The sequence below is a fragment of the Myotis nattereri genome, assembly GCF_964212035.1.
Source record: "Myotis nattereri genome assembly, chromosome: 14".
Taxonomy (NCBI): Eukaryota; Metazoa; Chordata; class Mammalia; order Chiroptera; family Vespertilionidae; genus Myotis; species Myotis nattereri.
In genome coordinates this window covers 53,528,681-54,103,673 of record NC_138089.1, presented here as the reverse complement: position 1 = coordinate 54,103,673, position 574,993 = coordinate 53,528,681, and the positions used below count along the sequence as shown (strand labels likewise).

The following is a 574,993-nucleotide window of genomic DNA, read 5'->3' as shown; positions in this document are numbered from 1 at the left end:
CAGGAGCTCACGGTTCGATTCCCGGCCAGGACACCTGCCGGGGTTGCGGGCTGGACACAGCCGATCAATGATTTCTCATCATTGATGTTTCTCTCTCTCCCTCTCCCTTCCTCTCTGAAGTCAATAAAAACCTATTCTCAAAGGTATCAACATGGATTGGGCTCGGTGCAAAACTTTTCTCGGAGAACACGTTTCAGACCAATTGTAGTCCTTAAGGAAGCCCTTCCGGGGCGCTGGAAGCCCTGCGGCGGGTCCGCGGGGGCAGGCAGGTGGCTGACCGGAAACCAAACCATCGCTAGGAACTGTGGGAACGGAGCTGGTAGCAGGTTTCTGATTGGTTGGTGCAACCGGAGACCGGCTTATGGAGGTGGTGGCATTTGCACCAGACCCTGCAGAGATAACGCCATTCCAACAGGTGGAAAATGAGAGTTTAGAAGATTGCAGTCCCGGGGAAGGTGCCCGAGGTGCCAGGTCTGAAAGCACAGCAGAAGCCTTGCTGTAGAAACAGGTGTCAGCCATTGCTTACCGACACCTTTTCTACTGTCATGCGTTAGGGAGTTGGGAGAAAAACGGGGGAGGAGCCATCCACACACCCAGAATTTTAAACAGGGTATAAAGGGGTTTTAGACACTTCAAAGTTACTAATAATCTAATTCTAGTTAGGCTGCTGATCCTTATATATGGCTCCCTCAGTAATCTTTCGGGAAAGCGGGGGAAGAGAAGCTAGAGTGGTTCTGGAACCCTGGTCCTAATATTAAAATGCCCATGCACCAAAGGGTCGCAGGTTTGATGCCAGGTCAAGGGCACATATCTTGGTTGCAGGCACAGTAGGGGCACGTGTGGGAGGCAACCAATCTGTGTGTCTCTCTCACATTGATATTTCTCTCTCTCTCTCTCTCTCTCTCTCTCTCTCTCTCTCTCTCTCCCCCTTCCTCCCCCTCCCCCCCAACCCCCTCTCTTCCACTCTATATACAAGCAATGAAAAAATATCCCCGGGTGAGAATTTAAAAAAACAAACACCACCAAATCTTATCTAGGTTTCTTCAGAGTAGGTTTATTTTCCTTGGGAGAGGGACCTTGTTTTTCCACATTTTCAAAGGAGTCCTTGTCTTCGTTGGGGTTCCTCCCAAAATCCGGCTGGGAACCAGGATTGAGATACCAAGAATGGATCTAGGAGGTGACTCCAAGAGGCACCCGGAAGGAGTGAGACAGGAGAGGAAGGAGTGTCCTTAAAGGGCACATGGGTGAGGGCTCATCGTGTGGGCTCAGCCCTGCTGGGAACTGCCTGAGAAACTGAACACACGTCAGAACTGCCCACTGACAGGCAAGGAAGCTGAGGCACTTGCCCACCAACTCCTCTCCCCCTTTAGCGTGTGAATGCTCCTGCACCTCTGCCCGGCTCCCAGCTGGGAAAGCACACTCCTGAGTCAGAGAAGGCACTTAGGCAGGAGCCATAGGCAGTCCTCCTCCCGCACCAGAACGCTCTGAAAGCAAACTTCAGAATAGGAGGCCCAAGGACGTGAGCAGCGGAGACAGCATCTACTACAATGTGTAAACCAGGAGAGACTATAGTCATGCTTCCCTTTGTTGCCTTTGAGCAACTTACCTGTGCTGTGCTTTGCTTTTGGCACCTGGCAGGGTAGAAGGGGGGGGGGGGGGGAAGAGAAAGGACAGATTTCAAGACTAGTGAGGCCTTGAAGTGGTAATTACAGTTGTAATCATTCAAGTTTTATAGGCTCCATCAATGAAAGTTTTGAAGTCTGGAAATTAATATTCACCCCATGAGAAACCTGAATATAAAGAAAAGCAACATGTGATGTCTCTGTCATACGCTGATTTTCTCAGCAGTTCCGTGTCAGTGCCAGAACCACTGGAGACTGCTAGAATCTGTTCCCCCCATCTATCCCTTACCACGTGTCACATGGACTGTAATGTCATCTCTTGTTATGACGACACCCATGCCTCACATAGGTGTGCTTCCTGCCTTGTGCCAGGCACATATGATTAAATAGATGGAGTGTGAAAGTAGGGGTGATGTGAACAAGCTAGGAGTCTGGGGGCCTGGTGAAAAGCTGATACCTTGAGGCCCAGGAAATGAATGTCCCAAGTGACAGATGCTCAGAGCCTATAAGGAACAGGTGGGTGCACAGGTTATTGTAGGAAAGTGCAGAAAATAGAGTCTCAGCAGCAAGCTGTTTTGAACCAGAGAGTAGCTTCAGGTTCACCAAGCCTGGCACCAGGCCAACTTGGTGAGCTCAAGTTAAGAGAGCAAGCAATTAAGGTAAACAAGCCAGTTATAGATAAATTAGATTTTCTGCATTATTTGGCTACCATAACAAATTACCGTAGACTGGGTTGCTTAAACCACAAACATTTTTTTTCTCACAGTTCTGGAGTCTGGGAAGTCTAAATATCTAGCTGCTGGCAGATCTGGCTTATAGACAGTTGTTTTCTCATTACATTCTCATATGGCAGAGGGCTGGAGTAGGCTCTGTGCTTCTGCATATAAGGGCACTAATCCCATTCATGAGGGCTCCACCCTCATGGCCTAATTACCTCCCAAAGCCCCATCTACCAATATCACATTGGGGGATGAGGGTTAGAATTTCAATACATGAATTTCTGGGAGACACAAACATCTATATATGTAAAAGGCTAATATGCAGAGTGTCCCCTCAGGGGGTCGACCGGGAGACCAAGAGTTCAATCACTTGCTATTATGTGCACTGACCACCAGGGGGTGGCGCAGAATACAGGAAGGCCCCAGCTGGCAGCCGGAAGGCCCCTGTCGGCCTTGATGGCCAGCCAGGCCTAGGGACCCTACCCGTGCACAACTTTCGTGCACCAGGCCTCTAGTTAGTCTATAACATACATATATGTAAATTTGTAAAACAAGTCTGGGAGACCCATGGAAGTATAGTACACATTTGCTTTATGTGTATTGTTTGAACTATGAGAAAGTATTCTAATACTGTATAACACTAACAATGTGAATTCTTTAAAGCAATTCAATAAGAGCAATTCCATAAAAATATTTTGGGGGCCCATAAACTCCAGCTGCATTAATAAAGAAATGCAAATTCAAACTAAAATGCAATCCCATTTTACTCTCACCAGATAGAGCAAAATGCAAAAGCCAGAGAATACTAAGTGTTGGCCGAGATGAAGAACGATAAAAACCGTGGTCCTCTAGCTGGAATGTCAGTTGATGCAACCTCCTTGGCAAGCATGTTGGTATCACCTAGAAAACAAGACCTGCGCTTCCCCTATAGCCCGGCTCTTCCACTCCTTCATGTACTAGTATACCCTAAACAAACTCTTGTTCCTATATTCCATGTACTATATACAAGAATACCTATATCAGCATGTTCTGTGATAGCTAAATAAAGGAAATCACCCGAACAGAATGTAAAAATATTCATACAATGGACACTAAACAACACTGGAAATGTATTTACTATAATTGCATTAAAAAACTCAGCTGAACCTCAAAACAATGCTAGTCAAACCAAAGTAACAGAATGCATACAGTATGATTGCATGCACAAAAAGGTCAAAAGTAGTCGCAATTGAACTTCTCTGTTTTAAAAACTTAAGAAGAGCAAAGAAACAAAGACATTTAGTTTGGCAGTTAGCTCTAGGGGAAAGGAAAGGGATGCGACTAGGGTAGGACACAACGAAGACTTACAAGATTCAGGTAATATTCTAGTTTTTAACCTGATGATGGGTACATAAGTGCTCAACTATTCATATACGTGCTCTGTTAAAGTATATTTCATAATTTAAATTGTGGTTTCTCATGTCTCAGGCAATAAATGCGGTTTTTACTTCCCTTCTTTCAAACTGAGGGGACTCCAACCCTCTCGTCCACCTGCTTTCACTGTGCCTCCCCTTGCCCCACTGTTCAGGCCCTTCCTCCTTCCAGGAATGCCTCTTTTCTGCTGCACCTGCCCAAGTCTTACTGGCTCGGCCGGGTTGGGTTCAGCTGATGGGTCACCCGCCCCTCCCCCTCCTTCGAAGGCTTTTTCTGAGATTGCTCCAGCCCTGAGGGAAGTCATGTACACTTACCGCCTCATTTCTGGGCACGTAGCCTGTGCTGCCATGTACACAGTCTTCTCTTGCTGTGAATATTCTGCATTTCAAATTAGGTTGTGGGTCACCCATGAGGCCGGGGGGCGGGGGGGGGGGGGGGCGGGGATACCCTATCGCTAGAAAAGGGAGTAAAGGGTTCTGGTAGAGTTTGGGGTTTGGTATTTTTCTGCCCAACATAAACCTTGCCAGCATGATGACGGTCAAAAATTTATGAGGAGCTACATTTCTCTACTTTTTAGGAAAAGTTGCAAAAATGTATACACCATTTAATTCTCAACCTTTTTAAAAAATATTTTATTGATTTTTTACAGAGAGGAAGGGAGAGGGATAGAGAGTTAGAAACATCAATGAGAGAGAAACATCAATCAGCTGCCTCCTGCACACCCCTCACCGGGGATGTACCGGCAACCAACGTACATGCCCTTGACCGGTATCGAACCTGGGACCTTTTAGTCCGCAGGCTGACGCTCTATCCACTGAGCCAAACCGGCTAGGCTTAATTCTCAACCTTAGGCAGGAGTGTCAGAGTCTCTGAGGCAGGGGTGTAATTTATAAAAATACTCAAAGACAACAGCTATCTCACTAGTATGCTCAGGAACTAAATATTCCTATTTATCCTCTGATAACTTGGTATCCCTCACTCTTTGAAATGAATAAAACTATTGAAAAAAAAGACCGTACCCTTTTATGTAATGATGTTTACTTTGAATGTATATTAGTTCACACAAACACTCCATCCATGCTTTTGTTCCGGCCCTCCGGTCCAGTTTAAGAACCCATTGTGGCCCTCGAGTCAAAAAGTTTGCCCACCCCTGCTCTAAACTCACTCTGAACTGAATCAATTTGGACAGCGTGGAATTTAATACCTAGTTTCATAATGTAAATTCAGATTAAAAGCCCAATAAGATCTTCATAGCAGACATAAGTGCCTGTAGTGGGCCAGGCAATGTGCTAATATCAATACCTCATGTAGCACTGGCTGGTGTTGCTCAGTGGTCAGAGTGTCAGTCCACTCAAGGGTCTCGGGGTTCGATTTCTGGTCAAGGGCATATACCTGGGTTTCAGACTCGTTCCCCAGCCCCAGTTGGGGTGCATGTAGGAGGCAGCCAATCCATGTGTCTCTCTCTCATCAATATATCTCTCTCTTCCCTCTCTCTCTCCCACCCCCCTCCCTTCCACTCTCTCTAAAAATTCCATTGAAGAACTATCTTCCGGTGAGGATTAACACCAACAAAACAAAACAAAATCCTCATGTAGTCAGTGAAATAGCCTTGTGAGATTTTTATGCCAGTTTTACAGATGAGGAAACAAATTCGAAAGGTTAAGAAACTTGCCTCAAGAAAAAAAGATGCGCTGGTCAGGTAGCTCAGTTGGTTGGAGTGTCATCCCATACACCAAAAGGTAGCAGGTTCGATTCCCAGTCAGGGCACATACCCAGGTCACGGGTTTGATCCCTGCTCGGGGTTCGTGTGGGAGGCAACCAATCAATATTTCTCTCTCACATTGATATTACTCTCTCTCCCTTTCTCTCTCAAATCAATTTAAGAGAGAGAGAGAGAGAGAGAGAGAGAGAGAGGAGAGAGAGAGAGGAACTTGCCTCCAGAAATTCCTGGAAATGCTTAGCACAGTACCTGGCCTGTGATAAGTGTTCAGTAACTGACAGCTGTTATTTATTAGTTGGTGGAACAGAGCATTCCTAAAGCATTATGGGAATGGAGGGTAAGCAGCAGTGCCTGACGTGTGTCTGACTCAGGTCCGCTTATTCAGGAAAAGCAGGTTTCAACCACCATCTGCACGATTCGGTCCACATCATCCTGCTGCTGACTCACTGCTGCTCGTAGCACTACCTAATGTCTTACTGCAAAAGCTGATGAAGGAAATTAAGGCTCTCTCTTTGATTCTCAGCGGGATTGTGAAGCCTCGTTTGCCTTTAGCACCCAACGTGATCAAGTGAATTTCGGTTTCAGGTCTACCAAAACTAGAGAGGCCCTTGACTGCCTGGGCATGGAGTTGGAAATTTCAGGACACCAAGCAATGAAGACAATCAAATGCCCTACGAAATGCAGTGCACAGACATTTGTGAGCGATTCTCCACGTGCACAGCTGTGAGCAGTCTGTCTAAGGGGAAACTGTTTTCCACAGGGACCGGGGCTCCAGAATCGGTGTTACTTCCCTGGTGCGTAGCAGAGGGAGGGCTCTCTGTGACCTCACAGCAGTCTACGCGGTGGCCTCCCCACCCGGCAGACAGAGAAGGTGTTCCTCTACCCTTCTCACATTCTTCTGGCTCAGTCTTTTGGAAGTAACTTTGTCTTTGAGTAAATGCTAACCCAAAACACCCTCATCTTCCCATGCCATCTTCCCACAGAGCATCTAGTTGGACACGAGAATAATAAAGTCCACATTAACTCCTTTCATAGAATCACATAAAAGAATCCTACAGAATGCCCTGCCCAAGAATTTAACCCACCCAAATCCCAGAGAGGAAAAGAATTGGGAAGATGTGGCATCTTTGTGGTAGCTACTAAAGCAGGGGTCCTCAGACTTTATAAACAGGGGGCCAGTTCACTGTCCCTCAGACCGTTGGAGGGCCGGACTTTAGTTTAAAAAAAAAAAACTATGAACAAATTCCTATGCACACTGCACATATCTTATTTTGAAGTAAAAAAACAAAACGGGAACAAATACAATATTTGTATTTGCATGTGGCCCGCGGGCCGTAGTTCGAGGACCCCTGTACTAAAGAATAGTGCTATACTGGGTCTTCTCATGCACCACTAGGCCTGGGACACAGCCTGAAAGCAGGAAACGATGAGGAACTAACTGCCTATTGCACAAGCACCGAGTCAGTCTTCAGGAAGTAAAGCTGTGCAGATTATGTTGCAGCTGGAAAACAACAACAACAAACGTTTATTTTCTGAGTGTGCAGGTGGGTAATTTCACCTGTTAACATGCGTGCATAGGGTGTGTACAATGTGTTAACCAGGTGCAAAGGATAGCAAATTTGGAAGGAGGCAGGTAGGAAGGAGTGCCAAGGACCTCTCCTACCCATCTTCCCAACACATCCTAATCTTGAAGGGGGAAAGCTACAGAATATCCCAGGCAGAGACGGAAGCTATGAAGACCCAAAAACATCAGAGCTTGTCGGCCGCTTCCCCGGGGATGGCTTGGGGGCGGCTGAAAGTCGCTGGGAGAAGACTTGCACTTGGCTTTGCATCATGTCCAACATACTGTAGGAGCAATCATGTAGAAATGATGGAGGGCAGAGTCCAGACCGGTGATGGCAAACCTTTTGAGCTCGGCATGTCAGCATTTTGAAAAACCCTAACTTAACTCTGGTGCCGTGTCACATCTAGAAATTTTTTGATATTTGCAACCATAGTAAAACAAAGATTTATATTTTTGATATTTATTTTATATATTGAAATGCCATTTAACAAAGAAAAATCAACCCCCCAAAAAATGAGTTCGCGTGTCACCTCTGACACGCGTGCCATAGGTTTGCCATCACTGGTCTAGGCCCATGAACACCAGGATGCCATGTCCAGTCTGTGATAGCCGATACGTGGTCTGCAGGAGAACAAAAGCTTCCACGCGCCCCATGAAGGCATGAGACGTTAATGACAAGGCTTGCACAGAGAGTTGGAATGAAAAGGCTGCAGAAGTAGGACGTCGTGGCAAATGGTTAGGACGATAGACTTCGGCTCTGGGTGCTGGTATTCCACCCCAAGGCCAAATGAGGGCCTTGCATCTCACCAGGTAACTATAAGAACTCAGAATCAGGCCAAGCATGTCAAGAACCTGCTCACAGGGGTCCTTCCCTCCTACCACAGAGTCAGGTGTGGGCGGCTCCTCTCCTGGGTGTCTCACTCCCAGACACCGTCTTGAAAAGATGAAAGGGGAAGAGACCCGAGAAGTAGCATTTACTTAAGAGAGACCAAGTTACCCCAAAGATGCTGTCTGAGCCAAAAGAATCTAATATATTGTTTACTGGCAAGCCTAAATCTCCCCGTCCCCCTCAACAGGGTGGGGGCTCATGGGAAAGATTAGGTTATAGAAAACAAGCTACGTTGTCTTTGCTCCCCTGAGTGTTGGGTGAGTAAATGTGCATCCCGGCCCCAACCTTTCTTGTGTTTTAAACGATAGGGCAGGCATATAATGCGTCCAGTTACAGCCAGCCCTTTAGAACACTCGCAAGTCAATAACCTCAGCTTCCATCTTAAGAAATAGAAAAAAAAAGGCCCAGCTGGCACGGCTCAGTGGTTGACTGTTGACCTATGAACCAGGAGGTCATGGTTGATTCCTGGTCAGGGCACATGCTCAGGTTTCAGGCTTAATCCCCAGTGTGGGGCATGCAGAAGGCAGCTAATCAATTATTCTTTCTCAATATTGATGTTTCTATCTCTCTTTCCTTCTGCCTTCCTCTCTGAAATCAATAAAAAAATATATTTAAAAAAAAGAAATAGAAAAAAGGTAATGTGAACTCTACGTAAACAGAAGAAAAGAAATAATAATGACCAGAGTGGAATCAATAAGATAGTAAACAAAAAACAATAGAGAAACTCAGTGAAACCAAGAACTGATTCTTTGAGAAAAGGCTCTACAGTTTGACGAATCATGAAAAAAGGAGAGAAGACATAAATTACCAATATCAGGAGTGAGAGAGGTGACGTTACAGTTTTTACAGATATTGAAGGGATAATATGGGAATATTGTGAACAACTTACTGCCAATAAATTTAACAACTTAGATGAAATGAACAGATTTCTTTTTTTTAAAATATATTTTTTATTGATTTTTCACAGAGAGGAAGGGAGAGAGATAGAGAGAGTTAGAAACATCGATGAGAGAGAAACATCGATCAGCCGCCTCTTGCACATCCCCCACCGGGGATGTGCCCGCAACCCAGGTACATGCCCTTGACCGGAATCGAACCCGGGACCTCTCAGTCGCAGGCTGACGCTCTATCCACTGAGCCAAACCGGTTTCGGCTATCACTCATCATCTAATCCTTTTCTTTCCAAATTCTTAACCAGTTGGCCATCCTAGTAGCCACTGCCCACTAGTCAAGTTAGATCTGTACCTTCAATAGAACAGCAGAGTGCTGCCCACTGGAAGCTGTCCCTTCACTACTGACAGTTGACCACTTATGGCTGGTCATGTGTACCTTCATCTGTGAAAGAAGTCTGTGCTGCCTTTTCCTCCACTAACTGATCTACTGTGTTCTCCTTGAGAGCATAGGTAGAATGTTGCAGGAGATACAGTTGGGCAGTGACTCTGGATACAAGAGGAGTATGGTAGTTCACTAGCATACAACCGAAACTAGTTTTTGTATTTGTGTGTTTTGTTTTGTTTTTTTTCAGAGAGGGAGACGAAATGGAAACATCCGTGATGAGGGGGAATCACTGACTGATTGGTTGCCTTCTGCATGTCCCCTACTAGGGGTGGAGCCCCCAACCATGTGCTCCGATCTGACATGGAATCAAACCACGACCTCCAAGTTCATAGGTCTACGCTCTACCACTGAGCCATGCCCACAGGGCACAACCAAACTAGTTGAAACAAAAGGGAACTTACTGGTTCACAAGTCTGAAAAGTCAAGCTGTAAGGCTGGAAGCAGGGACTCACATGAGGCCATCCGAACCCGTTTTTCCCTCCAGTCCTGGCAGGCTTTCCCATAATGCTCCAAGCTGGGTCCTGACCTTAAACAGCCTTTTTCATTCAAGCACAATGGAATCTATCAACAGATTTCCAGGGTCCCCTGAACTAAGATTGGGTCACATGTCATGCCTGAACCAATCACAGTGTTCAGCATCACGGTGGCAGCTGCTGCTTATTTAGATCTGAGTCTGGAGCAAGGCTGAGAGAAATCCTGGCACGGAACCCGGATAAGGAGAAGTGTTGATGTTTGGTAGCCAAAACCCCATGTACAGGCATACCTCGTTTTACTGAACTTCTCTTTACTGTGCTTCACAGATGTTGAGTTTTTAACAAATTGAGGGAAGATGCTCAAAAAGATTATGACTTGCTTTATTGCAATATTCACTTTATCCTGATGGTCTGGAACAGAGACCCCAATAGCTCCAAGTCATAGCTGGACCCTAGACCTGTCTTGCCAAATGTCTGGGGCAGAGCTACTCAATCTTTCTGTATCTATGAATCACCCGGGAATCCTATGAGACTGCAGAATCTGATTAATTAGGTCTGAAGTGGGGCCTGAGAGTCCTTATTCTAACAGGTGAGGTCAATCCTACTGGCCCAGGGACCACGCTTTGAGTAACAAGCTCCTATAGCTTCATAGCCCCATGCAGGAGCCACTAGCCACCTGTAGCTATTGAATACTAGCCTAGATTGAGATGTGCTGTAAGCATAAAACACACTCTGAATTTTCAAAAAAAATTAAAATCTCATCAATTGTTTCTATATACTAATAGATTACATGTTGAAATTGCATTTTAGATGCATAGGGTTAAATAAAATATACTAAAAATAATTTCACCTATTGTTACTTTTCTTTTCTTTTTTCTTTTCTTTTCTTTCCTTCTTTTTTTGTTATAGCAAAGGTGGAAATTTATTGAAGAGCAAGTACAGACACCCACATGGGGAAGGGGAAAGAATGTCACAGCACAGACTCCAACTGGGGAGGGGGAAAGAGTCCCATGTTTTTACTTTTTCAACCTGGCTACTACAAACTTTAAAAATATGTATGGCCCTAGCCAGTTTGGCTCAGTGGATAGAGCATCGGCCATCAGACTGAAGGGTCCCGGGTTCAATTCCAGTCAAGGGCACGTACCTCGGTTGCAGGCTTGGTCCCTGTGTGTCCCTCTCCTTTCCACTCTCTCTAAAAAAAATCAATGGAATCATATCCTCAGATGAGGATTAAAACAATAAAGTTGAGTAAATGCACATGTGGCTCACATTTTGCTGCGCAGTACTGCTCGGGAAGAAGGTAACTTTTGAGGTGAATGAGGCTGATATTATGAAAACACACTTTTTTTTCACATCTGGATACTCAATCAGAAGAGCCTAATATGGCGAAGACCACATCACACTCACCTCCTGGGTTATTGGACTTGGCCCACCTTCAGGACCCCAGGGTTAGGTAACTGCAGGTTGAACTGGTGCATGAGTGCTTAGGAGGGGGGCCCTGCAAAGGGCCTAGTGAAGTCGGATCTGAGAAAAGAAGAAATTTAGGAATCCCAGCGTTCCTCCAGCCAGCCAGCCAGCAGTCACTTCATCTCCCAGTCTTGTTTACGCAATTGCCGGAAGCAGAAATGATCACTGTGCTTATCAACTTCCCTAACCTATCTGCACACCATCACTTAAACTCACCTCCACAGCCTGGTTTTCCCAATCCTCCCATGCCCAGACACCTGGACCCGCTGACAGCCTGCCTTCCTGGAGGGTCCCGTCCTACCAGTCTCCCAGCCCTCAGAGGTGCCCCTCACTTCCCCTATCTGTCTCACTTATCCCCTCACTGCTTGAGGCTCCTTCTTTGTCTCATAGTCCCTACTCCATCAATTCTGCCACAGTTCAACGCCCACCTCACGGCCACCTGCCTCTGGCCCACAGGGGTCTGTCTACAGGACTTACTAGTATAGGACACCCTGCCTTTGGTGCAAGCCAGCGTGTCTCTGTAGAGAACTATGTTGTCTGATTCCTGAGTTATCCAGATTTCTGCGTTTGTTCCTTTATTTTCCAGCTGGGCTTTAAGTTCCCTGAGGGCAGAGCTCTGCTTAGTTTGTGTTTATATTCTGCTTTTGACCTGGACCAATAAAACACTGGCCCCCAAAAAACCTAACCAAATGAAATGGTGGTTAAAAACATATAGACTTTCCTAGTGCATAAAAATGTTATCAATGATCATTTTTATAATAAAAATTATTCTTTTTTAAAAACAAGATTAGTAGCTAAATTCTGGCCAGGATGTGGAAAGCAGGGCAGACCTGTGCACTGTTAGGGGGCTTGTAAATGGGCACAGCCACTATGGAAAACAGTATGGAGGCTCCTCAAAAATTAAAAAATAGAGCTACCATGTGATCCAGCAATTCCACGTATGGGTGTATATCCAAAGGAAATGGAAACACTATGTTAAAGAGATATCTGCACCTCCATGTTCATCGCAGCATTATTTACAATCGCCAAATCGTGGAAACAGCCTAAGTATTCAGTAATAGATGTATGGATAAAGAAGCTGTGATATATAGAGTCACCCCACAGTATCCACAGGGGATGGGTTCCAGGACACACACACACACACACACACACACACCCAGATACCAAAATCCAGATGTTCAAGTCCCTTATATAACATGGCATAGCATTTGCATATAACCTCACACATCCTATCATGTATTTTAAATCACCTCTAGATTACTTATTATACCTAACGCAATGCAAATGCTCTGTAAATAGTTGTTATACATACTGTATTGTTTGGGAATAGTGACAAGAAAAAAAAGACTGTAGATATTTAGTCCTGACACAACCATTGTAGGCCTAAGTACATAGTATACGTCAGCAACAGTGTTACATTTTTTAATTGTATTTTTTTGATCTGTGGTTAAACTCAAAATCAGGAACCCACAGATGTGCAGGGTTAACTGTTTATACAATGGAATATTATTCAGCCATTAAAAAGGCAATCCTGCCAACTGTATAGACTTTGAAAACATTATGCTAAGTGAAACAAGTCAGACATAGAATGATCTCACTTATATGTGGAATCTAAAAAACAAACAAAAATAAAACTCAGAAAAGGAGATGTGGGTGGGAAGTGGCGGGATTGAATGAAGATGGTTAGAAGGTACAAACTTCCAGTTATGAGATAAATGAGTATTGGGGATGTAATGTACAACATGATGACTATAATTAACCCTGCTGCATGGTGTATTTTAAAGTTGTTAAAGGCAAAACATCAACAGGGCAAAACAATAATTTCTCTCTCTCTCTCTCTCTCTCTCTCTCTCTCTCTCTCTCTCTCTCTCTCCCCCGATTCTGTATGAGATGATGGATGTTAACTAGTGGTAATTATTTCACAATATGTGTAAGTAGAGTCATTATGCTCTACAGCTTAAACTTATATAGTGCTACGTGTTAATTATATCTCAATAAAACTGGGGGGACAAATTGGAAAATTAAGGTTTAACTATTGCATATGCAACTAGGGGCTTTGGTTTTTACTTCATTTTTATGTTAAATTCTTTAAAAACATATTATCTTGAGATAATTATATTCACAGGAAGTTGCAGGAATAATGCAGGGACATTTCCCACAATGGATACATCTTCTGTAACTATAGTACAATATCAAAACCAGGAACTTGACATTGGTACAATGTGCCTGTACAGTTCTTTGCCATTTTTATAACCTGTGTAGATCTAACCACCACTACAAAGGAGATGCAGAACTATTACAACACCTTCAAGACCTCCCTCCCCTACCTCTTCATAACACACCCCACAACCCGGCCCCCCTCCACCAACCCCAACTTCTGACAATCACTAGTCTATTCTCCATTCTACAATTTTGGTCATTTCATGTAGAATTTCATTTTGATTTACCTATAATGTTTGGAGAGTATCTCTACAGATATTTAGTAGGTGCCCTAGGTATAACATTGTTTGTATATAACTTACCTAGTTCTGCTTGTCTCGACATTACCAGTTTTAGTCAAGTATAGAAACCTTTCTTCCCTTTAAGTCCCTTTCCTCTCCCGTATTTATGACTATCTTAAATATTGTTATCTACATAAAATGTATGAGGGTGCAGGACAGGGGGCACTGAACTGGGCCTCGAGGGCTTTGATCTTTTGTGGAAAGAGGAAATCGTGGGGACTGCAGAGTTCCTCCTCCCAGGCAGCAGTTACTTCATTTCTTCGTCTCGTTTGTGCAACTGCTGGAAGCAGAAATTACCACTGTGCTTATCAACTTCCCTACTCTATCCTGCACACAACCATGAATCTTCTGCTTAAATCAACAGACATAATTTAGAAAACTCAAGAGGAGAAGTAAAGCGTATTGTATTAACTTATTTTTTACTCTCTTGTTCTTCCTTCTTGATGTTCCAAGATTCTTTTAAAATCATTTATATTCTGTTTCAAAAATTTCCTTTAGCTATTTTTTTTAAGGGTAGGTCTACTGTTGATAAATTCTCAGTAGTTCTTCTAATTCTGAGAATCTCTTGATTTTTAAAAAAACAATGTTTTTTTTGAGAGCGAGAACAATTTGTTGTTCCACTTATTTATGCATTCATTGGTTGATTCTTGTATGTGCCCTGACCAGGGATCGAACCCACAACCTTGGTATATTGGGACGATGCTCTAACCAGCTGAGCTACCTGGCCAGGGCTTGATTTCTTCTTCCTGGTTTTCACTGGATACAGGATTTTGAGTTGACAATGTTTTCTTTGAGTGCTTTAAAAATGCTGTGCCACTTCCTTCTGATGAGATATTTGATATCATTTAGATGGTTTTTTCCATGCTAGGGAAGGTGTCATTTTTCTCTGGCTGCTTTCAAGATTTTCTCTTTGTCTTCAGTTTTCAGAGGTTTGACTATGATGTATCTTGGCATGGATTTCTTTGGGTTACCCTAGTTTGGATTTGATCAGATTCTTGAGTCTGTGGGTTTATGTCTGCCATATTTGGAAAATCTTCAGCCTTATTTACTTGAATAAGCCCCGCCATCTTCTCTTCTTTTAGAACTCCAGCGACACAAATATTAGATCCTTTCTTATAGTCCTACATATTCCCAAGACTCTATTGTTTTCAGCCGATTCTCTCTCTGTTGTTTAGTTTGGGTGACTTATTCAGCCTTCAAGTTCATTGATTCTTTCCTCTGTCCTTTCTATCCAGTGAGCTTTGTATTTCAGGTGTTTTTTTTGTTTTTGTTTTTCAGTTCTAAAATTTCAATTTAGTTCTTCATCTCTTGTATTCCTCTGCTAAGGCTGATTTTTTCTCTCATTTGTTTCAAATATGTTTGTAATTGCTCATTGAAGCATTTTTACACCAGCTGCTTTAAAATCCTTGTCAGATAATTTCAATGTCTGTATCATCTTGGTGTTATTATCTGTTGATTGTCGCTCTCATTCACGTGGAGACTTTCCGGGTTCTTAGCATAGTGGTTTTCAATCCTGGACACTCTGAGTACTATGTTATGAGACTCTGGATCTTACCTAAATCTTCTGTTTTAGCAAGCTTCTTCTGACACCACTCCTTGATGGGTAGTGATGTTGAGCATTTTTTTCATATACTTACTAGTCATTTGTTTATCTTCCTTGGAGCAATGTCTATTCAGGCCCCTAGTCCATTTTTTAATTGGATTGATTTTGAGTTATATATAGTCCTTTATATAATACTAGGGGCCCAGTGCACAAATTCGTGCACCTTGTAAGGAACTGAGGGCCGCAAGGCTGCAAGAGGCGCAAGGCTCCGTGCCCCTGCCCGGCCCCTCCCGCTACAGCCCCGCTCTTGCCACTGCTCCCTCACACTGACAGCGCTGCCCCACTCTCACTTGCTGATGGCGTGGAGCGATTGGGGCCAGCACCAGCACCGGGTGCGAACGGTGGCTGCTGTCCCAATCATCCCTTGGGAGCAGGGGGAGGTGGAAAAGCCCTCAGCGGCGATCAGGGCCGGGAGCCGCCGCCAGCTGCAGGTGCAAGTGGGGCCGGCGCTGGCAGTGGGTGTGAGTGGCAGCTTTGCCAGCAATGGGTGCAACAGGGCTGGTGCTCGCAGCAGGTGCGAGTGCCAGGCAGAACCACAGTGCGCCAGAGCAAAGGATTTTCAGTAATATCCCAAGAAACCAGAAACACCAATCAGAAAGGATATATGCACCCCTATGTTCATAGCAGCACAATTCACCATAGCTAAGATCTGGAAACAGCCTAAGTGCCCATCAGTAGATGAATGGATTAGAAAACTGTGGTACATCTACACGATGGAATACTATGATGCTGTAAAAAGGAAGGAACTCTTACCATTTGCAACGTCATGGATGGAACTGGAGAGCATTATGCTAAGTGAAATAAGCCAGTCAATGAAGGAAAAACACCACATGATCTCACTCACTCATGGATAATAAAGACCATTATAAACTTATGAACAAAAATAGATACAGAGGCAGAGCTGCCTCGAACAGACTGTCAAACTACAGTGGGAAAGCCCGGGAGGGTTGAGGGGCGGGAGGCGGGGGCGGGGGAGGGGGGGTAAGAGATCAACCGAAGGACTTGTATGCATGCATATAAGCATAACCAATGGACATAAGACACTGGGGGGTAGGGGAGGTTGGGGGATTGTTAAGGGCGGGAAAAAAAGGAGACATATGTAATACTCTTTGTAATACTTTAAGCAATAATAAAATTAAAAAAAATAAAATAAAAAAATACCTCCCCCCCCCCCCCCCCGAAAAAAAAAGAATTTTCAGTAACCACCAGAGGCTCGCCCTGATAACAGCAACTGGCACCTGCCTTGGTCTGGTGCCCCTGCTCACCTGCTCCACCATCCCACTGTGGCCAATGCCCGCCATGTTCTGCACACACCCCCTGGTGGTCAGCGCATGTCATAGCGACCGGTTGTTCTGCCATTCGGTCTATTTGCATATTAGCCTTTTATTATATAGGATTCTGGATATTAATCAGACATATGAAAAAAATGGTCTTTTTATAATTGGTCTGCTTGAACCAGGATCCAACAAAGTCACACGGTATTAATGTCTTATTGTCTAATCCAGAGGAAATCAAAATTAAGAGGAAACTATCTGGGTCTCTGGGAAGCCACTTATGTGGAGGTGGACACTGGAGGAAGGAAGGTGAAAGGGGTGTGAAGATCAGATGGGGGCGTGGTGAGCACATTTGAGTCACCAGCCTGGCCTGAGAGAATAGCGGCTTTTCCCATGATGCACTGTGTTACTCAGAGACACCCCCCCACCCAAAGACTGCCCCCACCACCACCAAGAGTGGCAAAAGGTAAATCCTGGGGGCACCGTGAGGACCACACTGTGGCTCTGCTCCCCAGGGAACACTGGAGAGGAAGGTCCAGAGCTGCCCTGAACACTTGGAGCCCCCCTAGGAGTCCCTGAGGGCAAAGTAAGGCTGGGGAGCCTTCAGCATCCAGGAGTCATGCCAACACGACTCACTGAGGGAAAAGCTATGGGTGCTGATGTCTAGGCACTCGGAAAGATCACTAGAGTTACCTCTAGGATTAGGATTATGGCTGATTTTTTTCCTCTATATTTCCCAAATGTTCTTGCATGAACAGTGAAAAAGTGATCTAGCTGAAACCGGTTTGGCTCAGTGGATAGAGCGTCGGCCTGCGGACTGAAGGGTCCCGGGTTCGGTTCCGGTCAAGGGCATGTGCCTGGGTTGCGGGCATATCCCCAGAGGGGGATGTGCAGGAGGCAGCTGATCGATGTTTCTATCTCATCGATGTTTCTGACTCTCTATCTCTCTCCCTTCCTCTCTGTGAAAAATCAATAAAATATATTTAAAAAAAAAAAGAAGAAAGAAAAAGTGATCTACTTAGATAGAGCAACATCTTTAGGGGTAACGTAGATAGGCCAAGGATGACCATTACTGATGACAGCTGAGTTTCTCCCGAGATCTGTGGCTGGAAGGGGGGTTCACCGACTCTCCTTGGAGAACCCAGAAGAGCAGCCCCCACCCACTGGCTGGGCCAGGACCCAGGAGCACGGCACAATCCAGGGAAGGCCGGCTTGGTGGGGGCAAGCGGTCTCCCCACGCCTGGAGCCGAGACTGCTTTTCCTGGTTCTGCCTGCAGTCCCCGTGAGGCCTGGGACCTAGGAGGAGAGGTCCAGCCTTCAGGAAACTCATGCCAAACCCACAGGAATCTACCCAAGGGGCCAGTTCCTCTTACCCAGGAGAGCCTTATCCCAGGTCACCGCTTTCAAACGCCTTCCAGACACAAATGAAACCTGCTGTTCCCAAAATAGAAAACTCTTTATTAAAAACCCAGGATACAGGAGAAATGACACAGACATTTCTCAGCTCTCTTGGAACTTCTCGCAACGCATACAAAATGGGTGTGAACTACTTCCTGGAAATCTTTAAAAATACTCCCCAGTATCAAAGCGGGGACAGGTGCATGGAGCTAAGTGCTTCATCATGATCGTGCAGAGAGGGGCCTTCAGGCCCTCCCTAGACCCCAAGGGCAGGGACCCCACGCCAGCCATGCTGGAGGTGGAACAAAGACACGCACTTTCTTTTAGATTTAGGGTCCTGGGTCTGCTCTGGGACAGAGACCTGAGACCATGATATCTTCTCCCCAAAGGAGAGCTGGAGACTAAGTGCTGTACACATTCCCTGGAGAGAGAGAAGGACAACAGCCGTCTGCCGCTGGCCGGCTGTGTGAGGTCAAGCAGCTCTCTGCCCTGGTCTGTGCTTCTCTGAGGGCGCAAATACTGGCATATTTGGTCCTGTGTAGAGGTTGGTTTCAATGAAGTGGGGAAAATGATGTGTGTGTTTGCATGGACGTGTGTGTATGTATGTCCATGTGCCCACAGGCTCTGGGGCAGGAGGCTCTTATGTGGTTTGTAAACTCGTCCCAGCAAACAACTTTGTAAGGCAATCAAGGTACGAAAAGTTGGTGGGAAAGCTCTGTGGGCGGCCCAGCGGGGGAGGTTTCTTGCTTATCCCACCACGGCGATCGAGCCTCGGAACCCAACTTGATGGGTCTCATCCTATGCCAGGCAGAGGCGGGAGGTGACCACAGGCACCCGGATGGGTTGAAGTGAAAAGCAGCCCTAACGCTCCGAGGACTTGTCACACTGATGGTGGAAAGCGGCTGGGAGGAATCCAAGAGGCAGACAGAGGTGAACCCACGGGGGAATCAGGCTCCAAGGCGGGATCTCTGTGCTAGGCCAGTATCTACCCCGTGGGGCAGGAGGAAGTGAGGTGTGAGGTGGGCAATGAGTAGGCACCATTGTGAAAGCAACTGCCCTGGCAGTAACCAGCTTAGGGCTCCAGCGGCCAGCTCTCTCCCAGACAAGATCTGGCTCCCCTAGGAGACCCAGAACAAGGCCCCACCATTTCCCACAGTGATTCGAACATAGCTACTGCCTGTTCTCCCCACCCCACGAGTTACCAGGCAGAGAAATGGAGGTCTAAGGTGTGTGGATGGGTCAGAGATGGCGCCTCTTGGTCCCAGCCGGCACATCCACTGGCAGCCGCTGGCTCCACGCAGGACATGAGATGCGATGTCCAGAAGTGTGCAGTGGCTGCAGATGTGCCTGTGGAGTTGGCATCTCAAGGCATCCCCCGACAACCGCAGTGGGAGGCAGAGGCAGAAGTACATGTACAGGCGGACAGACACACGGACACCCAGAGTACCCGGGCAGTCTTCAGGGCAGGGCCAGGGCTTTGGCAAGGCGAGTCCAGAACCAGGACTTGGTGCAGGGGTTGGTGTAGTCACAGACGGTGATGAACCGCAGGATGCTCGGGAACTCTTTCTTCATTGCCTTGTACTTGACGGGGATCAGTCGCTTCTGATGGGCACCTGCAAGCCAAGGGGTGCAGAGCTGGCACCAGGCCCTCATCCCACAGTGGCGTCGGGCCAGTCCCCAGACCAGGGGTTAACCCTTTTAGTGCCGGAGAGCGCTATTGCGTCCCTCCTGCAGTGTCACTACTAGATGCTAGTAGTTCACTCTTATTGACAGATGGCACCTAAGTGCAGATTACTTATGATGCCGAAGGTTTGTAGTTCTAAAATTGACCACTGGCATTGAGGACACAAGAATCCTACGCAAAACGGTACTGAGCAATATTCATTTAGGAATTGTGTGCTTTACTGCATATAAATTATATTTCATTAAAGTCTGCTATCAAATCATTTAGGAATTGTGTGCTTTACTGCATATAAACTATACTTCATTAAAGTCTGTTATCAAAAAACAACAACAATAAATCCATTACAATGATAGAGCAGAACAGGTGAGTGAAGCTTTGAAAGTCTCGGGGCCCTGGGAGCACATCTAGAGCTGTCTAGCCCAGTGATGGCGAACCTATGACACGCGTGTCAGAGGTGACACGCGAACTCATTTTTTTGGTTGATTTTTCTTTGTTAAATGGCATTTAAATATAGAAAATAAATATCAAAAATATAAGTCTTTGCTTTACTATGGTTGCAAATATCAAAAAATTTCTATATGTGACACGGCACCAGAGTTAAGTTAGGGTTTTTCAAAATGCTGACACGCCGAGCTCAAAAGGTTCGCCATCACCGGTCTAGCCATTTTTTTTTTCTACTAGTATTTTATAATACAATCAGCAAACAATATATGGCAAAGATGAAAACAAACGTAGTAAAGGTTTCCTTAAGTTTTTGAATATTTAACTTCATTTACTTGCGATTCATAATTTTTTTCCTAAACTGCTGTAAAATCAGCAAAAACGCCTTGGCAATTTTAGCATAGTTCCTAGGATATTGGTTGGCACTCAAAGGGTTAACAACAGCCCTCCCTCAACGAAGCACCCCTGGCACACATTCACCCACACAAAAGGCACTCAGGTGTGCCGTGACCCCCAGGAGTGACCCCCAGGTATTGCATCCACGGTCCTTGGGAAGGCAGGCTGGCATCCTGAAGCCCCACCCACCCACCCTTCTGTGGCAAGAGAAGGACTGAGCTTACCTGGAGAGAGGCTGAGTGCAAACTTAGTCTGGAAGTCACATTCCTTGCTTTGCAGGTAATCATCTGAGACAACTACCACCATCCGGCGGCACCTAGGGAAGAGCGGAGGCACTGTGGCAACCCAAGGGACGGCCTTGGGAGGAGCCCGCTGTGCCCAGGCTAGACAGGGCCCAGCTGGGGAAATCCCAGCCTCTGGGTCCCCGGGCCAGGCCTTGTGCACCCCACCCACTCGCTCCCTGGCCACCGAGCCAACCTCTTCTCAATGAGCTCACTGGCAATAGACCAGACACAGGTGCCAGGCAGGACATCCCTGTCGGACACACACAACTTCAGCCGGTAGTTTGTCTGTTCCAGCTGCTGGATCATCTCATGTACAAACTGGATGTCGTTGGAGCAGTAGCAGATGAAGGCATCAAATCGCTCAGGCATTTGCCCTGGGTGCAGAGAACAAGGATAATGGTCAGAGCTCTGTGGAAGGCTGGGGAGAAGGCCAGTCAGGAGCCCCCAGTTCAGGTGACCTTGGTTCTGGTCCCCAAACCAACCCTGTGATGACACTACTCAGGAAAAGTGCTGTCCCCAGCAGAGGAAAGATGAGCCTCCCCCCAGCACCCCTGCCCTGGGCCAAGCCCTGGGTTCACCATGAGACAGACACATCATTTCATGAGAGTTTCATACCCACCCGGAGGCAGGACTATTATTATTATTATTCCCATTTCTTAGATGAAGAAACAGGCTCGGAGAGATTAAGTGACTCGCCCAAAGTGCCACAGTTCGTCTGCTTTCAACAGTCATGCTCTACACACCACCGTGTCCCACGGCCCACCTGTCCCACCGGGATCAGGGGAGACGTATAGGCCCTTACCCATGGGGTCGTCGAGTGTGGTGATGCCCGCCAGCTCTGCCGTCCGGGGGACGCTGCTGTCGACAGCGGCCACCTGTAAGGGCTTCTCAGACTCCTCCTGCTGCTGCTTCAGAATGTACTTTTGGCAATCCTCCTCTGTGAGAAAGAGAAAGAGTGTGGCGGGCTCCCCCGGGTGCCCATGCTGCCACCTACAGTCAGGATCCACCCCCAGTCCCACCTCCCTGGCCATGTTGTGCGCTAGGGTTTCCCCAGTCCACTGGCGTCACCCATGGTTTGACAGCTCTGAGCTCCCATCGGGCTCTGACCAGCCCAAAGGGATGTCAATGGTGTGTCCATCTGGGAAGCCATCAAGGCCGGATTTGTATCTTTCTGTCCTTTTGCCCTGACACCCTTCCCCAGGGCTCTTGGGAATGGAACCCGAGGTCCGCTTCTTCCAGAATCCACAGCTAATGTGGACAGGGGGCTGGGCACGCAGGAAGGGCTCAGGAGACCGTGGTGATGTGCAGTGTGGGCAGCGGCTCCAACCAAGCAAGGCGCACTCTCCCCGCGCCGAGGCGGGAGGCGGCGCATGTCCTTAGGGACCCGAAGTGTCCAAGGCTCAGCGTTCAGCCCCTCCCCTGCCCTGTGGCTCTACCTGAAGCAGCCCAGACACCCCCCCACACCCCCACTCACTCCCCCAGAGGACCCGGATTCGGACCCTGGTCCTACACAAAAGCTGTTTCCCTTCGCTCTCTGCGGGCCTCCACCTCCTTTCTCTGGTCTCTCTCGCCCTCGGTATTGCAAGAGGGAACTGGTCCCACACGGTTCTCCCTCGGCAGGCTGCCTCCCCTCCCTACCCGCCACCCCCAGGAAACCAGGGCCTCGCGGGGGGGAGACTGTTTGCAGGGGCCGGTGACGGCAGCTCCCTGATCCCCCGGGTGAGCCCGGCCGCGGCGCGCCCTCACCGATGCTGGGCCCCAGCTCCAGCAGCACGTCGTCGCGGCCCAGCTTGGCGAGCAGCCCGAGCAGCCGGCCCACCGAGGCGCCGGGGCGGCCCTGCCAGTCGTCCAGCAGTTTGCCCGTGGGGTCGGCGTGCGCCTCCAGCTGCCGGATCTCCAGGTACTCGAAGCCCATCTCCTCGGCCAGCGCGCTCCAGTCGGCCGCCACCTGCGTGCGCACGTTCAGGAACAGCGACAGGCGGCGCCGCACCCGCACGTTGAGCGCGGCCAGCGGCAGGGAGGACGCGGCGGGGGCGAGAGGCGCGGACCCCGCGCTCGGGGCCGCGGCGGCCATGGCGGGCAGCCCGGCAGCAGCTTCCGCGCAGTCCCGTCGTGTCTCCGGCCCGAACTTCCTCCTGCCTTTCCGGCCCGGCTCCCCGGCCCCGCCCCGCGGGTTTCACTTTCCGAGAAGCGCCGCCCTTCCCTCCGATCTGGGGCACCAGCCGCGGTGCAGAGGCGGGGACGCCCCGCCCCTGCCCTCGGGGGACCCTGGATATGGGATGAGGAAACTGGGAGCCTGCCTTTAGAGGTCTGGGGAGGCCCACCGACCTGTGCCCGGGGTCCTGGTGCGGGGCGGGGGGGGGGGGGGGGGGGGTTAGGGGGGGAGGGGAACGCCGATCCTCCTTCGGGGTTTGTACGAAACAGGGGAGCCTTGCTCTCTGGGACCTGGTGGAGTCATATCTTTCCAACTGGGGCTCTGAGGGGTTCGCGCGGTTCTGCCCTCGAGGGTGAAGGGAAGGAGGCAAGGGTTGTGTGTGCCCATCTCTTGGGAACGCACCGTCCTGTCCGTAGGAGTGTGGGGAGTCCAGGGCTGCCCACTCAGAGGTAGAGGTGGGGGGCATAATCCTACCCTCCCGGGTTGGGGGTTGGGGTGACGGGGCGCCCTGGCCTTTGGTGTCTGGGGGAAACAGTACTACTCTCTAAGCAGCAATTTTCAACCGTGAGCAGCAGGAAGCACACTGCTGTGCCCTAAGAATTCTTAAAACATGCACGACCTGACTATTCAATAGGGGGCACTGGCCTCTTTTTCACTAGATTGTCAAACAACAACCAACCAACCAAAGACAACAGTCAGCACAAGCATAGCCGCCCGGGGTAAATGAATCAAAATTACTCCAGTATGTTTTTTGGGTTTTTTTTGCCAGATGGGCAGAATATATAATATAGTTTTTGTTGTGCCCCAGAATGTTAGTAATGATGTGTGTCCTGAGATGAAAAAGGCTGAAATCGTTGCTCCAGGGAAACACATTGCCATTGGGAGTCAAGGGGGCACCTGGCCTTGCCCTGTAGGGTTGGGGGGACTCAGTCCTGACCTGGGGAGCTCTGGGTCATTCGTTCATGCATCCATTCGTTCATTCTGTAGGTATGTATGGATCACTTACTAAGTGCTAAGCATGCAGGCACCACGGATACTGCCTTGGTGGAGACCCCAGCCAAGTGGTTTTGGTGGGCACCAATCAAATCATCCCAAATGACTGTAAAATTGGTCATTTAAAGACGTGTATGGTGCTCTCTCTCCAGATAGGAGCTGGTCACATCTCCGCGCCTTTGTAAAATCCATTCTCTGGCCGCCTCACAATCCCAAATTCGCGCAGTCTTCTCGAAAGGCATCCCAGGAGAAGCCCACGCACGTCGGGGCAGGGCTCTGGGGCGGCTCAGAATTGTTTAGGTGCTGGGACCCCGGAGCCAGCGGAGGACTAGGAACGGGGAGGAGGGGTTGGATTCCGGGCCTCCATCCCGAGCCAGGAGCCCCGGCGGCGGGCAGTGGGCGGGGCAGTGGGGAAGGAGCCGGGCTGCGGCGGAGCCTTTGCACGCTACCGAGAGGCCTCCTGGAGCCCCGCCTCCGGCCTGGCAACCAGCGTGTGGCTGCACTTCTGGGCGGGGCCACGGCAGGCGGGGCTTTGAGTGGAAAGACTCTTTAGGCGGTGGCTGTGACCCCTGTTATAGGTGGTTTCGTCGAGGCAGGGGCGGGCCTTCAGGCAGACTCGCCTTCTGGTTGGCTACGGCGGGGCTGGGCGGGACTTTGGGGAGAAAGGGCGTGGCCGTCCCGCCGCGGGGTGGGAAGTGGGCGGTGCTTAGGCTTGGAGGGCAAAGGTCCGGTGTCGCGGTTTCGCTGGCGACCGTCTTTTGGTTCGGGCCCTCGGTACCGGGCCGGGTGAGGGGTCTGTGGGGCCGAGCGGCGCGATGCGGAGACTGCAGGTGGTGCTGGGCCACCTGAACGGCCGGCCCGACTCGGGCTCGAAGCCTGCGCTGCAGGCCGCGCCGTGCTGGGGCGGCCCTCCGCGCGCGTCGCCCGAGGACGTGGTCGTGGTGCACGGGCGGCGCACGGCCATCGGCCGAGGGGGCCGCGGCGGCTTCAAGGTGAGGCCCTGGTTCCGGGCGCGGGGGTGAGATGGCGGCGAGGGGCGAACCGGGTCCGGCTCCTCCGCTCGGGACCCCTCGGCGCCGGAGGTGGCTCCGCGCCCCCGCGAGGACAGCTCTGCCTCCCCGGGGTGGGAAAGGGGGGCGGGTAGCGCAGGCCACGGGGTCACCGCGGCCACGCTTCCCGCTGCAGGACACCACCCCCGACGAGCTCCTCTCGGCCGTCTTGACCGCGGTTCTCCAGGACGTCAAGCTGAGCCCGACCCAACTGGGAGACATCTGCGTGGGTGAGCTCGCTACGCAGGCCCTGGGCTCGGCGCTCTTCGCCCCCCCCCCCCCCCACCCGCTCCCGGCCGAAGCCCTCCAGCACTTCACCACCCCCAGGCTCGGGCGGTGTTTTCCCGGAGAGTTTGTCTTTTTAGGGCGGGACTCCGCCCCGCCTCCAGGCACTTGCTTCGCCCTCCAAGCACATTTCTGCGCATTAAGTGGTAGGAAGCAGGGCTGTCAAGTGACAGACATTCCAACGCCAAGACACTGGGCACCGGGGTTTGAGGACATCTTAGGAAACAGAAAACTATAGGGTTCTTACCGACCCCGACATCCAGTCTCTGCTACAACAGAATGGAGGGGGCGCCCCAAACAGTCTAGTCCAGTTCCTCGCTTACAAATGGAGAAACTGAGGCCTGGGGATTTGCAGCAGAGCTTGGGATCTGAATCCAGAGCTGCCTGATCTTTGGTCAGCCCTCCTCCACCCCCCCCCCCCCCCACACTCTTCTAGCCTCAAAACATAACATCATGTGGCAAGAGCCTTATTAAATACTGTGGGTGCGGAAATCACCGCGCCACCTACCGAGTGAGAGCGGGGATTGGCAGAGGACACCTGGGGAGGTGTGCGTTTTCAGAACCCCGTCTCCCTAAGTGACAGAACCAGTTTGTTAGACACCAAGCTTTGCATTGCGTTCTTTCCTTTCCATGACACCTTTAAAGGCAGGCAACCTGCCCACTGTGTGCCGATTTGGGAAGGTGGGGTGCACGGGGCGCGGGAGCTTGGGACCCTCAGGGACTGTGTCTAGTGTATGACCAGGAAGAGCTGCTATAGAGCTTGCTCCCCCAGCTTCGCACCTTGAAATTTCAGAGCCTCCAGGGAGCCTGCTCAGGGCTTGTGTTTCTGAAGAAAGATCTGGAATGTTCCCTCTCTGGTATTCACACGTGTACCTTAGTGCCCCAGACACCACCGGGCACTGAGGAAAGGTTTGTTGTCCACAGGAAATGTGCTGCAGCCGGGGGCCGGGGCAGTCATGGCCCGAATCGCCCAGTTTCTGAGGTAAACGTCCACTTCTAGCGCTGGGGTGGCCAGGTTGACTTTCAGTGGGCTCAGGCTTCGGGGAACTCAGCTTGTGGATGGGAGAGGATCAGGTTGGACACCAGACCTGGAGGCAGCCAGGGTTCGTGAGAACCCTACCTTTCCTCTACTTGGAAGGGAGAGGTGTTACCTGCCACGGGGCAGAGACAAACGGGGCCTTTGGGACTGTAGCAAACGATCTCTGTGACCTGAATTTTAGCCAAAGTCAATTTAGCCCAAGTCAACTTTTGTAAGTCCTGTTTGGACTCTGCCTCTTTGGCCAGGTCAGTAACCAGGCAGGCACACTGAAGAGGGACGCTCAGCTTTTTTGCCAGTTGAGCAGGAGGGGACCTTCAGGCATTTCCCATTGGTAGAGACTTGGGGACAAGGCAGAGCCCGAGGCGAGGGGTGGCCCAGGAGGGTCCCCGGTAAACTTGCCCGTCGCTTCTTGCTGTCCCAAGACAGAGGAGGAGAGCTTACGTTACTAGTGTGATCACGTGTAGATTTAAGACCCACTTAGCTATGTACGCCCAACTGCTTAGAGAATAAGGGGAACATTGGCCGGTGAAGGAACAGGACAACTGACAAAACCTCTAGGGATTAGAAGAGGTTCCGGCTGCTTAGCCCGGAGTTCAAGGACTCCCAGGATCTGGCTCCAGACTTACCTTCCAGCCTTATCTCCCAGCTGCTGACTGGCCTTGACGCTTCCCCTCTCAGCCAGCCTGTCTGCCTCCTGTTCCCTATGCTGGTCATTCTTTCCCCTTGCAGTGCTGTCCCTACCTCCTCTCTGCCCTAGCTAAACTCTGTCCAGTTTCACCATTTGGCACGACTTCCCTGAGCTCCCAGGCTTAAAATGAGGACCTCTCCAGCCCTGTGCTTCCTTGTGATGTTCTTTCCCATCTCGCTCTGTTGTTTCTGCCTCTGCTAGTTGATTCATCTTCTGTGTTGGTGAGGCATCTTCTAGGGCACTCTGATAAGCATGTCAGCATCCCTCAGGTGGCATCTTGTACTGAGATGTTCAGTGTACACTTGGGTTGGGTGAAGGGATGGTAATTAGAGAGCGAGGGGACCTAGGAGACTATCTGCACCCCAGAATCACCAGAGTGCTTCGACACCCCTACAGTTTAGTCCATGGATCTGGGGAGGGTCTGGTGATTTCCCCAGGGCAGGTTGCATGAGGAGGGGCAGCCCACCAGCTTCCAGGTCAGGGACCAGGGTGGGAGTCTGGAGGAACCCACCAGAACAAGAAATGTTAGAACGTCTGGTACCCATCAGGATCTCCCACCAGCGGGGGGCAGGCTTTGCAGAGGGAAGGGGAACAGAAAGGGTTAGCCACGTGGTTGCTCCTAAGGCTGAGTAGAGATGGTTTCTGGCTTCATACTTCCTTTTGCTCTGTCTGTTCTTTGGGAGAAGAAGATACAGTTTTCATTTTTTTAATCTTCAAAGGGACAGAAGGATCCCTGTGCCTAGCTAGCCTTCCCTTGTCTTTGGCTCTGCTTGGCCTTGATGGAAGAGAATCACGGGATGGGGAGGGGACGGGGGGCGGGGGGGGGGGGGGGCGGGGAGCATGTGCTTGTACGGCCCTGGGAACAAGTGCCTGTAGAGATGGGGTCTGCCCAGTCGGGATCTGGCCTAGAGAGGGGAAAGGCTGACGGTGCCTCACCTTCTGTTTCAGTGACATCCCAGAGACTGTGCCTTTGTCCGCTGTCAATAGACAGTGTTCTTCCGGGCTCCAGGCAGTGGCCAACATCGCTGGTAAGTTGCGACTGACTGGGTGGGTGCCCGTTGCCACAGCCTGGCCTGGGGCCTGGCTCTGTGAATTTGGGTCAGGAGTCACTATCTACTGGGCAAGCAGTGAGGATGCCTGAGAGGACTCATCCCAGAAAGAGGAGGAGCGCCCTGCACTACCCCCAGGCTTTTCTGGACACTCCTGGGCCTTCCCAGTCTGAGGCTGGGGCCCACCTAGAGACCAGGTGGGGAGAGGCCCCTGCTCCCCGAGCAGAACGACTGCGCGGATGTTTATGAAATGCTTTTGTTGCAGGTGGCATCAGAAATGGGTCTTATGACATTGGCATGGCTTGTGGGTAAGAATTCCTTTCTGCCAGAGCTTCTTAACCAGCTTGTAACAATAAACTAATCTTCGTCTCCTGAGGTCAGAGAGGCCGGTGATTTCAGGATGTTCCCCCTTAGGCAGCTGCCTGGGAGAGGGTTCCTGCAGATTCGGCTTAGTAGCCCTCAGCTCTGGCTGCTCAGGAATTGTTCGCACCTCTCACTAATGGGGAAAGGAAGTGGGCTTTTCAAAGCTTGCTTTCTTGGAACCTGGCGGGCTGGAAACTGGGCAAGTATGAGAAGGTGGAGCTGTTGGGTTTCCTCCCACGGCCCTTGTTCAGTCGCGGTGCTGCTGAGGGAGAAGTTGCAGTTTTGGTTCCGCAAAGCCAGGGACAGCTGCTACGCTAACTGGTTTATTCCCTTTCCGAGGCTGCCTCCTTGTCCGCCACCCGGGAACCAAGGGGCACGGTCAGATGTGTGGCGGTTTGGTCACTGTCCGCTGTGGCTCCATCTTCGGCTGCAGCTTATGGGGCTGCAGAAGTTGGACTGGGCAGTGTCTCCCGGGAGGGACAGGGTGTCGGGCCCAGGCGTGGTTGACATCTGGTGCTGGGAGGGCAGGCCAAGCAAGGGCTTTGGCAGGCCCGGTGGGGAGGGGGTGGCGAGTGGCCCCTTTCAGGCCCCCTGGATAGCGTTTCTTCACTGGAGCATTGCTGGGCCGTATCAGGGCTGTGCCCACTGGCGCTGGGTTGTATTGCCCTGTGTCTGCAACTGTAAATAAAACCAAAGGCCGCACTACAGGGACTTTGGACAGGAAAGGGCCACTGCCCAGTCTGCCCTCTGATCAGTCTCATGTCCCTCTGTCTTAACTGCGGGAGGGAGGAGTGGGGCTAACTGGGGAGAAGGCTGGAGCCTTCGTGAGGCCCCCAAGCAGATTAACGACCTTGTTACTAGGGTATTAAGGTCTGAGCCAGGACTGTCCCCCACGTCACAGGCTGACTGTCCCTTCTTCGATCATGAAGAATATCCCAGAACATCCTAATTAGGAGTGGGCTCTGAGGCCAGAATACCTAAATGTGGATCCCGGCTACATGACCATGAACAAGTTAGCCTCTCTGGGCCTCAGTGTCCTCATCTGTAAAATGGGGATAGCCACCTCCGCCCTGTTGAAGTTGATGAGATTAAATTAACAACAGCTAATGCTCTAAGGCAGCGGTTCTCAACCTGTGGGTCGCGACCCCTTTGGCGGTTGAACAACCCTTTCACAGGGGTTGCCTAAGACCATCCTGCATATCAGATAATTACATTACGATTCATAACAGTAGCAACATTCCAGTTATGATGTAGCAACTAAAATCATTTTATGGTTGAGTCACAACATGAGGAACTGTATTTAAAGGGCCAGAAGGTTGAGAACCACTGCTTAAGGCATCTATGTGACTGAGTCTGTTCTGAGTACTTAAGACCTGGAAAGACTTTAAAATAGTGCTGGGCACAGAGAAGCATTCGGTCACGGTTGTGTTATCAACCCTTGAGGCCTTGTGTTCCCTCAAAGCCCTTTTCACCACAATAAACCGATCTCACTTCCTCTCGGCTCCTAGCTCCCCCTTATCCATGCAGGTCACATCACTCTTTGACCTGCATCTTGTAAAATTTTTGTCTCTTCTCTCCTCTAAATCTGATCCTTGAGGACAGAGTCCTGGGCTTGTTGGATGTTTTCCCCTCTGTGGCTGGCACTAGCCCAAGCCAGGGGAGCAGCTAAGTTAGGGAAGCATAATCCTGCCGCGAGGGTGGACCATGCAGTGCTCTGTCCCCCGCCCCAGCTCTGGCTCGTTGGCCGTGTCCTGGGGCTCCCTACTTGCCAGCATTGTCAGGTGCACCGGGATCCTTGGCTGAGTCCTAATGATCACCTCTTCCTCCTCAGAGTGGAGTCTATGTCCCTGGCTGACAGAGGGAACCCTGGAAATATTACTTCACGTTTGGTGGAGAAGGAGAAGGCCAGGGATTGCCTGATCCCCATGGGGTGAGTGTGCACCTGTGATGGTTGCCGTGTCCCTCAGCTCCCCACCTGGCCTGGAGCAGGGGCTCGGGAACTTGGATCATCTTGCAGCAGGTGCTGCCAACCCTGGCCTGCTTCAGGCCTGGTCTGCTCTGCAGGGACTCGGGACAGGACTCGATGCTGCCCTTTCTTGCACGCCCAGGCCCTCTCTCTGCCTCTGGGTTTCCGAGCATGGCCTAGCCTGTTCCTCCCTCCCTGGGGGTTCAGTCACGAGGGACGATGCAGCTGCACCCAACGCCTTGGAAAATTAGAAAGATGAGGAACTAGGAAGCTTTGGTTACTGGACACGCTGGTGAGGGAACTTGGGCCCAGCAGATGCAACATGGGAAGCGTGTTGTCTGCCCAGCATGTTGTTAGCTCTGCTGCCAGAGCTTCTGGGCCACTCGGAGTCTGTGGGCAGGGAATCCTGGCTCCACTTGAAGCTCAGAGAGGGCAGTGCTCGGGCTGCCTCCACACCTAGGCACCCTGTCTCCAAGAGAAGCCCCTCAAGCCAGAAGCCCCCGCCAGAAGGCCTCCCTGTGGCTCTGGGTTCCTTTGGGTTCCCAGGATGAAGGTGGGCTCCACCTACAGTGAGCAGGAAGCTTGGGTGTGATCTTTCCAGAGGGGACGTGGGAGTCCTCATCTCCCACATTAAAGCCATCTTCCTGAGGCGCAGGAGGAGCTGGCCAAGAGCCCCAGTAGTGCCCCTCCCAGGCCCTCATCTGCCCCTTTTCTCTTCTGGTCTCTGGTGTTCGAGCTTCTTAGGACCTGAGTGGCTCCCCGTCTGTGCCCCTGCACTCCCTGCGTCATCATTACTGTCTCTGTGGCACAGACTGGCCTTCCTGTCCTCCCGGTGCTGGGTTCCTCCGCCAGGCCAGTCCCAGCGGCCAGACTCACCCACACTGCTGCTGCTTGTCTCCTAGGATAACCTCGGAGAATGTAGCCGAGCGGTTTGGCATTTCTCGGGAGAAGCAGGATACCTTTGCACTGGCTTCCCAGCAAAAGTGAGTGTTGTGTGGGGTGGAGTGTTTAAAGGCTGACCTGAGTGGTTTCAGGTGAGGCTGTCCGTAGACCGACGACAGGGCAGCAAGTGGTTTCCACGTCTCATGCCTTGCAGGAGGGAGAGGGGGCAAGAGCCAGGGCCTGTGTGCATTCCTAGCACTTCCACATCCTGCTATTGTCTGTTCACCCTGGGCGTCTCCTTCCTACTGGGCCTCAGTCTCCCCATCTGTTCATTTGAGGGGGGGGTGTAATGAGGGCCAGGACTCTTCTCTAACTGCTGTGCTCTGGTGATTGGGCATGGCAGCCACAGGCTCCTCTGGATAGCCTGTGTGGGGCCAGCATTGCTGGGACCTGGGCATCCCAGCTTCTGGACCTGAGGCAGGGGCTGGGGGTGACATCAGAAGAACCCCAGGACGTGTGGCTCTGGGCAGGGGCAGGCTGAAGCTGGCAAGCCCCACCTGCCCAGGGAGAGACAGCAAAGGCGGGGAGTAGTATCTGGCCAGGCGGGCTTCTCTGAGGCAGTGGTTCTTAGCCACTTGGGGTCAAGTAACCATTTGAGAACTTGGTGAGAGCTATGGATTTCTCCCAGGGGACTGCCCAGGGAACTTGCATTTTGCCTGTGATTGTAAGCATGATCCTAAAATAGGGGACAGATGAAACCGAGCCATTCTGATCAAACAGAAAAGTTGGCAGAATCCAGCACAGATTCCCTGGGTCTCCATCCTCGCTTTGGCATAGAGAGCCGAGCAGGCTCAGTCCTTTGTGGCTGTCACCTAAACAGAGAGCCCCCGCCCCATACTTTCTTCCCTTCGAGGTTGGGATTGGCCAGGATCTGAAGATCTGAGGTCAGTGGTGAGGAAGGGCCCATAAGGCCTTAGGCCTCCCAGCCCCAGGTTGGGGTAGTGGGGAACCCACACCAGTCCCCCAGAGCTCCCCAAGGCGGGGGTGTCCCAGCATCTAGCATTCGGAGCTGCGTGTCGGCCCCAGTGGGGAGGAAGTGGAGCCGGCAGAGGGACCCCAGGAAGGAAGGGAGCCTCACCGTCCATGGTGCTCCTCACGCAGGGCAGCCAGAGCCCAGAGCAAGGGCTGTTTCCAAGCTGAGATTGTGCCTGTGACCACCACGGTCCATGACGACAAGGGCGCCGCGAGGAGGGTCACCGTGGCCCAGGATGAGGGCATCCGCCCCAACACCACCAGGGAGGGCCTGGCCAAGCTGAAGCCTGCCTTCAAGGAGGGCGGCTCCACCACTGCTGGTGAGACTGGGCTGGGCACGTCCCTGCTGGATGTACTCTGGGAGCCTGAACCACCCGATAGGGTGGGCGTGGGGGCCGGGCCTCCTTAGACCTGCTCTGGGGCCTCCTGACCCCTGTGGTTTGCTTCTAGGAAACTCTAGCCAAGTGAGCGATGGGGCAGCTGCCATCCTGCTGGCCCGGAGGTCCAAGGCAGAAGAGTTGGGCCTTCCCATCCTTGGGATCCTGAGGTCCTATGCAGTGGTTGGGGTCCCGCCTGACATCATGGGCATTGGACCTGCCTATGCCATCCCTGTAGCTTTGAAAAAAGCAGGTAGGCGGCTCCCTCGTGCCCTCGGTCTGGATCCCACTTCTGCGCCTCATGCTGATGCCGGAGGGCGGTGGTCCTGTGGGTGCTGCAGAGTGAAGGTGGGACAGACTAGCACCCCTGCCAGAGCCCTTCCTGACCACACAGCTGGGACCCACTCCTTCATCTGGAACAGAGACAGACACACCAGGCAGCCTAAGGCCAGGGATGGGGTGGGCCCTCGCGAGACTGAGAGTCCGGTAAGGGTCAGGGGCCACTGGGTCAGCTCAGGCCTTTCCCCTTTGCCTGCAGGGCTGACGGTGCATGACGTGGACATCTTTGAGATCAATGAGGCCTTTGCCAGCCAGGTGAGCCTCTGTTTCTCCACATTGCCTGGGCCCTCGGCAGCCCAGTTGGAGCCAGGGGTGCCGGGGACGGGCGGGAGTGATAGCTGATGGTCTGCCTCCTCTCAGGCTGTCTACTGCATGGAGAAGCTAGGACTGCCCCCTGAGAAGGTGAACCCTCTTGGGGGTGCCGTGGCCTTGGGCCACCCACTGGGCTGCACCGGGGCTCGACAAGTCATTACGCTGCTCAACGAGCTGAAGCGCCGTGGGAAGAGGTGAGGCCGACTCTCCGTGGGGGTGTCCTGGGGGATCCCCAAGCTGGGCACCCGAGGGGAGTCGGGGGAAGTATACTTGCACACACTCTGAAAGAAGGATGCAGGGCTGTGACCCCGTTTTCCATGAGAGGCCTGTAAAGGGGACCCTGGCCTGCAGCAGACACCTGCCATGTGTGGGCCTAGGTGGGCAGTCGGGGAATTCCATATCCACAGCTTCCATCCTCTGTGCCCGTGAACGCCGTGGTCTGCCCAGCTCTGCCTGGTCTGGAGAGAGCTTGGTGGGGCTTCTGCCCTTTCTGCCCTCACCCAGCCAACACGGTGTTCCTTCCACAGGGCATATGGGGTGGTGTCCATGTGCATTGGGACCGGAATGGGAGCTGCTGCTGTCTTTGAATACCCTGGAAACTGAATGAGGCGCTGCCCACTCCGTTGGAGGCAAGAAAGCAACACTACAGAAGTGACGCCACGTGGGAAATTCGGCGCGGTGGCTGTGGCGGCAGTGGGCAAATCGAGGCCCTTCAGCTAATTTGGAACCGTGATCACTGAGGACACAGTACAGGGGTGGGTGAGGTACTGGGTCACCCAGGCCACAAGGCCACCATGTAATTCCTGGGGAAGGGGCTTTTGGATGAGGAGTGCAATAGACATAGTAAATGTATGTCAGCTTCTTAGCATGTTTGTCCGGCCTCGGCTCAGTCTGAGTACTGATTCTTAACCACCACGGTCTGCACAGTGAGGTGGCCTCAGAGGACAGACGTGCAGGACCTGGGCTGAGGCCAGCACCCTCCATCCAGGAGCTGCTCAGAGGTCCTCCAGCGTGTGCCCTGCACAGCACACCTGTCCTGAGCTCTGGGCCATGTTTATTTCCAAAGTTGGCTGGGGGCGCGGTGGCTCTGAGGGCGGAGCCTCAGAGCTGGTAGGGTGGCACAAATCTCTCATCGTAAGAGCCGCGGCCCCGGAGCCGCAGGGTGCAGGCCTTCTCGCTGAGCATGCCTTCCACCACCAGCGTGGACTCGTACAGCTCATTGCTCCTGTGGGCCGCAGGGGACTGAGGTGAGGAAGGAGTTCCGGCCTTGGCAGTGCCGGGGGCTGGGCGGGGCTGTACCTGGCGGTGAAGAGAACCTGCAGGATGATGGAGGTGGGAGGCCCGTTGACAGATCGTGCCTCCAGCAGCCCACTGCTCGGGGAGACCCTGAAGGCCGCAGGCTCCTTGTCCAGCTCCTTCTGGCCTGCACCGCGGGGAAGGGGGCACATATGTGGGCAGGTGGCTACATGCACTGTCCCAGGAAGTCCCCTCCCTGCAGAAAACCCCAGGTGGTGTCAGCCGCCTTCCTGGGGTCCTGGCCCAGCTGCACAGGGGAGCGGTGGGCAGGAAGGACAGCATGGCATACCCATCAGCACAGTCCAGTAGCTCCGGCAGCCACTCAGGTTCATCAGGTAGATCTCCCTGATTCGCTCCTGGTTCACAAAGCAGGTCCCGAAATCCACCCAGCTGGTGGAGAGCTGCAGCTCGGGCACCACCACAGTGGCCCGCAGGGGCACCACCTATGGGGACAGAGCCATTAACTTGATGGGGACCAGGTGACTGCCACTCCCGGTGGGCTCTGAGCCAGCGTCTCGGGGACACACGAGCCCTGCTGACCCCAAGTACTGACACTTCTTCTTTTTTTTTTTAATATATTTTATTGATTTTTTATGGAGAGGAAGGTAGAGGGATAGAGAGTTAGAAACATCAATGAGACAGAAACATTGATCAGCCACCTCCTGCACACCTCCCACTGGGGATGTGCCTGCAACCAAGGTACATGCCCTCGACTGGAATCGAACCTGGGACCCTTCAGTCTGCAGGCCAGTGCTCTATCCACTGAGCCAAACCGGTTAGGGCCTTTTTTTTTTTTTAATTAAATCTTTATTGTTCAGATTATTACAGTTGTTCCTCTTTTTCCCCCCCATAACTCCCCTCCTCCCAGTTCCCACCCCACCCTCCGCCCTCACTCCCCACCCACTGTCCTCATCCATAGGTGCACAATTTTTGTCCAGTCTCTTCCCGCATCTCCCACACCCCTTTCCCCCCCAAGAATAGTCAGTCCATTCCCTTTCTATGTCCCTGATTCTATTATAATCACCAGTTCATTCTGTTCATCGGATTATTTATTCACTTGATTCTTAGATTCACTTGTTGATAGATGCATATTTGTTGTTCATAATTTGTATCTTTACCTTTTTCTTCCTCTTCCTCTTCTTAAAGGATACCTTTCAGCATTTCATATAATCCTGGTTTGGTGGTGATGAACTCCTTTAGCTTTTCCTTATCTGTGAAGCTCTTTATCTGACCTTCAATTCTGAACGATAGCTTTGCTGGATAAAGTAATCTTGGTTGTAGGTTCTTGGTATTCATCACTTTGAATATTTCTTGCCACTTCCTTCTGGCCTGCATAGTTTCTGTTGAGAAATCAGCTGACAGTCGTATGGGTACTCCCTTGTAGGTAACTGACTGTTTTTCTCTTGCTGCTTTTAAGATTCTCTCTTTGTCTTTTGCCCTTGGCATTTTAATTATGATGTGTCTTGGTGTGGTCCTCTTTGGACTCCTTTTGTTTGGGGTTCTCTGCACTTCCTGGACTTTAAGTCTATTTCTTTCACCAGGTAGGGGAAGTTTTCTGTCATTATTTCTTCTAATAGGTTTTCAATATCTTGCTCTCTCTCTTCTTCTGGCACCCCCATAATTCGGATATTGGTGCGCTTGAAGTTGTCCCAGAGGTTCCTTATACTATCTTCATATTTTCGGATTCTTTTTTCTTTTTGTTTTTCTGGTTGGGTGTTTTTTTTGCTTCTTCGTATTTCAAATCTTTGACTTGATTCTTGGGATCCTCTAGTCGGCTGTTGGGAGTCTGTATAATATTCTTTATTTCAGTTAGTGTATGCTTAATTTCTGGTTGGTCCTTTTTCATATCCTTGAGGGTCTCACTAGATTTCTTGAGGGTCTCACTAAATTTATCGGCGGTCTCACTAGACTTATTGAAGGTCTTACTAGATTTATCAGCGGTTTCTAGAAAATTCTTGAAAAACCTTATAAGTGTGGTTTTGAACTCTATATCCTGTAGTTTGCTTTCCTCTATTTCTGTCATTTGTGACCTGTTTCTTTGTCTCGGCATTTTTTATGCTTCGCTGTGTCGATAGAGTGGCTTTCTGTGCTAGGTGTCCTATAGGGCCCAGTGGCTCAGCCTCCCCATTTACCTGAGGTGGACATTCTTGGTGTACCCCTTTGTGGGCTTTGTGCACAGTCTTGTTGTAGTTAAGCCTTGATTGTTGTAGGTATCACTGGGAGGAATTGACCTCCAGGCCAATTGGCTCTGAGAATCCGCTGTGTCTACAGTGGGAGAACTTCTGTGCTGGAGACACCCTTCTGGGGCAAGACTTGCTACAGTGGGGCTTTGGTGCTCACTGAGTCTGCCCCCTGAGTGTGTCCCTTATGGATCTGAGGAATTGTAATCTGATGGTCCCACTCTGACCACTGAGTACACTGGCTCTTGGATCTCTAAGGAGGTGCTAATTTAGCTTCTGCCTGAGGCTACCCAGCAGGAGCTATGGAGAGATCTGCAGATTCCTCTTCTTTGTTTGGGGTTTGGAGATGCCCAGATGAGGCCCAGCTGTGAAGCAATGCAAGCTGCTGTGGGGCCTTGGGCCTTCTTTTGAAAGTTCTGGGTCTCTCTCCAAGTACTGACACTTCTGAGGAGCACACAGGCAGCACGGGGAGGTGGGAGGGGCCGGTGCTGCCATCTAAAGCCCGAAGCTGCTGGTGGGCTTCTGCACAGTGGGCCACCCTTGCCCTGATCAAGCTCTGTGGCTTCTGCTCCTTGGTCCAGTGCTGTCCTGCCTTCCACCCTGCTCCCACGGGGGCTCCAAGACCCAGCCCTGTTTTCCTTGGGCCCTAGGTCATCTCCCCCTTTCCCTTGACATTGGGCCCTGCCTGTGCCGAGTGCCCTAGCTCCTGACAGCCCCTTTGCCACCACTTCACCCTCAGGCACTGCCAACCCACCTCCTTACCTCAGCCTCCCCTGGCCCTGGCTCCAGTGCTCAGATCCTCCTGGCCTCTCTGGAATCCACCTCTCAGGCCGGACCATTCCTTCACGTTCCCAATGAGCTCCTACCTGCCTGGGCCGCTCCAGCTCAGTGCCAGACCACAGCCCGTGATCTATCACAGTTCACAGAACTAGGCCTGTGGTATTCACTCTGGTGCTCAGCCCCACACGAGCCCTAGAATCTGTTCCGCAGGTGCTCACTATTCCCACCCATCAGGCCATTCCCTCGGCCTTTCAGTGTGGTTCCCTTCTCATTAAACAGTAATTAAATGGGAGGCTTCACAGGCCACCTCCTGCAGGAAGCCTTCCCTGATTTTTCACTTTATAGCACCTCACCTGGCTCTGAGCTCCTAAGACAAGCAAGGATCTCTCCCTGCAAGGCCTCTTCCAAGACAGACTGGGCCCTCAGTAAGGACTTGGGCTCCTCTCATTTCTGAGGGCCCTGTCAGGGTTTGTCTTCCTCTGACCCCACCGGAACAGCGTGGGGCAGGCCTGGGACTCACCTGAGTGGTCTGGTTGGCGTACTCCAGGAGCAGATCCTGGGTAAACACCATCTCTTTCTCTCCACTCCCGCTCTGCCGAATGTCCACTCGGGGCAGCATCTGGTCAGCCGGGAGCTTCTGATAGGAGAGCAGCTCCAGGGAGAGCGAGAAGGACACGTCCACCTGACAGACAAGGTCCAGCTGTCACCTGAGGCTGCTGAAGGCAGGCGGCCGCTCCTGTCCTGCCCTCCCTCGCACGGCCCCCGCAGGCCCCCCCAGGCCCCCGCTCAGTCACAACACAGCACAGCCTGCAGGGCTCTGGCTGACCCGGCCCTGCCTGCCCAGCAAAGAGCCCAGGCATGCGCTTCCCACCCCCACCCAGAACCCAGTCAGACGATGCATCCCACAGACACTACTGCCCTGCTCTGCCCAGCACCCGTCACTACCCGGGTGAGGCTGTGCCTGCCCCTAGGAGCGGAGGGGCCAGAGGGGAGACTGGCAAACCGTCCTTGACGCCCTCGCCTGAGCCTAGGCAAGGCCCGTGTCTTTCTCCCGAGGACAGGGAGGAGCCTCTGATGGGTTTTACGCAGGGGACGTCCCGTTCAGCGTTGCCTTCCTCAGAGGCCACTGGCTGCTGCGGGAAGGTGGGCTGGGGGAGCTTGAGTGGGTGATAGGACTTGAGGAGGCCAAGGTGCAACTTGGGCCCAGTCATCAGAATGAACGGAGGCACTTGTTAAAAGTACAGGTTCTCTCTCATCTCTGCAGCCGGGCCTGGGGTCTGTCTCTACAAGCTCTCTAAAGGCCACTGGTGTGTCGCCCGGCTTGGACACCACTGTCCTAGACCAAGACATGGGTGTGGGAGGAAGAGAAGGGCGATGTGCTGAGAGGCTGAGGAGAGGGCAGCAGCAGGGCTGGGTGGCTGCTCCGAGCCGGCTAGGGTTGGTGACACCTGCCGAGGTAAAACGCCACCGCTGAGAGGAGGCGCGCTGTGGGCAGGGCAGGGTGCAGGGAGGCAGGGAGGGCTGTGTGGGAGGGAATTCTGGGCAGGAGTCAGGCGGGGCACTGCAGCACAGGGGCCGACACTCATTACACCCACACTGAAGTACACGTTTTGAAAGAAGCTCTGCATGTGGTTGAGGTGACCCAGGAGAGGGTAGAGTGAGGCGGGCGAGGGCCCAAGCCCCTCAGAGGACAGGAGGAAGGAGCCTGTGCAGCAGGAGGGGGTTGGGAGAGAGGGCGGGGCGCCTAGCCTGGCTGGCTGTCATTGCCTCACTGCACACACTGGGGAGCCCACAGTGAAGATGGGGTGCACTCAGGTGGCCTGTGACCTGTCCTCGTTCCACGTGCCTCAGAAACCGGAGGAGGCAGCCGTTCGTGGTTCCCACCGCCTGGCACTCCCAGGACCACCCCGCCTCCCAACTCTGCAAATCCAGGGTTCTGTTGTCACAGAAGAGGGAAGGTCACCTTGGGCCTGGGTGGACGGCAATCAAACTGAGCTCACCTGAGTGAGGGCACGTGGGAAGGGAGAGGCTGTGTGCAAAGTGGTGCTGGTGGGAATGCTCGGCCTTGACCGGGGTGCTGGCAGGGGGACTGGGAGGGGTCTGCTTGCCTGGGACTTGCGTTGTGTTCACACTGGTACGTCTGGTCCTACCTGCATGTGTGAGCACCTGTGCAGAGGGCCCGTGTTTGCTGGAAGTGGTGTGTCTAGTGGGAGTGCACTCCTGAGTGCCCAGGGCATGGGCTGAGGGGTCAAGCGTGTGGTTTGGACACGTGTGTGTGTGTGTGTGTGTGTACAAACATGTGAGGTGTGTTGTCTGCACACACGTGTGCATGTATGAGAGAGGAAGGTGACTGCCCAGGGGAGTGTGCCCATCGAGGCTGAGGACCCCAGGACCCAACACTGACCAGCATGTTCTCCTGCGGGTGGAGCACCAGCTGCCTGCCGTCTGCGGCCGACCCCTCCTCACCCTCCTGCTCCCGGCCAGCGCCAGGAGCTCTGTGGCTGTGGCTAGCTCCATCTCCATCTGGAGAAACGGAGAAGGGCCTGGAGACCAGGAGCCGGAAGTAGTGCGGGATGTCCGTGGTGTTGGTCAGCTTCAGGTGGTGGGTGGTCACCAGCTCACTCAGCACCTGGGTGGGCACAGAGGGGGCCTGGGCTGCATCTCCCCGCGCCTCAGGCCCATGGCTCTGGGGTGGGGGTGCTGGGCCTCAGAAGGGCCTGCAGGGACATGGGAGGTCTAGGTAAACGGGCAGGGCTGAGGGGGCAGCACACTCACCCCAGCACAGGGCTGCTCAGGGATGAGGTCACTGGCCTGGAGCTGGAATTGTGTGCCGCCGCCGTAGTCCAGCTCCACGCTTAGCCTGCGGCAACAGGCATGGCGGGCCGCGCTGGGCCTCTGGGGCCTCTTGGCAGCCCCCACTCTTCTTGGCCAGCCTTTACCTGGGCTCACCTGCTGACTGCTCCTCTCCCCCCTGCCCTGCCCCCCACTTCCATGGTCTTGCTCCCAGAACCCTGTCTGGTCCCCACCGGTGCCGGGTAAGGGAGCTCCCCATGGGGAAGGGAGGGAGGCCGGGCAGCCCAGCGGACTCACTGTGCGGGCCTCACGAAGCCCTGCAGGTCCAGCCTCAGGGGTCCCACGGCAAAGTCCTGCAGGCGCCGCCGCCTCCCCGGAAGCTCCCTTTCCACCTACCGAGCCCAGGCCTGATCACTGGTGGTCGCTGGGCTGAGCAGGCAGTGGCTGTGGCCCCACCCCAGGCCCGGAGGGCTCACCTTGCTGTCCAAGCTCATGAAGCCCAGGGCGTAGCCAACACACTCCACCTTGTGCAGCACGTGGGGGCCGAGGACCATGGGCGTGAAGGAGATGGAGATGGCGCTGCTGCCCCCGGCAGGGACCACCTGGCACGGGCACCCAGGCTCAGTGCTGCTTGGTGCCACTGTCTGGCCAGCGGGCACTTTTCGAGGCAGCTCCCGGCCCAGCCCCAGCTCACCATCTGCTTGGGGCTGATGCGGTACAGGTGGTCCGAGGGCACCCCCTCGTGCTCCTGCAGGACGACCGAGATGAAGTGCTTGGCCCTATCGCTGTCGCTGGGGCTGCTCTCGGCCTGTCGTCAAGATGTTGCTGAGGCTCACACAGGCTCCAGGCCTGTTGGCACCGCTCCCCCCGCCTCCGCCCCACCCAACTGTGCTCACAGAATGGGCCACTTCTGGGCTGGAGGACGACTCCTTAGAGACACTTGGGGACTGGGAGGAGCTGCTGCTCTCCTGGGTCTCGGGGCACAGGACCTCGTTTCCGTCTTGGTCCCGCAGTGGGAAAGGGGGCCCGTAAAACACCAGCAGCTCCAGCAGCTGGTCCTCCCTCTCCTCCAGCGTGTAGGTCTCCCAGTCCAGGCGGATGTCTGGGGCAGGTGTGGGGAGGGGTGAGGAGGAGGGACAGGCAGTTGCGTCTTCCCACGCCCCGCCTCCCTGCAGCCCCTCCAAGGGGGCCTGTGACCCCACTCAGTGTGGGGCCTCGCTTCCTCTCTCCTGCCACTTCCGGGCAATGTTTCTGGGATTAAAAAAAAAATCTACAGGTTTATACCCTCCTGCTCTATCCGGCTTCTCCCGGCCCGTCTTCCCTCCCAGCCTGGCCCACCACCCCACACAAACTGTAACGGGAACCCCGCTTTCTCTCGTCAGTGTCTCACCACAGGGGCTGGAGTTATTCAGGCGCAGGACACGGGTGACTGTCTCTCCTCCAGAGACCTGGGTGCTGAACCTGGAGGCAGGAGACGAGGCTCAGCACAGCCCTGAGCAGCACACGGGGAGCTGGAGTGGAGGCGCAGGCAGGGAGGAGGCCCCACAGTGGTCTGTCTTCATCCAGGACTCACCAAGACCATACAGTGCCTGGTGAACTATGACCTGGTGAACTTGACCCAGGGCTGCTCACTGCCCCCGTAACACCCCTCCCCTCTGCCTACAACTACACTGACAACCCATCCCACCGCAGTTGGCATGGGGGCCCTGGCCACGCAGACTTCAGGACACACTGACTACTCATTGCTACTGTCCCCAAAAGCTGTCTGAGTTGTCCCCTGAGGCCTCTCCCCTCCAGGGCAACCCTGCCCTGGGGCTTCCTTGCTGGGTGGCACCAAGTGGCCCCAGGCCAGTTGAAGAGCAAGAAGAAAGCAGCTCAGGCTGGAGCCGGAGGGTCTCTTAGGGGCTGAGAACAGGCAGCATGGGCACCTGAGGACAGGCTCCTTCTGGAACTGGGCAGCGCTGTAGTTGGTCCTCAGAGAGCTGATGGGGCAGCCCACCACCACCATGTGCACCAGGATGACTGAGGGTGGCAGGTCTCCCACCTGCAAACACACGCCAATCCTTTGTCCCTTGTCGCCGGCTGCCACCACCTTCCCTGGCTCCCCATTCCCTTCAATGCATAGCCTTTCCTTCTCCAGCCAGCCCAGGGCCTCCACGGCCCTGCCTGCCCTCACTCCTCACTGGTGGATGCTCACCCCGCACACCCCAGGGCCAGTTCCCTGCCCGTCCCTCTGCTGTCCCACCCGCCCAGCCCCCCCGACCTGCACAGGACTCCCAGCTTGGCCATCTTTCACCTCTTACAGCCCCTTTCACCAAATGTCTGTAGCTTTTAAATGGAAATAACTTATTTCTCCTGCTAATAAAAAGTAAAAAATGTTTTTAATTTCCCCTAGCCGGTTTGACTCAGTGGATAGAGCATCGGCCTGCGGACTAAAGGGTTCCGGGTGCGATTCTGATCAAGGGCACACGCCCGGGTTACAGGCAGCCGATCAATGATTCTCTCTCATCATTGGTGTTCCTATCTCTCTCCCCCTCGCCCTCCCTCTCTGAAATCAATAAAAATCTATTAAAAATGTTTTAAAAACACAGTATGATAATCACAATCCTTCGCCCCCAGCATGACTCACTGTCAACATTTTCATGTACAACTGTCTGGACAGACTTCTTTTGTGCACATGAAACAGGTATAAATGAGGAGCATACGGCATCTCTTTTGATCATCTCTTTTCGTGACACAGAATTTTACTAATGAAGGTTTATAGCATCATATAAGGGTTGTGCAGAGTTCCATCGGATGGATGGAGCCCACATTTTTAAAAAAATATATTTTATTGATTTTTTTACAGAGAGGAAGGGAGAGGGATAGAGAGTTAGAAACATCGATCAGCTGCCTCCTGCACACTCGCTACTGTGGATGTGCCCGAAACCAAGGTACATGCCCTAGACCAGAATCGAACCTGGGACCCTTGAGTCCGCAGGCCGACGCTCTCTCCACTGAGCCAAACCGGTTAGGGCTGGAGCCCACATTTTAACCAAACCTTCTACTGACAGACATGGATGCTTAGGTTGTTTCCTTCCTCCCCCCACTCTCCATTTACAAATGATGCTGAGAAGAAAAAGTAACCTGGCACAGTTATTTGTTCATGTATTAACGAATGCCCACCCCCTACTCAAGGGTTTCTTCTCCGTGAGATTTGAGAATCAAAGGGCCCGGTGTTGGGGAAGAGAGAGCCTGGAGGTGAGGGCCAGGTCAGGTTCCCCGCCTTGCAGGCCATGAGCCGCCCACAAGCCCGTACCTTGCAGATGAGGCTGTCCCAGTACTCGCCCCACATGTTCGCGCAGCCTGTGATGTCGACGCGGACCTGCTGGTAGGCGTCCAGCTTGCCCTGCGAAACGTGGGGGAAGAAGGATGCTCCTTTCCCGTGAGACAACATGTTTTCCATGAACTCTGGGGGGTGGGGGGCGAGAACCAGGGAAGGGGATTCAGGACCCCAGGGAGTGGGGCTATGAGGTCCAAACCCTCAGGTGTTAGCAAAACACTGTACCAGACAAGCCCCTCCTTTCCCCCCAGTCTCTCCCTGGTCCAGCAAAACAGACCCTCCTTCTGGGATCCCCGAGTCCAGGGGCCAGCCCCCAGGGGAGCCCTCCCTTCTGAGCCACTACCCATCCCAAATCAAATCCTGGGCCTGTGCCCAAGCCTAATGCCCTAACAAGGAGATGGCCTCACTCAAAAGAAAGCTGCTGTCAGGTGGGGGGGTGCCACAGCTGTCTCGGGACCTTGCTAGAAAAGACACTGAGCCCCAGCCGGTTTGGCTCAGTGGATAGCGTGTCGGCCTGTGGACTGAAGTGTCCCAGGTTCGATTCTGGTCAAGGGCACATGCCCAGGTGGCAGGCTTGAACTCCAGCAGGGGGCATGCAGGAGGCAGCCGATCAATGATTCTCTCTCATCATTGATGTTTCTCTCTCTCCCTCTCTGAAATCAATAAAAATATATTAAAACAAAAAAGACACTGAGATGGTCAGGGTCCACATACTTAGGAAGCTGTGGACAATCCCGCTCTGGCCAGGCCTGGGCTCGGCGCCTACCCCTGGGAGCTCTTACCCAGCTGCTCTCGCTTGGCCAACTGCTGGCGAATCCGATCCGTCTTCAGCAGGGCAGGGGACACGTCGGGGCTTTACCAGGAGGACACAGAAATAGCCTCAGGCCATCCAGACCCTTCCTCAGACCTGACCCGTTCCCGGCCCTGCCCCCCCCCCCCCCGGCCCTGCCCCCCCCCCCGCCCCTGCCCCCCCCCCCCCCCCCCCGGCAACCAGCGTTGCAGGGGGGAGCTGGCCAGGTCTTCTTCACCTCCTTCTCTGGTCTTTGCTCCAGCTACACGCCTGCCACCCAAAGCTACCCACCAGCCCAGGGGCTGCCTCCCAATAAACTCGGTAGGGCTCTGGGGTAGGGACCCCTGGCCCAGTTTCTGTGCCTTGGCAACCCCTGGATATGAGCCCAACGCAGACTCCCCGTCGTTTGCGCAGCTTTCTGCAAAGGCCCCCGTTTCCAGTCTTTCCTGCTGACATCTGTCCATCGAGCAACACTAATTTTTCTGGATGGGAGACTTAATGTTTTAGAAACTGTTAGTGGCCTCCCGCCATCGGCAGCAGTGGTTTTAAAGTTGGGCTCCCCTGCGTTAGGCGATTTGGTGGAGAGGTGTTTGCAGTGGTGTGCTGGTAAACTGCCAATTGCTGTGGTGTAAATACTTCGTGGCTGATTTCAAGTGACAGATTTGCAGGATGCCTCGCTGCCACATCTCTGCCCACACCGTTCCCTCCGCCTCCGGTAACTTCTCCCTCCTTCACTGGCCTGAATCAGAAGCCCTCCACTCGGCAGGCAGGCCAGGCTGAGGAGAAGGGGCCACAGCCCCGCCTCGCCACAGGCCCTCTCAGGGTGTGGGAGCCGGGCAGCAGGAACCGTCTCCTCTCTGCGTTTCCCCAGGTCTACCTGTGAAAGCACGTCCTCCCGCTCCCCACAGCCACCAGCCGCACAGAGGCCCATGGGCCAACGCCACCTGGCCACCTCCTCCCCGGGGACTGCCCTGAAAGAAACCAGACTTACATGCTGGGCTTCTGGCTCAGGCGTTTCTGAGGGCTCCCGAAGTACTTGAACTTGAGAGTGAAAAAGGTCTGGATCGGGGAGCGATTGGTCAGGATGAGCTGGCGATCCACGCAGGTCCTCAGGGGCACTGCCGAGCCGAAGTCCAGGCGGAGCTCCTCCGTGTGGCCGGGCTCTGTGCTGGGAGCACTGCCCCGGGCCCATGGGCACCAGGTTACACGCCACCCGTGGCCCTGCCCAGTGAGCCACCGTGGGAGGGGGCGCGAGCGCTGTCTAGCAACAGGCTTCACCCTCGGACTTCCACCTCGTCAGGCTGCCACCCCACAGGCATCTCCTTCTTGGCAGCCTAGGAGGCCAAGGGGGGCCTCAAATTTCACTGACTCTCCCTGGCCGGGGGCGGACTGGCTTGTCTCCCAGTTGCTGAGCCTCATGTGGGAGAGCCCCAGGTACCCACTGCCCTGCCCCTGCCATCTCCTACCATGCCTCCAGCTATGGGGGGCGGGGGGAGACCACAGAGGGGCGAGGATGGGGTAGAGGGGTCTGTCCCCACAGAGGTGGTTAGGGAGCCCCTTCCTGGCTGTAGGAACCCGCTGGGAGGAGGCTGGCACCAGGGGGCAATGCTGCTCCTTCACATGGTCGCCTCAGCACCCAGGCCCCGGCCCCAGCCCTGGGCTCACCTTCTAGCGGCGCCCTCCGTAGGGATGGTGATGCTCACTTGCAGTCCCTGGGGTTTCCCAGAAATGCCCAGAACCAGCGGCTCCTTCATGCCTGACACAGTGCAAGGGAGGGCCAGGTCGGTCAGCTCGTCCTGTAACAGAGCCACCGGGGGCACATTAGCACGGTCCGTCCCGGGCTGGGCTCCGAAGGTCTCCCAGCGCAGGTGGCGGCTGTGGGAGGCGCTCAACATGGAGGCCTTGACGTCTGTCCAGGCCCATGTCTGTGGGAGGCTCCCCGGCCCTCAGTGAGCCACCACCCACAGGCCCCGCCTCAGCCCGCACCCTGCGCCCAGGCCTGGCCCTTCCTCAGGGCTCCTGGCTGTGCCAGCGCCAAGGATCTGGAGGTGCCCGCACGAAAGGAGACCCTCCAGGTGGATGTCTGCAGAAGGGACGCGTTTATTCTGATGAAACTGCGACCGTAGAAGCCAAGCCCTTCCAGCGCGGGTCGCTCCGGGCCAGGCGGGGCGCATCTGTGCCACCCTAGAGCTCAGGCTCGGCTGTGTAAGCAAGGCCACCGCCCCCTTGTGTGCCAGTGAGGAACTGCGGCCTGGGTCTGCTCGCCTCTGAAGGACGAAGCTTCCTCTTCACAGGCCACCCTGACCGCTTTCCTGCGGGCCTCCGCACAGGAGAAAGCTGGGTCCCGCTTTTAATATGTGGTTTGGTTTTTAATTGATTTCAGACAGAGGAAGGGAGAGGGGAGAGGGAGACAGAAACATCAATGATGAGAGAGAATTGTTCATCAGCTGCCTCCTGCACGCCCCCTACTGGGGGTCAAGTGGGCAACCTGGACATGTGTCCTGATGGGGACAACCACTGAGCCACACCGGCCGGGTGAAGCTGTGCCCTTCTTAGGAGGGACCTGGCTGCCAGTCAGCCTGCCAGCAACGCCAGCACAGGGCCTGCCGCCAGCACAGGGCCTGCCGCCAGCACAGGGCCTGCCCTGAGTGCAGCTCTGCTGTAGTCCCGGGCAAATAGGAAAGACAGGCCCGTCTGTGGCCACAGAGAGCGGCCTGGGAGGGCTCCAGTCGGTGCCAGAGGCGAGATGTGCCAGTGGGTTTCAGGGCACATCCATTTCAGGCCTGCTGCAAGCTTTCTGACCTCGTGGCCCTAAAGAACGGGCCTTACAGGAATGGGGACCCCAAATACAAGAACTCTCTTCCCTACTCCCAAAGACCAGGCGTGGGCCTGAGCCCGCCTCCCTGCAGCTCAGGCACAGGCAGCTGCGGGTGCCTTCCAGTCCTGCGGCCCCTCTCCGCCCCTCCCCGCTCACCTGGGTGTGAGCGGTCAGCTCCAGGATGAGCTGGAACTCCTCACTGGGGCCCACTGTGCCACGTCTGGGGGAGACTTTTGCTTTGCAGAAGCTTGCTTGGTGCCCCAGGAGCTGGCGGACACAAGGGTGGGCCTGCTGTCAGGTGCTGGGCTCCCAGGATGGACCAGGGGTCTGGGCAGGCGCTCAGCAGCTCTGCTGGAGGTGCAGACGGGGGGCCACAGCAGGACGGAATGGCTGGGTGCTTACTGGTGGGGATGAACCCAGGTCCCTTCTCTTCTCCTTCCCACCCAGATGGCCCTGCCAAGGGGTGGCCTGGACTAAATGAGCTGCCCTGGAACCAGGGTGATGGGGAGCAGAGAGCAGCTGCCTCGGAGGCACAGGAATGTGGCCCATGTCCCCTGGCAGGCAGAGCAGGCTCCGGCAGCCCGTGGACAGTGCCTCACCGGGGCTCCCAGCAGCTGCGTGGACCAGCACGGGCCGGGCATCTAGCTCTGTGCACCTGAGACTCCTCAGGCAGGGAACTGGCCTTCCCTGAAGGCAAGTCAAGGAAAAGCCAGCCCAGATGTGCCACTCCTTTGAGGGGCCCAGCTTTTCTGGGCCCTGTGGACAGAGGACAGGCTGTGGAGGGGAGGCTGAGCATCTGTTCTGGGGATGCCTGAGGGGCTGTGCCTCCTTCCCCGGGGGCCGCCAGTGCCGAGGGCTCACTCACCTTGCCCCAGTGGAACCGGGTGGGCAGGAGCGTGCCATTGATGAGTGTGATGTCCGCCTTCGTGGGCACGCCCAGGTAGAGGTTGCTGACCACCACCCGGCTGCTCTGAAGGTACACGTAGGGCTCCTGCACCTCGGCGTACACAGGGAGGTAGCTGGGACACGAGGAAACAAAAGGCATATTGATCAGAAAAAAAAGAACTAAAACTGTCCCCACTTGCAAAAGACACGACGGTCTATGTAGAAAATCCCAAGGAATCTATTTCTTAAAAACTCCTAGAACTAACGAGGCAGCCAAGTTACAGGGTACAAAATCGACATACAAAAATCAATCACACTTTTATATGCTAACAGTGAACATGTGGAAACAGAAACTTAAAATTGCTCCAGAAATGGAAAAACTGAGGTATACCTAGTAAATCTAATAAAACATGTAAAGGATTTGTGTGTCAAACACAACAAAACATTGATGAAAGAAATTAATAAATGGAGGGACATGTGTGTTCATGGATGGGGAGAGTCGACATAGTAAAGGTGTCAATTCTCCCCAAATTGATGTACAGGTTTAACACATTTCCTGTCAAACTCCCAGCAAGGGTTTTGTAGATTATAAAATGTATGCGGAAAGAAAAAAAGACACAGAATGACTAAAACAGTTTTTTTAAAAGAGCCATAAAATAGAAAATCACTCTACTGGATGCTAAGACTTACTATAGATCTACAGGAATCACGACAGTGTGCTGTGGGTGAGGGATGTGTGCCACCAACAATAATAAAAAGACCACCCTCTATATGTATATTTTTAAAAAGGGTGAAGAACTCAATAGATAGTTCTCCAAAGAGGATATACGAATGGCCAATATGCACATAAAAGATGCTAGACATCACTTGCCACCAGGAAAATGCAAATCAAATCCTCATGAAATATCACTTCACACACACTGGGGTGACTATCATTGAAAGACAGAGAGCAACAAATACTGAGGATGTGGAGAGGATAGAGAAGGAGGGAGAGTGGGTCGTCAACTGTTAGATCTGCACCATTACATTACCTATATATATAAAAGCCTAAGTGACCGGCCGACTTGCTGGTAGCTATGGCGTGCACTGATCACCAGGGGGAAGACACTCAACGCAGGAGCGGAAACCACAGGCATGGAAACATAGAACAGACTGATGAATCTCAGAGGGAAGCAGGGAGGGGAGTGGGTGGGAAGAGATTAACCAAAGATCTTATAGGCATACTAGAGGCCCGGTGCATGGATTCGTGTACCGGTGAGGTCCCTCAGCCTGGCCTGCAGGGATCAGGCCGAAACCGGCCGAGGGACCCCACCGGTGCACAAATCCGCACACACTATATGTAAAAATAAACACTAAATAAATATAATGCTATTCCAATGAGAAAAAAGAAATAAAAGAAGGATGTGATCAGATCAGTTAATAAAACAGAAGAGAACAACACTACGACTTAAGACCCCTGGGGGGGAAGGCCGTGTAGAATGAATGTGGGAAACAGCCAGGGGGCGGTAACTGAAGGACTGTGGGAGATCAGTCAGCTAGGCCAGGGCCTCAAGCCCTGCGCTCGCTCACACGACACACAGAAGACTGGCTGCAGCAGGATTTATCCCCCCAGAAGGATGGGGTGTGGGGTAGATCCTGCAGTAACCTTGGGCCTCTCAACTATCATGGAGGGAAAGCAACCAAATAGATAGAGCCTAGTCCTTCCTGCCTATTTACGAATGAATGAATGGAATCACTTGTGTAGCTGGCCAGTGTGGGTTCCTCTTGCTGCTTGACTTGGCCTGTTTAACCCCTCTGACGAGGCCCCTTCCTCTTCCGGGGTCAGGTAGCTCTGTCCTCTGGGGGTTCTCACATGCACCCCTTGGGAGAGGAGTGCTCACAGCACACACCTACACCCACTGACTCAGGGAGAACTGACACCATTGGCTCCTTATGCAAATCAACTTCCTCTTCCATTTAAAAACAGGAATGGGCAGCCAAGGATTACTACACGTAGAAGAAAAACCAGTGAAGGAGAAGGACTCTAAACCCAAATCTGAGGAAACAAAAATTCATTTCCTTGGGGAAATGTAAGAGGCGGCTGCATCCATAAGATAATAACATGACTATAAAAAAAGCAAACGATCCAAGAACAAAAAAAGTTGGGATTTCAAAACATGGCTGTCAAAAGAAGGGCATCCATCAAATTAGTGAAATGCAAGGCCAAGGCCACCTCCCTGAACAAGAAGCAAAAACACCAAGAGGCAGAAAATATGAGAAAAATGGTTAAATTCATGCGATATAGATCCGGCAAGGCTTCTTCTGAGACAGACCCTCCCCGGTCACAGGGGTGGGCACATGACCCAAAGAGAACCAAGCAGAGCCTGCCGCCGGAGAAAGCCGGTTTCATCGTTCACGGAGGTTAAGCTGGGAGTGTGTGAGCCTGGAGTTCTAAGTGGGCCCCTTCCTCAGGGCAGAGTGGCCAAGGGCCCCGCTCCAACAGGGGAGAGGAAGGCCAACAGAGAGAGGAGCAGAGCTGAGGGTTGGGGAGGGGCTGGGGTGGAGTGGAGGGAAGCCTGGTGGGAATGAGAGAGAAGCAGACCAGGGAAGGGGAAAGGCCTGAGCCCCTGCCATCAGCAGGGCGGGGCTGCCCAGTCACATGCTCCCCTTTGTTGCCTAATGTGGTTGCATCCCGTGTTTCCATCACCTGCACCTGTAAAATTCTGATGAACACACAGTCCTTTAAGAAGAAAGATCAGGGATCGAAAAGGGAAGGAAATAAGCAAAGACGTAAAGGCATTCACCCTGATGAGAAGACAGACTTAACCTTCATTCAGAGTCAAGGTCCTCAGGGTGCCATGCAGGACCCGAGAGGAAGCACATTCGAACAAGACACTGCTGATATTTACTCCCCCCGTCAGATGGTCAAAGTATAAAATAATGAGTTCCTATCTGTCACTGAGAGAGTGTGGGACAGTGGGCAGCCTCATAGACTGTAGGTGGGACTATAAAATGGCACAGTATTTTTGGAGGATCCATAAAGATTTAAAATGAGCATTTAAATGTTTTCATGACGAAATACACGCAGAAATGACTGTAAAACACAGTGTAAATACATTCCGTTTAAAAAATAAGAACACCTGTGTGCCACTGCCACTCAGCTTATTACAGAATATTTCCACCCGGCAGCCTAAGGAAACGAACATTACGCTTCAAAATAATGTGGGAGGGGGCCGAGGCTGTGGATGACTCAATATTTGCAGTGATTGGATAATTACGAAGGTAGGTGCTGGGTACATGGGGGCTCATTATACGATTGCATTTTTGCATATTTAAGGAATTTTCTGGAAGGAAGGGAGGGAGGGAGGAATGTTACTAATCACCGTTGAAACCTTCAGTGTGCTCCTCCCAGAACCAACGGCGTTCACTCATTTAAAGAAGCCACGACTATTTTGTGTCTGTTCTCCTGTTGAATGTTGACTGTTTCCAGTTCTTCACCGTTATGAACAGTCGGGCCCTGAGAATTCCCCTATGAGCACACGGCTGCCACTGCACACGCGTAAGTCTCTCCGGGGGTCACGGGGTAGGCACATATTTTACCATGACGGGCATTTTCTGTAATTTCCGAATTTTATAGAATAAACATGTATGAACACCTTTATTAAAGTCTGAAATGTCTACAGATGAAAATTACACATCACCTATGCGAATATACCAGGATTACGCGGAAAGTGTGTTGTAAGGGGCCCCCCTACCTCCAGGGCCCGTTCGCCACCTCCAGCACCAGGACCGTCTGCAGACACTGGGCCTGACGAGCCTCCAAGGTGACTCTCACCCTGCACTCCCCCAGAGGGTGCACCTCGCCGCTGGACGGCTCAATGTCGAAAGGAGACACCTGACGGGGAGGTCAACCCGGAAGGATAAGGGGTGCGATCACTTGGAATTGCAGAACTTGGGGCTGGCCATGCCCAACCAGGGTCACCCCTGCCCCCAGCTCATCAAAGTGCCACGCAGGATACAGAAGGCGGCAGGCGGGAGGAGGAACACGGCTGCGCGTGTCTCAGGACTCAGAGGACAAAGACCGGGTCTCCAAGTAGAGGAGGAGGACCCCAGGACTGGCCAAGATCTGAGGGGTAAAAGACAGAGGGAGGCAACGGGGGGTGGGGAGTGGGGGGGTGAGGGGGTGGGGGGGGCAAGTGGACAGCAAGACGGGGGGCCTTGGCAGGAAGCAGCCAGAGGAAGGAGCCTTCGCCAAGCAGGCCGGGCCAGAGGCTCACAGGGGCCGCGACAGCCTGAGGCAGCTCCCAAGGACCTGCTGCCGCTGTGGGCGAAGAGTGCAGGGGCCCAGGCCTGGCCAGCGTGCTCAGTGGTTGAGCATCGGCCCAGGAACTAGGAGGTCACAGTTCAATCCCCGGGCTGCAGGCAGGCTCAGTCCCCAGTAGGGGGCATGCAGGAGGCAGCCAGCCGATCAATGATTCTTTCTCATCATTGATGCTTCTCTCTCTCTCTCCCTTCCTGTCTGAAATCAATAAAAATATTTTTTTTAAAAAAAGAGGGGATGGTTTACCGCTAACTGCCGCTGGGGAGTCACGAGGACCACGGCTTGGTCGCCTTCTGGATCGCGCACCATACAGCCAAGTGCGATGCCACAGTGTGGGTGTGGGGTGATGATATGCTACCTTTCGTATTTTCTTATTTTACAGTGAAAAGAAAAGGGCTATTTGAATGGAAATGAATCTTGAGCTCTCTTTTTTCCGGGAGCCTTTCGTTTGGCGGAGGAGCCCAGGCCCAAGCACCACCTGGTGGCAGGTATTCAAACTGCAGGCACACTCCCTGCCTGAGAAGTTGGGGACCCGGGGGGGTGAGCCCACCCAGCCGGCCCCTCCCTGGAGGCCTGGGGAGCTTCCTGCCCAGCCCGGCTCCCTATTATCTTCCTGACTCAGGCTGCTCTGACCGAGGGAGAAACCCAGGTCCTATTTCTGCATCCGACTGGCAGAGCAAGTAACAGGGAAATCCAGTTTGGGGTCAAGTTCTGCCGCAGAGAGGACCCGCCTGCTCGGAGACGGGGAGAACTGGGGCCGCTGCCAGGCGGACGGCACCAGGCAGCGTCTCCTCTCCCTGCCCCCACCCTCTGAAGGCCCAGCCCAGGATCCACCGTTGAAACAGGGCACAGGTGAGTCGGCGCCGACTTACGCCCTCCTGCCTCTCCTCCAGGCAGACCGGGCTCTCCTTCAGGAGCCACGCGGCCGGGAGCGGGCTGGTGTTCTGGATGCGGATGCACTTGGTGGCCTTGTGCCCCAGGCGCAGCAACCCGAACTGCAGGGCCGAGACGCTGATGACGAGGGCCGGCCCCTGAAACACACGGGGCCCGTCACTGGGGGTGGGCTCTGTGCCCCGTTTGTCCCCCCCCCCCCCCGCCGCCCGGCCCACCCAGCCGCCCGGCCCCCCCCCCCCCCCGCATCGCCCCCAGCCGCACCTTAAACGTGGCCTCGATGTGTAGCACCACTGGCCAGGGGGAGTCTTTGATTTCACACAGCAGGTCCTGGCTGGTGGGGCCGGGGACACCGCCCGTGAACTTCAGCTCAAAGTCCTCGACCTCACTGGCCGCTGGGGGAGGGGGAGAGAGAGCTGAGCAAGGCAGCAGAGGCAGGTTCCCGGGTACCTGGGCCTGGGTGACTGGCCTTCGCTGACTTCTCGCCCGTGGGTGCCGGGCTGCTGCCGGAGCTGATCACGGGGCACCCTGAACCCGCACGGGCCCAGGCCTCCTGCCCCCAGCCCCAGCGGGCCCCCTCGCCGCAGTACCGATGGTCCCCATGCAGGGCTCCACTTCGATGATGTGGCAGTCGCAGATCTTCCCCCACATGTACCTGATGCGGGACCTGCTGTTGTTCCACATCTGAAAGATACCCCAGCCGTCACATCCGGGCCTGTGGAGGGCACCCTCCCAGCCCAGTCCAACACACCCGCCCCGCACCACCAAGGACCGTGAGCACAGGAAGGGGCACCCTCCCAGCCCAGTCCAACAGCACCCGCCCCACACCGCCAAGGACCGTGAGCACAGGAAGGGGCTCCCCAGCCCTGTTGCTTGGAGGATGCTGGGAAGCTGGTACAGGGACAGGCGCGCCCAGCCCAGCATCCGTGCAAACCCAGTGGGTCCTGGGGCCCCGGCACCCATCCTCTGTGAGGCGGGAGGCGGCCACCGTCCGCAACCTCCCGCCACCTTCCCCTCACAGCTGCGCCAGGGCAGCACGACCTGTGCCAGGGCCCTACCCTAAAGTCCTTCTTCACGTTCAGGCCAATGTAGTTCTCCCCGGGGATGATGAGGGCGTAGGGCTCCAGGAGAATCTGGAAAGGTTCCGCTGAGCCTTTCACCTCGACCTCCAGGACGATCACGTCGTTCGCGGTGTAGCAGGGGGTTTCCAGGTCGAAGCTGAACGCAGAGCACCGGGGGCTAGGACCCAGCCAACAGCCCCGAGCAGCCCTGCCCGGCCCTGCTTCTGCCCCAGGGGTTCGGTCTGGTGAAAAGCAAACCATCGCCTACCACAAACCCCTAAATCAGACCCGCCAGTCAGCGCCCTGAAACGGTGATGAGTGCCTGTGGCGGCCACAGCAACTCAGCGCAAGGCCTGGCCAGGGCCACCGCCCCTGCTGCCTCCAGGCTCCACAGCGGGGCGCCAGCCTGGGATCGCTACAGGGCTCTGGCTGCAGACCCCTGGCGGTTGTCTAGGGGGCACTGGTAGCAAGGCCCAATAAGGGGCACAACCTCCCCCGCACCCCCAGGGGACACCAGCCTGGCTGCCTGGTGGTAATGATGAGCCTGGGCCCAGCCCCGAGGTTGCAGGGGGGCCTGAGCTCTCAGTGAGCCCAGCAGGCTCTGCTCCCTGTGTGCTGAGCCCACGCCAGGCCTAGGTGCCAAGGCCAGGCAAACGGGGTCGGGGGGGGGGGGGAGTCAGGTGGCCCCTTCACCCCTTCCTGTCATCCTCCCTCGCAGCCCCACGGGGAAGGCAGGCCCCGCTCCCCACGTCTCATCCAGGGCCCGGGCCCTGCTCACCCCTCGAGCTCTGGGACATCCTCTATCACCATCTGGAAAACGCTGTGAAAATCCTTCAGCTGCAAGACAGACACAGCGTCCTGGAACCCAACCGCATGCCAGCCTGGCCGCCCCAGAGAAAGGCTGCGGCCGAGGCCCCAGAAAGGCCCTGAGGGTGCTGTTTCCCTGCGGGGCTCCCACCACCGAGGGAAGAGGGGTGGCTATGGGTGTGGCGCCCCCCCTCCCCCAGCTGAGCCTGGGGGGCAGGGAGAAAAGGCTCTCCAGACCCCAACACTGCCCCCAGTGTGTCCCCGGCACCACCCCCTCCCAGGACAGGCAGTGAGCGGCTGGATGCTGGGCTGAGAGGCAGACCTGCTGACCTCACCAGTGGGCCTGAGCGCCCGCCTTCCCACCAGCGCTCATGCGCTCTCACCCGGGAGCTGCTAACCTCGCCCTCGGGGACCTGCGCCTCTCGCTCTCTGGGGGCTGCTGGGGGCTCCACAAGGATGGGGACACCCTTGATGGAGCTGATACTGGAGACCCCAGGCTGAGGAATGGAGGCCAGGGTCTGGCTGCAGATGAGGTGTGTGCAGGAGCAGGAGCAGGCAAGGCGAGCGCCTTCACCCTGACCCCGCACATCCTCCGGCCCCTCTCAGCCAGCGTCAGCCTCCCGGGGTGCGGGGATCTGGCCAGGCCCTGCGGCGGCTTCAGCGTCACCAGAGAACAGGCCCCGAGGGTGCCACGACCATGACCCGCTCATGCGTGACCCGATCACGTCACCTGGTGAGGGGAAAAGCTCAGGATGAACTCGTGGTCCGCGAAGGGGTTGAGGGTGCCCCTCTCGGGGGTCATGGCGAAGGCCGTCTCCCTGTCGGGGTAGCTTTTGATCCTGTCCGGGCTGTAGGTCTCTCCGGGCATCAGGGCCTGCAGGTTGGGCATCATGATCTGCCAGTGGAAGGCCAGCTCCACGTGCCTGTGAGGGCATGGACAGCAGGTCCCAGGTCAGGTCCCAGTTCTGTCAGAAACAGGTCCTCGTGTCCCTGCCCGGCCTGGCCCCCCTCCGCCAGGTCAGCCTCAGGCCCTGCCCGTGGAGGAGCCTGGGGAAGGGGCAGCACATGGGTCAGGGAGTCCAAGCTGGAGGCCCCCTAAGAGAGCCCCCCCTCCCCGCCGCCAGCAGCTGGAGGTTAGGGCCCCAGGGACGCGGGAAATGGCATACACAGGGAGTCATGCTCCAACCATTGCACTGCAGGGCTCTGGACGCCCCCAGATCTCAGGAAAGTGTCTGCAGTGTCTCCCACCACATGAGAGTTGCCCCATCGACCCCCACCCCGCCCCCACCTCTCCAGCTATGGCCTCCAGGACCGCTCTGGCCAGAAAGGTATGTGCCCCCTGGCTGCCAGGAGCGGTACAACTCCATGGCAGTGGGAGGGGCGGGACTCTGGGTGCTGCTGATGGCCGCTGTCAGCGGGAGGGCGGCAGCTGGGTGACAGCCTATGTAAGGCCGGGCTGGGTCACCAGGCAGCCTGACTGGAGGCTCCATGGTCTGTCCTGGTGCAAAGGCAGTGAGCACTGGGCCCACAGGCCAGTCTGTCGGACCCTGGGACTTGGACGGCCCCCCATCCTGGGCAGGGCAGGAACGCTCTGGAGCCCCGTTCCTGGCTAAGGATGGTCCAGGATGGTCAACGCTGCCCCATGTAACCTGCAGTGATGGAAAGATATCTGCGCTGTCCAGCATGAGGCCACCAGCTACAAGTGTGGCTGAGGACTTAACATGTGGTAGGTGCCACTGAAGAAGTGAGTTTTTAACTTTACTGAATGTTCATTGATCTCCACTGAAATAGCCACATGTAGCTAGTGGCCATCATGCTGGGCAGCGAATCTGGATCCCTCCATTCTGTGCCCAGACTGCTCCCTGGCCCCTGGCAGGGACCTGCTGCCTCACTGGCTCTCAGGGCCTGGAGAGGAAGGAGAAGGGGGGGGTGCGCTGGGGGGCTGAGCATCGGGGTCACTCACGTAGCGTTTCTAATAAGCAGCTGTTTCCTCGCTGTTGACTGAAGGTTTTCAGGCTCAAAGCGTATGAAGTGCTGGGCTGTTAAGTCCGTGAGCTCTCCAGGCTCCGGCTGGCTCTTCTCCCCAGAAATATAGACCAGCTCCAAAGCAACCAGCTGCCCCATTCCTGACGAAACAGGGTGGCCAAGTTTTGCTAGGGCTGAAATCAAGACCCTCTGGCTGAAGGCTGTCACAGGACCCATGCTACCATCCACATGCAACTTGGTCATGACCCTGGGAATTGTACACAAGAGAACTGGGGGCCGTTAACACATAGATTCACGTCCCCACGTCTTCACAGACAAAAGGAGGTGATTCTCATAACCCAGCACGTTGCAGACACTCAATTAGTGCTCGCTGAGTGAAACTGGATGGATGGATGGATGGATGGACAGGCGGCTGGACGAACAGATGATGGACAGATGGAAGGAAAGAAGAGAGGACGGTTGGGTGGAAGGAAGGTTGGATGGAAGAAAGGAAGGACAGACAGATGGGAGGGAGGGAGAGAGAAAGGGAGGATAGATGGATTGGACAGAAGAAAGGACAGACGGATGGGAGGGAGAGAAAAAGGGTGGGTGGATGGATGGAAGGAACAAGGGCGTCTTGAAATTCAGCAGGATGCCCCCCTAACGCTACAGGAACCTAGAGGTACATCGGGGTTGTTTGTATGAGAGTCACTGGTAACTCCCCAGAAGGAGCTCAAGGTGAGTTTCAAGGTGAAGGGTGAAAGGTTTCGCCCAGGTTTCCATCTGTCTCCCACTAGAAGGCTCCCTGGGACTGTCCCGAAGGCCACACTGGCTTGGGTCTCCAAGGTCTGACCAGAGCGAGAGGCCCCAAACTAGACCCTGGTGCATGGAGGCTGCAGCAGCCCTCACGGTGTCCCTGATGCCCAGGCCAGTGCGGCAGCTTCCGGACCCCCACCCACCCCACCCCACCCCAGGCACACACGCCAGCCCACCTGACATCACCAGCTCCTTTATCTGGCAGTTGTCGCAAGCCATCACGAAGGTCTGCTCTGCCTTTCCAAAGCTCGTTGGGAGAAACCAGACCTGGGGGAGACAAGGCTGCCTTGTGACCTCCCACTAAGGGGCTTCCCCCCACCTCCCAGGCTCCGCTTCTCTGACACAGCCCATCTCTGCTTTCCACTTCTGCTGCCCTCCCTGCCGCTCCCCCTCCTACCTAAGGCCAGGAGTTTCAGCTGCCGCTCCACCCCACAGTAATGTCAAAGGGATAGGAAGAGCCAGTTCACAGGGACCAACACACACATGACAACATGGGGAACCTCATTCAGAACGTAAATGAAAACCACCCAGGACGAGAGGTTTCACTCTTCATAGTGGCAGAGAGCAGGACGTTAGCGCTCACAAATGCTATGATGTTCTATCTTGATTTTCTTCAACTTAATCTAGAGGGACGGGTGAGGATTGGTTGGAAGAGGTAGAGGAACGTATGCAGTAAGGTTCCCCAAGAGCTCACACGCATGAAAGCTGGGAAATGAGCACACTGTATGTGTTTTAACATGTCCAAGCCCAGCTGGTCTGGCTCAGCTGGTTGAGCGACATGTCAGGCACCAGGTCCCCGGTTCAATTCCTGGTCGGGACACATGCCTGGATTAGAGGTTCGGTCCCTATTTGGGGGCATGCAGGAGGCAGCTAATTGATGTTTCTCTCTCATCGATGTTCCTATCTCTCTCTCCCTCTCCTTTCCTCTCTGAAATAAAAACATATTTTAAAAAAACAACCTAAAAATGTCCACGATAGCGGTTAAAAATATTTGGAGAGCGTACTGTATTGGCAAGAGTGTGAGGAAACAGACACCTTCACATATTGGAAGTATAATTGGTACGATCCACACGGTGGGGATTTGGTCAACATGTAACACAGTTATGAGCAGAGACCCCCCCCCCCCCCCCGCGAGTCAGCACCTCTACTTCAAAGACTGTATGTATCCTGCAGGCAGACTCATATTTGCCCAGACTGATGTATGCGTAAGTTATGTGCAAAAATAGCCAGAGATCAGAAAAAACTCTTCATGGTCATCAGTGGGGAAGAGCTGAGCTCCCGACTGAGGTTCGCTCACACAGTGGGGTACTGCGCAAATGCAGCAACGTGAGGGCGATTTCTGAGGGACATCGCCGAGTGGAAACACGCAGGACCGAGTCGGGTGGAGTGGGCAGCCACGGGTCCGAAGGAGAAAAGGCAAGAAAGAGCGTGGGATCTGCTGGCGGAGGCATCGCATGTCTCAGGAAGGGCACCCGGAAGCCTGGCGAGCGTGCGGCCTCTGGGTGACTGAGGAACTGGGGTGAAAGGGAGCATTTCACTGTTTATCTGCTTGTATCTTTTGAATTTTTAAGTGTGAATTTACTTCTTAATCGGAAATATGAATAAATTTTAAAACAAACAGGCCCCCGAACCACCAATAAACAAAATACAGGAATGCAGCCAGGCCGGCATGGCTCAGGGGTTGAGCGTCGACCTGTGAGCGAGGAGGTCACGTTTGATTCCATTCCTGGTCAGGGCACATGCAGGCTTGATCCCCAGTAGGGGGCGTGCAGGAGGCAGCCAATCAATGATTCTCTCTCATCATCGATGTTTCTCTCCCTCCCTCTCTCTTCCTCTCTGAAATCAATAAAAATATATTTTTTAAAAATACATAAGGAATGTAAAGGGAAAAAAACTCTCCCCTGACTCCCTCACTGCCCCCCACAGACTCCTGCTGCGGCCCTCTTCCTTTTCCTGGGGCTCATAGGAAGGTGGAATGAGGGGGCATCCTCGCCTGGTCAGAGGTGACCAGTGCCAGTTCCTTAAAGCCATGGTGAGGCTCTGACAAGACCTGGGCTACGCCAAGAGGATCCAACCCACCCCTCGGCAGTAGACAAAGGACTGACAAAGCCTTACTATGCCCCTGAGTCGGGGAGGGAGACAGGGACAGGAAGACATCCCATTTCTCAAAGGCTCTTCTGGGGAACCAATGAGCAGGTGTGATGAGCAGAAGGGAGCACTTAAAGGGGCCGGGTTGGAGCGGAGAAACCCACAGCCAGGGGGGTCAGACTCTGAGAGCTTCTGCAGAGGCTCAGAGTAAGGCCTAAGGAAGGCGAGTCTTGCTGACTATATAACTGAGGATCAAACAGGAAAGAGAGAACCAAGCCAGTCATCACCCAGGTACCCCCTTAGGGGGGGGGGCGTGTCCAAGAGAGACTGAAGAACCATGGGAAGGTCCTGGAAGCAGCCTGGATGCTGGTGAAAGTGATCCCCAGGCTGACAGTGCGGACAAGCAATGCTCAGGTATCACGACGGAGAAGCTAGGGCAGTGATGGCGAACCTTTTGAGCTCGGCGTGTCAGCATTTTGAAAAACCCTAACTTAACTCTGGTGCCGTGTCACATATAGAAATTTTTTGATATTTGCAACCATAGTAAAACAAAGACTTATATTTTTGATATTTATTTTATATATTTAAATGCCATTTAACAAAGAAAAATCAACCAAAAAAAATAAGTTCGCGTGTCGCCTCTGACACGCGTGTCATAGGTTCGCCATCACTGGGCTAGGGCTTTCGGCACTTCCTTTGGGAGAGAGGCCATAAGCCAGTCAAGTGACGTCACCCCACAGAATGCAGGGACATGCTCCTCCACAGAAACCGCCCAGGCTGGGACCGGGGGTGGGAGTGGGGATTTGGGTCATGAAAACACAGAAATGACGAAATCATGCAAGCCGTTGAAGAAATAGCCATGACCAGTCATTCGGAGGAGGAAATACAGGCCCTACCTCCATCAGTATCTCCTGCCCCGGAGCCAGCTCGAACACCGAAGGCATGATCCCAAAGGGCGGTTGCTCCACGAAGCCAGAGATTGTGACGGCCTGAAAGGAAAGCAGGTTACACAACAGTGGTGGAAGGAACTGTTGTGTAAAGCCCAGTGTTCGGGTTGCACCCTTCTCTCCTCCAAACATCTGTTCAGCAACGCGAAGGATCTTCAGGATCTCCAGTCCCTGGCGAGTGAAGCAACTGAGGCTCCTTCATTCCACAGGCATCTGCTCAACCTTCACGGGGCACCAGGTGAGGTTCTGAAGGTTAAAGTCAAGGACGCCGCAGAGCCACTGACAAGGCTGCCACTGACAAGCGTTTCAGACACAAAGCAGGAGGCCTGAGACACGGCCTCACCCAAGAGGCTGGATCCCAAACCACAGTCCTGGCCCTCCTACAGCGCCCTCCGTGGCAGGCGCCAGCTTCCGGGTCTGCCTCTATCCCCGATGCACCTCTGCCTATAAGCTCCTGAGTCACAAGGGCAGCTGCCATCCCACCGGCAGCCCAGGTGCCTGCAGCCCAGGTGCCTGCAGCCCAGGTCCCTGCACAGAAAGCCACCTAGCACCCGGGGACACAAAGCCATGCCTGCAGGTGCCTGGCAGGTAACAGAGACACGTGAAATGTGTCTGTGGAACACGTGGCCCAGTGGATCTATCACTTGTTTTCCGGAATCTCAGGCACAGAGAAGTCTCCCCGCTGTGAGGAAAACAGCGGTGTGAGGGTGACGATGTGTGCGCGCCGGCTGCCGGCTGCTGCGGGGACAGGCGCAGCTGAGCAACAGGAGAGGAGGCACACGCGTCCTGCTTCCCGACGGGGCCACGGGAAGTCCTGGCCCAAGGCCGCCCGTCATCCAAATTTCCCAGAGACCCCGGGAATGCTGATTCTGGTGCGAACTCTCCCGGAGATGTTTCAGCACCCCGCCAAACGACGTGCCCCCAGGATGCGGCCGAAGAGCTAGCTGCCCATCTGTGACCTCCGATGTGATTCAAACTGTTACTGCATTTGCTGCCACAGTGACCGCCTGGCTGAGCAAATGCAGTGACAGTGAGCCAGGCCTGGAAGGACAGGGGAGGTGAGACGACTTGCCCAGGGTCACGCGCGTGTGAGCGGCACAGCCGGAGCCACCGCACCCGTCTCCATGCGCACGGACCCTCGCTGGGAGGGAGAGGCTATCAAGTTCCACTTTCCGTGTGCGCGCAACCTCGGTGCACAAGTCCCCCCCCCCCCCCCCCCCCCCCGCGGCTCCTTCCTCTGATGGGGCTGCTCTTTGCCCGGCAGCCTCTGTGACCACTCACCCTGAAACTCGTGGGCGGCCAGGTCTTCTTGGGGATCACACAGAACTTGGCGGCGCTGAAGCCCACGTTCTTGCAGAGGAACGTGCTCACCTTCATTTCTCCGACGAGGCAGTAACCACAGTCCAGCACCGGCGACACTGCAGCCACAGGGAAAGACAGCCCGTCCCCATGAATGGGCCCTGCTGCCCTTGTCCTCCTGAGGCCCCGCCGGAGAGCACGGCCGCTGCCAGCACCCCGACCAGAGAGGGCGAATGGGGACATGCCCTGACCCCCGCTCCCACGCCTGGCTAGAGCAGCAGGGGTCAGCACCCACCGTGAACTCAGGCCTCCGCCAGGGCCACCCGCATGGCCCTGGGGGGTTGTGGTCACAGTCCCAGCTTCCAGCCTGTACCCCGCTGGAGAGGCTTGTGATGGAGGGAGCCCAGCCAAAGTCAGCTTTCCTGAAGAAACCTCCCCGGCCCCCGCTAGTCTCCACCCCCACACCCCCCGCCCCCCAGCCACAGAGGCAACATTCCCGCAAGGCTCAGGGCTCCTTCCAGGCCTCAGTGTGGCCAGGCCTGCTCAGGGGTGGCCTCGAGCCTGGGAAGCCCGTGCTGGGGTTGGCTGGGCTGCGGCCTCCTCCCCTGCTGGGAGGAGACTGTAGACACTGCTAGCAGGTCCCTCCTCAGCACCCAGAAGGCCCTGCCAAGCTGTGTGCGGCCACAAAGGGCTCAGGAGCCAGCAGTCCTTGTAGGGACTCGCCAACCCTGACCGAATCCCCGGGGGAGGCGGGGAGGAGCAGGGCACACACTCACACGTCAGCACTGGGGGCGGCCTCCGGGCCTGCAGGGGGATCAGGAGTGGGTGGGCTGACTGGGTCTCAACCACAATAAAATCATCAAAGTCCCCCAGGCAGTCGGGGAAAAACTGGACAGTGTACTGGCACATCATTCCAGGAGCCACCATTCCACTGTCTCCTGGGAACATTCCTGTGCGTGACAAAAGCGGCAACTGAGGATCTGGGGGCCAGGGCTTGGGCTGATGTGACTCAAACAGACCCTCCACCACTGGGGCTGCTCTGTGAGCAAATGCCTCTGGGCCAAGGCCAGGCCACCAGGGTATGTGTGTTGGGGCGGGGGGGGGGGGGGGTGGGGGGGGGAGGGAGGGGGAGGTTAGGCTGCAAGCGCAGGGACCCAGGTCAAAATACTAGGGTGGGGAGAGTGACAGGGCCCATCCAGAAGGGTGAGGTGATGCCATGCCTGACCCTGTGGCTTAGCATTTATTTTTGTGGCCAACAGAGCTCTTTAAGATTCCTGAGCTGAATAAGGACCAGTTGTTCTTGAGAATCATATAGTGACACGGGACGCTTGTACTGGTGCAGGTGACAGCGTGAAGGGAGAGGGGAGGGCAGGACAAGGGCCTGGAGGGAGGTGATCAGAGAAGGAGCTGTTAGGATTCGAAGATCCCCCTGGAGGGAACAGCAGGCAGGTGTCCAGCAGAGGGCGAGCGGCTCCCAGGGACCGCTCATGGCCCAGCTCCGGACACAGACCGGGAGTCACCCGAGGGCCAGCTGGGCCGGGAACTGGGTGCAGTCTAGATAACGGCCCTGCCGAGCTCACCCAGTCCCAGAGAGAAGTACGGAGTGGCGGGCGGGATGACTCGCAGGTAGCGGCTGGTCGAGGTGGTGTTCTGCAGGGAGATGACCATCTGTGCAAAGGCAAAGGCAGCTCTGAGGCGGCCACGCGCAGGGACGGACGGCATGAGGCCCGGGGTAGGCGTGTAAATGCCATCAGCTCGGCCACGTGTTGGGGACGGCTGAGCTGAGCGACGGGCATGTGGGGACTCATGAGGCTGGTCTCTCTATTTTGTTTTCTTTTTGGAGAAAAATAAGCTACAAGGTTGAGCATGCAGGCAGAAGCAGTCTGAGCTAGTCTCTGCCCTGCTTAAACGAACAGCCACTGCGTGTGACGCCTCCAACGCGTGCCCGGGCGGCCTCACAACAACCGGGGAGGGTGGAAACCACCTGGAGATAGTTCTTGACACTGAAGACAGCGAAGTTCAGAGGCCCCTCCGCTGGTGGGTGGCAGGGCTGAGATGCGAGCCCAGGCTTCTGGCTCCCACGCCCTGCCCACTGTCGTCTTCCCCACACATCCTGTGGGGCCACTTCTTCCCACAGGTACCCGTGTGCCAGGGTCGTCATCGGGCCTTCACGCAGCCCACCCGGCCCAGAAAGCCCTGCCTTCTCCTTCCCGCGCTCAGATTGGGAGACCCCCTCAGGGCTGGGCCTGGAACTCACACACGCTGCCCCCCACCAGCACCCCGCACACAGTGCCTCGCACAGACAGACGAGGAGCTCAACTTTGCACCCAACTTTGCTTCTATCTGGTGAGACATTACACTGGGGGGGAAGGATGGATAGATTATAACACGCCCCAAGTCATCCAGCGTAAGAAATAAACATTAAAAATACGGATGAAGCCCCACCCAGGCCCCCGACCGGATAACAGCGCCATACATTGAAGTCTGTCGTCACAGTTTGAGTCATAGGCATGTCTTCCTAAACCAGCATTTAAGTCCACGGTGGGCAGCACAACATATTGCGCTAATCTGTCGGTGAACCAGGCCCGCGTGTGGAGAGACCTGTATTGGGGTTTTTGTTTTCACTCTGCTACTAATGGCGATGAGCATCTTTTCGTAGGTTTATGTGCCATTTGGTTTTCTTCTTGTGTGAGTTGCCACACAAGAGCAGTTTAAAAACTCCCATTGAGAGGGGAGATCTTGTTATCTTCCCCGGGAGCCTGGGCCGATCTGAGCGACTTACTAGTATTTGTAACCTATAGCAAGCTGAGGAAGTAATGGCTTTCTCTACTCCTTCAAGGTAACCTCCAAGGTCAGGTCATAAAAAGTGATGCCACCTCTATCTTGCTTGATAGGAAACTCGCTGGGAAGCTCTGCTGTTGACTTTGAGCTGCGTGTACAGTCCCATTACCCTGAGGTGGCCACAGGGAGAAGCCGTGGCGATGCTCCGGTACACAGCTGCAGCTCTCTGCTGACAACCAGCAAACACACACGCACACGCATGCACACACACATATGCATACACACACGCACCCACACACACACCACACAATTTTTTAAAGTAAAATAGGGCATCTTTCATTGGCTCTTGATTTACCTTACTTAGCAGGGGTAGACAAGACGGAGAGGTAGACCCATATTCAACTATTCACCGATTCGGTTGGCACTTATTTGCTGAGGGCCTACTGTGTGCAAGCACCGATAATGAGATGGTAACACAAACCTAGAAATAAGTCTTGCCCTTGTTGGGCTTACTTACAGCCTAGCGGAAAAGATTAAAATAAAACTGTGCCACGAAAGAGCCAATGGTACAAAAAGAGGCTGCAATAGGGAAATCTAATCCCATCAGGAGAGGGCAGGGTGGTCTTCCGGACAAGTGACAACTAAACAAGCGGCAAGGGATGCGCACAGACCAGGCCGGGCCAGAGGGAGGACTGCCCAGCAGTCGGTTCCTCTCACCACAGGTGCCCGCAGCCGGCGCCTTCCAGCCCTGCATGGAACTGTCTTTCGCAGGGTCCGGGGCAGCTCCCCCTTCGCCCTATCGCTCCCCAACGAAAATTATTTTATCTCCCTTCCTCTGAGTCTTTGCCAACTTCCCCAACTGTCTTTGAAATGTGATAACCAGACACAAGTCCCAAAGATAACATATAACTATAAGTTCAAGAGGAAAGTGAAATGATTTAACGTTTCGCATTTAGGACTAACATATCGGAACCATGGCTTTGCGAGTAGCACTCTTTAAACTGCAGAGTGCCATCCACGTGACTGGGAGGGATTGTCATGATTAGGCCTCGGGGTCTTTGCACCAGGTGAGCAGAGTTGGCAACTGCTAGGCTTGGTCTTGACCTGATTCCCCAGGGCGGTGGGAGGCTAGCACTAATTTGAGGAGGAAACTGGGAAAAGGGAATGAGGAAAATTCTCTATTTACGGCTCTTGGAGGAATCACTGAGCATGCTGTTAAGTGCAAAGAACAAGGTGCAGAGGACAGTGAGAAGGAGAGGGGGTTCCAATAGACTTCTGTATTTGCTTAGGATTCCAAAAAGAAACAATGGAAGAACCCAAACTCGTGAAATAGTCACCTATCGGGGTATTGAGAGTACACGGAAGAGCGGACAGGAATAGAAGTTAGAGGGAAAGTTGTTTTTAGAACAGGGAATCACAGCTAATCAAATGCAGAATAACAGCATTAGAAATCACCATTCTGTAACCCTAATTTTTTTTAAAAAAATGGATCTGCCCCCCAGCTGGCGTGGCTCAGTGGTTGAGCGTCGACCTATGAACCAGGAGGACATGGTTTGATTCCTGGTCAGGGCATATGTAGGTTATGGGCTTGATCCCCATGTGGGGCGTGCAGGAGGCGGCCAATCTAATGATCCTCTTTCATCATTGATGTTTCTATCTCTCTCTTTCCCTTCTCTGAAACCCATCAAAATATTAAAATATAAATAAAATTAAAAGAAGGGAGAAATAAGAGATATTTTAACCAGATGTAATATTTGAATTCTGTTTCAAAGAAACCAACTGTAAACTGACTTTCTAAAAACAAAACAAATGGAGGAAAATCAGACATGGATGGATTTTAGTGGATATTAAGGAACCATCATTAATATTGCTGGGTGTGATGATGGTTATTTTTTCTAAAGTTCTTAGCTGCTAGAGATACTGAAGTATTAACTGAAGAAATGACATGATATCCAGGCTTTTCTTTAAAATACTAAATGTACACATGTGCCCACAGACAGACAGAGAGACAGAGACAGATACACACACACACACACACACACACACACACACACACTAGAAAATTGTGCGGTAATAGATGAAACCACATTTGCAGACTGGAGTTAACTATTGGGTGGTGGGCACACAGGGTTCATTATAGTCTTTTCCTCGTCTTGTGTATGGTTTTAGAATTTCATAACGAAAGCTTTTAAAAAACAAGGAAGCAGATGGAGTAGACATATCAAGAAATAAGATCTCTACCTCGTAAACTGATCCAATTTCATAATCCGTGAAAAATATGACTGGTGGGTTAGCGATGAACACCGGCACATCAGCAGAGCTGCGGGCAGGCAAAGGGGGGAGAAAGGCTGTCAGTTTCATCCACGTGGTGAAATACCATATAGCGACCAATTCATGTAAAATAAATACATCCGAGCCATCACAGAGATTCCCAACATGTCACTGGCTGGTTTCTGTTGTTGTTAAAGCAGGTTACAAAATAATTTCACAGCATAATCGGATCTTTGTAAAACTATCGATAGCTACCTATTTCATTTTCAGTATGCATGGGGGAAACTCTGGATGCTTAAACACCAATATGTTACCTGGGATTTTAATGGCGTCGTCTTTTCCAATATTTCTTAATAAGAAGATACTATTTGTCTAATAAAGAAAGGTTAATAGTTTTCAGCCCATTAAGATTATGAACCCACAAAGCAACTCATTTTCTTCTTAAGGACAATTTTCTTCTTAAGGGAACCTAGCTAAAGGCACTCTCTTAAAGAAAAACCGCAATTTATACTAATTCTTTGTGATTAATCAAAGTTTAAACATTTGTATTATCTAAGACACATGAACCCCAATGGCAGGAGCACGTGCTGTAGGGGTTCCTCCCATTTGACTCAGACTGTCCGGATGTTAACAGACTAACACGCACCCTTCTTCCTCAAGACACCAGCAGGTCAGAAAAGCACAAGCCCGGGACTCTGGGGACACCCAAGGCCACGTCTGGGGGGGCCCTGAAACCCTGCTCTGTTCCGATAATGACATCCTGTCCCCCTGCGAAAGTCTAGGATCCTTCAGACCAGACCCGGACCTTCTGGGTTTTACTCGAAAGCAGCGATTTTCAACTCAGGGCACACACGCAAACTAATTACTAAAACTGCAGCACTCCAAAAAATATACGTTTTGTCAATCTGACAAAAAATGAAAGGAAGGAAGGAAGGAAGGAAGGAAGGAAGAAAGAAAGAAAGAAAGAAAGAAAGAAAGAAAGAAAGAAAGAAAGAAAGAAAGAAAGAAAAATTTTGACTGTCAAGGGCGGGGGGAAAAAAAGGACACATATGTAATACCCTTTGTAATACTTTAAGCAATAAAAAAAAAATAAATAAAGATTAATTTTTAATCTCATCATCAATAAAAAAAATAAATGAGATATATGTGACATTTTGGGCTAAGGATGAGGGAAGGCACTTAGGGGCTTCAGAGGGGAGGAAGGTCATTGCAGATGTTAACAGATGTTCAGTAATAAGTAGTTTGCCCTGCCATATAGATTGGTCAACACAGTTATTTCTGGTGATAATATTTTTTTAACATATATTTTATTGATTTTTTACAGAGAGGAAGGGAGAGGGATAGAGAGTTAGAAACATTGATGAGAGAGAAACATCCATCAACTACTTCCTGCACACCTCCTACTGGGGATGTGCCCGCAACCAAGGTACATGCCCTTGACTGGAATCGAACCTGGGACCTTTCAGTCCTCAGGCCAACGCTCTATCCACTGAACCAAACCAGTTACTGCAAAGGTATAATTTTGATACAGTCACACCGACACCTGTCCTTGGGTCGGCTGTGGTCACGTTTTGATTTGACAGCCTAAGGGCAGAGCGGTCAGCGGCCCTGGCTAAATAGCAGGGGGTGCCTGCCTGCTGTGAAGATTCTTAGGGTGAGGTTTTCTGAGAACGCGTCGGGGAGGGACACACCTCAGCTCTCCACTCTGGAATTCTCCCTCCGGCTTCCGGGGCGGGAAGATGAGAGACTTGCCTCCACGCGGCGTGTTCGGAGGGAAGAAGCGCGGGTTTCTCAGGAAGCAGGTCCGGTTCTCCATCTTGGCCAGGAGGAGCCGCTCCAGTCTCCTCTGGGGCATCGGCAGGTGGTCCATCCAGCTCTTATTCCTCGGAGGACTTGCTTTCTGTGAGGCGAGAGTCAGGGCCAGCGGAGGGATGTGTGTGCTGACACAGTGGCAACCGCATGGCCCACGGATGGCCCAGGCCGACTCTCCCCTCTCCTCTGCTGTGGACTGAGCTCAGCTTCCTGCGTCCCTGAAACTCCTTCCCCTCATCCTCCCCCTGTCCCCGCACCCCCTCCCCTCCCCCTTTTCCCACCCCTGTGCACAGGCTTCAGCGCTCACCTTGGCAGTTTCCGTGGCCCTGCCTTTGGCCTTTAAGGGCGAGTCCCACGCCAGGCTGTCCATGGTGTAGTCGGACTCGTCTTCAGGCCTCCTGGGAAGCTCCCTGCAGGGCGGCGCCGCGGGCTTCTTGGCCCACTCTTTCTTCGGGGTGGCATGCTGCTCACAACTGAAGGTCAGTTTCAAATACCCAGGCTCGCAGCTGCCTGTGGAACCAGGGAAGCAAACTGCCTGGCCACACCGAGGGGCGGGGCCGGGCGTTTCTCCGGGGACTAAACAAACCATCGACGTTTTGCCCTAAACTTTCACATTTCCTACCCGATGGGCTCGCTCTTCGGCACATAGGTGACTCCCGGACCGTATTTTATGTCCGCGATGGCTTAGGACTTGAGCGGTAAACTGTCTGTTGTTGAACATGAGCAGGCCAGTGTCACCCACACACGCATGTTCACATACCCCATATGAGAACATGCTTCTGAAAAGCTCACACAGGAGTCAATGTTTGTCTTGGCTTTTTACACCTTCAAGAACATCCCCTAGAGCAGTGGTTCTCAACCTTCCTAATGCCGCGGCCCTTTAATACGGTTCCTCATGTTGTGGTGACCCCCAACCATAAAATTATTTCCGTTGCTACTTCATAACTGTAATTTTGCTGCTGTTATGCATCGTAATGTAAATATCTGATAGGCAGGATGTATTTTCATTGTTACAAATTGAACATAATTAAAGCATAGTGATTAATCACAAAAACAATATGTAATTATATATGTGTTTTCCGATGGTCTTAGGCGATCCCTGTGAAAGGGTCGTCCGACCCCCAAAGGGGTCACGACCCACAGGTTGAGAACCGCTGCCCTAAAGGTTAAAGGAGAACATCCATTGCTAGCAAGAATGCAGTGAAACTGGTCCCACCGCACATTCCTCAGCACAACACCTGATAAATCTTCAGTACGTGTTCACTCCCTCCTCCTCCATCTGCATCAGACAGTGGGTGTCCAACTAACCTTAGAGGACTGAGTGGCTTAACCTCCCCGACACCTGATTCTGCTGCCGCGTTCTGGCCTTAAATCTCTATGCAGCTCAGTCCGTCTGGGCTCTTCCCACATCACCACGCTCAGCTCTCGGGATCCCAATCTTCCCATCTCAGTGCCTTCTCAGCTCCCAAGCCCCAGAGATCAGCAGAGTCTCACAGACCAGGGCTGCTCGAGAGCCTTCTTCTGAGCTTCCACCAGCGGCCATCCTGATGTTTGGCCACAAAATCCAAACAGTGGCTCCCCCAAAACTACCTCCCTGCTTAAGCCCACAACCCAGGTTCCCACCCCATTCATTCTCAGAAGATTATACCTCCCACATCACAAGAAACTAGCCCAATCTCTCTCTCTCTCACACTCTCTCTCTCTCTCGCTCTCTCTTTCTCACACACACACATGCACACGCACACGCACACACACTCATCCTTGTCTGCCTTCCTCCCCAACCTTCCTCCCATACTCAGAGGGAGAAAAGCTGCTCTGGTCCTGCATGGGACAGGGGGAAACCCCCAGGGCCATGCTCGGACTCCATCAGGAACTTGCTCCCTTGCTTATGTATGTCTCACTGAAATACGCGTGGTTTTTGTATTTGATTTTTGTATTATGATTCATTCAAATACATTTCTAACCGTTTTTCTATCTCTTGGCGTTGAGTAGCTAACCAGAGCGCCCTATTCCACATTGAAGAGTTGAGACTTGTCTTGCATGTGTCAAGGAGCATGCTCAGATCTGACCCTGCCAACGGCCACTATCAAAATTAAAGAAAAAGGGGGTGGGGAACCGTGTGAACAAGGAAATGGCAGCAAACATGGCCCTGCGACTAACGGGCGTCGCTGGGACCATGGCAGAGGCTCCGAGGGAGCGCAGAGGCGTTACCTTTAGGCGCAGAGCAAAATGGCACTGGATCGCTGTAGTAATCGTCCGGGCAGATCAAGTGATGCTTCTGTAGCAACTTGTTGTCCACGCACCATCTGAAGATCGTCTTCACTAGGTACAAGGGAATAAGGACAAGGGTGTTTCAAGCCAGACTGACGTTGAAGAAGCTACCCCCAAGCTTCCTTCATCCTCTGAGCATAACCATCTAACAAAAGTCTTCCTCAGAACCCTGTGGTAATTCTGAGATTTAAGAAACGAATCAGCCAGTTGACCAGCCACTTAAAAGAGGAAAACCATTGGGCAAGGCTGTGCTGTGATATGGTTTCGGCTAAAATATTGTTACTGACAGAGAGGCCTATAACAAAACAGCACCAAGAGAAGCGTGGTCGAGTGAATAAAGGGCCACAATTCTTCATTGCTTCCGTAGCCACATCCTTGGCCATGTGGCTCCTGCTACTTTAGACAGAGCTCTCACTTCACCCTTGACTTTGGTCACATGATTGATGTGATTGGCTGATGAGATGTCGCCTGTGGTTTGAAATGTGATTGTACAGCTGAGCTTTCTCCCTCTTGTGTCTTTGCCAACATCATGAGAAGAGCGTCCCTGCCCAGGAGGGAAGCTCCTGCCCCTTCATTCTGGACCCCAGCATGAATCCACGTGGAGAAAACCTGAGCCCAACCTGCAGCAAAGAGCCACGTCCAGCCAGACCCACAGCTTGAAGCCGGTCCAGCCGACCAGGTCCAACCTAGATCATCCAACCCCCAGCTGGCCCACAGACACATGAGAGAGAAAATCTCATTAACAGAGTGGGGAGTCAGTGATTAATATTTATGGTTGATGAGCCAAGAAATAGTCATCAAGACATCTTAGAGGAGAACAGAAGAATTACAGCTAAAAATGAAAGAGGTGAGGTGGAGCATTTTTTTCCCAATGGACTTTATTTTTAGAGCAGTTTTAGGTTCTCAGCAAAACTGAGAAGACGGTACAGAGATTTCCCGTGTACTCTGTCTACCCCCCCACCCCCACATACATAGCCTCCCCATTATCAGAGGCCCCCACCAAAGTGGTGCATTTGTTACAACTGACACATCATCATCACCCAAGGCCCACAGTTTAGACTATGGCTCACCCTTGGCGCTGTACATGCTAAGGGTTTGGACAAATGAAAAGTGACATTCATGGGTGAAGGCTTTTTATATTCCATTAGAAGCTTTCCTAAATTACTTAATTTTCTTAAACCATGTATAGTAATACATTGATTTAAAAAAATCATGGAATAAATAGGATGAGTGGAAGATTTGGAAGTTTTCAAACTTTGTTGCTCGCTCCATTAACCAACATGGTGATTTTAAATGGCCTCCCTTTTGGAGGGTCCTATAACCAAGGGTAGAGGAGAGACAAGTGAAGAATATATATTTCTCCCATCATATGTTAGTTTGGGGATTTTGAGATTTGGCTTAGTTACTGTAATAGCCAGGGTTCAATCAGGAAAACAGAAATTACTCTACGTGAGTCACATAGTAAGGGTTGGTTTGAATGCAGGGGATTATGGAGGGGGAGAGAGAAAGTCAGGGAACCATCATGAACCAGTTCAGCCAGCAGCCCTGAGGCTGGGGGTTCTTGAGGAGTTACCTGGAAGCTACTGTGAAATTCACGGCCGCTCGGTCGCCTGCCTGCTACTGCTTCTTGAGAACAGTGGCCTCCCCTTCCAAAACTCACCAGGGGCCTCTGACCATCGGGGGAAAGGCACATTCCGGGAGATGCTTGCGCCCTCCCCACCTCCCTCCGCCTCCTCTCCTCTCAACACAGAGACCTCAGCAGGGACTGGCAGCAAGGCCGAGTTGACACAATCTAGCCCAGTTCTCAAAGGCTTTGATGATGGTCTATTTGAAGGATCATGGGATCAAACTTTCATACAAAAGGCAAAGGCCACGCGGGAAGGAGATGTACCCTCTCCCATCTGATACCGTTGCCTCCACAGCCCTCCCCCGGGGGCGGGGGTGGTTGGGTGTTGGGTCTGCGAAGCAGGGAGCAGTTTGTGTATCTGAATCTTTGGAAAGTCTCTCTCCTTGTCGGGCCTGGATTACGTGCCAGGTGAGCCTTGGGAAACCCTGCACGGCTGTGACCTTCCTCCCCACCTGGGCAGGGTGGGCCTCCTGCCCTGACCCTGAGCATGACTCTGTAAGGGGTGGGGCCATCCAGTCCCCCAAGATAATGTGGAAAATTTACCAGCAGGGGAAGGGAACGAAGGCGTGAGATGTTCTGCAGAATTCTGACCTTTCTCCCTCGGCCTGGGGACATTTGTGTGTGTGTCCCACCCTGTGAGGGCTGTAGCAGCCAACAGAGGAAGGCAAGTTTCAGGGCCTGTCCTCTCCATCAATCATCTCAGTTAAAAGAGGCTGGGGGCCTGGCTGGGTAGGTTGGTTGGTTGGAGCATCATCCAGGACACCAAAAGGTCGCAGGTCCATCCCCAGCCGGGGCACATGTGGGGTAGTGGGGTGGGGGTAACCAATCAATGTTTCTCTCTCACATCGATGTTTCTCTTTCTCTCTCTTCCCCCCTCCCCCCCTTTCTCCCTTCCTCTCTCTCTCTAAAGTGAATAAAAACATATCCTTGGGTAAGGATTTTAAAAAAGAGTTTCTTGGGTCACCTTGCTGGACACGGAGAAGAAGGGACCAGAGGCATGTTCAGGAAACTGGGTTAAGATCTCTACTTCTGCTACTTTTGAAATAAAAGAGAACATTATGAGCAGAAGGCTCAGAAACCTGAGCAGAAAATATCTGATTATGACTCAATATTATCTTGTTAAAAAAATGAAGGTCATTGCAAAATTCTTCTGACTGATCTTTGTTTCCCAGTTCTCAATGTTTTAGTTCACTTTCATTAAAAACACACACACACACACACACACACACACACACAAAACCAAAAACCACAACCAACCAATTATTTAATCTCCTCTGATCTCTAGCCAAAAGAATCCTATGAAAGACAGGGACACACTGACTCCCAAAGCTCAGGGTTGATTATCAGGCAACTAATAAAACCTCATGAGAATCTGCTCCCAGAAATCTCTGCCTAAACACATGGCTGAGGGAGGGATTCTGGCAGCTCCATGGCTCTGCTGTGGTGGAAGGGGAACAGGAGGAGATGTGGAATCTGTGCTGAGAATTTACTATCTAATGGGACCCGAGCCTCTGAGGTGGCAGGTCTGACAAAGGACAGGTCCTCCCGCTCAGAGCCACCCCCTAAGGGAAGTTATCTAACCAAGCGTGACACTGTGTCTGGTCAACGATTCTGCAAATCTGGGTCCCAGCCCTTCTGCACTGTGGGGATTTAGGGAAGTTATTTGATCCTCTCTCTGAGTTCAGTTCCTACACCTATAAAATGGAGAGAAATCTACCTCACAGAATCATTGGACAGATCCAGTGGGAGAACCTATCATCCCATAGTGTAATGCCTTTCTAAGCCACTGTATCTTCTACTTCTCCCTCGCTCTGAGCCACAGATATGTCAGGTCTTCCAACCCTAAAACCACCGTCCCTTCTGCCTACTGCACGGGAAAATAATGACTTTCAGGGATGCGGGAGGATAGATCAAAGTTTTTTTGTGGGAAATAAAAGGGAACCAGGGCTTCTTGGAGAAATGGCTGATTCTAGGTCTGGGGCAATAAACACACAAGATGAGCCTGAAAGTCATCAAAGACCATGTGTCCAAGAGTTAGGAGTCAACCTGAAAAGGCTCAATTTGGCCAAAGATGGGATGGCTGGAGCATCAATAAGGATGATAAATATACTTGTAGTTATGAAATCCATGAGTTCATCATTGGTACTGAAAACAAACTAAATAAGCCTCATCAGTCATGTTTGAAAGATGCCAGGGGGACCAACTTATTATTTTAAAAACTGGCGAATACAGGGAAAGAATTAATTCTGCTCATATCTTGGGGTAATCAACATAGTTGCTGAAAAGTTTCTCTTTATGGAAGTATTCCAGTACCATTAGCATTTTATTATAATCAAAGCGTAATATGCTAATTAGACCTGGGGTCCTTCCGGACGACCTCCTGGATGAAGCCGAGGCTTCGAGGGAAGCCTGGGTCCCAGGTACCTGCTGGCGGCCAGAGGGAAGCCGGTGCTGGCAGCTGGGGGAAGGAAGGCCTACTCTTGCGTGAATTTCGTGCACTGGGCCTCTAGTTTTATTATATTTTACAACCCCCAAGGAAACAACAGGTCCAGGCAAAAGCTGCCAGCATCATGGAGAGACATCAGATACCATATACCTCCTGAAGGAAGCACACAGCACCAGTGAAGTGGTCTTGCTCCTCTCTGCTCCTCTCCCCCCACCAAATTGTACCTAAACCTCACTAAGCCTCTAGAACTAATGACTGAGTTGCAGGCAATAGGGGGATCATAAGAACAGGTTAAACACCACCACAATGTTGAAATCAGCAAAAGCAGGCTGTGGACACGTCTGTAGGAAAAAGAGCACAATTTCTTTAACGAGTGCATTGATTAAAGACAGCATCACCATCGAGGCGGCTGGTTAAGGAAGTTTTCAGCAAATGCTGGTGGTGCGGTGATGGAGCTTTGATGAGGAGCAAAATCTTGGAGAACCCTGAGAATGCCTCTCCGAGAAATACTAAGAAATTACCACTGAACTCGGTGAATTTAAATTCCTGTAGCTTCTGTGTGCGGAGGGTCAGCCTGGGGTGTAAACTTAAGGTCTTCTCAGGTCTTTTCTGAGCCTTTCCTTGGGCATGTGCAATCATATCTTAATCCCTCATGTATCCAGTTGTTTTTGAATGTTACCGTAGTTATTGATTTCAGAGAGAAAGGGAGAGGGAGCGAGAGATAGAAACATCAGTGATGAGAGAGAATCATTGATCCGCTGCCTCCTGTGTGCTCCCTACTGGGGATTGAGCCTACAACCTGGGCATGTGCCCTGACCGGGAATTGAACCGTGACCTCCTGGTTCCTAGGTCGATGGTCAACCACTGAGTCACCCCAGCCGGGCTAGAATGTATTTATACCAACCACTGAACGATACACTTAAGAATGACTAAGAAGGTAAATTTTATGTTACGTGCATTTTGCCACAATAAAAAAATTGGAAAAAAATAAGTTGTCAATACCATGAAAGACAGGAAAAGATAAAAGAATTGTACCAAATGAAAAGTCTAATAAAAGAGACATGACAAGTATATGCAACATGACTTCCTAGACAGGATGCCTGACCAGCGAGGAGAGAGAGAGCCACTGTCCACCAGCTGAGAAATGTGAATGGGGTCTGTGAACTGGAGGTTAATGTCGCACCGATGCTGATTCTGGGCTTGGACGGCTGTATGCTGGTTATGTAGGAGAGTGTCCCTGTATTGGAGACATGCACACTGGAGTGTTTTGTGGTCATGAAACATCACATCTGCAACTTGCTGTCCAAATGTTCAGGTAATGACTAGCGAGTGAGCGTGAAAGCACATGGGGGTTCTTTATACACACCTGGAGGCATCTTGATGTTGGGCTCCAGTGCCTGGACTTTGGCCTGGTGCGTGGCCCGCTCTTTCTCCGCGATGGCCCGTGCACTGGCCTGAATGATATGTCTCTCCAACATTTCAAACTCATCCAACCGCTGCTTATAGAGCTTCCGAATCTGGCAGGTGGATGATCAAATGCACAGAAGTGTGAGATCACATAGCTTTACTCAACCTCACCCCAGCATCAGGGCTTCTTGGGAAGCACCGAACTATAGAGGCCATCGGGTCTACCCTGACTGATGTGAAAACGGAGACCTACAGAGGAAAATGGTTTAAAGGCGTCAGAGGACAGTCAGGAACGGAGGCCAGCTGGACAGCCTGTCTCCTGACTTCACAGTAAAGAGAGCTGCCATCCAAATCCTGAAATTCCAAATACAAGTCAGCACACCACGTGGTAGACAGAGGGTTGTGCCACCCAGATCCCCATTCGAAGGACTTGCTCCTGAGCTGCGGGCGGCTTAGGGTTCACACAGCCTCCAGCTGCCAGCCCTTCCGAGTAAACTCAGTAAACTCGGAAGGGCTGAGCCTCCCTGCAGGGAGTCACAAGCAGGCAGCCCTGGCAGAGAGGCCTCAGGTTGGCTGCTTTCCTCTTTGCACAGATGAGGAGGTAGAGCTGCTGTTCCAGAGACGGGGCATGCCTCCTACCATCCGGGCACGAATGTCCCTGCTAAGACTGTGGTTTCCCATACAAAGGCAGACAACCCCCTCCTCCCCCCAGGAGGGGGAGTGACTTTCAGCTTTATCTCCAGGGAACAATTATTCCACCATCTGCCCCAGTCATAAAATACAGGCATACCTCGTTTTATTATGATTCGCTTTATTGCACTTCACAGGTGTGTTTTTCTACTAATTGAAGGCAAGACCTTCCACCAGCAAAAAGATTACCACTGGCTTTATTGCGGTGATCTGGAACCAAACCCGCAGTATCTCCGAGATCTGCCTGTATACTGTATAACGTGTGTGTGTGCAGAGAAATGAAGGTAGGTGTGACAGGTTTAGGCCTTCTGTGTGTAGTATGTATTTGTATAATTGCATGTTGAGTGTTCCTGGAACGTGGGGAACATGTGACAGGGACTTGGCTCTTTCCCAGCTGCATCCCGGTGCCTGGAACAGCGCTTGGCAGCCGGCAGGCACTCACACTTGTCGAGCAGCAAATACTGCGGGAGGGGTGGGGGCGGGGGGGGCAACTTTCTGGGGGGCGCGTCCTGGGTCCCCAGCACTGTCCTCAGGTGCGACGGGCCCCACCAGTAGGGAGCGCGCGGGGGCGCAGGGCCGGGGGCCCGTGTTACCTGCTGCAGCTCATCCACGAACTCCTCGTGGACGTCATCCGCGCTGCCGCGGGCCTTGATCAGATTGGTGCTCACGTCGTCGCCGAACACCTCGGCCGTGTACAAATTCCGGAAGACGCCGGTGAGCAGGTGCGAGATGTCCTGGGTGCGCAGGGAGGTGGGGCGCAGGCGCAGCAGCTGCGGCTCCGGCAGCTGTGGGAGCGTGGGCAGCGAGAAGCGGCGGGGCCGACTCCTGAAGCTGGGATGGAAAGACTCGGGGTAAGCGAGGGAGGACAGCCAGACGGACTGGCTGGGGCGGCAGATCCGCGACAGACGCGAGGTTGTCGTCCATGTTGACCCCGCGAACGCGTAGGATCCAGACTTGGAGGAGCGGCGGTCTCTGGCTGGCCCGGGCTCCATGGCAACTAAGACGCCGCTAACGGCACTTCCGCTGCTGGCCCCGCCTTTTCCGCTTTGCCTCCCTGGTCCACAGCGTCGTCGGTGTCGTCATCGTCATCAATAGGCTCATCACTAGCGTCACCTGTGTTCAGGTGAGCTTATTGGAGAAAAGGTCAGACCTCAATGGAGAAAGGGTTAGTGGACACAGCCAGGACAGTCTGGTTGCAAAACCTTGTTCCTAACTACCTATCTTCACCCGTCCGTTCTGGAATGTGTTAAGCAATCGTTAATTCGCTCTTTTAACATTTACTGTATAAGATTCTGTTTCAGGTCTGTGCCGGGAGCTGGAGATACCAAAGGAAGTACGATGCTGCTTCTGTCCTCAGTAGCTCACTGTGTGTGTGTGTGTGTGTGTGTGTGTGTGTGTGTGTGAGAGAGAGAGAGAGAGAGAGAGATTGAGAGAGAGAGAGAGACGAGAGAGACCAGGGTGGTGAACAAGGTGGGAACAGAAACACAATGACAGTTTAGCGGGTTAAGGCCAAGCTGGAGATAAATGGTGGTGGTCATGGAACCACAAAGGGCAGGAGCTTAATCGGTCTGTAAAGTGAGTGTGAACAGTGGTGTTTGGAAGAAGTGAAGACCAAGCAGAGATTTAAAAGAATGAGTAGACTCACCGTTAGTCATCAAGGCAGTGGAAATTAAAAGCACAATGTGAAAGCACCACACACTTTAGTAGAATATGAAGTCAGTCAGTCAATCGACAAATCAATAAAAACAAATGAACCAACCAACCTAGTGCGGGTGAGATGTGAAGCAACGCGAGTTCTCACATATTGCAATGGGAATGCAAACCAGCATGGCAGCTCTGGGAAAACAGTTCGGCAGTTTCTTATAAAGTTACCCACACGGCAGCCCCACTCTTAGGTATCTCCGCAAGTGAAATAAAAACTCATGGGCACACATAATCCCATATACAAATGTTTAAGGCAGCTTTATTCATATCCTCCAAAATCTGGAAAAAACCCAAATGTCCCATCCACTGGTGAAAGAATAAACTGGTACATCTATCTATATATTAGAATAATCTCAACAATAAAGAGGAAACAGACTATTGATACACAACAGCATAGATGAATGATCAAATTGCTAACCTAAGAAACATTCAAACCTATAGAGGATTTTTGTGAGTTTATTTGAGCCAAACTGTTGACCATTGCCTGCCAGGAAACAGAATCTCCATGTATTGAGACAATGTTCCAGAGAATAGCTGTTTGGTTTTTTTTTACCTACTTTTATAAAATATCATCAAAGGAGGAGATGTAAGAGGGTTACATGAAATCCATTGGGGATAGATTAGGGAGGTGAGAGAAAGCAAAGGGCAAGGGTTGGGGGGCTCTGGGATTGGATAAAAAGTATAATGATAGACACATGCTTCTTTTACATATGATAGTTAACAGTCAACACGATAACAGTAACAATGAGGAAACTTGTGGTTTCGCCCTGGTGCATTGCTTGTGCCCTGAGGGAAGGTACGAGTTACCCTGACATTCCCAAGGTATGTTATCGGAGATGCAAAAAGACAACAGGCTCAGCTAAGATCAAAGTTGATCTTTGTCAGGGAAGATACCGGCCTAGGACATGACTACCCACTAAAAACTGCTTTTTAATTTTAAAAGTTTTAATTTCAGACCATCCTTTGTGGTTACTTTAGGTCTCTGAGCTTGCAAGGCCACCACACAGACCTTCCCTAAGCTAGTCAGTTTAGTATGTGGCCCCTTTTCATCCACAAAATGCATCATGCTGGGTAAAAAACAACCGCATTCCAACAGGCTATGCCACGGAATGATTCCATTTATACACCGTGGAAAATGCAAACAGAAAATAGGTCAGTGGTTGTCAGGTGCTGGTGGTGAGAATTAGAGTGAGCTCCAAAGGAGCACGAGGGAATTTCTTGGGGGTGATGAAATCTTCTGTCTTGACTGGCAGTGGTTACAAAACTATGGATTTGTCAAACCTCGCGGACCACAAACCTCCAGCTGCCAGCCCTTCCGAGTTTTCTTCCTTCCTCTCTAGCTGTACACTCTAAAGGGTACATTTTACTGTATATAAATTCTACTTCAATTTTTTAAGTGAAAAGAAAAAATAAGGATGAGTAAGCCAGGAAAGAAGGAAAAAGGACAGTCCCTGCAGAAGGTCCCCATTGCGCAAAAGTTGGGAGAGAACACGGCACATGGGGGGACATGAGAGAAGTTCAGGAGTGGAACTGATGAGAGATGGACCTAAAAGGTAGAATGGACCAGACTCGCTGATGGATACTGGGAGTGAGAGAGAAGAGGGGTCAGGAATGACTCCCTCATATCCTGTGTGTGCGACCAGGTGGATACCGGTATGACCTGTTCAATGAGATGTTCAGGAAGAGGGCTGCTCCTGTCCAGGGCAGCAGTTTGACATCTGTCATCATTGGCACAGCGTGGCTTCTGCTCACGGGCGATACAACTGGCCGCTTTTACTCCCGGGGTGAGTCTGCGTGCCTTACAGCCTGAAACCCACTTCCTGAGATGAGCCCAGGATGTTTGCCCACAGACCTGGCCCACTTCCGCTTCTCTGGGTTGGGCGTACCTCCCTCGTGGGTCCCTTCCAGTATTTCATCCTCAGGGCTGGCAATCTAGGGCCCCTGCTGATTATGTACCTGAGAGAGGCCCCTGCTCTGGCTTTCCTTCAGTCGCATCCTTCTCGATGGAGTGAGGAGACCGCTAGGCCAAGGTAACTTGCCCCAAAATGATTTGCCTAAATGTCCTGAGCCATTGACAGGGCCTGTGCAGGCCTCTTTAAGTCCCTCGTCCCATTGCTCACTGGTGCTGGCACTAAGGGTAGCTTTGGTGGGAGGTGGAGGAAGCTTGGCTAAATGGGCTGGTTGTCCAATTGTCTACACCAGCGGTTCTCAACCTGTGGGTTGAGAACAATGAAAATACACCCTGCATATCAGATATTTACATGACGATTCATAACAGTAGCAACATTACAGTATTGAAGTAGCAACGAAAATAATTTCATGGTTGGGGGTCACCACAACATGAGGAACTGTATTAAAGGGTCGCGGCATTAGGAAGGTTGAGAACCACTGGTCTACACGCATGCAAGGTCCCCAGTGGTGCACAAGGGAGATGTGTGTGACAGGAAACCTGAACAGTCTGGGGGCCTCCATTGCTCTGATATTAGGGGTGGCCCAACTCAAACCAAGCGGTCTTCTTAGTGAGGAGCAGTTCTTATGGAGGCTCCCTGGCCCCCTTCCTGTCCTTGGGAAGGGCAGGCCAGTGGATACTTGCCATCACTTTTGGCCTCTCCATCCTGCCTCAACAGCCTCAGAGTAGGTCACAGGGAATCTGGGACCACCTGGGAGGTCTCCCCCTTTTCCGATCCCTCCCACCCACTGGCTTCAGTCCCCTCTGCTCTGTCCAGGCTGATGTCTCTAGCAACCTTTCAATTCCTCCCATGCCAATGGCCACTCCTCTGTCTGCCTCTTCCTCCACCTTTCAGCACAGTACTCCCTCTTAAAGACGCACTCTCTTCCCTTGCTTTCTCCTTTCCTCTATGCTTCCCCCATCTCCTCTCTTCTCCCTCTTCTCCTGGTATCTCTCAGCCCGATAAGCTGGATTCATCCCTGATTCCACTGTGCCGAGCATTCAATTTGTTTGCTGTCTGACCAGCCAAATAAATGAATGGTTCAAACCAGGCACAGTAACAAGGGCAGGGGCCACCTTTGCACCACTTGGCAGCCCTCCCCCGGGAGGGATTCAGCAGCACAAAGGGAGTTTCCTGAGCTGCCTTCTTCACTTTCTAACCTGTGCTGCCCACCAGAATTTTTCTTTGTTTATCTCTGGGTTCCCACACACATTGCTTGGCCTTTTTTAATTGTTTTATTTTTAAGATTCAAAAGTTATATGTCATCATGGTAAAAAAAATAAAATAAAATAGTGCATAAAGAATAAAAGTAAGTGTCCTCTTCTCAAACTCTTTCCCTGGATGAGTTCTGCATCCTTCTAGCTATTTTTCCAGTCTGTACAAATATCAGTATCTATAGTTTTTTAAAATTTTATTGAAAAGCACAAATGAACCCTGACCGGTTTGGCTCAGTGGATAGAGCGTCGGCCTAAAGGGTCCCGGGTTCGATTCCGGTCAGGGGCATGTGCCTTGGTTGCGGGCACGTCCCCAGTGCAGGGTGTGCAGGAGGCAGCTGATCGACGTTTCTCTCTCATTGATGTTTCTAGCTCTCTATCCCTCTTCCTTCCTCTCGGTGAAAAATCAATAAAATATATATTTAAAAAAAGAAAAAAGAAAAGCACAAATGACATCATATTGTACATTACACACACACACACACACACACACACAGCCATTTGCTTTCTTTCACTTATGTCCTACATCATCTCACAGAAAACTGTTTGTTTTTTTTTTAACCAGATGCAAGAGAACCTGATGTATGGAATGTAAGTTATGTACCCAGGTCCCTGCTAATGAACTTTACCTTGCACAGTGTTTTTGTATATAGTATAGAGATACTATCATATCTCTATATAATATCCTAGAATTAGAATTGCTTTGCCAAGGGTATGCACGTTTAAATATCTGAAATATTGCCAAATCTCCCTCCGGGAAGATGATCTCAGAGAGGACTCAACGAGCATTCTGTGAGGGCGGATGGACATTGAAAACATACTTTGAGCCATATCCCGATTTTATCCCACCCCACAACTCCCTCCCAAACTCCAGACTTGTACATTCATCTTGAACTTGACACCTAGCCTTGAGTGTTTGAAGGCCCCTCAAACCTCACGTGTCCAAAACAGAGCGCCTGCTCCTCCTCGGCCTTCGCCATCTCAGTTACTGGAACTCTGCCTTCCCGTGGCCCAGGCCAAAAGCTTGGCGTCACTCTTGACTCCCCTTTCTCTCACAGCCCCCACCTGTCAGCTCTGCCATCACAATGCACCCAGCCTCCTACCAGTTCTCGTGACCTTCATGCCTCCCTCTGAGGTCTGAGCCGCCACCCACTCTCACCTGAATCGCTGCAAGTGCCTCCTCATGGGGCTCCCTGCTTCAGCCCTGTCCCTCCATGATACTTCTCCTTCCAGAAGCCAAAGTGATTCCTTTAACACACGTCAGCCGTGTCCCTCCACAGCTCGAAACCTTCCAAGTGCTTCCCATTTTCCCCAAAGTACAAGTGGATGCCCTTGGAAGGCCCGACAGGACCTGGACCCCATCACCATTCTGTCCTCCCCCAGGATCTACCTTCCTCACTCTCTCTGCTCCAGCCACAGGGTCTCCTTGCCCGTCCTCCAACCACCACACCCACCTGCGTCAGGGTCTTGGCACTGCCCTGACTCCTCTACCACAGAGGTCTGCGAATGGCCCACTCTCTCGCCTCCTTCAAGTCTTTGCTCAAATGGCACTTTCCCCAGAAGACGCAGCCTGGCCAACCCATTTAAATTTTAACCCTCTCCCATTCTTGAATTCCCTTACTCCTTAAATTGTCCATATATCTAATGTACTAAACAATTTACTTATTTTGTTTCTTACAGCGTCTCTTCTTTCCATTGGAACATAAGCTTCATGAGGTGGGGGTTTTAGTATATATATCCCACCCCACATATATATTTAAAAAAATATATATATATATATTATATATATATTAAATATATTTTATTGATTTTTTTTTACAGAGAGGAAGGGAGAGGGATAGAGAGTTAGAAACATCAATGAGAGAGAAACATCGATCAGATGCCTCCTGCACACCCCCTAACTGGGGATGTGCCCGCAACCAAGGTACATGCCCTTGACCGGAATCGAACCTGGGACCCTTCAGTCCGCAGGCCGACGCTCTATCTACTGAGCCAAACAGGCTAGGGCTTGGTATATTTTTTTACTGATGATTCCCATGCTTCTAGAACAGTACTTGGTACAGAGTAGGTGCTCAATAAATATTTGTTGACTAAATTAAAGGACAGAATAGTTTTGAAACTGGAGTTTCAGTTCTTCTTCAGTTTGCTCATTCCTTAAGTGTGCCTCCTCCCTCAAGGCTGTGCCTCCTCTCTCAGATGAGGGTCTGAGGGCCATGCCCCTGTCTGTTCCCCCGCATCCGTCACTGGACTCTGCCTGTGGAGTGGGGCAGGGTGGGAGTGAGTGTGGGACTTAGTCCACAGTGAAATAAACATCACAGTCACACCCCTGGCTGGTGTGGCTCAGCTGGATGGAGTGTCATCCTGTACACTGAAGGGTTGTGGGCTCAATTCCCAGTCAGGGCACATACCTAGGTTGCAGGTTCGATCCCTGGTCGGGGTACATATGGGAGACACCTGATCAATGATTCTCGCTCACGTTGATCTCTCTCTCTCTCTCTCTCTCTCTCTCTCTCTCTCTCTTTCTTCCCTTCTCTCTAAAATCAATAAGCACGTCCTCAGGTGAGGATTGAAAAAAAATCAGTTAAATTCACATATGAATATGCAATAAAATCCCACAAATATAATTATAGAAAAGTAACCCCAAATTGTCCCACACTGACCTGGGATTACCCACAGGCCAGACACCTTGTGGTCTGGTGTGGCATCCTGATCCTTGCACGGTCAGTAGTCTCTTCCTGACTTGATCTGAGCCCTCACTTCCCCACAGCTACTCCCTTGGGGGAGGCAGCCTTCACTTTTCCTCCTGAAGCCCCCGGACTTGGGTCCAGAACCCTCTGGGGGGAGCTCAGATAGGGTGTTCCAGTCTTCACAAGCATCGGGACACACTTGGGGCCAAGAGCCGCGGGATCAGTAGCAGAGGCCAGGAAGAGGACAGCTGTGGGAAGCGGGGATTCCCGTACATGTCTGTCCCGCAGGCATTTATTCATACCAGGACTCAACGTCTGTTACTTTAGCTGATTCCGACCTCAGAGCTGCAAGATGTAATGGGACTTGCTCAGGGTCTCGGAGCAGGAAACAGCAGAGCCAAGGTTTAAACAGCCCCTCACCCCCCATGCTGGGTCAGGGGCCCCAAAGACAAGGAGGGGGCTGAATAAACCTCACCCACCTCACCAGCTTGTTTCTGGGGGAGGCGTTGGGCAGGGCCAGCCCTGAGAACCCCGGGAGCCTGACCATCCTGAAGGTTGGCATTCAAAAGTGGTGGAGGGGCCAAGGGAAGCGACTTGAGGTAGTCACTGGCCCAAACACTAGGCTTCAACTGTCCCCAGTCATCCCAGAAGCCTCCTCCCCCCAAACTCACCTTCACACACACCCTGAAGACAGGATGGGCAGCTGGGGAGGTGGTGAGAGGCCTGTAACTCCGCCATTAGGCAACTAGTCTTTGGGCAGGCATGACCTCTCTGCGCACCCGGCTGAGCCTGCTGAGTCACCGGGATCTCAGGGCATCTTGTAGAGGTAGCTGAGAGCTGGGATTTGAGGGGATGGGGGGGGGGGGTAGTGGGAGGGGTGAGGCGGGACAGTCATTTAGGCACTTGGCAAGTTTAGGCAGAGAGAGCAGAATCCAGCAACTTTGTGGTTGGGTACAAAGCCTCTTGCTGGGCCCTCTAGTGACTAGTCCCTCCACGCACATAGGTACAGGCATAACCACCTCACAGGCTTTACTCAGCAGACACAAGCAGAGTGCCTGTCGGCCTGTAGGAGAGAAAGGGGCGGACAGACTGGAGAGGTGAGGAGGGTGCTGGAGTGTGGGCTGACCCCTCAGAGCAGCAGCAGGGTGTGGCCCGGCCCTCTCCTAGCAGAACCTGGCTGCATGTGCCAACTCTATGAGTCAGCCACGCCTATCCTGCCCAACCACCCTGGCCAGGGAGGGGCTTTAGCTCCTCTGTCTGGGCCTGAGGCCAAAAGAGGGCCTATGTGAGGGGGGTTGGGGGTGTGCAAAGGAAGAAGGAGCCCGGCTGCAGCCCTCGCCAGGGGCATCTGGGGCAAAGGGAGAGGTGACAGTCCCAGTTCATGCCCTGGTTTGGGCTTGAGGCTCAGAACTGGGAGGTGATGTGAAAAAATAGGAATGATGCTGCAGATGAAGCCAAGTCAACCGCTGGTGTCAGAATTTCATTGGGTCTTTGCCTGGGAAGAGGAGCAGGGTTTGAGGAGGCCTGATTTCCTGAATAGAGGGACTTGCTCCTGCCCCCACTCCCACCCCCAGACAGAGGAGCCTCAAGGAGGCCCCCAGAGGCAGGAGGCCCCCAGAGGGCAGGCCTAGAAGGGTGCATCTTGTCTTAGGTGGGAGAGGAAAGAAGAGGTGAGTGCAGAGAAAGGACCCCCTCATTGTCCCCACCCCCAGGCCAGGCTCCAAAGTGAGGCCCGAGCAGAAGGGAAACCCAGGAGGGCTCTGCCAGGGCTGCCAGGGCTGGGGTGGAGGACAGGACCGCCACAGTGAACGCCAGGTGCAGGGCTTGGGGGAGGTCTGCGGAGGGAGGGGCTCTCCAAAGTCCTGAAGTCCTGACCCATTCCCAACCCTCAGAACCAGGAGACAAGGCCACCCAGGCTGGCTGTGCTGGGAAGGGCTTCTCCAGAAGAGGCCCAACTGGCTCTGCCCAGGAGACCCATGAGGGCCGCACCCCTCATCCTGGGAGGCCCGCTGGGGGCTCTCCCAAGGGGCCCTCCCAAGGGGCGGTGGGCAGCAGGACTCCCAGACTTTCCCTGGGGTTCTCTAAGTACCCTGTAAAGAGGGTGTCTGGGTTCAGGAACTGAAGGTGGGAGTCGGGGGTCCACATAGGGACCCCTTGCCCGGACAGCCTCTTGGGAGGCCATCCAAAGATTGGAGCCTGGGAAGACCACCCGACCCGGCTCCACACCTGTCAGCCACTCAGCTGCACAGATGGCCAGCAGTTTGGGGGGTGTGGGGCGAGAGGAGGGGGGAGGGGGGTCTCAAAGGTGAGCTCCCTGCACTCCCTTGCTGTGAGCTTCCCGCCCCGCCCCACACAGCCCCCACCAAAGGCACTCCTGGGGTTCAAGCTTCCCAGCGGGTGGGAGGGGACCCTCCTCCGGACAAGGCCCGGGCGTCCTCTCTGAGGATCTCGGGACCTGGGCACCCGTTTTGCGGAGGGGAGAGCAGACCTGCAGGGCGCGGCGGCTGGACGCCTGGGCGCGGACAGGACGCTGCCCTTCCCGAGGGTGACGCCAGGTCCCTGGGAGCATCGCCCCGAGCCCCGGGAGGCGCCCGCGGGCAGGGCGTGGGGCCGGGCCGCCCTTGGTAATGACAGGGCCGGCCGCCGGGGGTGGCAGCGGCGGGGGAAGCGGGAGGGCGCTGGCTATTTCTGGCCGGGGCGCGTCCACCCGCCGGGGGCCAGGGCTCGGCGGGCTCCCCGGCCCCGACCTCGGCCCGCCCTCCCGGCCCCCGGGACGGGCGGGGAGAGACGCGGGTTGGTGGACCGGAGGGGCGGGGGCACGGGCGGCTGGCGGGGGCGGGGCGGTGTCCCGGGCCCACCTCCGGCCTCCTCCCACCGCAGTCCCTGCGCGTCTCCTCCGCGCTCGGCTCGGACCCGAGGCCGCCGGCGGCGTGTGCCCCGCAGCGCCCCGCTCCCCCTCCCCGCGGCGCCGCGCGTCGGGCATGGACTCGGGCCGGGACTTCCTGACCCTGCACGGTGAGTGCGTGGCCGGCGCGCTGGGGAGTCCCTGCGAGGGTCCGCCCCGCAGCGAGCCCTCCCGGCTCCGGGCGGAGGACCCCGGGGTCCTGCGTCCACCCTCCGCCCCGTCCTGGCCCGCCCCGCGGCCCTCCGGTCCCATCGGGAAAATCTCGGCCCAGGATTTAGGGTGGGACTGCCAGGCGCGCCCCTGGGCGTTTCCAGCTCAGCCCCCAGCTCTAACCCGAGGTGGGGGGTAGGGGTGCGGGTCCGAAGACTTTCCCCGGGTCCCCCCAGCCTGGGGACTCCCCCTCATCCTGGTCCAGCGCGCACGGAGGGGCCGAGGAGGGAAGGAACCAGCATCCACGAATAAGCGAGTTCTCCCCGCCCCGTCCGGCGCCCAGAGAAGCTCCGCAAAGCCCCGGCGTGCGTGGATTGTTTCAGGCCGCGTGGGTGTGGCGGGTGGGGGGATGGGGTGGGGGGAGAGGTGGGGCGAGGTGTGCAAGGTTGGCCCAGGTCCGGCCGTGCCGCCGTAACTGCCCCGCGCAGAACTCAGTCCGCGATGCCCAGGCCGGGGTGGGGGTGGGGTGGGGGGTGAGGGGCGGGGGGGCAGCAGCCTTATTCCTCCATCTGCGCATCCTCCTGGCTGGACCGGGCCAAGCCTCAGCTGGAAATGCCTGCGCCTCCACCCTTTGTCCAGCCGAACTGTCTCCTCCGACCCCGAACGGAGCCTGAGCCAGCTCCTGGCCCTAACGCGGTCCCTCCTGGAGGGAGAGCAGCCGCGGGCTCCCGACCCCAGGACCTGGAGGCCTGATGGCTGGACGGAACCCCCAACCTGGACCTGGCACGTTTTTGCTCCAGCCTGGGCGCTCGCCTGCACTTGGGAAGCTTACCCTCTTGTCCCCACCCCCTACCCCGGCGTCAGTCAGCTCAGCAAGCCCCGCCCCTCTCACGCCAATCACTGCTCAACCATAGCTCCTTCAGCCTCCCAGAACGCTTAGGGTGAGAGACTTCGTGTCCACTACCCACCCTTCTAAACCAGACCTGGACATCACAGGTGAGAAAGAGCGAGGCAGCGCCCCCAGCTGTCCCACTCGGAGGGGTTCTTACCCGCCAGTCCGGTCTGTCTCCTTTCCCATTGGCCAGACCTGGTCCCCTGGCCCAGAGCTGTTACCCTCATACCAGTAGCCCGGGCTCCTCGAGGCAACCTCGTGTCATGGGGTCCCCCCTCCTTCCAGTGCTCCCTCTTCTCTCCTCAGGCCAGAGGTGCCCCAATGCTCCTGCCAGCCTGGCAGGAAGGGAGACTGACAGCTCAGAGGACCACACTGGGACCTCTGGTTTCTCTCTCCTCATCCCTGAGCTAGTCTAGCGCTGTCTGCCCCACACACTGCCACCTCTCACACGCTGCCCCCCCCGCTCAGACCACCTAAATGCCCTCGGGCGCCTCTGGCACGGCTGCGGCCTCAGCCCATGTCGGCATGGGCTCCACCTCAGGCATCTACGCCTTTGTCCAGTCTCTCTCCCCTGGCACCCCGGTGTCTCCCCTGGAGAGGAGGCTGCCTGGAGGCTCAGCCAGGGCCTCCCAGTCCTGTGGCGTGGGCTTGGCCGCCCTGGCCCTTCCTGTTTGAGACCTGCCTCCCTGGGTATGACATGCCCCTTCTGTCCTCACCCCCAGATGCATGCAGAGGCAGTGTAGAAGACCTGCATGAATTCTGGGCAGACTACTTGGCTTTTTCATCAAGACAAATCCCTCGATTTAATTGTGCCTCATCTGTAAAATGGGAGATAAGAATACTACCTCCCTCATAGGGTTGCTGTGAGGATTGAATGAAGGGATGCCTATAAGGCAGTGGTTCTCAACCTTCCTAATGCCGCGACCCTTTAATTCAGTCCCTCATGTTGTGGTGACCCCCAACCATAAAATTATTTCCGTTGCTACTTCATCACTGTAATTTTGCTACTGTTATGAATCGTCATGTAAATATCTGATATGCAGGATGTATTTTCATTATTAGAAATTGAACATAATTAAAGCATAGTGATTAATCACAAAAACAATATGTAATTATATATGTGTTTTCCGATGGTCTTAGGCGACCCCTGTGAAAGGGTCGTTCGACCCCCAAAGGGGTCGCGACCCACAGGTTGAGAACCGCTGCTATAAGGGAATTAGAACAGTGTCTGGGACCCAGCCTGTGCCATGTTCCAGCAGGCGGCCCATCCCCCAAGTGACCATGCCCTGTGAGTTGCTGCCTCATTCTTTGGGAGATAAGGTTACACCATAAGGCAATCCCGAGCCAGAAAAAAATGACTAGAACTGGATTCAAGAATCAGGGGCTCCTTCCCAAGTCTGAAGCCCTCTGACTGAAGTTCCAGGACCCCCATCTCCGCCTAACTCACTTCCTCTGCTCTCTCCATGCTGGCCAGGGCTGCACTGGCTTCTCGAGCAGGTTCCCAGATGTGCCCGAAAGGACATAACCTTCCAGGGCCCTGTCCTCACTGAACACATCTACCTCCACTAACTTTTCCTACACCGAATCCCTCGCGCCCCACTGTGAGAACTGGCATTTGTAAAAGTGGAAGCAGGAGCCCTGGCCGGTGGCTCAGTTGGTTGGAGTGCTGTCCCCCCACACACCAAAAGGTTGTGGGTTTGCTTCCTGGTCAGGGCACACACCTAGGTTGCAGGTTCGATCCCTGGTGGGGATGTGTACGAGAGGCAACAGTTCGATGTCTCTCTCTCACATTGATGTCTCTCTCTCTTTTCCTCTCTCCCTCCATTTTTCTCTCTCTAAAATCAATAAAAACATATCCTTGGGTTAGGATTAACATTTTTAAAAAGGGGAAGGCAGGCTATATAGGAAGACGCTGGCTTCGTCTTGGCCTCCGGAGACCTGGACTCCAGTCCTAGCTTTGCCTTATATTGTGACCCTGGGCAAATCCATTTGCCTCTCTGGGCCTGTTTTCTCATCCACAGGATCCCAATACCCATTTCACAGAAGTGAAGATAAGAGCACTAATGAGCATGGGAGCTTCTAGGTTGGCTAAAAAACCACTATCCCCAAGAGATAATGATTCCAGAACCACCATAGCAAGTCGGGGTGGCCAACCCCCTACCCACCTCAATTATGATTCAAAGTGCTATTCCTGGGGTTCCAGGCCCACACTACACAGACACACGCTGATCCACCCTGATCAGTAACTTTTTTTGTGTGCCATAGGCTACTTTGGCAGTTGGTGAAGCCTGCAGGCTCTTCTCAGGATCTTGTTTTTAAATGTACAATAAAATACATAATTCAAAAGGAGCAAATTATATTGAGATGTGATTCTGTCGTTGGTGCTACAGTTAACAACCCGTGCACGCTTCCTCTCAAACAGAGGTTCCCCTTACACTCTGCTCTCCGCCCCTCTCCAAAATGGGTAACAACTTGTCTGTGCCCGTTTTGCAGCTCATCTACACTAACACGCTCTCATGACTTACTCTCTGTGGAGTGACTTTCTGCAAGTCACCTGGCGCTTCATTTTATCGTTGCTGTGCTTGTCTGTGCTACTAACTGGCTTTGCCAGTGACTCACTGCCAATGCTGGGGACGGGAGCTGAAGTGAAGCGAACCATTCAGAGGCAGGGAGCAAGAGAGGAGTGAGTCAGGCCTGCAGGGTGGTGTCCTGACCTTGGCACATAGTAGGGGCTCAATAAATAACTGCTGGGTGAGTGACAGAGAAGCTGTCACTTGATGAAAGGTCCCACTGTTCCCCTGCACACTGGCAGCGCAGTGTATACAGTGGCAGTCGTCCTCGTGCATTTATCAAAGTAAGCCTGCGTTAATGGACTCATTGAAGATCAGCTTTTTTTTTTTCCTTCAAGAATTCCATTCGCATTCCGACCCTTGGAGATTACCCACTCAGGTGGGGAAACAGAAGGAAACAGGCCTGCCTGAGGTTCACAAGTGAGGCGACAGCCAGCTGAGTCACAATGAATTCGTTGAGTAATTTTGGTAAAATATTTGGCTGGCGAGGTGGTCTGGCATAGCCTCCATCCCGTTCACAGCCTCCTCCGGGAGACCCCAGCTGGTGTTTGGAAGCCAGGCTCAGGCCCCACCCCCGGTCGGACCCCACCCCTCGGCGGAACACCGCCTTTCCAGTGAGGACCCTCCCGGGGTTCGCCCCCTCTGGGCCCTGACCCCGCCCCGGGCCAGCTTCCTGGGTATAGCTCTGCCTCCACATCGCCTTCCCCCCACCCCCTGCCCAGGCCCGGCTCCTCCCCGTCCCCACCTCTTTGGCTCTGGCTGTGCCCTCGCTCCGCTTTCTGGCCTCTGGTTTTCGTCACTTCTCCGCTTCCTCCTCCGGGGCGCCCCGCTCTCGGGGTTCTAGCTCCTCCTCTGCCCGCCCGGATTCCGCTCTCGCCCCACCTCCAGGGCCTACCGGCCCCGCCCCTTTCGGCCCAGATTTCCCTCTCGCCCCGCCTCTAGGCCGGAGGCCCCGCCCCTCCAACCAGGTTGTAGCCCCGCCCCCTCTTAGTCTCCGCCCCCTGCTCCCGCCTCCTTAGACGTCTGGAGACTAGTGCATTGTCCCGGGCCAGGCTCTGCGGCGGCAGGGCCACTGCGGCGCATCATGCAGTTTCCGCGGGGCCGGAGCCACTCCAGAGAGCTCTACCTGCAGGAGCAGAGCCTCAAGGTGGCGGCGCTCAATGGGCAGAGGCTGGGTAAGGGTCGCAGGGAACACCGACGTCTGTGGAGACTGGGATGGCCGCTGGGGCAGAGGCGGACTAGATGTTCCTTTGATTGGACCTGTGTAGTATTCCTGTGAGTGTGTGACCTATTGTGGGGCCGTGTCTGCAGGGGTGGCATGTGGGGTGAGTCCTGGGGGCATTGGTTACCCCTCTTTCTGACACACCCCAGCTCCTCCAAGCCTCCCTGCTCCTTGTCATCCCTCCCTCCCTCCCTCCCTCCCTGTTTATAGATTTATGAGGCACTACTGGGTATGTGGCCTGGTGCGGAGCTGGTGTGACTGTCATGCTGTGAGATGATCTGCAAGAGTGTGTGGTCCGATGTGATGCTGTGTGCACTGTGGGTGACAGATGTGGCAGGGGGTGATCCAGGCGACTGAGAGATTCTATTACTTTGTGTTATGATGTGGGTTTTCTGACATTACTACCTGTGCCAGTGTACCCCTGCATGGTGGCTGCACCTGGTAATGTTTCCTATCATGGACCCGTGGGCAGGCTCTTGAGTCCTGACTCCACCATGTAACTTCCCTGAGCCTCAATTTCCTCATCTGCGAAATGGGAATAGTGATAGTGCCTCCCTCATAGGGTTGTTAGGGAGGTTAAATACATGCGCTAAGAGCAGTATCTTATTCGAATACTAGCCATTATTATGGTGGATGCTGTTATTATCATGATGATGATGATAAGGCACTGTATGTTGTGTGGCTGTGTGTGACTCCGTGTAACAATGTACATCACTGTGTGACTTGACCTCAGTATTGCTATGTATTATTATGAGTCCCAAGCCCAGTTTGTCTCTATTATGCACCCCCCTAGGTACATGGTCAGGACTCCTGGCACCCCCCTCCCCCCAGCCTCCTATTAGTGCCTACAGCACCCTCTCCTGGGCACCTCTCGGGGTGCAGCGGGCCTGCGCAGGTTAGTGAGCTCAGAGGCCTCTCCCCCACCCCCACAGGAGAAGGCAGTAGAGCTAAGCGAACGGGGCTGGGTGAGGAGTGCCCACACTTTCTGGGTGGTGGGGCCGGCAGCCCAGGAGCCTCGGAAACAAAAGGGCCTCCATGAGGCTCAGAGGTGGAGGTGCCTGCTCAGGTTTCCCAGCGGCCGAGGGCACTGTTATCAACTAGGACCTTGGGACGGAGGTCTGTGTTCGGAAGTCACATCGGCAGCCAGGGGGCTTATCTCTGTCCGACTGCAGACAGGGCCACAGCCTGGCTCCGGGACAGGATGAATATGTCATCTCCTCACGGTGTTTTCCAGAGCTGGAGGGTGGGGCTCACCTCCTCTTTCCCCACCCCCACCCCCACAGTCCCGTGCTGTGGGCAGGGGCTGGTCCTACTGTGTGCCCAGCTTGGGGGGTTGGTGGGGACTGTGGGATCCCCAGCAGGGGCTGAGGTGCCTCTTCTGGCAGCCTGGGGGCTCCCCTCCCCTTCCTCTGGCTGTGAGCTCCACAGACACCACCAGCAGTTTAGGACATCCTGCCGGATGGAGCCCCCTTCTCCACTGGGCTTCCCCTGGGGCTGAAGGGGAACTGCTCCCACCAAGGCAGAGGGGTCTCCTGGGGTGGAGAGACTTGGGACAAAGGTGGGGGAAGGTCACATCAGAAGATCACCTCTGAGAAGGCTCCGAGGCACCTCCTCCAACACTGCACTCGCCCAGTGCTGAGGGGACCAGAGGCACAGATTGGGAAGGGAGGTGCCCAAAGCGATAGGGAGGCGGGTGTTAGCCCTGGACTTTGTCCCCGCGGGAGGCAGGAGCCTGGCAAGAGGAAAAGAGGATGTGGTGACGGAGGCTTACGTCCAGAAAGTTCTGTGGGTCCGGTGGGTGTGTGGGCCTGGCTAGGGAGCGGGGAGGCAAGGACAGAGTGGGAGAGGCTATGAGGGGCTGGGAATCTGGGCTCAGAAAAGAAAAGCCTCCAGGCCTAGGCACAGGCCCCACAGACGGGACCCACCCGGTCCCTGCTGGAGCAGAGGATAAAGATGGCTATGGCCACACAATTTTAATATTGGTGACAGACATGAGGCGAAATGGCCAATTGGCTCTGAACAGAGCTGGCTGCTGGACTGCATGTGGCTAGGGTGATATATACAGATATAGATATATAGATATAGATACAGATATAGGTTGATACATACAGATACAGATCTATAGATACAGATATAGATACAGATATAGGTTGATACATACAGATACAGATCTATAGATACAGATATAGATACAGATATAGGTTGATACATACAGATACAGATCTATAGATACAGATATAGATACAGATATAGGTTGATACATACAGATACAGATCTATAGGTACAGATATAGATACAGATATAGGTTGATACAGATACAGAGCTATAGATACAGATTTATAGATACAGATATAGGTTGATACATACAGATACAGATCTATAGATACAGATATAGGTTGATACATACAGATACAGAGCTATAGATACAGATTTATAGATACAGATATAGGGTGATATGTCCAGGCACAGCTATAGATGTATCTCACTCTATGTTACAATGATAGGTTATTAGGGTGGGGGTCTCTCCTTGATCACACTTGGTACAGGGTCTGCTGGGGGTGAGGGCTCCTGGGGAGCCGGGCATAGTATCCCTTTGGTGCCTCTTGCTTGGGCCTGGGGGGACAAAGGGCATCATAGCTTTGGGAGCCCATGCCTCAGGCCAGCCTGGGTCTCCGAGAGCAGCAAAAGGGTGCCAAGCAGCCAGGGCTCTGGTCCTCGCTGTGGGACTGCACTGGGACTTACCAGGAGGCGTCTCGGCCCCAGGATATTCAGTGATGGGGCGGCCATGGAGGGACAGGGGCATCTCTCTCTTCTGGGACAAGGATCAAGACCCACTCAAGTAGGTCCAAGTCAGGGGTGGCGATCGTGGTGAGGGTAGCAGGGATGGGCACAAGGGTCCCAGAGTAACTACAATGTTGACATTAAGAACTAGAAAGGCTTTACCTCGGGACCTTCCCAGAATCGTGCATCATCTCATTTAACCACAGCCCTTCCCTTTGAGGGGGCTGCTATTTCTATCCTCAGTTTACAGACGGGACAGCAGAAGCCCTGCAACATGAAGACACTTGTCCAGGTCACACAGTTGTCGGGAGGGGGACCTGGACGTAGGCACCGGTGATTCCATAGCCAGTGGAGTTGGGAGGCTGTTGGGCTCTGAGATGCTCTGGACCCATTGCCATCGGTGTCTGTCCCTTTTCTTTCCTGCTCTGCCCGATCTTTTAGTCCCGCTTCCTTCAGGTCACTCTGACCCCTAAGTGTGACCAGGAGGGGCCCACCTCGTCTTTCAGAGCCAGGCTACTTCCTGGGGGGTCTGGTCCCCTAGGGACCAGGAGTCCTTAAATTAGCTGCCCTCCCTTTGTCCATTCAGCTGTGGGTGGCAGGTCAGTGTATGAAGCATGGCCTTGAGTGGGTAGGCATCCAAGGTTTACGTGCCCTCAGCTGGCTCAGAGATGACTTCGTGTGAGGCAGGGCAGGTTGGAGCATGGCTGAAGGAGGGAGATGTGAACAGAGAGATGGGGACGAGGCTGGGGAGAAGCGGGCTCCTAGAGCAGTGATGGCGAACCTATGACACGTGTGTCAGAGGTGACACGCGAACTCATTTTTTTGGTTGATTTTTCTTTGTTAAATGGCATTTAAATATGTAAAATAAATATCAAAAATATGTCTTTGTTTTACTACGATTACAAATATCAAAAAATTTCTATATGTGACATGGCACCAGAGTTAGGTTAGGGTTTCTCAAAATGCTGACACGCCCAGCTCAAAAGGTTCGCCATCACTGTGCTAGAGGGTCTGGAGGTGGGCGTGGCCAGCGTGGGGTCTGGGACAGCAGGGACACTGGAGGAGGTGGCATCTTACGAGCTCTGCCCCCCAGGCCTACAGAATGACGAGGACCTACAGGCGCTGCTGAAGGGCACCCAGCTCCTGAAGGTGAAGTCCAATTCATGGCGGCGAGAACGCTTCTACAAGCTGCAGGAAGACTGCAAGACCATCTGGCAGGAGTCCCGCAAGGTCATGAGGAGCCCGGAGTCCCAGCTGTGTGAGTGCCCAGGGCTGTGGGGAGGAGGCAGAGTGTGCCACCCAGGCTTGGATGGGGACACTGGTGCTGGCTGGGGGTGGAGGTCCATCAGGGACCAGGACCACAGATAGGGAAACTGAGTCCCAGCCTGGTGGGGTATAGGTCAGGCGTGCAATCAGGACCAGATAGGGGGACATTGCAGTTAGCCAGAGTCCGGGGGAGGAGGCAGTTAAAACTGAGCTCTGGGCTGGGCTGGAGCGCACAGGACTCAGGACTGCAGACAGAGATGCTAAAGGCTTCTGGGGGTGAGGGGCACGTAACCATGACCACAGGTGGGGAACGCAGGTTCGGAGGAGGGAGGGAGCTGGACAGTGCTGTGTGAACGCATAGGTATCCGCCCAGGCCCTTGTGGGGAGCAGGGAAGTTGGGCAGACTAGACTCCAGGTGTGGTGAGGCCAAAACCAGCCCAAAGTTGGGGCAGATAAAGTCCGGTCAGGATGTGAGGTGGGGTCCTTCCCTAGGACTGGGGCCACAGCAGGGAGATGGGGCAGAGCGGGGCTAGGACACAAAGAGAGAGGCCTCAGCAGGGTAGCTCCCTCGAGGGCAGGGGTCCGAGGGCTTTCCAGAAGCTTTGGAAATGGCCCAGGAACCCAAGGCTCAGGCCTGCAAATGGAGAGTGTCCCCTACCAGGCCTTAGGGGGAAACTCTGATGACGGCTTAACACAGACTGCCCCCAAGGCTTTGTCAAATGCGAGGTCTACGCTGCTGCACCTCTACGTGGTGGGAAAACCACAGGCCAAGGCTGTCTGTCACGGCTGCCACCTGTGGTCACGGAGCACCTGAAACTTGGCTAGTGTGGCTGAGGACCAGGACTTAACTTGGTCGGATTTTAATGAATTTCTACTTAAATGACACATGCGGTTGGTGGCTGCTCTATGGGCCAGTGCAGCTGGGTCTCTCACAGCCCAGACCTCTGGAAATCCCTCACCCATTCACCTCCCTTCGGCCGTTTGGGGACAGGCAGGGTCAGCACACTGGCAGGTCTATAGGGAATCAGGTCAGACACAGGTGACAGGCCCCAGGCAGGAGTAGGAGGGTCACAGGAGGAAGGGGAGGGTCAGCCCGCAGAAGGGACCCCAGGAAGGGTCTGCCGGGCCTCAGGACACTGGGCAGAAACATAAGAAGGTATGGCCTGCTGACCTGTGGCCTGAGGGGCCAGAGGTGAGGCAGGACAGGGGCAGGGGCCGATGGGGGAGCTGGCCTGGGGCCTTGGGGCTGTGGGCCAGGGCAGGGTCCGAGGGGATGGAGACTGAAGCTCTCAGAAAACCACCCTCAGCGCACGTCTGCCGCTCAGCACTGGAGTGACCCTGATCTTGCCTCTGGGGCACCAGCCAGGCTTCTTCACAGGCCTCTGCCCTGATATGGAGTTTCCCGCTAAGCGCTGGTGGGTGGCGGCCCCGTGGGAACAGGGCATCTTACGCTCTGAGCCCTGGGGCTTCCTGGGAGCCCAGCAGCCAGCCCATATGAATGGTTCCCAGTGTGTGCCTCCCACCTGTGGGGCTGGGCGTGGGGGCGGCAGCGGAGTAGAGGCTCAGGCCTTTCCAGACCTGCCCTGGGGAGGTGAGACCCTCACACTGGGACGGCGAGGAGCAGAGGGCAGGATAGACTTCCAGGCAGGAGACCCAGTGTGAGCAAGAAGCAGGGCGAGACAGAGGATGGGACGTGAGCGAGGGGGCAGCAGGGGTGACAGGTCCAGGGCCGGGCGTCGGGTGTGGTCAGGTGAGGACACTGGCCCAAGAGGCTCCCCGCCATGTCAGAGCCACTGAGGCAGGCCTTGGGCTGTGCTTGCCTGTCGGCTGCTTCCCTGCTCTGAGGGTGAGACTGTTGTCCTCAGCGGTACTCTATCCTCAGGGAAAGTGAGGCCAGGTGAGGGAGGACTGGTTCCCCTCCCCCAGGTCTCTCTGCCTCTGCTCCCTGATCCCTAAGTCTCCCCTGATTCTGTCACCAATACGCCCCTCCCTCCCCCCAACACACACACCACCCCACTCTGGTTCCCAGGGGCAGACAGGCATTATCAGCAGTGGAGGCATCTGGACTTTCTCTCTGGAGTGGGTGGGGGTGCCGGCCCGGGAGCTCCAGGGCTCAGGCTTCCTGTTTGCACTCCAGCCTGGGTCGGGGGCAGCTGGTGTGGGGCCTGGCGGGGCACAGGAGGCTGTGGGCACAGGGATTAAGCAGGGATGTCCCTGAGCCCTAGATGGCCCAGGGCTCACGTGTCCCACTTCCCAGAGCCTGCCGCCCAGGCTGGGCACATGGCACACACATGGGGCCTGCAGGTGGCTAGGAGACCCTGGGGCGCTCAGGGTGTGTGCGGGCACGGGGGGGGGGGGGCGCGAGGGGGAGAACAAGCGGCTTTCAGCTAGAGCTGGTCTTGGACTCAGGACAGATGGATGTGGATGCTCAGGATGGGGGTGGGGCAGGCGCAGAGCCTGGTGGGACTGGCTCCCAGCCAGATCAGGGAGACACATTGGGGGTTGCTGCTCCCTGAAGCCTGGAAGGCTGGGCTCTGACAGCAGGGCCCTCCGTCCGGCTCCTAAGGGCAGAATGATGTAATCTCTCAGACCCCCCGTGGGCATGCTCCAGTCTGCCTCTTTGATCCTGGAGGGCAGAGCCTTCCTGCACCCTCATGGCCCAGGGGTTCCCTGAGTTCTGCACACATACAGACACCAATGGGGTAAGGTCCTCTTTACCCCCCGACACAGCACCTCTCCCTCTGCCTGTGCCCCCAGACCCCAAGGCCAGGGCTGACCGAGGGTGGCTCGCGGCTCCTGAATGGTCAGGAGAGGGGCCTGGAGGCTCACACGACTGTCTGAGGGGAGAACGGGTCCAAAGTCAGTCCGATCAGCAGGGTCTCGGTCACAGGCCCCAAGCTCCAGAATGGTCTGCTCTGCCCCAATCCTCTCCCAGGGCCCTGCTCCCTACAGCACAGAAACAATGGGGTCCGGGGTCCAAGGCGCCGGTCCCACCCTAAAGTCAGTCCCGCTCTGTGCGTTCACCCTGCCCACTGCAGCTGTGTCTCACGCTCCCCCTCCACCTCGGTCTCTGCCTCCCTGCCTCCTTTCCCCGCCACTGGCGGTCCTCCCGCCGGCTCCTTTCCCCCCGGATCAATGCCTGAGCTCCAGCCCCGCCTCTGTCTCTAAACTGTGGCCCCTTCCACTGTGGCCTCGACCATGTGGGGGGCAGGGGCTGGCCTCATGCTTCTCTCTGCCCCCACCCCCTTCTTACAGTCTCCGTCGAGGACATCCAGGAGGTACGGATGGGACACCGCACGGAGGGCCTGGAGAAGTTTGCCCGGGACGTGCCCGAGGACCGCTGCTTCTCCATTGTCTTTAAAAACCAGCGGAACACACTAGACCTCATCGCCTCGTCACCAGCTGACGCCCAGCACTGGGTGCAGGGTCTGCGCAAGATCATCCATCACTCAGGCTCCATGGACCAGCAGCAGAAGCTGCAGCAGTATCCTTTCGGTGGCAGGGGGACCAGGCCCAGCCTGGGGATTCTGGCTGTGGTTGTCCCCAGGTCAGCCCGGGTATGGAAGATACCCAGCTCAGACCATCATACCAAAGTAGCACAGATTCAGTTAAACAGCATAAATACCTTTTCTCACAGTTCTGGAGGTTGGAAGTCCGAGATCAGGGGGCCAGCATGGTGAGAGCTCTTCTCCTAGCTTCTGGATGGATGCCTTCTTTCTCACTGTGTCCTCACACGGCAGAGAGAGAGAGAGAGGGAGAGAGAGAGCAAGTTTTCTGGTGTCTCTTCTTATAAGGACACTAATTCCATCAAGAGGGCCCCACCTCATGACCTCATCTAAACCTCCCAAGGCCCCATCTCCAAATACCATCCTATTGTGGGTTAGGGCTTCAATACACGCATTTTGGGGTCGGGGGGGGGGGACATAATTCAGTCCCTAGAAGAAGGGAAGCAGGGGAGGCATCTGGAGCCCTTTTTGGTCCACTCTGACTCAAGCACCAGAGAGCTATGCAGCCCCCGCCCATGTACCCTCTTCACCGCCCCCCCCCCCGCCCCCCTGTAACCAGCGCGGAGCTGGGAGGCTGAGGAGAGTCGCCTGCTTCAGTGGGAGACCTAGCCTCTGGCATTTAAATCACCTATTTCTCAAGGTCAAGGCTGACGGGACAGAGGATAGAGGTCAGAGAGACGTGGGGGTTAGTGCCCCATCATGACAACGTGATCAGTGGCTTGAAATTTGCTGTTTCCTATAAAGTAAGCCCCAAGTGCTTTGGTCGAGTTGGCTAAGGGTTATATATTGAAAACGAGAGGACAGACCTGTAAATATTAACAGGGTTATCCCTGAGGCTATGGGGGATTTGTTTATTTTTCTTTATTTTCTACATTATCTACAATAAATCCTTTTATAGAAAGGAAATAAATATTTTTAAAATTGGAAAGGGTTCAAAGCCAGCTAATAGGAAAAAGCCCCCGTGCTAGGATGTGACATTTCCACTCAAGAGGCCACCAGGCCCTGCCCCTGGCATTCGGATTCCAGTAAGTGGGGCCTGCGGGGAGCCGTGTCTCCAGTGGCCTCAGTCTGCCGGGGCCCAGGAGTCGATATTGGGCTTGAACCACGGCTCTGGCTGGGGCTCTGGGGGGACGTGGGCTCCTGGGTTCTTTCCTTACTTCTTGCCCAGCTGGATTCACTCCTGCTTGCGAAAAGCTGACAAAAACAAGGATAACAAGATGAGCTTCAAGGAACTGCAGAACTTCCTGAAGGAGCTCAACATCCAGGTGGACGACAGCTACGCCCGGAAGATCTTCAGGGTGAGGCAGCAGGGAGCCCTGGCCGTTGGGTCCTTGGCCCTGGGCCAGGGCCGGCGCTGAGCCTGCCCACGGGGCTGTCCTGGCTTTGCAGGAATGTGACCACTCCCAGACAGACTCCTTGGAGGACGAGGAGATTGAGGCCTTCTACAAGATGCTGACCCAGCGGAAGGAGATCGACCGCACCTTCGAGGAGGCTGCGGGCTCCGGGCAGACCCTGTCCGTGGACCAGTTAGTGACCTTCCTGCAGCACCAGCAGCGGGAGGAGGCGGCCGGGCCTGCCCTGGCCCTCTCCCTCATTGAGCGCTACGAGCCCAGCGAGACTGGTGAGGGCCACACCCGGCTGGGAGACCTCTTGGGGACACTGCAGCCCCAAATAGGGAGCTGCAGGAACGGGGGTGCCTCAGGACCCACCCGGCCAGTATTTGCCGGCCCATGAAAGCAGCCAGACGGCAGACAGGGCTCCAGCCTCAGTTCCTCCTTCAGGGGGTTTTGAGGACCCCTCTCCCAGGAAAGAGGAGAGGAGACTGGGCAAGCAAACACTGTCCCTGCTTCCCTCTTGATGTCCATCCTGGGCCCACCTTTGAGACCCGGCCCTGTCCTGGAGGGGGCCCCGGGGCGCAGGCACAGAGCCGGAGGAGGTGAAGTCCTGTCCTCAGGGCCTCACAGCGTGGGGTACAGAACAGGAGAAGACAGGGCCCCGGAGGTGGCTGCGGGTGGAGGGCTCTGACGGGTCCCCGCCTCCCTCCCAGCCAAGGCCCAGCGGCAGATGACCAAGGACGGCTTCCTCATGTACCTGCTCTCGGCCGACGGCAGCGCCTTCAACCTGGCGCACCGGCGGGTCTACCAGGACATGGGCCAGCCGCTCAGCCACTACCTGGTGTCCTCCTCGCACAACACCTACCTGCTGGAAGACCAGCTCACCGGGCCCAGCAGCACCGAAGCCTACATCCGGTGGGGCAGCCCGTGGAGGCCGGGGGCGGGGCTCCGGCGGGGCGGGGCTCCGGCGGGGCGGGGCTCCGGCGGGGCGGGGCTCCGGCGGGGCGGGGCTCCGGCGGGGCGGGGCTCCGGCGGGGCGGGGCTCCGGCGGGGCGGGGCTCCGGCGGGGCGGGGCTCCGGCGGGGCGGGGCTCCGGCGGGGCGGGGCTCCGGCGGGGCGGGGCTCCGGCGGGGCGGGGCTCCGGCGGGGCGGGGCTCCGGCGGGGCGGGGCTCCGGCGGGGCGGGGCTCCGGCGGGGCGGGGCTCCGGCGGGGCGGGGCTCCGGCGGGGCGGGGCTCCGGCGGGGGCGGGGGTCCTAGCGCCACTCCCCCTACAGGGCGCTGTGCAAAGGCTGCCGCTGCCTGGAGCTGGACTGCTGGGATGGACCCAACCAGGAGCCCATCATCTACCACGGCTACACCTTCACCTCCAAGATCCTCTTCTGCGACGTGCTCAGGGCCATTCGGGACTACGCCTTCAAGGTGGCCACATCCCGGGGGTGGGGGGTGAGGAGGGGAAGGCTAGGGGTGGCCAGCCCCTCCTAATCTGCCTTGGACCGCCAGGCGTCCCCCTACCCTGTCATCCTGTCCCTGGAGAACCACTGCAGCCTGGAGCAGCAGCGCGTGATGGCGCGACACCTGAGCACGACTCTGGGCTCCATGCTATTGGACCGGCAGCTGGAAGGGGCCACCACCAGCCTCCCATCCCCTGAGGTGCACAGTGGGCACGGGGGTGCCCAGAGAAGAGGGCAGGGGGGCTGGCTGGGAGGCCAGCTGGGTCTTGACCAGCTGCCCCTCCATCCGCAGCAACTGAAGGGGAAGATCTTGCTGAAGGGAAAGAAGCTAGGGGGACTCCAGCCCCCCAGCGGGGAAGGTGGCCCTGAGGCCACTGTCGTGTCAGATGAGGACGAGGCAGCGGAGATGGAGGATGAGGCCGTGAGGAGCCGAGTGCAGCACAAGCCCAAGGTTCGAGGGGAAGCTGTGTGGGGAGGGCATCCCTGGGCCCTCCCCCATCCTCACCCCCCATCGCCGGGTGGGATGGTTGCCCTGTCTCAATTCTCTGTGGCTGCCACTCAGACCCTCTGCCCCCTCTCTGTGTCTGTCTCCCTCTCTCTGTCTCTGTGTCTGGGTTCCTGGCTCTCTCAGTGTCCACCTGCCCCCACCTCTGACTCTAACCCGGGCCTCCCCGTGGCCCCCAGGAGGACAAGCTCAGGCTAGTGAAGGAGCTGTCTGATATGGTCATTTACTGTAAGAGTGTCCACTTCCGGGGCTTCTCCAGCCCTGGCAGCCCGGGGCAGGCTTTCTATGAGATGGCGTCCTTCTCTGAGAACCGCACCCTCCGGCTGCTCCAAGAGTCAGGTGAGCCCCGCCCTGCACCCTGAGGGTGCTGCCTCTGTCCGACCATCCGGGCTGGGGCCAGGGCCGACCTGGCACCCCCCACACCCCCAACCCCGCCGGTGAACAAAGTTAGCATTCCCTGCTGCTACCAGCAGAGCTGGTGGGAGGGACTCAGGCACCCCTGTGGCCTCCCTGCCTGACCATCCCGTACCCGCCTCAGGAAACAGCCTTGTCCGCCACAACGTGAATCACCTGAGCAGGATCTACCCTGCTGGGTGGAGAACCGACTCCTCCAACTACAGCCCCGTGGAGATGTGGAATGGGGGCTGCCAGATCGGTACGCACTGGCTGGGGCCGGGAGGAGGCCTGGCTGAGGGCCAGGGACCAGGAGACCGTGGAGACCGAGGCAGGGCGGATGCAGGAGTGTGTGGGCTCAGGAGCTGGTGACCTCAGTTGGGAGCTGTCCCCCTCATTAGCATCGTAGTCCTTAGAGTTTTAGCACCAGAAATGCAACGCGAGGTTGGTGCAGAGAGTCGGCCGGAGGGCAGGAGGCCTTGCAGCGATACTGGCCCCTGCTTCTGCCTCACCCTGTGTCTCCAAGGCCTCCGTGGACCCTGAGGAGGCTGGGCTCTAGGGCCCCCGAAGCCACCCCACAGCCCGTGACTGCTCTGTCCTACCTGTAGTGGCCTTGAACTTCCAGACACCTGGCCCAGAGATGGATGTGTATCAGGGCCGCTTCCAGGACAACGGGGCCTGTGGGTACGTGCTGAAGCCTGCTTTCCTGCGAGACCCCAACTCCACCTTCAACCCGCGGAACCCGGCTCAGGGGCCCTGGTGGACTCGGAAGCGGCTCAACATCCGGGTATGGCCAGCCAGAGAAGGGCCAGGAGCCCACAGGCGCCCCCCTCCCCCCCTTCCCCCTCGGTACCATTCCTGATGCCCATCACCCCTCCGCAGGTCATCACGGGGCAGCAGCTGCCGAAAGTCAACAAGAGCAAGAATTCGATCGTGGACCCCAAGGTGACGGTGGAGGTCCACGGCGTGGCCCGGGACGTGGCCAGCCGCCAGACTGCGGTGGTCACCAACAACGGTACGTGCCGAGGCGGGGCCGGGCCCGGCCGCTGCAGCTGGTGTCCGAGCTGCTGACACGGCGCCTGTGCCCGCAGGTTTCAACCCGTGGTGGGACACGGAGTTCGAGTTCGAGGTGGCGGTGCCTGAGCTGGCCCTCGTGCGCTTCGTGGTGGAGGACTACGACGCCTCCTCCAAGAACGACTTCATCGGCCAGAGCACCATCCCCCTGAACAGCCTCAAGCAGGGTGAGTGTTTGTCCGGGGGAGGGGAGGGCCAGGGGGCGGGGGCAGGGCCTGGCATCTCTTGGGCGGGGGTGGCTGTCCCTTGAAGCATCCTGCCCGAGTGACTGGAACTTTCCTTGTGTGCTCCTTCCCGCCCCCTCACCTGCCAGGATACCGCCACGTGCACCTCTTGTCCAAGAATGGAGACCAGCACCCATCTGCCACCCTCTTTGTGAAGGTGTCCCTGCGGGACTAGGCGTGGGAGCGGGCCAGGCCTCTGTCCGCGGCCCAGGGCAGGGGGGGCGCGCTGCTCCCAGCCTCGCGCTCAGAGCGGGAGGCCCGCCCTGCCTTCGGCTCTGACACACTGTCTGTGCTGCTGCCTCTCCCGGGGCCTAGGAGCTGGCCTGGGCCCTGGATCTGTCCTCACCTCCGTGAAGAACAACACTGCAGCCCTCTCCACCCTCTGGCCGGCCCTCGGTTGAGGGTTTTTATAAAAATCTTAAGACTAAGTTCTGTGGCCTCTTTACCTGCACGCCAGCAAATTCCTGTAAGTGCACGCACGTGTGTGTGTGTGTGTGTGTGTGTGTGTGTGTGTGTGTCAGAGCCCTGGAACCCCAGCACCTCACTCTCCTCCTTCCCACACTCACACTGTACTGAGGGCGCTGTCTGTGCCGCTGGGCAGGAGGGACCAACAAGAAAGAGGAGGAGGGGACAGAGAGACACCCCTCCAGCCCACAGGCCCTTCCCCAGAGGCGGGTCTGCCGAGGGACCCAGACGTGAAAGCCCACGCACCACACCTGTGAGGGCCACAAGCTTTTATTGATGGGGCGGGGGGCTCCGGTATGCTCCGGGGAGGTCCCCGCGGGGGGCTCAGCCATGTGCGTGCACTGGCGGCAGCAGGGCCCGGGTTCAGAAGAAGCCGAGCTGCTTTTTCTCCTGCTGCTGCTTCCACTTGGCCATGCTGTAGAACTCCTCCTTGGACTTCCCAAAGACGTCTTTGAACTCAGAGTCCGAGAGATAGAACTGTGCGGGCGGGGGAGGGAGACCCAGGGAAGGGTGTCCCCTGAGCCCAGAATTCTGTCCCCCCCAGAGGTGTCCTCCCAGGGCTCAGAGCTCCCCTCTCCCATCTCTCTCTGCCCATCGCCGCCTCTGGAGCACACAACTCCCCGGACAGCCTGCCCACTGCCCACCACCAGGGTGTCACCCGAGGCGCCTCCAGCTTAGTTTTAGGTGTGTTTGGGGCTGGGGCAGCGAGTGGCGGGGGTCTCGGGCACCTACCTCCCTTTGGGCCGGGTCCACGCCCTCTGGCAGGTCCTTGGCGGCCTGGTACATCAACTGTTTGCGGGACAGGTACCCGTTGGCCATGGGCCCGGGGCTGCTGTGGTAGCTGTTGGTGCTGGTGCTGGTGCTGATGCTGGTGCTGCTGCCGCCCGCCTTGGGGCCCAGCTCCAGCCCTTTCTCTGACTTGTCCTGGGGGCCCTTGTGGGCCTGCGGGGCCACGGAGCCTCTCCTGCTGTCGCTTGGCCCTCGTGGCGGCCGGAAGTTGTTGACCTCCTGTCCACAGAGGGGACTCAGGCTGGGGCGGGCCGGGGGTCGGCTCCCACGGGGGCGGCCACACTGAGCCCACGGGCCCTCGTGCCCCCAGCTGCCACCCCCGCCACCTTCCAGGGCCTGGCTCCTCCCTTTCTCCTTCTGCCCATCCGGACCATGCCAACTGAGCGCAGCCCCGGGGGGCGGCCTGGGGGGCCCCAGTACTCACTACTGTGATCTCAGCGACAGCAGACACTATTTCCAGGCTGCCCTCCACCAACTCCCTGTAGGACTGGTTGTTCTGGGGGCGAGAATCAGAGTGGGGGTGAGAGGGAAGGGCACCAAGGGGACCCCAAGGGGCCTGAGGGCAAGACCCGGTCTTCCCAACCCACAGGCAGGGCAAGGCCTCCTCTCAGCCCGCACAGGGCAAGCCCCCCCCCCCCCCCCGGATAAGGGTGGGGCTGGGGGTTCAGACCTCACTCTCGGTCCACTTGTAGGGGTCCCAGGTGAGGAACCATCCAGTGAAAGTGGGGGGCTCATGGCCCTGCTTGACCAGCACGATGGGCGTGGCCTGGCTCCGCCCCGCCGGGTGGGTCTTCAGGTACTCCTGGCCCCAGGCCACCGCCTGCTCCTTCTGCCTGGTCGCAGCTTCCCCGAGCCACAGGAAGATCTGGGCCACAGAGGTGGGTGGAGGGGCTGCCAGAGCTGACCGCATCCTTCCCACCCCTGCCCGTCAGGTGGTCTCAGAGCCCCCAAAGCACATACCAGACACACAGCAGGCTGGCTGCCGGGCCCACACACCCATACACACTCCAGAAGGTCACAAGCATATGTGTCTACATGCATTCAATCCACACATATTCACTGGGTACCTGTGGTGGGCCAGGGGAGTCAATAGTGAGAGAAAAACAGACAAAAATCCTTGCTCTTATCAGAGCTTTCATTCTACTGGGGGAGACAGAAAAACATGTCATATAGCAGATGGAGGAAAATAGGGCAGGGAACGAATGCAAGGGTGGGGATGGTGGACAGAATGTAACTTTGAATTGAAGTCAGGGGGAGCCTCCCTGAGAAGATGACATTTGAATCAAGATCCCTGGGTGAGGGAGCAAGTTATGTGTATGTCTGGGGAGAAAGTGTAACCAGAAGAAACGACCAGTGCAAAGGCCTGAGCCTGCCTGGCATCTCTGAGGAGCAGCCCAGAGGCCACCGCGGCCGAGGTGGGGTAGGCACGTGGTGTGTGTGTGTGTGTGTGTGTGTGTGTGTGGCCATGCAGGGCTGTAGCAGGGGCTTTGGTTTTGCTCCGCGTGACATGGAGGTCTACAAGCCTCATCACACTCACAGAGTGTCATAGACAGTGGCTGACACACACACACAGGATCACAGCTACACAGACACAATTATCCATCGCCACCGTCAGACGGCCACCCACTGTCACCCATAGTCACACCCAGTTGCGGATAAAAACAATCGCTTGATGACACAGGTGCACACATCCAGCCTGAAAAACACAGGTAGCCCAAAACACGATGGCATATAGCCACACAGAAATGACCCAGCCACCCAAATGCAGTCACTCGGTCACACCCACAGCCCGCCAGTCTCACACACATTGTCTCAGCCGTGGCTGGTCTGGCCAGTTACAGGCAGTAACGACCACGTAGCCATTCCACACAGCCATATACCCAGAGGCAAATGCATCTCACAACACACATGGTCAGTCATCCAATTAACTGACAGTTGCTCACTTGACATGGACACATATCAGCCCCAGGCCGTCACCTGGAGCCACATACCACTTGAAGGCAGAGGGAGTTACACAGAACGACAAAGCCAGACACAATCGCATACACGTTCCAGATCACAGTCATGGCCTCCCAAGGCTGGCTGTGACAGTCACCCATGGTCTCACACCCTTGGTCACACAGTCGCACACTCAGTGTCACAGTTGCACAGACTCACCTGCCGCCTTACGTGTATTCCTATGGTGAGGAACACACACAGACACGCTCACACCCAGTTACACAGATACGACACACCCAGTAGGCCAGGGGTGGCCGTCTCACCTCTTGCCAGGCGTCTAGTAACATGACATCATACTTGTCCAGGTCCTCCTGGCTGAAGAACACCACTTCCATGAGGACCAGGTGGTCATGCTGGCTGGAGCACTCAAATAGCCGAGGCTGGAAGCCGGAGACGTCCTCGGGGAGGCTGGCCAGTGTGGGCACAAGGCTGTGAGGGGTACGGCCTGGGCCGAGCTAGCCTTCAGCCCAGGGGCTCCTACCCCAGGGGCTGGCCCTCCCCTGAGTCCACCCGCCCTGCTCCTCTCTGGGCCTCGTGTCCCAGTCTGTCAGTGGGGAAAGCAGATTGGGTGATTTGTCTAGCTCCAGCCAGCCTTGGCAGAAGCTGTGCCATGAAGTTTCCCAGGAGTGGGCACCCGAAAGGGATGCTGGCTTCGTGGGGTGGCCTAAGCTGGAGCCCTGCCGTCTTTGGCAGAGAGGACCCCTGGTCCCACCCCTGGCTGGGATCAGCCTCAGGCCCAAGGCGGGAGGAGGGAAGTTAGGCTGAGAGAGGGGGACAGTGCTACTTGGGCGCTCAGGAGACTTGGGGGAGTGAGGGGCATAAACCGGGTCCTGCAGACAATACAAAGGGCCCAGGATTCAGCTCCCTCCTCCCTGATACACACCCTTGTGCACTTACACACCACGCATGTACACTGTCCTTGCACACTACACAGACACACACAGCCCCACCCTCCTGGGGACTGTGGGGTTGGGGAATGGCTTCTGCCTCTGGTCCAGGACTGGGACCATGCAGGGAGCACATTCAACCAGCAGAGGGCACCACTGCCCTGCCCGCCCTGCATCTTCCAGATGCAAGTTACCCAGGGCTGGGCAGAGAAGCAGGAGGGGGCTGTGTTCTTGGGATCCCCTGGGGTGGGGAGCCAAGAGTCCTCAGTTCTAGTCTGGCTCCTCCAGCTCCATGTGTGACCCTTAACTAGCCCACCCTCTTTGGGCCTCAGATTCATCCTCTGTGTAAGAACCACCTCCTCCCCACCCTGTCACCTCTTGTTGCTGGGGTAGGGGGCCCGGCCTCCCAGGGCCTCCCAGAAGTGGGGAGGCTCCTGACCCTCCAGGACTGTTTCCTTGTCCTCCTCATTCTCAGAGATGACGGTGACTACCCTCCGCGCCATCTCACGCTGGTCCCCGCTGCAGCCCTGGCAGGCAAATAGTTGGGTCAGGCCCTGCAGGGGAGGGGTCTTCGCTGCCAGCCCCACAGCCGCCCACTCACAGGGGCCCAAGTCACAGGACGCCTATGCTGATGGGGGAACAGGTGCAAACAAGGGGTCGCCCTTCCTGCCCCTCCTGGCCTCTGTCTCCCCGCTGATCAGGATCACAGGGGCTGGGGCCTTCTCTGGGTCCGGAGCATGGGCTGGGGACTCCCAGGCTTGGGGGTCATTTAGGGTTTAGCCCGTGGTCAGCAAACCACGGCTCGTGAGCCACATGCGGCTCTTTGGCCCCTTGAGTGTGGCTCTTCCACAAAATACCATGTGCGGGCGCGCATGTACAGTGAGATTGAAACTTCGTGGCCCATGCGCAGAAGTCGGTATTTTGTGGAAGAGCCACTCTCAAGGGGCCAAAGAGCCGCATGTGGCTCGCGAGCCGCAGTTTGCTGGCCACTGGTTTAGGCTGAAGATCAGAGAAAATTCTGGCAAAGGCCTCCTCCTTTTCCCAGGAGATGTGAGAAGGGGGAGGCTCCCTACTCCAGGCGGGAGGGAGGGGAGGCAGCCTGTGCAGCCCCAGACCCTCCTGTCACTTGATAACTTCCCCCAGGTTCCAGAGGGGATGCATCTCCCCCTACCCCCTTCCAAGCCCATCTAAGGTTGGACAGAAGTCTGCATCCCCTGGGGAGGGGCCCCATCCCTGCCTGGCATCCCTGCCCGGGGCCTGAGTGGTCAGGGTTGGTGGTACCTTCCCAAACCAGACGTAGCAGATGCTGGCTGTATCCAGCAAGAAGATGTCACTGGAGTTGAGGGCGGAGGCCCGGGCCGGCACCTCCATGGTCCTGCTGTTGTAGTTGTCGGTGCCTTGCACGTGGAACAGCCTCGTGGCGGATGCTGGCTGCCCCTTCCCACTGTGCTGGGTGCTCCCCTGCAGGAGGAATAGGCCTCAGCTCGGCAAGGGCTCCCAGGGGCTGACCCAGCAGGGGACAAACTGCCTCGAGGCCCAGGGACCACTGTTTTTCTGGACCCTCTGGGTGCGGGGTGTGAGGAGTCCATTGTCTAGTGTAGAAGAACCAGGCCTTTCGCAATGGATCCCTCACCCCATCTCCAAGGAGTCAGGGCATAACATAGTTCCCCCAGGCTTGCAGGCAGAAAGTGGGCACCAGCTTCCCTCCCTGTGTGATCCCAGGCAAGGTCCCAGCTTTCAATTAAACTTCCTCCCCTGTGCTCCTGCTTTGTGGCTGGCTCTGAGGCCTGGGGGGAGAAACTTGGGCAGGGATCATCACTCTTGGAGTTCCTGAGCCTTGGACAAGCACCAAGAAACCAGAGTGGGGGCGGGTGTCAATGGGGCCCTGGCCTGAGAGGAGATAGCATGTAGATAGAAGGGTCGTTGGCCCAGGGAGGAGCCATGAGGCTGTGGCCACAGCAGCAAAGTGGGTCCTACCTGGAAGACCACCATCTGGCCCTGGAAGATGGCAAAGAAGTGGGGGGGCTCGTTGCCCATGGTCACATGCACTTGCACCAGGGCTCCATGGTACATGAGGTCCAGCTCCTCGGCGTTGCCATTCAGAGCCGCTATCTCCTGTTTGGTGGCCTGGTGGCCCTGCAGACAGGGGGTGGGGGGTGGGGAGGGCCTGGAGCAACTCTTACATCCCATTCTCAGATCTTCAGCTCCGAGGCTAGGAGGTGCCTGCCACCGCCCTGGGGCCTGCGTACCTGCCACAGGTACAGGATGTGCTGGATGTGCCCCATCCTCTGGTATGTGTAGAGGACAAGGTAGCAGTTGCCTGCACAAAGCTGTCCATGGAGCTTGGGGTCCACAGGCTGCCTGCCTAAGTCCTGGATGCACCACACCTGGGGAACAGGGACCAACGGGCACAGGTGGCTCCTCCATCCCAATTCACCCGGTGCCTGGCCAGGAAGCTCTCAGCCTCGTCTGTGCAGGCAAGGGGCTCGCCCCCAACTCTGCACCCACCCCATGCTCTGTGCTGGGCTTGTGCAAGGATCTGCAGGTCACCCTTTCCCCCGTGGGGCCCTGGGACCCACCACACTTGTGCCAGGCTGTTCTCAGCCAGGAGTCTGAGTTGGCATGTGGTGCCTGAGACAAACAAGTGGTGAGGACTCCAGAGGCTGCCAAGGCTGACCAGCCCCTGGCCCCACACCACCCGCAGCCTGACCCCATCAGCCACAGCACGGGTTAGGGGTGGACAGGTCCTGGCAGAACTGCTCGCTGCTCAGGCCAGGGCAGCGGAAGCTGGGCAGGAGCAAGGCCTTAGGGCTCTGGGAAAAATTCCCTTTTTCAAGAGTCACTTGAAAACACAAAGCCTGTTCAAAGACTGCAATGGATACACTTCCGCACACTTAACAGCGCGATTTCTTGTTCCTGTGGGTAGTGAGCACGGGCTCTGGAACCAGGCAAACCTGGTCAAATCCCAGTCAGCCTAGGTGAGCTTCAGTTTTTCCCACCCGAAGGTGGGGCTAACAGTGCCCGGGCATCCTGTGCCCACACAGAGCCTGACAGCTGCCACTGGGAAGGTTCCTCAGACCAGAGCATCCAGAATCCTGCCTCTTGCAGAAGAAGCTGACGGTGTGTGACTGTGTGTTGGGGGTTGGGGGTGAGGGGCTAGGATTGATCATGGGACTGTGTCCCTGTGTGGGTGTGTCCCTGGCAGTTCATGGTTGTATGTGACCAATCCTGTGTGATCGTAGAATTGGTGCAGTTGATTCTTGCCGTTGTGTACTGGGTTGTGATTAAGTGCAATTACAAGGTGTATGTGTGTCTATGTTATCAGAGGTATGGCTGTCATACCTATGTATGACCCAAGGGCACAAGTAAGTGTCCGAGGGTTCCTGTGAGTGTTATGTGAGCGAGTGGCCATGTCTGTGAATGATGGGTTAGGCATGATATAGATGCGCTGTCGGGAGGCTGTATGCCTATGTACCCACGCCCCTGAGTGTCTCTTTTTGTGTGTAGATGTGTATTTGAGAGTAGCGGGGTCGCTTTAAGCAGCCATACTGCTCACCTGAAGACAAAGCCTCCCCCCTGCTGTGTGCCCATTTCCCCCTGTCCTCGCACCCCCAAGCCCGTGCCCCTCACCTCCACCTTCCCAGAGCCATCATCCACCATCCTGAGTTGGGCGGCTAGCTCAGGTTGGCTGTGCAGCTTGACCACGTCCAGCTTTACCTGATTCAATTTACCTGAGGGTGGGGCACAGGGTGTTACAGGCGCCTGCTGCGCTGTCCAGGCCCCGCAAGCCCCCTCATCGGCCTCCACCTGACCCACCCATCCTTCAAGAGGCCTCCTCCGGCCACGCCCCTCGCCCATCCCGCCCGCAGACCACGCCCCCTACCCACGCCCCCTCACCCATCCCGCCCAGTCTCTGGATGCCGCCCTACAGCCCCGCCCCATCGTCTATCCCGCCACAGGCCACGCCCACAGGCCACGGCCCCTCGCCCATCCCGCCCAGGCTCTGGGTGAAACCCTTAAGCCCCGCCCCTAACCCCGCCCCCAATCCCGCCCCTCCCACTCACGGGTCAGTCCCAGGTTCTTGCTCCTGTGCGGCTCCTCAGACCAGGTCCGGAAGAGCTGCTTGAAGGCGGCGGACTCGGCGCCCTGGTTCAGCACCTCCACGTTGGTGTAGGTGGGGTAGCCCTTGGCCTGGATGAAGCCCTGGGGCGGGAGCCAGGAGACACCCATGTGCCAGGGCCCCCTGCTCCCCACGCTCCACCCGTGGGGACCAGCCGCGCAGGCTGCAGGGCCAGCCGAGCCCTGAGCAGCAGTCATTAACTGAGCTCATGCCCCGCTTTTCGGAGCCGGCTCTGCCGGTAGACTTCTCCGAGGTCTCTGAGGACACGCAGGGTCCCTTAGGCCCGGTGTCAGGAAGGCCCCGCCATGACAACCCGTCAGACCCCGGGTAGAGCCCTGTCTTGGGAGAGGGCTTCTCAGACCTCAAGGCAAGGCCACATAGGCCTTTGACACTTGGGTGCTAACTGGCCGCCCCACCCCTCCCACATCGGGGCGCCCAGGGCAGACCACATGCCTCCAGTTCCCCAGAGAGGGCCCTGTGCCCCCCTCAGACCACTGGGCAGAGCTGTCTGTCCTCCCTCAGACAGGGAGGTGTGTCTCCCAGCTTAGATCCACGCAGGCCATGTCCTCCATCAGCCAGGACATGGGTGTCTCCTGGCTTAGACTGCAGGGAGGGGCTGCCTCCCCTCCAGGACCCAGGGCAGCGCTGTGTCCCTCTGAGACAGGCCCCCACAGCCTCACCTGAGCCTGGCTGAAGGAAATCGTCTTCTCCTGGTGGTTGGACCTGCGTCCCTGCCACACGTAGATCTTACAACCCCCATGGTCCAGGATGTAGCACTCCTGGCAGCGAGAGTGGGGCTGGTCGGTAGGCGGTCCAGGCTGGGTAGAGGGGACGGTGGGGTAGGTGGGGACAGATGGGGTGACTGGGGCTAGGTCTCTCTCACCTCCTCATGCAGTAGGTCTTGGGTCAGTAGGCGGGTCGCCAACTCCTGGATCACCAGGTCCTTATCCTTCTGGTAGATACTGGAGGGCAGGCATCCAGATGTGGTCATCTCAGCCTCCAGCTCAGCCTGACTCCACACTGGCCACATTCAGCCCCCGCTCCCCCCTGCCCCCCCTCCCCCCAAACCCTGACCTCCAGGCAAATGCATGGAGGCTGGGCCTTGAGGTGAAGTCTTCATTTCACTGCAGCCTAGCTGTAGAGCCTTAGGCGACTACCGGGCCTTTTCAGGGCCTCAGTCACTCTGTCTGTACAATGGGTTTCTCTAAGGCAGTTGTGCAAGAGTATAGGTTTGGCCCAAGGTCCCACATAGCCTGCCCCAGAAGCCCATGAGCCTTTCCTGGAGGGCTTTCTGGGACCCTGTGCTATTGCTGTGATGGCGGGCATGCAGGCCTGGCCTATTCTACCCTCCCTGCCCACTCCCAAGGTCGGCTCACTGGTAGAGGTGGACGCGGGCCTTTTGCAGCTGGTTAATGCTTCTGCTGGGAATGGCGGCGTACAGGCTGCCCGGTCTGCGGCCCAGCACAGTTTCCATGATGTCCATGAGGCCGGAGGCTTTGGCCTCATCTTCCACCACACCAATCTGGGCACGACCAGCACGCTCCCTGTTCTGGAGGCTGTAGGTCAGGGCCAGGGCCTGCGGGAGACGGCCTGGCAGGTCAGGGCTTCCCTGCATGCCCCTCACCCCCCAGACAGCATCCCAGGGCCTTCCTGTCACTGCTCCACTCCCAGAGGCGGGGGGAGGGTGTCCCCTTCTCCTGGCACCCAGAGGTACCACCAGTGCAGCGTCTGGACTCCACCCACATCGAGTGGTTTCTTTTCAGGTTGGAGCCGAGAGCCAGGCTGGAGAATGGGCCCCTGGAGGACCGCCCTCCCCGCCCCCCCACCTCCTGCACCCCTGAGTTCCCAGGGCAGACACTGACCCGGGCCTTCTCGGAAATGCTGCTCTTGGGCCCGTTCCACTGGATCATCACCTTGCCCAGGTCCAGCAGAAAGATGTCGTCCTTATTAAAGCTTTCCCAGGAGAGCTGCACCTGCCCGAGCCAGGAGGGTAGGGCGGGAGACGGGGTGTCAGACCTCCAGCCCCTGAGTGGAGGGGTTCCCCGGCCCGGCCCAACCTGTGTGAGCATAGCTTGGGTGTGTCACTTGTGTACATGAAGCTGTGTGCAACTGCACAGTATGTATGTAAGACCATGACACTACTATTATGGTGTGCAGGCATCCATCTGTGTAACCGTATGACACCCCGAGGGCCACTCCATGGCTGTGTGCATCACTGGGCACGGGTGGCTGTAGGGAAGGCTGCATTTCACAGGGTGGCCATGACTATGACCCTTTCACTCAATGCATGTCTGTAGCTGTATGTGCACACATGTATACAATTCGGGTGTGCATGTTTACCCATGTGTGTACATGTCCTTGCCCATATGTGGGGAACACAAAATATGAACAAGTGTGTGGGCTCATGGGTGACAGTGTCCGTGTGTCTGTGTGGGGAACAGTGTGCTATCTAGGGATAAGCATAGTTATCATCCAGAGAGTAAACAATTAGTCCCGGATAACGGGCAAGGACGGGGGCTGCATAGCAGGGATGTGGGTCACTGAATCTGTGGGGGACAGTGTGTGAGCCCGTGTGGCTGCCACACGCCATGTAGGCATTAACGTGTGCAGCTCAGGTTCAGTCCCATCATAGACATCAAACACCTGAATGCTCATTACACCAGGCTCCTGCCAGAGGGCAGCAGAATGCCTTGTTCTGCCAAGATCAGTATTTCCCAATAATTTCCAGACAGATGGACGTAAGGGCACCCAACGGACTAGAGTGGCCCCAGGGGAACAGTGGGAGACAGTGTGTGCGCCTATGGGTGACAGTGACAACGTGTATGAGACTGTGGGGCTGTGTACCCCCCCCCCCAACCATGCTTCTTCCCCTGGCACTGCTTATAAGGACCTTTCAGGTGCACCATCCTGTCTGCCTCGCCCCTCTCCCCACCCCACTTCTTAATATGGCCATGAGATGATGAAGAAACTGTGGGTTACGGGAGCCATGGCAGGGGTCCCCACCCCTAAAGCCTGGGTCTGCCTTCTCTCTCCTCAATCAAGATAGGCCTTCTCACTTTGTAAGTTACACACATGTCTGATCGCTATGTCGAACACCTGAAACTAATATAATATGTGCGTCAACTGCAACTGAAAAATAAATTTAGGAAAAAAATAGCTCATCTGGGAATGATGACAGCCCATGGTCCCCCTTCCCCCATCCCCTGGCACCCTCCGCATGTCCCTGTGATTCAGTACACAAAGTCCGAGCTGACCCAGAGGTCCATGGGATCCCTGGTGTCCTCACCTCAGTGGCTGACACGTGCTTCCTCCCTTTGATGCGCAGCAGTCGCCGGATGTTGTACATGTTGGTCTCCACATGCTTGAGGGCAGAGGCTAGGCCTCCCTTCCTGTAGCTGAGGAGGGAATGGGGTCCATGGAGGACATACACTGCCATGTGCAGGAGTGAGTGCAGACATGAGCACGTGCGTGCACACAAGTGGGGATACACATGTGCTTAACACACGTGTGCAACTAGACACGACCATGTGTGCAAGCACATGGCCACATGTGGTGCAACAGTGTGTATGTGTTTATCCATGTGTTCATATGTGGACACATGCATGCATATATACAGGTATACCTGCGGGGGCATAATGTGTATCTGTTCATCCATGTGGTTATAGATGTGAGTGTGTGGAATTCGGGCAACAACATATATGCATGTAGGTGAACATTTCATATAAATGGAATTACATAACACTTGATACATGAATGACCACATTTTACTTAGGTGTTCATGAGTGTGTGTGTGGATGCCCATCTGTAGGTGAACATACTTAGAAGTGGCACATTTCCTGCAATTGCACGTGCACATGTGTGTATGTGTTTATATATACACTATATGCATGTACTAGGTTCAATTGTATAAAACAAAAATGATCAAATATTGGCCATTTCCTATGGTTCAACCTCATATGTTGCAACTATGAACTCAATACATATTGACAGCAAAAGACATGTTTGTACTGGGCACAGTGACACAAAAGCAAACTCAGAACATGGGTGTCCACTCCTGGGTGTATACCGAAGAGAAATGAAACACATGCGTCCACACAAAAACTTGCACACAACGGACGCGAACTAAACTCACATGACCCCTGGGCGGAAGTAACTGCAGAAACAGTCGGATTCGTGGGCCTGCACCTCGCGGTGCTGCACGGTGGCGTTGCCCAGGGTCTCGTGTAGGTGCTGCACGAAGGTGCCCGCCGCGCCCTGCGCCTCTGCGTCTGCCTTCTTTCCGATCCAGTAGTGCAGGTCCTTGGGTGTCCCCTGTGTGGCCCTCAGGCTCTGGGGGACCTAGGGCCCAGGAGTTTGAGGGGTGGGGAAGGAGCTGAGGTTCCAGGGTGGGGAGGGGCTGAGGGCTAAGGCATGAGTGTACACTGAGGTGAAGGCCCAAGATGTGCCCAGGGCCTTGGGGAGCGTGGGCAGGGGACCTAGAACGGGGAGGAGCGGGCTCAGAGGCCTCCGAGGCAGCAGCCCCTGTGGGACGGGACTCCTGCAGGCCTCGTCCCAGCGCGGGGCTTACTCTGCACCAACAGACTCCTCACCTGGGCCATGCCACCCCCTCCGACAGACCCCCCAGTTCCCCAGTGCTCACATGGAGGACGATGTAGCAGTGTTCCTCAAAGAAGTTCCCATAAGCCCCCTCGGGCACGGGCACCAACTTCAGGTTCTGGGAGAGGAAGGTGCCTAGTGACAACTCAGGAGAGCCCCCCCGCCCCCCCCCCCCGCCCCCAGCCCTCTGGGGTGGGCGGGACACTGAGTTGAGGCCCAGAGAAGCCTAGTTCTGGAGATCGCACCCATTCGGTGGCACCAACACTGCTGGCCGGCCGTGCCCTCACCTCAATGATCCAGATGTGGAGGTCCCTGTGGCTCTCGATGTCTGGGAGGCTCCCGATGTCCATCCTAGGCCAGACGGGAGCCAGGAAGGAAACCAGAGCCAGAGTTCTCAGACCCTGGCCTCCAAGCAAGGACTCCCTGCCTACAGCTCTCCGAAGCACCCTCCTCCTAGCCCTTCGCCTGCCGGTCCTTAGGAGGGCTCTATAAACCACCAACGCCCATGAGCCAGGACAGCGACTGCAGAAGCCCACACAGAGGCCTGGCAAACAGAGACGTGGTTTGTCACCTGTGGTTGTGCCCTTGAAACAGGACAGAGCTCTGTGGGACGGGATGGGCTTTGGACATAGGGATGTCCTCGGCAAACAGACGGAGTTAGAAACAGGCCATGCAGCCAGCCAGCCAGCCAGCCAGCCAGAGGATCTGCCATAGACAGGGATAGGTTTTGCAGGCAGGTTGCGGCTCTGCTGATGAGAACAGAGTCTGAGGCAGGGACAGGCTCTTGAAATGAGACTGGATCTTATAGACACAGACATGCTCCGCACACAGGGACGGGGCACAACCAGGCAGAGGCTCTGCGGACCAGTAGGAACAGGCAAGGCAAAGAGACAGGCACCTGCAGAGAGGCAGCGGCGATGCGATGCGGACAGAAGAAGGCTCTGTACACAAGCACAGGCTCTGCCAACACGGACAGCAGCTTCCTCAGGCGGAAGAACGCGATGCAACAGGCATGGGTTCTCCCAAGGACAATGAGGTCTGCAGCCAGGGACCGTCCCAGGGACATTCCGACAGGCCGCCAACAAGCAAAGACTGCGGATGCCGAAAAAGACTCTGCAAACAGTCACAGGTTCTGCAGGTATGGGGAGCTTTGCAGCCTGTGGTTGGGGACAAACCCTCCTGGGCAGACTATGTGAGGGACAGAGTCTGCAGATATGGACAGGGAGGTGGAGAGTTAAGGTCTGCAAACAGGCACAGCATCTGCAGTCAGAGAAATGTTTCCCAGACAGAAGCAGGCGCTTGAGTCAAAGGCCCTTTAGGCGGCATGGCCAGGATCTGCAGGGGTGGGAGGTGAGGGTGAGGGTGGGGGATGCAGACTGGAAGCCAGCCTCCAGGGAGCTGGGAGGGGCCTGGGCAAGCATTCATGAACTTGACAATGAGATCCCGGCTCTGAAAAAAGACACAGACACAGGCCTCTGGAGACAGGCCATGCAGATAGGGAGAGGCTGGCTAAGCCCACACAGGCTCTGCAAACAGACAGGCTCTGTATCAGCGAAAGTTCCTTCAGAGACGGGGGTTTGCTGAAAGCAGCCGACAGGGAAATGAGCTTTGTGGTCAAGCACAGATACCACAGACACGGGCTAGTTCTCGCCACACGGCTGGGCTCTGTAGAGGGCCCGGGTTCTGCGAACAGGGACAGGCTTTCCTGAAAGGGATGGGTTCTGGAGACAGGCTCTGCTAACGCGGACACGTGGGATCAGGAGGGAAGCGTGCAGGCGGGCACAGGCTCTGCAGAAAGTCACGGTGCTCCCAGATGGACGCAGTGACCCCGACCGTGATAAGCTCTTCATAGGAAATAGGTCCTGCAAGCAGACGCCGTTTCTACCCAGGGAAACGCAGGCAGCGGCCTTCGAAAACGTCATAGACGGGACCAAAAGGGCTCAGGTTCTGGAGACAGAACCAGGCTCTGAAATAGAAACAGACCGCAAGGACGGACATTGTCTAGAGACAGGCACTCACTTCCGACCGGGACCGGCATTGCACACAGGCAAAGCTTTGCCAACAGGAAGTGTCTCTAGGCAGAAAGGCCCAGGCAAGGACCCCAGACAAGCTCTGTGGACGGGACAGGCTGTACACGCAGGGCAGCTTCTGCAATCCAAGCCAGTCTCGTGCTCAGGGAGGGAGGGACACACTAGGACGACCCAGGTTCTGAAAACAAGGCTCTGAAAATAGGCTCGGGACAGAAACGGGCTCCGCGGACAAGACAAATGCTCTGCAAACGCAGGACAGACTCTGCACACAGGGCTCTGAGGCCGCGGACAGACAGCGGGCGGGCGCAGGCTCAGCGGACGGGAGCCGGCTGGGCACATCAGGCACAGACACTCCTAACCCTTAAAGCAGAACTGGGCTTGTAAGAAGCACAGAACCTGCCAGCAGCCACTTGGGTTCGTGCTCTGCGGTTCCGAACGTGCCCAGGAGAGAGAAGCGCGGAACGAGAGGTACCTGGGGAAGAGCGGGGCTCTCAATCCTGTTACGTCTCGGCAGGTGACTCTCAGCTACCCCAGGCTCGCCGGCACCGCTCTTCCGGAATCCTCTGTGTGAGGCTTGCTCATTCCTCCATCCACGGGAGTCCTTTCTACACGGAACCGGAGTCCTTCTTCTCTCTGCTGCTTTGCTCACCGGACCAGAAGCCGCTCCTTTCTGACTTTCTCATTCCTAGTGGCCCTGGCTGAACTCATCTCCCCCGCCCCGCTCCACCAGGTCTTTCTTATCAGAGGGAGGGACATCCTTGGCCCTGTGACCCTGCGTGACCAGGGGAAGCCGCCGGAGCAGAGATACAGAGTTACAGAAGCGGAGGCATGGCTTGGCAGGTGCAAGGAAGCCAGCCCCGAGGGCAGGGCGCAGGCCCGGAGGGGGCTCGCAGTACCCTGGGGAACACCCAGCCTCTCAAAGAGGGCCAAGGTGGCCCTGGAAGGGGAGGGAGGCAGGGGGGGAGGGGAGGAAGGAGAAGGGGGGAGGGGGAGGGGAGGGAGCAGGTTTTCTCGAAGCCTGGGACCCCTTGGACACACTCTGGAGACCCCGTAGCTGTTGGTCTGGATTCCTGAGGCCAGGAGCCTGTCTTGTTTACCGCCTGCTCCCAGCTGCCTCTCACCCAGCAGCTAGTTGTTGAATGAATGAACCTGTGGCCTGTGACTGCCCTGGGGAAAGTGGGTGGAGAAGGCCGGTCACCGTGAGTCTCACTGTACCCAGAACCGCTGCTGAAGCCGATGGCCTTGCACACGAGTGACCGGCAGACACGGTGAGTGTGGAAAGGGGGTCTCAGGCAACAGAAACGTGTGATGACACCAGGTGACAGGCACAGTGACGCTCAGAGGTGATGGGGCAGAAGCCGCGGCCAGTGACAGTGACAGGACACAAGCAGGCAGTGAGCAGCGGCACAAACTCTGAGCCGGGGGCCATGCGGGAGGGAAACAGTGACAGACAGAGAGACAGGAAGACGGGGTGGCCTGGACACTGTGGGCACCACGGGCACCACGGGCACCACGTGGGACAGGGAAGTCAAAGCGGTGGCCAGGAAGTTGGGACTGGGCTGATTGCACTGGGGGGTGGGGGTGGCAGGGGACAGCATCATGCCTGAGGGGCTGGGAGGGTGCCCCAAGATCCAGTTCCAGCCTGGGGGGCCAGACTCTCACATAGTACCACCTGTGTTCAGTGGCTTCCAACTGGGTTCTGGGGGGTGGAGGAAGGGATGCTCAAAGGATGGGGGTCCCTTCTACTCTAGCATCTCCTCTTTCCCTCAGGTGGTCCCTTTCCCCCTCAGGGGTCCCTTCCCTCTGCACAGAGCCCGCCCACTCACATGTACCCCTCTCTCCCCTAAGGCTCTCCCTTCCAACACCTCCTCTGAGTGGGGGGCCCTGCCTATGTCCTCTCCCTAGACTGGAAGCCCCCGTCTTTTCCCTGGGGGCTGGCTCCCTCCACCCAGGGCCCCTTTTCTCTCCTGGATGCCCAATTCCTCCTCGATACCCCCTGTCCCCTTCTGCCATCCCCCAGTGCCCCTCCTTTCCCCAGGTGCCTCCTCCCATATCCCCTCCACCCACAATGCACCTTCTCTCCCCTGCTCCTGCCTCCCCTGGCTCCGCACTCTCCCCTAGGTTCCCCTCCCACCCAGGTGCTTCCTTCTCCAAATCCTTCCTTCTCCCAGCACCCCCTTTCCCTGGAACCCCCTCTCCCTACCCAGGCACCCACTGCCTCCTCTGGTGCCCCTTTCTTTCCGGGGGTACCTGTGAAAGGAAGGGGGAGGGGTGGGGGTGCTGCCTGCTGGAGGAAAGGAGGGCTGGGCCTGGGTCCCCAGATACTCAGATTCTGTGGGTGACAGAGATGCCCACCCACGTACAACTGCTACTTTCTTACCTGCCAGTCGCCCCGGCCATGGCCTCCCTGCCCCGAACAGTGTTCTTACGTGTTGGGCTCCTCACTGCCTCCCAGTTCTGCCAGCCCCCTTGGCAACCCTGAGCCTGTGCCCCCACAGTGCACACCCCTGGCTCAACCATCCACGCCAGTTCTCCCAAGCCCCCTCCCTGCCAGGCCTACCTGCTGGGAACTCCAGGCAGCTTCGCCCTGCCTGCGGGCAGTGCTGGGGCTGGCACAGGGCCGGCTCTGCCCACCTCCCCCCTCCGCTGAAACTCAATCCCTGCTTCCGCCCTGCAGGACACACCCCATCTCTTGGGGGGGGGGGGGGGGCTGGGCATTCACACTTGGTCAATCGGTGAGTCGGTCAACAAATATTGACCCAGTTCTCTGTGAGCCCACCCTTCCTGAGGTGTGGGGGGGAGCTCAGGTCAAGTCACCCGCCCTGGTGCTGGGGGCCAGAGAGCAGGGAATGGAGGCCTGTGCTGGGCCAATATGTGCATGAGCAATACACTGCGACCTCCCTCCTGAGAGCCCAGGTGGGCTCTGACCCCTGCCCCGGAGGCCAGGCCACCCCAGCAAACGGTAGGAGGCAGCAGGACCAAGGCTGGAGGGATGTGGGGCGGGGGGGGGGGGGGGTGGGGTGGGGGGGTGGGGGGGTGGGGGGGGCAGTCAGGCTCCGTGAGACCCAGGTTCCTGCAGGAGGTCAGGGGAGGTGGCAGGGCTCTCTGTAACATGTCTGCGGCCCTCCCCACCCCCAGCGTGGGCTCCACGCCCGGCACAGCCCTCCCAGGAAGTCCTGATAGCCATCGTGGGAGAGGCTGGTTCGCCCGGAGAGAGGTGACCTAGCTCCCACATCCTGGCTGCCCCTGCTTTCCTTCCCGATTGGGCGAGGGGGAGCGGGGAGTGTCGGGGACATGACCCCCTTGGTCCCACTGACCTCTTCCCGCCGCCCAGGGCCCCCGCGGCCCACCCCAGCCCTGCCAGGCGGGTTCTGAGGGCTCTCGCCCGCTACTTTGTTCCTTCCCGGCTAATCTTCCCAGGCCCAGCCCGCGAAGGTTCACACTGGCAGAGGCAGGGTGGCCCGGAGTGGGCGGGGCTGGCTCCCAGGCCCCGCCCCGGCCCCGCCCCCGGCCCCGCCCCTTGCCTCCAGGATTCTCTCAGTCCCGGCAGGTGCAGATCCTGCAGATTTGGACCCTCGTGCAGCCTGCAGCGCGGGCAGGATGGGGGGCGGGGACGCCCGACTCGGGTCCTCGATTCCACGCCCCGGTCCCAAGCCCCGGAGGAGAGCAGCCTTGGGCCCGCGTGCCCGCCCCCACATCTGTCGGCAGGCTGCGGGGGGGGGGGGGGCAGTGACGGGGTCGCCAGGGCTCTCACAGCCTGAGAGCGACTCCCGGAGGGCGCTGTGCGGACCTCCAGGGCCTGAGGTGGAGCTGAGCCCACGGGGCCTCCACTGAGGGCGAGTCCTCTGTCCCAATAGCCCTAGGCCCCTGCAAAGGAGAAGGCGCGGCTGCCCTGCGAACCTGTGCACCCACCCCCTCCAGGCTCAGCTCGGGCAGGAGAGTCTCAGTTCCGTTTCTGGGGGCAGTGCCACCCGGTGCTCCAATGTGAAGGGGGTGTCCATGCTGCTCCCCAACTCCGAGGAAAGGCAGGGAGCTGTTAGTCACGTGGGGCTCTTATCAGACTCCCCCTACCCCCCTCACCTGCCTCGGGAAAGCTTCTTTGACCTGCCTGGGTGTCCCGCCTGGAACAGCGGGGGGGGGGGGGGGGGGGGGGCGGGGCGGGCACTTCCTTTTTCTCTGCCCTGGCTGCATCTTTGAGGCCCAGGCCCAGAGGTTTGGGGTGAAGTGATCCGGGTACTTGAGGGACCTGGGTTTTTGAGAGCCCTCAGGTGGTTCTAATGGGCAGCCAGAGCTGAGAACCACTAATGGAGGTTTGGGGTCGAAAACTCTGGGTCCCACAGCTTCCTCCCGAGGGTCCCGCGAGCTAGCCTCAGGGATTAGGCTTGCGGCCACGCTAGTTTGGTGGCTTTGAGCCCCGACTTGCCTGGTGACCCACGGGCTGGCTTCCAGGCCCCGCCCTCCAGGCCCAGGGTTCTCTGAAGTCCAGGCAGGTGCAGATCCTGCAGATCTTGACCCTCGTGCAGCATGCAGTGCGGGCGGGGTGTGGGGCTGGGGACACCTGACTCGGATCCCCCATTCTACTGCCTGTTAGAACGTCCTGGCCCCCAGCCCATTCCTTGGGCCTGCAATACACACTGGCGATAAGTGCTCAAACAAACAAATCAGGAGGTGGACTCTCAGTACGCCCAAGTCCCAAGTAGCTTCACCAGCAGCCACAGTTCTCAACCATTTGTCTGTCTGCTTGCATGCAAAGGCATGACGCAGTCGGGGTGGGGGCAATGCCAGAGAGGGGGAGAGAAGGCGAGGAGAGGGCCAGGGAGCACAGCGAAGGAGTGAAGAGGGGCAGGGACACAGCCAGAGCCCAGCACAGGCCAGCTGTGGGGGGATTTTGGCTTTGTCTCTGGGTAACTGTTCCGTTCCCTGGGCTGACACACGCACAGTCCTGTGCTGTCTGGGGTGAGTAACTTGCCTGGTAGAACCCTGTATCCCTGCGACAGACAGAACAGAGGCCGAAGCACATGGGAATCACGGCATCTCAGCCAGGTACCCCAGGGCTGTGGTTTAGGCACACACAGCGCCGGTGGCTCTCAGGGGGCGGGGTGGGGGCTGCATTTGGAAAGGGCTGGAATCCTTGAGAGAGAGGATGGTGAGCCAGACTGCTTCTGACAAGCGGGGGGCCTGCTATTGGGCAGAATGGGTTTCTAGCCCCCCCCCCCCCCCGGGGCCCGGGGCTCCTGAGATGGCACAGAATTGCTCCCATACTCCGGGAGACCCAAGGTGCTGGCACTGGCTGGGCAGAGGGTAGAGAATCAAGAATCGATCGACGAGAGGCGCTACCAGTAGAGAAGCAGTCCATCCACAAGAGGGCGCAGTTTTGTGTTTATTTTTGGCAGGCAGGCAGGAAATCATTGCAAATCCCTTGACGAACAAGGCTCACCCCTGAAACGTGCACATTCCACATGGAGTGTTCCCCGAGGAATGCTGGACAGCTCATCACATTCAAATGCCCAACAGAAACCCATGGCTACCCCGACACCAGCCTCTCCCCCAACTGGGGGGAGGGTGTTAGTCTGAGAGAGGCTCCCTGGAGAATGAAGTAGGAACAGACACCATCAAGTTACAGTACAATAGAGACAGAGGCAGCCAGCGGGTCTTGCCCAGGTCGCGAACTGCGAGCGCTTCGAGCTGTCCGCGCCTCTCGCCCTGGCGTGGCGCTGCCCATCACAACAGCACCGTGGAGAGCAGAGGCACAGACATCACGAGTGTTTGACCCGAGGGCTGTGTGGTTCTGGATTTTATCAGCCATCTTTACAATGCGGGCTGCTGTCAGACGTTGCTAGGTTATAGACGTACAGGTTTCTTTTTTTTATTATTCCCAAAGTTCGAATGCTGCAACCGTGACCAGCCAGTGTCATGAGGGCGTCCCCGTCATCTCCAAAGTCATCTCATCGAAATGGCACCACGTCAAAGGAGCTTCCCCACCGACCACCAGCCATGGTGGGTGGTGTTCTTTCCCAGTTTTCAAACGCACTGTTGACAAACAGCGAATGGGAGAAACCACAGACCAACACGCAGGATCGCAGAGCAATGGACAACAGAGCAGGAACAACCTCAGACATGCCTGGGCACCTCTACTCAAGGCCCCGCCAGAGATATGGCAACGTAGGGGCCAAACTTCTCCACTGAAGGTATGCAGGCCCAGATCCTCGTGTAAAAAATACTTGTCCAGAAGACTATATGTTCACCTGGTACAGAGGAATCATGGGAACTCAGGAGGTCAGATTTCTCTTTTGGCTAAAGAGTTAGGGATCTTTTGGTACCATGGGAAGGATATGGCACAGAGAAATAGCTAATCGGTTTCAATTTGGTTTTTAAAGCCCACAATTTAATAAAAGGTAATAATTAAAAACAATACCCGTATTTACCTTAGAAAACATAAACCCCAAACATTCATCTCATTTCTTGGCCTTACGTTAGAAATCTATTGCTTCATTTATAGGTAGATGATTAAAAATATATATAGATATAGATATTTGTTTTGATTATGTACATAAAGCAGAATCAAGGATTAAAATAAAAACGGGATTCTGGAGTGTGGTCCAATAAGGTGCACAGAATCCAGAACCCACGGAGGGTGGACTGGGCCTCCCGAGAGGTTCTGTGTCCACATGGCAGGAGCCGGCTCCACCCTCGGCAGCTCCGCCCTGGGCCAGCGCACGGCACGCACGATTTCAGGAACCACTGGGTAAAGTGTCTTCACTCCATCTGGCACTATTTCTAGGTTCTATTCCCCTGAAATATTCTAGAGTTTGTCCTCTCTGCCCTCCCAAACAAGAACCTTGTGATGCCCAAGAAAGGAGGGGCGCAGGGGAGGGCCTGAGACTCTCATCAGGACCGAGTTCTGTGGGGATTTCAACACAGGACAGATGCTGGACTGAAACATTTAAGACATTTAAGGCAGCGGGTTCATTCAACGACGAGTTTTCCAAATCAAGGTGTATGGCACGGGCAGCTCTGCCACGTCCGTCGTCATCCGTGGTCACGCCTAGCAAGGAGTTGTTTCTCTTTTAACCGGCATGTGGATTCCTGGCTTCGGAACACTCGGGATGTTGGGAGACCCGGTTACCCCCGAATACTTACTTCTGAAAGCCGGGCAGGCCACAGACCAATGTGCCGTCGGGAGGACGCGATTGGCAGCTGGACTCCTTATTTTGTGAATGGCAGCAAAAAAGAAATTTCACTCTGACACCCCATGTCCAGTCTTGTTGGTGCCGGTCGTCGCCCCCACCAGAACCCTGGCGGAGGCCCAACCCACAGAGAGGACAGGACTAAGGCACCGGTGCCGACGCGCCAGGGTTGTTTGTAAATGATGCGTCAGAGCCATGCTTTACAGACCTGTTGTCGAACAAGGAACATGGCACTGCTGGAAACATCTCACTGGGAAAGGCTGCGAAGGGAGCCCCGGCGTGAGGAGGGAGCCCTCCTCTCCCCGACTCAGGACAGTGAGCCCCACATCTAGACAGGCTTCCCCAACCCCCGGCTCAGAGATAGGCTGTGCTTCAGGAGAGAAGACAGCAGCATGCTGGGTGGCTGAGGCCACGGGTTCCCAAGAGAGAGCAGGCAGCCTATCACAGGGCCGGATGCGGACTGCAGTTATAAGGAATGAGCACCGCCCTGGGGTGGCGTGCTGCCCCCACTCTGTACCCTTCTGAGTTCCCATGGCCGGTGCCAGGGGAGGGGTGAGGGGGTGCAGCCTGCCTCGGGGCGGGACACCGGCTCCTGAGCCTGTGGAGTGTGCAGCGTCGCAGTGAGCGGAGTCTGAGCATAGGCACAGTGGCAAAGAACAGTGCAACAGCCGCTGGTCAATTCCATTTGGTGGCAGCGCGGTAGCAGCAAAGAACATTCCCCAACAGCTCCATGTGTATCCAGCTTTTGGAAAGGGAAGATTTAAAAACCAATAAACGGATTTCTTTCTTTCTTAGATGCAAGGGTTTGAGATTTTTGGGGGGAACTGCTCTACCCCAAACAACAACACCAAACACCAAACACAAAGCACACGGAAGTATGGCAGTCGTGTGACAGCAGGAGTGGCACGATGCCCCCTTTTCAAGGGAAAAATGTGACCCCCCAAGACCCATCTGTCACCATCCAAAATCATCATCATATAAAAGAATCCACTGCGCCCCACAGTGTGGGGCCACACGATTGCAGACACATCCCAAACGGGGGCAGCCGTGAACGGAGACGCTGACACGTCACACGAACTCCCACCAGGAGCCTGGCCCTGCCACCGGCTGGGAGGCAGCCTCCCGGACTCACTCCCATACCTCGTCACCCGCTCCCCCCCAGGTTCTAGAAAATTGTCCTCTTTATCTTGTTAGAGAATCTGAGATAATAAAAGACTAAAAGATGTCTGGAAATATGCTGTATAGAAAAATTAACTCTCAGCTTAAAATAACATTCAAAAAGGCACTTCATCCTCGAGGAAGGAGATTCTGAGTTGGTCAGCTGCTCCGAGCTGGGGTAGAAGGAGGCAGGTTGTCTGCGGGGAAGGGAAGACAGTTGAAAGGAAGTCTGAGAGATATCAAGCTTTTTTTTTTTTCTTTTTTCCTCCTTTTTTCCCTTTTTGGTATGTTTTAAGAAAAGCAAATCCAGTAAAATGCATGTCCCTTTAGGAAATTTGTTAAAAGAGTTCATTTTAAAATAGTTGTTTCTGTTTTTTAAAAATAAAACAGGTAGGTATGGCCACATTCACCCCGTGGCCTGGAGCACGGCGTGTCCTCACTTCGGCTCCCGGGGAGCGGAGGCCGGGCAGGTCCCCAGGGCTGGGGTCCGAGTGCACAGGGGAGCGGGCGGCGGCCGGGGCTACCTATTGCAGAGCCTGTGCAGCATGCTGTACACGTCGTCCTCGCGGCTCAGGCCCTCGAAGAACGGGATGAGGTCCAGCAGCTCCGTGTCCGTCATGTCATCGAACCAGGACTGCACAGGCACCTGGAAGACAGGGCGCGGGGGGGCAGCAGGCCTGCACCGGGGCTGGCGGCTCCCAGCCTGACCGGGTGCCCGTTTTCTTACGAACATGCTCTTTGGTAAGGAGGCCAGGTATCTCGCCTTCACCACCACCATCATCGTACCTGGCTGGGGGCCCTGGCCGGGGAAGGCGGGTCACGGGACCCAGCTCGCACACTGTGGCCTGTTTTGTTTTTCTGCCGCGGAAAGGGCGGCCGGAGCGCAGAATATGTGAGAACTAGCCTTGCTACTGGCTACTCTTTCCATCAAGCCGACTCCTTGTACCTCAGAGCTAAGTGAGTATAATGTTGGTGACATAATCACACAGAGAATTGTTTCCAGTAATTTCAAAAGGTAGTGTTGTCTACAGTTCTCCCCCAAACCCTGGATGGATCCAATTGTCTTATTATTAGCAATGACATTAGTACTGCTCTTTTGAAATTATTAGGGCTATACTATAAAATAAAGACAATATTAATGATGTTAGTATCTTTAGAAATGAAGAGTTTTAGCTTAAGAGGAGACAGATACAAAAACAACAACAAAAAGAAATGAAGTAAAAACACTGGGAAAAACCCAGGTGAAATTTATGATTTACTTTGCACTTCAAAAATATGTATATTTTAGCTCTGTCCAGTAGAAAGGGCTGGAAGCAAAGGACATTCCAGTAACAATGAGAACTCCCGCCCCCCCCCTCCCCCATTGTGGTCTCCAAATACCCTCTCCACTAACAGGAACCAGGCTCCAGAGAAAAGTGGCTGATTTCAAGGCTGAAGGCAGAAATGGATAAGATGAGTCCGGAACATCCTGTTGTACCAGAAAGTAGGAAGCTATCAAAGACTATTGTTACTTGAAGAGGCGTCTATCGGCCAAAGCTGAATATGTAAGCATACCAAAGAGTGATAAATGGATTAAACTGTAACAATAAAAAAATCTACGAGTTCATGATGGTACCAACAACAACAAAACATCATTGACCACCTTTGGAAGTTGCTAGAGCTCCAACTCATTATTATGAAACAGTATACTTACAGGCAAAGAACCCAGATTTTAGCCTGCCTTCCCTATCCAAACATTCAAACTGAACTTGAGGGTACTTGCCGGGAGCCAGTCCATGCTTGTTGTTTCAAGGGACCTGGCATATATGGCATACTGTTCTTAATATGTTTGCTCACCTTCTTTGGCACTATGTGTTTTAACCAAGGTCTCTGAGAAAGGTTGTTTCCCCAGGTAGGGATTTTCCCTGAAGTCAGGGAGGGAATAAAACCTCTTAACTAAGTGCCAGGCGGGTAATTAATCACTTTAACTATGAACAATCATGCTTAAGCTACATAATCTTTACTCCCTGGAATGGAGATAAGAAACGCCCTAACCTTTGTAATAGAGATTGATAGGATTGAATCAACTGGTATAAATACAGATGTAACAAGACAGCAAGACTCAGAACTAAGAAGACAGAACCAGGAGGCACAGAACCTACACAGAACGTTCTCTAGAGACAGAAGAACTTCGCTGGAGAAAACATGGCAAAAGATCCTGGACAGAAACTGGCCTCAGAACCTAGAGACAGAACCTAGCGAGAGAACATGGCAAAAGATCCTGGACTGAACCTGACTGCAGAAATTGGCAAGAGAACCTGACTAGAACCTGGTGACTGAACCTGGCTTGAGAACCTGGACAGAACCTGGCTGGAGAACCTAGCGAGAGAACTTGGCTACTGAACCTGGCTGGAGAACCTAGCAAGAGACCATGGATACAAAACCTGGCTGGAGATCCTAAGCAGAACCTCTCTGGAGATCCAGACCAGAACTTGGCTGGAGATCCTGGCTAGGCTGCTGATCAACTGAACACTGCCTCCATGTCATTCCTTCTTCGCCGACTCCGTCTACGCCTTTGGGAACCCCTGGACCTGCTGGGGTTGGACCCCGGCAGGTACTGAAGTGGTCAATAGGGGCAAGTGTAATTAAAAAAAAAATTAGAATCCCAGCCAACAAATGCAGAGAGAATGATAAAGTGTAGAAATCACCATATTGCAATTCCTAATTAAGTAGTGGGTATAAGCAATGAGCAACGGCTGCTTATACTTTTAGGACAAAAGGTTGGTGGGGGATTTTAAAATGGACAACTGGACCCAAAGATCAATGTAAAATCTTTAAAAGTGGGACAACCTGAGATTCTATGTCTCCTGAGATGATACCACAAGGGCACACGATACCGCCTATGACATATTCTTGGGGTGGGGGGCGGAGAAGAGCCTGAGTTTAATTAAGAAGTAGTGATTTAACTTTGTGTTAAAGGAAATATACTGCCTGGCTGGCGTGGCTCAGTGGTTGAGCGTTGACCTGTGAACCAAGAGGTCACGGTTCGATTCCTGGTCAGGGCACATGCCTGGGTTGCTTGCAGCTCCGTCCCCAGTGTGGGGTGTGCAGGAGGCAGCCGATCAACAATTCTCTCTCATCGTTGATGTTTCTGTCTCTCTCTTTCCCTCTCCCTTCCTCTCTGAAATCATTAAAAATATATTAAGAAAGAAAAGATATCGGCTGCGAAAACATATCAAACACCACCATGAGGCTGCAATCGGGCAAATCCAGAATGTAGGAAATTTCTACGAGACAAGTAACCAGAATTTCCTCAACAAACAAAAGGCATGAAGACATTAAAGGGTGAGGGGAGACGTGTTGTAGTGGTTATGCAAGAATTAAGAGACCTATGAAGCAAATGTCTTGTTTGGATTCTGGTTCAGACCAAACCTAAGAAAGCATTTCACGATAAATGGACGTAGTCTGGACATTAGGTGGGAGAAACTGCTCGTTTTGTCAGATGTGATAACTGAACCGTGATCACATTAAAAAGTGATCCTTATCTGCTAGAGACATAAAATGAATTATGTTGAATTTGATTAACTCATTACAATGAACATGTTTAAATATAATGACTTTTGAAGGATGATTAAAAGGATGATTACACCCTAACTGAATCTGGTTTATAAGTGGAGCAGCCAAGCTCTGCCGAGTCTGAGAGGCCAGGCTGACCTCTCTTCCCTGGACACACAGGGCGGGAGGGGTCTTACTCTGAGAGTCGTGCTGCACCCAGTGAGTCCACGGGAGAGCTGCCACGCTCCGGGGAGTTTTCTGTAGGAAACGCTCCCATTGTACACGTTTTACACATCATTGCCAGGCAGTCAGCGTGGCAGCCCTGGGAGACCTTATTCAGGTGTTTTATTCACTCTTGTTTAGGAACTACTTCCGCTGAAGATGCCACCCAGGCCTTCTGAGTCTACAGGGGCCCTCAGTCCTGGGCAGCAGCCAGCTCCAGGAGGTCCATGACAGAGCCCTTCTCAGTAACTGTCCCAAAGATGCTACGATACAGGCTCACTGAGCACTTACCCATCGCAAAGCACCATGTTAAGTGCGTTGCATGTACTGCCACAATGAATCCTCCAATAATCCTATGAGATCAGCATTCCCATAATCCCCATGGAGGTTAAACAACGGGGTCAGTGTCATGCAGGGTCTCAGTGGCAGAGCTGGGATTTCACCAAGGAAAAGGCCAAGAGAGCTTGCGTGGGTGCTGGAAGGTACAGCCGTGCCAGCGGTGGTTAAGCATCGACCTCTGAATCAGGAGGTCACGGTTCGATTCCGGTCAGGGCACATGGCCAGGTTGCGGGCTCGATCAATAAAATACATCAAAAGTAAAAAAAAGAAGAGGAAACAAGACAGAGTTCAGATGGAGCCCTGCGCTCTTCCTCCGGGAGCCACTTACTGCGTTCTCAGGGTGGAAGATGTACGAGGCCGGGGAATTGTCCACGATGATCACTTTGCTCAGCTCCCGTCCCAGGCGACTCAGATCTTTCACGTAGTTCCCTCGATGGAAAACACAGGATTCCCTGAAGAGCCGGGCCCGGAACACACCCCAGCGGTCCAGCAGGTCAGCCACGGGGTCTGCATACTGGAAGGCAGGTGTTGCCGTGAAGGCTGGCGCCCGGGAGCCCAGCAGCCCTGACCTACCGCAGCCTTACTTTTCTCCAGAGGGATTTACACCCGCGTAAGTGTCAGGATCCTGGTTATTTCCTCCCTGTGTGTGAGACACCCTGGGTTCTCCCGTTTCTCTCACTTCTCGTATCCAATCCATCAGGAGTTCTTGTCCACCTCCCCGCCCCCCGCCCCTCTACCACAGGGGCCCGGCCCTCGCCCAGCCCTCGAATCCAGCCTGGGGTGGCCTCCTCTTCCCCTTGGCCTCCCTTCCGGCCACTCACTTGCAATAAGGCCTGCGCTCCTCACCGCCGCCCGTCAAGCCTGCAGCTGCGTGACTCCTGTGGCCTCTCCGCCCCACCCCGCATCCCGTGAGCCACAGTGGCTTTGAACACAGTGAGAACCAGGGCTCCCTCTGCCTGGAACTGTCTCTCCCCAGCTCTCTGCGTGAGCCCCTCCTGCACCCTCGTTTCTCAGGCCGTGGCGTCCCTCACCACCCGCCGAGGGTCCTCCTGCATCTTCCTTGCGGATACTGCTCCATTCCTCACAGAGCTTATCGCACATAAGATCGCTTTATTTTCTCTTTCCTGTCGTGTTCACCTTGCACCTTGCAGAGTGCCGACCCCATGGCGAGGGCTCGGTAAATACTAGTTTCAGCCATGAACAACGAATGAGCTGACATGTATGTATGTATGTATGTATGTATGTATTTTTGAGCTGACTTTTAATTGGGCTTGTGTGGCATGAAGCCACACTGCCCCCTAGAGGTGCTCTGGGCAACTGGTCTGCCCAGCCCCTGACTGTCTCAGAATGGGGCCCAGACACCCACTTCTATTCGCCAGGAGTTGATGGGAGGGAGTCTGAGCCCTGCCTGCAGCTGGGGATCACCCTGCCTGGCCCTCTCTCACGGCCTGGGCAGTTTTCCCCAACAGGCTGTGGAGAACAGTATGGAGTTTCCTCAAAAAACTAAAAATGGAACTTCCATTTGACCCAGTGATCCCACTCCTAGGAATATATCCCAAGAATCCAGAAACACCAATCAGAAAGGATATATGCATCCCTATGTTCATAGCAGCACAATCTGCAATAGCTAAGATCTGGAAACAGCCTAAGTGCCCATCAGCAGATGAGTGGATTAAAAAACTTTGGCATATCTACACAATGGAATACTATGCCGCAGTAAAAAGGAAGGAACTCCTACCATTTGCAACAGCATGGATGGAACTGGAGAGCATTATGCTAAGTGAAATAAGTCAGTCAGAGAAAGATAAATATCACATGATCTCACTCATTTGTGGAATATAATGAACAACATAAACTGATGAACAAAAACAGATTCAGAGACAGAGAAGCATTGATCAGATGCTCAAACCTCAGAGGGAAGGTAGGGGAGGGTGGGGGTAAGGGGAAGAGAGCAACCAAAGGACTTGTATGCATGCATATACGCATAAACGATGGACGCAGACAACAGGGGGTGAGGGTGAGGGCAAGACTGGGGGGATGAGGGGACAATGGAGGGATAAAGACACATTTGTAATACCTTAATCAATAAAAAGTTAAAAAAAATTAAAAACAAAACAAAAAAAAAAAAAAAGAAAAGAAATAAAGGGGTTGTCCCTGAGGGAAAATCTTCGTAATGGAGATATCTAAAAGACTGGGCCAGATGGAGGGGCTGGAGCTGGAGGCAAGAGTGGCAGCTCCACCCAATGTGAGGCCAGGCCTCGGCACCAGGCACCAGTGCGGGCACAGCCAGGTGTCATCAGGGGCCCAGCGACTGCCCCGGAGGCAGAGAGCAACCAAGGCTGGCGGTGCTGGGAAGGCCAGCAGGGAAGGCACGCAGCCCGAGTGCAGAGCAGGCAGCAGCTCCGAGGCCATGACCAGCCTCTCTGCAGGGACCTTGTGAGGGAGGCTGAGCCCAGGAGCAGGCTGCACTTCCTGCTGACCACTGGGGCGAGTGCTCAGGGCGCTGCAGCTTTCTGCCGGGAGGCAGCCAGGCACCACGTGGGCGGGTCTTAGGGAGCTCACTCTATGTGGAAAGGATGATGAACGTCCTCACAATCACTGGCACTGGTCACCGCATGCATCTCTCAAGGGCGTGTCCAGGCCTAGGGCCTCAGGCCTTGGAGATGGGCTGGGGGAGGTAAGCTTTCTGAGGCCTGGGCCTGCATCTCTAGCTCTCTGCCGTCGCCCAGGGCCTACTATCGTGCTGGGCATACAGTAGGTACTACGTAAATATTTGCTGGGGGACTGAGTGAGTGGAAGGGGACTGAGTGAGTGGAGGAAATGAAGATGAGGATGCAGACACGGAAGGGCCCTGCCAGTCAGCTCAGGGTTCCTGTTGGCCCCCGGGCAGTGGGCCAGGAGGTCACTGCACCAATGGTGCTGGCTGGGAGCCGAGTCCAGAGCCAAGCACTGGGGAGCGCCCACCTGTCGGCACAGCTTGGGCATCGGGGAGGAAAGGGGCTGGAAGGCCGAGCCAGGCTGGAGGAGCAGCGGGAGAAGGTGGAGAGACAGATGGAGGGACAGGTGGGAGCCGTCCAGGAAAAGGGACGGAACAAGGATGTGGAAGGGGGCGCTGGGGACAATGCCAAGGAGGAGCACTTTCAATTTTGCCAAAGAAAAAGCAGCCCTCCGTCCACTGGCACCGGGGCAATCTTCCTGTTCACTGCTTCTCTGGTTGTCACTTGGGGCCCCTCAGCACCCAGAGCACTGGCAGGAGAGCCTGTGGCACAGGCAGACTCCGTTTCATTCATTGGAAGCGTACACACTGGGAAGAAGACGTCTTCCCCGAGGCCACGTTCTCGGTTCAGCGCACAAGAGTAAGGCCCAGATCTTGGATTCTGGTTCTGCCGGCTCATGCGTTAAGGCCTGGCAATGAGCCTGCAGGAATGGTGTGCAGGTGAGGGTCTCTCTCACCTTGGCCAGGACAGAGAGATGGCCCAAACCAGGACCGTCCAGGCAGGCAAAGCAGCCCATCTGGGAACTTGGAGGCCGAGACCCCAGCCTGCAGAGAAGGGAGCCATCCGGGTACCGGACCTGGGGAGGCAGCTGCAGGTGAGTCCTCGGAGCAGATCTGAGGCCGGCGCACGGCTAACTTGGGCTCCACAAAGCTCGTCTTTGGGGCCACTCAGGGTCTCTGAGGTGCCCATGGAGACACTGGTGGTGCCACTAAGAAATGGATGGTGTTGCCCAGCCAGTGTCAGTGGTTGAGCATCAACCTATGAACCAGGAGGTCACAGTTCGATTCCCGGTCAGGGCACATGCCTGGGTTGCTGGCTTAACCCCCAGTAGGGGGCTTGCAGGAGGCAGCTGATCCAGGATTCTCTCTCTTCATTGATGTTTCTATCTCTCTCCCTCTTTCCCTTCCTCTCTCTGAGATCAGTAATGTATATATATATATATATATATATATATATATATATATACATATATATACATACATACACATACATACACACACACACACACATATGAATACACACATAATTTAAAAAAAAGAATGGCATTGGCCCCATCAGAGTCAAGGTTTGAGAGATGGCCACAAAAGGATCTTCTCTGAGGAGCGGGGGCCTGCCTGTCTGTCCCACAAGCACAGGCGCCTCAGCGCACCTGCTAAAGGGTAGACTAAACCGTATCCGGGTCCTGTGAACCTGATAATTCCCGTGAACGGTGGGAGAGGGCAAAGACAGCACCCTGTTGGCTCAGAGCCAGTGTAGACGCCAGGTCAGACTCATACCAAGCTACAGGGTCAAAACGTGCGAACCACTTGATCATCATTACAAGGATGACATCGAACAATGACACCGGGAGCACGAGCTGCGTGACAGTGCCCAGCGGAGCGTACGGAGCACAGCAGGTGCCCGTGAGTCCTTGTGAACATGAATCCAGCCCTTTACCTGCCTTACTTTGGTCCACCCCACGAGGCAGATGAAATGATCCCCGATGAATAGGAACTGAGGCAAGAAGAGAAGCAACTTGCCTGAGATCACGGTCCTCATTAGCGCAGTCAGAACCCTCACTGGGCCCAGGCATGCGGGTCAGTGGCTGGCACTGACCTCTCCCCCAGACCCGTGCAACTACCCGAGGGCACAGAGGCCTGAGCCTCTAGCACAGCGGTTCCCAACCTGTGGGTCGCGACCCCTTTGGCGGTCGAACGACCCTTCCACAGGGGTCGCCTAAGACCATCCTGCAGATCAGATATTTACATGACGATTCATAACAGTAGCAACATTCCAGTTATGAAGCAGCAACGAAAATAATTTTATGGTTGGGTCACAACAGGAGGAACTGTATTTAAAGGGCCGGAAGGTTGAGAACCACTGCCTAGCACATGGTTGCCAGCGAACAGGTGAGATGCAGACACCCTTCTGGGTGACGCGGGACATCTTTGTGATTTCCTGCTCGGTGGACAACCAGCTGCAGGCGGCTGCGCGCAGCCACTTGGCGGAGCGTTTGTTCCGAGTGCTCCCTGTCGCCATGGTAACCCAGAAGCCTTTCAGGCTGGCACAGTGCACGCACAGGGCCCGCATCCATCCCATCTGGGGTGGGAATGTGTCACCATAGAAACAGCTTCCCCCACCTTCCTGAAGGGCTGTTTGACAGACAGGGGTGGGGGTGGAGGGGCTGGGCGCTCGGGGCTGGGGCAGGACGCACCTTGGCCAGGCTGGCAGTGAAGAGAACGCACTCAAAGAGCTGGCCCATCCTCTGGAGGAACTCGTCCACGTGCGGTCGCTTCAGCACGTACACCTGCAACGGCAGGAAGCAGCCCGCGGCCTGAGAGCAGGCACCGGGGGTGGCCCGGGTCCGACCACCAGTGCAGGGAGGGTTCCTAAAATGACCCCTGGCCCCGCCTCCTGCCCGCGGGGTCTATGAGCCGGATGAAGACCCGGAATTTATGAGGGGCTCGTACTCTGGTGTGGCACTTCACGCCGGACACACACTCCGATTGGGCTCTGGGTTTGAGTCCAGCATCTATGCCCCCCCCCCCCGCCCCCCAAACCACAACGGAAGGCTGAGCAGGGTCCCGAGGGCCTGCGATTTTCAGACCCAGGGAATGGAAGGGCCGTGCCCTGTTCGTGAGAAACAAGTCATTCATTTCACTGTGTTTCTGGGCACACGCTCTGGGCGAGGCTGTGTGTGGACCCAGGCCGTGGCGGGGGGCATCCCTTGGAGGTCCAGGCCTAGCCCAGCAGGTCCTCCGATGGGAACGCCTCCCTCGTGGGCTTGGGGCGGCACCGTGGACACCACAAAGGGCCTGTGCTTGGGCTTGGAACAGAAATGAATGGTTCGGGGGATGTGAAGCAGCCACATCCCAGGCCCCAGACAGGAGCCATCAGGAGGGGCTGCCCCGCAGACGGGCAAAGCGTTTTCTAGAGGGGCGGGGCCCCGTGCTCCTGACTGAACAAATCCGAAGAAACGGAGATGGTCGGGAAGACAACGCTGGTGAGAAAGTTAGAGGAGGTAGGAGGAGGGGAGAACTAATTAAAACCTGAATAGATTCCAAGCGAAATTAGCCACGTCCCTAAAATAAATCAGACTTGTTAAAATTCAATTCAGTTTGTGTTCAGAGCCTTGGCTCTGTGCTCAGCCTGAAGCAGTTACAAAGATGAGTAACACCCAGGCCTGGCCCTTAAAGAGCGCACAGTCTAGAGCAGACACACACACAAAACAGACCAAAATAAGCATGCACAGCAAGAGTCACAGCAGAGGCGTACATTAAGGACAATCAACTGCCCTCGGAAGGGGAGGGAAGCATAGAAGCTAATGTTTAGCCTGGACCTTGAGGGATGAATAGGAGTTCACCAGGCCAATAAGGAAAAGCGAGCTTCCCAGCAGAGGAAACAGTAATAAGCTTGAGACCTGGACTGGAAATAGGTGGGGTGTCAGAGAACGGCCCGTGCCCTGCGTGACCAGCCCTCCAGCGACAACCATCGGAGAAGGGAGATGGGGGAGAGGAGAAGTGGCCCAAGACGAGGTGTGAGAGACAGGTGGGAGTGAGTATGCGGGGAGCAGGTTGGACATCCTACAAGAGGAGGAACAGAGGGGAGACGGGGGTTCTGTACCACACAGGAATTCTTTTTTTTTTTTTTTAATATTTTTATTGCTTTCAGAGAGGAAGGGAGAGGGAGAGGGAGATAGAAACATCAATGACGCGAGAGAATCATTGATCATCTGCCTCCTGCACGCCTCCTACTGGAGATGGAGCCTGCGACCCGGGAATGTCCCCCGGCTGGGAACTGAACCATGACCTCCTGGTTCATAGGTTGACACTCAACCACTGAGCCACCGTGGCTGGGGCACACAGGAATTCTACAGAGCCAGGACTTGGTGGGAAACTCGTGGCCGACTGAAAGAGTAAAGCGAGCATGGGTCTGTGGCCGAGGGCGCAGTGAGGGGCCAGGGGTCTGCGGAGCTGGGAGGCCGGGTGGGGGCTGAGGGCGGGGCCAGTGGCTGCAGCAGCTCCAGGTGCTCTCTTTGCCCAGGAGCCTCTTGGTGCAGGGAATGGCGTGGCCCGGGGTCCTCAGTCTCCCTGGGAATGCTGCTTGGAAAGCAAGCTTCGCTGCCAGCAAAGGGCAGGAGGCTGCTTTGGGAACTCTGGTGTTGGTGCCTCTGGCAGAGAGGCGGGTCCGGGCCCGGATGCCGGCGTCCAGGCCCGCGTCCCCGTGCAAGTAACCGAGAATAGGCCCATCGGGACCTGCACAGCCTATCCTGGATTACTTGAACGAGGCCACGGCCTCGCCAGGGCTTTGGTCCTCCTCCTGGCGCCTGCGGCTTCATTCCCTCAGGGCAGAGAGTGTTTGATCCCCCCGCCCCGTGCCCTGGGGTCTCAGAGAACAGTCTGGAGGGAGGCTGGGGGAGCTGGTCTGGCCACAGCAGGTCAGGCCCCAGAGGGTCACGCTCACAGTCACGAGGTATTAATGTCTCTCCTCATTCTTGCCATGCCAGTGGGCAGCCTCGCCTTTGCCTTCGGCTCATTACTTTGTAACATGAGCCAAGATAATAAGTGCAGCAGCCTTAACTGCTTCTCAGATGCTAAGTTAATTCAGGGGATGCTTTTGCAAATGTTAAATGCCCAAGGGCCTGCCGTTTTGGCTCCCCTGATGGCTTTTAAAAGCATGAAGTGTGGAGATGCTAGGGACAAAGCTGCCTTCTCCAGGCGCGGCTTCCTGGCAGGGCCTCCTGGCAGGCAGGAAAGGGACTGAAGTGTCAGGGGAAGAGTCTCATTTGAATTCTTTACGGTGTACTGCCCTTGAGACAACACGTTCTCTGGCTGAGTCCCGGTTTCCCCATCTGGACATGAGGTGGCCGGACCGGCTGATTTCCAGGGCCTTGGCAGTTCTGACACCCTCCACTCAAGGACCAGAGGCTACGGGCATTGCTAAGGAGACACATCCTGTGATGGGTCAAGCACCGGGAGAGAGAGTTCCCTTCCTGGGACGTGAACTATCTATCAGGCCAGAGACTCCACTTCAAGACCGCGGCGCGGACAGGAAGATAGATGGTCAGATCACCCCTGTGGGAACCCCCACAAAGGCCCTGCAGCCTTCAAAGCTACTTTTCCTGCAGTGTTTCCAATATGTTCATAAATGAAGTTATTCCTGGGGGAGCTTCATGCAGATAAGGAGGAAAAATCAGGACCAAGAGGCAAGCCAACGGACTAGGCTCTCTATGCAACGCCGCCCACGGATCCCAAACTCACACCCTTCTCCCTTTCTCTAAAGATTCCCTGGAGAACATGGTGCAGGAGCGACAAGATCAGGCTGGAGTGGCCGGCATGGGAAACGGACCCCCTTTCCTGAGAATCCACCGTAAGTGGCTGCTGTGCAGCCTTTTCCTGTCGCCTGCTAGGAGAGTAGCCGAAAGCAATTACACGAGGAAGTTAATTAGACCATCAAGCCAGACCAGCGGAGGGCACGGAAACCTCTAAACGCCTGCATCAAATCAAAGAACGATTTGAACCTGCAACCACATCTGATATTTATAATTTCCCTTACAACCTCAGGATACACATTTAAGAGTGAAAAGGAGAAGAGCAGGATACCGTTGTATTTACTTTACAAAGCTTGCTTCCTTTTGATTCAGTAATAAGATTATTACTGAAATGGGAAGTTAAAGTCCAGAAGAAATGTAATTACTAAAACATGCTCATCGAAATTCAGATTTTGGCTCTGATTTCTTACCTGATGTATCGTTCCATCGATTTCAACCGGAACAATAAAATCAGCGTTACTAATAGGCTAGAGAGAAAAGAAACCCTCGTTAATACGTCTCGAAGGGTGAAATAAAATGGAAAATTTTAGCGAGAAAAGCGCTTGCCTGGACCAATGTGTTTACTATTGGGAAAAACAGTTCAGAAGGATGTTGGAGCGCGCCTGGGTTCCTTAAAACAAGCACAAGCAGGAGAGCATATTATTATTTTTTCAGAATATCGTTACATTTTCAGCATCTCGGTCCAACCTCTTCATCACCTGCCTTTGCCTCAACCACTAAGTGGGGGGGCCCCTGGCTGGGGAATGGGGCTCAGGAGCTCAGCTCTGGTCTAAAGCCCAGATAACACGGAACCACCATTGGCCGCCAGGGGGAGGCGATGAGAGCCCAATGGTCCCAGAGGACAGTGCTACTTTGGGGGCAATAATTAACACTGGGCCCACGAGTGCCAGCTGCCCAGTGACGGGCAGGAGATGCTCAGCCCATGGACACGAAGCAGGGCCAGGGACTTGTGGGGGTGCAGTTAGAGGCCACACAGCACGAGCTGGGGCAGGCTCTCTCTGGACCCCAGTTCCTCCTCTCTTCCACAGCTGCTGTGACGCGTGTCCATGGCTCCCTCCAGTCCTGAGCACCAGGGAATTCAGGCCACCCTCGCAGGTTCTGGCCTAAGTCACACTCACAAACTGCGGGATATTTCAGATCAGGCTGCCCATGTTAATGCCATCTAACAGTCAACTATGATTCTTCAGCAGCGGACTCACAAAGAATCTAAACGGAACTCCACAAATCAGGTAGAAACGACTCCAGTGAACAGGCCCAGGAGAAGCATCAGGGTGCAACCCCTTGGGATGAGCAGGCAGGAGAGTCAGGGAGGGAAGGAGAAGGTGCGGGGTGGCCCCTGGGCAGGGGTTTGGGTACAGATTCTCTGGTCAGACTCTGACCCGGGGTCTGCCTTGAAGCCCATCACTGTACACATTCTCCTTTGCTGTGTAAACGGAAGAAACGCAGAAAATACAGCCACCACTAAGCACATCACTAACACGCTGTGAGCACCTGAGGCTTGAGATGACAGTTGATTCACTCCTATGGCTGGGAGGCCAAGGACGAGTTCACAACTGAAATAATTTCTCGACTAAGACAGGGAATCACGCTAAAAAGCAAAACGGGGCCGAGGGAAGCAGCTCTCACGAGGCATTAGATTGTGAAATCATATTCCACCGAGTATATTGAAAGAACAAAAACATCCCCAGCTCAGAGAGGGCACCCGCCCTTGATCCCGTCACGTGATGGTGTGTGTGGAGGAGGCCAGGGGCGCCAAGGCCAGGGTGCACAAGCGTATGTGCTGTACAAGTTCAAGGAGAGAGGCTCACAGCCTTTGAATTCTCAAAGGGCTCTGAAATGCCCAGAACATTAAAAAAACCCATACAATCAAGACTATTCTGCTTGCCAATGCAGGCAGGCCAGGCAAGAAGAAATGAGGAGATGCTGTCCACGTTCAGGGGCCTATGAATGCCCTGGGAGCGGGCCCTGGAGACACCAAGGGCTGCGAGCCCACCTGCAGAGCCAGGAGCTCAGCAACCTTGCGCGGTCTGGCCAGCGTTGCCTACCCTCCCAGAGCTGCTTGGGGGGCAGCTGTCTATGATGTGATGGCGACTGACCCCTGCCCTAAAGGGCTTCCCTCCCTCCAGAGGGACTTGAAGAAGGCCTGAGCAGCTTGCTCGTGGGGGGAGGGGACAAAAGGCTCCAGTGCCTTTCGGGGCTGAGCTGGGCCACAGGCCACTGCAGCCCCTGGTCCAGTCCTGGGAGGGCCCTCGAGGTGGTGGGTGGTACCACCTGCCCTAGCGGCCAGAGGGCCCTGTCTCACTGCTAAAGGCAAGTGTGGCCTCTCCTCCTCTCTCCCAAAGGACCCAAAGGTAAGCATCTGGCCCTGACCTGTCCAGGAAGGCCTGTGTTTAGTGAGAACAGGCGAAGGAAAAAGATGTTGGCACGAAGGCCTGCAGGCAGACTGATGGCTCTTCCGCTTCCCACACACCATCAAGGGACGCCTGGTTACGTGAGACACATGCCCCATCGTGGATGGGGCCTCCATGTGACGTAGGGGCGTCTCGGGATGCGCTGCACAGAGGAACGTGCTCTAACGGGCCAGCGATGCCAGAGACACCCCGAGGCAAACAGGACCAGGACCCTAAACACCGCTTCCCCCCCAGCACACCAATCCCCTACTTCCAAGCCTTTTCATCATTGGCCTCTTTGAAATAGTTTATTCCTTTTTTCAAAAAATGGAAAATGGTTAATGAGCTCATTTCTCAACAGTGTAATTACAGCTGCTCCCGCATGGAGGTCCTCTGGTAATTTGTAATTAAGTTTTGCTCTTATTCTGACGGGGACCTGGGGAGTGAGGGGGGGTGATAAGATGTAGACTACCTGCCAGGCCAGTGTGGCTCAGTGGTTGAACATCGGCCTTTGAACCAGGAGGTCACGGTTCAGTTCCCTGTCAGGGCACATGCCTGGGTTGCAGGCTCGATCCCCAATGTGGAGTGTGCAGGAGGCAACAGATTAGGGATTCTTTCTCATCATTTGCTGTTTCTATCTCTCTCTCCGTCTCTCTTCCTCTCTCAAATCAATAAAAAAAATTTTTTTTAAAATTGTAGACTATCTGATGCTCACTTTGACATCACAGAAGCCCCGAACCCTTCAGGGGAAAAGCCATTTAGCAGGTGGATACTCATTTAGCTGCGAAGCTTCTCAAATCCCTAGCAACCTCCTGTGATGAAAATGGTCAAGATAAACGGCGGAATCTGTTCAGATGCCGTCGCTCTGGAAGTCGTCTTCGGTGTTGGACATCTTTCAAACACGGGTCTGGGAAAACTTCCAGGGGAGCAGGTTGCTCGGACCGTGCCCCCCCCCCCCCCCGCCCCTCCCGGTAACACATATGGCCGGCCCTCTGGTTACCCTGACAAATACACCGCAGTGTCCCGGGGCATCAGTGCACCGCCAGCCTTGTGCCTCCTGAGAAGCACTTCTGAGGGTGAACGTGCTGGAAAGTCCCACCTCATACCTGGGAATGGGTCTCAGGGCTCCTGGCAGTCCAGCATCCCCCTGCCAAACCCATGATGTTAATATTCAACTCCCTGAGTTACTGTTCACCTGAGTTAATAAGCAACTGTTACTGGGATTTCTTCATGAACATGAAACCACACACGAACCACCATACGTTTCCACCCGATGGCAACCAAAGCACAGAGATCGCGGACGGTCTTTACGCGGACTCACCTTGAATGAACTATGCACCAACGTCTCATCTAAATCAATGACCACACATTTCTTCCCATAGTCGAGCACCGTCACCTCGGGCAGGAGGTATTTAGCTGGTGGCTAAAGAAAAAAGAAACTGTTATTACCTTGATGTAAAAGACATACCCATCCTCTTATTACCATATTGTACTACGTTAATGAGGTTAAAAAGGAAACCAAACATTTATTGATTTTAAATTCTTTATTGTTTAAAGTATTATACAAGTCTCCCTTCCCCCGATTGGCCTCTCCCTGGATGCCCCCAGCCCCCAGCACATGCCCTCACCCCCCTACTGTCTATGTCCATTGGTTATGCTCATATGCATGCCTACAAGTCCTTCGGTTGATCTCTTACCCCCTCACCCCCTGCCTTCCCTCATAGGTTGGACAGTCTGTTTGATGCTTCTATGACTCTGGTTCTATTTTTGTTCAACAGTTTATGTTGTTCATTATATTCCACAAGTGAGTGAAATCATGTGACATTTATCTTTCTCTGACTGGCTTATTTTGTTTAGCATAATGCTCTCCAGTCCCATCCATGCTGTTGCAAATGGTAAGAATTCCTTCTTTTTTACAGCAGCATAGTATTCCATTGTGTAGATGTACCATAGTTGTTTTTTCCCTACATGTTAATTTTCTGAAACCAAACATTTTGATGCCTGGCCAAGTGCATCATGGAATTTTATAGTTTGCAACTGAAGTTTTACCAAATTCTGTGCCATTGTCTGAATGGCCATTATAAGGGCCGAGACTTGGGAACCAGATAAACCTGGGTTTGACTATCAGCTATGTCTCTTGGCTGTAAGCTGGGACAATAATACCTATCACAAAAGGTTGTGGTTATCAGCTATAATTGCAGCAAATGCCCGCATTTGCCTGACACATGTATAAATGGTTATGGTTATTGTTAAAATGAACTACACAGAAATGAAAGTTTAATTATAACAGCGACTCTAACTATGCAGGCTCATTTCCTTGGACTCACATTTTGTCTGAGATTCACCATGGTACATAAGCCTATTTCAGAGCTATACTGGAACCACAGTATTTTTTTTTTTAGTGATTGAAATTTTCATAAACTTGAAGGGAAACTATAGACCCACCAGCAAAATGCAATCCAAAGTAACCCCCGGTCATAGGAAACAGAAATAAAACGGGTCCAGACCCAGCGCCCTGCCTCGTGCCTGCCCCACGGCGGTGGAACAGAGAGTGAACGCGGCATTTGTACCCCTCTGCTTTCACCCACATGCTGCGTGCGAACCAGATAATCGATTTCTATGTCTTTGTAGTAGCTGACTCTAGCCGTGTGATAAAAAGGTCGTAAAGAATTAATAAAATGCTAGATATCTTCAGACAACCTCATTCTGGATTCAGAGTATTTCTTTCTTTGGGCTTTGCTTCGTTTTCAGAAATGATCTGAAGTATTTTAGTTTACTTTGTGGCATAGCCAGTATCCAATGTTAATAAGCTAATTCTCTGAGCTGGAAGGTCAAGCTCTGTTCAATGTTTAATACTCAACAAAACACAGGGAAATATCTGTCCCTAGCCGCTGAAGAAGGAACAGTTTGGTTTATCAAATAAAACGAGAAAAGTGAAGTCAAGATGAATTCCTTTTTAAATGGCTTTGTTTGTTTGTCTTTGTTCTAAATGGAACCTTAGTCAAGGACCTGGAGTTAAATTTGGACTTCAGCCGGTTCAGAGGGGAAGGTAGCAGAGGCGGCATCTGGTGCATCGGCAAGTGGGATGAGCATTCTGGCAGGTACTGGGCGGGGCTGACCAGGACGAGGCTATGTGTGGGGACACGGGCATTTCTCATTCTAGAGGGGCTCTCTCTAGTGCGTGTGGGTGCTTCATCCTTCCCAACCTCACCCAGAGGAAAACGCCTTTATGGCCTCCCTATTCACCAAGCACTATTCCTAACCTCGCAGCACTGGGAACAGGTGTGCCTAGACCTGGGCCATGGGATCAGGGTCCTAGGAAGGACTGTGTCATTATAAACCAGCAGGCAGGCAGATTATTGGTGAAATTAACATACACTTGCAAGATGTTTTCTATTGAAAAGCGCTTTAAAAAGGCAGGGTATGATAAACTCTACAAGTGAACATAAGGATTTGGGTTATTTCTGTTTGAGCAATAACAGAAAACATGCTTGTGACTAGAATAAAATCGGTTTTAATTTCATATTATACAATGATGTAAAGAATATAGGCATGGCCCAGCTGGTGTGACTCAAGAGGTCACCTTCGATTCCTGGTCAGGGCACATGCCCTGGTTGTGGGCTTGATCCCCAGTAGGGGGCATGCAGGAGGCACCAGATTGATGATGTTTCTCTCATCGATGTCCCTATCTCTCTATCCTTCTCCCTTCCTCTCTCTCTAAAAATCAATAAACACACATTTAAAAAATTAAAAAATATAGAGACATGAAAACACAACTATTCTCTTTTCCATGCTCTTTCCGCCCCCCAAACCCTTTCCCCAGATGTCTCCCTTTTTAGCTTGGTGTCTATCTGTCCAGTCCTTTCTCTATGCAGGTAAGCCCTAAAACAGCATTTTAACTTTATGTAACTGAGAGCCAGCCTGGAAAGTAAGAATCTAGACATTCTATCCCTGGCATATCTGAAAACACCCAAGACCTGCCAAAAGGGGTTCAGTTATTGTCCAAACCCAAGAATAAAAATTACTTTCTTAGCATATTGAACCCACACCTGACAAGCATTCTCTGAGTTCACAGTAAGTGAAGGGCCTCCCATCACTGCTCTGAGGGAAAAGAGCGAGAGGGTGTTAAGCAAGCTATTGACTTAGCATCTTTTTTTTTTTAAAAAAATATATTTTATTGATTTTTTACAGAGAGGAAGGGAGAGGGATAGAGAGTTAGAAACATCGATGGGAGAAACATCGATCAGCTGCCTCCTGCACACCTCCTACTGGGGATGTGCCCACAACCAAGGTACATGCCCTTGACTGGAATCGAACCTGGGACCCTTCAGTCCGCAGGCCAGCGCTCTATCCACTGAGCCAAACCAGATAGGGCTGACTTAGCATCTTGCAGAGAACAAGGCCTGGCGGGGGGCAACGGGCTGGGGGATCCCATCAATCCTTAGCCCGTCTCCTAAGGGCACACAGCTCCTCTGGGAGCGGGCCTTCGGGTGCAGCAAACCCTCCAGACCACGGGTCAGAATTCCTGCGGACAGCTGTGTCCTTGGAGCAGGCAAGGACACTGCATACAGGCAATAGTGCTTTGTTGCTTCAATCGATCTGTTCAGGTGATGCTTGAATCATTAAAAAAATGTCCTGAAGCAAATTTTCTCTCAGGCCAACATAAAGCTGAACAAGAGAAACACCAGTTCTATCCAGAGGAGTATCGCCAGGGGGATGAAGGGGGTGAGGATGGGTGGTGGTGGTGGGACAGGGAGCATGTGGTAGTATGGGGAGGAGGAAGGGACCGTGACTTGTCATCCATGGTTTGGGAATTCTCTCCCTTGGAGTCGACCTGAAACTTCCTGTCCTGGTGAACTTGCAGCCATGAATAGTTAACTCTATAGTTGCTTTCATTCTTCTTTTTTAAAAAAATATGATTTTATTAATTTCAGAGAGAGGAAGGGAGAGGGAGAGAGGGAGAAACATCAATGATGAGAGAGAGTGATTGATTGGCTGCCTCCTGCACGCCCCCTACTGGGGATCGAGCCTACAACCTGGGCATGTGCCCTGACCGGGAATCAAACGGTGATCTCCTGGTTCATAGGTTGACGCTTAACTACTGAGCCACGCCAGCTGGGCAGTATTTTTTTTTAAACCATGAGCTTGCATTTATTGCTTTGTGAAAAGTCAAAACGCCAAACCTGCACACAGACACAGAAAAGCCTGGGAATGAAAAAAGAGGGGCGAGAAGCTGAGACGGGGGACCCCTGCTGGAACTACTCGGGTGTATCTTCCATGTTCAGGGCCTGGAAAAAGCTTTCAGGAGGCTGTGGGACCTGCTTGGTGGGCTCAGTCCAAGCCTGGCTTTCTGGGCCTGTGGCGTGGCACCCCAAGCTCTCAGGGGCTCCCAGGACCGACCAGGTCCCCCTGTGTTTCAGAAGAGCTACTCTGGGTGTGCGGCCTGCGGCCTTGACAGGTGGGTGCAGGTTTTGCAGGGGAGCCTCAGGCCCGAATCCCCGGGCTGAGCTGGCCTCCAGATGGACGTGGCTCGGTTCTGCATATAAAGCGGGCTGTGGAGAGACCACACGTGCCCCTCAGTAGAACTGCTTTTCTGGAGGTTATCACTCAAAGGAGCAAGTTTCTCGAGTGAGGCTTCGGTTTTCTGCACGACAGCTCGCAGATCCCTAAGGCCGGCCCCAGTGCGCAGACGTCAGAGGCAGCCAGCAGGTTAATGACCCTGCACGGGGCTCCGTGACACAAGGAACCTTCTCCCTCTTGGCTCTTTTATTCCAGGATTCCAGAATGAGTCTCGGCATGTGGGTAGAGGGGCATCTTTCTCAGCAATTTTTACCCCGACCAGTGCTAGCTTTACAGACAACAGTGAGTGAGCTTTGAGGAGAAAGCACGCACTGGAGTGTCCGAGGGAGGGGGAGAGGTGCCCCTGTCACCTGTGTAATGTAGGAGCCTGTGCAGGAAGAACACAGTACATGACCCTACTGGGTATGGAGGCTCTGAATCTCACTGGGGATTGAAACTATGCGAAAAAAGTCCACGGAAAGATGGATGGACAGATCTGAATCCTACTCAGCGTTGGAGAAGAAGTCGTGCTGCCTGACCAAACGTGTTGATCAGTTTCCCCAACAAAGCCCAACCCCCAGGTACGCTGGCAAAGTCTGAACCACTCCACAAACCCCTGCAGCTTGTTAATACATGGAGAGTTAAAGTTTCGAGAAAAATGAAATTATCAGACACTTCTAGGGCAATTTGTAAGTGACATGCATTGCCAAGTGTAGAGTCAGCCTGTGCGAATGAAATCCATTCCTTTCAAGTGTAGGACTGCTATGTCTCTTGGATGGTCCCAGCAAATAGATTAAAAAGTCCAAGGAAAAATAGCGAACCAATTTGAATCAGACAATTTGAAGAAGAGAATTTTTTGGATTAAAATATCAATTTGTGGCCCAGTTGGTGTGGTTGAGTGTTGACCTATGAACCAGGAGGTCACAGTTTGATTCCTGGTCAGGGCACATGCCTGGGTTACGGCCTCGATCTCGATCCCGGGGGGTGGGGGAGGTGGGGGGGGTGGGGAGGGGTGTAGGAGGCAGCCAATAGATGTTTCTTTCTCATCAATGTTTCTCTCTCTCTCTCCCTTTCCTGTTCTCTCTCTAAAAATCAATAAAAACATATTTAAAAAAATGTAGCCTCATTTCACTTTTTAACAGAACAGAGTTGGCTATACGACATGATAAGACACAACATAAGCAAGAACATTTTATACCAGTAGGCCCACAGCTGTAAGACTCTACGAATGTTTAAATAAAATTGAATAAATAATACATACACTTGGTATGGGAATGACCTGCCTCTGGTCACCCTGAGGAAAAAGAAAAAAAAAAAGTCATTGTCAGGTTTGAAGAGAAGTAGAACAGATACTCAACAGAAACCTGAAAGCACTTCTGAGTGTACAGCAGGCACATGACTTCCCATCCTCGGTACCCTGGCGGTATTTAGCGCGAGGGAGGAACCCAACGATTTCCACAGTTAGGGTCTCTGCCTCCCAGACACCCCCTCCCCCGACAATCCAGGCTGGGTTCCCGAGGCTCATTACTCATCTTGTTTATTTGAATAGTGCCTCTCGTACTCCCAGAAATTTAATCCGTAACTGAAATTTAAAAATGAAAACCCATACACTACTTTGATCCATGACTCCCTCTAATAACTGGCTTGTTTCTTCTTGTAAGTAGGTTTTTCCCTGAGCAGACTAAGCCTTCAGTCTACACAGTGGGCAGGAAAGGAAGACAAGTTCATCAGGTTACAAGGAACCTCCTGGCCACTCCTGGTCCCCTTCTAGGGAGGACCGGGCAGGAGGTCAAGGCAAGGTAAAAGAAGTGCCCTCCGAGGCCACAGACATGGGACAGCTTTCCCTTTAAGGGGACAGGGCCTGTGTTCTCAGGGGGTGTCAAGAAAATCCAGGCCCTGGCCTGGCTGCTGTTGGCTCAGTGGTTGAGTGTCAACCCATGAACCAACAAACAGGTTGCTGGTTCCTGGTCAGGGCACATGCCCGGGCTGTGGACTGGATGCCCAGTAGAGGGCGTGAAGGGGGTGTGCAGGAAGCAGCTGATGCATGTTCTGCTCTCACATCACATGGATGTTTCTCTCTCTCTCTTGCTTCTTCCTCTCCCTTCCTCTCTCTCTCAAAATCAATAAAAACATGGTAAAGAAAAAGAAAATTCAGGCCCCAAGGAAGAACCTCAATCATTTCCTCAGCCGTGAATGCCCCTCCCCCATTCCACACGTTTTGGCATCATTAAGAAATGCTGATAAAAGAAGAAATTTATCTCCACTGAGCTTTTCCACGTTCTGTGCTGCTTCTCTTTTAGATGGTGGGATAGGAGGCAACAGATAGCAGCAGCGGGGGGCCGATAAGGGCGTGCTCCGTTCCACGGTCTCCCACACACCGAGCGCTTTGTGAAAAGCGTAACCATCTTTTATGAAGGGGGGGGGTGTCTGGTGGCGGGGGTGTCACGGGAAGGGGCCAAACCTGACTGTCGACAGTGGCAGGTGGCTGGCACCTTCCTGAGCTCTGCTCTGACTCTCAGAACCATTTAGCAACTTCCTGATTGTCTCCAGACCCTAGCCGTCCCCTCTGCAGTCTAACAGCGACTGACTACCGTTTCCTCTTGAGATCATCTTGATGGCTCTTTCCTGCTTCAGGACACTCGGGGCTTGTCTTAAGGATTCTAAATGGCCTCTTGCCGTTATTCAGAGCAGAGCTGTGCTGCTCTTCAACACACAGTGGGCACCATCGAAGCAAATCCCAGTTTGCAAGAACCTATATAGAGAAGGTCATTTCAGCAGCTCTTAAATCGTACTGTTTCCAGCAGCTGGACTCGGGCGATTGGAACTGGCTGCTCACAAGCCCTCACAAGCTGGGTGAGCCTGGAGCAGGGTTTCTCAATCCCAGCACTGCTGACATTCTGGGCCTGAGAACGCTGCCCTGGGGGGCTGTCTTGGATGTTGTGGATGCTTAACAGCATCCCTGACCTCTACCCACTAGATACCAGTAGGACCTCCAGTAGTGACCATCAAACATGTCCGCAGACATTGCCAAATGTTCCCCAGGGGGCAAAACCACCGCCACTGAGACCCTGCACCAGAGGGAGACTGCACACAGCTCCCCACACAGGCACCCCTTCCATGAGGGGAGCACATCAGTGAAGCAAGATAACAGTAACATCTGAAGGGCTTGACAAAACACAGGCTATGACCAAAGGTGCTACTCTAGACAGATGTCTGGGCTTGAAAATCACCCCCAGAAGTTTTCATGTATGCATGTGTGTGTGTGTGCACATGGGGTATGCACGTGAGTGTCCAGAAACCTCGCTCACTTTGTCCTCACCCTTAGAAGTCCTCCTTGGTCCCTGCTATTGGTCTTTTTCTAGGTGCTGACCCGTCCTAGCCTCTGGCCAGGGGCTGCAGACACTACCTTTGGGCCACTGGCCTGCAGGTCCAGGGTGTAACTGGATGTGGCAATGGCTGCCACCCCAGGCCACTCCCACCAAAGCATTTCTACACAGAGGCCATCTGCTTGCTGCGCTCTGTCCACAGCTCCCCTCTGCCTCTGGCATGCTGAGTTCCACGAGGCAGGGGGCGCTAAGGAGTCAGCAGAGGAGACAGGCCTAGAATCTGCTTCCACATCTCCTGGGCCCCGGCTGTGTGCTCCAGGTGTCCTGATGTGCGGAGAGCAGAGGGCAGAGGGCCCGCTCTGGGAATTAGCCGGTCCCACTCTAACCTGGGCTCTTTCTATGGGGTCTGGTCTCCTCCGGAAAACTCGAGTGTTATGCCCATGATGCACTGCTGAGCGTTAACTTCATTCTTTAAAAAGCCATTCGGACAAATGGAAACTGAGGGAAGCCCATGAATGAACGCCAAGTCCCGGGGAGCTCAGCTGTGCCAGAGAATCGCCTTTAAAGGCCTCTCCTCGCGAATACGCACAGCCGAATACTGTAGGAAACCTTCGGGGAGGCAGCACCATCTTCCCAGGTCACTGCATCTGGGCAGGAACTATCCTAAAATAACTTTTACTACGACAGCAGCGATTCCTTTCTTTTATTTTATTTTTTCCCCCTCTATAGGTCTAGGGTGCAAACTATGTTCCCTTCACTAAGGACAATTTTCTACAGGAATAATTTTTAAATTGGGGGGAGGGAAGAGTCTGGGGAGATGATATCAGAACCTGGGGCTGTGATACGGTTTACAGTGGAATGTCATTGCTCAAATTTCACGCATATATTTTTCTACACCAGTGGTTCTCAACCTTCCTAATGCCGCGACCCTTTAATACAGTTCCTCATGTTGTGGTGAACCCCAATTTCATTGTTATAAACTGAACATAATTAAAGCATAGTGATTAATCACATAAACAATATGTAATTATGTATGTGTTTTGGCCAATAAAATGTAAGCTGAAATGAGGCATGTTACTACCTTTCAAAGAAAATAATGACATAACAAACATTATATCTTGTTTTATAGTTACAGTAATGGGCTTAAGGTCACATGAGTAGGAATCGGTATGGCGAGGACACAAGCTAAGCCCCACATTCTTAGCCACCACATGACTGTCTTAGTTCGGTGTTTAACCCGTAGGAACGAGGCATGTTACCTCTGAGTGAAAACTGCAAGAGCCAGTGTGAGCACCATCCTCCCTTTTCCCTGCTGTGACAATCGTGGAAGCAGAGATGGGCCTGCCTCCGTCTAGGTCCATGACTGAGGATCAGACAGCGTAATCCAATCCAAAAATGATAGTTATTAGTCATGGGAGGCTAACGAGCATGTAAAATGCGGCTGGTTCAAATCAAGATGTGCTATGAATGTAAAGTGCACCAGATTTTGAAGGACTATAAGATAAAGAAATGTAAATTTTGTCTCATTGATAATTTTTTTCTATTAATTACATGTTAAAATTATATTTTGACTATACTGTGTTAAATAAAATATATTATTAAAATTAATTTATCTTGCCCTGGCTGGTTTTGGCTCAGTGGATAGTGTCGGCCTGCGGACTGAAAGGTCCCAGGTTCAATTCTAGTCAAGAGCACATGCCTGGGTTTAGGGCTCGATCCCCAATAGGGGGCGTGCAGGAGGCAGCCAATCAATGATTCTCTCTCATCACTGATGTTTCTAGCTCTCTCTCCTCCCTTCATCTCTGAAATCAATAAAAAGTATATTAAAAAATAAAAAAGAAACAGGACCTTAAAAAATTTAATTTATCTTAAAAATATTTTGGCCTGGCTGATGTGGCTCAGTGGTTGAGCATTGACCTGTGAATCAGGAGGTCATGGTTTGATTCCCGGTCAGGGCACATGCCTCGGTTGCGGGCTCGATCCCCAGTAAGGGGTGTGAAGGAGGCAGCCAATCAGTAATTCTCTCTCATCACTGATGTTTCTATCCCTCTCTCCCCCTCCTTTCCTCTCTCTGAAATCAATTTATATATATATATACTAGAGGCCGATGCATGAAGTTTGTTCAAGGGGCTGGGCCCTTGCAGCCACGGTGGCTTGCCTTGGCCCTCACAGCCCTGGCTTCATCCGGAAGGTCGTTCGGCTGTCCGGTCTAATTAGCATATTATGCTTTTATTATTATAGATATGTATATCTAATTTTTAAAATGGGGCTACTAGACAATTTTTTTAAAAATATATTTTTTATTGATTTTTTACAGAGAGGGAGGGAGAGAGATAGAGAGTTAGAAACATCGATGAGAGAGAAACATCGATCAGCCGCCTCCTGCACATCTCCCACTGGGGATGTGCCCGCAACCCAGGTACATGCCCTTGACCGGAATTGAACCTGGGACCCTTCAGTCCACAGGCCGACGCTCTATCCACTGAGCCAAACTGGTTTCGGCTTTTTTTTTTTAAATATATATTTTATTGATTTTTTACAGAGAGGAAGGGAGAGGGATAGAGAGTTAGAAACATCGATGAGAGAGAAACATCGATCAGCTGCCTCTTGCACACCCTCTACTGGGGATGTGCCTGCAACCAAAGTACATGCCCTTGACCGGAATCGAACCCAGGACCCTTGAGTCCGCAGGCCAACACTCTATCCACTGAGCCAAACCGGTTAGGGCCAGACAAATTTAAATTATATGTGGCTCACATATTTTTATTGAATTGTGCCACAGAGCAGAAGGCCCAGCTATTCCATAATAAACATGCAGCATGAGAAAAAAATAATTTTTCAATTATTTTAAGCCTCTGGGGTTTGGGGGGATGTTAATGCAGCATAACTGAACCCTCACTGACTAGTAAGTACATCTACTCGGTAGTCACTCCTTTTTTCTCTTTTGTGAAAAGAGCTCCAATTCTGTTTGTCTAAATTCTTTTTGCTGGGCCCCAGCCGGTTTGGCTCAGTGGACAGAGCACTGGCCTGCAGACTGAAGGGTTCCAGGTTCGATTCTGGTCAAGAGCACATGCCCTGGTTGCAAGTTCGATCCACAGTAGGGGGTGTGCAGGAGGCAGCCCATCAATGATTCTCCCCTATCACTGATGCTTCTCTCTCTCTCTCCCTCTCCCTTCTTCTCTGAAATCAATAAAAATATATTAAAAAATGAATTCTTTTTGCTGGTCTAAATTCTCCCCTTTCGGGCCTCCCTTGCTGCTGGAGGGTAGCCACATGACAACCTTCTGGCCCATCAGACCCAGCAGAAGTCTCCTGGGCTTTTCTGTGAAAGCTGTTACTTTCCATAAAAGGGACAGACATGGCTAGACGACTCCTCCCTCTGCTTTTCCTCTCAATGTGGATATGATGGCTGGAGCTCGTGCTTTGGGATAACGAGCAACAAGCAGGAGGGTAAAGGCCAACATGCCAAGGACGGTGGAACAGAAAGACGAACAGACAAAAGGACAGAAAGAGTGAGGGTCCCGGATGGCCTCATCAGGCACTTAAACTAACTGGAGCAGTGACCAGCCTCAGGCTTTTTATCTGACAAAAACAGTCCCCTATCTGCCTAAGCTATTATTTGTCAGTTTTCTTTTACGTGCTGCCAAAATCATTCCCATCTGATATAGGTATATTCTCGGAAACATACTGCAGAATTTTTCAAGCCCACCTGATATAGTCTTGGTCTGTCATCAGGAGAATTTGGTTTGTTAAACTGGGTTTTACACCTACGCTTTATGTCAGGTTTACTATTTGTTATGTTTTTGGTTCCTTTTCCCTTTCCTTAATTTTGATGGCTTGTTCACATTTCTGTTTATTTCTCCTGTCACTCTCAGTGAACTTTGAGGATCTATTTTCTAATTGCGCTACTTGTTAGATTAGTTCTGTTCCCAATAGTTACATTTATTCCTACATTTTCTATAATCCTCTTTATATATAAAAGCCTGAGCAACCAAATGGCCGAACGATTGGTCGACCAGTCGCTATGACAAGCACTGACCACCAGGAGGCAGACCCTTAACGCACAGGATCGGGCTCCCTCCTGTCTGGATTGGGCCTGCGGGGATCGGGCCGAACCCGGCTACTGACATTCCCCGAGGGGTCCCGGATTGGAGAGCGCACAGGAGGCCAAGGGACCCTACTGGTGCATGAATCCGTGCACTGGGCCTCTAGTATTGTAATAACATCAGTCTCACCCAGATCTGTTTTGCTCCCCTCTCTGAATCATGGTATGCCTGAAATGTATATCTTTTTCCTTCATAGATGATAATCTTGACCACATATAGAATTTTTGGCTTATAATTCTTTTCTCTCGGTAGCTTATAAACACTTCTCATAGTCTTGTGGCTTTCAGTGTTGCTGAGAAGTCTAGCATGTATCTAGGCCTGTGTTCCCTCGCTTGCCCCCACTAACCTTCCTGTAGATTTGGTACCCTTTTAATCTGCAAACTAAAATTATTTTTAGCTCAAGAAAAATTTCTTCTATTACTTTTTCTCTTTCTGCAAGTCCTATTATTTGCACGTTAGGTCTCCTAGATGGCCCCTCCAGCCTCCCCAATTACCATCTCTGTGTTTCTGGTCTGAATCGTAAGACATTTCTTCCATTTGCTCTCCCAGAACATTAATTCAGTTCTCAGCAGTGACCATTCTCATTCTCCCTTTTTTCTCGGTTTGTTTACTGAATTTTTATATTTAGAAATCATGGGATGTTTTTTAAGTTCTAAAAGTTACTTTTGCACTTAAAATTCAGTCCCTGAAATGCCATTTCCTGAGTTTCTGTTAAAGTTCTCTTCTATTTCGTCCATTAGTTTTGCCTCAGTAGGAGTCTCATAGTCTAATTTTTCAACCTGGACTTTCTCAGCAGTGGCAAATGAGGGAGCACCCCAAGGCCCAGCAAGGACTGATGCTTCCATGCTCCAGTAAAGCCCAAACTGACAAACCACAGAGAGATGAAGAAAGACCCTGCACCACGGGGCTCATCCAGGGCATAAGAAGTGCGAGCAATTCAGCTCATCAGTACAGCCCCTTCAAGGATTGCACACACACAGTGGGGCCCCCAGGCTCCTGCTGGGTGGCTGACCTCACAGGACTATACATTTTATGTCATTGTTCTAGGACTCCAAAAGAGGTGAGCAATTTCCCCTGTTGGTGGTCCCTGCTTCTCACTGAGTACCAGAGAGAATGAGTCCCATGCCTGCTCTTTCCCCTGGAGATGTCAGGAAAACGAGGCGTTAATGCACTTCCCAGGCCTTCGTGTAGGCTCACCTGGGTGTATTCAAACAGGGAATTTAAATGGTCAGAGCCATGAGCTCCGGCTGTCATCTTCCCAGAATCCCCTTCCTTACATTCACATGCACTTAAAAAATAATACATTTTCTAATCACAAAATTAATTTAAGCTTATTCTGTGAGAACTGGGAAAAGAAAAAAAAAGAAAAGAAATAAAATACAGAAGAGAAGAGCAAATCCTATATGTAATCCCACCAGACTGAGAGAACTTCTTCGCATGTTGGCATACACCATTCTAGTCTTATAAATGCCTTTGTGTGCGTATGATGGGGTACATAGCTATAAATAGCCTTTTTTCTGAAGTGATATATTGTGAACATTTCCCTGTATCAGTAATATTTATGAGACGTCATTTTTTAATAGCCGTATGCTATTTGATTGTATGGCTACTTATAGATCTTTCATTGTCTACTGTTGATCGTTAGGTTGCTTACAATGTTGTAATATTATAATGTGTTCTGGATCATATCTTGTGTTCTTTACGCATCTACCATTATGTCCATAAGCTGGAGCTGCCTAGGGGAACACACAGGCATATCTTTAAGGTTTTTAAGATCAGACCCCAAATTTCCCTCCAAGAAAGGTGTAACCAATGAACACTCCTACCAGTAACCAATTTATATCCTCTACCCGCCCTCTTCCCACCCCTACACCAAACCCAAACATTATCTTTAAAAATATCTTTGACAATGGAAAAGGATCTCATTTAATTTGCATTTCTTTGATTACTGGCCATATTGAAACATATTTTGCTTATTGACCAACAGTATTACTTATTTGGTGACATACCTGTTCATGGCCTTTGCTCATGTGATTTGGGACATAAAGGTTGAAGGCTTCTGTGCCCTCCGGCTTGGCTATCTTCATCCTAACCTTTTTTCATTTTGCTTATACGTGTGGGATTTTTTTTGGCTCATCCTTTTACTTTTCATTATTCTGAGTTACTCTGTTTTGAATATGTCTGTAGACAGCATGTGGGGAGAATCTGTTTTTTTTTTTTTTTTTTTTTTTTTACCTACGGTGACAATCGGCTTACAATTGCTTATGTGCTACCTATAAAAGAATATTTAACAACTATGTTTGTTATTAAACAAGGTAGTGAAATCCACTTATATTTATTCTCGGCGCTTTCCCATGACTCGGTTTCTCCTCTTGTCTTTCCATTTCTCTGTCTGCTCATCGTCCTTTAACTCTCCACTCATACATTCAACCAAGAATGTTATAAAAATGTGCACTGACGCTTACAGCTCTCTTCAAATACACTCTTCAGTTGCTACCTGGGAACGACTGAGATATCCTTTAACAAAAGAGACGACGTGTTTGGTAACTTCGAATCTTTAAGTAAACGGCTACCCCCGCGCTAGGCTCTTAGGAAGGACGTCTGTCCAGGATGTGACCGACAGGCACTGACCTTGGGCAGCCCGCCGTTCTCCTCCACCAGCGGGGGCAGCACACTGGGGCTGCTGGCGGGCGGGGCCTCCACATGGTAGTCCCGGAAGCAGCAGAAGAAGGAGCTGAGGATGCTGCGGTGCCTCTGCTTCTTCAAGCTGACGTTGCAATGGGAAGCTGGAAGGAGAAAACAGCAGGCTGTGGCCCAGGGCAGCACGCATCGCAGCCGGGATGCACCGTGCAAACGCCAGTGTGCATGGCCCCCACCCCAGCCCGCCTCCGGCCCCAGAACCGGGAGACCTACTCAGGACAAACAGACGAGGGGCCCCAGGAAGGTAAGCTCAGGGATTGTTATTCGGCTTGTGAATCCTAGAAGGCCAGGTGCTCGGTGGAGTCCAGTCCTGCTGGCTGGACAGAATTCCTCGGGCCTCAGCCCAGCGGGGGCTGCTTGCTCATGACGTGACCTGCGCTTGGGGTCAGGCACCATCTGCACTGCTGGACCCGCAGAGCAAGTCTCCTGACCCTGCACCAAGCACTCCTTCCAAACAAAGGCCCTTTACGGCTCTGAGCAGCGTTTCTCTAGGAGGGGGACCCAGAGTCACTTTGCAACTAGGGTCTTCGCTACGCCCCACTCACCATGGAAACGACTCATTTCATGGGTTAAGAAATAACACGAAGGAGCCCCTTCCTCAACTCTGATGGGAAACTGACCGGAGCCTGGACTCACACAGCTCAGTGCTGACGGCTTCCATTACGCTTAAAACACACACCGCAGGAAACCTGGGGCAGGGACCACGTGCCCTGGCCCGAGCAGGGCTGGCCCGGGTGGGTTTTGGGCCCTGACCGGGCCTGGACCAACGCTCTGGAGGGAGTGATGGAGCCTTTCTGTTATTCTGGGTGCAAGACAAGCGGCCCCATGCCAGCAATAGAAGGCACACATTAGCACAGGGGAAAAACGCCTCGGGGAGGAAACGGATGACTTGGAGGGCAAGGGGCCTTTGCCTGGGAACGCAGCCAGGACTGTCCCCCCACATACCCCGTCGGGGTGGGTCAGCAGTGCTCTGGGAAGAGGCTGCAGGCAAAGGGACGTGCTCAGGGTTAATGGGAAAATCATCAATGTGGGAAATGATCTAAGTCCACGCGATCACCGTTGGAGTTTCTCTCTCCCCAAAAAACAATTCTGGCACGAATCCTATTTTTGAACACTTGAGGGAAGCGTACAGCACCTTCCCCCTCAAGAGATTGCAAAACCTTTGCTAAAAGTCTTGGGGTACTTACTCGCTTGCTGGTAGCAAAAGCAAGTGTGTTTGCACGGAATTTCTGAAAAAGGACGGGAAAGCTGTTTTGCCAGCAACGCTATAGGCATGGATGGGTCTCTAGCCTGCGTTTGGGCAAATGGCCCAGTCAGTGTGCATTCAAGACCCTTATTCACTAACGATGAGCTTCAGAACCATCAATCCCTGGGAAAGCTGGCTGTTTTATCTTCCCTGTGAGTCTCTGAGCGCAGGTCCCAGGTACCATTTCAGGCCCCACACGCCAGGCCAGACGAGGCCACCGGACCCAGAGTCCGAGATAGCAGCAGTGGTGGGAAGCGATACTGACCACTGCTTACCGAGGACCAGCCGTCTAAATTCCAGTCCTTTACGACCGCATCTCCTGTAGTCCTCCCAGCTACCCTAGGAGATGGGGTCACTGCTTCTGTATCGGTGCCGAGAAAAACCCACCCAGTAATTGCGTGTGCCGGGACTCGAACCCAAGTGGGCCTGTTCCCGAAGTGTGTGCTTTCTCCGTGTGCCATGCTGAAGACAACCTTGAAACAACGTAGGTAAGATTAAGAAGGAGAGAAAAAGGCCAAATGGAGAGAAAACTACTGCAATAAAGTCACACTGAAGGTAAATGATTAAACTGTTTTGTTGCTACGGTGGGTGTTTTTGTTTTTGTGCCACACTCAAGCACTTTACTCAGAGAAGCAAACAACACTCTTCTGCTCTGGCCGGTGTGGCTCAATGGCTAGAGCATCAGCTCATGCACTGAAGGGTCATGGGTTCGATTCCTGGTCAGGGCACATGCCCAGGTTGTGGATTCGATCCCTGGTTGGGACACATGTGAGAGGCAACCCATTGATGTTTCTCACATCAATGTTTCTCTCTCTCTCTCTCTCTCTCTCTCTCTCTCTCTCTCTCTCTCTCCTCATCAATGAAAAACTATCCTGGGGTAAGGATTAAAAACAAAAATCAAAACACAACTCTCTCTCCTCTGAACGACAGCACATTTCCCTGCAAGGAAACAAGCTATTTGTTCATGTCTCAGACACTGAGCAGGTAATACCCAGGTTGGGCAGTAAACAGCTGTGCAAGAGGCACCTTCCCTGATTCTATGTTCCTCCTCTGAGATCACATACATCAACCTATAATAACTAACTAACTAACTTATACGCAAAAAAAACAAAAAAAAACCCCTAAACCTGGAGCCAGCGAGCTGCTTATAATTCCCACCATCTGATTGCTTAGCCTGTAGTGGCTATAGATAGCTCGCGAGAGTCACCAAATGAGCTTGAGTCACTTGGGAGCCCGTCACCCCAGATGGGGAAATGGCAGCCTCTCAGGTCCTCCCTTCTCTGCATGAAGCAGTGGAGCGGCCCAAGCCGCCTCCCTCCCACGCCTTCGGCAGGCCCAGGCCTCTTCCCGCTAACTGGTCCCAGGGCCCGCAGGAGCCTCCGGGAGGCCGGGGCTTTCTAAGTTTCCAGTCCCTCTTGGATGGGTCCGGTGCTCTTGAAATCAGGCCAGCGGGAAATGGATGGATTTCCTCGGGGCCAGCACTGGCCTCACCCCACCCCCAGCGCTCACCTGTTCCTAAAAGGGCTCAAGATATGGGCCTGGAATGTAACCACCCTACTGCCTCCCACCCCGGCGGCTGCCTCTCCTCCAGCTAGGGTCTGATGGAAAGGTTTTGCTTGAAACATGATATTTAAAAATATATGTATATTTTTATTGATTTCAGAGAGGAAGGGAGAGGGAGAGAGAGGCAGAAACATCAATGATGAGAGAGGATCATGGATCGGCTGCCTCCCGCACATCCCCTCCTGGGGATCTAGCCCACAGCTGGGGCATGTGCCCTGACTTGGAATTGAAACATGATCTCCTGCTTCATTAGGTCGACACTCAACTACTGAGTCACGCCGGCCGGGCGATACATGATATCAAAGTCCACAGTTTAATGGAGAAATGTTTATAACATTAGATCAGAAAAGCTCGATAAATAATTGTGTATCTGGCTGGATTAGAACTGTACAAAAAAAATGAAAGGAGAGCTAAGTGAGATCGGCAAAACCATGTCAAAAGGTGAACAGCCATCATCAGGCGATGGGTGCTCGCCTGTCTTCCTTCTGTGTTTCCCCAGCGTGTTGCGGCAGTCATGTGTTACCCTAACGCCGGGAGAGCAAGCTCGCTTGTTAAGCTCGGCAGCTCGGTGATGCTCAGGAGAAAGCGTATCTACTTCCAAATGCGAACTTCAGACTTACTCCTATGCTTCTCCACTCCATGCCCGGGAAGCACACACCGGGCAACAGCTGTGCTGCTGACAGCCTTGCGGGGAGTAAATGTCGCTACCGTCACGGCCCCTACCCCCTGGGCCGTGATGATCTCCAACCCTCTAGCCTCAAAACCAGAGGAGGCCCACGTGAAAAGAAGGCACCCGAGACGTGTCCTCCCCCAGCAGAAGGCTCCCACCGGCTTCCTCATCCGGCAGCCCCAGCCGACCCTCCACCCGCCCTGTGCACACAAATGCCGTCCAGCTTCTTTGTTTGTAATCAGGACTTGGCCTCTCACCACCTTTCCTCGCTCCCTTCGCATGTTCCCACCGATAACGCGCATAGGAGAGAGGTCTCCGGGTGGCTCGGGTATCCAGGAACAAGTCTTTATCAGGGCTGTGACAGCAGCATATTCAAGAGAGTTTAATGAACACACCTTCCTGTTACGTGGGTTTTAAGACTCCTTTGGAGGCGTAGAGGAAGGGGTAGCAACCCTGAACGTCGGTCTAAAACATGACATAAAGACTTTCGTTTTTAAAAAAGTCAGACTTAGGAAGAAAAAGTCATCGAAAATCATTCCCAAGTTTCCTGCTTTTCCCCATCACCTTCCCACTCGTATCCACACCCATCCCTGCCCACCTCACCCCCGTTTCCTCCCTGGGATCGCACTGACATCCCACCTCCCACTCCTTCTGTCCTCACATCCCCTCTTCTCAGAACATTCCTGTTCTTCGGGGACTGGCTCAAAGCCCCCTGTTGGTGGAGGCCCACTCCAGCCGAAGGAATTGGTTCCTTGGCCACTGAATTTCTATGTGCATGTGTGCATGTCTGAGATATACATATTTTTAAAGAATATGTTATCTTAAAATTGATTTTTAGAGAGAGAGAGAGAGAGAAAGGGAGAGGGAGAGACAGAAACAATGATGAGAGAGAAACATCAATCAGCTGCCTCCCTTTATGCACACTACTGGGATCAAGCCCGCAACCCGGCCATGTGCCCTGACCAGGAATCGAACCGGCGACCTCCTGGTTCATGGGTGGACGCTCAGTCACTGAGCCACACCACTTGGGCTGAGATATGTCTTCAGCTCATTCCTCTCTCTTAACTTCCAGGCCACCCATCTCCTAGTCTAAAAATCTACCCTTCCCCCTTTCATTGAGTTGTCTGATATCCTTACCAGCTCTTAAGTCTGTCCTCAACAATTCCCTGCCCCTGGTATATCCCAGCTGAAGCCCTCACCATTTTGTCCCTGGGCAACTACCATAGCTTTTTGACTCGTTTTCTTGCTGATGTTGTACCTTATAATCAATTATCGACATGACCCACTGAGGGAAAGCCCAACAAGTGAACAGACTGGTCATTCTGAGCGTGGGCTCGAAGTCAGCTTGCTTAGGTGGAGAATTCTGGCTTGGCCAGCAACAATACAGGACCTAGGTGAAGTTACGTGACTTTCTTGTGCTTCGGTTTCCTTATCTGTAAAATGGGGGTAATCAAGGCAAGTATAGGCAATTGTGAGAATGAAATGAGTCCTTCCGCAGCGGTTCTCAACCTGTGGGTCGCGACCCCTTTGGCGGTCGAAAGACCTTTTCACAGGGGTCGCCTAAGACCATCCTGCCTATCAGATATTTACGTGACGATTCATCACAGTAGCAACATGACAGTTATGAAGTAGCAACGAAAATAATTTTATGGCTGGGTCACCACATGAGGAACTGTATTTAAAGGGCCGGAAGGTTGAGAACCACTGCATCTAAAGCATCAGAACAGCGTCTAGCACTGGGCAAGCACTTCTTAAATGTTAGCTCTTGTTATTATCACTCGCCTCTTAAAAGCTTTCTCTCTTTAAAGGAGTGGGGGTTCTGAAACAAAGGCTGGATTCTGTGGGTACACATCCCCCCCACCCCCACCCCCGGCATCTGGGAGGCCTAACTTACTATAACAGACATCGGTTACATAAACTGTAACTTAGGAAGCAAAACCGGAAACAAATCTGGGAAAGTGATTCTACGGGATGGCTCTAACAACGGGAGAAAAGGGAAGGGTGAAGGGTCCGAATGAGCTCTGTTGGGGGCTGCTACCTGCTTTCGTCTCACTGGGCTCCCTCTGGGGCTGCAGCTGACCCTCTCCCTGGCTGAGCTGAGCGCGGCGCCCGCCCAGTCTGCATCTGACCCGGGGCCTCCTGGCCCCTCGCTGGGCGTCAAAAACGAGTGGCCTCCCATGTGAGGTGAACCCCGTGAGGCCCACGCAGGAGGCTGACAGACCCAGCAGGGGCCTCGCCTGCAGGACCCCCCGATGGGCCATTAGCCGCTGCGCTGGCAGTGAAGGCCTATCAGAAGGACCGCCCTTGTTCTCCTCCCGAGCCCTGCCCACGAAGACAAGCCCACGGCTGCTCCCCGCAGCCGCCCTTCTCTTCACACAGACGGCTGGGCCACTGGCCCGGACACCCCACAGGCCGGCAGGAGCAGATGGGGTGACCCTCCGACGTAACTTTCTCCATTTCTCTGAGCAGGCCCGGGCGGGCAGAAAGCCTGGGGGAAGGGGGTGGGGGGGTTGTGAAGAGCTGGAGATGCTGGGCCTGGGCCTCCGCCAGGCCTCCTGTGACCTTTGACACCTGCAGGGAATGTGACCCTGAAGTCAAACAGGCACGTAGCTCTCTTCCTGGACACCTCCTGGGAGCGAACGCTTCTCTCCTGGACCTGGCGTCCCTGCAGCCCAGCCAGGAAGACCCTGCTTCCCATTCACAGACATTCCCTCTCTTCCTCGGCCCAGGGCTGGGGCCTCCCTCCTCCAGCGCAGCAGGAGAGGGGCCGAGACAAGGCCTGCGAAGGGGGCGGCTCAAAGTGGAGGCATCGGTCGTTGCCAATCCGAGTCCTCAGTCCCACAGGCGAGACGGGAAGCCTCCCAGATACTTCCTCGGTCTCTCCGGGAGCCGTGCTGGCCCAGGGGCGACCGCCAGGATCTTCAAAGCCCCCGCGAGCGAGGGGGAACAGAGGAGACATTGGACATTTCTGCCGGCCAGAGTCCATTACCCATCTTTCTGGTACAAGTGCCTCAACTTTCCTGGGGAATCGCTCTCACCCCACCAGCTTCCAGTCCCAGACCAAGGGCCGGATACTCAGAGCCACATGACCGGCCGAGGGATCTGCACATGACCCCACCCGGGCCCAGGAGAGCCTGCCCCAGTACGGATGCCCGTGCTGCTGGTAGAGCTGTTCTGTGCCTCTTGGTTTCCTAAGCTGGTAGGATGTAAGCCTGGAGCCCCTGGTGGCTGTCTTTGCCACCCATGAGAAGCCATGAGCATGAAGCCAAAACCTGAGGGGGCTGTAGCTGAGATAGGAGAGGGCCCGATCTCCGACAGCATCATCAGAGGACTTGGTTTCATTCAAACCAGACCCTCCAGGCCCGGCTGGTGTGGCTCAGTGGTGGAGCATCAGCCTATGAATCAGGAGGTCACGGTTCAATTCCTGGCCAGGACACATGCCCGGGTTGTGGGCTCGACTCCCAGGGTGGGGTGTGCAGGAGGCAGCCGATCCATGACGGTCTCTCATCATGGATGTTTCTATCTCTCCCTCCCTTTCCCTTCCTCTCTGAAATCAATAAAAACTTTAACAAAAAAAAATTAAGGGTGTCCCATAGCAGGTTTATATCATCCCAGTAGAACATTAAAAATAAAAATACGACCTGTTCCAAGCACCGATGTGGACACCAATGCTGTCGAGGCTACAAAACTGCCCCCGGGAGTTTCCCCAGGCAGGGATCTTATCTTCCTTCACACGCGGGGGTGCCAGAGCCCCTCACAGCCCTGCAGCTCAAGGGCAGTCACTATGGAATAAGCTAAACACCTTTTTCCGGGAGGAGGGGCGCGCCCTCCGAGGGCAGCGGTCCATGAATGCACCGTTTCTTCTCTCCTGGAATCGGGCTGCGATGTCTGGAATGCATCCCGGGGCCGTGGTTTGCGATGGGTGTCTAACAGGAAATTCTGGACAGTCTACGCATACATTACATTCCTTTCCCACCCCAGAGAGTGGTCAACAACCACAGCTTCCCTCTGTTTGGACAGCAGGGGGGTTGTTGAGGGCGGGGCGAGGCCAGGGCACAGGCTGCACACAGCTCAAAAGCAGATGTGGCCGCTGAGAACCCAAACATCCCTTTCTCCTAGCAAAAGGGCTCCGGCGCCGAAAGAGTCACCTTTCTGAGCTCTCCAGTCCCCGTTCCGTTTCTAAGCGATGCATTTCCCCAGGGAGTTCCACCCAGCGCTCTCCGAAAGAAAGGTGCCTCTGAAAGCGCCTTTTCTCACCGAAGCCTGAGCTGGCCCTGTTCCTCCAGCAGTGAGAAGTCTGGGGGTCGGGGTGAGGATGGGGGTGGGAGTGGGGAGCAGGGCTGGTGGCTAAAGACGGCGCGGGAGGAATTTCATTCTCACCTTCCCACGATGAGAGGATACGGTTGCCCTGTTCACTGTAGGCTCGCAACAGCCCACGTGAATGGAGCCTGGTGTGTGCGAGGCTCTTGACAGAAATCGTCTCTGGCCTTCACAGTGTGCAGTGCCGGTGTGGCCTTTGACAACTGTCACACTTTTCTTTTAAAAAAATATATTTTTATTGATTTCAGAGAGGAAGGGAGATGGAGAGACAGATAGAAACATCCATGATGTGCCCTAACCGGTTTGGCTCAGCGGATAGAGCGTCAGCCTGCGGACTCAAGGGTCCCAGGTTCGATTCCGGTCAAGGGCATGTACCTTGGTTGCAGGCACATCCCCAGTGGGGACTGTGCAGGAGGCAGCTGATCGATGTTTCTCTCTCATCGATGTTTCTAACTCTCTATCCCTCTTCCTTCCTCTCTGTAAAAAAATCAATAAAATATACTTAAAAAAAAGAAAAGAAAAAAGAAACATCCATGATGAGAGAGAATCATTGATCGGCTGCCTCCTACCGGGGATCGAGCCCGCAACCCAGGCATGTGCCTTGACTGGGAATCGAACCATGACCTCCTGGTTCATAGGTCGATGCTCAACCACTGAGCCACCCCGGCTAGACGTGACCACCTTTCTGATGAGAAGGCAGGGACTCGGAGTGCATACGACTATGCAGCAAGGTAGCTGGGTTCAAAGCCAGAGCCACGGGACTGCAGGGCTCCCAGCCACCTCACACCCCTTCCTGCCCCCCCCCCCCCCCGCCCCAGCACTCTTTGGGGTTGGGGTTTTATTTCCAGGGAGAAACTGTGAATATGAGGTTTTGCGCCACCTGCCTTCACTTCAAAGGCTACACTTTCGAAAACTCCAAAATGAACCAATGACATTCACGGCAGCCCTATGCGATGGAACCGGACACCGTGGCCGTCCGTCCCACTGTGCCCCGAATGTGCCCAGGCCACCCAACTCTCTCTGGGAGCCCCTCTTCTGGGAACGCCCTTCCTCATCTTGGCACTTCCCGAGACCTTGGTGCCCGAGGTCACACCCCTCCTACGCAGCAGGGCTGGGTATAAACCAGGTCTGTGCGAGCCGGGAAGCCGAGCTCGTAAGGATCTCTACGCAGGGCCTGTTTTCCACACGAGGGCCCCAGGGAACGGAACAAAGGATTTAAACAGGTAATGCCCTTGGGAGGAAGTAAAGGTTAAAATTTAACACTCATCAAATAAGTGAATGTTTGAACAATGAGGTCAGTTTTGTACCTATTAAGTGAGCAGAAATGATAAAAATAAAAGCCTGCGGCCCACGGTGGTGGTAAGGCTCTGACGACGGCACAGGTCCGTTCACACACACGTTGCCAGTAACTCCGACGGGAACCATCCAGGTGAAAAGCAGGGGGGTGAGGTGCCAAAGAGCAGACAATCCGAATGTCCAGGGACCAGCCATGGTCAATGACATCAGGGCAGGGCCACCGGGCGGAAGACGGTGCTGCCCCAAGAAATGACCGCGAGGAAGACACGTGGGGGAGTGTCCGTGGTCACGGCAGACACCTTTGCATGTGCTTCTGGACAAGCTCTGGACGGTGGGCTCCAGGGACACGGGCTCAGAACCCGCCCTGTTCACACGTGAGTCCCCGAGACCTAGAAACACGCTGGTGCAAAACAGGCCTGTCCCAGCAGATGTTTACTGACTGCGTGAGTGAATGAACGGACACAGAACCGTGAAAATGACTGATGCTTTGCAAAGAAGCGGTTCCTGCGATTCCTCGAGAGAGAGCTCAGCCCAGGCAGCACCACCTGCCTGGGAACCCTTGCCCTGGAACCTGTGCTACCCACAGAGGGCCAGGCCCCTGATCTGCGGAACCCAGATTGCAGCTCCCTGCCATCCTTAGTGAAGATGGCACCCCCCTGACCCTAACCCTAACCCTATCCCTCAGGTTGGGGCCAGTGTGGCGGCAATGTAGTAATTGTGGTGACAGCGGTAGGAGGAGGTCAGGGGTCAAGGGCTAGGTCAGGCAGGGCCTCTGGGCCACTGGGAGCACCTGGGTTGTCCTCTGATTGAGATAGGAAAGTTGCTCCACAAACGGCAGGCTTACAATAGAAATGAAATAAGGCTACTTGGGGCCAGAGTCAGGTGCTGTGGAGCGCCCCACCTGAGCACACTCCTGGCTTTGGAGAACTAGCGCCCCTATTGGAAGGATGCATGACCTCCACGTCTCCTCCCATCTGTTACCAACCCCCCACCGGCCTCCACACATATGCCCCAGCCCCCCCACCCCCACCCCTCAATCCTGCAATGCTCCCACCCTCACCTGTCTGTCAGCACCTGCTCTCTTCCCAGGACCTGACACCTACTTTGCAAGACCCAGTGCAAAAGGGGAAATGCAGGCCCGCTTGTCCAAAAAGTAAGAATTTCAAGGTAGAAACAGAGCATTAAACCACGTGTGGGGATGGGGGAGGGGAGTCAGGGAGGAAAGAGGGCCTCTGCCCGGTGGCCCTGCCTATCTACCCCTATTCTACCCAAGAAGGCCATGCAGGCCCCGCCCCCTCCCGCACAGCCCTAGGTGCAGGTGGAGGGGACAGCAGCCCACAGACCTTCTCCAAAGTGCTGACTGAGTCTGGGTGGAGGAGAAAGACCAGCCTGGGAACCAGGGCTGGGAGGGCAGCCTTTTAGAGCCAGGACGGCTTCCGCAGGGGCAAAGCCGACACTGGAAGAGCAGGCTAAACAGAAGTGTTTCCCGTGTGTGTCCTCTGCTCTGGGCATTGAGGGACAGAGACAAGACCAGCCCCCGATGCCCGCCAACCTCCGCTGTGCGTGGTCAAGCCTCCCCTTGAGGAGGGCGGTCCCCCAGGGGAAGTGGGACCACATGAGCCAGAGGGATGGGCCGAGGGCACATGGAGGGAGGGACACCTCTGAGAAAATGGAGAGCTGCAGAGGCAAGCAAGCAGCCAGTGAGTGTGAGGGGCAGCGAGGAGGCCACGGAGGGGCAGAGGGGGCCCCGCCAGGTGAGAACAGAGGCGGGGGGGGGGGGCTTTAGCATGAAGGCACTGAGGGGGTGTCAGTGAAGGCTTTGAGGAGGGACAGGGAGTTGTCCGTCAGTGTGTGAAGGACAGAAGGCAGGTCGATCCTCATCGAAGCAGGGGTCACGCTGGTGAGGGAGGGGGCGGGAGCCTACCACAATGAGCTGGGTAGCAGCTTCCCACCTCGGCAGTGGGTGTGCGCGGATGGACAGCCGTGAGAGGGTTCAGACGCACAGTTGCAAGCAAGCGACAACAAGTAGGAGAACTGCCCATCCCCGAGGCAGAGTTCTCTGGCAGGATGCCTCCGACCGCGTGTATCCCGCAGAAGTCCTAATTTTAGAAACCAGACTGGGACTTGTCTCACCAAAATAAACCCGGCCCCAAATATTTACTTTTATCATTATTTTTGCAGAGCGGAGGCAGGAAGATCAACAGGAGCCACGGGGCGTTTTGCACGATTCCCACCAGGGTCATGGCTTAGGGTGCCCACCGGCCCCCCTCACGGGAGACGCGGGCGAGGACCGGAGAAGGGAGTCTGTAGTGAAAGCAAACACTGCTGGCTCTGGGTCACTCGGGCTGCTTCTCCGTCTCTCAGACATCCACCCTGGACTCCCCAACCCTTCCGAATTCCTTGTCCCCAGGGACAAACAAGCCTTCCGACGGTGGGACAGCAAGCACAAGGGACAAAGGAGCCAATGGCAGGCCAGGAGGAACGTCTTTCCATCCTGTGGCAGGACACACAGGGCCCCTCTCCCTCTAGGCCGGACCAGGGAGACAGCGTCGGCACGAACTACAGCGCACTCGGAACTCTCACCGCAACTTCACACCAAGAAAACCTCACCGTGGACCGGTGTGAGCGCTACACCTGGCCGAAGGCCTCTTGTCCTTGTTCCCTGTGTTCAAACACAGAAACCCTTCCGTTCTGTTTTAAGGGAAGGGTAAAATACGAGAGCTTACGCGTCCCACATCCCGATTCAAGCAGGCATCGGCTCTAAAGCACGCGGACACGTGTTTTCAGATCAATTCTGCCAATTTCATGAAATCATGTGTTTATATAGTTCCCTTCCAACTATTGTCGTTTTCTGAGCGCCTCCAGGAGTGGTTTAATACTACGTGGATGGTGTGTAGGTTTGTGTGTTGTTTCATGAACACGGAGAAAAGCCAGGAAGACGCAGAAGGCTTGTTTGTATTAACTGGCTGACAGTTTAATAATTCAGGTGGAAACACGCACATTCAAATGTCAGTGTCAACAGCCTATTGTTCTTAACTGTACACTGTGAAGTCCCATAACAGCATGACTTTATATGAAACTAGAGGCCCGGTGCATGAATCCGTGCATGAGTGGGGTCCAGCCGGCCCGCCCCGATGGGAGAGCCCACTGGGGACACCAGTGGGGGAGGGTGGGGGGGGAGGAGGGGCCGTGGGTGGTTGGCCCACTGGTCCCACCCCTGATTGGGGCTCGGATCAGGCTGGTTGGCTGCCACAGCGCATGTCATAACCACTAGTCGTGATGGTCTTTTTCCCGTTCTGGTCGCTGGGCTTTTATATATATAGATGATTTGGTTATGTGTTCCTTTACCAGGAATTTTCCAGGGCATAAAACCTTTGCCAATGGAAAAATGTTAACAAAGAAACCTCTCTAAAGATGCATAAACCACAGATTTCAAAATAAATACCACACTCGGGGGATGGAACCTGGAATAAGAAGTTCCACGTGACCCTTCCCACACAGAGTTCCGCTCTGCCAACATTGGATATTTTAGGAACGCACTGGAACCATCGGCTGGGACGGGCAGTCCTCCGGAGTCTTCGTGGCCTTTTCAGGGTTTTCCCAAAAGAGGACCTCGGGGCTCCGTTCTCCAGTTGGCGGCTTCGATGTCACGTCAAGAGCACCAGGAATGTGGACACCAAGTTCAGCTCTCTCCCCGTGTCCCTCACAATCAATCAGCTATCAGGCCCGGCTCTTCCCCCATCTGCTCAGCCACCATCTCGGCCCACGCCGCCACCCACCCTCCCCAAACCCGGGCAGCAGTCTGACTGGTGACAGTCTCTCCTCACCCACTCTTTCTCTTTAAAAAAAAAAGCCTTCATTTATTTTAGAGAGAGAGGAAGGGAGAGGGAGAGAGAGACAGAAACACTGATGAGAGAGAAACATCAACACCGACTGGCTGCCTTCTGCATGCCCCCTTCCTCCCCCCACCCCCCCAACGCCCGCTGGAGATCGAGGTCCAAACCCAGCATGGGCCCTGACCGGGAATCGAACCAGTGACCTCTTGGTGATGGGACGATGCTCAGCCACTGAGCCACGCCGGCTGGGCCCACCCACTCGTTCAGAGTGATCTTTTCTCAAATGCAGGTGTGGTTCGGCCCCCTGCCTGCATAGAGCCCCTCCCTGGCGTGGACCGGGCTGTTGTCATGTTACACAAGGTAGCACAGGGCAGTAAAGGATGCTGTGGACTTACCCCTTAGTGTCCACAGTGGACGCATTGCCCTGGCTTGTCCAATGCCCCCAGGCTGGCACGGTCCTGCCAGGCCCGAGGGCTCTGAGCCTGGGCTGGGCTGCAGCCTGGAAGGCAGCCCTCACACGGAAACACACTTGAGTGCTTCTGGCCGGGAGCTGGCGAGGCCCTGGCGGGGAGCAGGCTGTGTTCACCGGCCCTACTTGCCAATCACTTGTCCGGGACCTAGAGGCAGTTTCCCATAGATGCCCTGTGGTAAAGAGTGACACGGCGCCCACGCCAGCCCATGCGGCCCCGTTGAACGCGGAACCCGAAAGGCCCACATCTGCGAGGAAAAAGAGCAGCGATCTATTCAGTCAAGACTTTTCTGAGCAGAGGACGGAGCCTCTCCCAATGAGATAGAGCAACTGGAGTTCCCGGCCCGAGTCCTGCCCGAGACCCACTTTCACGTTGGGGATGCAACAGGTCCCCGCGGCCCCTGCTTCAGGTCCCTCAGGACACTGCTCCCCAGACCGCGCAGGGTCACTCTGGGTCAGACCCGGGCCTTCCTGCTCCACAGCCCTGCAAGCCCGCAGCTGGGGACAGCATTCAGGGGTCAAACTCAGTTACCCATGGGGCGGCTAGATGTGGTGGCCCTCAGGCTCCTCCTCATGGTTCTCTGTGGGGCTGAACGGGCTACCCCGCCTTCCCCCAGGAGGATCTGCATTCCCAAGACCTGGGAAAAAGCCCTCAAGCACAACTGAACTTGGCAAAGACAAGGCCCAAGAGAAGAGGGTACAGAGAGGAGAAACAGGAGAAACAGGATGTCCAGCAGGACCAGGAGCTGTGATGGTCACTCTCTGACCGGGGCATGTCCCCTTACCACGGAGGTGAGGCCTCATCAGAGTTCTACAGCAGCACGCAAGTTACATACACTGTGTGTGTGTGCGTGCGTGGGTGTGCGTGCATGCATATGCGTGTGTGTGTGTGTGTGTGTGTGTGCACGAAGGGAGGTTGGGGCAGGGAAGAGGCTGGAACTGGGCTGAATTATTAGTTCCTCTTAAACCCAACTGAGAGAATCAGGCCCAAACACTTGGCCCCAGTCCACAGAGCACGTGAAATGCACATGAAAGCCCTAGTCACTGCGAGCACTGGGGGGCACGGGTTAAAGGGGATGGGTGATCTCAAACCAGACACTGACCTCCCTCACTGCTCCTGCGGCCCAGGAGGGGCCCTGGGGCAGGTGCTGATGGAGAACCCACTGTCCTGAGGACGGGGAGCCCGGGCCCCTCCCATCCGTCCCTGCCGAGCCTCCCTCAGCTGCAGGAGCTGCGAACGAACATTCCAGCTCTAGACACTGCAGCCTCCCACAGATTCCTCAGCTTCTCCAGGACCTGGTTTTGGGTTAGAAACTACCTACTGTCATTAAATAATCGCTCCTGGGAACGGCGCTCCAAACCAGCCCTACGGCCTATCTCGCTTTGCACCTCACACTTCACTTTTAAAACAAAGGTTTCAGAGACCCCGTCCTTCTGCCATGTCCTGTAAGTCATCAGCTTGAGGCAAAATTCCAATCCTGTTTCCCCAGAGAAAGGACAAGCTCAAGCTCTATCTTGAGGCTACTGTTCTGAATGACCTAAGGTGAGGGGTCCCTATCTTTTTACAAATAAATATTTTTATTGATTTCAGAGAGGAAGAGAGAGGGAGAGACAGAAATATCAAAGATGAAAGAGAATCATCAAATTGACTGCCTCCTGCACGCCCCCTACTGGGGATCGAGTCAGCAACCTAGGCATGTGTCCTAACGGGAATCGAAAAGTGACCTATTGGTTCATAGGTCGATGCTCAACCACTGAACCATACCAGCCGGGCGAGGGGTCCTATCTTGGAACCGCCTCCTGAAAACAACCAAGATCCTCTGCTCGTGATACTTCTAAGTGCACCTTCCCAAGTTCAGGAGTCCATGGTGAAGTGCCTTGTACAAAAAAAGTCTAGTTTTCAAACTTGAAAGTATAATGGGTATCCACGTTTTAAAAAGTAACTCATACAAGGACACCTAATGTAAAACACTAGAAGCTGAGAGGAACTGCTGAGTGTGTGTGTGTCTGTATATGTGTGTGTGCCTGTGTGTGAGTGTGTGTGTGTGTCTGTGTGTGAGTTTGTCTGTGTGTGAGTGTGTGTGTGTCTGTCTGTGAGTTTGTCTGTGTGTGAGTGTGTGTGTGTGCCTGTGTGTGAGTGTGTGTGTGTGTCTGTCTGTGTGTGAGTGTGTGTGTGTGTGTCTGTCTGTGTGTGAGTGTGTGTGTGTGAGGGCAGAGTTGATGGAGCGCAGGAAGAACTGTATCTGGTCTACCTCAGTCCAAGAGAGATTTTAGAGCCATCTGAAACCACTGCTGTCACACATACTCTATCTTTTATACTTTGTAAAATCTTTTTAATAACTAATATTCCTATTGACAGAAATCTTATTAAGTGAAAGGTGTTCCTGCTACTCCCACAGTGTCCCTCAGCCTTCTACTCTTATCACTGTGCATCGAATAGGGCCCGTTTCCCCTTCCAGAGCCCTGGCCCGTGTGGCTGCCGGGTGGAGCACCGTCCCGTACGCCAAAAGTCTGCGGGTTTGATTTCTGGTCAGGGCACATGCCTCGGTTGCTGTTCGATCCCTGGTCAGGGTGTATAGGGGAGGCAACCCACCAATGCTTCTTTCTCACATCGATGTTTCTCTCTCTCCCTTCCTCTCTCTAAACATCAATAAAAACATATCCTCAGGTGAGGACTACAAAAAAATGGGGCCTGCTTCTTGTGGGCAGCGAACTGTGTTTTCTTCAAGACTCTGACCAAGCTGATGGCAGAGGGCCCCGAGCACACGTGGTTCCTAATGTGTGTTTTTCCCAAGCTCCAGGAGCTCCACTTTATTTAAGACCCCACCCAGCTGATGCAGGAAGACAAAAGGCAGCCCTACCACACGCAAGAAGACAATTTCTTAGTGTCACTGTAAAGCAAGGCAAGTTTTGGTCTATGCAGCATGTGATCAGATTAAATCAAGAGAACATGTCATGGGAGCACTATTGAGAGAACTGACTGATACAAAACAGAATGTGCTGGAAGGACAGAACGAAACTACAGGGCCGCAGAACTGCGAGCCCGATGACACCCCGAGCGAGGGGCGGACACGTTCACGGGCGGGAGGGCTCCACAAAATGCAAGAAGGTCTGGGAAATATTCCACAGGTGTCCCTGAAGGTAGCGAGTCAGTCTGAGGGCAGAGGCATGAAGCAACGACCAAGCACACAGCACCGGGGGCCTCAGGCACCGAGCCTGAGGAGACACAGGGCCTGTGAGAGCTGGCACAGGCCTTGGCTCGCTGGGCAGGAGTGCAAGGGGCTCTCACAAGTTGGATCTGGAGCAGTTCTCCAGGTCCTTAGTGAAGGCGCAGAGAAATGCTCACTGTCAGAACGGTTAGGGGAGGAGCGAGGCTGGACCTGTGCTCCCCAGGCCCACGCTCTGCTCTCTTGTTCAATGAAGCACGTACGCATGTCACTGAGTGTATGAGGCTCATGTCCCTTCCGGGGCACCCTCTGCGTGCTCCCGGGGTCCTCCTTGCCTCTGCCTGTTTCTGCCCCCCATCTCTCCTCACTTAGTACTTCCCCCGGGCCTTCCTCAAGCCCCCTCCTTACCTTGGAAGGCCCAGTTCGATGAAGCTTTCTGAAATTCTTCCCTAAAAAATCCAACCCACACTTCTCTTCCCAAAAACCTACCGTGCCTCTGGGCACCTGGCTCAGCCAGCTCTTTTCTCGAATTTCTGCTGTCTAACACAATGGCACTGAATTTTGTACTTTGCTCATTTGTGTCTTATTCAACACCGTATCGCCACTGCCTGGACAGTAAATCAAGGTTGAGCAAAGGAAAAGATGAAGATTTCATCACTTACAGCTTTCCTCTGAGCACAGAACTGCCCGGCACTTCCTTTATACGCCTTTGAAAGTTCTAAGTAAAAATTTGACGACTGTGTCACACGATGTACGAAATAGAAACATTTACTAGGGAAGCCATGTCTAGTACACTGCGGTCTGGCATTTGCTGCCAGGCTACATCTCCAACTAGATGACATCAACCTAATAAGGCCTAAATTTATTCCTCTATATTCAGCTATAATTCAGGACAATTTATCAGCAGATCACTTTCTAAATAATTACAGGGAGAACATCTCATGCTTTAGGGCAAAGGGTGTGCCATAAAATATGAAACAGGATATACACATGCTTTCTTACATTTCAGTTGTGTATAGACCAGAGTGGAAAATTCGCTTTTCATGAGTAAAGTTATTCATACTCTGCTCATTTCTAACTTTTTTTTTTTTTTTAAATCTTCACCCGAGGATATTTTTTCCATCGATTTTTAGAGAAAGTGGAAGGGAGAGGGCGAGACAGAGAGAAACGCCAATGTGTCATTTGGTTGCCTTCCACACGCACCCCCCGACCAGGGCCGGGAGCCTGCAACCCACGTATGTGTCCTTGATCAGAATCGAACCCAGGACCCTTCAGTTCGCAGGCCGACGTTCTATCCACTGAGCAAACCAGTTCGGGCCTAATTCCTAATCTGAAAAGCCACACTAATTTAAGTGTGAGCATGTATCTTCTCTGCAGTGGATTGTGAGCTCACAAGGAAAGGAATGAGGCCTTGCTCTGTCCCTCTTATGTCTGTCCTTCTGTCCTGTGCCCTTGCCTCCCCCAGGCACAGGACCCAGGACCTCGGCGCTCAGTACGTCCGCTGAACAAGCGATGTGTGCACTGCCCAGTCAAGTCCACATTCTGTCCTTCTCACCTACAAAGCAACGGGCATCCGCACAGGGTCACGGGGAACCTCTCCATGGGATGGGGACACTAGGAAGACGGGATTGGACAGGAATCATGGCATCTCAGTGGGGCAGAAAGCAGGCTACTCAGGCACACCCAAACTTCGCCTGTGATCTGTGGCACCCAGAAGGTTAATGCCTCTTTGCTGGGCCTCAGCTTCTCTAACTCTGATCTCATTGAGCACCATCTGTCCGGATAGTTGCACAGAACAAACGAGGTGGCTTATGGGAAAGTGTTTTGTACACTAGAAAGCACTGTATAGTTTCCGAGGGCTGCCACATCCAGGTACCACAAGCTGGGTGGCTTAAAACAACAGAAATTTATTGCTGCCTGGCCGATGTGGCTCAGTGGTTGAGCATCGACCCATGAACCAGATGCTCATAGTTTGATTCCCTGTCGGGGCACGTGCCTGGGTTGAGGGCTGGATCCCCAGTGTGGTGTGTGCAGAAGGCAGCTGATCAATGATTTTCTCTCATCATTGGTGTTTCTATTCCTCTCCCTCTCTCTCCCTTCCTTTCTCTGAGGTCAATAAAATACATATTAAAAAAAACCAAAACCCCCAAACCAACAGAAATTTCCTCACAGTTCTGAAGGCTAGAAGTCTGATATCAAGGTGGTGGCAGGGCCATGTGCCCTCTGAACCCTGTAGGGAGAATCCTTTGCCTCTTGAACTTCCTGTGCTTGCTGGCAATCCTTGGCCTGTAGATGCATCACTCCGATCCCTGCCTCCATCCTCACTCGGCCATCTTCTCTCTGTGTGCCTCGGTCTCTGTGTCTCTTCTCCTCTGATAAGGGCCACTGTGACCTTATCTTAACTAATTACATCTGCACTGACCCCATTTCCAAATAAGGTCACATTCTGAGGTACTGGGGGTTAGGACTTCAACAGATCCTTGTGCAGGAAACAATTTAATCCAAAGTAAGTGCCATGTGAATAAAAGCACCCCATTTAAAAACCAGTGAAGCCCTAACCGGTTTGGCTCAATGGATAGAGTATTGGCCTGTGGACTCAAGGGTCCCAGGTTCGATTCCGGTCAAGGGCATGTACCTTGGTTGTGGGCACATCCCCAGTTAGGAGGTGTGCAGGAGGCAGCTGATCGATGTTTCTCTCTCATTGATGTTTCTAACTCTCTATCCCTCTCCCTTCCTCTCTGTAAAAAAATCAATAAAATATATTTAAAAAAAAACACCAGTGAAACCATGAGAGACGAAGTCATTCAGACGATCTTTTCTGCTGAGAACAAGGAGAAAAGGTAGAAAAGTGTGCTTAAAGTTCTGCTTGAAGTGACGGGGAATGAGCAGGCGACAAAGAATAATGAGGGAGGGTAAGATGCAGGAGAAGAGAGGAATCCGGAGGGGAGAGCCTGGCGCCTGGGAACGCGCTTCCCAAGAAGGCCTGCCATTTCTGGAAGCGCCGGCTGGGAGGCTGAGAGGGTGCACAGCATAGGGGACGGCCTGGGGAGCTGGGAAACTACAGGGGGAGCCCCACTCCTCAAGTAAGAGGAAAGGCGAACCCCATGCAGGCCGGTTCTCACAGGTACAATCCCTGGAACTGGACCACAGTGACAACAGATTGCCGGTGCTCCGGGGCCTGCCAGAAATAGGCACATGCGGAGGCTCCCTGAAGGAAGACAGCATCACCCAGGCCCTCAAGCTATTTCTGTGGGTTTTCATCTATGATGTCTTACACTCAGTCCACAATGACCAGGCCTATGAGGATATAAGACGGTATGAATGGATTCCAAGTAACACAACAGGCAACAGACACAGACCTACAAAGGCTAAAAATAAAGACACCGAATTGGAAAAAAAACACTATTCTTAATATGTTCAAGAGTTAAAAAGAGTAAGAAGTTTCTCAGAATACTAGAAACAAAACAGAACAAAAAGAACACACAGAAACGCTGAAACTTTAAAGTAACTGAAATTAAGAATCGGTGGGCTTAACAATAGCTTAGACGCAGCTTGAAGAGAAAATTAGTCAACTAAATGATAGGCCCAAAGAAAATATCTAGCTTGAAAATCAGAGACAAAAGGGTAGAAAATAATGATGAGAAGGTAAGAGATATAGGGGATACAAAAAAAAGGGTCTAATAGATATGCAATTAGAATTACAGGAGAGGAGGGAGAGAAGTGGGCAGAAGAAATCACATCCAAGAACTTTTCAAAACTGAAGAAAGACATCAAGCACAGATCCAAGACCTTAAATGGACGAACGCCACTCAGGATCACTAAAAAGAAAAAGGTACGCAGGCACAGTCAACTGCTGTGCACCAAAGACAAAGGGAAAATCTTCAAAGCAGCCAGAGGGGAAAAAGACAGATTATCATCATCAAAGGAGTAACAATAAAATGGACAGTTCATTTCTCCACAAAAACACTGGAAGCCAAGAGACACTGGAATGTTGTCAAAGTGCTGAAAGAAAACATCCAAACGTTTAAAAAACAAAATACACCAATTTTAAACAAACTCTTAAGAAAGAAATAACACCAGCCATCCACACATCCTTCCAGAGAACAAAAACCATGGCACTTCCCAATCCATTTCAAGCACAGCAAACACACTACCAGAGAGTAAAACCATAGGCGATCCTTGTCATGAGCACAGACATAAAAATCCCCAGTAGAAGATTCAGGAAATGAATCCAGCAGTACATAAAAAGGAGAGTGTAATACATCTCAAGCAAATGGACTTGATGGAATGCAATGAGGGATGCAATTCATCATATTTACAGAAGAGAGAGGAAAACATGAATAGCTTCAGAAAAAAACAACTTGATGATATTCAACATCCTTTTACGATAAAAATGCCTTGCAAACCAGGACGAGAGAGGGATCTTCTGAATCAGGTAAATGCTTTTTATGAAGACCCAGTGCACTCATTATACTTGACGATGAAATGTTGATAGCTTCCTGCTGAGATCAAAGGCAAGAGAAGGATGCCTGAGTCACCAGCTCTATGAAACATCCTACTGAGGGGGGGGGGGGAATAGGTATAAAAAAGGGAGGGCAAATCTCATTCACAGATAGTCTGATTGTGTGCAAAGAAAATCCAAAAGAATCTTCAGATAAATTTCTAGAATCAACAATGAGTTGGGAAATAAAAAGTCAGTCTGAAAATCTCTCTTGTGTTTCTAAACACCAAGAGTAAACATTTAAAGCCGGGCCGGAGTGACTCAGTTCCTTGAGCATTGTCCTTTGCACCGAAAAGTTGCTGGTTCCATTCCCGGTCAGAGCACAGGCCTGGGTTAGGTACCTGGTTTGGGGCGGGGAAGGGGCGCGTTAGGAAGGCAACTGATGGATGTTTCTCTTTCTAAGCAAGTCCTCGGGGTGAGGATTAAAAAAAAAAAAAAAAAAAGCACAAACATTTAGAAAAAGGAAAAAAAGTTAAGTTATAATCTACACTAACATCTGAATATAAAATATCTAAGAATACATGGAAAGATATGTACGACCTGTATGCAGAAACTTCTAAAATTTGGAGAAAATTTACAAGTCCATAAGAATTGGAGGGACATACCATATTCATGGTAGTAAAGATTCAATATTGTAAGGATGTCAATTCTCCCCAAATGAGTCCACAGAGTCCATGCCATCTCAATGAAAACCAGAGCAACTTTTGTTTGTTTGCTCACTTTGTGGAAACTGGAAACAGATAAGCTGACTCTAAGACCGACGTGGAAATCTAAAGGGCCAGTAACAGACTTGCTCCACTGGGTACTGAAACCTTGTAGCACCAGCGATTACGAAAGTGTAATTCTGGCAAAAGAATCGAGAAATAGACCAATGGAATAGAACAGGAAGCCTGGACACAGTCTCAGGCATATCTACGTTCACGCAGAGAGACCCACGCTGGCAGATTCCCGGAGCCTTGCCCTGTGTCGTCCTCCTGCGCAAGCCTCTTGCCCTATCTGGACTTCTGCTCCTTCATCTACAACACCTGTCATCTGAGCTGGGTGGGTCACAACATTCTGATTTGAAATAAAAATGAACAGATTACAGGGTCTCCCCAATTCTCACGTCCGCCTTACAGCAAGACAACCTCCCAGGAAACTGTTCCGCACGTCCGCCTTCTGAGGGAAAAGGGAAAAACAGGGATTTACACCCCGTGTCCTGCCACTTACAGACAGATGTTAATCCAAACGATTCCAGGGCAGTCTGAGTATAAAGTGTACGAACGGCCGCATCTTGCAACGTTTGCTCATTTAGGAGGCAGACAAGGGAGTGGATGAATGAGGCAGACCTTGGTTTTATTTTTCTCTTTTTTAAAAATATGTTTTCATTGATTTCAGAGAGGAAGGGAGAGGCAGAGAGAGAAACATCCATGATGAGAGAGAATCATTGATGGGCTGCCTCCTGCACACCCCACACTGGGGATCGAGCTTACAACCCAGGCATGTGTCCTGACCTCCTGGTTCCTAGGTCGACGCTCAACCACTGAGCCACGCCAGCGGGGCCAGACTTTGGTTTTAAAATACTGTTTTTCACTTACACGTCTACCAAGCTTCCAACCAAACCGTTTACGCTCTCGGAGCCTCCGTTATCCTCAGCTGTGAAAGGAGAGTTCCTGTGAAGATGGAGTTGACTAATGCTTGCGAAGCAATTAGGACAGAGTCTCACTCAGAGCAAGCATTTGAAAAGTGAAAGCCATTATTGGAAATATACTGGGGCGGGGGGTGGGGCGATGCACCAATGATGAAGATGGGATCATGGAAGCAGCAAGCTGGACTTGTGAGGGTTTATCACAGAGTGCCTCCTGTGTGGTTAATGTTTAATAAATATTTGTGGAATGGGGGAGTTACTAATTTACCAGGCTCGCTCACAAATCCTGTAGTTAATGTCCCCTTGTTTACAGGATTAGGCTTGCTTTGAAATGATCATTGGATTCCTAATACATTTCTACCTTCTATGAAAGACCGGACTCTTCCCAAAGCCCCATCATCATCATCATCACACACACACAAACACACACACACACACCCCACCACCCCAACCCTGACCCTGGCTAGTATCTTTTCCCTTCTTCCCAACCTGAACATGGGGTGGGGGGGCCCTCTGCCTTGTGTAGTCAACTTGTGCTTGACTGTGGGGCCACCTTACTCAGAGACTTCGAACACCAAAGCAGCCTATAAAGGAATATTTCAAAACCACCAAGAAGGTGGGTACGACAAAGCCCTATTTTAGAGCTTATACCTTAGGCCTGAAAACACCTGCCAGGAAGGGAGGAGTGGCCAGGGCTGACCGCAGGAAGGAGCTGGCCTTCCCTGCTGGGACAGTCATGTGACTTTGGGACCCTACCGAGGGGGCGTGTGTTAAGTACCCCCACCCCTAAGACACCATAAACTAAGATGCTTTTAAAATCACCGATGAATCTACTCAACTCATTAACTGAAGAGGTTCTCCGAATGACAGTTTTTGACGTGTAAGCGTCTAAGAATCCTGCTCTTTCCTCTGGCTGCCGAAAGGGTTATCCCTGCCATCCTGGTGTTTGGACAATTTCCTGATTTTTTTAAAAAATATATATTTTTATTGATTTCAGAGAGAAAGAGAGAGAGTGAGAGAGATAGAAACATCAATGATGAGAGAGAACCGTTGATCAGCTTGCCTCCTGCACGCTCTACACCGGAGATCAAGCCTGCAACCTGGGCATGTGTAATGACCGGGAATCGAACGGTGACCTCCTGGTTCATAGGTCAACGCTCAACCACTGAGCCACACCTGGCCGGGACAGTTTCCGGATTCTTGCTGCTAACCCTCCTCTTGCCCTTCCCAGTAAGAGCATCTGCATCTGCTTTGGCAATCTGATTTAAAAAACATTTTCTCCAACATTATTTTTTTCCTGTTATTTGTCAAAGCTTCTTCTTATTGAATGTTCGCTGGACCCAGCAACAGCTAATCTGCACTCACTGTTCAGAGTCTGTCCTCCCGGATCTTGCTGGCCCTTCTCTGAATTCACTCCCAGTTCTGGGTAACAAAAGGGACGTCATGACCCTGCAGCCGAGGCTCAGAGTTTACACTGCAAAGTGTTACCAAAAGTCTGTGAGGCCCCTCGATTTGTAAACCTCTTCGTATTCAGTCACCTCGGCAAGGCACACTGCAGAGGAGGGAATGCAGCCGCCACCTAAACCACATCGAGGGCTCACCCTTGGCTTTGATTTCCTGAGTCCAGCCATAAGCCGCGTCAGTCCCCTGTAGTCAGCTGTTTAGAAAGAAGCAAGGTGATCAGTGAGCCAGAGGACCCACGTGCTCACCGAGTTCCGCACCTGTCCAGCCCCCTTGGAAGCTACGGGACGACACCATCATCTCACAAAGCCCTGTGCACACAGGGCAGGGCAGGGGCCCCCACCCTGCAGCCACTGAGCCTGAGAAGAGCTGTAACCCACCGGCTCCCCGGCCCAGGCTCGGCTCCCCCAGACATCACGGCCCATGTGCACATGTGGTGAGCTCACACCTCACTCTGTGGAGTCATTCAGCCTCCATGTGTTTCCCTGGGACAAAGGGGCATCTATTTCAGCCGCAAGCAATCTCTTTCATGGGAATATAGCCCTGAATGTTAAAAAACAAAGCCAATGAAAAGATCACATTTTGCAACGAATTTTTTAGGAATAGATCTACTACAGTATATTCTCGATGCACATTCTTCATAAATACCACCTAGGGGTAATGAGCTGAGCTATTTCACCAAATCACCTTCAAACGGAATTCTAGCTCTCTGACTAAAATGCAGCCCAGCCTCTGAGTACCACAGATTCAAGTGGCGTATTGCAAGTAAAGTCTTAAGATCTTATGCTAACTATCGTATGGTTACTGTGTGGCCTGGAATTCTTAGTACCTTACTCATCAGACCTCATTTAAACCTCACGACAATCCTAATAGGTACTTACTATTTGTGTGTGTGTGTGTGTTAATCTTCTCTGGAATATATTTTTCCCATTGATTTTTAGAGAGAGTAGAAGGGAGGGAGGGAAAGAGAGCAGGAGAGAGAGAGAAAGAGAGGGAAACATTGATGTGAGAGAGATGCATTGATTGGTTACCTCGGGTGCGTGCCCCAATCTGGGCCGGGGACTGAACCTGCAACCCAGGTAACATGCCCTTGATGGGGAATCGAACCTGTGACTCTTTGGTGTGCAGGCCAACACTGTATCAAGCCACACTGGCCAGGGCAGTCCTGACTAGTATCCTCCCAGTGTACGGAGGAGGCAACTGCAGCCTAGACAGGGTAAGCCTCTTGCCCAGAGTCACACTGCTCCTAAGGGAGCTGCAACTGGAATCTCAGCAGTCTGGCTCGCCTTAGCCCTGCTTCCCAGAATGTGAAGAGAATGGGGACGTGTGATGCACTCACTTTGGGGGAAATGGAAGTTTAATGCCTAATCAGCATACGTTTAAAATCCATTAGCGTCAGTTCAGGGGCACCACAAGCCTGAATTCCAAGTAATGGTGACTCCCCCGTCCCTTCCTTCATTCCTGACCACTCGTGGGACTTGACGTGTTGTACAAGTCGTCACGGCTCTGCTCAAGGTCACAGAGCCCCTGGTGGAAAGGGCTGGGCTTTCTCGCTGCAGGAGGGATTACAGAACTGAGGTTACCCACCCAGGACTATTTCCCCGCCCCCCTTCTGCTGCTTAAAAGAACAACACCCCACCAGGAAAAACAGGAAGCTGGTTACCAGATACGCCAGAACAACAACCCCACTGTTCCCAGCGACTGGCAAGAAGCACAGCCACTGCTGTGTCCCGGGGCCTCCTGCCTGGAAGGAAACAGCCAGCCCCAGGGTGTTGGGCACGCCTCCGGCAGCCTGGGGTGAGCACTGTGGCTTGTTCCTTCTAACTGGCCACCCGGCCGCCGGGGGCAGCCTAGGATCTGGAGGGCAAGGAGTGCCCACGCTTACTGGGCACCCGCTATGCCACTGTTTATTCACCATCCCAGTCCCATACCTGGAAGGTGGGTCATGATTTCCATGGCGTAAAGGAAAACAGTGAGGCTCAGAGAGCTGACCGCTGGGCTCAGCCAGGGCCTCCTGGGCGGGGACTGGAAGCTGGCTTTGCCTGCTTTCAAAGCCCTCAATCTGATGCCTTTTCATCATCCCGTGCTGTACAATTTCTTTCTCAAATGGAACCAACAAGATATCTTGATTTTTTTTTTTTTATGTAGCCAACAAAATAAACAAAACCACCAACGAATCAGTATCAGTTTCTTGAAAGAAAAACACTTTGTACAACACTTCAAAAAAAAATTTAAAGGACAAACAAAATAGTTGCAGAATTATGATGAAGATTAAATATCAATACTGGGTAAAGGCTGCATACAAATGGAAAAGCCCAAACCATCTGCAACAGTAAAATAAACAGATATACGAATCTCCAACAAACTTGGAAAAATTTCAACCTCATTATTAATCAAAGACATGCAAAAATAAAATCAACGTTTGTTAGCTACTAAATTGGCCATTAAGAGCTACAGAACACAGTGTGGGTATGAGAGCACCCTACTGCTGGAGGTGTAAATTGTTACTATCCCTTTGGAAAGCAATTTAGTCATTTGTACCAAGTCATAGAAGCTTTACACATTCCTTCACCCAGTGATTCCACTTCCTGAGTCTATCCCAAGGGATTAACTTAAAATATGAAGACGTTATATGCAGCATGAATACTTTCCTTTCCGCATTACTTATAAGTGGGGGATAAATGGAAAGCAGCCTAAATGTCATTCTAATTAAGTGTGGGCATATTTCGTCAATAAAATATTACCGAGCCATTAAAAATGACGGTGACAGAGTTTATGTATCACCGTGCAAAAATCCTATTAAATGCAACATGAAGGAAAGAATAACTGGGGTAAGGATGTAACAGTGTGTTTGCTGTAAAGTGTGATTATGTAGACATGTGATACCGCTTTTGCAAAGCCTGGCTTAGTTGGCTGGGCATCGTCCCGGGCACCGAAAGGTTGCCGGTTTGATTCCCGGTTAGAGCACATGCCCAGGTTGCAGACTCGGATCTCCTGCAGGGGGTGTGCAGGAGGCAGCCAACGGATGTTCAGTATTGCATTGATGTTTCTTTTTCTCCCTCTCCCTTCCTCTCGCTCTAAAAATCAATACAAATATTTTTTAAACAAATTACCCATGACAAGAGATGAAAAGGAAACCTACAAAAAAAAAGAGGGTATATACTTCAAAATATTTCCTGCAGGAACCCATGGACACAGACAATAGTGTGGTGAAGGCCTGGGAAGGGGGTGGGAGTGGGAAGGAGGGGGGTTATCGGGGGAGAAAAGGAGGACATGTGTCATACTTTCAACAATGAAGATAAATTAAAAGAAACATTTTCGCAGGCTCTTCTGATAGGTTTACATGCATTTGCCATCCATCCACTTGCCATCAGGCATTGTGTTTCGTAACAAAAGAGAACCACGTTTGGAATGCTCTCGCCTGTTGTGATGGACACTCGCCCACCTGGCGGGCACTGCCAGGTGCTGAGCGTCCAGACTGAGCCTCGAGGGCGAGGGCGGCACACAGCATCCCTCCTTTCCTGTGGTTTCCAGGCGGCTTTTGTGCTCTGACCCTATCGAGGTCGCTTCTGTTCCATTAGCCACTTGTGGTTTAGGGGCGACACTGAAGAAAGACTATGGGGGAGGCCATAGCAAACTAAAGGTGAAAGCTCTCTTAGGTTTCTTTTCAAACATAGAAAAAGAAAAGTGTGAGCAGAAGGTCGTGTTTACCATAGGCAACAGCTCCTGGCACAGGATTAACACTGTCCGGACAAAAGCCCATATGCATGACTTTATTTCCCTTGTATCCCTGTAGGCTGCTCCCGTTCCCCACAGGCAGACCTACTGTGCTGGAGCTGAGTATCTCTGCTGGCAAGAGTGAGCACAAAATGGGCAAAGGGTTTTCCTGTTTGTTTTTTGTTTAACGGATGGAAGAATCAGTTTGTGCATTTAATGCTGCGCGCTCTCCCAGCCGGCCACCCCTTCCCGGCTTCCTCCTGCCTCAACTCCCCCACTCGGCTTGCAGATGAGCGGCATGGGGACGGTATGCTGTGGCCTGACATAGTATCGACAGTGCCGAGGGAGTATAAAGTCTTTAAAGTCCCTTTATTATTATTTTTTTCTTTAAAGAGAAAGTTGCACTTGAGATAGGTAGCTTTCAAGAATGTATTTTTCTTGTATGTCAAGAAGTCTGTGATAACTTTTTTTAAAAAGTGTTTTTATTTGTTTATTTTTTAGAGGGAGAGGGATAGAGAGATAGAAACATCGACGGGAGAGGAACATCATCGATTGGCTGCCGCCTGCACGGCCTTTACTGGGGATTGGCTCGCAGCCTGCAACCGAGGCACATGCCCTTGGCCAGAATCGAACCTGGGACCTTTCAGTCCGCAGGCTGATGCTCTATCCACTGAGCCAAACCGGCTAGGGCGTGTGATAACTTTAATAAAAGTTGTTTAAATAAAAAAAAAAAAGGAGGCTCTTAATCGCCTCATCCTCACGTAGACCGAAGTTCAGAGCGGCTGCTTTTAGAAGGGCCGTATGTGACCACCCAAGACCCTCACGGCCAGGATCCGAACTCCAGGGGTGTCAGAGGCTGCGGGGCCGTTTGATGGCATGATCCCGTCTTCTGGTATCTCGGAGGTCAGGCTTTGATCCTGAAACTGACACCCTGGGAGCCATGTAGGTCTCAGCAGGTGCACCCAGCAGGAGAGAGAGAGAGAAGGCAGGTTCTTAGCGGGGATAGGAGCAGGAGGAAGCCCCCAGTGGGCCGTGCCCTGCCTGTGACCCCTACACCATAGGAAACGCTGTTTATGACAACAACTCTCTTAATTCCTGCCCTTTTTAATGTTCCACGAAGCGGTTTCACAGACTCCTTCCTCTGCGCCTCATAACAATCCTGTGTGGGCCAGGGGAGCTGTTGTAAGTTCTGGGTTAGGACCGAAATAGTAGAAGCTCAGAGGCAAAAAGAAGTGAGTGACAGCCCAGCCTCAGCGGGTGTGAACATCCCTCGCTCCCTCCCCTCCCCCACCGTGGGGCAGCACACCTGTGCACGCGACGGAAATCCGGATACAGACGGCCTGTGCCGACCAAGACATGGGCGATTCCTGCCCCCGTGCCTCTGGCTCTGGGGATCCTATTTGCAGCAGCGCACCCCTCCCGCCTCCCTCCCGCGGTCCTGCTGAGCCACGCAGGGAGACACCGTGAAAACCTGGAGCCTCAAAGGACCCGGTCCTCCCCTGGGGGGGGGGGGCATCTGTTTTCGGAGCCGGAGAAGATCTTAGGAACCATCTCCGCCGGGGTTCTGGCAGGAAACAGATGGCACCCTCCAACTGGGTAATCTGAGGAGAGTTTCATAAAGGGGCCATTTAGAGAGGAGTGGGCAGGGGTAGGGGAACCGCAGCGCAGTGTTCTGAGACCAAGAACAGCATCATGTTTACACCCCTAGGACCAAAGGGGTGAGGGAGCAGAGGCTACTGGAACCCAGGGACAGGGCCCTGTGGAGAGGGCTGCCTGCCAGCAGCCCGACCTGGTGATGCCACAGGGAGGAGCCGGGAGACTCAATCCTTTGTCTGTGTCCTCCCTCCCTACTCCAATCCCTACTGGGCCAAGAACACAATATGGGGCCAGGAAGCGAGGAGCCCCTGCCCAGGGTCCCCGCTGGTCAGCGAGAGCACAGGGCAGGGTGGGGAAGGGTGGACTGTGAATCTGGAGGGACCAACAGAAAACAGCCTGCACAGGAACGAACGGACTTGTGCTTAGGGGTAACTTGAAAGGGACTGTGTCCCGGGGGGAATCCGTGGATGAGCTGCCGAGCTGGGCTGGGACCTCAATCCCTGGGTGCCGGTCCATACGCCTCCACTCCCCATTTCACCCGGGATTCCTTGTCCAGTAAGCAGGACTCACATCTTGAACATGAATAGGCCTTCCAATCGGCTGGAGATTGTTTACGGTCACGGATTGTGTATTGCGAAGCTACCCCGCCACGGTACAGTCTGCTCCCCAAATGGCGAGTGTGTTCATTCCTGTGCGCCGCACCTGGACAAGGTCAGGGTCCTCACACTTCAAAGGGACCAGCTCAGAAGAAAACATCTCGCAGCAGGCATGTGCACGCCAACACATGGGTGAGGAGGACATGCCTGTGGTTCTGCAGGGAAGCCCAGCTGTGGCCCAGGGAGGGAAGGAGGAAGTCCTTCCGTCCAGCCTCCAGTTCCAACAAGCAGGCCCCAGCTGTCGGTGAGCTAGCACTCCACTGACATACAGAAATAGCAACAGTGCATTGACTCATGTGTCGTCCAGGCCTGGAAAAACCCTCCAGGAGAGTGAAAAAGAAATCACGTGTTTTCCCAAGCCTTTTTAAAGCTGACTGGCTGGCTGAAAAAGGAGCAATAGATATAGACCCTTTTTGTAGGCATGGTCTGGCCTACAAGTTCAACAGGGAAGATTAAAACGGTACCTGCCTCTCAATTTCCTTACCTCGTCTATAAGCCTCGCCCCTTTCACGAAGTAGGGCAGGCTTCTCGGTTCTTTGCATAATGGGCTTGTTTCAAGAGAACCGTGAAAAGACTATCAAGGATTGATCTCACGCAGAGAGGAGCGTGATAGCTCTATTTAACTACAACATGAAAAACACCAGAGAGCTCTTGTGTGGCTTCTTAGTTTTTATATTCATTCATTCTGCCTCTAGAAGTTTCCTGAGGCCTCATGTTTGGAGCTGGAGGCCGAACGAAGTGCAACAAGACTCAGAGAGGCAGGTGGGGGGAAAAAATCACAGAGGAAGGTTCCCCCACCTTCTTTTGTCTCTTTAAGGCAGAGGCGAGGCGCAGAAAACTTCCCAACAGGGGGGTGATCGGGCTGCATCCCGTTTGGGCAAATAATGCTGGAAAGATGCAGGGAGGACAATGAGGAGGCCTAGAGGCAGGGAGCCCAGTTAGGAGGGAGCGGTGGTATCGGGGGTATCGCAGTTACTAGTAAGATGTGAGGATGGGTTCCTTTTTCTCCACATCCTCGCCAGCACTTGTTATTTGTTGATTTATTGATGGCAGCCATTCCGGCAGGTGTGAGGTGGTACCACATTGTCTTTTTAATTCGCATCTCTCTGATGATTAGTGATGCTGAGCATTTTTTTTCATAGGTCTCTTGGCCATTTGTATGTCCTATGGTAGGTCTTTTGCCCATTTTTTGATTGGGTTGTGTGTCTTCCTTTTGCTGAGTTGTACAAGTACTTTATACATTTACACCATGGAATACTATGCAGCTGTAAAAAAAAGAAGGATCTCTTACCCTTTGAGACAGCATGGAGGGACCTGGAGAGTATTATGCTAAGGGAAATAAGTCAGTCAGAGGAAGACAAGTACCACATGATCTCACTTATATGTGAAATCTAATGAACAACATAAACTGACAAACAAAATAGATCCGGAGACATGGAAGCTTGCAACAGACTGAGGCTCCTCGGAGGGAAGGAAAGGGGAGAGGGAAGAGATCCACCAAAGAACATACATGCATAACCCAGACAATAGTGGGGTGAAGGCCTTGGCAGGGGGGACGGAAGAGGGAGGAGGGGAGTCAATGGGGAAAGAAGGGGGCATCTGTAATGATTTCAACTATAAAGGTAAATAAATGAAAAGACGTGAGCATGGCCAGACAAACCACTCTCCCAGACCAGAGAATGCAGAGAAGGAAGCAGCAGGGATTTGGACCAGATGCGCACGATGTGGCAGGGGGAGATGGGTCCTGATGGTGACCAGGAGGCTGCAGGCCGAGTGCTGAGACAAGAGAGCTGGGCCCTTCCCTGTACTTAGTCTCAGAGTCTGGTGTCCACAGGCGCTGACTCCTGGGAGCCTGGTGGAGACCTGCGCTGGCCAGGGAGTGAGCAGGGGCCCTCTCGCCCCTGAGGGGCTCCCCACGCTCCCCCCTCCACCCCAGTGGGTCACAGCCAGCTCTGCACACCAAAGGTTCTTCGCAGTGTGGGCGGGAGCAGCCCCCTGGGCCTTCCATCCACGGGTGGAAGCTTGGGAGAGCGCAGGGGTCCTCCTCCTGGTATCTGAAAAGGGCCAAGGGAGGCCCCGCCCCCTCAGGGGATGATAGTGGGAAACAGTCAAAACAAGGACCCCAGCCGCGTGCCCTGCTCAGCAGGCTGGCCTTTTTCTCTGCTGAGGGTGCAGGTGACAAAGAATCCAGGTAGTTGAGCTTCGGTGGAGAGCTTCTCTGCTGCCAGCAGCCCATGCAGCCAACTTCACGGCATAGGCATAGATGTCTTCAAGACAAGGAGTTTCCGCTCCAGCCCTCCAGCTCTGCACAGGCTGCAGGCGAAGTCCCGCAGCCACAGGAGTGTGTGCAGGGGTCTGGCGAGGAAGCGGAGCCCTCCGGTTGTTTTCGGTTCACGCTGGTACAGCCCAGGCTTGCGCTGCTTGGATAAACCAGCTGCCTGGAGGCGGTGGCAGCAGCAGGCAGGCTTGGGGGCCTGGCCCCGGCCAGAAGCCACTGCGGGTGGATTTGGCAAGAACTCTGTTCCTGGGGTGGCAGCATCCGGCCTACTGCAGCTTCTCTGGGGGAGAGCATGAACGCAGGGCGGACGAGAGAAGAGATGCCGCTGGGCTTCTCTCCCAGGAGGCTCCGGGCTCGTGCCTGTTGCCTATGAAGCCAACTCATGGCCCAAACTGAGAGGAGTGCAGAGAAGGTCTGACAGATCCTTGGCCGACTGGTGGCCTAGACCGCCCCGGGGTCACTCTTGGGTAGCAAGGGCACCCTGGCCTGACTCTTGTGTTTGACGCTCAGGGCCCAGATGTGCTCTATCTCTGCATCAGGAATTTCACAAATAACCTCAAACCAATATTTAGGAAACAGAGAAGCCTTATTCATCAACCCTCCTCATGTCCCCTTCCCCGTCACCGAGTGCAAGCTCTCGGGTCCTGTGTTGGCAAACAACTCCCAGCCCCCCCCCCCACCCACTTCCAAAGGCCGCCCTACACCTCAGGGCTCCAAGCTGTTCTGCGGCGGCAGCAGCTGTGACAACAGCAACAATGAGGCTTCTCGAGTGAGTCACCGGTTCAAAGTCTGTGCACAAACATCCCTCGTGTGTCCTAACAGCTGCCCCTCACCGCTCAGCGGCCGCAATGAAGAAGAAAGTAGCGACCAGCAGCTTCCTGTCCACAAGACAAGATGCCCCTCAGGAATGTTAGCAGTCGGATCAGTGGCCTTTCCCACGTCTCCTCATTCTCTTCCTAGAACCCCCACCCTCCCCTGGGCCCGGTGTTAGCACACCAGTGGCCCAGGCTGGTTCTCCAACAGCCAGACAACGAGAAGCCCACCACTGTCTCCCAGTCTCAACAACAACCCAGGCCCACCCGGGACCTGTACCTCAACCCCAAGGAAAGGGAAAACAACCCCCATGTTCACTGCGGGTGGTGCTCCCTGTCCTCCCTCTCCCTCCATCCCCCCGACCTGTGCAGTGCTGTGCACAGGAGACTCTCCGAGGGAAGGTACTGGAGAGGATCTGGGGTCCATTAGCACTTGCCACAGCCATCGGCCTCTGTTGAAGAAAGAAGCCACAATGTGTCCTGGGGCTCCAGGATGGCTGGTGACCGCTGGGAGCCTGGGGTAAGACTGACAACTGTGATGGTCCTCACTGTGGTAACTGACCAACCTAAGACACTGTCTCTCTTTTTTAAAAAATATATTTTTATTGATTTCAGAGAGGAAGGGAGAGGGAGAGAGAGAGATGGAAACATCAATGATGAGAGAGAACTATCGATCAGCTGCCTCCTGCATGCCCCCTGCGGGGCGGGGGGGGGGGGGGATCAAGACTGCAACCCGGGCATGTCCCCTTGACCGGAATTGAACCTGGGATCTTTCAGTCCACAGGCCGACGCTCTATCCACTGAGCCAAACCGGCTAGGGCAGCCATTGTCTCTTTTTGGGGAGCGGGCTGGATGTGAGCTGCAGCAGTGGCAGCACAGACAACAGTTGGGGTGAGGCAGTAGAGAGAGGAGTAGAAGCGAGGGAGAGGAGTGAGCAGAGACCAGCCTTCCACGCCTGGAGAACTCCCTAGGGGAGGGAGCCACGAATGCCCAGTTCTAAAGTGATGGCATGAGGGGGTGTCCCCAGAGCTCCTGGCACATCCTGAACAAGGAGGTGCCAACAGGCCGGCTGGGAGGGACAGAGCCCTTGGGGAACGGACTGTGTCGCTGCGCCCATGCCTGAGTTTGCCCGTGTCCCCGGGGATCTTCACAAGGAGCTCCCCTCCCCCCAGGCGAATGGGGCACACCTCCTATGAACTGAAAGAGGCTGGCTGGAATAGGGGGGAATGATTACAGGGGGAATAATTGAGCTTCAAAGAGATTCCGTGGCTTGCTGATACAGACACTGATGGCTGCTTACCCATCAAGCATTCCCTTGTCTCTCTTCCTAACAGAACCCTGATTTCTTGAGGGATGGCCAGGTGCCCAGACAAAACTTCTCCCACAGAGTCCCTTCCAGGTAAGTGGCCATGTGACCAAGTCTGGCCAGTGAGACTTCAGCTGAGAGTTTCTAAAGAAGCTTTTGCTTTCCTGATTGAACGCCCCGCCACACCCGGGTTCTCCTCCTCTACCTCTTCCTGCCTGGGTCACTCAGAGAGGAGACCTCACATGCAGCATCCGCTGGGGCCCGTGAGGATGACAGCCCTGCGCCAAGGAGAGAGCAGCTAGGAAGATAAGCTCATGACATCGTATGAGCCCTGGGCTGGCTCCCTCTGGGATTCTCATTATGTCTGAAAAATGACCACCTACTTGTTTAACTCACTCCTGGGTGGGTTTTCTGCTAGTTGCAGCTGAACGCATGCCTCACCGATAACCTGCCTCAGTCACAGAGCTGCCGGCAAATGGTGAAGCTGGGACTCTAACCGAGGTCTGCACGTCCCCTATTTACCCAGCACAGCACTACTTCTTGCTCTCAGAACACGAGGCCTGCAAATTCAATGCGATGCTACATGCAAAGCACTTGACCTAGCCTAGCAGATGCCTAATAAAACACCGGCCACTGTTATTGCTATTATGATTAGGCCACTCCACGGGAAGCTCCTGTGTTAGGAGACCATCGACCTGAGACCAAAGACAAACAGGGGCCCAGAAGGAGGCGTCCCTCTTTCTGAAGAAGAGAGTGAGGAAGGGCTGGGCCTTCTGCCCTAACAGGGACACTGGGAGCAGAGGGCTTGTCCAGTGAGCTCACCTCCCATCCCCACAGCCTGCTTGTCCTCCAGAAAGAGCAGCGCAGGTACAGGCGACCCCTGGCACCATCGGTGGATCTGAGTACGCCCTCCCTGCTCCTTCGACCTGGACCCAGGTCCCCTCTGGAGCACGCGCAGAGAGCCAGAGGCCCTGAGAAGAGGGCTGGACAGGCTCGTTAGGGGCATAGGCACCGTGGCAAACTCACACATCTCCACCGTCCCCAGACACAGAAGTGTGTCTCCAAAAACCATGGATATTGCCACTTTTACAACTGAACACTGGAAACAGCCCATGTGTCTACTAGGAAGGTACTATTTTAAAAAATGGCGTTATGTCTGCAAAATACAATAAATATTCTGCAGTCATCAAGTATAATATTCTCTAAGGGTTTTATAAAACATGGCATTTTTTTAAAAAAAAATATATTTTATTTCAGAGAGGGAGGAGAGGGAGAGAGAGACAGAAACATAATGATGAGAGAGAATCAAGGATCGGCTGCCTCCTGCACACCCCACACTGGGCATTGAACCTGTAACCCTGGCATGAACCCTGACCGGGAATCGAACTGTGACCTCCTGGTTTATAGGTCGATGCTCAACCACTGAGCCATGCCAGCTGGGCCCTGGCAAAATTTTTTAAAAATTAAATTTATTGGGGTGACATTGGTTAATAAAATTATATAGGTTTCAAGTGTACAGTTCTATGATACATCATCTGTATATTGCATTGTGTGCCCACTGCCCAAAATCAAATCTTCTTCCATCACCATATCCCCCCTTTACCCTTTCCACCCCTCACCCCCCTTCCCTCTGCTATCCATCTATGAGTTTTGGTTGGTTTGTTTTTCTTATTTGTTCATTTGTTGCTTTCAGTTTTATATCCCACATGTGAGTGAAATCATATGGTTTTAACTTTTTTCTGTCTGACTTCTTTTGCTTCGCATGATATTCTCACAATATCATGCCCATCCGTGTTGTTGCAAATGGCAGTACTTCATCTATTCTTATGGAAAAATTCTTGTTATGTGACAAAGAGCTGGCATGTTAAACTATACATGTAGCACATTTCCCACGATCCCCTTATGATATTTATGCACATACATCTGTAAACAAAATTAAAAAGGCAAGGCGAAAAATCGTAGACAGCGAACAGTGGTTAACATCCTTAATTTGCGATATTATGGAAGCCTTTCTTGTCTCTACACTGTTCTATATTTCTAAGATTTCTATAGTCCCTTTTATAGCCGTAAGAAAAAAATCCTTATAAAGAAGTTGAGGAAAGGTGAAAGTGTGCTAACGACAGAAGTTGAGACATCGTGTTTATTGCTTGGGCGGGGTGTCTGGTTTCAAAGCATGCTGTTTGCTAACAACCAGAAAGCACGCATTTCAGTGAAATATTTCTAAGATGGCAGAGTCTCTGATGTGGCCCCCTCGTCTCCCAGTCCAGGAAAGCACCGTCCTCCCTCAGCGGGGCCTCGGGCTGGAGGCTCGGATCCAAGACCCCTCTCACTGCAGTCGCCTGAGAGAAGACCCTCTTTGTAAAAGGCCCTGGGGGTTCTGACATTAATCTGGACTCATTCCACCAAGAAATCTGAAGACGAGGCATCGTTGTCCAATTCACAGGCCGCAAATACATGAGACACTCGGAGACGTGTGGCTTGGTGCTCGTTCAAATGGTTTTGATGAGGTCGGAACATGGTTTCTCTCCCCACTAAGATGAAAAGTGAATGGAATGCTAAGAAACATGTTTTCTCTGCCACAGAGCTGTCAGCATCCCCAGCCGCCCTCCATAAGGGACCAAGCTTGTGTCTCTGGAACTGGGTCTGAGCCGGTCACCAAACCAGCACAGCAACGGCAAACTTCCTAATGGGGGTGCTCTGGGCCTCCCCTTCTTTCTGTTTCTCCTCCCAAAAGTCTGCGCCCCCACATCGCACAGCTTTCTCGGCGTTATCACCCCAGGGGCCTGAGAAGAACAGTTTCCAGCCTCTTGTCTTCACTCTGACACAGACGTCCAGCTAGACTTGGACGCTTACAGACGAAGAGTGAATTTTTCATCCCTCACCCAATGGTTCAATATATTGCGTCAGACTTTCCCCCCCACCCCCCGGATCAAAGATGAAGATACTTAGTACATTAGAGATAACAATAAAGCCATTATTAAAAACTCACACAGTCATAGATTCTCTTTTTTAACAAAAGACATTGTGCTGTGTGATACAATTTTAAGATTTCATTTCCTTGCATGTGGGAATGACCAGAATGATATGAGCATTCTGCCAAGAGTCTCATTTCCAGTTTGGACTATCCAGGCTCATCTGTGACACGAGATTCCATGTGAGACAAGCGCTATGAGGCTTCCCCTGTGACCCTCATCTAACTTAACAGAAGAGTCATTTTCTTCATAATGTGGAAGTTCAATAGCTTGCACGGTTACAACTCCGTGAAAAAGAAGATTCCCACACAGCTATGGTTTATGAGTACTGAACATGGAATCTGCACAGGATCTAACGGTACAATGCAGACTTTATAAAGAAAGAGTTGGCCAGCAGAGCAAAATCACATGGCAAGGAGGAAATATTCAATCTGGGCAACAGGTGTTTCAAGCAGCCGTTAGATGAGAGTACGCTAGGGCCAGAGGGACCTTGGAGCCCTGCTGGTCTAACTCCGGGGAGCAGGCTGCAGTTGGCGCCACGCTGGGTGGCTGAAACGCCAATAGAAAGCATGCATACCTGGGGGACAGATTTCGGGACAACCACAGCCACTAAAATGTGAAGAGGGAATCCCAGAAGTATAGAGTCAGAAAGAAAGAGCCTCAGATTCTCTGTAAAAACCTCTGCCTAGATTCCCAGCTGACTCCGGAACCGTGTGTGTGCACGCGGTGGCCTCTGAGCAACCTAGAGAAGGAAAAAATAACTGAGCCAAGAACTGAGGTGCTGCCCAAGAGACAGCGTTTGTGGTGTAAGCTAATTGCTGGCGAAGGCAAAACCCAAAATAAACAACAACTCACTCTGCTCCCAAATGAACCTCTCCAGAGTCTCCATAACATAACAGTGCAATGTTCAAAGTACAATAAAAATTAAGCAAAGAGATAGGAAAAGTGCAACTTACCCTCAAGAAAAAAGACAATAATAATGATCCCAAGGTAACTCAGATGCAGCCATTAGCAGAGAAGAATGTTTAAGCAGCAATTATAATTATGCTCAATGGCATAAAAGGATATGTGAAACAGACAGTGAAGAGGGAATCCCAGAAAATAGAGTCAGAGAGAAAGAGCCTCAAATTCTGTAGAACTTCTGCCTAGCTTTCCGGCTGACTCCTGACCCATGTATGCATGTGGTGGCCTGCACGGCGGCAGAGAAATAGAAATGATAAAAGAACAGCAATGGGAAGTTCTAGAACTAAGAAAACAACAGCAACAACATGTAAAACTTCCCCCAAGAAAGTAACTGGATGCGCTGAACAGAGTGAAGAGGATGTGATGTAACTTAAAGAACTGAGAGAAAAAAATAGATTGGGGAAAAAAACCTGAACAGAATCTCAGGCTTTTAGGACAAATAAAAAAAGTCTACCATGAGTGTAACTGTAGTCCCAGAAGGAGAAGAAAGAGAATGGGGTAGAAAAAAATTTGAAGAAATAACGGCTTGACAATTCTTCAAATCTGGTATAAAATCTACCTACACAAATTCAAGAATCTCAATGAACTACAAGTAGGATAAATACAAAGAAAAACAAATATAAAAATAACAAAATCTTGAAAGCAGTCAGAGAGAAATGATAACATTACATAAAGCTAACAGAAATTCTGGGGACCACTGAAGCCGGAAGATGCATCTAGAAAAAAACGTCAACCCAGAATTCTATATCCGGTGAGAAGATCCTTCAAGAATGAAGGTGAAGTAAGTATATAGTATATTTGTCATATGTTTTAGTCATTTTTATACTTAAAATTAGCCAGGTAGCAGTTTACACATGAATTCATATAAACTCTAAAACACATGTTTTTAAATTAATGGTAATTAAAATATCATGGGAACTGGGTGAGTGGGTGGGAGGAATCAACAAAATCTGTCCTCCGTTTTTCTTTAATATCGAATAGTGGGCATGAAGTTATTCTTATGCAATCTGATCTAAGACGGAGAGTCATTTACAGGCTGCCAGGATGTCCTGGAGTCAAGTGTCTGCCTCTTCTCTCTCCTTCTGCACAATGACGCCACCGGGAAAATGAAGGAACGGTTAAATTCATCCCTCTAAGCATTTTTCAGACCTAGGAAAAGAATTCAGAACCGACCATTAAAAACTCACCTGCTAAGAGTTCAAAATGAAGGGTGGGCAAACTATGAGGCAGGAGGAAGGAAAACACATAGGCACATTCTCCTGAAAGAACACATTCAAGTTGGAGAGTTAACTGCAAAGATGGAGACCGAGTCAATATTTGCGTAAGAAAATCTCAACCTGAATTAACACATTCGTTGGACTTGTTAGTCCAGAAATAGTCCCCTGGAGAGGCCTGGAAGTGTGACCTTCCCCTGCACATCTGCTCGGACTTTTATGAGTTCTCTTAATACTTTCTAAAGCTGCTGCTAAGTTTGCATTTTTGTTCTGAGAAGGGTTACCAAACAACCTGTCGGGAACACAAAACAAAGATTCCCTTCATCCCGGCCTTCCTTCAACCTCAGAGCAGACTGTTTTCCAAACTGCTCACAGCCCAAGCTGACTGCCAAACAAAGTTAGTAAACCAGCCGCTGACATCTAAACAACAGCTGTGCTCTGTCCCGCGAAAGGGCAGCCTCACCCAGACGGTGGCTCTCCAAAGGTCAGCCGTATCCTGCGGCAGGAAGTCCACTCCGTGGCCGGTGGCACATGCCGGCACCAGGGGATGGCCGATGTTTGTCCCCATTCCCCTCCCTCCCTTTTGCTAATCTTCCCTGGTCCTCAATGTTCAGCTCGCCTGGCACAGGAAGCAGGGGCCTTCGACTTCACCCTGCGCGCACACTGCGGCTCTTGCTCTGACATAAACTCTTTTCACTGATGATCATCTTAGCGTCGCCACTGGAAATGGGGCTGATGACTAAGGACCTGAAGATAAAGTCAAAATACTTGCCTTCAAAGCAAGCACGTGTATTGAGCGTCAGGCACTAAATAAACGTGTCTGCAGGGCTTTCTCACGGCATCCCCCCCACTCCTGGAAGGACCGTCCCTCCCATTTCACAGGTAGGCAAGCTACAGGTGCTCAGGGCATTTAAATGGCCTTCCCATGGTCCCGTGGCTTTGGCGGGACACCACATGAACACCCAGTTCTGTCTGACTCAAGTCCAAGGGTCATCCTACTCTGGCAACCTTCAGGAGTAGAGACACCCTTGAAAATGCCAACTGCATTTAAGAAAACAACACTTGTCATATTGATGGGAAGTAGGTGGAAAGTTGATTTAAAAATTTACCTGGAGGAGTAAATGAACAGGAATAGCTAATGTCATTTTAATAATGATGATGTAGTACTTGCCTTTACAGATATTAAAAATATGCTATAAGGCTAACACATAAAAACAGTGTGGTATTTGTTTATCTGCATAATACCTGGCTAACAGTAAGTACTCAAAGCTGATAGTTATCATTGTTAGAACATGCTAAGTGCATTATATGTATTTACATATTATTTTACTTAGCTTTTTTTTTTTCATAGGGATATTGCGAGGACAATTTTATCCCCATTTTACAGGTCAGGAAACAGAGGCACAGAGAGTTTAAATAACTTGCTAAAGGACACAAAGTAAGTAAAGGGGGTGTCTGGAATCTGAACTAAGGCTGTCTGACTTCAGAATTGAGGGTGTTATTGCACCACTAATAATATCGAAAGCCTGGGAGAATCTAAATGTCCAACAGTAGGGAATCGAGATAAATCAAAATGTATCTGTATAAAGAATATTTCTGAGAATGAGACGGATCTATATATGAAAAGATATATATATATATAACATGTAAACAGAAAAAACAAGTTCCATTTTGTAGGTAAAAGTCTCATTTTTGTTGAATAACATATGTAGTTATAGTTGTTTGTGAAATACATGTGTGTACACATATGTGTTATGTGTATGTATACACATATACATAAATATAGTGTACAAAGTTGTATTACATACCTACATAAACACTATCCTTTTGCTAACATTCTTTTGTATTGCTTCAATCTATTATAAACATATAATAAACATGCTTGTGTAATAAAACAGATTTTAAAAGATGGCTCACTACCTAAAAAATAAAAGATCCTTTTCTTTCCAAAGGAAAACAGTTCCATAAACAGGCTAAATTACAACTAATTGAAAGTATAAGGGGCCCTCCCCAACTAGGAGCCGGTACAACAGTTTCCACTATAAAACGGCCTGGAATAGGGGACCGCCTGGGCTTCAATGCAGGCCAGTCTACACAAGCAGCTGCATCCTCGTTTGCGTCTGGCCTGGTGCCCTGCACACCTGTGTGGAGGATTAGAAAGGCTCTTCCCTGTACAATCACTTCTTTCAGAGAGTGCTGGCCAACAGAAGTAGTGTCTAGAGAAGTGAATGGCCGCTTGAGGACTGCCATGACCTGGGTGGTCCAATCCCAACCAGACGCAGTGAGCCCAGACATGGATTAGTGTGGACGGAGGTGGGCCCAGACTTATGACAAGGCTGAGCTGCAGTCAGCAGTGGTGATGGCTGGAGAGAAGGTCACCCCCGGGGTGAGGGGTGAGGATGGAGGGTAATCTGGTCCACTCTATGTGCTCTATACTGATCACTGGGTTGGACCAGCCTGGAACCTTTCATAGGACAACACCTCAACTCCAACCTGGGAGCAGGGGTAGGAATGGGACAGCCTGGTCTGCCCACTGGTTAACTCTGCTTCCTGGAGCTGGCCTAGAGACACCCTGTTGAGTCGCGCCAGCAAGCTTCAGATGGAGAAGAAGCAAAATCGTCACTTGATGCCATAGTCAGCTGGTGGGTGCACTTCAGATAGAATTTCTCAATAGCAAAGTGGCAAATTGTTTTCTAAATCCATCCATGCAGGCATTTTCTTCTTCTTTCCTTCCTTCCTTCCTCCTTCCTCCCTTCCTGTTGTGAGGCACGCACCCCTGCTCAGCCTTCTAACCTCATCTGAAACTTGGTATGACTCTGGCCGGAGACAGCCCAGTCACCTGCCAAAGGACAGGGAGGATATATCCTGTGACAAAGAACCCGGAGACAGAGAGTCTAGATTTGATCATGACTTTGATAGTGTGCCACCATCCACCATGATGGTGAAGCTGGCGGTGGCTAAAGCTTGCTAGATGGCTCAGGCTTGCGCTTCCCATTGACGGTCAAAATTCTGACCTTTTATATGATTTTAAAATGAATTTTCATTTTTATCAAAGAAAACAAAATCAGGTTTTAAATAAAATTGTTCAAAAATACTGAAATAAATAATAATAATAAAAACACTGCCCCAAGGGCAACACTTTCAATGCTTTCAGCATTTTTTAACCAAGTAATATGTTAATGTTGCCATTTCTTGGTTTACTGATTTATCCTTCATTAATAAACTGCCTGTTATAATGGTTTAGATTTTAGCTTTTTATACCACCTCCCACATTTCCCCATTCCTTATGTTATGATGATAAAGAACTGTTCACCAAAAAGCCATGGAGTTTACTCTGCTTTTTTTTTTTTTCTTGTATATTTTTTCCTTGGAATTAACACTTGATATTTATTTCGTTTATTTTCCTGTGCCCTTATACTTGAATTTTTTCCCAGGCACTCTATCTGAACTATCACTATATATAAATATTACTTTCCAAACGGCCAATTGTGTCCGATAATCTGTGGCCTCCACAGTAACTGGGCCTATTCCATACACATTGGGCTTCTCCAGCCTGTTTTCCTGTGTTGGCTCCTGCTTTCTGAATTCTCTTCTCCTCTCCTTCAAGTATTTGTGCTGGTTGTTTCCTAGAAAAGGATCTGCAGGAAGCTAAATGTTGTGTTCTTGCTGACTTACAAATGTCTCTTGTTCTATGCTCACACTTGATTGAAAGTTCAGCCGAGTATCAAGTTCTAGAAAGAAAATCATTTTCTCCTAGAATTTTGTTGACTTTGTTCTATTATCTTCTAGCTTCCAGTATTGAAGTTAAGAACTCTGACATCATTCTGATTTTCACTCATTTGTGACAAGTTTTCCCCCTCTAAGCTTTTATCATTTACTGGATTTTAAAATGTTGACGATAAAATGCCTTGGGATGGTGTGTGTGTGTGTGTGTGTGTGTGTGTGTGTGTATGTGTGTGTTTCCATTCATGAGACTGGGCTTTAGATTTAAAGCACTTTTTAATACAGAGAGTTTTGACCTTCATTTGAAATGTTTCTTTTATTATTTCCTTGATAATTTCCTTTTCTCTATTTTCTGTGCTCTTTCACCATAGAACTCCTATTCATCAGATATTGAAACTCCTAGACATGCCATTTAACATTTTTACTTATTATTTCGTCTCCATTGTCGCCCTTCCTCTTTTCACTTTATCTTTGGAAACGCACTGATTTTGTTCTACGTCCTTTCTATTATATTTAAAAATAATTTAAGTTAGTTGTACTTTTATTTTACGGGGTCTCCTTCTTGTTCTCAAATGCTCACTTCTAAAAAACTTGATGATAAAACATTTCCAAGTTTGATATTCCGAAGAATGCCTTACACACATGCACTCAGCGAGACTTCAGTCGTCATCCTTCTTGTGCAGCCCTGTGTGGTCCATCTTCTGTGTCAAGGAGGTATTACGTTCATAAAAAAAAGTTGTAGCTAGTTATGGCCTCCTGGCTCCTGCCTGCCACCCAGCCATTGAACCAGCATTCTAATCTTCACGTTGCGTGGAGAGGCAGCAATAAAAAAGAATATATCCATCTCACCTTCTGTTCTCATTGTAAATATTTAAAAAAAGTATTTCTTGTAAGAGACCTGGAGGTAAGATTATGGATTTCAATCCAACAAGGTTTTCCTGGCTTCATCCGTTTCCAGGGACTCACAGCAACTTCTTGCGAAGGCAAACAGCAAGCTACCGCGTGCTGAGGCAGAGCCAACGTGTTCAGCCTGGTCTGGCTGGCAGCAGCCCCCTCTAGCACCCTCCCCGTCCATGGATCTAAAGAACCCTGGTTTGAGCATCATCTCCAAGAAGTTTGGGCAATAAATGAACTATTCTGGCTCCTCCTAAGAGATGAAGATGATGGCTGGCCTAACGTTGGTTCCAGAAACAAAATGGCTTGCTGGTCTCTAGAAGTTTGAGCCTTAAGTGGTGACAAACACCAAGCAGTCTAGTTACATCAGTCAGTCAGTCCTCTTTTAAAGAAATCTTGCGCAATTCAAATAGGGCCGCCTAAGAAGCAGTTTAGTGGCTAGCACCAGAGATCCCTTGCTAGGTGCTCATGGACTAGCACAGCGGTTCTCAACCTGTGGGTCGCCAACCTGTGGGTTGCGACTCCTTTGGGGGTCGAACGACCCTTTCACAGGGGTCGCCTAAGACCATCGGAAAACACATATATAATTACATATTGTTTTTGTGATTAATCACTATGCTTTTAATGATGTCAATTTGTAACAATGAAAATACATCCTGCCTATCAGATATTTACATTACGATTCATAACAGTAGCAAAATTACAGTGATGAAGCAGCAATGAAAATAATTTTATGGTTGGGGGTGACCACAACATGAGGAACTGTATTAAAGGGTCATGGCATTAGGAAGATTGAGAACCACTGGACTAGCATCTCCCACCCCAACAGAAATAAGCCACTCAACCTGCCTTCTCACACCCTTCTAGGGCCCTCCTGTGCTTGGAATCTGAGGTATGGCACCACGAAGTCTGAAGCAGCGAGCAAGGTTAACTTAGCGAGGTGACACAGGATGGTGATGCTTTGGCAACTCTACAAGTTGAGTTGTTGTTGTGTTTTTAATATATTATTTTTATTGATTTCAGAGAGGAAGGGAGAGAGAGAAAGAGACAGAAACATAAATGCTGAGAATCACTGATCAGCTGCCTCCTGCACAGCCCTCACTGGGCATCGAGCCTGCAACCCGGGCAAGTGCCCTGACTGGGAATCGAACCGTGACCTCGTGGTTTACAGGCAGACGTTCAACCACTGAGCCATGTGAGCTGGGCTACACGTTGAGCTTTTTACAGAAAAGTTTGATAAAACACATGATTTCAGAGATGAATTCAACTTTGTGCCACTTTAGAGACGGATGCAATCTTACTTTTAGCTTAAGAACACAACCAAGGAGAAAACACTGGCATCATGGCCAATGCAAGTCACACTTTCATACCTCCCGTTGGTGTTAGCCTGACAGTCAATGTCGGGAGCTGTTTTTCCTGCTGTCAAGACAACATGTGCCCCCCAAACTGGCACAGGGCAGGCACGGATCTCCCAGAATCCGTCTTGATGAAGGCTGCAGCTGCTGCCCTGTCTGTCATCCATCACACCCCTCACTCCAGCAGCAACACATCTTTCAAGAGCAGCCGCTCTCCCACCCGCGGCTCTGCTTGTCTGCGTGGTTGCAGCCCGTTATGTAACTGCCACCTTATCAAAGCACCAGAATGCCGAACTTCTGTGTATTTCTTCAAGTATGCAAGGCTTGACCTTCCTGCTAGAAAATGCCTAGCATATTTTAATTGTCCTCAGAGGTTCCGGAAGCATTCTGAGGAGCTATGACTACATTTTCGCTCTTCCTCCGATCCATGCTCCTGCAACAAGGAGGGAATTGCTAATTTGCAGACCGATAACTGTGCAGAGCAATGAGTCACCTCTTTAGAGTCTCATAAATTCATCCCAGTTTTTTATGAAATAATTATATTAATTGCAATCCCTTATTCGGCACTTACTACGAGCCAAACACGATTTCAAATGCTTTCCATGCATTTATTTGTTATCCTCATAACCATCCTGTGACCGGAATTATTTTCATTTTCATAATATAATTATATGATGTTTTTAATTTTTAGCCTTACTTTATAGATGAGCAAACAGAGGCAAAAGGATGTCAAAGGTCATGCAGCTAGAAATGGCGGAACGGAGATACAAACCCAGGCAGGCGGTGCGTCCAGAGCCGCACCCTAATCACAATGCGAGCTGCCTTTGCTCCTTGCCGTCCTGGTCCACGGCTCTGTGTGCTGGGGGCTGGAGAGCTCTGGGCACATGCTTGGCTTTGGTTTACTTGGGTGTCCTGTGGCCTGGGCAGTTGGCAGGCCACAGAGGTTGGGCATCCACGCTACAGAAGGTGCTCAGAAACACCTTGGCAAATGGAGTGTTGCCAACAATTCCACTACACTCGATATATTGCCAAGGAATGCCCCAAAGTACCTGGGAAAATAATTTTGCTCCTGGGAAAGACAGCAGCTTGGACCCAGGCCAGTCCTGCCCGAGGAGGTACACGGGCGGCAGCACTGAGCTGGTGCTGCTACATTCTGGATGGGAAGTGAATGGCCTGCCCCTGGCCTGCCCCTGAGACGCGAAGCTTCAGAAAAGCGTAGTGTCCACAGGGCCAGCGTCAGGGAACTCAAAAAGGAAGCAAAACCAAAGGTCTGAGCTCTATGTCTCAAAGGCCGACCTACGGGCTCCCTCTATCAGGATCATTCAGGGAGATTTTTGTTTTGTTTTAAATGTATTTTCACTGATTTCAGAGAGGGAAGGAGAGGGAGAGGTAGAAACATCAATGATGACAGGGAATCATTGATGGGCTGCCTCTAACTGTGACCTCTGGGTTCATAGGTGGACACAACCACTGAGCCACACCGCCACCGCCGGGCGTTTGGTTTTGTTTTTAAATGCAGACACTCAAGTCCTACCCTGGACCTTCTGAATCAGGGTTTCCCACTATTGGGCTTAGAAGTCTAGATTTTTTAGAAATCACCCCAGGCAATTCTGTTGTATTCTAAACACAGTTGACCCATTGCTTTGCGTCTCTGGGGTTTCAGGTCAGGCATCAGAGAAAAGCTGTACTTTAAAAGCAATATTCAATTCAACAAGTAGCATGCAGGCCTGAGAACCAAGGCTCTAGTCTCAGTTCTATGAATAGCTTGTAGGTGGACATGGGGGACATCCCTTGGCCTCTGTGAGCCTTAGGCAACCCCACCAGGAAGATCAGGGGACTAAGTCCCTCCCAGCTCTGAATCCTGCGTTTCCTACCTAAGTATCCTCACCAGACCTGAGTTGTTCCGTAAACAGAACTGATGAGGTCCTAAAAGGAGTGGCCAGGTGAGTACCCGGAAGGGCAACGATCAGTCAGTGTGGGCTGGAGTAGGGCACTGGGCCTTGACCATGGGGAGAATCTGGATTGGGGTGGCCATCCTGATAGGCCAGGCATCAGAGCGAGGGGAGAGACCAGGTGTGAGGGTGTAGGGGGAGTGAGTTGGGAGGGAAGTAAAGCAGGTCTAAGCAAAGGAAAAGGTTTGGAAACATGGGTGGGGAGGGAAGATGGTTCCAGGTTACAGAAGCCCTTGAAAGCCAGGGAGGCGATATAGCGACAATGGAAAGTGGTGTTTTGGGAAGATGACTGGGTGACCTATGCAGGATGGGAAAAGTGGGAGGGGCAGGCCTGGTGACTCAGCCAGGGAGACATCTGTGACCCAGGGGACAAGCCTATTCTAGAGATGATGTGGCCTTGACCTGCATCTGTGGCAGTGGGAACAGGAGGGGAGAACATGTCAGTGGCAAAGCTCCAGGACCCTGGGATCTGGATGGTTGTTATGGTTCTTTTAGTTCTACTTGTTTTTGTTTTCTGCTTATCTGTAGTTTCTGTTCTCTCTGCAGTGAGCTGATACTGCTCTGTGATAAGAAAGAGAAACATACAGTTCAGCATTTCCTTTGGGAAGCCAGCAAACTAATCTCCACCCCTTGTTGGCTTAACCCTTCCTCTCACCTGTCTGTTTTTCTTAAGAACCCCTTTCTCATGTTTTTTAACCAACTCTTCTGCACCCCATACCTCTCGTCCCTTTGCTGAGAGGCTTCTGCAGAGCATTCCTTCTCCTTTGCTTTTTTAAAAAATATATTTTTATTGATTTCAGAGAGGAAGGGAGAGGGAGAGGGAGAGGGAGAGGGAGAAGGAGAGAGAGAGAGAGAGAGAGAGAGAGAGAGAGAGAGAGAGAGAGAGAGAGAGAAACATCAACAATGAGAGAGAATCATTGATCAGCTATCTCCTGCAAAGTCCCACACTGGGGATCAGGCTTGCAACCTGGGTATGTGCCCTGACCAGGAATTGAAATGTGACCTTTTGGTTCGTAGGTTGATGCTCAACCACTGAGCCACACCGGCCGGGTTCCTTCTGCTTTTCTAGACCTTTCCTCCTGCCAGCTGCCTGTAGTGCAAACCTTGCTTTGCTCCCCTGCCTGGTGGGGAGCCCAGGGTCCCGGCCTGAGGTCAGCAAACTCCCTGCTATCCCGCTCTTCACCAAGCAGTCTCTGAGGAGTTAGCTTTCTTTCTCTCCTTGAAGCCAATCTCATGGTACCTGCCTCAATATCTTCTTCTCTCAAAGAATTCCTGTCATCATCCTGGGAAATGCTGCCATCCGAGAGGAAGACAACTGAACCTCCCAGCATCGCCACCTGCTGACATCGCAACTTCTTTGCCCATTCCTGTCCGCCCACGGCCACCTAGCAGCCCTTCATGTCCCGCAGGACCCCTATCGCACGGCAAGCTCCGAGACCCCACTTTGACCATGGACACCCGTCTTCTGACTTCTTGGGTGTCCAGATTCCAACTAAATATCCAGTCATTGGTTCTCTTTTGATTTCACTTTCCTGCCAAGCATCCTGGATTCTGAGGCCAATTATTTAAACTGCCCTCATCAGTACCCCCTGAAGCTCCGCTAAGCCTGGTACCGACTAGAGAAAAACTGCCCAGCATACCATGGGGCTCCCTGACACAAGTAAGGCACCCAGGTGAGCTCAGCTGTCCACACCCCACTGAACCCCAATCTTACTGCCAATTCTATTGGAGACCCTTACCACTTTCCACTCCTGGCAAATGATCTTGCCTCGTTTCACTAACACACTGGCAGCCATGAGTGATGAACATTCTTATTTTCCCTTCTCTTCGGCTGTGAACTTTTGCATGCCTCCAATTATCTTTTCCTTCTTTCTGGAAAAATATGTTGTCCTGTCCCTTTAAGGCTAATTTTGTGTGCCTTCCAAGCCTTCTAAAGGATTAACTCGGTTGATAATTCCTTCTTTTCTTGTAGACTTCAAGCTCTCCGCCATCATGCAAGAAAAATGCTTTGACACTCCCTTCCCCTAACACCCTCTCATCTTCTTGCTACTGCCAAGCTCTTTAGAAAGTTTCGCTGGAGTTGTTAACGTGACACATGTTCATGCAAACAATTTAAACAGTGCAGAAGAGCACAGAGAAAACAAAGATTAGCCAACATCCTGCCCCTCACAGAGAACCGCTGATAGGAATGTGATGACCATGCTTCCAAATTATTTTCTATGTAAACATTCACATGTGGAAGTATGCATTGCACACAGAAGAGGTTACACGGCACATGTTCTTCTATGACTTGCTTTGGGGAACCCACACTATCTCCCCAGCACTTTTCCCATTTCCATGTCATCTGTTTGTAACCACAAAAGGCATTCTAGTGAAGCTAACCAACATAATTACTTCTCTATCTCCTATTAGTTTACAGGTGGGGTTTTGTTTTTGCTGTGTAGAGAATGCTGTGTTGAATATTGTTGCATTCGTGAAACTATTTATTTACGACAACTTCCTTAAAAGGGATTGTTGGATATAATATACTTATTTTTTTTATATAATGTTTGATATACACTGCGAAACAGTCTTCCAGAAAGACTGAACTAATTTAAACTCCTATCAATGGTTGTCCTTAAGAACTCTAAGTTTTGGTAATGTTTCAAGATTTCATTTAATATCAAAAATGAAAAAGAGGACAGCATTACAGATTCTAGTCATTGAAAGAGGAGGATATGTTGAACAACGTTCACCCACTGTTTTGAAAATGTAGATGAAATGGGCAAATTCCTAGGAAAAAGAAACTTGCCAAAACTTATTTGAGAAGAAATAGAATATCTGAATAGTCCTGCCTCTGTTAAGTAAATTAAATCTATATTTCAAACCTTCCTACAAAAATACCTCTAGGCTTCAAAGGGTTTCACAAATGCATTCTGCTAAATGCGTAAGAAAGAAACAACACCAACCTTCCACAAATTCTTCTAATTTATTTTTAAGTCCAGCATAGCACTGGTACCAAAACCTCACAAGAACATGCAAAGAGAAGAAAATCACAGACCAGTCTGTTTTGGACATCAAGATAAAGGTACAGACACTGTTAATACTACAGTTGTTTGTTGCCAGTTACCTCCGTAACAGAGAAAATGATAAATTTTAGTCAGAGGTCAGTAAAAATGAAGATGTACTATCTCTGAAGTCTATTCGTGGACCATGGGGATTTGTGGCCTCCATGTCAAAATTCCTGTACTGAAAACAAACAAACAAACTGGTGCTGGAGGCAGCATAGCACTGGGAAACCAGAGCTCAGTCCACGTGGAAATCCCAGCAGGTCAAGTCTTGGTGAGGGCCTCTGTGCTGGGACGCCACAAGCCTTCAAAGACTTCTTCAGTTGATTTCTTTGAAGAGGACTCCTCTTGATTCTGCATTTCACACATTTCTTTGTTCTCCTTCCAATGGGATTTCACTTCGCTTAATAGAAAGGACTTCACTGAGCATTTCAGTCCCTTTATTCCCCCCCGTGAATTCCCACGATAACCGGGTAGAATTGGCAAGTCAAGCAAATCATTCCTTTGATGACACCCTGGCGATTGGACTACACGTTTGTAAATAGAACATTTTAAACCAACATGGACCTTTGTGGTCAGAACTCTACACAAAGCCCACTTGGCTCTGGACCAAGCACTCATGACACCCTCTGGAAGGTCACCCGAGAGAAACATGAGAGGACCAGGGTGTGCTCTGGCTCCAGCTCACAGACCTGGCAGAGCCTGAGCTAGCGCCGAGGATCGCGTAAGCCCTTCGGAAAGCTCAATGACCAAGTTTTCTGGATATCTTCCTGCACACTTTCCTAGAGGGACAAGATCTGATGAAATTCAGTAACTGCATTTTTACCACTTCTTTTGAATTCATCTCTACGTAAAAAAGGTAGTATTTTTAAAAATGGATCTTAATACTCAATTAAAATAAATATATCTTAATACTCAAAAGTCCAGAATTAACATTTAAAATGGTGAAATATTTAAACATACAGAGAAGTACAGAGAACGTAACAAACAACTACATATTAGGCTAGCCAATGCCTCAGACCTCACATATCTTAACATTTTGCTGTATCTGCCTCAAGAAAATAGTTCATAAAAGAACAAACCATTAAAAACACAACTGAAGCTACCCGGGTACCCTCCCCTGATCCCATTCTCTTTCCTCCCTCTCCAGAAATAATTACTATTATGAACTTGTCATTCTTAAGGATGTTTTTATAGTTTTATAATATATGCATATATCCATATACTATATAGGAACTCTTTTTTGCAAGTTGTCAAACTTTGTAAGTATGGTATCCCACTGTATGTGTTGTTATTATGTAACTTGCTTTTTTTGGTTCAACATTATATTTGTCAGTTTTAGGCATATTCACAGATGGGACTCTAGTTTATTCCTTTTACTGGTAATAAATGATTTCATTGTTTAAACATGCCTCAATTTGTTTATCTGGAGTTTTGTTCTTGTAAGACCTCTTTTAAGTAGATCTTATCCCAGTTCCTAGAGTGAGCATGTGTCTCACGAGAGTCAAATTCACCTATAAGAACTGGTTTTCTTGTAGTCCCTAGAAAGGGAGCACCGAGTTTAAGGGAGAATAAGTACTGTTATGTTGAAGCTTCTAAGTCCAACCATCAGCAGGTGGAGGCAGCAGTGTATTTTTTTACTAGAATATTTCTAAGGTACAGTTAAGCATTTTTTTTTTCCTGGCTGTGAAAACAGCCAAATGTGATTCTTTGGCCATCAGAGGTGATCTATAAGCCACTAGAATCTTGAGACAAACTCTTTTCAGACTCAAATAGTTTAAGTGGAGTATGTGTTTGCCACTAATAACTATGACCAATACAATGGGATCCAAACATCTTTAAAGGCCTTGTTAGCACCCTTTTCTTCTTAAAAACATCTCTTTGAAAATATCTACAGTGGGATTTCTTTGATGAACTGCATTAAGCCTTCAGAACGTCTGCTGCAACTCAGGTAGAAAGAGGCAAGTATCTGCATAATATGTAAGTCTGTAGTCAAAAAAGGTGTTTCAACTAAACTATGTCTACGTAGTACCGGGGAGAATTTCTGTATAGACTGACATCGGTGCTCGATGCTTTACAGGATAACTTACTAGTAAAGTCAGTGCTCTTCTGCTCAACAATGTCTCATTTCCACTACATAAAGGTTGCTCAGTTCCGCTAGCCAAGGCCTGCCTTACATTATATTATGTCCTACTTTGTTGGTACCACATAAAGTGTTTATGTTATAAAAGGCCTCTGGATCGCTTGGTTTAAATGAATAGCTGCTTTCATTAACGTTCCAGGAGCAAGGGAAACAAGCCCCTACAATAATTCTCAGACCAATAAATTCGATTTTCTAAGTATTCTCCATAAAAGAGCAGCAGATGAGTCCACAAATTTGTTCAAAAGTGCCCAAACAAGTGTTCCCTCAGTGGACAGTCCCAGCAACTCCAACCATAGCCAGATAATGAGAAGAAGAAGCACATTTCAATCTGCGGGAATAAAGGTTGGCATTGAAAAAAAAAAAAAGTCCTTCTTTCAGGAGGGACAGCAGATGAAGGCTCACCATTTCTGCTCCTTGGTAGTTTATCGCATTTTGTCCAGAAGTGCTGTGGCCCCCAATTATGTTGAGGGGGGTTCAAGAAAAGTATTCTGAGAATTAAGAAGTTCAGAGAACCAGTGACAGAATTTTTCTCCTAATCAATAAAAATCAACTATTCTAGCTTCAAATTTTTTAGAAAAATATGTTTTTATTGATTTCAGAGAGAGGAAGGGAGAGGGAGATAGAACATCCATCGGCTGCCTCCTGCATGCCCTCTACTGGGGATCCAGCCTGCAACCCATGCATGTGCCTTGACCTAGAATCGAACTGGCAACCTCCTGGTGCCTGGGAGGACGCTCAACCAACTGAGCTACAGAAGCCAGGCAATTCCAGCTTTTTAAAATCTTCTTTCTCCTGCTGCTGAGAGTCTAATGTCCTCAGAGGTCTTAACTGGCTGGGGTGGGGGCGGGTTTCCTTCAATTTCAGACATAAGTGCTTTTCCCAGTAACCCTTTGAATGCTGGATAAGATAGTGTTTTTCAGGAGCTGGAGGTATAATAACCCCTTGTGATGACAAGTACTTAAATATGACATCTTGGTGGACTTCTGTACACCTCAGAAGTTCTTCTGCATTTGATTGTACACGAATATTGCACAAATGGCATCTTGGCGGTCCTCAGGCTGCACCAGGCTGAGGTGGTGGTGTGGCATAGGGCCATGATCTCATTGTTAGCCATGACCTCATCGTTAGCCATGACCTCATCGTTAGCCATGATCTCATCGTTAGCCATGATCTCATCATTATCCAGAAGGCCGAGCAGGTTAGGACCTGGGCAGCTGAGCCCTGACAACTTGACCCTCAGGAAGGGGGAAGAGGATGATGACAATAATGTCGCTCCTGTAGGTCCATGGGGCCAGCACCTTGGCAACAGGCACTGGAAGAGCCTTTCGGGTTCCCCTCCAAAGCGCCTCGGGTATTCCAAACCCTTGGGCAGAATTAATGAGGTCCACCTGTAAATGCGCTGCTCCAACTAGTTGTGCAGGGCAGAGCGGGGTCCCATGGATCTCACTTTAGGGGAGCACCACGCTTACACGGGGAACATCCACCTTCCATAAGGCAGCTGGTTGTGAAAAACTAAAAACATCTTAAAATTCTACTTTTACTTAGTTACACACCTGGACGTAGCGTGTAAGTGAAGAGTGAAGCCTACCACTTCCTCCAGAATTTGAGAGATAAAAGCTACCGGATTCTTGACCTTTCCTATAAACAGCCAGTTCTCTCATATTTGCTATTCAGGTGAAAATGGAAGAGGTTGAGGAGTTAATAGCGAGACTCGAGGAAACAGAATTTGTTATACAAACAACAGAACGTGAGTTGTAAGGAAATGTGGCCTGCCATCTCGGGTAAGCCCTAGAATTTATCCCGATGAACATGCTGCCTCTGGCAGAAGTAGAAAGGAGCATCTTTTGGGAAAAAATGGTTGTGCCTTTCAAGATGCACATCTCAAAGGGCTTATAAAATCCTCCAAATAGTTCCTACGTTTCCTTTCACAGAGTCAGGCGAGGTTTCACTCTTGCCTGTGCTACTCGATAGGCATCCCTGAATCACACAGGCAAGTTGCCTACCCTCGCTGAGAGTCAGTGTCCACAGATGTAAAACGGGAATGATAACACCTACACTGAAGGTTGTTGGAGGATAAAGTGAGATACACACGTAAAGTGCTTGGCGTGTAGTAGTCACAAAATAAATGGTAGCTCCCATAGTGCTTTGCAAACCTTCTTCTTAAAGGACTGCACATGAGCACCTCAAACACATGGATGGCCAGTCTCATTCATCTGTGCATCCCAAGCACCTGGTACAGGTGAAGAGCATGTAGTAGGTGCTCAATAAAAGTTCACTGAATCAATGAATTAAAGATAACCATAATATGAACACATTAAATACTTATATAAGGCATATGTATAATATTATTTAATTACAATAACCTTCTGAGGTATTTACTCCTATAAAATCAAGGCTCAGCCCTGGCCGGTGTGGTTCAGTCGGTTGGGTGTCATCTAGTGTACGGAAGGGTTGCTGGTTCAATTCTGGGTCAGGGCACATGCCCAGGTTGCGGGCTCAATCCCCAGTTGAGGCCCTGAGTGAGGCAGCCAATTGATGTTTCGCTCTCACATTAATGCTTTTTTTCCCCCTCTCTCTCTCTTCCTAAAAATCAATAAAAAAAAATCTTAAAAAGTATCAACTAAAATCAAGGCTCAGGGAGATTAAGTAACTTGTCAAAGTTCACACAACTCCTAAGTGATGGAGCTGGAATTCAAACCCAAGCCTGTGCCCTTGAACATTATACTCTATTGACGGCCCTTGCCCGGGCAGCGCAGGAAGCTGCGGGGAGAAGGTGGCCTTTGAGCTGGATCTTAGAGCATGACGAGGAATCCATCAGGCACATAAAGGAAAAGTCATCCCAGTATGAAGAACCAGGACATGACCAGTGGAGAGAAAAAGCATAGCCTCTTTGGGCTCAGCAAGCAGTCCATTACCGCATGAAAGGAGATGCCCGGAGAAGAGGCTGTAAAGGTAAGCCCAGGGTCAGGCCGTGAAGGGCCGCAGGCTATGAAATGTCATGTTTTTATCTTGGAGCCGACGGGCAGCCATTGAAAAACAGCTGGATCAGGCAGCAACACGATCAGAGCTGTGCTTTAGAAATGGACACCCAGCAGCCCCACCGAGCAAGAGCTGGAGCGAGAGCCCCGACAGGAGGTAGGAAGAGAGAAAAGAATGTTAGCTATTTGCCGGCTCTTTCCTTCGCATCTCTGAGACTCTGGCCATCTCTGCAGTATTTTCTAAGGGACGTCTTCATAGGAGCGGCAAACAGAACTGTGTTCTCTATACCAACAGGGTGACACTCCCTGGGTGAGGATCTCCTTCTCAGAAAAGTTACACCCGGTTTGTTTAACTGGTGGCAAAAGAACTCCGGCTACCCAGGGGACGAGCCCCCCCTTCCCTACCATTTCGGGTCGTAGACCAGTGATGGCGAACCTATGACACGCGTGTCAGAGGTGACACGCGAACTCATTTTTTTTGGTTGATTTTTCTTTGTTAAATGGCATTTAAATATATAAAATAAATATCAAAAATATAAGTCTTTGTTTTACTATGGTTGCAAATATCAAAAAATTTCCATATGTGACACAGCACCAGAGTTAAGTTAGGGTTTTTCAAAATGCTGACACGCCGAGCTCAAAAGGTTCGCTGTCACTGTCATGGACTCACCTCCTTTATTTCGGCAGATGTCTGGGAGCGGCCTGAAAGGTGCCCCCACACCCTCCCGAGCCCAGGCCCACTCTGCGGGGCTGGGACCTCAGTAGCACATTTATTTCTGTTCTGGTGATATTCGATTCCTTTGTTCTCTTAGCCTCCATGAAGATAGTCACTATTTTTATACTATCATATAACTACAGGAGCCTATATTTTACATTCAAATGCTTATTTATCTTATCGTGTACTTCTGTGTTACTTTCTGCAGAAGGGCATGCAAGATTAGAAGAAATTCTCAGCCCCAATTTTAAACCTGAAAAGGATATACTATACAAAATCTGTTTGGGTACGTTCCTAAAAAAAAAAAAAAAAAAAAAAAAAAAAAAGAGTGGAGAAAGTCATAGGTTTTATCTTTCGGAGCCCCCACCCCCACTCCTGCAAAATGCAGAGTAAGTCTGCCCTGCCAGATTGCAAAATGTCTTGATCTTCTCTTCTGCTTGAATCATGACCCAAAAGTTACTTCTGAGGGAGGGCTGGTACTATATTAAGCTTAGCACTGCTTCACATTAAGGAGGTTGATCAAAATTTAAGGAGAGAATACGTCTAGAATAGACCCACACGTATGTAGTCAATTGATTTTTAATAAGGTTCAAAGGCAATACAATAGAGAAAAATGGTCTTTTCAATAACTGATGTGGACACAACCAGACATCCATATGCAAACAAATAAACCTCAATTTCTGCTCTTCAAAACACATCTTTAACATCTCACCACCCATCAGGACAGTCACTGTCAAAAAGACAAAAATTTCAAGCATTGGTGAGGATGTGGAGACACTAGCACCCTTGTGGACCTGGTGGGAATAGAAAATGAGGCAACTGCTGTGGGACACAGTATGGCTGCTCCTCAAAAAATTAAACCCAGAGTTACCATATGATGCAGCAATTCCGCTCCTGGGTATCCACCCAACAGAACTGAAAGTAGGGAGTCAAATATTATCTGTACATCCATGTTCACGGCATTATTCACAATGCAAGCAATCCAAGTGTCCACTGCGGGATGAGCAAAAATGCAAACAGTGGTATATTTTATAAACCACACATATAAAAATATGCAATATGTAAAATATATATGTATTATAATATATATATACACACACAAAATGTAATATTACTCAGCCTTAAAAAAGAGAGAAATTCGGACATCGATTAACCTTGAGGATATTACACGAAATGAAATAAGCCAATCATAAATACAAATACTGTATGATTCTGCTGATATGACCATATCAGGGTGTCCAAAATCAGAGACAGAAAGAATAGCAGTTGCCAGGGGCTGGGGGTACAGAGTTTCAGTTTCACAAGATGAAAAATGTACTGGAGATGGATGGTGGTGATAGTTGCACAATCTAAATGTACTTAAAACCACTGAATTGTACCCTTGAAAATGGTTTAAAAATGGGAAAAAAAAACATTGCTAAAAGAATGAAAAGACAAACCACAGACTGCGAGAAAATACTTGCAAAAATCCAACGAAGTACTGTGGTATCTAGAATATATAAACAACCTTCAAACTAAATAATAAGAAATGAAACAACCCAACTTTTAAACAAATAGGCAACAATCTGAACAGACATTTCACCGAAGAATTTAAACGGCAGACAACATAAAAAAGAATCTCAGCGCTATCAGTTGTCAGGGAAATACAAATTAAAACCATACCAAGATAACCACTAGATACCCATTAGAATGGCTAAAATAAAAACCTGACAAGGCCAAGAACTGACAAGGATACAGAGCAACTAGAACTGTCATATACTGCTGGTGGAAATGCAAAATGGTCCCACCACGTTGGAAAATAATTTGCAGGTTTTTTTTTTTTTTTTTTAATAAAGTTAAAGCATTCACTTGCAAACTGTAGTCCAACCCTACAGTTGACTAGGACTCAGCAACAGCAGCAAACAGCAGCTGGCGCATACAACCCCTGGATGAATTTCAAAAGTATTACACTAATTGGAAGAACCCAAACTCCAAAGCTACATCCTGCATGACAATGATGCCGTTGTAACAACCTGGCTATTATTTAACAGAAAAGTGGGAGAGGGAAGACTAAATATAGGCGTGCCGTTTCTATAGCTTTGCCAAAAAGCTGCAGTTAACATTTTCCAAGTCTGTTCCGCACCGATCAATGGGGAAAGAGGCTGGACAAAGGCAGTTTAGACGCATGCCCGGTAAGGTCTGAGTGACGTGGAAAGGTGTCTACCTGTCTGCCAGTCATAACTGGGAACAAATCAGCGGCCAGGATGAGTGTACAAAATCTAAATACGTGCGCTTCTGGACAAAGGAGCCGCGCTCTCTTCTGGGTCCAGGGCTCCTGTGATCCCGTGGCAGGGGCACGCTCCCCTGTGCCCACGTGGTGCACGGCCACGGTGGACCCCACACACGGACGAATGAACTTCAGTCACTTAGATGCTGAACGACGCCCGGCTGCAACATGGAACAGAAGCGCTGGCCCCTGGCCTTGCTTCTGGCTCTGCTGGAACCCCAGCTGCCCCTTGTCCAGGACCGGCTTAAGGGGCAGGGGACTTGGAAACCCGAAAAATGTAACTCCACGCCAGTAAAATCTCTATCCACATCCCATCCTCCCGTGCAAATCTTAGGAAACCCATTTTCTGAAGATATCGCAAGAACCTCACTCCCACAAGCGACAGGGGAGTTTGATTCTCCGGTAACAAGCCATTCATATGACATCCTGTAAAAGGCAGAAAGTGATAGAGAAAAGAACAGATCAGTCATTGTTGGGGGCTGAGTGTGCAGGGCCGGAACAGCAAAGGGGCACAGGTCCTCTTCTCTATTTTGATTGTGCTGAATGGGTTTGTCACACAGAACGTTGCAACCGCAGGTAACACCAAAAATAATAATTTTTATTGCATTTAACTTTACCAGAATAATAAAAATACTTAAAGTTCAAGGAGAGAAGTCAGGCCTATGGTAGTGAATCAGGGTACACTGTAGGGCGGAAAAATTAATGCTCCCAGTAAGAGCTTATATAATCGACAGAGTGAATAGCTACCCACATTATACCCCTGTTTGATGACTGCTATGAAATGGATCTGTTCTAACCAAAACAAAAATGAACACCTCGAGCCATTTCCTCCAAATGGGGAAAGAAAATAGGCTGAAGTCTATGGAACTAAAGTCACCGGTGTCTGACTTGCACAGAAGTGAGTCAAGTACTTATGTAGAACAAATTTATGAGATGCTAAGCACGAAAGCTAAATCTTGATCAGAATGCAGAGGGAGACGTCACATACAATTTAAAGTACCGCATGAATTATGATTGGAATTCTGACTTCTCTCTGGTACTGAAAGGCTACACTTATTCAAGCCATGTTGACAAGGTGGGGCAGTCTGTTCTTCAAGATACCCCCAAACATTGGAAGATGAGGTTAAATACAGATTTTGAAAGGTAAGAATAGTATTAGTCATCAAATGTTGAGCCAGCTCTCTTCAATTTTGAAAGTGCTTCAAGTACCAGGATTTAAAAACATTTTGGCAAATAGCCTTAACACAAATTATAATTACAAAGAGACCTTTCAGTTTTTATCTCGAAGCAGCTACTCAGAATCAAAATGAGCTATTACTTAGGTGATTACATAACCCTCAGCATCCATACAGAACACTGTTTATTAGCTTCTGGTTTCCCAGAACTATGCACCAGTGTTTCCAGCCTCGATCCCAAATATTAAACTGTCCGCATCCCAACCCAGGGCTACCCGCAGTTCCTAAGTCTTTGCTCCATTATGTGATGTGATTTCAAGGCCATAAAGGCAAATGTCTGCTTAATTTTATTTTAAATAAAGCACTGAATATGCATTCTCATTTAAACAAAATCCGAAAATGTATGTTAAAAGATTAAAGGAAAGAAAACCACTTAAAGAAAGTAGATCTTAAAAAAAATTTAGAATATGTTTTTATTGGTTTGAGAGAGACAGAGGGAGAGAGAGAAACATCAATCAGCTGCCTTCTGCATGCCCCCTACCCGCATGTGCCCTGAAGAGGAATCAAACAAGTGACCTCTCGGTACATGGGACAATGCTCAACCAACTGAGCCACACCAGCCAGGGCAAAGAAAGTACATTTAAAAAAGAAAGGTCATTAAAAACACTGAACTTTAAATGTCTGATGAACCAAGATTTAAGATCTGGAAAATAAGTTCCAGGGTATATATCATACCTTCAACATTACCCAAGAGAATCCTTACATTCCTTTTTTTTTCATAGCTATATGCTGCCAACCTTGGCACCATATATTACTGCCAAAGGGAGTGAGAAACAAATTTAAATCTAGAACCATTTGTCGCCAGAATGTTTCTTGACCTCGGCCAGTTCCTGGCTGAAAGGACCCAGTGCACCCACTGGCACTGCCATGTATCCCCGCTCCCAGCCCCCAACATCATTAAAAGAGAAAAAAGCCATCTACCTCACTTCTGGGTATACATTCCAAAGGAAATGAAATAATTATCATGAAGAGACATCTGCACCCCCAGGTTAATTACAATATTATTTACAACTAGAGGCCCGGTGCACAAAATCCATGCACTTAGGGGAGGTGGGGGTCCCCTTTGTGCCCTCTCACAGTCCGGGACCCCTTGGGGGATGTCTGACTGCTGGCTTAGGCCCGCTCCCCTCCTTGATGGGGAGCGGGCCTAAGCCATCAGCCGGACATCCTTAGCACTGCCACGGAGGCAGGAGTGGCTCCTGACACCACCGCTGCGCTAGCCAACCATGTGCCCGGCTTCTGGCTGAGCAACACCGCCCCTGTGGGAGCACACTGACCATCAGGAGCAGCTCCTGCTTTGAGCATTTGTGCCCTGGTAGTGCCCATCATAGCAACTGGTCATTCTGCTGTTCGATTTGCATATTAGCCTTTTATTATATAGGATAGCCAAGACATGGAAACAACCTAACTGTCCATCAATGGTTGAATGAATAAAGAAGATGTGAGATACATATATATATATACATATATATAATGGAATATTATTCAGCCATAAAAAGAAGGAAAGCCAGCCATTTGTGACAACATGAATGGCTCTTGAGGGCATTATGCTAAGTACAATAAGTCAGACAGAGAAAGACAAATTCTGTACTATCTCACTTATATGGGAAATCTAAAAAACCACAAATTCATAGAAAAGGAGATCAGATTTGTGGTTGCCAGAGGCAGGAGGTGGGAGGGGGGAATTGAGTGGAGGTGGTCAGAAGGCACAAACTTCCAGTTATAAGATAAACAAGTATTGAGGATGTGACGTACAACATGATGACTATAGTTAACAATACTGGATAGTATATTGAAAAGTTGCTAAGGGAGTAAATCCTGGAAGTTCTTAGGAAAACACACATTTTGTAACTCTCTGAAGTGATGGGTGTTCACCAAACTTCCTGTGGTTATCATTTCACAGTAGAGACACATTTCAAGTCATTTTGCTGTAATTTTTAAACAGTGCAGGACCATGGTCGGCGAACTGTGGCTCGCGAGCCACATGCGGCTCTTTGGCCCCTTGAGTGTGGCTCTTCACAAGATACCACGTGCGGGCGCACACATACAGTGCGACTGAAACTTCGTGGCCCGTGCGCAGAAGTCAGTATTTTGTGGAAGAGCCACACTCAAGGGGCCAAAGAGCCGCATGTGGCTCACGAGCCGCAGTTTGCCGACCACTGGTGTAGGATATAAATTATATCTCAATAAAACTAGGAGAAAGATAAACAAACAAATACCTCAGAATTAAACTGGAAGCGGTGTGGTCCCTCATGAAAACCCCAGTCCTGCCATTTCAGATGGGGTTTCTCTACAACCAGGGACACTCCAGTCAAGTACAGTGACGGTAAATTTCTGAGGCCCTCGGCCCGCTCCCAGGGCAGCGTAGCCTGGGACTAGTCTTTTCCAGTCACTGGCCAGGGAACCCTGTCTAGTGGTCAGGAGTGCTGAGTCCAAAGATAAGCTCCTTTGTGTCTGCTCCATGAGGACATCTCTACTTAAGTGAATTCTTTCTTTATGAGTAATAAAATGAAAGATAAGATACGGGTTTGAACATGCTTGCCAACCAAACAGAATGAGATAAAAAAAAAATGCATTTAAACCCGGATACTCATGAACTCTGGTCCAAAATTTTGGTGTTAAGAGCAAAACTCATGAATGTATTCTTTTAAGATTGGTTAAACAACTGATGCCAATGAAGCCCTACGGCGCTACATGATTTCACATCGAATGCATCACCATTTTTCTCTTTTTAGGGGACCATCAGGATTCTCAAAGCACTAACTCAATTTGACTTTCACATAGATCATTAGCACAATGTTGAAATAAACCTTTAAAATGATAACTTTCCAACTCCAGGCTTCCTTAAAATACCCACTTTGGATAGGTCTAAAAGTTAACCAGGGGCCTTCTGCTTCTAGGAAGATGGGGTAGACATACATCTTCCTATTCTCCCCACTGAGTACAACTGAAATATTGTTTATCCAGCACATACACGGAGGAGATTCTGGAAGCTGGAGAGAAGGCGGACTAGCTGGGGACTTTGAGATCTGAAACAACACGGTGGTTGGTAATCCTGCGTTTTCGTTCTGCCTCATGTAGCCCACGTTTAGAGCTGAAGAGGCTGGATATAGAGAAAAACCAATAGTTGCAGACAAAGAGCCCCCTCAAAAGCCTACTCTTTGTAACCAAAAAAACTAGCAGAAAGATAAGACAGTCAACTTTCGGATAGTACCTGCCCTACTGTAGCCTAACACCACACACACACACACACACACACACACACACACACACACACTATGGCCCCACCCCCACCCATGTGAGCAAAACCCAATGGCTACCTAGAATTCCACCCTTATCAGGGCACAAGGAGGCACCCCCCACCCCTGCTGGGGCAGCATCAGAGAAGACATCGGAAGAGTCAGAGCTTTTACCACTGCCTCGTAGTAATGATACCACTACCACTGCAATTTACTTTATTTTTAAATATATTTTTATTGATTTCAGAGAGGAAGGGAGAGGGAGAGAGATAGAAACATCAATGATGAGAGAGAATCATTGATCGGCCGCCTCTGCATGCCCCACACTGGGGATCGAGCCTGCAACCCAGGCATGTGCCCCAACTGGGAATCAAATCATGACCTCCTGGTTCATAGGTCGACGCTCAACCACAGAGCCATGCCGGCCGCGCCCCAGTTTAGAAGAGACCATGTGGGGGCTTCACTCGCTCCCTTGCCCTGCAGTGTCTCTAAAGAGTCCAAGTGGAATCCTAGACGTCTACCTCTATCTGGCAGTAACAAGGCAGTGCTGCCCCTTCTCTGCTGGATCAGTGTCAGAGAAAAGCAACGAAAACAAGTAGGTTTAAATAAGATGCAGAGTTTCCGTTGTTCAGGTTTCAAATGTAATCTAATTGCTATTCCAAGAATCTGAAAATCTCAAACGAAATAAAAGACAACGGATAGATGCCAACGCCAAGAGGATGGAGCTGTTGCACTCATCTGACAAAAATTTTAAAGCAATTAGAAACACAATGAAAACAAATGAAGAAAACAGAAGGCCCCAGCAAAGAAATGCAAAGTATAAAGAAAAACTAAATATAATATTTAGAACTAAAAAATACAAAAATTGAAATTAAAAGCTATGTGGATGAGCTTAATAGAAGAAAGGATGGGGATGAGGAACAAATGAATGAACTTGAAGACAGAATAACAGAAATTGCCTAATTTGAATCAACGGAGAGAAAAGAGATTTTTTAAAAAATTAGTACTGATAAACTTGTGGGCCTATAACACAGGACCTAATAATTGTGTCCTCATCGTCCCAGCAGAAGAAGAGAAAGGGCAGCACTTGAAAAGTACTTCGGGAAATAATGGCTAAAAACTTCCCAAATCTGGCAAGAGACATAACCCTGCAAATTCAAGAAGCTGCGGGAGCCACAAACAGGATAAACACAACGGAATCCATGCCAAAATATATCATAACTAAACTTCAGAAAACTAAAGATAGCAATGTCACTTTGGAAGACAATTTGGTGGTTTCGTACAAAACTGAAAATATTCTTACCATACAATATGGCAACGGCGTGCCTTGGTTTTTACCCATATGAGTTAAAAATTTACATTCACAGAAAAACCTGCATACAACTATTTATAGCAGCTTCATTCATAATTGCTAAAACTTGGAAGCCATCAGGATGTCCTTCACAAAGTGACTGGTGCATCCCAACCAGAGAACATTATTCAACACTAAAAGGCAATGAGCTATTAAGCCATGACAAGACAGGGGGAAAGTCAATGCATATTAGGAAGTAAAACAAAGCCAATCTGAAAAGGCTGCATACTTTATCATTCCAACCACGTGACCTTCTGGAAAATGCAAAACTATGGAGACACTGAAAAAGATCAGGGTTGCCAGGGGTTGGGGGAGGGAGGGAGGAACGAATGGGCAGAACACAGGATTGTCAGGCAGTGAAACTATGCCGTATGATACTATACGAATGGATACACGTCCTTACACATTTGTCAAAACCCACAGAATGCACAACACCAAGAGTGAACCCTAATGGAAAATGTGGACTTGGGGCGATAATGATGTGCCCACGTAGGTTCACTGACTACAATAAATGGACACTCTGGTGCAGGATACGAATGGCATTACTAGGGGGGTAGTCAACATTATATGGGAACTCTACTTTCTGTTCAATTTTGCTGTGACCCTAAAACTGCTCTGAAAAATAAAGTCTATTTAAAAATAGAGCGATCTGAATAAAAATGAAAATCCAACACACCTAAATGTCTAGGACATTGCGAAAGTAGTGCTAAGAGAAAAATTTGTAGCACAAAATGCACACATTGGGGAAGAGGAAAAGTCTCAAATCAATAATCCAAGGTCTCTCCAAGAACCTAGAAGAAGAGCTAACTAAACCCAAATCAAGCAGGAGGAAGGAACTAATAAAAGAACACAGATAAATGAAGTCGAAAACATAAAAGCAACAGACAGAAATCAATGAAACATAGAGCTGGTTCTTTGTAAAGAACAAGAAAATTGAGAAACCTCTAACAAGACTGACAAAAAAATAAGATGAAAGACACAAACAATATCAGGAATAAAAGAGGGGATTATCACTTCAGACCTTGTAGGCATCAAACAGGTAACAAGGGAACAGTACTATGAACAATTACTAGTATACACACATCTTTGACAACTTAGATGAAATTGATAAAAATCTCAAGAAACAAAAACTGTAACAACTTACCCAGTATGAAAGAGATATTTTGAATAGCTCTCTATTAAGAAAATTGAATTTGTAGTTAAAAACTCCCCCAAATAGGTATTTCCAGGCCCAGATGATTTCACTAAAGAATTAACACCAATCCTATCCTATATAATAAAAGGTTAATATGCAAATTGTTCCCCTCCGGCAGGAGTTCGACTGACCAAGGGGGAGTTTGACTGACCGGGAGTTTGACCGCTTGTTATGATGTGTGCTGACCACCAGGGGGCAGCACGAAACATGGCGGGTGTCAGCGACATGGCGCTGGCAGCGGGCAGCAGTGGAGGTGCTGCCGGCCCCAATGGACCCAATGAGAGTGGGACCGCAGTGGGATGGTGGAGCAGGTGAGCGGGTGGTACCAGGCCAAGGTGGGGTGCCAGGCGGGGCTGCAGGGTTGTGAGGCTGGGGGTGCAAGCTGGGGCTATGAGACGGGGCGTGTGAGCTAGGGCCCAATCTCTGCAGGCCACCCCAAGGGACCCCCCCCCCCATGCATGAATTTCATGCACCGGGCCTCTAGTTCTACATAATCTCATCCAGAAAAGAAAAGCGAGAACACTTCCCAATTTATTTTATGAAGCTGATATTAAACCAAATAAAGACAATTAAAACAAAACGACAAAAAAACTATAGAATAATATCACTCATGAATACAGGTATAAAAATACTTAACAAAATATTAACAAATAGTATTCATCAATATATAAAGAGATTTATATACCATACCATGAAGTTTACTTTAGGGACGCAAGTCTGGTTCAATATTAAAAAATTCATCAATGTAATCTACCATATTAACAGACTAAAAATAAAAACTCATATGATCATATCAACGGATGCAGGGAAAGCATATGATGAAATTCAACGTCCATTCTTGATAATAACTCTCAGAATTTAGAAGAACTTCTTCAACCTGATAAAGACATCTACAAAAAACCCTACACCTGACATTATATTTAATGGTAAAAAACTGATCGGGAACAAGACAAACATGTCCATTCTCACCATTCCTACTTAAAATACTTCTAGAAGTTCTAGTCAATGCAACAAAGCAAGAAAAAGAAATAAAAGGCATACAAATCAGAAATGAAGAAATAGAAGTGTTGTGCTCTTATTTGGTGAAATGTTTTGCTCAGTGGATAGAGCAGCAGCCTGTGGACTGAAGGGTCTTGGGTTCAATTCTGCTCATGGGCATGTAGCTCAGTTGCAGGCTCAATCCCCAGCCCTGGTCAGTGCATATGTGGGAGGCAACCAATAGGTGTGTCTCTCTCACATTGATGTTTCTCTCTCTGTCTCTCCCTCTCCCTTCCACTCTCTCTAAAAAAATTAATGGAAAAATATCCATATCCTCTGGCGAGGATTAACAACAACAATAAAAGGAAAAACTGATCTAAGACAAGGAGAAAATAGTTGCAAACCATTTACCTGACAGAGGACTAACATCTAGAATATGTAAAGAATTCTCAAAAACTTAACAGCAAAAATATCTGAACCACAAGCAAAAGATACAAAGAGCTATCTCACCAAAAAATATATAGCACATAAAAAGATGTTTAATATCGTTAGCCTTCAGGGAAATGCAAATTAAAACCATAATGAGACACCACTACGCACTTGGCAGAATGGCTAATATAAAAAAAACAGTGACAACACTGAATGCTAGTGAGGATGCAGAGAAGCCGAAGGACTCGCACGTTGCTGGTGAGAATGAAAGATGGTACGTGTACTCTGGAAAACAGTTTGGCAATGTCTTAAAAAAGTAAATATACAACTTCCATGAGACCCAGCTATTGCATGTCTGGGTATTTATCCCAGAGAAATGAAGGCTTGTGTTTACACAAAACCTGTACACTAATGTTGATAGGAGCTTTATTCCTAGTAGCCAAACCCACAAACAACCCAGGTGTCCTCCGAAGGGTGAATGCTTGAACAAGCGGTGGTATATCCACATCATGGAATACTACTCAGCAATAAAAAGAGCAACCTATGTATGCAAACAACAACCTGGGTGAAAATCCAGAGAATGAGGACTATGCTGACTGAAAATAGTCAATTACAAAAGATCGCATAGAAATGGCCAAGTTTTAGAAATGAAGAACGAACACACCAGTGGGCTAAGGAGGTGGTAGGGGTGGGGGAGAAGTAGGGGTGGCTATACAAAGGCATCTTGGGGGGCCTTCCTGGTGATGGAATTGTTCTGCATTGTGACTATACCAATGTCGACATCCTGATTTTGTGCTATAGTTCTGCAAGATGTTAACATTGGAGAGATGCGGGTAGAGGGGATAAGGGCTCTCTGTGTGATTTCTTTTTTTTTTTTTTTTTTAATATATTTTATTGAGTTTTTACAGAGAGGAAAGGAGAGAGACAGAGAGTTAGAAACATCGATGAGAGAGAAACATCGACCAGCTGCCTCCTGCACACTCCCCACTGGGGATGTGCCCGCAACCCAGGTACATGCCCTTGACCGGAATCGAACCTGGGACCTTTCAGTCCGCAGGCCGACGCTCTATCCACTGAGCCAAACCGGTTTCGGCTCTGTGTGATTTCTTAAACTGCATGTCAATCTACAGTTATCCTATATAATAAAGAACTAATATGCTAATTAGACCAAACAGCAGCATGACCGTCCGGACATCCTTCCGGCCAACTGTCTGGACGACCTTCCAGATGCAGCCAGGGCTGCGAGGGCCAAGCCCCTTGCATGAATTTCATGCACTGGGCCTCTAGTCTCTAAATAAAAGGTTTAAGTTTAAAAAGTTAATCAAACTGAATCGGCTTCAAATGTCTTCTGGCATCTGAAAGAACTATTGCTTCCAAGAGTTTCCCGCTTGCTGTAATTTTGTTAGCTGCCCAAAGGTTAAGCTTAAGTGCGGCAAACATTTGGGAGAAATCTACCTAGCACCTTGGGCCAAAATCTCTGCCAAAACAAACTTGCCTAGAGAAATCTCATCGAGGGACATGTATTAGCTTACAAAATAACCGTTTAGCTGGAGTGGATATGCTCTTGCTAATATTGCATATTGATTGAGGGTTCTTTGTTTCATTATTATTAAATTCTCACCATTATTTATTTCCCTCCAAACAGCGATGAGGAATTTCTTTTCTACTTTAGTTTAAAAAATTCATCTCAAAAACACGAGTACACTGTCATTAATATTTAAACAAAAAGGCAAAGTTCCTTCACTTGCCATCTCAGCCCTCTCCCCAGAGAAAATCATTGTTGTCAGTTTCAAGTATTTCTTTCTAGATTCTTTGTATTTCTATGTACAGTTTTGCAGGTGTGTGTTTTTACAGCTAGCATCATACTATTTAAACTGTCTTTCAAATTCCTTCCCTCCCCATAAAATGTCTTGGAAATTTAGTTGTCAGTATATTTGATCCGATTTAACTCATTCCTTTCCGTTGCCTGGCAGTAGTCTGTGGTATTGAGGTACCAGAGTCGAAACGTTTGTCTGCTGACACTTCAGAAGGCTCCAACTTTTGCTCTTGCAAGCAATGCAGCCACTAGTGACAATCCTTGCCCGTGTTTCTTTGAGCGCATATGAGGCTATTTCAATGGCAGAAAAACCCAGAAGTAGAACTGGGCTTTGAAGGGATAGCCAGCATTGTTGATTGGCTGAACCACTACCTGCTCCCACTCATGTTCAATCCTCTCCTCTCCTCCTCCCACAGCAAAGGCTTAGAAATGCTGGAAGCTCACTTTGCTTACAGCTAGGGGTGGCCACCTGACCCAGCTGCAGCCAATTAAACATCAGCAAAAGAATGCGAAGTGCTCCCTAGGAATGTTTTTGCTTTCCAGGTAAAAGGGATATAGACGCGGTTGGCACTGTCCCATTTCCCTGCCCCGAAGGTGGCTGAGGTATTCGGAGGGGTGGCAGCCCTGTGACAGCACAAAGGAAAGCCAGGAGAATCAGGGTGATGTCAGCCTTGACCGATGAGCTGCTGAAACAAAGCCAGCAGTAGCCTACCTCCAGACTGCCTGTTATGTGAGAAAAATGAGCTCCTCTATTGGTATATGCTGCAGTGTCAGTCTGGTTTTCGGTTACTTGTAGCCACATGATTCGGTACTAAATTACTCTCTAAAAAGTCTGTACTCACTTTATTTATTCTCTCACAAAAAAATCTTTACGAGCATCCATTCCCCAAACTTTTATTTACTTTGGATGTTGGCAACCATTTAAGTGTTTAACCAAGCTGACGCATGAAAATGTTTCATGTGAAGCGGAGCGTCCCTTCATGCATGTCCTGGACATTTGGATCTCCTCTCCTATGACTTTCTTGTGTCTAGCCCTCGACCACTTTTTACTGTCCTGTCTGACTTTTTCTTATTGATTGGTAAGCGTCAATTTCCAGAGAGCAAAGCAGACGGAATTACACTCCTGGGGAAATCTGTCTCTGCATCTTAACACTATCAATCATATCAAACACAACTAGGAAATCAATCTCCCACGACAGGCCAGGCTGACAGGGACAGTCCTGAGAGTCTTCCCGGAGTGCTGCCGCCCCCCCCCCCGCCCCCCCCCCCGCCCCCCGCCCCAACATAGCAAAGTGTCAAGAAGTAACTCAATTCGTGCAAAACACTACAGCCCGCGCTTGGCACTGCTTTTGCAAATCTACACCTAAAGCCAGGCTTATGAAACAGTGGCACACGGTGAAGCAGGCAGAGTCCTGAACTCATTTAACCTTCCTATCAATCAACCCTGAGACAGGCATTATTATTCCTATTTCACAGAATAAATGATGAAAGCAAACTTTTAAAACCAAACGTTTCTTTGCCACAAAAACTCACAGCATTCCAGGCCGCATATTTAAAAACAAAAATGATTAAGTGTTTACCTGGAATTAAAATGATGCAAAACGTCCCGTGCCTATCTAAATACATCAACATGCTTACGTTAGAAGCATTGCTAAACCTGTTCAGTGGTTTAGGAATCTGAAGAAGCTGTTCCAAAGTCAGGCTCCAAAGTTTATTGCCACACTGTAACTAACCAAAATTATTTCCTTTTTTTAAAAAAGCAAAAAACTAAATCGAGCAGGATTTTAATGCTTCAGCAAAAAGAAGCCACTAGCTAGCTACCCCACCCCCAGAGCAAAGGGGTAAAGAATTCCTCTAATCAGTTAACAATCAACCAGTCTGACACTGAAAAACAAACAAAATGAGCTGTTAAAGATGATAAAAGGCCGTGGTGGAAAGCAATGTAAACAAGTAGAATTGAACATGCACCATCCTGAGTATTTGGACACGGTTTGGATTTTGGATGGACTGACTCTACTTTAACAAGCCCAGCAGCTAGAGGAAAAGAGAAAATTGAGGAGGTCCGGATCCCAAAGTCAGGTGTGGGGCAGCAGGAGGGCTGACGCCCTGACAAATACTTCCCTTCTTTATGCCCCACCTCGTCTCACTCACAGAGCTGTGGGTTCTCTCTCTGGCAAGGCATCGCACAAAACACTCAATCCACAGCGGGCTCGGAGCACAGGCATCACACCTCCTGGATGCGTTCTACTAAACCCTCCCAGGGGACACACCCAGCCCAGAGCCTGCAGGCCTGGCCCCCAAGAACGGACAATCCTTAGGGCAGGAAGACCAGGCCACCCGGGTGCGGCCTGCTTGGGCTCCAGGTTGAACATGGATGCTCACCTGGTAGAAGTTTTTAGCCAGTTGGTAAGGCACAGAAAAATGCCTGGGGGAGTTTGAATTCTCATTTGACATAAAAGAAAACCAGTCTGCAGACAGAATGTTTACAGTCTACAAAAGTGCACATGGGTTGAAAATTCCCAGTCTGAGGGTACCTCTGGTTGTTTCTTGCGTTTTCCTGGTGGGCTTGCCCACTGGTCCCCCCTTGGGGAGAGGCAGTGGAGTGCTCCCCCACCCCACCCAGCTCCCTCAGAAGGGTTGCCCACCTCACCCCACTGGCACAGCAAGGGTGCTAACACTTGGGAGAAGAAAGGTGACTCTTTCCCAAAGTCAGTGTGGCCAGGCCAGGCTTACAGGAGGGGGTCCTCCCTGGTGAGCCGCTACTGACCTCCACCCAGGTGTTTGCTGGGGCACAGCAGTAAGAAAGTGAGGCAAGCTTTCTTCATCAGCACAAAACTAGCTAAATCCCTTGGCCCTTCTGTCCAAGCCTCAGGACAGCTCATGAGAGGAACAGTAAGCAGGACATATGAGAGAGGGGGACACCAAGTCTCCGAGAGGGACCAAGGCAAAAAGAAGAAAGGAAGGAGGAAAAGGAAGGAGGAAACCGAAGAGGGTGATGGGACCAAAATGTGGCAAAATCCAACCAGGTGCTGAGCACAGCGCTGGCCCTGGGAAAGGACACACCTGGCAACCCCAGGGCTGCCTGTGTGCCTGCTGGAGCCGGGCCCTAAATGAGCCCAGGGAGGACCAGGCCTTGCAGGTGCTCCCCCAGGCTGGGGTTGCTGAGACTGCACAGAGCAGAGAGGGAGGATGGCTTAGCACTGCCCGGCACCCACCCCCCGCCAGCCTCGCACAACCAACTAAAAACACACAGGCACACAGCCTCGCTGTCTGGCGGACACAAACGGTACAGGCAGGCGCGCAAATCTGCACACACAGCTTTCAAGTGTGAGAGTGCACACCCCTACGCCCTCCCTGTGCATGGACACAACATATTCAACCTGCCAGTTGAATGGTGCAGGAACACAATCACACAAACTCCATCAGGAGCGAACACACATACAACATCTCTGCAGGCTCCTGCTCGTGCAGGCAAAGGTGTTTCTCTGTCTCTCTCACACACCACACGCCACACACACCACCACCTCTTAGATACACACACACCTCTACATACGATACATACACAAACTCACAGCGCATTAGGAAAACAGGCACGCACACCTATCCTTATCCGTACAATCTCCCAGCTGGAGCGTGCACACACAAGTTAGTGCACACACACTCATAACCCATCAGGCACACCCGCACACTCACAACCTGCCAGGAGCACACACCCGCTCACAACTTCTCTGTCGGCTGGAGCACAAACACAAACTCACAGCCAGCCAGGGTCACCCCGCGCACCCACCAGCTCCGGCTGGGATGCACACACCACTGCACACGCTCTCGGCCCGCGCAGGCACGCTCGGCCTATCTCCGCCGGCACCCGTAAGCCCCGAGCCTCCCCTGCGGGCGCACCCCGCACCCCGCACCCTCCCCAGGCCGTGCCAGCGCCGGACCGCCAGCGCCCGACGGCAAACTCCGGCGGTGCGGGCTGTGCACGGCCCCGGTCCGCAGCGCCCGCGCCCCTCCTCACCTTTCTCGCTGGCGCCCCGCGCCCGGCCCTCGTCCTCCTTGGGGTTGGTCACCTGGGTGATGATGGCCGGGCCGTCCATGGGTGCGCGGCGTGGCGGCCGCCCACCGGCCCGGCCCCCCGCCTGCCGGGCGCGCGGGGGTGAGGCGCGGTGGGCGCGCGGGGCCGCGGGCCGGGGGGGGCGCTCGCCGCCGCCGCCGCCTGGGCGCGCCCGCCGCCCGGCCCCGCGCTCGGGGAGAGGCGGTCCGCGCCCGCGCCCCAGTTCCCGCTGCCGCCGCTGGGCTCGAGCGGCCGCCGCCTCGTCACCATGAACCGCGGAGCCGCGCCCGGGAGAGCCGCGCACCGGGCGGCGGAGGGGAGGCCGGGCGCCGCGGGAAGCCGGAGCGGGCGAGGGGGAAGGAGCGAGCGCGGAGCGAGGGCGGGAGGGCGGGAGGAGGGAGGGACGGAGGAAGGGAACGAGGGAAAGCAGGGGGGCGGGCGGGTGGGTGTGTCCCGGCCCAGGGACCGGCCTCCGCGGCCGCCGCCGGCTCTGCCCGCCAGCCCCGGGGGGAGAGGGGTGCGGGGTGAGATGGAGGCGGTGAGTTGGGGCGGGCGGGCGGCGCGCGCGCGTAGGGGTCCTGGGCAGATGAGTGAGGTGAAGGGTTGGGGTGCAGGCGATCCCAGAGAGGTTCTGACGGGAGATGTGAGGGGCCTGGGCGTCAGGGGATGTCAGGGGGCTGCAAAAACGAGTGGGGTGAGGGATCTGGGGGTGAGGGCTGTGGGGAGGGTCTGGCAGACGAGTGGGGTAAGAGACGTGGGGGGGGGGCGGGTAAGAGGGCCCGTGCGTGTGTGGTGGGGTGGAGGGGTGCGCGGTGCGGGGACTCGGGGACCAGGAGGGATCGCTTGGCTGCGGGAGTGAGGATGGGCCCCGGGGAGGGGTATGGGGTAGAGTGTGGGCTGGGGCTGGGGGTCCCGTGAGGGTGTTTGGGGGGAGATGCTGGGCGAGGGGCGTCCCAGGGAGGGAACCGAAGAGCAGGGACGTGGGCGGGCGCGCCCGGGTGTGCGGTGCAGAGGCTGCTAAGGAGTGGTGCCTACCCCGCGGCGGCTGTGCCGGGGTCCCGGGCGCTGGTGTGAGGAGGAGCCCGGGGTTACCGGGATGAGGAAGCCGGGAGTGAGCGGGGGTCAGGATGGGGCCGTCTGCGGACGGGCTGGGGGCTCCAGGCGTGCGGTGCTGGCGGAATCCGCATCATCTTTGTGCCCCAGAGTCCGCGTGCGGGGCCCTCGAGGATCAACCTCCTGGCACGGGGTGGTGTGCCTTCGAGGGGGGCCTGGGCAATGGGAATTTCCGGGTGCTCTACTGAAAAGGCCCCCCCCCCCTGCCCCCCGATCGAGGGCTGGGGAGAGGAAGGGGCCCGTGGCGGGCCGAGCGGGGCAGGGACTGTGCTTCGGAAGCGCCGCCGGCCACTGTCAAGCCTGGGGCGACGGCTGGAGCGCGAGCTCGACGGCAAAGTGCCCCTTCGGCCCGGAGAGCGAGCCCTGGGCGCCCGCGCCTCCACGTTCCAACTTGGAAGCCTCCCAGGCAGCTTTGTAAGCCAGGGGGCGGGGCAGTGCCGCAGGGGCGGGGCTGGGGCGGGGCGGGCGCACTCGCGCGCGCGCTCCGCCAATCAGGAGGACTGGGGAGGGCCTGCGGGGCGTGACGTAGGGGCCGGGCTGAGTGGGCGGGCTGCCACTCAAGCGCCCAAAAGCGGGGTGCGGCGTTGCGCGCGCACTCCAGGCCTTGTGGGCGCGCCCGGGCTTGTTGCGCCCTAAAGGAAGCGAGGCCATGGGACCTTTCTCCTGCACATACACGGGAGCTTGGATTTGGTTGCAACCAGGCCGAGTGCTCACGGGGGAACCAGCGAGCCTCTCCAAAAATGTATTGTACATTTAAGGAAGCGCGCTTCTGCGGAGGTGGTGGTGGGGAGGGGGATGGGGGTCAGCCAGTAGGCCTGTCTGGTCTCTGCACCAGGGGTAGCCCAGTGCGGGTAGTGGGTAGCTCGTGCGGGAGACAGCCCTGGGACAGGGAAACAGCCCTGGGACAGGGCCTGTGGCTGAAGCAGGGGAGAGCACTTAGGGGAGCTGCTCTAAGAGATAGCCAGGCGAGCAGGGGGTGTTTTGCCCCCCAAGCCAGACCTCAAGTGACATCCTGGTTGTGTGCGAGGGGGGAGGAAGGGTCTGGGTGTCAGTTGCCTTGGCATGAGCGCTTCTAACTGCACCTTTGGGACCCCGGTGTAGAGCCCGCGGCAGCTGAGCCATGAAGGTTGAGGAGAAGTGCCCTCTGGTTAGGAAGGCAAGACCTAGTTAAGTAGCCCAGGCCCCAGGACATGCCCTGCCGCACCCCCCCAAGCACAGACCAGATGAGGGCCCGATGGCACCCCGACTGTCCTTTGTCCCTATTTCTGATGCTCTTCACATCTGTTGTAGGGGTGGGTATGGCTGGGCCAGAGCCTGACGAATTAAAATGTTCTCTGAATTCTATTTTAGAAAACTACTGAATTCTAAGGGGTCCGAGAGGGCTTTTCCAGAGATAGCTGTGTGGGGAGATATGGTTCCTCAGATAATGCTTAGTGTATAACCACAAAGATCAGCATCCCTGCTGCCTGGCTGACACAGCACCCCATTAGCCAGGGCAAGGTGATGGGAGCATTTGGACTCACTGATCCACAGCCCGAGGCCTGATTTATTTCGGGTAGGGGACTCTCAGCGGTTTTGTTCACTTAGCTGAGGCTGGGAAGGAGCTCAGGGTACAGGGCCAAAGGAAGTGGTTTTCATCACAGATTCTCTACTGGCCTTTCCTCTAATAATGACTCCCGGGGCTCTCCAGTAACAGTGCTCCCTTACCTGCATCCTCTCTCATCCTCAGCTTCCTGAGATCACCTCAAAATAAACAAACACAAAACAAATCACACACACAAACACCCAGGTGTTTGTCTCAGGCTCAAGCAACCAAACAGCTTGCTTCTTTTAAGTCCTTCTTCCCCTTCTCCTCCATATTCTGTTCATTTAAAGTTTCAATTTATTCCATAAATAGTAATAGACATAAAAAACACAGTCCTATCTTTTAGTCAATCTATTTCCCTCTGTTTCTCCCTACCCTTGTTAGATGATGACATAATTTTTATGTAGCTATTAAAAAATAGCTAAAATTACAAGGTGAGCGTTTTCCATGTGGTGACATAATCATTATAACTACCGTTAAAATGATTGCTTAATACCTAGATGATATAGTATTTTGGTTTTATAGATAAAGGAGAGATTCAAGAATTGCTATTGGGACAACTGACTGGCCATGAGGAGAAAATCCATATTTACCTCGAATAGATCAAATTGTTAAATATACAAAATTCTTACATAAGGAAGTAAATACACCAGAACAAATATGAGTAAATGCCTCTTTGATCTTGGATGGGAAAGGCCTAAGAATGACAAAAACTCCAGAAATGACAAATGTAAATTTGGCTGCATTTGTTCATTAAACAAACACTTACTGAGCTCTCATTATGTGCTGGGTTCCGGTCTAGACCCAGAATCTCAGAGGAGGTTTTGGGAGCTGGGCCGTCACACTCTCACCTGTCAGATCTAGCCTGGGCTGCCCTGAGGGCCTTAAGCCCCAGGCACTTTGGGTTCCCTGGGAAAGAAAGCAGAGCAGCCCAGTGACCTGGGACAGGTGCCAACCACTGAAAGCCAAAGCACACCAAACCTCAGAAAGGGAGCCCCAGAAACAGTACAGGGGAGCTCGGGGGTCTGTCTCTGGGTTTGAGCTTCTCAGCCTGTCCCTGCTCTGCTCTCCACCTCTGACTCCTCCCCTCCAGGCTCCATTCTTGGTCTGCCTTTTCTCTGTAGGTAGAAGTGAAAAACAACTCACACCAGCTTAAGCAACACTGGGGACTATCTTGACACCAGTAACCAAACTGGGTTACCTGCCTGGGCTGGAGTGGGCTGGGAGCGGTGCCCCTAAGCGAGGAGCTGGAGGGCCCTAGAAGGAGGCTGCGAACTCTGGCTGCCCCTCCCGTGACCTGGAAGGCCAAGGTGTTGTTAGGGAAGCCAGAGGGCTTCCTTACGTCCCCAGACGCCCTGTCTGGTCTTCCCCACGCAGATGCCCACGACATCATTCTTAAGGGCTCCCTGACAGCTATTCCTTTTGCTCTCAACACTCATGCTCCCATGACGTCCTGATTCCTCCTTTCCAAGACTCCCTCTCCCCTTCACACCTGGGTCCCTCTAACCAAATGCCCAAGTCCACTGACACCTGGGGCTTCCTAGGCACCGTTTCCCTCTGCCCTTATCCCCAGGGATGCTTTCTAAGGGGCCCCACGTGGGACATGTGTAAGGCATCCTTCCCACCCACCTACAGACACTTCACTCCCGAGAAAATAGGTCCCTTCGTGGACCAGTGGTCCAGCAGGTGTAGCCTGCCCCCTGGTGGCCCCCGTGTTGTGAGGTCCCAATCATGTGCCCAATTGGATAGAAGGCTGGCTCCTGTCCCTGCCAGCTCCCTGGGGTATACCATAGCCAGACTGGGCTCACTCATGTCCTTCACTGCACCTAGCGGTCTTGATTTGCACTCCTGTTCAGCTTTCCCCAGGATATTAACAGAAATCCCTCAGGAATATGAGAGTCTGTGTGCTTGTGGAGGGGTAGAGAGCAGGGGAATTGATATGCCCCACTTGGCAGCCAGTCTTGGGGTAGGGATGGGGTGGCAGAGTTGATGCTGGCTGCTGGGGAGGAGAGACGAGAGGTCAGCCGGGGTCCCCAGCACAGAGGAAAGGCATAAAGTTGTTGAGGAAGTACTGGGGGAGTTTGAGAGCAAGGCACAGCCTGGTCTGGGACGACTCTGGGGCCCAGAATCCAAGAAGCCTTCCTGGAGGAGGACACCCCCGTCACTTCCCCTTAACTCCAACATCCAAGGCCTGCCCTGCCCGGAGAACTTGGGTAGAAGTAGGGGACACCGTCTCAGGTCCTCCCTCGGAGTCCTGGGTAGGGACAGGACATGGCCCCACCCTGCAACCCTGTTACAAAGGAAGAGCCACTGGAGCAGAGCGGGGAGGGTGCTGTGTGTCCTCAGCCCATTGGCAGGAGTGGCTTTGGCTCCTGAATGGAGCAGGGAGTCAGAGAGTCCCAAATTGATTTGGTGACTCTACAGCCAGTGAGCCCCTCGAGGTGCGACCCCACACTCTGACGGATTGCCCCGTTGATACCTCTCCTATATCCCAGGGCGCACGGTGTCACCTGGCCAGGCTGGTGGAACTGCTCTCGCCCAGCCGCTGGCGTCTGGCCTCTCACCCAGGTTCCCCAGGCCCTGGGCTCTGGCCCAGCCACGGGTACGCCCTTCATTCCCTGACCTGTGCTTGCAGAACTGATGCGGACGGACCCAGACATGCCCGCAGTCTGTGACGTGAGCTCTCACAGGCAGGCCTGGTCGCAGACGCGCATCTTGGCACACGCAGGTACAAGCTAACTTGTGCCCAGGCTCAAGTGCAAGCCGGGGCACGGCGCCCACGTGACAAGGCTGTCTGCCCAGGCTGGTTTCTCCCGCCTTGGCACTGCACGGTTCTCCCTCCTCCCCCACCCTCTGGCATCCACGTCCCAGTCCTGCCAAGCACTTGAGCCCTGCCTCCCACCCCTCTGGTCTCCTGGGACTCTCCTCAGGGACATGGTCGCAGTGAGAGCAAGGAGTCTGCCGGCGATTTCTATTTTTCACACAAACTTCCCCAGAGGCCTAGGTGGAGAGAGAGCTGGGCTATCTCCTTTGGAACTGGGGGAGGGGAGGATACAAGGAGAAAAAGTCACCTTAATAAATCAGCCTGTCCGTTTCTGCATGCCTCCCCCCGCCCCCACCACCGCACTCATTCGCACCTGCTGTGCTTTGTCCTACGCACGCGTCCCAAACGCAGCACGGAAGCCGATTCTCAGAGGGGTCTTGACCGCGACGACCCACCACTGTCTACCCAGCCCTGCTCTGGTGCTCACATAGCATGGGAGGCACCTCCTGTGCCCCATATCTGCCTGCTGGGCTGGGGTGGGTGGAGGGGGAGGTGTGTGGGGACCCAGGGCTGAGGAGGCCACAGCCAAGTGCTCCCTCTCTCTGGGCCTTGCTTTTCCAGCGGGAACACGCCGACGATGGTCTGCTGCCCAGAAGGGGGCGCCTGTCCTGGTCTGAGCTTGGAGATGGGACTGAGGAAGTAAAACGTTTGGACGTTTGGAACCATTCAAATTATCTTTAAAACACTGAACGCAAAATGTCCCTGCGGAATGAAGAGACTTGCCACGTGGATTTGGCCAGACCTGGAGCATTCCCAAGGCTCCTCAACACGGACTGTTTCTGTGAGTACCCGAGAGCTCCTGGCGGGGATGTGAAGGTGCGGAGGTTTCACCCACGCTGCCTGCTTCCTGTGTGCCAGCCTCTGACTGGGCACCACCTGCTCCCATGGATACGAGGAGTGGAGACTCTCCTGGGGAAGGACCAGAGTGAGGGTCCCACCCGAGGCCTCACGGGGAGCCAGCTCAGGCCCTGGAGAAACTCACCCCCTGGGATGATCGGCTCCACTGCTGAGCCCCGGAAACCAGACCCTTCAGGACCAGGGCCACTCCCGTTTTTCCAGGATAAGTCATTGGTCAAGCTTGTGTCTCAGCTGTATCTGCCGCCACTGCTTCTCTTTGGGCCTGAACCCCTGTCCTCCTGCTAGCAACTCACTGATTTTCCCCAAGTCCCAGTTTCCGTTCTGGGGGGAGAGAGAGAAATCTGTTTGGCCCAGTTCATTACCATCGTTCAAGTTCCTATGGTTGTATAAAATATTACTCTAAAACGTAGTGACTTAAAAAAAAAAAAAGCAACGCCTGGTTGGCGTGGCTCAGTGGTTGAGCATAGACCTGTGAACCAGGAGGTCACCCACAGTTCCATTCCCAGTCAGGGTTGCATGCTCAATCCCCAATGTGGGGCCTGTGGGAGGCAGCCGATCAATGATTCTCTCTCAGCATTGATGTCTCTCTCCCCTTTCCCCTCTGAAAGCAATTAAAAATATTTTTAAAAAATCACCAAGAAGATAAGCATATGATCTGCAATCTGGACAGGACACGGTAGGAATGGCTCATCTCTGCCTCCCATGGTGTCCCCTGAACCCCTTAAAGACGCTGGAGTGGGGGGCTGGTCTCACTTTCTCACACCACAGTGGATGCTGGCTGTGCCCTGAGACCTTGGGCTGCTGGCGGGAAGACCCCACATGGTTGTAGCAGCTGTGCCTTTTATTGACTGTCCTCGGATGTTTCGACATCTTGGGGCCTTGCCGGCTCTCGCTGGAGCGGCTGCCCCTCCCAGGCAAGGCAAGCTCGTTCCTAGAGATAGCAAACTGCCTGTGAGCACGTCTCACCTTGCGGACCAGCCAGCCCCACACCACGCCTCCGCCTCCGGGAGGCTCTCCCACTGCAGGCCGCTATTCCCTGCCCCTAAACACACCAGGGCCCTGTGCCAGCAGCTGGGGACAGTCCCTGCACCCCAGAGGCCACTGGAGTTATTCAAACTAGCCAATCCTAAGCCTGCTCACCCTGCCTCACCCATCCCTTTCTGTGGAAACCACACTGAAGTCTCTTGACACATTTCCCTTTCTCCCTCTGCCTCCTGACCTAGACTGGCGCTCCCCCGTGTGCACCCCTTGACATGCTGTGCCCCCTTCTCTTGGGAACTGGGAGTATAGCACACTCCGTCCCGTGGCAGTTGTCGCCTGTCTATGGGCCCTTCCGTTCCTGAATAATAAGAAAATCTGTGTTCTAAAATAGCGGTCTCTCCAGTGGCTTGGGCTTCCTCCCAGTATGGAGGCTGGGTGTCCAGGGCGAGCATCCCCTGAGCAAGAGAGAGAATGACGTCACAAGGGGGAACGATATCACATCTTATGACCTGGTCTCGGTGACTCGGTGCCATTTGTACTGCATTCTGTCAGAGGGTGGCTGTTTGCGGGGTGGGGTGGGGAGGGGGAGGATGCAGCTGGGAGGCACGGGTAGAGAGAGTCCTCCTGCATGGGCCTGGGCCCCACGTGGCTGGGGAGGAGGGCAGGCTCTGGACCAGGAGCCCGGGCTTGGTCACGCTCCAGTGCGGAAGTTCAGGGACTCTGGCCATTTTAAGTGTGACCTGGTCTGCCAGCCTGGCGTTTCTTTGCTGCTTCCTGGTTTGGACCGGATGGAGGGAAGAAAGCCCAGCCAGCCCTCAGAACGCGGGCCTCCACTGTTCTCCTGCTCCACAGACGTCAGACCCGGGCCTGCCCTGGTCCCAGAGGCTGTGGGTGGGCGGTGGCGTTTCCAGAGGCGGAAAGATTGCCCCGCGCGGCCCCCACGCTTGGGGAAGAGTCTAATGCAGCGGAGGCACGTCCGCTGGCGTGGGACGGTCTTCACTGGTCTTCACAGTCTCTCGGTGAGATGGAGATCAATGCTGCCTCGTTACAGAGGAGAAAACAGGCTCAGAGCGGGTAAGGGGCTCGCTCAGTCAGACAGCCAGAGCGCAGAGCCCAGAGGGCGATGGACGCGGTCGTGCCTGGGGCTCCTTCCAGCCCAGGAAGCAGCTGCTCCAGGTTTCAGGGCAAGTCCTTGGCTGGGACTGTTTCCAGATCTTGACTCTGAGCCCCGCCATTCTTGCACACTGTGCCGCCATTCTTGCACACTGTGCCTCAAGTAGGGTGGCTCAGAAGATGACTGTACCTAATTTATTTGGAGCAGGGATGGCATTGGCAGAAGTCTGGACCAGTATTCTGGGATTAACATAATAATTACCTGAGTGGAGACGTGTTTATCTGGGGGGAGCAGGGTATGACCAGGGGCTGAGATGGGCACTTGTTCTGTGCTCTGGTGATGAGGCCTGAGAGCCACCATCTACTAGGTCTGTGCTCACTAGACCCTTTATTCCTCAGGAAGCTAAATTCATACCTCTAGACTGCCTACCTGTTGACTGTTCTCAGAGAGAAAGGAGGAGACGGAGAGAAATGCCAAGAGAGTAAGACGCGGCCCCAAAGTTATGTCGCATGTCAGGACTCTCTTTTGCATTTGCTGTTCCCTCTGCTGAGAATGCTGTTCCCTGCTCTTCACCTTGGGTAGTCTCTCTGGCTCCCAGGGTCCGCTCACAGGCAGCTTCCTCCTCTGAGTTCGGTTCTCCTGGGCTGTGCCCCCCTTGGCCTTTGGACTGGCTCATGGGGAAAGAGCAGTTGCAAGGTGAGAAGGCAGAGGGGGCAGAAATGTCCCCTGGATCAGTCTCAACACTGACGGAAGACATCCCAGCCCTGGCAGAGTGGGCGGCACCCTCAGAGGAGACCACCCCGCGTGCTGCAGCTGGTTTCTCCTTCCGACTTCAAAAAGCTGGATGTGCCAAGAACATTTCCCTTCCCAGCACTGAGTCACGTTTCTCCCTTCATAACTCAATTCAACGTTAAAGTTTCTCTTTTCACCTGGCCAGTGTGGCTCAGTGGTTGAGTGTTGATTTATGAACCAGGGGGTCACGGTTCAATTCCCAGTCAGGGCCCCTGCCCAGGTTGTGGGCTCAATCCCCAGTGGCGGGGGTGGGGGGTGGGGGGGGCATGCAGGAGGCAGCCCATCATTCTCTCTCATCATTGATGTTTCTATCTCTCTCCCTCTCCCTGCCTCTCTCTGAAATCAATACAAATATATTTTAAAAAGTAAAGTTTCTTTTTTCCCTTTATGTATACAGACACATTTTTCTCGCAGTGGGTTCTGAAAGATGATTAGCTACCCCCCTCTAGAGCTGTGTAAGGCTGAGATCAGAAACCGGGAGGCAAGATTGCTTGAGCCTCTCCAAGACAGCTAACGAAATGCAGATCTCCGCCCCCGGAGGCCGTCTGGACCACAACCGCTTTCTTCATCTCCGAGGCCCGGGGCTGCGTTCAGAGGTAAACTGCTTTATGACCAAACTGATGATTTCTATCAGGGCTGTCTCTACAGCTTCCTTGTTGGTGCTAAGCTGGGTTTAAAGTTCCAGGTGCAGCGAAGGATGCCCCAGCAGTGGCAAGGTTGTCATCAGCGACGCCTCACTCAAAATCAACTCAGGAAAATGGGTCTAAACCGGATATGACAAACTGGTTGATTGTTGTCTGCGCCCTGACCGGGGATTGAACCTGCAACCTTAGCATTTCAGGATGAGGGCTCTAGCCAACGGAGCTACCAGTCAGGGCTGAGCATGACTGATAACATTACCTTCGATGCCGTGGTTAAGCAGCTTCTCTAAGGCTTGTCCACGGTAAATTTCGTGCCGTTGTGTGGCCCCTTCCTCATTAAAAAGCATTTTGCGGGGAGGTGCTTTGCGACAGGGTCAGTATCTTTATTCTCATCAAATGTTTACCTTCCGGGTTCAGCATCTGGTGGGGACGCTTGCCCGGATCCCTTTCTGCTCTCAGCTTCCCAGTCCGATCGGTGGGAGTCCGAGTCCATTCAAGCTGGCTTTTGTGTGCGTTTGGCAGATCCATTATCCTTTGAGATCTGGCTCACCGTGCAGTACAGTGAGTTCCCAGCTCATCTTGTCCTTTCTCGGCACGAGTCCTGCAAACAGTCACTTATTTCAGGAGGCTTCGTTCTTTGGGGGGGAGAACTAGAACTAGACAGAAAGGTGTACTCAGAGAAATAGCGCTGTCTGTCCTGTGTGCCTCCCCTCTAACCCCACACCCTCTCCACCCTGCTTCTACCCTAGTTTAGGTCATCACTCCCACTCCTTTCTGGGTTTGGTTTTCTTGTTCTGTACAAATAGGAGATCCACGTAAACAGTATATTACTATTTCTCATTGCCTGCATGAAAGGTGGCATGCAACAGATACTCATTTGTACCTCTCTTTTTCACTTACCAACACAGCCTGCAAACCACGCTCACGAGAGGGTGATGTATTGTGCATGGTAATTCTATTTGGACAGAAAAGGCAATGAAATATGTTCCGCTCTTACTGTCTTACGAACCAAGATCTGGGTGCTAGATATGCTCATTAGTATTGGGCTGTTATTGATCTTCGGTTCATTCAGTGGATACAGAATAAATTTTTATCTATCTATCTATCTATCTATCTATATCTCATCTATCATCTATCATCTATCTATCTCATCTATCTATCTCATCTATCTATCTATCTATCTATCTATCTATCTAATCTATCTATCTATCTATCTATCTATCTATCTATCTATCTCATCTATCTCTTCTATCTTCTAATACCATGAGTTTATAGTGATTCCTCCAATTCCTGTCTAATGCTGCACAGCCTCCCTTAGGAGGCCTCCCTTCCCATCTTGGAAACTTCTTCTCCTACAGTGAGAAACCTGACTCCCAATATCCACGATCTATTTGCATACTTAAGATCAGAACATCCAGAGTGTAGCTCCAGAAGTGCTAACCCATTCCACTGCAAAACCCAGCCCACTGAGGAGCAGTCAGTATTTGTTCATGGTCCTCTTTGTCTTTTGTCAAAATGCTTTATTCAAATGTTACTTGGGTTAGTTCTTCCACCCCCTAGTTAGGGTCATTTTTTTTCTGTCTGTATTCTATTTTAGGGTTTCCTCCCATTCTTGTTGACTCTCTTTGAGGTACGTGGAACGTTAATGTGGTCCCTAAAGCCAGAACTAGACAGAAAGGTGTACTCAGAGAAATAGTGCTGCCCGTCCTGTGTGCCTCCCCTTTAACCCCACACCCTCTCCACCCTGCTTCTACCCTAGTTTAGGTCATCACTCCCACTCCTTTCTGGGTTTGGTTTTCTTGTTCTGTACAAATAGGAGATCCACGTAAACAGTATATTACTATTTCTCATTGCCTGCATGAAAGGTGGCATGCAACAGATACTCATTTGTACCTTTCTTTTTCACTTACCAACACAGCCTGCAAACCACGCTCGCGAGAGGGTGATGTATTGTGCATGGTAATTCTATTTGGACAGAAAAGGCAATGAAATATGTTCCGCTCTTACTGTCTTGCATACAGACAATCCCAGAGGGCACTTCACAAATTGACAGTCAATAAACCACTCCACCCAGGGGAGAAATAGAGGAAATTCCAAGACGAAATGTTAATATCCACGACACAGAGGCCTCGTGATAAAAAAAATAAAGAAAAGAAATATTCCAGCTGATGAAATTGGGAATTTAGCAAAGAAAGAATTCTGGGGATAAGTCTAGTTCTAGGATGATAGAAACCAAGATCTACATTGTTAAAAGGCAAATTCAGGAACTCTTCAGAGAATAACACAGGTCTTCTCTGTTATACAGGCTTTGGCAAATGGCATACGATCAATGGGAAATGGATTTGAAAAAGGAAAGTGTATTAAACTGAGTGCTGTTCCTCAAATAAATTAAATGGATGAATCTGTGTCTGTCCTGACATTTATCAAACCAGTTTAAATTTGGGGAGCCCGAGGAACCACCAGACCTACTATTTTGGATGTATGTATGATGCCATCATTTTATTGTCCCTTTTGGTTTACAATTTTTTTTTCTGGAATTGCCACTGTTTCTAACTGGAGTTATTAATTTCTTTAAAAAATTTCTTAACTAACAAGCCATCCTGCTTTATCCCCCTACAGGTATCTGACACAACACATGGTCACATTTCTGGTGGCAAAATGCTGGTGTTTTAAGTCAGTATGCTGCAGCTCAAGGTCATATATTTAAGGTAGAACAATATTAATTTTCAGAAAATTTTAGGATAAACCTGAGTAAGGAGACTTAGGCACAATGAAGTGCTTTCAACTCATGGGCTCAGAGCTTACAGCTAAGCATTCATACATACATACATACATACATGAAAACAGACATGGAAAATAATTTATGCTAAACAGCAAAAAATATAAACAGCTTAGAACCAACATAGGTCTCTGTCGCCTTTATAAGATGTACTTAAAATTCTGATGTTTCTAGTAACTGCAATGGCATTGCAGAGAAAATGCTGCCAAGAGACACCTAATCGATTTAGTAGCATCTCCCTCATCATTACCCGGGGGGTTAGGAGTGGTCTCCTTGACACGATAGAGTTTTGGAGGGCCTGAGAATGGCCCCATTTCTCTATGATTATGTTCATCATAATTCCCAGTTTTCCCATAATTCTGCAACTTGAAATGAATGCCCAGTTACAACACTGCTTTTATAAATTGATGGTGGAAGTAGTTTTTTTTTTAAGGCGCTTGCCTTCTTGTCTTTTCCCACTAGTTGCCTAACTTAATTTCTTGATTTGTGTTGCCTCTCAGCACTACTTCACTGACGTTTGAGGAAGTTCCATGTTCTGTTCCCATAAGTACCAAAAAATATCCCCGTGCTTTCAAAGCAGTTGTTGGGAAGGCTGCCCGACGTGTCCTGACCACCAGGGGACAGCCGGGAGCCGGATTATTTGATTCCTCCCAGAGGACTTCAGACTCTTGATGGCGAGATGCTGGTGCTGCCCTCACCTCGGGCCTCCCCATCCAGGGCGTGAACTGGCCAAGCGCTGCCGTTCCAGTCGGTCGCCTGCTATGAATGGTCCTGGAGCTGCCTGTCATGCCTCACCTCACCCCGTGCCTCCTGGCTCCTGCGCTCTGGCCTTTCTCAGTATCTTGAACAATCTAGGCTCCCACCTGCTATGAGGTCTTTGCACATCTGTTCCCTCTGCCTGGAATGCTGTCCCCCCCCCTTTTTCACCTACTTATTTCTCCTTCTCAAGGATCTCTGTTCCTTAGGGAAGCCTGCCCTGATCTCCCAGAAGAGGCAAACCCTGCCATTTCGTGCCCTTATCACACTCTTGGTATGATTATTTGCATGATTACATGTATGATTGCTATTGGTAACCCTAGTTACACAGCCTTGGGGGCTGAGGGCTGGGGTGTTACCCTGGAAGGCCCTGAGCCTTCCCTGGGTAGACGCACATCCACACCCAAACTCATAAGAAACTCATGGGTTGACCTAGGATGCCCTACAGTGAGAACTGTGACCATCAGCAGTTTCTTCAGCAACCATGAAGGTTAAAGTGGGAGCTTGAGGCCAATGCATCAGTTCCCATTTGCTCTTCAACTTTCGTTTTCCCTGAAATCAGTAATTCTCTCCCCTGCCACCCCCCTTTTACTTGCCTTTCTCACTAATCCTTTCCCAAACTCATCTCAGGTTGCCTGCATCTCCTTCCTTAAGTCCTAACATGTTAGGTGCTCATCCTCATGGATTTGTTGGCCAAGCAGCATCTCCCAGAGCCTCCCTCCCTGCTCCCTACGGCTGAGCCACCTCAGTGCCCACTGCACCGCTGAGCTGGGCACCGGTCCTTCTTTGCCACGTGGCCTTTCCTGACGGCAAATGTGCGTAAGCTTTCTCTTCTATGGTCTGATGATGTGATTAACCCCCAAGTGGGTCTGACATTTTCCTGTAGATCTGAAGGCATTGAGGGGATGAGGGATGTGAGACAGCGAGAAAACAGGCTTCTCTGCCTTCTGGGTCATCAAGGGGGGTTGGGGGGCAGCAACAGCCTCATTCAACAGAAGCAAAGGAGGCTCATGGCATGTATGTCCCCATTGCAATTCTTGGGCCCACACATTTCCTCGTCCAGGCCTCGTCAGTGCCCTGCCTTTCACACAGGGATCTGATCATCTGTGAATGTAATGGATTTTACAAGTTGACAACCCACAGGATTTCGAGCCTGACTTCTGGCAACCTCAGTCCCGCGGCTGCATGAGATGCAAATTCTTTTAGCCTCATCACAGAAAGTCCCTTGTTCCCTGCCCTTGCCTTGACCCGGGACTGTAGATTGTGGGCTGCTTGTTCTTTCTCAGAAGGCTGTCCTGGGTGGTTAGAAGTAACCAGCTGACTCACGGTCCTTCCTCATGCCTTCCCTAGGGCTGCAATCCCTCCCCAAACCTTGCCTTCCTCCTAGGGAACCTGTGCTTTGAGAACCTGCCTTGGGCTGCTGAAGCATCACCCGCTCACCCCTCACAAGTCCTCACTACCTTCGGGCTTCACCAGCTGAGACAACAAGTCCAGATCCCAGGGTGTCGCTGTCAGTCACCCTGGGTCTAGGGCCGGTCAGATAGGATTCTCAGCTGCAACAAACCAGAGCCCACGTTGGGTAGTTTAAGCACGAGTTCCACGGAGCGGCCTAGAGAACGAGGCCTGACTGTCCCACAGCCAGGAACAGGATCACGGAAGCTCTCTTTTAGGGTTTTCTTTCCAATCCCAGGAGAATCCTATCAAATAAAGTCTAAAATGATGTTGACTAGACTTGGAGGCAAAGCCGAGGTTTGGCAGCAGCCCCAGATGGCACAGCCTCGGGGTTCAGCCCAGAGCTGGGGATGCCTTGTGATACCCACTCCAGTTGGACATGAGCATGGAACGAATGAGCGCCATCTCTGGGACAGATGGCTTTGCGGAGGGACAGCTGCCAATCAGGTTGAGGGCGTAGACAGAGAGCTGAGCATGCACAGATACTCATTTTATTACCTAGCACAGTAACCTGATGGGCAGACAGACTTTAAGGACCTGAGGCAATCTGGTGGACTGAAGAACTTCTGATGGAATGAAGGGAGACTTTACTAACGTGACTTTGCTTCCTCTTAATTCTCTACCTTCCAGTTCCTCTGGGTTTGTCCAGGCCTTTTCTGGCTTGGGGAGACAGGTTGGACGGCCTTAGAGAAGCGCATTTCCTTAGCTCTAGCGATGGTGGCAGGTTGTGGTAAGCCAGGAAGCAGCTGGAATTAAAATGCTTCAAATTACTTGCTGGACCACTGTCCTAAGTGTCAGGCTCATCAATGCTCTTTGCTGCAAACAAATCTCTTCCTTTCAAGACCTACAATTTGGAATCTTTTTGGCTTAGTCATTCATACTCTCCCGGATGTATCTTTATTTCAAAAAATAATTTGCGTGTGTTTCATTGGTATAAAAGGAGACTAAAATTCAGGCTAGTAAACACAAAACAAAAAAGCAAAGCAAAAACACTGACAATCCCACCCACTAAGGACAATCATTTAAAACTCCTTGGTGTGTATCTTTTCATACCCACTCTATACTGTGTGGTGTGTATGTGTGTGAATTTTAACGATAGGGGAGTAGAAGAAATTTTAATAGGATCATTAAGAACACAATGTTTGGCCTGGCCGGTGTACTCAGTGGTTGAGTGCTGACCTATGGACCAGGAGGTCACGGTTCAATTCCTGGTCAGGTCACATGCCCAGTTTTCGGGCTTGATCCCCAGTGTGTGTGTGTGTGTGTGTGTGTGGGGGGGGGGGTTGGGGGGGGTAGGGGGGCATGCAGGAGGCAGCCAATGATGATTCTCTCTCATTATTGATGTTTCTGTCTCTCTCCCTCTTCCTTCCTTTCTGAAATCAATAGAAATATATTTAAAAAGACAAAGAACACACTGTTTGCAAATGTGTAAAGGCCAAAAGGCTTCTGGGAAAATGCTCAGTGACTGACTGGTGGATCATGTGGTAGCAGTGTACTAACAATGAGGAATGTATTCTATTTAATCTGGGTACATTTACCTTAAGATCAAGGTCTCAGGTGTGGCCCTGGGCAGGTAGGTGATGCACAAAGAAGGTGAATGGAGGCCAAAGGTCAGGAACAGTTCAGCCACATTAAGTGGGTTATTCAAGAGCAATGAGATGGACCTTCATATCCCCATCTTCAACATCCTGAAGAGGTCCAAGTTCTTCAGTAGCAAAGAAATTGCAGACCGAACTCCTGAATCATTTGCAGCCATTTTTTCCTTTTATTCCAAACATGTAGTTTTGTAAACCTGCATTTCCCAAACAGTGCAAGTGAATTAGAAGTGACTGCGTAGACTTTAAATACACGTGACTTTGGGAGGAGGAACGCCCCTCCCGCCAAAACTCCTCGACAGAAATGTACATGAAGGTATCAGTCAAGTTCTAGAAGTGAAGTTAGCGTGGGTGCCTGCATGCAATTAATCACTCTTAAAGCCTTGAAACTCACTCTGCCAGTCACACCGTGCACATTAGAATAAAACAACCCCAAACCTTAAACAAAGTCTGAAATTAAGACCACTGTGCTACAAAGCATCGCGCCACGTGGGAAATGCGTTCATTATCCCCGCAAGGGGCTCAAAATCAGAAGACACTCCCTTCGGCCAGTCTTTCAGAAAATACGCCCCACTGTGTATGTTACCGCTCTGTATCGCAGAACAGAACATTGTCGAAAACCCCGTAGATTGGGGCATTTCCAAAAATGACAAGCGTTTTCTGTCTGCGAAAGGGCCATCTCCCCCCAAATTAGAAGCCTTCCCAGTGCCTGTACTTTGGGGCAGTTTGAGTCAGATGTATGTAGATTTCACCAGATGTATGTTTCATGCCTATCCTACTCAGAACTGCACTCACCTGGGCATCACGCCTTCCCAGAAGTAAAAGTAGTAGAATCACCTCTTACAACATTCCGGCCAGCCATGAACAGGTCGCTTACAAGACACACCTCCCCTGAGGGATCCACTAGGCTTCGTATGGAAAACAGGCCCCTCACGTGTCCAGGAGGCCTGCAGGTTTTCTGTTTTAACCTCGTGGCCTTTGGCTCAAGGACATGATGTGGTGAAGGACTTTCTATTGGATTGCCTACAATGTTTACCAGATTTCAGAGTACCCCGGCGGTGGAATTTTCCTGAAGAACTGCCTGGGAAAGCCTCGGTGACCTCCGTGCTAAGTGATTCCAGATGTGTGCCTGTCAGTCATCATGCGGCCAATGGGCCCACTCACTTCTTCTGGCACCTCCCCGCTCCTGAATTTCGCCGCCTCCTCTTTGCGACAGTCCCGGGCTCACTTTGGGGATGTTCCGAGACTCGTGAGTCCCAAGTAAACGGATCACAAGCAAATTGTTTTTGGAAAGGGGGGGTGGGGCGGGGCATGCTTTTATTCGGTTTCTTTCTACAAAGGCCCTTTTGCATGTTTAAAAAGCACCTCACTATCCCAATCCTTCTGACAGTTGGTGAAAACAGGGATTTTCAACCTTTTTCATCTTGTGGCACACATAAACTAATTACTAGAATTCTGCAGCACACCAAAACCCATATTATCTTTTCTGCAGAGCTACCAACAACAAAGAAGGCACAATTCGGATTCATTCACCCCAGAAGGCTACTGTGTCGGCTGTTGTCATTTTTTGATTTGACAATCTAAGAAAAAAGAGGCCAGTGCTCCCTGCTGAACAGTCACGTCGTGCATGTTTTAAATATTTTTGAAGGGACACCTGTTGAAAATTGCTGTCTTAGCAGATTCCACAGTGAACCCAACGAAACGGGAAGGGTAGAAATTGGCGTTCACTGTGGAGCTGTAAGAGAATATTCTGGAGAAGTAACACAGACACGACAATGAGGAGCCTAGCGAGGGCTCCTGACCCGGGGTGGAGCTGAGAGGGCTAGCCACGTGGGGACTCCTGCCATTGCTGTGCCCCGCCTGCTCCTCAGCGCGACCAGACAAGCAGAGGCACCGTCCCTCCCACACAGGTTCCTGCAGTGGCTGCTGGTCTTGGCTCCTGCTGATGCTGAATATGATTTTCTTAAAACTGCCTCATGAAGTTTCAGTGACCTCCTGGGGCCGTGACTCCTCCGGCGGGTCTGCCATCCAGAAGCAAATGGATCCGGTTCTGACACCGCCCCCAGGAGCCCACCCCGATGGGAACGAGGCTTTTCCCTCTGCCTTCCACACCATCACCAAATGTGTCTGCAGCCCTTGCAGGAGTGGCTATAAAGCATTTGGCCAGCCCCCGAGGGAGCCGGCCCAGGACTACCGCCCAAGAATTTTAAGACATTTGTTAAAGGACAACGTGACACAACGAATAAAAGCCCATCAAAGGGAAGCTGTGACTGGGGTTTCATAAAATAAAAAATCAAAAATCCACTCTCTACACTCCATTGCAGGAGGTGTGTCTCCCCGCAGGCAAAAAGTGCCTGTGGTGGTGTTCTCTGGGGAGCTTCCAGAACCTAGCACAGTGCTTGACGCAAAGCAGGGGACCCATAAATATCCTCTAAATGAGCGACTACAACCACAAAGACTGCTTTTATTACTCTTGATAGAACTCATAGGCAAACTCTGTGCCAGAACTGGTTTCCCCGCCTCCATCTGCCCTGTGGTTACCTCTGTGCCTCCAGCCCTTAGATGCAACATCCCCAACCTCACTCTGGATCAGCCTCCTTCATACATACTCTTGACCCTCTGGCTTTTGCTGCCTGTTCCCCTAGCCACCACGATACAGTCATTGTCTTCCTGCACCAGGGTCGACACGTAAGAAGAAACGAAAAGACACACACATGTCCCAGGCCAGGTTCGTAGCTGCCCAGCACCCAAAGCTTTTGCGACGTTTGCAAGTATTAGCCAACTGTCTAGAAAACCTATCTCCCCTGAAGTTGAGTTGTGTCCTTCCAGTGGTGTCCACAGTCCCCCACCATGTTAGCTGCCAGTGGACAAGGTCCTATACGAAAGGTCCTTCATCTTGTTTTTGTCTCATTCCCATCGGGTGCCCATCTGTATGGACTGGGGCTTGAGCAGGAGCCATGAAGGACTCTCAGCCAGACCCTGCTCTGAGCACATGTTTTCTCTTTCATCAGATGGTTGTTCAGCAGTGGTAGCAGCAGCCATCGTTGCTATCGGTTACTGAGTGTTCACCAAGGCGCCGGGGACGGTGCTGAGCACGATACAGCCACTAGCTCAGTGCCCTTTTTAGAAAACCACAATGCACTCAATACTGGGCAGCCCAGCCCGTCCAATAGTAAACGCCGTCAAACAGAAAGCTTGGATATTAAAGGCCATCACTCAGCATCCAACCCTGCAGGGAGGAGGGGAGGAGGCTGGGGCTCTGCCCAGATCCCGCTGCACCGTTTCTGTATGCCTCCCCAGGTGGGGGGTGGGGTGCACCTGCAGCTCTAATTTAGTGGACTACCCCTGAGCTATGGAGCCATTTTGCCAGTAGGAACCAGGAGTGGAAGGTTTACCTCTTCCTTAGGTGCAAGTGTGTGAAGGCTCAGCCATCTTGTCTCAGGTTGGGACAACCCTGAGATGCAACCTACCCTCCAGAGCTCCCCTGCAGGATCTGGCTGACGCTACCCTCCATGGAACCTTCCCCTGGCTTCCTCCCTCGCCCTGCTTCCCTCACCCCCATACCGGTGTTCCCCAGGGAGCACTTCCTTAATTAGTTACTTGCATGCAGAGCCTCGTCTTGGGGCCTGCTTCTTGGGAACCTCACCAAAGACACTATTTTAAACAATAAGAACAGGTTGAACAGTCATCTCTGGGAAGGAATCTGCAATTACCATCAGCAAAAGTGATAGGGAACTGGAGACCTCTGAACTCAAAGGACCCCACAAAGGCAACACAGCACAGCATCTAACACAAGTCTCTGTTGAGGGGAGGGGCACTGATCGAGTCCTTGTGGTGCACAGACTCTGATGTACAACGTCCAGAATGTGATGCCATTCTGAGGTTTACCAGATGACCGGCTGGCGTTGCTCCAATATGCCTATTAATCCAGTGGAAGGAGGGTGAGATGCCTGCTGGGGCTGCAGAGCAGGCTTGCTGCTGGGAATCAGGTTTTCCATCCCAGTTCCTGTTGGGAATCTTCCAATGAAAGGTACGCATGAGCAAATAGTTATAGTTCTTTAGCCCATTAATGTCAAACTTGACTCCGGGCAAGACAGTCGTGAAAGTTGCCTTGGGGGTCCAGCCACAATCACAGTTTATACGCAGAGCCGCAAGCTTGGTGGATTCATGACACGAGGTTTCTTCCCATGATTTGATCAGCAAGTCTGTTGTCACAGCAAGTTCCAAAGAACAGTAAGATTTTTATCCTTTAAAATTTGTACGAATGTACATGTGTTTCCAGGCCAGATATCAGTGCTTGAGTGAATTATATAACTATTTAATAGAAATAATAAAACATCGATACAAATATAAAGACATAATCAGTATAAAAGGCTTATATTTATAAAAATACTTTTAGGTAACAGTTTTCCCCTGAGGGTTGACCATGCACGTTGCATCCATAAATATTGCTCGGCTCTGTAGCTTGCTTTCCAAAGTTCAGAGTTCATCTCTAAAAAGGAAGTGGTGGGCTCCAGTCACGTGACCTGGCCGAAGTGGCGGCCTCCGGTTGGCACCTGGGCTGGATAGAATGAAGACGAGAACAGCATCAGTGGGGCCTCCGAAAAATCTGGAGAACATTCTTTCTTCCAAATATGGAAGATACAAAGGTCAAGGATGACAGGTGACATGAGTGGGTCATGTGACTGGTGGGGCAGGTCACTGGTTTTTCTGGACCCAGTCCCAATTGTCTTCGTTCTCTTTCCGGTTCTTCTCGGCTTCAATAATTTCTTTGTACCTTCGGCGAAAGAAGCCCATCTGAAAGGCAGACAGAAGAGAAGCCGGGTTAGAGAAGCTGAGGAATCAGCCATTTGGACTGTAAGGCGGCCTGGCTAAGGAGAGGCGTGACCTGGCCGAGGAGAGGCATGACCTGGCCGAGGAGAGGCATGACCTGGCTGAGGAGAGGCATGAACAGGCTGAGGAGAGGAATGACCTGGCTGAGGAGAGGCATTACGAGGGCGAGGAGTGGCATGACCTGGCCAAGGAGTAGTATGACCTGGCCAAGGAGTGGCATGACCTGGCTGAGGAGAGGCATGAACAGGCCGAGGAGAGGAATGACCTGGCCGAGGAGTGGCATGACCAGGCTGAGGAGAGGCATGACGAGGGCGAGGAGTGGCATGACCTGGCCGAGGAGAGGCATGAACAGGCCGAGGAGAGGCATGATGAGGGCGAGGAGAGGCATGACGAGGGCGAGGAGAGGCATGACCCGGCCAAGGAGTAGTATGACCTGGCCGAGGAGAGGCATGACCTGGCCGAGGAGAGGCATGACCTGGCCGAGGAGTGGCATGACCTGGCCGAGGAGAGGCATGACCTGGCCGAGGAGAGGCATGACCTGGCCGAGGAGAGGCATGAACAGGCCGAGGAGAGGCATGACCTGGCCGAGGAGTGGCATGACCTGGCCGAGGAGTGGCATGACCTGGCTGAGGAGAGGAATGACCAGGCTGAGGAGAGGCATGACGAGGGCGAGGAGAGGCATGACCTGGCCAAGGAGTAGTATGACCTGGCCGAGGAGTGGCATGACCTGGCCGAGGAGAGGCATGACCTGGCCAAGGAGTAGTATGACCTGGCCGAGGAGTGGCATGACCTGGCCGAGGAGAGGCATGACCTGGCCAAGGAGTAGTATGACCTGGCTAAGGAGAGGCATGACCAGGCCGAGGAGAGGCATGACGAGGGCGAGGAGAGGCATGACCTGGCCAAGGAGTAGTATGACCTGGCTGAGGAGAGGCATGACCTGGCCAAGGAGTAGTATGACCTGGCTGAGGAGAGGCATGACCAGGCCGAGGAGAGGCATGACGAGGGCGAGGAGAGGCATGACCTGGCCAAGGAGTAGTATGACCTGGCCAAGGAGAGGCATGACCTGGCTGAGGAGAGGCATGACCTGGCCGAGGAGAGGCATGACCTGGCCAAGGAGTAGTATGACCTGGCCGAGGAGTGGCATGACCTGGCCGAGGAGAGGCATGACCTGGCCAAGGAGTAGTATGACCTGGCCGAGGAGTAGCATGACCTGGCCGAGGAGAGGCATGACCTGGCCAAGGAGTAGTATGACCTGGCTAAGGAGAGGCATGACCAGGCCGAGGAGAGGCATGACCTGGCCGAGGAGAGGCATGAACTGGCCAAGGAGTAGTATGACCTGGCCGAGGAGTAGCATGACCTGGCCGAGGAGAGGCATGACCTGGCCAAGGAGTAGTATGACCTGGCTGAGGAGAGGCATGACCAGGCCGAGGAGAGGCATGACGAGGGCGAGGAGAGGCATGACCTGGCCAAGGAGTAGTATGACCTGGCCAAGGAGTAGTATGACCTGGCCAAGGAGAGGCATGACCTGGCTGAGGAGAGGCATGACCTGGCTGAGGAGAGGCATGACCTGGCCAAGGAGTAGTATGACCTGGCTGAGGAGAGGCATGACCTGGCCAAGGAGTAGTATGACCTGGCTGAGGAGAGGCATGACCAGGCCGAGGAGAGGCATGACGAGGGCGAGGAGAGGCATGACCTGGCCAAGGAGTAGTATGACCTGGCCAAGGAGAGGCATGACCTGGCTGAGGAGAGGCATGACCTGGCTGAGGAGAGGCATGACCTGGCCAAGGAGTAGTATGACCTGGCCAAGGAGTAGTATGACCTGGCCAAGGAGAGGCATGACCTGGCTGAGGAGAGGCATGACCTGGCTGAGGAGAGGCATGACCTGGCCAAGGAGTAGTATGACCTGGCTGAGGAGAGGCATGACCTGGCCAAGGAGTAGTATGACCTGGCTGAGGAGAGGCATGACCAGGCCGAGGAGAGGCATGACGAGGGCGAGGAGAGGCATGACCTGGCCAAGGAGTAGTATGACCTGGCCAAGGAGAGGCATGACCTGGCTGAGGAGAGGCATGACCTGGCTGAGGAGAGGCATGACCTGGCCAAGGAGTAGTATGACCTGGCTAAGGAGAAGCATGACCAGGCCGAGGAGAGGCATGACGAGGGCGAGGAGAGGCATGAGCTGGCCAAGGAGTAGTATGACCTGGCTGAGGAGAGGCATGACCTGGCCAAGGAGTAGTATGACCTGGCTGAGGAGAGGCATGACCAGGCCGAGGAGAGGCATGACGAGGGCGAGGAGAGGCATGACCTGGCCAAGGAGTAGTATGACCTGGCCAAGGAGTAGTATGACCTGGCCAAGGAGAGGCATGACCTGGCTGAGGAGAGGCATGACCTGGCTGAGGAGAGGCATGACCTGGCCAAGGAGTAGTATGACCTGGCTGAGGAGAGGCATGACCTGGCCAAGGAGTAGTATGACCTGGCTGAGGAGAGGCATGACCAGGCCGAGGAGAGGCATGACGAGGGCGAGGAGAGGCATGACCTGGCCAAGGAGTAGTATGACCTGGCTGAGGAGAGGCATGACCTGGCTGAGGAGAGGCATGACCTGGCTGAGGAGAGGCATGACCTGGCCAAGGAGTAGTATGACCTGGCTAAGGAGAGGCATGACCAGGCCGAGGAGAGGCATGACGAGGGCGAGGAGAGGCATGACCTGGCCAAGGAGTAGTATGACCTGGCTGAGGAGAGGCATGACCTGGCCAAGGAGTAGTATGACCTGGCTGAGGAGAGGCATGACCAGGCCGAGGAGAGGCATGACGAGGGCGAGGAGAGGCATGACCTGGCCAAGGAGTAGTATGACCTGGCCAAGGAGTAGTATGACCTGGCCAAGGAGAGGCATGACCAGGCCGAGGAGAGGCATGACGAGGGCGAGGAGAGGCATGACCTGGCCAAGGAGTAGTATGACCTGGCCAAGGAGAGGCATGACCTGGCTGAGGAGAGGCATGACCTGGCCGAGGAGAGGCATGGCCTGGCTGAGGAGAGGCATGACCTGGCCGCGGAGAGGCATGGCCTGGCCGAGGAGAGGCATGACCTGGCCGAGGAGAGGCATGACCTGGCCGAGGAGAGGCATGACTGGGACTCAGTGCCAGGAAGGCTGGCTGGGAAAACATCTCTGATTCGACTGCTTTAGACAGAGCCTTATGCGGAGCCACTTTTCACAATGCATGGACTTCCCCAGGCTATCTCATGACTGCTCCTTGTAAAGGGCTTCTGGTGGAGTGTTTCCCAAACTGTATTCCAGGGAACACTAGTTACAGAGAGTTATTCCAAGGTGTTTGGGAGTAACATGGGTCTCATGGTCAAATGAGTTTGGGAAACGCTGCATTCTTTCTTTCTTAAAGAGATTTGCAATGTACACAGCAGTAAAGGATCTAATACATCTTTAGGAAAGGATATAAGAAATCCCAGGGCCTGGCATTTCCTAAGCTTATTTGGTTTTGATAAACTTATTCATATCCTGAGAGATACTAGCCACCGTGGACTAATTGAATAACTGCTGCTCTCTCATAATAGGCTTTGGGAAGTGTGTTTGGGTCTGCAGTCGAGCCCTAGGTCTTTCTCTCATACCTGTGCGCATGCCACAGCCAGGAGCCTGGAATCCGTTCCTGACTGGACGGCAGTTTCCTTTACCCCAATTCTGAAAAGACCTTCCCCTCTTGGGTCTTCTGGCTCTTCACACGGGGTGACATGAATTTTTGTTTTGCCCAGACAGTCATTACAGGCACTCTACTGCCCGATATTTAGGCAACTTTCTGTAGCCCAGGATGACCCGGCGTCTCTTGTCCTTTGCTCACCAGCATCAGTGGCATCTGTTCCTGAGGTCAGTTGTCCCTCTTTGCACCTGCCTGGAGACATGGCTGCCCAGACTGGGGGTACTCCAGCTCCCTCTCTCTTTGGGGTGACATCCCTGAGGTGCCCGTCCCGCACTTTCCCAGTGGAACGTGCCCGCAGTGCTAAGCAGCTTGAATGCCTCCTTGATTGGATTCTTTCTCTTCCCTGCCTTGTTTCCCTGCTCTGAGCCGTGTTCCCTGAGATCACCTTCCAAGTAAATGTCCTCTCTCAAATCCTCCGTTCAATCCCTGTAAATAGAGGATTGAGACCCACACATGGTCTGCTGCACGGCAGGTGTGTGATGCCACACTGTCGTTAGCTTACAGTCCCGTAGTCCTATTTGAAAATGCTCGAGACTCGCCACCTCTACCGCCTGCTGCCAGAGGGAATGCCCAGATGAACCTGCCCTGCGCAGATCACCAAGCAAACCCGCTCTCCCAGCACAGCTAACCCGCTGTTGTCTGTGCAGTGGTCTTCACGCTGCTCTATGAGACAAGCATCCACAGTCACGTGATGGTGTGAGCTCCCTGAGCAAGGAAGGCAACGGGGTCAGGAACTCCCTTGCGCTACCATCTTCCAACCCCCACCCCGCAAGGGGGCTCACTGGTCGAGCCGAAGTAGAGAACCATCAAGAGAGCTGCCCAGGAAATGTCTCCACCCACATGGCCAAGGCCATCCCGAGCTCTCACTCTGAGCGGAGTCAATGGAGTGGTGCTGTTTGAAGGACTGGGGCGGACTAGAAGCTTCCGTACAACTGGCAAGGGTCGAGTGTTGTGAGCTCCAGTCCTCGTGGCCAGGGTTGAAGCAGACATGGAATTCCTCATATTTTCAGCCCTGAGGTCTCTTCTACGCAGCGTCAGACCACCTCTGTGGGAACCCCACTTTCTGACAACCCCACAAATGCACTTTTCTCTCCCCAAGTCCCCACGGCTGTCTCCCCTCTGCAAGGGATGTGGAAAAGGGGCTTGGCCTGAAAGTTCTGGATAAATAGGAAAAGGTCCTCATCACTGCCCTCGAAGCACACCCACAGAAAAGCAACCCAAGATTTAATGGAAATGTCTGCCTGGGAAGTTACTGCTTGAGCGATCATTATTGAAAGAAAGATGGTCGATGGGGAAAAATGTCATGTGTCCCTTCTGTGCTGAAGAGAACATAATCATGCCAATAGGGCTGGATATAATATGGAAATGAGGTTCTTTAGCATGTAGCTCTGCCTGCCGATGGGGTCATGGTTCAGTAATCCCGGGTTACTCACCCTCAATTCCAGACAAGTAACCTATCTCTACCGTGGCGCTAATCAAGCTGAATTTCAACGGTCTGCTCCCTTCTCATTTTGCTTTTGTCTTAGAACTCCTTGAAGGCAGGACGCTGGCTTTCCACCCCCGAGAGCTCAGCATCTCATCTGTACTCGGCATCAGTGAGACTCTGCAGAGGTGCCCACCATTCTCCACTCCCCTGTATCCCTGCCCTGTGCCACGTGATTCTGCAGCAATTCCCATCAGGCAGGTGGAGTCTGCTTCCCGCACCTGCAATCTGCACTGTGACTTGCTTTGACAACTGGATGCGATGGAGGAGATGCTCTGTCAGGTCCACGCTTGGGCCTCACGTGGCCTTGCACGCGTCTGCTCACTTTCCCGGAGTCCTGCTGGGCCATGAGATTGAGTATGGACTGGCCTGCTGAAAGATGAGCATCCACCCAGCTGGGGACCGCCTACACCCATGGTCGGCAAACTGCGGCTCGGGAGCCACATGCGGCTTTTTGGCCCCTTGAGTGTGGCTCTTCCTAAGCCTTAGGAGTACCCTAATTAAGTTAATAACAATGGACCTACCTATATAGTTTAAGTTTAAAAAATTTGGCTCTCAAAAGAAATTTCAATCGTTGTACTGTTGATATTTGGCTCTGTTGACTAATGAGTTTGCCGGCCACTGGCCTACACCAACTACCCCCACTGCCTGCAGAGGTGTGTGAGTCCAGCTGAGCCTGGAGGGCCACCCTGTTAAACTCAGTCCAACTCACGGACTTGGGAGCTATATAGATGGTTGTTGCTTTTAAGCCACTACCTGGGGTGAGGAATGTCCGGCCCGTGGGCTGTATAAGGCCCGAGAAATCATTTGGTCTGGCCCTGCCAAGGCATTAGGGGTGAGTTAGTCCAAATGTAGCAGGCCAATTTAACCTAATATATATTTTTTATTGATTTCAGAGATGAAGGGAGAGGGAGAGAGATAGAAACATCAATGATGAGAGAGAATCATTGATAGGCTGTCCCCTGCCCACCCCAGGGATTGAGCTCCCAACCCGGGCATGTGCCCTGACTGGGAATTGAACCTGGACCTCCTGGTTCATAGATTGACACTCAACCACTGAACCATGCCGGCTGGGCAGCAGGCTAATTTTTAAATTGATAATTCTCTGCCAAATGGCCCTTGGCAGAAAAAAAGGTTCCCCACCCCCGCCTAGACTTTGGGGTGGTTTGTTACGCAGCATGCGTTAACTGACACAGCACTCCACGTGTTCTGTCTGACTTAATGAATGAACAGCCCCAGGAAGGGTGGCAGAGAGGCAGCTGACGGGGTTCTAGATAGAAAGAGCATCACTGTGCCTTGTCCTGCCAGAACAGACCCTCCTTGTCCCTCTCTAAGAAGGACAAAGGTCGCCACTCTCTCAGAGCTATGCTAGCGTGAAGATCTGACGCAGAGTGAACAAACAACCTAGCAAGGAGTTAGAGCGCCTGGACTGACTCACACGTGTACTCATGTTTCATGGGTGTCACATTGGTTGCCTAAACGTGAAGGTGCTGTCGTCTCCTGCAGGCACCCAGAAGCAAGCTCTTTTCTTCCCAAAGGACGGGCGTCAGCATTAGTCCTAACGCCGCCTGACCCACGCTATGCCCCACTCCAACACCGCGGGGTCTGGAGAACCCTGTGGCCAACACGCCCTCGGTGTGGTCTCCAGAGGGAAGGTTGCAGGTACCACTGATGTCTGCTCCTTGGAGGTGAAGACCATGTCTTAAAACACAGCCCACTCTCATGGGGAGGGAGCGCTGGGTACAGTAGCGCAGGCTGCGCACAGATGGAGTGCCTGTTAGCGGGAAGGAGGTGCCAACAACGCACATCACAGATAGAGGCACAGACTTTATTTCAACTATTCCCCAGCAGGTGTCAGTAGAGAGACTTTTCCTAAGGAAACCAGTAGAGTCTGGACCAGCCGTGGGCAAACTACAGCCCGCGGATCCGGCCCGTTTGAAATGAATAAAACTAAAAAAAAAAAAGACCGTACCCTTTCATGTAATGATGTTTACTTTGAATTTATATTAGTTCACACAAACACTCCATCCATGCTTTTGTTCCGGCCCTCCGGTCCAGTTTAAGAACCCATTGTGGCCCTCGAGTCAAAAAGTTTGCCCACCCCTGGTCTGGACAGACGGAAGTCAGGTTTCTGGAGGAGGGGGCGCTGTTTACTAGTTTGCACAAAGGCGCCCTGTCGTCTAGTGGGGTCTCTGTCACACCAACACTGCTTATTACGTGACCAAACGAATTCTATTTCAGAAAATGAGCCAATCACCTTATTGATTTTGTTCAGAGCCTGGTTTTGGCTTTTGATACAGAACCCAAAGCCCTGGCTCTGAGTTTACCAAGCAGTGCTCCCCCAAACAACTGTGTCAGCTAGGTTTGCCAGTGCCCAGGACCTACTCAGAGGAGCGGTACAGGCCAGAGACGTGGCATGGGGACCCCAGAGTCCCGATTACCTCCCAGGCACCAATGAACGACTGTGGGCCACGGGATACGTCGTCTGCTGGCTCTGAGCCCCAGTGTCTTTGTCTCTGCCCACGAGACCAATGGCCTTCTCGAACCTCCTCGGGCCATGAAACACAGCCACAGCTTTTTAGGTCGGTCCCCAAAGCCAACTTGGGACTGCAGCCTGTGGGGCACACGAAGAAGGGACAGGCACAGAGTCCTTGCCTGATGCCAACTTTTCTGAGAGTTTTTGGAAAAGTGAATTTTCAACTTTTCTATTAAAGTATGGATCTGTTACGAAGAATTACAACATTCTTAAAAATTAAGACCAAGCAAGACTTCAAAGGCCTACCTCTCCTGCAGCAGGCCTTCCTTAGGCACACACTGTCCCTCCCGCGAGGACTCATGGTTGCGTTGGGGAGGAAACTTTGAGAAGCGTTGGCTAAGCCTATGCTTTTGCTGCCAGCTGAGCTCACGCCGAGCATGTGGGAAATTCCCCCACACTCAATTCCAACCCAATGGAGTCAATGTTTTTCTGCACTTTTTCTGGAACCTTCCAGGGCTTCCTTTGCCACTTGAGGGGCAAAAGGCCCTGCTGATCACTGTCCTGTCCGCCGCAGAGGAAACGGGCATGGAGCCGGAGAGGAGGAGAGAGCAAGCCCAGTGTCGCTGAGCTGAGAGCCGAGGCAGCACAGTGCTTCCTGGCCTTCTGTCCGTGAGGGTCCCACGGCCCCCAACAGCAGCTCCCTGAGCCTCTGGACAGACTCACACCATTTCTCTGATAAACTTGTACCAAAAAGCTACCAGAAAACATCTAGGGAAACAGCAGATTCCCCCCCCCCCGCCCCCCCCCCCCCCCGAATAGCTCTAATTAGGGAGGCAGGGGCCTAGGAGGAAACAAGGCTAGACTGAGTCCTGGGGTCTGCAGCCTACAGCTCCGGGCTCTTCAGGGTGAGAGAGGGAGATTGGCCTGGACTCCAGGACATCTGGTCTCGTGTGCGACCCCCACCCCCGCCTTCCCTGGCCTCTGGGCTGCCTTCTGGGCAGCTCTTCCCAGGACTCGGCACACTCCTTCTTTGGCTGAACTCAGGCCTCCTGTTTATGGGTCTCTTCAGTTTCTTGACTATTTACATAGCATGTCTCTGCCTTGAGATGTCAACCCTGCAACATCAGCCCAGTATTTACTTTCAAACATAAATAAGCCCCATGGAGTGTCTCTGGCACATGGTTTTAATTGAGACAGCGTGATGCGTGCTTGCGCGCGCATGTGCATGCATGCATGCGTGTGTACGGACACGTGTATGCATGTCTGTGCATTTTTCTTTTTCCTTTGGAGAAGCAAGGATGGCTTCTCCAGCCTGGCTGGAGGAAAGGTGACGACCCCAGGGACTCCCGGGGGTGGGGGGGGGGGATTGCCAAACCTTACACGTTCTCTGAGTCATTTCGCAGATTTATTTTTCTAAGTGCTTCTGCTGGGGGTTGGCAGTAATGCTCTCAAATAAAAACCAGGAGCCCAAAGCCAGCTCAAAAGCAGCAGACTCTTGGGATAGCTCCAGCTGAGGTCAAGTTTGAGGCAGTCCTTTTTCTGAGGGCGGACAACACACTCTGCAGCCCGCTCTTCGCCACCGGTCAGCGGGAGGGGCCGCGGGGCCGGGGCCTTTGGGAAGGGCGGGCCACAGGGCTGGCCAGGCCATGGCACTGCCCTCTGCTCCAGGCCATCCTGGCATGCGCGGGGCAAACAGGAGCGAGAGGACAGGTTCCTCGCCGAGAGCAGTACGGGAGGATGCCGAGTTTTCTCCCTCGCTGAGTGGCCGCCTGTGTGTTTTGGCAAACTGCATACAGGAGGAGGAAGCAGAGAGCTGCCTGGGGCCCCAAATGAGGTTTTCTTCTTCTAAGTGAAAGACATCGCAGTACCTTTATCCTCTTACCACTTGACTCAAAGGCTGGCTTAATGATTGAAAGCCCTTCTTAAAGGTACAGGTCACAAAGCTGTTATCGCTACTGAACCGCTGAACAAGAAAACGTCTAGGGAACGTCCTCCTATAAACAGGCCTTTAAGATTGTCTTCAAGAGGCACCGGGCCCAGGCCGCTGCAGACCCCGCCAGGAGCTAAGGGAAAGGAGAAGGGACTCATTTGAAGTTTCGCCCCTTAAAAGTGCCTGGCTTTGTATTTCAAAGTTTTCTTCCTGCATGGTGGTTTGGCAGGCTCCTGTGATCCTCGCACATGAAGTTTAAATTATGGCTCCCGGTGTCTGCGAACATCCCAGCTCTGGGCAAGTTGACTGGGATCCATTTCAGTATTTGTAGAAGGGTCTGGTTAGCTCAAGGCCCTCGCTGTGGATTTTGCGCTGGGGCCAGGGCCTGCTGCCGCCAAGCATGAGAGAGTGGCTGAGTTGCCAGCGGGCAGTCCTTCTAGAAGACTCTGGGGTCTGCCCAGAGTCACAGGGAGAGGAGGCAGGGAGCCTGGAGTTCCGCTCTGGGTTTCCATTTTAGATCAACAGCGGGTGATGGGTGTGTGAGTAGCACCACAGCGACATCCGGAAGGGCCAGGAGCTGGTGGCACGGGCTCCTTCACCCGCCAAGTCCTCCTCACCTCTCAGGGCGTACACGGCTCAGCCATCATCTCTGGTCGCTTAACTGATGGAGTGAGGGCTGGGCTGCTACCTCTGGCAGAGCTGGCAGCCTTTACCATGCTCTCCTGGAGCCTCCCACCACAGACACAGACAGACCACTCCGCTGGAAGGGCCACACGGATGGGCCCTGAGTCCCCGTGGTGAGGAAGAGGGGCTCAGCTGAGCCCAGCCTCCCAGCCATCCCCACAATGTGCCAGGCATGTGAGTGAAGCTATCTCAGACTCCTCAGACCAGACTGGCCACCAGGTAAATGCCACTGAGTGGCCCCACTCAATGTCACATGGCACAGAAGCAACCAGCCAAACCCTTCCTGAATTCCCGACCCACACGTTTGTATGATATGATGTAATGATTGTTTAAAGTCACTCAGTTCAGGGGGGCAGTTTGTTACGCAGCCATAGCTAATGGATACAATATAAAAGCCTGCAATTCAGGCATCAGCACCGCCAACAGCCATGAAACCCTGCTGGAGTGAATGCCTTTGGGGTATCTGCCTAGTCTCTTTCTTTTCTGTGATTCACCCCCACTTTCACCCCATCACCTCAAACTGCCATCTTGCATTTTTCTCGTACCCCAGCCTCAGCTGTTTGGATTAGCGGGAGACATGGGACCAAAACCGGTCCAGTCTGATTGTCTCCCCGCCAACTCCCTGTCCCTAGCCACAGTTGACAGGAGCTAAGCCAATCAGAGTCTCTAAGACTTTAGAACGCGAATCAGAGGTGACTGGAGCAACCATTTCCTCCCGTGTGTTGGGAAGCATGGAGAAAGCTGGTCTGCTATGGAGAAGAAGATGCAGGCGTGTAGAGGAGCAGGGGGAAGGGCTGTGTAGGACAATGGGAATGGGGGGGGGGGCGGAGGGAGAGTGCCTGCTTTGGTTTGTGGACATTTTCTGGGTCTGAATACACACATTTCCTTTGGTATCTATGAGGACCTTGCATCCTTAGAATTCTCTCTCTTGCTTAAGTGGCAATGAATACATTTCTGTGTGTGTGTGTGTGTGTGTATGTGTGCATGCAACTTGAAAAAATGGCTGAGATAAGTATGTTCAGCCCTAGAAACAGAAGAGAAAACTGCCCAGGCTAGTGAGGTGATAGAACGTCCTTCTGTTGACTTGCCCTCTGCTTGGTGAGGGTGACTGGGAGGAAGTCTAGTCTCCCGGAGGCAGCCGCACTCACAAAGCCTGACACTAAACTCCTTCTCTTCCATAACGACTCCCAGCCCTGCCGTCCTCACCTGGTTAGGGAAGCCACTCCCCATCTACTCTAAAGCCAGCAAGAGACACATACTGTTTCCTTCCCGACCCTCAAGTCCAACTGGCCAACACCTCCTGCCTCTTCTAACTGGGTCCCCTCCTCTCCACCCTGGAGATGGACCTCGTCCCCATCCTGTCCCCAGATCTCCCTCTTGAAACAGATGAAGCCACACCACTGCTCTGCTTCCAGACCCCCATGCTCCCCCTTTCTCCTGGTCAGGCGGGCCCATCCCAGCTGAGGGAGGTGATCTCACGGCAGCCACTGACTCCCCTCCCCTGACACACCTCACAAGCTGCCCGCCACGAAGCCTGCTCATCTCTCACCTCCTCTCCCTCGGCATGGAATATCCACCTGCCCTCCGTTGCCTGGAAAACCCAAACCAAATGCAAGGTCAAACCTCGCCTGGTGAAGGCCCCGTGATTGCCGCCCTCTGCTGTCCTCCCCAGGCCACGGCCGAGGGGGATGTCTGCCTTCATGGTCCTGGCTCTTTTGGGTCACACACAGCTGGGTGACCTCAGGGTCTTGGCTGCCCCACGGCAGCCACCTCCTGCGACACATTCTTTAGTCAAACACAACCAAAGCAAAGCTAAGCAGATGGCAGGTGAAGGCATGTGCTTGGGAGATGGGACCCCCTGTGCGGCAGAGCCAAGAGGGAGGCCAGAAGGAGGGCATCCGAGCCATGACAGCAAGTGGACACACTGCCCACTCTGTCCCTGTCTTGTCCCACACACCCAGTCAGGGAGGATGGCACTTCTTCTCATCTCAAGAGCCCATGCAAAGGCAGACGGAAGGAAGGGACACACACACACACACACACACACACACACACACACACACACCCCAAAGCCCTTACTGTCTTTTCAGATCTCACACACTGAGCTGGCTTTGTTCTCCACCCACAGACCAGCGGCTGTCTCAGCAGGAAGGAGTTGGAGAAAACGAAGCATTAAGAATCCATCCGGCCACACTGATTAAACAAACAACAAATTGGCAGATTAAAAAAATAAATAAAAAAGGTAATATCCACTCCTGGCAAATATACAGGAAACTGGGGACTTAGGATACACGGCTTACAGGAGGGGCATGGTGTAACCTTTCTGGAGGGCAATTGGCAATATGTGATAAGAGGCTTGATATGCACATTTCTTTTGACTCCGTAATGCCATTTCCAGGATTTCATCTTAAACACATAACAAAGGATTTGTGCAAATATTTGGCTCCAAGGTTATTCGCCGCGGCACTGTTGAAAGAAGTGTGAACCCGGGAGCCACCTCAATTCCAACATCAGAGGTGGGTGAGTAATCTGCAGGCCCTGCAGCCTTAAGGCAGCGCTGGAAACAGGTTGTTAACGACATGGAAAGATGACTAGATACTGTGAACAGACGCCTGGTGCCTGAAATGCATGGGATGTAAGATAAACGTATTTTCATGTAATATGCTCAGTATACTTTTCTTTTAAAAATTTTTATCTTAAAATGTGACTTTTAGAAAAAAGAAGGGAGGGAAAGGGCAGAGAGAAAGAGAGAGAGAGAAACATTGATATGTTGTTCCACTTATTTATGCATTCACTGGTTAACTCTTGTATTATGCCCTTGACCGGGGGGGTTGAACCTGCAACCTTGGTGTATTGCGACGATGCTCTAACCAACTGAGCTACCCAGCCAGGCCTCAAAATACTGTTCTTCAACTTCCAGACACCTTCTCAGGTGAAGTATCTCTAAACTTAAAGCAATCAGCGATTAAGTCCAACTGTCAATCTGAAAAATCCTATATAATAAAAGCCCAGCGACCAAACAGCAGAATGACCAGAACGACCAGTTTACCAGTCGCTATGACAAGCACTGACCACTAGGGTGCATACCTCAACGCAGGAGCTGCCCCCTGGTAGTCAGTGAGCTCCCACAGTGGGAGTGCCGCTTGGCTGACTGGGATGAGCGGTGCTCCCACAGCATGCTGATCCCTGCAGGCCACGCCCCCCACCAGTGCACAAATCCTGTGCACCGGGCATCTAGTGTACAATAAAACACTATTTTTTTCTGTGTTTCTAGACTTCTTAGATAAAAGTGTAGTTATTATACTTGTCCAGATGAATAATTAAGCCCAACGCTTTCATTTTAGAGGTCTTACACCTGAAAATACATCAAGCATGTTCTGGGAAAATGTAACAAGCATGTAACATGCTACTCAACCAAGCAAATGCCCGGAGAATGCCTGGCCTGTGTCTATTTTGCCGAAAAGGGCCAGGAAGAGGCAGCACTGTGTCACCATGATTATTTCTGGGACGTGGACTCTGAGTGCTTTACAATTGTTTTTCCTCTTTTTTAAAATTTATTTTTATTGATTTCAGAGAGGAAGGGAGAGGGAGAGAAAGAGGTGGAAACATCAATGATGAGAGAGAATCATTGATTGGCTGCCTCCTGCAAGCCCCCTAATAGGGATTGAGCCCATAACCCGGGCATGTGCCCTTGGCCCAAATCAAACTTGGGACCCTTCAGTCCGCAGGCCGACGCTCTACCCATTGAGCCAAACCAGCTAGGGCTTTTTCCCCCCCTCTTATTATGTTGGAACACTAAATACAAGTTATTTTGTAATCCCAACGAAACTAATTATTTAAATGTAAAGCATCCATTCGTAATAATGTAAGAGGCTGTTTCCGCCTGCATCTGAAACCTGGCAATCTGGGAAGGCAGGGCTCTGGCATCCGGGAGTCCCAGCTCCGGTCCCTGGTGCTACTGTAGGAGCCGGGACACCATGGAAACAAGAACAGACAGGGCCCCACCCACCAGGAACATGGCTGGCCGGTGGGAGACACAGGCCTTCATCGGATCATGACCGACACGCTGTGGATGAACACAGGCTCTGAAGGGTAAGGACTCCAGCTCTCTGAGAGCAGACTGTGAGGCAAAGAAACCGTCCTAGACTTGGGGGCGAGGATGCCCCTTTCTCCTTGAGGAAGTGACGAGAGGTAAGTCACAAAGGATGAGCAGGTGCTCCTGGGGAAGGAGGCGGGGCAAGTCTACACCCGGGTCACCCACCCACGCACCACCCTGGGGTGGGAGAAGTTACGATGCAGCGGCCCTGGCAGGACTCGGGGCCTGCAGCCCATCTCAGTTACCAAGAAATCGCTCTCTTATTCCACATGCGGCAGAAACAGTGAGTCTCTCTGTAGTCCCTTCTCTTGTACCTGTACTCCCCCCCGACCCCAAATAAATGGTACACCAGCCAAGTCCCAGAGGTTACTCCCCAGGCTCCTGTTTTGAGTGACGCTGCCACCCGTCTGCCGTACCTGCCCCGTGAAGGACGCTCCAGCAGGAATCCTCTCCCAGAGCCTCTCACCCGGCGAGGCGGGAGGGCCGGGCGCCCAGAGGTGGGGGCCTCCGGGGACCCGCGATCGCAGACTCACCTTCCAGAGCAGCACGGCCAGCAGCAGGAAGATGAGGATCCCCACCAGCAAACTGATGGCGATGATCCACCCCACGACGTAGCCACGGGGTTCCAGGTTGTGCAAGGCCTCGAACACCACCTAGGAGGCAAAGGCAGCGAGAGTGAGAGTGCTTCCCGCCGGGAGTGGCCCTGGCAGGACGGAGCCCAGCCTGGACTTGGAGTGAACCAGAGCAGAAACCACCCCTTCCCACCTGAAGGCAAACGGAAGGAAAAGCTGCCTACAAAACCTGGCAGGCGCTCTGGGAACGGACGTGAGGCTTCTTGGCGACGCATGCTCACTAGCTGTGTGACCTTGGGCAAAGCCCCTGACCTCTCTGAGCCTCATTTTTCTCATCTGCAAAACAGGGATAGAACAGCACCTCCCAGAGAATCCAAGGGTAATGCAGACAGACCCCCAGCACAGCACCTGGCAGAGCTCACCCAGGACGCGTGGGGGGCGGGGGGGGGGGGGCGTGCTCCTATTAGCATCGTCATGGCTGGCAGGGACATTCTTTTTGAGGTCGGGCATGGTTGGCTACTTTTTAATTTTTAAAAACGATTTATTGACATCTAATATAGAGAAAGGTTTACCTAACCTAAGTGCACAGCTCACGGAGTTCCCACGCACTCAATGCTAAGCGCATCTGCGGAACCCGTACCGAGATCAAGTTCTGAATGTGACCAACCCCCCCCCCCCCCCCCCCCCCCCGCCCAGGAGCCCCTTCACCCTCCTTTCCAGTCTCATCTCCCACCGAGGGGAACACCAGCCTGGCTTCCACCAGCCTGGGTTAGCCTCCCCTGCTTTTGTCCTCGATGTACCTGGAATTCAACATCATGTTCGGGAGGCTGAGCCGGGCTGTGGCCCGTTTGTTCTCATTGCTGGACGGCATCTTACCGTGTGAAGACGCTGTTGCTTTATCCAGCGTCTTTATCCAAACGTTAGAGCCCATTGCCATCCCGCCACGATTTTCAGGCACGAGGCCACGCTGAAGGAGGGGTGCCTAGGAGTGGGAGGTGGCGGATGGCAATGGGCTCTAACATTTGTCAGCTAAACCCACTGTTTTCTATCTGGTTCCGATGAGAGAGTCCTGTCCCAAAGTCAGAGTCATGCCTTTGGGTTCCTGCCCCTAAGAAGCCGTGTGTCGAATCACCTCCAGCATTTAGATTTTCTCGTGGTGTCCTGTTCAGATGAACCACGCGACACTATTGGCCAAGAAGCGTGACTTGAGGCCACCAGGACACGACTCTGTGTCCTTCTCTGTGGACTGGGGTCTGAAAGGGACATGACATCGTTTATGTAAGATCCCGGCGTGCGGTCGCGGAATAAAAGCTGCTGGAGCTTCTTGTTGACCATGAAGCGCCGAGACCGGCTGTGAGCTCCCAGGGGGTCAGCTGCGAGGAGCAGCCCTTTGGGTGACCCTGTTGGCTTCTCAGGGACATTGCATCCCATCGAAGCCACCCGGGAGGTCTGGTTCCGTGGAGACAGACACAGGGAGAGTTTCCGCTACAGTTTAGTCTGGCAAGTTCCGCAAGAATGCGCCGTCACTTCCCCGGAATGCGTGCTTAATCTTTTATTATTTTTAGTGATGCCGGTCAGCTTCTTGGACGTGCGCTAGATGCTTTGGCAGGGCCGGTTCCCGCCCATCGCGGCTCGGATAAACTCCTCTGTGGGTGGAGATCCCAGCATCCTGCGGTTCTAAGAAGTCCCATCTTAGATGGAAACCCGAAGGGAAGAAAAGCAGCCTGGGCTCCGGGGACAGACAAGACAAGCAGGTCTTGCCTCCACCACGGACGCATCCCGTCTCTAGACATCTTTTCTCTCTGACCCCTCATCCCACCCCCAGTGGCTGCCCCAGGTCAGGTCTGTTCTCTCACCAGCACCGTTTCAGGAGGCGGGGAGAGGCCTCACAGCTGCTGTCTTTGTAAAACACAGGACTCATCACGTTGCTTCTCAGTTTACACGATCGACGGCTTCCCTTTATACTGAATCTGTATTACAGCACAGGGAACAAGCTGGTCCCCTCCCCAGATGTTCATGTATTCATGACATTCTGGCCAATGAGCATCATCTCCCCTGTGAGACCTGGCTTTTTATCCCTCTGAATGCCTTTCTGTTCCCCGTGTGACAAACTCCAATACTGCTCACCTTACAAACGTTCCTATCTTTTGTTGTTGTTAATCCTCACCCGAGGATATTTTTTCCATTGATTTTTAGAGACGTGGAAGGGATGGGGAGAGACACAGAGAGAGAAACATCGATGTGAGAGAGACACATTGATTGGTTGCCTCCTGCACGGGGATCAAGCCTGCAACTGGGGACGTGCCCTTGACTGGAATCGAACCCACAGCCCTTCAGTCCTCGGGACAACACTCTATCCAGATCGGTAGAGCTGTTCCTACTCTTTGATCCATGAGTTCCGCACTTAAACACTTACCCGAAACAGGAAAAGTTTTCTATTCAAAGAGGGTCGCTGCAGAATTATTTAAATTGGTGCAGAAGTAGAAATATTCTAAATGTCCAACCACAGGGCAACAGGTCAGTCAGTCATGATCACTCATGAAGTGGAATCCCATAGAGCTACTGAAAATGGTGATGATAAATCTGGCTGTCACAGTATGATTCTCAAAAACGTAAACCATGACTCTCATATAGAAATATAGCGAATACATGTTAATTAAAGACGCATTTAATTCGTTACTGTGGGAATCAGCAGGCTGGCAAAGGCAGTTCGAAGAAGGCTCTGACTACAGGGTGGGGCAAAAGTCAGTTTATAGTTGTGAGCACCGGATGTGCAGAATTTATTTTTTAAAAATGTATTTTTATTGATTTCAGTAAGGAAGGGAGGGGGAGACAGAGATAGAAACATCCATGATGAGAGAGAATCAGCGACTGGCTGCCTCCTACACGCTCCCCACTGGGGATCGAGCCTGCAACCCAGGCATGTGCCCTGACCAGGAATCAAACTGTGACCTCCTGGTTGATAGGCTGACGCTCAACCACTGAGCCATGCCGGCTGGGCCAGCATTGATTCTCGTATTATTACTTATTAATTACTGTATTATTTTCCATAAGCACAACTGTAAATGTGTAGTCACGGAAAAACAAACAAACAAAAGAATTCTGAAACTGGATACAAAACTTGGTAATTCCAGAGAGGTGCATATATTATAGCTTATATAACCTTTTGTATTATAGTTTCAGCCAGACAGAAATCACTTCCATCTTTTCTGGCGGAAGTCGTTTAGCAGTTATCCTCTCCTCTGGGTTAACATGGAACTTCACAGAAGCTGGGTCCTAGAAGGTCAAACAGGCCGGTGGCACCAGCGCTGTTCTCGTTTCAACGTGTGCGAGGCCACAGGGAACCCAATCACAGGGCGGGTTCTGAATAGCCAGGCAGGCCGGGCCCTGGGACTCTCCGTGTCCAATAAGCCCCGGGCAGGCCAGGGCTGCTGGGCCGCGGCCGCACTTCAGGAGAAGGGGACAGAGTTTGCTCCAAGATGCCTGGTAGGACAACTTTTTGACTGATACCAAGTTTTAAGTTCTTTGAAAATGTGACAGTAACAGGGGGGAAATAATAAATGTATTAATGTTGAGTGAAGAAAATCAGGATATAGAAGACCTCAGCTTTGCAAACAACAACAACACACACACACACAGTAGAAACATTTAAAAGTAAAAGGTGGTTTCTGAGATGATGGTTGCTTTTTTCGTTTCTATTTCTTACTATTGAATATGTTTCTCACTGGGGATTTAGAGCCAAGTTAAACAAAATTAATGAGAGGCTCTGCCCCAGCGCCCCCTCTTCCAAGAAGCCTGCCCACTCCTCTCTTCAGCAGAATTACTCATTCTCGGAGCTTCTGGAAACATGGCAATTTCCAACGCTTTTAGCAGAGAAAACCCTACTGGAGCATCTCAATGTATAAAACAGAAGAATGTGGATTCTCTGGCTGTAAAGATAGGCAGCCAGAGCCCTGGCTGCTCAGCCCCCTCCCAAGCCTATCCCCTCCAACCCCACTTCCCCCCCAGCCCCACAAAGCTTAGTTGTAAAACCACAGTGAGCGCTCCATAGTCCCATTTCTAAGTCCTTCTCACTGAAAGGTAATGATGTATCTTCCTGTCTACAGACTCCAGCAAACTGTGAGTTCTTCGAGAACAAGGGGTCAAATGCATGCTCTCCTGTCACCTACACCACGGCAGGGATGCGTGCCGTGACTCATGAATGCACAAATTAATGAGGTCAGCGTTGTCTACCAGAACGTCAGATGAAGCATGGATGTGACTCAGTCTGCAAGCAAAGAGAAGATGGGGGTGGCAGCTGGAGTCTCTGTGCTTCTCCTCGCTCTACTTCAAAATGCATCTGCAAATGTTATGTCTTTGGGAGAAGTCCTGGCCATCCATTTATCCACCTGCCCACCCACCGACTCATCTGTTGGTCCATCCATCCACCCACCTGCCCCCATTCATCCATCTGACAAATGTACATGTAGCACCTACTATTGCCAAGACTGTGGGGACTCACTGATGAGTAAAACAGGCAGTCTTTGGTCTCATGGAGCTTTCTGCTTATAGACAATACTGGCCAGATAGACACATGCACGCAAAAGTGTAACCCAGGAAAGTGGCCCCAGGGAGAGGTTCATGGTTCTAAAAGCCTGGGCTAGGCATGGCAGTCAGAGAGCGTTCTGTGCTGAACAGCTTGAGTTGAGAGTTAGAGGATAAGCAGATGTGAGGTTGGAGCAAACAGGTTGAACCAGAAGCCAGAGGAAGGAAGTTGTTCATGATGAGTCTGGAGAGCTAGGCAAGGCTGCAGCCACAGTGAGAATTATATGCTCCGTCTTAAGAAAATGGGAGGCTGTGGAGGGTTTTCGGCAGGGGAGTGACATGGCTGCAGAGAGGCCTCTAGCTGCAAAACGGATGTAGAGGAGAAGGGAGAACTTTATGTGGGGGCTCAAGGAACAAGCAGCCCTAGTAAGAGGGTTGCAGGGCGAGTGGTTTCCCCAAGGGAGAGCTATGCATCTGGTATAAAAAGAGAAAAGAGAGTGAGGATGAAGGGGGCAGGGTCCTGATAGTCTGAGAGGGTGGTAGGAGGCAGACAGATGGGGAAGGCAGAGGTTCTGACCAGCGAAGGGATGGATGTTGACATGGCTGTGGTCTGAAGCTGGAGGGCTTATGTGTTGGATGCCAATGCCTAGAACAAGAAAACGAGGAGCATGAGGGTTTGCTTCAACAGAGCCTTCGAGGAGGACAGACCCAGACACTGGGCCCCCTGCCTGCCGCTATAAAGCCTAAGGCACCTGAGGTTGGCAAGCTGGCATCAGGAAACAACCAGGAGCCCAGTTCCAGGCCAAGGCAGCGGTGAACCTAAACCACAGGGCTTCACTTCTGTGTTTCTGGAAGCTTCCACATTCTGACCATTGGGACTATGCCTAAGTCACAGCTGGAAATGCTCTGGTCTCTATAAGGCCCGAGGGCATGACCACAATGGGGCCCACCTGTCCCAAGCCGGGGGGTCAGTTCAGTCAGTTCCACCACCCCACACCCACACCCACACCACGGGAGGTTCAATGGGCTAGAGGTCAATTACAACAGCAAGACCCTCTCTGCAGCCAAATAAAAAGTGGAAAGAGAAGAGCATGTGGGACAATGAAAGGTCATTTTCACCTGCTTCTGACGACACCTAATAGCCAGGGAGGGGGTGCAGGGGAGGGGCGTGGGGGCTGGGAGAAATGGTCTCGGCCCAACCATATCTTAAATGGCTCTCGGATCACAGCCTCCAGAAAGCCCATCAGCCGGGGGGAGGCGGGAGGCTCCTGGAGACGACATCAATGAGCAGAAAATAAGCTGTGCATCTGGCAAGATCAACACTGCAAGTCTGCGCTGAGATAAACAGATGTCAACCTCGCCCATGCCTGCCTGGACCCCGGTCCAGAAATTCCTCGACCTGCTAGAATTTGCAGGGGAAGAAGCTGGGCTGGCGCTAATCCCTTTGTTGACAAGAATGGGGCACATCTGCTGAGCACTTACGACGTGCCAAGCGCTGGGCCCAGAGGTTTCATTTCTCTTCCTCCTGCGGATCCTCAGAATCGCTCTTGAAAGGGAGGAGGAGAGTGCCCCTCCTTGACCTCAGGCTGCCCAGGGCCCTGGAGGAGCCCCAATTCTCCCCTTGATGAGTAGGTTGCATCTGCGTGGGGACCTGGCCACAAAGGGACGAGTTCCAGAATCAACAGGCATCTCAGTCTGAACATGATGTGCTTCTGAGGCTACGAGAGCCAAGGGCGCTCCCGAGACAAAGGGCCAGCTGTCTTCCACCCAAGACCGTGATGCTGACCTCCTGCTCAGAATGGCTCTCGCTGTGTGTGGGCGCGGGGCGATGGGGCGATGGGACGGCGGGATCAGAGGGACGAGGGATCAAAGAAGCCTGGGGTCTTGCAAACGGGCAGGGCTGGCTCTTCCACTGATACGCTGTGGCACCTCTGGCTGGCAGTCTCCTCGCCTCCTGGAGTCTCAGTTTCCCGAAGAGAAAATGGGAGCAGTAATGCCTAGTTCACAGGGATGACGTGAGAGTGACGGGAGAGAATTCTGTCAAATGGCCCATCCTGTCCTTGCCATCTTTGTGTGCAATGAGACCTAATACTACCCGAGTGGTGGGCGCACCAGGCAAGGGCTTTGCATCAAGATGATGCAGCCTGCCCCAAGGTTAGTGCCAATGCAGTGGTGGAGATGGTGAACAAGGGCTCTAGCTCAGATGGCAGCCCTAAGAAGAGCCGGGGGTTGGCTGGCCAGATACTGACCCTCGGTATTGGAGAAGCACGTGGGAAGGACAACTGTCACTTTTCAGCAGCCTCGTGCTGAACCCACGTATAGTGCTGGGGCCTCCTCCTCTGTGTGTCTCAGGGCGAGGTTATGCTACAATAGCCAGAAATGCCAGTGACCGGCTCTCCCTGGGGACAAGAACCCAGGGACAGCTGTGCCCAGGGCATGAGCCAGGCGCTTCCTGGCCCCCAGGTTTTTTGACTCCTCTTATACCCCCGTTCTGGTTCTCCAGCCTCCCTGGCAATTCTGAGAGCCACCAGGTATCCTCCTCATCCCTCTGGTTCTGCCCAAATGAGACAGAGCCGGCCTGGCCGCCTTCTTGCACCTAAGACCTCACCCTATGCACAAACTCCACGTGCCAAGGACTTACTCTTTCTCGTGGGTTTATGTGTTTCTCGTACATTCTGCCATTTTAAAATATCAAGAAGATGGACTTGCGAGGTAATTCATAGAAGCTCCTCATCTGGCTTGAGAAGAAAGTGTGGGTGGTACTCTCAGTAGCAGAACGAAGCCTGTAGATTCCTGGCTTGCCTGGGGAAGTTTCTAACCTCAGTTGTTGGCAACTCTCCCCGAAATGAAGAAGGTTGGGTTGACTAGGAAATTCAACATATTATTGGCATCTAATGCTGCTCCCCCGGTCTCACCTGGGACTCTCAGGTTTGGGTCTATACAAAGCCAAGTAAGCTTGGTGTGGTTGGTCTGGGACACATGCTAATTCCCAGATCTATCCTATATAATAAAGAGGTAATATGCAAATTGACCATCACTCCAACACACAAGATGGCTGCCCCCATGTGGACACAAGATGGCCAACAGGGGAGGGCAGTTGGAGGGGGGGACCAGGCCTGCAGGGGAGGGCAGATGGGAGCGACCAGGTCTGCAGGGGAAGGCAGTTGGGGGGTGGGGGGACCAGCCATGCAGTGGAGGGCAGTTAGGGGCAATCGAGCCAGCAGGGGAACAGTTAGGTGTCGATCAGACTGGCAGGGGAGTGGTTAGGGGGTGATCAGGCTGGCAGCCAGAAGCGGTTAGGAGCAATCAGGTAGGCAGGCAGGTGAGCAGTTGGGCGCCAGCAGTCCTGGATTGTGGGAGAGATGTCCGACTTCCCGTATAGTGTGGGTGGTCGGACATCCCTCCAGGGGTCCCAGATTGGAGAGGGTGCAGGCTGGGCTGAGGAACACACACCCTCCCCATACACGAATTTCATGCACCGGGCCTCTAGTTTCTTAATAAACAGCGCAAATGCCTCAAGACCTACATGCTCTGTATTGCGTGACTCATTCCATGGCATAACAAGAAAAGACACAAGAGGTCACAGGGAAGTCACTGGATTTCCCTATCAGCTAAGCTGACTACCATGTAGACCTGAGGTGATTAAAAAGCTGATTGTTATGTGGAATCGAATGAACAAAATAAACTGATGAACAAAATAGATCCGGAGACATAGAAGCATGGAACAGACTGACGAATCTCAGAGGGAAGGTGGGGGTGGAGGGTGGGTGGGGAGAGGTTAACCGGGAAACTTCTATGCGTATGTGCATAGCCCCTGGACACAGACAATAGTGTGGTGAAGGCCTGGGAGGGGCAGGTGCAGGGTGGAGGGGGGTCAATGGGAAAAGAAGGGGGGACATCTGTAATACTTCCTACAATGAAGATAAATGAAAACCCACACGATTGTTTCCTCTTCTCACCCCCGCCCCGCTCGAGACCAGCTGCAAGCACATTTCCTGTTCATTCCAAAGCCATAACAATTTGGGGCCTAATCTAAAATCCTGTGACATTTTTGCCTGATTGAAATTTGGTGGCTGCCCTCTATGGAAATTTCCCCTCAGAGGGACGACCGACAAAGAGCCAGGCATTCGGAAGGATCACGCAGGAAAGAACGAGTTTGTTCTAAAAAGGCAAACCTTCCTTCTCAGAGAAGATTTTTTCTTTTTCCTGCCAGGAAAGCTGAGAACAGATGGTAGAACTTCACCGGAGCTCCTGGATTGAAAAAAGCTAAGTCCGGGAAAGGCGGAAGAAGGGGGCAGGCACTGTGGGCGACGCTGGTGCTACTTTTTTTCTTGGGAGTACTGCAAAAATCAGTTGCATTGACAGCTTCTTCCAAAGAACTCTCAATAGTGAAAGTGTCACCCCCACGCTCGCGATGGAACAGTAAGGAATGGAAGTGGTGTTTCGGGGGTGTTCAGATGACTCACTATCCAACAATAGGATGCTCAGCAATGTCTTCCTGCATCCCACACACTGCTCAGTGTGCCAGAAAATCGAGGGCCCTGTTCCCAGTGACAGATTGAAAAAAAAAAATCTACACAAGGGATTCCACCTGGAGGGAACCTGTTAATTACTTCCATTTGCTCTTTACAAAAATTTTATTGATCTTTTTTTAAGAGAGAGAGAGAAAGGAAATGAGAGAAAGAGAGAACATCAATTGGTTGTTCCACTTATTTACGCGTTCATTGGTTGATTCTTTATGTGCCCCGACCAGGGATCGAACCTGCACCCTTGGCATATCTGGGGGATGCTCTAACCCACTGAGCGCCCCGGCCAGGGCGCTTCCATGAGCTCTTGGCTGGGAGCACTGTGGCCCACCACAACGTTCCAAGGCCCCCGTGTTGGGCGTGTATGTCATTCTATAAGACTCTAACCAGCGCTACGACCATGAGCAGTGAGTCACCCTTCTCCTTCACATCCCGGGAAAACGTCTGCATGAGCAGTGACGTGGCCCAAAGGCAGGGAGCAAAAGGCCCCAGCCAACCTGACAGACTGCACCTGCCAGGGAAAGGGCCGCTGGCAGGGAGGGGTTCCAGCGTGACCCCACCCCATCCCATTCGCTTTCTGTTAGTGAAACGACTGCGTGGACGGTTCCCCAGTGTGGAGAGGAGGAAAGCTGCACATCTGACAGGCCTTCCCCGCTGAGCCCGGATCCGCCAGGTCCTGGGCAGCTTTGACTTCCTCACCATCCACAGGTTCACATGGAAGTCCTTCTGTCCCAGCTGGTGGCCTGTCTCCCCCTCACCACCACCGGCAGCAGGACTGAGACGTCACTGAGGTCCCTGGAGACTGATTTCTACTTGGACCTTTTCCAACCAGGGTCTTATAGGATGGGCTTTGGCCCAATCCCATCCTAACATTTAGACATGTGGTGTCTCCATTGTTATCAGAAAATAAGTTAACAATCTCACACGACCATATTTTTCCATTGATTTTGAGAGAGAGTGGAAGAGAGGGGGAGAGATAGAGAGAAACATCGATGTGAGAGAAATGCATTGATTGGCTATCTCCCATATGCATCCTGACCAGGGCTGAGGATTGAGCCGGCAACCAAGGTACATGCCCTTGAATGGAATCGAACCCGGGACCCTTCAGTCCTCAGGCTGATGCTCTATTCACTGAGCCAAACCGGCGAGGGCCTTTTTTTGTTTTTGTTTTTGTAAATAAAAAATCTTTATGAACATACCACTTCTGTACATTTGTCCCAGCAGCACTGACTCTTCCAAGAGAGGGTCAGAGGGTCAAGTCTCCCTTGAGATAAGGCAAATTCCAGGGAAGGAGATGCAAAAAGGTGGCATCCTCGCCCGGCTCATTGGCAAAACCAGTTCACAGGCTGCTGTCTCCCCTTCCCAGGTGCCTGGGAGCTGAGTGTGGGTGTCAAAGGGTGAGCCTCCTCTCCCCGCCCCAGGAAAAGGCAGCAAAAAGCCAAGGCCAGGCTTCTCCTCCAGCCTCTCCCCTACCCAGCGTCCTGGTGGCCAGCGAGCCAACTGCCTTTTATGGAGAACCAGGGGGAGGTGGGAATGAGAGGGAAGGCTCTAGGCTTGGCGATTTGGATGCGTCCTCTCTGAGTTACTCAGACTTGTTTTCCTTCAGGGCTTATCCATGGAGCAAATTCATGGGGGAGGCAGCTGAGGTTGCAGGGAAAGGTCTGCGGAGGATAAAAATAGCCTTGGCTTCCGCGTGGAAACCCAAGCCCTGTCACGGGTCCTTCCAGACTCTTTCCTTTGGCGGGTCACCGGAGGGAGCCTTCACTTCAGGATGGATTCCTAAAGAACAATGCGATCCCGACAAGAGCAGGCCGCAAAGTCCTCCCCGGGGGGCCGGGAGCCGAGGCAGGCATGGTCCTGGGCCTACCACAAAGCCAGCCTCTTGGCTCAGAGACCATGTTTACCCTCAAATTCCAGCCCCAAGCCACCCAGATTCCCTCACCCTCCGAGGAGGGCGGCCCCAGTGGGTGGCGGTGGTGGGGGGCGGGGAGGGGCTGACTCACCATCATCTCCTCTGGGTTCCCGGTGGCGATCTCCACCACCCTCAGAGCAGGGTCCACTTTCACCTTGGCCCGGGTCATGAACTGGATGACAGACGAGCTGTCCTGCAGAGGGAATAGCACAACTCACCGTCAGATCTTCCAGTGACCATGGCTGGGGACCAGGCAGAACCGAAATGCCAGGATTCCCTGCGGACCGGACAAAACCTGTATCCCTGAATCAGATACCTCCCCATCCCAGGCACCCCCGAGGCAGAGATCTCCAGGCTCCCTGGAGAATTCTTTCATATCCCGGAGGATGCGGAAAAACGAAGGAGTCTGCCCACCACCAGCACATTGCTAGCTTGTGTGCTGTGGTTTCCGAGCGCAAAGAGCCAGGCATTTGGGTATTGATACGGACGTAGTCACAAAGAGCAGAGAATAAATACAGCTTAAATTGTGTAAAACAAACCCAGGCCTGGCATTCCACAGCAGGCATCTGATTTACATTCGCAAGCATCTTCCTGCCCTGACCACAACCCTCCAACCCTTTCCAGGAGTTACTTTTAACTCTTTCTTTGCTCCTACATGAAGATATTTTGGGTTCAAAGCCATTACACATGGAAAGACACGAGGAAGCAGGAAGCATCGGGCTAATACGTTAGGCTGTGGACCAAAGAGACAGGGGCCTGGGTAGGCTCAGAGTCAGAGCCACTGACCCATTAAAGCAGAACACAGCTCCCAGGCAGGGATGGAGAAGGAATTTGGAAAAAGACAGGGGTTGGCAAAATATGGCTTAGGAAAGGGCCAGATCGCATTTTCAATCTGGGATAATAATAATTATCACCATCATCTCAGGTACTAACCATGACCATGATAATAACCGTAATAAGGAGGCTCACTGTCGGGTTAGAGGCTGAGCTGTGAGGAAGCTGCCCCGGCACAGGCCTTGGTGGCTGTGGGAGAAGAACCCTTTCAAAGGAATCTAAGTCCTCTGGTAATTAAAAAAATCAGATCCCACATTTCACATGAAAACTTAAGGTCAAAGCAATAAAACCTCAAATTCCCTTGTCTGGGGCCAGACCTTGAGGTCAAAGGAAGATAAACACACTGGAGGCCCAGGCGAACCACAGGGCTGGCGCCGCCCCATATCCTCAGGGAGTGGGGGGCTCCTGGAGCCACTCCCGCTCCTCTCCCAAGGGGGGCGGGCTGTGGCCCCGACACTGCATTTCAAGCACCTGGAGCAGCTGGGCCCCATCTGGCCTCCAGGTCAGCCTCCTTCTAGGCCTGGAATTGCTGCTGAAAAAGCATCTGCAGGGAGGATGACCCTCCAGCACCCGCAGAAGTCAGCCGCTGGCTTTCTGCTCTTAGGGCGCAGACTGGACTGGGTGACCCTGGGGGACAGAGTCAGTGGGACATGTTGCTTGGCAAAGGGTCTCCATGGATCCCGGAGAGAGAGGGAGATGCAGAGGGTCAGGCCGCAGAGCTGGGTACAAGGAAGGCTGGAGGCCTGGCCTGTAGGTTAAGGACAAATGACCGAAGTGCAAGGGGCAGCCGCCTGGGTTCAGGATGAAGGGGGGATTGGAGTGGTTTCCCGCCACCAGTGCCAACACCATGGCTCGGTCGACAGTGGGGAATAAAACTGTCACCAGGCCCATTTTTCAAGAACACAGACAGGCAGGGCACATGTGTCTACCATCATAGTCTGTCACCTGACCGGGGGCCCCAGGCCAGGGCGGCACCTGCAGTGATGCGGGGCTTCCAGACCCCCTTCTGGGATCACACGATGCCAGGGGTGCTCTAACTCATGCCCGGGCCTCTCGCAACTCTGCCCCTTTTCAGGGGACAGGGGCAACAGGGAAGCTCTACTGTGTGACCCCAATGTACCCCAAACCCGTTTCCCTCCCGAGGAAACCAGAGCAAGTGGGACTGTGGGTGGCTCTCCCTGGGTGTGTGAGGGCTGCCCGGCTCCACACAGGACGCGGGGAAACATCCTGACTTCCCAGGGCCTGTGACTTCTCGGGTCAGCGTGGGACTGCCGTGCCCAAGTGGGAAAACAGCCCTGGAATGACTTTCCTAAGGACGTTCATTCGCACACGGACGGGCTTACGCCAAATGACACGTCTAGTTTTTCCAAAGGAAAATAAATAGACTCTCTGTGGTTAACATGCATATTTAGTGTTATCTTCGCATGTGATTATTTTTAAAGCATCTTGTTGGATGTGGCCTCTCGTACTCAGCAGCTCTTCTGTCAAAATAAATCAGAGTGAATTTGTATGATTTTTTAAGGGCCGCTGATTCACTGACTGAGGTATTTTTTTAATGAACTTAGAAACTATATATTTGTATTGATTTCAGAGAGGAAGGGAGAGGGAAAGAGAGAGAGTAACATCAGGGATGAGAGAGAATCATTGCTTGGCTGCCTCCTGCATGCCCCCCAGTGGGGATCGAACCCACAACCCATGCAATTGAACCATGACCCCATGGTTCACATAGGTCGACGGTCAATCACTGAACCACACTGGCGGGGCTATGAACCACTTTGGATAAACTCACAATAGCAAAGTGACTTGAGATTTAAAAGTTGGACTTCTCTGAAACAAGGTGGCATCTAAACCCGGCTCACAGACTACCACCCACGGGTCAAACCCCGCCCTCTGCCTGTTTTTGTAGATGCTTCACTGGGCCCCAGCCACACCCATTTGATTGAGCACTGCCTATGGCTGCTTTCACGACACAATGGCAGAGATGAGCAGTAGCCAAAGACTGTATGGCCCTGCAGGTCTCAAATATTTACTACTAGAGGCCTGGTGCACGAATTTGTGCACAGGTGGGGTCCGGCCAGCCTGCCCCGATGGGGGCTGATCAGGGGCTGGGGGAGAAGCCACAGGCTGATCGGGGTGGGAGGGGCTGATTGAGGGTGGGCCAGCCGGGGAGAGGGGCCACGGGAAGTTGGTCAGCCAGCCTGGCCCCCAATTGTGATTGAGGGGCTGAGTGGGGGCGGAGCTGGCTGGGGGGAGGGGCTATGGGCCAATAGAGGTGTGTGGGGCTGATTGGGGTGGTGTGGGAGGAGCTGATCAGGGGTGGGGCCAGCCGATGGGAGGGGCTGTGGGAGGTAGGCCTGCCGGCCGCACCTCTGATTGGGCTGGTTGGCTGGTTGCAGTGGGTGTCATAGCGACTGGCCGTTCCGGTGTTCTGGTTGCTGGCTTTTTATATATATAGATTGGTCCTTTACAGAGAAAGTGTGCCAACCCCTTGTCTAAAATGTGGTCCCCAGACCCACAGTATTGGCATCACCAGGGAACTTGTTGGAACTATAGCATCCCAGGCTTCACCCCCAGGAATCTGCATTTTAACGAGGTCTCCAGGTGATTCAGACACAAGCGAAAGGCAGAGAAAAATGTGCGAACCAAGAAGCTTGTTAAAATGAAGGTGCTGACTCAGCAGGTGTGGGGTGGAGCCCAAGATTCTGCATGGCTAACCAGCTCCCAGGGGAGGTGCTGCTGCGGACCCTTGGCCCGCACTTTGAATAGCGAGCCCCGTGTTTCCCCCTGGCACCCTCCGGCAGAATTCCCACGGGCGCCGGCCAAGAACGCTGCAGAAGGGGCAGGCAGCGTTTCAGGAGAAACCCATCCGGATGCTCTTCAGTGAACCCCGCGGGTGCAGTGAGTGGCTCAGGACTTACCTTCTTCAATATCTCTGTGTTCAGCAGCATGTAGATGTCGATAGCACGGCTTTCTTCTCTAGCAAGGGCGCTCAGGTTACAGTGCATTGTTAGGCAAGCGATTCCTGGTTTTTCACAGTCCTGAGAAGGAAAAGCAGAGGGCTGACCAACGGTAGTAAGAGCGAAGACAGATGCCGGGCCGTTTGGGGAGCAGAAGGCTCCACCTGCTTCTATCCCGGCGACTCAGACCACTCCAGGCAGAGGAACGGCAGGGGAAGATGCGATCACTCCTTCTTGCCACCAGAGGGCAATGGAGGGATTTCCTGCCCGGTGGGCACCAGAACAGGCCTTCAAGTCAAGCAGCTGGGAGAAAGCAGCTCCCTGGTTACTAAAAAATTGGATTTTGCGAGAAAGAAAGAATTGCTTTTTAAAAACAAACACATTTACATATTCCAAAAGCATTTTCCTTATGAGAAATGCACACAAGATGTATTTCCTACATTATGGAATAGCTGCCTGTGCAGCGGCAAATACACGTCCATGCCCATGTTTTTAGGGAGGGCAGATTCGAGGGCTAAGGAGTCATTTGACTCAAGAAAACACAGGAGCAAAGAGAAACACATGTTGGGCCAAGACAATATGTGAACCACCTAACCCCCCCCCCCAAAAAAAACACACCCCAAAACCTATATATTCCAAATGCAAGTTACAAACGAGAAATTCTCTTTTGCACTGTAGGGTCCAAAATGTACACACATACCTTTACGATGCTTTATGTGGGGGGTAAAACTTTCAGCCGGGTACAGAGTGGCACCAAACCGCTAGATATCACTACTCCTAACAGTTCTAAGCGCTTTAAAAAATAGACGCATCATCAGCACTAGGTAAGTAAAAAACACCCCCCCCCCCATATTCCAAGCGGCAATCAGCCCTACATCTTCTACAGGAACGGAAATGCGTACGAGATGTGCCTAGGCTGCAAAAAGAAGCTAAGGAGACGGAACCAAAGATATGGGGGGAGGGGACTTTGGAAAAGCATAAGAAATGGGGGTATAATTTACAAACAGCAAACAGATTGCATCTGGAGGGTCCATCCGGATACATTTTTACCTCTGTTCATACCCAGATCAAGAGGTAGAACATGGCCAGCACGTAAGCAGGTTCTCTAGGGCCCCCTCCCATGGCTATTCCTCCGATAGTAACCACTCTCCTGACCTCCATCGCCACTGACAGTTTTGCTCTTGCTAAACTTCATGTAAGTGGCATATAGGTCCTCTGGTCTCCAGCTCTGCCACCCAAGTATCATGTGTAGGAGAGTCATTGGTGCTGCTGCGTGCAGCAGTTTCTACTGCTCTGTATCCTCCCGTGGATGGCCACACCACAATCGTCTACACACTCTCCTGTGGATGGATGTTAGGACTGTTCCCAGCTTTTGGCTATCATACATTGATTGTGCTTCTCGTCCATGTCTTTTGGGGGACACAAGTACTCATTTCTCTTGGGGATCTACCTGGGAGTGGAATTCCTGGGTCACAGGATACAAATATCTGTAGCTTTAACAGATACTGCCCGGCAGTTTTCCAAAGTGGTTGCACAAGGAGCATCCCTCTCGATGAGACGCCTACTCGGTGGAGAAAAGATTCACTACTTTGAGTTTGGTGGGTTGCAAAGGCTTTCTCTTTGCTGGGCAATGGAATTTGAAATGTCAATTGAACACTTTGATGGAAACCTCAGGCTGAAAAACAGGAGCTGACCACCAGTCCTTGTGACTTTCAAAGATAACGGATTAAAGCCCGATTTGGTGGAGAAGACATGCCAACCAGAGCACTGGCCTCTCATCTCAGGCTTGCCTTCCTAGGGAGGACCAACCACGGGGACCCAACCAGACAGCAAATTCTCACCAAGACTTTTCTTCCAGACTTTGTGAAGAAAGCAAAGATAGTGTGGAAGATATTTTCTTGTTCCTGAGGGATGATGCAGGGGGTCGGGTTCTTCTGGAAGGAACAGTTTCCCTTCTCCTGGCCCACCTGAAAAGGAAAAGAAGTCTGTCAGCGCGGCCGACGCAAGAATGGATCGTGAGCATGGAGTCTCTTACTGTAGCGGTGGGAGCAGCCAAGCCCAAAGCGAGCCTGCCCCGTCCATTCCCCAGTGGACAGTAAGGGGGGAAAGCCGCCAGGCAGAGGTAGAAGCATCAACATGACCGAACAGCAGAAAGTGTGGGTCTCAGTCCTTAAATAATTGAGAGGAGATGGCACTCAACATGCACAGGAGATGTGCCTAGGAAACAGAACGTCTTAAGGAACAAAACAGACCTAATCCTGATGGTTTCCAAGGCACATTTACAAGCACTTTTAGTACAACTCCGAGAGATAAGCATTCATGCTATTTGTCCAGAGGAGGAAAATGAGACTTGGGTTAAGTCACTTGCCAACAATCACGGAGTCCAAAATACAGGTTTTGAACCCCGGTCTTCTGAGACCCAACCTTTATATATAGTCCACCGCCAGAGGTTTTCAAACTGTGTTCTATGGAACCCCTAGAGTGCTATACAACCCTCTCGTGTCTTGCAGCCGCCTGATTTTGCCTCTGGCAGCAACAGCAATGGTGCTGAGCAACAGAACATGAAAACCAATAGAAACCCACAACAACGGTGTACACTCTTCCATGTTGATTTCTCTAAGAACAAAGTTGTTTTTAATGTCTACGTTGAGGAGTTGCTGAAAAAAACAAGGTCTTTATGTAGTATCATATCACACTGGTGGAAGCTTAAGGCCAAGTAGCAAAATGAATAATTAACAAGTCATAATGTAGGATTGTGTTTACAATTCCACCCCTAACCAGAAGCATCTGTTTAAACTCTCTTATCTCTAATGCCCTGGAGTATGATACAGTGTTTGCTTTGAATTTATTGAATAATTTTTCAACTTCGCATTCATGGTAGGGTTAGTTTAAAATGTTTACATAAAGAAACTTCTAATGTAAGCTAACAATGTTAATCCTTTAGTAATGAACTATAAAATAAGACCCCCAAATTTGCTAAATTAATCTCTATTTTATCTTTGGTCTGAACACATAGGCCAGGATTTACTTTGTAGTATAGGCCTGAACGTAAATGAGGGGAAGATATATTTCCTCAAGTGGATTATTAGGAAAGAGTGGTCCCTTTACAAATATCTCACAGTTTACGACTTATTATTCTTTAAAAGTATCTCATAATTCGGTATTTTCTCAATTACTTTATTTGAACCGCAAAACCTGGGAAGATACACCGGCCTGAAATATTTTAATCAGTTGGTTTTGGAGGCTTTCAGAAGTCACTGGAGGGGAATTAATGGGAAGGAAGCCATGAGATTTAATACATAATCGGTGATTATTCCTGGGGTGCAATTGCTGTAAGTTGTGATAAATACTGGAAAGCTCACTTCAGAAAGCACAACACAAGTGGCTTATGTAGTGCGGATCGTGATAACTTACCAGACGAACGAGGAACACAAGCGCTGTAACGTTATACAAATGGGGGTGTCTTTCCGTGAAATTTCAGCTCTAAACATGGACCCAAAATGTTCTGTATCTCAAATAAATTGGACAGACTGAAGACGACAGGCTCTGGAAAACTCTCAACTAAAAAGTGGCTTCGTAATGGGCACGGATCTTGAAAAATGTACATGTACATAACATCATTTTGTGAAATGTGTGAATGGGAAGGATGGTATAAATTAATGTTACTCTTTTTTGTTGTTGTTCTTAATTCTCACCTGAGGATATTTTTCCCATCGATTTTTTTTAGAGAAAGTGTGTGTGTGTGTGTGTGTGTGTGTGTGTGAGAGAGAGAGAGAGAGAGAGAGAGAGAGAGAGAGAGAGAGAAACACTGATGTGAGACAGAAAAACATTGATGAGATGATGTGAGAGAAACAGTAACTGGCTGCCTCCTGCACACATCCCAACCAGGGCTGGGAATCAAACCTACAACCCAGGTATGTGCCCTTGATTGGGACTGGAATCTTCAACCCTTGGGTGCACAGTCAAACACTCTAACCATTGAGCAACACTGGCCAGGGTAATATATTATTTATACGAATAAAAGGGTAAATGCTAATTAGACCGGATGTCTTCCAGATGTCCTTCTGGACAAAGTCACGGTGGCGGGGCCACAGCAGAGGCGGTTAGGGGCCATAAGGCTGGCAGGGGAGAGCAGTTAGGGGGAACAGGCAGGCAGGCAGGCAGAGTGATTAGGGGAGGCAGGCAGGTGAGCGGTTAGGAGCTGGCTGTCCTGGTTTGCGAGAGGGATGTCGGACATCCCCTGAGGGGTCCTGGATTGGAGAGGGTGCAGGCTGGGCTGAGGGACGCCCCCCACCTCCCCCATGAATTTCATGCACCGGGCCTCTAGTTCACATATAATTTTAAGTACAGCTGTCCCTCTTTATCCATGGGGGGTATGTTCCAAACACCCCCCGGGGATGCCTGAGGCTGTGGACGGTACCGAACCCTGCATATACTATGTTTTTCCCTTTACATACATACCTTTCACTTAAAGGAAGCACTTTATGACGTTTCTTTGGCACATCTGAATTGCCAGCATCACTACACTTGTGCTTTGGGGCCATTATTATATAAGGGTGACGTGAACACAGCACTGCGACACCCGGACAGTCGGTCTAATAACCAAGATGGCTACTAGTGACTAACAGGCAGGTGACAAAGGCAGCGTGGATACGCGAGGCAAAGGGGTGATTCATGTCCCGGGTGGAACGGAGCTGGATGGCTCAAGATTTTATCACACTATTCAGAACGGTGTGCAACTTAAAATTCATAAATTGTTTATTTCTGAATTTTTCCATTTAATATTTTTGGGTCATGGTTGACCACGTGGGTAACTAAAACTGTGGAAAGCGAAACCACAGATCAGGAGGGACTACTGTATGCACCTACCTGATTCAGTTAAATATTATTAAGTAGGTATTATTGAATTCATTATTATAACTTTTTATTGAGGTAAAACTTACATCCACGAAAGTGCACTGATCTTTAAAAAAATTATTTTTTCTAATCCTCACCTGAGGACATGCTTACAGAGAGGGAGAGAGAGAGGGAGGGAGAGGGAGGGAGAGGGGGAGAGGGGGAGAGGGGGAGAGGGGGAGAGGGGGAGAGGGGGAGAGGGGGAGAGGGGGAGAGGGGGAGAGAGGGAGAGGGAGGGGAGAGAGAGAGAGAGAGAGAGAGAGAGAGAGAGAGAGAGAGAGAGAGGCGGGCTGCCTTCCGAATGTGCTCTGACCAGGGATCCAAACTGCAACCCAGGCATATGCCCTGACCAGGAATCGAACTGGCAACCTTTTGGTGCACAGGAGGATGCTCAACCAACTACATCTCAAGGGTTCCGTTTGATGAATTTTGACAACTGAAATCACTCACATAACTACCACCGCCATAAAGCTAGAGGACATGTCCATCACTCCAGAAAGTTCCCTCTGGCCTCTTTCCAAAGTCAATTCCCACGCCCCACCTGAAAGGCCAGCACAGTTTTGATTTCTATGAAGTTGGCCAAAAAAGTTTGTTCAGTTCACCTCAATTAGGGGAGTGGGCGATTGGCTTATGTGGGGGCTGCTCTCTATTTAGGCATCCATAGCATGTGGCCGACAGAAAGCATGTTGCTCATCGAGGCTTTGAGAATTTGAGTTGTGCGCTCATGTTCTTAATCGAATCACTTTTCACCCTGAGGCATGTGGGTCTTCTGGAGCGGACGGCTGCTGCACGGCCTCGGAAATGGTCCCCCTCCGCCTGTGGCATACAGTCCTCTGCCAAGACGATCAGGCCTGGCTACCCAAACACATTCGGTTTGCGTTCAGAACAACAGAACCCCAGAGTCTTGCGGGATGCTTCGTCCTAATTACCATCACGGAGGCGGGCAGAGCTCCTCCTGGCTCTGCAAACGGGCGCTTTGGGTTTCTAACCCAGGAGAGAAAGTGTGGGAGCAGTGCCCCACGTCAGCCAGTTTCACTAGCATGCTTGGGGGGTGGGTCCTGGCGCCACCATCACCACAAGACCCCAGCCCAGAGGGCAGGGAGCTGGGCACGGCGGGGCAACGGGGTGAGGAGCAACCCGAGACCGCAGGACAGAGACCTGGCTCCGAACCTCATTTTCCCTTCCTGCCCCCGGAGTCTCGGGGCGGCCTGGGGACAGGGTGCTGACGGTGACATGATGTGATTGATGTGACATCTGATTGGCCCCCGTGGCATCTGGAGAAGGCGAGTGGAGACGGAGTTTGTGGTGAATGGATATCTCAGCCAGTTGTGCTCCCAGCTGTGGTTTCGTGGGAATCACTTCAGTCGGGAAGGCGGCGTTTTTTCCGGGAGGTTCCGGGTGGTCCTCTTTCACAGGGAGACTGATGGCGGCACGGGTCTGACTCAGACCCGAATCCTCTCGTGACGCTCCCTCAGCTAAAACGGAGCAGCACAGTCTCTGGCCAGGATCACCAAAGGGAAGCATTTTTCCATGTGTGTTGGATACACTATGCGACAGCCACAGTGATACCCACCACTGTGCAGCCCTACTGTGTGCCAGGCTCTGAGTGTTTTACACAAACGAACTCATCCTGTCCTCACCCCCACCAGGTGAGAGCTGTTAGTATCCCCACCGAGAGGCAAGGGGAGGCCAGGCAACTGCGAGAGGCAGAGGCCCCCCCACCTCCGCCCCGCCCCCCCCAGGGCAGGCGCAGAGCAGGGCTAGGGTGCAGGTCATCTGGCTCCAGAGATCTGCTTGTACCCACCTTTCTGCCTCTCAGATATGGAGCATGGGGCTGGGGCTGGGGTGACAGTCACGGAGCGGTGAGGGTGGAGGGAGGCCATCCCTTCCTATCTTGACCTTGGTCAAAAGGAAGGAACCAGTAGCCTAGAAGCCTGGGAATCTCAAGAGTCCTCCACTGTGATCCAGGTCTGCTGTGGCTTGCGAGCCACATGCGGCTCTTTGGCCCCTTGAGTGTGGCTCTTCCTAAGCCGTAGGAGTACCCTAATTAAGTTAATAACAATGTACCTACCTATATAGTTTAAGTTTAAAACATTTGGCTCTCAAAAGAAATTTCAATTGTTGTACTGTTGATATTTGGCTCTGTTGACTAATGAGTTTGCCGACCACTGGCTTAGACCATGGAGATAAAAGTGCCTGCTGGACGGGAGGCCAGGCCACCCCATATCCTGTGTGGGAAGGGGAATAGAGCATTCTGGAATGTTGTTTCTGGAAGGCAGCTCCAAGGTCATGTGGTCCCGAGGCCTCGGCTATCAGATAAGGGACCAGAGGACCCGGATTCCATGACTCCTCCGAGGTCATGTGATTGGTGTGGGCATAAGTGGCACCAGTAAGGAGTCCTATGGCACAGGTGGCCTTGATGAACACTCGATGGTCCCGGGCCCCAGCCTAGCTCTGCCTCCTAACAGCTCTGCCATTCGGGTCTCGGTGCCTCAGTTTCCTCAGGTGTAACATGAGGGTGGTGGCCTATGCACTCACGAAGGCAGGCCTTGGTTGCTAATTCCACACATGGAGGACTATCCGTGCATTTTTTAAAAATGAATTTTTACAGAGAGATGAAAGGAGAGAGAGAAACATGGACGTGAGAGCAAAACATGGAACCAGATGCCTCCTGCACGCCCCCTGCTGGGGATGGAGCCCACAACCCGGGCATGTGCCCTGATGGGGAACCGAACCGATGGGGTCACCTAATCTCACATTAAATAGATAAGCAATTGCTGACCACCTCCCCTACCCCAGCACACAACTTGGTTCTAACCAGCCTCTTTGCTCAAAGTCAGGGGGCAGGAATGTCCTCTTCTTGTCTATCAGCCTCGTTTCCTTGTCTGGCCAAGGACTCTGTGGCCATTGCCCCCTGCTCACCTCTGCCCACTCACTTCTCATCTATTTGGACTCTGTGAGTCCAAATGCTTCCCATGACACGGCTGCTTATCTTCCGCGACCCCTGGGGGCTGGAAGACATCCATGTCTATGGGAATGTGACTAACAGGGCTTCACAAACACACAGAAAAGGCCAAGGGGATGCGGGGCCCAGGGTCACGGCTGCATTCGGCGAAGGCGGCTATTGAGGGTTTTCTGTTGGCATTTGGTCCCTCCCCCCTCCTTGTCCCAACCCCAAGGAAAACAGGGTGCAAGTTGAAGCCAAGAGATAATGGTGACTCGGGGACTTGTTGGGAGCCCAAGGGGGATGTGGACACCACCTGGTGGCAGGGTCCAGGTCAGCCTCCGTCGGGGGAGCCTTCGGGCCAGAAGCTTCCAAGGCCCAGGCCTAAGGACGGAGTGCACACTCCAGGTGGTCTGGCAGAGCCTCGTTTCACGAAACGCTGGGGTCAAAGTATGAATCAGGGTGTGATACCGAAAAAGAGAATCCACGCTTTGTTTCGAATGTTATTATTTGAAGGAACATCTCGAGCTTTTACTAAAGACTCTCCAGGCTGAGGGTGGCTGATAACAGGGTTAGAGGAAATGGAATTTCCATGTTGTAGCCTCAGGAGATGAGCCCGCATAAGGTACCAAGAGCTGTTTGCTGACCTAAAGTGAGAGAGGGAGGACACAGATCTCCCCCAGGATCCCAGACCAGGGCAGCCTCAACACAGCGTCTATCCCTGGGCCTGAAGACGGGAGGGACACAAAAGTCCTCCAATCTGTTTTCTGAATCTCACGTCCTGAGGAAACCAATTCTCATCTCTACACTAAGTTCAAACACAAACAGAAATAATACCAGCTACCATTAGCTACTATTTTAAGTGCTCTGGGCATACACTGAATCCTTAAAACGCCCGCATGCAGAGGGTACTGCTATCAGTAGGGTGACCGTATGATTTATTGTCCAAACTGGGGCATTTCTGAGAGTGAAGTGGGGGAGTCAACCAGACAGAAGAGCATGAGAGAGACGTAGATCAGTGGCAGGCAAACTGGAACATCTGGTTTCCTGACTTTTCACTCCCAACTTAGAGCTAAGAAATCTCAGGCTCAGAGATGTTAAGTAACCTGTCTTGTAGCTGTCAGCTTTGACCCGGGTATGAGCATCACCTCCAAAATCCCCAGAAGGAATCACTGTCCTGTTCCACCTTCCTCGCACCCCAGCTGAACAGCCTCTGTTCCAACCATACCAGATCATCTTTTCTTTTTCTTTTTAATCCTCACCCCATGATATGTTTATTGATTTTAGAGAGGAAGGGAGAGAGAGAAACATCGATTGGTTGATGGCCTTATATGTCCTGACCAGGGATCGAACCCACAACCTAGGTGTATGCCCTGACCAGGAATCAAACCTGCAACATTTTGGTGTAGGGACGGTGCTCTAATCAACTGAGCCACCCAGCCAGGGCCTGGACCATCATTTTATGGTTATCTTTTCACAGACCTCAGAGCAGAGCCCCTAATTGTGATTATAAATGTCTCTCTCTACCCGCAAGTCAGCCCCTGTCATGATCTGCATGTCTGATTGGGAGGTGGCACTTCTGGTGGATCTTGGAGATGATAAAGGAACTTCTGGAGAGTAAAGAGAGAAGGGGGAAGGTAATTCCAGGCGGAGAGGAACAGCATATGCAAAAACATGGAGGTACAAACAGTAGAGTTGAGTCTAGAGAGCCTAGAGTTCAACATGGCTTAAGCATTGGATGAATGTTGGGTCATAATGGCCTGAAATGAGGCAGGAGAGGGGGGCCTGGACATGGAGGAAGGCCTTGTAGGAGAATCTTAGGAGGAGCCAGTTACCAAGACGTGGTCAACATGGCTCAAACAGAGGAACCACTTTCTACCTGGGCCAGGTGGTCTTATTGGTATATTTTCAACAAGCTAAGGCAGAGATGCCCTCTTTCTACTGGCCCATTCCTTGACTGTACTCTGGCTGGTTGGGTTCTGGGATGGGAAAGGTCACCAGGGTCTCTGACTCAATGTACACAGTGCACTGCCTTGAATGCACTCACAGCCAATGAAAGAAAAATGGGACGATTCGATTAGCAGAGAAACCCACTCAGCGACAACTCGGTGCTTTCCATGAAGCAGGCTGGGCATCTTCGCCAGTGTGGGTGGGTCTCGGGTGAAGCTGATCTAAGATCTGTTTGTTGAACTGACTGGGATGAAAGGGGGCATAGGTTCGCTTTTTGAAAACACGTGTTTCCTGTTAACTGACCTTTATCTGCTAATCACTGACTTGATGTTCTCGGTTACACCCTTGGGCCACTTTTCCTTCTCATGTTACACCCATTGCAGCTGATGGCAACTGGGTAAACATGACCCACCCCCTGACGCACCACCTGTCCCTCTGAATTCACATGCCCCTTGACTTTGAAAACCCAGAGAATGTTTTGAATGCCTCCTTTGCTCATTTCATTACCAACAGCCAACCCTTGGAACCAAGGCATCAGAAAACACAAGTTCCCTTTCTGCCACAGGAGGCTGACCATTGACCACAGCGGCTTTGGTGACATTAATTTTAGGACTCCAAGGTTTAAAGTAAAAATCCTATATAATAAAAGCCTAATATGCTGTGTCCAACCCTTTGATGATGCACACTGACCACCAGGGGGCAGATGCTCCAACCGGTAGGTTGGCTTGCTACTGGGATCCAGCTGATCGGGACTGGGTGAGATGAGCGGGACAGGCCCTGGAGCCCTCCCACAGTCCCTCCCTGGCCCCGATCGATCGTGCACCAGTGGGGTCCCTCGGTCTGGCCTGTGCCCTCTTACAATCCAGGACCCCTCAGGGGATGTCGGAGAGCCGATTTTGGCCTGATCCCCAGAGGCCAGGCCGAGGGACCCCACCAGTGCACCGGGCCTCTAGTAGTATTCATAAAATGATTGCGAAATGATACCAACCGGTTAATGAGGCCACCCTAAGATGTTTACTACTTGAGGGATAGATAAGAACTACATTTCCCACTCAACAAAAGGTGAACTGTGATAACAGTGTTACAGAGCCCTTTACATTGTGCCTCCTGTTAAATCTCATGGCTATGATTTACTATTGAACGTTTCTTTGTATTGACCAAAGAACAGTAAAAGATGACAATATGTGAATCATAAATCCGAGGATAGATGCTTTCATGTTATCACCATTCATTTCAAGCCTTTATCATAACCTAGGGGGTGTGGATCCATTCATTTACTCCCATTTTTCAATATCAATGACATGACTGATACTGAAACAGTGCAGAGAAACAGTGATAACCATTTGGGTAGTTCTTCCTATTAAACATGCCACGCTTTATGCTACTGACGTATTCGCAGGGTTGGAAACACACTTTCTGTGTGGATGCCTCATATCATGTTGAGGAAGGCCCTCTCTAAGGCATTCCTTGGTGGGCCCTTCTGAAGAGTTACAGATTCTTACACTTTGTGAAAAGGGCGCCCTTGTTTGTTAGTTCAGTTCCTTCTGATTTTCTGATATTTACCTCTGTGTGTACCTGGAGACTCAAATGTGTTCATATGGACAAAAGAAAAAACACATTGATGATCACAATGGTTACGGGTAAGTGAAATGGGGACCTAGCTTTGGGCATCCGCTCTGAGCCTGGATCCTCAAATGAGGAGCCATGTTCGGTTCTGAACTGAAAAGGCTGAAGGAGAGCATGGTAGCGGGCGCCCATAATACCAGCTCGCTGCCAAAGCTGCAGAGACGGGGATAGAGTGGGAGGAGCAAGAAGTTCACGAATGACTTCATGTCATTTAATTTCCAGAAAGGGAAAGACCTTTAAAAAGCCAGAAAAGACAAGCACTTTAGGTGTCCTCTCTCTTTCCAGTTGAAAAATGATCTCTTAAAGAAAACACTTGCTTTCCTCAACCCCCTACCCCACCCCTTAAGCCCAGCGCCACTGTGAAAAGTTGTACTAGATCTGAAAGGTCAGGGTGTTACCGAGACCAAAACGGAAACAGAAAATAAAGGGGCGAAACCTCAAAACCAATGTTCCAGAGGAGAAGAGAACATGATGTACTGTACAATTTTGAGGAGTCTGCCATTATTTCGTAAAAAAAAAAAATCGCACTTTCTGGGATATAAACTAATGACTCCCAGCACCCCCACCACTAGCTCTAGGTTTTGGCTAAAACAACGGGGTTCCCTCTCCACTCCCCAACACCCTTTCCTTTGGGTGTGACAGGCCGACACCCTGCAAAGTCAAAGCGTGCGGGCCACCAGCAGGCTGCTCTGTGGAACAGAATTCATTTGCTTTTCCTCCGATGGAGACCGGCCTCCCAGAGGGGGCCTACTTCACCAGCATGGCCTTGTACCCGAGTTAAAGTGATACAGATGGGATGCAGTTTCAGAGAAGCAGTGACACAGAAGAATTTCCAGATGCGGTCAGACTCTCTTTAGCGAAAAAGTGAGACATGAATATGTTATCTGAGCACTTGACATGCATGCCAAGAATGCTTTCCTTCCACAGATAATGAAGCATTTGGGAGCAGAACAGTCTGCTGATTTGGATAATAAATGAGTCAGTAACCGCCCCCCTCCCCCCCACAACACACACACCCCTCTGGCCCCGTGGGACCCAACACAGTCCTTGGAATTGTATGGGATTCTTTCAATTCTGCTTCTAGCTCTTGGCCCCATCTTCCGGCAAAGGATAAAGCAGCACACCTATGGACAGAGTTCCCTCTGCGTTTCCTGGGTGTGGCACTTCACTATTACCCCTTTATTAAAAGGGAAGTGGTCATTCCCCATCGTTTTGTGGGCGACCATCTGTCTAACCTTTTACACGGCTTTCTGAGACTACAGTCATCAGAGCAGTGACAAGAGAAAGCTACATGTCAGTCACTAAGTCTAAAGTGTCCAGGCTTCTGGGAGGCCCGGAATATGCTTTAGGGGGTAAGTGTCGATTATGAAGGAGAGGCGAGTGAAGCTGGCTCCCTGAGCCGGGGAGGTAATTACTTGTCAGTGTCTGACGCTGCTGTAAAGTCCCTTTTGGGAGACACCTGGTTGTCTGTCAGAAAGGAGGTCTCCCGGTTTTGTGCTCCCGAAGCAGCCACAGTTAGTCCTGGCAGGTTAAATGGGGATGCATGTTTCTGGGCAATGGCTGATGAGCTCTGTTTATCCTCAGTGAGAGTTCCTGTGACTGACTTTGGTAACGACCCGTCACCCCTGCAATGCCAGGGCGCCCTGTCATGCTGCGTTTAAGGAACAAAGGAAGGAATGAAGGAAAGTCAACTGTATAATCAGCAACTTTTAAGGCCAGAAAACACCAGGTACCTAAGCATGGGCAATCCGGCGGGGCCACACCCCACAAGGAGGCCTTAATGCTTCCAGATGTCCCTGCAGGACGACCACAGGCTTCTGGTCTCCTGATAAGGCCGGCGCCCGGGTCAGCGGGAGACGGCACCGTTGGCTTGATTCATGGGCTCTGTCCACGCGGGTTAAAGGGCACCCTCTGGACCACGCTGTGCAAGAACAGGCCAGGCTGAGGCTTAGCCTCACCTTCCGAGACACACACTTTCTCCCTCCATCCAGGACTAAAATGCAGCCCAGAGCCCAGAGCCCAGGAACGTAACTTCCACTCCAGAATTCCGTCAGCCATCTCCCTGCTTTTTAAGTGTTTGGCTTCTGTTGAGAAAAACAAAAAAAGTCGAAGCCAACCTAATCCTGACCCATTTCAGGAACTTGGCTATTCAGCTCATACTCAGGCATGTGCAGAAAGAAGAAAAAGAAAAAAAAATTATTTGAGCCCATGGCTGAGATCAGCAGACTGTGTGTGTGTGTGTGTGTGTGTGTGTGTGTGTGTGTGTGTAGGGAGGGGAGAAAGGGGAAGTAAAGAGGGAAAGAGGAGAAGGGGGAACAGACGGGAGGCGGGGGGAGAGATTGAGAGCGAGCGAGAGAGATGTTTTTATATTTCTGACCAAAATTTTGGAGTTTAAATTTGCTCTTGGAAGCCTCTATATTTGACAAGTGATTTAGCCCTTTTTATTTTTATTTAAAAAATATATATTTCAGAGGAAGGGAGAGGGAGAGAGAGATAGAAACATAAATGATGAGAGAGAATCACTGACTGGCTGCCTCTTGCATGTCCCGCACTGGGGTCTGAGCTCACAACCCGGGCGGGCATGTGCCCCGAGCAGAAATTGAACCATAACCTCCTGGTGGGTGGGTCAGCAGCCTTCAGGGTCCACAGTGGCTGGAAGACAAGGTCAGGGATGACGTTGGAGGCAGAGGATATTGGCCTAAAGGTGGGTTGTGCACGGTTTTGCACTTCATGGTTTTGGCCATTAAGAAAGATTTCCTTGTTGATTTTTAAAATTATTTTCTTTTTATAGCAAACCTCAGGGTGTCTGAGGGTCACACAGAGAAATATTCAGGAGTGGAAGTCAGTAAGTTCGCAAACGGTTAACGGGCTCCTACCTGCCTGAGTAAAACATTTGCGAGGAGGAGAGGTTGAGGAAAGAGGCATCTCTATGGGGCGCTCAGTTTTGAATTTTTGTTTATTTGGACTGTATGGAGAGAGCAAAGAGAATGGCCTAGGACAGGAAAAAGAGAATTAAAGGAATAATGATCAGGCCCAGGCTCAGTAGCTGTTGGTTAGAGTCCTCCCAATAGCCCAAGGTTGCAGGTTCAATCTCCAGTCAGGGCACATACAAGAAGCAACCAAGGGCCCTAACTGGTTTGGCTCAGTGGATAGAGCGTCGGCCTGCGGACTGAAAGGTCCCAGGTTCGATTCCGGTCAAGGGCATGTACCTAGGTTGCGGGCACATTCCCAGGAGGTGTTGTAGGAGGCAGCTGATGGATGTTTCTCTCTCATCGATGTTTCCAACTCTCTATCCCTCTCCCTTTCTCTCTGTAAAAAAAAATCAATAAAATATATTAAAAAAAAGAAGCAACCAAGGAATGCCACCTAAGTGGAACAACACATCCATGTCTGTCTGTCTGTCTCTTATGATCTTTTGTGGAAGGAAAGTGGGGAAATGACTAAGTAACAGCCCAGCTCCACAGAGGGAGCTAGGCAACTATTTCCCATTTTAGCTCAGAAAAGGTCAGAGAAATTAGAGCATGGAGAATTGAGGATAGTCCTAAAAAACGCACTTCCAGTGGTACCAGGAAGGCTCAGCGCAGGGCACTGAGGGGAAACACAGCTCCATTGTACTGGGGAGATGTCCTGATTGTATTCTGTTCAAAGGCACAGGGTTAGATCATATAATCCCCAAATCCACCCCAGGGCCAGAAATCTGTCTCCTGCCTGGGAGGGGTTTCCTTCCCCCCTTCCCTCTCTTATCCCCTCATCTTACAGCATAAGCTGTGTTATGAATGGCTCACTTCACATGACATCATTGAAGTGACAGGATATCGAGGAAAAGAATGCACTTCACCCACGGACTTTGCATCCTGGGGAGGGTTCCTCAGCCTTGACCTCTTATAACAGGCACCTCCCTCCCGGGATGAACGAGTGGGATAGGGCGAGTCCTTGAATTGTTACCGAAAAAACAGAGGGTAAAGGAGGAGAAAAAAAGAGCATGTGCTCACCACTGGGGAGAGCAGTAGACGCTGGGGTGGGAGCTGGGGAGTGAGTGGTTCGATTCTGCTTTGGGTTCGTTGCTGAGCTGCTTTAAAGTGCCAGGCCTGGCTTATGTACAAGCTCAACCTTGGCCTCCAGCAGGCCTGCTGCAGGGGAGACTTCTTGTTGCAATTACCCTCCGTGCACAACCAAGTCATAAAACCCAGGATGTTTCTCATGCAAAATGCGCCCCCACAGCCAGCCAGCTTTAGAAACCGATGTTCCTGTCAAGGCTGTTGCCAGCGAGTGAGCGATCGGCTTTGAGGCAGAAAGCTCCCCCGGAGGGAGCGCCCATGAGCACCCCCCCACCAGACTCCTCAATGTCCAATGCGGACACTGTGCCCCGGCAGCGTGGGGGTGCCGGGGTACCGTGGGGGCAGCATTTCCAAGGAGAGAAACCAAATAGGGCTAAAATCAAGGAGAGAGAATTCTCAGGAAACTGACTTGGCAGGGCCTTCATATGCAAATATCACATTACAAACTCCTGAGACAGCGCTGGTCCCCCCTAGCCCTCCCCAATGAAGGTCTCAGTGAGACCCGCCTGAGCAGTCCTTGCCTCCTTCACTTTTCTCCATAGCATTTACTAGGGGGTATTATACACTACGTCTGTCTTATTTATGCATTATTTGTCTCTCTCCACCCGAATATTCACGAGGTCTGGAAATGAGGATGTTTTTGTCTGTTTCGTTCCCCACAGTAAGCCAGCGCTTGGCATACGGTGAGTGCAAAGTATTTGCTGAGTCGGGCACAGACCGAATATACAGCCACGGGTCGGGCTGAGATCTCTGAGACCGAGTGTAGAAACAAGGAGACGCTGGGCCCTGCAGAAGTTGGGGAGATGAGAAGAGCCAGCGAGAAAGGCAAAACCAAGGGAATGTGCTGGCCTGGAAACCAAGGAAGTCAAGAGGCCGTGGGAATGACCTTCTGCCAGTTACCAGGCTTTTCTTGAGACAGAACCATCTGGAGTTGACGCAGGAGCAGGTAGCCTTGCATATTCTGCATAAGCTTGAGTTTCAACCTACACTTAGGTTTTATGAACCAATGCGTCATGCTCTGAGAAGCTTTATGGGTGCTGTGGACCTTGCCTGCAGAAAAATGCATCCAGGCAATTGTCATGACTGCAGACAGTTGCTGGGGTTTCCCGAGTCAGTGACGTCTACCCCGGAAGTCAGGTCCACACCCAACACCCCGACCTCTCCCCAGAGAGGTCTTCTTATGGCGTGAACCACGCTGTCTCAATGTAAACATTCGGGTGTTGCAGGTCTCCTGGCTTCTCCAGGTGTTTCCAAAGGTTAGAATGAGTGAACCTCCTGGGCCCTCGGGTGGAACACAGAACGGGAATGAGCTGGTTCAAGTCTGAAAGCAACAGTGAAACGAAGGAGAACTCACCACCACCTCCTGGACGTGAAACATCTCTGCGCCTCCAGGTGACAGTCGATTAGGGAGAGAGATGCTGACGGATGCCCCGGGAAGGGTGCTTGGCCCGGTGTTATAGACCTGTGGGTGTGAGACGCACACAGCACGTTTTAATGGAAGCAAGGGTCTTCATTTCATGCCATGCAGTATAGACCCGGAAATTATTTGAAGGGATACACGGAGGTTCTAAGGTTTGGGATCTAGAAATATCAGATGATGGGAGATTTCAATGTTCTTGTCTTCTTCCTGCCAGAAAGGATTTCTTTTTATAGATCTAGACCAGCGGTTCTCAACCTTCCTCATGCCGTGACCCTTTAATACAGTTCCTCGTGTTGTGGTGACCCCCAATTTCATTGTTACAAATGGAACATAATTAAAGCATAGTGATTCATCACAAAACAATAAGTAATTATATATGTGTCTTCCAATGGTCTTAGGCCACCCCTGTGAAAGGGTTGTTCGACCCCCAAAGGGGTCGCAACCCACAGGTTGAGAACCGCTGATAGACATTTACTCAAAACTACAGAATTCAGATATAATCTAGTTCAGTGATTCTCAACTTTAGCATATATCAGAGTAACCAGAAGGGCTTGTTAAAACATAGATTGAGGGGAGGGTCATGCCCAGAGTCTCTGACATAGCAGGTTTGGTGTGTGTGTGTGTGTGTGTGTGTGTGTATGGGTTAAATGATTTGCATTTCTAACAGGCTCCCAGGAATCATACTTTGAGAACCACGGATCTGGCCAAACCCCTTTTGTTTTACAGTTTGAGATAACTGAGACCCTCAAAGACAAAGTAGGTTGTCCTAAAACCAAATGATCTCACCTACAGAAAGGGCTGTTTTACTATACTGCCCAGCTGACTTGGTTTCTCCATAACTTGCAGGTCATTACTTGCTAATATTGTTCGATGACATCTGTGAGCCTCATGCCTGTCCCAGCATTTGGTCCTGTAAAACGTTAGCCCTCTCATCCCCACCCCAACCCCCGTCCTTCCTATATTCTGTCTCCAGCGGCCCATCATCTCCTGAGGAATGAGAGAAAAGGTGGCGGCCACAGAGAGACCAATAAGGGAAAGGAGATGGAGCAAAGGATGAACATGAGACTCAAGGAGAAAATGGAATATGAAAGAAAAAAAAGATGGGTAGATGTGTAGAGGCAGGAAGTCGATTAGTGGTGGCCTAGGGTTGGAGTGTAGGGGAGATGGGGAGTGTGGTGGGCAGCAAAGACATCCATGTCCTAATCTGTGAAATAAGGAGCTTAACTTGGATTATCCAGGCGGGTGCAGTGTAATCACATGGGTCCTTATATAGGGAAGAAGGCGACAGAGTCAGAATCAGGGAGGTGTGTTGTGAGAAGGGCTTGTTAACGTAAAGAAACAATCAAACCTGTAAAGAACTTTTACGAGTTTCTTTGAGCCAAACTGTCAATTATTGCCGGGAAGCAGAATCTCAACATACTGGGAATAATGCTCCGGAGGATGGCGGGTTTTCTACTTTGTTTTAAACATTACAGTCAAAAGAGAAGACGTGAGTGAGTTACATGGACTCCATTGGTGATGGATGAGGGAGGCGGGAGAAAGCAAAGCGGGGACACCTCTGGGATTGGATAAAAAGTAAAATGATAGACACACACTTCTTTCACTTAGGTGGGTGCTGGATAGTTCACAGTCAACGATGAACTCAGTAACAATGAGGAGATCTGTGGTCTCCGCAGAGCGGTGCCTGCGCTTTGAGGGGTCCAGAAAAAGGAAAATTACTTTGACTTTCCAACAATATGTTATCGTAGATGCAAAAAGACCACAGACAGGCTCAGTTAAGGTAAAGACTGACCTTTGTCAGGGAAGATACCGGCTTAGGACATGACTACCCACCAGAAACTGCTTTTAGTTAAAGTTTTCATTTCAGACCATCCTTTGTGGTTACTTCAAGTCTCTGAGTTTGCAAGGCCACCACACAGGCCTCCCCTGAGCTGGCAGGTGAGCATGTGGCCCCTTTTTGTCCACAGAGTGAACCAGCCATCGCTGGCTTGGAAGAGGAGGGGGACCCCGAGCCAGAGAATGCGGCCGCCTCTAGAAGCTGGAAGAGGCAGGAAAACAGATTCTCCCCTGGAGGCTCCAGAAAGGCACGCAGCCCTGCTGACACCAAGGTTTCAGCCGGCGAGGCCCATTTGGACTTCTGGGCGGCAGCTCTCTAAGATGAATGTGTGTTGTTTTAGGCCTCTCTGTTTGAGGCAATTAGTTATAGCAGCAACAGGAAACTAATAGAGGGATAAGGAGATTCTTTTATTTGGGGGGGGGGGGTGATGACATGTTCTAAAATTAGATTAGGGTGATCGTTGCCCAGTTCTGCAAATGTACGAAAAACCACTGAATTGTACACTTTAAAAGGGTGAACGTGAAGGTATGTGAATGATAGCTCAATAAGATGTTATTATTATTTATTTTTTTAAAAAAGATGGGTTAGGAGCAAGAGAAAGGAAGAAGTGAAATGCTACTCCACCGCCTGGGGGCCAGAGAGAGAATTCAGGGGCTTCAGGTGCCTCTGAAGTTGAGGTCAGAAGGGCAGCGCCAGGAGATGGCACACACGACAGAACGTATCAGGATCCGGCTCCAGCCAGCTCCTCCCTAAAAAACCGTGTCTTCATTTTTTTTTTTTTGCAATAGTTGGTTCTACTTCAAAGAACAGACAAAAAAAAAATAATGATAGAGCAGATGAGCTGTCATTGCCAACTCTTGACTCAAAAGGAACAAAATTCACCAAGAACAACAACCCTAAGACACAAGACAAGGAAGGGGGATGTCCAATCACAACTGAAATAACTGATCTGAAGTGAAACATGAGACACAGAATGGAGAGGAAACCCACTGGCCTGTCTGGGAGACCCCAGGTAGAGGTGAGTGGGGGGAGGAAAGAAGAAGTGGATTTGGTTGGCGTCACTTCACCATCAGGGCCACAGCCACGGGAGAGCTTGCATTGCCACATCCATTCATTTTTAACAAATTTTCACATTTCATTCTCTGCAAATGCTCTGTGCAGCATCTGCATTATTTTCCACAATTTTTCAGGTAAGGGAGTCAATCGACTCTTGATTTAAAAACAAACACACACACACACACACACACACACACACCGGATAAAAGCCTATCATTGGTCAACAAATTATCTGTCTCTGTTAAGAAATCCCTGGTGAAATGTAGGATCCAGTCCTAAGACTAGTATGCCTGCTTTTCTTCCATCTGCATTTGCAGTGGAGTCTTTAATCAATTACGTAGCTTATTGAACAATAGCTTTTAAAAGGCACGGCAACATCTCTTTATCTAAAAAGTCTTAAAAAAAAAAAAAGTCTTGTGTTCTCCTGCAGGAGTGATGTCGCCAGAACAAGGAAAGAGAAGCGATCTGTCCACACTCCTGACCCCATCCTCCCCCGGTACTTCCCCCTCTTGGCCATCAGCGTCATCAATGTGGCCGGTGGCCTTCCTGCAGATGGTCACAATAATGACAATTACACCGGAAAATGGGCCGTGAGAGAATGCCCAAGGAAACTGTCGGCTTTGCTAACACAAGAGAACCTCCCGATCAGTGACACACGCACCCCCCTCTTACAGTCCCCGCCAGCTCCCTTAATCCTCACGGAATGGCCTATTCTTCCTCCGGCAACTGGGAATCGCGAGGGTTATCTAAGGCCATGTCCATCACTCCTCCAGGGGCCCGGTTCTCTAGCTCGTCTCCTAAGTCAGGTCGGATGTCTAGAAATACGAAACCTTAAGCTCCCTGTATGAATGCCTTCAGAGAAACGTGACTCAACCACATGCCCTCAGATTTTTTTTTTAAGAGGATGATAACATTTTTGTATCTTTTGTGCAACTGCTGTTCCTTATTGCTTTCTGCTCTACATTCCATGGCATGTGCCATGCGAACCCTTTTACATTTTTATTTTTTGTTAATCTTCACCCGAGAATATTTTCCCATTGATTTTTAAGGAGAGTGGAAGAGAGAGGGAGAGGCAGAGAGAAACATCGATGTGAGAGAGACACATCGATTGGTTGCCTCCTGCATGAGCCCTGACTAGGGCCCGGGCCTGGGAGGAGACTACAACCAAGGAACATGCCCTTGACTGGAATCGAACCCGAGACCTTTTGGTCTGCAGGCCGATGCTCTATCCACTGAGCCAAACCGGCCAGGGTGAACCCTTTTAAATAATTTTCTTGACTGTGTCTTTTGTTGCAGGACACCTAAGAACTTTAGGCGTAGGTAAGTAATTACAATGAAAGTGACTTAAGGAAAATGAAATAACTCCCTCTGGCCTTTATCTGTTGGTTTTTTCTTCCCCTGTCCAATTACCAAAACCAATGGAGAAAAATAAATGAATTCTGAGCAGCAAGTCGGAAAGAGAGGTCCTGTTCACAGCAATTGCTCTAAGGTCTCAGAAGCAGGTCTGACCCCTCCCCCGCCCCCCCACAGATCAGGCCTGGGGAGTGACAGCTGGGCCTGGCTGGCCCGGAGGCGGAGGTGCACCCTCTCCGAGCTGGGGCCATGTGCTGTCCATCCTGGCTGCTGAGGTCTCTCGTCTGGGAGAACATTTCGGGGAGAGGAAGCCCATCGTTTGTGAGCCCCCACAAATGTTTTACTGCCTCGTTCTCTGGACCTTCACCCCGTCACTATTTGTCATCCCCTTGGTCCATCTATGAGTAGCCACGGGTAAATAAAATAAAATTTATTTGACCACAGGAATGAGTGCCAGACTAGGAAACCACCTTCTCCATGGGGAAGGACGTAGAGGAGGCAGGGGACAGCTCTGGGCCAAGCGGGGTGTCTGCTCAATGCCCGGCCTGTCCTGGCCTCGGCCCCGCCTCTCCCAGCTCTGGGCCCTGCAGCCTGGCCTAAGTGTCCCTGTGTTCGTCAACGGAGGAGAACGGACTGGATGATGCTGGGGCCCCTCTGGCTTTGTGGTCAGAGTCTCACGTGGAACAGGGCTGGCCTGAGGACCTGTGCCTTAGAGCAGGTGGGCACACTGTGGCCTGCAGGCCCCAGCTGGCCTGCCACCTGTCTCCATACAGCCCGGGAGCTAAGAATGGTTTTACATTTTTAAATGACTGGGGGGAGGGGGAGTATAAAAAAAAAAGTAACATTTTATGACACATGAAAATGACGTAAAATTCCAATTTCAGTGTCCATCACCACGGTTTTGTGTCTGCGTCGCCCAGGGCTGCTTTTGCGCTACAGGAGTTGAATAGTTGCCCCAGAGACGGCATGACCTGCCCAGCCCAACATACTTGCCCTCCAGCCCTTTTCAGAAAGTCTGCCCACCCCTGGCTTAGAGAAGGAACGCTGTCCCTTGGATGGCCAGTCCACAGCACGTGGCCCTGAGAACCCAGGAGGAAGGGGACGTGGCAAATCCTCGAGGCTGCCCTGCCCGTATGGGAGCCTGATGGAGAACTGGAAGGGTCCTTTGCGGCCATTTGGGCCGGGATGCCGGCCTGGGCCTCAGCACCAGGAGGCCTTCTGGTGGTCGCATGCACTTCTTCCTCCAAGTGTTGAAAAGCAAGGGGGTCTACACAGCAGAGCACCAGCCAGGGAAGGCAGGAATTCCGTGTGAGCTCGCAGAAAACACGTACGCACATACACCACACTCCAGCCCAACAGGCTGGGAACGGTGTCTCCTGGAAATAGCCTGGCCCTCAAGTTGCCTGTTGGATACATCCCAGGGGCCCTCCCGTGGGTCCCCGTGACAGAGCCGGTCTGCAAGGGTGGGTACCTGAAGGGTGACGTTGAGGGGCTGGAAGTGACACGGCAGGTCCTCCAGCTGAATGAAGTTGGCCGCGGCCACAGACTCGCCGTACACAAAGGAGGTTGGAGACACGATTCTGAAAAAGGAAACCACGACATCCATCATTCCAGCCCGTGGTCACGCGGCCCAAGGTCACCCCTGTCCTGAGAACCCAGCCATCTGGCTCGGGAACCTGGCTGTCCCCGGTGCCTTCCAGAAATTGCTCTCCTTCTGGACTTGGCACTTCTCTCTCCCGTTCACGGACACGGCCAGACGTATGCTTTCTAAGCAGACGTTTCCAACAGTGACTTCTCACCGCAGGTCAAATCAACAAGCTGCATATGTAACTATGTCCTGGGATTATATTTCTAAAATGACAAGGAAGGCTCTGGTAGCTTTGACTTCAGGTTTAAAAAAAAACAACCGGATTAGAAAATTATTCATGTTCTGTTTTGTCCCTGAAAAACTTCCTGTAAAGTGAGAAAGATCACGGCAAGCTTTTAGGAAATAAGCGTAAGTGAATTATAGATTTGGCATCCTAAACTCCACCCGGTGACAGATTCATTTAAAAATGCAAATTTGTCAAACTATTCAAAATTTTCAGAAATTCGGCCTTGAAAGTGGAGGCTGAGCGATGGCAGCATTTTTCTTCAGGTTTCTCGCAGGGGCTGTGTGAGATGTGATGAAGCACGCAAGCTCAGTTTATAGCACGCTTTCCACGCTGCCCGTATCAACACGTCTGAGATGAGACGAAGCCTAGAGTCACTCAAATTTCCAGACCAATAATGGGTTCTAGATGAGATTCTAGAAGCTGCCCACTGGCCTAAACACCAACAAGGTAAGATTTGGGGTACCAAGTCTGAATGGACAGCAATGCATCTATTTTCAACTTAAGTGTACTCCTTTAGAAATGTATTGTCAAATGGCAGGACTGGTTCCTGTGCTCGCCCTGTTTTGTGGTCCTGGAGGGATCAGAGGTTGACCCATGTGTTTAACCGATGGCTTCATCTGAGGCTGTTCGCACCTCCCGGTGAGGCCGCCCAGGGCCCGACAGCAGGATCAGACAACAGGCTCAAGGGAGCCAGTGTTTTCTCTGTGGTCCCCGGGGACAGGGCTGGGTTCAGGGCACATTCTCACTGTGCCTCTGACGAAAAAGTAAATAAACTACATGGTTAAAAACAGAACCGTGAACAAAGGCAAATCTACATGCTAATGAGCAAATATATTCCACCAGTGCCTCAAGCCTGAAGCCCGTGATGAAACATGCCAGGAGCGCGGGCCTGCCCCTTCCCGGGCACCCGGCAGCGGGCGCTATGGCGGTGATGGCTCCTTCTGCGCTGCATTCGCGTTTCTACTGCTGGCCACCGGGGCCCAGAGCACTTAAAAACTGAAAAGAGAGAAACTCTGAACCCCCAGAAGGTCAGCTTGCATTCGGGGAAAAGTTCCATGGATCCTCATTTGATCCAAATGGATTATGCAAATGCTTTCCCCACCATCCATGAGGTTATGTGCTCTGTTACCTGAAGTCTGAAGCAGGAACTGGGTTCTCACTTTCCCAGGCCTGGGCTTTGGCTGGTAACTGGCAGGGCTGTTTTGGGGCCGCAGGCCTGCTTTCCAGCAATGCCAGCAGCCCATGGATGGCATGGACTTCCCCCGCCAGGGGGTGGGCCCATCCTGAGAGTCCCCTGCCCACTCCAGACCAGCAGACATTGGGCAGAGCTGCCGGCTCTGCAGGAGGGGCTAACAGAGACACAAAGCCAGCACCACTGCGAGCCAGCCAGGCATTGGGACAGCGCTGGCTGCAGCCTCTGGCTGGCCCCACAGCCGCTGGCTGAGATGTGAGTCCCAGGAACCACGCTGCCTGCTACCACAAGGCACTCTGGAGGGGTGGATGCTGGGATACTGCATAAAGAGGTGGACGGGACATTCAACGAAATGAAGGGCTTTAAACTTGTCGTCAAGCTTCTTGCGTTACCTACCGGGTGGGTGGGTGGTGGGGAAAGAGGGGACAATGAGGAGGGAGGAGGGCATGAGTCCCTGGAGCTGAGCCTTCACCCTGCATTTCAGAGCGGGGGAGACTGGAGGTGGCGGGGCCACTGACTCCAGGCTACACGTGCAAATTCAAGACATTCAAGACAGGCACAGTGTCCCCTGCAGAGCACCTCCGTGATCTGGCCACCCAGGCCTGGGCGACTCACCCCGTGATGGACGTGTCCACTTCGTGCAGCAGCGGCACCACCAGTGTGAGGGTGTTGTCGTGCAGGGACTCGGAGCGCTCCGTGTTGCCGCTGTGCGGGAAGAGCAGAGTGGACGCGGTCAGCACCGGGCTCCGGGCAGCAGCCTCGTGTGCTCCGTGGCAGAGCTCAAGCTACATCCCCCCAGGGCCGCTCTGCGCCTGGTGCGTCCTCAGCTCTGTTTCTGGGCCCTGTACAGAGGGGCGCCCTATTGTCTCGGTTGTGTTCCCTCACAAAGATGTGGGGAGCGGACCCCGGGAAACACGAGTGGAGAAGAGAGACAAGGCAGGGGAGGAAGACAATGAAGGCATGTGACCCAGGAGGTGAGGGCTGTGGGTCTGGCTGGGGAACTCCGGGAGGCAGTCTTCCCAGCAGAGGGCAGGGAGCTGGGCCCTGGTCCTGCACTGACTCCTGAGACCGGCTGCTGCTGGGGGAGGGGGAGTGGGGCCATTAACTTCCTGGCACCTGCCCTGTGCTCACAGGTGAGTGGGCTCCGGACAGAGGAAGCCTCAGGCAGGTGGTGGGTGCCGGGAGCAGGTGAGTGCCGAGGGGTATGGATGGGCACTGGCAGCGTGAGTACTGTATGGGTGCTTGTTCCAGGAATAGCGGACCAGCAAGGTTAGGGCACCGCAGCCAGGAAGGGATGTGCCAGACTTCACAGCCGTTTCCCACCTGGAGGCGGCGCCCTTTTTCCAGGGACAGGCAAGCCCAGGAGAGGGGCCCCGACCAACCCCGTCACCAGCAATGGTCTGGGAGCTCCCGCTGTGGGCTTGAGGCTACAGGGTGTCCATAGACAGGCATCCCCTTTGGGGTGAGAAAGCACAGGACTGGGATTCTTGTGAGGTCATCCTGGAAAGGCAAAAGCCAGGGAGCAGCAGCTGTGTGGCTGCTGTGCCAGGGACTCCCCACCTGGGACAGGTAAGAAGCAGAGACACTGGGTAACGGGCCCCAGGGACCCATAGCAAACCAGGTTAGCCTGACTCTTTCCCAAGTGGGGCTTTTCTAATGGGATCCCCTTGCCTGATCCTAGGGCTGGAGGCTTGGGGGGGGGGGGGGCGGGGAGAAATGGGAAGAAGGAAGAGGAGGAAAAGACGAGAGAAGACCTAGCTCCCCTTTAGTATTTAAGTAAATCTCAAATATGAATCGCGATGATTATCGCAGGGAAGTGACCGCCTTGGTCAAAGGCATGGCTGTGGGGTGCATGTCGCTGGGCCCGACATTTACGGTTGTTTCTATCTCATGGCGTGAATATGGGGCTCCAGCAGTCAGCCAAGTTCACCCTCCGGGGTGGACATGAGTCTCCCAGACCCGCTGAGGTTCGTGCACCTCTCCCATCACACCGTTCCCTGCCCATGTGCAGAGTTCCCGCCTCCCCTCCCCCTCCCCCCGGCCCTCCCGCTCCCCCACTGCCTTCCTCTCCCACCCAGCAAGTGCTGAATGCAACACTACTTAAATAGCGCTCACATCCCCTCTCCCTCTCTCCCCTATTGTTCTGAAACAATGCCGCTCCCGACCCTGACCCCAGACTCCTCATCTGTCTTCCGCCTATGGGGTGACACCCATTGCTCAGAGGGCAACCACCACCCTTTGCAAAAGCAGCAGGTGCCTCACTTCCTTGTCCTTCCTTCCCAGGGCAACGAAAGCCGGAGGATCACTGCTGTGGGCAGACCAGAGAGGAGGCCCGCACGCACACGGATGGGGTGGCAACCCCGGGCCTGCCCTTCCTCCCCCAGCATCCTGCCAGGTCTGCGGAATCAGTTCCTGCTGGAAGCGCCACCCCTTGCCCTGCCATTTGTCCAGCCACCTGTGGCCGTTGGCAGCTCCGGCCCAGCAGTGTCGTCTGTCATCAGGGGCCTGCTCCAGACGAGCTAAGTTGACAAGTTGAGATAAAGAGGCCAGACATCAAAAGGCTTCCAGTCATCCTGCAAGCGCGTGACTTGGGACGCTTCCCCGCGGCCGGCAAAGCTCGGCTGCTGAGAGGGGAGCTCTTGAGAAACTGTTTACTCTCAACATTGTGTCCTCCTGAATCCACACGTGGGCAAGAGGCCTTCAAAGGGTGGTGACGGGAAGAAGGCGGGATCCTAGCTTTCAAGATAAGGAGCTTTCCGCCAGGGCAGGAAGTGGAGGGCTGTGGGTGCCCTCAGGGGCAGTGAGACCAGATTGGCACCAAAGTCTGGAAATATTCGGCTGTGTATGCAACAGATAATACAGCTTCCTTAACAGTTGTGATTCAAAGAATTAGGAGATCTGATCTTTAATAGTTAAGCTGCCGATGCTAGGGTGTCTCCCCATGCTATACAGAAGGAGGTGTTCTTGAATTTAGTAAGTTGTTAGCGCTGTATGTGGTAAACAGTAGCTTAATATTTGGTAAATATTTGCTTGATAGACATCTGCCGAGTGAAAAGGCGTCCCAGAGGGCAGACTCAACAGCAGAAGCGGAAGGTATCTCTGGCCGCCTATAGGCTGAGGTTGGGCTGGGTTTCCCCTTTTCCAAAGGGTAAGAGTCAGCTCTGAACACCTGCAGAGCCCAGTGAGCGCTCACAGCACCTGTTACCCTAGGCCTTGCCTGTCCCATAAGCCCTGCTGTGAGCCTGGAGGGCTCAGAAGCTGCCCAGGAAAAGGGGAGAGGGCCAGTAAGAGCAAGATGGCGCCCCCAAGGCAAGTGTCCCTCCACACTGTTGTCATGGATTTGGGAACTTGCTTGGAGACCTGAAGGACGGACGGCAGGACTTTGTATCACCCAAGAGTGAGCTAAGAATGCATAGGACCCTCCTAGATGTCCTCCAAGGACAGGGAACAAGAGATGGGGAAGCTGTGCAAGCAGAACTAGATAAGAACCCCCCTTCGCTCCCCCCCCCCCACCCCCATCTGGTTCCACCAGCGCTTTAGGGCTTTATCACGGCATAACCATTTTCTCCTCCTCCTCAGCATCCTGGGCATCCTGGGCATCATGGCCAGAACTTCGTCTTCTCGGGTTCCAGCAGTACTTACCTTTGGGAAACAAAGTTGAAATTCTTCTTACCTCTGAGCAGTAATGATGAAGCTGAGAACTTCTTCTTCTCCAGACAGATGGCTCGTATCAAAGATGACGCTGAATTCATACTAGAAGAGAGACGTTTGGCATCAGCAGGCATTCCAAATTGAACTGTTAGCTACAACCTTCCCCACTTATGGCCCCTGGAAACTCAAGCTTTATTTGTATGCACATATATTTTATTAATGTTTTTTTTTTTATTTTAGAGAGAGAGGGAGGGAGGGAGAGAAGGGGAGAGAGAGAGAGAGAGAGAGAGAGAGAGAGAGAGAGAGAGAGAAACATCAATGTAAGAGAGAAACAGCGATCAGTTGCTTCCCATACCCACCCCAATCAGGGGTTGAATCCACAACTTGGGTATGTGCCCTGACCGGGAATGGAACCAGTGATCTTTCAGTACATTGGACAATGCTCAACCAACTGAGCCACATGGCCAGGCTTGTATGCATATCTTTTTGATCGTCAGTTCTGAGACACGGCTTTAACAGTAAAACCACCCGCCAAGAGGCACACGGTCTTTTTCAACAACTGAGATTCTCTTTAGGAAGTGATATGTTTGTCTCTTAAACCAGGACTTTCTAAATTTCACTCACACACCACGTTCCCAATTGTTGGCCACATCTGCATACCCTATCACCTGTGATATTTACTTCATATTTTTATGGCCTCAGTCACTTTGTCTAAAGACTATTTTAAAAGGAAAATGTATACCATGATCACAGACTGGAATCCAAGATCACTTGGCATAAAAAGATGTCTGTCACTCAGCAGACATCATCAAACAGGTATAATGAACACAAAGCCATGCTCACTCTTGTTGCCTGCCGAAGACGCTGAGGCTAAGGTCTATTCTATTTTGGTAAGAGGGAGATAAACCAGTGACAGCGAGGTGCTACAGGTATGTTATACTGTTGTAGACCTTATCCTGGATGTGGTCAGAATTGAAAAAGCGTTGAAAAGGTAATAACTTTCTCACTGTAAGAGTCAATGTTATTTAGTGCCGTGGCCATATATCACCTAAAATCATCTCAGGTACCTCCAGTGGTGAGCATCCTGTGATTTGGGGAACACTGCCCTAAGCACATGTTCTTTACTACATATATACACATACACACACACACACACGCTCATACATTATACACATGCATGCACACACATATGTATATATCAGGCATGTGTACGAATGTGGGAGGAACCCTTGGGTTGGGGTTAGAGAACCAGGCTCTATCACAAACTGACCATGTGATCATCGCCAAGACACTTAACCTAGATTCTTACATTCCTTTAAGCTCTGAGAGTCTATGACTTATTTAGTAACTAAATGGTTAGATTCCTTGATGAATAATTCTAGGCTATAGTCTAACGTTGCAAGACTTGGATCTACTGAACTGAATGCCACCTGAAAGGACCGGACCTTGGACCGTTACATGGGACCATCATCTACAGTGGCCACTGAGCATCCCTATCTAGACAGATGTTTCTGTTCCCGTGGGACTTGTCAGCTGACAGGGGTCAGGACAGGAAGCAAAGCTGGACGACACAAAGGAAGGAAAGTCAAGGGTCTCGTCCCAGCAAAGAGTCAGAACTGGCAGGAGATGTGAACACCCTGGACATCAAGGTGAGGTGAGAAGCAAAAGATCTGGGCAAGAAACCAAATCAGAGACAGAGGCCTGGGAGAACAGAAGGTCAGAGACACAGCTAGGCAGAGTAAGCCGGCCGTGCAGTCATGATGCTTGGCTGGTGGTCTGGAGCCCAGTGACCACAGGGTCTGGGGGATCAGGAAGGGCAAGCCAGGCTGTGGACAGAGGGAGCCCATGTCCCTGCCGAGTCACTTCTTGAGCTTTTTCCAGGGAATTTCCCCCAGATCCCTGACTCTATGTTTACCCTTGCCACAGGTCTTAGCCTCTGTATGTGGGAGGACAGCAGTGCATCCTCACGTAGGGAAAAAAGTCAATATTCCAACATTCATACTTCTGTTGGTTCCATGACTATTTTGAAAATTAATGAATTTTGACAAAATTTAATGCCCCAGATTTCCATAGCGCCTTGTTTTCATTTTTATGATGACCTTCTCGTCATGGCAAGTGATCCTGGGTCTACTTGTGACAGGGATATCAATTCTCCTTTAAAAATAATCTTTAGACTAAAACTAGGAAGGCACACCTTAGGTTTGACGTGGGATGTAGGCTGAATTTCATAATAAATTGGCAACTGTGAAGAATCCAATTGTCTATTTTCTATTGCTCAATAGATTTCCATTAAATTTGTGAGTGATGTGCCACATACATCACTCTCAGACATTGGGCCATTATATTGATTTCCACGGTTCAGGGTAATCCTTCCTCATCCGACTTGGAGTCTAACAGAACGTGGCCTCTGTTCTTCCAGCGACTAGTAACCCCTTTTCCAAGGCCAGCCACCTTCACATTTCCCTCCGCCTGGGATGCGTGTAGGCAGCTGAGAAAGAGAACCAGAAAAAGGCCCAGCAATCACGGATGTATTGGGAAGAGCTACAGACTTTTGGAGCAGGTTCTTTCAATGAGGCCGATGGGTTCAATGATTTTTAAGAAATAAGCAAATCTTTCTCACTAGAACATTTCCAAAATTGGTTTACTAAACAGCTACCATGTACTGGGGCCAGAAAGTCTTAGGAATTATGATGACTTGATTCTATGACATAGGCAGGAGAGAAGGATCAAGCTTTCATTTATTCTAGGGGAGGGGGGGGTGGTGGTGGAGGAAGATGACCTTTTCTTCAAATCACAGCAGGAAATACAGCTTCCATTTCGTAAGGCAGGCCTTGTCTTTTAGATTCTAGTTTTGTCTCCAAAAATCGCATCTTCTACGTACGCCTTTCTGCATCTCCTTATAATGATGGCACATGTGAGAATGCCCCGTGAGTGTCTGAATTATGTTGTGCCATGGTATTGCTTGAGCTTAGAAAACGCGGCTCCTTATAAACATCTAAATGGCTGTCATTTCTTTTACTTAAAAAAGTGAAGGGCAAGACAATTATTTATGTTTTAAGCATTTTAAGAAGTCTCTTAAGAAAACTGTGAGGGCCCAGGGGGGTCAGGACTGTGGGTCACTAGGCCAGACCACCCACATCGTCTCCTATGTTGCCTCTGGGACTCAAAGTGGTGTGCACTGTCCCAGGAAAAAATCATTTCAAGGAGGCCAACCAGATGCTGCCAAATTGCCAAGACCATGCTGTGTCTCTCGTATTTGGGGCATATCATGTGGGTCAAAGAGAAAGCCCACGTGACCATGGCCCCTCTGGAGTAGACTGCCATGGACAGAGGGTTACCATACCCCAACTCCTGCAGGAGGAAACCCCGGAGGAGGCAGCTGGCGGAGTCAGGGGCTGGTGGGAGGGTCTGGGGGCTGCTCCCACGGAAGTGCCCCACTCCGCCCCTTACCTTCGACTTGGACCTCATGAAAGGGAATCCCACGCTGCATTTGAGGAAGTCCGATTCCAGCAGTTCACAGGAAATGCCCATTTCCTCCTGAAAGAGAGAAAAACACCAACAGATGGGCCGGCTGCACAAGACAGATGTGGACCTGGCCTCGGGGAGGCAGATGGAGACTTCGGCAGACACGGTCCATCTTTAATTCCCAGACAACAGCCATTGTGGGCTGTGGGGGGACGAGGAGCCGCTGACCAGCACGAGTCCCAGGTGCCCACCCTTCCGTTGGTTCCCTGGGAAGACAGGTGCAGGGGACAGAACCACTCTTCATTCTCCACTAACACATGGGCTCTGAACCCCCGTGCTCTCCTGGGACACGGGATGGGGCCACATGTGAGCTGGACACCTCTTCTGCTTTGGATGAAAAGGCAGCCCCATTGTCTTTCTGGCCCCTTTCTCCTAAGCCCACGCCCTAATCCCGCCTTTCAAGACCTTGCTGGTGTAGGAAAGGCAAACTCTAAGAAAATGACACCCACGAAAATACAGGGATTCTTTCGACAGCCAGAGAAGTGAGGAGGGCTGACCTGCTCCCCTACAAGCCTCCCCGGGGTGGGTCAAGGGCAAGGACAGGTTAGCCCAACCGCCATGGACTCTTCATGTGATGGCCGGAGAACCAGGGGAGGGGCACCGAGAGCCGCTTTCCCCACCGGAACACATGGTTTCCAACCAAGGCCAGAGGAAAGCCAGGAGGCTCTTCATATCTTCCCTGCTTCTCCAGGTCACTGCAGCAAATCAGGACTTCCAAGGGGAGTCGGTATGTTTGCAGATTTTGGAGAAGGGGAGACACAGGGCAGAACTAGCACTTGCTGAGGGTCCAGAAGCCGGGACACTGAAGTTCAATGGGGCCGTGTGACCTCCCCAAGGTCATGCTAAAACCTGTCTCCTTCCTTGTTCCACACAATGGCAGACAAAAGGAACCAATCCCTGTGGATCCAGCTCTGAAATGCTGCCCGTGCTTCCTGCTCCAGTTTCCCAGACCCCCCTCCTCAGCTCAGACCAGCTGTTCCAGGCTTTTAGACAAGTACGACCAACATTTCCTGTTGTGTCCAATCAGGGGGAAAAAAGTGAGCACTTACTATAACAGACCTATTCAGTTATAAATTATAAACATATACTACCGTACTTACATAGCAGGAACATTACAAAAACACACAAAAAGTACAAATGCTAAAAGATAACCAATCCATGGGCTTAGAAGTCAAGATAGCAACCGGGGAGCCAGTACGTGGAAGGGGCTGCGTGGGTGCTGGGAGTATTCCTGGGTGTGATCATTGTGAAATTCGATGAGCTGGCCACTTAATGATCTGTGTAATTTGGTCTGTTTGTTAAACAGCAATAAAACTTTACTAAAAAAAAAAAATAGCAACAAAACAAAAATCCCTCCCAAATACAATGAAGTGAAAAACAGGAGGCATAGAAATAGCAAAGGCAACTCTGTCTCTTTAGCATCCAATCTTGGGGATTACCGACATCGGGGATTATACATGTTTTCTAATGGCTCTCAGGGACCTTGGCGAGCGTTTCTCCCACGGACTCGGGACCCTGTGAGTTAGAATCCGCTTGGGAGCATCTTAAAAACCACAGATTCCCGGGCTGCACCCCAGTCGCCTCTGCGTGGACAACTGAGTAGATTCTGAGACAGTGGGGCCTGGGAAAAGCATGTTCCATGAACGCTAGGTGATAACGTGCGTGAGCCTGCTGCAAGGTGCTTGGGAGCCACTGCCACGGGCTTTCCTTGTGTTGATCCATCCTACCGGCTGCTCGAGGGGCATTCTTACAACATGCCTCTCTCCACTGCAAACAGAATGGAGCTTAAAACCATTTGGACCCATATTCCTGTCACTGTCCCCCTGCCCCACGGAGCACCTACACTGCTCTTCTACAAACACCCTGACCCGGCCGGTCCCATTTCCACACTCTGTGGAGGCTGTTCCCCAGCCCTACTCCAGGGTTTTCTTCACCCGTCCTGGCCCCCAAACACTCGGGGTGGTGCGTTCACATACAGAATATGGTTCCGGTGCAGGGTTCAGAACGGGCCCTGAGCAGCCCTGGGGAGCTGAGTCATCCTATCTGCTACCAGGATCATGACAGATGTTAGTCCCTGAACTTGAAGAGCTCGGGGACTAGAAGGGGACGTCCTCCCAGCAGAGAAGCAGGCATTTACATGGCAGTGCGAGGGGCTGCCCTCGGAACCCAGGGGACGTGTGTTGGCAATTTCAGTAAGAAAAACCAGACAGTAATTTCTCAAATGTTGTCTTAAGATCTGCATATCCCAAAGGCGGGTCTGATGGTTCCCTGTGGGTGGCCTTTGGTCACCATCCTCTTCCTCATGCTCCTCACCCCAGAAGCAGTGCCCACAACGGGCCCAACTAAAAAGCTCCTCTAAATTCCAGCTAATTGGCTTGTGGGCCTCAGAGGCAGCAAGCCCAGGCCAGGGTGACCTTCGCTCTCGGTCTCCCTGGGACAGTCCTGGTTCATGTCTGTCATCTGGGTGTAATTACTCTCAAGAGCGTCCCAGCATAAATATAAATTACGTGATTACTCAACCCCTCCAGACGCCTTCTGTAACGCTCCAGCACTCGCCAAGAGAGAGGTTTTCAATGTAAGTCGAAGGCCTGTCTGCTCTTGACGACGTGCTGCCCCGAAGACGTCTTCAGTGTGTGCACGTGTGTGTGAAGGAGTGACTGCGCCTCCAAACATTTACGCTGGAACTTGATGGGACCTTGGTTTGCTTAGCTTTGCCTGAGGCGGCTCCGGATTAGCCAAGAGCCGCTGAATGACCTCATTCCCGCTAATTCCAAAATACGGGAAATAACCTTTAAACCAGCATTGACTGTACTAGTCCAAGGCTCTCTTCCTCGCAGTCTAATAGAAATTACAAAATTTTAGGTGGATCTTGGTGGCGATGAGCAGAAAGGGCGAAAAGCAAAGACATCTCTAGGAAGGAGCGCGCTCAGCGGCTGGCTCCTGCCCCTGGATGAGGTTCCAGACTAGTTGCCATGGAGCACCCTCCTGCCACCTGTCAGCGCCAGTCCAGCTCCCTGTGGCTACTGGAGCCGCCCTGACCAAAAGGCTCTTTCATTCTAAGCCCTGCTCTCTGACTACAGTTCTGTCTGGGAGGTTATGACACCCTCCCCCACCAGCATTCTGCAGCCTATGACTGACACGGTGCAAAAGGCTGCCCCTCTGCCTCCAGGTGGGACCAGCTGTGTCGTGCAACTCATGATCCAGAGTCCCTGCGGGAACTGGCCAGGCAGACTCCGGCCGGCCAAGCGTACAGACCTGTGTGGCTCCTTCCTCCACCCCACCCTTTGCCCGTTATTTCTCTTCTCCCAAGAGCATTACCCCAATAAATCACCGGCAGGAATCCCCATCTCAGGTTCCGCTTCTGATGAATCTGACCTCAGAGAATACACGTTACAGACGCAGCTTGGGAATGAGAGCCACTGGAATGCGCTGGGCATTTGCTACCAGATGGGGAGAGGCGACACTCGCCTGCTAAGATCGCTCGTTTAAATCCATACTAGCCAAGAGGAAACTTTAAAAAAAAATATTTTAAAAGGAGAGGGATAGAGAGGTAGAAACATCGATGAGAGAGAAACACCATCGATCAGCTGCCTCCTGCACACCCCCTACTGGGAATGTGCCCTCAACCAAGGTACATGCCCTTGACTGGAATTGAACCTGGGACCCGCTCAGTCCGCAGGCCGATGCTCTATCCACTGAGCCAAACCGGTCAGGGCAAGAGGACACTTTCTTAATTGTCACTTATAAAACCTGTATGGCTCCCCCATCAGGGGAGCTCTTGCCCTCGAAGAAGCACCTGCACCCCCTTTGTTCTGGTTTCAGATCAGGCCCAGGTATAACCTTAAATACCAGGGTGGGGAAGGAGCCACGTACCCCGCTGGTCGTCAGGTGGGTACCCTGTAGGAACAGAGAGACCCAGAGAAGCTTTAAAAAAATGAGTTCTGGGAGAAGTGACAAAACTCAGCTGTCCCCCTGCTTTGGGGGTTGTGTCTTACCTCTGCCAGGCACCTGGTGCCCACCAGGAGGTATATGGGGGCGATCCAGGGACCAGGCTTCTCCTTGGCTCTGGTGCCTGCCAGGTCCCTGGAGAACCTGACTTTAGCGCTGTTGTAAAACTCAGGATTACCAGCTCTCAGCCCTCGGGAATGTGGGCCAGTGAAGGAGCCGTCTCTTCTGTGTCCCTGCCTGCCAGCCAGTGCAGACGTCTGATCACCCAATTCACGTCCAGGGCAAATGTACCACCGCATAAAACTACACCCTTGCTGAAAAAGACCCAGGCTTCCATGAAATCAATGAACGTCGTGTTGGAAGACTGATAAGCCTGGATCTGGCAGCGATGGGTCAGTTACCTGCTGGAGAAACCACAAATTCCCCCGAATGATAACTCATTAAGCTGCTTCCGAAGATGAGGATTTAAATAAAAGTATCCAGGGAACCCTTGGGCAAACCATACCATTGTAAAGAAGACCTTTCTGTGACTGTGCTTAAAAAAAAGGCAAACTATAAAGCCAAGAAAATACGACTTTATGACACAGGAGGGATGTTCACCTCCACACGCTGCCCATCCAGCACGCTGTGCCTTCTTTTGTTTCAGAAATGGACGCACTGGTATTTTACAGACGCTAATAAAGCAAGGGAGCGCTGGCTGTGGGTCGAAGATACCCTTGACGGTTATAATCACAATGTTACAAAAGCTGTTAAATGGAGGATAATATAAACTTATCTTCACAATTTTTAGTTTCATTTTTCAAGGAAAGCTCCAATCAAAACGTTAAAAAATTTTTACTATGCAGTTTTGGACGCTATTTTAAGAAGAGTCACAGAACCAGCTTTGTCCTCATTCCCACTTTTCTTTGGCTAACAAGGACACCCCGTACTGCGCATGGCTATCAGGGTTTCTCCCTGGAGATTATAAGTGATTCAATTAAAAAAAATTTTTTTTCCCCCCAGATTTTAACCAACACACATTACTCTCAGGATCCGGAAACCACCGGTTAACATTTTTTATTATTTATTTATTTAAATATGTTTGCATTGATTTCAGAGAGGAAGGGAGAGGGAAAGAGATAAATGTCAAGGATGAGAGAGAATCATTGATCAGCTGCCTCCTGTACGCCCCACACTGGGGATGGAGCCCGCAACCGGGGCACGTGCCCCCAAACCATGACCTCCTGGTTCATCGATCGACACTCAACCACTGAGCCACGCCAGCTGGGCCCGATGAGCAGTTTTAGGACCTAATAATGGAAAGCTTGGTTTGGGCACCCGTTTTCTCAGCGCCTGACACGGAGCTGGGCGCTGAGGAGACGCCGAGTTTGCATTGATTACATGGCCGGGCCTTGGCTCATCGGGGATTCCGATGAAGGGACGGCAGGAAGCAGCTCACTGGCTGGTCTGCCTGGCATGGCAGCTGCTTGCCTTGGCACAGCCCCTCTCTTTTCCAGACAGACCTGTCCCGGCCCCAGGAGCGCGGCCAGTGCAGCCGAGCTCCAGCCCCGTGCGCAGCATGCGGTGGTTGGCAGGAAGGATCCGATAATGAGGCTGGGGGCCTCCGTGGCTCTCGGGCTCCTGCCTCCCCATCGCACAGCCTTTGGTTTCACTGTGGAGCGGGGCTTTATCTGACCACCAACGCATTGCTCTTTGGGGAGCAGCAAAGTCTGGTGCTGGGCTTATGCTCAGTGCCAGGGCGCGTCTGAAATTTGATTTCCCATTTTCCGCTTCCCACGCGTGTTTGTCAAACTGAAGATGACCCCGATGGCCCCATGTCAGTCTGCCAGGGTGGTAGTCTGGTGCTTCTCTAAGACCCGCCCCCCCCCCCCCCCAAGGCCTGCCAGGTGGCTCCTGGGAGCTGGTCAGAGATGCCTCCGTGTTAAGTCAGTTAAAAGAGAATCCAGCTGAGTTTTGGAAGCATTTTATGCCAGATTCCGTAATCGACTGAGGAGTCAGAGGTAAGAGGGGCTCCCAACACCCTGGCCCAGTGAGTTAACTCCGAGGAGAAACTTCATTGGCCCGACTCAGCGGTGAGTCAGCCTGAGCCTCACCAGAATCAACAGTCCCGCTCTCAGAGGGGAGGCCTCTGGGACAAGGCCCGCGCAGTCCTACCCGGGAGGAAAAGCACACAAGCTCGCAGCGTAGGACGTGCACACACTTTGGCATCAGTGTCGCGACTTTTTTTTAAAAAAAAATGTGTGTTTTTTCTTTAAATTGATTTTAGAGAGACAGGAAGGGAGAGGGAGGGAGAGAGAAACACCGATCGGCTGCCTGCTGTATGTGCCCCTCCTCAGAAGGGAAGCAGAACACACAGCAGTTGTGTCACTTGCCCGGGGTCTCCTATCCGGCAACCGAAGAGCGGGTCAGAGGGGTTGTTGGGGGGGCGGGGCGGAGTGGGGGGGGGGGAGAAACACCAAACAAGGAACAACCGGGTCCCCTGGAACCCGCGGAAGTGAGACTGACCCGGTGGGTAGCATAGACCCCATGAACCCGGAGCACACAGTGACAACAGCACGGATGCCAAGGATGGCTGGTGGCCTGGCAAGGCTGGGCAGCGGTTACAGACCTTCTGCCGGGTAGGCGCGGGCGAGTGCACAGTCCGGGGAGCCAGAGGTGACAATCCAGCCGTGAGGGGGATGCGGAGGAGCGGGGCGGAGACCGCGCTACAGAGCAGGTTCTTTTTCTAAAGTTTGCCAAAACCGCCATTGGGAGGCAAAGGCCCAGACTATTCTGGGTGTGTTCTTTCCAGGCTTGAAAAGGCGAAGCAAGCAGGGGTGGAAACAAGCATTGGGGAGAGAGAAACCACATCGCCGTTAAAGCAAACTTCCCTCCAAAGCCCAGCATTAGAAGCGAGAGAGGGCACTTCAGTTATTTGATTTTTAAAAAATCTATATTGTTGAAAGTATTTTGTCGCCCTTTCTCCCCCAGGGACCTCTTCTAACCCTCCCCTGCTCCCCCCGCCCCCCACTCCAGGCCTTCACCACCCTATTGTCTGTGTCCATGGGTTATGCATCTATGCACACAAGTTCTTTGGCGGATCTCTTCCCACCCAGCCACCCTCCCTCGCCTTCCCTCTGAGGTTTGAAAGTCTGTTCCCTGCTTCTATGCCTCTGAGAGAGTGCACTTTAAACAGCCCAGGCCAACCACAGGCCGTGGGGAGGGGGGTGGGGGGGGTGGGGGCACTGGGGAGCAGGGATCTGATCCAAGTGGGGACAGGGGACTTCTCCAAACAGCCCTCTTGACTCTAGAAAAAGTGCTTTGAAAGCTTGAAAATAGGTGAAAATAATCTTATACTTTAAAACCAATACGAAGCAGGGGCAACTTGAATCCACTGTCTTATTCCTGTAACACGCCTCTCCCTGGTGCACCTCCTCAACCCTGCTTAGAGCGCATCTTCACATTTTCCCGAAGTGAAATAAAACAGATAGAAACACTCTCCCAAATGCTGGTGTGCGCCCCCTTGGGGACCACAGGGATGTGAACTTGAGGATCTACACAAACAAATAAATAAAAACAAACCAACCAGCCCGAACCGAAGAGCCCAAAGGGAAGAGCCCGGCAAGTCCGGCCTTCCTTCTAAGGCCCGAGTAGTGGATTTTCACCCGGGAAGCTTTGCCTCCTGTTACACGGAGGCAACTAACTTATTTTTAGCTTTAAAAAGAAGGTTTCTCTTCTAAAAGAATGTGTTTCCCAGAGCCTGCAAATTCTTGATCAACAAACGAAGAGTCCAAAGTAGAATTCCATCTCATGAATCCAATTATTTTGGTTTTCGATCACGCCTTTCCTTTGCCCTACAGGCTGGACGGAAGAGAGTAAGGCGGGGACCTCCCCTGAAATGACTGGAAAGAATGTACCGTCATGGCATACGGACAATTCACCAGTGGTGTTTGGACGCAAAGTTGTGTGGGAGTCAAGTGTCTGAGGGGCCGGTATGAACGTCTTGGCCAGGAATCTCGACACGAGAAATGTACTCACAGTGGAGAGTCCCATCCCATCTCCAAACCCACTCAGATCCCTGCCCACGCAAAATCCACTTGTGAACAGTCTTGCTGCCGTGTCACTGAAGCTCGGTCCTTGGTCCCACAGCACCAGCACCGCCTGGGAGCTGGCATCAATGCAGATGCTCAGAATCTGTATTTTAACAAGAGCTCCAGGTAACCCCTGTGAAACGGCCACGCGAGAAGCGCTGCTCTCCATCACGGAGCCCACCCACACAGGTAACCTGACGTCAACCATGGAGACCGCCTCCCTCATGCCTTCCGCCCTGCAGGAAACTATGTCCCCTGCTGATGCTCCCTGAGGGCTCGTGTCTATGTGAGGCAGACTCTTCTGGAGGTGGAGACACGCCCGTTCACTTGATGCTTCTGTGGGCAGACAGGCTCTGGGACGAGAATTGGTGTGCAAGTAGTTTGTCTGGAAGGTGATCTCAGGGTCCTCCCTGAGGGAGTGGGGATGTGCACCGCTGACTGGGGAGAAAGGTGGGCACTGCCCGTCAATTCCCGCCTCTCCTTGGTTGAGAGGGGACATCGACTCTCCGGCGCTTCCAGTCCCCTCGGTGCCTGAGTGCAGCTAAGCACTCAGGAAAGCCCCGGGCAGAGATGCAGCAGGCCTCCGCCTGCAGAGGAGCTGCCACAGGTGGTTGCCAGGGAGGGTGGAGGGAGCACAGGGCATCGGCAGCAGCCTCCCTGTCCTCTCCCCTCTGCACAAGCAGCGGGTGGCAAAGTTGTGGACTGAGAACGGAGGTTGGAGGCAGCTACCCATGGACCTCCCCCACCCCCCACCCCGGCTGCGGAGGAAGACCCCTCTCCCGGGTGCAGCACGCCTGGAGCGCGTCTCCACTGCGCACGCTGTGGGCTCATGGTGCCCATCTCAGTGGGTGGCTGCTTCTACTCTCTTCTCTCCAGTTGGCACACCCACATCTCAGGACTTTCCTGAAAGAACCAATGTCCTCTTTTAGGAGAGCCCCGCCCTCCCGCCCTCCCCACCTGTGCTGCCACAATGGTCGCTCCCACCTCCTCCTGCCCAGACCAGCGCAGGACAGCCTCTGGTCAAAGCCCTGCTTGCGCTGTACCGCACTCTGTGCTACAGGCTGCCCAGGTGAATCTCAACACACCAGGCAAGTCCTCACGTCACATCGTCCACTTGCAGCGAAACAACATAAAACAAAACCAACTGTAACGCAGGCTAATTGATATAAACAAGAGTTCAGTTCCTAAACTCTCTCATCAACGAGATAACGAAATGTTGAGTGAGGTGACCTGATTGATGGATCTGTTGTACTTTGTTCATTTTTGCCCCAAAGCCTTAAAGGTTATGAACAACCAAGACCCTTATGAGCACTTGCACCACCTGGGAGCCAGGGATGCCTTGCACAGCTTAGCAGGCTGTTCCCTGCAGGAGTCCTGGCTGAGGGGGAGAAGGGGCTGGATTCCCACAGCTCTCTCCAAGCCTGGCACCTGGCAAAAGGCTCTGGACCACCAGAGGGGGCACTTCGCTCCAATTTGTATAATGGTGCCAGGAGGACTACGGTGGCTCTGCGGGAAGTTCTGTTAAAAAGACCCAGATGGAAGCCCCACTGTGGACCCACTGAATCAAAGCACACAGCTCGGGCCGGCACTTGCTGAAAGCTCCCTGGGTGGTTTCCAAGTTACGAACCCTTCAACGTGAGGCTGCGTTAAAATCCTGACTAGAGGGGCACGTCGCATGCTCCATCCTCCATCCTCAGGGGCAGAAGCTGGGCCAGGAAACGTGGATGGCATCACTGGAGGCAGGCGCTCTGCACCAGCCTTTGATGCACGGGTCCCAAAGGGCTAGGACAGTCACTGCCGGTTTGGAGACCAAGAGACTGAGCCAGGCCGGTGTGGCTCAGAGGCTGAGCGCTGACCTATGAACCAAGAGGTCACAGTTCAATTCCCGGTCAGGGCACATGCCTGGATGGGAGGCTCGATCCCCAGTGGCGGCGAGTGTGTGTGTGTACAGGAGGCAGCTGATCAATTGATGTTTCTTTTTTTTTTAAAAAAAAAATATTTTTATTGATTTCAGAGAGGAAGGGAGAGGGGGAGTGAGCTAGAAACATCAATAATGAAAGAGAATCATTGATTGGCTGCCTCCTGCATGCCCCCTACTAGGGATCGAGCTTGCAACCCAGGCATGTGCCCTTGACCGGAATCGAACCTGGAACCCTTCAGTCCAGAGGCCAATGCTCTACCCACTGAGCCAAACCAGCTAGGGCTCATCATTGATGTTTCTATCTCTCTCTCTCCCTCTCCTTTCCTCTCTGAAATCAATAAAAATACATTTTAAAAAAGAAGAGATTAAGACCCAGAGAGTATAAGCCGTGCCTTCCTGGGGCCCTAACTTGGGTGAGGACAGAATACCTGTCACTTTGCCTCTCCCGGCCTTTGGGTCGCAGACGAGCCTGTAGACGGTGCCTGCCCGCCATGCCCGGGGCAGGGGCAGAGAGATGGACTCCGGGGAGCAGGGCCAGGTCCAGCATGGGTGCCCCTCCAGCTGCCGTGGAGGAAGCGCATCCATCCATTCAGCAAGTGTTTCTTATTTTGCCTCAAATGGGAAACAGCTTCCAAGGAAGACTTCTTACGCACGAGACACGTATGTTTTCTGTTACGCATTACATTCCTGTGCTCCTTCCCTCGGTTAATAATCGTTTATTGAGCAGCCTCGATGGGCCACATGCCTTTCTATAGAGTCCCTGCTGTCTCCAGGGGGGTGACAGCCTGGGAGCGGGAGGACCAGGCTGCTTGAAGCAGGACTCCTATACGTACACTCCTGTGTGACGAGTGAGTGGGCGAGGCGTGCGAAGGATTGGAACCCACGTCCCTTTACCATAGAGGCCTGGCTTCCCACCGGCCTCCTCGCCGTGAGTCCCATTTCACAACACATGAGCATCACTAACGTGTCACCTTTCCTTTTAATTGGCTAAAAAAAATTACCAAGTTCTTTAAATGATGGGATCTAAGACTGGACGGAGCGAGTGATGTATCAGAGTCACACTGGTGCTGACTTTGGTGGAAAAACCAAATTCATCATTCAAACACCTAGATTAGGGGTCTTCAAACTTTTTAAACAGGGGGCCAGTTCACTGTCCCTCAGACCGTTGGAGGGCCGGACTATAGTTTAAAAAAAAAACTATGAACAAATTCCTATGCACACTGCACATATTTTGAAGTAAAAAAACAAAACGGGAACAAGTACAATAGTTGTATTTGCATGTGGACCGCGGGCCGTAGTTTGAGGACCCCTGACCTAGATCAAAAGCAATGACTAATGACAACATCAAAATACCATTCGGGACACAGCAAGATCTAGCTGAGGGTCCTCTCGTGCAGATCAGTATCGAGCTGATTAAAAGGCTGAGCCCAGGTCCCTGTGATGAGCGCAGGAGTTGTGTTCAGTTATTATTTTATTCAATAGATACGACAGCACGAATCTCACGGGCCAGGCTTGGACATCTGGCATCTCCCTGTTGCAAGCAAGCTCTTCTGTTAAATACCAGGCCTAGAGGAATTGCCCTGTAGCCGATCTAACAGAGAAACGTGTCCCAGCGAGGGCTCAAGCTTCAGGAAGCTGAGCCTGAGGACAGACAGGGAGCACCAGCTGGTGCTGAGGACCCTCAGACTGCGCACACAGCAAGCGGCAGCCTGACACCGAGACCCTGGGGATCAGTACACAACTAGCATGCTGCACGTCCGTCTCGCAGCCCTCGAGCCCGAAGGACCCGCTGAGGTAACTACAGGCTAAATGTACGTGTCCCTTTTGTATTTTCAAGAAGAGTCTAGGACAGCCGTGGGCAAAAAGTTTGCCCACCCCTGGTCTAGGGAGATGGGCTCGGCGCTCTGGGATTACCCATGGTTTTCCGCATATTCGGTTCCTGAATTTTCTGTGAACTGGCCCGTTGCTGAAAACGACTTACATGCACCCAGAGTTGCTTCTGGTTGTTTGAGCAGTTAGGTTTTAAGTTCGATCTCGCGAGAGAGTGGTTTGTGAAAACTCTGTGGTTTTTTTTCCCCGTGGTTCTTTACCAAAAGCTGCAGCTCCATAAGATGGCTAAGCCCCGTCTGTTTGCTCTGAACTCGTTGGAATATACCGGATTTATGACTGTGTCAGCTGCTGGCTCGGTTGTGGGGGAGAATGGACTGATTTATTCCTTCCCAGGCCCCGACCCTGCAGAAGTCATCAACTGGTCAGCAGTTTCTGTGTCTCCATCTGTCATCTTCTAGGTGTCTCTCCCTCACAGGACATTGATGTTCATTGTTTTTTCTCCCTTTCAATGTGTTTTCACTTCTCTTGCTTTCCATATGTTGTTTTTTTTTTCGTGTGTGTGTGATTTTTAATATATATTTTATTGATTTCAGAGAGGAAGGGAGAGGGGGGGGAGAGAGAGAAACATCAACGATGAGAGAGAATCCTTGATCGGCTGCCTCCTGCACGCCCCCCACCGTGGACCAAGCCCGCAACCTGAGCATGTGCCCTGACCAGGAATGGAACCATGACCTTTTGATTCATAGGTTAACGCTCAACCACTGAGCCACCCACACCGGCCGGGCTTGTGAGTTTTTTTAACGATGTTATTAACTACTAGAGGCCAGGTGCACGACATTGATGTACTGTGTGTGTATGTGTGTGTGTGTGTGTGTGTGTGTGTGTGTGTGGTCCCTGGTGGTTTCTGCCAGGAACACTTCCTAGTGTCCCTTTTACATGATGTCTCGCCCAGGCTTTCATTTTAGGCAACTCAGACTGAGGCAGTGGGAAGAGACCATCAGAGAAACACCAGCCTCCCCCCTCTCTCCGTGCCTCGGGTAGGAGGATGCCGACCCGGCCTCGGCCTTGGCCTCCGCGGGAGAATTCCAGGTTTGAGCAAACGGAACCTCTCATCCTCGCTGGCGCCATGCGGGGCAGAGCTGCTTCCGGGGACTGCCCCTTCCAAGCAAACCTGGATCTTCTGAAGCAAAGAGCTCCCCCCCCCGCATTAAGGATGCAGCTCGAGAGCTGTGCAGCCTCCGTGGCTGACATATTGATTTCCATCCACTTAAGGGCCTCTCCAACATGGGCTCATTTAATTATCGTTCCTAAGCGTTTCCTCTCGGTCCACTTTGGGGAGTCGCCGCCCGCACAGTCCACGCCAGGCTCCAGGCTGGGGCTCTGAACAAAGGTCGAAGCCACTGTCCTCTCTGCAGAGCTTCCCAGGGGAGGAACTGGACCCGGGAGGGAGACGTCCTGACTTGTGACTGACTGCACCGTGGTGTTTATCAGACTGACTTGGGTTCAGATCTTGGATCCATCACGTGCCAGGTACCTCCCTGTAAACACACAGACTAATTCCCACCCCACGGCCTTGCTCTACGGTTTGAGTTACTGTGGTGGCAGCCATGGTGGTGGCTGTGGCTCTCAGGCTCTATACGGCCACTTCTCCAGCACTTCCTGTGCTCTGCCCCCCACAGTTGCTGGCAAGTCCTCAGGCTGTTCCCAGCCACCCCCAGAATAAGGCCCTCACCTGGCCGGGCTGCCTGATAACAGAGGGCAGAGCTATGTGCGTTGAACTCTGACCACGTGGCTAAGACTTTGTCAGGGGGAACCGATGCATGATCCTAGGACAGTGATGGCGAACCTATGACACGCGAACTCATTTTTTTGGTTGATTTTTCTTTGTTAAATGGCATTTAAATATATAAAATAAATATCAAAAATATAAGTCTTTGTTTTACTATGGTTGCAAATATCAAAAATTTTCTATATGTGACACAGCACCAGAGTTAAGTTAGGGTTTTTCAAAATGCTGACACGCCGAGCTCAAAAGGTTCGCCATCACTGGGCTAGGGGGTAAGTATGAGGTTATCGGCCCAGCAAGGGTGAAGGGTCACACAGCAGCTCCACGGCAGAGCTGGAACTGGCGTCTGGCAGTCTAACCCCCGGGGCCCACACTGCCTCAGACACCGGTCTGCAAAGGGCCCTCAGGGTAAGCGCTGCACAGTAGGTCATCTTGCCTTTGCTCTGCCCATAACCTGCCCCTAGCTCAGCGGTTCCCAAACTCGGCCGTGCCCCAGAGCCGGCTGGAGGTCTGTGAGACGCACAGCGCTGGGACTCACCCCCAGGGTGTCTGATTCAGAGGTGTGGGGAGGGGCCGTGAGTGTGCCCCTCTAATCAGGTCCCAGGCGATGTGGATGCTGGTGTCAGGAGACCACACTTGGAGGGGCGCTGATCTATCTAGATCAGGGGTGGGCAAACTTTTTGACTCGAGGGCCACAATGGGTTCTTAAACTGGACCGGAGGGCCGGAACAAAAGCATGGATGGAGTGTTTGTGTGAACTAATATAAATTCAAAGTAAACATCATTACATAAAAGGGTACGGTCTTTTTTTTTTCAATAGTTTTATTCATTTCAAATGGGCCGGATCCGGCCCGCGGGCCGTAGTTTGCCCACGGCTCATCTAGATGCTCAGAACACGGTCCCCGGGCAGGACCCATGATGGAGGACAGCCTTACAGAGAGAGGACGTGGTCAACTGTGCCAGTGGCCACCCGAGCGGCCCCTTCCAGGGATGCCGGGAAGTCTGCAGGGCTCTGTGCTGACATATGGGGGCCTTTCACAGGCCCCCCACTGTCCCTGGGACACCCCAGTGTCACCTTCCTCCAGGTTGCCTCCCACACCCTGCTAAACACTTTATGATGGCGCTGTCCTGAGGACATGCTGAGGAGGAACTGCAGGGGGAGGCGGGACGGAAGCACGTGTTCAGGGTGCCTGCTCATGTCCAGGGGACCTTCTCTTGAAGTGCCATTCAGTCCTGAGCTGAGTCTCACATCCCCATTTTACAGATGAGGAGAGCGAGGCCCTGGGCTCTCAAGTGGCTGAAGTGGGAACAGCCCCAGGCCAGTTCGGCCCCACCGTCCCTGCACTTCCTCTACCCCACGCTGCGTCCCTGCGACCACCTGGCTGGCGGGCATCCTGCTTCAGACACGCCCCGGCGGGCTGCCGAGGGAGGCCCGTGTCCCAGGTGGGGCCCTTGCGGGGAAGGTAACGCTTCACATGTTAAATCCAGGTCACAGACTCTGGTCTGGGTGGGTTTCCAACCAGAAAAAGAAAACGCAGATGGCGCCTCACCTGCCTGAGGATGCATGGCTGGCGCTTAGCCCCGACAGATAGAGACAGAAGTGTGCCCAGCGTGCCCGCAGCGGAGTGGCCCCGACGCGGCAGGAGGCCCGCGCCAGCAGCCAGCGTGCCCATCGCCTCCCCAGCAGCTGCTCCTTTGTGAAGACCGCTCAACGGGCTTTTCATAAAGAGCAGAGAGTTTGCTTTGGCGCGAGGTTCAGATTTCCTGCCCCGTTCAATGGCCTCACGAGGGGGTGTGGAAGCCCCCGCGCCCCCTCCCCGGTGCCAACAAGCTCGGTTTCACAGCTCGCTTTCTGCTTGTTTGGCGAGGGAGCTTGTTTCTTGTCTTCTTAATTTGAGGCCCTCCTCCCGCCTCCTTCGGTGGCTCTATCCCCTCCTTTGTATTTGGAGACCAAAGGCCATCCCTTCAGTTGGAACCTTCCAGAAGGGCGGCTGTGGAGGAGAGAGGCCTCTCTGTCGTGAGCACCAATTCTGCATCTCTTCAGCAGATGAAGTTTTTTTTTTTTTTATTGAATTTTTTTTTTTTTTTTTGAGAGAGAGAGAGAGAGAGGAAGGGAGAGGCATATAGAGATAGAAACATTGATGAGAGAGAGACATCATCGATCGGCTCCCTCCTGCATGCTGCCACAGGGGACTGAGCCTGCAACCCGGGCATGTGCCCTGACCGGGAATCGAACCAGTGACCTCTTGATTCCTGGGTTGATGCTCAACCACTGAGCCACATCGACTGGGCTGAATTTTGTTTATTTTTAATCCTCATGCAAGGATATTCTCTCCATTGCTTTGAGAAAGTGAAAGGGAGGGAGGGAGGGTGGGGGGAGAGAGAAACATCGATTTGAGAGAGATACACTGGTTGGCTGCCTTCCGCACATGCCCCGACTGAGGCTGAGGCTCTAACCTGCAACCCAGGTACATGCCCTTGACTGGGAATCAAACCTTTGGCACATGGGCCGATGCTCTAACCACTTGGAAACACCACCAGGGCTTCAGGATGAATTTTTAACTGCTGATCAATGACAAGCAGGAAAAGAATTCTGGGTTTAAATCTTACAACAAGGCATCATGAAGAGGGGAAGGGAAATGTCACTTGAACTTGGACCCAACCCAAGCTCCACTTATGTCTGCTGCCCGGGGCTGAGTTCTTCCCGGGGTTTCTGAGAAGGGGTTTTCCTAACTAGGAATTCTGTCTCCTCCGGTCAGCGGGCCATCATCCCACGCCACTCTCTCCAGTCACTTCCAGAGCCACGGGCCACGTCCTGGAGCTTTAAGAGGACACTTACCGTGGACACTGGGCTCTCAGACGTCAGGCTGGGTGAGCACAACCTCTGCCGTCATCACCATGAATGGGGCAGGGGGAGTGGAGCCCAGGGCTCCTCGCTCCTGTCAGCTGTGACGCTGGCCACGCTGCTGGCCTGCACGGAGCCCAGTTCCCGCCTCGGGGAGGACAAAGCCACAGAGGACCTTTGTTTCTTGTCACCCACATCCACGGGTTCTCCGATGACCCGCCACCACCACAAATCTCTGTGGATGGGGGGGGGAGCTCCTCCCCACTCTCAGCCCAAGGATGGCACTCCACCAGACTTTCCCCTAAGACAGTGGTTCTCAACCTTCTGGCTCTTTCAATACAGTTCCTCATGGTGTGACCCAACCATAAAATTATTTTCGTTGCTACTTCACAACTGTCATGTTGCTACTGTGATGAATCGTCATGTAAATATCTGATATGCAGGATGGTCTTAGGCGACGCCTGTGAAAGGGTCGTTCGACCGCCAAAGGGGTCGCGACCCCCAGGTTGAGAACCGCTGCCCTAAGAGGTGGGGCAGGGGACCCAGGCTTCAGCCAGTTGGACCAACGAGCCTCAGTGACCCTTTTGCAAGGGCTTCTGTGAAATGAGATTACGGAAGGCCATTCTGCAACCCTGAGGGGACAGCCCGTCTGAAGACGAAGACGGAGCCAGAGCAAGGAGGAGAAGCTGACAGATGGAGCGGACACTGTGACAACGTTCTGAGGCCCCACCGCAAGCCGTGGCCGAAGCCAACCCCAGGTTTGTCCAGTTTGCAAAACAATAAAGTGAAATTCCCTTTTCAGCCTCGCCAATTTGGGCTGAATCCTCCGTTGCTTGCCACCAAAAGCAATCAAATATGATACAAATCAAGAAAGATACAAGCACCTGTCTCCTACTGTTCTGAGGAGCACATTACATAAAAGTCCGTGGAAGAACCTCGCAGCAGGGGGTCGGGAGCAGCTCCCGGGACAGGCCTCTGTTCTGGGGCCCAGTTCCCCTGAGGGACAGGGGGACGCAGCCACGACGGCTCCAAGCACCCACGGGGGTTGGGAGTGTCTCATCAGGAGGTTTTAGGAGGATACGCATGAAAGTCTAACCCAGTGGTTCTCAACCTTCCTAATGCTGCGACCCTTTAATACAGTTCCTCATGTTGTGGTGACCCCCAATTTCATTGTTACAAATTGAACATAATCGAAGCATAGTGATTAATCACAAAAACAATATGTAATTATATATATGTGTTTTCCGATGGCCTTAGGCGACCCCTGTGAAAGGGTCATTCAACCCCCAAAGGGGTCTCGACCCACAGGTTGCGAACCGCTGGCTAACCCAAACGGAGGCGACATTTTGGCCACCTGGAACCGAGGACCGCCTTGCGTCTGAAGAAGGCTCACAGCAGATCTGCTTTCCTCGGCCCTCACTTGTACAGGTGACTCCGTTCACCCACGTCTGGAAGGGGTGCTCAGGCTACTGAACATTTGGGAACGCTGCTGCTGGGCCTCGGAGGGCCAAGAGTTCGCCCTGATTTTAACAAGTGCCAAGTACTTTACATACAGTCCCTGACTCACACGTCTGCAACATCATCCTGGGTAGCTACAGTGGCTGTCCACCATGGCCACTCACTATTTGACTCTCTTCCCTGCGAAAGGTGGGGCCTAGCCCCCCTCCCCTTGCATGTGGGCCGGACTTAGCGAAGTGTGGCAGAAGTGATGCTCTGTGACTTCCGAGAGAAGGCCAGAACCAGGCGAGCCTCCACCTAGTTCTCGCTCTCCTGGCCGGTTCACACGGGAGAGTCAGCCGCCATGTTGCGAGGACACTCAAGCCACCTGCTGGAGGCGCCTATGTAGCACGCGCCACTGCCTCCCTGAAGGGTCCTCAAATTCGGGATGCAGCGGGAAGACACTGCTGTCCCCAGTGCATTCTCCACCCCTCCCTGTGGCCACACCCCTCTGCCGTTTGACCCTGCCTCCCATCACAAGGCGGATGTCATTTTTCCACCTTGAATCTGGGCAGGACCTGTGACTTGCTCAACAGAATGCGGCGGAAGCGATGCTGTGCGTGTTCCAACGCTCATCTCTAGCGGCCCTGGAACTTCTGTTTGCTCTCCTGAAACGCTGCCGGAGCCACGGGGGCCTGGGCTGGCCTGCTGGAGGATGAGCACCACTGCTGCCACCTCTGCCCCAGACAGCAGCTGGGCCCCAGCTGACCTGCCAGCTCACCACAGACGCCTGAGCGAGGTCAGCCAAGGGCAGCCGAGCCGGGCCCACAGCTGAAAAGCTCTTCCTAGAGTCAGGAGCGATACCCAACAGTTGTTGTATGAAGCCACGACATCAGGGGACCGTCTGTTTCAGTAACGGACACAGACTTGCGAAGAGTAAGGGAGGGCAGGTGGGAGTGACCTAAGCCCCACCTCGCCAGTAGGAAGCACTCAGGAAGGGGTAGCCATGACGATGCTGTCACATCCCCCACCCTCCACCCCACCCCATCCCGGGGCTACCTGTCAAGCAAAGCCCCAGCCTGTCCACACTCCACTTTCTAAGAAGCTCAGGCCGACTCCTCTTTCCTGGTTAAACCCCAAGAAGAGGGAGAGCTGAAGTGCACAGGTGAAAACAGACCACGGTTAGAGAGAAAGGGTAAGAAGATAACTGCCAACAGTAGCACAGATGTTCTGAGGCTCTCTGATTGGCGAGACCACGTGACTGACTGAGCCCATCGACTAGAGAGGAGGGAAGCCGGGGCCTGGGGAGACGGGAATGTGCAAGAAACCCTGACCCAGGCTCCATTCAATTCATACTTGTGTACCCTGGGGGCTGAGGGATGACCTTCTGAACACAGGAAAACATGCCAACGCAGAGATGAAAGACAAAAACATGGCCATCCACTTTGGAGCACTCGGGGGGCTGCCAAGAGAAAGATGCATCAGGAGAACACACACACATAATCAGAACAAGAAAGGGTCCCATGAGCTCCTTCCTCAGTGGCCTCCTCACCTGCCGAAGGGGCGGCCGCGCACACAGGCCCCGCTCACACGGAAAGCAGCTCCTTGGAGAAACTGTTCCTTAACCAAATATTTACAAACGGTGGAAGCACATTGAACGTTTTATTTGAATTGCACTGACCTCTGTTGAGATGTTTTAAACATTTTCGGTAGCAATCCTTTCGTAAACACAAGAAACGGTGTGATGAAAGTAACCAATCCCTTATTTACCTTTCTTAAAATCCGGAGTTTATTTGTTTAGCTTCAAATAAGGTTTCTGCACAGCATAGCTTAAATGTCATCACTTTTCAGACATTTCCCCCTCACTTATACCCAGTGTCAAGAATAGCGATCAGAAAGCGCCAAGGTGTAGATTCGAACCCCCATCCACCTCCCTCCGGAACGTAAACTCTTCCCTGCTCACCTAGTCCTCGGATGCAGACTGAGTCCCCCGGGGCTTATGGGGAATCTCCGTAAACTGATGTGGCCGGGAGAAGCGATGCCTGAGGCTGCTCCTCCAATGGCAGAAAGCCCTTCAGGCTGAAGTCAGGCGGTAGGAGCCTGGGCTGGGGCTGGGCGTACGCCACAGATGCCCTGTGCCCCTTCCTCCTGGCCCAACTCTGATTTCCACCCGGGCAGGGCAGACAGTTCCCTGGGCACCCCATTCAACTGCACCCCAAGCCAGGGCAGAGCGATCTGTTCCTTCACAGGCAGCGCTCAGCTGGGTGGGACTGGGAGCTGGTGAAGACACGCTCCGGTCTCCTGTCGGGGAGGCGAGCCTTTCTGGGTGTCTTGTATTCCACATGCTTCTTGAAAGGTCCAGGCACTAGCAGCGGGGACCTCGGGAACACACCCTCGAGCTGGCTTTCCCCCTCCTTCCTGGGACCTGGCTCCGATGAGCCACCTGCATCAACCCCCCTTTCAGGCTTTGCAAACGGCAGCAAATCTTGGGAAAAGGTATGGTCTGCAAAACACCACTTTGGGGAAAATGGTGAATCTAAAAGCGCAACAGTCCGCCTGGGGCTGAGAGGGAGATTTCAGCAAGAGCTCATGGGAGGCTCGCAGGTAAGTTTCTCAAGGACAAATGGCCCTTCTAGACGGGCCGGTGCGTGTGCAGGGGGAGGAGAGAGCGAGAGCGTAAGAAATTAACCTGCCTGGGTTCCTGCTCTGCAGGACCAAACCTCCTCCAGTCTTACTTCCACTCTACATTTCCACTCCACCCCCAATGGCAAGCCCATACCATGGGAATTGCTGGACCTCCCCCTGCCCCATCCACCTTTTCACTGTCTGCTGCCTCCACCCAAAGGTCCCCCTCGGGAAGAGGATGGATGGATGGGTGACTTCAGGAAAGGAAGACTCCCCATCGGCCTGGCCCTGCTTCGACACTCCTCCTCCCGAGAAGAGCAAGCTGGGTCCTAGAAAGCGCTGTGAATCATGCCTTTGACCAAGCCCGGCTGCTCAGTATGCGGACTCTTTCCTCTCGTTGCCCAATTAATTCAGGAGGCGCGAGCGAAATAAAATGGTTGCTGTATACTCCCAGCCAAGCCAAAGAAACCTACTTCCCGAAGCCAAGACTAATACTGCATGCCGACACGGCCCGAGAGCCCACGCAGACAGCAGGTAGGGCGGGCATTTCACGGAACACACATCGTAACCCTGAGCTGGGAAACGAGCCGGGTGCCTCAGTGGCCCCCTGCACCGGGCTGTGCTTTCAGAGAAGCTGAAGAAAGGAGGAATTATTCTGAACCTAGAGTTGGTTTTCTTAACAGGGACCCCCAAATTGATAGGCCACTTGGCTTGGTGACTTTCAACAGACCATTCCCTTTTCCAGGGGCTTGTCCCAGCTGTAACGTGTCACCTTTTGGGTCTTTTATAGCCGTAGCTTCTGTCCTCCAAGGACAAGGTTCAGATTTAAAGCTTGAACTTTTTTTTTTTTTCCTCCCCGGTTGCTTGAAAATCGGCTGCCATCATGAACGACCCAGTAACTATTGGGACCAGGAAGTTCACGACCAACACATGACTTCAGCGGAAACAGATGGTCATTGGCGTGCTTCACCCTGGGAAGGCAGCAGTACCCAAGACAGAAATTCCGGGAAAACTAGCCACAATCTGTAAGACCGCACCAGACGTCACCGTTGTGTCAGATTCAGAAACCATTGCGGTGGTGGCAAGACACCTGGCTTGTCATGATTGACGGTTTCTCAGTGTATGGAAAGAAAAATGAACGCAAACACAGACTTGCAAAACATGGCCTGTGTGAGAAGAAGACCTCCTGGAAACAGAGGAAGGAAAGCAAGACCAGGATGGAAGTCAGGGGCTGGCCAGACCAACAATGTTGGTGCTGCAAAAAGTGAGCTGGGGATGGGATGACAAGATTCTGCAGCAACTTTATCTGTGGCAGCTGCGCACATTTTTCACGAGAGGATTAGTAAACTAAGAACTTAGTAAGAAGTATTTACCGCTTGGATCCATCGACTGACTAACGACCACCAGCAATAACCAAATGTGGAAATGGGTCTTTTAGGACAGCGGTTCTCAACCTGTGGGTCGCGACCCCTTTGGCGGTCGAACGACCCTTTCACAGGGGTCACCTAAGACCATCCTGCATATCAGATATTTACACGACGATTCATAACAGTAGCAACATTACAGTTGTGAAGTAGCAACGAAAATAATTTTATGGTTGGGTCACCACATGAGGAACTGTATTTAAAGGGCCAGAAGGTTGAGAACCACTGTTTTAGGATGACAATTATGGCCTCAATGAAAAAGTTTCTATTTTCATTAAGGTCAGCTTTTTTGGCAGGGAAGGACAGGAGCATTTTCTAAAGTAAGAGAAAATGATAAATGTATGCCCTCTATTCCCCAGGTTTAATTGTTAGACTAGAGCCTTATAATAAATAAGTACACAAATATTTTTATAGCATTTTGTAAGCATATTTGGAGGCTCCAACATTAAGGCAAAACTAAAGTTGCAACACACACACACACACACACACACACACACACACACACCCCATCTCACCTTGTTGTTTGTGCATCAACATCTCACTATAGGTCCCAAGCCTGTGTCATCTGACTCTGCCCAGCTCTTCAGACTCATTCAGGCCGCTCCTCTCACACCCTCACTCCCTCACACCGGCCTTCCCAGCATCTTTGCTTTTCCTGAAAACCTCCCCTGGCACCTCAAGAAAATCTTCACGGTGTCCCACTTACCACAGCTACGATCAGTGTCATGAAGACTTCTTCAGATGTCTATTTCCCCGATGGACTGTGAGCAGATTGAGGCAGGGCCTATATATGTTTGCTCATGTATCTCCTATACCTGATACATGCTAAACACACAATTTCTATTTGCCGAATGAATGAATGGCATTGTGATCCTACTCATGATGGAGACATCTATGCCATTCTCAGCACCCACTTCCCCACTTGTACGCTCAGTACGCCGAGGAGGAGAAGTAATTCCTTTAGACCTTAAGGATATACATTAATGGTCATCTCTCCAACGCCCAGTTCCAAATCACGCAAGTGCGGGGCTCTGTGTTACTCATTCAGTCTCTTGTTGATAGAACTTGCCTTCGAATTACTTAGAGTAACACAAGGAAAAAATAAGAGCTTTCATCCCCTGGAAACTGCAGCTGTCTCTACAACCCAGCGCCACCCCACTGCACACAGTACACCAGGAAATGCGAACACGTCACAGCATTCCAGGAGTGACTTGATATAATCAATCATTGGACCACCTACCGATTCCCTCGGTGTCTATAAGAGCTTCAGACCCATTGTGCCCATCACACAAAGCCACCAGCATTTCCTCTTCCGACGGTCCAGGGAAATGTCAAAACAGGGAGGACTGTGCCATCCCACTGTTCCAACCCCATGAGAAGTCTAGGCTTTTGCGCATGATCTTCCTTTTGAGTTCACTTGGGGACAAATTCATTCCAGAGAGGAAACCCCTGGGGTGAGGCCGCTGCCAAGCTTTCCAGGATCCAGCTTGGAGACACGCGGGCACCGCAGGGGGGCGCGCTCCGGGAGGGATGGAGGGGAGCTGGGTCTGCGTGCCAGGGTCCTGGGGATACTGAAGAGAGCCTTGTTCGGACCAATTGCAGCTGTCCCTGAACATTCATCAATGCTTCCTTGCCCACTGCCTCCTGCACAAAAACACTGGCCCTGATGTAACGAGAAAGATCTAATTCATGAAGCACCTGGCACTGCCGAGGGGAAGAGCCACAGAGCCACGTGGGCAGCTGGCACACCGCGACTGACACGTAACTAAGCCTCTTTATGACCCAGAGTGCGCTGCAGTCGGCCTGTCTGTGCCCGATGCCCCGCTCGCTCCGTCACTTACCAGCTGCGGCTCTTCCTTAACCTCGAGAAATCTTGGTTTCCTCATCAGGAAACTGAGATCATCGTTGGGCATACCTCACTGGGTCGCTGTGAGGGTTAAATGCGTTGGCGAAAGTTAAGTGCTGAGCACAGAGCCCGGCAAGCGCTCCAGTAAGGGGGTAGCTTCTGCTGCCCGCCACTGCGGCCACGCCGTGCGATTTCCAGGGCCCAGAGAAAGAATGTAAGCGTTCTGCTTGTTGTTGGCAAATCCCAGCAAAAGCCTGGCACCAACCTGACCGAGACCACACAGGAAAGAAAACAACAGACAAATCTTGCTTGCGAAAATCGACACAACACCACTACGTAAATATTCGCGAACGGAATCCAGCAACATATTAAAAGAATGGTACACGATGACCAAGTAGAGGCTGCAGCTTTAAAAATAGGACTGGTTTTATTACGAGGTAAAAAAAAATAGAATAAAAGCAATATGAATAGCTTTCTATGGCAAGAGTTTAGGTTTTATGAGCTACTTTTGAAAAGCTATCCTATCACTGTCCCAGTGGATCAAATCCTTTCGACTGAACTGAATTGGATTGGGCCTCATTCAGGACAAAATCACTCAGAACAAATACTCACACAGTAGGTTTACAGTAGGTTGTGTTACAAAGGTAAAGTACTCCGAACAGGGTCATTTGAGGGAAAAGATTGTGGTCACACACACACAAACACACGCAAATCAAAACCTACCCGACTGGTCAGTAATTTGGGACGTTTCTGCTGTTATAACAAAGCCTATTTATGGAAAAGGAGGCCTGCCTGTTTTAGGTCTGGGTACCCAGAAGCAGATCCAGAGATGAGGATTTGATATGAAAAGATGCATAAATAATATGCTCCCAGAGAGACCAGTGAGCGAGCGGGGCAAGCAGGCTAGTGGTTGGGAGACCATCCGGCCAGGACGTGGGCTCAGGCCTTCACCTACAGAGGGTGGACTCACCTGTTCCCGCAGGGGAGCTCCGGAGTGTGTTACACCTAGAACTGTCCACACCAGGGATGCTCGCTTTCATACATCTTCCCCCGTGATCGGACAAGGGCAGCCCAGGTTGGGGCACTGTGGTTCTTCATAGTTACAGGTAAAGCGGCTCTAGTAGCCCGAGGTCAGTCCTCCAAAACCGAGTCTCAGACGCTGGGTGTGAAAAGCAAACTGGGATGTGTGTGCAGGCAGAGGGGCAAACCAGGCAGAAGGGATTGGAGGGGAGCAGGGTGGCAAACAACACTGTTGGCTGCATCGGCCACCTGGAGAACGGACTAGAGGAGGGTCCTCATGTCCCTGGGGCCGAGTCTCCCACAGGCACCCTGGTCCGTGCCTCTGGTTTGAGAAGGTAACCCTAACTCTTCTGGGAAAGTTGGCCCGAGGGTAGCTCCAGGAAGAAATCAGAACCAAAGTCAAAAACAGAATCAGACGGGAGATAACAAGGAAACTTAAATCTTCGATGGCAGCCCGTGTTTAGTGCAATTGGTGTTGAGTGTTAGCCCCGTGGTCGGTAAACTGCGGCCCGTGAGCCACATGCGGCTCTTTGGCCCCTTGAGTGTGGCTCTTCCTAAGCCTTAGGAGTACCCTAATTAAGTTAATAACAATGTACCTACCTATATAGTTTAAGTTAAAAAAATCTGGCTCTCAAAAGAAATTTCAATCATTGTACTGTTGATATTTGGCTCTGTTGACTAATGAGTTTGCTGACCACTGTGTTAGCCTATTGATCAGGGAGTCATGGGTTTGCTTTTTAAGGTATCAAAGCATTTAAAGAGAGTCTGAGAAAATTCAAATGATTCAGCTGGTTGCGAAGCTAAGGGGGAATGTCTTATCAGGTTGAATCGTCTAAAATTGCCAATATTCAACTATCTCTAACCTACAACAATATAGGCTTAATAGAGTTCAATGTAAAGCTCTTATAGACCTGTTTCTAATGTGGAAGTTAGACAAGTACTGTGTGAATATTTGTAAATAAATGAACTGGATATTAGACCTAACGTGAATAGAAGTGACCATTCCTTTTCATGCCTAAAAGCTCTTCAGATCGGAAAGGATCTTATAAATAGACTGAGAGCATGTTTGACGAGATGTCAGCATCCATCATGTTAATGCACTTCCTTAACATGATTAATGAAATATGGAACTCGGGTCTCCAGCCACCATCATGCGCCACTGCAGTGGGGAACAGAAGAGTGTCCACGAGGCCTGTCACTGTTCACATCACCTTAAAGTGGGAGGCAGAGAACGACTCTGGAAAAAGTGAAGTGTTGTTTTTGTTTGTTTGTTTTTAATCCTCACCCAAGAATATTTTTCCATTGATTTTTAGAGAGAGTGGAAGAGGAAAAGACAGAGAGAAACATTAATGTGGGAGAAACACATCGATTGATTGCCTCCCGCACGCCCCCAGACCAGGCCCGGCCTACAACCAAAATATGTGCTCTTGACAGGAATTGAACCTGGGACCCTTCAGTCTGCAGGCAGACGCTCTATCCACTGAGTCAAACCAGCTAGGGCAAGAAGTGAAGTTTTAATATGATATAGGACTTCTATCCAAAAAGAGGCCTAGCTTAATAGATAGAAGTTAAACTTATACCAAACTTGAAAGCTTTTTTAATATACACATAATACCCAGCTATAAAATATAATGGAAAAGGACCCCATTTACAGCAGCAAGGATGCAGGAATAACCAGAACATGCAGGTCCTACGTGGAGGAAACAACGATACTGTTCGATAGAGAAGAAAAATGGACAGATTGCAGATTCTTAAACAAAAACCCAGAACACTGAAATATGTTTATATGTTCCTCCAAAATGAAAGTTCATATTTAAAATAATTCCAATCACATTGCAGTGGAATGTTTCTGAACTTGAAAGGATGGTTTATTTGAAAGAACAGGCATGGGACACTAGGCAGGAAAAGCTGAGCACTACGCGAGAAATTTCTTCCAGATATTAAACTGTCATATAAAGCGTCCGCAATTCAAGTTCAAGGTATGACCCTGAGGTAGACAGATCAGGAGCCAGAACAGAGAAATCCAGAAACAGATCCAAATGCAAGCAGAAATTAGGAATATGAGGAAGATGGTATCTTGTCAAGTCAGTGGTGGTGCGGGTGGGTAATGGGGTGTTTAACAAATCGTCTGAAGACATCTGACTGTTTGGAAATATAGACTTGGATCACTACAATTTTTTCCTTATACCAGAGTAAATTCCACCAAAAATGGATTGAAAATTTAAAGGTTGGGGGAAAAAAAGAAACTATGAATTATTGATAAATATTTGATCTATAGATGGGGAGAAATTTCTAAGCTAGCAGTTCTCAACCTGTGGGTCGCGACCCCTTTGGCGGTTGAACGGGGTCGCCTAAGACCATCCCGCATATCAGATATTTACATTACGATTCATAACAGTAGCAACATTACAGCTATGAAGTAGCAACGGAAATAATTTTATGGTTGGGCCACAACATGAGGAACTGTATTTAAAGGGCCAGAAGTTTGAGAACTACTGTTCTAAGCCAACACCAAAGTCAGACCACCTATGCAAAAAGGAATAATAGAAGGATAAATCTGACTGAGTTAAAGACTTCTGTTGGGCAACATATCACAAATAAAGTTCAAAGACAAAGAACCAGTTGGGAACAAATGCCACAGGCAAAGGGTTACTATTTCTAGTATGATATGCCTGAAATACTCCACCTGTCCCTTCATATAGTAAGTATTCAAACACATAAAATAAGTAAATAAAAAATACAAGAAGAAATTTGGGACAAACTTATGCCATTTCCTAGTGGTTATCACTAGACTGTAGGATCCTAACAGGTGTTTGTGCTATATATTCTCCCAGGCAGGGCAGCACCAGGACCTCCTCCTGTCCCAACACCTGGAACTTTCTGGAAGGCGAGGCTCTGCTGTGTGCGCGCTAGGGGCAGGGCCAACATTGCTCCATCTTTGGGTCCCTTGGTCTCTTGTCACATCTCTGTGCAGAGGAGGGCTGGGCTACATTACGAGCTTTCATTATGGAAAATGCTTGGCCCAGGAGGCACCCGTAGATGACACAATTCCAGCTGTGATCTTCGGGAAAGTGGCATCCTTAGATGGAGCATTAGCCCCTCTGCAGCTAGCTGTCTCACGGCGAGGTCTGCAGCAGCTCTACCCCCATCCAGCCCCACCTTTCCTGCCAAGAGAGTCTGTCTGCTCACCCCCAGATCCAGTAGCCCCCGTTTTCTTCCATCCCCCTGATACCACGTTGGAGAGCTGCACTTGGCCTGTTGAGGAGAGTCAGTGCCAACAGGACAGAGCTCACTCTTCACAGGCTGTGGGCTCTGCACGGTCCTCCCACTCCTCTCCCAGAGGAAAACGGAAACCTTGGGGAGACCAATCAGGGCACAGCTCTGCCCACCGCGGGAACCCATTAGGAGCTGCCACTGTCTCTCACGGATACCCCCTGGGAGAAGGCAAACCTTCACTGGGGAGACACGCATGCACAGTGGACACAACACAGGCATGGCCTCGCGACAGATCCCAGTGATGCCACTTCCCAGCTGCATCATCTTGAGCTGCAGGATCCTCCGAGGATCCTCCGAGGATCCTCTCGGCGCCTCAGCTTACTTCCTCACTTTTAAAACGGGTTGTTGTGGGTGATGACAATGACTGCTCTCCCCCGTTCACACATAGGTAGCCTGTGCTCTCACCTCAGAGCTCATGCAGGTTGGAAATCTTTGCTAAAAACACGCCCCTCAGGCACCAAATAAGTCACCCCCTTTTTCTATCCCCCCAAATTCACCCCAGGCCCTGAGCCATGCCTCTGCTGGGCCATGTGCATGTGAGGCCACATGACCTGTTCCACAGACTCCGGGGGCTCCCTAAAAGCAGAGGTGGCCTCTTGTGTCCCCCAATGCTTCCACATGGCCCAGGTGGTGTGAAGCCTGTATTTATTCTAATCTTTTGGTTTTTTTTTTACTTACTATTATTTAATCCTTACTTGAGGATATGTTAAGGGGGGGGGGAAGTGAGAGAGAGAGAGAGAGAGAGAGAGAGAGAGAGAGAGAGAGAGAGAGAGAGATTGAGATTGAACAGTTGTTTTCTGGATGGTCCCCTAATGGGGATTGAACCCACAACCCAGATATATGCCGGGACCAGGAATCAACCAGCAACCTTTCGGTGCACAGGGCTAACGTCCAACTAACTGAGCCACTCTGGCGGGGCTAGTCTAATCTTAACACCCCTCCCCCCCGCCCCCCTCCCCCCTCCAGCCTGTGAACTGCTGCTCTATTCTTCCCTGCATCTTAGTGAGGACCAGAAAGAACCAAGTGTCTGAGGCCAACTTGCCCTGCGAGGTTTCTTTTCCTTTGCGAGGTGGATGGAAATCTTAGCCGACCCTGTCAGTCCATATCCCTGTCCCTGTCTCTCCAACTGTGGCACCTGCATTTTTTTCATTTTTTTTTTTACCCGTGGGCTTTCTGTAACGACAAAGCTGGTTTGGCCCCTACACAAGGCCAATACCTTACAGCAAGCATGTCAAACTCGCGGCCACATGCCTTGTTTATTTGGCCCGCACCCCCTTTATATGCCCTCTCTCTGGCTGCAGTTGGCATTTACAGGGAGCATCTGTAGACATTCTTTGGAGGCCTCGCTCAAGCTACCACGGCCACTCTGTCCACACCTCACCCTCAGAGGGTGCAAAGTTCCTGGGACATTAATTCCGCTGTAAGTGGCCCAGCTTCCAGGCCTGAGATGGGATAGCACTGAGGTGTGCAAGTTAGAGCTCCCCTTGCAGGACCAGGCTGGGGCCTCCCTCTGTGGTCCTGTGCCTGCGGGCCGCACCCTGCCCTGTCCTGCTGCCCCATCCCTACCTGTCTCCTGGGGGCGCATCCTTCACACACCACCTGGCATGAATCCTCCTCTCAGGATCGGCTCCAGGGAAACCCGGCCCAAGACACCTCCATTGTTCTTGATTTTTTTTTCATGCCTTAGCTTAGCAGACCATTTTCATGGCTTTCTTTTTAAGAGGTGTGATGCTGCTTTATGAAAAGCGATTCAAAATCCAAGACTCCCCTTCTCCCCTTCGCAGAGGAAACCATGAAATGGCTGTTTTGCAGTTCATTCAAAAAAAAAAAAAACAAAAAAAACCTACCCAGAGGTTTCACACATGTGTTCTAGGCTCCCCCACCAGAGAGCCTGCAGCTCCGGGAAACGTCCTTCTTAATTGATCCTTGCCGGGGCTACAACTCTGTTGACATTGCTGAAGCAAAACGTAGCCCTCCTTCCAAACGCAGTGAATACACAAATGAAGCTTTTCATATACGTGAAAATTGAGCCACCCCGTGACTTCCAATGGACACCTGGGTTTCTCCACCACCTCCCTGCCGGCTGCCACGGGACGGGCGCTGCCCTTCTCCCCGGGGCACAGTTCCACTCTGGGTTAGGCCCTCCCGCACTGCAGGGCCGGAGAATGCTAATCCAACGGCCACGGGTAATCCAGGTGAGGAACTAACAGCCTGGTGTGGTCCCCACCACATACCCTCCTGGAGGAGGAAGGGCACGGCCAGCAGAAACAACGCGGGAATGCCTAGGGTTCCCAGGGGATGTGGGATTCACCTTTGACAGGCCGGATGGGAAGAGCAACTGTGCAAGAGAAAGAGCTTGCCGCCCCCCCCCCCCCCCCCCCCAGTTAGAGGCTCAGATGGGCTGGGAGCCAGGTGAGGTTTTTCTGCCTGGCATCAGGCAGGAAGTTCAAGGTAAAGTCACCAGGGGGCTTGGGGCACTGGATTAGAAACAGGAAAGGGGCGGAAGAGACTTATTATTTTCTGAGTATCGATATCCACCCTCAGGGCTCTGTTACAAGGGCGAGCAGCAAGTTCATTCATCATCTTAATGGCCCTGTGGAGAGGACTGTAAACTTCTAAGGGTTGCATTTGACTCGGGGCTACTATTAACTTGACAAGAGACACCAGAGAAAGCAGAGCACAAGGAAAATCAGTTCCTGCCGAGAATGAGTGGTGGCCCAGCGAGCCCAGGCCGTGGGAAATCTGCTGACTCAGTCGCAGCGGGGGTGCGCCCACTTGGGAGTGAACCCTTGTGATGTGCAGGGTGTGACCTTCCGGACCCAATGAGTAGGATTCCCTTTGTTCCTATGTACGTACGGACGCTGCTTCTGGATGGAATGTTCCGTCGGAGAACAGGCCCGGGCACTCCCACAAATACACAGGGCGGACGCACGTGTCAGTGTCTCTCTCTCCCGCTCCGCCCAGGTTAGAAGCGGATCGGGTTTATCACCTGGCACCATCTTGTGCGATGCGCTTTGAAAGTGAGAAGAGAGAAACTCGTGAGGGGGGGGCCTGCCCTTTCTGTGGTCGAGGTAGATGGAGACGGAACGATCCCTTTGCAAGAAAAACAAACTTATCAGCTCTCGAGGCCTCTTGTCATAAAGAAGAAGCCACCTGAGAGAGGCTAGGCTAAGGCTGACCTGCTGCGTGTCCACCCCCCCTCCCCCCCCCCCCCCCCCCCCGCCCCAACCAATGCGGAGACCCAGGATCTCAAAGCACTCACTCCTAGCAGGGCAACCTGAGCTTTCCTCACGCAGCTTCCAACACTGCCACACCTCCCCCGGGAGGCCCTGTCGTGGGAGCAAAGGAAAGGCCCTAGGACACAGGGCCCATCCCTTCCTCTCAGCCTCTCCAGGAGGTTAGAAGGCCACGGAACAACTCACCAGCCGGATTCAGTGACTTACAGCCCGTGGCAGCTGAGCACCAACTGGAAAGCTATAAAGTGAGTGACCATGCCTCTTCCCTCCAGCAATCTCCAGAGGACTCTCACCTCCTGACACCTCTCGCCTGGTTCCTCTCCCTTTGCTCTTCCTCGGGGTGCCTCCAGCCTCTGTCCTTCTGTTTCCTCGGTCCAGACCCTCATTGAATCCTAGCACATCCCATTTTACAGAGAAAGAAACTGAGGCGCAGAGAGAAAGCCTTTCTTTGGCCTGAGGTCGCACCGACTGTGAGAAAGCGAGCTGGAGTCCCACCTCTGCGTCTGGGCAGCAGCCAGAGCCTCACGTTCCCTCTTCCCCACCTCGGCTGCTTGGCATGTCACTTCTCCTCTAAGAGCGTCTAGAATACAAACACCAGCTTAGCAGCTTCTCGCAATCACCACCAAGCACACGCATTCCAGCCTGAAAATAGCTTTCAAAACATCATTAGCGTCAAAGACTCCATGGGCATGTTGGGGTTCACCCTCTCTGATCACCTCCCTCCCCCCAAAACACACCCACACTTGACGCCTTCAGATTCCAATTTATTGGGCTAGTCTCTCTGCCACCCGGGGATGGACGTGACACAGACATTCAAGGCTGCAGACAGACCAGGTTGACCAGAAATACAGATGCATGCGATGCACAGGCAGGCCAGAGAATGGGGCTAGAACATATGGAAACCAGCTAAGCCGGAGGTCACAAGTTGGTGGCCTACGGGCTGGATGGAGCCCATGGACCTGTTTTGTTTGGCCCATACAATGTTCAAAGAACATTTTAATTAGCTGCTAAAGTCATGAGATTTCACATAAAAATGTGGATTTCTGGCTTTTATTGATAAAGTCGGAAGTCTGGCAGCACTGGCCCTGACGCCCACCTGGCTACCATGGGCTCGGCCGAGAGCTAGATGAGGCTGGAGACCTCCGTTTCTCTGGTCTCCACTGCTTCCCAATGCCCCACAGGTGGCCCCTTCTCCGATGTATAACACCTGCCTCAGTGAAGTTCTATTAGGCCAATTTACAACTTCTGGAAGCCCAGAAAGCCAGGTGCTCACGTTGGAGGTGCTATGAACGCGGTGGGCATTTCCAGCGGATGCCGGAGAGCCTGCTCAGATGCCTCGCACCTTGCCCGGCTTCCAGCCCAGGGCCAACTGCCAGTGTCTGCGTCTCCGCACCTGAGGGCGTTTTCCAGAACTGTGTAGGCTGCACATTAGAGGACAGGAGCACTGGGGAGTGCACCCCACCCTCCCAGAAGGCCTTGAGCACTGACTCTTTGGGAGGGGGTGTCAATCCCCCAGCTCCCTCACCCCTGAGGTTGGTATTTTGCTCTGTTTCCCAGGTGTGCCCTTTGGGATTAGGCCCCATTGCGCACTGTAGTTGCTGGTTTAACAGCACCCTCATTTTTTTAAAACTATTATTTTTCTTTTTTTAAACATATATTTTTATTGATTTCAGAGAGAAAGGGAGAGGGAGAGAGAGACAGAAACATCAATGATGAAAGAGAATCATTGATTGGCTGCTTCCTGCACACCCCCACTTGGGATCTACAACCCCGGCATGTGCCCTGATTAGGAATCGAACCATGACCTCCTGGTTCACAGTTGACGCTCAACCACTGAGCCATGCTGGTCAGGCAACAGCACCCTGTTCATTAGCTGCCTCCACCTGCCTGTATCACTTCTCTGCCTCCCTACCAGCGTTTGCTGCACCTTCCAAATAAGCTAATGGCCCTCACTTCTTTGCTTCAAGGTCAGCATATGGGAGACCCAAACCAAGAGAGCACTGACACTGCAGAGAGATGCCTCATTCAGAAAGTCTATTGCCGCTCTCCCTTCTCCCCAGCACGGCCTCCTCTGTAACCCCAGGGCAAGCTGCTACATCTCCTTTGCACCCAGAGGTCATCCGAGAGCTCTCTTACACCTGACCTGAAGCTTACACTGTCCATGTCCACGTCCATTTCCATGTGCATCATAACAGTCAATACCATGGAGATGTACTCATGAACCCAGCCCCTTCTTTGAGTTTTCTCTCCTTTGGTCACAGGAGGCATTCAAGAGAGCAGGATTCCTACCTGATAAGCAACCTCAGCCCAGAGCAGCAGGCATCAGCATTCCTATAACGTCCTGAGGCCACCCCCACGGGGAACGTTACTGGCCCTCTGTCCCACATGGGCAGCCTCCTTCCACCCTGCTGGGTTTCTCTTGCCTCTCCTCTGCTCTCCTCTGCCCTCTCACCCCTGTACCAGCCCAGCTCACTCCTTCACCACCCAGATCGATGGACCACCCCACCCACCCACCTTTGCTCTGAATGTTGACACCAACTTTTCAGACACCCATCCATCCACCGTAAGCCTTTATCCCAGGATTTTGTCCATCCCAAGCAGTGACCACTTGCTTCACCTTGTCACGTCTGTGCTTCAAGGCAACTTCTCAGCACCTCTGCAGAGCAGCTGGCACCCTGTGCTCCTACTGCTTGCCGACATGCCTTCCACTCACCAGGCTGTGAGCCCCCTGGGAGCGGGAACCAGATCTTACCCATCCTTGTGTCTCCTAACAGCGGGTGCCTGCCTGGCCCTTAGCAGGTACTTAATTAACTGCTGTCCAAATCAACCCATTCCGTTCCACAGAGGCAACAGGAGCCAAAGCCAACAGGCACCACAGCCAGAAATTAAACTTGACCTCACCTTGATGCCAGGGCACCTGTCTGTACAGCTCCAGGGCCACCGTTCACATTATCTTCTGTGGGCTGTGGTCTGGGGGGGTCCCTCACATAGAACCCAGCGTGAATGTGACCCTGGGGTTGGGTGATGCAGGGGCTCCAAACTGTTTTCTTTCTTCTTCCCTCTTCTCCCTTTTAGCTGTATGCCCTGCCCCACCCCTCAGAGCCCCCTTCCATTGCTCCGCAGGAGACCATTAAATGACCATGACGTGCTGAGCTCCAGGCAGACAGCACACGCCAGGCGGCCAATCCACCGGCCAGGTAGCCACCGACAAATTAAGTCCTATTTTATGGAGTGCTTTCAAGTTAGCGTGACACAGGCCAGAGGCAAGTCAGCGGACGCTCACCCATGTGCGCACCAGGCTTCTATCAGCAGCCTCCGCTCCAGGAAAGAACCAGCACGCACCTATGAAAGCAGCCCGTGTTCGGCTAGAAAAATCCATCCCAGGGGATACCTTTGGTTCAGGCTCAGAAACTCGGATGCCACTAATGGTGTGATGACAGAGAAGACTGGACACCTCGGAGGCCTGGGCTCCCAGTTGCTTTGGGACTTTGGACAAGAGGGATATCCGTGCACCCAGCCATCCACCCACATCACCGGTGCCGTCCACGGAGACACTTGCCTCAGTCACACTTGAGCTGAGGTTTGGAGCAGAGCCCAGGGCAAGGGCAACTTCTGTACTACATTCTGCCTGGATTCCGGTGTGTGTGGGGGGGATGGTGAACAATGAAGCTGTGGGGGCGGAGGGCAGGAAGGCCCAGGCTCAGCATGGCCCCCCCGTGAACAGCTGAGGACTCTGGACTCCATTCTGAAGAATGCGAAGCAAGAGCAGTGACGAGATTAAGTTTCTTCTCTCATTTTTATGGCATAACGGATATTAGAAGCTTATTCTTAATCTTTCAAATTATGTATTTACTGTAAAATACTGCTTTCGGTATTCTGTGTGTAACCAGAGGTCCTGAAACCCTCTAGGTACTTGGTTCTCTCGTGACGCGGAAGAGCCTAAACCAGGGACAATTCTGAGGGTCCGGGAGGTGAATGGAAAGCATGCTCTTCCCGCAGGCTCCCCCAACCCCGGAGCTCCTGAACCGATTAAGCAGCAGGGAGTTTGGGATGGTCCCCGGGAAAGTTCGTGGGGCGCTGCCATTCTAGATGGCTCTAAATGCTTCAGTTGCCCCCTATGCTGGGCAAGACTGGCACAACCTTGTCAGAACTACTGAGTCTGGCAGGACATGTGCCTGAGCAGAAATAAGGTTTGAAGGGGCATCCAGCACTCATCTGTGGGCAGGGGCGAAGGTTTTCCTTAGAAAGTGATTTTGGTTCCATTTTAACACAGAGATCAAGGCACTGCAGTTCAAGGCTGTAAACACTATGAAAAGCTGCAAAAGTTCCCATTGGAACCACTGTCAACAGTTAGAGCAGCCACGGGGTGGGGCGAGGTCTGTTTAAATCCACCCATTCTCTGGTGGCCCGCCGAGAAGGCCTGTTCCGAGAAGGCCTGTTCTTTCTCTCCAAAGATGATCCCTTGAAGGAAACATTGGTGGATAAAACAGGCGTGAATCCCAGCGCTTCCTTCCTTTCTGAGTCATGCTACTTAAACTCCAATCCATTCAAATAAATGAATCCACTCTTAAAAGCTCACTCAATTCATGGAAATAATTCAATTTCCTCAATTCACTCAGATATGCCAGGAATAAATAAATGCGCCAAAGTGTAGGCTGATGAACATGACCCTCTAATGAAAACATCAAGGGCAGATAACAAGCATGCTAGGCTGCTATCCGTCCTCATCTCTTATCTTGTTTTTCACAACTACTGGCCTAACACGGACTCTCTGGAACATGCGCGTGCGGGAGACAGTGATCATGTCATCGCGGGGAAGAAGCCAGACATAAAACCCTGTATGGACAGGGTTCCACAGGAGAGAACGGGTAGGAGACGATGGAGGGCATCGATTCTGCCCTATCCCTCTGTAGGTATCTATATAGTTTCTTCTCTGGTGGTACCAACATACTTTCTAAGTCCAGACGGAAAAATATCCTAAGAGTCCCAAAGGATACTCCACGTAACAAAATAGTCTCTGCACAATCACTGCACCTTCTGAGCTATGGTGCAAGTCAGCAGACGTACCAGATGGACCAAAGGCTCTCTTTCGATGCCCTCCTTACCTTCTGCCACATGTTGATGAAGAAGAGCTCCCGGGAAACATTGAAGGACACGTTGGCATCATAGGCATCATCGCCAAGGTTGGAGATGGAGATGTTTATGGAGATATTCTTCACAGCCCCCAAAGCCAGATAGGGGGTCTTCTCATCAATGCTGCAATGAAAAATGAACAGCCATTAATACCCTGAAGCTTTCAGCTTTCAATAAAAAAACATGACCCATTGTGGGGTGGCTGCGGGAGGGGGGCAGGAACGCCACTAGCATCACAACTACAAGTCCCAGGCACCTCATGCAGCAGCCATGCATCCTTGGGTGATCAGATCCCGATTTCTTCATCGGGGTGAGCCTCGGTTTCTTCATCTAAGCCCATGAAGGTTCTGTCCTGCCTATCTCACTAGGCTGTTCCGGGGCTCACATGAAATCTTGTATATCCAACTTGGAAAATTATAAGACATTTAATAGCCTAGGCATGGAATCCAATCAGACACTGATTCATTAAAGTATTTTTGGAACACCTCCTACCTGCCCATCATTACTATTCTACAAGCGCTCTTGCCTCCTTGAGAGAGACAGAAAACACAGACACAAAGAAGCAAACACACAGAAGCCGCACTGATGAGGTGAGCTCTCAGTACAAATGTAAAGGAAGAAAGAGAGCAAGATACAAAGATCCCTGGGAACTAGCCAAGGGAAAGTTGTGCCTCGAATGTTCAAAGGCTGGCAAGGAGACCAGTGTGGCAAAGAGGGATGAGTGAGGGGTGGAGTGGGAGGAAATGGGCTTAGAGAGGCAAAGGCATTAGGGGCAAGCAGATCATGTAGGGCATCGCTGGGCCATCAGAAGGATCTTGGTTTGACTGAGATGGAGCCCGTGCAGAGCTCTGAGTGGAGGACCAGTGTGATGACCTCCATGTTTAAAGGCTTGCACTGCCCATGATGAGAACAGTCTGTGGAGGGAGTGGTCAGAGGAAATAAGGAAGCCTGGTTAGGGAGCTCTTGCAATAACCCAGGTGCTAGAAGATGACACACCAGACCATGGCGGTAGAAGCTGAGGTAGTGAGAAGTCATATTCTGGATATGTTCCAAAGGATATGCCAACAGGTTTTGCTCATGCATGGATGAGGGGTGTTAGGGATCCTTAACAGGAGAGTCAAGGATGGCTGCAAAGATTTTAGATTCAACAACTAGAAGGGAAGAGTTGTCATTTATTGAGATGAGAAAGGCTATGGGTATAGACGTTTAGTAGGGAAAATGTAAATACTACTTGGATTTTTAAAAAGAGATGTTGAGATAGTTGGATGCCCAAGTTTGGAGTTGAAGGAGGAGTCTGGCTGGAGGTATACACTTGGGATGGATTAGCTATGATCACCAGGGAACCTGTGTAGGTAGAGAAGAGGTATCATATGTAGGAGTTGGAGATGAGGAGGAGCCAGCAAAGGAGATTGAAAACGGGTGGCGAGGGAGATAGGAGAGAAACCAAGTGAGAGGGTATCAAACTGGCCACAGAGGATGTGTTTCAAGGGAGGAGTAATCGATTTTGTCAAATGTGGCAGAGAGGTAAAAATAACATGAATTGGAACTGGCCAATGGAATTCGCCATTCAGAGGTCATTGGTGCTCTTGTTAAGAATGACTTAAGTGGAGTGACTGGGATGAAAGCTTGATTGGAATTGGTTTAAGAGCTGCAGGAAGAGAATAAACGGAAACTGAGTACGGTCAACTACTTGGGGGACGTTTTCTACAAAGGGGAGATTAAGATGGAAATTATCATAGTATATTTACATGTTAATGGGAAGGATCTATTAGAGAGAGAACAATTAATGATGACATGACAGGGGACAATTGCTGGATTGTGTTGAACAAATGGGGGGGGGGGTGGCCTCAGCTGGTATGAAGTGAGAAAGAGGCCCATATGGCACAGATGCGTTAATAGATGGCTGTTAGAAACAAGACAAGATTCCCTTACGATTCCTTCCATTTTGCAGTGAAATAAAGCTGAGTCAATGACTGGGAAGGAGAAGGAGGAGGATGAGGAGGGAACATTTGAGGGGCGGGAAGGAGGGAGATGGCAGCCCAGGAGAGTGGGAGTGAGCGGGCTACCAATGGTATGATGCTGGGGATGAGCATGATGGGGATGAGAATGACAGTGAGGAGGAGGATGACAATGTTGTTGTACATGAGACTGATGATTATTATGTGATGTGAGCTTTGGACAAGATAAATTCACATGGATGGCCAATCTTTGATTGGCTAACCAGTTAATGGAAGATGTGGTTAAGCATATGAGGGTTTGTGTAATGGACAGTTGATATTTTTGGCTACTCCACATCCTGACACCTTCCTGTGGTGTCTCAAGATAAGTGGGAGGGGCCCATCAGAAGAAAGGGTTAGGGTTGGTTGCTAAAGTGTGAGCACTGAAGTGCAGTCATGTGATCTCAGGATGGTCAAGTGGCCTCAGTGTGGTGAGCAGAAGCTCCCAACTCAGGAATTTTGAGTTTCCCAAAGGCACCAGAGCCCTCTGAAACGTCTGAGGTGACCACGGAGGATTGAGAGCCCTGAAGTGGCATCCTGAGCTAAGGCTTGCCTCCTTTGTCTCGGGTAATGATGGTTCTCTAGCTTTCCTGGCTAAGCTCTGAACCAGCCTCTTACCCTTCCAATACATTCCTTTTCTGTTTTCTTTTTAAAATATGTTTTTATTGATTTTAGGGAAAGAGGGAGAGAGAAACACTGATGTGAAACATCAATCAGCTGTCTCCTGCATGCCTCCTCTTGGGGATCAAGCCGGCAACCCAGGCATGCACCCTGACCAGAAATTGAACCGGTGACCTTTTGGTGCATGGGATGACGCTCAATCAACTGAGCCACACTGGCCAGGGCTCCTTTTCTGTTCAAATTAGCCGGCACATGTTTGTTGTTGTTTGCAACCACTGAGATAGCTAGTAGAACATGAAAGACAAGAGAACTATCCAAAATCTCAGTAGGCTAAAATACTTTGAAATACAGATGTTGGGGGGAGGAATCCTCATTACTCATCCAAGAAGAGGGGACCTCACTTTCCTGCGTGCCTGGCATGTCAACAAGAATAACATGTGCAAGGGGAGATCTGATGGTCTCGTTTTTTTGGAAGCAAGAGCTCTAAGGATCCAAACAAGATGTGAAAAATTAACTCAGAGGAAAGTTCCAAATTCCTGAATGGCCTCCAATAAATTACGACCCTGACCTCCAGCTATGTGGCAATTATTTATTATTGTTGGCCACTCTAACTTTAAACAATTGATGGGTTATTTCTGTCCTTGCGTTTGCTTTTGTAAGATTAAAGGAGTAATCTTCAGGCCTTGAGGAGTTATGACAGAGAGAGTGCTAACCTTGCTTTATCTTGAGAAGGAATTGCATAAGCCACTCACAAGTAGCTCAGTGGCCCCAGAGAGCATCCAGTTTCCAAATGGAATCTGAAACAGAGACACTACAAAAAAGCATGGACCGTGGGGCAGGGGGCTGCCTCCTTATTCCAGTTTTACTGTTCACAGCCAGCCACCTTTCCTTGTGTGTACATGGCAAGGGATCAGGCCAGCGACGCCTAACCTCCTGCCAGCCCCCAACGCGTAGACCTCTGTCACGTGATCATGCAGCAAGGCCATCCCTGGGGTCTCCAAGTCAAGTGACTCAAACACACCTCCATGACTGAGGGAAGCCAGGCACCTTCCAGGGCAGACTGTGAACTCAGACTTCTTAAAAAGGAGGGTCTCAAAGCTGCGTCACTCCTTCTCCACAGCGAGAAGCCCAAGTATAAAACAGAACATCTCTGTTTCCAAAGCTATTCTTAGAAATGAAATGTAATTTGCCGGGTGCTGGGTACTTTCAAACATGTCACCCTTCTGAAACCTGACGACACCATGAAAGGTTCCTGATGTTAGTTCCATTTTTAGAGACGAGGAAATGGAGATGCAGAGCGATAAGGTGACTGGCCAGGGGCCTGTGCTGGCTTAGAACTCGGTGCCTCCTAGTCCTTCAAAGCCCACCCCTCGCCATCGCAGCCCATGTTCTCCAGCCCCTCACCTGCCACGCCCAGGAGGCCCTTTCGGATCTCCCTCCTGGTGAAATAAATCTCCCTGTTATGACCCCTTCCTGCCCCATGTGCTCGGCTGTCCTTCCCAGCACCAACCAATGTTGTGATGACGCTTTTACTTGTGCAGATGTTTGATTAAGAGCTGTCTCTCTCCCATTAGGATCCAAGCACCGGGGAGCAAGGGCCCCTATTTGGTTTTGCTCATTACTGAATCCCCAGTGACAGAGCTATGCCTGGCACTCTGTAGGTGGTCAACAAACCCTTGTGCAATGAATGAATGAACACGCACACCATCCCCACAATAAGATCATCAGCTCAGCCTTTGCATTTTGCAGAGGAGGAAGCTGAGCTGTCCCCTCTGCCCCCCCGCCCCCCCCTCCCCCCCCAGAGATACAGCTCTTATATCAATTCCATCTTGGCCAGGAAGGGCTTTGGCAAGAATATCTTTTCGTGACATCTGAAAAGAACAGGACTTCTTGAAGACCAACCTCTGACAGGACTGTTGAAAGAGTAAAACAATGAGGCACAGGGAATGCCAAACATTCCCCCTGGTGCTCACTTATTCAGTAAAGAACAATCTTTCTAATTTTCAAGAAATTGTATTCCTGGAAAAAAAAATTTCCCATTAATTTTAATTTGCTTGTGCAGTCTTGAAAGCAGGTCGTATTACTCTGAACACCTACCACTCGATGTGCTTTGATAAGAACAGCATTATTAAGAGTCAACCTGAGAACCAACTGTAGTTTCTAGAAAGCTTATCTTACCACACATCTGGGGCCGGCTGGAAACACATTGCTCCTTTGTTATCAAAAAATAACAACTATAACTGTCCTAATACATCTCACGGCAGCTGGTTTTGAATATGTTGGCTTTGGCACCATCCACCCCAATACTCCAAATGTCAGCTGTGACTGCCACCATCTTGGCGGATGTGTGACGCCTGAGGGTCACTGTAGAATTTGTTGTGTGCCCTCACTCACCCCCTCCCATTAGGAGTGCGTACCCCTCAAAGTTCCTTGTTGGGAACATGCAATACATTCCCATACCAATCATCATATGCTGAACCACGAAGGCCACTAAACTAAATTCTTCCCCTTCTACCACCATGGAAAGAATTTTATTCAGGTAATATTTTGTGAAGATGCTAAGGGAAGAAACTAAACTAGCTTAATGGTGTTTAAAAATGAATTTCCCATTGGATCATTTTTGATCCTCCTTAAGTCTTCGAAATATAAGTCTTAGAAATACTGAAAAGGACCTTTTTTAAATAATCTGTGGTTAAATCCTACCTTCCATAAAATATAATACTTTTATTTCTTTTTGCTGCTAGTTTTAAACTAGCCTGAGCAACAGACGTAAATTCAGGAGTTAACCAAGTACATTCTGGTCAGCTATATTTCTAGTTTTAAAATCTTGCCACATCATCATTACTGATGATATTACACTTGTCAACTGCAACTATATTTGATCATGACAACTAGGAGAATCATACAAGGCAGCCAAATTCATCCATTTTTCCTTCCTGCCTTCTTCCTTCCATCCTCCCTCCCTCCCTTGCTCCCTCCCTTCTTTTTCTAGTCATTTATTCATCCATCCATCCATTACTTAAAAAACAACTACCTTCCCAACTTAGGTACCAGGGATACGGTTTCCAGACCTCAAAGAGTTCACAGTCTAGTGGAGGAAGCAAACATGTAAGACATGATGTCAACGTGTGCTGACCAGAGAGAGGAGGAAGCATCCCTATGAGACCCTTTATGCTATGAGATCACAAAGAAGAGGCTCTGCAGGGGCAGTGGGAGGAGGGGAGGTGCAGCGGGAGGTTTTCGGCAAGGTATGACTAAGGAGGCACAGTATGAGTCCTACAATTAATGGGACGATAGCCCTGCCAATAAAAATGTTGCTAAGATTGATTGTACACACACACACACTCCCTAGGTTTTTCATTCCTGGAAATCATATTTAAAAGGACATCGTGGTCCTGGCCGGTTTGGCTCGGTGGTGAGAGCGTCAGCCTGTGGACGGAAGGGTCCTGGGCTCGATTCCAGTAAAGGGCGTGTAATGCCAAAATTGAGAAATGTCAAAATTGGGGGCAGCCTTCCTGAGGAAGGATTCAGCATCCCACAAATGACAGATATCCTGCACATTGTGTCAGAAAAGCCATGGCATCAATGATAGCCACTGCAATTTAAAAATCACAGACAATGCTTCCTGGTCTTAAAAGTGGGCAGGCATAAAATCAGAGATGGAATTTGGCAGCTGGATGGCAGCCCACTGGATCCATCACTTCACAGATGAAGGCCAAGGAGCTAACTACTTTCCTGTGGCCTCTCAGCAGACAGTGGCAAAGTCAGATAGACCTCCTAACTCCTGGTCCAGCGTTCCTCCCTCTGTTCCTAAAATACAGGAAAATGTGACAAAACTGTATAAAATTCACACAAAGCTTATCTGGCTGTACTAAGACGAGAAATGAAATCGTGTTTGCCTTCTTAGCATTTAAAACATTGAGAATATTGGAAGGTGCCACCTCTTTATAAAAGCTATCTGAGGTGCTTCCCCTTCCGCTTGACAACTGTCCTTGAAGTTGGTGGAGGCACTCAGGATGGTTCCCGACACTTTCAGCACCTCTGTTGGGCCATCGCCTCGGGGCTTTGTTGATAACTATCAGTCTATCCACTACTAGAGCTTAAATTTACAAACACGAAAAACCCCATAAAACCACAGTTGCTCATCTGACGTCTTCTATGAGGGCCAGGAACACAAAATACCAAATAAACTGATTACAACGTGAAGGAAACACACCACGGAGTGAACACAAGTCATGCTGAAGAACAGATGCAGGACAAGGTGCAAGAGAAATCCAGAGGGAAGGAATCACTGTAGATGGAAGTTCCCCGAGAGATGTAGGAATTGAGCCACATCTTTTGTTGTTGTTAATCCAAACCAGACAATATTTTTTCCCATTGATTTTAAGAGAGAGTAGAAGGGAGGGTAGAAGGGGAGAGAGAGAATGAGAGGAGAGAGATGGATGTGAGAGAGACACATCGATTGGCTGCCTCCTGCACACACCCCAGCCGGGGTGGGTGATCGAACCTGCAACCCAGGTACATGCCCTTGACTGGGAAGCGAACCCTGAGACACTCCAGTACACAGGCTGAGCAACACCAGCCAGGGCCTGAGCCACATCTTAAAGAATGAGGAGCAGAGAAACAGGAATTACATTCCAGGCAGAGGAAACAATCAACAACGGATAAATGAGTGGAGGTGACTCAGAAATAACATGGAAAGCAGCAGGAAAAGGACTTCCTTAGCAGTAAGATGAATGGGAGGCCACAGGTTACGCAGAATGCATCCAGATTCCCATGGACTTCGGACGTCAGAGTTTTGGGTTGATCCTCTAGGCCAATGAACTGAACCATGTTATCTTGAGTCACCAATGTCAGGTGAGCTGAAAGTACTTTGTTAATAAATAATAAGGCACTGAAGTGAAGGTCTTACAAAACGGAGTAGATTATGGGTGGTTCTACCCCTGTCCCCTGGGGTCTTATCACTGGTAGTCTGCACAGGCTGCAATTCGATCCCCATCTTTTGCTGAAGGACTTTTCCCTGAAGGCCAGCAAAGTGCCAAAGAATCAAGCTCCTGACAGCCCCGGAGCAGCTCTCAGCCAGTGAGGATGCAACCGGTGCACAATGACCTCAGCGCCCTCGCCTACTGCGTGACGACGCTGAAGTACACGTTCCAGTTCTAAGCCCGGGCTGCCCAACGTGGTGGCCAGTGGTCACCTATGGCTTTGAGCACTTGAAGTGTGGTAGGTCTGCATTAGGTGTGAAATGCACATCAGCGTTCTAAGGCTTAGCACAATAAAACAAGAAAGGATGTAAAAAAAAAAAATCTCAATCATTGTTTTAATATTAATTACACGTTTACCTGACTTTTTGCTATGCTATTTTTGCTATCTATAAAAATTTGTTTTACAAGTTTCACTTTAATGTTTCAATGTGGCCACCAGAAAATTATAAATTGCATATGTGGTTTATAGTATGTGTGTACTGGTCAGGTCTCTCTAAGACTCTCAGTAAATTCTATGTATTTTGCTTTTAACAATACAATATGTTTGATTTGTGATTTTTTAAATATATTTTATTGATTTTTTTACAGAGAGGAGGGGAGAGAGATAGTTAGAAACATCGATGAGAGAGGAACATCGATCAGCTGCCTCCTGCATATCTCCCACTGGGGATGGGCCCGCAACCCAGGTACATGCCCTTGACCGGAATCGAACCTGGGACCTTTCAGTCCGCAGGCCGATGCTCTATCCACTGAGCCAAACCAGTTTTGGCGTTTGATTTGTGATTAATCTCCGATGGTACATGTTTGCTCATGTTACTTGCAAAGGAGAGGTCGAGGGGAAATAAAACAAATTTGAGTAAATATAAAATTGGTAATATTTAGCCTCGCAAACTCACCTGCTTGTGACATGCAGTAATGAATACTGTGCAATGTCACAAAAGAAGAAGCGGACCACATGTGTGCCTGTCTTCCCCACAAAGTAATTTTGAGTTTCACCAACATCTGATGCCCAAAGTGGTTCACTGTGCAAATAAACCTCACTGGTGAGGGAGGCATTTATGTGCGGCCTGCAGTCATCGGGTGAGGGCTGCTGTGGGGAAGGGAGGGCGTCGTTCCCAGCACCTCTGCCTGGTGGGCAGGGCAGCCAGAGTGGCCGTTACTGGAGCTGAGCACCAGGCCTGCACACAGGGTGGAAGGGACACTGACAGCGCTGACCGTGCCCGCTGCAGGGTCCTATGAACGGGAGATGAGCTTGATGAAGGGGAGAAAGAGCCAGCCAGGGAGGCCCGTAGCAGGTAGATCAGCACAGTTAGTTAGTCCTGTTCTCTCTAAATGTCTGGAAGGGGCCCACGGCCCTGGAGACACCCCACCACCCCTTGTGAGCCACATCCTGGTCACTTCCCTTCTTTAGCAACTGTCAGAAAGATCCTTCCCAAGTGCCATGGTCTCCGTGTCTACTGATGGTTCCAGCCCCCTCGGGCCTCATGGTCCTGCCACACGTCGGTGTGGGCGACCAAACACACCCCTGACCCAGGGCTGACTGCCCGTGGGTTACACAGGGGCGCTGTCCTGGTTGTGCATGGCTGCCAAGGGCTCTTAAAGGCAGGTGTGCCCAGGCCATGAGGAGGTTGTTAATCATTCTGAATGTTAAAACAGGGCATCACAAGGTAGCACATGGGACAGTACCCTTGCTGAATCTGAGGGGTACATGTATTGAGCTTCTATCATGCAATCCATTTTAGAGAGAACGATCAGGGATAAATTCAAGAAGCAATGGACGGCAGCGAACACAATCTCTGAGCCCATCACTGAAGGATATGTACTCAGTAAGGAACTGCCCTCGGCTTCCCAACATAGGAAGGCAGCTGTTGATACGCACAATGCTGTGGAGTTTATTCCACAGCCTCTGTTCACCTCCCCGGGCTGGGAGCTTGTGCATCAAGCCCATTGCTTGCATCTGAGAGCTGCCCCTAAGCCCCCTGGAGTCCTCACAGGAGCATCTGCCTTCCAAGAGCCACACTCGAGGCCTCTCCCCCCGTGACACAGCGAGCTCCTCTTTACAGGAAATCAGTGCTCTGGACCAACAATAGAAAGACCCCTTCTCAAAGCCCCAGCGTTTCTACACCTCCAAAGAATGCAGCTGCCGATGCCAGCCTTTAGAGGCAAGATGCCAGGGTGATGCCCTCACCCAATTCTGCACACGTGAGGGTCACACATGAGGGTTAGCACCGTGTTTTCAGATTCTCAGTCCCTATCTCTCAGCAGGAGAGGCTCTCCTCCCCCCAAGACACAGTCACTCTCCTGTGACAGAACTCTGGACAAGGGAGCCTTGAAGTCCAGCTCGAGACTACAAAGGAGTCAGCTCTCATGGAATGTTCCAGAATAAGCTCCGAAATTTCTCTTTCCTACAAGGACAGGAAACTGTTTTGTCTTGCTGGCTCATTTCAGCGAGTAACTGCCTATTCCTTTGCATTGCCATAGATCTTCCTGATAAATTATTTAGAATCCAAATACCTATTTTTCACTGCTATAAAAAAATCACTAAAGTCTCCTGATTTATAAGGTTTTAGTTACTGTGGCAAAAAAAGATATCCCTTCCGTGTGTGTGTGTGTGTGTGTGTGTGTGTTTTAACAAAAACATTTTTGGTTTAAAAAAAGCACCAAAAGATATCCAAACAGGATATTGCACCAAAAGGTGCGATACTAAATATACATGAACAATGAAATCTAATCTTAGTTTAGCCTTTAATAGACTCTAGTGCAGTGGTGACAAACCTTTTGAGCTCGGCGTGTCAGCGTTTTGAAAAACCCTAACTTCACTCTGGTGCCGTGTCACATATAGAAATTTTTTGATATTTGCAACCATAGTAAAACAAAAACTTATATTTTTGATATTTATTTTATATATTTAAATGCCATTTAACAAAGAAAAATCAACCAAAAAAATGAGTTCACGTGTCACCTCTGACACGCGTGTCATAGGTTCGCCATCACTGCCCTAGAGTGACGGGAGCTGTTTCTTCTGCCCAGCGCTCAGTCTTGTCCTGTGGGTATCCTATGGCCCCTGTGGTTTACAGCCTCAGCCCTGAGCCGCCTGCTCTACACCATCCCATGTCCCTCACGCTGACTCGCTCAGGATCCTCTCACCGCGCACCCCGCGATACGTTTCAATGCTCAGCGCCACATCTGGACCAGATTGCTTCGCAGGTGTTCCCACCCTCCCTCTGCCTCTGCGCAGCCTCCCCTCCTGCCTTTGGTTTCCCTGGCAACCCCCTCCCCGACGACTGGCTGGACTTGAGCTGGACCCCTGGGTCGATGTGCTTACACGGCACGTCCCAGACCTCCACCAGCATCTACTGGGTACTTGTCTACTTTCCAATACACTTTAAAAAAAAAACCTAAATAGCAACAGTTTCATTAATTGCGTTCTGCTTTCGTTTTAAATATGCTTTAATACTCATATTGTTCATGCCCTTAAATACTGCCTCAACCACTAATTGGACTATACGTGTGCATGGATGTAGGTTTTAATCTTTTCCAACAGTGGGTTATTAAAGCCCTTTGGTTGGAGAGGGGCTTCACCTCTCACTGTGCTTTATAAACCCTTTCGAATCATGCAACACAGATCCACGCGGTTATTAACTCCAGATAGGAATCCCCAGGCCCCGCTGGAAGGCACGTCCATTAAGGTTTACAGCGGGGCAGGGAAATGATGCCTGGGCCTGGACTTCTGGTTGGAAAAGCACTTCCACGGAGCCAGAAATACCTCTATTGCCCTCCTATGTACCCACCTGGGCCAGTTTTATAACCATCAGGAGAGAAAAGCATTTACTAAGGTAGTCTGCGCCAAAATAGTGGTTTCCCGAGCAACACTCAGATAATGAACGTGTGTTACTTTAAAACAGTAATACGCCCAATATCCTCGCTGACGTCACTCGCATGAATCTGGCCCGGGGCCTGGCTCATTTACTAACTCATGCAGGGACAGGACCAGTACTCGCTTCAGAGGCCCTCCTCCTCCGTGGGGGCACACGAGGAGCCAGAGGGGTCCCCCTGCCCCTCCAGGCAGCGCCGGCTCCTGCCTCCTGCCCCATCTGTTTCACTGTGAAGAGAACTGCTGGTTCCCAGCGAACAGAGGCATTCCAATCCTCATCAGCCTTTACTTTAGGGGTAGTTTCCGGAATCACTAAATCTTAGGAACATCTGGAACAAATCAGCGAGGTTCACTCACTGTAACAACTGGATTAAAGGCAGAGAATACTCGGGCGGCGGAGGAATTCCCCAGATCTGGGGGCTGCGCAGGGGCCTGACGTCATGAGACAGGGATGGTGTGCAGCGATCTATGGCTTGGCCCAGCAGTGGCGCGGCGCCACCGATGTCTCACATGAGCCGCCCGCTCAACGGGGCCACTACGCACTCCAAATGCAAGGAGGTGGGGGCGGGATGCGCACCTCCCAGACCCCGGCAGGCCAGACAACTCAGGAGAACCAAGTGAGCATGACTCCCGTGGTCCCCCGACCCTAATTCCAGCTCCACAATCAAATGGGGGATTACATGGTCACAGACAATAAAATGTACTGAGATGACAACGGTCCCTGGATTTGGGACCGTTTTCTCCTGTGAGGTGAGCAGCCACAGGGGCCACGGGGAAGGAACTTTTTCCTCCTGGGTCTGGAGGCCGTGAAGGTAGAAACAGGGACGCACACGCCACACGCAGAACCTCAAACCGCCACGAAGGGGCCTATCCGCCCATCAAGTGGTGCCGCGTTCACCACGGGCCCCGTTTCTCTGCTTCGGGCCCGAAGCGCTCGTTTTCTTGAGCTCATCAAAGCTCTGCTGAGCAGTCACCTGTGTCTTTAATGAATAATAAGCCACGAGCAAGAGATAAATGGTCATTTCCTGATCAGTGTACTGCAGACCCTGGGAGCCACAGAGGCAGGAAAACGCGACAACAGCCTTATTATGAAGTCTCAGCTCTGAACGTCATGGCAGAAATCTTTCATCTACTCCAGCAGGCGGAGCAAAATGTCGGTTTCCCCAATGTGCATCTTTTCCCATACTCGGGGGAAACTTCTAGAACGGGGGTTTTTAACCTGTGTGTTGTGCCACCGGATACTCTACGCAGCCTAGTAGAGTGAATGGACCCCTTCTCTAAGTATTGCTTTTAAATGCATACATTGAAAAACAGGGTAACCAAGAAACCAATCACAGAAAATACAACGGTAATTATATTTTTCAATGTGTGGTATAGCAATATATGCTGTTTTTTAAATAGCACTGACTAAGATTGGGCGGAAGATCAAAAAAGCACCCTAACTGTGAAGGATGTAAATGATAGTTAGAAATCTCTGTCATACGGCAAATCGATAGGAAAACATCAGTGATTTCTGTGGGTGACAGTCACAGGGGCTGCAAATACCCCTGGGCTTTGCCGTCTACATGTGTAACTGAATAAGATGCGAAGTTCCAACTGGAAGTCAATGCAAACGAGGATGCGATTGTTTTCTGATCCAAGTTCACAGGCGCCATGAATTCTATGCACAGACCGCGAGGGGACAGGGACCCATGAAGGACCTCTCTCCTCCGGGAAGGTGAGGGACTGTGCAATGATGGGAAGAACAGGCCACGTGACGGAGGGCGAGGCAGGGACAGACGCTCAGCCTCACACCGGGAGGAAGGGGAAGAACAGCCGTTCCGCAAGGTGTGTGAGAAGATGCTCTGATTTCATTCATCTCAACTCCACCGTCCCTGGACCAACAGTGAGCCATCTCCAAACCTGGGGACGCTGATCGGGCAGGTACGAGAATGAGAATCTTCTCCTTGCTTAGGAGGGTACGTTGTGTTTTCCACACCAGAAAAAATGAGAAATTTTAAATGTTGTGTTGTGCGTTTTTTTTAAAGAAACGCAACTGTAGACTGAAACAGTGGCATTCGCCTCTTGTTCAGGTCTCATTATCACAGAAAACATTCTCAAAAAAGAGCCCCGAGTCCCTGGCCAGGAAGGCTGCCTACTCTGCGCGAGCATCCCGTGCTCCCTGAGGCCCTGAGGACAGAGCTGGCTCTTGGTTGCACCGGGAGGACATTGCAGTGAAAAGCATCCCTCACATGGCTGCCTGCTCCCCTGGTGTCCCTTGTGTCTGGATAGCCCTCTCTTTTTGTTGTTGTTAATCCTCACCTAAGGATGTTTTTCCATTGATTTTTAGAGAGAGTGTAAGGGAAAGGGAGAGAGAGAGAGAGAGAGAGAGAGAGAGAGAGAGAGAGAGAGAGAGATGTGAGAGAGACACATCAATTGGCTGCCTCCCGCACGTGCCCTGACCCGGGTGGGGGATCTAGCTGCAAACCTGATACGTGCTCTTGACCAGAATCGAACCTGGGGCCCTTCAGTCCATGGACCTACACTCTAGCTACTGAGCCAAACTGCGAGGGCTAGATAGCCCTCTTTTAAAAGCAAGTCCTGGGGAAGAAGCAACCAGCAGTAACCCTCACCACCTACAGGGTCCTCCTCCACATCACTCAAGGCCTGGTCTTGAAAAAGCCCAACCCCCTCCAATTTCAAGTGAGCAGATACAAAGCCCACCAGCAACTGTCTCTCCCCTCCCCCCTCTCCTCCCCCCCGCCCCCCCCCCAAACCCCCACAACCAAGTTAATATCTGATAAATACTGGATTTGGTTTCCTTTTGAAACTCTGCCCTAAAAAGAAATGAGATTGCTGGCCAGCAGATCGGAGAACCAACAAGTACACTTATGTGAGGTCTGATTTGCCAGGGTCTCAGGTCGGGTCCCCTGGAAGCACCTGTGACAAGGATTCGGGTGGGTGATGGGGAGATGCCGTGAGGAGCTGGGGGCGAGGCAAGCAGTGGGGCGGGGACGGGCTGCTCACGTCTGTGGTCTCCGCAGAGTCTGCTTGGCCTGATTCACCCCAGGGCTCTGCAGCACGAGCCACAGCAGGGATTACCCGCACGGACACAAGGGGGCTGGCTTTTGGCGCCCCGATCGGTCAGTCACTGGCTGAGGGCTGCCGGGGACGGGTGTAACCTCCCAGGCAGGAGGGCCCCCCGTGAGCTGAGGGCCATTCTCCAGACCAGAGGTGGGACAGCTGTGAGCCCTTAGCAGCCAACATTTACACAGCTGGGCACGTGGCTCCTGCACAGCCACGGGAGCGGGGCGTGGCAGCAACAGCATCCACCCGGCCTCGTCATTGTCGGATCAAGATCACCTGGAATGGCCCTAGCCGGTTTGGCTCAGTGGATAGAGCATCGACCTGTGGACTGAAGGGTCCCGGGTTCGATTCTGGTCAAGGGCACATGCCCGGGTTGCAGGTTCGGTCCCCAGTAGGGCGCGTGCAGGAGGCAGCCAATCAATGACTCTCTCTCATCATAGACGCGTCTCTCTCTCTCTCTCCCACCCCCTTCCTCTCTGAAATCAATAAAAATATATTTAGAAAAGCAAAAGATCACCTGGAATGGAGTCACTGGAGAAGGCTCTTAATATCTAGAAGTTCCTTACATGGTCCTGCCCTCTCAGGGCAACGGCAATAGACTGTGACCTGCGGGCAGTTCATGGTATTCCTGAGTCTCACCTTTGGCTCAGGGGGGAGTGACCACTGGGGACAAAGCAAAAGGACCCTCCCTCCTTGGCCACAGCTGTCCTGGGCTTTTCATCTGGGAAGAGCAGCAGGGCCGCCTTCCAATCGCCCGAGGTGGCGTCAGGTGGCTCCGAGCACACTGGGGAGAGAAGCTAACGGGAGGCTGTGTGCGCGACAACGAGAAAGAACTGCTGTGGAGGAAGGTTTACCTCCGGAAACCAAACCGCTGTGCATCTTCGGAATTTGGCTTTTCTTACAGTAACTAAGTCTCTGGTGGGATGGGCGAGTCTAGTGTTAGTGGCAAGAGACCAACAGCCCAGCCACACAGAGTAAACTGTGAGAATCTTAGCAAAGACGCAGCGCATGGCTCCCCGCCTGCTCTCCATCTGACCGTAGTGAGGAACCGAGTCACTGCTCTCTCTTTGTCTCAGGCTGAACATCCAGTGAGAAGGGAACAGCAGCCATCTCGTTCTGACCCTGCTGGAGAGGGGCTTACCCGTAAGACCTCCGATGGTTGGCTATATTTGGAAGCCAAGGAAAACACTAGCAAATAAAATTTTATTAGGTACACCCATGAGGTAGGCCCAGCCTTCCTGGGTCGCTTGGGAGGAAGGCTCAGGTAGGAGCATGTTCCCAGCGTCCTCTCTGGTTGCCATGGTTACTCCTCAGCCTGCCTTCCATGGTCCTCCATGGATGCCTCATCCTTGCACCATCCAGATGGAAAATCTCCATCGGTGTCTGCTTGACAAGCGGAGGGCTGTCCCTGAAATCCAGAATTGGTTGGGATAGGTTTCTGCAGCTCATGTGTGTGGGGGGTGGGGGGTGGGGTAGGGGGGAGCCTTGAAAATGAAGTGACTTCCCTAAGGGAAAAAGTCAGTTCCCACGGTGATGGCTCACTGTCCGCAGCCTCACATTGAGGCCGGTAGGCCGTTCAGGAAATCAGATCCCTGGGATAGGAAGGAATTTCCTAAATGGGACAGCAGCATATCACAGTGGGAGCGAGGGACAGGCCAGGTTCCCCAAGCTGCCACGGCTCTTTATTTATTTGTTTCTAAATATTTTTTGTTGATTTTTAGAGAGAGAGGAAAGGAGAGGGAGAGAGAGAAACATCGATGTGAAAGTAAAACATTGATTGGCGGCTTCCTACACGCCCTCTAAAGGGAGAGAGCCCGCAACCCAGGCATGCGCCCTGACCAAGAATCCAACTGGCAACCTTTTGGTGCACAAGATGATGCCTAACCACTGAACCACACCAGCCAGGGCCACCACGGCTATTTAAAGACAGAGACCATGGGTCTAATGGCTGGAACATTGGACTGGGACTCAGGAACCTCCCGGCAGGTGTTTTTCCGGCCACTGCCATTTAACTTCCTTGCTGACCTCAGATAAGGGACCCCAATCCCTGCCTGTCAGCGCCCTGTTCTGCACCTGAAATGCCACGGCGCCGAGTGCATGCGCGAAAACCACCCACCAGCCACGAGGAACCCGTGAGCTGGGCCTGGTTCGTCCTGCCTGAGTTCCTCTGTAGGACCATGGACGCGTGTCTCAGAGCCACACAGTCAGCATCTGTGCTCATCCCCGGGCGGAGCTGGAGCCAGGGCTCCAAACAAACACAGCTGTGTGGCTCAGCTCCACCCAGGTCCCTCCCAGGATGACGGAGGGGTCAGAGGTCTTATCCTCTCTGCCTCCTACGCCCTGTGGACACAGCCCTCAGCTGCTGTCCTCGGGAAAACGGGACACAGCTCCCAGCCCCGGGCTTGGCTCCTGGGTTTGCTCTCAAGCCAAATGCCCTTCGCTGTGTGGGCAATGCGTGGCTCTGCCTGGTAAGGAAGGGGAAAAGGAACAAGATGCAGACCATGGAAGAGTGTTGGCTGGTTGGCAAAACGTGGGGAGAAAGCATTCCCAGGAAGTTCATGGGAGAAAGTCTTGGTGTCAAAAGGTGATATAACACTCTTGTTGGAAATTCCAGAATAAACTCATCAACTGAGATTCTTTGAGAAAGTGGATGTAGCAGCAATTACAAAAGCCAGCTGCCTCCAATCAACAAACTTCTTTTGCTTCCCCTCGCCCCCCGCCCCCCACCCCCCCAATCCCCCGCCAGATCTGGAGCAGAAAGTGAAGAAATGAAGAAATAAATAAATCACATGGCTAATATTCTGGCAAGGTTTCTGATCAGTTCCCTCTCACCTTCCTTCTTTCTTTTAATAATAATAATAATAAAAAAAATTTTTTATTGATATCAGAGATGAAGGGAGAGAGAGAGAGAGAGAGAGAGAGAGAGAGAGAGATGAGAGAGAGAGAGAGAGAGAGAGAGAGAGAGAGAGAGAGAGAGAGAAACATCAATGAGAGAGAGCCATCGATCGCCTGCTTCCTGCATGCCGCACACTGGGGATCAAGCCCACAATCCAGGCATGTGCCCTGATGGGGAATCGAACCGTGACCTCCTTGTTCATAGGCCGATGCTCAACCACTGAGCCACACCAGCTGACCAAGGAAACTCTTAATATGACAGCCCACAAGCACATGGTCAAATCTGAGACCCTCCAAGGTGAGGAAAATTCAACCTACATGGATTCAGAATGCAATGACTCCTGCAGGGACCACCATTAACAGGACAGGACTGGCGGCCAACATCTCCAGAGAGAAAAGCCACGGAGCAGGTCCCCACAGGTCAGTCAGCACATCAGGGGCCATCAACCTCCCCTCTGCACTGAGGCTACTCACACAGGAGAGGACTTTCCCCCCAAGGTCCCCAGCCTTGGTACTTCTGGTCTAGAACCAGCTGCTATCAGAACCCAACAGCAATGGCGAGATGGACATTTCCAGCTTTAATCCCGCCTCCCCCCACCCTCACTTTATAAGGGGCTGCTCTTCTTTCTCCCACTCTACAGATGAGGAAAAAGAGGCCCAGAGAGGTTAAGCAGCTTGCCCAAGGCTGCACAGCTGGTAAGACACACAGGGTGTTTATGGATACTGAGGACCCTATAGGGTACCGAGTGCACGTAGGTGCTCAGTGAACAGGGGTCTCTTCCCCTTCATAAAACAAGACAACTTCTACCCCACACGATGCAGTTAGCGATTCTGGCTACTTTGCCACTTTTGAGACGGAGAACAATTTGTTTCAAATTCTGAAGAGCTCTCTGAGCTCAGTGATCCTCCTCTCGAAGGCCGGTCTTTCGTGGACAAAGCTACCCAACTACCGGGCAAGGGTTCTGGGAAATTCACTCGACTCCCCCACCCTGACCGCGATAATAGCATTAGTAAGGCTATAACCATAGGACCATTATATGTGGCCGCTAGACGGTTCTTCTAAGGACATAAATATTCTACCGTGTCTTTTCACCGCCCCTAAGGGTGCTTTCATTATTGTAGTTGGCTAGCCAGAAGGCACTGAAACGTTCCACTGGTCTCCTATGGGAGGCATCAAAAAAGAAATTTTTTTTTTAGCTCCACTGTCATAGTCTATATTTCTTTTTCTTTATCCTAATCGCACGTGATGCATTCTTAGGAACTGTGAGTATCCAGACAGACAAAACAAAATGTCGCGGCATCATTTTACAAATGGAAATTTCAGTCCTGTTTAATAAAAACTACCTGTACAGCTTCATCCCTATTCCTGGGCGTTGCTGGATATGGCATGTTTTGGAACTGGACTCAAGACCATTAACGATCGTGAACTTTTAATTAAAGAGTTGATTGCTTTAGGAGACAACAGGCCAGCCAGAATTCATACTCTCTGGAGAGAAAAATAAAAACATCCACAGTCACAGAGAGCCTTTCCTGGCTCGATCCCGGGCCTTCTGGTCACCCAATCACTCGGGATGTCTTTCCCTCGGTCTTCCCAAGACAACGGCTCCTCCGTCTGGTGGGAATTTGGCTGCTTCCAGTTACATACAATACCTTGTACTGTACCGTCTACCACTCATTGGGGGGATCTTATCCACTGCCCCTTTGCTTCAACTTTTCAGTACTGTAAGTCACAGTGAACATGAGAGCTAGGTTCTAAAGACAGCACGAAAGGCAAAAAATGTGTCCAAACGGCCCTTGGGGAGGCACCGTGGTGGAAATCAACACATCTCTCATAAGCCCCGCCCCGCCAAGGGTGCTCCTGCACCGAGACAAAGGCCACTCTGTGGACCTGAGCCAGGGATGAAGGAACTAAGATGGATGGAGAGTAGCTGACTCCACATTCCAGCTGGAACATACTTTCACTGAGTGGAACAGAGGACCACATGATCCATACCATCCTCTCATTCTCCCCCTCTCTCTATCTTCTCTCCTCTCTCTCCTTCTCCCTCCGTCTCTTCTGCTTCCCTGCCTTCCTCTCTCCTTCTTCCTCTCTCCCTTCCCCCCAGGATGCCTGGCTCCTCCTCATTCCCCTTACTTCCTCTTCTTGGAAGCTGCTCCATGGCCCTGTAATGACCCATTCAGCTCTCTGAAGCACTGAGCAGGTGGTGCCCCCAGCACCAGGTTTCCTTACGTGCTAGGGAAGATAGCATTACTGGTCCCAATTCTCCATCCCTTCTATTCTTGTGCCCTTGGCTGTGTGCCTCTTCAGTTCCTCTCACTAAAGGCTCAGAGCATACTTTCCTGTCCCATGACTTTGAGTTTGGCCATGGACTCATGGTGACCAATAGGGTGAGGTTGAGGTAAGGATGCACAGTTCTGAGCCCAGGTCTCAAGAGGTGTGGAATGTTTCTGCTTGCCCTCCAGCACCGTTGCCATGTCAGGAGAAGAATAAGCCCAGGCCAGCCCACTGGTCCCTACAGGACAATGAAAGACACATGACACAGAGCTGGCCTGGGTCACCTATGTCTGGCTGAGGTCAACCCCCCTGTCTGCTGAACCGCAGATGCATGAGCAAGTCAGCCAAGATCCAGCTGAATCCAGCCAACCCTCAGCTGACCTGCAGAACCTTGAGAATAAGTGACTGCTGTTTCAAACCACTGAGTTTTGAGGTGGTTTGTTATGCAGCATATTCGGTGGCTACCGCTAGCTGATACATTATTGATGACTGGACCCGCAGAGCAGAACTGGTTCAGACCAACACTTTGAAGAGGCAAAGTTGTGGAAGTGGAGGCAGCTTTAGGCATAAGGTACCTTACTGATCACCAGTCTTGGGTTTTACATGGTAATATATGAAAAACACAATTCAATAGAGATTTGATCATTCATTACTGGGCAGCAAGAACATCCAGACTTTCCTAATATTTTACCTTGGAACAAGTGAGCCTTCCCCCACCACAGGAAGTTCTCTATAATCCAAACTAAATGTCCAACATTTACAGTCTGCCTCAAAACAAAACAAGTCCCTATATTTTGTTTCCTGTTACTTTTTCCCTAAAACACTTTTTGGAAGACCTATTTAAAACTAAACGTAATGACCTGATAAGTTATGAAAGCTTCTTTAGATTTGGTTTCTTTAATAATCAGAGGAGGTCCTTCTTAATAATGTTAAAAATTTCCAAGACCCGCGTTATCAGGTTGAAGTAATTGTCTAAGTTTGGCAAAGCATGTGGTACTTTAATCTATCACTCTTGTCGTAGGTCAAAGTAATGCTAATTAATATTTAAGCGGTTCAGGGGAGTATTTGTGTGTGTGTGTGTGTGTGTGTGTGTGTTGGGGGATTACATCACCTTTCGCCCAATAAATGCAAACAAAAGGCAAAGAATCTCAGTATTTCTTTCCTTTGATGAATAATACATTTATCATCATAACTGTCCTAGTGCATTCACTGGTTCATGAGGGGATATTTCATTCCACCCACACTTAACTCTCACAGATTCAAATAAAGGACACGGTACGGCATTGCAGAGAACAACTATCAAAGCGGAGGATGATTTTTGAGAAATGGTCATAAATCATATGGAAGGGCTTTCTGGCCCCAAGGCTAAAGCAATCTTTCAGAAGGAACTGTCTGGAAAGGAAACCATTCTCTGAAGTGTGGCTAAGGGATTCAAGGCCAGCGCCTTCATCCTCGGAGAAGTCAGAAATGCAGGGTTGGCGAAGAGGAAGCTGGAGGCTGTGTGCGGTTCACCTCTAGCCTGGGGGACTCGGGGACTGTGGGAGGAAACCCTGAAACAACAGAGACTGGCTGCTCACTTGGACCAGGACAGCCTGCCCCCCTCCTGCCACAGAACCACTGATTGTTGTTAAAGCAGACGCCACTGCCAAGTGAGGGGAGGCGGGTAGGAAAAAGAACCTTTATATAATGATCGGTCCAATCACAGGAGTTGTCCCAAACAGTTAAATATTGGCAACTTCATATGGTTCAACTTAATACAGCAAGTAAACAGAAAATATCTGCCCCCCCCATCCACACACACACACACAAACACGAGTACTCACAGAAATTAGAAATACAGGCTAAATTGTGAGATATGTGGAATTGCAAACAAAAACCAAACTCCTCCTCCTCCCTCCCCAAATAATAGCTGTTGTTAAAACTATTGTATAACATACATTTTTTTTTAAACCACAAAATAGCATTACAACCCACCACTTCTATTTATCCTCTTTGATGGGGCGGAAATCTGCACATTGAGGCTTTGGGCCTGGAGTCAAGACAAAGGAACTTTCCAGAACAATGTTGCGAAAGGAGCACTGACTTACCTGGACAGCAACAATTGACCCTGAAGCTGCAGGTCAGCGGCACAGTCCTCCGAACGGCAATTCCTTTCGAAAACGGTCTGTGAGAGACACACAGGAGGGTTGGAACAGGAGTTAGTGGCAAGTAAGTGAGTAACAGCCCCATACCTTCTCCCCGACCAGCCGAAATTCTGCCGTGAGCCTTTCAAGCCCTCGACGCCCCGGAAGCCAGCTCCCAGCTCGGGGAGGGCTCCTTCTCAGGCTCCAGGGAAACCCACATCAGCGTGGTCTGGCCTGCTGAGGGTATTCCTTCCTGGACTCCTCTTCAGTCTGTTCGAGGGCTTCTTTGAGTAGTTTGCTCAACAAGGGTACAAGGTAGAGTCCTTCCCACCTTTGAGAATCTCTCTACGGCCCTCAGGTGTGAGTGAATAACAGCTGAGTCAGGAATCCTCAGATGATTGTCTGCTCATTCCCCTCTGTTTACCATGTTGGGGAGCCAGCAAATCTCTATTTGAGACCGTCCCTGGGGGCAGACCCTGACTCTACAGGGCTGCCATGACTTAATCCACACCATCCACAATCCAATGCGGACTCGACACCTTTTAGTTGAAGAACATAAGGCATTTAGGTCCTAACGTTATCTGGCCACGTGACTTAAAGAGCTTCGATAAAAGAGGTGAGGCGCTCTGTGCGGAGCTACCACACAGGTATGCAGAGGTTAAAACTCTGCTCTGCTTCCTGGGCTGGGCCTCGCGCTCCCTCTCAGAATCTTTCTTCCCCTCCAACTGAGCCAACATCTGGAAGACACATGGAGGAAGGTCATTAAATTATCTTAAACAAAAGTATTAATCAGGAGAAGGAGAATAAGCAAGGCTCACTCTCCCACAATTTTTCTCAGGCTCCCGGACAATCTTCCCAGTATTTTCCTTGCATTTTAATTTCAACCAAAGAATCGCCTGGTTAAAACGAAAATAATGACACCCCCTCCCCCTTCGCCCCCCCGAATCCCTCCCTATTGAGTCCTGCTCTCCAGGGTCAACCAGTATTATCCATGTCCACTTTGTGTTTCATTTGGTGATTATGTCCTTATCTCTAAAAAAAATATGCGGGTGCTACCACTTCTTGATTGATCAGATTTGGACATTATCGGAGAGAATTCCTGCCAGGACAGACAAGTTATCTCACTTCCGCAATGGACCCTCCCACCCACCCTTCCTAATTTTAACAGGCAAATCATTACCCTTAGCGACTCCACTGCAGTGATTCTCAAGTATGACTGCAGCAGAATTACCTGCTCAGCTGGTTAAAACACAGGTTGCTGGGACACACCCATGAACATCTAATCCAATGGGTCTGGGGTGGGGCCCGAGAACGTTCATTTCTCAGAAGATCCCAAGTGCCCACTTTGAGCAGCACTGCTCTGCTGGTGGCCTCTGCAGTTTTAAGGAATAAACAACTATCTCTTGTTTCACCAAGTTTTACAATACCTCTTGGCTCACCAATGTAGAACATTAAGATATTGAGAGAACTTCTGTAATTCTAATTTTACCTCTATACAGTCAAATTTAATGACATTTACACTCCATCCTATAACCACTGTCTTCTAATCCTTCTACTACATTTTCGGCTCTGCAACCATATTATTCATTTTCAAGAACGCTTTCCTTATTCTCTGGGTAGAATATATTCTTAAATCTCTTTATGTGTATTACATAGCGTTTAGGTTGGTTTTAAATTTTGTATAATCACTTCTATTCCCTAAATAGTTTCTTTCCTTCTAATCAGTTATTCTGCAGGTTTATTTCTTTCCTATAACATTTCTCCCCAATCTCAGGTTTCCTTGGTTGTTCATTCATATTTAAGAACAGGTAACAGGGCGGGTTGGAAACTGAGGGAGTGTTTGGGCGGATGGTGGGAGCGGAAGCTAGCACATGCCTTTGGAGAAATGCCAGAAGTAAGGCTGATCCTCTGGGAAACCACACTATCTCGCAAGCAGTTTATTCAATTCTGGTTTTGTTTTTTTATTAAAGCCTCACCTGAGGACATGCTTAGAGAGAGGAAGGGAGAAGGAGAGAGAGGAAAGCGGGGGAGGGGGGTGGTAATTGGGAAAGATTGATCAATTGCCTTCCGTATCCTCCCCAACCGGGGATCAAACTGGCAACCTTTTAGTGCATGGGACGACGCTCAACCAACTGAGCCACTCCGGATTCAGTTCTTTAGAAAAGAAAATGCCTGGTTGTTGCTATTCTGCATGTGGGGGCAAGGGGAGGGGTGGAAAGTCAACCCTTCCACATACCAACCTTCACTCAACAGCCCTTCCCTGCTTTCAGCCCCATCCTACTGGCCTGGCCGTGGCTGTAGCCTCGCTGGGTGCACAGGTGGGTCGACAGGCACCCAGCCTCTGTGTGTGGTGCAAGGTTCACCCACCGACACGCTCCCATCTTATTTACTCACTAAAAAAAATGACAGACTTCCTCACTGACTGATGCCCCTCCCCCTGCAGTATTCCTTCACCTCCCTGTTCGGATTCACTCATTCATACTCATCCCAATGGGTCTCAGAAAGCACAGACATAAATACCTATGCTTGGCCGACCATCTCGCACCAGAAGTGCCCAAAAATACCATTTTCATACTGATCTGTCTCTGTCCCCGGCTTTGACGAGGATGCTTAACTCCAAAGATGCCGGGAGGGGCTGTGAGATGCTCTTCCCTGAAGACCTGCTCCGAGCCACTGAGGGATCTGGCCAATGAGAGCTGGGTTCCCCGGGGGAAGGTAAGCCCAGGGGAGCAAGATGCTGGACAGAGTAGATGGCACCTCACTGGGGTCATTTCAGAGATATAACAAGCACCCTGTACCCTGGAATGATTGCCCTGAGTTTGGACCACTCCTGTAACACAGGTTTATTAGGCCAGCGGGATTCCACCTCTGAGAGCAGAGTAATACAAGGACTAGGGACTAGTTACCTAGAAATTAACTCTGACTTCCTGTTGGGAGGTGACACCAAGCTCTACACCTTGGTCAAGGTGAAGTCATCAGCTTCCTGCCCCGCCTCTTTATCTTGTTTTCCTCTCCTCTTCTCCTCGCCTTCTTCATGCCTCTCCTTCACCCCAACTCTCCAACTCTGCCCCACCCCCTCCTAAGCCCCAGTGTCCTCCTGGTCTCTCCCCTCCATCTCCCAGAACCTGCCCCAAGTATCAGTGACCAGCAGGAGATACCGGCCACCTCCAGGGCACTTGTGTTTTGAAAGAGGTTCATGTTTGAATTCAAAACAAGCATTCAAAAGGGCGGTGTCGCCAACAGGCTGTGGGTGTACGGGTGGTGGGCACTGCGAGCCCTGCCCAGTTCCCTTCCCAGCTGCTGCCCCCCAAAGCCCCAGCGGATGGGAGTGTGGGCAGCAAGTGGCGCCCATCTGCATGCTTCTCCAGAGCCCTGTCCTCAGCTGAGGGGGCCTCCTTCACGGAGGGTTCCACTCCGCCACCACCCCCATTGGCGGCCAGCCAGTGGCTGACTAACAGCCGAGGGCCAGCCCCTTGCCTCAAGCAGAGGACAGCTTCGGTGTAATGTATGCTCCAGAGTTTCCCACCTCGGGCCAAGGCTAGACTTGAGCTGAAGCCACATCCTCGCTCAGTCCCTTCCCCTTCCCTCATTCCCTCACAGTTCCTCCCATAGCCTCACTAGACCAGATGCTCCCCAATCCGTCTTGGGCTCTGTTTCCAGGGAACCCAACCCAAGACCACATGGGAGAGACATTGGGAGGAAAAGAGGATGCCTTTAAAAAAAAGTCACCACTTAACTGAACACCCGGCCGGACATCTCGAACCCCAAACACCTCTCTGTGGTTCTGTGTACAACTCTAATATGCAGAGTGTGGCCCAATGGTCTGCGTGCTTTCCCACCAAGCTCAGCGCAGCCAGAAGAACCGTGGAGGGTGGGCCGGCGGGTGGTTCCACAGCTTGGCCCCCACCCGGTGCAGGAGTCTGGTTGAGCCCCAAAGGCAGTTTTGTCTGACGTTCCCCAGGCCCTGGGCCAGAGGCAACGTTGGGTGTTAAAGGAAGATTTAAAACAAGCTGGCATCACAGAGTCCTTGCATGCTTCCTGCTCAGTAGTCAGCCCTGCACATCTCAGATGGCTCAGGGCAGGCCGGCCAGTGCTGCTGCGTGCAGTGAGCTCGCAGGCTCATCGGGCCTCGTGTGGCCACATCACTCAGAAGCTCCTCCACCCAACGGCACATCGTGGAATCCGATGAGCGTCGCACGGGGCGGGTGGCCCCCCTGCACTCAGGGGCGCTGGCTCCCAGAGACACCTGGGTCGGGCATTTTTAATCCAACCACCAATTCTAGCAAGACGAGGTTCTCCCTTCTCCACCCAACTCGCTCCCCCACCAGTAAAACACGAATTGAGCCCCTATGTGCCTATCTGAGCTCTGGAAACAGTCTAGTTCAGGGGCCAGGGGGTCAGCTCATGACCTCTAAGGGATTATAGTTTCCTAACTGCCTGAGAACAGCCTCAATGCGTTCCAACCACGCGGTTGTGAGAAGCAACACCCCAAATCACAAATTTCATCTGTTTGCCGATGAGGAAAGGGAGGCCCAGAGAGGGGGGTGTGCCTTGGCCTCCATCCTGTCACCCAGGCAGCCAGGGGGACATAGACCTGTCACATAGACCTGCCCCCTGGGCTCCCGGTTGTGGGCTTTGAGGTTCTGACCTGGTTCTTCTGGGCGATCTTCTGTCCCTTCTTCCAGCGCAGCACGGGTGTCAGAGCCGGCAGCTCCCGCTCCTCCTCTCCGCTCACATGCGGCCCCAGGCTGTAGGCGGCTTCGAACACGATGGGGCTGATGACGTCCTGCACCCTCCGCTGCAACAATAAACACAACACACCCGTGAGCGGCGAAGCCGGCTGGCATGTGCGGAGCGTTTCACGGTTTACAAAGGCCTTCCTCGTGGCCTGCCCCTTGGGACCCTCACCACCGCCGCTGTGAGGTGGGATTTCACTGTCTTCACATTTGTGATGGGGTCACTGCGGCCCAGAACAATGAAGGTCTTGTCCAGGGTCTCTCTGCTAATGAGCGGGGGCCCCTCCACTCTACCGTGCATGGCGCGCAGTCACCGTCTCCTGAGCATATGGAAGGCATTACCTTACTCATCTTCCAAACATCCCTGGAGCTGGCAGCATGGGCGGGCGGGGAGCATCTGCCCGCGCCCTGCAGCGCTCGCCCCTCGCGTCCCTGCTGTCTGGCTGATCAAAGCGCCTCTGAGTCGAGATAAATACGGATTCTCCCCAGAGCTAGTCCTCAATGGAGCTGGAAGAAAAGCCTGACTTCGGGCCTTGTGTTCTTTCCCTGGGAGCCCAAGGACTTTAGGAGCCAAGGGAATGCGAGGTTGATAGTCACGTAAGGAAAGCAGAGGCAGGGAAGAGAGGAAAGCAGACATACAGTGGACACCTATGAGAGGCCAAGCACGGTGCTGGGTATTCTAGAATGATGAGCGACACGCCCAAACCCTGTGAGCTAGGGCTCATTATCCTCCGTCTATACTAATAAAAGGGTAATATGCTAATTAGACCAGACATCTTCTGGATGTCCTTCCAGACAAAGCCACGGTGGCGGGGCTGAGGCAGAGGCAGTTAGGGGCGATCAGACCAGCAGGGGAGCAGTTAGGGGCATCAGGCAGGCAGGCAGGCAGGTGAGCAGTTAGGAATCAGCGGTCCTGGATTGTGAGAGGGATGTCTGACTGCCGGTTTAGGCCCGACCTAAACTGGCAGTCAGACATCCCCTGACGGGTCCCGGATTGGAGAGAGTACAGGCTGGGCTGAGGGACACCCCCCCCCCCATGCAGAAATTTTGTACACTAGGCCGTTAGTGGTACAATAAAAGGGAAATAAAGGTGCAAGGCTAGGTGCCCAGGGCCCAAGGCTAACAGGGGTTTTGAATCACAGCTGTTGAACCCTGGAGTTCCTGGCCTTTCTGTACAAGGTGTCCCTGTCTCCCACGGACTGAGTGCCCCCAGGCTCCCAAGTTAGAGTCCAAGGAGGAGGAAAGGGTAGGAGTCCTACTTTCTGGGCCAGGATGCTCTGTGGGAGGCAGGTGTCCAGGTTGAGAGCAGAGCAAGTCTGAGCAGGGCACCAAGAAGCCGAGTCCCCATTGCTCGCCACTCACGGGAGAGACAGGGGGTGGGGAGTGGCCCACTCAGGGTGTGAGAGGAGACCTGAGCTAGTAGGTGGGGAAATCGGACTGATTCTTAAAACCTGAGGCTGAACAACTTGCCCTAGCTGGTGTTGCTCAGTGGTTAGAGTGTCGCCCACCCACCAAAGTGTTGCAGGTTTGATTCCCGGGCAAGGGTATGTACCTGGGTTGCAGGTTCGACCCCCACCTTGGTCGGGGTGTGTGTGGGAGGCAAGCAATCCATGTGTCTCTCTCACATCCATGTTTCTCTCTATGCCCCTCCCTCCCTTCCACTCTCAAAAAAAATCAATGGGAAAAATATCCTCGGGTGAGAATTAGCAACAAAAACAAAAAAACACAACTTTCCTTGAAGTCCACAGAATATTATTTTAAAACGAGAGGCCCGGTGCATGAAATTCATGCATGGGGGTGGTGGGGTCCCTCAGCCCAGCCTGCACCCTCTCACAATCTGGGACCCCTCAAGGGATGTCTGACTGCTAGTTTAGGGGGATCGGGCCTAAACTGGCAGTTGGATAGCCCTCTTACAATCTGGGACTGCTTCGCCCAGGCCGGCTGCCGGCACCCAGGACCCTGGGCAGCTTCACTCAGGCCCTGGCTTTGTCAGGAAGGACGTTCGGAATGATGTCTGGTCTAATTAGCATATTACCCTTTTATTAGTATGGATGGTCCAACCACTCTAGTTTCTAACATTACCCTAATGTTTCTAATGTGCCGCCACTCCAGCCACTCCAGCCACGCCTGCCGTGAGGGAGACTCCAGGCAGGGCTGGCTCATTTGGAATGAGTTCTGACATCCGGGGCTGGGGGGGCTGTGCCCTGGCTCTGATCTCACGAACCTGTTTTAACTAAGAGTCTGAAAAACAGCTTCTTATTACACGTCCCAGTAGCTCTGGCAGAAGGGATGCAAACCGCACGGGGCCCTGGGCGGAGGCGAAGTGGGGGCAGCAATTAGAAACAAGCCAACACCCCATAGGACAGCCCACCTCCCAGCTACCAAGGAAAAGCAGCGGCCACAGTTCGTGGTTTCCTCCTCATTTCGGGACGGGCAGCTTCCCCGGGCTCGGCACTGCAATTAAGCGGGGGAACTCCCGAGGGGAGAGAAGGAGCTTGGGGTTCTGGCACAGAGTGTAATTGCTGAAGTTTTACTGCTGGGGGGAAAAAAAATCACCACTACAAACTGAAGCTTCTAACGTCGAATACAACTTCTCCCGGCAGGCTGAGAGGCCAGGGAGCTCCTGGTTCGCAAACTGAAGGGCCCGGCCGGAGAACTCGCGGCTGGCGGCTGGGTCTGCGGCGGCCGAGGTTGTACAGGGAGCTTCACATATGTTCCTCGTGAGGTTTACTGGGTGCTCACTTTGTGCCAGGCAGCGGGCGGGGCCCGAGGGACACAGAGATGGAGGGCTTTCGGGAGAAACAGGCGAGCAGTGACAATCCAGCGCCACATGCACAAGGGCAGGGCGGCTTTGGGGACACAAAGGAGGGACACCTGCTCTGGATGGAGGGTTGGCAGGCTTCCCAGGGGAGGTGTCCCGGGCTCGGTTATGTGACAGGAGGCTATTAGAGAGCAGACGGGAGGTATAGAAGGGCCTCGCAGGGTAGAAGTGGCCTGGGGTGTCCAGGAGATTGCATGTGGTCCCCAAAGGGGGGAACGTTGGGCTTGTGGGCAGGAGTGAGGGGAGAGGAGGCTGAAGCAGAGACCAGATCTCAGGGGATGTATAGGCTGGAGTCACCTGGCTGAAGGCAACCCAGGTGAAGTTCCTCTGGAGGGTCAACCACCTCTCACCCCCGCCCCCCTCCAATACACACACCTGTCATCCTGGGCCCTCACCTGAGTGCTGTGGTGTCCTGGCCGCTGCTGCCACCCACCCCTCTTGCAGACCAGGGAACCTTGACGGGTGGGTACGAGCAGCATCAAATCACAAGGCCCCGCCACCTGGCCACAGGGAGCTCCGCACGGCTATTGGAGGGAAACGCCCAGGAGGACGAGAGGCCAGGCCTCACTCCGCAACCCTGACTAAGCAGCACCCGAGCGCCCTGGGCCCCGACCAGCCCCGTGATCGAGAACCTGCCTCCCAGCCACTCTTCTCCAAGAAACGAAGGGTTTTCACCTTCCTGAGCTAACTGAGCAGCTACAGTGGGCACGAGATGCAAACAGGAAGGGGCTGACCTCACTTTAAGTGGGCAAGTCACACAGAAGGCCAGCAAGTAAGCCACTGGCATGAAGCCAGATTGTTGGTTTGGAGAAACACACACACACACACACACACACACACACACACACAAACCCACCTCTAAGTGTTGGTTTGGTTCGTTTTTTTAAAGAGGCCTCAGTATTTTTTCGTTTTCCAAACGTGATTTGTGTGTGTGTGTGTGTGTGTGTGTGTGTGTGTGTCCCTTCCACCCTGTATCATTGCTCACTATTTCTCTGCTCTCCACACCCACCTCTGTTTCTCCTACGATCACCTTGCTGGCACGCCTAAAAATGAGACATCTTCAGAAGTGACATGCCTTTTCCTTTCTCTCTATGGCCAGCGTGATTAGAATGGCGGTTAAAATGTCACGGACGCATTTTAAAATGCCCATAAGTTTGAAGATTTGTTAAGAGCAAACGGAGGAGTCTGCATTTCTGGTACTGAAAAAACAACACTGAAGACAGACGCTCCCAGAAGGACCAGGAAAGCTGGCGTGCCCCCGATGTAACATACAGACGATGTACCATAGAACTGCACACTTGAAACCTATATAATGGTACTAACCAGTAAACTTAATTACAGAAATTAAAAAGTCTCGGAAGCTGGGCTCCATCTTAGCATCGAAGAATACCTTTATTGTGAGAATGTTTCCCACCTGGAACCCCTGCCCGAACCCCTGCCATTCCATCGTGAGCAACGTGGGAAGTGAGGAAATGCGGGGCTCGCGTGGGCGAGCCAGTTCCCTGGTGGTAACTGGCTGCGGGGCCAGACCTCAGCCCTGCCTTGCGCTCATGTGTCTTGTGGACAATTCTGAGCATCCTCTTGTCTGAAGAGGGGTGGGTGGCAGCAGCGGCCAGGACACCACAGAACACAGCACTCAGGTGAGGGCCCAGGATGACAGGTGTGTGTATGGGGGGGGGGAGATGGTTGACCCTCCAGAGGACCTTTACCTGGGTTGCCTTCAGCCAGGCATCATGTTAGGCAGAGGGAAGCAAAGAGAAGGGAGAGGTGCAGGCAGGAGGGTGTGAGCAAGAAGATGCAGAGGTGCCCATTCAAGAACGGAGGGACCTTGATGACAGGGAATTGCTTCTGACCCAGACGGGGCTAGGAGTGGAGTGTCAAGTCCCTGGATAGCAGGTGGCCCTGGGAGAACAACTAGAAGTTCCGCAGGCTGATGTGGGGGGGCTGGAATGAGGGCCGAGGTGAACAGACAACTGTTTGTCTGAGGCCTGGGCGCAACAGACAAGGTGGAGATGAGGGACTTTGACACCAGACAGTCCTAGGTCTGACGCATCCCAGATGCATCGCTTAGAAACCATGTGACATTGGTCACTTAACCTCTTGGAACCTGCTTTCTCAGATTGGAGATGGGTGGACAGAACCAAGCTGTGTGACTGTTGTGAAGATGAGAGATGACAGATGTCAAGCACCTTGGAGAGCTCCCATACACAGGAAAGTTAGCTGCATCATCCTCATCATTGCCATCATCATCATCACCCCCCCCCCACACACACACACACCTGACAAGGGTCTGTGGGGCAAGATCATAGGGTGAGGGGCAGGGCAGGAAGGCAGGCTGGCACCAGGGCACGGGACCTCAGAAACCAGGTGAAGGTCCTGATTCACTCAGTGGGCAATTGGGGCTGTCATGAACTTTTAAAGTCAGCTTTGGACTAAGAACCCCAGAGGTGACCTGAAGGACTCCCGGGGATGGGAAGGGAGAAGGACAGGGCCTTGATGGGGCTGGTGCACCGTCCCCCAGCTGCGCGTCAGTTGCCACCAGCTCCCAACTGCCTCTTCTACAGAAAACTGTCCTTGGTTAAATGGGAGCCACCCACTGGCTGTGACTGACTGGTGTGGGGTACAAATGGGTGCCCCTTGCCTGAAGTTGGGACAACCCTGCCATGCACTTCATGCCCCAGAGCTCCCTGTGGGCTCAGGCTGGGGCTGGCCCTGGCTAAGACGCCACCCTTGCTCAGCTCCTCCCTGCTTCTTGCGCCCCTCATTCCCGTCTCCTGAGAGCATCCCTCAATTAATCCTGTGCAAGTGAATCCCTGTCCCAAGCTCTGCATCCAGGGAACCTGACCTCACACAGTAACTAAGTGATACCAAAAACCGTCATAGCAGAAACCCACACTTACATATACATACACCATATACATAAAACGTGCACTTGGAGGTAGGGAGAGTCACCGTTGCTCAACATCTAACTAGAACCCGTTGGCATGCCCGAGGGACGCCCCGGTGGCCATCTGCAAAGCTTTCACGATAGAGATGACAACACTGAGAGCCGAAGAGGTGAAGACACTCCCCAAGGCCACAGAGCCAGCATCCCTCTCCCCTCTGCACCCCTGGACTCTATGAAGGCGTGAGCATGCAGCAGGGATCAGCGAGGAAAGCTCTAGCCAGGGAAGTCTTTGAACCAGGTGAGGAGGGATGCCTCCCACAGCCCTGGGGATCCCACCCTCCCCCTGGGAGAGATGCAAATGGCCTCAGAAGTGACCCTGTCAGGCCCCCAGGGGACGCTGGTCTGCAGGCAACTATCCCTGCTGCTCAGACTGATCTGCGTGACCAGCACCGAGTGCGTGGAGCACTGTGTAATGAGCTGCCCTTGTGCCCATCTCTACCACCAAACTGTGAGGTCACAGCGGCACCAGGGGCACAAATCAGACTCTCAGGGCAGCTTATTCCACATCAGCTTTGACCTCTATTTCTCAAGCTGTCGCTATCAGGAGATGCCCATCTGTAGCAGTCTCGGTGCCCTGCCCAGATACCCTTTACCAGCTGGGGCATCCCTCCCCTAGCTGCTCCAGGCATTGGCTTCTAACAGCTCACATCCTCCACCTTCTCGGGGGGCCTGCCCTTGGCTGATGGCAGCTGTCGCCTCCAGAGATGCCTGCCAGGTGATGCCCTGTGGTAGGCAGAAATCGTAGATGAGTCCCAATGGCCCATGCCTTTGTGTAATCCATCCCCTACCCGAGTGTGGGAGGGGCTGTACATATGACGGATGTCACTCCTGTGATTATGTTACATTATGTGGCAACACTGAAGGGATTTTGTAGATGTAAGTAAGGTCCCCCAATCAGTTGAACTTGACTTCATCAAAAGAGCCTAAAAGAAGACCCTAAGCCTCAGGTGAGACCCGGCTGACACCTGGATTGTAGCTTTCATGCTCTGAGCAGGGGACCTAGCTGGGCTGTGTCCAGACTCCTGGCCCACAGAAACTGTGAGGCAATAAATGTGTATTGCTTTAAGCTGCCAAATTTGCAATTTTTCACACAGCAGTAGAGAAAACGAATACATGCCCCGCTCCCCAGCTGGCCGATGCAGGGGTCCGACAGCCCGTCTCCGGGCCTCCGCGTGACTAAGCTCTGCGGGGCGTCAGCCCCAGAGCTCCCTCCTGGGACCAGGCTGAGGCTAGAGGGCTCCTGAGACCACATCCTGATCCAGCATTTTCCCTGCCCCACTCCGCTCCCCTCCCTCCTGCCACCACTCCCCCAGGAAATCTCTGGCAGAAACCCCCACCTCCGGATTCCACTTCTGGGGATACCACGTAATAAATTCCACGCTGGACTTGCTGGTTGCAGTACCTTAAAGAAGTGAGAAAAGCCAGGTAAAGTGCCCGGGACGACCCAGAGCTCGGGTGTGACCACCATGCAAGCAGATCCACGTCAATACTGGGGAAGTATGAGGATTACACGCAGACGATCATGCTGGCCATTACTCTCCATTACTTTCAACTCAGAGTTTTACTCTGCCCTTCCTTTATTTATTTTCAGAAAGAACAGGGCTAGCACCCCACGAATATGTCTTCAGGCTCAGGGGCGGATTACACAGATCAGCCCCAGCCTCCTCAAGCACAACCTTTTATTTTTTGCCTTTTCAGAGCTGCTCACAAAGCGCCTCTGTGTCTAGCACACCAGGCCCCGAGTCTGACAAAGGATGGGGCGCAGAGAGGATGGGCTGGACTTGGGCTTCCACAAACCTGACAATGAGCTACTCAACCCCAAAGGGTCGATGATCCGTTACTGCACATTGCATCAACGATAGACTCTCTTGTGTGTTTTTGTTGTTGTTGTTGTTGTTGTTCGTTTTTTCCTACTTTCAATCAAAATTGTATCTTAAACCAGAGATCATGAACCTGGAATTCAGGGAGTCTGAAGACTTGGGTGGAGAGGGGAAAAAATGTACCTCGAGAAACATCAATGATGAGGAACCAAGATGGCGGCATAGGTTAACACCGGAGTTTGCTGCCTTGAACAACTACTTCAAAAGTGAAACTAAAAAACGGAACGGACATCACCCAGAACCACAGGAATGCTGGCTGAGTGGAAGTCCTACAACTAGGAGGAAAGAGAAACGCATACAGACACTCAGAGGAGGCACAGTGCGGAAGTCAAATTCTGAGGTGCGGAGTGCGCAGAGCGGGCTGGCGGCGGAGGGCGCGGTTGGCGTTTTCAATCGGGAGGGAGTCGCAGACTCTGAGCTCCAGATACGGGCGAGTCTTTAGGGACCCAGACTCAAACGGGAGAAGCGGGACTGTCTGGCTTTGGTCAGAGTGAGTGCAGCTTTCTCTCCGAGGTTTGCAGCGGGTGCTGGGACTCAGAGAGGCAGAGCCCCTGCGGACAGGACTGAGAGCCGCCATAACTGCTCTCTCTGGCCCACCCTGTTGATCCTGTGTGACCCGCCCCGCCCAAACCCTGCACAGAGGCATTTGCCAGATAGCCTTAGGCAAAGGCTAGATTAGCACCTCCCTAGAGGACAGAAGTTCTCTCACTGCAGACACAGCTGATTCTCATAGCCACTTGGCCTGGAGGTCAAACCCTCCCTGGTATTAGCTACAACAATCAAGGTTTAACTATAAGACTGCCGACAAAGACCACTAGGGGGTGCACCAAGGAAGCATAACAAAATGCGGAGACAAAGAAACAGGACAAAATTGCCAATGGAAGATATAGAGTTCAGAACCACACTTTTAAGGTCTCTCAAGAACTGTTTAGAAGCCGCCAATAAACTTAATGAGATCTACAAGAAAACTAATGAGACCCTCGATGTTATATTGGGGAACCAACTAGAAATTAAGCATACACGGACTGAAATAACGAATATTATACAGACTCCCAACAGCAGACCAGAGGAGCGCAAGAATCAAGTCAATGATTTGAAATGCGAGGAAGCAAAAAACACCCAACCGGAAAAGCAAAATGAAAAAAGAATCCAAAAATGCGAGGATAGTGTAAGGAGCCTCTGGGACACAGCTTCAAGCGTACCAACATCAGAATTATAGGGGTGCCAGAAGATGAGAGAGAGCAAGATATTGAAAACCTATTTGAAGAAATAATGACAGAAAACTTTCCCCACCTGGTGAAAGAAATGGACTTACAGGTCCAAGAAGCGCGGAGAACCCCAAACAAAAGGAATCCAAAGAGGACCACACCAAGACACATCATAATTAAAATGCCAAGAGCAAAAGATAAAGAGAGAATTTTAAAAACAGCAAGAGAAAGAAACTCAGTTACCTACAAGGGAATACCCATACGACTGTCAGCTGATTTCTCAACAGAAACTTTGCAGGCCAGAAGGGAGTGGCAAGAAATATTCAAAGTGATGAATACCAAGAACCTACAACCAAGATTACTTTATCCAGCAAAGCTATCATTCAGAATTGAAGGTCAGATAAAGAGCTTCACAGATAAGGAAAAGCTAAAGGAGTTCATCACCACCAAACCAGGATTATATGAAATGCTGAAAGGTATACTTTAAGAAGAGGAAGAGGAAGAAAAAGGTAAAGATACAAATTATGAACAACAAATATGCATCTATCAACAAGTGAATCTAAGAATCAAGTGAATAAATAATCTGATGAACAGAATGAACTGGTGATTATAATAGAATCAGGGACATAGAAAGGGAATGGACTGACCATTCTTGGGGGGAAAGGGGTGTGGGAGATGCGGGAAGAGACTGGACAAAAATCGTGCACCTATGGATGAGGACAGTGGGTGGGGAGTGAGGGCGGAGGGTGGAGCGGGAACTGGGAGGAGGGGAGTTATGGGGGGGAAAAAAGAGGAACAAATGTAATAATCTGAACAATAAAGATTTAATTTTAAAAAAAAAGAAAAAGAAAAAATGTACCTCTTTATTTTCATCAATCTCTAGCTGAAATTCAGTATTTCCATTCATTCTAAATGTAGGCAGCAAGCACGGAACTATTAGAAATACCTGTGACTCCATCAGCAGCAGAAATCTGAGAGATTTTCACATCGTATTACAGTGGGAGAGTCCTTGAAATATGGGGTGTGTTCCTCGGCACTTCAAAATTCTAATCATTAGTAAAAAGCAGGTATATTGCGCTATGACAAACGTGGGCTTTCTTTTTAACATTGTGAGAGCCAAATTTCAATATGACTGGTTTCTGTGTAATTTTACGTATCTTATCGTGATGCGCTCAGAAACGTTCTGAGAAGGGGCCCGAGGTTTCTCTCAGCTGCCAAGGAGGCCCATGTGCAAAAGCAGTCAAGAACTCGTCTTAATGGGAAAGGACACGATGAGACGGGCCAGCCTGCGGTTTTTGAAAATGCTTCGAGATACGCTTCAAAAACTTCAAAAAGAATCATGATGTTGTTTCAGTCTTCATCGGTTATATGAACTCACTGGTCTCAGCAGTTAAAAATATACCATCCATTACATTTTATGACAGGTTCAAGGTCTGGGCTCAAAATCACCCCAGGGCCCCTGGGGTTTTAAGAATTTGGGCCTGGATAGATACTTCGGGCCGGGGTCGAGCTGCGCTGCGTCGGTGCCGACAGCTATATGAAAGCATCTGTTTCCCTGTGTGAGGCCTTAGGAGGGAGAGGGTAGAGAGACTGGGCTCGCAGGGCCACATGTAGAGTTCACTCCTTTTACGGAGACAACCCTGACCTTCCTGGGGCAGGCCTGTGGCTTCACAAGCCCCGAGGGGCTATCCAGAAAGCTGAGATGCTTGCCCTAGACCTTGGTGGTGTGTGAAAATCCTGAACCGTGACGGAAATAAAGAAGGGAGTCCAAATACCAACCCCACAAGATTTGCAAGTTACTCAATACACAGTGGGCCTAGAGGCTCCGCTTGGGGACTAAATGAGCCAGTGCGACTGCTGGGAATGGTCTGCTGCTTAACAAGTGAAGAATGGAGCTCCCCTCAAAGCGGTACTAAAACAAGGTCATTAAAATTCCTGTGACTTTCGTCAATACTTCTTCACTCTTTGGTCTCTTCCATTCTCCTTCCTGCCTCTCGGTTCCCATTGGTTTAGACGAGGTCACCAACAGATGCTGTGTTATTAGATCCAATGGATCCCCTCTCTCTGTCCTCATCTTTCTTGCTCTCCTACCCTCCCCCCTCCCCCCAAGCATTCTTTATAGTTGAATCTCTTCTTCTTGCAGCTCATCCTTCCTTGATTCCCCCAGGTATAGCGTACTCCTCCTGTCCCCACTATTCCTTGTCCTTCTGAGATGAGATCTAAAGCAACACATGGCATTTACTGGTTGACATATCACCACCACGACCACCACCAAACTAGACTGAACTCTTTGGGGGCAGAAGCCAGCCTTTAGCACCGTTCATGGGACAGAGTAGACACTCAGTAACATTTACTGAGATGTGCATGCACTGAAATGGACATTCATCCAAAAAGGAAGACTTTGTTGAACTTGAGATCATCCTTCTTAAGAACGGGCGACTTTATTGGACAGGCCAAACCTACCCCCACAGTCAGAGCACAACATCCATATAAGCATCTTACGGAACATTTACCTAAAGCATTATTTCTTAGCTCTACCAGTACTTCCTCTCAGTGTATATATATATATCTCTTTATGGTGTTTCTTTCCAAATCTTCCCTCCTTCTTACCCTTGGCTATTTTAAACATCTGTAAGCTCAAAAGTAACAATGTCATACCTATCCACAAAAACCTTATTAGACCACATGATAAATGTCATGTATTACACCTCATGGCTAGAGCTTTGGGGTTTACTGGGTACTGTGGGGTCCTATCCCAATAAAAGGAGACAGACACTGGGTCCTTAGTGGTGGGAAATGGTTGGAACACGGGCTCTACTTTCATTTTGGTCTCTTAGCATTGGTGCCCGTCACATCTGAACTCAATCAACATTGATCCATCATCCATGCTCAGGACTGGACCACATGATTTCTCAGAGATTATCTGGTACAATCTCACCACAGGTATTACCTTCCCCCAAGTGGGGAAACTCAGGTTTTGATAAATTAATTCTGTACAGGTATCATTTCAGCGTTGACTGATATGATCCCAACAGACTGTTAAACTTGTCAGGAACCACAGCAGAATACTCTGAACTATCATTACATTTCTGGAATCTTTGCAAGTAAAGAATAAAAAGAACATGCATCTTATCTCCTTCTATTTGGGTCAGCCTTATTTTCTTGCCCACGTGGCCATTAAGTGGAAACCATGCACAAATTTAAGATGACTTATGAGTTTTAATGAAACAATTTTGAGAAAGACAAAAATCATCTTCCTTTTGGGTAAACGTAAGATTAAAACCAGCGGTTCTCAACCTGTGGGTCACAAACAATGAAAATACAACCTGCATATCAGATATTTACATTATGATTCATAACAGTAGCAAAACTACAGTTATGAAGTAGCAACGAAAATAATTTTATGTTTGGGGGTCACCACAACATGAGGAACTGTATTAAAGGGTCGTGGCATTAGGAAGGTTGAGAACCACTGGATTAAACACTCCTGCTCTAAAGAATTTGACATCTATCTGAAAAAGAAATAAAGAAAACAATACCATTCAAAACAGCATAAAAACAAATAAAATACTTAGAAATAAATTTAACCTAGGAGGTGAAAGATCTGGAAGATATTGATGAAAAAATTGAAGACGGACATTAAAGGAAATATCCTATATTCATGGATTAGAAGAATGAATATTGTTAAAATGTCCATAATACCCAAAGCCATCTATAGCTTCAATGAAATCTGTAGCAAAATTCCAACAGCATTTTCTAAAACATGGAAAAAACAATCTTGAAATTTCTATGGAGTCACAAAAGACCCTGAGTAGCCAAAGCAATCTTGAGAAAGAACAAAGCTAGAGATATCACATTTGCCGATTTCAAACTGTACTACAAAGCTATAGTAATCAGTGGCTGAGCATCGACCTATGAACCAGGCGGTCAGGGTTCGATTCCCGGTCAAGGCACATGCTCGTGGTGCGGGCTTAATCCCCAGTGTGGGGTATGCAGGAGGCAGCCGACCAATGATTCTCTCTCACCACTGATGTTTCTATCTCTCTCTCTTTCTCTCTCTTCCTCTCTGAAATCAATAAAAATTTTAAAAAATAAAAGGAGTTGTAAGTACCGATGGACTATCTGGGGCTCTGAGGACAAACCCGTCTACATGATTCACATGGCTCCGTGAATTCTCTGGAGTCCATGCACCACATTTGTGACATAGGAGAGCCAAAGGCAGTGGTTCTCAACCTGTGGGTCTCGACCCCTTTGGCGGTCGAACGACCCTTTCACAGGGGTCGCCTAAGACCATCCTGCATATCAGATATTTACATGACGATTCATAACAGTAGCAACATTATAGTTACGAAGTAGCAACGAAAATAATTTTATGGTTGGGTCACAACATGAGGAACTGTATTTAAAGGGCCAGAAGGTTGAGAACCACTGGCCAAAGGTGATGAAAGGTTTTGCTTGTTTGTTTTGTACGTCTTAGTTGGTGGAGCCATTTTCCACGAAATCTCAGCCTATTTGCATTACACGTATTTCATATAATCAGTTAAACACACACACACACACACAAACAAGGAGAAGAAAAAGAAAATATAGTTAACACTTTTTGGTGTTCGCCTTCAAAGACACTGTCCCAAACCCTTTCGGTTAATAGAAAGAGCTGCCTTGTATGTTCTTGAAACAGCGTGCGTGCTGCATTTATGATCTCTTTGATCTGAACGTTTTCAGTGGGGAAGTTAATAACACTTCTTATGGTGCAAAGGGAAACATAAATGACTGAGGCTCCCCAGTCAAGGGAAACGTGGCCCCAGTCTTTAAAAGGATATTCTGGAAATACAGCCGTAAAGAGCCCAGAGACATCCCCCCCCCCCGCCCCCCTGCACACCCAAACCACCTGTTTATAAGCAGATCGGCTCAAACGCCGGGTGTGAACAAAGACGTGACAAGTAGAAAAAGCCACGGCTGCAATCAGGATAATTACCTACACTTAGAGGTCCCGGCGTGGCCTTCTCATGCCTGGCCACCCCAGCAGGGATGGAAACAGCTTCCAGGGGTGACCACCAATGGCGAAAACAGGCTGAGCCCCAAATTACAACCGGGCCTGTGAAAGCTACATTTTGAAAAAAGCAGCAGCAGCAGCGCTCTCGCAGGACACGCCTGCCAGGGACCCGGCCTGCGACATCGCTCCCAGGACTGGGCTGTTTCTGGGCCATGGCGTTGCTTCTACTGGATTCCATGGGCTTTGCAGACCTCATTACTATGATGGATGGCACCAGGCATTTGGAAGCCCTTTCTTTCCTGACAAAATTGTATTCTAAATCTAAAACATGCAAATAAATAATATACCAAAAAACAAATAAATAAAAAATAGAGCTGCTCTCCACAGAACATCCATCTGTTACCTTTCACGTGTCTGCTGCTGTGTAGAATATAAGTCAATCACCCTTAGGCTGAACGCCGATATCTTAGTTTGCCCAGACATCGAATTCCAGAATTGGCGAGAATCGATGCCATTCACATGAACACCCCGGCTACCATCAAGCGTGGGGGTCTTTCCCCCACCCATCTTCCCTTCCTCAGGGACTGAATAGAAAAATGTTGGGCCAATTTTTTGTCCTAACGCTGTCTCCCCATCTGCCCCAGGGCAACCATCAAGGGCTCCCTCTCTGGACAGGTGAGCTACCTGATTGCTGCCCATGAATCCACGTGTCCCTTGGTCCAGGAGAGCACGGATGGCTCACCCATCCACCCCTCAGCCGCCAAGGCTCCTAAAAACACTCATGTTCCTAAGGATGTGGGCACACATGGGCGGCGGGGGGGGGGGGGGGGCGGGAAGGGTGGGCTCAGTTGGCCTTCCTGCTGTTCTGGCCCCCACACTGTGGTCATGAGCCCCCAGAAATCTCTCACACAGGCCAAGAAGCGGGCACGTGCCCCCAAACCACTGACTTAAAAGCGTCTATGCTGGGGGGGACAATATTAAACAAATGTTCTCCCCAGGACTGGCCGTCCTTTGCAGCCACCCCTGGGGACGCAAAGAGACCAAGCAGGAGGAGGTCGGAGGTCGGAGCAGTGTTCTGTGCTTCTCGACGACCCCTTTTCAACGTCACTTTAATCTCACCGCACGGCAGTGGTGAAATACTGAGATGTTAATGCGATCCCTGAAACTGTCCAACAACAAGCATGTGCCACGGGAGTCCCCAAACGCAGGAGACACGAGAGCTACACGATCCAGCACTGTCGCCGCTAGCCACACGTGGCGGTCTAGATTTTAATTCATTAAAGTAGAATGCAACGGACAGTTCAGGTCTTCGGCCACGTCTCGAGTGCTCAGCTAGCGCCCACGGTGCTGAGCAGGGTGCGCGGAGACCATCCCCACCGCTGAGCGCCTCCCAGCAAAACCTTTTTAAAAATGGGTCTCTCTGGGAACCCCGAGACCCGCATGGATGACAGGGCAGCCAATCTCAGCATCTGCTCGCGGCCGTAAGAGAACATTGCATTTGAAACAGGATGTCTCCTTGCAACGTAAGGATTCCAAATGGCCCAGACTCGTGATGAAAAAACAGACTTGCTGTGCTCAAAGCCAAAATGAGTACTCTGTGACTTTACCCCAAGCACGCTGAGGTTCTTGAGGGGCAAGGACATAGCAACCCACGGGACTAGTGGGTAGTGATGGTCCATCAGCGCTAATTGGGCGCTAAAAGCATGGGGTCCTCCGTCAGTGGGAGTGTGAGCCTGGGGAGGTTTAAGGGGCCCCCATCAGGCATCTCGCATGCGCAGCACGTCACACCTACACACTTTAGCACACTCATGTGTCACCCACATTTTGTGACCAGCGATATAAAGTTTTAAAAAAGAAAAGAAAAAAAAAAGGCTCAACCATTTCAAGTTATTATCGCAGTCAATGACTACATACAAATGACCGCACCATGGGCTTTGTAACCGGTCACCCCCCCTTAGAGAGACGCTGATGGCAGTCAAGAAACAAAAGCATCTTTTCTGAGCCTCCGGCTGCAATAAACTGTTGCTCACATTGGGCAGCTGAGCGATTTTTCCAGCTTTGCAGGGGTCCGCCTCCTTTCAATATGAATCATGTTATAGCTCAGATAGGCACATGGCCCAGGTTTATAGAGGCCTTTATGAACACGTATGCCTTCCAGAAACCACATGAGAAAATACTTACCCCTAGTTATTAGGGGTGAATGCCAGAGACATGCGGGGAGCTGCCCCACATGGCACGGTAACCAAGTGGCGGAGGTAGAGCTGGAATTCGCCCCGGCTCCGTGGGAAGCACGGCGATGTCGTGCCTGGCCTGCCACACGAGCCTCCCCTCTGGCTCCCTGCTTGTTCTCCTGTCCATTCTCCGTGCAAGAGCCAGGTAATGTCCTGAAAACACAAGCAGATCCACACACCCCCTGCTCAAAACCCTCGTCAGCTTCCCATGGCTCATCTAATTGAGCCCACTCACGGAGCACGGCCTCCAGGCCCCGGGAACTGGCTGTGTAGACATCGCCACCATCACCATCTCCCACCCTCCCCCTCGTCCCCCACACTCCAACCATGCTGGCCCCTTGATCCCCTCTGAACACCATTCCTGCCTCCAGGCTACCACCTGTACTGTTCCCTCTGCCTCCAATGCTTTTCCCTCAACACTCAGCATGGCTGACCCCTTCTCAAGCACTTCACCCTGGTCCCCTCGTGGCACCTAAAACAACCAATGTCTACTATTTAGCTAATACATGCCTACTTTCTAGCACTCCTATCAGACAATAATCTCAGTGAAGAGCATTCGCATCTATTTCATCGGGCCCTGAGAGCCCAGCCCAGTTAAAAAGACTCTGTCCATGAGCCGATTAAATGAATGAACTGGATGGAAGACCGCAGCTTTCTCACGCCCTGCCGATGGGCCTCAGGGCGAGGAGACCTCTCCGAACCTCCGAGACCTCTGCCCGACTGCCCTCGACTTTCTGCAACGAACTCTCCTGCCAGGGTTTTAAAGGGTTGGGGCGAGAAACCTGGGCTCTACCAAGGACATCTGCCAAAAGCTACATCTGGCAGGTGGCTGCTCCACGGTGGGTAGAGGGGAGAGGGGAGATATTGGGGAGCGGCGAGCTGCCATGAAGGCTGAGCAGAGCGGCAGTCCCGGATCCCTGCACGGTTCCCCAGAGCCACACAAAGCCCTCAGTGTGGAAAGCCGCTGGCCAAACATTTGCTTCTGTAAACAAGGTTTTTCCTAAACGCCTCGCTCGTGCTGCTGATTCCCACAAGGAGCCCATTTTCTGCTCCCGTCCGGGTCCACGGGATAGGAAATGACACAGAGCTCCATGCGTTCCTTTCGAAATACACCGAGAGATAAGGCTCCGCTTTCAATAAACCCACTTCTAGGATTCCCCGGACGAGGGAGACGCTCTGCCTCTGTCACTGAGTTTAGCAACAAGCGGCAGGAAATGTAGAAAACTAGGAAAGATCGCCGGACTAAACGGGAGATCCAACCCCTCAGCGTTTACTTAACATCTCGCTAAGCCTAACTGTTATCACAGTTGTCACCTTCTCCCTGAAATCTCAGGGATGTTAGTGACTCCAGATGCTTTGAAAAGAAGTGCAGCAGGTGGGGTGTGATCTGGGAGAGGGGAGCCAGGGAAAAGCCGTAAAAACGTTCTTAAAACCAACCAGTTTCCTTTCTTTCTTTTCTTTTTTGTTTTGCTAATCCGCACCTGAGGATATTTTCCCATCAAGTTGAAGTGGGTAGGGAGAGAAAAGTAGGGGGGAGAGAGAGACAGAGGAGAGGGGGGGGAGGAGAGAGAGAGAGAGAGAGAGAGAGAGAGAGAGAGAGAGAGAGAAATATCGATGTGAGAGAGATACATCAATTGGTTGCCTCCTGTTCATGCCCCAACTGGGGCCAGGGATCGAACCTGCAACCCATGTGCGTGCTCTTGACTGGGAATCGAATCCGTGATCCTGGGGCGCGAGGGTGGATGCTCTAACCACTGCACCACACTGGCCAGGGGCGGTTTCCTTTCTGACAGAAATGTTTGCCCATCTGTATCCTCTGTCCATTTCCTTGCTAAACAGGTGGCCTGCTTTTCAGTTCCAGCCCAAACCTAAGGAAACCGAAGCCGTTAGGACGTGGCTCAGACACACTTCACATCGGGTACGTTCCCGATCCTTTTACCCAGCACTGAGCTCCCTGGCTGCCCTGCCCCATCCCAACAAGATAAAATAATGGCAGCGCGGGGTGGTGATCGGAAACCCCAGGTTTGAACCCTTTAGCCTGTGACACCTTGGATAAGGAATGCGGCCTCTCTGAGCCTCGGTTTCCTCCCCTGGCGGAGGAGACGGGTGCACGGACATGCGCCTCAGGGTGCCTGGCACCCTGGGTGAAGGAGAGCCGTCTCCACACATCTGGTCAGGCACAACCTCCTGTCACATGATCCCTTGTCAGTTAACACATTGTATGCGGGAAACATATTTATACATTTTTCATTGACTGTAAGTGGTAGAGCGCGGGACACGTATCAATACGTTTTTTATAGACTAGCGGCAGAATGCGGGTAACGTATAAATACGTAAACTAAAGTTATCGTAATTTTACTGAACGTTGCCATTTGCGCAAAAAATTAGCCAAAATGGCCCGCGCCACCTGTTAGCGCGCGGTAAAAACTACCCGCAAACAACGTGTTAAGAGAACCACCGACGTTTCCAAGAAGAAAGCTTAGAAAAGCTCCAGTTAATGCCTTAATGTTCAGGCAACATCACACACCACTTTCCACTGTGATCGCATAACTGGAGCTTGGCACTCGGTGCGGGAAATACTGAGCAACACAAACCCCACTTAACGAGGCCCAGATCCTCAGAGATACGGAGTGCCTGGAATATATGATTCCCCGCGCAGGGGTGAGGGGACTGAAAGGCTGGGTCAAGCTGGAGAGGGCTTCAGCGCCTTTGACTGCGTCCAGAGCATCGCCTCGCGGTCCGCAGTGAGACACACCGCCACGGGAAGTGGGTGCTCCACGGAGAAATTCTAAGATGGGTATGGGTGCTTTACCCTCACAGGAGAACCCTAGAGAAGGGCTGAAATGACAGCCTGCGAAGTAATACGAACCTTCGTCCCGGCTCTGCCCAAAGAAACGGCTGTGTGGACTGGCACAGGCTATGTCCCCTCGAGCCTCAGGGTCCTTGGCAAAATGACCGTCATGGTGGTACCGTGACACAGAGCGCTGGTTTTTGCTTAAATGAGATAATGCACACTGAACGCCCCAACATCAAGCGAGGTCTCCGCAAATACAAACCGCCGCTGTTCAAAGAGAAACGTTATTTACAGTGACAGCTTGAATCCATCGACTCTGTGACTGACCTCACTTGGAAATGGCCAAGATACGCGCAAAACGAGAAAAGCATGCCTGGTTTAATAAGCATAAATGGAAGAATTCAAATAAAAAAAGAATCTCAATCTTCAAAATACAAAATTCTTCAGCTAATGAAAGAAGATAGCATTTTCAAGAGAGCCAGGAACTAACTTTGAACTCTATTTTTACAAAAGAGATGATGGATGTGTGATAAAGCGAATGTGGTGAAAGGTTAACTGCAGAATCAAAGTGATGAGTGCAGCTGACCCCTGAACAACATGAGAGTTTGGGGTGCTGATCCCTCCATCCCAGGTGGCTGGGGGGGAAAAAAGCTAGTGAAAATGTTAAGAAAATCATAAGAGAAAATACAGTTACAGTATTTTGAAAAAATATGTTATTATTGAAGAAACTTCGCATGGAAGAGGACCCACACAGTTCCAACCTGTGTTAAGGGTCAACCGTATATAGGCATTCACTGTGAAAACCTTTAAATTTTTCTAACTGTTTGAAATCTTTTAGAATAAAATATTTGGAAAAATAATAGAGGTGGGAAGTGAGAATCCTAGTTTAAAACTCCAGACTTATCCAAAAGGTTGGGAAGAAGTGTATAATCCTTGAAGGAACTCCAATTTACCCTTTAAGATAATCTTCAAATGCCATTGCTTCTCCCCTGAGCTTCCTTCACACGTTCCCATAACCCTCGGAGGATGTGTGTGAGCGCACGTGTGTGTAGTAATTACTCAAGGATTCCACGAATATATTCTTTTTCTATGTGGTCAGCTATTTTCCTTGCCCTTCTCATTTCCCTCCCCATCCAGGGTCACTATCACCAGCCTTCCAGGCCTTTAATATGTATTTTATACATGTACATATATAAAGAAATACAGGCATACTTTGTTTTATGGAGCCTCACTTGATTGTGGTGGTTTGGAACTGAACCCGCAGTGTCTCCAAAGTATGTCTACCTACAGCATCGTAAGGATTGTTGTAATGTAAATGGTATCAACTAAGTTGACAGTTCTACAACTTGACTGTCGCAGGCTGGGTCTGGGGAGGCCAACTCCAAGGTGGCGAGTAGCGAGTCTGAGGACAACTGGGGAGTCCCCTTGGGATCGACACTTGTGGAGGAGAAGGGACAGAGGCAGACTGGAAGCTGGAGAAGTTGAGCCGTGAGGTGGTCTCAACAAAGGCTTAGCCAAATCTGTTCATTATTCAAGAAATAACACATGAGAATAATCATTATTAAATATTAATTATTATTATTATTTGAGAGTTGAGAAGATGGAATGGCCTTTCACGGGTGTTGTAAGTTGGGCCAAGGGGCCCAGGCCTTTATTCCTCTGTGAGGAGAAGCCATTGGATGCAGGCTGCTCCAGAAAAAGTGTGATCGTGGACAAGGTCACCAGAAGGTGATGCACAATGTGAGATGACAGCTGAAGGCCTCAGCTGGAGGGAGAGGTCCCTGATTTTTGGAGGAAGACCTGAGCTGTGGGCTGTGGGCTGTGTCACAGCATCTATAACACTGCTTTCTTCATTTCTCATTCCTTCGATTTTATTTATTTTTTTAAATATTTTATTGATTTTTTTACAGAGAGGAAGGGAGAGGGAAAGAGAGTCAGAAACATCGATGAGAGAGAAACATCAATCAGCCGCACCCTGCACAACTGGGGATGTGCCCGCAACCAAGGTACATGCCCTTGACTGGATTCGAACCTGGGACCTTTCAGTCTGCAGGCCGACGCTCTAGCCACTGAGCCAAACCGATCAGGGCTCGTTCCCTCGATTTTAAAGTAGGATCTCTGAGAACTATCTATGTTGGTACAAATAGGTATGCCTCACTTCTCACCGGGTGCCTATTAGATTCCATAATATTCCTCCATTACAGCTCATCTAACGGTCTCCCTGTTTGTGAACATTTAGGTGGTTTCAATTTTCTACCATCATAAACAACACTGTAGTGAAAATCCCTGCTTTGAGCTGGTGTGCAAATATTCCTGTAGAGAAGATAAAAATAGTAGAGTTAAGTCCAAGGACTTGAATTAAGACATTTGATGGGAAGGCAAATGTCACTACCATCACTACGAAATGCAAATAACTGTCTCCCTATACATTCAATATGGCTAATCTTTAAATTTTTTGCCAATATTATGGATTAAAATGCTATTTCATTGCTTTATGTTTCCTTAATCACAAATGAGAATAATTTTTTGCTTGTTTTTGTATTTCCTAGACCATCTGTTTCTTACTGGTACTAAATGGTCTTATTATTCTTTAAAAAGTTCACAAGAAATCCACAATTAATGTTCGCTGAGTAAATTAATGGGATAAAAGAACAAAGTTGTGTTATATTGTTTCGTGTTTTGTTTTGTTTTAAAACAGGGCTTTGGGGTTATTTTTTCATTTTTAGAAAAATAAAGCCATCAATTTTGACTTTAAGATTCTGCTTAAAGGAAGACATGCAAGCCCCACCATGCGGTGAGAATCTTGTTCGAGCCTGTGCGGCTGGAGTGCACGTCTGCTTCCGATCAGAGAGCAGCCTCGCACGGCTCACGCCGATGGTTAACAGCAGCCTCGGGGTCTGGAAACGATCAGCATCTACCTGGCGTCCTGGGGAAAATTCCTGTGTGGAAGTAGCTGCTGGACTGTGTGAAGCTCCCGCAGGATCACGCTGCTGCTGCAGGGAATCACCAAGGTGACTCACGCTCATGAAGCGCTAAAAGGTGGATTCCGATGTTGATAGCTCAGCGCCACTTCCCTTTGCTGCTCTCGGAGCAACACCTGCCTGGCTGACAAAGGCACCTTTGCTCCTCCAGGACTCAGGGTCTGCCCTCCTGGCCGCTGCGTTCCTGCGGGCCGAGGGAGCTTTCTTTCTCGCAGGGCTGTTCTGTTTCCCTTCACACGGCACCCTCCCTTCCACCCTGGACCCCCATGGAGCAGTTAAGGCCTGGTTCAAAGCTGTTCTGCTCACCCTGGCCAGTTCGCTCAGTGGTTAGAGTGTCGGCCCGCGTACCCAAGGGTCACGGGTTTGATTCAGCTTCCGATGTCACTTACTGTACTGGCATTTGTACTGTGCTGTATCCTACTCATCTCCTCCAGTAATTGTAGGCTCAACAAGAAGAGGATGGGGCAGGCCAGGCAGCCGCCCAGATGTTCAGAGATTCCCCGAGTATGTGTAGGTGGGTCTGTGATGGGGAGGGGTCTGCCATTGCCTGGGCAATTCCTAGGACAGGGTGCGCTGTCAATGCGAGGATGCTGTAGGCAGAAGAGGAAGACAGTGTTTCTACCCAGGGAGCTCTGAAAAGGGGTCAGACTGGCCCACAGACCACTGTAGAGGGGACCCTGAGGAGTGGCTGATCACAGCAACTTACGAAGGTTAGGAGAGCATCAGGAAAGGCCTCTTGAGACGGAGGTAACAGTGTCCAACCTATGGACTCGGGACCGCCCCGAGCCCAGCCACGTACTGGTTCAGGATCCCTGCAACCAGCCCAGGCGTCCTGCTCAGCCTGGCTGCTCCCTACCACCGACCCTGCCATGTGGAGTCCATTGCTGCTCTGGTCTGTTGGGGCGGACGCAAAGCACAGGGCACGGAGAGGACACAGGGAGGAGTCCACTTTGGCCTGAGTGCAGAGGGAGACCAGCGTGGCAGCACACACTGAGACCACACTGCGAAGGGTCTTGAAGTCCTAGCTTGAGAAGCTACAACACAGAGGCCACGCAGGCCTCAGAGCTTTCTGGGCAGACAACGGAGCTGACATCCCTCAGTGCGGGTGGACTGCCCTAAGGCCTCCTGCCTTTGTGTCTCTGGCACCCTGCACAGAGACTAGCACAGATCACGTGCTTGCTTTCATTGACCACATGAATAAATGATGAGAATGACTGTGTTTACAACATTAGGATGTTAAGGAAGCCTTGGTCAAGGCTGAATGAAATGCAATTCTGTTGACCTGAAAGCCTCATTTCACAGAGTCTCCAGCACAGATGAGGACCCCGCTTTCTCCCCCGATCTAACCTTCCAGATTTCCAGGGTGAGTGACTATTCACCCCTCGTTGCTTTTCAAATATGAACTCCTGAGTTCACAGTGTACCACCACAACACAGGCGACAATCCTCCCCCCCCCCCCCACCACCCCCGTTCCTGCCTCAGGGAAGGGCAAACCTACAGAGACTACAGTTTCCAATCGAAAAAATTATTATAGTAATAATGAGGATACAGAATCAGTTATGAGGAAAATGCAAAATATCTAACATGCTGTTTTTTTTTACTGAACATTTACTAGTCATTAGGCATACAGCATTATCTAATCCTCAGAATGACCTTTTGACTTAGATACTATCATGCCCCCATTTCATGGTTGAGGATCGTGGATAAGTGGAGAATCCTGGGTTGACAGCCCCATGTGACTCCAAAGCCCACATGCTCTGTCCACGGCATATGGCCACAACGTTCCACCACTCTCTACATGTGTGACATGAAAAGATGACATGGTGGCTCCTTCCATTAATAGGCAGAGTCTATTTCCCCATCCCTTGAGTTTACTTTGGCCAACAGAAGGCATCGGAAATGACACTCCACCACTTCCGGGCTCAGACCTCAAAGGGCCTTGCCCGACTCCACTCTCATTCTTGGAACCATTCCCAACCACTATGCAAAAGGCCCTGGCTAGTCTACTGGAGGATGAGAGACAGTGGCCCACTTGGGTGAACCAGGCCCCCAGCTGACCTGCAGGTTGAACTCTAACACATGAGTGAGCCCTGCCAAGATTAGCCAAGCCTGGCCCAGATCAGCAGAACTGCCAGCTGACCTAGAGACTCACGGACAATTAATAAATGGCTATTGTTTTAAGCCATTCAATTTGGGGGAGGTTTGTTACTCAGCAAGAGCTAACCCATGCACTATGCCATGCTCATACACACTTCTGCACAGGGAAAGAATTAAACCCACCCAACAAGAATGATGTTCTTGGCAGCAGCCATTCCTGCTGCCCATCAGTCTCAACTCATCCCTGCCTTCTCACCTTATTGTTCCTGAAAAATGAAGTTTGTAAGCAGGGGGGCTTCACACACTTGGGGCCTAAGAGCAGGCTCTCTGCTTGTGGGTGAGGGGCAAACCCCCAGACAGTAACAGCGTGTCTCAGGGCTGGTACTCCTCCTGGCCAACCAGTCTCTCTGATCTCATTCTGTACCAAGGTCTTCCTGCCTGCCTTGCCTGACCCACCCACTAGACTGTGGTTCATGACTGCTCTATTCCCCGCACCTAAAAGAATGTGTTGCCCATGACAGGTGCCAAAGAAATGCTTGTTGAATGAAAGAAATCACTCATTTCCTACAGAATCTTCCATGGCTCCCCACTGCCAGCAGAATAAGATTAAAACTCCCTGGCACCACACCCCGAGAGCAGAGAGAGACTTCAGCCCGCCTTTCCGCACATCCTCTTAGCTCCTCATTCCCAGAGCCTTTGCGCTATCTCCCCTCCATGCCTTTGTACGCGCTATTTCTTCAGCCTAGAATCCCCTTCCCTCCCTTTGAACTCCTTGCATCTTCTAACAGCCTCTTTTCCTTCTCTACTTGTGCCACAGGCAGAACTCTTTATCCCCTCGTGATGGTACAGAGGAAAGGAGACGTTCTTACGGTTATTTAATCCCCCCTGCCCATTGCGATAGATTTTCTTAGGCCCGTTTTACAGATCAAGACATTCAGGCACAAAGTGTAAAAGAACTCCCTGAAGGTCACAGGACCAGTGAGTGCTACAGACGGGATTCAGGCCCATGCCTGGCTGTGGTAGAGTGGCTGCACCGATGGCCCCGGTCCTGCTTCCCCAGGCCTCTTCCGTCTCCCTGAGAATGTTCCCCGGGCTGGCCCGCTGGAGGATGCGATTCACACAGAACAGAGCTGAGCTGCCACTGTCACTGTCACCCCGGCCATGGCCAGCAGCCAGCTGACTCCCAGCTCTGTGAACAAGCCACTGCCAACCCCACACTTGTGAACGCTGTGCATATTACACGCCACAGTTAGTATCTGTTATGGAGCATCTGCCCCTCTTCCTGCAGACTTCATTTCCCTGGGGGGTACCCCCAGCCACCCTGTTCTGCAAAACTAGAAATCTGGGCTCCACGAACTCCTCTGTAAGCTGCATGTCCAACACTCACCAGGGCAAGCTCTCTGAGGCCCCCCCCCCGCCCCCCCGGCTTTCCCTCAGCCTGAGCGGAGACATCTCTCCTCCAAGGGTTCAGGGAACAAAGCACGGCACCACCAGCCTTCTCTGCAACCTCCTCTTGCCAGCGTCCATGCCTGGGCCTCTCGGATGGCAATCCCTTTGTACCCCCAAGGTCAGTGAGTAGAGCCTTTGTCTTTTGAAGCCTTTACAGGTAGTCGAGCAGCCCGACTGAGGCTGTAGAAAGATCTGCGATCTCCTGGGGCCCAGTGGAAGCTGACAAGAGGATGTCACCTGGAAACATCCAGCTATACTTTAATAGCAACATGTTTCTTCATGGCACGGTCACAGCCGGAAGGGGACACTGATTCACAGCGTTAGTGGAACCTTCGGTAGGGCCAGGACCGTGGCTGCTTCTCCCCGTTACTGTGTCCGCAGCATCACGCACAATGCTAGCCCGTGGTGGGTGCTCAATACACGCTCGCTGACTGACCACATGAGTCCATGAGTGAATGGAAGAAAAAAAAATCGGTGACCAGAAAACAGGGGTTCTACATTCCTGCATTGGAAGGACACGTGGATGAGCTTGGGGTGGCCTCTCGGGCCTGGGCACAGGATAGTCTGCATCCTGCAAGGCAGGGAGTCCTGGCTGAGGGCCCGACTGCCTTCCCCTGCTGCCCACAGGGTCGGAGAGAAAACTCTTGAAAAATGGGTGGCAGGAAGTCGCCCGGTAGCCGTCTCGCTGACAGAACAAACCCCACGCCAGGAAAGGAATGGAATGGAGAAGCAGGCTGAACAAGTTGTCCAAACACACGGGCAAAGCCAACTGTGGCCAAGGGGATCCGAGTCAAACTCTGCTCCTACCAGCATTCCCCGTGCCACCTTCCATTACCGAGATGGAGAGATTTAGCAGCTGGGTTTGCCTGGCGGTACTCACGCTTTAATGCCATCCCCCGTGCGCTCTGGACAACAGAACATGTTTCTCAACTCTGGGCTGTTTGCTTTTCATTTGATTGTTTTTTCTGTGCAGTTTTCAGACTCCAATCTGGTCGCACGCCATCAGAATTCCCGACATCTGCACTTCTTGCTTCTATGGCCCTTTCTCACTGTTTTCCTCTTCCACCGGCTTGGCCCTTGGGTTGCCAAGGTACTTACTGTCTGGCCTGATGGGGAAACCGGCCATAGGCCGGCTGCCGAGCCTGCTCGGGGGGGGGGGGGGGGGGGGGGGGGGGAGAACGAGCCTGTCCCCTTGTGGGGCCTGAGGTGCATCCCTCCACCACCCAAAACTCAGGCCTCCGAGGCTACCAGCTCCTACCAGCATCCCAGGCCTAACTGGAAATCGGCTGCCTGCCTCTTCCTACCTGGCACCCTCCCCTCATGTCCAGATCGTCCCAAGTTTGAATAAGGCACAGATTTTGGGCGCCTTTCCAATGCTCACACGCTGACTTTCCCATGTCCTACACCCATGTCTGGTCTTCCCAATGACAAACAGTGGGCCACCTCAAGGTCACGTGGTGCCCCAGGAGAAGACGTCGTCTTTATTATTTGTTCTTGAATGGGGTCGAGACAAGTGGAAGCCAGATGCTAACTTGTGGACCACTGATCATCGGAGAATGGTTTCTGTCTGGTGGAAAGATATCCCTAAAGGTTTCCGTTTCATTGCCCTACAGGACAGTAACCAGTTTTAGATGGAACTTTAAATCTGATTCCAGCCTTCTTGTTCCTCCTGACCCCAGAAACCTTGGTCTCAGCTGTTCCTCACCCCTTCTCCATGTGCTCCACGGGCCCCCCTCCCTAAAACCTCGCACAGCCTGCACCTCGTCTTCTATTAAGGAAACACCCCCAATGCCTGCAGGCCCCTGTGTGGTCTTGCCCTGGGGCACTGCTGGGAGGAACATGGAATTTCACACCATCACAGCCTTTGGAGGGGGACCAGGTGGGGGGGGGGGGGAGTCATTCCTCAGCTTACTCCCGCTGCCTCTTGTACCTCAATCACTGACTAATGACTAATCCGTAGCTATCTTCCATTTCCCTAGATACTCAACATTCAGCAGGTGCTCAAAAAAACGGATAGATCATTGCATTCAAGTGTAAGAATAACACAGTCAAATGGCAACTGAAACAACATTTGCAGGGAGACAACAAAGCCTGGCACTGTGGAAAGATCAGGGAGTTTGTTGAGAGCAAAGGGACAAGTCGGCTAGCAATGCCACCATGAACTCTCCCCTCACTCTGCCCAGGTTCCCCCCAGGCAGGGATGCGTGCCCTCCCAGCCCTCACTCCTGATATAAAGGCGGAAGAGAAGTCTGCCAGTTTGACCTTGCAGACAGGAAAGAGGCCATGCCCCTATCTCAACCTCACCTGCAAAGCCTCCGCACGTCCCTGCTCCAGTGACCTCTACTGACTCAGAGCTCAGAGGGCCCAGCTTCCTGGCACCCTTGGTCCCCCGGGTGGCAGCCGCAGCCTGGACCAGCCCAGTGGCAAAGTGGCCCGCAGCTGCAGTCCAGGACTTGGCCCTGGGTCAGCTCCCCCTTTCTGTCAGATGAGAGATGGAGGGGGCAGCCTGCTTGCCTATGTCTGGCCAGATGCCCAAGTAATGCCAGCTCCCAGCCCCTCTTGGTGCCACATCCCTACAGCAATGAGCCCGAAGCACAGGAGAGCAGAGGAAGTGGGGGTGGCACCAGCAGGCAGGCATTCCTCCTCACCTGAGTCAGGTGGTGGCCTTCACCTTGAATAGGGCTGGCTGGCTGCCTGGGGCGGTGTCCTCTCTGGGTTACTAATTATGCCCCTCCCCCCCATCAGTCTTATTATTAGCTTTCTACTTGCAAACTGCTTGGTCTGATCCTATCACGTGCTATGGTTTCAGGCTGTGAACATAGCTACCCATTTTTTTCTCTATCAGATCTCAAGGGGGTGGGCCCAAGGACTCAGGTTCACTCACTACTGTTTCTACTAATTCCTGCTTTCTCAAAACACTCCCACAGCACCTACCCTGTGCCGGGCAGCTGACAGCAGACGCCATTCCTCTCGGCCTCTGCCCCGTCTCCTGCAGACTTCACTTCCTGGGGTGGCACCACAGCCACCCTGTTCTCCAAACTAGAAATCTGAGCAGGGGGTGAGGGGGGTAACCTCGGACTCTAGACTTCCCTTCACTGCCCCACATGCGCTCACTCACCACACTGATTCCACCTGAGCATCTCTCCAGCACATCCCTTCTCTCCATCTCCTACCATTGTGCCGTGTGGACTTACCACTGCGGTGGCTCCCAGCCTGGGACCACATTCCCCTGCAAGGCCGGCCGTGGCCACGTGACTGTTCCACCAACAGAAAGTGAAGGGAGGGATGCAGGTCACTCCTAGGCCGGAGTGGCTAAGAAGCAGGTGTGCCTTCTCCACTGGCAACTTCCCCTCCTGCCCCCCAGAAGCAGAGACTTTGAGGCCCTGAGGGAGGGCAGGGCCAGCAACGGAAGGACCCCCGAGCCCAGAGTCACCATGTGGAAGAAGCTGAGGAACACCCTTCTGTGTCTGATGCATGAGTGATGCACCAACTCCTAGTGGGTTAAGTCATTAGAAAATCAAGGGTCTGTTACAGCAGTCAGCCCCCGGTGGACCAGCGCGCATTCACAGGGCTACCTGTTCTTCATGGGGGTTACTGAGCACATGTAAGCAGAGAAACGGTGTGAAGGGAGCCGTCCCAGGCCACAGCAGGGAGAGAGACAGAGGCTGGGGGAAAGAATGGTTTCCCACCATCTCCCAAGATGGGGGTGTGGGAGGGAAGGTGGGGCTGCACCCCCTTCTCATTGCACCCCCATCCTCCGGGACTGGGCCTCTTCACAACTAGGCTAAGTTCAGGGTTCCACATCCCACTCTATGTTGTTGCCACTTTAAAATTCAGAATCCTAGGGGGGAGATGGGAGATATCTGGAATACGATCAAGAATAAAAAATATATTTTAAAAATATATACAAAATAAAAATAAAATTCAGAATCCTGCCCTGGCTGGTGTGGCTCAGTTGGTTTGGGCACCATCCCTGCACCGGGGGGCTGCTGGTTTGATTCCTGTCAGGGCGCACGCCCAGGTTGCAGGCTTGATCCCCGGTTGGGGGTGTGTAGGAAGCAGCCGATCCATGTATTGCTCTCACACTGGTGTTTCTTTCTCTCTTTCCCTCCCCCTTCCTTTCTCTCAAAAAGTCGATTAACAATATTTTTTTAAAAATTCATATTCGGGTTAAACGTCCAGCCCCTGAAAACCCAGGACAACGCCCCTTCCCTTGTCCCCCAAGTATCTCCATGTAGACCCAGACCCGGTTGCAGAGCAGAAATCGAGGCGTCTTGGGCTGGGGACGGCCAGGAGTGCGGAGACAGATTCCAAGGCGACTCAGGAAGGAACATGCCAGAAACAGTTCCCAAATCCCTCCAGGGCTCAGGCAGTGATGCTCGGTTTTTTGCTAAGGCCCAGAGACAGGCTGATCGGAGGGCCTGGGCCTTGTACACAAGGAGGGTCACAGCTGAGGGGGGCTGGAGGGGAGGTGACCCAGGGAGGTCCTCACTCACAGAGGCAACTTGAAGATGGCTGCGGGGACTCACGCCCTCCCAGAGATGGCTCAGGGTGCGGGTCCCCAGATGCCAAGGGACTCATTCCATCCCAGGTTACATAACCTCGTGGCTGCAGCCAAGGTCTGAACTAAATATGAAAATGGAACCCGCTCCAGCAAATAAATTCCAGGGGCATTAGGCAAATGGCCCTTTTAAATAAACAATAGTTTTCATTTTCACACAGATGTGATGAAAGGGAGGTGGGGAGCAAAACGGAGAAAAAATGGATCTTGCCCTGATCACAGAGCTTATCCCTAAAGCCCAGGGCCTCTGTTTACCCCCCAAACCTGGGGCACTGAGGTCAGGGGCAGGGGGGTGAGCTGTGCTGCCCAGTGGAAGGTAGACTCCGCTGTGGGCAGGGCCCCCCTCTGCAGGGCGGGGGTGGGGGGAGGCGGAACAGAACAGGCCGCAGGGCGAGGACTCCCTCAGTCTGAGCCACCGTGACAGCCCACGGGCTGTGCAAAGGGAGCTGGCGTTTCCACTGGCAGAGTTCGCCCAGAAGGAGAGCTGCAGGCTTCTCTGCATTTATTCAGAGTGGGGGCCGGAGGGGGTGCCTATCGCAGGGGGCTCTGACTTAGTAGGAAACCCTCTGACCCAGCCCCCCCCCCCCCCACTGCTGGGAGCAGCAAGTGAAGGGGGGGACTTGCTCACCTCCCTCTGTCCCCCCGAGGCCCACCCACAGAGCTGCAAAGGGGGACACATCTGCACCTTGGCGCTGGTCCCGGGAGAGCCTTCCAGCCCCCTGCAAGGCTGTCCGGGCCGATGCCAAGGGCAGGGCAGACACGCTCGGAGGGTGTCTGGACCGATGTCTGTGCCACCGCTCCAAGCAGAGCGAGGGCTGGCGTGGCCGTGGCTGCATGTTTGGGCTCCACGGTACCATCCACCGGAACAATACTTCTTCAGTCGGAGCCTGAAACCCCAGGGGACAGCCCCGACTGGGAACTGGTTAGAGAAAAGAACCCAGCCCTGCTCCCCACTGGCTCCCCAACACACACACCCTCACCCAGCTGCACCGTTCTCCACCCAGCCCTGCAATTTCTTCTTCCCGTCTTTCCTCTATTGCTGCTCACCAGACAAAGCCAGCCAGGAGACTGGGGGCCCGGCATGGTCCAGGCATAGATGCCAGGCTCCGTGGGGAGTGGGGAGAGCCCAGCCAAAGAAGGGTGGCCATGCAGCCCTCCTCAGAGGTGAAATGAGCCCCACAACCCGCCCCATGCCTGAATTCCCACCAGCAGTGTCACTCCTACTTTAAAGGGGCTCCAGAGGACAATGTATCAGATCGCGGGCTGGAGTCAGGCATCCTGAGGGAATGGGACCCGGGGCGTTGTGGCTGGGGATGGAGAGGGGCATGCAACATGGACAGGAAGTAGTGAGCCTGGAACAGGAGGTGGGGGAGCTTTGGGGGTGCAGAATGACAATACAGAGTCAGCCTGAGGGATGGGGCCATGGGGAGGAGGTGCTGAAGGTTATGTCCCTCCTCTCCCCTTCCCATACCCTGCAATGGCCCATCTCACTCAGAGTAAGAGCCACGCCCTTCAGTGGTCCTTAAAGCCCTACACAATCTGGCCCTGGCACTTCTCTGACCTCATCTATAGTGTACGCACTCGCACAGGCATGAATGCACACAGGCATGAAAGCACATGCTCTCATCTGCTCCAGCCACAACTGACCTCCAGGTTGTCCCTGGAGCAACAAGCACTTCTGCCTCAGGACCTTTGCACTGGCTGTTCCCACCTCCTGAAATGCTCTTCCCCCAGATCTCTCCCATGGCTCTTTCCTCACCTCCTTCAAGTCTTTGCTCGAATGTCCTCTCATAAGGCCTGCCCTGACTGCCCTATTTAAAATGACAGCCCCCCTGACCTCATCAAAGCCCCTTCTCCTATCAACTCTGTCTTTTCTTCCAGGATGGATGGATGGCAGGCAGCCTCTTCTCAGCCTAGGGCTCTTGGAGAGCAATAGCAGTAGCAATAGCTGTAATTCACCAAGTGCTAACTATGGGCTAAGCCATATCCAGTGTGTAGATTTCTACAAATGTTTCCTTCTCCACCTACACAACTCTACCGGCAGATTCCATTGGATCCCCAATTTCCAGATGAGGAAATTGAATCTCCAGGAGTTGAAAAGCATCACAAAGCTGGTCAGGGGTTCTGCTGAGATATGCACCCCAAAGCCAGTCCCTAACGCTGACAGTTTTGCACAAACTGTGCTCTGAATTCACATCTCTGCAGCAGAGCCCATCTAAGTTACAGGCACCCATTCAGGCGCAGCCTCAGGTCCTTGCACCCAGAATGCAGCTGGGACGGTGTTTGGTAAAGCTCATCCCTCAGAAACTGCATGCAAGAGGCAGGCTTACTTTGCAAGATGAGAACAGGACCCTGGCTGGGGCACCAGGGAACAGGGCTCCAGACACAGCTATGAGACTTACTAGCTGGCTCGTCTGTATGAAATCACATGGGGGATATGGTTCTTAACCTCACAAAGATACTCTGCGCATTGCAGACTGCTTGGCAACAGGTTTTCAATAAATGATGCGTTATCATGTAGACACAGCGCCAGGAACCATATAGGAATTAGTAAATGTTGACATGAGTGGATGGGCGGGTGGATAAATGGATAGATTGCTAGATGGACAGATGGACAGTAGACAGGTGGGTAGTGGTTGGATTCATGAAAGGATATTATAAACTACCCAGTATTCACAAAACTCCCCACCCAATAACGATTCATCCAACATTGCCCCTGAACTAAACCTCAAATACCAGGGCATAAAACTCCCTTTGTCTTTCAGAAAGAAAAACAATAACAACCAGCTTGGAATTCGCTATTGGAGTTAGGACTTATTCCTCTAAAGCATACGCTGGGAGGTCATGTGCAAATGGTCACAAGCTCAGTTCTAGAAGATGTACAGTTCAGGGTTCATGGCCCCACAGGTCTGAATGCCACCATGGCCTAATCTCTGCAGTATGAGAAAACAGACATTACACTATTTTTCCATATATACAACACAATATATGCTAAACCAGGGAGGCTGATAAATCAGCTTCAATCCAAGGTATCGCCATGAATGAGGGAAATACGCCAACACTAAAACACATGGGCATCACAATTCCCTAACCCCCCAGCCCTCCATTCAATGCTGTCACAGATTTTGCAGAAGGCAGAAGAAAGGGTGTGGATGAAAAGGAAGTGATGGGGATAAATGTTACAAACAGCATGCGTTGGGGCGACAGAAAAATGGAACTGTCAATACTCCGTGCTTTGCCAGTGAGAAATATTTTCTTCAGTGGGTCACAGAAAAAGTAACCAGATGAGCGGTAATTAACAGGCAGCCCAGCCTCTCTGGTTTAAAGTAAAAACATGATGGCCCCCCAAATGTGATCATTAACAGTTTGAAATGCCCCTCTCCCCAAATCTCAGGGTACCATCACAATGCACTTGACACCACGGCTACGAGGTCATCTGGGATGTGAGTACCTCCATGTTCCGTAGGTACGGCCCTCTACAGAACTGCCACAGACACCTGAATGGCATTCCTGAAGGCAGCCTTCCTAACCTGCAATAAGACACCCAGTCCGGCATGTCCTTGTGAGGAGGAAACAGCTGTGCTCCTCTCCAGAGGGATGTCTGTCTGCAGGAAAGCCCTCTGCAGAGCTTTCCAGAAACTCCTCCTGCAGGATCCAGGCACAGGGGGAGGTTGAAAGATCTGATCAAGAAGTCATGCTGTGGTTCTCAAAGTGTGGATGAAAGGCTGCTTGCATGTAGCTTTCGTTTGTATAACACGATAATTGCTATATCTTTGCTTCTGGGATCCATTAGACTATTGAACAAAAGCCTGCTGGTACCATGGTTTCCATTCAATTCTGGTCAAAATAATGTTGGTGCAGGCCCTATTAGACAAGAACGAGTCCTGAAGGGATCTACGTGGTTAAGGAGAAAATATATAAAATCTTGGCAGACTGGACCATGATTGTTAAACGTCATATCATCATCATCATCATCATCATCATCATCATCACCGGATTTTTTCCTTTAGTCAACAGACCAAAACCTGGGAGGGTCATTAGCCAGTGTCTCCCACATTTGATTAATATGACTCACCCAGATGCATGTTGAAAACAAATCTCTAGGCCCCACCCCAGGCCCAGTGAATCTGAATCACTGGAAATCTGAATTTTTTAACAACACACTATTTTGATCAGGGAAGTTTGGGAAATACTCCAATTGTTCTCCAACTCATTTGGAAAATTGAAATTTGGGGCCTTTTTTCCCCCTGCTTAGAAAAACGAAACTCATTGCTCTCTGGAGCCAGGCAGGGTGGTGTGAATTACCCCTCCCGAACTATTATTGGTAGGTTTTACATATAGTCTCCGTATGTTGAGGCTTCTTTGGCCACAGACATTCTCTACATTCCCTTCTTGGAACATGATATGGTACATCTGGGAAAGAAAACCTCCACAATTTATGGAGAAAATGTTGAACTTGAAAGAATCCCTAATTATCCCACAGGGCATGCCAAAAAGCCTCAGAGAGAGAAAGGAACCTTATCTTCTGAATTCACTGATGAATTCTCTGCCCGGTTCTTCTGAGAGGGGATGGTGGCTGGACAAGTAACGGGGGGGGGGGGGGGGGGCTGGGGGGGGTAGGGGGGGTAGGGAGGCTGCCCCGATCTGAAATCCCATGGGGCTTTCAGGTAGAAAAATTCAGGGACCAGTTCATGGTGTCATGGCCAGACAGGAGGGAACCCAGGAAGCCCTGACGCTCTTAGTCATGCACTTAACTGAGCACCTAACGCATGGGGAGGGTCCTGGCCAGGGGGAGATGGCTCTTGCAAACATGCAGAAGAGGTATTCACTGGAGAGACAATTTATAAGAGAGGGGGCAGGGGTAAAAGGGAGACCCCGTGGGGAAGCACTCGAGGGCTAGCAACAGCAGGGAGCTCTCACCGCCCCCCCCAGGTCTGAAGTTCCTAGAACCCCGAGTTTAACGGAACTGGGTGCCCAGAGGAAGCTCCGGCCTCTGCAGAGGGTCTCAGCCACACTAACTTCTTTCCAGCGGCCTGACTGGACCCAACTAAAAGCCAGAGGAAGGTGGGCTCAGACGTGAGGCCACCCTGATGTGGGAGCCTATTGGGAGTGAGAATATAAACCCGTTCTCAGAGGAGCGAATGCTTTGATGATTTCTTTTTAAATGTACACCTAGCCTTGCTTCCAACGAAAACCCCCACAATAACACAAGCAAGGGAGAACAGCAGAGCCTTGAGAAAATGATGGCATTTGAAGCCAAGGAGCCAATAAACCAGATGCATGTCCTGTCCTCCTGCGAGACATGAGGTGCAAAGTGACCTCCCAGCAGCGAAGGCAAAGAGAGAGGCACGATTCAGAGCACGAGGAAGGCACTGGTGAGCCAGTAACTCGGCAGAAGGACCTCCATTTCCTGGAACTGAGATCCGCTAGACGTGTCTGCCCTGGGGCCCCATAAGACTCTGGGTTATACAGTAGGCAATGTTCTCAAGAGAATCCTCACCAAAAAAACCACCACCACGGTGATGATGATGATGACGACAATGACGAGCATAAAGATGGTGATGATGATAACAGTAGCTGCTACTTGCAGGGTGCTGTCCAATGCCCATACAGGTGTTTGTAGGTGCCCAACATACAACTAATTTAACGCTTTTGTTAACCATCCTTAAAGAAATGGCCGTTTCTCATGATCACCCATAGGAGAACCACCTCTCGGGACTCCGCTCACAGAAGACGCCATCCAAACCAAGGACATGTCCTAGAGCAGCGGTCGCCAACCGGTGGTCCGTGGACCGCTGGTGGTCCATGAGGTCCGACAGGTTGGTGACCGCTTTCCTAGAGCATTCCATGAGAATCCAGAAATCAGGGGTTATAAATGAAATATCCCACTTTTAAATAACGGCACATGTATAGGTCAACACCGCAGAGGGAGGAAAACATGACCGGAGCAGGATCCAGTCTGCAGGTCAGTAGTTTTCAACCTCTGGCCTCGAGACGAAGGGACGGCACGCCCTTCAGGCTCTCCACTGGAAATACAATTCATTTCAGCCAAGGTTTCCACAAACATTGAAGAGCAGGGCGTTTGGGGTCCTCCTGGTTGACACCTGGGGGATGCTGACATCCGTCATGCTGTTAAGGACAGAAGCCTGAGGATAGCCTCGGCCAGGGGCGGGACAGACGCCTTCTTTTGGGGGCTGTGGAACAGGGTGACGACACCATCATTGCCCAGAAATGGGATGAAGAAGGGCCAGGAACCAGCCAATCCGTCTTGGAGAAGTCACACCATTCTTCAACGATGGGTTTACTTCTTCAACTTGGCGGGTGAGTGCGGAAGCCAATAAACAAGGAGGCCGCCAGCACCACTCCTCGGACCAGCCGTCATCACATGGGCCATCAACACGCCATCACGGATACCCTTGGAAATGCGGCCACCCAGGCGGCCCTCACTTACTCTCCTGAGAACCAGCCTCTCCCTCCTTTGCTTCAGGGGAAGCTTGGAGTGACGCAGGAGGTAGGAAAAGGGAGAGAAGAAAACAAGAAATACCATATATATGCGGCCACCTTCCTCCCCTTAAAAATCCATCCCTATTTGGAAATGTTTGCTGCCCCTTCGCAAACAAGACAAGTGACCTTGGGGCCGGAGAAATAAAATCCCCTGCCTGTCTCGACTCAACAGGTTCCCGGACAAGCCAAACACAGCTGCACTGCAGCCGCTATTTTTAGAGCCTATAAATTCTGTCTCTCTTTCTCACTCTGGAATATTCTTTACAGATTTGCCAGAGCCTTTTATCTGAACTGGAACTCCGTGACAGTCGTTCCGTAGGTACGAAGTCCCCGCTGTGTGTACTTGCTGGCGGGTATGCTCATTCTCTTTTAGGGAGACACGCGTAAAACACGCGAGGGGTTTCTGGCTCCTCAGAGGGGGGCTGCCTGCCTCTGATGGCCCCCGGAGTCTGATTATGAACAGGAAGAGGAAACGCTGCCATCAAACTGATTTCCTTCCCCAAAAGAGTGGGAAGAAGAGAACCAGAGCGTCATCTGGAACACCTCCCCCCTTGGACAGTGTTTCTCCAAGTGGCTCACACCCCGATTTCCAGGAAACTTATCTGCCCCCTGCGAGATAAATATCAGGGGAGGGGCCCCGACCCCCTTGTGACATCACACCACGAGAGCACCCAGATTTTGAGAACGGTACTCAGATGCCAGAGCCCATTCCGAATCCAGACCTGGTGTGTTTCCCTTTGTGCTGACTCCGTGTCAGCGCAGACAGCTGCAGGGAGGGGACTGGTGTCACCTCAGGTGAATGTGACGGGTCCCTTTCCAGCCCTTGCTCAATGTTGCCCAACTTGATCCTAGAAGCAACCATCTACCCGGGTGGGTGGTCGGAGCACAGTAGCTTCAAAGTAGAGTGGACGTGGGCCTATCCCACAGTATTCACTATCCACACGGCCCAATAACAGGCACGCTTCTCTCCTCCAGGTGCTCATGAGTCCGGCCATCCACCCGACCGGTTGGGTGCCACCCACGTGCACAGTCCTCTGCTAGGCTCTGTGACAGGCACCCCCATCCCCCAACCTAGGACTCCTGCTTGACTGCTCTCTTTCCCTCCCTTCCCCACATTGAAGAATTGCGCTATTCCTACTGTATTTTTCTCCAAAAAGATCCCAGACCCTTCTGCTCCTTCTGGCCCCACCGGGACGGAACATGCCCAGACACCTTGTCCGCCGCTCAGCTCTGGCCTCCTAGCTGGGCTGTGTGCACCCACTCTCTCTGCAGAGCCAGAGCGACCGTTTGCAAACACCCACCATACCATGTCCCTGCCCGGCTTCCCAGAGCACTTGAATAAAATCCAAACTCACAGCCCAACACAACCTGGTCTTCGCCTACCTCCTGGGCTTTCCTTCACACGTTATTTCATCCATCCGACCTTCTCAACAACCCTTTGAAGTAGGGATTAACCTCCGTTTGCAGATGAGACTCAAGAGATTCAGAGAGGTGAAGTAACTTGCCCCAAGTCACACAGCCAATACTGGTGGGGCTAAAATCGACACCCGTGTCTTTCAGACATCAAAGGTTACGCTTTCCACTCGACCTCTTAGCTCAGGTCAACCAGTCTCTAGAAGAGAATCACGGCAGCAGCCCCTATGGTTTCTGGTTCACGCATTGCCAACGTTCAGACCTGGGTTGATTTGGGGAGAGCAGAATGGCCACACACAACTAAAAGAAAAAGCATAGGTCAGAGAGAGAAAGAGAAGGAAGGGAAGGAGAGACGAGAGAACGAGGAGCAGGAGAAAGAGATGCTACGGCCAACATCTAATACAGAATGACAAAACCTCGCTACAAAACTTCATCTACTTTTGGCCAAAGCTCTGCTCCGCTTCCTGTGCCAGAGGGTTGGGCCAACAATGAGGTCCCCCTTCCTAGAGACTGCAGCCCCTGGTTACGTCACCTCTCCCGGGACCTAGCAGACAAAGTGAATCAGCCGGTCACGTGGTGAGGGCTCACCACACACACTTTCCAAGGGAGATGTCCTGTCCGGCACAGTCAGAGTTTCCTTCCCGCCCCGAGAGCGAAAAGAAAGTCCTTCCCTTACAGCCACACTGATTTTCCATCCACTTCGTGCTTTCGATGTGCTGGAACACAAATTTACGTCACTAGGTTTTCAGAAGGATTCCCGGCCCTTTTCCAGATCTCAAGCACTGACATGAGTTTTCTCAGCAAACCCCCCTCTTCCTGCATTGTTCCTGCAGGCGCAAAGGAGACGGTCACAGGGGGCATTTTCTAGAAAGATTTCTCCGGAACAGCCTATTAATACTGACCAGCGGGAAAACCTTGCTTCTTGTTTCTCTAACATCTGGAATCGGTGTACAATTTTCACGGCCTAGATTCCCCCCCTCCCCAATATTGATCATTATTAGCACCTTTATCATCATGAAGTATTAAGCTGATAATTATGTAAAAGCCCTCTGGGAAGAAGCTACTTAAAAAAACAGTAGCACGTTGCCCTAATCCGTTTGGTTCAGTGGATAGAGCGTCGGCCTGCGGACTGAAGGGTCCCGGGTTCAATTCCAGTCAAGGGCATGTACCTTGGTTGCAGGCACATCCCCGGTGGGGGGTATGCAGGAGGCAGCTGATCCATGTTTCTCTCTCATCGATGTTTCTAACTCTCTATCCCTCTCCCTTCCTCTCTGTAAAAAATCAATAAAATATATTACTTAAAAAATTAATAAAAAACGTTCATAAGAGATTTCGTATTAACTGTAGATCCATGGGGAGGTGGGGGGAGGGGGAGGTGCTGCATCTGATTCAAGTCAACAGAGATGGGCTGAGAGCCCACCCACCACACACACCCCTGGGGTGGGAGCTCCCAACGGTTCAAAGACCCTCCAGGGGGCTCGACCAGGGCTCCCAAACAGTGGAGGGTCTGATAAGAGGGCGAGAGATGACATAAGTGGCGGGAATGCTTGGCAGAACACGCTAAGGTACTTCGCATGCGCTAGACCGTGGCAGAGACGATTTGCCTGGCCAATATCCAGTCTCCTCTTCTCCCTGTTAACTGAACTGCAGTTTTATTCCAGTCTGCACTGCGTCTCGCTAAAGGGCAACACTGTCCCATCTCCCCCGGAGGACGGTCAATAGGATGGAAGCAGAATCTACCACGTGAGGCTCCCAGGAAAGCTCTGTGAAGGGAGGCCCCTTAGCGGAGATGCACTCTTCTCGCACCCTCCTGTTTCTTGTCTGGAGTTGGGTGTGATGGCTGGAGCTCCAACAGCCCTACTGGGTCATGAGGTGGCTGTGAGGATGGAAGCCATGTTCGGAGGATCCTGGATCCTTCATGACCTTGAAGCCACCAAACCAGTCCTGAACTTGCGTCTTACAAACGTATTCTTTGGATTGTCTGCTACATGCAATTTGGCCTGGCCTAAAAGAAGGGTGGCGCCAAGGAGCCGTGAGGAGAGGACTCAGAGAAGGACAGGCTGATGAGAGTGCTCCCCTGGGTTTATGGGGCTGCTGGGGAGGCCATCCCAGATAGCGGAGGTCCTGAGGACCTCTCTTGGGAAGGATGGGATACTACATGGAGAGGGAGGGGTCAATAAGGCGGGGGCAACTCCCCTGACCTTCTCAACAGGATCTAACTCCACTCACCAGTTACAAATCGCCTGAAATGGCCTTCCTCTCCTCCTGGATTCAGCTCGCTCCCCCTAGGCGACTCATAGGAGGCTAGAGGGTGACTGACCCTCAAGAGCAGTAGAGAGGAAACACCTTAGGGCCTTCTTTCTTACCTTCCTTTTTCCCTCCCACCACTATGAGACAAACATTTCTCTCCTCTCCTTCTCCCCGCCTCTCTCTCTCCAAAAGGACGCCAAACAAAAACCCTGACCCCATCCAAATCTGCAACAGAGTGCGGGTGAGAGCCTGGACGGCTGGCAGGTGAGTCTCCCTGGTAGGAACAGGCAGATACAAATGCAGGGCTGCAGAAGCCGGGGGGCCACCGTGGGGAAGGAGCGTGAGAAAGAGGCACCCCCTAAGGGCACGCCAGGCCCGGCTGCAAGAGGGGCAGCTGCCTCTTTGCAAATCCATCCCAAGTAGACTGGCCTTTCTAGTTTCCACCAAAACGTAGCAAGTCATCCAGTCCCTCCTGAAGGAGGGGAGCTTCCCCACCCCTTCCCCACGCTGGCTCTTAAACACACACCTCCTTATGAAATGAACTCACCCAAGATTTCCCAGCAAGGAATTAAAATTTAGCAACCTCACACAGTACACTTAAACGTTCCAAAATGAAACCTTTCTCCCCACGGCAAACACATTTTGAAAGAGCAGAAGGAACAGGAGTCAGAGTCTCCCCTCACTGAACAGTTTTTCCACCTTTTAGACACATTCCTTCCCTCCCTCTCCCCCCCCCCCCGCCCCCCCCCCCCCGACAAAAAAAAATTCTTTCTGGAACTAAAAATACCAAGCTTTATTAAATATCTTTTCCTCGCAAGAAACCATGTTTGGGCTTGAGATTAAATAGTGAGAATTCTTTAAGACTACATTATTTTCATTAGGGAGAGTAAAAAAACAAACTACATTATTTTTAAAAAGTAAATAATGACCCAGGCAAAAAGAATCCCAGATTTTTCCAATACAACATAAAGATGACAGCACAAGATAATACTGAAGGCCCTATTTATTCTCCAAGTGACACTCATGATTAAATAGAAACGTGTTGTCCTAGCCGGTTTGGCTCAGTGGATAGAGCGTCGGCCTGCAGACTGAAGGGTCCCAGGTTCGATTCCAGTTAAGAGCACATGCCTGGGTTGCAGGCTCAATCCCCACTGGGAACATGCAGGAGGCAGCCAATCAATGATTCTCTCTCATCATTGATGTTTCTCTCTCTCCCCCTCTCTCCCTCCCTCTCTCTCTCTCTCTCTCTCCCCCCCTTTTCCTCTCTGAAATCAATAAAAATATATTTAAAAAAGAGTAAACTTAAAAAAATAATAACAAAATAAATAAATAGAAATGTGTCGTGTTTCCACAAAGCTACTTAGATTTCACGTCCTGCTCTTTGGCCGTCACTCTCAGAAAGGTAGATGTAGACAAAGCTGCGAGGTAGATGTAGAAATGGAAGGTTATTCGTTGCTCCTCGTGTCCTACAGACTAATTAAAAACAGAACTGGAAAGAGAATTCAGGACAAGCCTCCAGTGCACAGGAGTGGGGAGGAAGAAGGTTGGTTATTCCAAAATTAAGAGGCCACTGCCAAGCACTTCACCTTCCCAGGCATCATCTATGCCACTTCTTTATGCCGTTGAAGGATACACTAGAAGTGAAATGAACGCAGGCAGGGCTGGGGGGAAACCGTTTGGAGGATATAATCAAGGCAGACATGGTTCCCCGGCTGGTCCCGGGCCTCGTGCAGTCCCCCTCTATGAGTCTCTATGGGTTCACCCTTCCCTCCCTCCCCTGAGGACACAAAAGGTCTGCTGCTCTCCCAACTGTCAGCCACGAGGACACAGGCACCACCCTTGGCTCAGATGACGGCAAAGTCATTGCTTGGTTTTTACGATTATCGTCACTTGGTGTGCAGCCAGGACAGGGACTCCAGCCTTTCACACTCCAGAAAACTAGAACAATTAACTGAGGCACCTCCCCAAGGACAGAATGGAAAGCAAGCGAAGGGCTCAGCCACGTGCGCCCACTGGACCGGTCACCTCCCCCGTGAATCGGTGTATCAGGTGTCGCCGCAGGAAGTACAAGCGACCTCTCCGGATGTGACCCTCGCCTCCCTGCTCTTCCCATGTCCCCCAAACAGAGCCAGGGACCTGACGGCCCCCAGGATGTGAGCCTGAGGGGCAGGGGCAGAACCTGGAGTCCGGGCTCCAGCTCAGCAGCGCACTCTGTTGCAGAATGAGCACACTGACTTCATCCTATAATTTCTTCTTTACTTAAAATATAATAATAATTGTGGCTGGGGCTCCCGTGCTGGGCTCCATGGCCTCTTCCCCTTCCTGTCTTCCCACCTCAGCGTCTCCAGCAGGACCCTCCCCGATGGAACACGGGCCTGAGAAGAACGTCTCCTGGCCGCCCTCACACTGTGTGACCCAAACCTCTCAGAACCAACTGAACATCTCAGCACTTGGGTGGACCTGCTTCATCCAGACTGTTCTCTCACTAAAGGAAAACAAACCAACGAAAACACCCAGAGTCGCCATCCACAAGACGTGTGCTGGAGGAGGGTTATGAGTGTTTCTATTCACGGGCATCAAGAGGCTGCCCTGGACCAAGGCCAAGTTCTTCCTTTTCTCCTCTCGGCCTCCCCGGCCTGCATGCCCTGCAGGAAAGGCCCCATCACACCTTGTCACGGTCAGCTGTGTCCTCCCAGGAGGATGAGGTCCTGGAGGACAAGAAAGCTACCAGAGGGTCCCGGGCTCTGGCTGCTGGGCACTGAGCCTTCCCGGGGACAGAGCTGTCCCTGTCCTCACTTCTTCTGAGAATCGCTGGCTCCAAAAGAGTCCCTCTACTTGAATCCAAGTTTTTTTTTGCTGAGATAGCCTTTCCAGATAGTCCAAAATGAGCACCCAGCCCCCTAAATAAGTGACGAACCCACGGGTGTGCCCTGCCGCTGTGGCTCAATGGTTGAGCGTCAACCTATGAACCAGGAGGTCACGGTTCAATTCCTGGTCAGGGCACATACCCGGGTTGCAAGCTCAATCCCCAGTGTGGGGTGTGCAGGAGGCAGCCGATCAGTGATGCTCTCCCATCATTGATGCTTCTATCTCTCTCTCTACCTCTCCCTTCCTCTCTGATATCAATAAAAATACACCTTTTTTAAAAAAAAAAATTTTTTTTAAAGACCCTGGAAGGCAATTCCAGGGCCAGGTCCTCTGGAAGGTTCAGAGAATGCTCCTGCTCCAGAAGGAACTCTCTAAGTTTGGGCCAGAGGTCTGCGGGAGCTCCAATGCCAACGTGGGCTCAAGCGCCAATGTGACCTCAGACCTGTGCCACCAGGAAGGGCGAGTGGAGCCACTGGGAGCGCTCCCTCTGCGTGAAGGAATGCAGCTGCGAGCCGTGAGCCGGCGAGGTCTGCACGGTTCACAGTCCACACTCTGAAGGGAAAAGGCAGGGCTCTTTCCAGAGGCTCAGTAAGAAATCAACTCCGAGGCAACGAGGAGACAACTCAGGAAGTTTAGGAAAAGGTAACCACATCCCAGTGGGAGTTCAACGGCTTTACGGTTTATTGGTTAAAACCCTAAGTTTTAATTTCAAGATTGGATCTTAATGTAACAATTCTTGGCTGCCAGAGCTGGATGAATATGGAATAACAGGAAAGAATAATAGGAAAAAATCAGCAAAGGTGGCTCCAGGGACTGATATTTTATTACACCACACTTGATCCTCACCCAGAGGTCAGAAAGCAATAGGATTTCACTCTCTACTTAACCTGGAGCCTCTCCAACCATTATTTAAAGTTAGATGCTCTGAGGGCACAAAGATGATTCAAAAATAAGAGAGAGCTGATGGTGGTGGGGAGTGGCAAGTGAAGAGGAAGCACACTATTAACAGTCTTAAAAGAAATACCTACCCCATGAAGAACACCAGGACCAAAAATAAACTTCACACAAATGGAAAATAAACTTTTACAAGCCATCTTCTCCCGGTGCTGATTTTTTCCTTTCCATCTGACTGGAATATAAGCAAGACAGGATGCTGACTGAGATGAACTTTTCACTTTTTAAATAGCAAGTAGGTCCTGTGCTACATATAAATAAATCTTAAAATGGTCTTCAACAAGGTCAAATTTCCAGCAAGATGAGACTCTACTGCAGAGTCCTGGGTTCCCCATGTCCAGAAGCCTGGGCCGAATTAATCTGAACAAGTGGTCATGGGGTGAATGATGGCCCAGCACCCCCTTCCTTCCTCCACTCCCCACCTTGTCCAAACGGACCCAACCCTCCACTCAGGAGCTTCACCTGTGGCACAATATGCCTAGAACGCATCAGCTCACATTCCCTACTTTCAATGTAAAAATGTATTTCCGTCCTCGAAGTCGTCTGCTTTTCTATAATGGATCTTGATGCTCCTCCCACTGAGTGGCAAGGTTATGTGCCTTCCCCTTGAACTTGGAGCGTCTGTGACCACCTTGAACACCAGAAGAGATGTCCTGTGACTTGAAGGGTAGGTCGTAAAAATGCCATGCACTTCCATGTTAGATGGAAACCCAGATCAGCCCACACAAAGAGGACGTGTTGAGAGGCCACAGGTAGGTGTTCTGGCCATGAGCTCATCTGAGGCCCCTGCCCAGCAAGGCATCTGCCAGACCTGTGAGGGACGATAACCCAGACGATACCAGCCCCAGTCCATGCATCTTCCCAGCTGAGGCCCCAAACATCATGGAACACCCAACCCCTCGGTGTCTAGCCTGAATGACCCGCAGAATCTATGAGCAAAGTTAAATGGTTGCTCTACACCCCCAAGTTTTGGGGTGGTTTGCTCCTGAGCAGGGCTAGGGAACCATTTATCTGCCAAGGGCCATTTGGATATTTATAACATCACTCGCGGGCCAAATAAAATGATGAACTTTAAAATTAACCTGCTATATTTGGTCAAGCACTTAATTAACTCAACCCTAATGCCTTGGCAGGGCCAGACCAAATGATTTCAAGGGCCTTATGGCCCGTGGGCTGGGCATTCCCCACCACTGTTATAGGGCAAGGGTAACTGGGACATTGACCTTCTGTGAATAGAATCACAAATTTGACTGAGAACCCTAAGTGACAAGTCAGCCAGGTGTTACACACACTGGGAAGAGGGCGGTCCCAGATGCAGGAGATGTGGGCGGATCTTGGGCCAATCACGTCTCTCGCGTGCGAACTGTATGAATCGTAAAACGGGATTAAGAGAACCTGGTCACGGTAAGGATGCAATGAGACAGCATACAGAGACCCTTCGAAAGGTCTGAAATGTGAGGCATCCTCCATATCATACACATCTTCATTTTAGACACATGACTTTCATGACTGCATAATGCCTATTAAGGCCCATTGGAATAGCAGAATGAGAGGTGGTGATGAAGGTAGTAGCAACAGGTAAAACTTTCAAGATTTATCACTGTCCCATTTTCCTTCCCTCTACCTGCTTTCCGCTAGAAAGCACAAAACATAATCTTAATAGGAAAACGAAACATTCCGTTCCTAAAAGCGCACACACACAAACAAGCATGCATTGCAGGTCTTTCGATGGCTCGAGGCTCACAGGGATAACTGAAATGCGCTGACTCTTTCTGTAAGTGCAATCCTAATAGCATGCCATCATTTAGTTATCTTCTTTAGTCCTTACTGCCCGCCTATCAGATAGGTTCGAGGGTTATTTCAGTTTTACAGGTGAGAAAACTGACGCCCAGGGCGCTCACTTCTCACCGTGATGAAGTACAAAACCGGAAGTTAAACCCCGGGCGTTCTGAAGCAGGGCCACCCTTCTAACCACGGCACTGGGCTTCCCCCAAATGTTCTTGAGGGTAAAATATGCACTCACATTCAGTTCCTTTCCTACCCAATTACTGGGAATGTACAAGGTGCTCTTAATCACATCCTACCACTCACGGTCCCTGGAAGAAACACAAGGGAAAAGGGAAAAGGACTTTCATCAGACCCCAGCAGAGAAATGTTTTCTGTTCCACCTCCAACTGCCTCGGTGGGTGAATTACGTGTTCCCGTCCCTGGAGCCCAGGGACCTGTTTACAGAGTAGGTGGGACCCAGCGGGTTCCAGCTGAACATCCATGGGCTACGTCAGGTGGCTCAGGTCCTGGCAAAATTCTGAGAGAACTCAATGGGCTACCAAAATAATTTATTTAAAAAAAAAAACCCCACACGATTCTCTCCAGCCCAGATGCCATGCAGCAAGTAGTTCAGTTCTCTTCTTTCCTTAAAAAATGCAGTGTCATAAGCCGCCCTTTTGAATTTCTAAGACTAGAGGATGAGTGGAAGGAGAGAAGGAAATCAAGAATAACGGGTCCTCAGATGGTGAGCAGTGACTGGGACAGACAGGACTTTCCCCGTCACTTCCCCTTTCAGCCCCAGGTTTCTCCTTGGCTTCCTGATGCCCAAGGCAATAGAAAGCAGATTCCCTCCCACGGGACCAGACCACCTGTCCAGTCCAGACCAATGCATGTCAGAGTGTAGCCCAGCAGTTCTCAACCTGTGGGTCACGACCCCTTAGGGGTCGCCTAAGACCATCGGAAAACACATACATAATTACATATTGTTTTTGTGATTAATCACTATGCTTTAATTATGTTCAATTTGTAACAATGAAAATACATCCTGCATATCAGATATTTACATCACGATTCATAACAGTAGCAAATTACAGTTAGGAAGTAGCAACGCAAATAATTTTATGGTTGGGGGCCACCACAACATGAGGAACTGTATTAAAGGGTCGCGTGGCATTAGGAAGGTTGAGAACCACTGGGGTAGCCCCAGCACCAGCAGCATCAATATCTCCAGGAAGTGGTCCAGGCTCCCACCTCAGACCCACTGAATCAGAAACAAGTCCTCCAGCTGATTCTGACACCTGATAAAATTTCAGAATCACTCTTCTCAGATGAGAGCCACAGACCTGAATCACGGGACCACCAGATTGCTCTGGTCCACATGGTCTGAGTCACGCCCTGGCTCATGTCCAGGCAGTGCTCCTAGCCACTTGGTCACTTCATACCCAGGGCCCTCGGCCTTGGCTGGGCAGGCTGATGGGATGAGCTCAGCCTTCTGGTCTACTTGTCTTGCTCTTGAGCAATCAGCCTTTCATTCATTGAACCATGGGCAACACAGATGGAATCTTGTGAGACTCCCCTAAACCAGCTCAGATTTTGTGCACTTTGCCAACCTCTTAGACAACTCACGTAGGTGAAATGCTGCCTCCAACTGACCACCCTGCCCTGGGCCAACCTCTGGCCAGGGAGCAGCCGCTCTGAGCACTCAGTACCACTATGCGTCCCCTTCCGCCCTTGGCAAGTGCCTCTGAGGAGTTGCTCCCTAGGGTCTATTCCATGGGCTTGTTCTTCTGTTTTCAATGGTCACATCTACAGGGACAGTCCATTTGTTTGGCAAGGTTCAGTGAATTCTTGCTATCAAACTGACCAACTGTTATTTATAAATCAAGTTTGATGAAGTGACTACTGTCTACATTGGTTCAAAACTTTCAAGTGAAGGGAAAAGCTTTTACTCTGTCGATACTATAAAATAAAACCTTCAAAACAGTATCATCCCAAAGTCTACATGTCCTTCTCAGAAAAAGTGGATCCCATTTCCGGCCTGGGGGAGCCCCCATTTCTTAGGGACTTGGAGCGTGACGGGCCAAACAGATAAAGGCCCGTTGCTGCTGCTGGTCCATTCCTAGCACCCAAGACAAACAGCTCCATGTGAGCCCTTATTGAATCCTATTTCTGTCCACCTCTCATCAGTGGGTTCTCATGACTTGGGCTCGCATCCAGCGCTTCTTCTGGCCGATATTTTCCTAATGTTACCTCATCTCTCTACTCTCTGCAGTTGTCCCATTCCACTCTTATTTCCCTTCAGCGAGTAAAAAAGAAAAAGGACTAAAATAAGAACATCTTTCCAGAGGCTGAAGGAAGCTCTACAATGTCAAAGTGTGTCTTGGTGAAAAGGTACACACGTTCCCAGAGGTCCTCCCCCAGCTCACTACAGAGGCAGAGGCCCTCCTCCGGGAACCTCACGTGTGTGTTCTCGTTAGACTCAGAATGAAATAATCCTCAAGTGAGTCTGAGAGATGTTACCAAGGGACAACGGCATGAAGAAGGGACCCATCCGCTAGACGCGACCCAAACCTGTGCACTTCTAGGAAGACAAAGCCTCTGTGTGGCTCAGAAGAAACTTGTAAAACAATCTTGTTTAGGGAAACTGCTCACTGCAGTTCACAGCTGCAGCATTCCCCCGCTCCTGTCCCCAGGGTCCCACCCAGCTGAGGTCGAGTGTGTGAATCCTTTGAACACTTAACGTGCAAGAATAGCAACAGCCAGAACAGTCCACGGGACTCGAAAGCTGTCCAGAAAAAGCTGCCAAGCACTTGAGAGGTGCATCCTGTTGGGTCTTTGCTGTACCCTGGAGAAGGAGGTCAGCCAAGGCCAGGGGTGGCCAAGCCCAGGGAAGAAATGCTGGAACTCGGGGGGAATCAAGGCAATTGCTTTGGGATATGGCAAGATCGCGGACTAACCCCACTTTGGGGAGCTGGTTTCCCACAACTGCACGTTAGTTGAAAACCTCCCACTGGCAGGACTCCATACAAATTCTCAAAGCACCTCTCAGTAGTACCAACATTTCGTCATCACCATAAATTGGAGGCCAAATCTAATCTGGCTTCATGCTCAGCCACTTCTCTGCCCCCTGGAACCTACAATCTGTTAGAGCAAAGTTTCTCAACAACTCCCATGCATACAAAGGACCTTTGCAGGTGCTATTTCCTCTCCCTGTAATGTCTTTGCTTCCATGATGACACCGCCAACTCCTCATCAATTCAGTAAACCCCAACCCATCTTCTGTAGTCCAGCTCCTTTCTCAAACTTGCACCCTCCTGGCCTTAGACATATTAATAAAACTAACTACATCTCTGAGTCTCTCAGCACTTCATACCTGCATGCATTATGGCACTTATTTGTATTACTAGAGGCCTGATGCACAAAATTCGTGCAAGGGGCTCAGCCGCCACCGCCACCACCTCGGCTTCATCCGGAAGGTCATCCCACCTAATTAGCACATTACATTTTTATTATTATAGAAGATAGTTGCGTATTTGTATGCATCTTCCCCCACTAGATGTTGCCTTGTAGTCACACTGTCTTATTCATCTTTGTACCCTGAGGCCTAGAACAATGCCTGGTGTTCAGAGCACCAGGATTTAATTCAACTTAACTAATTAGACCAGAGCCCAGGAAAATGATCAGCATGGAGTATCGCTTGATTCATAGTCTAACTGGTGTTAGCTGCAAACGCTGCCAAAGCAAGTAAGGGAATCACAGGATTAGCAAGGAGTTAGATGCTGAAGGAAGGCGTGGTCCAAGCTCCCTCAGTACTGGGGACAGGGACTGTAAGGTTCATGCTTGAAAATCTCTGGTGATGAAAGACTGACTCCCTCATGAGACAGTCAATTCCAAAGAACAGGGTGGGTCAGCTATACGCACACCGGTGATGAACCAACCCATCAGGTCCAGAGCTCTCTCCCTTGTGGCCAAGTTGTGCTGAAGACTGTGGCTAATCCAGCTGATGGTCCCCAGCACTTATCTCACCCAAGTGGAGCTAAAGTAGGAGACTCAAAAAATTGTGCTGAAAATAAATAGATTCCAGGTCTTGAGCTAAGCACTCTTTTAAAAAAATATATGGTATTTTATCCATGTCAGTTTTCTAGTTTTGATAATCTACTAAAGGTATGTAATGTTATCATTGGGTAAAAGGTACCTGAGAAATTTCCACACCATGTTGGCAACTTCTTATGAATGAAACCATTTCAAAATAGAAAATGTTTTAAAATTTGTATTTATATCTATGAAAGACAGAGAAAGAGAAATAGGGGAGCCAAGATCACTGCCCAGAGGGTATGTACCATAATGGAATGATTTGGGCATGGACACAGGGAGATCACTTGGCGGTTTTTAACATCTATACTAGAGGCCCAATGCATGAAATCTGTGCTAGGGGCTCGGCCCTCACAGCCCCAGCTTCGTCTAGAAGGTCGACTGGTCTAATTAGCATATTATGCTTTTATTATTATAGATAAGTACTGAGATGGCAAATTCCATCCTGTCCATGGCCTTGTCCTCTCACCCACTGCTTTACACCTGTCTTGAGACCAGAGCTATCTGGTCAGTTTATCATGAGGCATACCCCTACCTGTGTTAGCCAACCCAGCCTTTGACCAGCAGCCAAGGTAACACTCAGGCTCACCAGGAAACCAGGGAAGGGAAAGTCAGTGGATCCATAAAGAGCACCAACTATATGCTAAGGACCCTCTGGGGCGCTCTGCAGAAGTCATCCCCATTACTCCTCACTGTCATCCATGCTGTGTCCATTCCACAGAACCCAGGAGACAGGAGACATGCTTCCGGCCCGTTAGTGAGGAGGTGCCAGTCACACTCCAGTCCGGTCCTCGCTTACCTATGGTCATTGCAGGGGAACCACTGACCGCTGGGTCAGCAGTTACACTCACAGGTTTTCAGAAGTCCAACATCCAACCTGTTTTGTTCAAACCCTTTAACTTCACTTACGCTTTCAATCCCAATGCCCATTTCTGCTCCTCTCTAGGCTGGTGTTTTGGAATGTCTGTTAATCCCATGGACTTCTTTTAGCCCCTCTGGGTGGGGATGGGTGTGGCTGGAGAGCCAGGCCTGGGAATTTTGTCTTGGGCACCAGGGCTTCAGTGAAGCACCAGCCCCCAGGCCTGCATGGCGGGTGCGTTCCTGGGCATTCAACAGAAGCCTGTTGAGGCAAAGGGGCAAGTATTTCAAAAAAGACTCCCACTTATCCAGTGGTCATAAATCAGTAATCATTTAATGATGGGGAGGAGGAGAGAGGATCACATTTTCTTCCATTAAGACCAGCAATCAATCAAGCGTGCTGAAAGTCCAGCTAAATTTAGCATGAGATATGGGCTTTCAGAAAGTCCTCCACAGTGTGAGAAGCCACTAAAAATATAACAAAACAATTAAGTCACCACAGGACTGATGGAGGTCTATAAAGGGGGCGCGGGGGGGGGGGGGGACCCTAGAGATGGGGACTAGGGCCTACCATCCCTTGAAATAGGTCTTACGGATGAGGAGAACCTGGAGAAAAATCTCTAGATGTGAGGTATCACTCGGTTGTTCCGTGACCGAAATGCAACGCTAAAGGAGAATATCTGAGTGAATGAGGAGAAAAGGATAGGAAGGTGTACAGTCCAATTACTGAGAGAGAACTCATCCACCTTGTAGCACCATCGCCTAAACTTCAGCAGAAAAAGGTGTTCTGTGGTCAAGGATGTTTGGGGAACGCAGAAGACTGTATCCCCCTTGTGTCCACTGGCTTCTAATGTGCAGGTCCTACAACAAAGAACCTGCCCAGTGTGAAGGGCAGCATTTTCCCCAAGTGATTTGAATACAGAACTTTGTTTTGTTCTTGACATGGAACCTGCTACCATCCCATGGGGGAGAGAGGGAAAACACTTTGGGAAATGCTGGTATAAAGGATAATATTCTTGATGATATGGATGTGATTTCAATAGAGACCTGGTGTCACCAAAGACTGTTCCACTAAGAGAGTTGTTCTCAACCTTGGCTGCACATTAGAATCACCAGGGAATCTTTTTAAAATCCTGATTTCTGGGCCTCATCCGCCGGAAATTCTGTTTCCTTGTTACTAATGTTGTGGCCCCACCCCATAACAAAGAAACAGAATTTCCGGAGGACGAGGCCCAGAAATCAGGATTTTAAAAAGATTTCCAGGTGATTCTAATGTGCAGCCAAGGTTGAGAACCACTGCATTAAGATGATCAGCCTGTGCGTTACTGCTGACACAAACCACCTGTACTGACTGAACATACACTGCTTCAGTCCAAGACTGAGTTATGACAACCCCATGTTCGGCAGGAGGAGGTGGGGAGTTGCCGGTTCTACTCTTCCTGAAGCCAGCTTTCCACTGTAGGAGCTCTCAGATGGCCATTTTCCATGCCATCAGGCCATGGGAACGGACAGGTATTCATTTACTTGCAATTACAATCCAACAGACTATTTTTATTCACATCTGGTCTATAAAACCTTGGACAACACACAAATTAACTCAAAATGGATCACCAACTTAATGCAAAAGCTGACATTATAAACTTCTAATAGAATACCGTGGGCATATGTTCAGCTTGGACACAGTCCAGCATCTCCCAACATTCAGTGAACATTTATTAAGCAATTAGTCAACGTCAATTACTCTGCCCGGTGCTGGGGATATGGCGAGAAATGATGCAGTCCCTGATGCCAACTGTGTTACTTATGATCTCTTAGGAGCTCTTTATGGGTTTGTCATTAATAAAAGTTACCCAACCTCTTTGAATATATGTCTGTTTCTTGCCAGTACTACCTTGGTTGTAACCCAAGTACATGGTACTTTTGGGCTCATTAGTTGATGGAGTAAGGATACTATCTGCTATATGCTAACATTTCTCTGACCAAGCAGATGGGAAGAAGGACATCAAGCCCGGGGCAAGTACAGGATGAAAGAGGAGCAAATATCAAATTTCTGGAGAGTCCCACGGATAAACACCGGTGTTGAATCCAGACCCACACACTGTGGAAGAGGCGTCAGCCAGCTGTGGGTCCAGGTGGCAGGATTTTCTCAGCCAGCCGGAAGGAACTGGCCAACGGGAAGGAATTAACACTTGCATTTAACCCTCTGTTGCAGGCCTCTTCCCACACTGGTGTTGACAAAGAGCAAAAACGGGGCTGGCTTGAATTTCTTCCCCTTTATTTTCCCTGACCTTTGGGGAGGGAGTGGCTAAAAGTTCAGATACAAAGGAAGAAAGGGATAAAAACAAAGAGTGAGGGTATCTGGCTAATGGAACAGCAAATTGGAGACCCAAGGGAAATGGGCCCCTCGGAGCCTGGGAGGAAACAGGAAGTGGGGGGCTGGGAGGACAGACAGGCAGATGCCTGTGGCCTCTCAGGGCAGGACTAGGAGGGGGTGTGATGACAGGGGATGGACTCTGGTACAGTACAGGAAGGACTCTCAGGTTATCTGTACCTCCAATGCCAGCTGGGCTGCCAAACACAATGGCTCTCTCCCATGCCCAGTGCCCTGTGCATGGCTCTCTGCTCGAGAACAGGGAGCACCCCACCAGCAGAGCAGCTATAGGCGGAGGCACTGGAGGGAGGGAGGGCCAAGCTGCACCTCCCGCCATTCCATCAGGCGGAGAGCATTGTTTGTGGCACCGAGGAAACGCTTAGCCCCGACTTCAACACAGGAAGCCCTTAGCCACTGACCGTGCTCACTTACTTCCGCCACCGTGGTGCCCTCCAAGCCTCTGAGTGGTAACAGGGTTGACTAATGAGTCCAAGGAAGGTCAGTACCTACGTCCATGGGTGAGGAACATGACACCAGAACCGCGGGCCTCTCCAGCCCCAAGCATTTCTGCACCCACTCTCAGCCCCACCCCCTCCAGCGTGATACCAGGAATCCCACCATGTCATCAAAACCTAAGCAGGAAGCCTGACAGCACAGGCTCCCCACGCTGTCCTAATCCCTGCGGAAAGCAATGCCGCTGGGGAGGGCCAATGCTGGGACTCCTGCAAGGCTTTCTGAACGGCCGAAAGAGTTTGCACACCCTCAGCACCACGTTTATGGACCCCTGGGCTCCGGGGAGGCACTTCAGAAGCACGCTTCCTAATCTAGGCATGAAGGCAACCTTTCGAAGATGAACGTGTTTCTCGGTACCTCAGGTGGCAGAAGCTGTCCTTGGGCTATGAGTTGGTTCAGGGAATGTGCTTGCACGTATGAATTCACTCTACGGCCCCTGCAGCAATCCCAATGTCCCCCAAGGGGACCAGGAGGTTTGACTCAAGACCAGCATTGCCTGACAGAGTAGCCACTACCCACGTGTGCCTAGAAAGCACATCAAATGTGGCTAAAAGACATGATCAAGCCCTAACCGGTTTGGCTCAGTGGATAGAGTGTCAGCCTGTGAACTGAAGAGTCCCGGGTTCAATTCCGGTCAGGGGCATGCACCTTGGTTGCGGGCACATCCCCAGTGTGTGTGGGGGGGCGGTGTGCAGGAGGCAGCTGATCAATGTTTCTCTCTCATCGATGTTTCTAACTCTCTATCCCTTTCCCTTTCTCTCTGTAAAACATCAATAAAATATATATTTTTAAAAAGACATATCGAGTTCCAAAGACCTAGTGCAAAAAAAGCACACAAATATCTCATTAATAATATGTACGTGGCTTACATGTTGAAATGATAATATTTTGCATATATTGGGTTGAATAATATATCTTATTCAAATTAATGTTCCTGGTTTAACATTTTCAATGTAGCAACTACAAAATTTACGATCACGTGTGTGGCCGTTATGTTCCTATTGGACAGTGATGCTCTAAAGTTTCCACACAAGGACAACTCCTCTTCCTGGACAGAAGGAAGGGGTCACCAGTACCCCGGGGCCTAGGCCTGGCTCCCCGCCAACTGAATCAACTTCCTGCCTCCAGGCATCCCAGCAAGCCACAGAGCTGACTACATACGGGGCGATTGCTCTGTGTGGTTTTTTAAAGATGCTACAGCCTTGAACCGTTTCCTGCAAGTGTTCGGGCCTCCCTTCATTCCTTCCAAGGCAGGTTCAGCACGTGGGACAGAGTGCCCATGCGACTCCACAATCACCATCTGGTGGGTTTGGGCTTTTAAACAAATAATAAGCAAAACCACAAAGGGCTAAAAGGGGAGGGGAGACACCTGCTTAGAAACTCCAGCCCAGTGGACGTAGGGAGGATTCTCACGAGTTTGCATATTTTCCAGTGTGCTGAGCTTAGCACTTTCTAAACAGGTCTCATTTTATCCCCACACTGATGCTATGGGGTAAATATCTGGACGTTGCCTTTTCCCTGGATTACATCTATACCCAAAGAGAGAGATGAGCCAGAAAGCAATCCCTTGTTTTTTAAATGACCCCCAAAATGGTTATGTTGTGTGCGTGTGTGAGTGCATGCGTGTGTGTTCCTATGGTCTCATCCACCAACATCTTTCCAGGATCAGAAACATTGGATCATTACCTCAGGAAACAAAAATCCCCTTTGAAGTTCAGTCCAGTAACTTTCCTCATCCTTCGAAATGGACGGTGAGGGTGAAATGACACTGGAACCTCATCAGTCATTTGACTAGCGTTTCGGCGGTCCTATTCCATATTAGGCATGGCCCAGGGTGACAGAACCAAATGTCGTCAGCTGTCTGCCCTAAAAGAGCTGATCATCCCATAGGAGAGACACAAAGCAAGTCCCAGAGTGTGAAAGGCTGACTTGGTCCTCCCCAGATTCCTCTGTGGAAGTCCTAAACCCCAGAACCTCAGAAGGGAACTGCACGCAAAGGCAGGGTCATTAGGAGGTAATTTAGTTAAAATGGGTTCATCAGGGTGGGCCCCAATCCAATGTGAGGGGTGTCCTTATAAGAACAGGAGATGAGGACACAGACAAGCACACAGGGAAGACCACGGGAGGACGCAAGGGGCAAGCAGCCATCTGCAGGCCAAGGAGAGGCCTCAGGAGAAACCAAACCTGCCGACACCCTGACCTTGGCCTTACAGCCTCCAGAACTGTGAGAACTAAATCTGTCCTTTAAGCCACCAGTGTGTGCAGTACTTTGCTATGATGGCCGAGCCAACAGACACCAAGGAACACAGTTGGGAAGAAGGTCCAGAGCCCACGGGGTGGGGCGGGGTGGGGGGGAGGGCAGGGGGTGTGTGAAAGGAGGAAGCGGGGCGAGGAATCAGGGTGCCGGGCCGCCATCCTGGAGAGGGAGGTAAGGTTTGCACGGGGAAAGCTAGTGGGAAGGGAGCAACAAGAGCAAATGCAAGGAATCTGACGGCATGAGGCTGCCCGACTTGGCCAAGCATGGCTTTCAGAATGGAGGCCAAGAGGCCAAGCGTTCCTTGGATGCAGGGGCTGTGTCTTGCTGTTCGCCATCTCCCCCAGGGATCAGCACAGTATCTGGCACATAGTGGGCGCTCACTAAATGCAGTGGCACACGTAATCTGCCATCTACACGGGAACGCTTTGAGAGTGAAAGGGTAACTATTCATGGCTCTGCTGGGCCCACACATGTAAACCAGGCCTGTCCCAGGCACACCTGGGCATGGGCCACTATATCAGTGATGCGTGTCGAAGTGAACGGAAAATAGAGAAGCGGAAGGCGCAAGGGGCAAACTGGAACCTGGCCAGGGCCCCAAATGCGGGTGTGAAACAACCTGAGCTTCTCAGAGGCAAGCCCTGGTCTTCCTTTCCCTGCACCCGGCAGAGCCTGGCACCCGCCATGTACACACAAGCTGGTGGGCAGCATGCATGAACCAGACTCCGAGTTCCTCAAGCGAGGATTAAATGACATTTATCTTTTTAAATGGTTGAGGCCAAAGACCGAGGGAAAGATCAAAGAGGAGGAAAGAGGAAACTCCACCCACTGCACCTCCCTGGCCCGGGGCTCACAAACCCACACCTGAGCTTCCCTCTAGCCCAGCGGTTCTCCACCTGTGGGTCACGACCCCTTTGGGGGTCGAACGACCCTTTCGCAGGGGTCGCCTAAGACCATCAGAAAACACATATATAATTACATATTGTTTTTGTGATGAATCACTGTGCTTTAATTATGTTCAATTTGTAACAATGAAATTGGGGGTCACCACAACATGAGGAACTGTATTAAAGGGTCGTGGCATTAGGAAGGTTGAGAAACGTTGCTCTAGCCACAGGGCACATCAGATACGACACATGTGGCAGCAGTTAGGAGTACAGTTCTTGGACTGACATGGGAAACCCATGTCATTATAATAAATATCATTTTATGTATAATAATAATGTCATCACTAAATGTTCACTGAAAGAGCTATTAGCACTGTTATGTTACTACGGATTTTCTTGTTATATGCACTGCCCTGATGCGTTTATTTTATTTACTTTTAAATATGTTTTTATTGATTTTTAGAGTGAGAGGAAGGGAGAGGAATAGAGAGATGGAAACATCGATGAGAGAGAAACATCACTGATCAGCTGCCTCCTACACACTCCCCATAGGGGATTGAGCCCGCAACCCAGGCATGTGCCCTGACCAGGTGACCTCTTGGTTCCTGGTTGACGCTCAACCACTGAGCTACACTGGCCAGACCCTAATCCTATATAATAAAAGGCTAATATGCAAATTGTCCCCTAGGGAACTTGACCGACCTGGAGTTCGACCGCTCGCTATGACGTGTGCTGATCACCAGGGGGCAGCATGGAAAGAAGGAAGGCCCGGCTGGCAGCAGGAAGACCCTGATCGCCAGCCAGGCCTAGGGACCCTACCCATGCACAAATTTCGTGCACCGGGCCTCTAGTGCTTTTATAAAAAGTAGTAGTTTTATATCACTCTCTTCACACAAAACTGCTAGGACACACATGGATCGTTTTTTCTCCTTTGCCCACCACTATTCCAGCTCTCATGACACAGGGCCAACCACCTGCAGACAGCTACTCGGAAGGGGGGGTCTCTTCCTTGTGGGGGCATTCCTGGCTGCCAGTGACAGAACCCCTTCTACCATCCCACTCAACTACAACCAGCAAACTCCCTATTCTTAAAATTAGAGGTCACCCAAGCGGGGGGGGGGGCGGGGAGGGTGTTGGGGGGTGCCCGGCAGTACCCCACCAGTCCGTCCTGCACTGATCAGCACTGGGCCAGTTTCCGTCTCAAGAGTTGAGAAGACTCCCGGGGTTCAAACAGTTCCCTTCACCAGGCCCCTCCCCTCCTCCACGCAGCTCAACAATCAGCTCTTCATTACTCTTTGGAGTGTAGAGGGTTGCTGAACAGAACCTCAACATGTATGAGGGATGAGGAAAAGTGAACTTGATCGAGTTTTATTTTTATTTTTTTAAATATATTTTTACTGATTTCAGAGAGGGAGAGAGAGATGGAAACATCAATGATGTTCCATGATAGGAGCTGTTTTATTATCGCTGGGCCTGCTTCCAGAATTTTGCTAATAAAATGATGCTTTTGGGGAAAAAAAAAAAATGATGAGAGAGAATCATTGCTCAGTTGCCTCATGCACGCCCCTTACTGGGGACCGAGCCTGCAACCTGGGCATGTGCCCTGATGGGGAATCGAATGGTGACCTCCCGGTTCATAGGTCGACGCTCAACCACCAAACCACACCAGCCGGGCTTGATCGATTTTTAATGAAAAATCTTTTTCATTATTTTAAATGGAAACTATTAAACCACCTAATAATTTCAGTCAAAATACAGAGTGCCCCTGAACCAAACATGCAGATAGTAAAGCTACGGCCGGGTGGTGAAACTGACCCCACAGGCTTACTTTCCTATTCTTAGCCAACTGAAAAAGCCACAGGAAACAAGAAGAAAAGGACTCTGCTAATCAAAACATCTTGGTGTGTAAGGCATGACTTGAGTGATACGAGCAACTCAGTAACAAACACAACAGATACCATGGTTACGGAGCGGGGAGCTCCCTGTGGCTGGCTTGCAGGAGCCAACTGTTAAATTTTCAGAAGGTTTATGAGTCTGTGGTTAGACATGCCATTATTAAAGCGGCATTTACGAAAAGTGAAATAAGTCAGGCGAAGAAAGACACTCTATGATCTCACGTATATGTGAAGTCTAAAGGAAAAAAAAAAAGCAAAACCAAACTCATAAGCAGAACGAATGGAGGATTGCCAGAGGAAGGGACCGGGAAGATGGATAAAAGTGGTCAAATTTACAGTGACAAAGGCAGTCCTGGGGATGCCATGTACACCATGGTGACTACAGTTAACAACACTATAGATTTGAAAGCTGCTAGGAGAGGAGGTTTTAAAAGTTCTCTTCGTAAGACACGGTGGCCAGTGTGATGCCCTGCCCTTCACCACACCAGGATGGCCATCTGCCCCCACAAGTGACAAAGCAGCTGTAGCAACTTCAGGTTCAAGCTCCCTTGACAGTTCCTCCCGCCACATAAAAGCACAGCCTTCGGGACATCTGCAGCTCCTCAGAGAGCCACTGAGCTTTTCCAGCCCCTTGTCGACCCCTGGAGTGGCTTTTCTTCCTTTTCGCATTCGTCCTTATTATCGGCTCCCTTCGCAGTGGCTGGCGCGTGGTCTTGCTCACCAAAGGTTTCTGCAGGCCTCTAGCTGGGGTGTCACTCATCCTCACAGTTGGGAATGATGCAACTGACCCCGCCCTGGGTCTGGCCTGGGCTGGTCCCTGCATAGACTCAGCGCTGTCCCCCTGGTTTCCTGGCTCCTGAGGAGGCTCCAGTTGGCCCGTGAGACCTACGCGCCTGACCTCACAAAGGGCTGGCTTTCTCGGGGGTCGTGCAGGACTCCGGGATGGAGCACAGCTAGCACCCAGGTCAATGCCTAAGGACCAGAGAACGGTGCGGTAATGACAAGACACGCGTATGTACTCTTCAGCGTCGGCCATGCATCCAAAACTCTCTGCTCCATCATCTCATGCCATCGCTTCCCAGCTGTAGGTCCACAGAGACCTGAGCAGGCCCCGCCCTGACCGGATGCTTCCCAAACGGGGCTCAGGGCGTGGTTTCCACGGCCCATGGGCACTGCTCTACAAAAGGGCTGCCATGTTTGAAAGTGATTCCCCTAGAGTCCTCTGAGTGCACCAGGGAGAAAGTTCCAGAGCGGTGCCAGTGTGTGCTCCATGCTTCCCGAGCACGCCATAACCTCCCCTCCTAACACGAGAGCAGGCTGCTTCTTCAGACACTTGGCAAACAATGAAATCCAGTTAGAGTTCAATGACGTTGTTGTGTCTTCGACGTATTTATTTTTACAGTTACTTTCTATTTTGGCATGCGATAATTGGTTTTCTGCTTACAGGGGGGTACAGCGTTTCTGTTTTAAATTACTTTATTTGAGGCTGGAAGTCAGCTGATTTAAAGAAAAAAAAAATATGCCGGTTGTGGCTCAGTTGGTGGAGCACTGTCCCATGCAGCAGGAGGTCATGGTTCCACTCCCAGCTGGGTGGGGCACATGCCAGGGCTACAGGCTCGATCCCCAGTTGGAGGCGTGCAGGGGGCAGCTGATTGATGTTTCTCTCTCATTGATGTTTCTATCTCTCCCTCGCTCTTCCTCTCTCTGAAATCAATACAAGCCTATCAGAAACAAAAACACTGGGTCTCTGACGACCGAAGAGCCAGAGACACTGGGGCGAGCCCCAGGACCACGGCAGGAAGCACAGGGCACGTCCCAGGAGGAAAGGGCCAGTTCACCTGGACCAGAGCCCAGGGCGCATGGGATTCAGAGAGGCGAGGAGGGTAAACTGAGGCCGCATGGTGGAGAAAGCCGTGAGGCTGACGGGTGGTGTGTGGCCTGCTGACCATGGGGATTCACAAAGGCTTCCAGCCCCCTGACCAGAAGGGGCGTGTCCCCCACACGGGGCTGGTTTGGGGGGAGGAGAGGAGGAAAAGTGAGGCACGTGGGCTGTGAGGCAGAGAGGCCCCGGAAGCAACTGGACGGGCCTCGGCGCTGATGGCCACGGGGAGGCCCTGAGAACGGAACCGGCAGCCACAGGAGGAGGCGCTCATCCCCAAACCCTGTATGTCCTGGAGGCCCCACCAGGGGCACAAACAGAACAAACACAGGCCAAGCGGCGAGCCCGGAGGCAGGTGCAGCCCAGGCAGTCCTCTAGGATGGAGATCCTTACCACCATATAAGGAATAAAAACCAGGGAAAGGAGGAAGGGGGGAAAAAAGATTGGAACAGGCTTAAAGAAAAAAAGAAAAAAGGACCTAAAGATAGCCTAAACAAAACACGCCCGCCCGCCCGCCCGGCCTGCCTCACTGTCTGCTGGCCATATGGTGTGCGATAAGCCAGCGCTTTTATTTATCTTCCTCCGCTGCCTATCACACCCTCCGACAGGCTCCAGTGGAGGCAAAGGCTGCGCCGAGCTCTCGGGCTGTGACAACCAGCTCCCCGTCCTCACTCCCGGAGGCAGCCAGGCGGTGATCCTCCCCCAGCCTCGCTGCCTGTCTCGGCCCCACAAGTGCCCTGGTCTCCACAGCTGTTTCCCCACATCTGGAGGAACGACCGCAGACAGCCCGCCAGCTCATTAGCGCTCACCCTCACTGGCTTACTTGGCCATGACCAGGGTCCTCTGCTGGGACCCAGACAATACTAGTAGAAACTCACACACACAGACACTCACTCACACACACACACACACACACACACACACTCACTCACACTCACACACCTCTCCTTGTGGCGAGAAGTTATCAGACACCTTGAGTGCTGCTTAGCAAGGATGCTGCCTCAAACCATCAACGCCCCAGGGCTCATGCCTTTCTGATGTAGCCACCCACCCCCATCTCCCTGCATGAAAAGATGGTCAAGCAATAAACTGTATCCGCATTTCGCCAGGTCCAAGTTCACTGCTGTTCCCTACCGTGACCCAGACAATCACAGGAAGGTCGACGCCAGCTCTGCACGCCTGAGCCCTAGCCTCAGCCTCCACGCTCTAGGACAGTGATGGCGAACCTATGACACGCGTGTCAGAGGTGACACGCGAACTCATTTTTTTGGTTGATTTTTCTTTGTTAAATGGCATTTAAATATATAAAATAAATATCAAAAATATAAATCTTTGTTTTACTATGGTTGCAAATATCAAAAAATTTCTATATGTGACACAGCACCAAAGTTAGGGTTTTTCAAAATGCCGACACGCTGAGCTCAAAAGGTTCGCCAGCACTGGTCTAGGACCACCTCTCACTCTCGCCTCTCCTCAGCCACGTTTGCACTGAACGGAGAAGTGTGACGCGTGGGGTGGGAGGCGATGGACAGGGTGCGCCTCCCAACAGGACGCCCAGTTAAATCTGAATTCAGATAAACAACAGATACATTTTATTAAATTTCAGCTTTTTTTCGTTTTGTTTCTCAATTACAGTTTACATTCAGTGCTGTTTTGTATGAGTTCCAAGGGTAGGGTCAGAGACAGTCCTATACTTTGCGAAGTGTTCCCCCGGTATTGCCAGTTCCCACCTTGTACTCTACACAGCCGTTACAATATTAGTAGTGACTTGATTCCCTGTGTTGTACTTGGCATCCTCGTAACTACTTCAACAAATATATTTTAATAGAGGTGTATCACATGCACTATCTGGGATGTACTTATACTAAAAAAATCATTTGTTGTTTATCTGAAATGCAGCTTTAACCAGAAAACCCTATAGTCTTATTTGCTCAATCTGGCTGCCCTGGATGTCAGGGAGCGGCAGGAGGAAGGCCTCTGGCCGCCCTGCTCTTCCTCAGGGTACCCTGGGAGGCTGCCTCTGGCCCGCACCTCAGGGTCGCTGTTCCCCGAGGGCACTCTGCAGAGGCCTGGCAAGCTCTGTGCCACCCTATCTCTCAGGCAAAGCAAGAAGCCCCAGAGCCCTGAAGGACAGCATGTGAGGTTAGACCCAGCAGGAGGAAGTCCCAGGGAAGATGCCCCGCCTCCAAGAAGATGCCCCGCCTCCAGGAAGTACAGAGAGACCAAGCACAAGTACCTAAGACCAGGCCATGTTAGAATGTGAGCCTGTGCTGAGCAGCCTCGCACCCCCAAGCCAAAGTAAAGTAACACCTAGAGGGGTAGGTGGCTGGTTGGCTTAACAGGAGCATGAACTGTTTTGTTTGTTTATTTTTATAAGAGAAAACTTATTTAGAAAGTCACGGAGGTAGGAGTGAGCGGGGGAAGATAGGGGCTCAGGAAACAAGTTACAGAGGCAAAAGAAAGGGTCCTTAGAGCTTGAGAGAGAGAAGGGTATAGGTAACATGCCTTGGGGGAGGGGACGGATCCAGGAAGTGAAAGGCAAGGGTGTGCTCTGGGAGTGCCCAGTGCTGAGGAATGACCAGCTACTGACCCACAGGCAGAGGCAGAGAGCACCGGAGGTGGAAGGACCCCTGTGACCCAGACCACGTGGTAAGTGAAATGAATGTGGGCTTTGGAGTCTCACAGAGCCACTTGGTGGCCAATCAGATGAATACATTGACCGCTCTGTGTCTCAGTTTCAGCGTCTCTAAAATGGGCACGCTTACTTACCTTGAAAGGTGGTCGCAAGAATGAAACATTACATGATGAGTACACTTTAAGGACCCTGCATGGAGCCTGAACCCAGCAGGTGCTAAGCTTTATTATCATTTGATTGAGCTATATGTAATTGCCAATATTCTAACAGTCTTCTTGACTTACAAAAATGGCAACTCCATGTAGTGTAATCTAATATTATGAGCCAGTGGCTTTCTGACAACAGCAAAAATAGTCCACAGATTAAGGGTGAAGTATCATTCTATTATTGCATTTGCCCAACCAAATGATAATGCTTACCTTCAGCTGCTGGGTCATCCATCCTGAGGGCTTTTAAGGGTGGGATGAACTGTTTTATAAATGGCTTTCACCCGGTCCTTAGGGCAGTGGGTCTGGGCAGGTCCCAGCACGAGTCCTGGCAGGAGACGTAACCCAGCCCCAATGAAAGGCCTCTCAGGGGCATGGACCTCATGGGCTCTGGGCCAGGCCAAGTGCCATGGATGTGTGCCCCATTTCTCTATATACAACTCAGAAACATGTAGAAGCAGCTGTTATTCTTCCACTCTGGCACTTAGGGCAATAATAGAATGACACTTCATCCCTAATCTGTGGACTATTTTTGAGATCATCAGAAAGTCACTAGCTAATAATATTAGGTTAAACTACATGAAATTTCCATTTTTGTAAGCTAAGACTGTTAGAATATTGGCGATTACATATAGCCCAAACCAAATGATAAGGATGCTTACTTAGCATCTGCTGTGTTCAGACTCAATGCAAGGTTCTGTAAGTATATTCATCCTGTACTGTTTAATTCTTACAACCACCTTTCAAGGTAAGTATTACTGTGCCCATTTTATTTATTTATTTAAATATATTTTTATTGATACCAGAGAGGAAGGGAGAAGGAGAGAGAGAGAAACATCAATGATGAGAAATCATTGATCAGCTACCTCCTGGATGCCCCCCACTGGGGATTGAGCCTGCAACCCAGGGAATGTGCCCTTGACCGGAATGGAACCCAGGACCCTTTAGTCTGCAGGCTGATGCTCTGTCCACTGAGCCAAACCAGCTAGGGCTACTGTGTCCATTTTAGAGTTGCAGAAACTGAGACACAGAGAAGTCAATGTATTCATCTGCCTGGACACCAACTGGGTCTGTGAGACTCCAAAGCCCACTTTCATTTCACCTCCCATGTGGCCTGGATCACAGGGGTCCTCCCACCTCCTGTGCTCTCTGCCTGTGCGTCAGTGGCTGGTCATTCCTCAGCCCTGGGCACAGCCAAGATTCCCATCCTGCCATCGCCTGCCTACACAGGGCCCACTCTGTAACTAATCAAAGGCTGGCCTCCTGAATTAGCAGCAAAGTGTATTTAACAAACAATTTCAAGAGGAGAAAAGCATTTGAGCATTTATTTAGAGTGAGAGGGGAAAGAAGCCAAAAGAATGCACTCCTAAAATAAACAGAAAGTAATCCGGGGAGAAAAACCCAGTCCAAGGGAGAAAAATCTAGTCCAACCAGTTTTAAAACGCCTTACCCATGACTCTGAGATAACATGTAGTGGACCACTGAGCGGGCATCAGGTGCAGTGCGATCCAGCATCACTGCAGACCCAGAAGCATGTGCTTCTGTGACTCTCTTCTGAGAAGATTACTGAGCCTCCTCGAGGGCAGAGGAAGAGAAACCTCCCAGAAGAACAAGTCAAAGACAGAAAGGGTGACTGCTCTCCTGGCCCACCCACCAAAACGCCCCTCGGGGACCGAGACCAGCACGATAATATAAATAAAGGGCTGTCAGACTCAAACTTTAAAACAAGAATGAAGGAATGTTCTCCTGCTCGTGACGAGGTTGGGCGTCAGAGCACACGCAATGCACAACGAACGCAGCTTCCACCGTCCCACGTGCACATGTGCAGACCTCAAAGGCGGAGGATGCAAAGCAGGACTGACCTTCACGTGCGCCACGTAGTGATGACACGTCTCCTCCATGTGCGCCAGGTGCAGCTTCTCCGAGACCTGGCCCACGGTCTCTCCCAGCAGCACAAAGTAGACCCGGGGCAGCTGGCTCTTTTCCTTTTTCGCCACATCCGCCGTCAGAACGTAATTCAGGCCTGCCAATACGTAAGGTCGAAATGTCAGGGAGGACAGACACACAGGGTCAAGCCAGCTCCACTCCTCCTCACAGGATCACGAGTGCATCTCAGACGCCTAACCCTCCGCTGCACGGGGGCCTGCTGCCTGGGCCTACACCTCCTCGGCGAGAAGCACACAGCCAGGTGCTGGCAGAATCCAGAGACGATCAGGGGCCCCGGCCTTCCTGCCCAGCCTCTGTGCATCACACTCCGTGGCTCCCCCCGATTTAAACCTCATGAACTATCAACTGAGCCACCAAGACCCGCATCAACAATCCGCTGTGCTCAACGCGATCAGTGTCCTGCCAAGCGGACGCCCCGTCGAACCCACAGAATAGCAGTAGGAGCTGCTCAAAAGATCAGGCTGCCTGTAGCAGTGACTTCTACAAAGCAATGGGATCTATGCCCAACACAAGGGAGGAATTATCCACTCATTTCCGACTCACATCACAGACGTTAGGTCGTGCTCTATAATCACTCCGTCCACTGGGCTGTGCACCACTGGGTACAGACCGTGTGCCAGGCACTGCGGGGTACAGGGGACACACTGGTGAACCACACAGACCAATCCCCCTGTCCTCACAGAACTGACACTCACGGAAACTCACACACAGCCTGAAGCTTTCTTCCCAGGCAGCCACATGCGGGAATCACACACTGTAGAGTGCCTACCATGTTAGCAAAACCATGACCGCCGTGGGGCATGTATGAGGTGCCCTCCTGCAGAGCCAAACGCATCACTTACCCCTCTGTGTGTAATGCCAGCTGGCAGAGCCTGCTAGGACACAATCTGGGACTTTAAAAAAAATGGTCACAATAAAGAATGCCCATTGGATGAACCCAAAAGGTTCGTTCCGCCTGTTATTTGAGTCTGTTAGAAAATATAGGACAATGTGTTTTAGTAGGTAAATATGGCATTAGTATCAACAGGCCTATTTCACTGCTCATCTGTACTAAAGAACCCCGTTTCAGAGGTCAGCCCCTTTGTACCATTTCATTTTTAGCTGCTTTGTGGGATATGACATTTGTAAAGTGAGAGAAAAGGAACTTTCTGTCCGTAAGTGACCATATGAGACTGCTGAGCAATGGGGAACCCTGCCCCACCCCCACCTCCACCCCCCGCGTCTCTTGGAAGCTGGGCTCTGGCATCCTCACGCCCACGGGCACTGACGTTGGGAGGCCAGGCACCTGGATGGCTCCAGCTTTGAATCCCATCACAGGGCTCAGCCACCAGGGAAGGCATGGAACAGAAGAGAGAGAGAGAGTGACCTGGGCTGGCACTCTGCAGCTGCCACCGGGCATGTTTTTGATGCATTTAATGGTTTCCCTGGGCCTCTGCCATCTCAGGCGTCTTGCCAGGCCAAGCTGGCGGATTCCTGGGCAGCAAGGGCCAGTCTGCCCCAACTTGTTTCTTGCAGCAAACAGCTGATGTCCACGGCAAAGCTGGGTCACCAGGAGCGACCTGGGACCTAGATCATCCCGGAGACACTATCAAGAGGGAAAGAATGCCTGTGGGAAAGTACTTCAGCAGAGAACACACAGGAGCCTGTGCAAGAGCGACACCCCAACTCCCTTGCCGACAACAGCAGAAAATGGGGTGCATGCGTAGAACGTCAAGTGTTCAGGGCAATCCTAGGGACCACCCAGTCCAAACCCTCATTTTTCAGATGAGGAGTTGAGGCCTCAAAAGCGAACAAGACTTGCTCCAGGCCAGAGAGCCGTGCACCTCAGGGCGGGATCTAGGCCTAACCTAGTCTGCCATGCGGGCTACTCCTACCCGGGTTCTTGGTGCATTTCTTATACGGCTGGCAAAAAACACACCTCGCATTTCTGAGCGCACAGCCAAACAAGCGCAAAGATCTAGAACTGAACTCTGGCCAATTTCCTTTTTACTGGTCACCACTGCTCTGAGCAACAGCCACACAGTAAGAGAGGATAAATGTAAGTGAAGTGAGTGTCCTAGTTCTGTTTAGCAAGATCGGAGCTAGAGGTGGGCGTCGTCGATGGAAGAGGAGCCGGAGGCCTTGGCAAACCACCACTGTGGTGGTGGCAGCTGCCAACCGGGGCCTCTGGGCAGCCCCCTCCCTGGCCTTCCTCCCAGGTGACAGTGCTGTGGTGACCCTCCCTCGGGAAGGATGACCATGCAGAGAACACAGGTTTGACCCATCTTGCCGGCAGCGAGCTGGCTGAGCTCGGAGAAAACCTGGGCGGAAATGAACACAGGAAAACAGAGCGGATCATAGCAGGGCCCCACCCACATCCTCTTGGCTTTTCCCGCGTCTCCGCTGTCCAGCCTGCCTTGCCCCTGCCAGCACCTGCACCCCCTTTCCCAAGGGCTTTCTGGAGGCTCTGCCCAGGTGCAGGACAGGCCGGGGGCACCCCAGGGCTCCAGTGCCCAGAGCAGCCCTCAGGACGGCATGACCCAGCTCCCTCGTCCCTTGGGAGGTGTTACTCTGAGAGGCGCTCCACCCTGCCTCCCAGGGTCCCCCGCAGAATTCACCTCCAGCCCACGGCGGTGACGTGCTCAGCCACACACCTTGTGTGTGGCAGCTGTGATGATGGCTTGTGAGTCCACTCAACTGGGCCACAGTTACCCAGATACTTGGTCAAAGACCAATCGGGACACCACCACAAAGGTGTTTTGTTTTTTTAGATGAGATTAACATTTAAATCAGTACAAAGCGAATAAAGCAGATTACCCTCCATAACGTGGGTGGGCCTCACCTAATCAGCCAAAGACCTAAAGCAAAAGAAGACGAAAGTTCTCCCGAAAAAGAAGGCATTCCGCTTCCAGAGCCACGCATCCTTGTGTTCTGTTTCTCCGGGGAACCCTGACGGGCGCCGCTGCCTTCTCTTCCTGTCTCACTGTCCCCCTTTCCTACTGGTGCTTCCTGGGGTCACCCTCCTGCATCAGCGATGTGCCCCCGAGTCCCTGACTCCAGGCTCTGCTTCTGGAAGGATCCGAATTAAAACGGGGCAAGTCAGGAAAAGGGAATGGGCTCAGCTTTCAACACGTGCCAAGCGCTGTGCTGGGCACTTGACTAAGACCAACTTCAGTCCGCAGAGCCCCGTCTCACTGCAGAATCGCGGACGCCACCCGTCCCTCCTGCGACTCAAGGGACGGGAGAAGCAGCTCAGAGACTGGGCCGAGGACCACAGCCGCGCCTGCTCGAGGTGCACGTGGGCACGGCGGCACGTTCACCGGCCAGACTCTTCTCAAATGCTCCAGCGTCCGGTCGCAGACAGGCCCAATCCTCCAACTCCCCGAGCGCCAGCATTCTGGAAGCTTCTCATCTTTAAGGATCGCCTACTTAGTGCTTCTCCTCGATTTAAAATTTACTTTGACGTTTTAAATTACACAAACAGAAGTTCCCTCCGTATCAAACTCTCTCTCCTAGAAGGAAGCAGCCCCCCAGGAGACGTAAGGATGGAAACCCAGCCTGAGGGAGGAGGTCTCGGAGCTGCCAGGGTGGCAGGAAGAAGTGTAGCCCATGCGGAAGCCCTGAGCGTGGCTGGTAGTTTTCAACGGCACCCACCCCACGTGTGTCTGAAAGGGAGCCCCTGAGAAGGGGAGGGGACGTTGCGGAAGCAGCCAATCAGCCCGTTCGGTGAGGGCGCTGGGCCATGGGGGAGGGTGCCCCGCTGCAGGCAGTCCAGCCAGCCGCCCCCCCCCGGAGGGTGCTGGTTCTGATTAGGACCCTCCCCAACAGCACCTCTCACGTCTGCAGGTTTGCCTCCTGGCAGCTTGTGTCCATGCCATGTCCAATGATGTCATGTTGATGGAAAAGCTGATCAGCCCCAAGTACTGCTTCCAGCCGCCTCCTGCCCCTGCCCCCGGCTGGCTCCCCAGGGCCCCCCTGGACCAGGAGGGGGCCAGCTGTCTCGCATCAGCCCTGGCTCTGGTCTCTCCCAGCAAGTTGACTCCTTCCCTTGTTCCGTCAAAACGTGATTTCAGCGGTGAAATTCAACCCATGCATTCTCCTTCCAGTTACTCTGAGGTCCCCTTAGAGCAAGCATGTCAAAGGCTAACACAGGCCCAATAAACGAGGCATGTGGCCCGCGGGCTGCGAGTTTGACATGCTTGCCTTAGAGTCTCCTGGGAGAGGAAGGGAAAGGATTTCCGTTTCCACAGAATGAGTGGTGATTATCACACCAGGTTGTCCCATTCCTCATCTCACACGGATTTGCCTCATTAGCCCATCCCTATGCTCCTGTAGAAACTGGAAGGAGCTAAGACAAATGCACCCCAAAAGCCAGAGGAAGGGTGAGGGATCAAGTCTCCCGGTTTCAACCCTATTTTTCTGCATTGGCTTGGATGACCTTGGGGCCCAGCTGCTGGTCTGGAGGGAGGGCAGGCACCCCTGAGTGCTCCTGGCTTTGCCAGGCTGACTGAGAGCCATGGAAGCACAGGACTCAGAATCAGAGCACAAAACACAACCACTTAGGGCTCATCCCGCCCTGGTTTTGCTCTAAGGACTCAGGTCAGAGGCCAGAATGGCCGGCTCCTTCTCGGCCTCCAGAGACTGACAGGCAGTTGGAGGCTACAGTGTGGCCAGCAGGGGTCAGGGACAGAGTCCTCGGGGGCAAAGCATTCACCACCTTACTTATGGCATCCAGGAGGCCCCGAGGAGCCACGGCCACTCCCCAAGCCAAGAACGAAGTGATTCATGAGACTTGGGGTGGGCAGACCTCTTGCTCGATGCAATACATCATAAACCCGTTCTTGAGGCTGTTGGAGTTCAGCGCTGTGTCTGCACCCCAACACTGAGCCAAGGGGCTGCCACTAAAGGGGCTCAGACACACCCAGAGGCAGCAACATTGGCTGTTTCTGTCTGGATCATCTGCCTCTCCCCGCCCTCGATCACAAGCTCCATGAGGACAGGACTTTGCCTGGCCTCTTCCCCGCTTCGCGCCCAGGACCAAGCATTTTTAAGAGCTTAATAAGGATCTGCTGATTGACTGACCCAGCAGGCGCTTCAGTAACTCCCTGGGACTGGACACCCACTGGGCTGGTTTTGGAAGCTGTCGTCTCTCAGCTCCAAACCTGTCCTTCTCACTCTGCGGTGCCAGGATGGGGCTCGGCAAACTCATTTCCTCTTTGCCAGTCGCCCTCTGTGTGGCTCTGCCAAGATGGAGAGCTGGGGGGCAGGGGCTGCAAGGCTGGAGGAGGGAGAAGGGGCTCGCCTGGTCCTGCCTGCTTTCCATCCCCACCAGCTTAACCCAGCATCCGTTTTTCACAGCAGCTGGCTCCAACAGCGGTTGATTCAAGTTTCAGTTTCTCCCCCACAGCCAGCCTCCCTGCACCCCCTCAGACACACCAGCAGCGCCAGCTAGCAGCCCCTCCTCCAAGCTTTAGGTCCTAGCTTTGCAGGGGCTCTTCTCCCAGCTTCTAGGTCCCCAAGAGAGTGGTCCCCCCAAGTGTAACCTTTTCCTTGGGTTCCCCTAGGTGACCAGGGGTGCTCAGAGCTAAGCCACCTGGAGGCTTGCTGGGCCCCACCCTCAGAGGGTCTCACTCAGTTACAATTTGCATTTCTAATAGGTGCGGCTGCTGCACCTGGTCTGGGAACACCATCTGGTGCAGACCGAGCAGGGTGGCTACTTCCTGCAGTTACTGCCGGGTCCTCTGTGACCTGCTGGACCGACCCCCAACGTCACCCTCCCTTCGTGAAAATAACTGCTGTGGTTTCTGTCTTCCTGACTGGACCCTCCCCTGCGGAGCCAGGGCAGAGTCACCCCTACAGCGACCCTCTAGAGTCCCCACAGTATGGCCAGAAGCCACAGCAGCCCCCAGGGGCGTGACTAACCAGTTGGCCCTGAGCACTCCTGTGGCCACCTGGGAGCTGTGGTTTCCACTGCTAACGTGGAAAGGGAAGAGGCGAGTGGAGTCCCTTCCCTGCGGTCCCCTCCCTGTGTATATGCGTGAGCTCCACCAGAGACAAGGCAATAACACCAGCTGCTGTGGCTCCCAAACCATCCCCCGGGGGGAGCTGCGGCCGAAGGTGGCGGCAGGTTGGTACCACTGAAGACACCACTCCGACCGCTGTCCCGGAGGCCTAGCTTCCCACGGTGCCTCTTTATCGCACAACTCAGGCTGCACTGCCCAGAGGCAGCCCTTCGCTGACACTCCCAGCCCTGGATATGCGGACTCCTGTGCTAGGCCTTCGTGGCCAAAACCACCACCACCACCACCACCACCACCACCATGGCTCCTCCGCAGGCCCCAGCGACAAGAATGGGGAAGGCTCATCATTGGAGGCCTGGGCGTGGCACTGAGCCGGCCTGCAGCACGTCTGCTGGTCTAGGAGGGCGGAGGATGCCTGGGGCCTGGACATCCCCCCACCCCGCCTCCATCTGAAAACCCAACCTTCCCGATGGTGCAGAGCCAGGGGGGCTGCCTTCTATGCCCAACTTCAGAACCCCCACCTGAAGCTGGATTCACACAGCCACCTGACACACTTCCTTCCACCTCCATCTGACATCCCGTCCATTTCCACAATGGCTGCCCATCACCCTTCTCAACCTTTCCGTAATACCACTGCCCGCGCGTTTCAGGGCAGATTTCTGCATGTCTCCCTCTACCGGGAAGATGGAACTACGGTTCATTTTCCTGAACATCTGTGGCCTGCTGCCTGCAAAACCAGGTGGGAAGCACAGCCAGAGGGAACTCGGAAACATCCCTGACTCGGTGGCTCATTACCGATCTCTCCGGGCACGTGCCTGCCGCGGAAGCGAAAGCAGGCGGTGACATTCAGGCAGTTCACGGGCTGCTGTCCGTCGCGACACTGGGGCGCCGTGATGTTGATGGAGACGGGGAGGAAGATGGAGACGTCCACCGTGATGACCGGTCTCGCCCTGCGGGTCAAGAGAGGAAGGTGACTCAGTCGTGGGGACAAGCAGCTGCCAGAACCAGACAAGAACTAAACAGATGGGACAAATCCCAGGCCTTCAGCCCAGCACTTTACGTGTGAAGTCGCCCAAGAGACTAGGGCCCGGATGCGCTGCCGGTACTTTTCTCTGGTTCTTCAGCTTACTTCCTAATAAATGAAGAACGGTTAGCTTCCCAACAACAAAGGCAGGTTGGTTGTGAATAAAGCACATCTGGATGAAGCCATAAACGGGCCACCGGATGTTAAAATGCCACCAATTAGGTTCCGAGTTCCATTTCATTAGGAAGAAATGAGTATATCTGAGGAGTTGGACAGCCGCCGGCACGACCCGAGAAACAGATGCACAATGGGGACCCCCGGAGCCTCCACCGCCATTAGAATCACAAACTGCGAAGTTCCAGGCCCGATCCGTGGGTCAGGCTTCCCCCTTCAGTGACTCCCATCAATCCACTAAGTATTTTTTCTGAAAGACCTTGGACTAAAGGCGTCCCAGCTGCTAACAGCAAAGCACTTCGGAGCTGATGGAACCAACCCGCCTGGCCTCAGTGAAACCCCATAAACATCCCCTCTCCTCACAGGGACTCGGCCCGCCCCCCAGTGCTTGATGGATGGGCATCCCTGTTGTGACTCCCCGGAGCGGATCAGCCCATTGTGCTCTCCTGGCAAACATCTGCTCAGGGGCCGTTCACCTAAGCTGTGGCCTGACCTTCTCCTCCCCGCCAGGCCTCACAAAGAGACCTCTTCACCTCCACGGGGCCCTGGCCTTCGCGCCCTGGGCTGACATAACAAGATTAAGGGGCATTCGCGGCTGGAGAACAATGACCTTCCTTGTGCACGGTGACCCCTTCAAGAGTGCCCAGGGGGACAAGACAGATGGGAGCGAGGACCAACACCAGCTCTAAGGGAAGGAAGCCTGAAAGGAAACTCGGAGAAAGGAGGGGGCCGGGGGACACACGGCACAGATGGGGCCAGGGGATTTCACTGCGGCCACCGCTGCCAGGAGACGGGGGTCGAGAGCAACAGTGTGACAAGGACAAGGGAACTGTGGGGCTCACGGGGCCAACCCAGCTGCAGGACTAACGGAAGGCAGGCAACAGGACTGCCCGAGAGAAATCCAGTATCCTGGCCTTCCAATGTTCTTCTGTTCTTCTGGGCTCGTCCTTAGAAGATGCTATAAACAGCTTCTCCTGGTCAGTGTCTGTACAGACGCCCATGGTCACTCGCTACAGCCCCCCTGGCCCTTCACGGCCAGCTCAGGGGTTCCCCTCCCTTCCTTAGCAACCCTGGCAGTCGATGCCCACCCCTGCTGTGGTCTCTGTGTTCACGTACTAATGAAGGTCGCTGTCTATTTCCGAACCTGCCCCACCAGCCTGCAGGACCCCCGCCAGGGGCTGGGATCCTGGCAAATTCACTCCGATGGTCTCAGGACAGTAACTGTCCAAAAGCCCTTGATAAATGGCTGCAAACTGTATTCCATTATTTCAAAAGTGATTAAAAGTCCAGGAAAAGAACAGGAAAGCCCAAAGTTCCACAAAACAGACAGAGGTCCCCGGGAGAGCAGGTCTGCACCCTGGGGGAGCCCTTCCCTGCCCAGACTGTGAACTTGGTGCTCTGGGTCCCAAGCCTGACTCTGCCTGTATGCGAGACTGATGGCCTCTCTTTCAGATTCTCATCTGTTCAGCAAGGTAGTAGTACAGACCCGTGGGGTTCTCATGAGAACTCCGTGAATTAGTGCCTGTGAAACGCTTAGAACGGGGCCCAATCTCATCGTATATGTCCTAGTCATCACAGAAAAGAAGAGCCAGCGCCCTGCCAGCATGGCTCAGTGGTTGAGCGTCGACCTATGAACCAGGTGGTCACAGTGTGATTCCCAGTCAGGGCACATGCCCAGATTGTGAGCTGGATCCCCAGTGTGGGGCATGCAGGAGGCAGCTGATCAATGATTCTCTCTCATCACTGATGTCTCTCTCTCTCTCTCTCTCTCTCTCTCTCCCTTCTTCTCTGAAATCAATAAAAATATATTTTTAAAAAAAGAAAGAGATAATCTGCTGCTGACTTCCTTTCTGCCAACTGAGTTAAACAAATGTGAGCGCTGCAAGGAATCGGAAATAGAGGAAGCAATCATTTGATAGCCTTATTGTGAAACATACCTCAAATCACTCTACAGTTAGACTTCCACAACCCAGGGCTCTTGGAACATCACAGAAAATACCCCAAGAAACAAAAAGAAACCGATTGCTGAAGGTAAATTTACAATGAAAATTATAAACTACATGAAGGAACACCATGGAGGAGTGAGTACATTTAACAGATGTGAGAACTGGCATCCAAAGAATAACAGAAGCAGTTTAAAGAACAATAGTATGTTTGCTTAACGTTATTAGGAAATTAAGAGATAGATCATAAGGAAAGATTAACCGGCATGATGGAAAGAACGTAAAGATAATGTGTATCTGAGCTCCAGAGGAAGGACTAAAGAGAATGGGAGAAGCAATAATTGAAAAAATAATGGGTTCACATTTTCTGAAATAAATGAAAGGTACACATCTTCTGATTTTTAGTAAAGTCTGGAAAAAAAAAAAAAAGAAAGAAAGAAAAGAAAAGCCAGCCCCTCCCATCACCCCAGGGGCCACCTGGGACATCTGGTTCCTCCTCTCACGGCAGAGATTTGCAGAAGGTGCGGTGAACAGGAAACAGAAGTCAGCGGGCCAGACAAAATGATGAAAGTTGTTCAAACAGAATCCTTTGAAATGACCCGCGAGGACCTTCCCGGGCACATCTCCCTCCAACATCAGTTCCCTCCAACCTTTGTGTTCCAACTCCAAGTATTGTTTTTGGACCAGGCAGAGCCCAGAAATCTTTCATGGGCCTCTCTGATCACTTCCTTTGCCTCAATGGCATCACACCAGCCGCCTATCGTCCCGCCACAGGACCTGGCCTCCCCAGCTAATCGGAGAGAACAAACTTCCTGAGGGCAGAGCTGGCCCTGCCCGCACTCCTGTGGGCGGGAGGCTGGGCTGCCCGGGGCCAGCCTCGGAGATGAAAGTAGAGGGGCACCTCAGGACAGCCATGCACATGTTCCCGAGATTTTATTTTGGGGGAAGCTGGTGGCTGTAATTCTTTCCGACGGCTGGCAGTCGTAGCTCATGTCCAGGTGAGGAACGAAGCCAGGCAGGGTGCCCTGGGCTTTCTCGGGGTCAGTGCTGCTGGCAGGGGCAGAGATGGGTGGACAGAAAGAGCCTGAACGGCTGGGGAAGACGCCAGCTTGCCAAACCTGCCCCAAAGCCATCCATCTCTACATAGGAGATAGGGGACCAAGAAGCAGACTCAGAGGGAGGCAGATGTAACCTAATTTATGTCAGAATTGCTCACATTTATTGAGCACTGAGATTAGGCCCCGTTCTAAGCGTTTCACAGGCACTAATTCCAGGAGTTCTCATGAGAATCCCATGGGTCGGATCTACTACCTTGCTGAACAGATGAGAATCTGAAAGAGAGGTCAGCAGACTCACATAGAGGCAGAGTCCGGCTTGGGACCCCGAGCACCAGGCCCCCGAGTTCACACTCTCAGCCTCAGGGGGATTCTGCCTCTTCAAAGTATTTGGGGTTCCCCGGGAGTTAACTGTACCCTCAGAAGCTGAAGGCACTGCTGCATGAGAGGGACCTGGGGTGAGGAACCACATGGCCCCTGGGACCCCTTCCAGCTCTGAGATCCTACTTGCCTATTTTAGAACGTTCTGCCATCGGGTTATTAACAAAACCTACGAGTTGGCTCCCACTCCAAAGTGTAATTCTGCCTCCTCTGACTCATGCAGACAGAAATGCTTGGAGATGGTTCACGGGTGGGATGGCGGCCCACGGGCCTCTGTAGGGGAGATGCAGGCTGCCTGGGCCCCAGCGCACGTCCCTCCGCTCCACTGCTACCAGGGAATGATGCGCTGTCCCTTGGGCAGAAGGCTCCTGGTCCCTGGGGGTGGGGAATGACGAGGCAAGGAAGGGAGGATGCAGGGTGTGAGGTGAAGACATGGGACAGGACAGCGCTTCCCGGGCCCCTGAGTGTCACGGCACCCACGGGAACGATCGTATGAGCACAGCATCTGAACGAAAGGGGAAAAGGGCCGTTCATGGCTAAACGCAAAACCCCTATGGCCCAGGATGCCGCAGGCACTGCCTAGGAGCTCCAAGGATGCTCTCTCTCACACCTGTGAGCCACTGCAGGCCCACCAGCTGGAAACCTGCAGCAGAGAATAACAGGAAGGGTAGCACTGGCCCTGGCCGGCGTGCTCAGTTGGTTAGAGCATCCTCCCAATACACCAAGGTCGCAGGTTCGATCCCCGGTCAGGGCTCATACAAGAATCAACCCATGAAGGCAAAAATAAGTGGAACGACAAACTGATGCTTCTCTCACTCTCAAATCAATAAACTAAAATATTTTTTAAGAGAAAGGGAGCATTCCTGCGGACTAAGCACCTCAGCCGACAAGGAGCAGGACAGAGGGAATTGCTGGCTAAGGTGAATGACTCCCCCAAGTCCCCCCCACCAATCCCACCCCTCACCCACAAAGAATGTAATCCAAGAAGCAAGAGGGAACATCTCACCTTAGAAGAACCACGCTGTCGGACATGAAGGCTCCAATAGTTACATCTGAAAGCCAGAAACGTGCAGATTTAGAAACTTGCTGAGGCCTATCCCCTCTACCCCAAGGCTCTCCACAGCAATGGGGCCTGGCCTCGAGGTCGGGCCGCTGATGGCCAGCCTCTGAGCTCCAGAACGGTCCTGTCAGAGTCAGAGCCACACGGGCCCCTATGGCAGCCAATCACCAGGTGTGGCCGTCGAGCCTTTGGAATGTGGCTGGTCCGCACCGAGATGTGTTGTGAGTGTAAAATCCAGACGGATTTCAAAGACCTCGTTCAAAAGAACAGCCACCTCCTTAATTTCCATATCGACTATATGTTAAAATGATAATACACTGGATATACTGGGCCAAATAAAACTGAATTTTTAAAATTCAGTTTTAAACCAAATAATTACTGAAATGAATTGAATTCCACCTGTTCTTTTACGTGACTAGAATATTCTAAACTACATATGTGGGTCACATTATGTTTCTTTTGGGCATCCATGAATGAGAGGGCTACCTGGAATTACATGATCGTGGAGAAAGCCCCAAGTTCTGTGGAACATGTGACTCATTTCCACTGCCCCCCTCCCTCTCTGCCACCCCAGAGTCGCTCAGCACCCTTGTCTGAACAACAGAGATGATTATCCTACGTCTTCTTCAAAAGCATATTTTCGGAAAACATGCATTCAATATTTGTCAAACATAATATTAAATGTGTCCGATGTACTATTTATGAAGTACTTAAATATGTAATAAATATAAGAAATTAGATATTGAATTCAGAAAATACTTGGTAAACTACACACCAAAACACAAGTGTGAGCTGGCAGTGGTTATTCTAAATAACTTTAATTTAGGAAGCATTCACTCGCCCAACAGCTCTCTGCCTTTCTTCCCGTCTCATATAAGCCCTCAGCCCTGGGGTTCCCATTACTCCTCGCAGAACCCAGCACCTGAGTCCAAGAGCCTGAAGCCCTACGTCTACCCAACACCCTCACCGGGGAAACTAAGAGCAAATCCAGGAACTGTGTTGCTGCTGAAATGTTTGCGGTTGGGTACGCTCGCTCGTTTTGTTATTTTTGTTACGCAACCGTCTTTTTAAATTGATTGAATATCTGAAAATAAAAGACCCCGATCCACTGGCCGTTTCTTTTATGAAAAATGCAAGACAGAGTCAGATTCCTCGTGAAGTATTAACACACCTGCTCAGCACGCATTTATAGAGAAGCAGGCTAGGTCCTCGCCCACCACAGTGTGGTCCCTGCCAGTCCCTTCAGTTCTCTGAGGCTCAGTATCCTTGACTGTAAAGTGGGGGGGGAGGATGCCCCCATCTCCACCTACCTACGGGGGTTATTATAAGATCCCCATTGCATGTGGAAGCATTTTGCATATATTAAAGCGCTAAGCCGTCGTAAGGCATTATTTAGGGATGGCCACAAATTGCCAGGGACAAGAACTGCTCTCTCAAACTGAAAAAGGCCCATGAGGCTCTACAGGGACAGCAACGTCCACACTGCCCCTCTCCTATCCCCACTCCTCCTGGCTCTGTACCGATGCGAGGGGTGCTCAAAACCCTGGGAGAAACTACAGAACTCGGTGCCCTCCCACAGGATTTCATGACTTCTCCCAGGTCCTCCTGAAGCACTCTCGGTGGAAAGAAACATCTTCTCTAGATAGATAGCAGGGTGACCTACAGTTCCAGGGAAATTTTTTCTGAATTCCACGATGATTTTGGATTTTTAAAATTCTGATCTCTGTTTCCTTATCTCATCCCACTCCATCCCCTTCAAATACCTGAATCAGGTATCACTTGGGGCTGGGGTTTGAAAATCCTACATTTTTATTCAATTTGCTTCAACCACCGCAAGACACTGGCTCTGAAGACGAGCCAGCCAGCCAGCCAGCCAGCCAGCCTGAACGGGGAAGGTCTGCTTTGTTCGTCAACGGTTTTCTTTTTGCTCAAAATCTTTCAATAATTTTCATGCAGGGGGAGGGATGGTACTCAGTCCCTTTTCCCCTCTTGAGAGTAAGAAAATTCTGACTATGATTAAATAATATCAAGGAAGCTCTGGCCGGTATGACTCAGTGCTTGAGTGTCATCCCGTGTACCAAAAGGTCACTTGTTCGATTCCCGGTCAGGGCACCTACCCAGGTTGCGGATCTGATCCCAGATCGGGGTAAGAGCAGGAGTGAACCGAACAATGTTTCTCTCTGACACCAATGTTTCTCCCTCTCCTCTCTCTCACCCTTCATCTCTCCCTAAAATCAATAAAAACATCTTTAAAAAAATAATATCAAGAAAAACATAAGGTTTCACTATTTATCATTTTTAATGTAGACGTGCTTTTTTTTCTTCATGAGAAAGACTGGCAGCCACAGAATTCACTGTAAAATCCATCCACCTGATGCTTCCACTCTTCAGAGTAGGTCATTTAAAAACCCCAAAAGTGCCCTGCGGACATGGCTCAGTGGTTGAGCATTGACCTGTGAACCAGGGGTTCATGGTTCAACTCCAGTCAGGGCACATGCCCACGTGTGGACTCGACCACTCGGGGTCGTGCAAGAGGCAGCCATTCAATGATTCTCTGTCATCATTGATGCTTCTCTCTCTCTCTCTCTCTCTCCCCTCCTCTCTGAAATCAATAAAAAAAACATATTTAAAAAAATAAAAACCCCCAAAAGAGACTTCCACATTTTCACCTTAAAATCAAACACCAGGCCAAACACCCCCTGCTAAGGGTGTGAATTTTCCTAATCCTAAAGAGACATAACCACGCTACCTCGTGCATTTTTCCTTCGTGTATCTCAGTGGTTCTCAACCTTCCTAATGCCGCGACCCTTTAATACAGTTCCTCATGTTGTGGTGACCCCCAATTTCATTGTTAAAAATTGAACATAATTAAAGCGTAGTGATTAATCACAAAAACAATATGTAATTATATATGTGTTTTCTGATGGTCTTAGGCGACCCCTGTGAAAGGGTCATTCGACGCCCAAAGGGGTGGCGGCCCACAGGTTGAGAACCGCTGGTGTACCTCATCTGCCTTAAGGGAAATCGCTTACCGGGATAGCCGTTCCCATCCATGTCAATGCCGCCTGACATGGACTGTCCGAACATCCGCAGGACTGGGCTGATCTTCCGCCCGGACAGTTTCTGAAACAGACAACAGGGAAACTGAGTCACCGGAAAGGAGCACAGTCCCGGATAAGCCCCGTGACTGTTTTAGCCCAATTCCTGAGGACACCTGGTCTTGACTTTGTTAAAAGAACAGCTTACAAAAAAGGAGTCCTGATTTGATCAGGGAGTCTTTGGCAGGCAGCTAAAGACCACACACTCCTTTACTATTCCTTGCCTTCGCCAGATGCCATAATTTACATTTGTTTCTAAGTTCAGGGGCTAACGAAGGAGCTACCCCGCCCAGTGTGTTGATGTTTTGACATGTTCAGTGAAGTGTGAAGTGGATAATGTGTGGCTGCCCTTTCTAATGAAGGTTCTGTGTCGTGTTTCCACGGGGAGAGCTGGCTGAAATTCTAAGAACATACTTTCCCTTATATCACCCTTCCCAAACATGTAACTAACCATGTTACACTCCTCCCCTAAGCGGTACACGTTGGAGTCTTTCCCTAGGCGGACAGGCAATGCGCATGTCTCGATGGACCAGCCGGCCACGGGCGACCGCCTCTCCACGCAGCCAACCAGAAGATCCGCCGGCTCCTGAGCTCCCCTGACAGGGTGAAGCAGCTTTACCTCGGAAATCTAGAACCCCAAGGCCCTGGACCTCCCATGCACTGTAGGAAACCCCCAAAATTCGCTGGAGCCGCCTCCCTGAAGGGCAGCTCTCAACCAACCATTCAGAGTTCACGGCCCGACCAACTCCAGGCACTCAGGCATCTGTGCTCTTGATTCATCATTCATCACCGTCTGTTCACACGGTGGATCAAGATGATCTGCTTATAAGCAACCTTCGTCATACATCGACCTTTGTGGGGCTCAGCCCCTCACAAAGATACCGAGCTTCCTGAGTCAGAAGAGTCCTATCTTCTGGCATCTGACCCGTCCCGCCTTCTCTGTCTATACAGTCTCCTTGTGGAGGCTCAGTCCATGACACCCTCATGTAGGTGACAAGGGAAATGCTTTGTTTTCATGCCACGCAGCAAAACCAGGCACACAGATGCCCAGGGGCTCCCTGTGGGCTTTCTCCCCTGACCCTTTTCCTTACTGGGCCAACCTCCAGAGAAGTCACCAGGCCGGGGGAGGGGAGTTTCCATCGGATCTACAGATGGACCCTAGGCCAAGGCCATTCCCTGCGACAAACAGCCCTCCACTCGCCATCTCCAGTGAGGCCATCCGGCAGGAGATGAGCGAGCATCAACATACAAGTCAGAACCCTGTCGGAAGCACTGAAGACATGTGTCTCGCTCCCAGGCACGGTCCGCATCCCACATGGCCCTGTGTCAACAAATGTGGATGGACGCCACATCGTGGAGCCGACCACCTCGCTCTGAGGTCCAACAACGCCGGCGGCAGCCTGCCCTCCCTTTGCCTGTCTGAGGTCTGCTCGGCTGGGGCGCGGGGGAAGAGCGGAGGGGTGGTCCGCTTGGGGGTGGCGATGCAGGCTGACGTTCTCCCGCAGACATCTGCAGGCCATTAGGCCAGAAAGCCAGGAAGACACGTCTGCTCGGTGCTAATAACTCTAAATGAAAACCAGGAGCTCCACCAGGTTTGTAGACAGTGTCCTCCGGGCAGGAGAGAAGGGAGAGATCGCAGGAGCCGCCCTAACATGCCCAGGGGGCTGTGGAACCCAGAGAGGCACGCAAGGATCTTAAAATCAACCCTTTCCACGGGGCCCCGGAGAAAGAGGAACGAGCAATGTGGAAGAACTTGACTCCGATCGCACGATTTACCCAGCAGAAATAATACCGAGCCGGGCCAAGGAAAAGCGCCTGCCTCGCCCGGGGTTGTTTCTGATTTCCTCCCCGAGTTCGCCCACACAATGCCCGCTCTGTCCGGACCTGGGCCCCGAAGACTGTCATGAGAGGGTTTTAGTTTCCTTTTTCAATCCCTGACCTTATCGCATCCATAGGAGGCAGCTCGGAAAAGTCTAATCATAGTTGCTTCTTTCTTTTTGTTCTTTTTTGAAGAGCCCCAAACGACTTCTCTCTGTCAACGTTAACGAGCCAGCCTGCTGACAAAGGCCGGCCGGGCCCAGCTGCTGATCCCCGCTTCCTACTGCAGGCACCGCGCTGACCACACATTCAGACGTCAGCTGCCTGCCTGCAGGATTCCGCCCAGCAACGGAACAAAACACTGGAGTGCGGGGGAGGGGGCCTCGCAGGTTGCCTCCCCGTGTGGCTGGCTTCCGAGGTCCGGGAACAAGCTTCCAGAAGGATGCGTGGACAGTGACCCCGGGCGGTCGGCTGGCCGAGGACTCCCGGGCTCCCGGGATGATGGTCAGCTCCTCGGCAGGAAGACCCCAGGGGCCGCCACGACAGGGTTCTCGAGTTGAGAAAGACACCACGGATCCTAAACCAACACTCTTCACGGTGAACTCAAGAAAGAGGAATGAGTTCCGGGGCGATGTGCGAGAACCCTCAGCTTGTCGCCCCGGGAAAGGGTGCTCCCGACTCAGACTAGAGCAGCCCTGGTGATGCGCATGGCACCCCCAACTGTGACTGCAGCCCTCTCCCTTCGCTATGTTGGCAGAATCCCCTAAGAGCGTATTCCCACCATCCGTGGTTCTTTTCTGATAAAACGTGGAAGATCCGTGTAGATAAAGGCCCCTTGGAGCACGTACGTCTCACAGCGAAGTTTCCACATTCCTACGTTTTCCCACTGGGCTTCCGCCAGGGGTCCTTCCTCCGACGTGCAGCGGAGGGTGGTGGGTACAACGAAAGGTTTGGGAGTCGGACTGGCAGTTGCGATGGCCCTGTTGCCACATGTTGGGCAAGTTAAAGAACCTCGCTGGGCCACAGTCACCCCACAAATAAAAGGTGGGTGATAAAAGTACTCGTCTGGGACATAAGAAATGGGGCGGGAGGGGGGGTAGGGGAGGCCGGGGGAAGGTCAAGCAGGGGAAAAAAAAAATAACGTCAGCCTGACAAAGGAGTAACAACAACAACAACAAAGAAAGCCTCCCCTTAAATCAATCGCCCTAACTCTGGGTAAGAATTTGGACATGATCTTGTGTCGGCAGAGACATATGTACTACTCTTTGTAATATTTTAAGCAATAAAAAAAAAAAAAAGTACTCGTCTCACATGGCTGTTAGGAGGATTCAAGGTAAGAGGCAGAGCTGTCCCTCCACTCGGTATCTGCCCCCTGGAGTCACACACGGAGCAGGAGGCCCTGCCCAGAGGGAGCCTGACGCCCCACAGGCAGCGACCCTTGGCCCGTAAGCAGCCAACTTCTAGTGCAGCAAGAACAACTATGAATGTATAAGCTGACCTCCCAGGATGTACTGCCTCTAAAAATCAACTTGTAAAGTCTGTTTTTCCCTTACCTAGGAACTTCAGGACGGGAGCTGGTTTTGGTATTTTACTACCATTTCATTTTATGGAACATTTATAGAACCTTTTATAAAAGCAAGGCTCCGTTCAACACTGTATTTCCTTAGCCATAATCCTCTTCACGATGAGAAATATAAGCATGAGCAGGAAGGCGGGAGCACATAATAAGCGCTCGATAAGTCAGTATTTGCTGATGGGGAATTTCTCCGTTTGGGCTCCGTCCCTCCCTGTCCCTGACCCGCCGGGAGCACGCCACAGGCCTGGGCCCCTCTCCGCACAGACATCCTGGCGGTGCTGCTGCCCAGAGCACCACTTCCTGTTTCCCAGGGGCTGGGCTTGGCACCATCAGCAAGTTTGAACACCAAGCTGATACGACAAAAAACTGAACTTACCACTTCCATGTTCCCCAGTCTGGGGCACGAGGCCAGAGCGTAAGCCACTTCTCGTGTCACTGCCAAATGGGACCACAGCCCTTTGGCGGCTTTCAGGTCCCTCCTCCGTGGATCACAGTCTTTCTAGATCATGTTTTACAATAGACCCTTCAGCTTTAGCACAGACGGTTGACAAAGGAGTAACAACAACAACAACAACAAAGAAAGCCTCCCCTTAAATCAATCGCTCTAACTTTGGGTAAGAATTTGGACATGATCTTGTGTCGGCAGATGCATCCCTCAATGTCAGCAAACTCTGGAGTCTAGAAATGTCTTGCTCTTTCATCAGCAGTACCAATCGGTGCCTTTCACTAGAGGGTGGCAAAGCTAAGGGCAGGAGGGAAGTTGTTGGCGCCTCCAGCCCCCAGGGTGTGGCACAGAGGAAAGTGGAATGAATGGATGAACAAACAGTTCCCTCTCCCACCATTACCATCGAGTACTGAGGGACTATCCCGTCGGCGTCCCCGTGGTAGATGTAGACGGCGCCCGAGAAGTCGTCCTCCATGGGCGCGCCGACGGCCACGTCTGAGGGGAGAGAAACAGCTGCGGTGAGAAAAGCCACGTGGAATAACCTAAGAGCGGATTCCCTCATTCCTGCCATCATGTCTGAGTCCCTCCAAACCAAAAACGTCTCGGTTGTTGCTTGTTCAAGCATCCACTCAGGCACATAATCTCTCGGCAGGAAAAAAAAAAAAAGTCGAAAGAAAATGATAGGAGGTGGGAAGAGTTTCATTCCGGGAAAGCTCCTAGCTCAGGGGTGGGCAACTCCTGGCACGCATGCCACGCCAAACCCTCTCTTATAATCTTCCATATATAATTTTTTTCTTAATAACAACTTTTTTTTTCTGATAAATTCAGTGTAGGTGCATCTTAGATAAATAAACAATTTTACCTAACAAGTTATCTTAAAGACCATAGACATGGCTGACTTTGAAATGCAGTGGATTGCATTTCAGAGTAGCTCAATTTGGAAGCAGAAATTTATTGACCTTAGAGTTGACTTGGAAAACATTGGAAAAAAGCGATTCGAGACAGGAGTACCAGAGAGACGTGTCGAAAAGGAACTATTGAGGACTTGGAATGCCATTCCAGAAAATTTTTTCTGTTTAAAAAACTTTGCCACAGCGTTACTCTCCATGTTTTCATCCACGTACGCTTGTGAATCTTTGTTCTCAGTGATGAATTTTGTTAAGTCTCGTAATAGGAGTAGCCTGACGGATGAAAGTAGTAACTCGTGCATATCTCTGAAGGTCACGAAATAGAAACCTGATGTAGAATCTCTGTCATCAGTGATGCAGCAGCAAAAGTCCCACTGATAATATCAAACGGAGTCATAAAGTTTTCTGTCGGACTATCAGTGTACATGTATACATTAAAAAATAAATGTATTTTTCATCAGAATATACTGTGTTTTTGTCGCTCGGATGAATTTTTTTATTTCTACAGGTTCTTCACATACGTACACCTTAAGAGATATCAAGTAAGCGTAACATGGTCTCAAAAAATTAGGGTTGGCACGCAGAAGAATTTTGAGACAGAGATTTTGCTGGTTTTGGCACGCACTCACAAAAAGGTTGCCCACCCCTGTCCTAGCTCATTCTCTTAGGGAGAAAAATATCACTGAGCCACCCAAAAGAAGAAATACAAAGATAAACCTCTGGCCCAATTTCCGTCCGCCAGAGGGGGGAATTCTATAGACAATGGTTACTACATAGAAAAAGCCAACTCTAGCCCTAGGTGGTTTAGCTCAGTGGATAGAACATTGGACTGCAGACTGAAGGGTCCCGGGTTCGATTCCCAGTCAGGGCATATGCCTGGGTTACTGGCTCAGCCCCTTGTGTGGGGCGGGCAGGAGGCAGCCAGTCAGTGATTCTCTCTCATCATTGATGTTTCTCTCTCTCCCTCTTTGAATCAATAAAAATATATATTTTTTTAAAAAGTCAACTCTTCCTGGATGAGGAAATGTATACAATGGCATTTGCTTCAAACACAGAAAAATCTGACACTATTCTCACAAACTGACAATTCCTGGAACGAAGCCTAGATCTTCCTTATTTTTTGCCCTTTGCTTTTAACGAAAGTCATGTGTCTGCAGAAGTGAGGTCAAGGGTGAGAAGCGTGGTACACCCACGTGACCTCCAGTGGCGATCCCCCGCTCCTGAATGAAGGCCTCTTGGGCAGCCTGGCCTGAGGCAAGAGCGGTCCCCAGTCCCTCTTCCACCTCAGCCATTGCCCCGTGACATGGCTCCCGCAGGTCCTGATGTCTGACATCTGCCTCTGCAGGGAGGGGAGGAGGCTCTGAACAGGCCAGAGAGAGAGGCCACATCCGGGAAGGACAACTGCTGTCCAAACAGAACTACACATTCGGTATCCCCAACCCCCAACAATTAACTTATTCAAAAGTCAGTTCAACCCGGCCGGTGTGGCTCAGTGGTTGAGCGTCGACCTATGAACCAGGAGGTCTTGGTTCGAGTCTCAGTCAGGGCACATGCCCAGAGGTGGGCTTGATCCCCAGTGTGGGACGGGCAAGAGGCAGCCGATCAATGATTCTCTCTCATCACAGATGCTTCTCTCTCTCCCTCTCCCTTCCTCTCTGAAATCAATAAAAATATATTTTTTAAAAAGTCAGTCCAGCATGCTGTGACTATCAGGGGAGAGAATGTCAAACTCTCGCCTTGTTCATTTCACGAACAACGCGGTAGAGCCCTGTGGAGCCTCAGAGGCTCAGAAACAAGATGTATCTGCGCCGGGAGGAAGCTGGCTTGAGCTCCTCTGCCATCCGAAGCCCCAGGGGACCGGCCCCAAGGTTCACGGGCCCCACAATCACACAGCAAAACACACAGAGCTGACGAGACAGGACTCCTGGAAAGCCAATGCCCGTGGGCTCAGAGCTCAGCCCTGAGTGCCCGCACAGAGAGCATCTTCTCTGAAGGGGTCCTCTCCCCCTCCTCTGTGGGCAGGTAGATCCAGGAGCGCATCACGGGGGGGCCAGGTTGGAAGGCAGGGGGCAGGCGCTCACCCACCTGGGAACCCGTCGTCGTCAAGGTCCCCCAAGCTGGCGATGCTCTCCCCAAAGTGTGCGTTGTAGGCGCCATCCCCGCTCAGGGCCAGCTGTTCCTCCAGGGCTCCCTGGGAAACAGGATGGAGGAAAAACGGAAAACAAAACAGAAACACAATTAAAAAAAAAACAGAGCTGGGAACACCACCTCTCTAGCGCACCCCCATGGACAGGAAACACCTAAACACCTGGGCAGACTCAAAGGCACCCAAACCGCGCTCTGTGGGGGCAAGATGGGTCCCTTGTGCCTGGGCAGCATGGGGCTCTCCAACAGCCTGGGGTGCCTTTTGGAGGGAGCATGCAGGAGGCAGCCAATCAGTGATCCTCTCTCATCATTGATGTTTCTCTCTCTCTCTCCCCTCTCCCTTCTCCCTTCCTCTCTGAAACCAATAAAAATATATTTTTTTTAAAAAAATAGGAAGAGGTCCAAGAGAAATCAGAATACTTAGGTACTTAGGGTGAGCACTTGGCTTTAAGAAACATGGGCTGTGGGGGGTGAGATGTGGGGGTGAAATGTTCCCAGAGAAGATCTGGGGAACGCTCCTGCTCTAAGTGTCCACGCCCCGACTTAGACACATGGCCGGGCTATCCGTCCGGTCGCCGCCTGATTGCCTCAGACAAGTTAACACCCACGCAGATGTGTCAGGCTCCCGTGAACAGAGTGGCTGGGAGGGGCTGTGTGAATGCCTGCTGTTCTCATCTCCACAATGATCACCTCATGTCCCCCAGGCACCTCCCCCACCCCGGCCCCTCACTGAAACGTCAGCAGAGATGCAGGTGACCAGTGGCTGCACCAGGTACCAGGAAGCATCTTCCTTCCCTTGCAAAGAGTTTGCAAACATCCAAGAAAGCCCAAGGCTCGCGTGTGCCCTGGCTCCTCTGTCAATGGCTGCCCTTCCTTCCTGGCACCTGCCCGCCTGGTTACGGAGACACGTCAGCGCCTCTACCCAGTTGGGATAGCTAGCATCTTGTCAGTGCTTAAAAGTACCACTCACCGGTTATTTTTTATGATGAAAGCATGACATGTTTGCTATTTTGGATAAAGATAAAACTAAAAATCTGCCCCCAAGACCACCACCCAGAGCGATGTTATTATCCTCCTCTGTGTATTTGCTCTATTTTTAAAGGTGGTTTGTATACGCCGTTTTTAATCCTGCTTTGCACTGGTTATCTCATAAGCATTTTCTCCTGTTAGCTCCAAGGCTGGTGGTACCAGAATTTATTCATTTAACCATTCCCTCCTGGCTGAACACTCTTACTTCCAGGTCCTGAAAAGATTCCGCTTTCTCACTGGTCTCCCCACCACCACCTCCTCCACTCGGCTAAAGGGAAACAGAGGCATCTTTCTGCCCCATCACATCCCTTTCATGCTTCTGCAGAATAAGGGACATCTGATTAGGGCTCTTGGCCCCCACCCAGCCCCCATGCGGAACTAGGTGGCCCTGCTGCCTCACACCTCCACCCACTCACCCAGCTCCCAGCCCACTCCTGCCTGTCTGCCCAACTCCTACTCCTTCCTCAAGATTCCTTCTAGCCATTGTGTCCTCTGGGAAGGATTCTCTGCTGCCTGGGCAGATGCATGTACACACCGAGGAAGGGAGCACAATCTAGAGATGAAGCTCTGAATCCAGCCAGCCTGGGTTCAAACCCCAGCCCCACCACTCCTTAGCTGTGTGATTTGGGGCAGGTTACCTGACCTCTCTGGGCCTCGGTTTGTTTGTTTTTCACCTGAACCATGGGGGCCACTGGTACCAGGTGCACATTATACTGAACTCATTCACAGAGAGCGGGAGGAACAGTTCCTGGTACCCGGAAGGCACTCAAAACACCGCCATTAAGATTTTCTGAACCCCTGTGTGTTGGCAGTTGTAACTTTCCATCAGTGGAACACTGAGCTTTCTGAAGGTAGGAAGCTCGTCGCGGGGCGCAGTGCGGGGCCCAGAGGGTGCTCGGTTACTACTCGCTAGACATGTCCCCCTCCCACCCCCTGTCCACAGGCTGCCCAGCACTGTACTCACATTTCCTCTGTTGATGTAGACGGTGACCTGCCCCTCGTCCCTGATCTCAGAAAACATGGGGGCCCCCACCAGCAGGTCGGAGAGGCCGTCCGCGTTCAGGTCAACTGCGCATAAGGAGGAGCCGAAGTAAGAGCCCATCTGCAACCAAGTCGAGTTGCAACAAAGCGTTCAGTGTCTGCCCTCACACAGGAGGCCCTCGCTCTCCTCCAGCCCCGGACTCCTCACAGGCCCTGACAGCGGCGCTGCCCGCAAGCCAGAACGCCAAGGTGAACGGGCAAACACCCGACTTCCCTGTGTCTTGCAGCTGTGACGCGGGGCCCCCAGGCGCCAGGAGACCAGAGCTAACTGGCTCAGAGTCCCCTGTCCTGGAGCCCTACCCAGGGGGACACCCAACGGACCCATCCCGGGAGAAGGAGGCACTGTTTTTAAAAATACAAACTGAGGTTGCAAGTATAGGTTCCAACCATCATAAAAGCACCTCGTGATCCAGACATCTGACAAGGCCCAGCAAATAGGAATAGGAAGTTTCAGGGCACAGGGAGGTATGAAACAGGTGATCCCCTCCCAGCCCTGTGCACAGCTAAAGGCCAGTTAGGAACTCATGGGCTGAAGTGACAGAAAAAGGGAGACCTAGTGGACCATTGGATGGATGAGGGACCCAGCCAGGCTACACGGGCTCATCCTTACTCATAGCCTAATCCAGTCCCTATTACCTTAAATCGGGGTTTTTAAACCAAACGTGAATGGGATCCAGACAAGTGATATAACAGGTAGGAAACAAACAGCAGTGCAGTATGCTTACAGTGGCAAGTGACGCTAGGCTTCAGTGGCTAAGGCACAATAGGGAGTGGTGGAGACTGTGGCAAACTGGCATCCACAGACCCAGCGACGGGAGCAGCTCCTACCCAGCTCCGGTCAACTGCTACCCTGAGGAAGGCCAACCGTCCCATTGTCCAAGAGAAGCCCAAAATAAAACAATTTATTTGAAGGGCCTATTTTTTTTTAATGATAGCAACTAATTCCTATTAAAAACAAACAAACTTACTACATAGGACAAACAAACATTTTTGTAGGCTGTATCCTTTCCAGAGGCTACCAGCATGCAAGCTCTGATCTTTATTAGAAAGGCTACCCTTTTAACATCCATGTTTTCAAATAAAAGGGCTCTGGTTCTATGGACACGAAGCAGCCTTTTCTTTCACTGTTGCGAGTGTGTGGGCAGCTGACCCCAGGGAGTCTGACACAGGTGGAGGACACTCCAGACCCCTCCCTGCAGTGACCCTGGGCCAAGAGGACTCCGATGCCCTCTCCCAGGCACATGCCAAGGCCACGTGCACTCAACCCGCATGCGCCCCAACCCCTCATACCCAAGACAGGAGGGCAGGGAAGGTTCTGAGGCACGGGAGGCAGGGACACAGAAACCAGCTGCCAGTCGCCGACTCGGTGGCTGTGCCGATCTCCCTACCCAGACATGAGTAAAAGGACTGAGACCCAGGCAAGGTCCCAGGGAAAGACTTGTCTCATTCTAATGGGCTGTTTAACTTGGCGTGCTCTTCGGTGTTAACTCAGAAATCCCTGGACATGAAGTTCCCTATCTCTGTTTTGACATAACTGATGCATCACATACTCAGTCAATTCCGTAAAACTTCAGCCTGGCAACGGCGCGCTGTGGGGTGCGCGGTCCTTGCTCGGAGAGCTCCCGTCAGCCTGGGGATGCGGGGATGTGGGCCTCGATTAACATCTGGACTGCACACACACTGGTGATTCCTCATGTGTCCTATGCATGAAGCATGCCCACCAATGAAGACCAGAACTGGGCTTTTTCTTTCTTTTCCTTTTTCTTTCTTTTCTTAAGGTGAAGCCAGGAGATAAGACTATCTGATCAAATTCTGGCCACACGAAAGCAGAAGGGACCGGTGGTTTACTGAGTCAGACCTCTCTTGTGTGTGTGAGACTCCGCTAAAGGCATCCTTTGAGAGCCTGGGGTCATGACCTTCCCCTATGAAATGACAGAGACGTCAGATAGGCAAGAATTCCTCATATCTTCGGGAAAAAAGCGGAAGAAAATGCGTAAGGAGAATAAGGGTCTGTTTCAAAATCAAAAAGAGGCGATGGGGGTAAAGCTAGAAGACAGTGCAACCAGAGGGCAGGAGGGATTGGCCGACGAAGGGGTAAGTCTGGAATGGTGCCAGGAGCGGGCAAGACGAGCCCTAAAGAAAATGACAAGCAGCGCCCACGCCCGCCTTGGTCCTGGGGACTCTTCGCCACTAACGCACAGTTATTCTCTCTAACTCTGGGGGTGCTTGGAAACCTTTGCAGAACTGCTCACGGGCATTTTCCAGGGTCGCTGCTTTGCGGGTTGGAAATGTTAAAATAACACAGGCAGCCCAGCTCTCGGGGGAATGCAGAGCTGTTCTCAGGGGAAAATGTCACAAAACCGAGTTTGGAGATGCATTTTTTTATTTTATTTTTTACTGAAAATATGATGACAATTCAATACTGAGCATGTGCCTTAAGGTTGCTAAAACTGCACAAAATGAGTAGATCTTTGTCCTCGCAATAGGATTCACCATCAGAACAATATGTAACTCATACAGCAGGTCTGACTCTGAGCAGAAACTGAACTAGGGCCAGGACACATGGCCGCCCAGGAAGGAAACAGCCTTTTCCCCCCATTTCTCTGGGTAGTGGAAGGGAAGTCACCTTCTGACAGTCTCCTGGTGTCTCCCTCCCAAGCCTCAGGTCCTGTCCTCTCCCCAGAGCTCACTAACCCCGCCTCACCTCCCAGCTGAATTCCTGTCCCCTCACAGCTGCCAGTCATGCTAAGCAAGCCTGCTGATCTAAGCCCCACTAAGGAGTGGGTAGCAGATAAGCCCATGTTTAATAATCAACAGCATCTCCAACTGGCTTACTTTCAGACTTCGGTGCAGTATGGATAGAAATTAAGATGGAAAATCTGCAGGAATTTGGATTAGGGATGGTATGAGGACAAGATGACGCAGGCAAATAAACTTTGCCCAAGACTAATTTGAGGGCTATTTCTATTTCAAGGCTCTAAAGGGAAACGGGTGACTCTTTCTGGTTTTTCTTCGTGTGACAACAGTCCCTGTGGCAACGGTGGCAGAGGGCTCAGGATGCGAGGCGGCGGGGGTGGCGCTGTGCTGGTGAGAGAGGGAGCGTGAGACCCATTTGTCTGCGGGCCTCCTTGGAAAGTAATCAGGTCTGCTTGCTACCTGTACACAATTGTGTGTGATCTCTCTGGAGGTGCAGATGTGTATGTATGAGGCAAAGACAGACAGATAGATGGAGAGAGACAGAGAGGCCAAGAGAAACAGAGTATGCAGTCATTTGATGACAGTGTGAAATACAACCTTTTACCAAAAAACTCTATGCTGAACTTGGCCCCGTACAAACTCATCTTGCTACCTGTCTCCAACAACAACCTGAATCCCATGAATCTGCAGGTTACACTCAATGCTGAGAAGGTAAAGAAAGGCACCAAGAGGCAACAGAACCACCACATACATAAACACAGGGCCCAGAGACAGCCTTTAAACCCATTTTCCAGTGCGTAAAATCTGACTTCCCCATGATGACATCTCTCAAACAACACAAACATATATACCAAGAATCTTACCTTTTTACCTGATGCCTGAAAAATCTTAATTAAGGTGCCTGATCTTCGGTCAGCTCGAAAAATATAAACCTATGAAATGGAAAAAGAAAATCTAGTTAAGATGGGAGCAATGAGCAAAGATATTTATCAGCATCCTCCTGGGAGTCCTATTGAAATGCCTGACCCGGCGCAGGACAGGTGTGCTTCTGCCGGCGGATCCTAATGCAGTCCGCGTGGCTCTCATTTTATCAACTCTGCAAAGAAAGTGTCCTTCACCTCCTCCGCTCCTGGCCACATCATGGAGGAAGCCACACACAGTAAGACCCTAGGAGCTTCCAAATCACCAGTAAACAATTCAACACTTAGGAGAAGTGTTTTCTTCCTTGAAATAGTTCTTTCATTCCTATGTGTGAGAGCTTGAGCAGGTATCCTACTAGTATATAATAAATGGCAAATATGCAAATTGTCCCCTCAGGAGTTCGACCGACCGGGAGTTCGACCGCTCGCTGTGATATGTGCACCACCAGGGGGCAGTGCGGAACGAAGGAAGGCCCCGGCCGGCAACTGGGGGAAGGAAGGCCCCAATGGGCCCTGATCAGCTGATCAGCGGCCAGGCTTAGGGACCCTATCCATACACAAATTTCGTGCACCGGGCCTCTAGTATCAAGATAAGAAAGAGGGAGGAAAGCATTTCAGACCAAGTAGTTTTCCAAAGTGACACCACAGACCTCAAGAGTCATGACATTTGCTTGCGTAAACAGGAATTTAGCTGGCAAACACCAGAGTTAAACATTAAATACATTTCTTTACCAGGGGGGACTTCTCAGAGCCTTTAGGGTGCATGTATATACCATAAATCTCCGCCACAAAGAAGATCATGGAGGTGGAACTTCCTAAATGACATGACTATGGAAGTTCCTTTTCAAGTTACACCGTATGGGAAGAGAATGTCTCACGAGAACCAGGGCAGGGGACCCTTGCACAGGGTGAAGTATCTCAGTGTGAATGTTGTCATGCCCAGATAACAGAAATCAATCACCACCCAATTCCTGAAGGCCGGAGGTCCTTTCGGGGGTGCCTGGGAACCAGGTCTGTACCAGCTCCCATCCCTGGGACTATGGAACAGTCATCAGTTTTATCAACAGTGACCCATTTCCCCAGCGCCTCTCATGTGGCCCAACCGGAAGCAGCATCGGCTGAGGCATGGGCATCGCTGGGAACTGGGAGGTGGAGGTTTTGATCGATGCCACAGAGGTGCGGGCGCTCCGCGGCTCCTCCCCCGGAAGACATTATCAACGCGGGAACAGCGCACAGCACTTCCTCGTCCTTCCACGGTGGAGAGGAAGCATGTGACTCAGAGAGACCCATATCTTTCTTGAAGTCACCAGAGTTCATCCCCATGCTTCCCCCTGCTCAGTGCCCTGGGGTTTTCCCCTGGTTTCATTTTCAAAGACCCTTTCTCCACAGCATCAGCGTTGGGGGGAGGGAGGCACATGCTCCATAAATACCAGCAGTGACCCCCAATCCTGCCCAGGAGGGTGCAGGGAGATGACCCTATAAACATATCACAGTCAAGCGGGTCAGCTGGTCAGACTGACGCCCTGGCTGAAGGCTCCAATTAACAGTGGTCTCGGCCCGTCACGGCCTCTCCAGAATCCAGACCCAATTACTCTGAGCCCCCGGAGAAATGGTTAGGCTACCTTAGGTCTACCCCATGGGCTCACACCATTCCTCTGTTCAGTCTTTCCCATCAGAGAACCTACCAAGTGTATTAAAAATGCAGATTCCTGACTCATGTGGACCTACCCAACCTACTCAATCTGGATTTCCTATTCCCTGGAGCCAAAGACCCATCAAGCATAGTTCTCTGCAGTGTCAGGCTCCAACCGAGATTCCCAAAGGGACTCAGACAGCCCAGAAACCATGGGGTCCATTCTACACTCTGGGCGGATACTTAGGGAAAGCGACCCACATATTCCCAGTCCAGCCTTTGGGCTGCACCAGTCTTGGTTCCAAAACATTGGGGGAAATAAATATAAGAATCTAGGCCCCAAGATAAATTCTCAAAGATATCTGGGACTAGACCTGGCTCTATGAGGTCAAAGTCAAACTTGGAAAGGGTTTGAGAAAGTGGAAGATTTGAAGTTAGCGGGCTGGGTCGGGGGGGCAGGGGAGGTGCCATGCTGCCAAGGTCAGTCTTAACAATCTCACTTGCACACGCGTGTGCACACACAGAGTCGGCTGTGAAAAACATTCTCAGATGCGAACGTGCAGGAGATGGAAAGTACCATCCACACTCTGATGAAGCTTCCAGGTCAACTCCCAAAAGTGGCTGGAAGGAGACAGCAGAGGTGCCGCAATACTTCGTCACTTAGCTGCCGGCCACCCAACAGAATCTTCAGATCCAAGGGAGGTGACAAACCCCTGTAACAGCCACAGTGTGCCCCCTCCCTTCTGTCTGACCCCCTGCTATTCCAAAGGCTCTTCTCCTCACCTTCCCAATGCCTTCATCCTGGGGGGCGCCTCCTACCACATCGGTGGTGGACGGATGAGAGAAGTGGCCGGCGGTAACCGCATAGCCTGTAAGGAATGGGCAGACGCCAAGGGCAGGGTTGAGAAACAACGTCAGGGAAGAGAAAGATCCATCAGAGGAAAAAGTTTCTCAAGTAACCCTCATCTGGGCAGTAATTATCCAGCCAGTCTTGGACCCAATGGCAGCTGTTGGTCTTCTCATGCAGGAATAACTCGTCTCACACAAAGACATGTTCGCCAGGACATCAGGGCAAGAAAGAGCGGTCTCTGTCTGTTTGGGATGGTATTGGGCTACATACTCCATGTCTGTTTTCTTTTTCTTATTGACGTATTTTTGAATGTTCATACAGTACACACATCTGAAGTGTAGAACTTAATGAATGTGTATACATGTATATAACCATGTAATCGCCACCCAGAGTGGATGTAACCATGGAAACACAACTGAGGAGAGTCCCTCATTCCCTTTCCCAGTCAATGCCCTTTCCCAGTCAATGCCCCCTCACAAGTAGCCATGCTTCAGAATTCTGTCACTACACATTATGTCTTCCTGGTCTAGAACTTCATTCACTCAACGTAACTGTCACACCCAACCATGTTGAGTGTGGTCGTTTCTTTTTATTGCTGATTAATGTTTCATTGCATGAATACGTCACAGTATCTTTCCCCCCCCCTCCTATTGCTAGGCATTTGGTTTGCCTCCACTTTGGGGCTATTATGAACAGCTTGTACGTGTACTTTGGATGTCATCATGGCCTTTAACCTCCCAACTCTAGGGGGAAGATATGATTATTTCTTCCATGTTAGAGATGTGGAAAGTGGGACTAAAATGTGATTAAGCAAGATTCCCAAGACCACACAGTAAGATTCAAATCCAATCTGTGTGCCTCCCAAGCCCCTGCTGTTGACCATTAGGCCACACTCCCTCCTAAGAGAATGCAGGAAGACGCTAATAGGGATGGATGGATGGATGGATGGATGGATGGACGGGCGGATGGGTGGGTGGGCAGGCAATGAATCTGGATACAAAAGGAATCTAGAAAGAAAGGAAAAAGCTGTCTGAGTTTAGTCTAAATGTTTCCTGCACCTTCTAGAAGCCCTGCTGACAGGCTGAAACCTGTGTCCTCCGGCCCCCAGAAACCCTGTGCCATAGAGTCCCCAAACCTTGTCATCAACCTCAAACCTAAGCTGTGCCCATAAGCTCTTTGGGCTTTGTGATGAGACCACGTTAGGGTCAATTCTTATTCACCATGTGGCTGCTCTCTCTCAGACTGGAGGCTCATGTTACCCAAGAGTATTCTGAGTGACAGACAGCAAAGCCTCCGGGGAGCCTTGCAAAGCCGGTAGCAGATGGGGCCTCTGTATGCAGGGAGAAGCCACCAGCCCCAAGCCTGGACCCTACAGCCACCGCCAAACCAGCCTCTCTCCGGCTTTCTTGTCACTTTCTGACCTAGTAAACACGGGTCGAGTCCCTACGAAGCACTAGGTACAGTGCTGAGTCCTGGAAATGTGAGACAAACGCCCCATCACCAAGGTGCTCCCAGCCCGGCGAGGGTTGGCGGTATCTCCGTGGCACGTACAGGGGAGGCGGCTCAGGGTCCAGACCTTGACCTCGGAAACCACGGGTTTTAATTAAACCCCCCCTTTGCCATTGAAGAGCCACGGGACCTTGGCTATTCCGTAACTTCTCCGTACCTGTTTCTTTCGCTATACAATGTGGATGGAAAATAACAGCTATCTTACGAGGCTGTTTCGGGAATGAAAAGCGATAACAGGCAGAGCCTGGCGTACAGTAGGTGCTCAATAAATAACAGGACTGAGGAGCTGGGAGCACAGGGCAGCGAACACCCCGAGGACTCGGAATAAAGGTTTTATGGTTTATTCACTGGGGAAAACCTTGCAGTTAGAAGGGAAAAGGCAAGTGGACAACCCTCTACTGCCTTCTCACAAGTGAATCTCTGTGAAAAGGGGGCGGGACTCCCCCAGATCTAACTTATGGGTAATGTATGCAAAGATCGTTGCTTTCTCAGCATTGGGCCTAAAGTTAGCTTCCTTTTCAGTCCAGAATGACAGCAGTTAGGGCCTGAATTAAAGAAAAGCCATGTAGAATGTCCATGTACCCAAGCAAAGACAGTCTACCCTGTTCTTAAAGAGGCATGATCAGGCCGGGCCTCATTCTTGCCTGGTGGCTGGCTGCTCGCTTAAGCTGTGTCTACCTTCTTTCTAGAAGATTAAAAAGGCTGAGAAAACAGGAGGAATCTTTCCGAGCCTTTGATCAAACCCCAGCATTAGGCTGCTATCCATCGTGATAATTTCTGGTTCTGATTATCTCTGTTTGCAACCATCTTTGTGACCCGGAAGCAGAGACCTCGCCCAAAGGAACGGCATGGAAAACCAGGGTTCTATTGCACCCATTTTGTATCTGATCATTTGAACGTGAGTAACTGCTAGAATAAGAAAATAAAACGTTTGCTTCCCCAGAGGTTCAAGTGCCAGCTTTTTAATCAAATCACAGTTTGAATTCAGTTCCCTGTTTTGTTTCTCCTCCATATGTGGGGCTGGATGGTAAGGGACTGTAGCTAAAATTGTAACTGATCAGCATGGGTGTCAACGCCGGCAAATCCTTTTCGCCCCCAATAAAGTAATAATTCGTGAATGTCGTGGCAATCGCTCCTGTGTCCCTTGTCACCTGTCACCTCCCTGAGCTACTCACCCAGGTAAGTGTACCGCCTGTTCATGATCGCTTCGTCATTCAGCTTGAAGTAGGTGTTGTCCGTCAGGTTCAGCACCTTGACCGTCCCAGCCCAATAAAACGACCCCGGGGCGCCCATCACCACGAGCTCCTGCCGGAGAGAAACCCAAAGGTGATCAGAAAAGAAGCTGAAGGGGGAAGTAGGCAGTGAGATGAGAACCACCATCACCACAAGGAACTCATAAATCAAATCAAGACACCTCACCGGGGACTCTCTTCAGCTGAGCAATACGAAAACGATGTCGTCCAATTCCCTGGCGTTACAGAGTCTACATACGGACAGGGCTACCGGGAACAGAGATCAAGATAACTGAGCACGTGGACAAGACGAGTAACAAACTGGGTCTCTGTCCTACCCACAGAGGAAGCCTCACATCTTGTCCTCATTTTCCCACCAGGATCAAACAAGGAAATGGCAAAGATCGGACACTGCCCGAATTCTAGGGAGCGATGCTTGGGAAAAGATACCACCCCTGTCTCCAGCCAGGCCTCCAGCTCCGCGATGCAGCAACCGCACCTGCCCGCTACCGAGCAGGAGAAAAACAGGGACCAACATCAGCTTTGCAAAAAAATAGGCAGGAAATCCCTTCCAGTCTTCACTCAGGCCTCTCGTCTCAGAAACGGCTCTGAAGCTGGGTGTTCTGGCCACTGTGGCCCCTGCAAGCCCAGAAGGATGACATCCAGAGAGCAGCAAGCCCCCCATAAGGGAAGGACGCAGGCTGGAAAGAGAAGAGAGCACGGACAGCTAGAGACAGCATTACCATTTGCTTTTTGTTTGTTTGGTTGGTTGGTTGCTTAATCCTCACCCGAGGATATTTTTTTCCATTGATTTTTAGAGAGTGGAAGGAAGAAGGAGAGGCACAGTGAGAGAAACATCGACGTGAGAGACACATTGCCTGCTTGCCTCCGCTCGTGCCCCAATCAGGGCATGGAATCGAGCCTACAACCGAGGTACTTGCCCTTGGCCGGGAATCGAACTCACGACCTTCCAGTCTGAGGGCCGGTGCTCTAACCACTGCTCAGGGCAGGGCAGCACTACTCTTGTAAACTGACCTTGAAACACTAAGACACATCTGTCTCCCGCATTTCCATTAGCAGCAATGGGCCAGCAACCTCGACAAGCCTGAGCACCCGTCTGTGCTACAAAACCATCCAGCGGCCGACGCTGGGGATAATTCTATGCTCAGAGGTGACCCGGTGACCCACGGAGGGCAGCACGGAAATCTGCATGATCTTACCCACAAGAAGATGGGGAACTGTGCTAACGGAAGTTGGAAAACTGTGCTAACGGAGACAGCTCCCATCGGGATTCTAAGTCACGGTACGTCCATTCGACAGATTCTGTGGCCATAAAAATACCGCAGGCGATCTAATGGCACAGAGTCACACAGTGCTCTGAGCGTGAAAGAGTACGCCAAACAACACCCGTGCCGCGAGCAGGCTTATAAAAGAAGAGTGTATACAGACAGACAGACCGAGGCCAGAAGGGTAAGCTCCAAACCATGTGTGGTTTTTCCACCGGGTGACAGACAGGATTTCAGGAAGCCTTTTTTGATTTTTTTTTTCCTCTCTCTTTTATCCCAGAGGTTTATTTGCTCTGTGTTTTCTCAAATTTCTAGAACAATGATTAAACACTGACAATGAAGTCATCTCAGAAAATGCAAAATGGGCCCTGGCCAGTATTGCTTAGTGGTTAGAGTGTCAGCCCGTGCATGGAAGGGTCTCGGGTTCGATTCCCAGTCAAGGGCATGCACCTGGGCTGCAGGTTTGATCCAGGGCTGGGCCTGGGGGGGGCGGGGGGGAGGGGGGATGGTGCAGGAGGCAACCAATCTATGTGTCTGTCTGTCTCTCTTCCCCTCCCCCCATTCTCTCTAAAAATCAATGGAAAAAATATCCTCGGGGGAGGATTAGCAAACAAACGAAAATGCAAAATGTGTTCCTGGGAGGACACTGCACAGGCATTGAAAGGGAGTCCAGGCCGTGAGGAGGCTGATGGGCCGAGGGAAGCGAGGCGCCCGCTGCATCCGTGCATCCAGTGGTGCCTGGCTGAGCCCTTCACTCCTGCCTTCCCCAGGGGGAGGGAGGAGAGGAGCAGTGCCCCTCCCTGGAAGTCCCTCATCTCTGGCTTTTTCCATTCAGTGCGGGTGATGCCTGTATCTGCTGGCACTGCCCGCAAGTTACTGATGCTTTAGTCCCCCACCCCCCAGGACCAGCCAAGGCGAATGTCACCCACAGACATGCCCATTTCCCCAGGAGCTGCGTGTGGAGCCCCATCAATGAACAGAGTGGGCCTTGATCGCAGAACCTCAGGGCGCAGGGGTGTCTGGGGGTGCTGAGAGAGGCCAGGGTTTCCTCTGCACACGGCACAGTGGAGGGAGCTGGACGGCAGAGGAATGCTTGGGTTCGACCATGGAAGTCTGTGCCGAACAGCCTTGCCCCCAGGTGTCTCCCCGCTTCCACCGTGGGCTCTGACGCTGGCGGGGCCGGTCCACGTCTTTTCTTACTTAGAGGAATCCATCCCCTAAGCTACAAAAATCAATGAAGTTCCCAGGAAACCCCCGCTTATCCTCAATGGCCGGCGAAAACTCCCGTGGTATCCATAACTGACACAGCTTTGATAACCCCAGGGTCACCGACCCCCAGGTCAGGCAGGCACTTTGGGGGAGAGTGCGTCAGGGCCACATGGCCATGCCCGGAGGCCACAGAAGCACGTCCAGCTTGGGGCCAGCTGCCGGCCCCGTGCAGGGGCCTCCCAGCTCACGGCAAAGGCAGGCCCAAGCGACGAGGTCAGCAGGAGGGCAGAGGAAGGGAGCAGCGCCGTGTGACCCCTTCCACCACATTTCCTGCTCAGCCTGCGACAGCTGAGGTTCCAGAAACGGGGGAGGCAGGGAGTTCAAAGACCTCCAGTTCAGAGAGGCCACAAGCCTGGGAACTGAAGCACGGGCCAAAGCCCCGAGTGGCCAGGAGACAGCATGACCGGGTCAGAGAGCTGAGCCTCGGTCGCTGCCACTCCCCCCTTACCTCCCCCCTCCCCCCTCCCCCCTCCCCCCGCCCCCCCATGCACCAAGGCCCCACTGCTGGGGGCTCCAGCACAGCCGGCACATGCTGAGGCGCCAGGGTTCCAGAGCCTGGAGTTTTCACAGGTCCCTGTTCCCCTGCCCGCCTTGAGCTCACCCCGCCACCTGGGTTTCCCCTCCACACCCTGCCCCGCCCTGCCTGCTCCTCCTACGGTGCCCCCCTCCCGCCCAGCCCCAATGCCCTCATGTTCTCCCCCGACTTCCTGGCTGATGAGACCACCATGATGCCCCTTCACCGGGGACTCTCTCCCCTGCTTAGCTCTTCATCAACATCTCTGATGAGTTCTCAGGTCTGCGATGGGGCTACTTTCTCCCTGCCCCCCATCGAAAGGAGGCATCCTCCCCGCACCCTCGGCCTCCACGCTAAGCACACGCAGTCCCTCAGACAGTAACTAGCACTGGCCAGATCCAAGTTTCTAACTCAGGCGGAGATCGGGCCCCTCTATCCAAACACCTTCTGAAAACATCTATATGCGTGTGCCTCATCCTCTCACTCAGCCCGTGTGTGAAGCAGACCCTCAGGGTACCCGTCCCACTGAGTCCTCCTTGGGGGGCCCTTCCCCCGCACACCAGGCTCCAGAGCCCTGGCTGGAAAGCTTCTTCTCCCCACGCCCTCTGCCCACCCAGCCCACTGGTCCTGCCTGCATACTCTCCAACTCCCCGCATCCTTCTCATCCCTAAAGGTCTCCCTAGCCTGCACCGTTGCTTCGGGGCTGGACCCCATCACAGCCCCCTACCTGGCCTCCCTCTAGGGCCTCCCACTTCCAAATTCCTGGGCACACCCAGCCCACGTAGCCACTCTCACAACATGGCCATCCATGTGTCGTCACCTGCTCCTGAACAGACACTGGGTCCCTGTCACCTACAGGGACACTAGACCTCCCTGGAGGAGGGACGGACATAGAAGTTGCACAATCTGAGCGCTTCCTGGGACGGAAGAGAGTAACCTTGGCACATGGCAGGATGGTATTGCAAACCAAAGGGGACAGGAAACAGTTCAGCACACAGTATCAGAACAATCCACCACACACTTAGGAAACCCGCGGAGTTCATGTCTACCACGTAACGTCTGCAAAAAGAGATCCAGGTGCATTAAAGATATGCATTCTTCCCGTCTACCAAAACGCTAGACCAGTGGTTCTCAACCTTCCTAATGCCGCGACCCTTTAATACAGTTCCTCGTGTTGTGGTGACCCCCAACCATAAAATTATGTTCGTTGCTACTTCATAACTGTAATGTTGCTACTCTTATGATCGTGATGTAAATATCTGATATGCAGGATGTATTTTCACGGTTACACACTGAACATAATTAAAGCATCGTGATGAATCACAAAAACAATATGTAATTATGTGTTTTCCGACGGTCTTAGGCGACCCCTGTGAAAGGCTCGTTGGACCCCCAAAGGGGTCGCGACCCACAGGTTGAGAACCGCTGTGCTAGAAGCAAGCCCAGGTAGCATGTTGTATGCCTAGGACGGGATGACACCCACCTCGGTGAAGAAGCCTGCGATCCCAGCCTGGCAGGAGCCGTGTTCTTCTCCGTACTTCTTCTTATACTCTGGAGGGGGCGGGAGGAGAGAGAGCAAACCACAGCCTGGTCAGTGTGTGCCAGTCGTGTGCGGGGCGGCCGAGCGGGCCCCCTCCCCAGGTGCTGCTGCGGGCTGGGCCCCGGGACGCCGTCCAGCCTGAGGCACGGCGGGGAAGTCTCAGGAACCCGCCCGACCGCGAAAATCCAGACTCTGGTGCCATCAGGGAGCGAGGCTGCCAAGTGCCCCAGAGGGCGTCCTCGTGCGTGTGGGGAGAGAGGAGCAGCAGCCATGGTGATGGAGTGGGAGGCGGGTGACAACGATCTCATTAACGTTAGTTAGGAAGGACCGAGAGCCCCAGCAGGAAGGAGGAGCTGAAAACATGGCTCAGACATGGAATGATGTCGCCCTCCCAGCGTGCAGACGACCAAGCCTCCGCAAAGACACTCCGTACAGCTGGAGGCAATATGGTTCCCTCCATGCTACCCAAACCGGCCATGAGAGCCCATCTGCAGAAGGAGCGGACCCCCATACCTGCCCCGGGACCCGTTCCACCATCACTGGTGGCGTGTAGTGACACTATACACTGCCACCCCGTTTTCCTCGTCCCACACAAGGAAAGGGGGGGGGGCCCGCTCCAGGTCAAAAGAAAACCAAAGGATGAGCTCTTTGCTCCCCACTCCCTCAACTCCCAACGCTCCACCCTGCCAAAGGGGGCTGTTTTCTTTTGAAGTTGGCAAGGAAAAATGTTTAGCATTGCCGAAACCGGTTTGGCTCAGTGGATAGAGCGTCAGCCTGCGGACTGAGGGGTCCCGGGTTCGATTCCGGTCAAGGGCATGTACCTGGGTTGCGGGCACATCCCCAGTAGGAGATGTGCAGGAGGCAGCTGATCGATGTTTCTCTCTCATCGATGTTTCTAACTCTCTGTCTCTCTCCTTTCCTCTCTGTAAAAAAAATCAATAAAATATATTTAAAAAAAAATGTTTAGCATGTTCCCGGCCCTGTGTCGACTCACACCATGGCACATTTCCTTCATCCCTGAGAGCCCGTATTGCCATTTACCTGTTGACAGGTAACACCCCTGAGGCTCAGAGAGGTTGAGTGAACTGTCCAAGGTCACACAGCTAGTCAACGGCAAAGCCAAAATTCTACCCCAGGCTCGGCAGGCTCAAAAAGCCACAGGCTGTCATCTCTGCGGCCCATCCGAGGTTTTGCAAAGTGAGGGATTGCACAACAGCCAGGAAGCAACCAGCCGTCTGCACTCGGGACATGTGTAAAGACATGGAGAGATGTTCAGCTCAGACGACTCAGATAAATGACAGGTGACCCTGACGTTGCTGGACACTGGCTCACGGCTGCCCCTGGGCACCTTTGGGTGGGGGCTAGACAGCAAAATAACCCAGGCGACACCCCTCACCGCCTTGGGCTCTAAGCCTTTGGTAACATGAAAAGCAACATACTTACTTTGGAAACTTTTCTACATAAATACACAATCTCCTTAAATCTGAAACAAAATAAATAATACAAGGGAACAGTGAAGCCGGGATTGCAACACAGTGCCACTTCCTGCAGCCCAGCTCTGCTGGAGGAGAAGGGGAAGGGCCCTGGGGACACGTCCAGAGTAATTCACTTCCTAACAACACTCACCGCAGAGCCTGGTAACATTTTCCAGTAAGTGGCCATTAACCGCTGCTAAATTACTACGGAATGTCAAGCGAGTTACTCGTCCTCCCTGCAGAGAGCTAAGCGGCTCCTCGCGGGGTCCTGGTAACCAGGAGAACTCAGCAGGCCTGCCCTGCCCCAAAGCAGCCCGGGGCCAGCACAGCTTGCTTGTTCTCCGCCCAATCTCACCCCGGGGCTGGGCGAGGGGCATGTGCAAAGTCACAGATAGCCCAGCCCGTGTGGGGCTCAGTGGCTCAGTGGTTGACCCCTGACCTATGAACCAGGAGGTCACGGTTTGATTCCCCGACAGGGCACATGCAAGGGTTGCGGGCTTGATCCCCAGTGTGGGATGTGCAGGAGGCGGCCGATCAATGATTCTCTCTCATCATTGTTGCTTCTATCTCTCTCTCCCTCTCCCTTCCTCTCTGAAATCAATAAAAATATATTAAAAAACAAAAACAACACCAACAAAGTCACAGATAGGTCCTGCATCCAGTTGTAGGATGGCAAGAAACAATAAAAAGTAATCATAATCCCTACACCCTATGGCACAAGGAGCGGAACGCCCCAACCTGCACGGTTATATGAAACCTAGAAAGTCTGGAAAAAGCGTATCCACTCGCCGACACTGGGAGCTAAACACCCACTTGTCTCTCCCGAACAAATAAAGGAGAGAAAGGAAACTCAGATGCCCCCAAACTGAACGAAACTGCACGGCAGGGCACCCGTCCGGCCTCAGACGTCTACGACAGGAATAGGGACTACGTCGGAATCTTGCATGCTTTAAAGAAGAAACGGGTCTCAAGGTCTCCCGTGCGAGCGACACTAAAGAGGGGTAGGTAAGAACATGTCAGGGTCTCTCTCCGCCTCGTCCCCACACTCCCTGCCCGGAGCGGACCCAGGGTTTCTGAGGTGGCCACAGACGCACGGGGAGCTCCCGGCCCCAGGAGAAAGGCCAGCGAAGTGAAGCCTTTTTACTGTCACTTCTGCCTCGGCCACCAAGGAGGTAGCGACCGGGCACCGTCACAGGCCAGCTCCTGGCTCCCCAAATAGGGACGTGCCTCATCAGAGGTCAGAGGGCGAGGCTCGCACAGAGAGCAGGCACCATCCCACCGGCTCTGAGGTTCTGAAACCCCAGGGACTATACCTGCCTTCTCAGGATGCCCGAAAACGGGACTCAAGCCACTGGGGGCTCCTGACTGGAACCCATCCCTCTCAAGGAGAAGACAGGCAATGTTCCGGCCTCCCAGGATCCTGTGTGACCCTGGGATCAGCCCCTTACTTTGGGAGAGGATCACCCCGTCCAACCCCACAACCTCTGGGAGGGAAGGGGGAAGTTATAGGACTCTAGCCTAGGAAGGCTCCACGGACGGGCCTGGATTAGACAGCTACACATTCCAAGCCCCCCACAGCCTTCCAGAACCCTCCTCTGCTCCTCGGTCAAGGTGACCTTGCAGGTAAAGGTACAGGGGACCCTCTGCTCATCATAAAACGTGTTTGTTCATCTCACAGTCTACTCAGCACAAAGATGAGCTCATTCATCTCAGCGCCCCCAACACCAGCCCTGTGCCAGGCACCTGTGCGTGCTGAGGACAAGGGGTGCATACGTGCTGTTCCGTCCCACCTGACACTAAGTACTGAACCCCCAACCTGCTTCGATTTGGACCTTTATCCCACCCACCCCCAACCTTCCAGCCCTGCCTCCTTCTCTCTTCCAACCTGTCAGGCTCCCTGACATCCACCCCAACCCTGATTGGAAAGGAATTGCATTCTGGGTAGCAGGCCCCCTGGGTTCTCCACCCGGTGCCACAACTAACTGCAGAGGTCAAGGTTGAGGGTGGGTGTGAGCACAGCAAGGACCTGCTGGGTGGACTGTTCTGGGCTTTCCAAACCTAGAGTGGCTGAGCCCACCCTGGGCAATTCCATCTCCCCTTGGGCCCCAGGAGAATATGCAGATCCAGTTCTTCAGTCCCTGCCCAGCTCCAGGCATGACCCTTCACTGTCCCCCAAAACCCAAGAGGAGCCCCTGAGCCACAGCCGGGACGGCCCAGCCCGGGAGACCAGGCCCATAACGTTGCCTTGTCTGGATCCAAACCCATCCTCCGTAGGCGAAGTGCTCTCTCTCAAAGCCACACCCCTCTGAAGAACTGACGTGAGCATCCTTCACAGACTTCAGAGCTGTCCCTCATCAATCACGTCTGGAGAGGCAGCCCGCTGCCCCGTACGGCTGCCCGAGCCCCAAGCTCTGGTCCAGCCCCGCCTGCTCCTTGGCAGTTAAAAAAGAAAAAAATCACATTGCCCGAGCCTGCTGGGTAGTCAGTAATCCCGAATAAGTGAGGCGCGACCTAAGAAAGCGCATTGTAAGGGGAACAAGGCCACACCACAGGTAAACTGACACCCCAGGGTGCCAAGGTGACCATCAGGGCCAGGCCTGGGCTACGGGGACTTTCCCAAGAGGCGGTGGCCAGATGCACCGGGCACTGGACCACAGCTCACGTCAGTTATTTGCACTTTTTGGAGTGCTATCTCTGTGCATAAAAGACACCACAGTTACTATAACCTGATTCTTTCTTTTAGAAAATGACATAAAGAGGTCCGGTGGAGGTTTCTCCCTAAGGCACTTCCCAAACATACAGGCCTGGGATCTGGGTGTGCAGACTCACCTATGTGCCATGCCCACATCCTGGAAAACTTGCATTTGGCCTGCCCTGCCCACAGCGGGCAGGAAAGCCTCTCCCACAAAATCAGGAGAAGGGGGGAGGGGACGTGGAGATAAGGGGCTGCGCGGGACCCCCCAGGTCACACCCCTGCCATTGAGAAGTGCAGGAAGTAGGGGTGGAGGGGTGGGGTGGGACCTTCAGTCTCTTGTGTTCCCAGGAAGAATTGTTCCTGCGCACACACAAAGGCTGCGGGCCCCACAGGGGGCTGCTCCCGGGCACGCCCACTCAGCCTCCGAATGCCCCGAGGACATGGCTCTGGGGAACAGAACATGCATCCACCTGGAAGCTGCAGGGAGAAGCCAGCTTGGCAGGCCAGCCGCTCACAGACGCTATAGGAAATCGAAGGCTGCTACATCTGGGGGAACTGAACCTGGGAAGCAAAAGGTGTGGCTGAAGGAGGGGGCCTACGTGGGCTGGGGGAGCTGGGGCAGGTCGGAAGGCTGCTTTCTGCTGCGCCCGGTCTGAATTACTGGGCCTGCGTCACCCGCTTTGAAGCACTGAAGTTGTATGGCTCCTCATTCTAAAAATGGCAGAATTCTCCTCGGTTTAGCTGCTGGTTTCACTAAGCCCTGTCTAAACAGAAGGCAATTCAGAGAGGAAAAAATATGCTGGTTTCCAGACATTCACAATCCACACAGCTCAATGCCCGGAGCTTTTGAATTTTAATTCGTTCAAGAATAAACTTGGGTGGGGTCCCTTCCTGCACTCTTCCCAGACCCTGGTGGGATAAAACCAACCCGTGGAAAGATCAAGATTTATATACGGAGGAACATATATCCTTCCTACTAATCTCTCTTCCTGCTTCCCATCTGAGCACGTTTCATCTTTCAAAGCCAGTCTTCTTAACACACCAATTTTAAAATTATTTTTCCATGGTTCCTTAGCTTAGCCATGAAATAAAATATCAGATTTTTTTTAAAAAATAGCTTTCCAGTCTTCAATTATTTCTGATTTTTTTTTTTTTTTTTTTTTTTTTTTTTTTTTTTTTTTGCTCAACTTGTGAGTGAAAACTAAATAACTGACAATTAACTATTTAGAAGATAGCGACGTTGGGCAGACAGCTCTCGTAATAAAAAAGGTGCTGCAACATACAAAACTAAAGAGAAAACAGAATGACCCTCAGTTGTGAGGGACCACCATCTAAATGGAAAAAAAAAAAAAAAGATCTAAATAGCTAGGTTGGAGAGGAAGGGACAACGTTTTATCAAAATAATTGACAATTAAGCTATGGCAAGCATTAAATGCACACTGCAATAAAGCTAGAAACTTACAATTATGTGAGAAAAAGAGGCTTTGAGAGGGGAAATGATCTTTAGAGAATGTCTCTAATTCTAATCCTAGCCATTCATTTTACAGATGAAATCACTGTTGCTCAGAGACAGCAAGGCGTTTCTTTAAAGCCACACAGCTAATTACCCTGCGTCAGGATTAAAGAGCAAGGCTCCTAACTGCCCATCTCCTTCGGCCACACCATCATGCCTCACAGGGCGCACTTCCAGTGATAATATTCTTATCTTCAAAAAAAAAATTGTTTCCCCCACTGATGGATGAATGGATAAATACAGTGTGGGATAGACGCGTGTTGGCGCAGGGCCGCTGGGGTGGGGTCAGACCAGACCTTGGTTCAGCAACCTCAGTACTTGGGACTTGAGTTCTGGGTGGGAACTAAGGGGGTCTAACCCGCATGAGCAGCAACGTGCCAGGGAGGAAAGGTCAGGGGAGGGTCCAGCCATAACCCAGAGGAGGAAAGGCTGCCTGGGGGCGGGGGACTTGCTTTCTTCGCAGTTTTGCCCGTTGCTAGGCACCAGGGGCTTTCCACCCTGGTGACCTCTGTACCTGCCCTGCCGTTCTTGCTCTGATCTTGTCTAACTGCCTACCGTACATTCATTGGAATATTATTCAGCCTTATAACGGAAATGCTACCACGTGATACAACATGGATGAACCCTGAGGACATCACGTCAAGAGAAACAAGCCAGGCACAAAAGGACAAAGACACTACGATTCCACGTGTAGGAGGTCCCTACCATAGTCAAGTTCATTGACACAGAAAACAGAAGGGCAGTCACCAGGGGCTGGAGAGAGGGGCATGGGGAGTCCTTGTTTAATGGTCCAGAGTTCCAGCTTGGGAAAACGTCCTGGAGATTAGCGATGGTGGCTGCACAGTAATGCGAATGTACGTAATGGCACAGAACGTGGTTAAAATGGTCCATTTTACGGTATTACAACAGGTAAAAACATTGCAGTAATGTTCTGTCATCTTTAAAGTGTTCCCAGAATCTAATAACACGTTTTTGCCAGCTCCCTACTTTAGAAGGAGAAACTAGCAACTTTGCAGGCACATCATAATATGCCTACATTCAACCTACTGTGTGTTACGGACTGAATGTTTGTGTGCCTCCCAAATTCGTATGCTGAAAGGATGCTCCCCAACGTGATGGCATCAGAAGGTGGAGCCCAGGAAGGTAACTGGGCTTGGATGAGAGCATGAGGGTGGAGGCCCCTACATTGAATTAGGGCCCTGGTAAGAGTCCTGAGTGAGTTTGCTTCTTCCTGCTCTCCACCAAGGGGCGAGGGGGGAGGGGGGAGGGGGGGAGGCAGGGGGAGGGGTATACTAAGATAAGAAGACAGCCACCTATGAATCAGGAAAGGGGCCCTCACCAGACACCCGCCAGAGCCTTGATCTGGGACTTCCCAGCCTCTAGAACTGGGAGAAATAAACGCTTGTTGTCTTAAGTCACCCAGTCTCTGGTATTTCTGTTATGCAGCCCAAACTGACCAAGACTGGGCATTGTGTTACTTTTTCATCCCTCCAAAAAAGTGGCCCTACTTCAGCGACAACTCCAGCTCTGGGAAGAAAGTAGAATTCACTTTCTTCCCAAAGCTAAAAAGCTATGGAATCACTAACACATGGAAAGTCAAATCACTGTTCAGAGATTAGAACCAAATGCTCACAGTAGGAAAGATGCAGAACAGCCTCCCAGGAAAATTTTATCAGGCCCCGTGCACCTGCTGGGACTGCAGCAAGGCCTGAAAAGTCTTTAATGTAGTATCCTAAACCTTCCTAAAATAAAATGATGACAAAAGAATAGGAAACTTTTCTCTGGGCTCCCCAGTAATCACACAGAAAATCCACATCCCAACAGAACAGGAAGTACAAAAAAAAAAAAATACTCTGAACTTAAAAGCCAGCAACCTACCTCTGCTTAAAAAGCCCATGACTTTCATCAACCTCCCTCAGTTTTCTCATCTGTACAATGGGGATAAGAATAGGTGCCACAAAATGATGTGATTGCTCAGTAAGAACATACATGTTAGCACAACACCTGGCACTCAGCAGGTGCTTGATTCATGTTAGGTGAATCTGAATCCGTTGGTTTCTCTGAGAGGAATAAAACCTTCAATACCCATCACACAGATATGCAAATGTAGAAGAGGCGACTCATAACATTTGGACATCCATAAGTATTGAGGCCGTTTAAGCAATCAGTAATTCCACACAACGTATGGACACATGTTTGAAGTATCCTATATAATAAAGAGGCAATATGCAAATTGACTGACATGTCCTCACAAGATGGCCACCCCATGTCATCACAAGATGGCCAACCCCATGTTGTCACAAGATGGCCTGCAGGGGAAGGCAGTTGTGGGCGAAAAGGCCATCAGGGGAGGGTAGTTGGGGGCAACTGGGCCAGCAGTGGAGCAGTTAGGCATTGATCAGCTGGCAGGCAGAAGCAGTTAGAGGCAATCAGGCAGGCAGACAGGCGAGTGGTTGGGAGCCAGCAGTCCGGATTGTGAGAGGGATCAGGGCCTAAACCGGCAGTCGGACATCCCCTGAGGGGTCCCAGATTGGAGAAGGTACAGGCTGGGCTAAGGGATACTCCCTCCCCCAAGGGCACGAATTTCATGCACCGGGCCTATAGTAGACTATATTTGTGTCCAAGATAAAAATCCTTGGCACCAAAGGAAAAGCTTTTATGGGACTCCCTGGACCCCAAGAGCCACTGCCAGAGACTTGGCCTCCTCCTCTAGACCTGGCTGTGCCCTCCAGCCACCCTTCCTCTCCCTCCTCAGGGTCCCTCTCTGCCTTTACTGGCCATAATCCAAAACTGAGACTTTTTCATTATTTTTAAAATGAACTAATAAATATTAAAGATATAAAACGTAAGGAGTAAATGAACATATAAAGTGAATTCCTCTGTGAGCCCAATATTTCTTTTTTTTGACACTCAATATTATTTTATATTAGTTTCAGGTGTACAGCACAGTGGTCAGACCATCATATAATTTATGAAATGACGCCATCCCACCCACAATAATTCTAGTACCCACCTGGCACCACACACAGTTATTACAATATTGACTACATCCCCTAGTCTGTATTTTACAGCCCCGTGACTATGTTGTAACTACTAATTTGTGCTTCTTAGCCCATTCACCCTTTTCACCCAGCCCCCAAACCACTTCCCCTCTGGCACCCTCAGTCTGTTCTCTGTATCTATGAGTCTGTGTCTGTTGTGTCTGTTTTGTTTGTTCCTTATTTTGTTCTTCAGATTCCACAAAAGTGAAATCATACAGCATTTGTCTTTGACTTATTTGACTCAGCATAATACCTTCTAGGTCCATCCACGTTGTCACGAATGGTTAAGATTTCATTTTTTAAGGCCAAGTAATATTCCATTAAATATATGTACCACTTCTTCTTTACCCAATGGTCTATTGTTGGCCCTTGGGTTGCTTCCATACCTTGTCTATTATAAATAAAGCTGCAATGAACATAGGGGTACATAGATTTTTTTGAATTAGTGTTTTGGATTTCTTCGGATATATACTATCCAGAAGTGAAATTCCTAGGTCATAGGGTAGTTCTATTTTTAATTTTTTGAGGAACCTCCACACTTTTTCATAGAGGCTACACCAATCTGCATTCCACCAACAGTGCACAAGAGTTCACTTTCTCCACATCCTCACCAACACTTGTTGTTTGTTGATTTATTGATGACAGCCATTCTAACAGGTGTGAGGTGATAGCTCATCGTAGTGTTAATTTCCACTTCTCTAATGATTAGTGACTTTGAGCGTTTTTTCATTTGTCTATTGGCCACCTGTATGTCCTCTTTGGAGAAGTGTCTATTCAGGTCCTCTGCCCATTTTTTTGTTGAATTGTTTTTTGTTTGTTGTTTTTTTGTGTTAAGTTATATGAATGCTTTGTAAATTTTGGATATTAACCCCTTATCAGATATCATTGGCAAATATCTTCTCCTATTCAATAAGTTGTCTTTTTGTTTGGTTGACAGCTTCCTCTGCTGTGCAAAAACTTTTTAGTTTCATATAGTCCCATTTGTTTATTTTTTTTCTTTTGTTTCCCTTGCCCAAGAAGATATATCAGAAAAGAATATTACTAAGGACAGTATCAGAGGGTTTACTGCCTGTGTTTTTTCCAGGAATTTTATGGTTTCAGGTTTTACATTTAAATTTCTGTTCCATTTTGAGCTGATTCTTGTATGTGGTGTAAGAAGGTGGTCTAGTTTCATTTTTTTTGCATGTGTCTGTCCAATTTTTCCAACACCATTTGTTGAAGAAACTGTCTTTACTCCATTGTATATTCTTGCCTCCATCATATATTAATTGACCATATGGATGTGGGTTTATTTCTGGGCTCTTTCGTCTGTTCCATTGACTTACGTGTCTGCTCTCATGCTAGCACCATGCTGTTTTGATAGTATTGTTTGATATTAGGTAGCCTTATACCTTCAACTTTATTTTTCTTTCTCAAAATCACTGTGCTCTTCAGAGGCCTTTGCGGTTAAATTCTTGGATTTGTTCTAGAGCTGTAAAAAGTGCAATTGGTATGTGATAGGAATTGCATTGAATCTTTAAATGACCTTGAGTAATATGGACATTTTAATGTTTTAAACTCTGTATCTGGTATATTGCTTGCCTCCATGTCATTTAGTTCTTTTTCTGGAGATATCTTCTGTTCCTTCCTTTGGGCCATGTGTCTTCATCCCTGCATTTTGGCTGTTCCTCTGTGTCTCTACTTATTGGTATATTTGCTACATCTCCCAGTTTTTGGAAGGGTGGGCTTAGGGAGTAACTGTCCTATGGGGCCCAGTCTCCCGGGCCACCTGAGCTGGGTGCTCCAGGAGTGTCCGTTGTGTGGGCCATTTGTTGTAGTTGTGCTTCGACTGCTGTTAGCATGTCAGCAGATGGGATTGGCCCTGACTGTGAGGATTGGCCATGGCCCCATGGTGCAGGATTTGCCTCAGTAGGATCTGGTGCCTACTGAGACCATCCTTTGGGTGTGCCACTTGTGAAGCTAATCCGGTGGTGCTCTGTTGTGGTCTGTAGTCAGCCACCAGGTGTGCTGGTTCTAGGGCCTCTTGGAAGGAGTTTCAGTGTAGGTCAATGTCAGACACTTCCTGTGACCACCCTGGAACTACCTGTTAGAAGCTACAGAGTGATCTGCCTGGGGTAGGTTGACAAAAGGCACCAGGCACCCCAAGACCTGCCACCACCTGCCAGCTCCCTGACAGGCTCAACCACTGAGTCTCAGGTGGTATGTGAGCTGAGTGAGGCAGGTCTCAGGGAGTCACCCCTGTGGGACAAGTGGTGTTCACCAGGTTAATGCAGATTCAGATTCGGACGTGATGGGGGAGGGCTCAACACAGGAAAGATGGCACCCATTGGCCATGCCAACACAGGGACAAGGGCAGTCATCCCTCCAACCCTTGCCCTGAAGCCACATAATTCAGTTTCTCCCTATATATCCCTGACACCATCCCAGCTTGACCAGGATTCCTCGGGAGTTTTTTAAGAAAGACTGCAAGAGGGCCCAGCCTGGCTGGCACCGAAAGAGTCTCAAGTCTCAAACAAAGCATGATTTGGCTGGGGCAGGGTCTCAGGGAGTTGTCAGGATGGAGCTAGTGAAGTTCGCTGGGCTAATTGCATCCCTTTTTAAATGTTTGCTATATTTACTTAAATGAGATCATGTTTATGAAAACTCTTTGGAAACCATAAAATCCTACGTAAATATTCTTTAATAAAAATCTATGGGGGGTTTGTCCTTAATTTTTAAAGGGATCAACTTAGACTTATCAACAAAACAAAACAAAAACCTAAATTGCTTTTCATTTGTAAATGGCTCTTGATTGATTTTTATCCCCTGGGGAGCCATAGCCTCCAACATTAGAAGGGAGATTTCAAAAGACCTTCACATCTGAATGGGTGATCTATTCCCTTCCCTAGAAATGTTCTCTGTCCTTGGAGATGCAAAACAAATAGGGAATAAAAGGCCAGCACAGCCACACCCTGCTAATAAAGTGGTACAGAAATATTTGGAGTCGATGGGATCACTTTAAGACACAGTAAATTTTGACAAATTCAAACCCCAACAACTCCACACTTGAGAACATTTAAATGTGGCATGGGTTAAACTCTAGATCATCTACTAAAAAAAAAGAGAGTTTAACAAGCAAATCAATTGTGCAAACATTTAAGAAATGGTCATCTTTTCAAGAAGTCTTAGCATCATTTTAGTAATACCCAGCTTTCTAACCTCCATTACCCATTAAAGCAGAATCTGCTAGATTCCTTCTGAGAATGTTTAAGAATACTATTATGGTACTTAAAAGGTAATCAGAAAATTCACATTTATTGAATGCTCACTCTGAGCTAGGAACTGTGTTAAGCACATTATATACCTCAAATAACTCTTAAGGAGGGCTTGATCGCTCCCATTTTACAGATGAGGGTGCTGAGGGCCAAGGGGTTTGCCCAAAGTCACCCAGCGATGGGTGAAATCACAGGGATAACTCGGTGATAAAGCCAGATTCTGAAAGTAGGTCTCATATACACTGGCGCCCTAATTACATTTGTCAGGGTTTCATCTGGAACACTTTTTTGTTAATGCAGCTGAGCTGCTCTCAGATTATTCCGTATTAGTGAGGCTGTTCTATCACAATAAAAAGATGACTTTTATACAGCCCCACTCCGGCCAACCTCCGGCTTCCTGTTTCAATGGGTTCGAGGATGAAAGAAATTTCTGTCTCTGATTTTATCAATGCACTGACGACTTTTGGGAGTCCTCAACTATCATGCCTTGGCTAACAGTAACTAATATTTTATAGTGCTTGCTCTTCAATTTGCAAAGTTTTCCCCACATATGTCATCCCACCGAACCTCTGGGTTTCTCGCAGATGCTGATAAAATCCAGCAACAGATGGTGGTGACGATGCTGAGCTTGTATCGAACATGGACTAAATGGTTTGATTTAAGGGTAGGCTCCACTCCTGTATTTTACTTCGCCCTAAATTCATTTTTGTTTCCTATTCCCTCTACATTTCCCGGTTCCAAACAGGATATTCTGATAGCATTTCCCACCAAACCAGAAACAGGAAGCACCTGAAAAGTCATGAGAAAAAGGCCCTTGTGCCAAACCAAAGACCAATTTTTTAAGAATTCAAAAGTCTGAGACATTTGGACGGGTGCCCACACACTTAGAGGCTTTCCGTAATTAAACCAACCTTGTTACGCTCTGAAGAGAGCACAGCGAGCCCTCACGGGACCTGCAATGAGGCCACAATTACAGAACAATGTGTGGTCTTCCTGGGTACTGTCACCTGAGTTTCCTCATGATCCTCCCCCCTCTCACCCCCGCCCCAAGAAGTAAATGCAATGGAGCCATCACAGCGTCCAGTCCCACCGAGAGAGTCCTGCCACAGGCCTGTGGCCGCGGAGACAGAAGCAGCGAAGAGCAGGTCTGAACAGGCATCCCACCCCTCCCGTGGTCTCTCTGCTATTCCCCAGGGAGTGAAACCCCTCCCCCTGGCCTGCACCCCCCCGCCGCCATGCCCACCTGTGGACTCCCACCATTCTTCTTCTATGGCCCCCACCAGGCCGCAGACTCTACACAGGTCTCAGTTTTTCCAGTCGTAAAATAAAATAATTCTGCCCGAGTGCCAACTCGAACTTGGATGCAGTGCGGGCCCTTGGGGAGAGGTACCGGCCACGGGATGCTCCACCCCACACACAGCTCTCTCACTTTTGAAACACTCTGTTCCCTCTCTTGTTCTCCCCTGTAGATGGGAAACTTCTTACGATCCGGGACTTGGGTTTTATCTATCAGGCACTGAGCACAGTATCTAACTTAATAAGCTTATGTGGACTCTATTCCTAATAGACAAATTAGTCACCTCATGGTGATTTAACAAACACTTGCTTGGTATAAAAAAGCATTAGCCCATAATCTATAATAACAAAAGCGTCATATGCTAATTAGACCTGATGACCTTCTGGATGAAGCCAGGGTCCCAGGTGCCAGAGGGAAGCTGGTGCCAGCAGCCGGGGGAAAGAAGGCCTACTCTTGCACGAATTTCGTGCATCAGGCCTCTAGTATGGTGTATTAGCATACAAATACTTAGCATGTAGTACATCAGCACATACATGCCAGGCAGTGTTCTAAGAACGGACAAATATTAACTCAATCCTCATCACGGCCCTTTGAGGGGGGCTACGCGCAAAGACGTTAAATAACTCAACTGAAGTCACACCATTAACCCGTGCCATTGAACTCTGGCAGCCAGGTCCGAGTCTGCGCTCTTGGCCACGAGGCTACTCTCCATTGTGTGGCATCTGAATAACAGAATGGAAAGAAAAACTTGGCCTTGAGGAAGCCACACCACATCTCTAGACCTCAACAAAGACGGGCTGGCCTAGGTGATATTTGAAGGGTCACGTCAAACCCTACCCTACTTCCGTTGTTCTTAATCATGATGCGATCCCCGCCCAGTGAGTAGAGAGCCTGCGCCACCGAATTTTTCCACATTAAGAGGAAATAATGGTTGCCTTCAGAGCCAATGTAGGTTTAGTGTAGACCACAACACAGGGAGGATGATCCCCAAAACCAACAGAGCACAGGCAAGAGCCCTAACTGAGGTCTGCGTGCCCCACCCTGCCGTTCTAGTCTTCTAGAGAAATCTGAGCCCCTGCCACCCCCAGCCTCTTATGGACCAAGAACCACAGAAATGTTCTGTTTAATCCCTTGTTGTTCTAAAAGGCTGTGCTTCTACCTCAACACTCCGCACCCCAACCCCACCCTCTTACTGCTCCCGGTCCTCCTTCCCCCTGGACATACACACACACACACACACACACACACACACACACAGACACGCTTCCATGTCCTAACTCGTTCTTTGATCCCGGAGGAATACACTGGGCAGGCAGAATACAGCTTTGACCCGTAATTTATGTATTTTTACTACCTATCCCTCCCTCTTGACTGATTACAGTATCATCTATATTTCAGATGAAGTTTTTCTTCGATGGGGGCAATACAGCGATAAGCAGGGTCAGAGGTCAACGTCCCTGCGTGGCCCCGCCAGCGGAGCAAATGCTGACATTGGGGAGAAGGCTCGTCCTCAGGGAAGGAGAGAGCCCGTGGCCCCTGCAGGGGCCCTGCCAGCTGCTCTGCGGGTGTCACCGAACACCCTGCTCAGGCCACCTGAGTCCCCGTCAGGGCCTGGAGGGTCCTCCCTGAGGCAGGAAAGTGCAGGTGTCCAGCCAGCATTTCTCAGCAACCTCTTTGGTGGCCGCAGAATTTGAAACCTGGGAAAACCCAGGGAGGCCCAAAGGAATGAGGACACAAGTGAGTCGAGACTTCTGTCCAAACAAACAAATCAGGGGGCGAATTAAAATACAACAGCCAGCCTTAGACGGGAAGCAGGTTCTAGCTCACTCAGAATCGGGCTCAGAAAACGTGAGTGTGCAAGCTACACAACGGGAGAAAATGACAGCCTTTTCTGGATCCCTAAAGCCAAGTTCAACTCAACTGAAGAATAACTGGCTCAATGGGTCCCCCGGGGCCCAGCAGCCCCTGGGGAGCAGCTCTAACACGGGGCTGAGGGCGCACCCAATTCTCAGGCCTCCGACAGGGTGCACGGACCAGACAAGAGGGAAGTCAGACTTCTGATGTTATGAAACTGAATCCTGGGAAATCTCTGTCCCCTGCCTCCGGGCATTTGTCCAGGAGTGTGGCCAGGAGGACGTCAGGAGCCTCACGTCCATCTGGGAGCTCCACGGAACTGTGGAGACTCTCTGAGCCAACCTCTGAATTTTCAGGTGAGGAAACGGAGGCCCAGAGACAGAAAGCAAGTTCCCCAAGGTCACACAGCATCTGGCAGGGCCAGGAAACCAAGAGTTCTATCCGGCGCCTTGGCTGGGACGGGGTGAATTTTCATCTCATAGTCTTCATGAAGCATGGCAAGCACCGGGGGCTCTGGGGCAGAGATGGGCAAGGCTGGGCAGGGCCCAGAACCGTGACCCCCTTCCCACCCTCCTCATTACCTGGGCAGGACCAAGAGGCCACCTGGGGACACGGTGCTGCCCTCCTGTTAGAGACTGGAAAGCTGGGGGAAGTGCTGGGTGGGGGGCTGTTTAGGGCCCCACATGGGTAGAGGGCGCAGGAGAACCCAGAGCGCTCACCTTCATAGCAAGGGATCAGCGTCCTGCCTTTGGCCTGGAGGTTGGACGGGATGATGTAACAGAAGCCGTGGGGCAGGATGTGGTCTGTTTCGTAGAAGATGTTCTTCCAGCGGTGGGCACAGGCCTAAAGGACAGAGAGGGGTTCAGAGCAGGGAAGGGACTCCCCGGAGCCTGGTAGTCCGTCAGATCGCTCAGGAAACACCGCTGCCCGCCAGCCTCTCCACGCTTCATCCCTTCAGGCCGCCTGCCCGCGGGACCCCGGACAAGGCCACTCTCTGCCCAAAGGCAAAGAGGACACACTCAGGGGGACTGGACACCCGAGTTCAGCCACACAGGCCTCTTGCCTTATGACATCAAGACGATCTCGTTATTCCTTGTACCACAAGCCACCCTCATCCTCCCCACGTGGGACCGTTTCGTACCCATAGCCCATTTCTCAATAGCCTGAAACGCTACGGGGCAAGGAGCTATAAACATATATTGCTAAGCACATCATCACTCTGTTCCACTTGGTAATTGATTTCTTTTGTATTTTAGTTCTGATTCAATGCTGATGGCTTGCAAACTTGAATCCCTCATCATCTTCGAAATTACCCAGTAAATCCGCTACATTTTAGTTTATGGATTGTGTAGAGCCGTTGGCAGCGAGGGCTTGGCCTGTCTTACTGTGTTTCTGGGTCGGAGGGACCGCGGAGAGAGGCGGATGTTTACCGAGGAGCACGCTGGCTCTCACCAGGAGGGACTTGCTGCCCTAAGTGTCTAGTTTATTGCCCCCTTGTGTTTTTTTAAGAACCGTAAACTGTTTACGGAGGGATCTTAGAAAATTCCTCGAAGATCCAAACACTGCATTTCCCAGTAAACTGAACGAAAATTAAGGCATTCTGTGAGGTCAGACAGCCAAGGGTCATAGGCAGTACGCGTGCAGGAAAAGTGTCTCCGAATATAAATTATAAAAAGAAAAGACTGTTTAGCCCCGATTATCATTATATATACACACATGTCAGTCTGACCCCAACATTTGAAAAGAGTCCTAGACTGTCTCCAAAGCATTAAGAACTCCATCAATCTCTCCAAACGGGCTCCGCTATGAGGAAGGCGGGGGCAGAGGGAGGGAACAGGAAAGAGCATTCTCTGCAAACAGCAGACCCATTCGGACCCACGTAATCCTAGCAAAGGAAAAGGGGGGCTGGCATCCCGTCTGACGATCTGACACATTTCAAATACAAAGACTGTCTTTCCTCCCAAAAGAATAAAAGGAAGAAGATGAGCATTTTAATTCAAAGGCTTTTTTAACAGTGCATCCTTGCCGGGTGGGGGGAGTGTTGGGGAGTGGGGGAGTTACTGAGCTTCTACGGGTGGCTCGGCCACAAAGACACCTAAGCCCCCACCTCTTGCACATGCATTTGTGATACACAGACAGCTAGATTTTGGCCAGGCCCTCAGGTCTACCCCTGGATCGCTGAGAACCATGGCTGAGGGGAACAGGGCCATGATGCCATAGACCCCCCCCCCACAAAGACATCCCCCAACCCCCTCCAGGGGAAGAAGGAGTGGCCTCGGGGGCACGGGGAAGGGGCCTCTGGGATGCGGGGCAAGTCCTTCTGAGAATGCCACCAAGTGAAAATGCATCAAGGTGTGCACAGATTATCGGTGCACTTTCCTGCACGTGTGTTAGAGCTCAACAGAAAAAGTTCACGTAAAAAAATCAGGAAACGGAACAACAGAATTAAAAGGAAAAAAATAGCCACCCTGTGGCTTTGGGGGGAAAAAAGAAAGACAGATGACACATGTGAACAGATAGAGGCTGCCCCGACGTTTGGGAAGGAAACGGCAAAGAGATAGAGCCAGAGAGCGTGCTTCCACCCAGAAGCCATCTACACGCTTCTGGTGTGTTGTCTGAGCCCCGGAACCCATGGGAAGCAGACGCCAGCCGGGCACTCTCTGAGCTGCCTCCCAGGCCCAGGAGCAGCGTCGGTGTCTGGGCTGCGCGTGTTGGCGGCTGTGGCAGAAGGGGATTTCTTTCCCTGGGTCTCAAACCGCCATCTGCACCCCAAGTGCGAGGTGAGGGTGTGGGGCAGGAAGGGGCAGGAAGGGGCTTGCCTCTGATCTGTAGGCTGTGGTCACACCCGGTACCGCGCGTCCCTGGGGAAAAACTGGCAAGGACCACAACACCTGTGAGCTGAGCCTGGCAGATACTAAGCCAAGGGCAGCCCGGCAGCCCAGCCCAACATCCAAGGCCTTGCCAGGGCTGGCCCATGGGTCAGAAAATGCCACTTTTCATGGAGTGGACTCTCTGTCACAGCTTCTGAACTCCCCATCTGATCTTTACTTTGAAATCAGCACTGATGCCATTAAACACACACACACACACACACACACACACACACTTCAGCTCTCCCTCCTCAAACCCAACCTCAGAATCCGATATTGTGCTCCTTGACATGGGTGTCAGGCCCACACCCCCAAGTACCACCTGAGTTCTCCAAACGTGTTTGAATAAGACATAGCTCCCTGATTGCCATTTTAAGATAAATACTTGCCTCCAAGAAAGCTTTGGCAGGTAGACTTGAGACATTAAAGAACAGGCATCGACGTGAGAGAGACATGGCTTGGTTGCCTCCCGCACGGACCCCAACCGGGGCCAGCGATCAAGCCTGCAACAGAGGTACGTGCCCTTGGCAGGAATCAAACCCAGGAGCCTTCAGTCCCCGGGCTGATGCTCCACCCACTGAGCCAAGCTGGCTAGGGCTTGTGTTTCTGACAGGAAAAGCCACAGGGAAAAGGCTGCTATGGATGCCCCGCTCCTTCCTCAGCACCCGCGTGCAGTGGCTTACTGGATGGGTGGTGCGGTCGTTGTGTCAAACGTGAGAGGAACAGCTCCACATGCGATGAATCAGAGGGACTGTCATGGCACAGGGACCACAAACGCCCCAAGTCTGCCTTCACAGCTTCCTGTGCTAAATCGTCCCCGTGATCCTCACTGCTGTGCACGGCCCCTTCCCGATACTGACTTGCCGTAACGCACATGCCTCTGGCAACAAGCTCTCAGCCCCACAGAGCGTATCCTTCCGTGGGGAGAGGGGATGCCATCACAGGAGCGACCTCCGGCGGTGGGCTCCGGGCTCCCTAGAGCGTCGTGTGCCGTGTGCCATCCGGCCATGCCTCCTCTGTCAGAATCTCGACCTCCGGCCACCCGGACTTCAGATGGGTCAGCTTCTCCCTCCTTCCCATGGGAAGGCGACAAGCTTTCTGGCCCTCCCGGGGCCCAGTGGTCCAGCCAGGGTCAGGCCACTGGGGCTGGAGGAATGTAGAGGCTGGGAGAGGGTCCAAGGCGGCTTGTGACAGTGATTAAAGGACTAGAAACCAAGACAAACAGCGGGGTTGGGGACCCTCCGCAGGAGCTACGATGCTTTCTGGTGGGGAGGCCATGTGATGCTGGCGACAGCATCCAGCTGCTCCCCGCTCCCCGCCAGGGGCTGATGGGGAGGGTGGGGGCGCGGGGGCGGGGAGGGGGAGATGCGTAACTTGTGCTGAGAAGGAAGGCGGGATGCAGATGAATGGCCTCTGCCATGGAGAAGTTTAACACACAAGTGGGCTCCAGGAGAGAGGACGGAAACATTCTGCCTAGATCCTGAAGGAGAGCCTGGTTCCCCTGCGATCAGATATACGTAAAACCCCATTTACAGCTTGTGGCCCAAAGGGAGGCCTCAATAAATGGCAGCTAGAGTTATTTTCCCCTCTTGATATTATGCTTCTATAACAAAGAGCATTGGCCATGGCCAGGTAGCACAGTGGTTAGAGCATCCTCCCAACATTCCAAGGTTGCAGGTTCGATCCCCGGTCAGGGCACATATAAGAATCAACCAAAGAATGCATAATTAAGTGGAACAACCAATCAATGTCTCTCTCTCTCTCAAATCAATAAAATAAAAATTTTAAAAGTAATAACATGTATTTCATCCTATATAATAAAAGGGTAATATGCAAATTGTCCCCTCAACTGGGAGTTGGACAAGAGTTCAACCAGGGGACGGGGCCAGACCACCAACCATCCGGTGCCCCTCCCCCTGGCCGCACCCCCCCCCCGCCCCCTGCCAATCGGGGGCGGGGCCAGGCTGCCAACTTCCTGTATCCCCTTCCCCCAGCCGGACTGGCCCGATCGGCCCAGATTGGGGTGGGCTGGCCAGACCCCACCTGTGCCCAAATTTGTGCACCAGGCCTCTAGTATAAATATAATACCATGCAGGAATAAAGAAGAATGAACACCTGATACACAGAACACGGATTAATCTCAGAAGTATTATTTTGAGTGAAAGGGGCCTTACACAAAAGAGTGCACACTGTGGGGTTCGTACAAAGTTGTAGAAAAAGCAAAAGTAACCCATGGTACCACTGTGCATCACAGTGGCTGCCTCGGGCGGGCGGGAAGCTGACTAGAAGGGAACAAGAGAGAACTCTTTGGAAGGACAGAAACAGTGTGTATGTGTGTGTGTTGGGGGGGGGGGGGAGTTACACGAGTGTGCACGATTGTCAAAACCCAAACTGCAATCTTAAGATCTGTGCATTTTATGTAAATTAACTTCAACTTAAAAAGACTCGCACAAATATTTGTGAACAAGATTTACAAAGAACTTTTCCCATACATTTTATTTATGTTTCCACTGCCACCTCTCTGCACCCTGGGACAGACATTATTTATCTGACAGATGGAGATCAGTCATTTGTCCAAACAGCAGTCCAGTTTAGGCAACCTCAGAGCCAAGCCCTTGTCACCATGCCACCCAGCTTTCCTAAGAGATCAAAGTCACTCATGCTCAGAGTGCCAGCTCTCCCTGCAGCACTCCCCGCCCCCCCACCCCGCCCGGGAAACCTTACCAGAACTCGGCCATCGGCCCTGGGCTGCCGGGCCAGGCTCACCCCCATCCACTCATCATCCCGGTCTTCCCGGCAGGTCTTTCCGCAGGATGTTCCTCGATGGTTCCCTGGAGGGAGAAGAGAAAACCCAGTCCTGGGTGAGGGAAGGATGGTCTGCTGGCTGCTCTTCCAAGGGTAGTCTGCCACACTCCCCCAAATGTCTGTAACCAGCTCAGGAGGAAATAAGGACGCACACAAAATGTAAAATCAACTCCACCACTATGCACGCTGTGTGATTCAGCCAATGTTGTTCTCACAGCAAGACGTTCTTGATGGAGACAGTGCTCTGGCCTGTGTTCTGAAGCAAGCTCCTTAGTGTGTGAGGCACCAGTAACGAGCAGCAGGCCAACCAGGCATTGTGAGTGGCACCAAGGACACCTCTCCTTTCTGCTAAGGAGAATCATGGCAACGCTTCATTTAGAAATACTAACCCTCAGAAGCTCTGGATGGGAAAGGACTTCGGAGAAAGTGAGGGCTTGGAGTTATAATAAAACTAGAGGCCTGGTGCATGAAATTTGTGCATTGGCGGGGGTGGGGGTGGTCCCTCAGCCTAGCCTGCACGCTCTCCAATCTGGAACCCCTTGGGGGATGTCTGTCTTGCAATCTGGAACCGCTGGCTCCTAATAGCTTGCCTGCCTTCCTGATTACCCCTAACCACTCTACCTGCTGGCCTGATCCCCTAACTGCTCCCCTGCAGGCCTGATCACCCCCAACTGCTCCCCTGCCGGCCTGATAGCCTCTAACTGCCTCTGCCTCGGCCCCCACCACCATAGCTTTGTCCGGAAGGATGTCCAGAAGATGTCTGGTCTAATTAGCATATTACCCTTTTATTAGTATAGATAACTCCTACTTACTGAGTGCCTACTGAGTGCCAAGTAAAATTCTGGATATCACCTCTATTATCTCATAATCTTCTCAAGGTAATACTGTGAGGTAGAAAGGTATCTTAGTCCTAGTGAGGAAACTGAGGCCAAAGAGGCTACGGGTCATTTCCAATAAGTCCCAACTAGTAACTGGCAGAGCTGAGCTCTGAACCCAGGCTGATCCGTCTGGTTCCACCGGACCCAAGTGAGCTTTTAAAAATATCCATTGATCATATCTTTCCCTACTTAAAACATAAACCCTAAAATTGATTTCAATGGCCTCTCCTTCATACACAGGATAACACCCTAACCCCTTCCCCCAGCCTGCTGGGCCCTGTGTGAGCAGCCCCAGCCTACCTTGCCGAGCTCCTCTGCCTCCACTCTCTCCTGCTCGCTACTCCAGCCACACCACCCCCACTCTGTACCTGAACACAGCATATGCTCTCCTCTGCTTGGAGGTTCTGCCTCCCCACCTGCCCAGCTGACTGCTGTGCAACTTTCCCATCACACGTAGATCACATACCACCTTCCCTCTGGTCTTCTTGCTCTCAAGTCTTGCTTTTTAATGTCTCTTTGGCCCACTAATCTATAAGGATGGCAGGATCTTTGTTTTTTTACTGGTATATCCTGGTGCTTAGAAAGTAATAGCTACTCCCTACATGATGGAAGGAAGGGAGGAAGGAAGGAAGGCAGGAAGGAAGGAAGGAAGGAAGGTCAGCCGCCTGGGAAGAAAGAGGGAAGAATGAGGGTACAGAGCCCATTTCCACTTTGGCATGGATGGCACCCACCTCGAGCCATATCCAGTTCAGTGCATCTCCGGTCGGGGTTGGTATGGATGCGGCACTTAAACACAGCCCCCGGGGACTTCACTGACGTGCTGTACTTGGACTCGGCCTTTGGTGCGCCCACAAGGATCCTGCACATCGAGAAGAAAGGGCATTCTGTCACAACCCAGGACCAGGAAAGAAGAGGCTGACGGTTAAATTCATATCCAGTCACAGGCAGGCGGTCTGAATGTTGACTGGAAAACCATACCTAGCATTGTACTGTGCGGGCGGGGCCAGGAGGGAGGGCCTCCCACAGAGAACCTGGTGGATTGTCTCCAGGCACATTTAGAGCATAAGTTTGGTTGGAAACACATATAACCAACAAACAATGCCTATCCAGAATCTATTAAGAACTCGTACAAGTTGAGAAGGAAAATACAGGTATCCAATACCATAATAGGCCAAAGACTTGAATAGATACTTGACGAAAGCCCATAACCAACTGGCCAATAAACACATTAAAAGGTGCTCAACTATATTTGTTATCAGAGAAATGACGAATGAGCTACCACCTCACACCTATGAGGAGGCTAAAACCAAAAAGACCGAAAATGCCAAGTGCTGGCAAGGAGCTGGAGCAACGGAAACCCTCCTACACTGCTGGTGGGAGTGTAAATCATCACAGCCACGTCGGAGAAAAATTCAACAGTTTCTAATAACGCCAAACATGTGCCTAGCCTAGAACCCAGTCATACCATGTCTAGGAACATGCCCAACGGAAATGCAGGCACATGCCTACCAGGAGACAGGTCAAACGTGTTCACGGCTCAATATGTAATGGCCAAAATTGAAGAAACCCGCAGGTCCATCAATGCTAGAATGGATAAGTTATGGTAGAGAAGTACAACAGAATTCTATACAGCCACGAAAATCAGTGAACATCATTCAACTGCAGCCACACAGATAAATCTTATATAACATGGAACAAAATGTGTCAGGGACTGCAGTGTACTCACTGACTCTGTTTACCTGAAGTTCAAAGTAGCTGAAGTATAACTGTGGTGTTAGAGATCAGGATAATGGCTATCTCGGGGGAGGAGTGAGGCAGCCACATTAAGACTAGTGAGGGAGGCAGGGCTTGCTGTGTGCTCATGACGTTCTACTTTGCAACCTGAGCAGTGTTCACGCAAATTTACGATCATTCATTAGATTGTATATATGATATGGTCGCTCTCCCAGATGTATTAGACTTAAAAAATAATGACATGAATAAATAAGATACGTAGCTATACCATTTCTCTTCTGTGTCCCCCTCTCTCTCCCCACCACAGACAACAGGCACATTTATGGGGATATAGGGAAGACGTCGGTATAGCGTAGAATTACACATGCATCCAACTCAAACCAGAGATGGCGTCATCTCTGGGCAAGAATGAAGCTGTATGTCCTTCATCTTGAACCGAAAGCTGCCTTGGGAAGGGGCCGACCCCCGCAGAGCCCGTCCCTGCTGGAGGAAAAGGCAAGACATGCCAAGAAAACAGAAAAGACACATTTGGGCCTGTGTGGGCACAGGACATGGGGGAACAGCAGCCAGTTCCCCTCCAGATGTTACGAAAACAATTATGACCTACAGTTTTATGCGTTGTTTCCGGAAAGCGGTCAGCCAAAGAGCTAGAGCAAAGAATACCAAACGGCAGCAATCAGGTACAGCCTGTGCTGAGCTACAAGCCACTTGGAAAAGAACTTGTACGATGAGACAGTAAACAAAACCCACGCTGATGTTCAAGGAGTAGACAGCGCTAAGCTGCTCCTCGAGGCGAACTCGAGCTGCTCAGTATCTCTGGCAGCCTGGAAAGGGGGTGCAATTTCCCCCCGGAAGGTATTGGGCACATTGTGAAATCGATCATCTCCGCTCACCGGGGAACAGAAAGCATTATCCATTAGGTCATCTGTGGAAAAGGCTAGTCGAGTAGAGGGAAGAATGACCCCAGACAGCCTCCCTATGGACCCAGCTCCGCTCACTGCGTCCGGAAAGCCACCTTCATCTTGAGGTGTCGGACACTCACGCATCACCCCCACCCTGGCCTCAAATGGTGCTGCTCCCCCCACCGACACCCTGGATGAGCAACAGAAGTCGGAGACCCTCAGACGGGCCTTCGGCAAGGCCGGCAGACATCACCAAGGACAGCCACACGAACACACTCAGACCCATGCTGTCAGGTTCATGGGAAGGCATGTGGGTCTCATCTTCATTGTCCCTGACCCAACCCCTCAACATCCAGGGGGTGAAGGACCTCTGGGGATGCAAGGAGCCAGGGAGACCACCCCCCACCGCCCGGAGCACTTCCTTCATGATCAGCCCAGGACAGACTGTATTCGATTCCGTGAGGAATCAAGTCACACCCTGCTGGGGTGTGACGGGTGCCAGGCCCCCAACAGTAAGGGCACCCCAGCTGCCCCCCGGGGCCTTCCATAACACCCCGGGGAGCTGCCCCTCCCACTCACCAGGGTGGGCCGGCTGGAACCCACAGCCCTCAGAAATCACAGCAGGCATTTTCCCAAACAGACCACCCGCCTCTGTCACCGCGCACGGGCCGTCTGGCCGGCTTTCTGCTGCTCTAACGCAAACGCACGATGACACACCAAATGCAGCTCCAGGGAGAAGGTGGCCACGTGTAGAGATCAATTCCCACCCCCCACCCCCCCACCCCGGCGTCTGGGGCTGAGCTTAGAGCCACCAGCGCGAGGCCAGGGCTGCTCTCCATTAGGCCGGTCGTGTTTTCACAGGTGAGAAGAATTAGCGGGTGGGCCCAGCCAAGCAGCTGAAACACCCACGCCTTTCCACGCGTCGGCCCGTCGGAACTGGGCAACATACCGCGCCTCCTCCACTCGAAAACCCCAGGGGGACAGGGCTGGGTCTAAAAATTCCGACCAACTCCAAGTGTACATTAGCCCCGCCAATAAACGCCACTTGCAATTCATTTGGTAAAAATGACAAAAATTAAACACGGGGCGGGCTGCTCCTCGGGCGCATGCCCCCAAATGGCATTGGAACCCTGCACATTTCAGAGGTGCCTCTGCTCCAAATGTGCAGACCGAACGAGACCGGCAGGTCACCCGAGCAGGAAGGGACGGACCCTGGGGAGCTCAATCCCAGGCACTGCTGCTCTCAGCCTGGATCGGAGGCTGAGAGGGGCAACATTTCTATGGAACTCCAAAGGGGGGAAAGGGCCTGCTGAATTATTTTTTCCTTCTAATCCAGTGGTTCTCAACCTTCTGGCCCTTTAAATACAGTTCCTCATGTTGTGACCCAACCATAACATTATTTTCGTTTCTACTTCAGAACAATAATGTTGCTACTGTTGTGAATCGTAATGTAAATATCTGATATGCAGGATGGTCTCAAGCAAAGGTCAGATCAGCCTAATGATTTATTCATGGGTGGGGGACACTCAGGCCCTTTTGTGTGGTAACCGTACAAAGGAAAGAAACGTCTTATTGTCTTGTCAGGAGTCACAAGGAGGATTCGGGGGGATGCTGGAGATATCTGGGATGTCTCTTTGTAACGAATGTCTCTTTCTCCCCTGGGAAAGGGTCGTTCGACCGCCAAAGGGGTCGCGACCCACAGGTTGAGAACCACTGTTCTAGTCCCAAGGTACTTGGTGGTTCTAACAATAGCTGATCAAGAGCATTGAGCCCAGTGTGGCTCAGTGGTCGAGCACTGACCTATGAACCAGGAGGTCACTGTTGGATTCCTAGTCAGGGAACATGCCAGGATTGCGGGCTCAATCTCCAGTAGGGGGCATTCGGAAGGCAGCCCTTCAATGATTCCCTCTCATCTTGATGTTTCTATCTCTCTCCCCCTTACCCTTCCTCTCTGCAATCAATACAAAATTTATTTAAAAATAAATAAAATTAAATGTGTGTGTGTGTGTGTTTTTTTAAAGCACTGATAACAACCCTCTGGTTCAAACCCTTAATCTGCTGGTCAGATGAGAACATCTTTCCCAAATCCCGTGTCATGGAAAATGAAGCAAGAGATCAGGAGCGTGTGCACGCACACGTGTGCGCCCAGCTCACAGGGGTGGCACGGTGGAGCACGAGCTTGTATCTCCGTGTTTACAGAACATCATGGCTTCCTCCGCCTGGCGCTGCTCTTTACCTAGGCCGCCGGCCAGCAAGGCTGCGGCGGCAGGCCAGCCGATGAGCTTGTCTTTTCTGAAGTTAGTTCAGCTGGCTACTGGCCAGGCCGATCCCAAGAGATAGAGCGAGCGCAATGGCCCAGGGTTCAGGACAAGCCACTGAGAAGATGCCATCTGCTTTTTCTCATTATTCTACGTTACAAAGAGACATCCCAGATATCTCCAGCATCCCCCCGAATCCTCCTTGTGACTCCTGACAAGACAATAAGACGTTTCTCTCCTTTGTACGGTTACCATACAAAAGGGCCTGAGTGTCCCCCACCCATGAATAAATCATTAGGCTGATTCTGACCTTTGCTCGAGACTCCCAGTGTGGTCCCCCGACCAGCAGCACGGAGAACATCTGGGAGCTTGATGGAAATGCAGACTCTCGGGCCGCAGCCCAGGCCCGCTTCATCGGAACGCACATTCGAACAGGCTCTCCCTGTGATTTCCAGCCTGAGAAGTGCTATGTCACCCCCACCCCGATGACAAATAATCCTGTCCATTTGGAGCCGGTATGAACAGGTGACCCTTGAGAAGCGAGGCTTTCCTCCTCTGCCATCCCCCGTTAAAGATGCACTCCAACCTCAAAGGCATTTAGGTCCTCTCGTTAACTCAGACATCTACACCTCTAATTACGAGGACAACCAGCATGTGTCGGGCACGTGCGGTGCGCAGGTGCTGGGCGAGGCTCCTGATGGCAGACTCGCACTGAAGCTTCACAGCGACCCTATGGGAAGCACTCATATTCTCCCCCTTGTACCGATGGAGAAGCAGGTGGCCAGAGGCGGTCCTGGGACTTGCCCAAGCCCACCAAGTGTGGTAAGATGCCAGGCTGTAACACGTGCCCTAGCAATGCCCGCTGCCCGATTCTGCCCATCCCACATCAGCCAGGAGGAGGAAAGGGGAACCAACAGGTGCCAAGTGCCCCCTGCGGTGCCCGCTGGTCACCCCGGTGACCTGCCTGAAAAAGCCCAGGTGAGGCCCACAGGTGAGAACTTTGATGGGGAAGCTTTTTCATGCCCAAGGGCAGACTGGTGTGGGGACAGAAAGAAGGCTTTCTCTTCCCTATCAAGGCTGAACTTCCGGCACCTTCTCTTGCTTTTCTAAAACATGTGCATGGCTGGCGTGGTGCTGCCCGGAGGTTCGCGCCTCTCAGTGAGTAGTGCACGCACCGATTTAAAAATGCGGGCCCATCTGTTTGTCTGCCAGCACCAGTCAGGCTTGCAGGGTGTCTGAGTATCTGCTCGGGTCACTCCTGTCGGGCAGCCCCTGCATGCATTTTACACGGAGATGGCCGGTGACTGGGCTGGCAGGTGGCAGGGCTGGATTCGAACCTGGGGCATCCAGGGCGCAGTCTTTCCAATGCCCCACACTCCCTCCTGTTGCAGCCGTTTCGATGCCCTGGGTTTTTCCAACACGGCCACTTCCTCGGTTGGCCTGTGTGGGGTCCAGCTGGCGACAAAGGCTCCAGTGCAGCCGCCCATCCTGCTCCGAACCCGTCCCTCACATCCTGAGAGCGAACTGCAGGTCCGTTCCCTGGATAGCAGGTGGCAGAGAAGGGCTGAGCCACAGCTGCCTCCTGGGGAAGGCGCGGAACGGACAGTGACTCAAAGGCTCCCTCCCTCCCCACAAATGCCACGGCCGCGCTTCTGCGGGCGAAATTACAGCCAGATCGAGGACAGCAACTGGGGATTCAAAACCTTAAACCCATTAGGGTTGCTTTCATGCATTTGATCCCAAAGCCAACGCTTCCCCAGGGACCCACGTGGCAGGCAGAATTCAATCGCTGTGCTCACCGCACCACACGGAAACCCCAGGAATCCCTCCGCCCCCCTTAATCAACGGAAAACAGACTTGAGCAGAGGGAGCACCACCTCGGACCGTACCTCCCAGAGGGAGAGACTGCCTTGGGCCAGCGCTTGCCAACCGGAGGTGAGGAACCTGAAAACCTCAGAGGCGCCTCTTTTTACATCCGAGGACCCCGAGGCTCCGGGTTTAAGCAGGACATACCAACTGCTTTTAGGTGTTTTAAACTAGTAGCGCCCCCTGAATGCTAAGCTCCAAGGGCAAGTGACTCAGGGTGGTGAAGTGTAAGCAGCACGGGGGGAACACGGGATCCCAGTGCTGCCGCTGCCACTGATACGCTGTGTGACCTCAGGCAAGTTCCTTAACCACCCTGAGCCTCCATCTTCTTCCTCCGTAACACAGAAGGGAAATGTGCCTCATAAGCGTTCTTATACGGTGTAAGCAAGATAGTGTTTATTAAGCACCCAGGACTGCGCTTGGTACAAAGGGTACAATCAAAGAAGCGTCAGAATGCTGGACAGCTGGTCAAAAACCTTGGCACCCAACTCATCCCAGCTCCACCTCCTGGCAGCCCCAGGAGCTCACAGAGCCTCCGTCCCTTTTCTCGTGTGCGGGCAGAAATGTATTCAGACCGTCAGCTGAGATCACAGAAATCCAGGAATGGCGAGGGTACTCTCACCACTGGCAGCAGATTGTGAAAGTAGCCAGGATCCTCCGCCCTTCCTGTTCCCAGGCCCTTTTCAATGTGACTCTGCAGCTCCTTCCATCAAGAGGTGAAGTCTGCCCTGGCCGGTTTGGCTCGGTGGATAGAGTGTCGGCCTGTGGACTGAAGGGTCCCGGGTTCAATTCCAGTCGAGGGCACGTGCCTGGGTTGCGGGCTCGATTCTTAGTGGGGGGCGTGCAGGAGGCAGCTGATGGATGATTCTCTCTCATCATTAATGTTTCTCTTCCCCACTCAGCTTTAGTTGATATTAATATAAAAAAATTTTAAAAAATAAGAAGAGCTGGAGTGTGTTTCCCCTCCTTGGGAATGTGGGCTGGCCCTGAACTTGCACTGGCCAATAGAACGTGACAGGAGGAACAGCCCAGGCTCCAAGAGACCAGGCACACCCCGAGTGCCCTCCTGGCGCCCTGCCCAGCCACCACGTGTACAACAAGCCCAGGTTGCTGGTGGCTGGCACACTCAGCCATCCCAGGCAAAGCCATCCTAGACCCGCCGGCCAACCAGCCTGCCCAGAAGCTGACAGCAGATGCATAATGAGCCCAGCGGAGAGCGTAAGAACCACCCAGCTGAACCCAGTCTCAACTGCCAATCACAGAATCATAAGCTCATAAATGGTGACTGGTTTAAGCCCCTGAGTGGTAAGGTGGCTTGTTCTGCAGCAATACTGCGGTAATAGAAAACAGACACACCATCGGGCTAGGGCATGCCACCCCTGAAGAGAACTAGACAGTGGTACCTCCACCGCCTACCACTGCTCCTGGGTCCAACCCAAGTATCCGACTCTGCAGCTCAGAGCTGTGGCTAGTGCTCCTCTATCTTCCCCATCGCCTTTCCTTCCCACAAAGGAATCTCATTGCCAACCTGGACTACAAGATGCCATTAAAGACCATCATGCCTGTGGCAGCACTTGACTCCTTGTCCATGCTCAGAAAATACTATCTGATGGAATCATGCATTTTGACTTCTTAAAGTCGCCATTGCAACTCCCTTGAAAGCAAGTGATCTCTGAGAAAACCACGGCTGCTTTGAACAAACGTGAAAAATTTTCCCGGGACAAATCACAACAGGAGTTATCAGGAGGCGGCTGTTTCCGGACCAGCAGCAGGTCCCCAGGGAACCAGCTGGCTGGAGCCCGGCCCTTCGCACCCTGGCACTCAGGGCTGGGAGTGACTGGCTGAGAAAAGTCTGTTCTCTTGCCTTGGATGGGTCTCGCCTGGACAACCCAGCTGCCTCTGCCCCGGCCAGTTCAGCACCAGCTCGGAAAACAGCACCCTCACCAGTGTGGGGATCTTCAGGGGAACTCCCGGGAAACCCCCAAGGGACACTCTCTGGGTCCTCTTCGACGTTGGGCCTCATAAAGGCATCACCCCTTCCTGAGAGCTTGAGACAGCAGGCTCTTCGGGGCCAGTAAGAACCAGGAACCAGACCTGAAAGTGTTGCTTCCAGCAAACCCAGATGGGGAGGCGGGGCCACGCCCGCGCCGGAGCGTCAGCTGGGCACCGAGGACTCAGCCAAGAGGCGATGCGGAGGCATAAATAAATGTGTCTCCTCACTAAAATGGGAAAGCAAGGCCCCTGATCTCTCAAGGTGTTGCCTTCCCAGGAGTCTCTCTTCTGCCCCCTGAACCACCTGTGCCTGCCCGAGGACAAGCCTCTCCCCGTCGGAGCCCATAGCTTACGTTTTCCCTGAGACACAAGACTAGAACCCACCACCTTCTCACCCGTCAGACTGGGAGCGGATTCTTTATTCCTGAATCCCTGCCCCTTAGCACGGAGCCTGCACTCCGATGTCCGGTGGCTGGAAGAAGAATTCCGCCACGCTGGCTGCCCACTCTTCATTTTCACTTAGATTTAAGCCCCTCTGTTTCCGTCTTAATACTCAAATACATCGAGGGATTGGTTTTCCCTTTACTTATTGTCACCTTGGATCTTTGTCTAGCCCTTTAAGACTTAAGCCTTTGCTCTAAACCAGCACCACCAGCCGGACTTTCTGCGGTGATGAATATCTGCTCCTCTGCGTTCGACCCCAAACGGAGGCCGCCAGCCGCATGTGGGCACTGAGCCCTTGCCATGTGGCTAGTACGACTGAGGAACTGGGTTCCTCGTTTTCTCTGGTTGGAATTGATTTTACTTTAAAATCACAATATATCCGGCAACTGGCAGCTGTATTGGCAGGGCGGCAGACATGTCCAGCGTGTTCTTTGAAAGCTCAGCCCTGAGGCAAAGTGAGGATGTTATGTGCTCCTTGGCTCTGGACTGTCTCCCTCTCTGAATGACGCTCTGACAACCTCAACAAAGCAAAAGCCGGCTCGTCTTCCACTTCCAAGCCCTCGCTCTGTGTCCCGGGAGATGGGGCAGGAAGCACGTGGCCAGAAAGGAAGCCAGTGCACCCAACCAACTCCAGGGCGTCTGGGGCGGAGAGGAGGGGAGGGGAGGGGTGTGGGAGAAACCCACTCTGGGGGCTGGATGCCAGTCGGGCTGCTTTTGTTTATATCACAGGGTGTTACAGTTGTCTGTCCTGCAGCTGAGGAACCCACCCATGTCTACGGGAAAGGGACAGAAGTCAGCTTTGTCCGTGTCCCCTGGCACCTACTGCTGGTGTTCAAGGGGTGCAAGAAGACTGGGGGGTGGGAGATAGACCAGAGGCAGCTGTCCCTGCACAGGGAGACACCCTTGGGTGACTCTGCAAAGGAGGAAACTGAGTCACTTGCAGGTTTGCATCCAAACAGATACAAGTGACACCTGTAACACAGCCCAGGCTATTCTGGTCCCCTGGCCACTGGGACAGCTCCCGCTGCCTAGAGCATGGCGACAGAGGGACCACTCAAGCCAGGCATGTGGAGAGAGGAGGGGTCTGGGCTCTGCTCCAATGCACTGACTGCAGAAGCGGGCCTCAGTCCCCAGGGCTGGGAAAAGCAAGGTCACACGCCCTCTCCTACAGAGATTCAGGACCTTCTGGTCCGTGACAATTTGAAAAGAACTCGTAGGAATGCTCATTATGGGGTTGAGGAAGCAGGGCAAGTTCTGACAGCACACACACATGTGCTCTGTGATGTGCAGCTAGGAAGGGTCTCTCAGCCCAACGAGCCCTCAGCTCTGCCCCTGCAGAGCCCACGCTGCCCTGTGCCCGAGTCCTATCCCTGCCCCTCCAGCTCCAGCACATTCTTCTCGCTCCTTATCCTACATACACCCATTCCTGCTCCCTCAACCTACATACACCCAATCCTGCTCCCTCACCTACACAGAGCCATTCCTGCTCCCTCATCTACTTACACCCATTCCTGCTCCCTCACCCTATAATACACCCAATCCTGCTCCCTCACCTACATACACCCAATCCTGCTCCCTCACCCTACATGCACCCATTCCTGCTCCCTCACCCTATAATACACCCAATCCTGCTCCCTCACCTATATACACCCATTCCTGCTCCCTCACCCTATGATACACCCAATCCTGCTCCCTCACCGTACATACACCCAATCCTGCTCCTTCACCTACTTACACCCAATCCTGCTCCCTCACCTACTTACACCCAATCCTGCTCCCTCACCTACTTACACCCAATCTTGCTCCCTCACCTACTTACACCCAATCCTGCTCCTTAACCCTACATACAGCCAATCCTGCTCCCTCACCCTACATACAGCCAATCCTGCTCCCTCACCTACACACAGCCAATCCTGCTCCCTCACCTACATACACCCAATCCTGCTCCCTCACCGTACATACACCCATTCCTGCTCCCTCACCTACACACAGCCAATCCTGCTCCCTCACCTACATACACCCAATCCTGCTCCCTCACCTACACACAGCCAATCCTTCTCCCTCACCTACACACAGCCAATCCTGCTCCCTCACCTACACACAGCCAATCCTGCTCCCTCATCTACATACACCCATTCCTGCTCCCTCACCCTACACACACCCAATCCTGCTCCCTCACCTACATACACCCAATCCTGCTCCCTCACCCTACACACACCCATTCCTGCTCCCTCACCTACACACAGCCAATCCTGCTCCCTCACCTACATACACCCAATCCTGCTCCCTCACCTACACACAGCCAATCCTGCTCCCTCACCTACACACAGCCAATCCTGCTCACTCACTCTACACACACCCAATCCTGCTCCCTCACCTACACACAGCCAATCCTTCTCCCTCACCTACACACAGCCAATCCTGCTCCCTCACCTACACACAGCCAATCCTGCTCCCTCATCTACATACACCCATTCCTGCTCCCTCACCCTACACACACCCAATCCTGCTCCCTCACCTACATACACCCAATCCTGCTCCCTCACCCTACACACACCCATTCCTGCTCCCTCACCTACACACAGCCAATCCTGCTCCCTCACCCTACACACACCCAATCCTGCTCCCTCACCTACACACAGCCAATCCTGCTCCCTCACCTACATACACCCAATCCTGCTCCCTCACCTACACACAGCCAATCCTTCTCCCTCATCTACATACAGCCAATCCTGCTCCCTCACCTACATACACCCAATCCTGCTCCCTCACCTACACACAGCCAATCCTGCTCCCTCATCTACTTACACCCAATCCTGCTCCCTCACCTACATACACCCAATCCTGCTCCCTCATCTACATACACCCATTCCTGCTCCCTCACCCTACATACAACCAACATTGAATTAAGAAGCTAAGGAGCACCCTAGCTGGTTTGGCTCAGCGGATAGAGCGATGGCCTGCAGATTGAAGGGTCCCAGGTTCGATTCCAGTCAAGGGCACATGCCCAGGTTGCGGCTTGGTCCCCAGTAGGGGGCGTGCAGAAGGCAGTCAATCAATGATTCTCTCTCATCATTGATGTTTCTATCTCTCCCTCTCCCTTCCTCTCTGAAATCAATTAAAATATATATATTTTTAAAAAGCAGCTAAGGAGAAACACTAAATACAAGGCTTAATCAACGATTGCCTTCTTTGCCTCTCAGTTTCACTGGCTCACTTTTCCCTTTCATGCCCATCACTTACCCTCACGCCCACTGTGACTATGTGTGATCGGTTTTGTTTTTTTATAAAACTTGATAAAAAGTAGTATTTCAAACTGTACAGTCACCAGAAATACACAGTTATCAAAAATGCACACACTTCACTTGGCATCTCCAGCACCTTCAGCTTTCTGTGCCTGGTCTGTTTCGGCATCTCCATTTTCTGCAGGATTAGTCCCATCTTTGCCAGCATCAGCTTTCCCCCTTTTCCCTTTCGGTACCTTCTCTCCCTTCTTTGCAGGGGCCATTTTAGGCTTGGGCTCTGGCTTTGTAGGAGCAGGTTTAGCTGATAACCGGGCGGATCATCTCTGTGGTTCGTCCTTCACCTGGGCTTTATCTCCTTTAGCATCCCCTTCAGCCTTTCTCTTGGGCATGATGGCGATGGTGGCGGGACGTCCAAGCAGGACACAGGGATGCAGCAGCGCACGCGGGCCTTGCTGGGTCCAGGGGTCGATCTCATCTCCTCACACTGCTCTATGATCGTTTTAAGTCCCCTCCTATGGGTGGCTGACTATGCCTGTGTATTGCCCCGGGGCAGCCCTTTGGTCAAACTCCAAAACTCCCGTACCAAGTAAGTGAATGCATTTCTCTCAAGTATACACTTTCGCTTCCCTGGCACTTTGGAAATGCATAGAAAATGACTCAAAATCGCCCTTCCTCTCTCACCCAGCAAGTCTAAGCCCAGGAACGTATCCAAAGGAAATAATTAAGCCGCAAAGCTTTAGTTACAAGGATGTTTACCCCTGCTGTTGTTTATCATCGTGAATAACTGGAAACAACTTACAGGTCCCTCAAGCAGGACTAAAAGATCCTGCTTGTCAGTCTACCTGGTAGGAGAGACTGACAATCAGTCACTAAGTCAAGCAACCAACCCCAGAGCTGAAAGTTAAGGCAGAGGTCTTGGGTTGGCCTCATGTCTTCAGGGCCTGAATCTTATACATTGAGGGTGACATCATGAATTCTGAATGAAGAAAGTTCACCCAGAATTATGAGCAAAAAAGGAGGCCCAGGGTCCTGGCAGGAGTCTGTGTGAGTGAGAAGCCTTTGGTGGGATTTTCATTAGCCTGGTGGTAAGTCCAGCCTCTAGGACAGCGGTTCTCAGCCTGTGGGTCGCGACCCCTTTGGCGGTAGAACGACCCTTTCACAGGGGTCGCCTAAGACCATCCTGCATATCAGATATTTACATGACGATTCATAACAGCAGCAACATGACAGTTATGAAGTAGCAACGAAAATAATTTTATGGTTGGGTCACACGAGGAACTGTATTTAAAGGGCCAGAAGGTTGAGAACCACTGCTCTAGGAGAAGAAAGTGAAAGAAGGCGATGTTGGTAGCGGTTTCTTGCTTCAGAGGCCACAGTTTACCAAGACTGGGCAGCATAGTCAGCAGAGAGTCCCATTCAAGGTCTAAGACAAAGACTGTCTAAGATAAACCCAAGTCAGTGGGGGGAGGGCGGGAGGGAGGAAACGAACTGCTTTAAAAAGATTTCAGGTTAGTTGGTACCCGAAGCAGCACACTCAGTATCCGAAGCAGAGAGGGCACTTCGGGGACCAGCAGCCTGGCTGTGGGTGAGTTCGCACTGACCCCTGAAATATCTGACCCCCATCTCCACTGGCACCAAGGCCGTGCACCAGCGTTACTGCCCTGTACCTTTTACTCGGGTGCTGAGTTGAAAGCCAGACCGGCTCTTCCTGCACTTGTCCAGTGCATCCACATCACATCGCTTTTCTCCCTCCCCTTTTTGAAACAAAGCAGGCTCAGCTCTCTCCACCTGTCAGATCAGCTCTGGGTTCCTCCCTGTTGCTCCCCAGCTCAGGCAGCGTAGACCTGTGGCCCATCCAAATCCAGGTGAGAGGGCCTTTGCACCTCTCCCAATAACTGAGCCGTTTAATGAGCTTGAGGAGCTCGGAGCCCACAAGCCCGCACCCACTCAATGCCCCAGAGCCCTGGCTGGAGAAGCCCTTCTATTTCTGACAGCCCTCTCCACACGCTCCGTGCCAAGGGCGCAGTCCAGGAGGCCCGTGCGGTATTTGGGGTGTGCTCTCTCTCCCACGGCTTCTGCCCAGGCTGCATTCTCTACCACAGCCAAGTGCCTGCGGACTCTGAGTGTGGAGGAGGCCCGTGCAAGAGGTGCCCAGCCTGCTTTGCTCTCTAAAGGGTATTGGCAAGTGCAGGGAAAGGCAGTCTGGCCTTACACTCCGCACCTGGGGTGGCCGGCAGGGAGGGAGATGTGAAACCGGACAGGAGCGACACACGGACTTTAAACACAGTTTCTCTCGGAGGCAGCTCTTTAAACAGCATGATGGCTAGTGGGCTGGCTGGTCACGGAGTCCCCAGTTTTCCAGGAATTCGTGAGGGCTTGACCTGCAAATCCAGCCTTTTCCATCAGCCTCTGACCAATTCCGACCAGTGACTCTCCGGGAGAACTACATGTGGAAGCACACGCCACTGACCTTGCCCCCCCCCCCCCCAGCCTGCACTAGCTAAGCATGCTCACAGTGCGGACACACCATAGTCACTGGGCCCCCATCAGGCCATGACCTTGAACAGGGGGACGACCCCTGGGCCTAACTGGGATGAAGAGGTGACTCTGTGTGGCTGCTTCATTCCCTCTTGTGCAGGGAAAATGGTGAGGGAGGGACCAGCCTCTCCTCTAGCCTCCCTCAGGGGCTGTACTCTCAGCTCGGCACCCCTTAGCTGGGGGTGCTGAACCCAGGAGAGCTCTCCACCCCTTGGGACTCTTAGGGGGCAACTGGCCTCCTCCACCTCTACAGAACCACATCCCCCTGAGACTTCTGGTGCTGTGTCCAGGCCAGATGACCGCTGTGAAAAGAGGCCAGGCCACCCTGGAACTTACCCACCAGCCCTCCTGTCCTTGTCACGGGGGTCCTGGACCATCCTCCTTTCCTGCACCCGGGACCCTGTCAGCTCACTCCGCAGAGGGCCTGGTAAGGGAGGAGGGGGCCTCTTGGCTCCTATGTGCCCCCTGGGGTCTCAGACACTCAGGCCTCTGGGAGACCCCTCCCCACCCCGAGCCCCTCACCACCAATGCGCGCAGGGCCCACTGCCCTCACTTCTCGGGGTTACTCCGCTTTCTGTGCGCGATGGCGCGGGACAGGCTTGAAGCCGGGAAGAGGTGGATGGGGTGTCACCAAGAGTTGCCCGAAACTGTGATGCCGGAGCCGAGCCCTGCTGCGTTGGGGATGCAAGTCGGCCAGCGGAGGGCAGAGGCGCCAGTTACTTTGCGAGGAGAGAGTTAAGTTGAGTCTGGCTGGGAGGCCAAGGGCGGCTCTCCCCGCACACTCCAGGCTGGGACCCCGGGAAGCGCCCGGCCCGGCCCGGCTCCCTCCCACCCCGGGCGCCACCGGGAAGTCCAGGGGACCGGGGACCAGCGCCCGCCCGCCCTCCTCGCCTTCCCTCCGCAGCCGCGCCGCGCGCAGCGGAGACATTTAAATCTCCCCCTCGGGACGGCGGGCGTGGAGAGGCCGGAAAGGCGGCGGCGGCCGGCCGGGGGGCCGAGGCTGGGGAGGCGGCCGGCGGGCTCCGGGAGCCGCGAGGACACTCACCAGCGCGTGTTGTCGTGGACGTGCTCCAGCACCGCGTACCCGAAGAAGGAGCCGGCGGTGCCCTGGAAGCGCACGGGGCGCTGCGGGTCCAGGTTGTAGGCGCCGGCGGGGGTTCCCGCGGCCACCAGCGCCAGGAGCAGCGCGCGGAGCCCCCCGGCGCCCCTCCGCGCCGCCGGGCCGCCCATTCTCAGCCGACACCGCCCTCCCGGTGCCCGGCGAGCGGGGCGCAGAGCGCGCCGGCGGCGGGGCGGCGGGGTCCGGGCGGCCGGAGGCTCCCGGGGCGGGAGCTGTGCGCTCGGACGCCGGGGAGGTGCGGCGCGGGGCCGGGGCGGGGGGCCCAGCGGGCGCGGAAGGCGAGCACACGGGCGGCCGGAGCGGGCGGCGTCCTCGGTCCGGCCGAGAAGTCTGCGCGCTCGCACGAGCGGGTCCCGGGCCCGGCGGCTCTGGACTGCGGAGAGGCGCGCCCGCCGAGTGGGCGGCGGGACGGCGGGACGGCGCGGCAGCGCCCCCTGCGGGCCGCGGGCGCCCTCGCACCTCCGGGCGGAGATGGCCGGGACGGCCGCCAGGCGCCTGGGCCGCCCCACCTCCCCACTGCGCCCTGGGAGGCGACCCTGATCCTCTCCGCGGCGGCGAGCGGTGCTCCGCCCGCCCTCCTGGGTCTCTGGTTGTCTCTGGTGCGCTCTCAGCCTCACGCTCACACCAGGACCACAGGAAGCCGGGGAAGGATGGAGTGTGTTCTCCAGCCTTGCCATCTGCTGCCCCTCACCCAGCGGTGAGAGAACCTGCAGGAGGCAAGCACCATAACCGCCAGCTGTTACTGATGATAACAGTAGCCACGTGGGAGTGAGAAGAGGACCCCCACCCCCACCCCAACACACACACACACACACACACACACACACACACACACAGAGTTATACTCACCTGGTCTCCTGCACCGTCCATCCCTCGCTGCAGTGCCACACCTACAGCCTCGCCTGGGAGCCAGCTGGTGCCACTCCAGCTGAATCAGAAGCTGAAGGTTAGGGGGAGGGGGTTAGATTTCCACAAAGTTCTTAAGAGGGAAAGTAGTTTTTTAAAGGTTAAGACCCACTGATCTAAAACACACTCATTTCCCCCTCGTGTCCTGGAAGTGGTATCAGGTGAAAATGGTAGCCCTAGCCTTTGATTTAACAAAATAGTAGCTTCCAAAACTGGCTGTAGATCGGATCCTCAAGCCATCATTTAAAAATGCCGAGTTAGCCCAGCCGGCCTGGCTCAGTGGTCGAACGTGGACCTATGAACCAGGGGGTCACGGTTCGATTCTCGGGCAGGGTACATGTTCCGGTTGTGGGCTCCATCCTCCGGTAGGGGGCGTGCAGGAGGCAGCCAACGATGAGTCTCTCATCATTGATGTTTCTATCTCCCTCTCCCGTCCTCTTTGAAATGAATAAAATATATATTTTAAAATACAGATTTACAAACACTTCTCTGGGTCACAATCTCTAAGGCGGAGGCCCAGGAATCAGTATGTCAAACAACTCTCGGAGCCTTGCTGAGCAGCCGGGTTTGGGGAGCACTGTCCTCGGGGAGAGATTCCGAGTCCCGCATCGTCCTCCTGGACCTGTGACCCGCAGTGTGGGAGGAGACACATAGGATCTGGCCTCAGATGGGAAGGATTCCATTCCCAGGTCTGACCGGCTGTGTAGTCCTGGGAAGTCAATGACGCAGGGATGCTGATAAACTGCTAAGCCTATGGATGATGGGCTTTTCTAGCTGTAAAACCCTAAACCTCTGTTAGTTATTCCCAGAATCTGACCTCAAGCATGAGCTGTTTCCCAGTGGCCAGAGTAAGCCTCCCTACAGAGCCTCCACCTGAAGTGTGTGTGTCCAGGCTGGCGGGACTGGGGGGGGGGGGGGGGGCAGAGGGAGCAGGGGCACAGAATAATTCCAATCTGATTATACAGAATGCAGACTTGCTTCATGGGGACCTGCCTTTTGAAAATAAATGAACCCCTTGTCCAATTTTCTAACTGAAATGACAACCAACTTGCTCGTTCTCCCTTTATTCTCTCACTTCACGAGCTAAGCTGAAGGTTTTCCTGAACCCTGGTGGCTGCAGACGGAACACATGCCAAATCAGCTCACCTATCATTTTTGCCTTTTCTAGAATCTGCCGTCAGTTTCCCTCAGGCAAACTTGACTTCCTTCCACGGGTGAACATGACGTTTGAGAGAATCCTTGCCATAACCATGCAAAAGGAATCACAGACTTGCCCTCACTCCCTCCCCACCCCCCTGCACAGAGGAATAAATATTAAGTCACCAAATGTCCCCACAGTCACAGATTCTTCATAAGCCTTGAAAAAGTCTTTCTAGATTAGCTGGTCTATTTTTTTCCTCTTCCTTTCTCTGCCAACTACTTTTTTCTTATAAATCTGTAAATTCCTGTCTGCCTCGCATTATTTCCTAAATGCTTAAATATTAGGTCCAAGCTAGGTACGTTTATAAGGTGCTTCATGCAAGCTGACGGTCTCAGTAATCTTTATGTGTAGAATATAGTTTTTCATTTCAGAAACCTCAAATTATAGCGGAAAAATGCACACAGTTCTTCCAGTCCAGAAGCCAGTAACGAAAGCATTTTCGGGCCCTGGCGGGAGCCATGCCTTTGCCAGAAAGATGTTTTCCTGGAGTGGCCTTCCCCTCGGGTCCCACAGAAAATGCTGAGTCCTCCTTGATGGAGCTCCCCAGACATTACTCTCCTGCATCTCCCTCCGTTCCTCCTTGTGAGTGCTCCCCTCTCTGGGCTCTGCCTGAATGTACCTCCGCAGGGCACCTCAGTGGCGGACTTGACCTTAGCAGTGACTATGGGTGCCTGGTCTGCAGAGAGAGCTGTTGGGGGTGCAATGAGCAGGACCGTTGCCGCTGTGAGCTGACCAGCAGCCCACTGCAAAGCAGGAGCATCCGCGATGTGTCTGACATTGCACCACACATTTTACAAGTCACTGTATATCACTTAAACCACACAACCTTCCATTGGAGAGCTACAGGCCAAGACTTGGTCTCGGTTCAAGTGAGGTCCACAATCCTCGCCCAAAACTCTCAGGGCCAGATATGTTGCTGAATTCAATTATTGTGGGGGTTTTTTTGTTTTTTTTGTTTTTTCCAGAATTTTCAAGAGTAGAGCATCATCACCATGCATTATACCACACCCAGCACATGAAACAAACCTAGAAAGAGGTGGCAACGTGTGAATATTCACACTTGCGACCAGCAGAAGAATGCCTGCCCCCTCTCCCCAAAGATGTCCGTGTCCTGGTCCCCAGAACTTGTGAATATCTAACCTTACAAAAGGGACTTTGCAGATGTGATTAAGTTCAGGATCTGGAGACGGGGGGATTCTCTGAAATACCCAGGTGAGTCCAATGTAATCACTAGTGTCTTTATAAGAGGAAGAAGGACATATGACAGAGCCCAAGAAGAGGTGTGAGGGCAGAACGATGGGACCACCGGCCAGGGAAGCAGGCAGCCCCCACACCCTCAAAGCAGGCAAGGAGATGGATCCTTCTGAAGGAACCCAGAGGCTCAGGAAGGAACTCAGCCCTGCCGGCCCACTTTATACTCTGACCTGAAACTGCAAGATGACAAATATGCATTGTGTTCCGCCACTAGGTTCCTGGTAATTCGTTACCACAGCAACAGGAAACAAATACAGCCCTGGAGTAGTAGTGTGTCAGTGTGGGTAAGGTTTTGCCACCAAATGTTTTCAGAACATTTTCTACTTTAGAATTGTGAATCTTGCCTTACTTTCTTTAATTTAAATTCTTTAATGTTTAAAGTATTACATATGTCTGCTTTTTCCCTCGATGACCTCTCCCCAGCCACTTCCACCCCCCAGCACATGCCCTCACCCCCCTACGGTCTGTGTCCGTTGGTTATGCTTTTATGCATGCATACAAGTCCTTTGGTTGATCTCTTACCCCACCCCACCCCCATCCTCCCATACATTACCTCTGAGGTTTGACGGCCTGTTTGATGCTTCTATGTCTCTGGATCTATTTTTGTTCATCACCATCCTCACTTTATATTGGGGGAAAATAAGGCACAGAGAAGGTTAGCAAAATATAAATATTAATAGTAACAACCTCATAAGTTTTTTATAAGAGTTAAGTAAGATAAAGGGTATATGGCACACGGGAAATAATCTGTAAATATTAACTGTTATTCATTCTTTAGACTACATTCTAAGACATTTCTTCGGTTTTATTTTCCAGTTCACTAATTCTCTCTTCAGCTGTGTATACTCCCTTGTTTTACCAGTCCTTTGATTTTGTAATTTTCATAATTTACATTTTCTTAATCTAAAAATTCTATGTGGTCCTTCTTTTAAAAACTGCCTTGTCCAGTCCTAACTGGTTTGGCTCAGTGGATAGAGCGTCGGCCTGCGGACTGAAGGGTCCCAGGTTCGATTCCGGGCAAGGGCATGTACTTGGTTGCGGGCACATCCCCAGTGTTCAGGAGGAAGCTGATCGATGTTTCTCTCTCACTGATGTTTCTAACTCTCTGTCCCTCTCCCTTCCTCGCTGTAAAAAATCAATAATATATATATATATATATATATATATATATATATATATATATTTTAAACTGCCTTGTTCATTTTCATAGTGTCTTGCTCTTTAATCATACTTCCAACATCTATCTTAATTTCTTTAAATAAATTAAACTTGTTCATTTTCTATTCTGTCTCTGCTCATTCCAGTGCCTACAGTCTGTACGAACGCTCCTGCGTTTGTGGTCTCTGCCTATTCTCTCTCAACAGTGGCTTGTTTCCTGCGTGTTATGTAATCTTTGGCTGTGAGCTCGTGTTCCTTGGAAATTTATCTTTGTTTAGAATATGCTTCTCGACAAATGATTTGTCAGCCGGATATACTGCCAGTTGCCTGGGGCACTGCTGTTTTACCACAACTTTATCCTAAACTTCTGGCTTGGATTTTTTTCTGCTCACGTGTAGCATAGCACACTTATGGTTCAGTATTCTCAGAGGGTACTTTTCCCTTTTATTTTATTTTATTTTTTTTCATTCCATCAGTTGCCAAGGAGGCCCAGACAGGAAAGACCTTTTACAATGTCTCTCTGTGGGGCAGGTGGTACCCAAGTCCACCCACGAAAGAGGCTCGGCTTCATCTGACCTCCCCAACCTGGCTGCACCCAGGCTCAGCCTGTTGTCCCCTGCCTGTGTGAGAGCCCCTTGAGTCCAGACATGCCCAAGGTGAATGCTGACATCAGCACTCACTTTTTCTCCTCGATGAGAGTCTGCGCTTTTTTCATTATTCCTGGCCTCTGAACTTTTACTTTATTTCTTGCCAGCTTAACAACCCATTATTCATTTTTATATTTTATTCAGCAATTTTAGGTGTTTTGTACCAGGAAAGATTCCCAGATACCTGGCATTTATTTCACCATATTTCCAGAAAGGAAACCTCACTCGTTTTGAAGTCATGGAGTAACCTAGCCATGCTCTGGAACCCTTCACTCTACGAGGAGGTTTTATGTTACCGCAAATCCCGAAAGGAGCCAGGGCGAGTGTGGGCTCGGGAGGTCAGTGTGATGCATCGTCAAGAGAAGCCCTTCGACGTGTACTCAAGAGTCTTTGGAACGAAAGGGTCTACAGCAAGCATGTCAAACTCACGGCCCGTGGGCCACATGCGGCCCACAAGGAATATTTTGTGGCCCAGCCAATATAACTGTAGGAAACGTTTTAAATAAAAATCTTGTAACTTAATTTTCACAAGATCCTGTTATACATAATTATTAATATCAAACGACAACGTTTGCTGATGACTATCATCGTGTTGCATCCATTTCCCTTACACGCCTTACGCTCAGGTGCACCATTTCTCCCCACTAATACCAGCCGCGAATATTTTAGCAGCCAATTGCCACGTCATTAGTCTTGTACTGACTTGTTTGGTGTGCGCAACAAGAAATATTTTGCTTTTGGAGAACAAGAAAAATGGGTTTATTTGTGTTGCGCTTATTAATTTATACAGTTATCCAGTGTCTGATAAGTTAATGTTCAAGGAAAAATACAAATTTTAATTAAAATGTTCTATTATTTTATGTTAACGATGACTCATTTATTTCAGCCCTTTGTATTCAGCATGTCTCTATCAAAACAAACCTACGTTTCTATGAAAATTGAAGCTTTCGTTTTTTTGCGGCCCACATCAACTTCCACCTTATTTATTTGGCCTGTGTTAGCCTTTGAGTTTGACATGCTTGGTTTGCAGGGCATCCTCACACGTCATGGCCCCAGCTCAGCCATCCAAAGGAAACCCACGGGAGGACTAAGAGTATGACGGTGAGGTTTTTTATTTGTTTTCTCACATGCATTTGATTCGTTCCCTACTTTAAACTCTTTCAAGCAGTAAAGATAGTGAAACACGACTATCCCTTCCCCTCCTTTCCTCCAGTTCCACTGTCCCTAGAGCCAACATGGCAGCAATTTCTCAGCATGCTTCCAGAAATACTGTGTGCATATTCAAGGAGAGGGCTTCTCTATACACACATTAGCATACCCACACATTGTACCTTTTTTTAAAGCGTAGCAATGTGTTAGAATTGCTCCATATTCATACGACACATTTTTCTAATGGCTGCATGGGTCTCCATCACATGGATGGACTGTCAGTGATTTAAACAACACCCCCCACCCCCCACCCCCACCACACACACACACTCCCAGCTGGGAGACACTGTTGACTGTTAGAAATAATGCCCCTGAGAACATTCTGGTTCCTATATCTCATGACCACGGGTGAGTATTCTGTAAAATAAATTCCTAAAGTTGGGATTCCTTAGTCAGGGAAATGCACATTTTTATTGTTATGGAGATCACTAAATTGCCCTGCAAAGAAGTTGAATCAATTTATAGACCCAGTAGCAGTGCATGAGGACCCTGCTTCTGAGGGCTCTTTTTTTAAAAAGTCTATTACAGTTGACGTTCAGTATTACTAGTATATTAGTTTCAGGTGTACAACATAGTGGTATGACTTTGTCTTGTTCATTTAAAACTTCAAACTCATTTGTTTCAAAGCTTTCCTCTTATCCCAACTCAGTGGCTATAAGGATGGACTTTGGAGGCTGTGTGTGTGTGTGTGTGTGTGTGTGTGTGTGTGTATGTGTCTGTGCGTGTGGTGGGGGTAACTTCTCTCTCACACACATCCCCTTCCCTGTGCCTATCCCTCTGGTGTTGGGATGAGGATGAGTGAGCACAAAAAGGAATCTCCCTACTTGATGGCCTGGGGTGATTGGGTTTTGCTGCCCTCTTTCTATTGGTCATTGCCACTCACGTAGCTTATATGCAGCTCACTGTGGACTAGAGAGATGGATGGCCACCCCAAGAGACCTTGCTGCTTCAGGACTTAGTCCCCTGCAGGCCCTCAGGCACTAGTAATTCCTTGTAAGACTTGGTCCCTCTGTTGTCGCCAAGCTGGTGACCTCACTCCACATTTCTCTGATGTAAGCAGCCCTGCCACTATAATAAAGTCATCTCCCATGAGCCCCCTAACCCATATTCCATCTTCCCTCTGTGACCCCAATCTGGGTCCAGCAATATGGTAGAGATGCCCCTAATTCTCAGGGAGTGGAACCTCAAAGGGACAATTATTTCCCTTCTCCGATGGCTGTGCCCCTTTTCCACTTCATTCCTATTCCTTCCCTACCATTGCCCTCATCTCTAAGCTGGTAGGCAGCTTAGCATAACCAAGGAACAATATCTTCCTCTTCTTATAGTCACCTAGAAAATTTGTGACCAATTATATTGAGAGCCCCTTCCATAGATTCCAGGGAAGAAGGTCCCTCAGCCCTCCCCTATGGGCCAGTAAGAGAAGAAGATAGACTATCTTCATAGACACTGCACTCCCACTAAATGTGACTTCCTTGTAGTTCCAGTCCCCCCAAAAAATGTAAGGCCCGCTAAGCTAGAGATCATCCTCTCTAGCTCTTGGGGCACATAGCATCTCATGCTAACAATTAAGTCTTCTTTGGAGTAGGCCCTAAAGAACTCAGCAACTTGGTTCTTAGCAATGCACAATCACATGAGCCTGTTACAGAAGGATGGTGTACAACTTTATGGGCCAACGAGGAAAGACACCCTGAGTATATGAAGGGGGGAAACTCAGGTTCCTTAACAACATGCCCAGTATGAACTGAAATATGCACATTTTCATGCATCTAAGTGTACACATGGACATGAAAGGAAGTTGACCGCATAAAATGCTAATAACGGTTATGATCGAGATTATAGGCTGTTCTTCCCAATAGATCTATCTATCCACCTATCCTTGTGTACAGTCTGATTTGTCTACAGAGGCCAGCAGGGGATGTAGGAGATGCTATGTCCATTAGGCCAAAGCTCTCATCAAAGTGAAAGCCAGTGAGAAAGAGGGTCATGGATTAAGAGCAGTGCACACAAAGCTGTCTGTCCACCCACCAAGTGAAACAGAAACTTGACCTTCATGCAACAGGGGAAGAAAGTGGAGCCAACGGCCCTGGCCGGGTGGCTCAGTTGGTTGGAGCAGCACCCTATACACCAACAGTTCTCGGGTTCAATTCCCAGTCAGGGCACATACCTAGATTATGGGTTTCATCCCCAGTTGGGGCATGTAGTACAGGAAGCAACTCTCTCACACTGATGTTTCTCTCTCCCCCTCTCAACCTTCCTCTCTCTAAAATCAATAAAAATATATCCCTGGGTGAGGATTAAAAAAAAAAAAAAGTGGATCCAAAGGCCGCCCACATTATCCATCTATCCTGCCTACAGCCCTGTCTTCTGTTGAGGGGCCAACACCCACTTGTGCGGAGGGACTTTGCCAGCAGAGGTAAGGAGGAGACCAGCCAACATGTGGAAAAAGTGGGCAATGGCCAGACAGCTCCTCCCATTATTAAAGGAGGGAGAGAAGAAGAAAAAGGGCCAAGAGCATTCACACACCAGATAATCATGCTCCGAATGTTAGAAGCTCGGCTAAATGCGCTTTTGATGCCAGTTCTTCAAAAGTTACCTGCCCTTATTTTTTAGATGAGACAAACTACATTTCCACATGGTCTTGCAATCCAGGAAGTTCAGGGGAAGGGCAACTCCTATCACCAAACCTTCAACTCTAATAGCAGGCAGAGATTTAAGCAAATTCTTTCCCCCTGAAGTATTTCCTAAGCCAAAAGTCCAACCATTATTACTAGTTGCAACATTTCCAACCTGCTTCCATGCTCGAAAGAAATGGTCCCCCCACTACCAAGATTCAGTGAAAGGGCTTTAAGTAATAACCATCAATGTTAGAATAGAACTGTACATCCCAATGCCAAGTTTAAACACACTTCCCACCTCAACTTAAAGACTAAAGCCAGCATGCCACTTGTGGAAACACAGAAATTTCTAAATGGGTGATTAATGTGGACTCTGGTGCCTAGAATCCCAATGCAGGGGGCTGCCAGCTGTAGGAGTTTGCTAGGACCGCCGTAACAAAAACATAGGCAGGCTTAACCAACAGAAACAAATTTCCTCACAGCTCTGGAGACTGGGCGTCCAAGACCAAGGTGCCATCAGGGTTGGAGTCTGGTGAGAGCTCTCCCCTTAGGCAGCAGACGACTACCTTCTTGCTGTGGACTCGCCTGGTCTCCTCCAAGGACGCACCCATGGCGAGCCCACAAGCACTCAGGTGTCTCTTTTTTTAAAAGCCTCACCCAAAGACATGCCTAGAGAAAGGAAGGGAGAGAGGTCCGTTGTCTTCTGTACTGGGAATCGAACTGACAACATTTCAGTGCACAGGATGACGCTCAACCAACTGAGCAACACCGGCCGGGCTCAGGTGTCTCTTCGTATAAGGACACTAATCAGAGAACCAAGATGGCGGCATAGGTTAACGCCGGAGTTTGCTGCTTTGAACAACTACTTCAAAAGTAAAACTAAAAGACTGAACGGACATCACCCAGAACCACTGGAACGCTGGCTGAGTGGAAGTCCTACAACTAGGAGGACAGAGAAACGCATACGGACACTCAGAGGAGGCGCAGTGCTGAAGTCAAATTCTGAGGTGCGGAGTGCGCGCGCGGAGCGGGCTGGCGGCGGAGGGCGCGGTTAGCGTTTTTCAATCGGGAGGGAGTCGCAGACTCTGAGCTCCAGATCCGGGCGAGTCTTTAGGGACCCAGACTCAAACGGGAGAAGCGGGACTGTCTGGCCTCGGTCAGAGCGAGTGCAGCTTTCTCTCCGAGGTGTGCAGCGGGGCTGGGACTCAGAGAGGCAGAGCCCCTGGGGACAGGACTGAGAGCCACCATAACTGCTCTTTCCGGCCCACCCCATTGATCCTGTGCGACCCACCCCGCCCAAGCCCTGCACAGAGGCATTTGCCGGATAGCCTCAGGCAAAGGCTAGATTAGCACCTCCCTAGAGGACAGAAGTTCAGACCACTAGGGGGTGCACCAAGGAAGCATAACAAAATGCGGAGACAAAGAAACAGGACAAAATTGTCAATGGAAGATCTAGAGTTCAGAACCACACTTTTAAGGTCTCTCAAGAACTGTTTAGAAGCCGCCGATAAACTTAATGAGATCTACAAGAAAACTAATGAGACCCTCGATGTTATATTGGGGAACCAACTAGAAATTAAGCATACACTGACTGAAATAAAGAATATTATACAGACTCCCGACAGCAGAACAGAGGAGCGCAAGAATCAAGTCAATGATTTGAAATGCGAGGAATCAAAAAACACCCAACCGGAAAAGCAAAATGAAAAAAGAATCCAAAAATGCGAGGATAGTGTAAGGAGCCTCTGGGACAGCTTCAGGCGTACCAACATCAGAATTATAGGGGTGCCAGAAGATGAGAGAGAGCAAGATATTGAAAACCTATTTGAAGAAATAATGACAGAAAACTTCCCCCACCTGGTGAAAGAAATGGACTTACAGGTCCAAGAAGCGCGGAGAACCCCAAACAAAAGGAATCCAAAGAGGACCACACCAAGACACATCATAATTAAAATGCCAAGAGCAAAAGATAAAGAGAGAATCTTAAAAACAGCAAGAGAAAGAAACTCAGTTACCTACAAGGGAATACCCATACGACTGTCAGCTGATTTCTCAACAGAAACTTTGCAGGCCAGAAGGGAGTGGCAAGAAATATTCAAAGTGATGAATACCAAGAACCTACAACCAAGATTACTTTATCCAGCAAAGCTATCGTTCAGAATTGAAGGTCAGATAAAGAGCTTCACAGATAAGGAAAAGCTAAAGGAGTTCATCACCACCAAACCAGGATTATATGAAATGCTGAAAGGTATCCTTTAAGAAGAGGAAGAGGAAGAAAAAGGTAAAGATACAAATTATGAACAACAAATATGCATCTATCAACAAGTGAATCTAAGAATCAAGTGAATAAATAATCTGATGAACAGAATGAACTGGTGATTATAATAGAATCAGGGACATAGAAAGGGAATGGACTGACCATTCTTGGGGGGAAAGGGGTGTGGGAGATGCGGGAAGAGACTGGACAAAAATCGTGCACCTATGGATGAGGACAGTGGGTGGGGAGTGAGGGCGGAGGGTGGAGCGGGAATTGGGAGGAGGGGAGTTATGGGGGGGAAAAAGAGGAACATATGTAATAATCTGAACAATAAAGATTTAATTAATAAAAAAAAAGATTATATTTCATCAAAAAAAAAAAAAGGACACTAATCATATCAGATCGGAGCCCCACCCTTATGACCTCATTTAACCTTAATTACAAAAACATCTTTACTCAAAATACAGCCACACTGGGGATAGGACTTCAACATATGAATCTGGGGGCAGGGGCGGACACACAATCATTCACTCAGTCCAGGTATGTGAGCCTGAGACGTTCTTCAACCTTGGCAGCCCTCAGTTTCCTTCTCTGTAAAGAGAAACTTTCTCGTGTCCAAGGGCTGCGGTGGGGACCGAATGAGATGAGCAAGGTGCTGTCTGGCCCATGGGAAGCCACTGGTAAACGTTAGCAACTGAACGCCATTGGTACTGTGCTATTTATTTCGCTCTTTTTTCAAAGATCTGTTTTTCTTTGAAGTAAAAGAGAGACATGCATAGCACTGTTCTTCAGCTGGCTTCGTTTTTAAATCGGCCCTTTCAGAGCCTCCTTTGGCTTAAAACGTTCAAGACCTGGGCATCCTACGTGAGCCAGGTGTGCCTTGTGGAGGGCTGAGGATGGAACAACGGCCCAGCGTCCAGGACCTTGTCCTCCTCAGCGTCCACGACAGTTGGGCTCCTCGGGGCTCTCTCCGCAGTCACTTTAGTGAACTGACGAAGCGCATTGCACCAGCTGCCCAATGTGAACCATCTGTGGCATCTCCTAAAGTGTCTCCCTTAGCGATTTCCTTAATTGTAATGAACTGGTTTCTCATGGGCTTCCTTCCCTGTCCAGAGAGCAGTCCGGGGGGCGGGGGGGGGGGGGGGGGGGGAGCTGATGAGAAACCAGTTAATTACAATACGAAAGTCATTGAACTAGGGGCGGGGGGTGGGGTGGTGGTAAAGAGTGATTTAGGAGTACAGAGGGAAGGGTCTTGTTTTTTGGTTTATGTCCGGGGAGTGGGGCTAATGGCTTCTCTAAGGCAGCATCTCAGTTGAGATGTGAAGGGTTAAGAGCTGATCCGTTAAAGAGGAGTGTGGGGCGGGGAGAGATGAGGAAAAATGAGGTGGACATTGAAGGAATACAGGAGGTCGAGGGATGAAGCAAAGAAATACCAAAAAGTTGAAGGTGGGAAAGAGCAGAGGGTGGCACTATGTCTGAGTGTCCCTGCTCATCCTGGAAGTAGGCTTCACTAAACCAAGACCGGCCATCAGGGATCCTCAAACAGATGGCTGACTCCTCAGCTAAGAATCACCCAGCCACTGTGAAAACCCGCTCTGTGCATGAAAGACATCACCCTTTGACCAAGTGTAGAACTTACACTCAAGGAAATAGAGCTCATACACTGAGCTGAACTGAATAATTAACACTCTCCGGGAGATGCAAGATTCCCATGTAGCAAATGTTGTGGATGATTTTTTATTTAAAAAATTTGATAATTGAAAAAAAAAAATGTCACCATATAGGCTGAACAGTAGAATAGGTTGCTAAAAGAGCATATTTGTAAGTTGTTAAAATCAAGCCAGAGGAATTTGCCAGAAAGTAGCTGAGATTTTTAAATTATGAAATAAAATTTAAGAGATGTGGAATATCAATTGGACTTTGCCAGAATTAAAAAACTTCTATATTTAAAAGACATGGTTAGGGAAAAAAAATATTTGCAAAGCAGATATCAATTAAGAGACTTTGTATCCAATATATATGTAAAGAACTCTTAAAACTCAATGATAAGAAACATCTCAATTAAAAATATGCAAAACATTTGAACAAACACTTAACTAAAGAAGGCATGTAGATGGTAAACAAGCACAAAACACATACTGAATATTATTGGTTGTGAGGGAAACACAAATTAAAACCATAAGAAAACCTGATACCACTACTTACCTGTTAAAATGGCAGAAATGAGAGAGCCTGACTATTCCAAGTGCTGGCAAGGAGGAGGAGGAACTCTCATTCACTGCTAGTGGAAGTGCGAAATGGTGCAACCACTTTGGAAAACAGTTTACAAACTAGACACATACCTAGCATATGATCTAGCCATTCCACTCTTAGGTATTTATCTAAGAGAAAAGAAAGCATATGTCATACAAACATTTGACCACCAACGTTCATTGCTACTTTATTTGTAATAGCCCCAAATTGGAAACAACCTAAAAGTCCACCTATAGATGAATAGAGGAACAAATTGTGGCATATTCATACAAGGGGAATCCTACTCAGTAATATAACACAACCAACATGGAATAACATGAATAAATCTCAAAATCATTATTGCTGAGTAAAAGGAGACAGGCAAAAAAATAAAAAGAGAGAGTACATATGATTCCATTTATAGAAAACTCTCGAAAACGTAATCCGTAGTGACAGAAAGCACACGGAAACCCCTTCCCGTTTTCCAACGTTATTATGGATGAAAACCACATTTTGTCTCACTGCTAGAGTGAGAGTCAGACATAGCGTCAATGGTTGTCTGAGATCAAGGGTGAGAGGGACTCGGGGGAGGAATTGCAAAGGGGCAGGAGAAAACTTCTGGGAGTAATGGATATGTTCTCTATCCTCATTATGGTGATGGTTTCACTGGTGCAGACATATGGCAAAACTTGCCAAGTTCATGGCTTAAATACATATAGCTATGGTACATCAATGCTGCTTCAGTAAGACTGTTATTGTGTTCATAGAGGTCAGTGTTTCTAAAATTCATTTAACCATGACTCTTATTTTTTTAAATAGGTTTTTGTTGATTTCAGAGAAAGGGAGGGGGGAAGATAGAAACATCAATGATGCGAGAGAGTCATCAATTGGCTGCCGCTTGCACGCCCCCCCACTGGGGAACGAGCCTGCTGCTACCTGGGCATGCGCCCTGACCGGGAATCGAACTGGTGACCTCCTGATTCATAGGTTGTCACTCAACCACTGAGCCACACCAGCCGGGCTGACCATGACCCACGCTCCCTGCTCACCTGTTGCCCCAGTTTGCAGAACCGTGGCATGCATACGCAATGAGACAGACCTGGCACTGATCCACTTCATGCTGGCTGAGGGCCCTTCAGGAGCGATTTACACTTTCAGAGCCTTGGTGTTCTCATCTGTAAAATGGACCTGTGGCCAGGATTAGAGCAATGAATGCCTGCCACCTAGAAGGGTCTTAAAATCTTTAGTCCCCTCACTGCCCCAGAAATCAAACCAGCCATATTTATTGTTTTCCCCATTGCACGAACTTTATCTTTAACTAATGAGTCCAGCACTTCGTCATCTTGGGTCCAAGGGTCCGAGGGGAAAGACGTTGAAATGCTCAGCACTACCCTGTGGGCCCATCTGCTCTGCATTAGCCGGCCTCCCTCTGTTTATTATTCCTGGTGTTAAATCTCCTCCAATTCTTGTGTGAAAAGTTCGGACACACAATAACCGCTTTATCACGTTTTCCAAACCGGGGCCTGCTTGGGAGCGTTCACACCTTCTGCTTGTTGCCATTGTCTTCGTGTGGACTCGGGTTTCTGAAAAAGGCAGTGGGAGCGCTTCATGGAAAACACTTGGGTGTCAGCTGGATGCAGACGAGTAGCATCAAAGGACGGAAAGGAGACGTCGTTGGAACGAGAACCTCCCACACGGCTCTGTGTCGGCACTGAGGCTCCAACTGGTCAGCCCCTCCCTCAGCCTCTCTTCTTTGGGGGTAGAAATGGGATAATACCCCCCAAAAGATAAACAGAAACATGTCCATGTTCGGGTCTAGAATGAAAAGCGCACAGACCTCTGTGAAATACGTACAGCCTGACAACAGTATTGGTTACCACTCGTTGAGTCTTATCTGTGTGCCCTGTTTCGCTAAGTGCTATTTCATTCAAACCTCCCTGTTGTAGTAACATATAGAAATGTTTAAAAATACCTAAAAATGTTTTAAAAGGTTTTAAAATGTTTGAGTTAATTTTCCTGAAACTTAAAGCGTGATAGTAAGGACACATACCCCACTACCCTGAGCGTGTGTATCCCATAGAGAAGGATTTGAACTTCGATTACTGACTTAGAGTGACTTGCTATGATAGATAGATGTTCACCTATGTAATTGCTGATTAACACCTGACATAATTATAAGATAAACAGCTGGACTGCTATGGGTATGAACAGGCTATAAAAACAGATTCCCAAAGAGACCTCGTCGATCATTGCTTGATCGCTGGACGCGCTGCCGTTGCTGATCGCTCTGAGCACTGCGCTAGTGGCTGATCGCTGGACTGCCTTTGGCATCGCTGATCGGCCCTGGTCTGGGTGCTGCCTCCACAGCTCAGTGCCAATTGAGACGGGCGCTCCGAACCTCTGGATCTCAGATGCCCGCACCTCTTTCCGCACCCTTGCTCCTGCCAGACGACAGAAGACGGCCAGTACACCCGTCCGGCTCACACACCGAAACCCGGGCTGGAACGCCACGAAGAAACTGGTCCTGACCAGACCCTGCCAGCCGAGATGGCACCACAGCTGCTGCGAGAGGAATCTCAACGTCACTGGGATCCCGTTAAGTCTGTACCCACAGCACCAGGAATTTGTGTGAGTAATAAAGTGCTGTGTGATTTGCAACTGCATAATTTTGTGTGGCGTAATTCCTCCGGCAGTCTCTATAATATTACGTGTTTTAATTATAAGGTCAGATGATGATGCCTACCCTTGGTCCTGCCTGCTCAGAGTAGTCTCTTTGCTGGCAACTACTTGATATGTCCAAACGCCTGCATGATTAAGTTTATCCAAATGGATGCCTCGGATAACACCCTTCCTTTCTCAGACAATTGGTGCAGTCAGCAGTCGAACCGGGTATTTGACTCCACTGGATTTTCTAAATTATCCTATATAATAAAAGGCTAATATGCAAATCGACTGAACGCAGAACTACTAGTCGCTATAATGCACACTGACCACCAGGGGGCAGATGCTCAACGCAGGAGCTGCCCCCTGGTGGTCAGTGCACTCCCACAGGGGGAGCACTGCTCAGCCGTAAGCCAGGCTCACGGCTGGCAAGCACAGGGGTGGTGGCAGGAGCCTCTCCCGCCTCCATAGCAGTGCTAAGGATGTCCGACATCCCCCTAGGGCTCCTGGACTGCGAAAGGGCACAGGTTGGGCTAAGAGACCCCTCAGCCCAAGTGCACAAATGTCGTGCACTGGGCCTCTAGTAAATTATAAAAAGGACGGAATAACAAAATAACTCCCCAGTGCTGATCACACTAAAAAGGGCGAGATTTACAATAACTCTGGGGAAATTACCATATGAAAGGCTGGCTATTAAAGGCTAAACTTATAATACAAAAGAAACTGAAACGAAAAGGTAGGCTTAAACTAGAATTTAAATATCCACATAAGGAAGGTTTCTGCCCTTTTGGCAGATACGGAGCAAGAATAAAATTGGGCGAATGAAAACATTTTTTAAGAACTTATTTAAAAAGAAAGATCCTCCTTTTAACACTAGCTCTGGGAGCCCATGGAGGATGACAGAAGAAACTCTTAGGACAAAATATAAAATATCTATAGTAGAAGACATTCAGTGTGATCTAACCGAACCAAGACATATAAACCCCATAACGACTGGGCGAAACCAAAAGAAATTACAGGAATATTATTACAAACAATTGAAAAAGGAGGTGAAGATAGGTTAAAAGGAAAAGATTTAGCAAGAAAAGTTATACAAAAAGTAAAGGCAGACCTAACAATAATCAGAAAAAAAAGCAAATTAAAACAGAACAGCCAAGAACAGAGGAAACTATTGAGTTCACAGCATACAATAGAAGTGAATTTAATGATCTAAGAAAAATATTTATTAAAGCAGAACTGACTGACGTAGATTGGCTCGTAAAAATCTGTGAAACTAGGGGAAATACCACTTTACTTTCAAAAGAAGAGCCTAAGGCAGTCATAGATGCCGCTGAGAATTCTAAAATCCAATACCAATTAAAACTATTAATAGATGAACCAGGGGATGTAGTGTTGTCATTGTGGGAATGGATCAGCAGGGCATGGAAAATAGCATAGCCAGTCCTAGATTTAACATCAACAAACTTCTCCTGTAAATGAAACAGCATAAAAGAACTCCAGTCACAACTTAGAGAACTGGTAATACTAATGGGAATGTACCAGGAAGGACTAGGATCCCCATGGGAAAGTAGAAATGTATCAGGAATCATTAAGACCTTAATATTAGGGGCCCCGGTGAGTATAAAATACAATTACAAACTCTCGTAGGATCATCAAATTCTGCGGAGGAAATTAGAAACAGGATACAGCTACATGAAGATATTATAAGTACTAGGCAATTTTCCTTCGCTACAAAGGAAGGCTTAAGACCAGAAACTTTTATATATCAGACAATGCCTAACTTAAATAGAAACCCCAGAGGTAGGTTTTATCAAGACCTAACTCACAACAATATATACGTACCAATAATAATAAGAACTCATATAGAGGCCCATTTAGATCACAGAATAATTTTAAAGAAAAATCACAGTCACCAAATTACTTAAAAAAACAGGCACAGCCCTAACTGCTTCGGCTCAGTGGATAGAGCGTCAGCCGGCGGACTGAAAGGTCCCAGGTTTGATTCCAGTCAAGGGCATGTACCTTGGTTGTGGGCACATCCCCAGTAGATGGATGTTTCTAACTCTCTATCCGTCTCTCTCTCCCTTCCTCTCTGTAAAAAAATCAATAAAATATATTTTTAAAAGAACAGGCACAATACTGGGGAAGCAATAATCCATTTAGGGAGAATTACAAAGACAGATACAAACAGGAGAACAATCCTTTCAAACAAACACTAGCACAAGAAAAACCTTCCCTAGACAACAGAATACTAACCCTTTTCAACAAGGATATGCCAAACAGGGAAACTCCAGGGCCCCCTGCTGGAAGAATCAGCAACGAAGGGGAGGGGGGGGGGGGGGCATTTACAATTTTAAAGGACACAGTGCCATCCTGTGGCCTGTGGACAAACTACATACAAAAAGGTAACAGGCCACACATTACCTTCCTTACAAGTGCTCTTTCAGGACAGCAAGGAACCGCTTCATACATCTTTCCTTATAGACACGGGATCCCAAGTAACTTTATTAAAAGGAAATTATCAATCGAATAATAAAATATCCATTGAAGGAATCACGAAAAATTCAATTACTGCGTCAGGAAGACGAGGGACAATCCTTTACAAAGGATTAAAAATCGCAACAACCTTCTACGTGCACCCCTCACTCGAACATCTTTTAGGCATGGATACTTTACCAACTTTAATTGATATAATAGAAAAATCCCCAGGGCTACATTCCAATGCAAACTGACAGCGGTCAATATACTACCCATTACACGACCAGAACCTTTTAAGGCTTCATTTACACCACGATACCCCCTCAAAGGAGGCCATCAAGAAATAACTCAGGCAATTGAGAAACTTCTAAAGGAAGATATTATTGAAGTAGGCAGATCTCATATATACAATCGCCCAATTTGGCCAGTTAAAAAAACAAACAAAACCTAATGGCACTTATAGAAATACTATCGATTATAGGAACCTAAATAAATGCTCGCCCCCTATGGACGGCACACTCCCAGATGTGAGCAAGGTCATTAATATAACTCAAAGAGATAACCCAAAATTCATGGCAGCAATTGATTTATCTGATATGTTTTTCGCAATACCAATCCAGGAAAGTTAACTCAAACATTTTAAAACCTTTTTAAACATTTTTAGACATTTTTTTAAAAACATTTCCATACGTTACTACAACACTCACAGCAAACCTGTGAGTTAGGTATAGAGTCAGGGAGGTCTCTCTAAGTCACAAGCGATAGACAATGCACCTTAAACTGATTCAGAACATAAAAGAGCACAAGCCCTGTGCAACTTCTCGGAGTCTCTCCTTCACCCACAGTTCCAGGAACCTACCCCCCAGACATCCCTCACCAAACATGACCACGCATACACGCACTGCAGCCTTATTTTAATAGCAAAAGACCACAGGTAACTCAAGTGCTCATCAGTAGGGGGTCTGGTTGCATGGATTACATTCATACAATGAAATTCCTTTTTTATTTTCTATTTTTTTATTGAATTTATTGGAGTGACATTGATTAATAAAATGATATAGTTTTCAGATGTACAATTCTATACTACGTCACCTGTATATTGAATTGTATGTTCATCACCCCAAATCAAGTCTCCTTCCATCACTATTTATGCCCCCTTCACTCCCTTCTACCTCCATCTGTCCGCTGGTAATCACCCTATTGTTTTCCCTCTGATAAGCACCATACTGTGGTCTGAGTCCATGAGTTTTTGGGGTTTTGTTTGGTTGGTTGGCTTTTGCTTAATCCGTTGTAAGGTAGGAACAATTTAGCATGCTTGTCTGCCAGTGGGAAAGATCCAATAAAAAGGGAAAAACTGGTGATAGCCAGAGAGAAGGCTTATTATATCATTTATAAGATGAGGGACATGACACTCTGGGAGGCTGGAGAGTGGAGGCTGGAGAGTGGAGGCTGGAAGAGTGGAGGCTGGAGCAGTGGAGGCTGGAGCAGTGACTTGCCAAGGTCACCTGGCAGGATATGACCTGCACTGCCAAGCCCTCTGTGTTTGGCGGGGAACACAGCAGGCGCTGGCTCTGCCCATAAATGGCTGCAGACCCGGGAGCAACTTCCACCGCAGCCCTCTGCAGCCCGCTGCCTCCGAGGGACAATAAAGCGAAACCGCCTCCATCCATCAGGCCGCAGGATTAGATATGAATGGCTAAAGCCTTGCCAACAACCCCAGCCCTGACAGCTGACGGGGGAAACCAGGAGGCCCCTAACGCGCAAACATGCCTCTGAGGGCTTCCACAGAGCCTGTTTGACAGGCTGGTCGCATGGCCCACAGACAGCCGTGGAGCCCAAGGCCAGAGGCAGAGGGACCCTCAGGCCCGCCGCTGCCGGAAACCAGACGCAGACTAAGGCCCCATCACAACCGGGAAACGTGCTGCCCTTGGGTGAAAACACCTCTGCCTGTCTGGCTCTCAGTCTTGGGGTGTGTCCTCTGGCCCCGGTGGTGGTAGAGACTTTGTAAGAATGGCCCGGTTTCCCTAAGGTGAGAAACGAGAGAGGGATGACCCGGAAGCCACGAGGAGGGAATGGCCAACTGAGTCACAGGCTGCTGATTGTTTGAGCAAGAGAAGCACCGAGAATCAACCATCCGCTTTGACTCTTCCGAGGCCACTAATGCGCTCGGAAAGAGTCGCCTTAGTGCAATGGTGGGGAGAATCCCTGGATTTAAGTGGTTCAAAAAGAAAGAAGTTGCAGAAATCTGGAGATAGTGAGTACCAGCAACGCCCAAGGAGGTCTGCACACAGAGGAGGAGAAACATGGACCCGATGTTGAAAAGGACATGAGGACAAGGCGGAATGTGTTCACCGGTTTGATTTCTAAGATGGGAGCTGTCACAGCGGCAGCTATCACGGCCTGTGTCTAGTTGCTACTAGCAGGACAAGGCGGGCGAGAGGGACGAAGAGAAGACACTTTCTAGAGTTTTCTCCCTGAGTCGGTGAGAGGGCACGGGCCCAGTGGGAAAGTGGGGGTGTTGGCTTTCGCTAAGAGAATCGGGCTGGACCACAGGAACAGGAGCAAGGGCGCAGTGTATGGGACAGAAGGAACTGAGCGTGGGGTAGGAAGCCAGGCCTCCCGTTGCCTCTATCTTCTCGGTGAAGAAGGAAACAGGCCCTCACCAGTGAAGAGGGGCTGGGAGATGCTGGCGATCTGAGGAGATGTGTCGTGTCTGGGCTGTGAGGGTGGACGGACAGGGCACTGTGGGAGGACTGGGAATAGCAGAAAGGGCCCGTGGGAAGCAACTGGTCATGAATCTCAAGCGAGCGAGCGAGCGAACATGGTCCAGAGGGTTCTCAGCCACCTCCAGCCGCCGGGTGCAGACGGGGAGTAGATGGAAAGTGGATGGAACCAAGGCAGGAGTTTGGTCAGAGGAGTCTAATGGAGAGACAGGCATGAGAGTGACAACGTGTGACAATTATGCCGGGCCATGGAATCTAGACTGGTCAAGGAGAAGAGTGAGGAAATAAACGATAGGGATGAGGTTGGTGAAAGGATCTTAGTACAATTGAGAGACCTTACATCAGAGGATCTTCAGTTTTGAAGAATTCTGGAGTTGTGGGAGGAGACGGTTGGTTGGAAAATGGGAAGCAGGAAGATTCCATGATGGAATGGGGTATAGATGGCAAAATCTACAGAGCTAAAAGGTGTAAGGGAGGGATAGGGCATCAGTCTACAAGATACACGGACGAACAAGGTGGACATGACTCCATCTTTAGGCCCAGTGACCCAAGAGGGCTGGAGAAAAGCAGACCTGGACAGTCCTATGACCCTGAAAGCCGAGCCTTTGGGCTTTGATACCAGGGAAAGGCCTGTGTTAAGTGCCTGAAAATCCGTTCCATTCTGGGAACACTTTCCTGCCCCCACCAGAGTCACTTGTCACCAGGTCCTGAGGGCCAGCTTTAAGCCTCATCATGGGGATCCCCTTCCCTGAGGACAGGGACCTTCTTGCTGCCATCAGAGTCTGGACCACAGGGAGGTGGGGCGTTTGCTTCCTCTTTGACCTTCCTCCGCACTCACGTGGCCCCACCAGCCTATCCCCTTGACCACTTCCCGCTGTTGACCTGGCCCTTGTTGACTTGACCACTTCCATCTGGTCACCTGGACCCACCCCTTGTTCACATGACCACTTCCAGCTGTTCACCGGGCCCTCTTTCACTTGACCAGTTCTGAATGGTCATGTAGGCCCTCCCCCTGGTTCCCGAGACCCCGCCCTCTTGTTCACCTGACCACTGAGCCATACTGGCCAGACTGCTTTGCTCCTCACGCAGAGGGGTGGACTGCCCAATCTCTGGAAGTTGGCTTAAGTGCCTAACACCCACAGCCCCAGACCACCTTCTGCTCACAGGCTGCCTCCTACCCCGTAGGGAGGGGGACAAGAAGGAGGATGTCAGCCCCCAGGAGGAAGTCCAAGAACCTAGAAAACCACACATGGTTCCACGATGGGCTGTGGAACCTGTCCTGTGACCCTGACCGCCCTGCCTGTGGGCTTTGAAATCGGGGACAGAGCTGTGTCAAGCCCCTGAAAACCCGTTCCATCCTGGTTGCACTGTCCTGCCCCCTCCAGAGTCACTCACTGGTGGCCGGGCCCTGAGGGCCAGCTTTCTGCCTCATTCACGGGGATCGCCCTTCCCTGAGGGCAGGGCCCTTCTTGCTGCCACCCAGAGTCTGGACACAGAGCGGTGGGGCGTTGGCGCCCTCTAGTGACCCTCCTCCGCACTCACGTGGCCCCACCAGCCTATCCACTGGACACCTTCCAGCTGCTGACCTGGCCCCAAGCCCTTGCTCGCCTGATCATGTTCACCTGGGCCCAGCCCAGCCCCTGGGTCCCGGGCCATGTCATCACTTCTTGCTGTCCACCTGGCCCCGCCCCCATTGTTCACATAACCACTTTTGGCCGGTCACTTGTCCCCACCCCCTTGTTCCCTGGACCACTCTTTAAGATCATCTTGCCCTACCCCCTTGTTCACCAGCCGTCTATTGGCTGATTACTTGGCCCAGCCGTGGGCAAACTACGGCCTGCGGGCCAGATCCGGCCCATTTGAAATGAATAAAACTAAAAAAAAAAAAAAAAAAAAAAGACCGTACCCTTTTATGTAATGATGTTTACTTTGAATTTATATTAGTTCACACAAACACTCCATCCATGCTTTTGTTCTGGCCCTCCGGTCCAGTTTAAGAACCCACTGTGGCCCTCGAGTCAAAAAGTTTGCCCACCCCTGAGTCCTGGCCCCACACCCTTCAACATTCCACCACTCCCCCTTGTTCACTTGACCACTTGTAGCTTTTCACCTTTTCCTAAATTCCTGCTCCCGGGCCCCCACCCCATGTTCACCTGACCCCTGGGGAACATTGGCCGGGCTGGTTTCTCCTCACACAGAGAAGTGGACCTCCCGATCTCTGGGAATAGGGCTGGCATCCACCTTTATTGCTGTCCTCCCCACTGCGCAGCGTTCAGCATGCGTACAAAACCAACCCCCAGAGACCCTGAGGTCCACCCCTCTGGGCGAGGAGCAAAGCAGACCGGCCGGTATGCCCATTGGTCAGGGGATCATGGGTGTGTGGTCCTGCTAACAAGGGGGAAATGGTCATACAAACAAGGGGGTGGTCCAGGTGAAGTTGAAGAGTTGTCAGCGGAACAAGGGGGTGGGGCATGTGAACAGGAATGAGGGGTCAGGTGAGGCCAGAGATGCCCCTGGTGGGGCAGACTCTAAACAGCAGCCAGAAGTTCCCTGCTCTCAGGAACAAGAGGTGGTCTGTGAACCTGGCAGCAGGCTTGCCCTCAGGGCACGGCGACCAGTAAGGTACTCTGGTGGGGGGAGGACAGCGCTCTTGGAAGGGACCAGGGGTCTAAGGGTCCCAGCACAGCTGTTTCTCTGAGATCAAAGCTAACAGGCAGGGCTGTTAGGGTCCCAGGATAGTCCATTGAGAGATGCTCCGATGGTGGGCACCCTTGGGGCGCCTGGCCACATCGGCACACATGGCTGTCTTGAGGGGGCCTGGTGTCCACCTTCCTTGCCGTTCTCCCTGCTGCGCAGTAGTCAGCATGTGGGCAGGTGTGACTATGGGGCTTTCTGGGGTTAGGCACGTAACCCCAACCCCAAGAGATGGGGAGGTCCACCCCTCTGGGTGAGGAGCAAACCAGCCCTGCCGGTGTTGCCCAGTGGCCAGGTGAACAAGGGGGTGGGGCCAGGTGAGCAGCTGGAAGTGGTCAGGTGAACAAGGGGGTGGGGCCAGGTGAGCAGCTGGAAGTGGTCAGGTGAACAAGGGGGTGGGGCCAGGTGAGCAGCTGGAAGTGGTCAGGTGAACAAGGGTGTGGGGCCAGGTGAACAGCTGGATGTGGTCAGGTGAACAAGGGGGTGGGGCCAGGTGAGCAGCTGGAAGTGGCCAGGTGAACAAGGGGGTGGGGCCAGGTGAACAGCTGGAAGTTGTTACAGGAATAAGGGGGTGGGGCCAGGTATATGGGAGAGTGATCAGGTGAACAAGGGGGTGGGGCCACATGAATAGGAGGAGGGGTCATGGGATGTAGGAAGTTGGTGGTGGTTTAGCAGGGTTGATAAAAGCCTTCTGTGATTTAATGCTGGTTTGGGGCCTTGGGTTTTACCTACTGGGTAGTCAGAGGCTACAGGAAGAGCTCTGAAACTGTAAATATACACCATTGGCCCCATAAAGGACCTACTATGAGAGGTGTGTCCTTCAGGCTGAGATAAAATCCAGGACTCAGTCCATATGCAGAGAGCACGGGTAATGTGAGCAGCAGAGCAGTGGTGCCCACAGAGGGACAGGAGGAACCCCGAGAGAGCAGCTGCGGGTCCCCACGAAGACAGTTGTAAAATTCAGGGATGTGGCTGACCCTGCTCCCTCACTGCCAAAATTGCTTTAAGTAGCTCTGTGCTCCCTCAGGGACAACCCCACCTGGTAGGGACACAAGCAGAGGAGAGGTTGTTATCTCTGCTTTCATGGCTGAGTATGTGAGACTGAAAGAGATACAGCAACTTGCACAGGCTGGCACACCCAGCAAGTCCTGTGTCAGGGAAGGGCCCTCTGACAGGTCACATGAGAGACCATGTCAGAACTCCACCCATATAGCCATTGGCATCCCAAAGGGCTACTTCTGCTTCTTTGCCTGGGGGCTGCCTGCAGGTGGCTGGAGTCCACTTGACCTGGGCACATGGCAGGCTGGGGGCACATGGTGAGCTTGAGGCGCTGGGAAATCTACACCCTCCAGGGGTGCCTACTGGGAGGCCATGGCGGGGGTATGAATGCTCTTGCTCTTCACTCCCAATCTAGACACTCTGGGTGTGATCTGCGCTGTCCCTGTTGAATGGAGCCGAGTGGGGGCCTCAGGGGACTTTGCCCAAACGCATCTCTGCATGGCCTTCCTCCTTCCTGGTCCCACTCCCACACTCCCCTATTGGTTTTCCTTAACACATCGCTTTCCCATCAATGCTTGTCAGGGGAACCTGCCCTAAGATATTCAAATAGAGCACAACCACTTCCTTGTCTGAGCGAGGAAGCTGACGACAAGGAGGGACAGAGACTCGCTGGAGATCACAGAGGGGAGAAGGGGCCAGAGCCCCCCGGGTCTGAGCGTCACCCGGTGCTGCTGCGAGAGCTGAGCCCGTGAAGGAACCTGCACTCCTGACATCTGCCCCATCGACTGCAATCGCTGAAACCAGAGCTGGGGCTTGAACTTGAGCCAAACAAGCTGAATCGCCCAGAACAGTCCTTACCTGAACTCCCGATGCTCTGATATCCCCTCCCTGCTGAAATAGCAGGTGGCCATTCAAGAAGAGATACTGATCGAGCGCCTATGTGTGCCAGGCAGAGTTCTGGACGCTGGGAATCAGGTGGACAAGGCGATTCACCTACCTGCCTCTTACAAAGGAGAGAGGGATGATGTACCATCTGCGAGTGATCAATGCTGAGGAGAAAAAGAGGCAGAGGCCAGGGGTTTGAGAGACACGGAGGCTGCTGTGTCGTTCAGGGGTCAAGAGGACCATGAGACACCAAGCCTGGTTTTCTTGAGCTGCCCTCCACCGCGTTGGGAGAAGGCTGTGCCGAGGATCCGCTGTGGGCCCAGCGTGGCTCCTGGCTGGCACTCAGTAAACACCGACTGTCGCCGATGGGGCTGGCTCTGCCTGGGGGCACAGCTCAGCCTGGCAGACAAGCTGTTATCTTAACAAGGTGATCTGGATTACACATCAGCCATGGACTCTGGGGGGCAGCCTGGTCTCCTCGTCAAACTTATAACGGGAATTTCCTCCAGCTGTAACTATCTGAGAATTCTTTTAGAACTCAGCTTCTGCTTGTGGGATTTGCAATAGGGCAGACATTGCTGTGTGCTCTTGGGATCCTCACACACCCTCTCTGGGCTCAGACCTGAAAGATGAATAGCTCAGGCCCAGGGAACAGACAGGGCAAAGCGTCCAGGGCAGAGATGAGCTCCTGTGTTCAGAGAGAATTGTGAAAAGGGGTCACAAAGGCCCTCCCTCCGAGGCCTGGCTGGGCATCAGGCAACCAGCCCCACCTCCCGCTTCACCCTGAACCACCCATGATCCCCAAACGTGTGGCTCGATGCATTTGGAGGAAAAGGAGGTGATGACACGCTGAGCAAGCCCAGTGCTTCTCGGGTGGGAAAGGCATGAGGAACCTCCCCCAACACCCTAGACCAGCGGTTCTCAACCTGTGGGTCGCGACCCCCTTGGGGGTCGAACGACCCTTTCACAGGGGTCGCCTAAGACCATCGGAAAACACATATATAATTACATATTGTGTTTGTGATTAATCACAATGCTTTAATGATGTTCAATTTGTAACAATAAAAATACATCCTGCCTATCAGATATTTACATGACGATTCATAACAGTAGCAAAATTACAGTTAGGAAGTAGCAACGAAAATAATTTTATGGTTGGGGGTCACCACAACATGAGGAACTGTATTAAAGGGTCACGGCATGAGGAAGGTTGAGAACCACTGCCCTAGACAATTACCCCTCACAGGCAAGCGCCCCGTCCCCACCCTGCCCCCTCCAGACTCAGTACCTCCTGCTTTGTTTTAATCTCCACTGAAATTGGTTTTGGGGAGGGGGGGGCGGGGGGGTGTCTAATATTTATTTTTCAGTTTTGCTTTGACAATAGCAAAGAAAGTCAGTCACCGTGAATCCCTCTTCCAGAGACAACCTTTCTAATTTTGGGTATATTTTATTCCAATCTTGTAAACAATATCTTCACAGTTTTTCTCTTCCTACCAATCACTACATATTTTTTCTCTTCCTACCAATTTGTTTATTTTCTTGACCTGCCGCTCCTGTAAACATTCTAACATACCCTAGAGGAATTTTCCTCTACCTGGGGTTTTGGAAACAGTTCAAGATGATTCTCTAGCCATTGTTGGCTGAAATGTGGCTTTATTTTCTGAAACCTGCCGCTTAGAATCAGGGTCATAAAGCTGTAGGTAGTGTGGGGAATGCAGGCTGGCTCTTGCTACAGTGACAACCCCTCTGCACCAAGGACAGCTAAGCACCGAGACACACTCGCCCAAACCCACGACCTCCGCAGTAACTGTGCCTCCACATCTTCCCCTCCTTTTCGCTTATTTGCATTTTGCCAGTTTTCCTACGATGTTCAATGTAAAACTTTTTGTAAAATAAAAATATTTTTTCAGATTCAGTAAGGGGGAAGAAAAGACAAGTAAAAGGCGAACCTAGTGTGTTACAGGATGATAGCAGATGTTCCATGAGGAAATGGTCTGGTGAGGAAATGAGAAACAACGAGTAAAACAAAGTTCATTAGATTTCTCCCGTGCAGGACTTCTCAGAGCCTTTAACATACGGGTACGTATGATGACCTTTAAGAATGTCCTAGAGCTACTAGCAACATTACCAGCTTTCTTCAGTCTCTGATCTCCTGCTGTGAGGAGTGTCTCTACCCACTGGTTATCTGTGGGACACACTGGCTGTGTGCAGAATGGGGGAAATGCATTCGGCCACATTCTGATGTGATCTGTGCAGTTGAACGAAGCCTTATTTTGGTGGGGAAATACGAGAACACGTCAGCTCTCAGACCGCTGCGATCTCACCGGCAGATTGAGGAGTGTGGCCGGATCCATGACCCATTTTCTTATCAGTGAAGATATCTGGGAATAGAAAGATGTTCTTGGGTGTTTGGTTAGGAGGACTGCTGAGCTGTTGGTTCAGCTGAGACTGCAAGCCTTGAATCAACAGAGGGCACCTGCCCCTGAAACCCAGGGGCATAAAATATGCCTACAAAGGAGAATAAAAGTCATAATGATGAGCATGTGCAGCAGACAGGTGCAGTAGCTGCCCGTGCCCACTGGGGTCTCAAGGTGACAAGGCCTGGACATGCATCTTGGCCTGAGGACCTCCGCTGGCCGCTGGAGCCAGTGGTGGCCAGCAGGTCACAGGTGCATAAGGATTGATGTGGAGCAGCCTGCACCCAGCGACGGGCTTCCTCCCAACCCTGCCAGCAGATGCCCAAGGTGCAGAGTCCACACCAGCTCCCAGAATTCCCCAGTGGCCTCTGGTTTGATAAAAAGCACCTTTTATGACCTCTTTCCCTCCAGGGCCTCACTTTCCCTAGGAAACAAGGTAAGTCCCTGCAGGAATTTCTTTCCTGGTAAGATTGTTAGTAAGAAAGGCTGGTTTCCTGGGTGCCCGTGGTTCTCCAAACTCAGATTTGCACCACTTTGCAGCAAGAAGTCAAAAGCATTTCCCTCTTACTTCCGACAGAGGGCAGCATTTCGTTTTCTGTCACAGCCAGAGAGACTCCTGGGCTTGCACATAACTGCAGCTCAAAATAAAGAAAAACAAATTGAAATGAGGATTGTAATCACCGTGAAGGGAACGAGAGGCTGTGTCAGCGTTTCCACGGTAAATGCCATCTTTCGGAGACTCATCCTCCCAGCTGTAAAAACACGCTTTATGCTAGGAGTTGGCAAGAGCAAGCCTTGAGTCACTGAAAAATCTATATATTGTTCAAGATTCTTCTTTCAATCAAGTCAGAAATGTGACTCTGTGCAAATGGCACAGACTGTTCCTCGGCTCCTTGTGACAGCCAACTGTGCCCGCTGCGTCCCTGCCAAGCCTGCTCAGACCAGCTCCTCAGAGTGGCCAAGGCCCAGTCCCTGGACCCCTCCAGACCCTGCTCTGCATTCTGGGAGTGGTTACCCCGAGGAGGAGGCCTGGTTCTTCGCGGAGGTGAAGTCGTGGTCCTTGCAGGGACCTGTCTGTGGGGCTGGAGGTGGCTGTCAGCCCTGCTGGCCGCGGGGCCAGGAAAGGGGGAGAAAGGAAGGGATTCTAACATGATTACTCGTCCTATGCCAAGGCCGGCTCTCGGTCATGTTCAGGCCTGCATCTTGTTTATTTACTTCTGACTGAATCAAAACAAAGTGAAGTGAAATACCTTACAATAAAGTAAGATAAAATGAAACACACCCTTCAGACCTTGTGCTTGCCCTATCACTTCCTGCTATGTCTCCAAATGCCCCGCCCATCTCACCCCCCCCCCACCACCACCACCCCCACCCTTTGTCTCAGGTCCAGTCTGTCAGGACCCTGCCTCAGTGAGCTCTCACAGTAGGGCCCCTGGCTGACCTCATGCTGGGCCTGCCTGGGTTCTACAAGCACATACCTCTCTCTGGGCCACTGAGCTGGGTTCTTTGTCAGTATTCTCACCCTTTCTGCTTCCTGACCCCGGGTCCCCAGGTCATTGCACCCCTGGGCAGTGACTTCAGAGGTTCTAGCAAGAGCCCCCTCCAGCCTTTCCACCAGGCAGAGCAGAACCACTCCCCCTGGTCTCCTGGGCCTGGCTCAGTGCGCGTGGCCTTGGGGAGGGAGGGCTCAGCCTGCTTCCCCAGAGCAGGTTTGCTGGGGATTTCTGTCTAATAAGTTGTCAAATAGGAAAAGGAAGTCCCGAGAACCCACATCTCAGCAGAGGAAGACATTAAATTCCTGGGAGTTGGCCCAGAATAAGGGTCAGGTATTTTCTTCCACAGGAGTTTGCACTTGGCCGAGTTCAGAGGGAGGAGTCAGCTTGTAGGCACTCAGTCTGGAACTGGAGGCAGGGGCTCAGGACCCGTCTTTCCAATGAAAACGACCCTGGGGATTCTGGTGGAAGCATGTCTAACAGGGAATCTTTGCAGACATGCAGGTGGGAAGGAGGCTCTGTCTTTGGAGGTGGAGGTACCAAGCTGGGAAGTGATTTATCTGAGAGCTTGAAATGCCAGTGACCAATCAAGGGAATGCTTTTCCAAGCACCTAATTGAATACACAGTTCTTTGATGCTGACAAACCACTCATCTGCAACAACGCTGATGAACAGCATCTACCAAGCACTGTTTATAGGCTGGGCCCTGGGGACGATGCTTTGCACAGTTCGTCCTCACATTATTATTTATTTATTTTAATCCTCCCCCGAGGACATTTTTCCCATTGATTTTTAGAGAGAGTGGAAGAGAGAGGGGAAGACAGGGAGAAACATCGATGTGAGAGAAACACGTCAATTGGTTGCCTCCTGCCTGAGCCCTGACCAGGGCCAGGGTCGGGGAGGAGCCTGCAACCGAGTACACGCCCTTGACGGGAATCGAACCCCTGGACACTTGGGTCCACAGGCCGACGCTCTATCCACTGAGCCAAACCAGCGAGGGCCTCACATTATTTTTAAATGTTGGTACTATGGCCACGCCCATTTGACTGACAAGGAAACCGAGGTTCAGAGAAGTTCCCTGACTCACCGACGTTCCACAGCGGGCAAGTGAAGGAACTAAGATTGGAACTCAGCTCTCTCCCTGCCAAAGCCGGTGCCTTCCTTCTGCTGTGCTCTTCAGTCTAGTGAGCATTTCAAACATGTGCCAACAAGCTCACAACTATTCCCGCTCTCTGATGCAAGCACCCCATCTCCAGCAACCTATTCTCAGGAAATGCTTCCAACTGCAGAATAAGTGTCTTGAAGTCCAACATAGCGAAGGACACACTGGTGTGGACCTCTCTTTTTTCCCCCAAATCCCACTGAGATGACAGAAGAAATGCAGAAATAAAAATGAATCATAGTGGCTGGGGACAGTCAGGAGGAGTGGGATCAACAACCAGAAGATTGAGGAGCTTCGAGAAACCTGACAAGTATAAGAAGAAGGTGACGACAAAGTGCAATGGGAGCTGTGACCCTGCAGAGCTGAATGTGCGACCGGCACAGAGTGAATCCCCCCAGCAGGAGCCAGAGCAGAGGCAGCAGGTCCCGGGGGAACGAGTGAGCCCGGGATGGACGGTGGGACAGAGGAGCTAGTTCCTTCCACTGTCCCCTAACCACTTCCCTGTACTCACAGGCACCAGCTTCTACACCAGCTGCTACAGTCCTGCCAGAGGATCGGGGTGCTCACCGTGTCAGCTGTGGTATCAGCGGCAGTTTGACGGCAATGCTGGCTGGGAAGGCGAGGAAGCAGAACAAAGCCACGTTAAAAGCCACACTCGCGAAAACCCTGGAAAGAACTCCAGGCTGCCCTGTCAGGTGATGGATGGAGCGAGGTCCTGGCGGGTGTGCGTGCATTCGCCTATGTCTCCCCTGGGACACCCAGCACCCTTCTCAGCCTGCTGTGTGTCTCAGGAGGCCGGCTTGTAAATGCACACGCAGCCTCCCCCGTGCCCGTGACTTCGGATACGGATTGCCCAGGGGGCCTGCGGAAGATCCAAAGGGGTGAGGGCGGGTGTTCAGTCCCTGGTCCCTTCCCTCCCGCATTGTACTAGTATAGGGTGTCCCTGTACCTTGAGCCCTTTCCAGGAGGTTCTCTCTGTCTCTCTCCTCCAGCATCTAATCCCTGCAGGCCGAGGGCCCCCCACAATCACCAGCACCCAGGGTATTGCACATTCCCCACAGCTTCCCCACAGCCCACCCACACCTCTGTCAGCAGTCCTCGTCCACCCTTCTTCAGTCACCCAGCTGCCATTTTCTCTCCCTGGAGACCCTGCCTGACACACAGGGCGTGCCACATGCTAACTTTCGTGCACCCGAGGGAAGAGGCAGAGTGAGAATAAACATTTGAAGCTGCACGGAGGATACAGAAGAAACCAGTAAAAGGCTTCCTATGGGGTTACTGTGGGAGGAAACGATGAACCAGCACAGAGTTGGAGCAAGATTTCTCATTGAGTCTGGTTTAGGTTATTTGATTTTTGAACCATGTGAGTTATTCTCCATCAGACAAAATGAAACTGATTATTGGGGGGAATCCGTTGAGTCCTACGCAGAGCTGTCACGGAGGAAGCTCCGAATCTTGAGCCGGAAGAGCCACGGCCCCGAGGGAGGTGGCTTCTTGACTTGGCTCCGTGGAGCAGGGCCGCAGCCAGCAGCCCATCTGGCCTGTCCCTCCTCGGTCCTCCCAGGGTTCTGGCCTCCGCCACCAGGGCCTAGAGCTGGTGCCATGGGGTTTTTCCATGACCAGGAGAGAGAGCAAGACCAAACTACACCAACGAGGGGACCCCTGAAAAGCAGCGTCTCCGGAGACACAGTTTCAGTCCCGCTCACACCAAACGTGAGAGGTGCATTCAGTCTGTGGTGTCTGCTGCTGGAAACTTCCAAAAGTCCCAGCAAGAGCCTTTGGCCGACTTGCCCGGTGAAATGCCCCTGGCACATGGCCTGAGCTTGGAGAACGTTCACCCTCATCCCCCCTCCCCCACCCCCCCGGCCCTCTCCATTTGTAGTGTGTCCCCGGGGCCTCTGGTGAGGGTGACACAGATGCAGAGCTCAGAACCACCCTGGGAGAGGCGCCTCCTGCAACCCGGACCTCAACCTCACCCAAGAGAACTTTGACCTTTGCTATTTCTCCTCGGCTTGGCGGGATAGTCCGAGGAACCAGCATGAAACAAAGCTCGCATTCACCAAGCTTAGCGCTCCTTCCCTCATTAATCCTCCGAGTCACCATTATGAGGGAGGGAGGGGCCGAAAGCGATTTCGACCTTATAGCCACAACAGAGGGGCAATGACCTGCCCTGTGTCACGCATGAGTCATGAGTCATGAGCAGAGCAGGGGTCAGGCCCTGACCTCTGGACCCTGGTGCCGCATCCTCTCCTGGCTCTCCTGGCGCTCAGCAGCGAGGGAGGAGGAAGAGGACATGTGCACAGAGAGCTTTAGGGGGCGCTCTTCCCTCCTTTGGCCCCTTGGCTTGCTATGCGTAGGTAGCCAGAATGCACACACAGATTGGCCTAGCATTTACCTAAGAGGATGACCTCAAGTTCAAAGATAAAGATCTTCCCTGCTAGGCCTGCTGCCGCCGGAATGGCTACCATTAGTCCCACTTTGGGGGTTGGGCTAGTTCATGGCAGCTTGGCAAAGGCGAGCACCTGGTCCAGACATTGGGAAGTCCTGGACAATGGCCATCTGCTGTGCTTTTGTGAGGCAACGTCCCTGGGCCTTGGTCAGACATTACCTCCCTCCGTGAAAGTGTCCATCGAGGTTAGAACATGTGTCCTGCTGAATCCTGGGCACAGACGGGAACAGGTCAGTTTGACTTGGGTCGGGGGGAATCACAGAAGCCTCCATGGAGAGGTGGTGCTTGCCGGTCTCAGAGGCAGACCCCGGGCAGGAAGACCACGTCTGAGGCAGAGGCTGTGGAGGGGGACACACGGGAAGCAGGGCCTTCAACAGCAGGGTGGGGCGCGCTCGGGACACACTGAGCCTGGGGGAGGGGGGAGGCTTGTCCCCAGTCCCTTCCATGTATTGCCCCTTTACCTCGTGCCAGGCTCTGGGCTAAATCATTTTCACGTGTTCTCACAGTTTCCAGAAGAAAATCGGACCCCCAGGGAGGTTAACTGCCCAAGGCTGCATAGCCAGACATGGCCGAGCTGGAATTTGAACCCCTGCCTGGCTGCAGCTTCAGTGTTCCCACTTCTCAGAACATTCCCGCAAGTTGATTGGCCCAGAGATCTGGACCAAGTGGTGAGAGGGAGAAAGTCAGAAATAAAGGGGACCAGGTCAGAGGCAGAGCGGGAACGGGGAGGCGGGGGGCACAGGAAATCCTGGCCGTGCACACACACGCTGGCTGCACCTACACGGAGCTATTTCAATGTCAAGGCCAGGATGCAGCCAAAAGAACGGCAGAGGCAAGCTGCGTTGGCTTCTGCAGTCGGCCTTTCAGATGTGTTTTTCACCACCATTAGAGCCCCGGTGAACATCGGGACCTGCCTAAGTTAGCCTTTGACATTACAACAAAAAATATTCAGGCACCAAAGCAAATATACTTCAGGCTTTGTGGCCAGCAGTCACCTGACCTCTGAGATCCAGGCTGTTCCTGCTCCCCTGGTGCCTCCTTTTAATCAACTTGCTGGAAGGAGCTCCAGAGAAAAGCGGACATTCTGCTAATGTGAGACCCAACAAATGATGTGAGGGGAAGGCGGGTGAGCAGAAGTCCCATGATTTTGCCACTCCTCTCATTCTCGTCTCTCATCCTGCCCCCACCTGGTTTTAGGTTAGCTCAGGCACAGAGGAAGGGCACGGGTGGCTGGCCCAGGAACCACCAAGTCTACCTCTAGTGGCCAGGAGAGGCCCCTGCTCGCCCTTGAAAATGCACTTGTCCCCTGGCCGGTGTGGCTCAGTGGTTGAGCATCAACCAATGAACCAGGAGGTCACGGTTTGATTCCCGGTCGGGGCACTGGCTCGATCCCCGGTCAAGGGCATGCAAGAGGCGGCCAATCAGTGATTCTCTCTCATTATTGCTGCTTCTATCTCTTCTCCCTCCCCCTTCCTCTCTGAAATCAATAAAAATATATTTTAAAATAAAAGAAAATGCACTTGCCTTTGTCATCTACAGAAGGCCAGACCTAACATCCCTTCCCACGGTTCTCCTCAGCCCATCAGGCAGTGAGCTCAAGTTTGAAGGTGCCCAGCATAATGCAGGGGTGAAGGGGGACTCAGGAAGTCCAGTGTGGAAACTGCCCTGTCTGCACCCACTTCCTTGAAGATCCTGTGGCTTTAAGTATATTTCGCTTTTGAAACTGGAATTTGTATCTCTAGCCCAGCCTCTCTGCAAACGCTAGACTGGCCTTCTCAACATCCCGTTTGGCTAGATCATCTCCAGCTTAATTTAACATTTTGTAACCACCTTCTGATCCCTCTTCCCCACCTTTCTGACCCACCCCCTCCCAGGTCTCCCCAGGTCTCCTTGCATCAGGGGAGCCTTGGATCACCCTCAACCTTTCTCTCCCATCTTCCTTGTCCACCAGGAAAGCATTTCAGTTCTATCTTCAAATAGATAAAGATGCCAGCTCACCTCACTGTCTCAGGTGGCCTGCTGGTCCAAACAATCACCGTGGCTAATTATTGTAATAACCTCAACAGTCCCCGCTCCTGTCTTTGATCTTTGCCCACCTGTTGTTTATTCTCAAGTCCTGATCTATCACTCGTTCAAAGAACAGTTATAAAATATGCTATGATCATAAGGTATGACTGCACGTGTGTGTGTCTGTGTGCGCGTGCACATACCCCCCTCCCCCACCTCCCAGCGTGTGGGTCTCGGGGGCTGACTGTCCTCAGCCCCACTCAGCCCCACGAGAACACGAGGCTATGCCACCGCCTCCTTCCAAGGGGTTTGGAAATGGGCTCCCCCATGTAAAAACCAATGATTCAGTCACTCGAACCTGACTTTAGCAGGAATCAGGAGAGCTCGGGGTGTGTTCACACACACACACACACACACACACACACACACACACACACACGGAGGCAGGGAGGCAGGGGTGGCCCTGAGCAGGAAAGAGGCCACTTTCTCAAAGTCTCCTCCCCCTCCTGTAGGGCAGGAGCGTGAGGCACGTCAGGGGTGGGGGTGGCTGAGAGGCCAGGGCAGCCGGCCCTCCGTGCGGGCCAGTGACACCTGCTGTGCTTCCGCCAGAGGCTGCCCCGAATGGGGAGAATTGCCCTCACGGAGGAGACCCCTCTGACCAGTCCGATCCGCTAACGCACGTCTCCGCTCTTCTTCCGAGCGGCATTTATCAGAATGAATCCACAAACCGGCATGTGAGTTTGACCGTCGGATGTAGTGATTTTGATTCCCATTGACCGGTCCCCCAGAGCCTTATTCAATACTAGCAATTTGTAAAAAGTGAATGTTCATTCATGCGTTTATTCATTCAGCATCGAATTGCTTACCAGGGACTGAGGAGCAAAAGCTGTCCTCACCCCCCAGGAACTTGCGGTCCAATTGAGCATTGAACAGCCCCGTGCAGGTAGATGCGAGGGGCTCCGTGATGGCAGGTGCATGTCTGTGTGTGCCTGCAAAGAGCTCCTCATCCCCTCCATGTCCCCTCTCTGTTTCTCTCTGTCCCTGTCTTCCTTCCTGTTCCCTTTTCCCTTCCTCCTCTGTCTCCCAGTGACAATCTGTCCCCATGCTCCAATCCCCCCAACACACACCCAATTTTGTCTCTCCTCATTCTCTTCTCTCACCCCCATCGTTCCCATGCATCATCTCTCCCTCCAAACCCACTGAACTTCCCTGCCCCACATCAAAAGCAAGGGGGAGCATCCATTCCCAAAAGACAAGGACCAGAACTAGACTGGAGGCCCAGAATCATGCTAAGTATTTCCTGGGGGTGGGGAAAGGCCACAGGTGATCCTAAAAGTGTTGCTTGCTGCCATGACAACCGCCATCATTCAGCCCCAGGACCAAGGGTTTGGAGACACTAAAGTCAATCGGAGGTTTATTTCCCCAGCATGACCAGCATCCATAAGGAGGGGGAAGCCAAGAAGCAAATACCTTGGGGCCACCACCTGTCCCCTGCAGGAGAACCAGGGTGCTTGGCAGGGACTGGCCCTCCTTTCTCCAATCAGCCATCAACTGTGACATCACCTTCAGCTGCGCCCTCATCTGTACCAGTTTAGCCAAGGCCATTGGGAGTTCACGAGGAGCTCAGGCGAGGAGGCTCAGCCCCAGGTTGAGGTGTGTGGCCCCTGCCCGGAAGGCTCCGTGCTAGCAAGATACCCAGATCGTGTTTGGGGCTGAGAAGGGGTGGGTGGAATCCCACGTCACAAGACAGGAAGCAGCTTCGTTTTTAAGAAGAAAGCCTAAAACCAACAATAGGGGGAAGAAGAAGAATTCGTAGGACCCCCATGCTCGGGCTGAAGCTAAAGTGACACAGGTAGGGATTTGCCAGGCCTCGCTACAGAGAGGCCCTGTGCGAGGAGGGGGGTGGGGTGGGAGGAGTCACCACTTCCCTCTGCGGTAGCTGCTGAGTGTGATGTGAACGTTCCATGGTGGATTTCCTCAAGCTGCACCGTCAGCTCAGCCAGCCACCCAGCCACAGGGCAGGGCGTTCCTGAGAGACAGGCGATTGCTATCTCTGGAGAAGCTGCCACCTGCTCTGAGGCCGGTGGCAGGTGCTGGCAGCGCACGGGCTGGACGCTTGACCTCGAGTTTATTCTGCTTTGTTAGGATGACTAATGAGCTTGAAGAGCCATGGATCGGCACTCTCCCTGCACTACGTTCCTCCCCAGCCCCAGGCACTCTCGGCTTTCCAGGGTCTCTGCACTTAACATGGCCAAGTGCCAGGCATCTCGAACTGCGTGAGATGTCAGTGGAAGTAGAAAATATTGCCTGGTATGAATGGCTGTCATAAGGATGCTCCTTTCATCCCCTGTGTCCGGGCGCCGGGGAAGGGGGAAGAAGGTGGTTAGACACATGTCAGGCCGCTGCCCATCCTATTAAATACGACGGGGTTCGGAACCAGACAGGCGCTTGTCAATCCGACTCCTTTATTGGCTGAATGGAGCTTGATTGGTGCGCGGATCAAAGAAGAGCTACTTATCCCCACTGGAAATTTCTTGCTAGCTCACTGGCATTGTTCAGCAGGGGAAGGTGAAACAAAGGCTGAATTATTCAGAGACAGGCCCTTCAAAGTCAAAACATCAAAGAAACGGCCCCAAACTTCAAAATCAGCTCTGACCTAAGTTCTCTAAGGTTCCATATTTTCAAAAATCACAAGGAAAGGGTGAATGATCCAAAAAGAGCAAATTCACTTTAATTTCCGTTTAAATGCTTCAAAGCAAAAAGTCCGAGGGTTCAGAGTCCTCTCCCCTGGCGGTGAGCCCGGCAGCCAGGCGGGGCCCCTCGGATTCCGCCTCCCGGTTTTTCCATCCTGTGGAGCCGGCCGCCTCCTTCCCAGCTGGCGGGGCCGACACAAATCAGCGGGCAGCTGCCACCCGTGCTTATTGCCTCAGAATAAGGGAAGTTGAACATCCACATCCAAGCATCTCACGGACTCACCGCATACCACACGGACCTAACAGCAAAAACTGGCTTTAAAAACGAATGGCACTGGCAAACAGATGGGCAGGGTCTTAAAAAGTTCCATGTAGACCTGCCACATGTGTTCGCCATTCCATTCCTAGGGATTTACCCACGAGAAAAGAAAACACAGCCCATACCAAGACTTTTGCATGAATGCTCATGGCAGCTTTATTTGTAACAGCTAACAACAGAAAGCCCATCAGTAACGGCTCAATACAGTCTGAACAAAAGAACCAAACACAGTGTGGTCTAGCCAATGCGATGGAATCCGACTCAGCAGTGAAAAAGGAGAAAGTAGTGCCACAAACAATAACATGGATGAATCAAAATAGGGATGCTGAGTGAGAGACGCTATACAAAAAAGTAATGTATGTAACACTTTAGAAAAGCTTGCAAACTAATCTGTTGTAGCTAAAAAGCAAATTAGTGGTTGCCTTGGGGGGAAGGTCCAGGGAACCAGAAGAGGATTGCAATGGGGCCTGAAGAAGCTTCTTGGGGTGATAGATGTGTTCACTGTCTTGGGTGTGGTGATGGTTTCATATGTGTATATACATGTCAATCCTTGTCTATTGTACATGTTAAATGTATGCTGTTTATTAGATCAATTATGCCTCAATAACGCTGTTTTAAAAGGCCAAAAAAAGTTATAGGAAAAATATTCCATGATATGATAACAGGGGCTAGATATATACCCCTGCCTTAAACAACTAGAAAAATCAGAAGAAAAAAAATGAATCAATCTTCAACATTGGAAGAGTTGTGGTCTCTGAGAAAAGGGGAACAAGCTACGTCTTACAATGGTACCAGGTTACTGATGACAAAGAACCCAAACGAAGCCTGCAAGTCTTGCAGAATTGAAATAGAATTTCAAAGTTCTGGGAGGTCAAAGCAGTTCAACTTTGCAGGGCAGAATATCAGAGAGGAGGACTTCTGAACACAGGAAAAACTCCAGAGGTTGTCAGGTAAAAAATCTCAAGTGTTTGATCTCTTATCGGAGCCCGCATGTGAAGACATCCCTCGGGGCAGGGAGAGGAACCACCTACAAGGAGCAGATGGACAATTCTGGAGAGCTTGCAGGCTTAGAAAGAGTTGGTGCTCCCACCAGCCGTGGTGGAGACCTAGGTAGGACATGGGTAGCGTCCTCAGAAGGCCATCGCCTTAATAATAGGGCTAAGTTAATCCCAGACTGAAGGCTGTTCTGGACCTAGCATAACAAAGTGTGAAAGCAAACCCTGAAAAGATCAAACTGTGCCAAAACAAAGTTCAGCACTCTTCCAAGGAATAAAACAAAACCCAGTACCAACCACTGCAAAATGTCCATTACTTGGCATCCAATCGAAAATTACTAAGCATGCAAAACAGTAGGAGAAATATGGCAAACAACCAGGAGAAAAAAAATAGAAACAAGCCCAGAAATGACAGTGATGATGAAACTAGCAGGCAAAGATGTTAAAATAGCTATTACAAATCTTAATAGATTCAAGGATGCTAAAGGAAAACATGAACTTAACTATGAGAAAAAATAGAAAATATTCATAAAAACTCAATCGAAGGTGGGAAATACAATATCTGGAAAACAAATTGTGAACAAAATTCGTCATCTTGTGGACAGCAGAACTTGCTTTCAGGTTAGGTCATAACTGCATCATTGCTTCCTTAGAACCTCCTTGGCTGGAGCAAACTCAGCAAACTCACAGTGCTCCCACCTCCTCTCCAAAGCACTTGCCATAGCTGTGATATTTCTGTTATCTGTGGGACTATATGTTGGGTGTCTGTCTTCTCCCTACACTGTAAGGTCCATTGGAACAGGAACACGTTTTCACTCACCTGTATGCCAGTGCCCAGAACAGTGCCAGGCAGGAAGTAAGCACTCAATGAATAGATTTTAAGTGAATGGACTCTTATTTAAACGTCACTGCTGACTTCCTTTATCAGTGTACTGACGCTGGGTGACCATGGGCTACAATTCTCACATGGGCTCTTACCATGCGCTTCCTTTGGGCACTAGTGAGTCCCGAATTAAGGGTGAACAGATGATTCAGTGAGTGACCGGCTGCGAGCTGCTCTGACCTCTGGGTTTCTCAGCTACTATATGAGGTCGTTGAAACAGATCTAAGAACTCTGCAGCTCTGCTGTTCCAGGAGCCTATTGTGGTCCAGTCTCCAAGAATGTTCCATCCTCCCCCCCCCCGCCCCCCCCTCGCCCCAACCCCGAATTCTCACGTGGTATGCATGCTCCACCTACATTGAATCTGGGCATTCTATGTGACCAATAGAACAGTGAGTGACTTCTGAAGGGAAGTCCTAAATGGCATGTGGCTTCTGCACTGGTCTCCCGATTGCTTGCTCTAAGGCAGAGGTTCTCAACCTTGGCTGCACATTAGAATCACCTGGGAATCTTTTTAAAATCCTGATTTCTGGGCCTCGTCCTCGGGAAATTCTGTTTCTTTGTTATGGGGTGGGGCCACAACATTAGTAACAAAGAAACAGAATTTCCGGAGGATGACGCCCAGAAATCAGGATTTTAAAAAGATTCCCAGGTGATTCTAATGTGCAGCCAAGTTGAGAACCACTGGTCTAGGGCAGTGATGGCGAACCTTTTGAGCTCGGCGTGTCAGCATTTTGAAAAACCCTAATTAACTCTGGTGCCGTGTCACATATAGAAATTTTTTGATGTTTGCAACCATAGTAAAACAAAGATGTATATTTTTGATATTTATTTTATATATTTAAATGCCATTTAACAAAGAAAAATCAACCAAAAAAATGAGTTCGCGTGTCACCTCTGACACGCGTGTCATAGGCTCGCCATCACTGCTCTAGGGGACGCCATGTCATAAGAATACTCTCATGGCCCTGGAGATAGGTTCTCATGGAGGTGAACTCAGGTCTCCTGCTCACAGCCACGTTTGTAAGACATTTTGGAACTGGTTCCACCAGCTCTAATCAGACCTTCAGCTGACAGCCCGGCTGACCTCTGACCTTAACTTCGCGAGAGACCAGAGCCTGATCCACCAGCTAAGCTGCTCCGGAATTCCTGACCCACAGAAACTGAGAGAGATAATAATTGTTTACTGATGCTTCAAGCCGCTGAGTTTTGGAGTAATTTGCTGTGTAGCAATAGATAACGAGTCTCCTGGTAGTGAAAGCTGTCCTTCCTTCTCTCGGTAACTACTTCTGCTGTGAAGACAGCACTCCACGATGGCCTGAGCGAAACCTCCAACACAGAAATCTTTTCCAATCTGGGGACCAAGTTGGGGGCCTGGAATCCAGTGTAAAGTGTAAAGGAATACAGAAGCCCCTCTTTTCTTCACTGGGGCCCCAGGAGACCAGAGGCCACCCCATCTCCACGGAGCTCCCTCCTCTTCTTTTTCTCCCCAGCTGTTTATCACTCCAGTTTCAATAATTTCATGCCCACCCTGCTTCTGATTTTCTCGGCGACCTTGGGACACATTTCCTGTTCTTCTGAACGAGTTTCCCAAGCTCCATACTCAGTTGTGCATGTCTTCAAAGCACCTGTGGGCCCATAGCAGGTGTTGAATAAACATTACTTGGTGTCTCGGCCCAGGTCCTGCAACAGGCCGAGCCTGAGAAAGGATCAATAATCTAATAACTTAGTTAGAAAGCACAGACCAGGGCAATGGACGTGAGGAAAAGAAAGGTGGCGAGACAAGGTGTCCAGCAGTCCAATGTGACACCTTCCTTTGTCACCCTGAGCAGTGAGGGGACACCAGTCCACTTAGCAAGGTGCTTCTATGGAGTGGCTGTAAGAAGGGATCATGATCCAGGGGCATTCATGGGAGAAAGGAAAGTGGGGGAATTTGTCGGCCCCACTTCCACCGTCTATCTCCTAGGTCAGTACTCACCCCCCTGGGGAGTTAGCTCCCTTGTTAATCCAGCCCCTGATGGCTGCCCAGGGAGCCAGATCCCATGCCCCATGATGAGGAATTTCATCCCAGTCCAAATGAGAGGGCATCCAAGAATCATTGGAGCACCAGTCAAGAGAGAGAACCAAGTCACTGAGCAACCCAAGACGATATACAAGATGTGGCCCCTCGTATGACTTCTTCAGTCCCTTTTCTGATTCCTTGGGGACTAACTTGCCAGCACAGCCATCGGAAAGCCTGTCTGACTGCATCGGTTCCTCACGTGCAGAGTATGGGCAGAGATTCTGGGAGGCTGCATGGCAATGGGAGCCGAGCCTTGCAGACTTCAAGACAGATGGACACACTCAAATCCTGGCAGGCAAAGTGCAAGACTTCCTCTCTCTTCAGAGCTGGAAGGGAGACCTTATCTCTCAGCCCAGGGGCCTCTGAAACAGTAACATTCCCCCATCGGCTTAGAAAACGCAACTTAATGGAGTAGAGTTGAAGACTTTAGGCTGTCACTGGGCTGTTTTGGACAAAATGGAAAGGCCCTTAATGCCCTTGTTTTTATACTAAGAAGAGAGATGTTTGCTGCCAAGAGTTCTCCAAACTTCTCAGAAGCAACCCTGGGAAAGTGGCTGTGAGCAGTAGATGGAGATCCCCTGGGTCCCTCAGAATGCCCGTGTGCTGAGAGGCCCGTCCAGCTCCCCTTAGCAGATGAGGATGGATGAAGGTGGGTGGGTGGGTGGGTGGGTGGGTGGGTGGATGGATGGGTAAATAGGTGGATGAGGAAGCTCCTCAGTTTTGTGGGTGTATAAGAAGCATCATCCAGGTGACTTTAAGCACCCCCTTTCCAACAGGCATCAAAGAAATCACCGGCTTTTTACTGTCTTGAATCTGTCTCTGCAACATGCATTTTCCTGTCCCTGACATAGCCACCCCCTCTGCTTCCCCACCCTCTGCCTTGTTATCAGCTTCATGCTGTCTCTTTGCATTAAAGTGACAAGAAGCAGCACCAAGCTGACGACAGGAGGCTGGAGTGTAATTTGCACTGACATTCACTGGTGTTATCCACTTATTGCCTGGTAAGCCAAACAGGAGATCTGTCTGATTTTGATTCCAGGAAGAGAAATGACAACCCTGCTCCACTTTTGCCAGTCACAACAAAGCGCCAGGCGGGTCCTCAGGCCTGAGCGCTGCCTGGCAGCGCCCACCTGCACCCCGTGGGTCTCCAGTATCGGCGTCTTCTCCTCTGACTGGAATTGCCTTTCAGGGGTGATGGAGACCGTGCCATTCTCTCCGCTGGTGCCAGTACTGTCCGTAGTTTGTCAGGGGGCTTCAGAGGGCATTCAGTGCCCCTGGGAAGTCAGATCCCAGCTGACAACACCTGAGCAGCGCCCCCCACCCGCCACCCTTGTGCCTCCCCAGCCCCTCTCTTCAACTCCTCCCGGCTGGAAGAGAGCTGAGGCTGAGACAGAGGCTCCTGCAAAGCAGCATCACGGAGTTAGCCTGCCGGCACCGTCTGCTTCCTAATTTACAAGGCCCAGCACAAAATAAAAATGAGGGGACCCCCTGGTTAAAAAAGGCATAGGTCATTAAAGGTACAAAATATAGAGCTTTTACCTTTCTTCTGAATTGTTGTTTTTTATTTGCTGTGCAATGCTGTTCTCAGTAAAAAAACAAAACAAAACAAAACAAAAACCACAAATAAATAATAGAAATATTATAAGCATGAATTTACCATCATACCATGACAGTTTTTAAAAAAATATATTTTATTGATTTTCTACAAAGAGGAAGGGAGAGGAATAGAGAGCTAGAAACATCGATGAGAGAGAAACATTGATCAGCTGCCTCCCGCACACTCCCTACTGGGTATGTGCCCGCAACCAAGGTACATGCCCTTGACCGGGATCGAACCCGGGACCCTTGAGTCTGCAGGCCGACGCTCTATCCACTGAGCCAGACCAGCCAGGGCCCACGACAGTTTTAAATGCACATATAAGAACTTTGGACTCAGATGTGGAATCACCAAAATGACACAGTTCATATTTCCTACCTTATCACGCATGTATATCTCATTCCTACCCGAGCAAGGGGAGTGCTGCTTAGAACTGTTCCGATTTCACTTCTTGATGCACATCCTGCCAGCACTCTCTGCCTTCGCCTTACTGATGAACAGAAAAGGACCGGAGGAAAAGAAACTCCGGTTGCCCTACCTTTCCCCTTCTTTCTGTCATCATTTCCAGTGTGAGTGGCCAGTTAATACAGGGAAGTTACACAGTCATATGAAGGGGTGCCTGGGCCTCTCTTAGCTCACAATTGTCTTCTTCCTGCAGGCAAGGCCAAGTGTGGCTGAACAGACGCATGGTCTCCCTGGGCTGTGGGTGCTATCTCCCTCCCCCGCTCCTCGTTGAGTCATTCCTGCAGGTAGCACGCTTCCCTTGAGCTCGCTTTGGGTCTCACGCGCTGTGCACGCGGTGGAATCCTGTGCTCACAGGGTATGGCAAATGCTGTAAGAGATGGGGCAGCAAGGCTCGGGGGACACGCGGCTCACACATCTCCACTCCTGGGCACGCTTCATTGTCTCATTGACTTCACTTAGAGCAAACAGGTTCGAAGATAAAATTAATAAGAATTTCAAGATGCTGACAGCAAAGCATTAAACTAAATGTGAGACCCTCCTGAGTGCGGTGTGGGAGGGCTGAGCAGCTGCAAAGATCCCACCTGAGAAGCTGGCCTACCTGTCCAGGTGGGACACAGGAGCTAACACATAGTGTGCCTACAGGGACCAGGCACTGGTTCCAACGCTTGATGGAGAGTAACTGGTGGAGTCCTCTTGACAACCGCATGCAGTGGGGAAGGTAGTACCCCATTTCAGATACAAGACTTGAGGCCCCGGGAGGCTCAATGGCTTGTCCAGGGTCTCAGAACCTGCCACTGGCAGAGCTGAGATCGGCACCAGGCCCTAGAGCAGTGATGGCGAACCTCTGACACGCGTGTCAGAGTTGACACGCAAACTCATTTTTTGGTTGACTTTTCTTTGTTAAATGGTATTTAAATATATAAAATAAATATCAAAAATGTAAGTCTTTGTTTTACTACGGTTGCAAATATCAAAAAATTTCTATATGTGACACGGCACCAGAGTTAAGTTAGGGTTTTTCAAAATGCTGACACGCCGAGCTCAAAAGGTTCGCCATCACTGGTCTAGAGTCTGTGGCCCTGGCCACGAGGCTAAACCGCTTCTCAGGATAAATCAAGGAAAGACTTGGCAGGAAGGAAGTCCCACATGGAAAGCCACAACCTTACTTCTTTAAAACGCTACCTTTGCTCAAGCCCACGTCAGGGGCTCAGGGCCATTTTAAGAAACCATGTCCCTTCACTACCCCCCACATCTCATCTTTCTCAGAGTGACTCAGAAGCATTCCCCACCCGCCCTGGAAAGGCGTCGCCAGCAGGTTCAGGTTCACCCGGTCAAAGGAAAAGCCCTTTGCATCCGGAACGGCAGCCTGCATACGTCAGCAGGAAGGAAGGACAGCCAGCACCAGGAAAGTGACAACTCCCTTTCGGTGTTTGTGTAGGTAGGAGAGGGCAGCGGGGTCATGCACGGGCATAGAGGGCTTGGGGTGTGGCCAGAGGAGGGGCGTGCACATGAGATAAGCACTTCACACAAGGTCCCCGGAAGGCGAAGGGATGGATGCAGCCATGGCCAGTGGCTTTACGCCGGCCCTGACTGGTTGACCTGTCACCAAGCAGCCTAGTCCTGCTCAGCACGTGTATGACAACAGAGCTAGTTACCCTTGCTCCCGAGTAGTGTGTGCCCTCTGCCCGGCCATCCCCACGGGGGTATGGCAGTTGTCTTCCCACTCTGAGCATGAAGGTTGTGGGCAGAGACCCCCAGGCCCGCTGGCCATGAAGACTTCTGCATCAGGGTGCTTTCATGCACAGTTTGGTTTTTCTACAAGGACAATCCTGCCGACACAAACTTTAACGTTGCATCAGTTAGGAATTAAAATCAGGAAGTGTCACAGAGGTGTGACTGGACCAGGCATGGGCAAACTTTTTGACTCGAGGGCCACAATGGGTTCTTAAACTGGACCCGAGGGCCGGAACAAAAGCATGGATGGAGTGTTTGTGTGAACTAATATAAATTCAAAGTAAACATCATTACATAAAAGGGTACGGTCTTTTTTTTTTTTTTTTAGTTGTATTCATTTCAAACGGATCCGGCCCGCGGGCCGTAGTTTGCCCACGGCTGGACTGGACGTTGACTACCAGAGATTGGATGCCTGGACTTGAAGAAAGGACATCTGTGAAGGGGAGCCATGGCTGAAGGGACTGTCTCCATGCTCACAGCAGCGTGGCCCGCCCCCCTCTAGCTTGCTTTTCATTTTCCCAGAAGGCTGAAGGCTTTCTTTCTCTGCTTTCTTTCCATCTTCCCAAGTACAGCGCCTTCAGGGGCATCTGACGGATCAGCAGCAGCAGGGGGCAGAGCTCTCTTTCCTGTCCTGCTTCCTTTTTGGGTCAGAATGCTCAGTTTCTCCCTGGACATGTGGTTTGGAGACCAACAGGCATGTACTTGATGCCTGGTACAAATGTCATGTGACGGTGTTGATGTCACACGGTTGACAAAAGAAGACAGGGAAGAGAACCCCAGCAGGCGGATGGGTGTTACATTTCATACCACACAGTTAATTGCTGACAGCCTGGAGCAAACCATAGCCACGTTGTGGGCGGGAAAGATGCAAGAATTCCCCAAATGGCAGGCGAGAATTCCCCTTCCCCACCTCTCAGGGAATTTTCGTTTTCTTGCTTCTCTTCTTCATCTTCCAAAATGCTACTGGTCCCAGGGCTGAGGGACAATAATTGCTGCTCCCTCTCAACATAAAGGTCAGGATCCTTTGTTACAAAGTCCTTTTTGTGGCCCGGATCCAGTTGGGGCGACTCGATGTCTGCTAAAGAACAGTGGAAAGCAACCCTCTTCCGGTTGTCACTTTTGGCCAATTTGGGAGGAGGGGGCTCTTGAGTGTAAGAGCATATGAAACCACTCAATTACGGTCTCTTACTCCTCTTTCTATAGACAGGCAAAAGGGACCCCAAAATGTCAGACAATGCTGGACCTTAAAGGGAAATTCAATTTTTAAAAATCAGCCCTTTTCTTCTTATGTTCCTAATTTTCTGTTATTATCATTTTAAAGTCTCCAGCAAAGATTCTGACACGATGATGAGACAGCTGATGTTTATAAAAGATGGAGAACCCACTTTCATCCTGGCTTGCTGATTTCCAGATTTATTCTGGCTTTCACACGGGAGAGCCGGGGTGTCGCAGGCCAAGCAGTTGGAGGTTGACCCCTGGCTGGCTGACCTCCATCTCTGAGTTCATTTCCACCAGACGCCAATCGGGGAGGAAGCAGCAATTGGCTGTATGGCCGGTGCGGACCATTCCTTTCAAGTTGTTGTGGGTTGCCATGGAAACAAGGATGTCTTCACATTAAGAATGATTTGCTCCTCCTTTGAAAACGATCAACTAGCTAATTACATGCACTAAATGGCTAAGAGCAACGGAGATCTTTTCAGATACACTAAAGTGGAACGATCTTAGTTCCAGAAGGTATTGCCTGTGTCCCTACAACTCAAGAGACATCTCACAACACCAAGCCTCTAGCAATTATTTATTTATTTTTAAAATATATTTTATTTATTCCTTACAGAGAAGAAGGGAGAGGGATAGTTAGAAACATCGATGAGAGAGAAACATCGATTCAGCTGCCTCCTGCACATCTCCCTACTGGGAATGTGCCCACAACCAAGGTACATGCCCTTGACTGGAATTGAACCTGGGACCCTTTGGTCAGCAGGCCGACGCTCTATCCACTGAGCCAAACCGGTCAGGGCCAATTATTTATTTATTTATCCCAAGGGAGGGTTTGCCTGAATTACCTGGGAATGTGATTTCAGCTCCGTCCCCTTGGGCAGGGGTGGGGTGGGGGTCCTTGCAAGCATCATTCTTCGAAACAATGTTTAGCTAATGACGTAAGAGGAAGACTCAGAACCATTGAAGAGCCCCTCAAACACAGATCTCAGTGGACTTCTGTCAGGCTCTGCCGGTGGTGGAGCCCTCAGCAGCACACCGAGCTGAAATGCATTGAATTGAAATCAGCAAAGGAGCGCGCGGCTGATGGATAGTATGGAATCGGCTTTCCCTTCCCGCTGGGATTCAGAGACAGCGTTTCATAGGAGAGTGAGGACTTCTGGAGGCCCGGTGGGTTTCCTAAGCCCGAAGGAGTGAGGAAGAATTGCACGATTCAGGTTTTCCTCCTTTAAAAATGTCATTGCAGTACCAGCTGGAGGGCAGGGCCCTCCCAGCACAATCATAGCCAACGACTGTGGTTGTAAGCTTGAACCTATGGTCCAAACACATAGCCCCAAGTGCCTTGTGATAGAGTTCAGGTGCATTAGTTGAGTGGGGATGAAACTCACGTGAATGCTGTAAACAACGTGATCACGCCCCTACTTTGCCTCGTGGCATCTGCTATAAAAGACATGGCTTGTGGGCGCTGTCGTCTCATCAGGGAGGCAGCGTCCCACCGAGACCCAAAAAAAAAAAAAAAAAAAAAAGTCATTGCATGCACATGGCACAGTCCTTGTGTTAGTTGGTTAATCTTCATCACGATCTCATAATTCGGACTGCCTATATCCAGAATTTGTATTGTGTTAAACATCTAGAAACAGACATGTCTTTATTGGGGCGGCGGGGAGGAAACATGAGCCTCTGGCAACCACACCTTGATTCATTTTAGCCCCCGGAGTCATGGTGCCAGGCATTCATTTCTCAGTTTGTAACTTGCCAGCTGCATTTAGTGGGACCATTTTCATTACATCTGTTCTATGGTTCAAAGAGCTTTTCTAGTTTCCAGCTTCACACAGATTCTGCGAGGACCTAATACAGTTTCTTGAGGTATTAGATAGCCAAGGGCGGTTTCTAGTTTGACAGCAAACACGTCATCTCTACAGAGGCAAGTTTCATACTTAGGACTTCCCTCGGGTAGATTTCAAATGTGAAGCACAGCATGCCCCTTGCCCAGGAATTACATATTTTCCTGTCCTTTTCTCCATCATGCCCACGGGTGGCCTGCCTTTGCCACTGGTGTTAGATGTATTGTTGACTAGTTAAAGGAAACATCATTATGCTTAAGAAAATCTTCTCTGTAAATCACAGGTGGTTCGAAGATGAATATTTCTTAGGCAAACGTGGAATCTATAAATAGTTTTAAAACGTGTTATAGTAAGCATTACTTATGGACAAGAGAAGGTCATAGCTCTTCAAAGTGTGTGGCGGGTGCCTTTTTAATATTACAAATGGTTTTTTTTTGCTTGGGCAACTTTACATTCTTGGCGTGTAATTGTAATCTCCATAGAGACACGTATGTCGCTGTTGTGTAATACCAAGTGTAGGGTTCCAGGGGAAAGCAACTTTCAGTGCGAAGGGTTTCCCACTAATCATTTTAAAAAGAGAATAATTGGCTCCTTGATGGAAATGGTCTCTCTCTAACGGAAAGTTAACTTGGAAACTGTTAGAGTCCTCACCAGTGGCTGTCCACCCACCCCCACCCCCGCCCTACTTTCTTCTGCTTGCCTAGAGGTCTTAATTTTGATGATCTATGAGGTGTCAGCCAGAAGGTCTTGTGCTCTGCTGCGAAGCACTATAAAAAGGCAGATCTATGACTGTGTCATCCACAAATACCCTAGAAAGTTAAGTGTTAGAGCAATGTTAATTATAAATGTTTTCCTCCGAAGTAGGTTACAGCAGCATCAACGGGGCCCTTTCAAATATAACAAACCAATACAATCTCAGAGAGCACAGGGACACCCAACCTTGCCGCGGTCGTTACAGCAGCCAGGAGAGTTATTCCATGCCATTCCATCTTGTCTGCCTGAAACCCTTGGATGGAAGAGGGACAGCCCACCCCTGCTCCCCCACACGTGAACTCGATCTCTACAAACGGGCAGTCTTGGGAGCAAAAAGCCCCGAAGAACGCAGAAATGACTCTTTAAAAGCCCTCTGTAGGAAACATGGCCACCGACCCCATCACATGGACTCAGTTTCTTCACCCCACCCCCACCATTTGTTACCAGAACCTCCCCATAGGGACCTGACCTCCCCATAGGGACCCGCCTTGGTCATTTAGCAACCACTGATCTGCACTCCTGGCTCCTGCAGAGGTTTGCCTGAAGACAGCCCTTTTCAGAAGTGGGGGTCCTATGAGAAGGGCCACGTGCATGTGCATAGGAATTTGAAGCTTGCTTTGCAGTGATCCATCATTGTGCTGTCTTTGCTCAAGAAAGTTCCAAGCTGAGGTTCTATATTCTGGCCCCAGTGGATGCCAAGTCCTCATCTTTTGTTGCTTCTTATCCAATGGAAAGATGGATTGTTGTTGACTCTCCCCTCCCCTCCCCCATTATAATATCCTTCCTGGTGCAGGGGAAAAAGTCACCATCATTGGGGAAATGTGCCATGGCCTAGAAAGCTGGGTTCCCCCAAAGCAGACCCTGAGAGAAGATTCCGGTGAAAGTGACCATTAGGAGGTGTTCTACGTGTCCCATAGGGTGGGGATATAGGCCTGGGCAGGGCAGGAGAACAAAGGGTAAGATGTCAGGCTGAATCCCTAGGAAGGTGATTTTGGCACAGTCCCTCAGGGGCTCAGTGTAGGTCCCACCTGAGTGTCCCCACAGGGGATGTGGGAGTTGGAGCATTTGGAGCCCAGCACTCCGCAGTCATTGGTTCTGGCTGCAGGTGGGACATGCAGGACATGCAGCCAGAGTTGCTCCAGTGCCATGAGCCCTTCTCTGACGAGGACACACGGGTGCTGCTGGGAGTGGAAGCACCAGGAGAGCCCAGGAATGCAAAACCATCTGAGCGTATGTGGCATAGGACGAACAGTGGCTGCTACATAGCCGGCCCACAAGGAAATACAGCAAAGGAAGGAACCCAAAGTCAACGTCCAGTTCCTTTGTTTGTTCATCATTCATTCACTGATTTAGCAAACATGTATTGGGAACCTGCTATGTCCCAGTCATTGTGCTAAAGGCTGAGGATTTTTTTTTAAAAAAAGAAGGCCAACAGTGTAATAAAGTGGGGTGGTGAACATGGACCCAACTGTCCATCACCCAGCTCAGGTTTGGACTCAAGTATTTCTTCTGTCCACATCTGTTCCAAGAAGGTAGGCTCAGAGAAGTGCTCCGTGGAATTACATAATCCAGGGGTTACAGGGCTGTGCGGCACCTTGAGATCCCTGGATGAAAAGCACCACATGAGGGCAAGGTATTATTAGTAATAAAAGTGGCATTTAGTGGCACCAAAATAAATAAGCTGACACAGGAGTGTGGCCCTGTAGTGGGGGCGGGGGGGCGGCGGGGAGTCCTGGGTCTCCTAGGCCCTTGATCTAAGAATCAAATGCTCCCAGCAGCTACAAAACATTTCTGTCCTGGTTTGTCTTCGGACCTGAGAATTTTTCTGGCATCCGCGCGTTGGGTAAGTGCCCTGCTGATGCCAAGGAGTGTGGCTGCGTGGGCGGCAGTTCAGCTGCAGCCCAGGCAGGCGGGTTACCTAAGGTCACATTCATCTCTTGCCGGTGACCCACACAGGCCAGGGCCCGGAGTGGGGGGGAAAGGAGATGGGAGTGAGTGGAGACTAATAGCAATACACTTCTCATTTGTAGAGTAAAATGGGTTTGGAAAAGTGCAAGCTGTCCTCTTGTCCCTCCATCCCTAGGCCCACAAGGTAGGGCTGCCAGATAAAAGAGAAGGCACACAGAAGATGAATAGTTTTTTAGTATGAGCATGTCTCCAATATCTCATGGGCTATACTTATCCTAAACCATTGTTTGTGGCTTATTGACATTCAGATGAAACTGAGCATCCTGTATTTTTTTAAAAGATATATATTTTTATTCACTTCAGAGAGGAAGGGAGAGGGAGAGAGAGATAGAAATATCAGTGATGATAGACCTGCATGCCCTCCACTGGGGACTGAGCCCAAAACCTGGGCATGGGCTCTGACTGGGATTCGAACCGTGATCTCCTGGTTCATAGGTTGACAACTACTGAGTCACCCCAGCCGGGCTAACTTCACATTTTTTCAGGGGAGCCAAGATATTGGTAGGGCTCTCCATGGTCATGAGGCATTTGTCAACACAAGTTCCTACTGGGATATTCCTTTTCCTGAAGGCTCCCTGCTGCTTCCAGACTGTGACTGGGAATGTGTCTGGACAATGGAGCAGAAAGGACCAGGACTACATCCTGCCCATGCAGTCAACGCTTCAACTCCACGCCTCAGCAATTCTACTCAACACCCACAGCGTGGCCCACCTTCAGTCAGTCATTCATGCAAAACTATTTATTATATCGGGCTCAGGTCCCATTGCCTCACCCTGAATCATCCTGTTACTGATGGTTCATAATTATGCTGGAATTTTTAGCCTCACTAATAATAAAAAATGTGCCAACAAGTGACTATTTTTCATCAAGTTACCAATGCTTTCTTTAAGAAAACGCGAGGCCCTGGTGAGGAGGCTGCGAGATGAACGCCCACAACACTGTCGCTAGTAATAGAAACTGGGAGATCTTTTCTGGCAAACAATAGCTCTATGTACTACAAACTAATGAAACGTGAATACTCGTTAGCCCAGAAGTTCATCTAGAAGTTTATTCCAAGGAACGTATAAAGGACTTAGACAAATATCTATGCTAGCTACCATTTGATAAGCACATTCCATGTGCCCTGCACTAAATACATAAATTATCTCCTGCACCAACAAGACTGTCCACCAAAAGATTGCTTTTTATGATTTAAAAAACATAGGAACAAGCTACATTATAATAATAGAGAATGCTTAGACAAATTCGGCTTTAAATGCCACGAGAAGTGCTCTCATATATACAGTATGATTCTAACTTTAAAAATATATCATAAATATACACCCATGAAAAGTAGCAAGGATAAATGAATCCGAGTACTACTAGGTAGAATGGGAACTTTTATTTTTATATGCTTTTTGCATTTTCCTGTGTTTTGTTTGTTTGTTTGTTTTTTTACAATTGGTATGTGCCCACAAGGGTGTGTGCCCACATACATGTGACTTCCCCCGGGGTATGAGGAACTCCTAAATCTCATTCTTCCTTCAGACAGCTGCCTCCTGGGCCAGTCCTAGTGAGTCACCCACCTTGTCTGAAGTCTTTATTTTCTCTTTGCAAAATGAACATGATAATCCCGGCCTCTCCACCTCCTAGGATAGTTGTACATTGCAGTTACCTCCTGTTTATAAAACCCCAGGTGAAGGATAACTACTATTATTACTAACATATTAGTGCTTTCTGGGAAAGGTGAGTCACAGTGAGTGTTACATCCTGAGCAAGGCTCCCATAAGTAAGGAACGCTCTCCTGGGACAGGATTTCACATGAAGGCTCCTTTTTCCAGAAAGCTTCCTCCTGTGTGGGTTCCCAAAAAGCACTGGAAGGCAGTGTTGTATATCTACCAGCTATTACTGGGTACTAAACACCTCGAAGCCTCAATAACACACCACCAAGCATTTGTTTCTCGTTCATACATTGTAGCCCGTCTGGGGCTTGGCTGATCTTGGCTGGAATCAGCTGGGTTGGGTTCCAGGCTGCAGTTTGGGTCCAGATCTGTTTCACATGCCTCATCTTCCCGGGACCAGCAAGCTCGCTGGGGCATGTTCTTTCCTTGGCAATGCTAGAGGCACAAGGGGACACGCCCAATCACACAAGCACATTTCAAACCACTGAATGTGTCACCTCTGCTAGTAACCCCCGGCCAAGCCCAAAGTCAAGGGGCAGGACAGTGTTCCCCTCCCAAGACTGTGGGAGGATCTGCAAGGTCATGTGGCAAAGGGGTGTGGATGCAGAAAAGGTGAAGAACTGAGGCCAGTAGTTGAGGCCAGTAGCACAGGGAAGGCTGGGGAAGTAACAGGAGCCACGAAGCTGTTAACTATCTGACTGTTCAGACTGAGAGAAAGGAGGGTGGAGGATGGACAGGAGGACAGACTAAAAAATGCCTGTTCTACATTCTTTCACTCATAGAACCAACAAATATTTATTGGAGGTTGGGTTTGGAACTTGGTGAGGCTTTGAGCTGGGACACAATATAGGTGAGAATGAAGGCAGGACTCTATTCCCTCCAGCTGTTTTCCTAATAAACCTGATTTTCAAGCTTGCAGCCCAGAGCCATATTTCAAATGCACTGTAATTTGCAGCATTTCTGCCTCTCGTGTTGCCATGGTTTTAAAAGGTTGTGTGTATTTTTATCATCTCAAGACCACATCTCAAGCACTTCTCTCATGGGTAAACATCTTTAAAAAAAATTTTTTTTATTGATTTTAGAGAGAGAGGAAGGGAGTGGGATAGAGAGATAGAAACATCCTTGAGAGAGAAATACCTCCTGCACGCCCCCTACTGGGGCCCGAGCTGCAACCTGGGCATGTGCCCTGACTAGGAATTGAACTGGTGACCTCTTGGTTCATGGGTTGATGCTCAACCACTGAGCCACACTGGCTGGGCTTGCGTAAACATCTTTATGAAAAGAGTTCTCCCTGGGCAGACCCAATGGGTGTGTCCCCCCAGACTGGATGGCAAGGATGCGTCTGATGGTGTGTGTGGTCTATCACCTGGGGTGGTGGGTCCACCTGCCAAGATAGCACTTGGGGAAGGTGGGGAGTGGGGGCGGGGTCTGCATTGTGCACGTGCAGGGCTGACTGGGGAGATGCTCACAGCTCAGTGTGGACTCCAATGTTCCAGCAGCCCGGAGGCCCTGCCCCTGCTCCAGCTTGGCCTGAGTTCCACTCTTCCTGCTCTTTCTCCCCGTGGCTTCCCGTCCTCTCCAGGTCCAAAGGGCATGGCCCCGCCTGGTGACCTCCCGCACTGGCAGATACACTACCTCATGCCTGCCTTCCCTCTTTCTTCTTCCCTGGGAGCTTCCCACTAAATCTAGGAATCAGTAATACCTCCGGACACCTCCAGTCCCACCACCCATCCCCAGACACATGGCCCAGGCCCACACGGTCCGGCTGCTTCTCCCGCCCCACCCCCACAGGATGCTTGGGAAACGCGTGTGTTCCTTATTGCTCAGGAAAAGGTCTCCCTGAAGAACAATCCTGAACTCGGTCCAAACGGTAGAAAGCTTGACACAGGTCATCTTCCTGTGAGCACCCGAAAAAAGCCTGCGTCCAAGCAGAATCCGACACACGCGTCTGCTGTTTCCTCCAGTCAAGGCCTTGAATTCCTGGAGCTGTTTCCTGCTCCCGCTCCTGGCCTGCTGGCCGCACTCCCTCTCCGGGGCTGCTAAGCAAAACAAAGGTGACCGTGTGACAGCAGCCGGAAATCTAAAGCTTCAGGGTGAGGCCAGACCACCCAATACTATTTCCCGTGTGGGTTCCCCCACTTTCTCCTCAGGGGGTCACTCATATGATCCTTATTTTGCAGGTGAGGAAACCAAATCCTTCTAGAAGACAAAAGAGAAAAGAGATTGAGGCACGTTTCCTGTTTGGAGAAGGGGCTGAAGTTCCTCATTGGTCTACTGGGGTCAGAATGTTTTCTTTGCTTTCCATCATGACAGTGCTTGGCAATGACCTACACAGACCACATGCCTAATGGTGGCTTGAGCTTTATTAGCACCCAACTTCTAGGGCCTCCAGGGATTTGGCAAAAGCAATGTTTACTAGATCATGTGCTGGTTGCAAACCTTCATGCCTCTGGGGCAGCCTTTGAGAAGGGAAGCTGCCAGCAGGGCAGTCGCATGTCTGACTCTTTCTTTTCCATGTTTTTATATGGAAATCCCTAAGTCCGAGGATCACCGGCATAGGGTTGGTATTTAAGGTGTATGAATTAAGATATATGACTCAGATATCGGCCAATCGAAATGGATGTTGGCCAGGGTATAGAACAGGGGCCCTGCCTGCACTCCCGCCCCTGCTTGGGCAGGCATTGCCCCTGAAGTTGCTGGTTTAGGGAAAGGCCAGGGCATTCCGGGGAAGGGGTCTAGGGCAGTGATGGCGAACCTATGACACGCGTGTCAGAGGTGACATGCGAACTCATTTTTTTGGTTGATTTTTCTTTGTTAAATGGCATTTAAATATATAAAATAAATATCAAAAATATAAATCTTTGTTTTACTATGGTTGCAAATATCAAAAAATTTCTACATGTGACACGGCACCAGAGTTAAGTTAGGGTTTTTCAAAATGCTGACACGCCGAGCTCAAAAGGTTCATCATTACTGGTCTAGGTGGTTAGGGTGGTGGGACAATGGCTATCCCCAGTGAGAGGGGAATCATTCATTATTTAAGCAGCTGACTGTCAACCTGATGTGCACACATATTCTGTTTCTGGAAAGTATAGATCCAAGCCATGTAGCTGAATATAGACTTGTTCCTAAGCATACATGATGGTTAACTATGGCAGGCCAAGGAACAGAGGTGTTTGGGTTCAAGAGCCTTAAGGATTTCATTTTGCTGCACGCCACCTTTCCTCTAGTCCACTGGAGCTGTAGATGGAACGGGATGCGGTTCGGGTGAGTGGCTACCTGAAATGGACAGGTATAGGGAGAACAAGAGAGTGAGTACAAGTTACAAATGAAAGCATGAGAAGGTCAAAGTTGGAGAATCCCAAGAGGGTCCTAGAGTCCAACGAGTGGTGTGGAATTAGACACAAGAGACAGGAAAAAACAGGGCGGATGCTGGGAGGAGCCTAGGACAAGAGGTAGGAGAGGATCAGAACTCAGTGAAGCAGGAGGGTCTAAAACCGTTGCCGCACATGCACCAGCATCCGTGCCAGGGGAAGCTTAGCTGTGGTTAAGAGTGTCAGGAAAGGGTGGAGC

General features: G+C 51.5%; 7 protein-coding genes, 1 long non-coding RNA gene and 2 pseudogenes across 16 annotated transcripts; 3 read left to right on the top strand and 7 right to left on the bottom strand.

Moving 5' to 3' along the window:
* Positions 1-18,020: 18,020 nt before the first annotated feature.
* MYD88 (MYD88 innate immune signal transduction adaptor) lies at positions 18,021-22,900 on the bottom strand. Its single transcript, XM_081106010.1, has 5 exons — positions 22,533-22,900; positions 21,589-21,723; positions 20,980-21,160; positions 20,727-20,818; positions 18,021-19,594 (listed from the first exon to the last, which is right to left on the bottom strand). Exons 1-5 carry the CDS (start codon positions 22,858-22,860, stop codon positions 19,440-19,442), a joined length of 891 nt encoding a protein of 296 aa, XP_080962136.1. The 5' UTR covers positions 22,861-22,900; the 3' UTR covers positions 18,021-19,439.
* Positions 22,901-24,027: 1,127 nt separating this feature from the next.
* On the top strand, positions 24,028-35,432 carry ACAA1 (acetyl-CoA acyltransferase 1). 2 transcript variants are annotated; one of them, XM_081106006.1, is made up of 12 exons: positions 24,028-24,926; positions 25,120-25,213; positions 26,193-26,250; positions 27,944-28,023; positions 28,310-28,352; positions 30,239-30,337; positions 31,276-31,356; positions 32,417-32,607; positions 32,738-32,917; positions 33,203-33,258; positions 33,364-33,509; positions 33,843-35,432. In XM_081106006.1, the coding sequence occupies exons 1-12, from the start codon at positions 24,750-24,752 to the stop codon at positions 33,916-33,918; spliced, it is 1,281 nt and encodes a 426-aa protein (XP_080962132.1). In that variant the 5' UTR covers positions 24,028-24,749; the 3' UTR covers positions 33,919-35,432. The 2 variants fall into 2 exon arrangements, with proteins under 2 accessions (XP_080962132.1, XP_080962133.1); XM_081106007.1 differs by lacking the exon at positions 28,310-28,352 and having other exon boundaries at positions 24,649-24,926.
* On the bottom strand, positions 34,237-78,650 carry DLEC1 (DLEC1 cilia and flagella associated protein; the record flags this gene model as incomplete). Of its 2 annotated transcripts, XM_081106009.1 has the most annotated exons (37): positions 34,237-34,540; positions 34,615-34,738; positions 34,901-35,054; positions 38,092-38,253; positions 39,976-40,200; positions 40,347-40,431; positions 40,662-40,756; positions 40,841-40,966; positions 41,059-41,172; positions 41,261-41,466; positions 41,755-41,825; positions 42,293-42,408; positions 43,663-43,814; positions 44,469-44,539; positions 45,468-45,653; positions 46,142-46,272; positions 47,451-47,561; positions 48,160-48,313; positions 51,914-52,053; positions 53,352-53,510; positions 53,635-53,765; positions 53,961-54,054; positions 54,429-54,588; positions 55,210-55,268; positions 55,969-56,161; positions 57,202-57,364; positions 58,196-58,286; positions 61,004-61,096; positions 62,336-62,472; positions 63,130-63,303; positions 63,934-64,021; positions 67,376-67,454; positions 69,097-69,305; positions 69,525-69,727; positions 71,429-71,539; positions 76,928-77,078; positions 78,252-78,650. In XM_081106009.1, 37 exons carry the CDS (start codon positions 78,648-78,650, stop codon positions 34,417-34,419), a joined length of 5,241 nt encoding a protein of 1,746 aa, XP_080962135.1. The 2 variants fall into 2 exon arrangements, with proteins under 2 accessions (XP_080962135.1, XP_080962134.1); XM_081106008.1 differs by having other exon boundaries at positions 34,311-34,738.
* A 9,543-nt stretch (positions 78,651-88,193) lies between these two features.
* On the top strand, positions 88,194-105,791 carry PLCD1 (phospholipase C delta 1; the record flags this gene model as incomplete). The annotated part of the gene is made up of 16 exons (XM_081105578.1): positions 88,194-88,227; positions 92,749-92,904; positions 96,826-96,990; positions 100,254-100,482; positions 101,673-101,802; positions 101,894-102,125; positions 102,552-102,753; positions 103,114-103,258; positions 103,340-103,489; positions 103,583-103,741; positions 103,975-104,134; positions 104,334-104,450; positions 104,797-104,975; positions 105,071-105,203; positions 105,280-105,429; positions 105,576-105,791. 16 exons carry the CDS (start codon positions 88,194-88,196, stop codon positions 105,659-105,661), a joined length of 2,427 nt encoding a protein of 808 aa, XP_080961704.1. The 3' UTR covers positions 105,662-105,791.
* A 414-nt stretch (positions 105,792-106,205) lies between these two features.
* On the bottom strand, positions 106,206-119,407 carry VILL (villin like; the record flags this gene model as incomplete). Its single annotated transcript, XM_081105577.1, has 20 exons — positions 106,206-106,428; positions 106,684-106,959; positions 107,165-107,236; positions 107,411-107,605; positions 109,002-109,146; positions 110,001-110,152; positions 110,907-111,086; positions 111,603-111,761; positions 111,875-112,012; positions 113,256-113,356; positions 113,690-113,828; positions 114,426-114,524; positions 114,629-114,707; positions 115,122-115,321; positions 115,608-115,718; positions 117,032-117,140; positions 117,878-118,083; positions 118,385-118,459; positions 118,629-118,692; positions 119,289-119,407. The coding sequence occupies 20 exons, from the start codon at positions 119,405-119,407 to the stop codon at positions 106,315-106,317; spliced, it is 2,733 nt and encodes a 910-aa protein (XP_080961703.1). The 3' UTR covers positions 106,206-106,314.
* An 8,724-nt stretch (positions 119,408-128,131) lies between these two features.
* Positions 128,132-232,352, bottom strand: CTDSPL (CTD small phosphatase like; the record flags this gene model as incomplete). 5 transcript variants are annotated; one of them, XM_081105878.1, is made up of 9 exons in its annotated part: positions 128,132-128,300; positions 129,241-129,362; positions 133,140-133,325; positions 138,002-138,094; positions 141,529-141,585; positions 144,830-144,931; positions 150,329-150,361; positions 159,131-159,285; positions 232,201-232,311. In XM_081105878.1, 9 exons carry the CDS (start codon positions 232,277-232,279, stop codon positions 128,234-128,236), a joined length of 894 nt encoding a protein of 297 aa, XP_080962004.1. In that variant the 3' UTR covers positions 128,132-128,233. The 5 variants fall into 5 exon arrangements, with proteins under 5 accessions (XP_080962004.1, XP_080962003.1, XP_080962002.1 ...); XM_081105877.1 differs by lacking the exon at positions 128,132-128,300 and adding an exon at positions 141,665-141,728 and having other exon boundaries at positions 128,981-129,362; positions 232,201-232,317; XM_081105876.1 differs by lacking the exon at positions 128,132-128,300 and having other exon boundaries at positions 128,981-129,362; positions 232,201-232,352.
* On the bottom strand, positions 191,571-213,151 carry LOC308530097 (uncharacterized protein C3orf38 homolog; annotated as a pseudogene). The gene is made up of 3 exons: positions 212,965-213,151; positions 211,931-212,515; positions 191,571-191,762 (listed from the first exon to the last, which is right to left on the bottom strand). The product of its transcript is annotated as an uncharacterized protein C3orf38 homolog (transcript).
* A 4,576-nt stretch (positions 232,353-236,928) lies between the features above and the next one.
* Positions 236,929-239,250, top strand: LOC308529647. Its single transcript, XR_013996782.1, has 2 exons — positions 236,929-237,662; positions 238,320-239,250. It is a non-coding gene; the product is annotated as an uncharacterized lncRNA (long non-coding RNA).
* Positions 239,251-251,170: 11,920 nt separating this feature from the next.
* Positions 251,171-500,797, bottom strand: ITGA9 (integrin subunit alpha 9). Its single transcript, XM_081105874.1, has 26 exons — positions 500,730-500,797; positions 495,855-495,978; positions 479,950-480,017; positions 475,341-475,470; positions 472,590-472,675; positions 470,117-470,185; positions 466,480-466,617; positions 464,427-464,532; positions 461,834-461,928; positions 457,529-457,619; positions 454,443-454,488; positions 449,655-449,809; positions 442,776-442,936; positions 377,518-377,667; positions 372,834-372,910; positions 351,006-351,156; positions 314,562-314,648; positions 311,134-311,213; positions 308,076-308,165; positions 305,866-305,974; positions 300,083-300,190; positions 285,096-285,221; positions 283,216-283,335; positions 279,555-279,656; positions 268,463-268,582; positions 251,171-253,523 (listed from the first exon to the last, which is right to left on the bottom strand). The coding sequence occupies exons 1-26, from the start codon at positions 500,775-500,777 to the stop codon at positions 253,425-253,427; spliced, it is 2,736 nt and encodes a 911-aa protein (XP_080962000.1). The 5' UTR covers positions 500,778-500,797; the 3' UTR covers positions 251,171-253,424.
* A 13,448-nt stretch (positions 500,798-514,245) lies between these two features.
* Positions 514,246-514,518, bottom strand: LOC308529978 (non-histone chromosomal protein HMG-17-like; annotated as a pseudogene). The gene has a single exon. The product of its transcript is annotated as a non-histone chromosomal protein HMG-17-like (transcript).
* Positions 514,519-574,993: the final 60,475 nt, after the last annotated feature.

Bases quoted from the DNA above. Each gene is read 5' to 3' on its own strand.
- MYD88 (XM_081106010.1), bottom strand. From the start codon at position 22,860: ATGGCCGCCGCGGCCCCGAGCGCGGGGTCCGCGCCTCTCGCCCCCGCC. The intron at 21,724-22,532 runs GTGAGGGCGCGC...TCTTTCTCACAG, and splicing joins GGAGCTGGGGCCCAGCATCG to AGGAGGATTGCCAAAAGTAC. The intron at 20,819-20,979 runs GTTGGCTCGGTG...GCTCTTCCCTAG, and splicing joins AGTGAGCTCATTGAGAAGAG to GTGCCGCCGGATGGTGGTAG.
- ACAA1 (XM_081106006.1), top strand. From the start codon at position 24,750: ATGCGGAGACTGCAGGTGGTGCTGGGCCACCTGAACGGCCGGCCCGAC. The intron at 25,214-26,192 runs GTGAGCTCGCTA...TGTTGTCCACAG, and splicing joins ACTGGGAGACATCTGCGTGG to GAAATGTGCTGCAGCCGGGG. The intron at 33,259-33,363 runs GTGAGCCTCTGT...GCCTCCTCTCAG, and splicing joins ATGAGGCCTTTGCCAGCCAG to GCTGTCTACTGCATGGAGAA.
- ITGA9 (XM_081105874.1), bottom strand. From the start codon at position 500,777: ATGGGGGTGAGCCTGGCCCGGCAGCCCAGGGCCGATGGCCGAGTTCTG. The intron at 377,668-442,775 runs GTCAGTCCTGCT...TTATTGTTGCAG, and splicing joins ACTACGTGGCGCACGTGAAG to CGGAGGGTGCAGGACGTCAT. The intron at 311,214-314,561 runs GTAAGGGGCGGA...TCTCTCTTCTAG, and splicing joins TCATGAGGTCCAAGTCGAAG to TATGAATTCAGCGTCATCTT.